The sequence below is a fragment of the Cavia porcellus genome, unplaced genomic scaffold, assembly GCF_034190915.1.
Source record: "Cavia porcellus strain 051 isolate PalLab524CR breed Dunkin Hartley unplaced genomic scaffold, mCavPor4.1 scaffold_24, whole genome shotgun sequence".
NCBI lineage: Eukaryota > Metazoa > Chordata > Mammalia > Rodentia > Caviidae > Cavia > Cavia porcellus.
Window position 1 is genome coordinate 12,097,389 of NW_026947507.1, and position 576,716 is coordinate 12,674,104.

A 576,716-nucleotide genomic window follows, 5' to 3' on the forward strand; every position below is an offset into this window, starting at 1 on the left:
CTACTCTTTGAATCCCCACTGCCCCCTCAACCTCTTCCCCTGGATTGTTACATTTTAACTGGATTCCCTGCTTCCCCATCTGCCTCAATCCCAATTCAACCTCCCAGCTCCTGTAGTGCAATCTGATCATTGTATCTTTGGCTTAAAGCTCTTTAAAACTTTCTGATAGAATAAACTCCATTGTTGGAATAACATACATACACAGTCCCCTCTGCTATGGCCCCCTTGTCTCCTGCCTCTACCCAATGTTAACTTCCAGCTATATCGAATCACTTGCTGCTCCTTAATTTGCCATGTGTTCCTTCCTCCTTATACACATCTGTACAGTTTTCTGCTTTGAACGTTCTCCCCGTCCCGATTCTAGCCAGTCAGAAAACTCTTACCAACCCTTCAAGATTCAGCTCCAGCATCCTCTTCTCTCAGAGTTTTCCTTGACTAATTTCCCAAAGAGAGTTGATTCTCACTCTTACTCTACCACTGTATACAACACTCTCCCACTGTTTCCTTTAAAACAAAAAAAAGTAAGAATCCTACCAAAATAGCCTCTAAGAACAAAAGTAAACCAAAATCAAGAAGTCTAGGAGTAACTTGGTTCAGGCCAACCCTTCCTTAGAAACTCCCTCATGGCTGTTCTTACCTCTATCCTGACACCTCTGGACTCTTTGCTGTTGACAGCAGTGAACAGAAGATGCAGGAACACCAACATTTCACTTCCTTGCCTTTCACACTCATTGCAAAGCCTTAAGAACTCAGTAGGTACTATGTTAATGTTATACACACGCTGCCTACATCTAAATGATGTCAAAATGAACAGTAAAAAGATAAAGGATCTTAAAACCAACTGGTTCTATAAACCAGCAGGTGAAGTAAGGTATAAACAATGGATTATGGTGTTTACACAATGTCAAATAACTTTTCTGGCTTTTTTTCCCTAAATGGATATGTGTGTGTGTGCGTTTGTGTGTTGCAGATTCAGCCAGTGATTGACAGAGGATGTGTCCTCCACTAATACAGCCAGCCCAAATTAGCAAAATCAACAAGAATATACATTACACTTATTTCCCTGATAACACACGCTGGGCATGGAAAGTGTCTGTATCTAGATAAACACCTTTCCCCTGGGACTTGCATTATAATCTACCATGGCAGGCAAAATAATACCTATTTTGGTTTTATACTCACATTTTACTGACTGGCCCATTTCGCATATAGATTTCTAAATTGCTTTTCTCTTTTCTTTATCAGTCTTAAAGTTGTGTCTAAACAGATGGCTCTAATAAAAATATATTGTTACCTCCTTTCCTGGAGTGATAAGGTCGTCTTCTATTGGGCATGAAATTCAAGATCATCTTTCTCAGGTTTTTAAAGCATCTCATATTTCTCTTCCATCATCCTTTCCCTTCTCCTTGGGAATCAGAAGAACCTGACACTACACCAGGAATACTTGATCGCATGCTGAGATTACCGCAGGACCCTTCCAGACTCTCCTGACCTTTATTCCTATGTACTGGAGTCAGGCAGACCTAGATTTTTAGTTTCTATTTTACTATGCTTTAGCTGTATGATCTTATGGAAGTTACTCAGCATCTAAGACATCATTTCTTCACATGAACAACAGTGAAACTAACAATAGCAGTCCGCGGGACTCTCAAGGATGTACTAAGATCCTCATGCTAAGGTTTAGTGAACCCTCGTCTGCTTCCTTTCCCTCTGCAGGTGCATCCAGTGTGGGGATCCCCCTGGTCACTCCTCCTGGCATCCTCACTCTGGCTGCGACATCTGCTCGGCAGCCTGAACTCCTGAGTTACTGTTACCCGCATTCCCCCAGTGTCAAAAACATGTCCAGATGCTGGATTCAAGGAAGAGAACAATTACTCTATTCAAAATCATCGACCTTTATTTCTTGAGTATATTGATTACTCAGCCATGCCTACACTTAGATGGTTCGTGAGTTCGAGTACATGTTTGAGTATTTGTACCTTAGATCCCTTTGTTTCAAAAAGTAAATTCCAAATACAATTATAAATGTAATGTACATTACAGACACTGATAAATAGATATGTGTGCACATATATTTTTAATCGTAGAAATCCTAAATGTTTATTGAGCACTTGTGCTGTGCCAGGCGCGGCGCAGTGGTGGCCCATTTAATTCTCACATAATTCCCGCCTTAACCTTGAGAGGCTGTTACAGTCATTCCCCCTATTTTACGGAAGAGACAACTAAAACTTCAGGCAGTTAGGTAACCTGGCCGAGGACGCAAAGCAAGCTAAATTATTAACGCGCTCAAAGCTGCTAGCTAACCCAAAGCACCCAGATGCTCCTCTTAGGTTTTGATGGAAATGCCTCGAACGTGCAGTAAAGTGCACCGCTGAGCTCCAGGCCGAGGATTAACAGGAGGACAGGTGCGCCTTGAAGAGGGTGCTGGAAGCTGTAACCCGAAGCCGCCTCCTCCGCGCGCGCCGCCCGAGCGCCGGGGTGACTGCACCCCGCCGGCGCGCAGCACACTCCCGCCGCTGGGCTCCAGCTTAAGCTTCCAAAGTTGGAGCTCGCCTCGGGGAGGGCGGGGGCGCGGGCCCTGACGTCACCCTCGGCGGGGATAAAGCTCCCGCGCGCTCCCGCCGGGGCGCTGCCGGGGAGCGGAGTGGGGACCCTCGGGGAGCGCAAGCCGCCTCTCGCCGCGCCCCACCCGAGAAAGGCAGGATGCCCCAGACCGTGGTGCTCCCGGGCCCTGCGCCCTGGGGCTTCAGGCTCTCGGGGGGCATAGACTTCAACCAGCCTCTGGTCATCACTAGGGTGAGTGTTTCCCCTTCTTTGCCGCAAGTCCGGAGAGGCGCAGGGGCGCCGGGGAGGGAGGCTGGACCTTGCGCTGGTGCGTCCGGGGCGCCGGCTCCCCGCTAGCTCCGGAACACAGCGCGGAGAGGAGGTGAGGTTGGGAGGATGCGGAGAGAGTGGACACGGTCCACTCGGAAGGAGCCTCCGGAGTCCACCTCCGGAGAGGACCCCTGCGAGGGGTCTGGGAGCGCCCTCGCCCTCCTCGCCGCACCCCGCCTCCCCGCAGTGACGAGCAGATGAGAGCCGGGGGAACAAAACGCCAAAGACTGATCTCTGCACGCGCGAGTGCCTGGAGCCGGGCGCGCATCGGAGCGTTTCCTTCTCCGGGCGAAAACTTCAGCAAGGGCGCTGTTCGCGGAGCGCAACCCGGCTTGGCCGCGCTGGGTCTGCTGGTATCAGCCCAGGCAGGGAAAATATTACTAATGTGTTCCTGGGTTTCCAGGCATTTTAGATAAACATTTTCCAAAGCTGGGAACTTGGCTTAGGAATCATTACCTATAACTCAAACTACAAAGAAAACGTGCCAGAGAGTTTAGTGTACCTGCTGGAAAGCAACCACTGAGCCTAACTCTGAAAATAATGCTTTGATACGAAAGCCAAACTTTTCCTTGCTCAATGTACTCTAAAGCACTAATTAGAAGAAAAGAGAGAGAAAGTAAAAACTTCAGGATTTCTCTCCTGCCAGTAAATTTCTACAGTTAATTCTGAAATATTATTTGGTTTGGTTGGGGGTTTTTTCCCCTAACACAAGTATTTTCCTTAATAGAAAATTATTTTAATTAACACATGGAATATTTTAAACCTAATTGACAGGCACAAACTTTCAGAATATTATACATTAACTTTCCAAATGTTATGTTTCTTTTTTCTTATTGCTTATAGAGTATTTTATAAGTGTATACTTTATAATCAGATCACAGATTTTGAACGAGATAGTAAATTTTAAGTGCTATTATATTTATATGTCTATGAGAGATGAGAACAAATGTTTCAAAATATCTCAAAGCATGCATCATACAGACTCATATCATGGATCATTTGAAGCTTTGTTTTACATTTTTCAAAAACATATAAACACATTTGACATGTGTTTTCAGATAAAACATGAAAAATTAACATATCTCCTAAAATATTCCTAAGAAAATTAAGCAGAAAATGCTTCCATGACCTTGGCCAAGCAATTCCTTTTATAGATCTTCCAAAGAAAACAGATTCCATTATCTCTTCTAAGAAATATGTTCAGTTTATAGAGTATAGTTTTCATTTGTTTACAATAAATGAAATAAGCTTTTAAACCCTAACAACGAATAAATCACATTTCGATTAAATACTAAAGAAATAATTTTGTTCCAAAAACCTTTCAAGGAATTTACAAGAGAAATATTTTTTGCTCTTCCTATGTAACATGTTAGTATAATATGTTTGAAAGGTTCAGTTGCTATTATAAGCAACGTTTATTTTGAAGCATCCACAGTTGGACTACAGAAGTTATTGGTAAATCTGTCTAGTATAATGACAATTGTTTCAAAAGCCAATTCCATCTTGAATGTCTAATTTGTCACTCATTTGGACATTTGCTTCAGTAATAGGGGCAAGCAGGTATGATTATTCTATAGGAGTGTGTATATTCAGTTACTGTAACTTCAGAAGAGCCGGTAAACATACTTGTTTTGTATACCAAGTGTCCCTAAAGCCAGGTATACCACAGATGCTTGGTGAATAAGTGAATGTATTAGTCACTTGCACTTTTATGCATTAGTGAACACTTAACATTTCCAGTGAAACTATAAGAGTACTGACAGTAATTTAAAAGGAGATTAAAAGGTTTAATTGTAATATAATTAGGATTGTTGTAGAATTATTCTTCTATAATCTTATATTATTTTTAAGTGCTGAGTTTGTTACAGATGTGTGCTTATACTCTATTGCTTGCCATGCATTCTTCTAAATCCTTTGTATGCACTAACTTACTGGAATTGCACAATACAAGGACGCCTTTGACAGATGAGGAGGAAGAGGCATCGGCAGGCACATTAACTTGCCGAGTGGTGGGACAGAATTTGATACCAGATCCAGTTTGCATTCTGAAGTCCCCACATGAAAATAATTCCACCTATTGTCTAAAGTCCCACCCTCAGTTCACATAGGAATGCTAGATCTTCCTTGGGATCTGTCATAGTTACTTTTTACTCGTTGCTGAGACAAAATACCTGAAGCCCAAAGTTGGAAAAGCAAAGGTTTATTTTCTTACAGTTTTTGGAGGTTTCAGTCCATACTCAGTTGGCTCCAAGGCAGACTGGTATGGCAGGGCCGCAGTCGATGGCGACTGCAAACAGCAAGCCAGAAACCAGCAAAAGAGCAAGACACACCTTCCTGTTATTACATTACATCCTGGCTCCACCCCTATGTGGTTGTAACACGGACACCATAAATCCAAGAACTAGACAATGAACCAATCACAAATGCACAGTGCATACTCATGAGGCCTGGGGGCCACAGACATAAACCATGACAGGACCTATTTCCCTTTTTAGTCTTTAGTGAAGATTTCATAACTGCACACTTAGACAGTTATTTCCTCTCTCCTTTGACCCTGCATGTTCTTAGCAGCCATCTTTGAAATGTGCAGGAGTTTCCTTGTCTCTTCTTAAAAATCCTTTATAGGCATCACCCAGATTGTGCAAAATAAAATCTGTGACCTTTAGCATGGCATTCATGACTTTTTACTATCTATCCCAACTAGGTTTCCCAACTTTATTCTTCTCTGTCTCTTCTTCGGTCTCTCTTTCCTCCTCTCACTTACAGGAGCAGTTGTTCCGCTACTCTGGGCCACTTATGAAAGCCCTAACATGTCTTTGCTACAGATAGATAAATAGATATCACTTTCCCCAGGTTTGTTTACCTGCCCCACCACTGCTGTCCTCTGCCTGTGGAAACCCATTCAAATAGTACTCTCCAAGCCTTCCTCTAGTAATTTACCCTTCATCTGTTTGATTGCCATAACTTTTTTAAGAAAATTTTTTTGTCTTTTTCGTTTTTATTGGTACCAGGGATTGAACTCATGACCGCACACTTGCAAGGCAGGTGCTTATGCCACTGAGCTAAATCCCCAGCTCCAAATTGCCATAACTTTTGACCTATCACCTCTCTCTGTTATCTTGCCTTGTACCACATATGCTAAAGTATATCTGTGCCACATTAGATTGCAAACTACCTGAGGGCAGGAACTGTCTACCTGGGGAGCCACTAGTGCATTGTCTGCTACATCATATGTGTTATAAAATAATGCAGACACAACATGAATAATTGACTAAATTACTTGTTTTTTCCATGACTTTATTTTCATAAATAGGAGAAAGATATTTTCAAAACTATGCCACAATAAAGATAAATGATAACTGTTGTTTTAATTGTTTCAGATAAGTTCTTAAGTATTCAAAGAATTGAGAGTCAAAGTGTATACTACATGTCACAAAATGTTCCGTTCATGAGATGTTATTTTCTCAGGTCAGTCAAGTCAGTTTTTGTCCTGCTACAAGCTGCCTTTCCTGCTTTACACTATACAAATGCAGGCTCCAGATGATCCCCAACCAGTCATGGTACCACTTTACAATAATATGAAAATGATACACACTTACTACACACCATGAGCTACAATACCCAATATGAATTATATGTGGGCTAGCAATATACATGCTGCTCTCTGATGCCTCTCTCTAGATGCTAGTAGTTACCAGAAGTGAGCCATAGTCCCCAGTCAGCTGTATGACCATGAGAGTGAACAACTGAGACTCTCTCTGTGCTGTGAAAAACTATGTTTCATAGGCTATGTATATTACATGCATTTAAGCTTACAGATTTTTGAACTTTGTAAAGAAGTTGAGGTTTATCCAGACGTAATCTCATCCTAAATCAAGAAGCCACTAACAATTCGTCTTGACAGTGGAACGCCAGCTAAAGTTGGGAAGGAACAAATGTAAATCTCTCCAATTGAAACTGCAGTTTATACAATTAAGACAGGTCACTGTCTATAATTAAGACAAAAAGTGTCTGCTCCACAATTCTTCACAAGCCAATGAATCATCTGGGTGAACATGTGAATCAGTAAATAAAATGCCCATCAAAAGTGAAGTAAATCCAACAGCAGATACCAGCAGTTTCTAGGCAATAAGTATGCTATAGTTTGTGAGAGATACAATTTAAGTTTTAGACATTTGGTTTAATGGAGAGGGTGGTTATTTCAGTACCATATAAAATTTTCCTAAATATTTCATTAAAAAATGTTTAAGATTCATGTCTCTAAGTGAGCTTTTGCTTTTCTTGCAAGAAGAGTCTAAGATCTCGCTCGCTCTCTCTCTCTCCCACCTCTCCATGATTGCAATCATTTTATTTGCATGTGTATTTATTTTGAAAATGATATTTTGTTATGTTATGCAGCTGACCTTTAACCCCAAGTGATATTACTGTCTGAGCACCCCAAGTAGGTGAAACTACAGGTATGCATGCACCGCTGTACCTTGGCTCCACTTTTCTTTTTTTTTTTTTTTTTTTTTTTTTTGTACTTTAGGACCGGATTCCATGGTGCAGTTCAGGCTGGCCTTGAACATATTTTGTAGCCCATGCTGGCCTCAATTTTCAGTGATCCTCCTGCCTCAGTCTCCTGAGTGCTGGGATTACAGGTGTGCATACCCTCACTCCCAAATTCCAGCTCCATGTTTATTTTTATTTTTTTTTACACTAGGGATCAAACTCATGACCTCTTGTTTGCCAGGCTGGTGCTTATGCCACTGAGCTAAATCCCCAGCCCCTCCGTTTTTATTCTTAACCTCTTAACCTCAGAATCACAGCAGAGGCGTGTCTTGGACTTCCTGTCTTACTCCCACTGTAAATGAGATACTGTAGAGGCTTTTTCTTGTTTTAAATTAGTTCTTTTCAAAATGGACCCAAGGAATAGGTTAATGTAATAGGTTAATGTGAACAATAGAAATCATCTGAGGGATTTGTTAAGACAAATTCCCTGGCGTCTCTCCTAGAGATTTTCCTTCCTGATTCCAGACATCTGGAGTTGGACTGGAGTCTTTCTGTTCAGCAAGGACCCCAGGTGATTTGTATAATCACACAAGTTTGCAAACATGGTGCTCAGTAATTCCCTGCAGTGCCTTTCCAATTAGCTCTCTAGTACTGTCAATATTTAAAACCCTAACAAACCTGAATGTTAATTCATTGAAAAACTCTATGCTCCTTTCATCTCTTTCCTCTTCTAATTGGGAAAACATAGTAATAATAAACTGGGTAATAATTTGACTATTACAGTGTAATAAAGTCATGGTATAAAGAAATTCTGGTGAAAATATAGTATTGTTTAAACAAATAATTTACTAAAACCAGATAGTCATTTCTGATCAGCCTAGCTGAACTTGAAAAATCAAAAAAAAAGAGGCATATTTTCTTTCTCTCCCATATTTTGCTGTATATATCCATTATTTCTCCCTTATCAACTCTCTCTATGGAGGCCCAGTGACAGCTATTACAGTCTGAGTTCAAAGTCAGAAGTGGGTTCTAGATGTCACTGTCAACTAACTTCCCAAGTGAACTCATGAAAGACTGGTGACAGGTATACAATTGTTGTAGTCAGACTTTGCAAGGAATTAGACTTAATACACGACACATAATTTATAGGATCATTTTATAATATTCACCCAAAAAGTCAAATGCAAAAGTGAAAGAGATCTGTCTACACATTAGAAACCCAAACGATCCAGCTGAGAGCCTGAATCACACAGCAGTGTTCTGCATGATCCAGCTGAAAGTTTAGAGCCCACGACCATGTCTCATGCAAGTCTGTTTCAAGGACCTGCACTGACAAGGCCCAAAGGTCAGTAGTGGAAGCTAGAAAGTCCGTACCAGCAGGATACAGAATCTGTGCTGGCAGGCTGAGGGCTCTGTACTAGAACCAGGAAGCAATGCTCAACATAAGGACCAGAGCTCCCCCAAAAAGTACAGCAGCCATCCTCAGTGACAGCAAGAACTTGAACTCCTCCCACAATGAGAACTGAGTTCATATCAGGAAAGCCAGCATGACAAGCTTCTGCAGAAGAATAAAGAGCACACCATCTTTACCCTCCAGGTCTCCTTTTCTGGTGTTGGCAACAATCCTCAGGTGGTCCTTCCACACCCAGGACCACAGTGATGCAGTTCAGCTGGGTGTTCCAATCTGACCGTTAGTTAATCCATTACAACTGTGCTCAGCTTTCCAGGAAGCAGCAGGTCACTGAGAGACCAGTCCTCTTCTGAAATCAGAGATAGTCTTCGTTGTTCTGCCTATTGTAGAGTTGTAGGAACAAAAGCTTGAGAAAAAGCTTTGCAAATTAACATTTTTCATCAATATGACTGTTAATTTTAATATTAGTAGTATTAATAAATTTTAGTAATATTCAACATGTAAGACATAACTTGTTCTATCATCTCAACATGTATGTTGAATATCTATTACATGAATAGTCAATATCTAAGTCCTAACATCTTGCTTAACACATAATGTTACCTTCCACTTATCCTAACCAGTTATAAAAAGTAAATTTAAGCTTTTATAAATCAGTAATGAATGTTATATACCTTAAATCCATTTAAGTATCTTAGTAAAACGGAGAGACTTTGAAAACAAACATATTAAGACATGATTTCTTCTGTTCTAATTCAAATCATGCTGGTTTCAAAAGTTTAAAAATAGAATGTACTAGTTTTAATATACTATGTCTAAAGAAAAGTTAGTTTATTATTTTATTGCCAAAAGCTACTTTGAGGATGGAAACTTTTATTCTTGTAATAGTTCTACATCTGAGAGAATTTTAATATGGAAAACAGCTATGAAATACCTCCCAAAGGCTAAGATGTAGTTCTCATTTGTCTTTACCTAACTTCAATCAACTGTTTCTGTCAGAAAATCATGATCACTATGGTGACATGATCACAGGAAGAAACACAGTATAATAAGCATGTTAGTGATAGGACTGGAGAACTGAGACACATGAGAATTTACTATTTCAGCAACTTTATTTATTTAGATGAATTTTGACCTCTCTTAGAACCACAATGTTAAATAGCTAGAATAAGCAAGTAGACAAAAAATGAGTTAATGACTGATCCTCAAGAAAAGTGGTAAGAACAACCTGGTTTTCTGGAGCAGTTTGAGATTTAAATCAAACCCCGTATGTTATTCTTCTCTAACTCACAACATAATAATAACAGGTTGTTACAATCTTTCAGTATGTAGGAACTAGCTCTTTCTGTTTTGTAAGATCTGCTTTAAATGGCCTTTTCATTCTTTCTTCAATCTGTCACTTTTTAATTCTAAACCCAGAGGTATCCATTGTAAAACATGAGAAAAACAGGTGCTCTTTGACTTAGTGAGTTATACCCAGAAGAACCCATTATGAGTAAGTTGAGAATATTGTAAGCTGAAAATGCATTTAGTACACCCAACTCACCATCACAGCTTAACAACATGGTCACTGTAGAGTATCAGTCATTTACTCCCGTGATCATCTGACTGTTACTCACTGGGGCTGCCCAGCATCATGGGAGAGTATTGTTCCACAAAGGGTTAACCCAGAAAATAATCCAAATTCAGAGTACAGTTTTCATTGAATGTGTGTCAATTTTGAACCATGCTAAGCTTGAAAAATCTTAAGTCAAACTATCATAAGTCAGATACCATCCGAGTACATTTTATGCATGTCTCTAAGAGCTTCCAGTCTGGTTAGGAAGATGAACAATACACAATTCAATAAAATTATAAATACTATCATGAAGAAATTGAATAGCATGTAAAGATAAGAGTAATAGGAGGAAAGGACTAGAGAGCAACTTCAGATGTTTGGGGAAGTCTGTGAAAATGCAGTGTTGGCAGGGGGCTGGGGATTTAGCTAGGCGGCATAAGCACTGCCTTGTAAGCAGGTGGTCATGAATTCGATCCCCAGTACCGATTAAAAACAAAAAAAGTTTAAAAAAGTGCAATGTTGGCACCTAGACCTACAGAGATGAAAGGGAGCCACTGGGTGAAGGGAGGGAGAAGTGTTTCCAGCAGAAATAACAGTGTGTAGACCCCAGAGAGGACACAAGGTTGATCTACTTGAGGAACTAAAAGGAAAATAGAATGGCCATAGCACCATGGATTAAAAGGAGCAGAAATAGTGTAAAATCGTAGTAGAGAACCAGAAAGGAAAAGCCCCATGTGAGACCTAGCCACAAATAATTGGGATTTACCCAGAAAAATTGAGAGTAGAAATAGTGCTCAAAAGAAGCATTGCCTTTAATTATATATTCAAAGTAGAAATGTTTCACATTTCCTATTTTTAAATATTTAAAATATGAAAAAGCATATCTTCCCCCATATGCTTTAGTATCCTTTTTTATCTCTTCTTTCCAAAAAACTTTATGAGCGTTTCTTCAGAGCATCAAAAAGATTGTGTCTTGCTGTTTTCCCCAGTCTGACAAGGTTTGACTGTTTTTCAGTTTGTGTATCCACACCATTTTCATTTAACGTAATTATTAACAGGTTTAATTAAAACCTACCATCTTGATAGTTATTTTCTATTTATTGTATCTGTTCTTCATAGAGAAGATGCTAAAAGCGAATAAGGACTTCTCTGATGTCCACAATTCTGTACAACATGGACAAAAAAGAAATGTGTCCATGGTGTACAGAATATGTGTAAGTTAGCCTGGGTCTGGACACCCAGACTGACTCTTATGGCACGTTTAGCAATTTGTTTTTCTATTTAGCTTTTTATTAACAGCTAATATGATGAACACGACTTCCTTTGTGCTTCATTACAGGTGAGCCCCTACTCACACCCTGGCTTTCATTAGAGTCAAGGTTTTTTGCCCTGAACTGCAGCTCTCAAAGAGCACAATAAACGTACTTTTTATACTGTCCGGCTTCTTGTTAGTGCAAAGGTAACTGCTCTCCACATTGTACAACTAGGGTTGCCCTGTCTTCAGCTTGGACTACTATAATGAAATACAACCAACTAGGTAGTTCATAAACCATAATAAACACAACAAAACCATTTCTCATAATTTCTGAAAGCTATAAGCCTGAAAATAGAAAACAGGATGGGTGCACACAAGTATTTAGTCCACGGTACTTCTCATGTGAATATTTTAAATGAAAAAAATAAAAATGATGATACAGAATTTCAAAACAAAATAATAGGAGATTGACACTGGTTAATATATTGCATGTTGCTATCTTCAAAGTAGTTCAAATTATATGATATTGGCATAAAAATGTTCAATCAATGAAACCATTAACTGTTCTTTTGAAGAACTGACAGGTATTAATAGTATAATTATCTATCTTCTATATATGTGTGTGCGTGTATAATCTTGTCCCTTCTTTCTTTTCTCCTTTCCCCTGTCCCAGTCGTTCTTTCCCTTTGAGCAGTTCCTTTCCCTTTCCCTTTCACAATATCTACTGTACATTTAGGATCTTTCAGTTTTTTATTCAAGGGAGACAACACAATATTTACACATGTGACATTGATTCATTTCACTTATGAATATGGTCTCGAATTACATTCTCTTACCTATAAAAGCCTCAAGTTTCTTCTTCTTTATAGCTGAGTAATACTATATTTTATAAAAAATGTCGCATCTTTTTTATCCATTCCACAGTTGATGGGCATTTGTGAATTTTAAGGTTCATAAATTACCCGGACACGAAAGCAATTTTAATTCATATATGAGTGCTTGCTTCAGTAGCACATTATACTAAAATAATTTAAATATGAAAGTTGCCTAAATGTAGTAAAATTCTATTCCCAAATGGAGAATACTGTGTAGGACATAAATAAATAAATAGCTTAAGAACTATTTCTTTAAAACAAAGAAAATATGACTCAGAAAGGGAGTTTTAAAAGGAAAGGAAGAAAAGGAAACATTTTAAAAAGAGAATAAGATACATTTGTTTATGAACTGTGGTAAGAAACAAAATTAACATGATGAGAAAAATAATACAATTGCTAAATTAGGAGTTATTTTGTGAGGTTTAATGTTTCCTACCTAGTGAACCATTCAAAGTAGTACCAAGGTGAAATTAAAAAGTATCAGCCACAAAACTCAAGATGTTGCAGCGTGCTGGTTTTTAAATGGTGTCATGATTTCTTCCAGATCACTCCGGGAAGCAAGGCAGCAGCTGCTAACCTGTGTCCCGGAGACGTCATCCTGGCCATTGATGGCTTTGGTACAGAGTCCATGACTCATGCGGATGCACAGGACAGGATTAAAGCAGCCGCACACCAGCTGTGTCTGAAAATTGACAGGTGCTCCTTAACTAATGGTGGTAAAATCTGACTTGTTTTGCAAGAGAACCTAAAGCAAAACTATAAATGGTTTCATCCTCTTGGTGTGAATGAGTGTGACAGGGTCTAGAATTCTTGCTGACTTTTATATAACAACCACTTTACCCTGCACTGCAGTCAGTCAATATAATAGTTTTGGGCAAATCACTTTGGGAGAGAATTGCCTGGAGTGTCAAAGTTGTGAAAGAGGACAAATGAAATGTTCTCTTCCTCTACCAATCCAGTTAGTTGACTATGAAAATAACCATCAGCTATATAAACACAGAATAATCAACAGTCATTCTGTGGTTCTCAATGTGGTAAAGAATAAAATGAAATGTAAAGATATTCCTAAAAGAATTTCTTGACTTACCCAAGTGTGATCATGTTAGAATTGGTTGCTAATTTCCTGTTTGTCATTGGCTATTTCATGCAACATTCAGCCCATTATATCACACAAGGCATGAAAATACATATGTGCGGAGTGTATTATTAGCTACTGAGACATTTCTGACAAAAAAAAAAAAAAAAGAAGAAAGAAAGAAAAGAAATTTAACCCAGTTTCTTGTCATCAAAACCCTGACCTGAAACCAAACCATGAAAATGATGATTTGGTCACAGTGGTTGTTTGCATATTTATCCCGTTGCTATGGTATTCACAACCATCTCCGTCTTTACAGAAGGCTCAGTCAATTGGACCGTCCAGTGGTGTTGTGGGGTGAAACAGTCTTTTCCATATTTATGTATACTCTGTGCTTCTCCCAAGCACACAGCCCCTTAGGCACAAAGGGTTCCAGACACATGGAAGAGAAGTGTTAGGCAAAGCACGATTCCTTTGTGCCATCCGTGGATATCCATCTGGCCAGTTTCTCCATGTCAGCTGTGGTGACCTAGTAGGATGGATAAGAGAGAAAAAAGGGAAGCCTGCGTAGTTTGCCTCCTGTACCTGTAGGACGGACCTCCAGAGTCTCCTCCTTCTGTGTTATTTCCCACATACATGGAGGCCTACTTTTTCCAGAAAATTCCCAGTGTATTCTGGGCAGTCTTGATGCATTCCAGATTCCCCAAAAAGGATATTAAACAAGTAAGAAAAATTGGATGGGAAAATGCAGAATAATTTAAAAAATAATCCCCTCTTCTTAAACTAGTCCTAGTACTTTTACAAACATACTGGGAAATTAAAGTACACTAAGTGTGGAACTACCAGTTGAATTTAGAGTTTGTGAACTGCATTTTATTTACAGGGCAGAAACTCGCTTATGGTCTCCACAGGTGTCTGAAGATGGGAAAGCGCATCCTTTCAAAATCAACTTAGAGTCAGAACCACAGGTATGAGTCCTGGAGTAAATGATATCCACTTTATATATCCTTTTCCTCTATGGAGATGGTCTCAAAAGGATGAACTGGCAAACATAAAAATTGGACCGAGTCACCTGGTGAGCAGTTGTCTTTACTCTGAGATTAATTTATAGGATTCATATTTTCTTACATTGAGAAAAAAAGAGAAATATGCTGAAGGGGCCCATCTTGTTAAAAAGACAAACATGTGCTCATCAAGAAGAATTTAGCTGAATCTATACAGAGTCCACTAGCTTTTTCCACTTCTTACAGTGGACTGCTGCCAGATGGCTATGAGGTAATCTAAAAAGTTGAAGTTGTTAAAACAAAGTGAAAGAAAAATAAACACAGCCTTTAAAACAGGTGTCTCTAATCTAACACTCACTATGACCCTCAACCCTTCAAGGTCTTCACCCATATCTTATTTTACACCCTTTAATTCTCAATTCTGGCATTCTATAATCAAATTTACCTTACAAAAAAATTTGTATTATATTAGCATGGAATATTCTGTCTGTACAGCTGAATTACAGCGGATAAAGGGTTGTCCCTTGAGGCAACTCAAACTCATGAATTAATTAATCTAATAATCCGATGCTTATCTGACCAAGTCAGTATTCAAAAAGTCTCAAGGGTCAAATTAAATCAAGCTTCATTGTGATACACTGAAAAATCTAATTAAAAATAGAGTTCTATAAACTCCTTAGAGATACAGACACAAATTTAATACCCATTTTGAAACTAGCTTTCCTACTAAGAGGATTAGATATTTCCAGTGTATGGTTTCTCTACATATTTAAAAAAGATGAACTGAAAGCATTATGACTCATACTTCGATGCCATCCTCCTTTCATGATCGACTCCTGAACTTGTCCTTCTTATCTTCTACTTGTCTCTATAAACTTCTGTTTTCTAAGGGTTACATAGATATATAATAACATAAGTGCAACTATTTCACAGGGATTATCAAAGATTTACGTAAAAACACTTGATACATTGAGTTGTCCAGATAGATACTCACAGATCTTAGTAAGGAGGTACCTCTCCAAGCTCAGTTCTTGGTCTCTCTCACAGTGAGGTAAGAAGCTTCACATGTAATAAGGCTTCCTACCCTCATCCCCATGTATTATAATAAGGGGGCTTCCTTATAATGGGGCTTCTTTCCTTACTACCCTTACATGGATCATTACAAATTACATTGGATTAAAGCTGTATTTCCAGTTAAAATACAGTCTCCCAGAAAAAGAAGCATCTTGGATCATATTTAGAGGGACTCAGTGATAGGATTCTTGTCCTAGACTTTTGATTGGACGAAAGGTACAGACTGAACCTGAAAACCGCAAAGGAGAGAAACTAGGATAAGGAGGCCCCCAAGGGGTTGAGCAAGACAATGAATATTCATGAAGTCAGGAACCGAGTGTCTGTTCTTTCTGCTTTGCATCTCTCGCACATAATTCATAGCAGACTGTCAAGGAGAGGAGCTGGGGGTTTAAAAGATAGAGTGAATTTTCTAACAGTCTGGGAATCAGTTCTCAAAAACTGTTCTGCCATCAACCTCCAGCTGTTGTACTATAAAAGTGATCCTGAAGTCCAGTGGGATATTTAGGTCAGGTAATAAGCAGATGATCAAAATGAACAGAATGGATAGTGCAGGTTGAGTATCCCTTACTGGAAATGGTTAGAACCAGAAATGCTTTGGTTCTCAGATTTGTTTTTTATTTTTGAATATTTGCACCTCTATTAATGAAATATTTTGCAGATGGGATTGAAATTATTTTTAGATATGTCTCACAACCTGATAGTAATGTTACACAATATTTTAATGTGCCTATATTTCAACTGCACTTCATCAGTTGAGATGGGTATAGAATTCCCCATTTTTTGCAGTGTGACATTGTTCAACAAGCACCCATTTTGAGACATTTCAAATTTCATATTTTTGGGATCAAGAATAATCTATAAACACAGTGATTTGTGATCTGAAAACTTACCATACTCATTCTGGCATGGTAGGTGGTTTAGTAAATACTAGTGACTCTAATTTGACATTTAAAAGATTGAAAGAAAAGTTCTCAAGGTAAAGTTAAGCACTCATATCATTTGGATAAAATGTACCTTCTCCCTCCTGTACTCATCAATTCTCACTTAGAAGCAACACAAGAGAAAAAGAGACTCTGGTACTTGAAAAGAAAAGAATAGACTAGGAAAAAACAGAAATGTAAGGCTTTTATGCATGCATTTATTAACTACCTAAATTCTCACAATCTCCAGAATAAATTTTATAGAATTCTGCATTTGCCTATTTATATAGAGCACACGTACAAAACTGTACTGCATCCTTTTGTAAATTATTTTTCCATTCAAAATTTCACCTAATTTTGAAATCCCATTTCATAAGCATGAGATGTAAAGCATGGGCCAAAAAGACAGATTTGATCGAAGTAGCACACCCCAGTGATGCTTAATAGTGATACTTAATCACAGTTACCTCTCCCTCCCTGGCATATAGGTGACTCAGAATGTGTTTGTTAAGTGTGTAACAATTTTAGACAAGAATGAGAGCCTGTAAACACAGGCTAACCTCTCTCAGTAACTAGAGGTTAAATGTGATTCCTAAGTTTGACCTCTAGAAGAAGCCTCTTTTATAAATCAATGGGCATTGATTTATGTCTATGACTATTTTAAGAATTAAATTTTAATGCATAGTCCTAATTTTTAACACTCTCGTCTTTTGTCAATCCAATATTAGACCATAGGTCCTGGATTTGGAAATTAAAAATATGAATATAATGAAAAGGTGAAGATTAGTTTAAGGGCAATAGCATTCAAAAGGAGCCTTCAGAAATTCCATTCATTTGAGTCATGACCGGTTCTGGCTGGTATCTTCTTCCTGAGGCAGTATATGAAGGGCTCCAAGATAGGAACAATTTCAGTATTTCTCCTAATAGATGGGATGATCACTACTCCTTATGAAACTCTTAGGCCAGATTTTATATCACAGAACTTGGTATTTGAGGGCAAATATTCTTTGTACAAAAGAGCTAAATGTCCATGAATCCCTCACTATCTGAAAGTCTTATGGCATGAGCTACAAAAAAAAATGTAGTGACAAAGATAAACAGTAAATTTAACTTACAGATTGAGACTGGAGAAAAACTAATGATTACTTTTTAAACAACACAAAGCCATGTAAAAATGTGTGTATATATATGTATGTGTATATATATATATATATATATATATATATATATATTAAATCTTCATGTGAACTCTGTAAATAGAGAAACTTTTTGGAAAACAAAAGTGTCAGTGTGAGAAGCAAATGCCATTAATATATCAAGCTTTAAATTGTCATTGTAGATAATTAGTAAAAGGCACAAGTGTTCATTACTTAAGTTCCTGTGTCTCAACTAAAGTCAGATTTTCATTTGTAAGTATTGTGAACTGTGCTTTTGGGATAAAATACTTTTTTCACTTAAAGTTAATTTGAACTAATTTAAAACTAAAAACTTAAACTATTTAAAACTAATATCTCTTCACTGAAAAAGAAAATACCACATCCTACCATCTAAAATATTTCTGATTTCTCCCCTGTGCATAGATTCAAGCTTGGGGATTTTATTTTACACAGTTATAGTAATAATTGATGTGAAGTTTTAATATCTAGATTATTTTCATTTTACCATTCTATCCCCAAGCATTTAAATTTTGATTTTATGAATTTAGACTTAAATATTAGGCTTACAGAGGACCTTATTTAGATCAACTCCAAGCAGTGGCATAAGTTCCTTCTGTGTAATCCTGGGTAATTTTTTAATGAGTGCATACATTTTTCTACAAAAAGTGTTGCTCTAGACAGAAGTGTGCTGCTAGCCCTTCCTCAAAGCTCAACAGATCACTTCCTGCTTAATGTCAGTTGAACGCTCAAAATATAAAGAACCGATTGCAGTAGAAAAGATGTTTTTTCAGAAACAATTCATTTCTAAACAAGAATGCAGTCATCATTTTCACATAAATGACTGCATCCTTGCCATGGAGGTTTGTTAATGAAGATGGACCTATAAACTCAGTCACAGTTTATTTTCATAAAATGAACTTTACTCTGTCATTTTCTGATAACTTAAAAGCAACCTATGTAAAATAAACTTTTATAATCACCATTTCCTTCAAACTCTACCCACTTAGATGTGGGAAACAGTTAAAAATAAATGAGTGGGGAAAAAGCAACTTTAAGGGTGACATTATTTTTCATTTAAGGGATGAATGTGAGGGAGAAATGATAGCTTATAAATTTCAAACACGATTTTAAAATAGTATTTCTTTACTGTGATTTGATTTAATCTATATTCACTTCACATAGTTTTTCTTTTTTAACTTTCCTACCATTTTATATTAAAAATATAAATAATAGGGAAATAAAAACAAACTGTAAATCAGACATACTTTTTTCTGATTGAGATGGTAAGAACTTGAGTCTTTATCTCAACTTGAGTCCTGAATTTTTCTCCAAGTAAGAAATTGCAGGTGAGCTGTCTTTGAGCTCTGTCAGTCATTTCATGCACGTGAGGGACACACCAGAGCTGCGTTCCCTCAGGGTCACTGGGGGTCTGTCAGGTTAATTAGCTTTTACCACTTCATCAGTTCAAAATAGTATTCCTTAATATATGCCCCTAGCATTGAAAAATATTTTTAAATTGTTATTTTGAATGGTCACTTTTTTAATTCCTAAGAGAGAAGACAAAACTGTATTTTTCTGGTAGAATAAACACAAGAGCTGGACTATATTAACTGTTATAGAATTTTTAACTGGTGCTTTCTGTTACTTGTGGTTTTCAAAAAAATTTTTTATTAAGGAATTAAAGTAGAACAGTAAACTTACAGCTGGCTTTGTCTTTTGATTCTGTTTGAGCATCAGCAGTGATGTAGCGCTTGGCTAGAATGTCCCCTCTCAGTGCCATGCTTCAATCCCTTGTTTACTGTTGTTGTATAACTTCCGTGTGCTTCAGAGAATGACTCTAGAATCCAATAAACTAATGCTTGGCAAAGCTTACATAAAAATATTTGAATTCTGTACTAGAAAGACTTCCTTTTATGACCTAAACAGAAAGTAGAGGGATTTTCTTTTAATAAATTATACAGCTTTGACCCTTGCAGTATATGTAACCCAAACTGAAAATGTCAAAAGAAAATTAAAAAAGGCTTGGACCTGACTAACTTACGTGTTGCTATTTAGACGTACCACTGGAGATCATAAATGCACAAATATTTTTCAGAGAAGTTGCCTCATTTACAGGACAATCACCATCCATGTTTATGCATCATTTTAAAGCTAAGAAAAAAATAAAGGCAGCAATTTTTCCAGTAAAGCCAACAATTAAAACAACTAAATTGTTTTAAATTTAATTCTTTTTATCAAGATTTTTAAAGGCACCTCATTACTTTGTTTTCTTTCTTTTTTTTTTTTTAAGAAGCTGAGTTCCACAAAGCTTGAGTAGTTCAGTCCTGCCTGATTCACTTTTTAATGAGCCTGAAAGGCATATAATCTACCAAAACTAAATTAGGCAATTAACCTTCTATCTTCTTTCATATCAAAAAGAATTACAAAGGCTTGAATTGTGTACACTGATATCACTTAAAATTGTTTCCACTTTTTATGCCATAATACTCATAGCTAATTCTAATGATTAATCATAAAACAAAGCTAATTCAAGTTCATTATTAGATCAATTAAAACAGATAGCGCCACTATATAAGTGGCTGCATATATTTGTACATGTTCTACAATTCAAAACTAAAAACTAAAGCATTTCTAAAGCTACAGTTGGTTGCTTTGTCATTCTGTGGCAACAGTAGCCAACTAGCCAACTCCTCAGGGAGCCATTACTATACAAGGAAGAAATCAAACGAACAAGACACCAATCAATTCGATTGCACTATAGAATCATGGGCTAAACAATACTCATCTTAAACTTTCTTCTCAGCTTCACAAAACTATTAACATACACTGTCCCAGGTTGGCCATAATCTTTACCACATCACTGATGCTCAGATGCCAAGAGCTTTTGGGTAGCTGGAGGAAAGACTCAATAGGCTAGTGTTTGAACTGCACCCATACAGCCTGGCATAACTACTTTTTAAAAAGCAGATTGTATTTACCCATGCAAATCTGATTCATTTCACTTAGGAGTATGATCAGTCTTGCATACCTGCATATCTGGTAGCCTGAGCAATTACTTTGAGGATAACAATATGCAATATAACAACCACTGATAAATTCCTATCATCTTGTTTTGAAATCCTATATTGCCATTTGTTGTTGTTGTTGTTATTTTGCTTTTGTTGTTATTTTTAATTGCTTGCTTTTTGATTTTTTTTGTGTTTTTTTCTATTTAAAAAAAAGAAGAAAAGTAAAGAGCACTGTGTCATAGGCCAGAAAGATAAAAAGGAATATAGGTAAAGATTCCCTGCTCAGGCAAGCCAAAAGCAATGCATTTCTTAGCTCGGATCTTTACAGAAAGTTGCACGTGTTCTTAGGCACAAGAAACTCTTAAGAGTCTACCTCTTAGAAAGAGCCTCTTATTATTTCCTCCTCCTCGTCATCTCCTCTGTCTTCCTCCTCCTTTATTTCCTTCTTCTTTTCTTCCTTTTTGTCCTTCATCTCCTCCTCCTCTTTACAATCTTTTCTCTCTACAGAAATGCACCCTCCCACACCTCACTCATCTGTAATGACAAGGAAAAAAATTGTCAACACAAATGTAACAGGACTATAATTTCTTAGAGAAAAATCTCTTTCCAATAACACCTCAAATAATTATACATATTTTTACTATTTCAAACCTATCTGCAACATTGGTGGCACATTTACAAAAGTAAATGAAGTTACTATGAATGTGGGGATGAATGTGCTATTATAAAGGTTAATTGTTCTGCCTGGTTAGATTTAGGAAAAGAATCAGCTTGTGTGTATTGTAGCATTCCCTATGTGTCTGTGTTGCTTAGCAGACCAGAAAACAAAAAGAAAAAGGTTGATGCTTATACAAAATTATACCTGTATTTAAAACTGAAAAACATTGTTTCTACACTTTAAAATAATAATATAGAGTTTTAGAGCATCCAGATATGTTTCAAATTCAAATTTTAAGACTTGATGTGTGGTCCCGTACTCTAAAGGAAAAATTCTTCTTGAATCACACTCATTGCTTGTTTCTGGCTTACTTGTTTACTCCTCCTAGAAATAAGTAAAATGAAAAGTCCTTTTAAACACATAATATGAAATCATCACAATAAAAGGCAAAGTCTTCATGTTATTCCTATTTTTATTATTCCAAAATTAACATGATGCCTAATTTGAATTTTTTGTAAGTACTTTTTTCTCTATTTTTGTGTTTTTGTTTTGTTTTGCTTTTTGTTTTTGTTTTGGATACAGGATCTTAATATATAGCCCAGTTCAGGGTAGAACTCACAATCCTCCTGGCTCAGCCTGCAGAGTGTTGGGCTTTCTCTTGTAGATACTTTTTTGAAAACATATAACAGAAATTTTGTCAAGCCGCTCATTAACAGAAAACATATCTAAGTTTTACCTGAGAAAATCCTAAGTGTAATAACTTTTTTCTGAGACAGAAATCTCCATTTCTGACACAAATTTTCAATACTCAAGTGAGTAATTAGAATTTTTTTTAGAATTTCTTAAAAGTAGTAGATAAAGTGATTAGGGGGAAGACAAGATACAGTGTGTGAACCATATTGCAACCATATTGAACCGTATTTTAAGCAAGCTCAGTTTCTTTGCATCATGACATTTAATTGAATATAGCTCCTGTGAATTTCAGCGAGAATGGTAGAAATAATTATCCCGAACTCCTTAATCTTAATCTCGCCATTAACCTGGTGTTGGGTAAAGATGCCTTTATTAACAATAGCAATGCTATCAGTTTGCTGTTTAACAGCGTGTGCACTCCTTGGCTGTGTGTATTTTGTCTGCCATTGTACAGGAATTCAGACCCATTGGTACCGCACACAACAGAAGGGCCCAGCCTTTTGTTGCAGCAGCAAACATTGATGACAAAAGACAGGTAGTGAGCGCGTCCTATAACTCACCAATTGGGCTCTATTCAACTAGCAATATCCAAGATGCGCTTCACGGACAGCTGCGCGGTCTCCTTCCTAGCTCGCCTCAAAAGTAAGTATTGGACTCTTGGTTCTGCCCAGTGTTCTTCACGGTGACAGTGTGGTTTCTTTCCTTTCAGAAGTCCAGCTCTTGCTGTTTTCTGTTTATTTTTCCGGAGGCACTATCAGATTTTCATTTTTAAAGACAAACATCTAGAACATGGTTCTAGTTGTTCCTGAGCCCAACCTGCCAGTTCCTGAACATTTAGATAAAAGAGACAAAATCACTCTGGTTTCATAATCACCTGTCTTAGTCATGTCAGTAGGTGATGTATATAATTCTCTCTGTACAGTTACCGTTCATTTAACTTTGTTGTAAAATATTAATCTGCCACTGAGGGACTTCTTTAACCCTTTGTTTTTGCAGGACGTGAACTACTTTGAACACAAGCACAATATTCGGCCCAAACCTTTCATAATCCCAGGCCGAAGCAGGTCATAAACCCTGAGATTGTGGAGTTTGACGTGCATGCTCCTTTAATCAGTTCTTACTAATCATCAAGAAAAGTAGCTTTTAGATGTTTGGAGTGAACTTTTTCATTTTGAGACTTATTTCGAAAGCAAAAAGAAACAGTTGCACTCAGCAGAGAGCAACCACCAAATCACCTCCATTTCTGAGAGTAAATACGGACAAGATTACAGAGCTGTGCAACTGTAGGCAGTCACCACGTATATTTATAACTAGTGCCCTGCCGCTCTGGTATTCTATCCAGAACACAGTGACCTTTGAGTCAGGCAGGCAAGCTCCATCCCAGGTCAGGAAAGCCCTTCCAACAGGGACAGAAATGGAAACCACAAGGCTCCATCAGGCGTAAGAAGTCCACAGGACACATGTGAGAAAGCTGGTGTCATTCATGTATTTGACAGGCTCTGCTCACCCCACTTACAGTACCAGCTCCTCATCGAGCTATCAAACCCCATGAATTCTAGTCCTCACATAAAAAATAAATGTTCATTTTATGGATCCTTACCCCTATCGCAAAAAATAGGCTCCTTTAAAGCTTTTTCACTTGAGTGAAAATAAGTATAAAATAAGAGGAAATAGATAAGTGTACTGGTTACCCTAATGGACAAAGCTATAAAATTATAATACTAATGAGCCAAGTCTGACTTCCTGTCTATCAACCAGATAAAATGATTATTTCTAGATGTTCTTTTTCATATTCTCTAAAAATTGAACCTCAATTTACAGAGAGAGAACTGTACTGCCACTTTGAGAAATAGCAACTTTAGAAAATCTCAGATCTATCTGTTGCTTTGATCTCAACTAGTCAACCTAGTTGAGTTAGTCAACCTAGAAGAAGGAAGTTGGTGGTTAGGCCACATTGATCCCACCAGGTTAGGAACAGTGGATAATAAATTATATCCACTTCCAAACTGGTAACCAATAGGTAGCTAATTTTATAAGCAAGTTTTATTTAACTGTATTATTTAATTGTTTAAATTTATGTGTCTTTAGATGGGGCTTGTAAATGGCCATGACACTTAAGTGTATACTGCTGGCCCATTTTCACATATATGTGAGTCTCCTAGTGCCCCACCCCGACCCCTCAGACCCCTAAGCTAATGACTCCCGCTGTGGGTGACGAGTCATCACTTGACACATGATTTCCATGTGCAGACTCTTCAGTAAGCTAGAGGTAGACCTAAAAGATGGTCTCAAATTAAGCCAGACAATTTTTGTGACATCCTACTCAGAGCGAGTAGTAAATGAAAGAAGGGGAGGAAATGTTGAAGAAGACAATGACACCCCACTCCACTGTACCCTAAAATAAACTCAGCACCTGTAGGGTCCCTGTCTGACTGGTTCCACAGCCCCACACCTAGGAATGAGGCCCGGACAGAAGAATGAATACGTAATAAGTGTGCACATCCGAAACATACCACGTAATAGTTCTTCAGTGTCTGGTGAGAAGAACTGGGAGTTATTATCCCTCCTCCTCCTGCTGGCAGCTCTGCGCCATCCTTTACTTCCTTTGGTTCATTCTCTTACTCCATTCTGCTTTCCTCTGTATCTTTTCCCTGTTTTTTTCCTTAGTACTACCTGTACCTGTACACCTTCAATAACATAACAATGTCACATTGAATGTTAAAATGCTATTTCACTCCTGAGCAGAATTCCTTCCCAGCCAGGTATAGTGGCACACACTTTAACCCCAGCACTTTGGAGGCTGAGGCAGGAGGATTGTCATGCGTTTGAGACCAATCTGAACTGTACAGCAAAACCCTGTCTTAAAAAGACAAAAAAAAATCAAAAATACACAAAAATCTTCCCAAAAAGCATCATAAAATCAGTATACTTGCATTCTTTTTGGTTCAAAATGACCACAAATCCATGAACTCCCACCTACAAGATTTTGGATTGCTATACTGCCTTGCTTAAGGACACATTCAATTTTATGAAAATTCAGAGAAATAGAGACCTGTGTCTATAATTCTTTCTTTGATGTCTTCATTTTAATTTAAGATTGTGATAAGGACAGGTCACTCAACAAGTCTGGCATTTAAAGGTGTCTTTTTTAAATTTTGTGAGATACGAGGAAAGGAAACAGAAATGAGACAATTTGCTTTAGAGAAAAAAAGGATGACATTGCAGGTCACTAATTTTAAAGAATTATAAAAATGCTTCTACAATGCCTCCTTTCTGTCTGCTGCCCATGCTATTTGCTCTAGTTGCTCAGAATGATTCCTCATCAGAGTAGGATTTGGAGAGGCTACCTGCCGAACTACTGCCGTGTACTATTAGTGAACAATCTGTAATCAGTAGTAAATTGAAATGCTGAATTTGTTCTGTTAATCTCCCTGAGCTTTTACCACTAGCACTAGTTCTTTTAATTACTTCATCAGAACTGAAGCATTCCTTTTTCTGTGTAAATTTATAAAGTTGAGGCTATAACTAAAACTATATACAAGCCATTAAAGATCCAAATATTAAAATTCAATACCTGTGCAACTTTTGGAAAAGTTACTCTAGCAGCAACCCCCCAAAAGTCTGTAAATATCTCCAGAGAAGTCAATTCTCTGTTGAATGATTCTGGACAAGAAGTAATTGAGTACATTATCAACCTTCCTGATAGTCTTTCTAAATTGGTGAGTTTGCCTCAGGAACTCTCATTAGTACCAGTATTTCCAAGTCATGGTGACCTGTGATGATAACTACTGTGATTGGAGTCCATGAAGACTGTATTATTTTAAAATAGATCAAGAGACCATTTAAAATTGTCCCAGAAATTTATAAAATGTCACTCTTGTTGGCATAATTTATTATTCGTTCCCTAAATAAACATGAGCCCCTAATCAGGATGATAAAGGAACCAGGAGATAGAATACAAAGCTCTTGCTTAACTAAACTTATATGCACAAACATCTTGATAGACAAGAATGCTAATAACAGAAAATGACTACTAAGTGCAATCACAAGGCATTTGTTTAAGTTCCAGAGTGATGCTAGTATCCAACACTCTGCCTGGTAGTGAGATCACAGCAGCTCTAGATATTGGGTGAATTTGTTCACTATTTTGAGCCCGAAGTGTCCTAAGATTTAATTCAATATTTCAAGATCCCTAAGCTACAGTTTCATAAGCTTCATAACAATTGGGTCAAATCAACGTTCTCCTGACTAAACCACTACAACTGAAAATTAACTTCTATGCTTTTACTAGATGAAGCCAATTTCAGAAGCCAAATTAATATTGAGCCACCAAAAATAGTGAATGAAGTCACTTGACAGTTTGTCATGTCATTTAACCAGTGTACAGATTGAGTTTCAAACAGATTCTCAACAGCCAGTAAGTCAAAGAGCAAGTCCATTATTCAGGCTATGTAGGTAATGGAAATGCGGTAGCACAAAAGTTTGGTTTTTTTTTTTTTTTTTAATGTTTTAAATCCATTTAGAAAAAAAGGCTGCACAAACTATTCAGGCTGCAACACTGATTAAACAAACACTGCCCATTATCTTTCTCAGTTTTGCTGTCTATGTGAGACTGAGGTTAACATTAGTATCCTCAGCAAACAGATGCAGAGATGGGGTCAGGGTTGAGAGAATATTGACTTTGAGGTAAACAAATCATAGAAAATCTACTCTCTGTCATAAGATTACAATGACACTAACTAGCAGACATGACAGAGATTTACTATGACACTATTTCTTTTTGCTTTGTTTTAAAAGACTGCTTCTTAAAAATCTCTTAGCATATTCCATTTTCTGGCAAATTCCATTATCTCCCATGCTGCACTTACAATGCATGTAGCAGGCTGAGGTGTAGCTCGACAATAGAACACGTGCTTAACATGCATGAGGCCTGGGGTTCAATCCTTAGGATAAATAAATAAATATAAATAAAGATCTGCACTGGTGACTAGCTTCCTATCCATTTTCATAAAGAATATGGAATCTCCCTAGTTCTGACATTTGCATGACTGGCCTTTTTGATGATAAATCCCTTTAACTCATTTTGTTAAAGAAAATGAGAAATACGCATGAAAACATATGTGAGCTTCCACAAGCTGACATGAAATTCCTATGTATTAGGAAATACAGCTTAGCCTGATGGTAGCTACCAATAGTCTGAGATGACCTGTTTTGTTCTCTAATGATTTCTTACAAGGTGATAGGTATTAACTGGATGTTTCAAGATTCTGTTTTAAACTACAGAACAGTTTTTTTAATGAAAGAATAAAAATTAAAATAAGTCACAATAAGATATTTTCAAAATAACCTTAAAATATAATCTATATCTGTTCACTTACAAGTTGCCAGTTACCATTCGGTTCAACTCAAATGTATTCTTGAAACGTACTTCTTATTTTAAAATGTTCCTCTAAATCTTTGATTGAATCTCAATGCTACACATTCACTTAGTATTTGTAAAGGATAATTCATTAATATTTTAATTTTAAATATACTTCCAAAAATATAAAATACAGGCTTATCAGTGATATTATCACCAATAAAACTATTTGGCCTATTTTTTTTTTAAAAAAAAGTGAAGATAGCTGTATTTCATCAACTTGATGTACAATTTTTTCTATAAGTAATCCTCAATTTACAAATCCCCTAGTAGAATAGAGCCAACAAGTGCAATAGCACCTGCATCTTTTAATTTTATTAAAGCTGCTTCATTCATGAATTTTTAAAATCACCCTTTTGTAAAACAGGGTCTAGGCAGTGTTCTAGGTTGTTACAATTTACCCTGACTTTTGTCTTCAATTCCTCATAACCTCTCTGTACTTGTTCTCTGTGTCCTCTGGTCCCTCGTGTCTTGTGTGTGTAACTGGTCATTAACACAGTGGATGCAGCACGCCCTCCGGTGTTGACGGTGGCAGTGGACGTAGCACCCCTTCTTCAGTCAGTACTCTTAGTACAATTTGCCCAGGTGACTTGAAAGTTGCGGCTAAGATGGCCCCTAACATTCCTTTGGAAATGGAACTTCCCGGTGTGAAGATTGTACATGCTCAGTTTAATACACCTATGCAGTTGTACTCAGATGACAATATTATGGAAACACTTCAGGGTCAGGTTTCAACAGCTCTAGGGGAAACACCCTCAATGAGGTAATGCGAGTCTGTTTGAACCACGGGCATGTTAACTAAACACATGGGCAGTGTCAACTTTCATGGTGTCTCTTTATCATTGTCTTAATAGGATAAAAGTGATGTGGAAAGCTTTAAAGGAAAAATACTGAGAGTTATTGTAAATATCTAGACCTGTTGATAAAAGTTGACTTGAGGAATTATCTGAGTAGAATAATGTGGGAGATAACAATAAAATGAAATCATACAAGGATGAAATGTGTTGTAAAAGTATGTTGTATTTTACAGATGTCTGATTGGCACTTCTCAAAAGTGTTTTATAATCTAGCATATCCTATGTCTGATTTTGGGGGTTAAAATTACGAGAGGTTAGTAGGATCAGAGGATTTTTTATGATACCATTTCTGTCTTCTAAAGGAAATGTGTACAGAGGTAATTATTTTTCCCTTTAAAATGTTTGCCTTAAATAGTTTTATAGATAAATAAGTATCTCAGTCTGTTAATGTGAATATTTAATTCCCTTTGATTTTTATTCTGACTGAATTCTTCTTTATTTTGAATATTTGCTTCAACAACTTTTGTTTCCAAGCTTTTCTAATTTATGATTTATTATGGAATAAAATCTTATTACTTCTTTTAACATTGCAGAACTACTTTTTATAAATTGTTGTGATGCTTAAGAGTACTGTGTGACAATATCATAAAAATATCTCTGGATTAATACATTTGAGTTAATAACAGTATATCTAGATAATTTTTCAAAGAATTTCCTATAAACAAAATGATAGTTTTCAAATACATAGATACTTAAAATATAGGCAGAAAATTATTGTTTCTAAACAGTACAATTAAATGACATAAAGTAATAAAGTAGTGCCTGAGAAGTATTACGGTAGCATTTTTATTCTTTATGAGTATATTTATGGGAAACATGTTAAATAAAGCTGCTGTCATTACTATTAATGATTTTTAATGTGGCAATTTTAGAAATATAAGGTAATGAATCAAACATATATATATACATACAGAGTCCCCCAAAAACTATATGTACATTGCAGCATTTTGCCTTACTAATAAATGTTTGGAAGCTAATGGCCACCACTTTGAGTACCTCTTGTAATTGTAGAGGACAAAAGTATTGTAGAGGACAAAACTTGTATCGATCTCATCATGTCTCCATAAATTCAGTATTAATATATTTATACAAGTTTTCTTTTCCTGGTATATACATTGTTTGAAGGACTCTGTCGATTAAAGTTTCCACATATTTTCAAATACTGACAAACTGATTTTTATCAATTTAAAAGTGAAATGATAGCTTTGTTATTTCTAGGATTTAACAAACTAACCTGAAAAACAAAATTAAGCAATTTACTCTTAGTTTAATATCAAAAGTTAATCTGAATGCTGTTAAAGTTTTCAGCCTACTAATAATCAAACTGGGTTCACTCCTGCACTGTCATGTGTATGTTGCTTTTGTTTCTGAGAACATTTTTCTTCACAGAACATATGTGTCATAAGGCACAAATTTTGTTGTTTTTTTTAATACTGTTTTCCAACCATCACTTTTTGTTTTTTTCCAAAGTATTTTGTCCAAATGGATAGTGTGGTGCAATCCCTGGGTTTATTGCAGGGACATTTTAAGGCATCCTATGTGATTTACATTATGTTTTATTTATAACATCCACTTGAGAGTACACCCCTGTTGAGCATTGCTGTAAGTGTAGTGACGACCACCACCTATCCATGCTTCACCTGCCGTCCTTGTCTCTCAGTGAACCTGTGGCCTCAGTACCGCCCCAGTCGGATGTATACCGCATGCTCCATGACAATCGGGACGAACCCACTCAGCCTCGCCAGTCGGGCTCCTTCAGGGTGCTCCAGGAGCTGGTGAACGATGGTGAGTGAGCACTTACCCACATCTGCCGGCGCGTTATTGACAGAGGCCACAGAAGGCTGAAGGAAAGAGAGTGACGCAAATGGGCTGGGAATCAAAGTCTAAATATTGTCTTTCATCAGTAACCAACAATGGTGCCTTGAGTAGGGAAAGAGCCTCCAGGACATGTCCAAGCAGTCACAAAATGCAGACAGTCTTTTGAAAAGGCAACAGACAAATTCCATCCATGGCAGTTAAAGGTACCTCTGCTTACGAGTCTAAGATTCAATCTTTAACATGTATTACACACTTTGAGCCTCCTCCTACACTTTAGGTTATCATCAACATCAAAGTAAAAAAAAAAAGCTTTTCAAAGAATACTATATGAACCCTTACTGTATGCTGAATTCTGTGCAAAGTGTTTTATGTACATTATCACTTACTGGCACAGTGAAGTAAGAGCTATTACTCACTCTACTTAACACATGAGAAACTGATGTACAGGGAAAAGGGGTTTGTATAAGGCCACGGGGACCCTAAGAAGCAGAGCTGGGTGTCTGGCCCATTCCTGCTGGTTTTGCGGCTTAAACACATCTCCATCCTTTACACTCCTAAAGATACATATTGCCTTTTTAAATGCAAAATGTAAACAACAACAAGAGTGGAAACAAGCTTTGATGAGGATGTGAAAAGTAATAGGAACCTTTGTGCACTGCTGATGGGAAGGTAAAGTGCATGGTACAGCCACTGTGGAAAACAAAATGCTAGTTCTTCAAAAAGATAAACAAAGAATTACCATGTGAACCAGCAATTCCGCTCCTAAGGATATACCCAAAAGCAGGAACGCAAACAGAAGAGTCAAAAGGCGGGAAAAAGTTAAATATCTACTGACAGATGAGAGAAGAAACAAAACAAAATGTGATACAAATATGAGCACCATTCAACCTTAAAAAGGAATGAAATTCTGATACTTGCAGTACCACAGATATACCTTGAAAACATTATGCTAAGTGAAAGAAATCAGACAAAACAGGACAAATGTTGTGCAGTTTATTCATATGAAAAATCTACAATAGACAATTCATAGTGACAGGAAGTAAAATAGAAGTTACCAGAGCCCATGACGAGCTGGGAATGGAGAGTTATTATTTAATGGGTAGAGAGTTTCTGTCTGAGGATGACGAAACAGTTTGGGGAGCAGATACTGACAGGGGTTGTATAGTACTGTGTATGTACTTAGTGCCACAGAATTGTACACTTAAATGTGGTTAAAGTAGGAAAGTGTAGCCAGCATGGTGGCACACACACCTGTAACCCCAGCCTCAAGAAGGTTGATGTTGAGGTAGGTGGATCACAAATTTGAAGCCAACCTGGGCAACACGGCAAGACCTTGTCTCAGAAAAAATCTTTAAAAGAGGGGTGAAGGAGGCAGCTCAGTACTAGAGCCCTTGCGTGACATGTGTAAGACCCTGGCTTCAATTCCCAGTTCCACCAAAAAAGACAAAAAGGAAAGCTTTATGTGTATCTTCCTTGATAAGAATGAAAATTAAAGATACCCTCTGAGGCTTTGAGCATTTTGTAACAGCTTCCTCCAATAATAACAAAATATTTTAAGCAGGTCTATTTCAAAAGCCCTATTTCAGAACCAAGTCTCCGCTGCTTCAGTTGATCCTGCTCCTTTGCAAAGGGTAGTGCAGATATAACTTCAGAATTCCGTAGGTTAAAGTGCACACTTGAAAATAGGAGCCCCAAGTCTGGAGTCAGCTGTTCCCTTACCACAAATGGAAACTGTTTGTTTTTCAGATGACCGGCCTGCCGGGACCCGCAGTGTCCGGGCCCCAGTAACCAAAGTCCACGGTGGAGCTGGAGGAGCTCAGCGGATGCCGCTCTGTGACAAATGTGGAAGTGGCATTGTGTACGTCTCATTTTTAACCCAAGAATTCACCTTATAAGGCTTGGTAGAGGTTCTTCATTTTTTTAAGATAGAAAAGGCAGTTATGAAAAACTTAAATTTCTATTCATCAACTTGAAACAGAATATTCACAACATTTAGTACATTTTGACCAATATTCCTTAGCTGTAAACTCAGACTGGCAAACAATGTGAACTGACTTTACTTTCAGACATGCTCGTGGGAGTGGGGAGCACTTGCCCTAAGTATATACTTAAAACTTTCAAGAAATGTTGATTTCACTTTAAAAAGCACCCCCTAAAAACTTTCCCTTTGTATTTTCTTTTCTGTTTAAACACAGGGAAACAAATAACAGGAGTCATCAAATTGCTAATCAAGACATTATTTTTATTCAATTTCTTTGACAACACAAATCTTAAAATAATTTCTTAAAGTACAGTCTCCTTCCATCCCCATGGACTTGCTGTTTAACAGCCTCACTTGGTATTGATCTTCAAATGAACGGGGTAATTTTAATCTCAGTGTGGCCACTTCACCACCCTTTGTCCGAATTTCTCTGCTTTGGCCAAGGCACTGAGGCAACATCTGCCAGGTTTTCCAGGACACGGCCTAGGAGGGTGGTGCAGGATGAACACGGTTAGAGCCTCTGGTGACCTGTGGGGCAGGAGGAAGAAACAGGGCAAGGGGTTTGGGAGCAGAGAACTCAAAAACTACAACACTTCTTAATGTCACCACAAGCAGTTATTGTTCCCAAATGGGATCAAACTTTCCAAAGTCCACCCAACTCCTGGGAATTCTTTCTCTGCTCTGTAGAACATAAAGGCTGAACCATCAAGGAGACCCATCAAAGGGTCCGGGAACTGTGTGACCCAGCGTGGTTCAAAGTCAGATCCTTTTCTAATTTCTGTCACATCCCTCTTTCAAAGCAAGTGGGCAAAGGAGCTGCTGTTTCTATAAGTCTGAAACAGTGACACACAGTCAACATCAGAGAAATGGGGGGAGGCCTCTGAGCTTGTCTTGCACGCCCTCTGGCAGTTCCTCCACGTGAGGAGCTCTACCGCTGGTGGTGGTTTTTGCCAAACACTTGGCCTGACTCGGGTGCATCATTCTCCCTTTCTGTGTCATTTGTGGCGCTCTGTTTCTCACTTATGCTTTTTTTTTCCCCCAACAGTGGTGCTGTCGTGAAGGCGCGGGATAAGTACCGGCATCCTGAGTGTTTCGTGTGTGCTGACTGCAACCTCAACCTCAAGCAAAAGGGCTACTTCTTCGTGGAGGGGGAGCTGTACTGTGAAACCCACGCGAGAGCCCGCACGAGGCCCCCGGAGGGCTATGACACAGTCACCCTGTACCCCAAAGCCTAGGTCCTCTGCAGGAGGAAGCATGCGCATGTGCACACGCACGCACACAAACACACACACACACACACATGCGTGTTTACACGAGGAAGGTGTGAATGGCCCCAACGGGGGACTGGTGGACTGTGGGCTCCAACTCTACAGCCCTGGCCTTTAGACATTGATTTATAAGACTGTGCACTGCGGAAAGGAAGGGGGAGGTAAACGGGTGCTCTCTGATGAAAACGTGTGTAGCTATATTGCAATTCTTTTTATCTTTGACGATAGCAATAATGACACTTAAAGCAATAATTTCTGTATGTCATAGGCCACAATTTACATTTGTAGTGTGATCCCCCAGCGTGTAAACATCAAGATATTAGGGGAGGTCCATTGTCTTTCCTTGACAAATCGACTTTTACAGTTGTAGAAATACTGTACCAAATACCAGTCGTGTATTCTAACATTCTCTGTGTCATTTTAACTATTGTAGTGCATGGCAGGGAGAAATTCTCAGGCTTTCTCTCAGGCTCTGATTCAAGCAACTGTATGCAAAAAAAAACCCATAATAAATACATAAAGCATTTTTAAAGTATCTAATGAAGTGGTACTCAGTGAATTCAGTTAAAATCAACATTTCAATGAGAGGGCTCAATCATATCTTGATATCACATTGCCAACTCCGATATTTTAAGAAATATATCTTCTTTAATTTGTTTTCTTGGGCTGGGGATTGAAATTAAAGTCTTCACACTAAGCTCCAACCCCAGCCTTATTTTTATTTTTTATATTGAGACAGAAGTTCCCTAGCTGGGCCAGGATGGGCTTCAATTTGAAATCCTCCTGCCTCAGCTTTCTAAAGCAATGACATTACAGGGTAGTGCCACCATCCCCAGCTTCTTCAGTATTTACAATTCATTATTTCTTATGACTCTGAAATTTTTGCTGATTGAATTTGTTAATTAATGACAATTCACTCTCTTTCCAACTAAAAATTTAGTTTGACATGGTCTTTTCCCATTGAAACGCCTGTTTCAGGTTAACGTTCAGCCAAAGGTCTATCAGGCTGTCTCTCCATGCTTAATGATTTGTTAGTGCTGCCTCTTCCCCCTGGTGACTGTTTAGGGATCTTCTAAGGGAAACAGGGGCTTCGGATTTCCTGCTATGTCTGCCACTGAAATCCATAGCTCTGCTCAGGATCTGTTTTCTCGCATAGTTGGGGCCAGGCAAAAACTCCCCCTCCACTCTCCCGAACTCAGCCCAGCCCTCTGAAAAGTAAGGACTCCTTTGCATCACAGAGATGCATGTCCTCTGCCTTCTGGCCCACACACTCTGCCAGGTAGGCTTCCGTTGGGATTATCCTGCTTCTCACCCAAGATGGCCCCGTGACTTATGTTTGTTACCTACTTTCGATGTTCCTCACCAGGGACCCATGGGAAGTCTTGAAACAGTCCCTTCGAAGTTTAAACCCTGGGGAACCAGCAGGATGTGGAAGTGAAGATTATCTGGGGCCCTCTCTTCCCCACCTTGTCACACCAGCATCTCTGCCTCAATGCATCTACTGCCTCCTGGCCTGGAGCAAGAGTCCTCCTCCCACTGGGATACCAGCTTCAATGCTCCCAGGTTCTTCCAAAGTTAGCTAATTATTTCTGATGCCCAACTTACAGGAGTTTTGATCCAGTGAGAGAAGCCAGAGAACCTATCTGACCCGTTTAAGCATTTGAGATTACAATCCTGCACCAAAACATAACTTTATTAGAAGAGGAATTTAAAAATAAACCATTGTGATCAAAGATACGAATGTATCCAAAATGTAATGGTTTTTATTCAATGGCTATTTTTCAGAATGTTGTGCTAGGAAAGTTAACAATTTGGAAGCTAAAACCCAATTGAATGGTAACTGACTTAGAAAACCTAAATGTTACAACCCAAAGTAGCAAAGGAGAAAACTAAAAACTGACCCAATTTATTCTGCAGAGTCTTAAAAAATTAGGAGAATTAAAAGCACCAGACACTTCTGGACCAGAGGACAAAAGTGGGCTTACCTAGAAGCTAAGGAAGAAGCACTTAGTCCCTAGAAGTTCCCTTGTTCCTGCGAGGCATCACACGCACACGTGTGCGTGCACACACACACACACACACACACACTTCTCAGTCTGTGTTGTCTAGAAAATGAGAAATAGTGTCGAGCTGGAAGACGGAAGCATAGTGACTCACACGTGTAATCTACTGAAAAAGGATGAATTAAGAGTGAATGACTTATAAGAAATCTATATGTTGGGCATTATATTTTACACAAACGTACAATGTGTATTAGACATTAGACAGTGGTTTTCTTAAAATAGTTCACATGTAGTGGAGTACATAATTAACTCTCCAATTCCATGTTTAGACAAGAACTTGTTATGGTAAGACTGAAACTATAGTAAGACTGAATCTCAAATTTAGACATCTTGTACTACATGACCAAAGTTTGTGAAGCATGCCCCTGTTTTTGACAATTCAAACAAATTTAAACATGTAGAAGAATTAACCACAGGGTTAGTAGAAATTAATGCTACATGTAAAATGTTTTTAAAATGCCAGTATTTAAATGGAAAGAAATTAAAACTTTTTTTTAAAAAAGTAACATTACCCCTGTTGTAGTCAGGGGTTGTACACAGAGAACAATTCAGATCAGGACATGGAGTTTATAATATTTTTATAATGGTCACCGGAAGTTAACACAGGAGAATGCAGGAAATCTGTCCATAACACCAACAACATAGATTATTTAGTCAAGAGTCTAAACCCCATGGCAATGTCCCACATAAGTCCAGATAAAAACCCAGAGCTCAGGACAACGCCTCCATGAGTCCAACTGGAAGTCCAGGGCCCACAAGGACTCACGCCAATCTCTTTTACGGATTCGTGCTGGGAAGACCCAAGGGTCAGCGGTGGAAGCCAGAAAGTCCATGCCAGCAGGATGAAGGAGCTGTGCTAGTGGGATGAGGGTTCTATGCTGGAGCTGAGAAGTCACATTCACAACAAAGAGTGGGGCTGTCCTGAAAGGAACCACAGCTGTCCTCAGCGACACGGAGGCCCCGAGCTCCTCCGACGACAAGCACAGTCGGGAACGTGCCAGGAAGCAGCATGATGAGTTCACCCTGGAGACCAGGCAGCACATGTCTTCCCCTCCAGAGCCAGGAAGCAATGCTCGATGTGAAGACCAAAGCTTCTCCAGGAGAAGCAACAGCTCAGACAGCAACTCATAGGAGAACCAACAATGCCTCCATAACGCCTCAATCCCTCTCCACACCTCTCTTCTTCTCCACCTATTTATCCTGGCAACCCTTCTCAGGTGGAGCATCTTCTCTCAATGCATGCTGATGTAATCCAGCTGGCGTTAAGTTGACCACTAGTTATCAAACCATAACACCCCCCATACACCATTTTATCCTTCAATAATGAATTCACATCAGAAATGAAAATTCTAGGGAAGAATTCATGTCATGAAGAAAGAATGCCAACGTTTAGATCTAGCTCAGATAATAACATTTTATTACAAAACAGACTAAGTCACTGTGTTCACTCTTACAAGCTTTTGAAAGCTAATGATAATCAATGAAACTAGCCATGATTAAGAACAGAGTTTCTACGAATCCTGGATTCATAATTAACTAAGCTGTTCATTCAGGCAAACATATGAAGAAAGCTGCTATGCTCTACTGTTAGAGTGATTGATTGAATGAGAACAATTCTGGTTATCACATATTTTTGCACCTGTGTAAGCAGAGTCCAATAAAGCTTACAAGTTAGGGTGACACACTAGGAATTTACTCATTCTTACATAAGAAAACCTTTCCCAGTTTCCCAGCATGGGAACATTCCAAGATGAGCAGAACAGAGCTTTGAGTCTCTCTATTAATAACTTTACTTACAAACATTTGTCAAATCACCTTTGAACAGATCTGATTTCAATCCTAAGAAAATCTGCAACTTGCAACTGTTACTTCTTATCATGATGTCATAACCTAATGCTTTTTCATTTCAGCTGGGTCATCTGCACCTTAAGTATAAAAAGAAAGACTGAAAGAATGAGGGCATTCATATAATTCAAGTAAATACACTGCCTGACCTTATGATTATGCCACAATAATGTAATAATGCTGTTATGGTTCATTTCACTGGGGAGAGTAGTCAATATTTATTGAGCACTCACCAAGTTAGAAATGTGTGTGTACCTGTGTGTGTAGTCTTAAGAATGTTTTGAAACAAATATATGTAGCAAGATAGTCTTTTGTCTGTTTTTACAAATTAACTTTTCGTTTTGTTTTGTTTTGTTTGTTGTTGAAACAGTGTCTCGCCTTGAGCTCAGTATATGGCCCAGCCTGGCCTTGGTGCCATGGCGCTTTTCCTGCCTCAGCCTCCAGAGTGCTAGGATTACAAGTATGTGCCACCACGCCTGGCACAAATTAACTTTTCTAAGCTGGCTAGAATGCTTCATGTAACTGATTTGAAAACAAAATACCTGTAAGATATGGTCACTTTATCATAATTTCTTTGAGTTTTTAGAAATATTATCATTAATTCAATTGCTTAATCATCAAACAATAGTTTCTCAGATATCTGAGAATATTGTCATTTCACAGAGAATGTCTCAAATATATTTTCTTTCTTCTAGGAATAAGGCATTTATGAAAAATCAAAGTACAATTCCACACCCATTATTTAAAGAATAGTACAACTTCAATGCAAATGTCTATCTCCATCATAAGTTTCTTGTATAAATAGATTCTCAAGGGGCTGGGGATTTAGCTCAGCAGCATAAGCACCTGCCTTGCAAGCAGGCAGTCGTGAGTTCAATCCCTGGTACCAATAAAAAGGAAAAAGACAAAAAAAAAATATTCTCAAATAAGATTATATAGAAAGCAAAGTGCTCACTTGAAGATGAAAACTACTTCTTTTTATTATTATTCATCTGATGAGGACGTATAGACAGGTTACCCATTTCTGCACCAAGAGCAAAACTATATTTTAAATTTAAAAACTACCTCAGATTCCCATTCACCGTGCATTGTGAAGTATTCAAGCCAGTGAGCACCAGTATGTGTGTGTTATCTGTTACGTGTACGTGTACCATGGTGTGCACCTGCCTGAGTTTCTTTAGAGCGTGGCGGGCACCCAGCCAATGTCACATCACGATTCTGTCGCTGCCTTCAGGACTGCACAGTCAGCCTCTTCTTGCATCTTGGGCTCCAGTTGCTGCTGAGCCCACCGAGTTCCTAAACATCACCCTTCTGGAACGCTGCTGCATGCTGCAAACTTCCGTCCCTGCTGATTTCCTGCCCTTGGTCCCAGTTTATCTGATTAATACTTGCTTTGCTGGCTAACCCAGCAGCTTAATTTGCACTAGCAAGTACTAATAATTTTCTCCTGCTCTCGTTTATGTAAGATGTTTGTAGTTTGTTCTGGGCGCAGTCCTTAGGGGACTGTGGTGTGAACTTTAGATACATTGGTTGAGGGAAAATACTTCAGTGGTGGACCCAGAGATGCTCTCAGATGACCCCATGTTATGAGTGAACAAAACTGACCACAGGTTCAAAACCCAAGTCAGCTACTTGATTTTACTCCATTTAACTTTCACAGATCACACACCAGAAACTGAGATACTCTTCCAGGTACTGCAATTCTTTAGACACATGGAATACCAGGATCTGTATGATCTGTTTAAATCTGCAGAACTTCAAGTGTTTATGCTCATGGATTGGTAATAACAGGATACTATAATACCCACACTCCAATACACATATTTATAGCTACCATAGCATCACAAAGTGGTGTTTTGGGAATTCAGAGCAGCAAATGGAACCTCAGTCACCATCTTCAAAGTCAACAGGAGTGCATTGTTATGGATCAGACCTGAAGAGTCATCCGTTATTTTCTAGGTAGAATGACTTTTCAGTTATTTGACTAAAGCACTGTTCAATTCCATTTTTTAAAAACATTTTTTTGTTTGTGTCGCAGTCCTGGGAATTGAATTCAGGAAGCAGTAATCTACATCCCCAGCCCTTTTTATTTTTATTTTTTTAATTTTAAGATGGGCTCTTGCTCGGTCACCTAGGTTGGGCTCTTGCCTGAGCCTCCCTAGTAGCAGATATTGCCGGTGTGCTCCATCAAGGCTGGCCCCATTTTTAAAAAATCAATGAAGCATAAGAAAAATACACACACTGTGAGTGTACATACAGCACATGAGTTTATTCGCAAAGTGAATCCAGCCTGCTAACCACCCACCGTTAGGACACAGGTAGCTCCAAGCACCCCTGCCTTCCGTGTTCATTCTCATCCCTTCATCCCAAGGTTTTCCACTCCACTAACTTCTGACAGTAAGTTAGCCTTGCCAGATTCTGAACTTTCCATAAATAAAATCGGATAGCAAAGGCTGTTGTGTAGCTGCTTCCTGGTCCGCATCTTTACTCTTCCCACCACCCCTCGTTTCCTCCTGCGTTTTCATGTGTGCGTCTTCCTTAAGGACCCCCTCTAGTGATTTTTTGGGACAGATCTATAAGAAACAAATTCATCCCAGTGTAGTTTTCCTGAAACTATTTCAAAGTTATTTCTAAAGCCTATTTCAAATCAGTGAAGAACTCTTATTTTCTTGCTATTTCTTTTTTAGTACTCTTTCATTGTGGTAAGATATAGAAGATAAAATTTACCATTTTCAAGTATACAGTTCAGTGGCATTAAATAGATTCATAATGTTGTGCCATGACAATAAATACCTATTTCCAGGACTTTTTATTTTCCCCAAACTGAAACTTTGGCCTATCAAAAAATAATTTCCCATCCCCTCTAATTCCTGGAAACCTCCATCATACTTAATGACTCTGTGCCTGTTCCAGATACTTGTGGTTTTGTGCATCTTGTTTCTTTCACTTGGCTTAATATTTCCATGATTTGTTCCTGTCACAGCATTTTAAAGCTGAATAATATTCCATTGTATGGATATGGTATGCCATGTTTTGTTTATCCAGGCATCTTTCAATGGGTCTACAAGTTGTTCCCACTTTTTGGCTATTGTGAAGTTACTGCCATAAACATTGGTGACCATGTGGCAGTTACTTTATTTTATCACTTTTGCTCTCAAAGATTACAGTACTGATGGTTACCAAAGTATCACTGATTACAGTACTGATGGTTATCAAAGCATCACAGTACAGAGACATGTAAATATAAAGGCAAAGAATTGCCATAGCAACCATCATGGTTATAACCTTGTAGCTACAACTTGGCTACTTATATTTTAATGAGATATACATACTATTAATTTAATGCTCACATAAACCCTGCCACTTATTATTAATATTCATACTTGCCTTAATACTTACAACAAACTTGCATATAGATGTTTTACAAATGAAGAAAAGTTCCAGAGAGCTTAATTTTTATACAGGACCAAAAAACTAGAGAAAAAAATAGCACTTAAACTCACTAATATTTCCTAGTAATAAGTAATTGAGGTTTGGGGCCTATGAATTGTAAGCATTAAATTGCTCCTAATTGTGTTGTTTCGATTACATCACCTTTAGCTTAAAGTAAAAATTGTTTCTTCCATGAGTATTAGAAAAGTAGTGTCAATAATAAAAGTTGTTATGCTAAAGAGTAGACAGAGAAGACCAAAGTAGAGTGAGAAGGAGCAGATGTTAGGGAAAGAATGGGTACAGAATTTGAGTGTGTTTGACGGCTAAGAGTTACTGACAGAGAGACTGAGTGGAAAAAGCACTGATGTCATTAAGTAATGATGTCATTGTGATTGTCATGGAAAGAATTCTGGATAGGACTTTGACTCCAGCGGCAGCCCTGCCACTCGTTCTTATCTGCAGAACCAGAGCGATGGACAGGGTGATCTCGAAGACCTCTACCAGCTCGAACACGCAGTCATCTGTACTTGGCATTGCCGTGAGCAGAGCTGACTTGGCTGGCTCCTCCATTGTGTGCAGGTTGGTGCAGTTTAGAACCTGCTGTTCCCTAATCATACGAGCCACCTCTGGCTCATGCTATGGCCAGAAATCAAGCAAGGAACGTGGGTTTGTTATTTAAAATGCACTAGCTCCCCTGGCAGTGCACATTCATGATTTCCTTATACAGCAAGGCAAACAGGTCATTTACTGTAACCAAGTGACCTGAGGCAGGGCAATTCTATACGTGTCTAAAAAAAAGTTTGACATCAGAGACAAGGGGACTCAGATACTGTGAGCTGAATGAAGACTCTTCGGCCTAGAAGAGGCTGCAGAGGCTGCTTCTTAATATGTTCAAGCGGGCAGACACCTACTTACCCTGAGGAAACTTTACAGATAGAACACTGTTCCAAGCCCTTGTTACAGGAAAAGTAACTATGTTGGCTCTTGCATCTGCCTCCATCTCTGCTCCCAAATTGTCAAAACTTCTCATGTTCAAGAGACTGCTGCTCCTGTCTTCTACCTGGTCTAAATCATACCTAATCCTCTATTCTGTGACTTCTCTTGATAATTTATTTTGTCCACTCAATCTCTTTGTCAGTAACTGCTATTCATCAAACATATTCAAATTCTGTACCCATCTTTTCCTAACATCTGCTCCTTCTTGCCCTTTCTCGGTGCTTCTCTGTGTCTAGCTCTTTAGCATAACAGCCTTTGTAGAAATGGGACCAACTCCCTGCTCTCAGGATCCCCAGTTCATCTTTATGTAAATGATTTTAAAAATGGTGATCAACTACTTAGAACAAAAGCTGGCGGTGGCCTTTAAAGAATTACGGGATTCGTTCTCTTAAATAAATAGAACCTGGTTAAAATCAACACTAAAGGCAGCTTTCAGAGGACTAGATGCAGGGCTGCTTGCATTTGGATCCCGGCATTGAGCTGCGGAAGGAAGGTCCCTGCCTACCCAAGACTTCCGAGTCCTTAGCCTCTGGGATCCTCTGGGATTAAAACACAAACCTTAGAATAATGTCCCAAATGTACTGAGCCCAAAGGGTAATTTAGTCACTTTTTCAGACCTCTACAGATTTCATCTATGACTAGCGATAACCTTGTGATGTCAGATTTTAAAAAAGATTTTATGAAGCCGAAAACCCAGAAACATTTTAGTCTGGGTTTGCTAAGAATAGATTTGACTGGCTTGTTTTTGTGCAATGCTCTTGTATTTATTCCAGATTCTCGAATCTGCAGCTGTTAATCAACAGTGAAAGTAGATTATCTCTCAGGAGAAACTGAAGATTTTGAAATAGTATGATATATGGATTTTTTTACTCAGTAATTTCATCTTTTGTGATTAACTTCACAATAAAAAAGTGACATTAAATGAACTGATTTATATATGTGATTGGAAAATATATCTCCTAACAAAATATGCTTTACTGTCTCTATGAGTGAGGCAAAATAAAGTCTAGAGCACCACATACACACCACAAAAAGAAGGCAGTGTAGGTGAAATGTGATATCATTATAGACAGCTAAGTTAAAATTATAGGAAAAAAAAACAAAACAAGCAAACAAAACCCAGGCCTAATGGCACACACCTGTAATGCCAGCATTAGGGAAGCCGAGGCAGGAGGATCACCCCTGGACTACATAGTAAGTTCTAGGCCAGCCTGCACACAGTGAGACTGTCTCAAAACAGGACAGAACAAAACAGAACAGAAATATTAGGGCTAGGCCCTCAAAAAGAGCCCATACAGATACATTACAACTGTGGGTAGAGGCATAGTCAAAGGCCTGACCTCGAGACAAAAGATTAAATGACTATACTTACATACTTCCCCTAGAGATGAACAGCAGTGACTGATATTCTTAAATAGCTGTGGACCACCCTGTGGTAGGGGCAGGGGGCGGACTGACAACTCCCTTTGAGGAGAAGTTCCTGCTCGTCTCAGCTACACTTGCTATGTGACTGGTTTCCCCTTCTGATCCACATTTAATCGATATCACCTAAGCGATTACACGCATAGTCTTGTTGCTTACCATATTTTTGTCTTACCTCATACTTGCCTTGTGATCCCCCTTGAGTCAATGTTACCTAAGCGACTATACTTGAATTTTGTTAGTTGGTTATAGTTTTGTGCCACCTCACACCCACCTTGTGACTTCCCATTAGATCAATGTTGCCTAGGCAACTATACTTTTTATTAGTTGATAACAGTTTTTCCCACCTTAGACCCATCTCATCTCATGGTTTTGCTCAAAACTCCTTTGAAAAGCAGGGTCCTCGGGGGCCCACTTGGGAACCACTCTGCCTCTGTTACAAAGAAGCTTTCCTTCCCCAATAAATATAGCTTTCTTTCCTCAAAAATATTTTCTGCTGTTAAACTCCATTGTCCCCAGAATTCATTCTTTGATTTTAGAGAACATGAACTCAGTAGTAGGTTGGGAGTTATAATATTTTCCTTGTATTGGATTATTTGGTGGTTATGGATCATCCCTGTATCAGTATGCTATTGAGAAATAACCACTAGCTCTAACGTTAAATATATTTATACTTCTTTTATATGTTGACAGAATTCAGATGAAATACCACCTGCTTCATACAGCTCTAATCTGTTATGGAAAAATGTTTTCATAAACTGAGTTGGGAAAAGCCAAATCACAAAGTATAGTACTGGACAATTTAAAACAATTTTTAAAAAATTTCTTAATCTTCCTATGTTTCACTGTTCCCCTGTGAAATCTGAAAAACAACTATTCCATAGCCCTGAATGGCTCTGGACAGCACTTGATGTCACAACTCAAGAATGATAGGAAGTCGTCCTCACAGAGAGAAGGCCTAGCCCAGGGCCATGGAGCCCAAGCAGTGTGGCCATGGTGTCTAAGAAGAGAAGCCCAAGAGACAGCTTGGAGGCAAGTGAATAGCAGGGAGGAGAAAGTGCATTTTGTAAGACCCAACAGTTTTTGCTCAGTGTGGTGGCACAGGCCAGTAATCCCAGCACTCAGGAGCCTGAGGCAGGAAGATCGCCACGAGTTCAAGGTCAGCATGGCAAGAGCCTGTCTCAAAAATAAACCAAGAGAAGAAGAAGAGGAAGAGGAAGAGGAAGGAGAAGAGGAAGAAGAAGAAGAGGAAGAGGAAGAAGAAGAGGAAAAAGAGGAGGAGGAGGAGGAGGAGAAAGGAAGACCAAAGATTTTTCCAAATAAGTAAATTCATAATGAATAATGAAAGTCATGTGAATTCTGGGGCTCCTCGGAGAAACAGCTGATCACAGAGCTAGCAAGGAAAATGTAAGCGGAGCCCGGAGTGTGTGGTTGGTGGAGGAAACAAAGAAATGCTTCAGTAATGAAGACGACATGTCAAAGTACCAAGAAGTCAGCTAGAGAGACCGTCGTGGACCAAACTAGGAAAATTTGAACAATGACATAAACAGTGTGTACAGCAGAAGATAATCTGTTGAAACCTCCTGAATGACGCAGGAAACTCTGATCCACACAGATATTTATAAATAAGCAAACAAATTGAAGGTTGGTAAGGAATAAAATATTTACACAGTTCAAAGTATTGCCTCACAAAATAATTATGCATTGAAAAAGAAAAAAACATTAACTTTACAGTGGAGATGCCCGTGAAACAGCAATTTGGCTGTCACCAAGTGAATATTGTCACGAATGGCACAAATCAGAGTCCTCTGCCGCTAGTAGTATGCATCCCCTCTGACAGTCTTTACAAGATGCATGATCTGAATCTAATCATTAAAAAATCAGCAAAAGTCACAAGAAGGAACATTTTATGAGATCACTGGCTGAGGGACAGAGAATAAGAAACTGTTCAGACTGAAATAGGTTGACTCGGACTTGTCATGACAGCTAAATGCAATATGAGATCTTGGGCTGGATCGTTTTGCAATTTGGGACATTACTGGTGGCAGTGACGAACCCTGAGTGGGGTCTGGGTATTAGCTACCCTCTGGATTTGGATGGCAATATGGGGCTCATGCTGGACAACATTCCTCAAGCTATGCACCAAAACATGCAGGAGACATGAGCTCCCATGTCAGCTTCTCACCTCAGCAGTTCAGGGGAGAAGAAGCATGTGCTGTTCCTCCTACTCACGAGTTGCTGATCAGTTCAAGGTTTAAAAAAATAAAAGTGGAGACCAAAAGGCAGAACTGAGCAAGTTCTCAAGCTTATCTCCATGACTGAATTGAATATCTGTGAAAATATTAAGTAAACAGTGTACTGTGGAGCAAAACAAATGATATCATTTATGAAAATTTTTCAAATACACACAAACAATATATTATCCATGAATACACATATAATAACTATAAAAACATGAGCTATAAAAACATTGGAAAATTGCACAATAAGTTGGTGACGTGATTTTTTGCGGGAAAAAATTTGGGAAAGAAAAGCAGGGTAAGCCATGGTAAGGAGCCCAACTCTGTGTAACGCTTTATTTTTTCTAAATAAATAAAAAATCAAGCATACTAACGGCATGATCACTGTTAATTCTGAAAGATGGAATTCAGAGGTTAAATCATTCTTTGTACTTTATTGTTTTTTAATTTCTCCAGAAATCTTTCACAAATAAAACACAGTGAGGACTGCGTGATATATAGACCGTCTCTGTTTGCATTTACCAAGAAAGCTTGTAAAGTTGTTCTGCTTTGAGAAGTTTGCCAAGTTCATCAACAGAGTTGATACACAAGTGGGCACCACATGCTGTCCTGCTGACTCCTTATAACACGCCCCTTTGCCTGCTATTTGAGCTTGAATAGTTGAATGGTTTTTAATTAAGAACAAACCACAGGAAAAAGCGTCAGCACTCTTTGTGGAATCTCCCTGGAACATGCGAGATGCACAGGGGCCACCCATGCTGGCTGTCCGGGCAGCTACTGGGCCTGCGGCCACCGAAGCTGGACCCTTCCTGCCTGCTTGGCAGTCCCCACCTCTGCTCCGAGGTTGGACCGCAGTGAACTGCGCTGAGCCAGGCCAAGTCATTAGGTCACTGTTACTAAATTCAGAACAGAAGTAGTATCAAGCACAGGTTGTACTAGGTGACATGGGTGTTAAATGGCGCTAAGTAATCAGATAAGACTTCTCTACATTTTGCAAGTGTAGTGAATGCCCCACGAGGGCTGGGCCCGGTTTGTTTTGCAGACATTAATTTGCCATGTCCAGATTCTCTCACCAAACAGCGGGGTCACCGCCTCGACGAGGGACCCTTGTGAGGGTGCCAGCCATCTCTAGGCAATGTTGTTATTTAAAGCAGTTTTCTGAAAGTACTTGTATTATAACTTTGCTGGCTTCACGGGTGGGCTTCTTGTGTAGTCTTTACCATCGTTTTCTGACAAATACATTATTCTTTAACTGACATTTTGATTTAGTTTCCAAAACAGAAATAAATTTGATCATTCAAAAGCTTTTGTTAATGTAACACCTAGAATAAACTTTCCTTCTTACTACAGAGCCGCTTTTCTGACTATTGAAATGATTGAAAAGTGCCTTTTAAAAAAGTGCCTTAAAACTAAAGTAGGTCTCTACTGAGATTAGTGTACTCTAAATTTGAGTTTGACACAACAAGCACCTGTCGTCTGCTTTTCATATTCTATTACCTAGTGTGACTAAGTCATCTCATTTAAATGCACAAGTGAGTTCTATGGAATAACAAGTATTCATTTGCCATCATAATCCGCAAATATTACCTAGATAAATTAGAATTATTGCAGAATATTAAATTATAAAAGTTATATCACTAAATAGTAATACAGAACATTACATAAAATGTAATTGTTATGGGAATGTCTTTGGCATAGAAATAAAATTGTTAAACTATAGTGATTTTTTATCTACATTTTCCATTTAAAGCAATACAATTTACTTAGTGGACAGATTAAAGTTCTCAAAACTATAATGTATTAAGATTGTCTACAATACCACAAGGAAGACAGCAAAATCTTTGAGAGACCAGTTCGACTAGAAACACGGAACTAGACAATGTGAACACTGAAACCATCAGAAAGTTTTTGCATGAAATTATCTATTGCATAACAAATTATGTCCTAGTGACTACATTTCCAATTATTGTGATTTAAAATTTGAATTTTCACAATGGAGTATTACTTTGCCATAAAAAGGATAAATTTGAGTCATTTGTATGAAACCACGTAGCTCAACACCATAATTTTAAGTGAATTGAATCAGACACACACATTTAAATATTGCACAGGTTCTCTTATATGAAATCCAAAGTATAAATGAAGGTCAAAATAAAATATGTATAATAGGAAATGGGAATAGAACTTTTCTAAAAAGAAAGAGGACAAAGATTCAGAGGAGGGTGGAAAGATAGAGGGAAAGAGAAAAATCAAAATTTTCATATGTACACGCACCAACTCCCCACGATGAATGCAATCATGATATACTGCAAATACGTGCCAACAAAAAAAGACACAAAACCAAAATTGAATCAATGATTTTACATTCCCTGTGTAATAGTTCATTGTGAAAATAAATAATATATACTCATTAAAACTTTACTTAAAAATCACTGTTTTCTGGCTGGCACCCGGACTAGACGGGAAAACCAAACAGCAAGTAAGCGCTGGTATCCGAGGCGGGTGCTCAGGTAAACGGGAAATCACCAGAGGAATGAGACACACTGCTCGGAGGCGGCTTTAGTGAGAGGATTTTAATGTGCTGCAATTGCAAGTTTCCTACTGGAGTACAGGAGTCCTAACCAGCCCAAAGCCCTTTGGCAACGCTGATCTTGTGCAATTCAAATTCCTAAATGCTGAGGACGGACGGATTGAAACCAGAGTAAAGCCAGGAAACGGTGAGGGTGCTTCCCAGGTATCTGTCCGCAAACCTCTCCCCTTTCTCCAGGCACCTTTTATCCAACAGGTGTTGTCATAAATGATCAGCGTAAGCTACGGTGAGCAGGGGCTGCAGGCTGCGGGAGGAAAAGTCCCAGTAGAGAGCCGCGTCCGGGCCTGGGGAGGCGGGGACAGGCCTGTCCCAGACATAGCTCTAGTGGGAAGCGGTCTGCAGAGCTGAAGTCCGGGTACCTGGACCCTGGGGTGCAGCCCACGACTCCTCCTCCCCCTCCTCCTCTCCGTCCTCCCCCTCCTCCCCCTCCTCCTCTCCGTCCTCCCCCTCTTCCCTCTCCTCCTCCTCCCTCCTTCCCCTCCTCCCTCCCCCCTCCCCCTGCCCCTTCTCCCTCCTCCTCCTCCCTCCTCCGCCCCTCCCTCCTCCCTCCTCCTTCTCCCCCTCCTCCCTCCTCCTCCCCCTCCTCCTCCCCCTTCTCTTCCCCACCCCCACCGCGCGCCCCAGTCCACCGGCCTCAGAGGGGCGGGGTGGTGCGCGCCAGGGGGGGGAGGCACCTGGTTGCCAGGCAACGGGATGCTCCCCCAGCGTGAAGCCACGGAGGGGAGTACTTCGGGCAAGACAGTTGGAGAGACCCTGAGCAGCAGACATGAGCCCTGGTAAGAGCCGACCCGGGAGCTGCCTCCCGAGCGGGGAGCGTGGGGGACCGAGGGCAGCGGGTCCGGGGCTGCGGGGCTCCCCGGGTCGCCTGAGCGCGACCTCCCGGACTGGCTGCGCCTGCCGATCAGCCGCTGAGCAGCAGCCGCGCTGCGTGGCTCCAGTGCGCCCTCCGGTGCCCATCGCGGGCACGGCGACCCGAAGCTCCCCACCTGGCCTCTTGCGGCTCCCCAGTGCTGCTCCCAGCAGGACCAGAAGCCTCATCTGTTCTGTTCCAGAAAAGCAACCTGAAGAAGACGATGAGGTTGACGCAGTTCTTCTTTCAGCGTCCAAGATCCTAAATTCCTCTGAGAGGGTAAAGGAAAGTGACAGCATCGAAACAGGTACAATCTCCAAAGCCAGGGCCCCAATGCAGCGGTGTTTTCCTGCCCTGTGCAGCATACAGGCCACCCGTCCACCTCCTGGACCACCGGCCCACTGGTACCTGCAGGAACCACTACCAGCATGCCAACAACAGCTAACGGGACACACATGCGGTACCACATTCTGTTCTAAGCAGTGCGAGCATCGTTCGGGTAACCCATACAGCAGTGCCAGGCAATGGTACCACCGTTTCACAAAACAAAAACACGGGCCCTCTTGTGTAACCAACTCCCAAGGTCACAGAGATTGCAAGGCGGACAGAGCCAGCATTCAACAGGGTTCTGTAGGGTAAAAGGGCTAACACTTTACTGCTTCTCAGGATTCCCAATCAGAATCGTTAGTTTTTTAAAAACCACTAAAACAACATGCACTGGAAATTACTTTTTGCAATATGCATGAACAATAGGATCCTGTATGGGGAAGATGTTTGGAAAACAGACAAATAGCTTCAGTGTTGAAGCTGCACGTCACTGAATAGGATGTGGGTAGATACTCAGCCAGGGGAGTCTGAGAACACTGAAGCGGGTCTGTCTCCTTGAGAGAAGCCTAAGGTAACTGCACACCCATCAGTGTGACCTGGTGTCGGCAGGACAAGCCAGGGAAGCACTGAGCATGTCAGCAGATGTGCGCTGATGGGCCAAGGTCCTGGTTGCATGGTGGGGACACAGGAGTAATGCAGGGGCAGAGAGGACCAGGAAGGGGATGAACTAGAAGCAGCAGGGGCTTGGGACATTTTCTGCACCCTCATCAACCCAGAACCTTCACAAATGGCTCAGCAAGGTCCCCGAAAGAGGCTAGAGCAGCTGCCCCTCAGCAGATGAAAGACAGCTGGATCCTCTGTGACCACCGGGCTGAGAAGCATCTCGGCGGGACCAGCAGAGCGGGCACAGGGCCATTGCTTTGCCCTTGCTGTTTGGGGGGTACCTACAGGCTTTGCTGCACAGCCAGGAGGGGAAAGGACACAAGGGAGAGAGCCTTCCCTGAGTTTAGACGTGAAATCAGCCCATATTTACTTCTAAGCTCAGAGGCTCTGTAGGCAAAAGATACGGAAATGCCTCAATTTGGCAAAGTGTGTTTTCTAATATTAAGTGAGACCTGACACTCTGGAGATAGATGCCAGCATTTATAGCGAATAAAGTTACTTACAAAGTGACACATACATTTGTTTTGGAGTTGCGTTCTTTCCTGTTAGAGAACTGTGGTTACAGGATCTGGCACAGGACAGGTACTCTGCAAACGCTATGTGTCCCAACACAGGTGCCCCCAAGGGTGACAAGGATGTCCTATCTACAACTCAAGGCAAATTAGCAAGTGTGGCTTGTGCCTTCCCCATTCTGTCCTGCTGTCTGCACTTTACTATTTTAAGTGATCCATTCTGAGTAGTAACCATCAGAATAGTCACTTGATTATCAGCATGAATAATTCACAGTATTTATGTAAGCCAAGCAATTAGCTAACATAATTACATGAGAGTTGCCTCTGAAAATAAGGATAACCAGTGTCCTGTTTCTAGCACCCCCGTTCAAGTCTTTGTCCTCTAGATCACCTACCAAGCAAATGTTTTTGAGCACTTCTGTATATCTAGTGCTTTTCTAGGTGCTGGGGATCCAGACGTTACCATACATAAGATCCTACCCACATGAAGTTACCTTTTGGTGGGAGGAACAGACACAGGATATTATTCCCATGCATGGTGGGAATAACCCAATGGAGTAAAGTAGGGCAGGGGAAGAGCTGAGGAGTGTGGGCAGAATGCATCCAGTTTTAATAGGGTAGGTGATAGGAGAAAACCACTCTGCAGGCCACATCAAACAAAGAGCGGGATAGGTAACGGAGGAATCCTTGCAGATTTCCAGAGAAAAACGATCCAGGCAGAGAGCAGCAGTGCGGGGAAGGAGTGTACCTGGCACACTTGAGGAGCCACCGTTAGTTAATAGAGCAAACAGAGAGCTGAGAAGGGCTCGGAGGGGAAATTGGGGAAATCCTCCCACATAAGGATTTGCGGTTTTAGTCTGGGAAGCAGTGGACCGTTCTGGGCAGTATTCTTTCCCCTCTATCTTAGCTAGAAATTTCAGAATCACCAAATCATCATTGTGTCACCTCTGCAATAGTGATTAGGCTGAACAGTTTTGGAGCATTTGCTGTGGGCCCTGTCCTCTGCCTTGTAAGCACTTGACCTGCAAAGTAGAGTCTGGGTGCAGTGAATGCAGGATTCAGATCCCTTGGCTTATCCCTCATTCTTATGATAATGCCTCATGCAGCTTCTAAAACAGTTGCTTAAATTGTCACAGCAACGTCAGCATTTTAACCTGAGAAATTACAAAGCCTTGAATAAGACAGTCATTACCATGGGGTCCTTTAGAAATTCCTATGTTCCCCTGATCTGTTAGTCACCCTGTGCAGTTAATGCTTTCTGTATACACTGAATATGATGTAATTTTCTTCAGACTTAGGAATAAATTTCCCTTACTTCTACCTTAATTATCTCAAAAGCCATCTACTGACTGATCTTGTTTTAATCTTTTGTATTTTAAAATTTTATTTAAAAGAGGAAAAAAACACAAGAGAAGAAAAACAAAATCAAAAGAGAGCAACAAACAACAGTAACAACGAACCCAAAACAATAACAATACAGGCTTTCAAACAAATGATAGAAACTTGACAATGGTTGTTATATTGCATATTATCTTCAAAAGAGTTGCTTAGATTACCAGATACAGACATGCTAAATTGATCTAATCATGAGTATTGATTGTTCCTTTCTAAAAACTAATAGTTGTGCGATTTCCAATGCCTTCCATTTCAGTGTCTCCTGGGTTTGTTCTCAGTGGACTGGAGATCTGAGACTGCATCTTGCTCTTTCATTTTGTCATTTTTTTCTGGAACCTGTGTGGCTGGCCAGGCGCCCTCCCGATGGATTGCACTGGAACACTGGGCTGGGCAGAGCTGAGATAATCCACTACCTGTGTGGTTAACTGGAGCACACCCCCAAACTATGACACCAGGGCCTTGCCCTGTGATGGGCAGAGCTCTAAATCTCCAGGACCCACTGGCCAGGCTGGTCGCTCCCTGAGGGACAGCTCTGGGGCTCTGGGTTGGTCATGGCTCAGTACCCCGGGGACCAGCACGGCTATCAGGGATGCACTCCTGGAGTCTATTTTTTTCTTTTCACTTTCATAGTCACTTAAATATGACATGACTAGAATTTAAGTCAAATATAAGAGTAACATTTCTTACATCCCTAATAGAGCAGTTAAAGTTCTCAATACATGAAACCGTATTTTTCACTCTCTCCCAGTGCTTCCCAATGTGATAAGTTTAGCAGGGACTTAATAAATAAAACACAGTCACACACTGCTTTGTGTGGTTCTCGGAAGATTTCCCTTCCACTTCAAGAAGCACTTAATTCTGTCTCTTTAACGATGGCTGAACTTTAAAATTACCTTTCCTTTGGGAGTACATAGCAACCAAAGACTGTGAAACTAAAGAAAAAACACAAGTTATTTTAATAACTTTAAAAATAGGTGAATCCCACTCTCTGCCTACTCTCTCTTTCTGCATTGAATAATCTGAATATTCCTGAAGAAGAAAGTCACTTTTGAGTCATATCATGAATTTAAATGAACACCCAGTGGAACTTACTTTGTTACCCCGCCAAATTATTTCCAATACCCTTTTTCTTTCAGAGATAACTCTTTTTGTTCTCCTCAAATCCCAGCACCTCCCTGCACTGTTTGTCAACTCATAATATGATCTTGTTTTTGACCACTCAGGTCCATATTCTCAGGCATTTATGTTGGTGTGAATGAAAAAGGCTACATTGAAAGCCAGTTCTGGAGAGGGGTCTCGTTGCCACAGATCACCAGCTCACCCTGCACAGGTAGGCACAGGCCTTTATATAAGAAGCAAAGAGAAGCAGGCCACAAGACAGTAGACCTCTCCAGGCTGGCTCTTCCCTCCTGGCTCCTTTCTGTTCCCCAGCTTCCCTGTGAAAACAGGTCTGAACCCCAGCCTGCTGGAGCCAGCACCCCCATATCCTATCCACTCATCTGGGCTGAGCCGAAGAGGGCCTAAAGAAGAAGCTGTTAGACTCTAATGAAAAAATCTATTTTAAAGTTCCATTTTGTCTTGCTGGTTGTAGTCTCACACTCTGTGAAAAAAAAGTAGAAGCATCCAGACCCAACCTCCTCCTCTCCTGCCTCCACGTGGACAAGCCTTCTGCCCAGGTCACCGCACTCTGCCTTCCTCCTGGGTCAATGGAAGAAGTGCCTTATTCCACCAAAAGCCACTTCCTCCAGATCCCATCTCTTCTGCACTGCTCAGGGTCTTACCTTCCGCAGAGAGCCTCCATCCTTCTGCAGAATTACTCCCTCTTTCACTTACAACTACAGCAGCAAATAAGCAGGTGACAGCCTGCCATGGCTACAGAAGAAATTCTTCTTAACTTTATCTTTTCCAGTATGCACCACCCATCCTTAGGAGCATCCTGTTCCCTTTCACAGTAAAACTGGAAAAAGTGGCCACAGTTCCTCACATTCCCCACCCACGCCTCCTCACCCAGCTTCTGTGCTCCTCCTCCCATAGAAACCGCCTTTATCTAGACCTGCGGTGACATCATACTGCCCAGTAAAGGCTTCATTGCCCCTCGTGTGAACTGTGCACTGGTGTATCTATGCCTTTTTGACATCTTTACTTCGATGTCCAGGAGGCAACTTAATCTTAAAATACTGAAAATATTTTTTTGTCCTAAGCTATGTTCCTATCCCTATTCTTTTACATTTCAGTAAATATCACTCATCCATCTGCTCTCACCAAAAACCAAGGAATCATTCTTCACTCCTCTCTTCTGACCCCGTTGGATCCTCTAGCAATGCTGCTGGCTTTATCTCTAAAATATATCCTGAACCCCGCTACTATCCTCCATCTCTCCCACCAGTATAGTCCAAGATGTCTCATCTCTCAGTTGCCCCCTCCATTCTTACGTGACAGCTGGACCTATGTGCGCATTTTTGTCAGATCAAATCATGTTAGTGATGGAAACTCTCTAAAGCCTCCTGCTTCACCTAAATACCAGGTCACATGCCTCAGCTTGGGCTGTGAGATCCTTGATGAAGCCCATCTTCCTCTCCATCTTTTCTGCTCCTGAGTTCCATGACTCATTAAGCTACAGCTTCCTTCCTGGTCTGCAGACACAGCCATTTGTTCTGCTTCCAGATCTTGCTGTGTCCTCTACCCAGAGTGTTTCGTACAGGTGTCCACGCGAATGGCCCTTCCTTTCCTCTTAGGACTCGCAGATGACTTTCTCAGCCACCTCCTCCAAAATTGTCTCCAGTGACACTCACTATCAAGGCCTGTTTCTCTGTGTTATTTATCACTGTTTAAAACGCCCTTGTTTATTTCCATGTTTGTATTTTTTGTATTTACCTTCTTAGACCACAGAAACTGTGAAAGCAGGAGTCTTGACTTTCTTGTCTACTGCTGTATCTGCAGCACCTGTCATAGGTCATACTTAAAAGGAGATGCCGAATATTTGAAGGAATGAGGCTGTTGAAAAAATAAACCATCAACACATGAAGCAGCAATAATAACAAAAAAAGGCTGATTTATTAAGTTATAAAAATTGTTCTAGACTTTCAGGAAGAGATTTAGAGAGTAACAAAATATACCAGAACTTCCTTCTTTTGTCCCAAATGAAACCACCACTATCAACAAAAGTCTTGAAAAATGAGAAAAAATATCATTAGCAACACCAGAAAAAGGGAATGGCCATCTTAAACCATACATAGGAAAGTGGAAGCCAAAAATAAAAACAGAAGGCTTTGGCAAGGTAAACTGCAGCTGGCTCCTGACTCTGCCCCGACTTACAGAAACAGAAAGTCAAAATCCTGAGAACACTCATTGATCCCTCCAATCCGTATGGGAACGCGAAAAGACAGGAAATGCCTGTGTGTTTCTGTGATTGTGTCTAGGGAGACGGGGAGGAGCAGCTGCTGGAAATAGATGGATAAACCTGAAAGTTGGATAACAGGCTTGCTCTGAGGAAGTGAGAGGTTTGGATAATAGCGCCACTAGCCCCCAGATTGCTTTTGTGTGGATCACAGAAAGATCCACTGTCTTCTAAGTGGCTGTGAGTCCACTATGTCAGAGAAAATGGAAACTGAGAAAGTCGCTCAGGCTACACACGTGCTATATGACAGGAAGAAGCCATATGATACAAACTATGCAAGTATACTGTGGCCAAAAAAAAAGAAAATATATAAATCTCATCATTGTTTTTTTTTTTTTTTTTTTTGTCTTTTTCCTTTTTATCGGTACCAGGGATCGAACTCACGACTGCCTGCTTGCAAGGCAGGCGCTTATGCCGCTGAGCTAAATCCCCAGGCCTCATTGTTCTTTCTTAAGATTCTTTTATTTACTATATTACTTTACTAAGTTTATAGCTTCCTTTTGGATCCATATTCCTTGTGTGATGTTAGCAAAAAGAATCCTATATTTAGATTTGAATTTGAAAGTTTTCTTCCTAAAGTTGAACAGTTGTACTGCTGTGGGTACAGAATAGAGATGAAAGTGTGAACAGTGACGCCATTAACAATAAGGTATATAGGCTGAGCATATTTCTGAGAATAACACCCTATCTTTGTGTTTCAATAAAGAACTTAGTGGGAGTCGTGGTTACAGAACAGAATGCAAACATTACAAAACTGCAGTGTGAAAATAATGTGGACAGCAAGTATCACAAAAAGTGGGAAGCAGATGGAAAGGAAATACACGGCTAGTTTTCACATCTTTCTGGCAAGGAGTAAATTAAAACTGAATACAATAGAAGTGTATGTTTTCAGAAACAAAGCTTCTAACTTCTTAATCTTTTCCATGGTCTGTTGTCTTTATTTTGGGGGTATTTTTTAGTTTTAATGTCACAGTAATTTTATACACTTAGGGATGCAGATGACTTTTCAACAAGAACATAATGTATAATAATTAGAGTTGGAACAGACATGTCTGTTATCTCAGATATTTTTCTTTGGGCTGGGAATAGTCAAAATCATGTCTACTAGCTACTTTGAATATTCAGTTAGTTATTATCTCATAGTTACTTTATTGGGGTACACAGAGCATAGAAATTATTCCTCCTATCCAAACTGCATCCATTAACCATCCTCTTTCCATCCCTCTCTTCCTCACACTCATCCCAGGCTATGATAGACATTCTACTCTCTATTTTTTTTATGTCAACATGAGCCTACGTAGTATTTCTCTTTCTGTGCCTGACTTATTCCAATTAACATAATGGCCTCCAGTCCCATGGACACTGCTGCAAGTGACACAGTTTCATTCCTTTATGGCTGAAAAATATTTACATAGACACGCATATCGCATGTTCTTTATCAGTTCATCAGTTGATAGGCACTAAGTGTGATTCAGCTTCTTGGTTATTGTGAACGGTGCCACAGCAAACATGAAAGGGCGGCTGTCTCTCCAACAAACTTCTCTTCCCTATGCCCAGTTGTGGGATTGCTGGGTCAGATGGTAGTTCGTCTGATGTGTGTGTGTGTGTGTGTGTGTGTGTGTGGCTAAAAATGAGCCTAGATTTTATTTTTCACATAAATCTTGAGACATTTTCCTATGGGTATTAGTAAACATTAAATTTCCCAGGCATGATTACCATATGTGAGCCACTTTCTTCATAAGAGTATTAAACCCATTTCTTAATTGCCTTCAAAAATAGGAATTGCATTTCTAAAGGCCATTACAGAACATTTTTAAAAGAGATATGACAATCGAAACCCGTCCTCTCAAGTGCCCATGAAACAGGAAGCCTACAGGGGGACTTGGGAGACACCTGATCATTTCATGGGTTATCATGATGTAATCACTTTTATAACTCAAGGCATCAAACACTACCTGTGAAAACTGGAAAATGGGAATTCAAGAAGAATTAAGATGTGTTATGTGCATACGTAAGCTCCCCATAATGAGTAGTTATGTACTGCAAACATGTATTGACAAGGATAAAAAAAAAACTTGAAAGAGAAATTTGGGAAAAGGCAAAGAATTAAGGTTCCACTTTGTGTCACTGAATCATATCTTGGGACTTACTATTAATTTTACTTAACAGAAGCCAATTCTGCTTTGTTTTTGCTGTAGCTATAAGCAGCCTGTAAATGGCAGCCTTGGTTTTTATGATAAATAAGAATCCTGTAACCAGATGGTTATTACTTTCTTTTTTTGGGACAAGGTCTCACTATGTAATTGAAGCTGGCCTTGAACTCGAAACTGTGCTCTCGCCTCAACCACCCAAGTGCTAGGACTACAGACACACACCGCCTCTCCTGGCTTGGCACCAGATTTGCCTATGGTAGCACACTGTAGTACAATTTGCATTTTTAGTCAATGTTACTAAATTCCCTAGTTCCTTGCACCCTTGGGAAATGTAGGAAGTACATAGTTTAGTCGCTGAAATTAATTTAATATTAACAGTACAGAGTTCACAGTGTTCTGCCCGTAGCCTGTCACTTTTCAGTTGCTTATAGAAGGGGAATAGGGCAGTTTATTACTCATCATTATAAAGACTTGCCATGGGTTTGTGCTGGAGGAGTCATATTTTTGAGGGGTAAAATGATCTCACATTCAATGGGAGAGATGAACTGCGGATCTGGATGGGAGGCCATCTAGGAATGACGATTCCTCTTGTTAGCTCTGAATACTGATGCAAGGAGTGAACTTGTATGTACATGGGGTCCCTCAAGTAAGGCTTTGCAGATAAGCCAGCTACGTGTGCCATGTGGATGGGGCAGAGGAAGCTAGATCACTGGGAAGCTAAGCTCTTGGTTAGGAATAGCTTTCAAAACAAGTTGAGTAAGTCCTTGATGCTCTTACCTATACTTTTTAGCTACCTGCTAACCTGTGTCTGGCACCTTGATTCTTTGTTATCCATTCTGGATTAAAAAAAAAAAAACATGAAAAGCACTTGAGTCTCTTTTGTGTATGAGGGGCAGGTTTATTAATTTTTTAGGATCTGCCATTTTCTATAAAAGCTGCATAATTTTATATTCTCAGCAACAGTGTATGAGCTCCACGCTCTTGCCAGCATTTTTTATAATAGGTGGGTCGGGGTAACTATGGTTTTGCTTTACATTTCCTTGATTATTAGTGATGTTGAGCAGTTTATGACTAACTTATCAGTCGATAGTAATTCCTCTGCGAATTTTCTATTGAAACCATTCACCTGTTTGAGTTAGGATTGTGATTCTCTTTTATTTGCTGTTGAGTTTCTACTCTAGAAATTAATCCTTTGTCAAATAGTTAAAAAATATTTTCTCCTATTCTGTAGATTACCTCTCCACTATATTGATTATTTCTTTTGCCACACAGAAGCATTTCAGTTTAATGCAGTCATTTTTGTCAGTTTTTAATTTTGTTGCCTAGCTTTGGGATCATAACCAAAAAACTGCCCACACCAGTGTCCTGAAGCATGTTTTCTCACAGCTTCATAGCTTTGGGTCTTACATTTAAGTTCTTGATCCATTTGGATTTGATTTTTCTGTGTACCATGAGGGAGAGGTCTAGTTTCTTTCTTGTGCACGTGGGTGTCCAGTTTTTCCAGCACCATTTGTTGAAGAATCTTTCCTTCTGTTGTGTATGTTTTTTTCTGCTTTTGTTAAAAAAAAGGGTTGACTGTATTTCTGAGTTCTCTGTTCTTTTCCATTGTCTATATGTCCAGTCTTTTGGGGAATTGAGTTTTTGTTTGCTTTTGGTTTTTGTTTTTGTTTTTCTGGCATCACATTATTTTGCTTCCTGGTGAGCTTCGTTTAGAGCCAGATGATACAACGCTCCTACTTTGTTCTTTTGCTCAGAATTGCTTTGCTATGCTGTCTTTTGTGCTGCCACACAAATTTTAGGAATTTTTGCCAATTACTGTGAAGAATGTCATTAGCATTTTGACAGAAAACCTATTGAAACTGTACATTCCTTTCAGGAATATGGCCATCTTAATTCTTCCAATCTGTAAACATGGATTGTCTTTCTGTTTTCTGTGCCTTTTCCAATTTCTTTTATCAGTGTTTTGCAATTTTCATGATAGATTTTTTTCACTTCTTTGGTTAAATTTACTTATAGGCCTTTTGTTTGTTTTACAGCTTTTATGAACTGAGTTGTTTTCTTGATTTATTTTTCAGTAATTTTATCATTGATATATTTAAAAAGCTGATTTTTCTATATTGTCTTTGTATCTAGCAAATTTACTGAATTCGTTCTGTGTTCGAACACTTTTCTGTTATAACATCATTTTTTTTTTTGTATATGAGGTCATTTCCTCTTCAAACAAGGCCTTCTCCTTTCCTATTTAAATATAGAAAAGCTACAGCAAACATATCCGTTAATGTCATTTGGTCTACTATATAGTTTAATTCCAGTGTTACTTTGTTGATTTTTTGGAGGATCTAGACAGTCTGTCCATTGAGGAAAGTGAGGTGTTGGGGTCTTATATTAGAGTCTTTCCTATTTCCTTTTATTTATTTCCCTTAATTTATTGTTCTAGATTCACAAAACTATACTGAGTAACAATGGAGAAAGTAGACATTCTTGTCTTGCTCCTGATGTTAGAGAAATTGATTCCAGTTTTTTCCTTCAGTTTAATGTAACCTGTGAGTTTGTCATACATATCCTTACTGTGTGGAAACATTTCCTATACCTAATATTTAAAGTATTTTCATCATGAAAGGATGCTGGTATTTTATCAAATGCCTTTTCTGTGTCTATTGGGATGATACCATATTCTGTTGATATAATTATTTATCAATTGGCACATATTGAACCATTCTTCCTTCCCTAAAATAAATCTCACTTGAACATGATGAATGATCTTTTTGACGAGCTGTTGGCTTTGATCTGCTAGTATTTTTGAGAATTTTTGCCTCTATATGCATCAGGGATATTGATCTGAACAGAAATTTATCCATTCTTTCTGTTTTTGAATTTGTTGACATGTAGTGGCTCATAATAGTTCTTAAGGTTTCTTTGTATTTATGTGAACTGAGCTGTAATACCTTTTTTCATCTTGGATTTTATTTGGTTCTCACGCCCTTTCTCCTGTGCTTTCTCTCTTCCCCCCTCCCTCCTTTATTCTTTCCCTTTTTCTCTCCTCCCTCTGTGTGTGTGTGTGTGTGTGTGTGTGTGTGTGTGTGTGTAAAATCAATTTTTGCTTCATTGATTTTTTTTAGCATTTTTTTGCATGATTCTGGCTTGGTTTTGTTTGTTTTGCTTTTAGACTCTATTTCAATTATTTCTGTTCTGATCTTTATTATTTCTTTCCTGCTACTATTTTCAGGTTTGATTTAATCTTCTTTTCTAGATCTTGGGTTGTATCATTAGGTTGAATATTTAAAATCCTTTCTTTTTTTATGTAGGCACTTATTGTTACAAATTTCCCTCACGTTTCTGCTTTTACTATTTCCACTGGTTTTGATATGTTGCTTCATTTTCATTTGACTCAAGACATTTTAAAATGTTTCTCTTGATTCTTTTTCCATTGACCCCTGGTCATTCAAGATAATATTGTATGTGTTTATACAATTTCTAAAGTTCTCCTGGGTGTTAAGTCCTTGTTTTATTTTCTGTGGTCAGAGAATATGTTATGCTGTGATTTTGCTTGTTTTGAATTTGTTGAGAGTTGTTCTGCGCTTTAACATGATCTGTCTTGGAGAATGTTCCATGTGCTGATAATGGAAAGAACGTGTACAGCTATTAGATGGATTTCAGCAGTGATACATATGTGTTAAGGCCATTTGTTCAACAATATAGTTTAATTCCAATGTTTCCTTGTTGAATTTTGGATGGATCTGGACAATCTATCCACTGAGGAAAGTGAAGTGCTGTAGTCCTCAATTATTATGGTAGTAGAGTCTATAATATTTTATTTAAAGACTTTTATCTGATACAAGTACCTCTAGTCCTACTTGCTTGTTGTTTCTGTTTGCATAGTTTGATTTGCTCCATTCCTTCATTTTTGGTGTATGTATATCATTACTGGTAAAGGGAGTTTCTTGTAGGTCGCATACCACTGAATCTAGCTGTGTTTTTTAATCCATCTATTTACAGCACCTTTTAATTTAGGAATTTAAGCTGTTTACATTTAAGGTTATATTAATAAGCAAATTCATATTCCTGTCATTTGTGAACTTTTTCCATTTCACGTATTGTTTGTTCCTTTCTTCTGCTGTTTCTAACCTTTCTGATTTGGTGGTTTTCTTTACTGATAAGGTTTGATTCTCTTTTGTGTACATGCTTTTTTGCTGAGTTTTGTGGAGGCTATCATCATAAAAACACTTCTGGTTTTCACTACACTTCTGATGTAGTGAAAATATTTCTTGTAAAGCCAGTCTTAGGTTGATAAATACCCTAAGGTTAGCTTGTCTTGGAAAATCTATTTATCCTTCATTTCTGAAGGATAGTTTTGTTGGATATAGTATTCTTTGTTAGCATTTCTCTTTCAGGATTTTAAATGTATCATAGCATTCTCTCCTGCAGTATAAAGTTTCTGCTGAGACATCTACTATTATCTGTGCACAACAGTACCTTACAACAGGTATCTATGCTTTCACTTGCTGCCTTGATATTCTCTCTGGTACTTTTAACAGTTTGACTATAATATTCCTCAGACAGCATTCTTGTTGTTATTGTTGTTGTTGTTGCTTAACCTATAGTAGATACTTTGAGCTTCCTGAATTTTATTCCATACCTTTCCCAAGATTTGGACGGGTTTCAACAATTATTTCATTGAGTAAATTTTCTAAGCTTTTTTCTTTCTTCTTCTAAAACATCTATAATGTGATAGTTTGCACCCTTAATTATGTACTATAAATCTTGAAGGCTTTCTTCATACTCATTTTCTTTTTTTTAATGTACGTTATTGTTTATTTTTGTTGTTGTTGTTGTTGTTGTTGTTTTGTATTTTTACCGGTACCAGGGATCGAACTCATGACCACAGGCTTGCAAGGCAGGGACTTATGCCGCTGAGCTAAATCCCCAGCCCCACTATGTTATTCTTTTTTTTTTTTTTTTTTTTTTTTTTTTGGTCTTTTTCCTTTTTATCGGTACCGGGGTATGTTCAAACTCGAAAATTCTTTCTTCTGCCTGATCAATTGTGTTGAAGCTCTCTGTGTTACTTTTTGTTCTATTTATTGAGACCTTTAATGCTAAGATTATCTCTCTTTGCTGAATTTCTCATATTATGAGATGTTTTTATAATTGCATCGAATTGACTGTACTCTCTTATATCTCATTTCCTTATAGTCATTCTTTGTCAGTATTCACCAGGTGGTTTGTGAGTTTCCTTCTCTTTAGGTTCCGCTGTTAGAGAGCTATTATGTTCTATGTAGGTGTCGTGTTACCTCATTTTTTCATGCTTCTTGTGCAATGTCCCTGTGTTGGTTTTGTGCATTTGGTGGGTTAATGGCCTCTATTAATTTTTATTGGCTGCCTTGCATGGTAAAGACTTTCTGCTGCTGATGTGTCTTAACACACTGACTGGATATGCTGCATGAGCTTTAGTTCAGGTGAGTGCTTTAACACAGTGTCCATGTAACTTCTTTTGCTATAGTCAAAATTGCAAGTATGTCACTGGCGTAAACTGCAAGAGTTGTAGGACTGCACTACCAACCAGGGTGCAACTCCTTTTTGCAGAGCAGGTTTACTGGCAGCTGCAGGCATGATGCACCTGGCTGCAGGTATCTTTCCGTTTCCATAAGTCATGAGGGAAGAGCCACTCTGAGAGGTCTACGTAGGTATGGCATAGTGTGCTGGGTAGTGTGCTGGGTGCCTGTGAGTGTGTAAGGGTTGTACAGATGATTTTGAGTGGTTTCCAATGACCAAATTGCTCAAGTCTGCTCAGTTGCTTTCTGGAGTCAAGGGCAGGTGAACAGGCCTGAGCATCTGCTTCTTGGGATTTCAGTAAGCCATGGTTCTGAAATAAATGCTCTTCAAATGCTTTTTAAAGCTTCAGGAGGATGGATGGGTACACTTAATCGTATCCCCAGGTCTGAGCAAGGTAGCCATTCAGGAAAGGTCACTTGTCTATTACCCTGGCCTCAGGAGCCCAAGCCATCCAGGATGGGTTTCTCAAGTGTTTCCCAGTGCTTTCTGGCTGATTTGAAGATTGGATAGGGGACCTGCTAGAGACAGCTGTCTGGCTGCTTATCAGAAAGGACCTGAGGTGTGCAGTGTCTCCAAAGAGCTTCAGGGGATGGGATCACAACTTGGGTTAAGAAAATGGCTCATGGCCTGTACAGACTGCAGGGTCTACAGCAGCTAATGCCTCTGGTGGCTGTGCACAGTGGGATTCTCAAAGGCCTTCTGCTTACCCTTTCCTCACCAAGTAAAATCCTTTCGGCTCAGGGTTGATCTCAGGAAATGGAGAGGTAGATCCTATGTGCTTATTTCCTTTTTTTATATAAGATTGTTGTGTATCTCTGTGCTCAGCAAAATCTCCATTACATCCCTACTGCACTCCAATGCTCTGCCTCAAACATATCAGTGAAATAGCTGCTGTTTGTTTCTGTTTTAATACTTTGTTTTGGACGGAAGCATACTAGGCACCTCTAGTTTGTGATGGTGATATATTTTCTAGCTTATAGGCTTAAATTAGGGAATAATTGCTCATGCATGTACTAAAATTTATTCTGAATACTATACTAGTAATGACTTCCACTATTCACAGCTTATTTTGTTAAATTTAAGTAACTATGAATATAATAGAATTGATTTTAAAAGTAGCATGTGGAATATGAACCCACTGTTTTTAAAACCACTTGGATTTTTTTCCATATAAATGCTTAGAAAGACAGCTGAAGGATGGGTTCTTAAAACTAACAGTGGTCACCGGGTGTGGTGACTCACGCCTATAACCCCAGCACTCAGGAGGCTGAGATGGGAGGATCCTTGCAAGTTTGAGACCAGCCTGGGCTACAAAGTGAGCTCAAGGCCTGCCTGAACTGCATAGCGAGACCCCATCTCAAAAAAGACCAAAAAAAAAAAAAACCTAACAGCGGTGAGTTCTAGGCAATATCTTCTTTTGAACTTTTATGGTCTATTTGAGTTTATTAGGTCGGTTTAGGGAGTAAAAACTTTAGGGAGTAAAAAGACACCCTCCTGCCATTTATCTAGCCTTAGTTCAGCTCCATTTTTGCTATTCTATTCCCAACAAGATGCAAGGCTGAGTAATATCCAGGTGGACTCACAGTCCCTCCCTGCTCTATGACAGGACCTGGGATCCCCTCAATAGGCTGGGCATTTGCAGGCTTACTCTATGATGATGTGGACCCAGTGGCACAAGAGATCTCTGTAGTTGACAACTATCTTCTGTAACATCTGGCAGACTGTCCACCCAAAGAGATTTTCTGACCTCTTACTTTCTCTAAAAGCAAAAAATGTCAGTCTAGAAGAACATTCAATCCTAACTCTTAACAGATGAATGGATAAGAAAGTGTGTGTGTATACACATGGGACATTACTCAGACAAAAGAAGAATGAAATCATGTCATCTGCAGAACAGTGGATGAATCTTAAGACCACAATACTAAGAAAATAAGTCAGAAATAGGAAGTTAAATAATGCATGATTTCTCCTCTATAAGACACCAAAATATAGATAAAAAATAAAGTACAGATGGTAGAAAACAAGGAGATAAACTTTTTGGAGGTGGGGTAGGAAATCAGGGGAAGGGCAGGAGGAAGATAACAGAGGAATCAAAAATTATTGAGATTCAATGCATACATGTTCCAGTTCCCCCATAATGAATGTAACTATTATATAAAGTTACATAATAATAAAAGTCATAAGTAACAATCGGTATGCTCATTTCAACCAGAATACCAAAAGTTTAATTTCTGCAACCTAAAACAAACAATAAAAAAGCAAGTTAATTTCTTGACATACAAAGAGGGGTCTGTGTCAGGAAATTTGTGAATATGTAGTCTCTCCCATGCTGCAGATCTACTGAACGGGTCAAACATGTGACATATGTTGTCTATCAGCAGCAGAAGCCTGAGCACTCCGTCCATTGTGTGTTGGTACTGCAGCCATCAAAGACACAACATAGTCAGGCTTGGGATGTGACAGTGCTTGAGGCACAAAGCAAAGAGGCAGAACAAATTCAGCCTGCACAGCAGTCTTCAGACCCCTCGGCCAAGGGGTAACTGTTGGCAGACAATGTAGTACAGTTGGCTTCCACGCACCCTTCTTGGCTGTAACAAAAAGACCCCAAGTTCTCTCTTCAGGAGACAGAGATGGAGTGAATTGGTTGGGATTGGCCAGGTGTCACATGATGCACACGTAAGCAGAACAAAGAAATACACATTGATTTTAAAATAAAGAAAGATATTTCTGTGAAAGATAGGAAGTTTTGCACAGGCTGTCGGGACTCTACCTAATGGTAAGAAAATATTCCAAGTTTAAAGCTCTTCTTTATGTGGCTGGGAGCCGGATGAAAGATATGCATATCAGAACACATTTCTCAATGGAGCAAACACAGGAATGTCTTGCTCAAAAGCAAAAGAAATAGCTCATTTTTCATGATCAGGAGGGAGAGGCATCAATTGGCAATTTTATAAAAACTGAGGCCTCTAGGGTACTTTGCCAAAGATTTCCCATAACACAGGTTTATTTTTGTTTGCTATCTGGTTTTTGGTTTTGTTTTAGTTTTTGAAACAGGGTCTTGTTATGTAGCCCAAGCTGGCCTTAAAGTCATTATGTAGGCCAGGCATGACAATCCTCCTGCTTCAGCCTCCCAAAGGATGGGATTTCAGGCACACAAGAATTATTAACTATTTTGTTCCTGCCACTACTTTTACAAAAAGATGGCAGTTCGCATCTCATAAAGAAAGATTTTGTTCCACATTTAGTGTTGGAAGTTAATGATTTCTTATAAAAGTAAAAAAAAATTACTGTAATCTCAAAGAGGTATTTAAATCAAGAGGAAATTATTCCTTAAAGATATTATGCAGCTGGCTAGTATAAGTAACAAATATTGTCGTTAGCTTTCTGTTCCACTGTCCAAGCAAGTTAAGAGACTGCTTTCGACTATAACTGTTTAAAAATAAAATGTACTAATTAAGTCACATATTTTACTTTTTTAGAATGTGACTGCATATCAGAATCAGAAAATCAAGTCCAACCGCAGTCAGCATTGAAAGTGAGTATATTTCATTTTATTATTGCCAGAATCTATGTAAACAGTGATCTGGTTTAGAATAAATATTTCCTCAGTGCATATGGCTGCTTTTTCCACTTTACCATCACAAAAATCTTCATGGGAATGCAATGAAAAGTCAGAACTGTAATCTCAAATAGGTATTTAAATCAAGAGGGAAATACTCCTTAAAGTTCCTACGTGGCTGGCCAGTGTAAGTAACAAATATTCTCATTAGGTTTTTGTTCCACTCTCCAAGCAGCTTGAGAGATACAAAAAGTCATGACAATCCAAGAAGATATAGGTCTACCTAAAAATATTCAATTTAATACTGTGCTTAATTTTGTTATAGGTCCTTCAGCATCAGTTGGAATCATTTCAGGCTCTTCGAATGCAGACTCTGCAGAATGTTACTATGGTATAAGTCTTTTAATCTATATACAGGAAATATCCTACCTAAAGGTGTCATCCCATCATCTAAACCGATACTCACTAGCCAACTGATATATTCATATAGAATTTAATTACTAGATGTCACAGCATATTTCAGTCTCAAACTTTGTTTTGAGGAAACTATATTCTTCTGTTATGCTTGTCACTTAGACATGACCAAAAAGAAAGATCACATACTGAGCTTTTAAAGTCCTACTGACAGTCTACAGAGAGGCATTCTCTCAAATGGTTTAGTGGGGAAGACATTCTATTACCTTGAGCAACTGAAAATTCTAGAAATAGCTCCCTTCACTTTGGCTTAATTCATATGATCAAGATTTGTGTCATCAAGAATAAGGTTTATTCTGAATCTTGGTTCTTCTTTCCAGGACAATGGATTCTCAGATTCCATATTGTAGCAAAAGAGCTTCCAAGAGCTCCAGGCCTCTGTGCATCCAGATTTGAGCCAGATAGTGGAAAAGCAAACTTAGTTCTCTCTCTCTTAATAATTGATAATAAGACTTAATTATGATTGCCCAGATTGGGTCACAGGCAGTACTTGAACCCATCACTGTCTAGAGGGAGGCAGTTCTCAGACCAGTTAGAGCTGAGTCACATGCCCATCCCTGGAGACAGTGATGAAGTCAGCATGATCAAAGCCACATGACCTTTGTCAAAGAGAAGTGGAGCTGTGGAAACAGAAGGTTAAGGGTGGATATTGGGGCTACATAACAACATATGGTCACTAAAAACCTTTAATCAATGTCATCCCAATTTTCTTGCAGTAAAAACACTGCCAGGAAATGGAAGAGAAGAAAATCTCTTCCCAAGGATGAAAGAATAGATTGTCTTGATGACAAATACCAAATATCACTTATTTATTCAACACTAAAAATCTAACATCTACATTTGAATGCCATTCATAAAATTTTACTGTTGTATCAGATCATCTTTCTTGTTTTATACTCACGTAATGACATAATTTTCTTAGTTTCCTATAGTAGTGAACATTTATGATAAATTAAATTTAATTTATACTCCCTATAAACTTTATATGTAGGAAGTATAAAGGTATCTTTTAACTATAATGTTACTTATTCCTATACATAAGTTCATAAATCTGAAATACAATTCTAACATTCTGAATTTTTCTTTTAAAGGTACAATCTGAAATCAGTGAAATATTGAACAAAAGTATTATTGAAGTAGAAAGTCCACAATTTAGCTCAGAAAAAAATCTATTATTCAGCACACACACTGAAAAGGATATGGTATGTTATCCTTTACAAAGTATTCTTATGTTTAGGTATTTCAAAAGTGTTCCTACAACTAGTTTTTCTTCTCCACATTTTCCCCTCTTCACAGGAAGAATGGAGTAGCAGAGATGAAAATAAGGGAATACCTGACTTGAAAATCTTAAAAGATGTGAGTTCAGCTCTGAACTTTCTGCAATTGTATTATTTCTTTGCAAGAGTCTGTGAGAGACGTGTGGCTTAGTCCAGACACTGAAAGATTCCCTAGTAAATGTGAAGGCAGTTTACACAGCCTGTCTGCCCACTAAGGACTGACGAAGACCTACACTGCACTCTCTAGAACAGCCCTAAACAGAGTGATTATCGCTGTTCCACACTAATTCAAAATCAGTCTCCAGGAGAATCACAGTCCTAAAATCATCCACAGCTAGAAGTGCTAGGAAAGGTTGACAATCACTCCTGAAATAGAAATGTTTGTTTTCTTAAACTCCTGTTTGATCTGTGTCCTTCCCCACCTACCTATGATGGTCTCTTAAAGGATCTAAATTTCTGTATTTGAAGGCTCATCCTTTAGGAAATAAGTAAAATTCTAAGTAAATAACTGTTGTGGTCCATGCCAATCTAGGGATACACACTGCAAAAGCATCTTATTTAATTTTTTGGGAAAAAATCATATCTGCTAGGATTTTTTAGTGTAAAAAATGGATAAAATACTTGTTTGATTAAGTAAGAAAAATCCTCCACAAAATATTATCTTAATTTCTTGGCCAGGGGGAAATGATAGTATATTTATCATGTACTTTTACTATTATAGCCTATAGAGAAGCATGAAGAAATCCTTTCAAAGGAGAAAATTCATCATTTAGAAGATTCCAAAACATTTCATTCAATGGAAGAAAAATTCAGTAGCAATAATGTTAACAGTCTCTCTCAAAGTATAAATATTCCATCTCAGATACATTTCAAGGATGCAGTAACTCTTGAGAATGTAATGTCTTCCACAGATAATTCAGCTTCAAATATAATTATGAACCCTTCAGAAAAGTCTGATATATTGAAGAATTATAATAATATTTATAGTTTTCTGCCTGCAGTACCTCAAAATGTGATGTCTCAGGCCAATACAATAATTCTCGACAAATCTAAAATTACCGTGCCTTTTCTGAAGCACGGATTTTGTGAAAATTTAGATGATATTTGCCACTCTATTAAACAAATGAAAGAAGCACTTCAAAAGTCACACAACAGAGAACTGGCACTTACAAATGAACTGCACACTTTAAAAACAGATACAAACACTCAAAGTAAAGATAAATATGACATATCCCACACTGACAAAGAAAAAGTTAATTTTATTAAGGAAAAAAACATAAATGATAATTTCAATGAAGATATAAAATTAAAGAGAATTGCAGAATTAGAGGCATTAGTAAACAAATTACTCCCACTCAAACAAACAGCATCAAAATTCCATGTACATTTTTGTAAGAAATGTAAAAAATTATCTAAGAGTGAAATACACAGGGGTAAAAAGAATGAGAAAAAACATAAAGATATTCCTATCAGTGGCAATATTATTACAGATACAAGGTTCCATTCCAGAGTTCCAGGACAAACACTGTCATCCCTCGACCAAACAAAATGTAAAATAAAAGACACAGAAGCACCACCGTCTGCAGTAAAACAAGGATCAGTACTACTTGAAAATGAGAAAACATCCAAGTTCAATTCTGTTACTGAGCAGTGTGTTGCAAAAATTCAGTACTTACAAAATTACCTCAAAGAATCTATGCAGTTACAGAAAAAAGTGACAGAACTAGAGAACGAGAATCTAATCCTTAAGACCAAAATGAAACCTCTTATCTTGACGACACAATCTCTTATACAGAAAATTGAGACATATGAAAAGCAACATAAGAATATGGTTGAAGAAAAGAACGCTATTCAGTCCAAGTTACTTAAAACAGAAAAAGATAGCAAAGAATATCTTAAAGGGCTTAAGAAAATAATTAGTAAACACAATGTTCTCCAAGACCAAAATAAAATGCTAGAAGAAAAACTGAGTCAGCTTTCTTTGGAGAAGCAACAAATGATAGAAGAATTAAATGAATTAAAAAGTAAAGAGCATAAAACTCAAAATGATATGGTGATTGTCAATAATGAAAATAATCGACTGAGTATAGAAATGGAAGCAATGAAAACAAACATTCTGTTGATACAAGATGAAAAAGAAATGTTGGAGAAAAAAGCATACCAACTTCTACAGGACAAAAGTTTAGTTGAAAATGAACTAAAAGAAAGACAGCTGGAAATCATGCAGCTAAAAGAGAAAGAAAGATTGGCAATGACTGAACAAAACACACTTATTCAAATAATAGAAACCATTAAAAGTGAAAAATCAAATCTTGAAACAACATTACAAGAATCTACTGCTGCCAGGCAAATGATGGAAAGGGAAATTAAGACTATTCAAGACTACCAATGTACTGCAGAAGAGAATCTTCTGAAGGAAATAAAAAATGCAAAATCAGAAGCAAGTATTTATAAAAACAGCTTGTCAGAAATCAGCAAGGAATGTGAAATATTATCTAAAATGCTAATGGAAATTAAGACAGATAATCAGATCCTAAAAGAAGAACTAAAGAAACACAGTCAAGACAATATAAAATTCGAAAACAGCATCAGTAGACTCACAGAAGACAAAGTCCTTTTAGAGAACTATGTAAGAAGTATAGAAAATGAAAGGGATGCGTTAGAATTTGAGATGCGGAATCTTCAACGAGAGTATTTGAGTTTAAGTGATAAAATCTGTAGTCAGCATAATGGTCTGTCAAAAATGGCTTACATTCCAAGAAGAGAGAAACTCCATTTAGACAACCATGATACTTGCCAAGACCCTTCTAGTCCTAGGAGTAGGCCTTTAGCTCCTGATTTGAAAGGTATGTATGTTGTGGTCAATTAGCAGATGCACGGAAGATGCTTTTAGCCTACTGAGCAGTAACCAGAGTACTGAAATAAAGAGACTTTAGGGTGAATATAATTTACTTTTGTAAGATTTGCATCTGATTTATTGTATAACAGGATTAGTTAGGAATTTTATTTTTTAGATTAAAACTCGTTTCATTTATATTATATATACCAAAATACATAAGGCATCTTTGGCAGGGAACAAGGATTTTTGAATTATTCCTATGAAGTACACTAAGCATTTCCAGCTTTAAAACATTCTTTTTTTTATTTCCAGGAATTCCAAGTAAACTGTATCAACTGCTTCCATCCAAGATATATAAATAAATTTCTAAAATCAATGTTTTAAAAACTTTTGTCAAAGTACTTTTTTCCCCAAAAATAATCTTAAATTCACTTTTATATATGATGGCAATGGCCTTGTAATTGATTAAAGTAGACTAGATTTTAGAATTAGTATTTTTCTGGTAATCTGAGTAACTCTTTTGAAGATAACTATGCAAAATAATCACCTTATGTTCCTACCACCTTGTTTCAAAGGATTATATCATTGTTTTGGGCTCTTTGTTATTATTTTGTCCCTTTGGTTTCTTATTTTTCTTGTATTTCATTTTGTTTTGTTTTGTATATAAAACATAACCCTATAAAACATAAAGGATAGATGTATATGTATAGTCTTATACATGCCTAGAACCTCTCCTGGGGAATTGGCAAGAATCAGTATTGTTACGTGTGAGGGTATGAGCAGCTACTTTGCAGAAAGCAAGATATTATGGTAACCATTGCTGGTTTTCCATCATCTTGTTTTGTAGTCCAGTGATGTTTTGTTCTTTGTTTTGACTGGTTTTGGTCTGTTTTCTATTGTTTTACTTCAATGTGTGTGAGGGTGTGGACAACTATTTTGAAGAGAACAAGAGACATTATGGTAGCCATTGTTGATTTTCCTATTGTCTGGTTTTGAAAGCTTATAATGCTTTCATTCATTTGTTTTGATCAGTTTTACACCATTTTGGTTTTTTGAATTCATGGTGTTTAAGATAAGGACAACTATTTCAAAGAAAACAAGAGACATCACAGTAGCCACTGTGGATTTCCTGTTGTCTTGTTTTGAGATCCTATGTTGCTTGTACTGCTTTGTTTCATTTTATGAATTTAAAATAAAAACTAGTATTTTTTATTTTAAAGAGAAAATTAAAAATAAAAACAATGATACAGAGTTTCAAAACAATAAAAGATTAACAATAGTTAATATATTGCCTATTGTCTTCAAAGTAGTTGCTCAGATTATAAAACAGGCATGCAAAATTAATCAGCCAGTATAAGCACCAACCAATCTCAATGAACTAAAAGAAATTAACAGTATAATTAGCTATCTTTCATGTATATGTGTGTACTTATTTATTTTCCCTTCCTTCATTTCTCCATTCCCCATTCCAATTGTTCTTTTCTTGTGAATACTTTCTTTCCCTTTCTCAATATCTGTTGCAGTCCTCATATTTTATTCTTTTAGTTTCTTACAACAGGGAGACAAAACTATGCTTACACATGAGTTTGATTTATTTCACTTATGAGTGTGGTCTCTAGTTGCATCTATTTACCTATAAAAGCCTTGAGTTTAACCTTCTTTATAGCTGAGTAATATTCCATTATATAAAAATACACCTTTTTTTATCCATTCCTCAGTTGATGATCCTTTGGGTTGTTTCCAAGATTTAGCTATTACGAATTGTGCTGCTATAAACTTGGGTGCACATATATTTCTGTGGTATGTTGTTTTTAATTCTGGGAAAACATCCAGAAGAGAAATAGCTGAGTCAAATGGGACCACTAATCCTAGTTTTTTGAGGAATCATCACACTGATTTCCACAGTGGTTGCACCAGTCTACTCTCCCACCAGCAGTGGAGAATGGTTTCTTTTTCCCCACAGCCTCTCCAGCATTTGTTATTAATTTCTTGATTTCTTTCTAATGTGAGATGGAATCTGTGTTGTTTTAATTTGCATTTCTTGAATGACCAAGGATGGTAAACATTTTTGCATATATTTATTTATCATAAAATTAGTATATGATATGCTACTGCTTAACATTCCATTTCTTGTTGGGAGTGCATTATTTATGTAACACCTCTTAAATGTTAAGCCCTGATTCCATGATTAACTTCATATTCATAATGTTTGTTTCAGTTTTGAGCACTTAACAAATGAGGTAGGATTTTTGTAACAGAGATAAATAGTTGACTATGCATGATGGTCAGTATGATCTGAGTACCAGCATAATGGGAAACCAAGTAACTTGATGTCCAAATTGTCCGGGGGTAGGATGCCAGTGACCACTGACTCTTACCTCATCCTGTCTGAGTCTCAACAATAAAATTGTTTCCCAGGAAACTACCTATTGTGTTTATTTTCAAAGCTAAAGAAGAACAATAGTTGCAAGAAAATAAAAAATGAGACTATAGTTGTTAACTCTTAAATCAAATGTGTGTTCCTCTCCCAGCACTCAGAAATCTTTTAAGGAAGAGAGATTTTTTAAAATTTTATTTTAAAGAGGATAAAATTAAACAGAACAAAACAGATCATAAGAAAACAATTTAAGAAACACAGATTTCAAAGCAAGACCACCAGAGATTTTCACTGTCTATCATCTCTTGTTTTCTTCCAAATAGTTCATATCTTCACACACAGTGAATTCATACCGAACAAAACAGTACTAAACTGATCAGAACAGGATGATGAAGGCATTTTAGGTCTTCGAGACCAGACAATAGGGAAAACAATATTGGCTGTTATAGTATCTCTCATTCCTTTCAAAATAGCTGTCCAAAATAGCTTCAAAAGAAAACAGACTAATATCACTCTGGACAGAGAATAATAGTATTGCTAGATTTTATATCATGATGCTACAGAATGAGTACTGGGTATCTTAGTGTCTCTTCTTCTTCAGAGTATCTGTTCATTACATCATGCTTTATATAATCTATTCTCGTAAACTGTTTAGAAGTTCTACGCATACATGTATTTTACATATATATCTATCCTTTCTGTAGTAGAGGGAAAAACAAATCAAAACAAGACAACAAAACAAATTCCTAGAAAAATATGAAATGAAAAAGACATAAAACCACAATATTAGGTGATCTACAGTAAGTACCATGATGTCCCTTGTTATTTTCAATAGAATTGTCTATATCATCAGGCATAATATAATTGAACGTAGCACTACATAGCAATACTAATAAAAACAAAACATTGGAGACATTATAGGACTTCAAAGGCAGTTAATAATCAAACAGGAATGTGTATCCTATTGCATCTTGCTTTCAGAGTAGTTGCCTCTGCTCTTAGACTTGATAATACCATGCATACCAAATTTGAATAAAATCAATCGACGAAACAGCAATCTAACAAACCAGATTCAAATAAGATCAGTCATAGTAAGACCGTGTAAGTAATACAGGGCTTCAGGTTAAGTTAATAGGAAATTAAGGATAGTTACCATAGTATATCCTGCTATTTTTGGGATAGCTGTCTGTGCCCTCAAATCTAGTATGAGTAGACAGACTGGAAAAGAATAAAATCAAACAAAACAGAGCGATAAGAGTAATGTGGGTTTTAAATCCTGATACACTATTAACAATGTCCTCTGCCTTCCTTTTTTAGAGAATTCCTCCCCTTTCCCTTTCTCAGGGTGCTTTATATATTTTGGGTCTAACTCCTTTAGTTTTTAGATTGGCAGGGTGGGCAACACATTATCTACCTAAGTGGTTCTGAACCCTTACCCCTGAACTTGATCTTGAACTGTATTCTTTTACCTACTAAAGCCTCAAGGTTTTCCTTCCTTTTAGCTGAGTAGTTCTCCCCTGCACAAAAGTGTCATGTCTTTCCAACCTATCTGCAGCTGCTGGACGAGCTGTTCCTATTTCTCTCTGGTTCCCTGTCACACACAGCATTGTTTTCTCATCTTTGACTTTTGGTTAATTAACCCTGTTTCAGGTAGACTATATTTCCTATTCAGAGAATCTCAATGGACCCTATCTCCTGATCTACTCTGCCTGTGTTTCTTTTTGTTAGTGTATCAAGGTCATCTGTGTTAACAGATCATAGCCAACCTTCTCTGCCTCATCTATGCTATGCTATTTTTCTGCTGTTGGTTGTCTATTTTTCTCCTTCATTCCACTGTCTGCCCTGTTCATTGAGGCCCCTCTGTCACTGTTGCTAGAATCCTGGTGATTTTTTTTTCTCTCTCTCTAGAATATCCTTCAGTATTTTTTGTAGGGTTGGATTGGGGGTCATGAACTCCCACAGTTCCTCTTTGTCATAGAAACATCTTGTTTTTCCATTAATTTTGAGAGATAGTTTTGCAGGATTCACCAATCTGGGTTGATAAGTATTTTCTTTTATGGCTTGGAATACTTTGCTCCAAGCTCTTCTTGATTTGATAGTTTATGTCGAGAAGTCATGATCTTGATGGGTTTTCCTTTAAAGGTGATGTGTTTCTTTTGTCTGATGACTTTTAATATTCTGTTCTTGTGATGAATTGGGATCTTGATTATTATATGTCTGAGTGTAGATCTGCTTTGGTTGTGGCTGGCTGAAGTTCTATATGCCTCATATATCTAAATATCATTTCCTTTTCTTACTTTTGGGAAGTTTTCCTTAATTACTTCTGTGAATAGCCTTTGTATTTCATTTGTGTTTACTCCTGCTTCTTCACTCACATTTTTTATTCTTAAGTGATACATCCTCTTGTTGTCTTCTCACCTTTGTATTGTTACTTCCTAGTTCCTTGTTATTTTTAAGAGATCTTTCACGATCACACATTGCAAATCTACCTTCATTTTGAAAGTCTAACTTTAGTTTCTGTCAAGGAATTTTGTCAGCTTTCAACAGAGTTTTTAATTTCCTGGTAATCTCTTTGGATCTGTTTCATATATTCTAGATTTTGTTTATATTCTTCATCAAAAATTTCTCTCCTTTTTCTGGGTTCCTCCATTCTTCCATCTGTGTCTTCTTGAGAGGTGTTTAACATTTCTTTTATTAATCTTTTTATATCTTGCTTCACTTGAATTAGAATTTCAGTTTTAAGGTTGTCTATGAGATCACGAAGGTATTTCTTTATGTCCGCTGATGCTGTGTCTGATACTGCATGTTTGCTGCCCTTGATCTCTTTTGCATTTACCTCTCCTGGACTTATTTTCCCTGGTCAGTGGCTGGAGGCTTTTTCTTGTTTCTGTCTCTTGTCATGTTTCTGGTTTCTTTCAGACAGCTGTATGGTGGAGGTCTCAGGCTCTTTCTGTATTGCTTATGGTTTTTCTGAAGCATGCTGGCTAAGGGATTGCTGCCCTTTCCAATTTACTGTTGATCTGTGAGGTGCATGCAGGGACGATGTGGGCTGGCCCCTCTCCTCTGAGCCAGTCAACCAGCAAGTGCCTTCAGCATGTTAGTCTGTGCTGAGCGGATGTCACAGGTTCAGGTCAGTTTTGTCCCTGGCTATTGGGTCCTGACCAGGGGTGTGACCCAGCCCAAGCAGATTCCACCAGTCCTCCTTGGGCCAGGAGCAGCCGACTGATGCCACTGCAGTTCCAGGTTCAGGCCCGTCCTGCCGAATTCCAACATGTCCTCCAGCTGGTCACCCCCTCCACAGGACCAAATTCCTAGTACTCACCACGGGTTAGTGCAGCTCTCCACATTGGTTCCTCTCTGTGTTGCACCGTATTTTCCTGCCAAGGGCCTTGGGCTCACCAATCGCCATTTTCAGCATGAACATGAGTCATCTGACTCCACGGCATGCTCAGCACAGCGCGGGACCAGCTTCAGTTAGAGTGTATCTGATTCCAGCCTTTTGTCCACATTTGTCCTCCTTTCTTTCTTTTTCTTATTCCTCAGTTTCCTCCTGAGTCATGAGACTCCCTCTCCTTTCATCTGGTCTTCTCCATGGTGTTAAATTCTAGCATCTCTGTTGTTTTTCTCAAAGAGGCTCCCTACCCTGCTACCTATCAATCCGCCATCTTCCCAGGATCCAGGAGGACAGATTTGTTTAGCTCATGGTTTGTGGAAGTTTCAGTCCATATGCATTTGGCTCCAAGGCAGGTGGCTCATGGCAGAGGGCAATAGTTCATGGCAGCAAAAAACAGCAAAAGCAACAAGAGCCAAAAGCAGATCCGTGCCACACTCAGAAATCTTCATTTCTTTATCTGCATCACTATTGCTGTAACTAGTGTCTGCACTTATTTTTTTTCTGTAAATTGATATGAGTAGGCAACCTGTAGATAAAACCTGTGAATTGTCATACTTATAAGGTCCAGTAGGGCATTAGAAGATGCTCCCTTCTATGAATATTGTGTAAAGCATGTATTGCTTAAAAAGACATACTAGGAAAGCTGCAGCTAAAAGAAAGTTAAAATAGGCAGTTGCAGAGTTTTTAATACAGTCTATAATTATAAACCCATTATCTCAAAAGAATACATACATTTATAAGCTTATTGGGTAATATTAATAATAGAAAACTAAGTTTGAATCAGTTGTGTACACCTGGTAATTAGTCCTATTCTGAACACAAGTGGTACCTTTGAAGCACATTGTACTTGTGATGGTGTTTTTAGGATGTCCATTGACCACTGATTAATTATGAAACATGAAAATTTATTAAACATTTACTAATAGTAAAAATTCTCTGTACTATCTTGACACTTTTCAAAAGTCAGAAAAATATCTGGCTTTCTGGGCCTAGTGGGACATGCTTGTAATTCCAGCACTCGAAAGGCTGAGGCAGGAAAATCACAGTGAGTTCAAGGCCAGCCTGGGCTATGTAGCAAGAGCCTGTCTCAAAAGAAAAATCCGGCTTAATATCATTCACCTCTACTGGAATAAGAGTGACCCTCCCCCCCCAAAAAAGAAGAGGAGGTTTATAGCCTCTCTGCAGTCTGATTTCCAGCTGAAAGCTTAACCTGGCAGAGGGATAAGCATTAAGCAAGCACCACTGATAGAAAATATCTTCCCCAATATATTGTAGTAGGTATTTTAAATTTCTCTTTTTAAATACAAATGCTATGTGCTCCAGACCCTATTGAATGAAGACTGTGTTTATAGGCCACACTATGAATTACAGTAACATATTTTAAGAACAGATATTTTTAAAAGAGTCCTAGTGGGTGAAGAAGAAGCGAGAATATGGGAACTCAAGGTTGGGACTGAGGTAAGATGCACCAGAGAGGTGGTCTGGATATTCAGAGAAGAGCTTTACAGGACCACACAGCCAGAGCTCATCCTTTTTGCTAGTCATAAGATCCTGAGCCTATAGTCTCAACTTGTCTCCGGGTACCACTGGGTAAAGAATCTGATGTTTTGCATTAGTTAGAAATAGAAGGCATGATGCCACGTATATTTAAACATTTATCTCAGTACAGTGATATATACATACATGAATCATGTAGTATACATGGATTTAATATTTATCTCTACTGTTGAGTGTTTTGATAGGCCATGACAACTGATAACTATCAATACAATTTTCAGACATGTACTGCTAAGAATATACCAGAATTTGCTGTGTAATTTCTACCCTGGTTCTAGTCCACACACTTTACCTCTAGCCTCCAACTCTGAAATGTTTTAACATTAGGAATAAAGGTTTTAAAGTGATAGGACACATTTTAAGAGTTTATAAAATTTCAAAACATTGTATTGTTCTTAGAAACAGATCTAAAACTGTAAGTCAGCAAATACATATTATTAGCGAGCAATATTAAGTAGCAGTACTAAAGCCAGAAAAGTCACAATTGCAGTGTTACATTTCCTTTAAATGCTTGGGCTATCTGTTCCACAAACTTTTAAATCTTTTTCATATACTTATCCCTTGGTAATGAGTTACTGGAGTCCAGGAAGGCATTGTTTTTCAGTTGCTAATACGATTGGACTGAAGTAGCCTTGTAGTTCTTCGCATTCAGTGCCCTAAAAGTCCAAAAAAGAAGGTGCATTTAATTTTATAGGTGCAGGTAAAACATTCTTATAAACATTTTTGCATTAAAAACTTTAAATTAATATGCTTTAAAAACATATTAACAATCTAGATACAAGATTTTTTCTCACCAACTGAAAAACTTCTCTTTAATACAGTCAGATATTTTTATGATATGTACTTTAAGAAGAAAAACAATTATGGAGTAAATGTTAACTACTATGTACAAAGTTTATTAGTTTTAAAATTAGTACCATGAAGCTAAATTTTGACTTAGAGTTAATACTTGAGTTAAAAAGAGATTTCAATAAAAAAGTTACTAAACAGAAGATAAAAATTGATTTTTCCAAAGAATCAATTACTTTTCTCTTTTGCCCTGCTTTAAACATATATACTAAGATATCACAGAACTTTCTTGGAATTTTTTCCCCCAGCTGGATAGAAAGGAACACAGAATACCTGGAACCACTCCCTACAACCACATAAAATTCCATCTAGCTAAGGTGGATGTGATGAAGTAAATTCAATTTTATTGTCTGTTCAATTAGATAAAGTCATGCAGAATAATGATAGCTGGACATAGGACATAGCCAAAAAAACCCTCCATATCTCCTGTTTCCAAAGTCAATACTAATTAGCCAAGACTGGATTTTATTCCTAGAGACAACAGTTTCATTAAATTGTACAAATTCCCCCAGTATTTAGATATATCACTTGGCTATATAAGGGAAGCTCAGAGGAACAGATTAGTTTTATTTTTTTCAGAAAATTTGAATTTTGCTAGATCAGTTTTTTGTACTTCACAGAATTTTCACCAAAGTACTTTGGAGAGTACTTAAAATATGAATGAATAAGTTGCCACAACATCTATATTACCACCATTCAAAATATATTCCCAAAACCTATTCACTGAACCCACATAAGAAATCAACAGCACATGGTAGTCTTGAATAGCTTGGATTAGCTAAATATTGCATCTGAAGAAGATTGTTTACTTTGCCTACAGTTACCTCCTTTATGATACCATATAATTTAACTTCTATTTATCATGTGGTGATGATGCATGGTCAAAGTATTTTGTATTGGAGTTTGGAGGAATATTTTATTTGACATCAAATATTAATGCACTGTGTTTTCAGATAGTTCCCATGCTATTACCTTAACAAAATTGAATTCGTGAGATAGGCTGGGTGTGGTGGTGCACACCTGAAAGCCCGGCTCTATGGGAGACTGAGACATGAGGAACTCAAATTCAAGCCAGCCTGGGCTACATAGTGAGACTCAGTCTTAAAAAATAAATTCATGGGAAAGATATCAATGTTAGTATTCCTCATGAGGTGTACCCCTGGTGTAGTACAAATTTATACATGATAATCAAAGGACTAAAGGCCACACGAATGTATACAACATTCTGTAGTTAATGCTATCAACATATACAAATAAGCAATAACCCCATTTAACACATACTTTAAGCACTTGCCATTCAGAAAATATTATTCTGAAGAATATAATAATCAAATACAATTACATAGATCAAATAACTATAATGTAAGAAGTGATTGCACCATAAAAGACACAGGTTATAAAGATAAAGAAGTTCAGTATATACTCCATCTAAAGATATTAGTACAAGTTTTATAGAAAGAAGGCATAAATCAGAAGAAACAAACTTTACCCGTAGTGCATCGGGGCAGCTGAAAAGTGGTGTATGCATTTCATTTAGCTGAAGGACAAAATCCATCTCCGTAGGGGAGGACAGCATGATAATGGGTTACAGCCACTTCGCAAGGGGCCTTTAGTTCTATATATCAAACATCTGAACCTATGTAACATTTAATAGTATACTTTTTCTCAAAGCATTATGTAATATTTGCATTTTTTATTAGCCAGAATAGTTTCTGCTCTCAACAGCATTATTTCAGAGTTAAGGATAAAACTCTCAAGCATCATTTAGATTCTTCACAATTGATGCGACATTTTGAGAAATAGCCAACATCATTTGTCATTTTCAAAAATGTATATGGAAAAGATTCTTCTAACAAAGTCTAAAAGTTGAAAATACTTTTTCTTGATTTGAGGACCAAACATAAGATATTCCTACCTTCTGACATTCAGAGCCATTATACTTTCAACTGGTCTGCTTTTTGGTCCCACTGACGGATGAAAAACCTTAGCTTCTTTTCTAGAAATATCCCTTTCCAATTTGACTGTGTAAGGGTCAGCAGAATGTAATGGGTAAGGTTCAAAGGTTCCTGCCTTCATTCCACCAGCCTACAGGTAAAAATAAGAGAATTTATTATGACGTTATAAACTGCTTCACAAAATTAGGTTGTCAAGTTCATACATACTGTTGTAGTTTATGGATTAGTCTTATATTCAAAGTAATTTATCTACACTGTCTGACTCAAATACTAGCAAAGGGTCTCCCTACCAGTGATTTTATAAGGCTAAAACACTATTAACTCTTAAGTCAATAAAAATGAAAATGTTTGTAGTAAGGTAATAGTCCAAGCTGTTGCCAAGCCTTAATATTTTGGTGAAAGTTCATCCAGTCAGCCTATCACCTGAGGACCTGTTACCGAAGGAATGAAATGTACTTATTTTTATAGGAAAAGAAACAGAGCTTGGCATTAGCAGGAGTATATGAAATTCCTGTCAATGATGATAACATATAATCCTTCAAAAAAAGTAAGAGTAACACATGGAAATAGGGAAAATATGACCTACTTTATAACTTGCTAATCTAGTTAGGGATTTTCTTCTACCTATATATAGGGCAAACATTTGATTTTTAAATTGATTTGTCAGAATATTTACCTTTATATGATGGTCATTTTAAAAACTATAGAATTATAACTGCCCCCGTTTAACTAGATATCCTTTTGCTTGTAGTGTCTAAACTAAAACTCTGTGACTCCAAATTAATTCATTTGAAAGATATAATAACTTCTCAAGTTCTCCAAATAGAAAACACATGCATTTGAAGAGCAAAATAATAAGAAAACTTAAGAAAAATAAGATAATTTAAAAATGGAAAAGGAAAATTAAATAGAATTTGCTAGGGGCTGGGGATTTAGCTCAGCGGCATAAGCGCCTGCCTTGCAAGCAGGCAGTCGTGAGTTCGATTCCTGGTACCGATAAAAATGAAAAACACGAAAAAGACAAAAAATAAATAAATAAATAGAATTTGCTAAAAAATATATACACAATTGAGTAGTTCATTTGGAAGCAAATGGCCACCCATGAGCACCTCTTATAATTTTAGAAGCCAAAGGTAACTTGTATTAATCTCATGATGTCTCAATAAATTTAGTATTAAAATACTTATGTTTTCTTTTCCTGACCTATACATTTTTTGGTGAAATAAACCTGCCAAATGATGCCATAAGAATAAATGAAAGCCACGTGTGATGCACACACCTGTAATCCCAACTACTAAGGAGGCTGAAATAGAAAGACAGCAAGTTTGAGGCTAGACTGGACAACTTACTGAGTCCTGCCTCAAGAAATAAAAAAGGCTGGAGAAGCGACTCAGTGGAGCACTTAGCTACCATGTGCAATGCCCTGGGTAAACTAATAAGCTAAAAGTAATACACCAAAACTAATAAATTAAGTAGACAAAGCAATACAGGAATTAAGGGGGAAAAAAAGTCAGTCATGGTAGTATATCACTGTCATCCAAGAGCTTGGAAAGGCTGAGTCAGGAAGACTGTGAGTTCAAACCTAGCCTGGGCAACTTAGTGATTAACAAGACCCTGTCTCAAAATGGAAAATGAAAAAGAACCCAAGATACATCTCAGGGCAAAGGTCTTGGTTTTATTTCCAAGTGCTGAAGAAAAAAAAAAAGAGTAAGATAAAAGAGTATGTAGAGACATATTTATATAGAATATCAAAACATACAAGATCTTTATAAGCTTCTGTGTTAATAAATTTGAAAACTGAATGAAATGATTTTCTAAGAAAATATAAGTGCTCAAAATTGACCAAAAGGAAATTAAAAGAAAAAAAAACTAGAGAAAACAGACAGGAATCATACAAGAACTAAGAAAGTTAACCAAGAGCTAACCTGTAACGGGGATAAATCCAGATTTCTCATGCTATTTAAGCTGCTATAGAACGGAGAAAGGAAACTTCCCCAATAATTTTTAAATGCTAGCATCCACTTATACAAAAATGTCAAGGCATTAAAAATGTACAGTCACATTTCATATTATAAAGCAAGGGCTGCTAGTGTAGCTTAGCCATACAGCACTTGCTTAACGTGTACAGACCCTGCGCACACTCCTCAGCACCAAAACAAAAATTATAGGTGCAAAACTACCCAGTAAAACATTAGCAGATAAAACACAGAATTAAAGTTGAATAGAACAACACCAAGTAAGATTCATCCCAAGAAACATATTATTTGCATTATAGCAAAGAAAAAAAGATAATCTATATCAATCAGTTTATAAAATTCAACATATACCTGATAAAATTCAGTGAAATAAAGCATATGTTCCTCAATTATTCTTTCTTTTAAAATTTTATTTAAAAGGAAAACAAAAACAAAAACAAAACAGTGTAAGGATACAAGTAATACAGAACTACAAAAAAAAAAAAAACAGTAAGAAATCACCAGTTAATAGATTACACATTGTCATCTTAGAAATAGTTGCTCAAGTCACAGGATCAAAGCATACAAAGTGGACATTCAAACAGTGAGACTGCAAACAGTTGTGTTCAAAGATCCAACAAAAACTTAGTAATATGGTCATCTATCCTAACACACCTAAACACACTTGCAGTTGTATCCTTTAGAGCACTTTTTTTCCCTCTCTTTTTTACAACAAAATTTACACATTTTGGGGTTTATTACTCCCATAGTTCTTATTACTTTTTTTTTGGAAGAGAATAAAACCAAATATGACAAAAAAATGCTATCAGTCAAAACCAAGGATAGACATAGCACATGATGTAAAAACAGAGTACAAGGTTATCAACAATGGTTATCAACATTGTCTCTTGCTCCCTTAAAAAGAATTGCCTATATCATTAGGTATATAATAAAGTTCAACAAAACAATACAGAACAAGACCAATAAAATCTAAACATTGTTAACATTACAGGACTTCAAAAGAAGATAACAGTCAAACCAGAATGGGCATCATAGTGAATCTTATTGCCTTCAAAGTAGTTGCCTGTACCTTCAAACTTGATACAATCAAACAGAATGGAACAGAGTGTAATCAGTCAAAACAAGATAGTGGGAGTGATACAGGGCTTCAAATCAAGTTAATAGGAAATCAAAAAGTTACTATAATATATCCTGCTAATTTTTTTGTTTTTTCCCCTTAATTAAAAAGATAATTTAAAAAATCATTTTTTAATGAATAAGGGGGAGACTGAGATAAAAGAGGACATACATAACACCATAACAATACAGGTCAAAGCATGGCAATTTCAGCAACCGAGTGCTTCACCACCAAATAACCCAACTTAATAGTAGTTACCATAGTGTCTTTTTCCTTGAAATATTTGAATGTAACTTCATATACTATAGCATCAAACGTATCAAGACAGTATGAAACCAATTATTCTTATATTTAGCATCTATAAAAATAAACAGAAGTAACCCTATTAAAATCAAGCATAAGAAGTTTTTTTGGTTTTCTTTTTTAATTTTATAAAATAATTCTCGATAATAAAGTGAGGTAATAGCTAACGTAATTATTCCAAAGAGCAATAAGGTTAGACCACCTAATATTACATTTAATAGTAATTAACAGTGATCTGGCAGAAATAAGCAAGTCACTCAAACACAATGAAAATTCAAAACTATATACTCAAGAACAAGAAATTTGATTTCATAAATATGGTATTTCAAAATAGAGGTGTTAAAAATTGTTCTATCAGGGAGATTAGAAAAAAATTTTAATCAGTTTTATTGCGGTCTCACACAGAATAAACTGCAACTACTTAAAGTGTCTGATTCTGTGAGTTCTGATGGCTATTCATACCCTTAAAACTGCCACTACAACAGAAGCCCAGAGCACTTCCCTCCTCCTCAGAGCGCCATCGTGCTTCCAAACTGTATTAGGAAAAACATGAAAACTAAGTACTTACCTCACTCTTTAAGTGTAACACATTTAAAGATTTAAAAGGAAAAAAAGGTAAGGCTAATATAACAAATCAAAGAGGTGCATATTCTGTTATTGATGGTTAAAAAAGCCATTTTTCAAGACATGCACTTTACCACAAAGTTTATTTATCATATTGATAAATTTGATAATATCAAATTATTAAATTTCTGAACAGCATAAAATGAAATAACAAAAGATCCAACAGGTTAGAAAAATTAATTTTAACAAAATTGACAAAAAAACAGTATCCATAATACAGGAACAGTTAGTTTCAAAAACAAGTTAGTTTCAAAAACATAAAGATTCTAAGAGAAAATCCACAGAGAAAATAGATAATTCACAGAAAGAAAGAAAAAAGAAAAAGGATACACCAAAGTTTCCAAACTGGCAGAGTACTTCTATTTTTATTTTTACTAGTTGTAAATTTCTGGGGCAGGGCAAGTTTTAGTCATCATTTCAAATATTACAGATGGCTAGCTTTTTTATGTTTTTTTTTTTTTTTTTAAAATAGGCCTTAAGACCAAAAAGTTATTTCAAAAAAGTAAACTCAAATACATTTGAAGTGATTTGTAATTACTGCATTACACTAGTGAGACTCTGTGGCTTTATATAACTTCAAAAAATCAGTTTCATGATTCTTAGCATTCACACAAAGAAAAGTTAATTACTCAAATGGGTAATAAAATAATTTAACGTTTAAAAGCTGTATTTCTTTATAATGCTTACTTTTTTATTCTGAAATTTTTAACTTACCTTTTTACCAGGAGAAGAGGGTTTAAAAGGTTTAGGAAGTGGTTGTTTCTTCGCTTCGCTTTTAACTGGCGGTAAAGACTTATCAGAAAAATAAGGATTACTGTCAAAATATTCCTTTGGGTAAAGATTTAACTTGAAAGGTCCCCCTTTCAGTAAACGATGGTGTTCTTCATTTTGTTTCTGTAAATTAAAGTGTTGGAAATTATAAAGCAAAAATTGTACAAATTGGAAATGACTTAAAGTAAATTTCCTGTTCAGTTTTAACATGCAAATTCAGGGCTGAGGGCGTACCTCACTGGTAGAATATTTGCCTACCAGTGTGAGGCCTTGGGTTCTAGTCCTACCACTGCACACACACACATGCAAATGCACACACATAGTACATACATATATAAAGACACATAGGCACATATACTTTCATACTGTTGGATATATTGGTTTTAAAAATGCTTTTATTAAAGATATACCTACTTATGAACAGGCATAACTCTAATTCTTCATTTTGGATATGAATTTATTAGAAACATAGAAGTCTATTTGTCATCTGACCAAATCAATATTAATTATCTAGGCAATATGTTGGCAGTAAAATAAAGGATTGATCTCAGTTGAAATCCCAGCCTCTTCATGATTTTCAGCATTTCTTGGGAAAATTGGAGAGTTACTAGTCCTTGTAGTGTCATATCTTCTTCAATTGTAAATGAGAATATTACCTCTTCCCAGAGAGTCTTGTAAAGATTAAATGGCATTTTCTACATAAAATACCTGGTACATTGCAGGCCCTCAATAAGTGTCAGTTTTTACATCTAACAATAAGGACTACTTTTTATATGATACTATATTTATAATATTTTAGCTACATGGTATTCATTATTATATATTCATGGTATTCATCATTATTATAATTATTAATATGGGAAATACTAGTATAAAAATGCTAGCCATTTATAACAAAGTAGCAAAAACTCATATTGTGAAATACAGATTCAAAAATACAAATATGAAGTGAATATTTGTTTTTCATATTTTGCTAACACAAACTTTGATAATTCATCATTCAACACAGTGAACTAAAAATATTTAAATGAAATCTATAATAGTTACTTAAGAGAAGACTAGTTTATACTATTAGGAATTCTGACACAGATCTTTCAGAATTTTTTTATTCCTTTTACATTCTTCTCTTATGCCCCCTCCTTCCTCCATTCCGCAGAACTTCCACCAGTTTTTGGTAACTTACCCTCCCCTCTTCTACTTCACAAAATTGTACTAACAATATGAGTATTCTGTGTAGCCTATGGGGAAATGTTTTTGAAATTTTAACTTTCATAGGAATCCCTTAATAATCTAAATGACAAGTTACCAAACTCTTCTCTCAAAGATTTCTTTATTTCTTTGAGAAATCTTGGAGATTTGATTGCATGTTGTTACCCTGAGTGATTCTGATACATGTTGTTATGTGGCAATACTTCGATGATCATCTTTTTTACTACAGTGTGATTACATTCCAAAAAATACTGTATTTGTTTCTCCAGCTCATTTAGAATATTTGATTGAGAACTGATCAGCACAAACATGAGAAAATTGCTTAAAGCCAAAAAAAGAACCACTTAGAAGAATTAGAGGTAACAATAACTGGTTCTCACAAAAATCAGGAGGTAGCCCTGGTTCTGACTAAACATGCTACAAAACTTCATAATCCATGGAGTGGTGGCACAGAAAACATCAAAGTTCTGGCCTCTGTGGTGGTAATAATTATCCCTACCCCAACCACTGTTGTCCCACTAGATAAAGCTTAAAAGCAACCCAAAAATAACAAACTAAACTGCTAAGTAATTTAACTACATTACAGAGTAAGCCCAAAAATATTATGAGAATACAAAAACATATAGTTCCCAGTGATTAAGATTCAATCAAAAATTACTAGAAATACAAAGTAGAAAAATACGACCCATACTGAAAAGAAAAATTATTCAAAATCAATTAAGAAAAAACAATCAATTATGAACCAACACTGTTAACAATTGGTAGAAAACATTAAAACAATAATTATAAATAAATTTCATATGTTCCTTCAAATTAAGTGGAAATACGAAAGATACATATGTAAGAAGTATTCAAATCAGGGGCTGGGGATTTAGCTCAGCAGCATAAGCGCCTGCCTTGCAAACAGGCAGTCGTGAGTTCGACCCCTGTTACCGATAAAAACGGGAAAAAAAAAAAAAAAAAAAAAGAAGTATTCAAATCAATCTTCTGGAGAAAAACCACAAGGTATGAGATTAAAAATACATTGAATTCAATGGCATTAACAATTTATTGGTAATTACAGAAGAATAGATTAGTGACTTGAAGATAAAGCAAGAGAAACCACCCAAAGCAAACTGATGAGGAAGGGGAAAGACTTTTAAAATGTGAACAGGGAGACTTTCAGGAAGATAGCAGAGCAGTAAGCAGCAGCAGGACAGACTCTGTGATTCAGAATCCGCACATTGGACTATAACAGTTCACAGAATAAAAGGAGGAGGAAGGTGGAGCTCTATGATCCAGGAAGGATCTCAAAGGAGAGCGGCAGCCCACAGAGACAGACCTCAACACAAAAGAAAAGGTGGCAAACTGCACTCTCTCTCCAACGCCCAGCTCGTAGTGCAACAGACAAGGCACAGCGGAGGCAGGTGATGCCAGGGCCTCCATGGCGGGTCACTCCAGAGGACTCCACAGAGTGGCTCACCTGTTTGCAGTGGACTATGTGAACCACAATGGCTAGTGAGTGACTACAGTCCAAGCATCCCTTGGAGAGGGAGCTTGGTCAGCTGAACCCGGGACTCAGAGCAGCCTTGCGTTGGCTTCGTCCCAAAGGCTCCACTGACTGGCTGAGGCACAACTGTGGGACACATCCCAGGGTCAGGGAGCAGAGGCCAGGTCAGCAAGACACAACCAGAATGCTGCAGGCTGAACAGCTCAGGCCCCAACCTCACAGTCAGAAGCAGGATCTGCCTGAACTTCTGTGGAAGTGAAAGCCACTGAGCTGTCACCCTGCCCTAATGGTACTGCAGTCTTGCCCAGATCATCCAGGACAGGTTGGGGCTCTGTTTGCCTCCTCCATCTACCAGAGTCAACAGAGATGTGTCTGCAGTTAGACACTGCCACAAAACTGCAGACCCCGGAGATAACCACACACAAAATCGCAGAGAAATCTCTTTTTTTCTGCCTTACTTTTGGTAATATTTTCCTTTCTTTTTTTTTTTCATTGTTTTTTCACAATGTCAACATTGTTTTTAGTTTTTGTTTTTGTTTGGTTTTTGATTACAGTTAGTTCTTGCTTTTGCTTTTGCTTTTCTTTTCATCCTGTCTTCTTTACAAGTTTCCCAAAGTCTGGCCTAATCTTTATCTTTCAACCTGGCTCCTGATCTCTTTCTCTTCCATTATTTATCTATGTTTCCCTGTTAAACCTTTTAAATTTTCTTCCCTGAGGTTAAAATTGCTGTATGGAGGAGCCATTTCCTGTATATAATTTTCTGATTTGGTTTAGACTTTGCTATATAACTATGAATCTTGTATCCATGTTATAAGGTGGCAAACTAACAGTTACCACATCATTTTCTAGGCTGTTCTTGGTGTTATTGTTATTAGTGATTGCAGTACTTGAGCCAAAGTGACATGGCTGCTGTGATCAGTTCTTCTTCCCCATCTACAAATACTGAGATTGTCTGGGGGTCACAAACAATACCATATTCCAGCACCAAAGAACTGGGTATTAGGCCAAATTTATTCACATTCCTAATAAACTGAAGAGGCAGGATCTTGGTACAAACTCAAAACCTAAAAGCCAGATGCACCTAGAAGATGTCTCTGCAAGGTCTTCATTTCCTCAGGAGATCTTGATATTAGTAACAAAGCTACCTACTATAAGCAATTTATGAGCATCAAAGTAGAAAACAGAATTTAAAAAATAGAAAATAAGAAGACACAGAAGCAAGATGAAGCCCCAGATATCAGGCTCACACAAGGCTAATCAGGGGGTCAGTGAAGTAGAAGAAACCAAAAGCCACACACCTGAATTTCCTGAAATGATAGCAGTAGAAATAACAAAGCAGATGACTAAGTTTCTATAAAAAAAATCACAAATAATTTCACAGATAACTAACTAATGACCACAATGAAGGATACAATTAGTGAATCTAGAGTAGATACACATTAAAAAATAAGGGAGCATAGGAAGGTGATGGAAACAATGAATGCTCAACACAGGAAAAAGCAGGTTCTATGAAATAGATTCAAACATATATCCAGGAGATTAAAACTTCTATTGAAAGTATATACAGTAGAATCAATATGAAGATAGAATATCAAAGCTAGAAGACAGGTTTGCATTAGAGATCACCAAATGAAAGACTTCTTAAAAATAGAAGGGATCGGGGGCTGGGGATTTAGCTCAGTGGCATAAGCGCCTGCCTTGCAAGCAGGCAGTCATGAGTTCGATCTCTGATACCGGTAAAAATACAAAACAAAAAAAAAAAATAGAAGGGATCATGAAAAATCAATCCGACAGATACTAGGTTATGCAAAGAAAAAGAACATAAGATTTTTAGGAATCAATAAAAAACTCAGAAGATAGCATAAAGGAAATAAAAAAACCTGTTCACAGAAGTAGTGCCAGAAAACTTCTTGAATATGAAAAAAGAATTCAACATGTAGGTAAGTAAGGCATATAGAACTCCAATGAGCCATCATCAAAAAAAAAAAAAAAACTACACCAAAGCATAGTCAAAATTTCAGAAATTCAACACACTAACAGAATATTAAAAGCTGTTAGAGAAAAGAAACAATTATAGGGAAGTCCATCAGAATCATAGTAGACATCTTAGGCCAAACACTTAAATCAAGGAAAAGCTGGAATGAAGTATTTCAAGTCCTAAAAGAAAACAATCTCCAACTCAGATTAATGTGCCCTGAAAAGTTATCTTTCAAAATTGAAGGAGAAATAAGGTATTTCCATGATAACAACTGAAGAAATCCATGACCACCAAACCACCAATACAAAAAGTTCTCAAAGACATTTTATAAAAAGACAATGAAGACAGCAATTCCATGAATCAATAGAATGAATCTACTATTCAAGGAAAGCAATTAACAGAGGGGGAAGGAAGGGAATCAACAACAGGAAAATAATATGACACAGATAAGTCAATATATATGAGTTATAACCCTAAATGTAAATGGTCTCAATTCACCAGTCAAAAGAAACAGACTGGCAGAATGAATTAAGAAACAGACCCAAGCTGGGCATGGTGGCGCACTCCTGTAATTCCAGCACTTGGGAGGCTGAGGCAGGCAGATCGTTGTAAGTTCGAGACCAGCCTGAGCTACAGTGAGCCCAAGGCCAGCCTGACTGTGTAGCCAGATCCTGTCTCAAAAAGACAAAAAAGAAAAGAAAAGACACAGATTCAACAATACTCTGCATACAAGAAACACATTTAATTCAAAAAGAAATTCATATACTGAAAGTTGAAGAAGGAAAAACAATACTCCATGAGACACGAACACAGCAAAAGCAGACATAGCTAACTCTAATTTGCAAACAAAGTGGGTTCCAAGCCAAGACTGATCAGAAGAGACTACCTATTTGCTAAGAGAACACTCCATGAGGAAAAGATAATAGTCATAAGTAAATATGTAACAAACACCAATGTACCCAGCATATAAAACAAATATTAATGGACATGGAAAAAAATCAAATAAGTACTAATACAATTATAATGTGGGATCTCAATACTCCACTGTAACAAATACATTGACTTAACAAAAAAGAGTTGAATGAAACCTCGGGAAAAAAAAGGATTTAGTGATATCTATAGGCATTCTTCCCCACAACAACAGAATATACATTCTTCTCAGATGCACACAGGATACTCTCCAAAACAGACCATATACTAGCTCATAGAATATGCTTACATAAATGCAAAGGAACTGAAATTATCCCATGCATATTATCAGATCATAGTGCAATTAAATTGGAAATCAATGGCAAAAGAAACCACAAAAATTGCATAAACATATAAAAACTAACACACTCTCCTGAACAACCAATGGATCACAAACAAAGAAGACATTTTCTACAATTAAACAATAATGCCAGTACAACACACTAGAACTTACAGAGCACAATGAAAGCTGTCCTATGAGGGAAATTTATAAAAGTGAATTCCCACATCAGAAAAAGAGTGAGCTCAAATAAATAACATAATATTAAACATCGAGCTTCTATAACAAGAAGAATAAGTTAAACTCAAAGCTCATGAGGGAGGAAATTATAAAGAGCGAAATTAATGCAGTGGAAACTAGCAATATAAAAAACATCAATGAATCAAAGAGTTTGTTTTTTGAAAGATCAAATTAAACAGACAAGCCTTTAGCCAACTTTATCAAAAAAAGGGGACAAGGACAGACTCAAATTCATGCAATTAGGACTGAAAAGGGTAAAATAACAATGGATCCTGAAGATCATCAATACCTACTTTGAGAAACTGTGCTCTAATAAGAAGGGAAAACACAGAAGAAATAGACAGGTTTCCAGATACATATGTATTACCAAACCTAAATTAAGAAGATATAAAAATTCTAAACAACCCGGTATCAGTCAATGAAACTGAAAACATAATTTAAAAAACTATCAACAAAGGAAAGCTCAGGGCCTGACAGATTCATTGCTGAGATTTACAAGGAATTTAGAGAAGATCTAATGCCACTATCCTTAAAGTATTCAATGAAATTAAAAGAGAAGCAACACCCCCAAACTCATTCCTGGAAACAAGCATTAACCTTGATACCAAAATGAGAGAAAGATCCAACCAAAAAAAAAAAAAAAAAACTACAAGCCAATATCCTTAATGAACATAGATGTGAAAATCCTCAGTAAGATACTGTGAAACACAATACAACAAATCATAAAGAAGGTTATATACCATGACCAAGTGAAATTCATTACAGAGATGCAGGGATGCATCAACATACAAAAATCAACAAATGTAATACACCATATTAACAGAACCAAGGACAAAAATTGTATGATCATCTCAATAGATATTGAAAAAGTATTTGACAAAATCCAACACCCATTCATATAAAAAACAACCTTCAGAAAACTGGAATACAATGTCTTTATCTCAATCTAATAAAAGTCATCTACCACAAACTAAAAAAAAAAAAAAATCATACCCCCAATTTTAAAGACCCAGTTCAAAAATGAGCATCTTGAATATACATTTCTCAAATGAAGCACAAACAGCAATATATGAAAAAATGTTCAATATCAGTGGTCAGAGATACAAACTGCAATAACGCTGAGATTCCAGCTCACCTCAGAAAGAATGGTAATCATCAAAAAATAAATCAATATCAAATACTGGTGAGGGTGTGAAGAAAAAGGAACCTTTCTCCACTGTTAGTGGGAGTGTAGACTGGTGCAACCACTGTAGAAATCAGTGTGGAGATTCCTCAAAAATCTAGGACTAGAGGTTGCATTCAAACAAGCTCTTCTCCTTCTTGATACCTTCCTGAAAGAAAAGTATGATGCTTTTCTTTCAGGAAAACATAGCAATATATGCATGCCTATGCTTATAGGAGCACAATTTGTAATCGGTACATCTCGGAAAGAGCCTAAATATTCATCAACCAATGAATGAAAAAGTGGCTTTTCCCTACAATGGATTACTACTCTGCTATAAAGATTAGCTTGAGACATTTCTAGGTAATGGGTGTGACTTGAGATCATACTCTTAAGTGAAGTAAATCAGACATAGTTTAAATATTGCACTCTGTTTCTCTGATGTTAGAAACTGAAAGGGTAAATAAGGACTAAAATGTGTAACAGATATTGTGAAACAGGAAGAAAATGTTCAAATGTGCAAGTAAACTAGAGAAGTGGGAGAGGGAAAGGAAGGGAAAAGAAAAAAAGGAGAATAAAATGAAAAATGGCAACAAAGCTTTTGTAAATAAGGTGAGGAAGAAGGGTTTGAAAAGAGTGGAGGGAAATAGGGAAAGAAGAATCAAGATATATCATGTACACATTCCCTATGATACTGGTCATATGATCAGTATGTATATCTAAAATGTACCTATTTATTAATCTGAAATAATAAAAATTGAGTTCCTTTATTTTATTCACCTGTAAATATTTCCTCATATAAATAATGTTTCATCTTAAGTCTAATGTGTCCAAAGTGAACAGAAGAGGTAAATGTCAGTACATTTTAGTTTTTACTTCTGCCACTTAATAAAAGGCACAGTTTTCATCTCGTTCTGTCCCCCATAGGTATAGATTCATTCTCTACACACTCCTTTCCCATTACCCCACCACTTCTCCATTCTGTCCACACCATAAAGGCTCTTTGAACAGCCCTAAATAATTATAATTTTCTTAAGCACAGGATATTAACATACACTGGCAATATGGCTGAGGCTTAGTTTGCAAGTTTTCACAATATACAACACAGAGGGACTGAGCCTGGCAAGCGTGAGGTCACGAGTTTAATCCCCACTACCACAAAACAAGAACATAGGGGATCAGTCTAAGATAGACAGAAGTCTCACCGTTAGACATAGACAGGTATGGCAAACTATAGCAAGAGGTAAAATATTCCAAATCTTGAAAAAAGTTAAGAGGATCTACAGCAAGATGTGGAAATCTAACATCAAAAAAGCAAAATTATCGCAGTTTATAAGCATAATTCTGATATAAAGAGAATCAACGAGCTCCTCCCACCCCAAACTCCCGTCCACCCATCCTTCCTTCCCCTCCTGGGCATGATGGAGACTCCATGGCTGCGCCAGTCCAGCTCTCCCTGATGCAGTTATCAAGTAGGAATTCAAGAATTTAGCACATGCACCGACAGGTTGATAAGGCAACACTGGAAGGGTGTTGGCTTCAGATGCCGCTGCTTTCCTAAAAGCATCAGTATTTGCAGACTTCATACTTGGAAAGATTTTGGATTTAACTGACACAGATAACAAAGGCATCCTAAACAAGAATATTTTATTGCTTTGCATGTCGCAGTACGTGCCTAGAGTGAACTGGTAGTTTCGCTGAATAGATTGAACTTGGTTGCTCCTCCACTAAGATTTCATGATACCAATAGTCCTTTGCTAACCAGTGGAACTTCTGCAGCTGAACTCCTATGGGCTATACAATCCGAAGGTAAGGCCATATGATATAATCTTTGATAGTTTAAACCCAGTGAATAGATTTTTGCCTGTGATCAAGTGAAACGAATGTTGTTCAACTTTAAGGGACCTGTGGAAATCTTTGGAAGAGTTTGAGAGTGATAGTGACCATGATGGAATGCTTGACAGAGATGAGTCTGTAGTTGACATTTTTTTTTTTTTTTTTTTTGGTATATTGTGTAGTGGGAAAAACCCTGTGCTAATGTCTTTGCCTCCAGCTTTAGTGCCGATTTCTAAAAGAAAAATTTGGGTTGTATACCCAGAAGAGAGTGCTAGATTGATGAAATCTTCCTGAAAACAGATAAAGATACGGATGAATTTTGTCTGGATTGGAGGTCCATGAAATCTTCCTAAAAACAGGTTTACTTTCTACCTTACTAGCCTATATTTGGGCATTTGATGACACAAAGGACTGAGGCAAGCTTTCAAAGGATCATTTTGCTTTGGCTTTTCATCTAATCAAAAGCCAATAAAAAGGTGATCCTATTTACATGCTTATTGAGGTGATTCTACTATCAGCCAGGACAGCTTTGCAAAAGAACATCATAGGATCAAGTCCTGTTGTAGATTTCTCTGCTTCTTAAGGAGCTAGATACCCTTTATAATGAAATAGTTGGCCTGCAGAGGAAAACAATTATTAGAACAGGGCCTTAGGAGAAAGAAGATACTATTAAAAAGAGGACAACTGAGGCTCAGGGTCTTCAAGATGAAGCTCAAAGGGAGAATGTTAATCTGCAAAACCTACAGACCTAGAAGCAGCAAATACAGGAACTTCTCGAGGAACTGGATGAGCATAGAGCCTAACCAGAGGAGCAACTCAAAGAAGTCAGACAGAAATGCACTGAAGAGGCCCGCTTGATCTCATCTTTGAAAACTGAAATCACTGGTCAAGAATCACAGATCTCTACTTATGAGGAAGAACTGGTCAAAGTTAGAAAAGAGCTGAGACACCTACAACAAGGCTTGGAGAGTGTGGAGCAGGAAAGGCTCAGCTGGAATCTCTTCAGCAGCACCTGCAAGAGTCAACAGGAAATCAGTTCAGTGCAAAACACTGATGAAATGAAATACCTGGAAACCATAGTAATCAATCAAATTGATGCAACAGCTCACACCGTGTTCTTGTAAATAGCTCTACAGATTACTGCAGCTTCAGCACCAGCAGCAGCAAAGCAGTCAACCTTAATGAACCTGCTGAAGGCCAGAGCAACCAACAGTGTGAGCCCATATACCAGGAGTCTCAAGTAGGAAGTAGTCCTGACATAACCACCTTCAGAGGAGACTGACAAACATGAAGTGGTGACCGCAGCTGTTAATGAAAGTTTGTCCTGAAGTTGACAATGCCAGACATGCAAAAGAGGAAAATCCATTTAATGAAAAATCAAGTTCACTGATTCAGTTGCAAATACAAACTTGGATTTTTTTCCAGTCTGACCCTTTTGTTGGCAGTAAACCTTTCCATGATCCTTTTGGGAAAACTGACCCATTTGGAGATGATCCTTTCAAAAGTTCAGATCCTTTGCATCTGACTGTTTTTTTCAAACAATCTTCTACTGACCCTTTTGCCACTTCAGATACTGACAGTTTTGGTGCACCCAGAAATAGCAATAATGCATTGATGGAATCACTGAAGCACAAATGACCCTTTTGCTTGTTTTTGGAAATGAATCATTTGGAGGTAAATTTGCAGACTTTGCCACATTGTCAAAGTTCAACAACGGAGATGCTTTAGTTTAGCTATGTTGAGCTCTGTCAACAGTGTGGCCACTCCAAAAAAAAATGTTTCAGGAAACACTGGTCAAGAACAAAGTTGTATCCCAGCCCTGCCACCAAAGAACTCCAAGACCTTGCCCACCGTCATCTGGGAAAACACTCATCAACAAACTGGATTCTTCTGACACCTTTAAAGTAAATAATCCATTTCAGCCTTTTCCAGGCAGTGATAGCCCCAAAGAAAGAGAGTCTGATATGTTTTATGATTTATTCACTTCTACTACTGCCAATGAAGAGGCTGACCCAAACAATTTTGCTAACTTCAATGCTTATCACCCTGAAGATGTGATTGAATGGGCTAATGGACAGTGAGAGAGAGGAAGAGCAGAGGGCTTACCTGACTGAACCAGCAAGGCTTAGTTAGAACTGGCCAGTGCATTTAGCAAATCTGAGGTATCAGAAGCATAAAGAATTCTCTTGTTCTTTGTCAACAACACAAATATTCTCCTTCCTGAATACTGACGCTATCTACCATGCATATCAAAACTACGTATTAGCATAGGGATACAAAGAGTTTAAGATTCCTGTAAATGTGACAAAGTCTAGGTTTTTTTCTCAACTCTATTTCAGGTTCATCTCTTATTTTATCTTTTCTTTGAAAAGCAGTAAATCAGATGAGACCATTTCACCTAGGCTCCTCTGGTGTGCATTTACTGTGAGCTTCTGCCTGTCTCTGCTACCTTCACTGTACAGCTGGAGCATCCAAGCTTCTGGGGCCACCCTTTGCTACCCTTGATGTGCAATTATTCCAGTAGGAGCAAGTGAGGTTCTTAAAGTCTGCAACATTCGCCCACTTTGAATGGTTGAAGGAGAGGAAGGAAAGGACTTATTTCTTTTATGATTGGCCCAAACTGGCTAAAGTGCCTTTTTAAATTTCCTTAAAGTAAAAATAGTATTCCATATGCTTTTTAGAGAAAAAGAGAAATATTTTGCATAGGTCAGCTTCACTATTGAAAAAGAGTTGCTTTGGGTTGAACCATTTTAACTTGAGAGTCAAATTTTTCCTAAATAAAAACATTAAAGTTCATATGTGAAATATATTTTTACAAACAATTGTCTCTGGATTTGAAGAATCTTAGATCAATAAATATCTCTCCATATGTCTGCTAACTAAGAAAATCAATTTCTTACAAACAAGATTTGTAAGAAATTATTCATTTTAAGTGCCAGTAGAGGAAACTTTATCACTTAAAATATACTCATCAGCATAAGCTAAGCAAAAATCAACATGCAGCCATTCTGCCTTAGCTTGGCACTGTCGTCTTTTGTTCATGACAGGTTTATTCTTATACATTTGAAGAAGAAACATTAGTAAGCTAGAACTAAAAGGTATTTTAATTTTTCTCTTCTTTTTGTTTGTTTCTTGTCTCATGAGGGCTCAACTTGAAATATAAACACTTACTGACTGCAAATGGAAAAGTGACATGTATTATACCACATTGCTTTTTTTCATCTTTGCAGTTTAAATTAGTTTATTTACTCTCCATGTTTCTCACCTATAAAATTGAAAAGCCAGCAAAAAAAGAAATTATTTTAATTGAGAAAGAGAAGAGCCCTTCAAATATCAAAATTTTTCATATGTTAAAAGCCCATTAACAGAAAAGCCCAGATCTAGCAGAAAGCTGAATCTGAGAAAGACAGTAAAGAGTCTGTAAATTTTATTCTTAATTTTTAAATGTATAACTGACTTAGATGATTTACTAAATACCAGGATAAAGAAAAATGTGCCTGAAAACTAATTAAAGTTGTCTGGAGTCACAAGTCAATGTGGTATTGATCAATATTAAGAGAATAAGTTATTGCCTAGCTTATAAATAAATTAAAACTATCTAATTTCAAAACAAAGGAGAACAGGGCTGGAAACAAAGGAGAATGTGGCTCAGTGGCAGCACTCTTGCACTGTATGCCTAGGACCCTGGGTTTGATCCCCAGCACAAAAAAAAAAAAAAAGTATTAACAAAAAGAGAATAAGACAAAACATAATTAGGTCACAAGATCAACCAAATAAAAGAAAGCTTGAACAATTCAAAATAGATTATTTTACCTTAAAATTTAGCTTTGATGCATCATACAAATCAGAGGAGTGTGGAAGTTGTTTGCCTATGGTAACATTTGCATAGCTAAGGAAGAAAGAAAGGTGACTTCAGAGTTCAGAAATTTAAATTTTATTTTATTTTGTACAATTCAAAACAAATGAGACAAAGTATTGAAAATATCTTACCCATATCCTGTTCCTTTTTTTCCTGGGTTTGTGTATAAATTCTTTCCTGGTGGCTCATATTTGTCCCTGGGCCTTAATTCTGCACTGAAGAATGGCACTGGACCACCTATTGTTCCATAGTAGCTTCCTAATCCACATCTTAAATACAGTTATTTTTGTTTTTTAAAAAAGTGAAATGTTAAAAGCTCAAATTTCATGTCACATAATTCAACAATATTTTTAAAGATTGAAAAAGGAGAAAATATATATAATAGAATTGTCTTGCTTAACTTTGGTAAGAAAAAACATCCATTGGTTATTTTTCATCAAATTTTATTTTCCTTTTCAAAGTCATAAACTTTGAGACATTTCAGTTTTATGTTTATTTCAAGTGTTCTACATAAATAAAACTATGGTATTTAGAAAGTTAGAATAGCTCCCATTGATTCTGTTAACTAGAATAATGAGAACTTTGAGGGTCTTCAAATGAATTTCTGTGCATCATAAGATAATGACTAATTTCTTTTAATTATCCAATCATTAAAAATATTTGTAAAATATATTTAAAATAAATATTTTCACTACTGATGGCAAAGTAAATCACACAGAATTTTGCTGCCAATTTTTTCTTTTTGGTTTACATTTATTACTTTATTATAAAAGAATATTAACCAAATATTTTGTACAATTTTTATATATATTTTTCTGGGCACAGTGCCTATCCAATCAAACTATTTTGTTACCCAGCAATGTGCTATAGCTATTTTATTTTCACAATAAAAAAGATAAGTATGTTAATAACAGTCATAATCTCTAATTCCCAAGTTATCACTAAAATAAGATTTTTAATCAGAAAATGGCCTACAACAAATGTAACATTATTATGAAAAGATGACACTACACATTTAAGTTAGTCTTTTCAAAACTTAGATACCAACACTGATTATTTACTACTTCTAGCCTATAAGTAAACATTCCATCAAGAGGGATTATTTTCATTAATTCTTACATAAGAATATGCCATAAACTTCTAAATCACAATAAGAAAAAGAAATGACATTGCAGAGAAAAGGATAATTATACACAAGCATAATTTAACTACGACGTAATTTAACATAAACATTAAAAGTCACTACATTTAGAATGCATTAAATGCATATGGTTGGGGGGTAAAGAGAGACTAGATTTTATCAGTGAATACACATGTGCTGAAATATTATACTACGTCCCAAGAATATATAAAATATATGTTAATAAAAAATAAAACAAATATTTAAAAAATAAAGTTTAGTAAAGAGAAAGAGATACTGCTAAAACAATCATGAAGAGAAAAATGCCTATACTTGCATGGTTTCATGTTGAATAATTGCTTAAATGAGGGTTTCTTATTTATATCACCAGTCTCTCTTTTTGAAAACATCTTTGGAACTCACTAAGTCCAGATTTTTTTTTTTTTACAAATCTTTGTCCTTTCAAAAGAAAGGCAAACTAATATAATTATACAACTGTTATTTCTCATACATAAATTAATATATGAGATAGAAATTCTCAGTTATTACCACATGAGTCAAAATTAATAAAGACTAAAAAGCAAAACAAAAGTTATACAAAGGGCAAAATACATATACTATATGAAAAATAAAGTAGCAGCCAAAAGAAAAAATATACTCCAAAATTCATATCTAAGAAAAAATAAAGTCCAACAGTAATAAGATTAAAAGTAAATAATTCCAATCTATACAAAGTGTAGAAGTTGAAAAAAATGAAACTTTAATAACGCAAAAGAAGAAATTCTTCACTCTGAATAAAGAAATTATGTTTTCTTAGAAGACAAAATTTCCTGTTAGAAAGACCTCTCAGTTATGGAAATGCAGTTTTACAGTTTGACTAATCTCAAGAAGTTATAGAAAATAATCACAAAATTATACTTTAATCAGTCCTCATCTATCATAAATTCTGCAGTGAGAGAGTCAAAGTTCTTGATTATGACTGAAAAACATCCTTTAAAACTTAGCTCTAAGGGGCTGGGGATTTAGCTTAGTGGCATAAGCGCCTGCCTTGCAAGCAGGCAGTCGTGAGTTCAATCCCCAGTACCGATAAAAAAGAAAAGGACAAAAAAACAAAAAACAAAAAAACCTTAGCTCTATAGCCTAATATAATACAGACTGCATAGTTTTAATAAACTAATGATTGAATAGTATGAAAAAGATAAATCTTCACATTGACAAACTGTTGTAATTAAAATATTGCTAAACCCTATAAATATATCTTCACAGTTTTTTTTGAGACATGCCCACACAGTAATTTAAAAGTAATGTATCTTTGGTAAATTCTTTATCTGAAAAGCGTTTCTCCTGCTGGTGCAGACCTGCAACCCCAGGACTCAGGAGGTTGTGGCAGGAGATCACTGCAAGTTTGAGGCCAGCCTGAAATGCACAGTGAAACCTTGTCTCAAAAAAAAAAAAAAAGGATTGCTCCTAATTTCACGTTTATAATTTTATAATTTACATTTAATTCACATTTTTATAATTCATATTTAATTATTATAAACTAATAGAGGACATATATTCAAAATCATCATGAAAATATTCTTAAAATTACCTGTCAATCTAAATCGTCCAATATAACTATCTTCATCTAAGACAAACTACATTAACAATCATACTTAAAAGTTAATCTTACATAAGTAACTCCTACAGAAAACATACATTTAAGTTAGATAGAGAAAGATACAAGAGATCCATTTAAAACTATTTACCACTTACAGTTTTTTCTCTCCGCTACTAGGCAGGAAGGCTTTGCCTAAATTTTTTTTGGCTTCTTCCATCATATGCCGTCTCCTCACTTGATTCATATTTACATAGCCTTCACCTTCAAAAATCCTCGTATACTGAGAATCAAAATAACCTGCCTGGAGATGTGACATTACTTTGGTTCCTCCAGGTAGCATCTGCCTATTTTTGCTTGCAGCCTCATTAAAGGGTCCTTAAAAATAAATTAGAAATATTATAATTTTGAGCTCACTAGTAATTAAGGGACATAAAAAATAACAGATAAGTTCCAGGTATGGTGGTACACGCTTGTAATTCCAGCACTCAAGAGGCTGAGGCAGGAAGATTACTGCAAGTTGTAGGTCAGCCTGGGTTACATAGTGAATTCGTGGCCACCCTGAACATCGCAGCAAGACCCTGTCTCAAAAATAAACAAATAAATAAATAAAATTTAAAAATAATAAATATAAATATGTTAATAACAACCATAATCGCCAATTACCAAGTTATCACTGAAATAAGACTTTAATAAGAAAATGGCCTACAACAGACAAGTTTACAAATGTGATTTGAGCCAGTTCTGAGTTTGAGGTCCAAAACAGTTTCAAAAGGTTCACTGAAAGTTCTGAGTAAAAGGTTATTTTCACAAAAATAGCTTTCATGAAATCATCTGAATATTTACAGTAGGGTCCTTGTTATACATTCCAAATTTTAGAGATGGAAGAGAACTTACAGGTTATCTAACCCAACATTTTTCCATTTACTCGCAGGAAATATCATGCAATGTCAGTAAAAGTGCGCATACGTTGGAAAGAAGGGTGTTGCACACTCAAATTGAAGTAATTCTCCTGCTAGGTATACACTCAAGATACATGAGTGTCTGCATCCACTAAAAGACATGAACAAATATGTTCATAGCACTTTCATTCTTAACCAAAATTAACAACCCAAACGTTTGTCAACAGACTAGATTGTAAAAATTCTGGTATTTATAAAATGAAAAACTAGTACTAGGGTAAATACTAAATACTGTTATTATAAATATTTAGAACTTTTATAATTAAGAGTTAGGAGAGCTTCATTTGAGAAATCCTAAAAAGTGTAAAGATTTTTTTAAGTGTAAAAACCCATAAATTCAAGGACATACTGAAATGTGAATCTGCATCACTGATTTTTAACTTAAATTTTAGAAAGGTATTACACTCAAATAGTTTCAAATTCAATGGTATAAAAATGTTTCACAATAAGTTTTCTTCCATCACATGGCCACCAATTTCCTCTTCCACAGTCAATGATGTTAATTTTGTCTGACAATTTCTAGCTACGCTTATGTAAATATTACATATCCTTTTTTCATTTTTAATGCTTAACATAATATATACACTATTCCACACCTTGCTTATTTAACAATTCGCCTCAGAGAAATTTCCTTATCAACCCATTCTTTTTTTAGACGTTAATGGAGATAGTTTAAAGACATCTATTTTTGTTCTTTTATTATGACTTTTCTAAAAATTCTTTGGCATTTCATTTCCAGGAAAGTGATATTGGATAGCTTTCTTCGATGCAAATGCAAATGCCCTTTGTAGAGTGGAGTACTCCACCCTAAAAAGAAAAAAAAGCTAACAGCAAAATATTTCAGGAAAAACTTGCTATGTACCTTTGGAAAGAAGTAAAACTACCTAAAAGGATACTGTGTATTGGTTGGTGAGCCAATAAAATGAGCTTTCTACCCATAAAATAAAATTCTCTCTTAATTCTATTGCAACATAATATGTTAGTCAACTTTAGAACTCAATGCTTTAAGATACAGGTCATATAAAATATCATTTTACCTTAAAATGAAATTTCATATAAAAATTTCCATTATGAAAATATTAAATGTACTTACGGTTAAATGGTGACACATATTTATCACCAATAGTGGTGTATCCCATCTCACTGAAGAGGCCAATTCTCTCCATGTCTGTCTTCCCTACTTCTCCAGGCATGGTTGCTTCTTGTGTTGGTAACCTTAAAAAGGTCCTTAGAGCTGTTTTTCTTATATCAAAATCCTACTTTGCTCTGAAAAATAACATGGGAAAAGTTTAGCCAAAACATGCTTATTAAATTTCAATCCAATTTTCAGTTTATGAGTTTTAATATTCTCTATAAACTATGTGATGAGAGAATCCACTCTGTAGGGCCAGAGGAGATCACTAAGGTTCAGAAGCAGCACCATGAAGTCTCCCTTTGACTCTATATGGACAAAGGGCCTACAAGTGATAAAGGAATATGTATGATATCATCTGCCATTTATCTGCTGGAAATGACAAAATTGCTACCATGTAGTACTGTAAATATTGTGCAAATTATATCCTTCTTTGGAGAAGTTTAAGGCAGATTTTAAAATCATAATTATATAATGATAGACATTTTATACTTCAGATAAAATGACTTCAGCATACTGTACTGTTCCTCATATTAAAAGTATAACTTAGCTTTTCAGAATGTAGAACACATTAGATACTGCCCTGTGGCAGCTGAGTTTTTTCAAGTTTAAACATAAAAACTGTGCAAAATTAGTTCATAAAACAAATGAGAGAGGTCAATTACATAGGCAAGATGAAAATGAGCAAAACAAAACATCCACAATGCATTCTGAGGATTCCTTAAAGGGAAGACGGCAACTACAAGGTTTTTTTAAAAGCCTGCAGGGCAGGCGCTGCGAGGTATATCCCCAACCCTGTTAACTGGGCATTTCAAACAAAGATAAATTATCACATTAAACATGCTAAATATTAACTTAGAACTTAAAACATGATCTTAACAGGAGGTCCAAAGAGCTAAAAAAAAAAAAATACTTGCTCCCAATTCATCCTAATGTTTTTAGACAACATCTGTGAGGCACACAAAAGTCGTACACTTGTGAACAAAGCAATCATTGGTTTATGCTTCCCAGTTTGTAATTCAACGAAGTCCTTTTCTTGGACTCTGGGCTGCATCTGTCTTCTTCCAGCTGGCAGATCGCGGCCCTTCCACCCACAGTACCATTTTAGGCAGGTAATGCAGGGCGCCGACCTCTTCCTTACCCCGGGTAACACTGATCTTTCACATTACTCAGTTTGTTCATCATTTCTTTAATCTCAGCATAGCGGTATGTATGTCTCCTTCTAGGACTTCATCATGGTTATCTACTATATCACTATTTTATATTCGTGGTGTACAGATCTGCATATTGTTTTCCCCACTAAAGGGACTCCACCAACCCAGGAACTGTGGATAGAGTTTCATTGTTCCTCACTTTTTTTGACATGGGGGTCTTCACTATTTTGCCCAAGCTGAGTTCGAACTCCTGGGCTTTAGTGACACCCCTGCCTCAGTCTCCCCACTGTCACGTGAAGATTTAGGAACGCATCGTCTCATCAGGCTAGTTTGATTTTTTTTTTTTTAGCAAGGTATTTCCAGTTTGTTCTACACAGTCTCTGACACACATTTAAACAAGCTAGGGAGAAAGAAAGAAAGGTCTTTCCTTGACCTTTTCAAGACCTTACCTCTTCTTGAGCAACACGTACAAAATCATTTGCCCACTCGCTTAACTTTGCAAACCCCTCGTCCGGACAAAGCCCGCCGGTACAAGTAGGAAAACTGGCATAGACACTGTGCCAGGGAGTTTCCAATTTAATTGACAAGAAAATAAATATAATACAAGTAGAATATGGCATGTGCCCTTCAAAAGGCGTGGGTGCAGTTGGTGAGGGGCGAAGAAGGGGTAGAAAATTCTGACTGAGATGTGCAAATTATTTCCCATTAGGAAAAGAAGGACTCGAAGCAGGTAAGTATCTAAAACGCAATCCATGGTGTCCGCGAGGACCAAGTCACCTCTCCTGAAGAGTACCCGATCCGATAACGAGGTAAAATCGTCCCCGCTCCAGTCCAGGTTATCTCTGTGTAAGGGGCCGCCTCAGCTTGGAGTGGCCTTACCTGGCAAGCCCTTCCCAACAGGTTACTAGGCTGCGAACTGCAGCTGCAAGTTCTGCGCTCGGAGGGCTTTTTGTGGTGCGTTGCCTAGGTTACGGAAAAATCCATTCCAAGTACAATACAGAGGGACACGAGGAGAGATCAAATCCGCCTAGAACACACAGGAGGACTTATAAGTGAGATACAAAGGACTCGGCCAAAATTTATTGAAAACAAGTCTTCTGTTTCCCGCTGTTCTAGCCGCCGATGAGATTTACTGTGGTACGCTCCGCCGTAGTGCTGCCAGGCATGCTGGGAGTTGTAGTCATCCGGTCAGCGCCCTGACGCCGGCGATGAAGCCACTTCCGGGCTGCTGGAAGGCCTTTGGCGTCCCTGTGGTTGCCACGTCGAGAATCTGGTGAGTCCTTCTGCCATCACCCTTCCCCGCATTGTCCCTCGGACCTTGAAGCCTCCTCGGAATACTGCTTCAGGCCACTGAAAGAGCTGCTCCTACCGTGGCCACGACGGCAGCTGCGAACTCGGTGGCCCGGGCCGTACTCCCCTGGCCCTCACTTCCCTCTGCGCCCCGAGGGCAGCTGCCCCCTACAAGCCTGCGGCCCCCCCCCCACCTCCGTCGCGTTGGGGCGCCGCTGCCCTTCCTCCTTGTGAAAGTCCTTTAGCTCCCGTGACTTGGCACTCTGCTGTTTTCCTCCGGTCACAGCCAGGGTCTCCGATCCCTATCCTAGATGTTGGTGCTTTAAAGGGATACTTAACATCCTGTCCTTTCTCCTGGCTTTGCGTCTGCCGTCTAGACCTTTGTTCAGAGCTCCAGGTTGGCAAATCTGCTGAGTCTCCACTTGGATAGCTTATGTGTGTTTCAAACTCAGCAAGTTAAAATCTGAGTCATTTCCAGCTCCCTTCATCCAGCATCTCCTCCTCCAAGAATCCCCACTTCTGTAGACGGCACCAAGTCCATACCACCATAGCTGTGCCTGCCAAGACCCTGGGAGTCACCCTTGACACCTCCCACTTTGCTGCTCTACTTCTAAATGTCTTGTCTATTTTCACTCCACTCTGACCATCTTTGTGCTTGCCACCAACAGACCAGACCACTTCGGGTAGTCTCCTAAGTGGCTTTTTAAGTAGGCTTTCACCAGCCCTCACCCCCGCCTGGAATGGGCAAGGTCTTCTCCCGTCTTTCCTTTGAAAGTAGTAATACTCCCACCACTGCTACCTACTTAACCCTTCAGATCTTAAGTATTATTTTTTAAAGAAGATCTCGAGTCAGGAATCTAGAGAAACTTTGGTGTTTTCACGTATGATCTTTCATGGAATCTTAATGACCCTGAGACACTGTATCTGTTTCTAGTTTAACAGAAGAGGAATAGAGTTGGGTGGTTAAACTGCAAAATCATATAGTGAGTAACGAGTTAAAATTTGCCCTTGTTTTTTAAACTTTCATCTGCGGTTTCTTTAAATATTTTTATTCAACTAGGTACATCCTATTTTGTACGATAGCATTGTTCTTTAACTAATTTCACACTGATACCTGTGTTTCCTTATTTATTTTTTGCTGTGATGAACAACAGTAGCACAGATAGATGACATGAACTTTTTCACTTTTGTCCTTAGAATAAATTCCCAGAAGTAAAATTGGGATTATATGTCCAGTTATTTAGCACAGTAGTTGTTTAATACTTACTTATTTTGAAATAGGTTTTTACTGTGTACTGTGATTTTTTTCAGAATGTTTGGGACTTATTTTGGGAACCTGATAAAATCTTTGAAACCTTTTCTCAAAAGAAATCTCCCCCACCTGCATATGTAATGATACAAGTCATTTGTCAATATATCCTTGACTACTGAAACTCAGCATATGGATGAAGAAGTGCACATCAATTCCATTTTGCAAGTGCATTTATTCCTCTATAGTTCATGAATGTTGTCCAATGCCATTTATTTTTTGTATAAAATTATTTTATAGTAGTGTGATTTCCATAATGATTAAGCTAATCTTCTATTATTGACAAGTTATGATCCTTTACATCCTAATCATTGTGTGTTTTCTGATTTTCTGCAACTAAATTTCTAAGTGCAGAATTGCTAGGCCAAAGATCTGACTATAAGGCCTTCCTAGTGCCCTGTAAGATGAGTTCTACCAGTTACTCCCACCCATTAGTAATATATTAGTTTGTTCTCATTGTCTTGTCTACTGGGTATTACCATATTAGGTTCAATGCTTTTGTTGAATTCTTAAGAGGGTTCTCTGTCACTGATGTTTTCAAGTCATTGTTAAGCCCATCAAGACTATACTTCAGAAATATTATCATAGAGCAATGATTCTCTACTGTTTTCTCATATTAGAATCAATGACATGGGATCGGAGGAAGCCTTTAAATGTCCTTGTGACTAGGCCCACATTCAGCCAATTAATCAGAGGCTCTAAGGGTGCAGAGCAGGTATCAAAATTTTAGGCTTCCCAGGTGATTTCCATATGGAACAAAAGTTGAAAAACAGTGATATAGAATTTAGTTGCTTTTTTCCCACACAAAACAAGCCATTAACTCATGAAATAACTGAAAGAGTAAAGCTTAAATTTTGCCTTACCCTAAACTCAAGTATTTTCTAATTTACATAAGACGAGTTTATTTTGGTTTATAAAGGAATTTTGGTTTTATTTATTCTGTGTGATTTCAGAAACTATGGATATACTTTTCAGAATAAGAGGAGGCCTTGATCTGGCTTTTCAGCTAACAACTGCTGATGGTAAGTCTTTCAGAAAAGTTTTCCTTCTTATTGTAAAATTAATGATTAAATTTACTGAGATTCTATGTTGCAAATGAAAACGAGTTCGAAATAGAATAAATTAAAATTATATATTTAATAAAATTATTTACAGGAACTGAACCTGTGTGAAAAATTAGAAAAAGATACCCTCTTTCTTGTGATACTTTACCACCCTCCTACAGAAAATTGTCACAGTAATATAAATATTCCCATGAGCACAGAGTAAATTATGTATCAAAATTGCAGATTAAGTGCTAGGGATATAGCTCAGCAGCACAGTATCTTCCTGGCAAGTGCAAGGTCCTGAGTTTGATTCCCAGTTCCTCAAGAAGTAAATAAATAAATAGCAGATTGCAGATGTAAAACTTGCATTTCTAGACCTCACCATTTTAAATACTGTGTGCTGCTTGGAATGGTATAAGAAGTCTGGGAGAAAAATCAACAGCTCTTGTGTAAAGCAAATTCTGGCTTGTACTACTGTCACAAACTAAGATTAAGACTATCAAAGTAGGAATGTGATGAGTTAGGTTTGAGATTTTTTTCATTTGAGATGCCCTTGGGAGATTAATTACAAATTTCCAACAAGCATTTGATTGAGTCTGCTACTGAGGGTAACATGGTCTGTGATGGAACTAAAGAATGCACTTCTCTGGAGGTTGATTGCTAAATATCTTAATACTAAATGAAACCACCCATGATGAATCTGATGAGTGATGTGTTAGAGCCACGGAGAGGGTTGGAAAAATAAGGAATGAAAAGTGACTCCTGATAAGGACGTGGTTTGTTTTGAACAAAATTTTCTGAATTAGATAGTGATGATTGTAAAACCTTGTGAATAAGTTAAGTGCCACTAAATTGTATACTTGAAAAGGATGAATTTTATCCCGCTTTTTTGAAAAAATAGGCAAAAAGTTTTTGTTATAATTATTGAAAATGAAGAATAGGTATTTGACAGTTTTACTATGCTCTACTTTTATATATGTTTGAAAGCATTTATATTGAAAAGTTTAAGGTATTTCTTAACTTCTATTTATATTTTTTTAGAAATTTTTATCAAGAAGGTACTAAAACATGTATTGAGTGACCTGACAACCAAACTTTCTTCAAACGCACTCGTATTCAGAATATGCCACAGTTCAGTGTATATATGGCCTAATAGTGGCATAAACACCGTTCCAGGAGAACTGACTGATAGCTCTGCTTGTAAGGACATAATGCGCTTTATTCAGTAAGTATATTTACACATTTTTAAACTGTTTTCAAATATCGTTTCCTATCTGTAACTGTCTCTATATTAAAATTTTAGATTTGAACAGGAAGACAGAAAAAGAAAATTCATGAGAAAGAAAGATAAACAGTTATCAGACATGGTAAGTAAATCACCTATCTTCACTTTTGTTTTCTTTTTCTTTTTTTTTTTTTTTGTTTTTAGTCATCGACCAGGGATCGGACTCTGGGCTTAGTGCATGCTTGCCGACCACGCTGCCACTGAGCTACATCCGTAGCACTGTATCTATAAAAATTTAAATCCTTGAATTTGGAGCTAAGTAAGATCTTAGAGATAATTTAATCTTGCCCTCTTATTTTTATAGGTCAGAATATAGAAGTCAAACAGATTATGCTTACATATATATGTATGTTTACATATACAAACTTTCATTTAAACATATTCCATAAATAATACCATTTAATTATATTAAACATAAAACTTTACCTATCTTGGAACATATTATAAGACATGTTTTGGAAGCTTTTTAATGCTTTCTTTACACCCACAAAAAATGAAACAGACTTGAGTACATTTGCAAATTAGTATTTAAAAGAAAATGAAAAGAATCTGACACATTATGTTGCACAAGATAACAAGTGTTAAAGTATTTCTTTCTCTTCATACTGCTTTTGGTTCTGCTGATTTTTGAACTAATATTTCTGTGTATGTGCCGTTATGAGATGTTGGATAAAGATGAAAAGTGGAGATTTTTCTTCAGAATCGGGTTTCAAAATAAGATTTGTGTTTTCTAACAATTTGCTATAATATAGCTTTACATATTATCCTATTGAGAAGCTAACATCACCTAGGAAGTACTATGACTATAGCATTTTTCTGGCTGATAGGCAAAAATGGGTGCACCTGAGGTTGTAGAAACGTAGCTAAACCACTAGTTATAGAAATAAAAACAAAAGAGATATTTAGGTGATAAATTGTAGTTGAAAATTAGTGGTATAAGATGTAATCAAAAAATACAGTAAATGTGGGGCTGGGGATTTAGCTCAGCGGCATAAGCGCCTGCCTTGAAAGCAGACAGTCGTGAGTTCGATCCCCGGTACCAATAAAAAGGAAAAAGACAAAAAAAAAAAATAAAATACAGTAAATGTTTAATTTTTTAAAAATTCCTGACTGTAAGAGGCATTGCCACATATCCTCCTCAAAATGCTCCCACTCATTCAACCACGTCTCTCCCATCACTTACCACTTTGAGAAGTGGTTCGAGAACTCTTGTTTTGTGAGTGTCTGTGTTGTACTATTGTGGCTGCCTCAGTGTCCTGAGTTGATTTGAAATGTTTACCTTTCATAGTTATTTTGACTTTAGGGAAGAGCCAAAGTTATATGGTGCCAGGTCCAGTGGGTACAGATACGCCTTAATGTTTGTATCTTACTGTTGGATGGCACTGGGAAGCATCACCCCCGATACTATTTATCACAACTCTTAAAGATCCCCAAGAAGGAAAACTTCTAGAACTGCTTCACAAGGTTCAAGAATGATAAGTGTGTTCAAAGTTGTGGAGAGATTTTTGAAGGGATTAATGGCAGTATGTCTTTTAATGTAATAAAATTTTTTCATTTAAACACATATATTTACCCTATGTAATACCTTGCATATTTACCCCATATATTTTTACTCAGTGTATATTTACCCCTTGTGTATTTCATAAACAGTTTCTTGCTTTGGCAAAGATGGAAAGTGAGGAAGACATAGATCACTTTTTGTCCTATTTAAGATACCACTGAGATATATGGATGAGCTGTGAAATTTACAAATGTGAAATATACAAAACATTGTAGGATTAAGGTAAATTTGGAAGTTATCAGGAGTTACAGATTGACATTTTGAGGAGTACACACCAGTTATTTTGTAGCATGTTCCTCAATTTTGGTTTGTCTTACATTTCCTCATGATTAGATTCCTGCAATATTTGCAGGACTATCATAGAAGAGATGTTGCATCCTTCTCAGTACATCATATTAAACAGACAAGTGCTATCACTTAGTTCTTGGTATTGGTTTTCTTAGTTTTAATTGTTTATTTAAGATGGCATCTGCCAAATTTCTCCACTGTAAAGGTGCTATGCTTTTCATGTTTATGGGAATATATATATATATTTGCCCAACACTTTTAACACTCATTGATCAGTTCTACCAGAGTCCAGTATTAATCTGATAGTTGGAATGTGATGGTTTTTCTGTCACTTCCTTCTGTGATTATTAATAACTTTATGCTGTGAGATAGAGTTTCCTTGACTATTATAAATTTACTTATCTGTGTGGAAGTATAGATTCTTATTTTATGCAATGTATTACAATTGTGTATATATTTTTAAAGTTTCTTGGATGTGTGGGTTACTGTATTTGCTTCACTTTTTACGTTTTTAAATCTATACAAAGTAGAAAGAATAAAACAATGAACCCAATCCTATACCTACCTTGAACGTACATCAAAACATGGCCAGTCTGACTTCATCTTTTTTCCTACTGGCTCTTCCCTTCTCCCTAAATTAATTTGAAACAGAAAGAAATTTTTTAAAATAAGATTTGTGCTTTCTAACAATTTACTATAATATAGCTTTACATAGTATCCCATTAAAAAGTTCTTTTCCTTCGCCTTTATTTTGAGTGTTTAATGTTTCACAAGTTGACTATTGCTGTTTATCTATATAGCACCAAATAGTAAATATAGATCTTATGCTGGAAATGTCGACCTCTTTGGCAGCTGTAACCCCCATTATTGAAAGGGAAAGTGGAGGACACCACTATGTTACTATGACCTTGCCAGTGGATGCAGTTGTTTCTGTTGCTCCAGAAGAAACATGGGGAAAGTAAGTATTTTTATAGTAGACTGCATTTAAGTGAAGACCTTCAAACTCATCAGAGCCCACTTTTACATATTACATAAGCATATCCAGGGTAGCTATTTTTACTATGATTCACTACATTTTTACTCTTAAGAGTCCTCTAGTAATTAAATGTTTTTTGGAAGTAGGATAGCATGTTAAAATCTAAAGAGTTTCCTTTTATGCACATAGAACCAATATACAATTCCTTTTATTTTTCATGTTAAAGAATTTTTTTTTTACTGTATTAGGGTATATTTGCACCACACTCTCATTTGGTAAGCATTATATCTTTTGTTAATAAAGCATTATATCTTTTTCACCCCCAGAGTTCGTAAACTTCTAGTGGATGCAATTCATAATCAACTAACTGATATGGAAAAGTGTATTTTGAGATATATGAAAGGAACATCTATTGTGGTCCCTGAACCATTGCACTTTTTATTACCAAGAGAAAAAAGTCTTGTAACAATTTCATATCCATCAGGAATCCCAGATGGTCAGCTCCAGGCCTATAGGAAGGTAAAACTAGTTCATTTATTGGAAAACATAAGTATCATGCATTTTTTACTTAAATATGTATTTACAATTAATGGGAATTATTTCATAATTTGATTTAGAAGTATAGAAGTAGACTGTGTTTTACTGAACTTCTGTCTTCTTACAACATTTTTTAGGTGTTACTAATGAAAAACTATTTACTAGTTTAGTATGTATGTAATATATGAAACATTTTAATTTCAGACCCTCATTTGGTTCATGTATTCTATTTTCCCATAATGAAATACAGAAATAAAAAGATACTTACATGCCCAGGGTAGTTGACAAGTGTAACCAGCTCCCTTTTCCCATGTATTACCTGCAGATTTGTGAAAAAGGAAAGGAAAAATAGCCAAGTCACCCTACCAGCATATAATATCATAATAATCAGATTATCAATTCTAACTTTCTTCCTTAATTAATCATTATTTGTGGTATTACCCCATCACAATAGGGTTTTTTGGCTTCTCCCCATGTCCCCTGTTCCCCTAGTTTTCTTTTGCAGTACCAAGGACTGAGCTTACAGTCTTCACACTGAGCTATATCCCCATGCCTTTTTTAGTTTTTATTTGGAGGAAGGATCTCACTAAGTTGTCCACGCTGCAAGTGAACTTGTGATTCTCTTGCCCGAACCTTCCAGAGCTCTGGGATTACAGGTGTGCACCATCATGCCCAGCTTTATTTGTTATTTCTTAAAGGAATTTTGGGAAACATGATCAGCATTTAAAGAAATGAGATTGATGGGCAGATGACTGGATTTTGAAGTGCACATTTTAAATATCTGGCCTTGCCTGACATCCATCAAATCACACCGTATGGAGGATCTTCCTTATTTTTGTCCCTAGGAAGAAGTGTAATATTCCAACTCTGTACCTCTTTGTAAGTGCAAAGTGGATGGATTTGCAGAGACAACTGCATAAGCAGATCTAGTCAAGGCACTAAAGTATATAAATGGATGCCATGCTTTTAAAAGTAAATGTTACCTGTTTTTATACAATTGGGAAAAATCACAACATATATACATTTTTATTTTCTTGCCATTTTGATTGGCTTTATACTTCATGCAACTTACTCTAAATATGATTTTTAAAAATTCTTTGATATAATTATGTCATTGTTAATTATTAGTTCTTATTTACAAGGCTGTTTCAGATGAGATCAGGCACATTCGGGGTGGAATAGACATAGACTAAAAGGCTGTTTCAAAGCCAGTCTTTAGACGTATTTTACCAGAGTAATTTAAAATATCCCAGTTATCTCACTCCAACAAGTTATCTTTATTTTCCTGTATTTACCTTGCAGTTTCTGCCCATGTATGAACATAAACAAAAAAAGAGTTTATTTGCTTTTAGTTTAAGTTTCACTTTCTGACCTAACTGAATTAAATCACAGATGTCTGCAAACTTAAAATTATTATATAAGAAATTTTATAACTTCTTTATTTACTGAATAATAACCTAAATCATTAACTATTTTCATCTGTTCTGGTTTCATTTAGGAGCTACATGATACCTTCAATCTGCCTCATGACAGACCTTATTTCAAAAGATGTAATGCTTATCACTTTCCAGATGAACCGTACAAAGATGGTTACATTAGAAACCCACATACTTACCTTAATCCACCTAACATGGAGGCTGGCATGGTGAGTTTAACTAATTGTTAATGAAAAGTCAGTTGCTAGAAGTTTTTTGCTGTTGTTGGTACCCAAGAAAAGTTTTAAAGGATTTATTTATAACTATATGTCATTCCTAAAAAATAATTTACCATCATTTTAATAGTCATTTAAGATAGCAGTAATTATCAGTGATCTTAAAGGGTTAGGAATTATATATTTCACATTTCTCTTGCTAAATTCTGTTCCATTCTTCCTTTAGAGACTCATTTCAGCTTCCTTCCCTGTTCTTCACAGGCTCATTCTGCACTTCTCAGTTTGGATTCCCAAACAAAGAAAATTTGATTGGCCATCTTTTCATGACATTTACTCAGTACCTTCCGAGTGTCCAGGGTTTTTTTTTTTTAATCTTAAGAATTAAAATAGAATCTCTGATACTACCATCCTTGAGTTGAGGGACCCACTGTTGGTCCTGGCCATTAAGTGCACTAGGGCAACAGCTGTATCTGCAAAAGCCGTGGGAGAGAAGCTCCCTGAGAAAGCTCTCTGGCTCGGCACTCAGCATCACCTGTAAGCACACAAGCATTCAGTCACCTTGTTTGGAGTATTAAAAGTTTTCTTTTGTTTTGAGCATGTCAGAGGAAATCTTGGAAGACTTACATTCCTGGTTAAAATCTTGCTGTTTCACAGTCAGAATCATAGATTAGCAATGCATTAAACTTAAGAGTCTCTAATAATTCGGGAAATAGAAAATATGAAAATGGGAAAGGGAGCTATGAGTGAGGAGGGGGAAAGGAAAAAGATGAGAAAAGAAGGAAAAGTGGAAACAAAGCTTTTATAAGTAAGGAGAAAAGAGATTGGAGGGAGGGTAGGAGAATGGGAGAAAAAAGAATTCTATCATATACAAGTACAAATTCCCCACAATGAATGTGATCATTATGTATACTTAACATGTGTCACTAAAGTTACCTAATAAAAAATTTATTTATATTTGCATATATACATTTATAAAAATTTATATATATTCATATATATAAATTTATATATATACTATACATATATACATATATGTATAGTCTAACAAATAATTGAACTCTAGGAGTTTTTTTGTTTGCGGGGAGGGGGTTGGCTTATACTTTTTTTTTTTAGTCTTTTTTGAGATAGAGTCTCACTATGCAGTTCAGACTCCCTTTGTAACCCAGGCTGGTCTTGAACTTGCAAGGATCCTCCTGCCTCAACCTTCCAAGTGCTGAGATTACAGGCATGTGTCACAACACACAGTATTAGGTTTTTTTTTAAATTCCTAAATTTTTTTAAGTTCCCTAAAAAGAACCTGGACATTCATAAGCTACTAAGTGAATGCTGAATGACTTTTTGTAATAAACTAGATTGTCTGATTGAAAAAGATGTATTCATATATTTGTAAACGTTTATTATTGTACAGCATAGCAAGATAGCAGGATTAGGGTCTGTGGAGCATTATCAGTCAGGCTTTGTGCTTCTTCCTTCTCTACTTCTCTGTCTCTTCAACATAACCCCAAGAAAAATTCTTAGAGTCAGCCCTCCTTATCTGCAGGCTGTACATCCACGGTTTAACTAACCCTAGGTTAAAAACATTCAGAAAAACATTGTTTTTATACTGAACATACACAGACTTTTTTCTCATCGTTATTTCCTAAAGAGTGTACTATCATAACCAATTATATAGCATTTAAATTGTATTAAATATTATAAGTATTCTAGAAATGTCTTAAAGTACATGGGATGACACACATAGCTTGTATCCAAGCACTGTGCCATTATATAAGGGACTTGAGCATCCGAGGATTTCTTATTTGCAGGCATCCTGAAACAATCTTCCCTGTATACTAAGGGACGACTGAGCTGAGCTGTGTGCTCATCATTCCCTTCCTTTGTTTTTAATACCTTCACTATGTATGTTTATATTGCCTCAGCAATGTTTGTGTTTTCTAAATGTTATAAAATTACATCATTCTATATGTAGCCTTATACAACTTCTTGTTCCACTAAAATTGTATACCTACTATTATGGAATTTGGTCTAGCTATAATTGTCTTTATTGCTGTATAATACACCTTTGTGTTATTTTTCCCCAGATTTTTTGCTAGGCAACACTCTGAATGTTCCTGTACCTGTGTGCTGATACATACATGCAACAGAGATTTTCTTCAATTTTCTCTTTCTCCCTAAACCATTTCAGAGAAAATTATAAGATTGTACTGTTTACCTTTAGCACAAGCCTCTCAATAGCAAATAGATTTATATTCATGAAGAAAGCCAAGTTTCATTATGATTCAATATTATTATTTTTACTCACTTGTGGATTTCATTTGGTAATATTTTGTTGAGTTTTTTTTTTTAATCTTTGTGAGTGTTACTGGCTTATAATTTTTTCTCATCCCATTTTTTATTTATCAAGAATATATATTGGCTTGCTGAATAAGATAGGGAATGTTCCTGGTGTTTTAATTTTCTACAAGTATTTATATAAGATTGGCATGGTCTTTCTTTGATGATTTGATAAAACTTACCTGTAAAACAACCTAGACTTAACATTTTCTTTGTGAGAAGATTTTTTTAATTACAGATTTAGTTTTTTAAAATGAGTATAGGATAGTGATGGCAAACCCTTTAAAGTCTGAGTGCTCAAAATTGCGACCCAAATTCCACCTATTTATGCCAGAGTGCCAGTATTGCAATTAAACCTGAGTACTGACGTTTTGGTTTAGAAAAAAACAACTCATACAATATGTGATGTCATTGTAAAGAGGGCTCTGTGTTTTTGCTGTGCCACTCAAGCCATAGGTTCAACATCATGGAGGCACAAAGCCTGATTGATAATGCTCCGCAGACCCTCATCCTGCTGCCTTGCTATGCTGTACAATAATAAAGATTTACAAATATATGAATACATCTTTTATATTTACTTAAGATTTAATATTCCTTATTATTTTTCTTTTTAATCATATCATTTTTATGTCTTCTCTCTTTTTCTTTAAACTGTTGGTTGTGTTGACCCACTCTATTGTAATTTTTGTATTTCATTACATTAGTTTTTGGCTTTTACCTTCTTTTACTTTCTTTGATATACTGTGTTTCTTTTAACTTCTTAAATTGGAACTTGTTATTAATCTTTCTTGTTTCATAATGTCAGGTTTTACTTGTAACTTTCAGGCAAAGCACTGCTTTTGCTGTATTCCACAGGTTTAGTTAGAGGGATCTTAATTTTGCTCACTTATAAATATGTTTATATTTCTCTTGTGCATTTGCTTAATCTATGTATTATTTAGAAAATGTTTCATGGGGCTGGGGATTTAGCTCAGCGGCATAAGTGCCTGCCTTGCAAGCAGGCAGTTGTGAGTTCGATCCCCGGTACCGGTAAAAACGAAAAAGACAAAAAAAAAAAGAAAAAGAAAAAAGAAAATGTTTCATTGTTCAAATATATCTGAACTTATTTTTCCTTTCCCTATTGGTTTGTAACCTTTTCCTGCTCTTAGAAATAATTTCTAAGTGCTACTGACTTACTAAGTCTTATATGCCTTCCCTGTAGATTTCCATAACAACCGCACTTGGTGGTTTCAAGTTACAGAAATTGTTGTGTTACAGTTTGGGGACTAGAAGTCCAAAATCAGTGACTGCGTTAAAAAATAAAGTACTAGTAGGGTCAAACTTCTTTCATCAACTCTTGTGAGAAAAATCCATTCTTTATCTCTAAGTGTCAGGTATTTACCAGTAGTCCTTGGTTTATGGCTCCATCATTCTAAACTGTGCCTCTGTGGTTACTTGCTTTCTCTTCCTGTGTCATACATCGCTCTGCCTCTATTTTATAAGAAGATTTGCATTTAGGGGCTACTTGGACAGTATAGGATAATCTGCCCATTTGAGAATCCTTCACTTAATCATATCTACAATCATTTTTTTTTTCTTTTGGTCTTAGAAGTTTCTATTCCAGAGATCTGGATATAGATATCTTTTGGGGACAGCCAATTTTCAGCCTGCCAGAAGGGTGTAATTATAAATTCTTTTTTTGTGCTTGAACAGAATATATATTCCTTGTCTTCTGAGAGTTCTGTATTTACCCACAATTCTTCTCATCTAATCTGTTAAAAATAATACTAATCTTTCAAAAAAGACATACATATTCTTAACATTATGCTACAAGTAAGAATTGTATCAGTCTTTATCTTAATGTCATTAAATAATACCCTTGGGCTATGCTGTAATCTATTGCAGGTTTACAAAATTTCCAAAACATTTTGCCTACAACCCACTGTATGGATCCTTCATTTGTTTGTTTAAACTTTATTTTATGCCTTTTATTTATTCAGTCACTATTTGTTTAACCACATTTATATCAACTGTGTGCCAGTTGTAGAAGCTTGGGCCCAGAAATAAATAAGATACTGTGTATTCTGATTGAGCTTTCATATTGGTATGGATAGGCAGATATTTTTAAAAAGATAGTAAGTTATATGTTAAATAATGAAAAAATGTTTGAAAACATTTTGGGAGGCAGGGAGCAGAATAAAGGTGAGACCAAAGCAGACAATGAGTGGTGAGCGAATGAACAAGGCATTTTTAGATTATGGTCAGAAGAGGTCTCCGACATTTGAACAGAGAGCTAAATGTGGAAGGATACAAGCTATAAAACTTTGGGAAAAGGGTGTTCCCAACCAGGACCATAAGGCTCTGAAGTCACATTGAGCTGTTGCAGAGTTAGAAATAGGGAAAAGTGTAGGAGAAGAAGTTGAGGCCACAAGGCGGGGTGTCTTTTGGGACCATTAGTAAAGGCTTTGGACCTTTACTTAAAAAGCCAAGAGGATACAGTGTTAAACCGTAGTTCTACAGAGACAGGTTTAAAAGGATCTGAAGTCATAGTCTAGTTCTTAGGACAGCAAACATGACTTCAGGTGTACATAGAGTCTGTATACTTCTCTCTTAATAGTTTACTATATTTCTTCTTTTCATCTAGATTTATGTGGTCCAGGGCACATATGGTTATCATCATTATATGCAAGATCGGATAGATGACAATGGCTGGGGCTGTGCTTACCGATCGCTGCAAACTATCTGCTCTTGGTTCAGACACCAGGGATACACAGAGAACCCCATTCCAACACACAGGGAAATTCAGCAGGTACAAAACATGCTGTTTTAAATTATAATCAGTTACACATTCCTTTAGCAGTTAATATACTGTTAATGATTATTATTATCTCATGGTATAAACTTATTTCTACTTTGAAGAAAAAATATTTTAGTACTGGTTATCAGGGGGAATGTCCTAAATGTAATTTTTAATAGCTATCTGGTATATGGAATTTTTAAATATTTTTTAAATATATAAAGGCTCTAGTCGATGCCGGTGACAAACCAGCCACATTTGTCGGATCACGGCAGTGGATTGGATCTATTGAAGTACAGCTGGTACTAAACCAATTGATTGGTATAACTTCAAAAATACTGTTTGTCAGGTAAGGACACATTAAAAAATAGATAAATTATTTGAAAGTGATAGCTTGTCATTTTTATTAAAATAATACCTTTTTTCCCCATTCATTTATTTTCACTCCTTATTCATTTCTCATTGTTCTATGAGTCTCATTTTTTAATGCTACATTGTGAGTTTGTTATTTTTTAGAAGATTCTGAGTTAATAAGCAACGATATATACCTATGTAATCTAGGCCTAATTTTTACCTAAACAAGGAAAAAGTTAGAAATATGTTAAATTTAGTTGAAATTATATATATAGAAATTCTAAGGGGTTTTTCTTCGGAGTTGGGTTTTTTTTTTTTTTTTTTTTCTTGTTTTTGTTTGTTTGTTTCTAATATGTCAATAGAGCACCAGGGAAAAAAAGTCTAGTTTTTTTTTTTAGGCTTATGTCTTCACAAAGTCTGCAAGGAGAAAATCAAATGTTGATCCATGACTGATCTTTTTTGTTTGCCTCCTGCTGTTTTTCTTCTTATGAGGTTAATAAACCAATAATGTGTCCAAATAATAATAATATGGAAAATAATCCTTCCCACAATTCAAAATATGAAAATGAGAAAATATAAAATAATATGTCTTTCTCATAGCTACTCCTTATTGTATGTTTATGTTTATGAGGTTTTTTTGGTATGTTTATGTTTTAAAACATTTTCTGGTGTAAATTATGGTAACAGTATCCTTGTTGTCCAACTACTTTAATTAATGTCTAATTTCACAGTTGGAATTTAGAGTAGTTCTGGAAATCAGTGATAAAGAATGACACACTCAGTAGCAAAGAATATTTATAAAAAGTGAAAATACTTTGTACATTAAAACATTCTTTATACATTCCTTGTTAAGCGAAAGTGCTAAAGTTTAGCACCATCTGGCACCTCCAAAAAATCAATCTTTCTATCAATCCAATTCCCCACTTATATGATGGTTTGTTTTAATTTTTTGACTTCACAATGATGCAAAAGCAATATGCATTCAGTAGAAACTACAAAACATACTTTGAATTTTGATCTTTTCCTGGCCAGTGATATGCAGTGCCATACTCTGGTGATGTGGGCAGCGGCAACAAGTCCCAGCTCCCCTCAGCCACTCAGTCATGGCAGGAAATACAGTTACAGTGTCCAGCTGATTAGGTGTAGCCTGTGTATCCTTAAAGTATTTTCAACTCACATGGTGTTATTGGGATATAACCTTATTGTTAGTGGAAGAGTATCTGTACAAGAGTCTTGGCTAATTTTCCTGATAATTAAATCTACCTATAAAAGTACTGGACATCAAAATGAGCAGTTTCAGGCTCATGCTAAAATTCTAGAACATTCTTTCTACAATTCAAGATTTTCTGCTTCCTTCTTAGTACATCTAGAAGCCTTAAATATTTTTGTTTTTATTTTTAGTAGTATCTTTGCAGTATGTAATATTTACATTCCTTGTGTGTAGTTGGTGCATGTATGTGACACATCTTAATTCTTTTTTCATCCCGTTCTCTCTCCTTCTTCCCCTCTCCCTCTATTTCTTGGTCCCCTTAACATTTAAGAAAAGTCTATTTCCCTACTTCCTATTATCTATCTTTTATCTTATTCTTTAATTATAATTTGTATTACTCAAAAAAGAAAAAGCATGAGGTATTTAAGCTTGTGTGTTTGATGTATTTCACTTTTATGTCTCAAGTTGTATCCATTTTCCTAAGGATGACTCAAGTTTGCCCTTCTTGATGGCAGAATAGCACTCTATTGTGCATAAACACCACATTTTCTTTATCCATTGATCTGTTGATAGGCATGCAGGCTGCTTCCAAGATTTAGCTATTAAGAATTGTACTGCTGTAAACGTGGGTACGCATGTATCACTGTAATATGATGATCTTAACTCTTGAGGAGATACCTAGAAGAGGAATAGCTGTCTCAAATGGAATTTCTAAAGTGATCTTAACTATTTAGAGTTTATATTGCTTTAATATTTTATATTGCTTTTCATGAGTTCCCTAAACTTATATTATTTAAGCATATATTGTTTTTTGCAATCACAAACCAAAAAGGAAAACAAAAAGATAGAAAATATTGACACCCCAAACTCACTATTTGGTCTTAATACTGAGAATAGTTTGCCTAATGAAAGTGATTTCTTTCTAGCCAAGGTTCAGAGATGGCCTCTCAAGGACGGGAATTGGCTAATCATTTCCAGAGTGAAGGCACTCCAGTAATGATTGGTAAGGTGTTTGGACATCTTGGGCTTTTTTTGCAGTGTAGAGAATAGGAGGTAGGCGGATAGCAGCTGAGCATCAGAAGGATGTTCGTGGATGGCGGTTTCACTAGAGCTACTCCAAACAGATGCAGCAGCGCCATCTGCGGCTGTGGCTGCCACTCAGTCAGACCCTTTGGGGCCAGTTCTGTCTGGCTTTGGCAGGCAGTTCACCGGCTGTGACAGCAGACATAAGCTGCGTTACAGCTGTAATTTTATCTTTTCACAGTGTATTTCACATCCAAACTTTTTGCAATGTAGGACAGTCAATTTTAATGCTGTTTTAGATTAGTCTTTTTAATGTAAATTGACTAGGCAGTTGAAATTATCCTATGCCCTCCTGTATTTCATATTTCTTCTTCCCTAGGGGGAGGAGTTTTGGCCCACACAATACTAGGAGTTGCCTGGAATGAAATGACAGGAGAGATAAAATTTCTGATTCTAGACCCACATTATACCGGAGCTGAAGATCTGCAAGTTATTTTAGAAAAGGTAAGCACAGTATCTGTTTAACATTAATTTAAACACAAACCAAGGACTCACAAAAGGACAACAAACTCGTTTTTTTAAAAGAAAGAACAAGCTGCAAGGGACAGCCTCAGTGTAAGGAGTGGTTCCAAACCTGTGATGAGCAACTGTGTCTCTATGGGGAGGACAAGCAGGACAGCGTAAATTGCAAAAGACCAAAGTTAGATTAAATTACATGAAAACTTTCTCCGTTCTCAAACTTAATGAAACACAAAGCTCATAAGTATATTCCTTTGAAAATTGTATAGCTCTGTGTAAACAAATATACCAATGTTTATCAGTGCCTTGAAACAGAAGGCGAATATAGAAATTTATAATTTTAGAATTAACAAAAAATAGCTAAGCAAAATGCTGGACAGGTTTGACTTCTTGACCTGATCTTATTCTGTAAAGGTTCTGAGCTTAAGACAGATTTAAGAGTATGTGTTAATGCCTATCAAATCATCTAATGGAAGTATTATTTAAATTGATTTACAGAGAACTAATTCTTACATATGAAAATGCAGTACTCTTTAGGAGACAAGTATTATAAGACATAATTAAACTGAATTTTAAGTAACATATTCTTTGCCAAGTATTAAAACTACAAAGAACATATATGACTTTTGAAATCAGACTAATGAAGATATCCTACTACCCTTTACTCTTCATTTTCTCATTGATATATCATTAGTATTGAAGAAAGGTTTCTCTTTGAAGTTCAGTTTAGTTATATTGTTCAAAGCTACATTAGCTTGCTAAAATCCTAAAGATAAAATCTTTTTAATATGTATATTGAAGAGTTCTTAGTCTTTGGGTATAGCAGAACTCTGATGTCCTCAGTTTATTAAAGTTCTTATTAATGATGAGAAATACTAATAGGATATAAATATATTCTGAAAATATTAAGTGTTTTCCTTTTCAAAGCATTTATAACTTTAAGTCTATGAAATGACTGCATTTATCTTTTTGAAAATCATAGCAGTATTTATTTGTATAGCAAAATGTTCTTGCATTTAACATTTAAAGTCAAGCATGCTGGTGCACACCTGGAATCCCAGCACTTGGGAGGCTGAGGCAGGAGGATTTGGAGTACATACTGAGTTCAAGGCCAGCCAGACTACATAGTGAGACCCTGTCTCAAAAAAAGAAATAATAAAAAACAAAACAAAACATGTAAGTAGTCAGTATGTGTCAGCCAGTGTCCTGAGCCCTGGAGGTTTTAAAAGATTTTTCAGGAGCTCATGGTCCAGTGAAAAAGGATAGAGAAAGAAAGGATTCGTGGGCCAGGGACTTAGCCTGGCAAGTGCAAGGTCATGAGTTCGATCTTTGCTACAAAAAAAAAAAAAACAGGATTCTCAAAAAAATTATTCTTCTACAATGAATTCACATGCTGACAGTATATGGAGGACCCACTTAGAGCCATGAATGGCAAGGATGACTGTCCAGTTCTAACGGTAATGAATCAGCAGAGAAGCTAGGAATTTCAATTCTAGCAAGGAAAGAGAAGCCTTTATTTTCATCTAAAGAGTTACCAGGGGTAATAAGATTGCTTCTTTCTGGCTGGCTTTGTACTAGATGGGATAATCTAGATGAGGTTTCCTGAAGCATAGTCACCCCCAACTGTACTGAGAAATACTTTCTTCCTTTGCTATTTATGTTTCCATAGAACTTTGCAGCTGCAAAACACCCTTGATCCAGTAGTACACACATAAAGCCAAGGTGCAGCCAGTCAGTAAAATCTTGATTGTCACCAGGCTGCAGCAGTATAGGAGGCCTCAGGCACGTGCTGCCTTCTCTAGACTCCGCCTTCCTGTGGAGCTCTTTTGACATTCCCCGGCCAGTCATCTTGAAGAGGAGGCAGCTGTTTGCTGTTTGGCAGTTTTTTCTTCCCAGACTTCTACTATTCCCGTGTACTTGCTGTTTGACACCCTTTCTACTCATTTCCCTCTTAAAAAACTTCGGATCTGGTTTCCAGGAGAAAGCCTATACATGCGGGGAAGTATCACAAAAAAGGTTATGACAGGAATGTATATAAACATGTATATATATATAAACAGGGATATGTATAACATATATGTCTTTTATATGTGAAGATACTTTTGGGCATTAAATATATTAAGTGTTATAGAAAAAAATTGAGTTAAAAATAGGTTATTAACAAACAGGTTTAAAAAACGATCCAGTTTTAAAGGTGTTTACACAGAGAAGAATTTATTTCCTTTTTTAAAAAACTTTGATCTTGTTTGAATTTTTACAGCATGTATCTTAGTTCTGTAATCAAGAATGAAGAAATAAAAATAATTCCAATCAACTATCCGTTCTCTACACTAAAAAAAATAGTTCCAATCAACTATCCGTTCTCTACACTAAAAAACAGAGCTAATATACTATCTTCTGTAGATACTATGGATTTTGACTCTAGGTCCCTGCCAGAATATCCAGCATCTTCAGAGTTGGTTAAAGGATTAACCCTAGTGCTTGTCAGTGACATTTTAAGAGTCCCCAGCTAGCCCCCTTGCAAGTATTTCTCAAAACATTTGATAGTAAAGTAAAACAAGCAAATCATCATGTTCTTAATAAATCAGTGGCCCTGAAAGATATCTGATAAACTCTCATTCATGATGAGATTCCATTTGAAAGTAATTTTCTCTGCTGAAGGATTAATATGGATATGTTAAGAAATAAAATTGGTTACAGCCTGACAGAAATGAAAAAACGTACAATTCACCTCCTGGAGCAAACTTGAGCTCTCACTACCGTGTTTCATCTTAGCCAAGATGCCACCGAATGGTACACTTCAAAGTCTGTCACCGGCTACGGGGAACAGTCTGCGCATACACAGTCACTACATAGTGTCAGTGACCAGCCACGCTAAGCTGAGCTTCTCAGAACCGATACAGTGCAGCGTCTGGTTTAACAGTTACTGGAAGTAAAGTTTTCTTTTTTGATGATTTCTGTAATTAAATAATGAAGCATTCGAAGTTTAAAGATCTGTATTACTTTTCTACACTTAGTCCTTAATTATATAGGCATTCGAATCTTGCTCCGATGTCCTTTTGACAGTTTGATAGCACATTTTCTGTCCTGTAGTCTCTGGTAACTGTAAAAAGTGTCCCTTTCTGCTCCCACTTTCAGGGCTGGTGTGGATGGAAGGGCCCAGACTTTTGGAACAAGGATGCGTACTATAACTTATGTCTTCCTCAGCGACCAAATACTATTTAAGGTGTCTTGGACGTAAAAGATTGTAGTAAAGTATTATAAGTTTATTAATAAAAAATTAATTTCAAATTAAATCCTGGGTATAGTTCAGTGGTTTAAATGATGTTTCTATTTTAACAATAGCACATACTGCACAGAGATTTTATTCTTTTACATTCCTTTACATTTTATTCTTTACATTCCTTTAATAACTTAAAAAACAAACCATGCACAATCAAAATATTACAAGCATGTAAACACATGTATTCTTTAATGTTCTCTTCACTTGGAAGAAAGCGTTCCTCCACCTCGGAGTTTAAACACACACGGTAACCCAAAGCCAGCGTCTGGGGGGCTTCGTTGAATAAAGCCCTGCTTCATGCCTCTTCGTAACCAGGATGACCGCTGTTTTTTAAAAAACATGTTAACATTAAAAACTTTTTTTAAAAAATTTTTTCTTCCCAAACTTCTACTATAAAGGACAAATTTTGGTCTCTAGAATCTAGTATTGTAGTAGTAGTAACTATACCAGTATTAAAATGTTAAAGAAAATGAAAGCCAAGCACAGACCTACATGTCTGTAGTCCCAGCACTGAGAGGCTAAAGCAGGAGGATCACAAGTTTGAGCTCAGCCTGGGCAACTTAGATCCTGGTCTCAAAAAAAAAAAAAAAATTAAAAGGCTGGGGATGTAGCTCAGTGCAAAAGCCCTGGGTTCAATCCCTAGCACACTCCCCCAACCACAAAAAGAAAATAATAGACTGAAATAAGAATATCAGTAATTAAATGGGACAATAAATTCTATGTTAAAAATTCTTGGAGGAAAAACAGCAGTTTTACATACCAACACTTTCTTTTCTCATTTATATATTCTGTATTTCCAAAACTTCGTTTCTGTCTGAGCACTGGCACACGGTAATCTTTAGTGGGTTGTTCACTTGACTTTATCATCTGCATACATTTAATTGTTGTAAGAAACTTGGCACATTCTGGAAATCCATATAACCAAGCAAGATCTTCAGCTGTTTGCCCATTCTTATTACACAAACTGAAATTAGAAAAAAAAAATCGAGTTAAGTAAAAATCAGTACTTATTTAGCTTTTTTCCCCCCTGTGTTCTTGACAAAGGAATTTTGGGCTTATGCCATGGGTAAAAAATAAGAGAGGTAAAAAACACACAGGGAAATTTCATTCTTGCTGTTACGTCTTTAGTGACTAGCAGATTAAGCTCAAAGTGGGCATTCCATTGGTGAATGGATACAAGATATTTGGCATCAACACAGTAAATGATTGGCCGAACTTGGTCAATGAAAATTTCTGTAGAATGAGTATTCCTAAGGCAAAAGTGAAGTGGAATAATAGACAGAATTGCACTTCTGATTGCTTGGGACCCATTTTTACACCACTTACTTGAACTGACATTACATATCACTGACATAACTATTTAATACAACGTTACTAACTAGGCAAACGTTACTTTAAAAGCACATGCAGTTAAGCCTTAGGACTCTAATCCAAGAAAACGAAAGTTGAAGCCATTTATGTATTTCATACTCACTCAATCTGGGCTTCACTGGCTACAAGCAGGCTAAGGCATTCCAGGCTTCCAAATTTAGCTGCTTTATGGAGTGGAGCTTCTCCCAAAACATCCTTTAGGAAAAGAAGGCATTTTTTATTTTAAGAAGACATATTTAGAATCTCTCCCTAAAGCACTTATTTGTGAAAGTTGATGAGTGAAGTCTAAGATCAGCTATTTAAAGAAGCCAGTTAAAATGGTAGACTGCATTTTTAATTCAAGCTTTTTATTTGTGATACCGTTCCCTTAGTGTACTATCTAGTACAAAGTTTTCATTAATAAAAATGTGTGGCCATAACTATATACATTAAAATTTAACAAAAGCAAAACAATTCTACAGAATGCAAAAGTTTATCGTTTAAAATTCACCATACTGTAATATTCAGTGGAAGATAAAAACTATGAAAAGCAAATGTGGCCAGATTTAAGCGAGCTATCCAGTAAGAGTATAATACAACACTGGATTGTGAGACGTGAGAAAATGTAAAACAGGTCATCAATAATTTCTTTATACTGGTTATATACTAAAATATTTTTACCAACTATTAAATTACTAAATATTTCCTTTTCATTAATGTGGGTACCACAGTATGTTAAATTTTGTGTCTCCTAAACATGTTTGTAACAGCTGAATCAAATGGACAAACTGGCAGCTGTAGGAAATGTCTGCATTTGGGGTAGAGCGGCCGCTGGAATACAGCAACAGTTAGCTAGTTACCTGTTGGTTGAGGTCAGCGCCTGTCTGCAGCTGCCAGAGAAGAAAGTAAGCAAAGCCACCACCTGCAGCTAAGTGGACAGGCGACTGTTCACAGGGATCCGGGGGTGCATTGACGGAGCACCCTGTCTGCAGCAGCTGCTCCAGACCTTCCGCCTGCGAAAAGAACAGATTCAGCACCCCTCTCGCCTTTGTTCAGCCTTGAGCTCTTTCCCAATTGTAGCTTCAACCACTACAAAAGCCGTCAAACTGACAAGGCGCAGTTTGGCTGCGCGGAGCAGTCAGATCACCGTCACCCTCGATGGCCCGCCCGACACATCTGGAAGAAACCTCTGTCCTGCAGAACAAACGGGACTCAGTCTCACCTCCTGGTCGCAATCAAGCAACAGCATCTTCCGCCTAACGCAGATGACAAGAGGCCCTGAGAATGCAGATTGGTAGGAGGGTCGCTGCAGAATGACAGATACGAATACACTGGCCTGCCCCAGTGGTTGAGAATTTAAAGCCCTTGGCTGCCACGCCCACAACTTAACCCTCTGCTGGTACTTTCCCAACCCTTCAGCTGCTGCACGTACCCAAACACTGACACGTGCAGCCAGGACCTAAACTGGGCTGCCCAGGGAGAGGGGAGGGGCCAGAGGCGCGAGTTCACTAGCCGATTGGCCATCCCAGGAGACGCTGGGACCGCCCACTTAGGGGTGGGGCCCTGGGCACGGCGGGAGACTCTGCACGCGTGCGCCTGGAAGGCCGCGGGCTGGGCGGACGTCGCTGGGCGGCCCTGGTTCAGCGCCTGCCATGAGGCGCGCTCAGCCCGTCACGTAACGCGGCCGGGTGCCAAGCTCTTTAATCCTACCAGAGAAGCGGGAGTCGCGGGCGAAGGTTTTGGTTTCTGCACCCGCGCACGTAACCAGGAAAAAGGGCAACGCTAGGTTGCTGCGCTCCCACCCTGCTTTTGGAAGCCGCTGTGTGCGGCGGCGGCCGGAAGGGGGAGACCGCCTTCGGCCTCACGTTCACGGTCACCCCTCTCCGAGGCCCGGAAGTTTAGGAAGGAAAAGCCAGAGCGGCCCGTCCTTGTGCCTGGGAGAGGGGATTTACCACAGGAACCAACGCTCCCTAGAAGAAAATAAGGTCCCCGGGCCGTGCCCATAGTGGGAACGCCGTGCAATAAGCCGCTGCTTAGTGTCCCCTCGTCGGGAGCCGCTGTAACGCGGGGCCACTCTGCAAACGTGAGTAGTCCGCGGCCAAGAGGAAGCCTGTCACTGTGCTCACCCTATTAGGACGCTTAGTGGAAAAATTAGACCCGGGGCAAAGACAGCGAAGATCCAGAGTCTCTCCCCGCTGCACCAGGGGTCACCCAGGGTGCTCGAGAGACCGGACTGGAAAGATGACTCTCGGAGAGCTGTTTAAGTCATTCATTGTCTTTTATAAAACTTAAGAAATTAATTGCAAATTGGAGCTACTGACAAACTCTTCCTAAGCACTCTCCCCACGTTACTGTAGCTAACCCCAAATCTCCAAATGTGTCTTTCTCTAAAATCTTCAATGACTCCCCACTAAAATACGTGTTTATTGTGCTTCTTACAGGACTAGCTTAGTTTCTTCTAAATGGTCTTTATTTCTAATTTTCTTAACTGTCTATCATTTATTTTGTAATCAGAGCCCTACGATAGTTCTTCAATCATAAATTTATGTTATTAAACAGGCAGCAACCCTAAGGGGTGGTTTTAAACATTTATTCATGTGGCAATTTGATCCTTTTCAGACCAGACTCCACCTCCTACTAGGAGGTCAACTATGAACCTTCATAATCCAGTCTACCTGCCAAAAGCCCCACGCAGGAGACCATGAGGCTTTTTGGGACATCTAGATATAAAACATTATATGGTTCATCTGCAACATGGATAGAGCAGCATCCTAGAGTGAGGGGACTCAAGTTCACTGGTGAACAAGCTCAAGAAAGAGTTGGTTTCAGTTAACATTCAGAGAGGCTGGGAAAGGGACAGTAATATAAAGAGGGCACTGCAGTATCCACTACCTTACTTTTCTTCTTTTAAAATCACATTTTTCTTTCAGATTCTATATTATCAAGTAAAGTCTGCATTGCATAGTACAGAAATTTAGAAATTTCTAAATTTACAACATAGGCACTTTTAGTGATTTTTTTTTTTTTTTTTTGGTACCAGTTACTGTACAGTCATACATTCAGTAACTGGTACCAAAAAAAAAAAAAATCACTAAAAGTAAGTAAGGTATTGTTCTCCAGTTGTTTTCACTTATGATTACTTCCCGAATATTCCAAGTATTTTCTTAACCTTTTTTGTGTATAGTAGCATACTGTGTTAATGTCTTCAGTGAAAGTAAAGACTTCTGAATCTGTCTGTGGGTAGTGCATACTACCTGCATTATATTTGTATTTTTTTCTAAATTCCTTAATTTTGCTTCACTCTTTAATTCATTGGCAACATTAAAGTCATTAATGAAACCATAGATCTGGGGGCTCATAATGAAATGATTAGATAGATAAAAGGGACATTTTTGAATCGTTTAATTCAAACTATTTAAAATAATGTAAACTACAGATAAGGAAACTGACTCTTAAAAAAGATAAATGAATCTTCCAAAATCACAAAAATGGTTCACTGATTTTGTTTTTTGCTAATATACTGAATTACTTCCCTTTTCTACATTTCATCCTCATTTAAAGAAAAAAGTTTTGTAAATTATATAAATGCAGCTTTTCAGTCTCTTGAGTTCTCTTGACCACTAGCAGGAACCTGGCCTGAAAGCTTGCTCTTGATTGGTTCAATGAGCTATACCAGTAGAATGCCAAGGAATAATAAAAGGAGCATAGCAACAACTCAGTTTGCTGTCTCATAGCCCCCCAGCCTCAGCCAACCTGGACTCCTTCATCCCAAATAAAGTGGCCTCTACGTTTTATATTAAGGCTTTGCTTCACCATTTAACTCTGATCTATCTAATGACATGGCAATCCAGTACAGAGAGGAAGACAAAACTGAACGCAACTGAAATAAAGTATATTTTCAGGTAAAATAGACTAATGCTTTCATGTGAAATGAATTAGTCTGCTGAGCTTGTTACAGGCCACATAAGAACTGTATATACTACCAGTGTGTCGCGAATTCCCACTAAATGGCACAAGTGGCGGGTGACGTGACTCACAGCAGAGCTGTAGTCAGATAGAACTTGCAAACTGGTTTCTTCATCAGACCTGTGCCATGCGAAAGGAACACAGGGTGGCTGTGTCTTATAGGTATGGAGGATCCTGGTTTCCTAGGAAAGAATGTTCACATCTCAGAACTGGTAGTTTGGTGTCATATTGTTAGGCAGTGGGGGGGGGGGCGGGGGGGCTGTACTAGGTATCAGGAGTGGAGCCTGTTTGCACTTTTCTGGAAGAAGAAATTGTTGCCATTTTATTTTTTATTCTTGTTTACAGAATACATATTGTGGAAACAGGATGAAATTGACCAGTGAAAAGCTGCCCAAGAATCCCTTTAATACTTCTATATCTCAGTATGCTGCTAAGTACCAGAAACTCTTCCAATGGAGAAAAGAAAACACTGGTACAAATATGGATATTTAATCTCCCCTTGAAAAAATATGCTTCCTAAAATATCATTATTTGTTAGGATAAACAAGACAGGAAATACATGATTTACTGATTTCAAAGAAGCAGTTACTTTTATGATCCTTCATAAAACTTTCCTGCAAGAATCTGTGAAATTGTAACTTAATCTGGTACCAAATTATAAGTGGAAGAGTCTCAGAGTTCAGTCTTGATTCTGGTTTTACTCTCAGGACTTAAGGATGTGCTTCCAGAGACAGGAAGTCCATGCCAATTCTATTAAAGAGAATACCACTGTGCTTTCCTTGAAATGTGCATATGAAACTGACTTCTTAAGACTTAAGAAATTTAAGTTGGAGATGGTCAGCTGATTTGATTAGAGTCATTTTAATTAAGCTTCAGGTTAAAAATTTAACTCACCAAGAAGATGGCTATGTCCAAAGAAAAACCAATGTATGCCCACAGACTATTGTTAGAGCTCCTACTTGGCAGTGCACAAGATTAGTTTGAAGATCATTGAGTATTACAAGGTAAAGTGTTAGGGACTATGATAATCTTTTCTTAGGTAATACTTTTTTCCTTAAAGCTAACGAGGCCAAATGTAGGAATACAAACTAGCAAAGAAAATAAAATTAATAGTGTCAAGTGAATTGTATGTAATTTATTTGTTCAAGAGAAAATTCACATTACTTGGTTAAAGGAATTTTCACTTTACAAATCAGATCATTACAGCCATGCTGCTTTGGTGGATAAGGCACTGCAGCTTTTGAAGGAAAGAATAAGAAGAGGAGATACTCTGGCTTATTTCCTACGAGGTCAACTGTATTTTGAAGAGGTATCGTTTATTTATTTGTATTCATTCCCCATAAATCTACTGTTAGATCCTCAAAACAAATTTCATGTTATATTCCTTACATTGTTATATCAGGAAAATCCTATCAAATTACTTTAAGTATATATACTATACTGCTACCCGTTTAAGGAGATATCTGCCCTTTCTTTACAAAGGTCATTCTCAGTAATGTAATTAGTGAGTCATTTTGGTGTTTAAAAATGCTTTTTTATACTATAAAATATTTTTATATTTTTGCCCAAAATATTTAATGTATATATAAAATACTTTCATATGACTAATAATTGAAGGCCCCAATTCTTATCTAGTTCCGTACTTCAAAGTAGCTTTATATATTTATTCTATATGACATGGAGTCATTCTCTTTATCCACATTAGGCTGAGATAACATGGCAGGTAGACTTAAGAGAAATCACCCAACTTCAGTAATACAGCTTCGATTCTTCATTGAATCCCAAAGGAAAAGGGACTGTCCTCCGTTCCTCATGATCCAGTGAATAGTTGAGACCATATTCCCCCATATCCCACTTTCTCTCTAATCAGTCTCTCTACAAACAATTATCCGTTGGGAACCAGCATGCACTTGACATGTACTTGTACTGTGTGTCCCACGGCTAAAAGCATGATCTCTCAGCACTGGCCACAGGTTTGGCCAGCTGTATTGCTGGCGAATTGTGTATGTTTGGGCACAAATAATCTCATGTTGCCTCAGTTTGGGGTTACTTTAAGGTCATAATAAAATAATAATTTTCTGGGGACTTACAGGGATGGTATGAAGAAGCATTAGAACAGTTTGAAGATATCAAGGAGAAAGATCATCAAGCAACTTATCAGCTAGGCGTAATGTATTATGATGGGCTGGGGACCACTTCAAATGCTGTAAGTTGTTTTGTTCAGTGCTTAAAAGTATATTGTCAAGGAATTAGTTTGTACCATTAAATTATCTATATTTTAGTAATATCTTTGTTTGTGAGTAATAGGATCTTGCGAGGTAGTTCAGGCTGGCCTTGAACTCATTAGGTAGCACAAGCTGGCCTTGAACTATCGGCTATCTACTTGGCTCAGTCTCCAGAGTCCTAGGATTATAGGTATGCACCACTATACTTTGTCAAGTTGTCATAACTAACAATAGAATCATTGCATATTAAAATATTTTCTAAAAATTTTATAGGTATTTCAAATCTAGTGACTTTAGACAAAAATGGAATTTGATTGTTTTTTGTTACCAGGGATCAAACTCATGATCTTGTACTTGCCAGGCAGGCGCTGTGCCACTGAGCTAAATCCCCGGCCCTAAAAATGGAATTTTTATGCATTGCATAAATAGTAAAGACATCTGTAACTCTAAATTTTGAGATACTAGGCCAGACATAGATAATCTTGGCTAGGAAAGTACATTGTCAGTTTGCCACAATTTGTTTTAAGTTGCCTAATTTGAGTCTCTGAAGGTCAGTTAGAATTTTTGAATTCCCTGATTTATCACAGCAAATGTTTGTAGTTGTCATTGGCTATCAATAACATTTCTGTGTAAAATACTTTCTTTTATTCTTAAAGATTGTTCTAAAGCTACATGATCCTGGGAAAAAATAAGTAAAAATAGGATTACTCCAAAATCTCCTATCAAATATGAACACTTAATTGTTTTACCTCTAACCAGAACTTTGTCCTGAGATTCATATAGACAATTATCTCTCTAGATGTATGAATATCCCCATCTCTCTGGTTCCACGTCGAATTCATCTGCAAATCTACTACTGAGAATGCACACTAATGCTATTATTTAAAGCAGCAGTGCAGTACTACCCTTCACAGGGGTTACAGTCATCCCTGGAATTCCCCTTGAAGACATAAACCTGACTAGAAAATACCATTTCAGTATTTTATTAGGAGACCCTAGTGTGCAACCCATGTACTTGTGTTCACTCCTGTGACCTTTTCACCGGTTTTAGTTGGATTAATGTATTATTTACTTTTAATTCCACAAATATTTGGAACACTGTCAAAAACAGGTGCTGGAAAATCAAAGGTGAGTATGATAGATGTGAGTAGTCTAAGAGAGACTATCAGTATAGTGATGGGTCTGGACTGAGATAGATACATACGCAGAAAAAAAGACAGGACTAGGGAAGTTTTCACAGAACAGCTGACCCAAACTGAACGTTACTGATAAAAAAGAATATCAATAAGAAAAGGAATCAAAAGGCAGGGAATGTCATTTATTCAGAGGAAGCAGCATGAGCAAAATTGGAAAACTTCCTTCAGTAGACTAGATCCGAGTTCCTGACCATTTCAATATGCTGATAGATACAACTGTGGAAAAATATTACTACCCGACAATTACTAATTAGTGGTACTGGCTGTCAGCAGGCTGCTAGTCACCTAAAAGTAATATGTGAGAGACTAGGTCAAAATAGCAACAGGAATTAAGCATTTTTCTGGCAGTTGCCACTTTATGTCTCTGAACACCGTATCATATGCCAAGCACTAAATAATCAGAGATTGAGAACATAGTTTAGTAGAAAGTGGTTGTCTAGCATGACCTTGGTTTGCATTCCCAACTTTAAAAATTAATAAATACATAAAATAATTGAAGTCAGAAATATAAATTGACAAAAATAACTTATTATTTTAAGGAATAGTATTAAAGTCTATTCTAAAAAACAGTTTAAATAGGACTAATTACCAGTAAGATGAATAGTTGAAGGCTATAAGATTATTAGGTTTATTATTCACTCATACATTTAAATATTTTGAAAAAAATTTGTCCCAAGTGACCATACTCTCCAGATGTTTTAGTATGCTAAATAATATTGTTTGCAAATTCAGTTAAGACTGAAAGTAATATAATTATTTTATTCAGTTGATTTTCTTGAACTGCTACATTTTAAGAATGTATTGTTTTTATACCAATGTTATCATAAAACCCAGTGTGCCTTTAAAAAAATATTTTTAAATGTCTCAAAACTTTTTCAAATATTCATTCCATAATTTATCAGTGTATCTATGATGAAAGATGAATCAGTTGACTCAAAATTAATTGGGAATTAAATAAGTAAGGGAAGACTAGGAAATTATGCAGGATGTAGATATTTCTTCTAGAAGTTAATGCTATAACATGTTCTTTTCCTAGACACAGCTCCCATGAATTTCCCATGTCTCGTCCTCGAGTGAAAGTCATATCAAAGTATTTGTTTTGTATTTATGTGTACAGACTCAGTGACCTCCTGTTTACCTTTTAATGGTATCAAGACTAAACCATCACATGTTGTAGAATTATTGAGCATAAAATTTAGAAATAAGTGATTACAAAATGATAGTACTGTTAAGATAATATTCATAGATATGTCCTTTTAAATATCCATAATCTGGCTATAAAGAATTTACAAAAAGCCAAAGGAATCAACCATTTAAATTTACCAAAGAACTAATAAACTCCCCAAATATTTGGAACCAATTAAAAGTATTTGCTATACAAAAATAGAATAAAGCAATAACAAAATTCTTAATTTCAGGGTCTAACAAGGAAAAAATACAATGGGAATGTTACAGAAGTAATGGCAAGTGAACTGTGTATCAAACAGTTAAAAAATTTCATTAATCAAACATGAAAAGACAGGGATAAATTATGATGCAACAAAAATTGCAATTGTGGAAACAAATCTTTAAAAATTTTACTTCCCAAAAAGTAAAAGACAGACTTTATTAGAAGAGATTATAGTATACTGCTTATGAAGAAGAATATCTTCTTGGTATGGGATCCTAAAATATTTAGGGGTAAAGTTTCCTGACAACTGTGCGTTTATGGGAAACTTAAAAGAAGTCAGAAAAAAATGTAAATGAAGCAAATACAGAAAAATACCACTGCAGAGAATCTACATAGTACTTGCAAAAGTATTTATGTATTATTCCTTCCACTTTCCTATATGCTTGAAAATTTAATATAAAAAGTCAAAATTTAAAAAAACTCATAATCAAGTGGCTATTAAACAAATTAATTTTCCTGGCTAAATGTAAATTTCTCTGTTAAAAGAGAGTATGTATGTGCTTTAATTATAACAAATGATACAGAACATAATTTAAGTGGCTCAATAAAGGTGTTTAAAAGAAGAGCACATAAACACATGTTGAAATTTACCGGGAAAACAATGATAACTTTGACTGCGGTTGTATGCATACTAATCTGAAGGCTTTAGCTCTGAAATTAGCTTTCTTCCCTATGTCTATCCAATATTTGATTTGACTTCAGTGTGCATGAGGATGGACAGAATCCTATACCTTAGCCAAAGAGAGCCTTGACATTTCAGTGAATTTCAGTATCCCTAGCTTTCACTCTGTCTCAGCCAGTCAGGGCATGGCCATGCCCTAAACCTTGTTACTACCTGAACTCTTCCAGCAAAAACATTGAAACCTCCCCTATTACACCGGATGGCCACATCCTTAGCCTTCCAGGCCTCATTTCCTTACTTCAACAAACAACATCTTTGACCTTTTAGTTTAATCCTTTGCTCTCCAGTTTCTTCTTGTCTTGCATCCTCTTCAGCCAGGTTGAACACATGAACCTGCTAGTCTTTTTCCATTCTGTCTTCCCCACCCCACATCCTTCAGCTGTACATTCACAGTTACAGAATGATTTGTCATTCATTCTTTTAACAGATCTTTCTTGAAGACTTGATATAAGCCTAGAACTTTTCTAGGCACTAGAAAGACTTCAGTGTAGCAACAAAATTATTCTCAGAGGAAAGATAATGAATTAGATGGCATCAGATAATAATATGAGCTGTGAAGACTCTAAATTGGGCCTTTTTAGCCACGTTAGACTGGAAAGGTATCTTTCTTCAAATTGATAAGGCTACTTTGATGAACTAAGAACTGAGCAACAAGGAGCAAAATATAAGTCAAGAGGCTGGGGATTTAGCTCAGCAGCATAAGCACCTGCCTTGCAAGCACGCCGTTGTGTTCGATCCTCGGTACCAAAAAATATCTATGTGTGTGCGCGCGCGCGTGTGTGTGTGTGTGTGTGTGCGTGTGTGTGTGTGTGTGTGTGTGTGTGAAGGATAACCATCTAAGCAGAACAAACAGCTAGTTCTGAGGCCTGAGGCATAGAGACGAAGACGATATGGCTGGAGGGTATTCAGAATGAGACAGGGCCAACCTCATTGGATTTGGCAGATAGTGGCCTCGAATGTGGACTGTGTTCTCAGTGCAACTGCTGAAGCTATAAAATGAACGTATTTCTACCCTGGAGCTCCTCCTGGAGGTGCTCAGCAGATGCACCTTCATTCATTTTTTGCCTCCATATCTTTTCTCGAGGAATCCAGAACAATCATAGCCCTTAAGCATAGATTCATGTGTGTGATATTATGCATTCATGTCAGCAGATAAATATGGCACATTATTAGAACAAAGAAACTCAATTTGGATAAAACTTCAGGTGAGCTGGGGATATAGCTCAGCAACACAGCACCTGCCTGGCAAGCATCAGGCCCTGAGTTTGATTCCTGGTACTAAAACAAAACCAAACCAAAAATAAGGTGTTTTTCTTTGTTCTTTTCCTCTGTGGAAGGAAAAAGGAATAGACTGTATGAAGAGAATTCTGGATTCTCCATGTCCCAAAGCAAGACACTTAAAATTTGCTGCTGCCTTTAACCTTGGAAGAGCTTATCATGAAGGAAAAGGTGTTAAACGGTCTGATGAGGAAGCGGAAAGGTAATTTTACCTGAAAACAAAATTCTGTTTTATTGAAATGCTGAAACAAAGAATAAGTTGCCTTGCTTTCTCTTTTAGATTGTGGCTTTTTGCTGCAGACAATGGAAATCCCAAAGCCAGTGTGAAGGCTCAAAGTATTTTAGGACTGTATTATTCAACCAAAGAACCTAAAGAATTAGAAAAGGTAACCATTTTTAGTCTTGGAATTATATTTAAAGTAATATTTCACTACTTTTTTGAGAAGACAATGGGGAATAAAGTTTTGAGTATCTTTTATATTTCCATAAACATGTGAAGAAAGTATGTAGTTTAGTTCATTTCATGTCTTTTACTTATCTAGGACATCAGAGATGTGAGAGTATTTTGTATACCAAATATAAAAAAGATTACAAAGTATTACACCATAAAAGCTGAAAGGGATAGTCCTGAAGTTACGGCCCAATTCCTTTTAAGTGTGCATAATTAGTATTGCCTTTGATTTGAGGAGTATGTGATACTAATGAGTACAACATACCAAGAATTATTTAAAAGTTAAATCTATTTAAGATTTTCCCTGAAATATAATCTTGGTGATTGGAACATTTTTCAAAGCTCCTACAGCAAGAAGAAAATGTGGTGCCTAGTCTACTTTGCAAGAGAGGAGTTAATGGCAAATTAGTAAAAGGCAGATGGTAATTACGACTATTCTCAATAACCAAAGTAGGAAATAATGTGTAAAACTCATTCAAACTTACCACAGTTGAACGTCAAGTTATGGCACTTGACTTGCATAGTTTTCATCCTCGCGTCTTTGACCCTGGCACTGCCATCGGGGATCCCCAGAGCTCTCCAGCCTTCCTCAGTACCAGCAGCTCTTCTTTCCCCTGCTGCAACGTGGCAGGGGTCCCCAACCGCTCATTGCATTTCTATTTTACACCTTCTCAAGCCTTACTTTGGAGAGTTTGAGAAGCCTGGAACCTAGGCAGGCTGATCCTCCTCTGTCCCAACTCTCTGGCCTGTGACCTCACCAGCCTGTGGGAAGACCCCCAGCCTCACACACACACACACTTTGGCATTCTTTTGGACCTACGTACTCAGTGCAATGTGAAGTACATTTGGGGCTGGAACTATTTCCTGGTAATTCCTATTACATCATCTTATAATTAGAGCCTTTTATCTCCAATATCACTTGGAGAGAAACTTCATTTTGTGAATAATAAAATGATGCAACTGTACTCTTTGTTAGGCATTTTATTGGCATTCAGAAGCATGTGGCAATGGGAATCTGGAGTCCCAGGGTGCACTTGGCCTCATGTACTTGTATGGACAAGGCATTCGCCAGGATACTGAAGCTGCCCTGCAGTGCCTAAGGGAAGCTGCAGAACGCGGGAACATCTACGCACAAGGGAATCTCGTGCAGTATTACTACAAGATGAAGTTCTTTACAAAGTGTGTTACATTTTCCAAAAGGTGACTTCCTAGCCCATTTTGTATTGCTGTAACAGAACACCACAGGTTAGGTAATGAATATGTTTGTTTCTCACAGTTCTGCTGACTGGGAATCCAGGTTCAGCTGGCTGGCAAGCGCTGCATCCCAGGGAGGGGAACACTGTGCTCACAAGTCAAAATGCTAAGGGAATGGAATAGAAACCGGGGATGCGGGCCTCAGTCTCACCTTCTGAGGGGCAGCCCTGTGACCTAATCACATCTCAAAGGACTTACCTCTTAATACTGTCATGCTAGCAAAACCTGAATTTCACAAGGGACACAAACTATAACAGTAAGATTTAAATAAGCTGGATGAAAGCATTTAAAATAACTAATAGATGTTTTGTGACAGATCTGATTAAATTTTCTACAAATGTTGAGAATGCTGGCAATTGAACCCTTAATCTGAGTCGTGTAACTCAGAACTAAACTTTTAAACTTATACAGCCACATATGCCTAATAGTTACCACATGGTACAATTCTGTGCTATTAATCTTCATAATTTCAGTGCTGTTAGCAAAAGTAAGTTTCCTTTTTAATGCCATGTGTAGTAGTGCACACCTGTAATTCTAGCACTTGGGAAGCTGAGGCAGGAGGCTCACCAAGAGTTTGAGGCCAGCAGACCCTGTCCAAAAAAAAAGTTTCCTTTTTAAAACATCAATTGCTTTTTTTCCTAAGGAAATATCTTTTAAAATTATAAAGTGTATTTAAAATACTTAACATATATTGATATATCAGAAATATCTATTCAGCCTCAGTTTCTTCCTATACTCCTCAATCATGCAGGTCTAATACTACACAATGGAAATACAGTTTCATGGCTATAAAATAGTTAAAAGATTAATTTTATCTTATAAAATATATAGAAACTTTTCTCAGAGTCCACAGGCTGTATATGCTTTCTGTTATTTGTCCACACTGTATGAAAGCAGTAACTAGGAAATCCAGACCTGGTCCCTTCTCCCAGCCCCCAAGAGGATGAAGCACGGAGGAGCTCCAGCAGGCCACTTACGGGGTGACGGCGTGGAGGGGTCCTCCAGGGTTCCCAAGCAAGTACTGATCCTGATTCAAACCAGTACTTAAATAGTTCTTTAGTCCCTGGAACTTCCCATTGTTTTCCACATCCCTACTCTCCCTAACACTGTGGTTCATGTGGAATTGGCAAACCTCATTTCACATGATTCTCCTTGTATCTAGGCTATAAAAGATAGCTTCTTTTTTATTGCCTATTTTTTAAAAAAATAGATGTGCTAGTTTCTTAGTGTTTTCTAATCCTATGTGACTTTAGTCCATTAGACTTAATGTTGCAATATGTGAGCCAAAGAAGTAAAAAGTCTATTTTCCTCATTCAGTTTATGTCCACAAAATGATAGTACACTTAAAATATTAATATTACAAGAAACATACCATTTGTTGTCGATGGTTATGAAGCTGTCAGGTAGCTTCTTCATCTTCCTCTGGTATTAGCTGACTTTGTTCCCCGAACCCTTCACACAGCATAAAACGTAGTTCTCAGAGAGGTAAAGACATTGCTTTGAGCACAAGGATAACTTCTAGACCTATCATTTTGTAAAAATGTAATCCCCAACTGACGTCTTCAATTTCACAATCTGATGTTCCATCAGGATTGCTGACTATGATGGAGTTTCTGACATCCCCATGATAGTTCAGGTCACGGACTGTCTTCCCGAGTTCATCAGCAGAGGCATAGCCATGGCGTCTTTCTACTATGCACGGTGTCTTCAGCTTGGCTTGGGCATCACAAAAGATGAAGCAACAGCTAAGCACTATTATTCTAAAGTAAGCCTTAGAGCGAAGTAGAAATTCATCCAAACACAAATTACTGGGCTTTTACTTGAATTTCATGGATCGTTTTCTTCTATTTATTGAGCAGATAACCGATCTACAAAAGGCTGTTGGGGATGCAGATTGTTTGCAAGCAATTCTAGTAATTTCTTAATAGCATAACTACATTCAGATGACAAAAAGTCTTTTTTTGGGGAGGGTTCCAGGGATTGAACTCATGACCTTGAACTTGCCAGGCAGGTACTAATGTCGCTGAGCTAAACCCCCAGCCCCAAAAGTCCCATTTTGATGGAAATCAGTCTCTTCAAACCCATAGTCATCTATACCTTAAGGCTAGTACCAAGACCTTAAAGCCCAGAAGTTCATGTTTTTCACTTAGAAAAAAATGTTACCTGTATCTTCATTCTAGTATCTAAGTGAAATAAATTTTTAAAAAGTTTTTTAATGTATTCTACCATTAGGAATACTCATGTAGTTCAACTAATTGTTACCTTTTCTTATTTTCATATTCACATGGTAACTTTATTTAGATTTCAAAGGATTTCTCATCTAAAAGAAGCAACTAAACTGGTCACTGTGGCACACACAATTAATCAGCACTCTGGGAGGCTAAAGCAGGAGGACTGCAAGTTCAAGTCTAGCTGGGCACCTTACTGAGACCCTGTCTTAAAATAAAAAATAGTGGAGTGTGGTGGCTGTCATGGAATGCCAGCACTTGGGATGTTTGAGACAAGATGATCACTGCAAGTTCAAGACCAGACTAGACTACCTAGGGACTACCTGTCTCAAAATCAGTCAGCCAATCAAATTTAAAAATATATATTTTTTGGTACCAGGAATCAAACTCGGGACCTGGTGCTTGCCAGGCAGGGGCTGCTTATACTGCTGAGCTGTATCCCTGGCCTCAAAATAAAAAATTTTGAAAAGGGATCCAGCTCATTGCAAAGGCCTTGGGTTCATTTTCCATTACAGTGAAACAATACAAGACCACCACCACCAACAAAAATTTAAAAGACCAGTGCGATGGCGTTAGAGAAGCATTATGAATAGTAACTATAAGAAAACCCAAGAAACTGTAAAAGTCAGGAGTTCAAATCAGAAGTATACAATAATAAAATGTATAAAGCAGTTCATGTAGCACATCAGCTTGAGCCAGGGAAACAAGGCAAGGAATATTTTTCTAAGGATTCTGCCTGAATCTGGTACTGCAGCAGTGATTCCTAAACTTGCCTGTGTATTAAAACCACTTGGAAGTTCTGCCGCTGAGGTCTGATTGTAGAAGTAAGTCAATGTCTAAGAATGGGATGCAAGTGTGTATACATATTTAAGCTCCCCTGGGGACCTAATGTGCAGGCAAATTTAAATACCTTGTTTTAAATTAAAACTTCCAAAACCATATAAATACATAAATATAGGAATAAAGTACACAAACATATACAGTGACCTTTGGGATATTCACTGCTACACTGTTTCGTTGACAAGAATAATGATCAAAAAATTATTTATGTTAACTTTATATTCTAGATACTTTCTAAACTAATCTAATTTCTAAAGTCAATTTCAGTAGTACCCTCAGTATTCTAAATATTATCAGACAAAATTCTAGGTAAAAATATCCTGAAAGGTGGTTGTACAAAAAGCAACAAAACAGATCGCAGTGTTGGAACTATTTGCCATATAACGGGAAGCAATATTCCCATCATTCTGTCCTAGAAAGATGGCCTGTAGAATAAATACAGTGTCTAATTTGGCCATTACATACTATGGGACTGATAAAATGGAGAAAAACTAAAGGCAGTAAATGAGTTAAGGGTCTGGAATAATCATGTCATTTGAGGCATAAGAAAAAAAAATAGACTATTTAGAACAAGAGAAAATAAGAGGGTCCCAACAGTGACAGACTGATCGTCACAGAACAAATATTGTTCTAGAGAACAGGAACTGTGGGCCCAAGAGCACAATTAGGGCTAACAACAGTGGCTTATGGAAAAAGGGAAGACGACAGCATGATCATCCGTGGACCTAAGGTCATGAGAGCCATGCTGGTCTCTGTCCTGCCTCTGCCAGGCTGGGTGACTTTGTCAACTACTATACCTAGGGTTTCTAAATATGTATTTCTAGAACTTCTCAATGATTCTAAAGTACATGGAGTAATTAAATTATCAGCTTAATACAAGGAAGAATATTCTAATAAAACTTTGGTAAATAAACAAAAGTTTTCTAAATAATACTGCCACTAGAAGTAACCAAGCAAAAGCTGTACCTAGTGACCAACTGTCCTGGGTACCAAAGGGAAATTTCTGCACGAGGTGAGTGAACAAGATAACCTCCAACATCTCTCCGATATTCTTGACTTTCTAGAAGTTACGCACTTTATCACTACTTAGGTGTGACAGAACTACATATTCCAAAATAAATGATAGATGATGCTATTCATGTAAGGGATGAACAGCAAGTGAGGCCATATATTAAGGCTTTCCATTTTACTTCAGTAATTTGTAGCATGTTATGGTATCGTCAGTGCTTAAATACCTTTTTCTTGGTTCTGATAAATTTTGTCACTCTTAAATAGTGTACGATCTATTTGGCATAGGTTAAATTTGAAATTTTCTTGTTTCTAGTACGAAATAGTCTCAGTACTGTACTATTCTTAAAAACAGAACAAAGGAAAAAGATCTAAACAATTAGGATGCATCTAAATAACTATCTCTTTGATTTTAAGGCTTGCCACCTGAATCCTGCATTGGCAAATGAACTTCACTGCTTAGCTATTCGTCAAAGAATTTAGACCACATTGCATTTCAACAAAGATCATCAATCCTAACACCATACAATGTGTGTATTTTTATAGCACCTGACTGTTATTGTCTGCTTCCTGTTGTATTTTCCTGGGTATTTAACAGATGACATGTTACTGTCATTTTAAAATTTGTGTCCTGTAACCTGAAACCTAACCACTGGATCAGACCACTAAACAGTGCTCAGAGATGCCCTTCGTGGCCTATTCCACGCCTAGATTATATTAAATTTGAAACTATTTGTAAAACAAATATCATTTTAATTTTCTTAAACAGAGTGCCTGAGAAGATTTAGCAGTTTTAGTTTATGAAGTCTCAAAAATAAATGCTACATACTTAATTAAAATATCATTTGATTAAATGATGTTTCAAAGATTAAAAAACTTCTTTGGCTTCTAGTCTTGTGAATTTTTTGTTTTTGAAACAGGATCTTGCTGTGTAACCCAGGTCCTGCTTCAGCCTCCCAGGTGCTGGGATTACACGTGTAAGCCACAGTGTCCAGCTAGTTTTGTGAATTTTGAATAATACATTGTTCTAATTTTTGCTTCACTCATTTAAACATTTTAAGATGAAATAGTAGATAGATCTTTCGGCAGATGGGAAAGGGGGACCATAAGTGGAGGGGTAAGAGAAGGGAATATAAAAAGAACTAAGATGTGTTATGTACATATTCCAACTATCCATGAGGAGTGCAGTCATAATATACCACAAACATGTACTAATAAAAATACAAGGCCAGGCATGGTGGCATGCCCCTTTAATCCCACCTCAGGAGACTTTAAATTTCAGCCTGGATGCTTGCTTTAGCATTGACACTTAAAGAGTTATCAGAATTGAGCTAGATATGGTGGTTCATGCCTGTACTCTCAGCATTTGGGAGGCTGAAGCAAGAGGATTTCTGTGAGTTCAAGATCACCTTGGGCTATATATTTAGTTCCAAATCAGCCTGAACTACAGAGTGAAATTCTGTCTCAAAAAGGCCAACACAAAAATAAAAATGAATAAATTTTTTAAAACTGCACAAAATTAAGTACAGCTGAAGAAATTTAAAGAATCAGAACCATCAAGTAACATTTTTGATAAGTGTATAACATTTCTGCTTCTGAAGTTGTTAAAAATTCTAATAAATAAATTGTTATCCATTATAAATTTTTGCAAAAGTGAGTTTAAGAAAATGCTTCAAGCTGGGTAGCTGGCTGTTAGACTGTATAACAAGTACGTATTTGTGAAACAAAGGTGATGTCTTAAAAATACCTTAAGTGTCCTTTTTCTGGTAAATACATTAAGTTGATACAGCATTATTTCATTATCATAATAATACCCTTTTTTGGTGGATTTAAACAAGGTTTCTTCTTAGTGGTAGGGAAACAGAAATAGTGCCTGTCACATGTCGCTAACTGTAACCAGAAGGCAAGACAAGTACCAAAAATAATGAGTAACAAATTGTTTTGGCTAGAAAGGACAGGGAGTCACGAGGCAGTTGAGGAAATCCACACTGACAAACTCCAGCTTGTGTAGAGTACCAAACCAATGAGTACTGGGACAAAATGTTTGTCAAAATGTCTTGAGTACTAGATTCAACAAGTTTCAAAGCAGTTGAGTACTAAGGTATGAGGATAATATACAGGTGACAATCACTAGAAGAAAAGTACTTGAGTTTTATGGTCTGGCTTATTTATATCACTAGACCATCATCTCTTGATCTCAAGGCCAGCGGTGTAGCTCAGTGGAGAAGCACTTGCATAGCAAGGATGAGGCCCCAGCTTCAATCCTCCGTACCGCAAAAACAATAAAAAGTAAATACAGTTCTCAGAAGTCCTAATCGTTAGGAATATGTGGTAATATGCCTATGGTCCCATTTCCACTTACTGTAGTTATGTTCTGCAGCTAACAATCTGGCATCTGCACAGTACTACCACACTGCAGATAGCAGTGTAAACCTTGCCTTGTGAATGGAGGTAAGTGTTTAACCCAAGAGAGTTGAAGCTTCCAGATTTACTCTTAAAAAAAATCTAAACTTCTGTAAAATTTATTTCGACTGTTACTAAGAGACACGTTTCCCGTAACTGTGTTATCATGAGTTCTTGGGGCTTGGTAACTTCACATTATTTCTCTTCCCTGAATGTATCTTAAATGGTCTATTCAACAACCCTTTACAGGATAATTCTTATGCATATAAACATCCAACTTGGGGTTATTTTTAAGTGTCAAATATCTAGTTACAATCAAAGACCTGTAATTTAGAAGAATCACAAAGACAAAATTCGGCGTATTAAGTTTTACTCATTTACCTTTCACAACTTGTTTCTTATCAAGAACTTGGCAGGTATGAGCTATCAGTGAGATAATCTTTATATTTTAATATACTTAGTGTTTTTCTTTTATAGATTCAAACTGAATTTTTACCTTTTAACTAAACTGTTTTGTTTCTGCTATTTCTAGGAACCAGAATGGGGAAGGTATTTTATCATTGTGTTATCAGATGATGAAGCCTGGAAATTGATTGACTTGTTCATAGCCCCACTATCAGTAACAACAATAAAATTCTGTACTCTGCACCTCTCCTAATGCCCATTGTCAGCTATAAGTATGCCAAGTCCTTAAGCTCTCTGAAACAATTTTCCTCCTGTTTCTGTTTCCCAGTGTCATTCTTCCAAGATTTAGCTCATATCGATCTAAGGCCTCATATTTAAGCACTAATTTGGTTCCTTTTGTACACTAAAAAATCGTGTATTTCAGATGTTTACTTTGTTTCTGGTGAAAGGCAGCGAACTTTTTACTTTCTTGCAGAGGTACTTAAGAGGACAATGTTTTTCTGCCAAAGAAAAAGCACACAGCTATTTTGAATGGCCCAAGTGTTGTTTTTTTTTTTTTTTTAAAGCATCTTAAACATCATAGCACTGTGATTCATTTTTATATTTTATTGCTTCAAATGCTTCAAACTATGGGAAATCTTTGGTAAAAATAAAAACAATAAAATTTTCACAGTAACTTTACACAAAGCATTGCACAACAATATTCTTCAATATGCATGAAATAATATAGGAATGTTCAGAGTCCTCAGGGAGGAAATTACTGTACAGAAGTCATAGTTCTTCATTTTAAAACAAAACTGTTTTCATAAATATTTAAAATATTTCCTAACTTCTTATCACATATTAACATTTGTATTTCAATCAATATACTGAACTTTAAAGTATTTATATTGTTTAAATAAAAATCAATATGCAGAATCCTTTTTCTTGTTGCTTAGCGTAGCATCAAGTTGCCCTTCTCCTCAATTCTCCTTGTTTCACATAAAACTAGAGGGATATAACTAAAATAAAAATAAGTATGGTTCTCAGTCAAGCCCTCTGTGGAAAAGAGGAAACATGTTTCATGTCTATTATGACACAGACATTTCTCGGGTTTATTTGTGCAACTCAAACTTGGCCACCTTTCAGCTGATCTAAATGAGTTCTCAGCTCAGGACACAGCTCAATTAGCAGCAGTTCCATTAGCACCTGCACAAGACAGAAGGAAAGGAAAACAAAAAAGTTGTGGGTTTTTTTTTTTTTTCCTCCAAGAGTTTGAAAATAAGTATGTCTAAGAGAAAAGTCTAATTTTAGTTTTGAGATTCTCACTAAACAAGTGACCAAAACAATATTATATAAACCATTTATTTCATGGTCTATTAACCACATCAAACCATACTATAATGAGAAAGACGATGGGCAAACAGTTTGCTCTGCCAAAATAAAAACACCAACCATGCAGAAATGTGTGAGAAGTCATGAAAGCCAACCAGTACTCAAGAATGAGAATGCTGCCTTTGTGAGCGAGTGTGAGTGGGTGTGTACATGTATACATTTTTTCTTTTTAACCAAATAGACAAAATAAAGCAGAGAAAAGAGGTTCAGAGTTGTCAGTAATAATTAGAATGTAAAGCACTAAAATCTGCAATATGTGAACAGAAATAGAAAATCCAAGAAATAGTTCATCCTTTGGGAGGCTTTAATTTACTCACATATAACAGATGCTTATTGGCTCTTGTTTCTTGCAGTGCCTTGAATATTTTTATTATTCCATGGCGGGCATTTTGCTGTCCCAGAAGGCTCTGAAGTGTATCTGAAAAATACGTTTTTCATTTTTGTCGCGCTGAGTATCAAACGCAGAAACCTGCACACACTAGGCAAGTGCTTTACTACTGAGGCACACCCTAGCCCTGAAACGTAAGTTTTTATTCCATGTTGACACTGATAAAATACAGGATGCCTATTCAGTGAGTGGGACATTATGTGACACCTACACAGTAAATAACAGCAATGAAGAGAGGCATAAGGAACATAAATGGCAATGGGTGTGCAAATGTTTCAAAAGAAAAATACAGAATTTTCCAACATGAAGCATTTATAGAAACTATAGTCTTAATATATTGCTACTGCTAGTTTTAACAATTAAAGTTAATATATTTTTACCATATTTCTCAAATTTTATAATATACTTTAGGCTATTTCTAAAGTGAAAATATATTACTTGCTATAAAACACTTTCTTAGTTAACAGTTCTAAGATTCTCAATGTAACTTTTTAGCACGTAATGAGAAATGGCTTAAAAGAAAAAAGTGTGATTTTTAAAAAATGTTTTTGAAAGATATAAAAACATCTTGATACAGCCAACAAATCTCTGTAAAACCCCAGGGCCTCACCTGGAATGTTTTCAAGTAGTTTTTGTTGAGCTCTCCGTTTTGTTTCTTGACTTTGAGCTTTGCTTGTGATTCTGGTTGGTGGTGCCAATTTTCCATTTGGCCAAAAAGTATCCCGGAAAACACTAATGTAGTAAACTAGCATTTGCTCACTGAAAATCCAATTCACTGTGTCCCGGATTTGTCTTTTAAGAGAAAAATAAAAAAACAAAAAAACCCTTGGATGAGGTTTTGAACTTTTATACTTTATTCTCAAAAGATATTCATAAATGGGTAGGCTAAGATCCAGCCTGATCTAAATGATAAAGTAGGTACTGGATTTTTAAACGCTGGCTATTAAAGTTATTTTCTATTTTGGTGATACTGGATAACCATTTGTTTTTGGAGTACACATTTTCATTGACACTAACATCTTCAAATGTTGCACTGTGGTACCTTCCAATCTGTATGGACAAGATTTGAAGCTTGCAACAACAGTAACTGTACAATTAGTACACTAATTTCTCAATGAAGCATTATAAACTGAATCATAAGCTCCCTTTGAAAGACTGTTACAACTGTTCTGGAAAATGTCCTAGAGCCCCCGAACTCCCGGCAATGAGCTTGTTCATCAGCTGTCTCCTAAAGTTGCTGTGGCAGATGATGCTGGTACAATACTCTGACCCAGAGAAACCATCCGACATGCCCAGAGGCAAGGAAAGAAGATATCTAGCCTATTTCACAATGCCATGGGAATGAAAACTGGCAAACATTTAACTTGTACGTTTATAAACAATGGTGTTTATCTGGTTCTCCAGGTCTTTCACACAACCCTATTTCAGTAGCTGAATTTTAACCAGTAGCTGAATTCTGCTGTCAGAAACAATTCAAAGAGCACAAGAGAATGTGACTTTGGGAGGAGGAAGTCTCTTGAAAAAGGGGGAAAATCATCATTTTTGACTATTAGTGTCAAAAGACATGAAACTTCAAACTTGATTCATGAATAATAATAAATCAAAAAGCTCTAAAGAGATGATACAAAAGTTCCAGAAATAACATCTAAAATAGAAATTTAAAGCCTAGTAATACAACGATCATACAGTACTGAATGTCTGCACTGTACTGTGAATCAAATTATAATGTACATCTCCTAAGATAATTTTTTTGTATTGTTTAGAACTGTGAAATTCAAATCGGACCCAGGAGCCAGGGATTCAGCTCAGTGACACAGTACCTGCCTGGCAAGCATGAGGCCCTAAGTTTTATTCCTGATACCAAAAAAGAAAACAACAAAAAAAATCTGGACCAAATAAAATAATTTTTTTGTTAACTTAGTGGGATATTTATTTTCATAGAGAATCTGCCTACATTTTTTCTTTAGAAAAATCTGTACCGGGGCTGGGGATTTAGCTCAGCGGCATAAGCACCTGCCTTGCAAGCAGGCGGTCATGAGTTCGATCCCTGGTACCGATAAAAATGAAAAAGACAAAAAAAAAAAAAAAAAAAGAAAAAAAGAAAAAAAGAAAAAGAAAAGAAAAATCTGTACCATAATCCTGCCAACATGGTATTCTCTTTCTGTAATCTTGCTTTGGGTTAATCACTGGCATTCTATAAAGAAAGAAAATTTCAATTTACAATTTGAAATTAGATGATTCTTACTAAAGGTCATCACCTAAGTATTTTCTATCAATTTAGCTCTATTAGCCAGAACTGTAGGATATTTTTTAAGTAATTGCAGTATGTGAGACTACAGTTGCTATACAAGCCTACAACGTATTGCTGCTTAATTTTATGATGGTTGTCATCTGCTAACGGCAAAAATAGCAAGTACCAGGTGCTCCATACTTTCCACCTGATAAAAACTCCAATGAAATGAACAGCCTGGAAATTTTCTACAAGAAGCCTCCCTCCATCCCCATAAAAACAAATGCCAAATGTATCCACCACTTGCAAACCACAGCTGCTTATTATAATTAAGAGTCAACATCAGAAAAAGGAACAAGGAAAGTTTCAGCACATTTGCTGAAACTGGAAAATAAATTAGCAAGTGTTAAGTACTGAGAAAAATGTTGCCATTTGGAACTCTCACGGCTTGTCACCACTATTAAAACTAAAATTTTCTTTATACTGAAATTAGTTTTTTTAGAATTTTTTTCCTGAATAAAACAAAACCTATGACATTAAGTCAACTAAACAAATCTGGCTGAACTAAAGCTATTTTCTTAAATGAGAATTTAGAAATTAAATAGAGGTAAAACTTTTGCTTACAAACCAAAAAGTACATTCTACTTGTAAATCAGTATATGAGTAACACATTTTCTGTTTCCTATAAAAATGCATAAGCTTTCTATGAGAAAACTATTATATTGATCTGGTACAAATACTCGACATTAAATCTTTCACTTGAAAAAGTCTGATAATTTCATCTTAAAACTTACTTTTAAAAAAGATGATTTTTTTTTTGTCTTTTTCTTTTTTATCGGTACCGTGGATCGAACTGACGACTGCCTGCTTGCCCCTATGCGCCAGCCCCAAAAGATGATTTCTTATTTCTATAAGTTGTCTTACGTCATTTCTATTGTTCAGGAAGTCATAATGCTTATCTCTTGAAGAATTTCAAAACCAGAGTCAGTAGTTAAGAAACTGACCAATTATTTCTAAGATGGCAATATGTAATCCATTAACTAGTGATTTCCTACTGCGCATTTTTTTCTTCTGTAAATCTGTATAACTTGTACCCCTTCACTGTTTTTTTTTTCTTTCTTTTCTTTTCTCCTTAAATAAAAATTAAAAAAAAAAAAAAAAAAAAAAAGAAACTGACAACAGCACTGACAATAGCAGTTCCAAGTTCCAGGCACAGGTACAACATGAGACATGGCTAAGTGAGTCGGCACAGGCCGGGAAGCCAGGCAGGTCTGCTGACCAAGTGAGTCCTGATTTCTCTGGTTGTTTTTCCTCCTTGAAAAAATGAGTAGCTAGACTAAACTCTGAGCCTTCTCTTTCAGGATTCAAACTATCTAATTTGATTTAAATTCTAGTTACTGCATTTTATAGTTATTTAAAGTTCCAATAATTTCTTAGAAACTAGTATTAGTTGACTATGAGTTTTCAGTAAGACATAGGGGTTTCATAAATTAACAGACAAAATGTGTATCACTTTTTATGAGGAATGAAGCTATACTACATAATGTTGTATATATGGGTAATATATGGTTTAGGATCTACATATAGCTTCTAGAAGTGCTATATGATAGACCCTCCTGGATACTAAGATATTAACTAGGAGAAAGGATGAACATTTTAATGCTACCTCAAGTCTCCAAGTAAATATATTAAATCCCTGACTTATGAACATTAGAGCTGGGAACTTTAACAAGTGTGCTATATAAGAATGTGTACTGTGTAAGACTCACTTTGTCAGAATATGAACAAGTAAATATACTAAGTTCCTGACTTATGAACATTAGAGCTATGAACTTTAACAAGTGTTCTATGTAAGAATGTGTACTGTGTAAGATTCACTTTGTCAGAATATGAACAAATCTGACTTAGAAATGTTCTCCTGGATCAAAATTCATTTGTACATTGGGGATTGACTGTATTTGCTATGTGAAGCTCATTCCACTTTGATTCTAAGAGTCCAAACCTTAGTTCAGTTTCCTTTATGTAGCATAAAAACACTATACCAAACATTCTAACTAGTCATCATAGTCCAAAGAGAGCTCTGCACAACACAACCTTCTGACCTTTGTCAGCCAAAATGGTGGAAAAAGCTCAAGCTTTAACGTTTAATTCACCACACATTAGGGGAAATTTAGAAGCCTGCTTCCTTATAAATCATGGCAGAAACAAAAAGAGAAAGACATTAAAGTTAAATTATTGGCTACTATACCATATGGCATAGATTCCAATATTAATTTCATAAAACTCACTTGTTGATGGTTCTTCCAAAAGTGACTTGAACAAGAGCAATTAATGTTCTTCTTACCCACTTAAACACTAAAATATAAATCAAGGAAAAACATTATGTCAGAACAATTATGACATTTTCACAGCTATTAAATGCATAAAGTCTTACCAGTTGATTCAGTATGAGTTCCAATATGAATTAGAGGCTAATGATTTCTGCAGAATTGAGTCTAGCTTGGCTAATGTCTGCTCAAGAAAACTATTTTAAGCTTTCATTTTTATTAAGTAAGTGATAAGATGAAACCCAAGAGTTTTTGCAGCTTTAATGTCTAAAGAATAGCTTCCCTTATCCCCAGGCAGGTGACAACATGCCCACATTCCAAGAGCAGACAGTGTAATTCCTGCTTTAGATTTCTGCCTAGCTGCTGAACCTTGTTTCCTGAGATACGGCTCTGAAGAAGCATCTGTAGCTAGATACTGACAAATATCATGAAACACTAATGAAGTGAAGGTTCTAACTGCTCTCATTTGAACAGCAGTTTGGGTAACATCTTATTCTTTTTTATATCTTATGTGTTTGGGGGAAGAAAGGTGAACTAACTGTGTGAAGAGCCAGGAAGCCAAGTTGGACTGAATTCTGCCATCTGCTGAACCACCACCAAGAGTAGCCAGGCATAACCCTTTCTCTGAGCCTTGGTTTTTTTCATGGGGAAAATGACAGAATTCATGTGTGTACCTATACATTTTAACTCTGAGGATCCTTTTGTGTGTGAAGGGCCCTGAGAACGAAACTTTTAGTGTTATCTGGAACACTGGATAGGTACAGAATATGAATGTAAACCAGAGAAGGGAAAAAAAAATGTTGTGAGGATATTTTATATCTACAAATTGAATATAAATGAAATTTTTGATTTATATTTTCATGAGCAACCCCTGAAATATTTGGTTACTACCACATGAGGAAATGAGAAATTCAGCTGGCTATGAAACAGCCAAGAGTTCAGGCCTCTTGCATCCAACAAATAAACTTACAAGGAACACATGTGCAACTGTTTTTGCATAAGGGCAGACACCTATCTAAAGGCCAATAGTCAACAAAGACCCGGTGGTAGACTAAAACATTCAAAATTCATTTCTAATTTTTTAAAATAAATGTAAATGTCTAAAGTAGTATTAGTCCTTCACCTAAAAGTCAAGTCTTAGATTAAGAATCATGCCTTAAAATTGCCTTAAACTTGTTGATGGAAACTGCCGGAATGCTGCCAAGTAGATAACTTGCTCATTTTAGACTGGCATTCAAAAAGGGATGAGCATGTCTGCTGGTAATGAACAACTTCACCCCGTTTTCCTATGGCAGAGAAGAGGCAACTCATACCTAGAGAGCCTGAGGACAAGTGAAACTCTAGCACAGCACAAATGCCTGGGTGGTTATAAAAAAGGCTGCATTACTGCTTCCCTTGTATATAGTGAGTTAGAGCAGGAACCCAACCTCATTTTGCTACATATTCTCTCCCACCGCTGATAGCCCCTTTCTCTAGCCCCACCCACAGGCACAACCCAAGCAAGGACTCCCTTTCAAAGCCTCATTTGTTCAAAGCTACAGAAACAGCTGCAGCACCATGAGGACTGTGCCGATGGCAAATATATCACATCTCATTATAAAGGACATTCTATTTATTCCCCTCTGAAATGTCACTATCAAAACCAAATATGTTTCTGAGCAGGCATTTGATGGAGATTGTGTATGCTGCAAAGACAATATTTTGAGCTGGGCGTGGTGACATGCCTATAGTATAAGCATTAGGTGGGGCTGAGACAGAAGGATCACCACTAGTTCAAGACCAGCCTAGCCAGACCATCTCTAAAAATAAATACATAGATAGATAGATAGATAAACAAAAATCAGCATCTTGAGCCCTCTGTGGCTGTGACTAGCTCTACTACATCTACTACATCCCAATATCTTTGTATCTATTAAAGCGAACACATTAACAAAAGCTAAGAAAATGGGTGTCCTTGTTCTTATTACTAATGTATAAAACTGTGAGGATTCACACTTCATTGGCCAGATTGCAGTGAGGAACAGCCAGAAGTTGGTAGAGATTTTTTTTTTTCTGTTTTTACCAAAGTACGGTAAGCACCAGTGTATATCTTAAATGTCTAAATTATAGAAGGGCTACAAACTTTTCTACCTGAAAGAAGTTTTAGTATTTGAATGATATTCTAGCATATAGATATATTTTAAATTTAACTACTCCCAATATCTTAATTCTAACTTTTGTTATTGAACTCATGTAAAAGGAACTTCCTTATATATACACTCTCTGGCCTTTTACTCACTGAAAGCAGAATATGTATTTCTGAAAAGGACATTAGAGGACAGACAGGTGTTTGTGTAGCTTGTAAAGATTTAACAATGAGGATTTGGATCTCTATTTTACTGTTGTTTCCTGTACAAAATATCTCCTTTAGAAATTCTAAAATAGGTTTTTGGCTACAGTACAGTCACTGTGGGGAGACTAACTCTGACCTGCACCCTGAAGGATGTTTATCCCCGCCTCTCCCTACTAGCGCCAGCAGTATTCTCAACTGCAAGTTTTAACAAGCAAAATGTCTCCAGACATCCCCAAATCTTCCCCTCCGCCCCTCCACTGAGAAGAACTGCTCTTAAGAAAGGTGGTGGAAAAATATAGCTGAGGCTTTCCTGCATCCCTGGCCACAATGCTAACCTAGCACCAAAATCATACCATGAACAGTACGGTTTTCCCCTGCTATGCAATGTAATTTTTGTTTAACTTTTGGCCTTAGTGAATGAAGTTATGCTGAGTCACATGAATAGAAATTCAAAGCATTCTTTCTGTATTCGGAGGATGTATACAGAGACGCTATCTGTCTCAAGGCCATGTCATTAGTACCTAACATTGTATGTGGTTGGCTCTTAAACAACAATTAAATGAACCAATGCATGAATATAAATACATATCTGATGCAGTTCAGGAATACAGACACATTCTATAACTCCCAATTAACCAGCAAACACTACTAAATAATAACAAAGAGGCTTACTTCCTCTAAGTTCAAAAATCTCCCCAATCAACATGAAACATGGTTCAGCCAAGGCATCTTTCCTTCCATCCACATCATCGCCATAATCTGACAGGTCACTGTCCTCTTCTGGCTCTTCCTGGGAGATAAAGTCACAGGAAGCAAGTCACTTATCCAAGAAAACTGTAGATGTGTTTTCCTTATTCAAAGGTAAATTCCAAATGATTTGGTCATAGTTTAGTCTTACACTTCACTCCCATATAGAAATCTATCCACTTTTAATATAGAGGACAGAATGTACTAAACCTCAGAGAAAAGCTTAATTCTAAAACCTTATTCAAGATTTAAAATGAACTAATTTAAAAATCTTCCATTCCTGTATTAATAAAACTGGAATAAGAGAGCTTTCATAAAACTATAAAATATTTTTGAATTTTAAAGGCAAAGCTTTTAACTTAAATGATTCAAATTTTCCTGCTTTTAAAACATGCATATTGTAGTTTATTTTTAGAGTTCTACTTTTGGGGCTGGGGATTTAGCTCAGTGACGTAAGTGCCTGTCTGGCAAGTGCAAAGTCATGAGTTCAATACCTGGTACCGAAAAAACAAACAAAAAAAAAAACCAGAACCATAAAGGTCTACTTTGAAGCTGAATCTTTTACTTTATATTTCAGCTAGCCTCATTTCCTGATCTGCAAGTCTGCAAGTTTCAGTTCAAAATTTATTATATGACAGGCAGCAGCAGATCAGTCCAAACGAGAGCAACATACATCCAGACAGTAACTGGGGAGAATGATGCAGGCACAGACAGATGTTTCTACAAGGTGAGTTGTGGTTCTATTAGTGAGGTCCAAACATCAGGCAGGAGGACAACTGAGGGAGTTCATTTTAATGTCTGCACAGATGATGCTTGTCTTAGTTACTTTTTACTCGTTGCTGAGACAAAATACCTGAAGCCCAAATTGGGAAAGGAAAGGTTTATTTCTTACAGTTTTTGGAGGTTTCAGTCCACACTCAGTTGGCTCCAAGACAGGCAGGCATCGCTGGGCCACAGTTCATGGTGGCTGCAAACAACAAGCCAGAACGGGCAAAGAGCAAGACACACCTTCTTCCTGCCATTACATCACATCCTGGCTCCACCCCAATGTGGGTGGAGCACTGACACACCAATCCAAGCACTAGACAATGAACCAATCACAAATACACAATGCAAACTCATGAGGCCTGGGGGACACAGACATAAAACCATGACAATGCTGGAGTTGTGTGACCAAGCAGTAGGCTAGTGACAGGACTTGGGGTGACATGTGAGTACAGGAAAGGACTGGAGAGAATTCTGAGAGACAAGAAGAGTTTCTCAAGTATTCATAGCTTCACAAAAATCCAACAATATCAAATGCTTCAAAGAGGCTGAAGATGAGCTCTAAGCAGAAACCACTGACACTTTCACAAAGTAATCTCACAGAGGAGCTGAGCTATGTATAAATCCCATGAGACTCCAGCATAAAAGAAGTTAAGGGGAAGGTCTAACAGACATGGCAGAGAGATAGGAGAGGGCAGGTGCGGAGAGAAGAGAGAAAAGGGGAGAAGGGAGAGGGGCGGAGAAAGGAGAGGGGCAGAGAAGGCAGGCTCACAGATCTGAATAGAGGTGGGAGATGCTCTACAGTGCACACTTTCTCTCTGGGCTCACAGGACAGCAAAGCAACATGCTCCTCTACATGGTCAAACTCATTAAGTTGGTCCTGGTAAAGAGGCTATGTGGCATTTGGAGCCAAATTTTGGAGACAGTTTTGTGCAATTTGGTAGAAAGCCAAACAAGGGGCCTTGGTAGCCTATAGAGGACCCCAGGAGAGTGGTCAAGGACATGAGCTCAAAATTGTCTACAATCTAGCCAGCATGGTGGTACATTCCTATAACCCAGCACTCCAGAGGCTGAGACAGGAGAACTGTTGCAAGTTGAAGGACAGCATGGACTATATAGTGAATTCAAGGCCAGTCTGGACTACACAGAGAGACCTGTGTTAATAGTTTATATTTAGATGTTCTTCCAAAGCCTCTGCAGACAAGGGTGGGAGTGTCCAAGGTGGCCAGATTAGAGTGTGTGGATGGGGATTAAGGATGTGATGATGGGAATAAGGGGTGGATAACGGAGGACCCACCCTGGGTGTGGATGGCATCAATCAATAGGGTTAGAGCCTGGATAGAATATAAAGTGACAGCGGGAAGGCAGATCTGCTGCTGCTTCTGCAGCTGCTGCTGCTTGCTATCTCTGGCCTGCCTTGCCATGCCATGGACTGTTTTTCGTGTGTGATGCCCCTCTGTCACACCACCTTGCTTTAGAGTCAGCAGACTACATACTGAAACCACTACAAACTGTGAGCTAAATAAACTTTTCTTCCTGTAACTCTGAGTGTCAGGTATTTTGTCTCAGCAATGAGAAAAGCAAGTAAGAAATCCTATCTCAAAACAAAAACAAAGAAGATACCTAAGTCTCTTTCTATTCATACATTTAATCATACATATTGCTGCCAAGTTCATCTTGCTTCAAAACATTCCATGGTTCTCCATTTCCTGAGAGTAAAGTTTAAATTCCTGAGCATGAATCTCAGCCTTTTCTTCCCTTAGAACACTACTGAAACCTTCTGCTTTCAATTCCTGACAGACTATCCCTCAAATACAGCCTCTTCTCCTGAGCTTTCAATATTGGTCCAGCACCTTTATAACACTGTCCTCACTCTGCTTCCCAACCCCAGGGACTGACTCCTACAGGACATCCCATCCACACTTATTAAAGCTGTATCTGAATTCTTCCAAATGACTCACAGGGGAGAGCAAGCAGGTGCCCCAAGTTTAACAGCACAAACTGCTGCTTCAGTAGTAACATCCTTACGACTGTTGCCTCACATAGTCTTCGGGAAGATCCCTGCTTACACACGTTGCAAAAGTGGTACAACACAACCTCTGGACCACTTACCTCCTGATGGGAGAAGAAGTCGCGAGGAAGTTTTTCCAAAAATGAGGATAACGAAAAACTGTTTTTTTTCCCCTGCACATCAATAACCTTGAGGTAGTCAGGAGAAGGGCTCAAAAAGGCATAAAGTGCTTCACTCTGACAGAGTCTTTCATCTGAAAGTATATTCTGTAGAAAAGAGAGTATTAATTATTGCTGCAGAGGAAACTATTGAGCTGTTGGGATGTACCAGTAGTATCATAGCAGGGCAAACAAAATAAAACTGGCGGTTTATCATGGATTTAATTTCATCAGAACAAAACTATTTCTTACTGAAATAAACTATATAAAACCCATGCTGAAAGATACTAATGGCAAACAGTCCTCTCCAGGGACACTGATAGTGCTATGTTTATGGGAGATAGTGAACTCACTTCACTTCATACTGATTGGTCAACAAAATATTCTCACTTTCAATACAACTCAGAGACCTAAAATGACTTTCATTTTTCTGTGCTCGAGCTACTCAAAATTTTTCAAATTACACATGGATACCACTAAACACTGTTTTACAGCTATGTTTATACTTTGTACACACATACTGAATTATCACTGAGCCTGCCTGTCAGGCCACAGCTTCATTTCACTGTGTCCCAAGCATTTAAAATAGTAGAACTTGTTTATATAATTGTATAATTATTTTTATTGGCCCTTGAAATTTTGTGCACTTCTATACGTATTTTTCTGGCCTAGGACAGAAGACAGCAGAATATAAAATCAAGTTTGTTTAAATACAAGCAAATGCTATATTAAGAGAGCAAGATTAACATTGTGATGTCAAGAATGTTTGTGTTTAGTATTATGAGATAGATAAAGGAATAAACAATACAGTGGAAACTATCACCAGTTTATGATGTAACCCCCTTGGGGTAGATAGAACACAGGAGCCAACTACACTCCTGCTAATGGGAGATGGGGTGGGTAGCAGAGGTTAAGTTTTAGTTTCAGAGGAAGTTAACATCTATTTTCTCAGATGACAAGTAACCTACCTGTAATAAGCATCTCTGAAATGGCTAGATACTGCTAAGCTGAGGAAGAGAAGTTCAAGGAGCATTACCAGCACCCCAGTGGTTGCTGGCTTTGTGCGTGCTGCAGGAGACTGACTGACACATACATACCCCACACAGACACAGGAAGGAAAATAAGAAGGAGGGGCAGGGTCACTACTGCTTTTCCTGTTCCTTGCACCTTTGTTTCCTTTTTCCAGATTATTAAATATACCTAAAGGTGGATTTAGGAGGAATGATATATACTTCCTCATCTTTATTTCCTTTAACTAATCTATCCTCCAACATTATTTTAGAAAAAGTACACTATGATACTAATGGTAAGTCTCAAATTTAATATAACTAGTATAAATAAGAAAAAACCCAGAACTGGGTGACTTCACTGTTAAATCCAAATATTTAAAGAATCAACAATTCTCAAACTATTCCAAAAAGTTGAAAGATAGTATTCTTCCAAACACATTCTGTAAGAAGTATTCTAATATCAAATACAGAAAAAAAACAGAAATTTATATATCCATATGCAGAAGAATGAAACTAGACTCCCGTATTTCACTACATATATAAAAAATTCAAAGTGGCTCAAACCCTTAAAACATAAGAACCAAAAAATATAAACTTTCTGAAAGAAAATGTAGGGGCATGCTTTGGAACATATTTTTGGCAAATACTTATGAATTTAAGTCCCAAAGCACAGGCAACAAACATAAAAATTGATTAATGAAATTACATCAAACTATAAAATTTCTGTATATCAAAGAAATAATCTCCAGCTTATTCTGCTAACAAGGGATTAATATCCAAAATACATGAAGAACTCAAATAATAGCAAAAACCAAATTATCCAATTTAAATATGAGAAATTTACCCGAACATTTCTTAAAACATATACATGGCCAACAAACACTGAAAAAAATGTTCATCATTGCTAGCAATCATCAGAGAGACATGAGTCAAAATCACAATAAGATATCATTTCAAGCCAGTCAAAAAACTAAACAACAACAAACAAAAGTGCTAATGAGCATGCAAAGAAAGGAGAACTCTTATGTGTAATTGGTGGGAATGTAAACTAGCACAGCCATTATGGAAAAGAGCATGGAGGTTCTACAGAAATCTAAATACAGCCATCCCATTATAAAGTGTACATCCAAACAAAAAGAAATCAGTATGTCAAAGAACTACCACCCATCTACATTTACTGTAGCACTACCTACAACAGTCAAGATACAGCATCAACCTAGATATCCTTTGGTGGATGAAAGGTAAATAAAATATGGTGTATGTATCTACTGTGGAATAATTCAGCCATATAATAAATAAAAATCTGTTATTTGTGGCAAATATGGATGAACCTAGAGGACACATGTTAAATTCAGGAAATCAGGCACAAAAAATTACAGCATGCTCTCACTTATTTGTGGAATATTAAAATGTTCTCAGAGCAGTACAGACTAAATATTGGTTACCAGGTGCTGTGAGGAGGGAGATAAAAGGATAGAGAGAAGATATTTAACAAATAGAGAGTGCTTTTGGATAGGCAGAATAACTTCAAATATTCTGTGGCACAGTAGGGTAAATATGGTTAACAAAAGTTTATTATATATTTAAAAACTTCCAGTGAGAAAAACTTCAGTGTTCTCAACAGAGAAATTATAAATGTTTGAAGTAGTTGTCGTATCAGCTACCCTGGGTATTACACATACTGTGTGTGTGCGTACACACACACACATGTACATGTGCACATGCATGCAAAGGGACAAAAAGAAGAGTAAAAGGCAATACACAGAAAGGCAGAAAACATTTGCAGTACATGTAGTCGACAAAGAAATTATATCTAAGGCACACACAGAATGCCTGTGAAGTAACAGAGAAAAGACAAGGTAACAAAAGTGACCGGCGCAGCTCCAATGAAACAGGAGACAGGAGACGCTTTTGTGGACAACAGTTAACTGCTAGTTTATTTACGCGGGCTCTGGTTTATATATTTGGCCGTGACCAATCACAGGCTGTCACAAGGAAGCAGGGCGGGAATGGGATGCAGGCTCTGGCTACTATATCCAGCTGTGGCCAATCAGGAGTTGCCACAGAGTGCGGAGTGAGCGCGGGGTGCGCACGGGTTGGCTAATTTAAAGAAGGACGTAGCGCATTGCGGAAGCTGGCGTGGTCCTTAGTCCCGGCTGGGGTATGGTATGTTGAGCGCCTGCGCCCAACACAAAAGGCAGGCCTCAACTGACCAGTGACAAAGGGAATGGAAGTCTACTTCACCAGTCGTTAGGGAAACAAAAGTTAAAACTATAGTGGAGAGGCTGGGCATGCCGGTCAGTGGTACACACAGTGGTTACCATATGCCAGGTCCTGGTTTGATCCCCAGCACAGCAACTTGTAAATTAATTAAATAAAAGAAAACTATAATGAGATACTGTCACAATGGCTGAGAAAAAAAAAAAGCAGAAAATAAGTGTTGGTGAGGATGTGAAGCAATATGAATCCTTACAATCCTTTGCTAGTGAGAGTGCAAAAACTGCTATAAGAATGATAAAAAGCTGAAAAATTATCACAATATACATTCACCAACAAGAAGCAGACGTCTATAGAAGCATTCTTTGTAAAAACCTCAAACTAGAAACTAGCCAAATGTCTACTAACAATAGTTTTGAGAGCTGCAGTGTGTTCACAGCATGATAGACCTATAAAGTAACAAAGATCATTACCTATAATTAAAACAATACTAATCTCATGTTCACAAATCTCATAAACATAATGGTGAATGAAACCAGACAAAGCAATTTTTACTGTATATTTTCATTTATACTAAGTTCAAAAGTGCTATCTACATTGGTAAAAGTCAGGACAGTGGTTATCTTGGGTGGGGAACAATGATGAGAGGAATGCCAGGGAGCATGGTAATAATAGGCTTGGCCCAGGCTATAAAACAAATAGCCAAGCAGTAAGTTCTTGGAATAATGTTTTTTTTTAACTCTAAATAATTTATTCTCTAGTGTGTGAAAGTTTTGTATTTGCTTACCTGTAAAAATTTATTTAATTGGTTCTTTGACTTTTCCATAAACTTGTGATCTATAGATTTGAAAGGCAGCTTGCTAAGAGAAGGCAGCTGGACTTTTTTTAAAGAAGGGACACACTGTGGGGGTAAGAAATGAAAGGTTAGTGTTTTAAAATTATATTTTGATACTTAGAATTAAAACTAGAACAAATTAAATATCTTCATCGTGTACACGCGCCTCTCATATTTAAGAAGTTGAAAATCTATCCATTATAATCAGGCTTAAACAATCTGGAAGAGTAAGACACTAGATGGAAAAAGTCTACAGATACCTAGAAACTGGACAATTATGAAGCTGAAAATGTAAATTTGCAATAGGAGGCCCAGTAGCTCATATGTCTGGAAACATGGCTCACAATGTTCTTCTATTAGAAATGTTATTTCTAACATCACAGTAAACCCTAAACTCTGTTACTGCATTTTAGGGGCAAACTGTGGAATATAAATACCTTAATAATAATGAAATATGTTAATAAATAACAGTACCTTGCCCTCTGTAAATTAAGTCCTACAGTATCAGACATTGCACTAAGTGTGACACATGCTATTTTATCCTTACAATAGCTCTAGGAAATTGTAGAGAAATGAAACAGGCAGTGAGAGTTAGAAGATTAAAAACACGATGGCCTGAAAGGTCACTTTTGGGGGCTGGGGATTTAGCTCAGCGGCTTAAGTGCCTGCCTTGCAAGCAGGCAGTTGTGAGTTCAATCCCTGGTACTGATTTAAAAAAAAAAGAAAGGTCACTTTTTTTAATCATAGCTGCCAACAGGAAAGGTTGTCACAGCAGGAAAATTCACACAATGGGGAAATGGCAAGGGCAAAAGAAGAGTCACCAGACCACAGGTGAGACAGATGACACTGGATGACCAAATGGTAGACAGGAAATTTTTCTAATGCTTCAATGCAACTGTTTTATTTTCTAAGTATACTGTTTTCCAACATATTTCATCCTCAAATTCTTTTTCCTACTTCCATTTTTAACAGTAATTAGACTGATCCTAAACTTTGGTTTCACAAAAGTTTGTCTCAAGGTAAATTATGCATTTTTCTGTAATTTACTCAACAATTCTAGGGAGAGTTTATTGTTACATTGAGATAAACATTTCGTTTCCCACACACTTGATTAACTGTAGTCAATTTTGAAAATGTGGTATTATATATGATGTTTGGTTTTGGCCTCCACCTTTGGAAAAGCAATTGAAGAAGTTACAAAGTTCTGAAGTTAGTGATTAAAAAGGGGCGGGGGAGGAACTCTGTGTAAGATAAATTAAAGAAAACCAGGCAAATTTCATTTGTAAATGGAAGTCTCAGAAGTGACTATATGATTTTTCCAGTACCAGTTCATTCCTAGCAAGAGAAAAATTGGCCAAAATTTAAGTAGAAATTATTAAAAACTTTTTCACTGCTGGGGTAAAGTCCATTACTTCCAGTGGAAGAAGAATTAGAACTGCGGAGTGTGTTGGTGCATGCCTGTAATCCCAGTACTCAGAAGGATCATCGCGAGTTTGAGGCCAACCTGGGGTTCACAGTGAGCTCAACGATGGTCTGAGCTAGTGAGACCCTGCCTCTCTAAAACAAACAAACAAAAACAACAAAGAAAAGAAAAGAGACTTATATTTGTGGTTTTCAAACTTTTTACCAAAACTTATAGCAAGAAATGCAAGCTATCCTGTATATCATAACCATATGCATTTATCCATATGCATATATTAAACAAAAAGCAAACAATGCTCATTGTTACTACTAATAATCAAGCCAAAAATCACACTGATGCTTTCTGTATGCCACACAGTTTCCTAAAAGTTTTGTTTACACTTACTCCCTCACAATCACACTGATGCTTTCTGTATGCCACACAGTTTCCTAAAAGTTTTGTTTACACTTACTCCCTCACTTCTCACAACAAGCTTTTGAGGGAGGCCAGAAGGAACTATTCACATTTGTATTTCATTGATGAGGAAAAAATACACAAAAAGAAGGAGTGACAAACCCCAGGTCACACAGCCAGGCAATGGTAGAGTTGGGACTCAAAGCCAAGCAGCTGGCTCTGGAGGATGTTTCATCCACTCTGCTTTGCGTTTCCTTTGGCATCTGGGAAGACATCCTGTATCTTCTATTTTCTTTCTATGTTTGCAACTCAAAATGGATTTCACAACAGGCAGCTTCAGTACTACTGGCCCTAATGCTCCCTGGTCTCTTCTGGTTCTGGGCTTCTATAGCAATTGTCTGTCCTAAAAGACTTACGTAGACTACGTGGTTTAACCTATGAATGATTTTCAAATGTCAGGCTAAAAATCCCAGTGTACTGGTATTAGCAGGAAAGAGATCAATTGGTTTCCTTAAGTGTTAAGTCTGAAATGAGTTCTTGAATGTCTTCTAGAGTCTTGTGTTCATGATATTCATACCTCACTAAGTTTTCGGTGTAAATTCTGAAACTCACTGAGCCTTCTTGGAACAGTCCAGTTCTTAGTTTCAATTCCCCGAACTTCTTGTAGGCTGACCATGACAAAGTAACAAGGCATCTGCTCACCATTCTCTTCTGTAACCTGGAAAAAGAAATCAAAATCAGTAAAAACAAAAAGCAAAAATATCATGCACAGATATAATAGGAGATTTTTTTTTTTTTTTTTGTCTTTTTCCTTTTTATCGGTACCGGGGATCGAACTCACGACTGCCTGCTTGTAAGGCAGGCACTTATGCCGCTGAGCTAAACCTCCAGCCCCCTACAATAGGAGATTTAAAAATAACTCCCAAGATTGTCCCTTCCTGGTGTGTCCTGCATGGTGTCATACATAATTCCCAGGATTATGGATAAGATAGGTTTTATTCTGGCAATTAGGTTATATAATATGGCACAATAGATTGTACATAATCCTAAAGGATTATCGAAGTGCTTCTAACAGAAAAGACTGGAAGCCCAACAAGAAAATCAACAAAAAAGCAAAGAACTCTTATCTGCAACCATAAAGAATTGAATGCTACCAGCAACCTAAATAAGCTTGAAGTGTTTTTCTTCCCAGAAAACAAGAACTCAATCTGGTTGACACCTATTTTAGCCTTCTGCTATAATAAACAGAAGATTCACTCATACTGTGCTGGATTTCTTTTCTTCTTGAGATAGGGTCTTACTTTGTAGTTCAGGATGGTTTTGAACTCACTATGTAGCCCAGGCTTCAAATCATGGTGATTCTCCAACCTGAGCCTCCCAAGTGCTAACATTATAGGTATACACTACCGTGCCTGGCTTGTGCTGAAATTCTGACACGTAAAAGTGTAAGCTGATAAATGAATGTTGTTTTGATTAAAAAAACGCTATACAGCAAAAAGAAATGAATATAGGCATATTTAACTTGTGTTTCCATGAAAAAACAAATTTACAGCAAGCAAAAATACATCAGATACAAGAGAACACCTCTCAGAAAAGTTGGAAGGCCTCTCCAGTTTAATCTCAGGATTCAACAAACTATGATTTTAATTCTCATTATATTTTACCATAAAGAGACATAATTTCCTTTACCTTCCAACTTAAGACAACTCAAACACACACACACACACACACACACACACACACACACACACACACACCCTAACCCTGGGGTACTTAGGTTACTTTTACCCTAAATAGATAAAAATAAACAGAAAATTTGAGTTTGAGTTAGTATCATAAATTGAGTTAGAGAACAGACAGAAAGAAAGGCACAGAGAAGACATACAAAGTCTACTGGCACTCTGCATACCCCGTGAGGCTGGACACTACTCCACTGCACAGACGAGAAAGTAGAGACACAGACAGGTAATGGACTCTGCTAGGACCACACATCTACTACATGGATAAGCCAGAACCAGAACCCAAGAGTCTGGCTTGATACAAACATATCTGCCACATATTCCTGTGTGGGACTGCACTGTGAGTACTGGCAGGAAAGTTACCCTTCTTCTTCCATTTCCCTTATCTTTCCAGTGAACAAAGCACCACAGCACACTTCTGAGAAGTGACTCATTATCAAGGCAAAGTGTCTTGAAAGGTTTCTACTACTTCTCTCCCTTCTATCCGCATCAGTCTTGGAAGACGATGGTAATGTGCTGTGTAATGTCAGAGGTGACTCTAAGCACAGATGAAACAAAGATAGAATTTATTTTCTGACATCTCTACTGTTAACGCTACATAAGCCTGAAGCCAAGGGGCACTTGGTGTTTCCCTTAAAGATAGCTTTTAGGAAAACACACTTTGTTTTTCTGTCTAGAGATGAAATTAAGATTGTAAAGTTGGAGCCCTTCCCACAGAATGATCGTGAAGCCACTAAAGGAATGGTGCAGAGAAGCAATGACAAGCCATCAGAAACTATGAAAAGGCAAAACATTAACACTCTCTTGCTCAGGATCTTGTTTATAATGATCTTGTTTGTGGTGGACATGACTTTTATCTCCAGATTTCTACCTGACTGATATACAGCAGTTGGGAAGAAAAGAGTTGTCCACAATAATAAAGAACAGCAAATGCCTACAAGCATTTTTTTCTTCTGAATGAAATTATGTTTATAGATAAATGAAAAGGATACAATGTATTTTGCTTATTGCTATCTCATACTCCACAAAGAACAGCTGTGTAATTTTAAGGAAATACATTAGAGATTTAAGTAACTGAAGTAAGCACGAAGGAATAATAGGTATGTAAAATTTTTAACTTTATCTCTAAATTTCCAGAAGTACACTATTTTATTTCCATCATCAATGAAAAAAATGGTAACTCATGGCCATTAAATGCTCAGAATCAAAGTTGTTCATAAATCCAGGAAGGTGGAATGAGATCAGGCTGGGACAGTCCCAGCCATGGGTAATCCAGAGTGAAAATAAAGGGAAGAAATATCACAGACACGTGTGGTATAAAGTAACAAGAATAGGTTTTTATAACTTCAGACCTAATTCTCTAAGACAAAATTCTTATTAGGTTAAACTTTCAAAACAAACTGGGGGGAAAAGCAGTGAAGCTTACCTCTCCACTGGTGATGGAGGCTTTCCACATGCCCAGGTTCTCACACCACCAGTCTGTTCTTGCCATGTGCAGCTGAAGGTCTGTGCGTTCTTTCTCTATTAGAAGTATTTCATCCTTCAACTTAGAAACAATCTGTCACAAGGAAAACAGACCAGGAGTTACAAAAACACTTAAAGATCTGTGTAATTCAGCAAAGTAACAGGATTCAAAGCCAATACACAAAAACCAGTTGTGCTCTTATATAATAACAATGACCAATTCAAAAAAGAAAACAACTTTATTTATAATAGCATCAAAAAGTACTTAGGAAGCCAGGCATGGTGGTGGATACCTGTAAACCCAGCACTCGGGAGACTGAGGCAAGGGATCCTTGCAAATTTGAGACAAGCCTGGGCTGCAAAAGGAGCTCAAGGCCAGCCTGAGCTGCACAGCCAGACTGTGTCTCAGAAAGATTAAAAATAAAATAGTACTTAGGAATTAACCAAGGGAAAATTAAAAGTGACAAATATTTGTAAAGACATCCTATGATTATGAACTGTAAGATTTAATATTAAGGTGGCAATTACAGATTCAATTTCAATGACATTTTTGTAGGAACAGAAACATCCATCCTAAAATTCATATGGAATCAAAGGATTCAAATATATTCAAAATAATTTTGAAAAACAACTAAGTGGCAGGATTCACAACTACTGATTTCAAAACTTACTTCAAACCACTGCAGAAAAGGCATAAAGACTAATAGAATAGACAGTTCAAAAATAAACTTTATTTGTATGGTCAAGTGATTTTTTAACAGGAATTCCAAGACCATACTATGGGAAAGGATAGTCTTTCCAACAAATGGCACTCAAAACTTGGATATACATATAAAACAAATTGGAGACTTGCCAGAAACAACAATTAACCCAAAATGGACCAAAGACTTAAACGTAAGATCTACAAAGATCTATTAGAAGGTAACACAGGGAGAAAGCTTCATGATATTAGATTTGACTATATATAATACTTTCTAGGCTATGACACCAAAGGCCTAGGCAACAAAAAAAAACTGAACTTCATAAAAAAAATTGTGTTCATCAAAGACCTGTCAATACAATTAAAAGACAAACCACAGAGTGGGAGAAATACTTGCAAACAACATACTGATAAAGTTTTAGTATCCAGAATATATAGAAACTCTTAAAACTCAACAAAAAGACAACTAAAAATAGGCAAAGAGCTGGGAGAACATGGCGGATAGATAACAGCAGCTACGAAGGGATGCTGCAGTCACATATTCCCCTCTCAAGCGGGATTGGTGGGGAGCACTTGACCTCGGTGATGCTGCGACTAAGACCCAGTAGGCTAGCCCAAACCACGTCCCTGTGCCTGACAGTGCACCCTAATATGGTGAAGAACTCAGCAGGTTGACTGACCTGAAGGGGCGGGCCCAGCATAGCCTGCCTGGGTCTGTGTCTCCCTAGTACACTGCAGTCAGTGGGAACACCTAGTTGGCATGATTCAAACAAACTGACAAAGAAAGAAACTGGGCCTCCTATGGAAGGAACAAAAAGTATGGGAAGAGGGAGCAACAAGAAAGGGTCCTCAGGGGCTGGGGGTTTAGTTCAGCGGCATAAGCGCCTGCCCTTGCAAGCAGGCAGTCATGAGTTCGATCCCCGTTACCGATAATGACGAAAAAAGACAAAAAAAAAAAAAAAAAAAAAAAAAAAAAAAAGGAAAGGGTCCTCAGGCCCCTGTCCTGAGAACACTCATCCAGGAAAGGTAAATGCAAAGGAGAATGAGGACAGAAAACATGCAATATCAGGCACGGCACCAATAGACATAAAGCGTTATCTCCGGGACCTCAAAGACAAGTTCAAAAGTGAAGTATTTAACCAAGTAAAGCAAGATATAAGTAGAATAGTTAAAGAAATGCTAAGCACCTCCCAAGACAAAATAGATGGTGGAATGGAAGAACAGAAAAAAAGGGGAGAATTGTTTGATGGAGAAAATAGAGAAAACGTAGAATACGTGAAGCAGGTTCAAAAAGATTACCAGGAAACTAAAAACTCTATTGAAAGCTGGCATAACAGCTTGAAAGAAACTAAGGATAGATTATCTGAACTGGAGGACAGATTTGTAATGTGGGAGCATCAAAGGAAAAACTCTTAAAAATAAACAAGCAGTAACAATACAAAGGCTAGAAGATAAGAGGATCTATAACTTAAGAATTAAGAATGTAAAGGAAGAAGCAGGGATACAAACAAATGAACTGCAAAGGCTATTCACAGAAATAATCAAGGAGAACTTCCCTAATATGGGAAAAGGTAAAGAGATCTGTGAGGCATACAAGACCCCAGCCACCTACAACCCAAACAAAACTACACCCAGGCATGTAATAATCAGAATTCCAGAAATCCAATATAAGAACAAAATATTAAAAGCTGTCAGAGACAAGAAACTGATGACTTACAAGGGAACACCCATCAGAATTACAGCAGACTTCTCAGCACAAACCTTCAAGTCACAAAGAGCATGGGATGAAATAATTCAAGCTTTGAAAGATAATTACTTCCAGCCAAGATTGATAATATCCTGCACAACTGTCCCTAGAAACTGATGGAGAAACAAGGTGCTTCCAGGATAAAGAGGAACTAGGGGAATTTGTAACCACCAATTCAACTCCACAGAGAATACTGCAGGACATTCTTTTTTTGCTTGTTTTTTTGTCTTTTTCCTTTTTATCGGTACCAGGGATCGAACTCACGACTGCCTACTTGCAAGGCAGGCACTTATGCCGCTAAGCTAAATCCCCAGCCTTGTTATCATTTGTTTGTTTGTTTGTTTGTTTTTCTTAGGACATTCTAAAAGAGAAAAATACCAAGATTCCAGACACAGTGGCAGAGAGGCCACAATGAATGGAGCAAAAAGAGAAATGGAGACAAACCGGCAACTAATGACAAAAAGAGCTCAACAGAAATGAGGCAGAGAAGGTTGGATGGTATGAACAGCTATTTTGGAGAAAACAAGACATCATAATAGGTAGTGCTGATTTAATATCATCTTGTCTTGAAGTCCCATCAAGCTTTTGTTCTTCTGTCTCCATCAGTCTTAACAGGCTTTATCTTACTGGATTTTATTATATGTGATAATATAAACAAAAACTTTTATAGACAAGGACATAATACAGAAACCATTGTTCACTTTCTGTTAGTTGGTTCTAAATACCCTGTAATACTGTCATTCTCTTGAATGGTTTTACATTGTCTTGATATGTTTTATGCTACAGTATACGAAGTTATACTCAAAGATTTCAAGGAAAGAGACACTACAGTAACCACTTTTATGTCAGGATATCTTGTGGTGAAACACTATTTTGCTTAAATGTTTATGTTCTCACCTGTGCTGTTTTGTTATGTCCTCTTTTATCTCAATCTCCTTTTTATATCATTTATTTTTATCTTTTTAATTAAGGGGAAAATAAATTAAAAAATAGGATATATTATAGTAACCCACTTTGATTTCCTATTAACTTGATTTGAAACCCAGTATTGCTCTCACCATCTAGTTCTGACTGATTTTACTCTATTCTGTTTTGCTTGATAGTACCAAGTTTGAAAGAATAGGCAACAACTGTGAAGACAATAAGATTCACTATGATGTTCACTATGTTTTTTTGAAGTCCTGTAATGTCTCCAAGGTTTTGGTTTTATTGGTTTTGTTCTTTACTGTTTTGCTCAATTTTATTATAACTAATGATACAGGCAATTCTTTTTAGGATAGCAAGAGGCATTAAGGTAACCATTGTTGATCACCTTGTATTCTGTTTTTACATTACGTACTATGTCTATCCTTTTGATTTGACTGACTCTGTTTTGTTATGTCACATTTGGTTTTATTCTCTTCAAAAAAAAGTAATAAGAACTGTGGGAGTAAGAAAACCCAAAATATGTAATTGTCATTGGAAAAAAGAGAGGAAAAGAAAGTGCTCTAAAGGACATAACTGCACGTACACTTAAACGTATAAGATAGATAACCATATTACTGAGTTTTGTTGGATCATTGAACAGAACTGTTCGCAGTCTCACTGTTTGAATGTCCACTTTATATGCTTTAATGTTGTAACTTGAACAACTATTTCTAAGATGACAATATGTAATCTACTAACTAGTAATTTCCTGTTCATTCTTTTTTTTTTAATTCTGTATAACTTGTACCCTTTTTGGTTTTTTTTCTTTTTCTCCTTAAATAAAATTTTTTTAAAAATAGGCAAAGTACTTGAGTAAACATTTTGAAATGTATACAAATGGCTAATAATATGTGAAAATGTTCACTAATTAACAGGAAAATGTAAACCAAAACCACACTGATACGTCCAGAGGAGGTGAAAAAAGGGGAAGAAGAAGGAGAAGAGAGAGAAATCCGGAAAAGAATAACAAGTGTGGGTGGCTATATGGGGAATTCTAAAATGGTACAGTTGGTATGAAAACTAATATAGTGATTCCTCAAAAAAGTTAAAACAGAATTACTGTATGACCCAGCATATATACTCAAAGGAACTAGATTCAGAATCTCTGAGAGATACTTGTACATTTGTGTTCATAGCTGCACTATTCACCATATCTCAAAGGTAACGCAGTCAAGTATCTATTGAGGGATGAATGGATAAATAAAAGATGTGCTACACACAATGAAAAATTATTCAGCCTTAAAAAATGATGAAATTGTAATGTATGCTATAACACAGGAAAACCTTGAAGACAATATATAAAGTAAAATGAGCCAGTCATTAAAGGATGAAATTTCAGGATTCTACTCATTTGAGGTACTAAGAGTAATTACGATTGTAGAGACAAAAGACAGAATGGTGGCTGAGTGATGGTACTCGGTTCTAATCTCAGCACTTGGGAGGCTGAGGCAGGAGAACTGCTATGAGTTCAAGCCCAGGCTAAACTACAAAGTAAGACCCTGTCCCCCAAAATTGAAACAACAAAGCAAAAGCAGAATGGTAATTGTGGGGAGCAGACGGACTGAGGAATGGGGACTTACTGTTTAATGGGTGCAGAGTTTCAATTTTTATGATGGAAAAAGTTCTGGAGATAAATGGTTGTAAAACAATGTGAATATTCTTAATGCCACTGACTTACACATTTAAAATGGCTTAAGTGGCACATTTGGCTATATATTTTGTACAGCAAGTTTTAAAATTAAACATTTTTTAAACTGCTATGTTCACCCTCTCCTTAGCTTTCTTATGAGAAAATCTGTAGGGTTATTATACACCTATAATCTAAGGACAGCAGTTTCATGCCTGGATTCTCCTCATTATGGAGGGTCTCTTTGCTCAGAAGGCCTACAGCAAGCACTCCGCATCTGTGCTGTTGTCCTGCATTTTATCATCGGTAAGAATCATGATTATCTGATTTTCAAGTATAGTTTAATCAGCTCCCTGGGGATTCTGTCACACTTATCTCTCACTGATTCCTCATAGTGAGGAGCACAGCAACACACATTTACTCATGGTTTCTGATACTGAGATTCTTCCTGGTCTATGACTTGCTCCCACTATTAACTTTGAATTGGACAATCTATCTCTAGACTCAAAAAATCTCTCTAGAGAAATAAAAGAAAATTCAAGCATTGGATTTCAGAAAATCAAATTAAAACCCTGGTAGCTAATGGATCTGATGCTGAAGAGATTTGAGAGAAGTAGGAAGATTAAGTAACCTCCTAGCTTTCTTCACAGCCACTACCATTACATGCAAGGAGAAACTATCTGATCCATAATTAGATATTGAATCCAAAAAAAATCATTCTATAACAAGAGGTTTTTTTAGGCATGAGTTATTACCAAAACCTTTTCAACATCTCTCTTAGGTTTTACAAAATTAATTATTAAGCACCTTAATTAATTGTCAGCATAAGCAAAAGACATAAAAGGAGCATGACACATCCTTCTGGCAAGGTTGCAGTTTCCTTATATTTTGGAGCCCTCAGAACCCTGTACACAACCCCCAAAGCAGAACACTTTGTTGAGCAGCCATACACAATTTGATTTAACAGGCAATGTGGACTTTTTCTGCTCTGATGAGAAATTAGCTTTCAAATTAAGATATTCTGTTCATTTTCTGTTAGATGATTCTAAATACCTTGTAATGCTGTCATTCTCTTAAATGGTTTTACATTGTTTTGATATATTTAATGCTACAGTATACGAAGTTGTACTCAAGGATTTCAAGGAAAGAGACAATATGGTAACTACTTTTATGTCAGGATTATCTTGTGGTGAAACACTATTCTGCTTAAATGGTTATGTTTTGATCTGCGCTGTTTTGCTGTTATGCCCTCTTTTATCTCAATCTCCACTCCATTATTTACTTTTTTATTTTTATCCTTTTAATTAAGGGAAAAATAAATAAAAATAGCAGGATATATTATAGTAACCCACTTTGACTTTCCATTATCTTGATTTAAAGCCCTGTATTACTCTCACCATCTTGTTTTTGACTGATGTCCCCCTATTCTGCTTTGCTTGATAGTACCAGGTTCGAAAGTTTAGGCAACAGCTGTGAAGATAGTGAGATTCATTATGACGCCCATTCTCGATGACTTTTATCTACTTTTGAAGACCTACAATGTCTCCAATGTTTTGGTTTTGTCGGTTTTGTTCTTTACTGTTTTGTTCAATTTTATTATAACTGATGATATAGGCAATTCTATTAGAGATAGCGGGAGGCATTATGGTAACCATTGTTGATCACCTTGTATTACGCTTTTACATTATCTATTATGTTCACCCTTTTGATTTGATCGACTCTGTTCTGTTAGGTCACATTTGGTTCTACTCCCTTCCAAAAAAGTAATAAGAACTGTGGGAGCAACAAAACCCAAAATGTGTAATTGTCATTGTACAAAAGAGAAAAAAAGAAAGTGCTCTAAACGATATAACTGCATGTATATTTAAGTGTATAAGATAGAAAATGATATCACTGAGTTTTACTGGATCATTGAACAGAACTGTTTGCAGTCTCACTGTTGGAATGTCCACTTTACAAGCTTTAATTTTGTGACTTGAACAATTATTTCTAAGATGACAATATATAATCCATTAACTAGTGATTTCCTACTGTTTATTTTTTTTCTGTAAATCTGTATAACCTGTACCCTTTCTCTGCTTTTTTTCTCCTTAAATAAAATTTAAAAAAAAAAAACAAACAAATTAAGGTATTCAAATTTTAAATTTCTTGAGAATTCTTTCATATAATTATATCTCTGAATATTTACCCCACAGTTATATTTTCTAGCTCATCTTCATCCTGTTCCACTTTAATTTATGAGGTGGACCCAAAATAAGACAACTATTCATGAAGAATGAACTATACTGGAGACACTGATTATCTACCATGCCAGCTGATTCTGTTTATCATCTCAAAGCTGTTCTTGTTATGAGAACACTGCAGGTCTCTCCAAGTAGTCTACATACTGAGAATGACTCCATGTAAGGAGGAGACTAAACTAATTTTACGACGACCCAGGAAAACTTGACTATTTATACACTTCCTTCTCAGAGTACCACTAATGATTACTAAAGTGACATTCACAATAATTTATTTCTTTATTAAGAAAATCCACCAACCAGTATCTGGATTACAGATAACACATATTTTTATAACTTATTATAACTATAACTTATTAATAGGCTCATGATACACTGATTTCTTTATGTTTCATTTCAGGAATATTATAAAAGCATTTGAATGTCAATGAAAGAAACACTGAAGAAGTATCAAGGAAGAAAACTCAATGTGACTCACTAGAATTGTTTTATTCAAAGTTGCTTTCCTGTTGACCCACTTGAATCTGAATACATTCAGAAAGTTCCAAGGAGACCCATTTGGCACCCCCAAAGTGTCAGCCACAACTATATTAGAGAGACCTCTTTGTTTTACCCTAAATAGAAATAAAGTCACAGCAAAAATACACACTACAGCTTGGGTGTGAGAAATGTCAATTAGAGATACTATTTACATTTTTAAATTTTCAAATATTGTTGGCTAATGGCAAAACAATGTAGTTCTTACATAATTCTACAAGTTTCTCTCAATTGCAACTGGACAACTGAAAGGAAAACACTTTTCCCCCAAAACGTTTTCCGTATTAACTTATTCCTTGTAGAAATTATTTTGTCACAACAAAAAGCTTAACCTTTTTCCTTAAAGGTATATAGGCAAGCTAGAATCAAAGAAATCACTTAATCACAGTTGATACCTGTGAAAGAACCCCAAATCATAAAGAATTAAAAGTAACTGCTTTTCTATTTCTACCCTGCAAGCAAAAGATAGCAGTGGAACTCATTCATAGCTAAACTTTTTAAATAAACTGATGCCTCTCAATATATATAAACTGAAATCAATTATTTACTAAACTAGACAAATGGTGACTTTTACATACAGAAAGAAAGAAAGAGTTACCTTCTTGTCAGGTTTTGGAGCATTTTGAATAGAATTTAGAGCTTGCCTTTTATACTCAAGTTTCTCATTTAGTTCTCGTAATTTGTTCACTTCAAAACTGGTCTGTTCGGAAATCTCACTGGTACCTTCAACTGCAGCCTCATCAGCCTCACCTCCCGGGCCCTGGAGGGGAAAGTCACATAATGCTGCATTTTAAGATGACAGAAAAATAAGTAATTATTAACTATTTATAGATACCACATCAGTATAATATACTGTTTCAATTAGTAGGTTACACTAAGGGAACAAATACTATAGAATGCTTAGAAGCAGAGTGCCGGGGCTGGGGATTTAGCTCAGCGGCATAAGCGCCTGCCTTGCAAGCAGGCAGTCATGAGTTCAGTCTCTGGTACCGATAAAAATGAAAAAGACAAAAAAAAAAAAAAAAAAAGAAGCAGAGTGCCTTTTTATTTTGTAGTAAAGACACAAATCAACATATTTAGAACCAAAGTAACTGGTATTCAGAATTGCAGAAAAAAAGGGAAATATTTGATAACCTAAAGAAAGGGAAAATTATTTCATGCCATTATTTCCCAAATGTTACAGCCAAGGAATCTGTATGAAACAGGAGAAAGCAACTGAGTTATTCCCGACTCAGTCTGAATATTCAATAGATAAGCTTTGATAAGGACAGATTACCTTGCTTCTTTCTAGACTCCTAACAATACAAAAAGTTATTATAAATCCCTTTAAAATAAATTTCCAAATTCCCACTATAAAAGAATTTTCAGGCTGAACAAAGTACATACTGAAAATAAGTAGACCTACAACAGCAAAATTTCTTTGGAAACATCTTAATTTCATCTGATTTTTTAAACTTCTTATGACCCCTTCACACCTCCTTCCCCTCACACCTCCGTCTTTTCACACCACTCCCAATCTTTTTCTACCTAGATACTAGACAACAACCTACTGATCCTCCCTGGTCTAAGCCATGAAATGGCCCAACCTACAGATTGTCTGCTCTCCTTTTAGGAGTCAAACTGGGAATGCATCTAAGATAGCCAGAGGTCTCTGACTTATTGGTGATGATGGCAGCAAGGAGATCAGAAGGACAAAAAAGGAGAAGAAAGAAGTGCATAAAACCAGACGCACCAAGGTATTTTAACTATTTGCTCTATGTAAACTCCTGCGTATTAAAAGACAAAAGTGTACATCAAATTTGGCTCATATAGCAAGCATCCACTTAATTGTATTTAAATTCTATCCACTGAAAGAAGAACAGAAATCCAAATATTACCCACCATTTCATCTTTGTTGGAAATTAACTGTGAGTCTTGTTTATCTTCCTCTTTTACCACCAATTTCTCATACAGGTCACTGACAATAAAGGCAGGGTAATACCTGTCCTTTAGTATCTCAAATACATCCTCCTGGATTTTGCAGAACACCTTAATATCTTTATTTCCTACAAGACACTGCTGGATTTCTTTGTAAAGTGATTTTTCCACACATATTTCTTTGCTTTCCACAAAAAATTTTTGATAAATTTCACCAACTAATTGTGGAATTTCACTCTGAAAAGATAGAAAAGTAAAGAATATCATATCTGAGATATTTTGTACTAATGAAAGCTGGAAGGAAGATATTTAGGATGCATTCCAGTACTGGACTGCTGTGGGATAAATGTCACACTCTGAAAAAAAAAATGGTTCCTTAAAAAAATAATTAAAAAAAAAAATGGTTCCTTAAACAAATAGTCTATGTGTAACAGTTTATATCTGTAATTTTTCTTAAGTGCCAGAGGAGAAATAAAGAATGAGAATAGCTCTCTTCCTGCCATGGATTCTTTTCCATAAATTTAAATTCCATAAAAATATATTTCATCAACTAAAATCTATTTGACTTTTTATCTAATGTAATAGTTAGATGTCATCGCACTAACATGAATAATTTCTTACCTCAGGAAGAAGACAGTAATTGTAATTTGAGGAAAAAACCAGACATATATTCTCAGAATAAATAAGTTACATTGAAAAGCTTAGACCAGTGAAGGCAAACCGTTCAAAACTACATCCCCAAACTCACTTATTTATTGCAAAGTGCCAACACTGCAATTAAACCTGAATACCAAGTTTTGGTTTAGAAAAAACAACTTATACATATTAACACCTTTTGTTTGAAAAGAAAAACAACACATGTGCCATAGGTTCATTACCACTGGCTTAGATTTAAGTGGCACACTTAGGTCATCACTGGCCTAATTTAGAAACAAAGATCTCTTGTAACTGCCATAATCTTTGTATTTGCTGAGGGAGGAGAGTGGGAGAGGACATGGAAAGAAGATTAAGATTTAAGATATGTGTATGTATCAACTTTTCATGAGAAATACAATCATTGTGTACTGCAAACATGTACCATTATGTATGGCAAACATGTACCAAATTTTTAAAAAATCTTTAATTTCTTCTAGAGGCATTTCATTAACTCTTTGGATAACATACAAAATTGCATTTTATTTTTTTTTTACTTTGATAAATATAGACACCTTTATTATTCACTCTGGATTTGGTTTATTAATTTCTTTTATTTAAAGAGAAAAAAAGGTAGAAATAACACAGAATGTCAGAAAAATAAACAGTGAGAAATCACTATTTGATAAGTTACATATTGTCATCTTAGAAATAGTTGTTCAATTTACAAAATTAAAGCATACAAAGTGACATTCAAATAATGATACTGCAAACAGTTCTGCTCAATGATCCAACAAAAATTTAGTAATATGGTTATCAGTCCTACACACTTGTTTTTTGTCTTAAAGAGGGTAAGATTAAACATGACAAAACAGAACAGTTCATAAGGAAACAATTTAAAGAAACAGAGATTTCAAAGCAAGTCCACTGGAGATCTTACTGTCTATCTTATTGTCTAGTTTTCTTCCAAACAGTTGTCCCTATCTTCAAACACTTTGAATATATACTGAACATTATAGAACTAATCAATTCATTACAGGATGATGAAGGCTTTTCAGGTCTTCAAGACCTGATTTTGGAGAAGTCAATAATGACTACCATAATGTTTCTCATTCTCTTCATAGCAGCTGTCCTTATCTTTACGTAAGCATAAGAGACTGGACTACACTCTGAACAGTGAGTAATAATACTGCTAGATTTTATATCATAATGCTACAGAATTAGCATTGGGTTTCTTAGTGTCTTTTCTTCTTCAGAGCATCTGTTCATTGCATCATGTATTATATAATCTGTTCCCATAAACAGTTTAGAAATTCTTCCCATGTATGAATCTCTACATGTATATCCATCCTTTCTGTATTATAGGGAAAAACAGATCAAAACAAGACAACAAAACAAATTCCAAGAAAAACATGATGTAAAAGACATGTAGGACCACAATATTAGGTGATCTACAGTAGTTACTATGCTTTCTCTTGTTATTTTCAATAGAATTGTCCACATCATCAGGCATTATATATTTAAGCATAGCATTACATAGCTATTTTTATAAAAATGCAACTTTGAAGACATTGTAGGACTTGAAAGCAGTTAATAATCAAAACTGGAATGGATCTTTTACATCTTGTCATCTTCAGAGTAGTTGTCTCTACTCTTAGACGTCATACTGCAAACATAACAAATTCTAATAAAATCAGACAAGGCAAAATAGTGGTCTAACAAACCAGCTTCAAATAAGATCAGCCATAGTAAGACAATGTAAGTAATACAGGGTTTCAGTGTAAGTTAATAGGAAATTAAGGATAGTTACCATGGTATAACCTGCTATTTTTGGATTAGCTGTCTATGCCCTCAAATCTAATATGAGTAGACAGACTGGAACAAAATATAATCAAACTAAACAGAGCTATAAGACTACTGTGGCTTTTAAATCCTAATACACTTTTAACAATGTCCTCTGCCTTCTTTTTTTTAGGCAATTCCTCACCTTTCCCCTTCTCAGGATGCTTTGTATATTTTGGGTCCTACTAGTTGCTTTAGTTTTTAGACTAGGATGTCAACCTGTTGTCTACCTGAGTGTTGCTGAAACTTTTTACCCCTGAATTTGAGCTGCACTCCTTTACTTACTAAAGCCACAAGGTTTTCCTTCCTTCCAGCCATGTAGTTCTACACTGCACAAAAGTGTCATAACTTTCCAACCTATCTGCGGCTGCTGGACGAGTTGTCCCTCTCTCTCTCATTTCCTGTCACATATAGTATTGTTTTCTCATTTGTGACTCTCAGTTTATTAACACTCTTTCAGGTTGAGTGTATTTCCTGTTTAGAGCATCTCAACAGATCCTGCCTCCTAACCTACTCTGCCTGTGTTTCTTTCTTGTTAGTGTATCAAAGCTATCTATATTGAAGATTATAGCTTACCGTCTCTGCCTCATCTCTGTTATTCTATTCTTTCCCTATTATTTGTCCACTTTACTCCTTCATTCCACTGTCTGCCCCATTCATTGAGGCCTCTGCCACTGTTGATGGAATCCTGGTACTTTTTCCTCTTTCTCTCTGAATGTCCTTCAGTATTTTTTGTAGGGTTGGGCTGGTTGCCATGAACTCCCACGTTTCCTCCTTGTCTTGGAAATATCTTGTTTCTCCATTAATTTTGAGACAAGAGTTTTTCCGGGTACATCAGTCTTGGTTGGAGGTTATTTTCTTTTAGGGCTTGGACTATTTCCCCCCAGGCTCTTCTTGATTTGAGAGTTTGTGTTGATAAATCTGTCGTTATTTTGATAATTTTTCCTTTGTAGGTAATCTGCTTCTTCTCTGGATGCTTTTAATATTTTGTTCTTGTGGTGGATTTATGGGTATAGATCTGTTTTGGTTGTAGGAGGCTGGATAAATGCCTCATTTATCTGGATATCATTCCTATTCCTATGCTTGGGAAGTTTTCCTTAATTATATCTGTGAATAGTCTTTGTAGTTCATTTGTGGTTACTCCTGCTTCTTTGCTCACATTTTTTAATCTTAAATTATAAATCCTCTTGTCGTCTTGTAGCCTTTGAATTGTTTTTTCTTGGTTCCTTGTTATTTTTAAGAGATCTTTTCTTTCACAATCACACATCATAAATCTCTCTTCAAGTTTCGAAAGGCTAACTTTAGTTTCTGTCAAGGCATTTTGCCAGCTTTCAATGGAGTTTTTAGTTTCCTGGTAATCTCTTTGGATCTGTTTCATGTATTCTAGGTTTTGTTTATATTCTTCATAAAAGGTTTCTCTTCCTTTTCTGATTTCCTCCATTCTTCCATCTGTGTTCTCTTGAGAGGGGCCTATGATTTCTTTAATTAATCTTTCTATATCTTGCCTACTTAAGGTCACAAAAATACTTCTTTATGTCCGCTGATGCTGTGTCTAATGTTGCATGATTACTGCACTGGTTCTCTTCTGTATTTACTTCTCCTGAGCTTATTTTCCCAGGGTCAGCACCTGAGGGTTTTTTAAAATTTCTATCTCTTGTCATGATTCTGGTTTCTTTCAGACAAGTGTGTCCAGGGGTTCTCTGGCCCTCTCCATATTGCTTAAGGTCTTTCCAAAGCATGCTGACTGGGGTTTTGCTGCCCTCCCCAGTTTGCTGTTATCTGAGGTACACTCAGGGATGCAGGGATGGTGCAGGCTAGCCTCAAGCCTCTGAGCCAGTCAACCCGCAATTTCCTTCAGCAACTTTGGCTATACCTTGTGGACGTCACAGAGTCGTGACAGTTTTGTCTCTGGCTACTGGGTCCCAACCAGAGGCATAGCTCAGCCCCAGCAGATCCCACCAGTCCTTTCTGGGCCAGGGGCAGCTGACTGATGCCACTGCAGTTCTGGGTTCAGGCCTGTTCTGCCCAACTCCAATATGTTCTCCAGCCGGCCACACCCACCACAGGACTCAATTTCCAGCACTCACTGCGAATTAATGCAGCTCTCCACCTTGGCTCCACTCTATGCTGCGCTGCGTCCTCCTGCCAAGGGCCCCGGACTCACCAACTCCCAATTTCAGCAGCTGCTGCTTCAGTGCAACCATGAATTGTCCAACTCCAGGGTGCGCCCAGCACAATGTGGACCGGTCCCAGTGAGCACATGCTTCCAGCCTTTCATCCATGTTTTTCCTTCCTTTCTTCTTCTTTTTCCTCAATTTCTTCCAGGGTCATGAGAATCCTTCTCCTTTTGTCTGGGCTTCTCCATGTTGTTAAATTCTAGCATTTGAGTTGTTTTTCTCAGAGAGGCTCTCTACCCTGCTACCTATCAAGCTGCCATTTTCCTAGCTCCCCCAAAATATAGCAATTTTAGAACCTGGGGTTTAGCTCAGTGGCACAAGTGCATGCCTGGCAAGCACAAGGTCATGAATTCAATGCCCAGTACTAAAATATAAAGTAAAGTAGGGTAGAATAGAGTAAAATAAATAAAAATAAAATAAAATATATCAATTTTGAGTAAGTTATATATTTTTACTTCATAGAGATTTTTCAAATTGTTTTCAGTGATTTAGGAAAACTTCAGATAATTTTTATGACATTCTTTTGGGAGCAACAAAAAGTCATCTGGAATTAAATCTGGTTATTTAAAATGAGTAACAAAGTTGTCAAATGTAACAGTAGGTAAAATGAGGTAATTTGTGGCTTAAAAATTAATAAGGTAAGGCACTCCTAAGAAGATTTTAAAATATTCCAACACTGGATTTAATTCCTTAAACAATGCAGTTAGTGATGTGTTGTATTTAAAATCTTCATTCAGGTCTAGAAATGTTAATATGCAAATAAGATGAAAATGCTCTTTGTGCTTATATTAATAAACCTCTTGAAATGTTATACATACAAAAATATATGCATATATTTTACACCCCTTTCCACCCAACAGGGTCTTATTATGTTGCCCAGACTGGTATCAAACTCTTGAGTTCATATACCAAACCCTAAAGTAGATGGGATTAGAGCCACCTTGCCCAGAGAATTCTTTTGTTTTCCTCTCAGGTACTGTACTATACATTCAAAAGCAATTTCTTCAAATACAGTGTAATTTTATCTACCATAATGGGTTTAGATAGAATGTCAATCTTATTTTTAGTTGAAAATCATCTTTTAATGTGTACGTACCTTACAGCTTCATTGAGAAAAAGGTATCTGGTGTCACACATTAAGTTTTCATCTGCTAAGGACTAATACTCTTTTGAGATCATATACACTACCTTATTAGCATTCTTTAAATGTTCCACAGCTTCCCAAAAATTAATCAGTGCTGTCTTGTCCATCCTTTTCATGTACATTTGAAAATGCTCTCGATATAAAGTATTGGCCAAGATATCATCAAACTGAAGAATCTGTTAAAGGAATTTAATAAAAATATTTCTAAAAATCAAATTTTAAACAGAAGTTTGCTTTAACTTCCAATGAATTAACTTGTCCATTCAGGGAAAAATGTATTTTTAAATTGAAAGCCAACATAATTTAAAGAGTTCTTGGTAAAAGTAAGTATCTCCTCCACCATTTCCTAAATTTTAAATGGAATAAAGCCTACTGAGTAATCATGATGCACATATTTAAAAGATATTAATTTTCTGTTAATCATTCACTCATTCAACAAAAATCTGAGGCATCCTTGGTATGAGGAATAGTTTTAACGAAATGAAGTATAACAATCCCCAGCCCATTGACTACATATTCTACACTAAAACAGCAGCTGCCAACTGTAGAAAAATTGAAGAGAAATGTAAAAAAGAAAACAAAGCTGGAGTCCTAAGGTTTGCCATTTTTGCTTTCCATCTATTGCTGAGGAAAATGCAAACAATTTTATATCCTTTTTGTTTACAGTATCACACTCACTAAAGAATCTTTGGGAAGATTCCAGAGCATGGATGTGACAAAATTCGTTCTGTTATTTCCATGTTTACCATTTCCTATGTTCATAGAAAAAGAAAAAGCAATCTCTCTGAAGAGACAGTAGAAACAATCTCAAGCACAGACTCTGTAATAAGTGTGAGAAAGTAGATGACCTCTACTGTTTGACTCAATTAGGAAAAATGCATCAAATTAATTTAGAAGGAATTTAAGGCCCATATACATATGTCTGAACTAGTGCTAAAAACTCCCCCTATTAAGGAAGTCAAAACTTTGTATGTTGAGATTTAAAGATTAACACCATAGAAGCTGGCAAATTTTCTGAAGTGTTACTAATAAAATTTCTAAAATGAAGTCTACATTTTCCATGTACATTCAACTCTTCTGTCACCAACATGACAATAAAACCTTGTTTCATCTGTGTTGTGGGTAGACAAGGGAAGTTATTTTTGTGTAACTTCTGGTAACTACAAGAAATGGCCATCCACTGATACAGACCATTAACAATTAGTTTCCACAAACATTTCAAACCACTAACACTTAGTTCACTTACTAACTTTTGGATATCAGAACATCTGTCTTTCCTTTGTGTAAACCATGCCAGTGAAACATGTGAAACACAAATCCTAACTCAACATACTCGAAAGAAGTTTAAAAGGAGCTCATATCAATTTTGGCTAGGGAAGATTGATCAAAAACAATCCCAGGAATGAAGTGAGACAAACAATTCTCTTATAAAACTCAATAGTCCTGGGCTGCATGTACAGGATTTTTGGATTAGGCTTAGACCAAACAGTGTGCAAGTTGGCCCTGAAGAAAAGATCACACATATAAAATCCCCTGTATTTTCATTTCTCCTTTTATTTTTTCCAAAAATCTTCCTTCCATCTGTCTACTTTGAGGTCATTTGTCAGGGAGGGAACTTGGCAAAAAAAAAAAAAAAAACAAGATATATAATTGTAGACAGTTAAAACTGTCTGGATCTTGGAGCTAGGCATATTTAACTCTGAAGCCTCTGCTACTTTTTAGTCCTGTGAGCTGTTACTTCATCACTTAGCTTCAGGACATCATTTGTAAAATGGGGACGATGCCACCTATTGTATGGGTTGTTGTGAGATGAAATGTTATGAAACACAATCAGCAACAACAAAAACTAATCAGGAAGAGTCTGAACAAGAACTTTGGTGAAGAAAGAAAGCAGTAACACTGTCAAAAACTGAAACTGTCTAGTTGAGCAAGTATGAATTAGCAGTGGATCTCAACAAGAGCTGAGCGTGTATGGTGAAGCCTGGTATTACTATCTGTGTGTGAAGCTCAGTGGAACAGCATATGCTTAGCATCCATAAGGCCTGGGTTCAACCCCTGCTGCAACAACAACAACAACAACAACAACAATAACAAATTGCTATTATCATGCCATTAATTATTTAATAAAAATTCACCAACGAAATGACGTGGGCCTGTAGTTCTCTTTGTGGGAAAATTTTAAATAATAAAGTGATTTTCTTTAATATACCCAGGGATATAGACTTTCTTTTTAAGTCAGTTTTAGTAATAAAAGTTTGGTGTATTTTAAGAAATTTGCCTTTTTATTGTCAAATTTATGATTTTAAAGTTGTAGGCATCACCTAGTGATATTCCAGCCCTTCTTGCTAATATTATAATCTGAACCTTCTCATTTCCCTTCCTTCTGGTTGTTTTAATATTAATTTTTAGCCTTTTAAGATGAACATTTAAAGCACCGATTTACGATTTTTCTTATTTTTTCTAATATAAACATTAAAAAGTATGTATTTCCCACTAAGTGCTGCTTTAACTGGACCTCACAGATACATTGTACTTTCACTTTCATTCCACTCAAAGTATTTCCAAATTTCCCTTATGATTTCTTCATGGACTAAAGGCATATTTAGATATATTGTTTATATTTCCAAATATTTAGGACTTTTCCCTATCTCTATTTCCAATCTAATTCTATTGTGGTTAGACAGAACAACTTCTGCATAGTTCTAATCTCTTTAAATTTGTTGGGATTTATTTTAGTACTAGCAATGTACAGTTTTGTTTTGTTTTGGAGACAGGATCTTGCTGTACAGTGTACAATGGTCTTGCACTCACTATGTAGCCCAGGCTTGCCTCAAGCTCACAGCATTACTCCTGCCTCAGCCTCCTGAGTGCTCCAGCAATGTAGTTTTGGCAACTGTTCATTATAAGGTAGTAAAAGGTATATTCTTGGTGTTGTTAGGGTGAATGTTCTGTAAATGTCCATTTGCTCTAGTTGGTTTGTAGCACTGTTTCAGTTTTCTGTAACTTTCTGATATTCAATTACTGAAAAGGCTGTTAAATCCTCAACTATAACTGTAGGTTTTTTTTCCTTCTTGATGAATTGACCACTATATCATATTGAAAGTCATCTCTGATTATATTTCTTGTTATGAAGTCTACTTTGTTTGATATTATTATTAACTGCTGTAGATTTCTCATGCTTACTATTTGCATGGCATGTTTTTTTTCTCACTTTCAAACTACCTTTGCCTTTTATTTGCTATAAGTAAAATATAATTAAGTCTTAACCTTTTTAATGCACTGACAATCTCTTTTAAATAGAAGATTCACCTTTCTTAGAAGTGTAAATTGTGAAATACAGTTACTGGTTTCCTCTGTATCAGATAATGACTAAGTCATAATAAACTACTAACTTACGAAGATATCAAAATGGTCCTAACTAACTAAAGTTTTACTTAAGAGTAGTAAACCGCCATGTACTTCTGAAATACTATCTGAGGCCTCCAGCTGTTAACCAGAAAAAATGGTTTTATTCTGGAATAAACTGATGCTGCAGAAATGGACTTCTTTCTTGGTTATCTAGAGCTATAAAACTATAGCTGGCACTGAACTGTCTGCTTCTAATAGAGACTGGCAGGTAATCTTACACTCTACAGAAATCACTATCAATTCTTCTAGAGTGAGCTTCCTTGATTCCAAGAATTTCCTGTACCATAACATCTAAAAATATATCATGTTTTGACTACTTAGGAGCCTCCTAGGTATATATCTCATATCTCTATTGGATCACTTATCTATTTATTTTGTAATTACATAGGGCTCTTTCAGCATAGTGATTCTTATTCTTTTTTGTATCCTAGTACCCTGCATTTCATCTGAGAACAGACCTTCAGGAAATGTCTGTTGAATAAATGAATGAATGGGAATAAGATAAAGACCTCATTTACCTTAAGTATGGCTAGATTTTTTTTTAAGAGGCCAAAATAGGAGGAAAAAGAGCCTAAGACTCAATAAGGGATAAAGTTTTCACATGGATCACAAGGCCAAATTCTTAGAAAGGGACAGTCTGTAAGTGCAAATCAATGGACTTTTAGAGGTCAAGGCATCCCTCTACAAAACAAGATTTCCTTGTGACTACATGTGTGCCACTAATGTGAGATGCTGCAGAACTCTAGCCTGTGATGGACTTGGTACAAGGATGAGGAGGAAACCTTCCTGAAGAGGTTCTAACAAGATTTGGACAGGAAAGGTGAAAAGGTAAAAGCTCACAAGAGGTAGGGGAAAATCACAGATAAGTATCTGAACTTAAGTTGAAAGATGAACAAGAAAAGATAAAGAGACTATAATTCAGAACAGTAAAGGTAATAGGATGTAGCCAGGATTAAATACAATGTTGATGTTTTCTTCTTTGTACTTATAAGACATTGTTCAAAAAGGAATTTGGCATTTGCCTTGGAGTTCCCAAAGTGGTACGGGGGTGTTCACGGCTGTTCCCTTCAATCCTAGCACACTCCAGGTCTTAGGAAACAAACTTGGTCTTTAAGACAGATGCTAAAGTCAGATTAGGATATGCAGGATATGTTCCTAGGCTCCATGATTTAAAGATTCAGTATCAACCGACAGTCCAAAGTTTTGTAACCAAAAAGTTACAAAGTTTTGTCATCAATATCTTATGTGTTAGTGAGAAATTACTCAAGATGTGTGAATCAACTGCATCTGTGTGGTCATCTAGCTCTGTCTCATCCTACGAGGCCTTAGGCAAACTACATAAACCCACCATCTCATTACCTGAAAGTGAGGACATCAAGTAGGTATCTCATGGCAATGCAGCAAGAGTTAAGTAAAATAACTTTCAAGACAACTTTTACTTTACAAGTGGTTATTTCTATACAATTGATAACAAGTTGTTTGACTGGGATTTTGCAAATATAAACATGTTCCTCTGGGACCGGGGGAGAATAAGAAAAACTGGGGGATGGAAAACACACATATATGCACACACATCCACAATCCACACGACCTATCATATCTAGTACCATTCACAGGAAGACATCAAGTAGTATGGTTCTTTGACTCATATAACAAGTGTGTGAGTCTAACAATTGAGTATACATCTTAGGTTAAATACTCAAGGTAAAAGGCTGCTTATATGGTTACATCAGTGTGTATAATAAAGTTGGCTGATGCGGTCAAAACAAGAAACTACAAAGTTCTACCTTCTGGCTTTGAGGCCCTTCACCCTCATCCAAGGCCCCGTCCTCCTGCTGGTCATAGGCAGGACCTCCCAGGAGTCTGATTCTCTTCTCACACTGCTTCTTTGCCACAGTCAGCTGGTTAATGTACCTTTTCATATTCCTGGCCCTCAGCAGGTCAGCTTTCATTGCAGCAGATTCCTTACCTTGAAGAGGAATGATGAACAGTACCCGGTCAGAGGACAAGGTATACACAAGAGAACACAACAGCTCTGAACCAAATCAAGTGTCTGACGTGATATATTTTGAACAGTGGATACTAAACAAAACAGCAGAATACAAATACCAGTAATTTCTTTTTTTTTTGTCTTTTTCATTTTATCGGTACCAGGGATCGAACTCACGACCACCTGCTTGCAAGGCAGGTGCTTATGCCGCTGGGCTAAATCCCCAGCCCAATACCAGTAATTTCTAACATAATTTCTAAATATATCACTGATCAATCTCACTCAAGTGCAAAATAGTTTCATAAAAACTGAACATAGTACACTCTCAAACTGGTTTGTGCATACTTAGTATTTTACGTGGATGTATATGTATTTATAAGCCTGTGCTGAGTGTTTGCTATAATCTGTCAGGCACTGGGTTGGTTTCTTGATTCAAGACCAACTCATGGTCCTCATGAAACTTTTTAGTCTAACAAAAAGAAAATCAAAGATTGTACTAGCTATTAAAAATGTAACACGGGCTAAAAAGAAAATGACCAAGTACCACCTGTTGGATAGAAGCTCCTACCCAGGCTTCTCTGAGGAAATTATATTCAACCAAACACAATTAATGAGCAAAGTGTGACAGAAAAAAACAGGATGATAACACACTGAGACAGGGAGGAGACGAGAACTTTAAGGCCTTATACAGCAGACCTCAAAGGAGCTAGAAGATCCAAAAAGAATCTGAAGAAGGCAGGGGCAAGGGAAAGAACCCTATCCCAAAAGCAATGTGAAGCATTTAACAACTTTTAAATAGGAATACATTGTGAATGGACTTGTATTTTAAAAGATTCCATAGGAAGCAGGATAAAAAACAGATTGCAATGTCAAAGACCACTAGTAGAAAAACCAGTTGGAAGATGATCACAGTAAAGCTGACAAGGAAAATAGTAATGTATTGATTCAAATTAGGTTTGTGGCAATGGCAGTAGACGGCACTAATGGATTTGAGAATGATAGACCCAGGTACTCACTGGACAGAGTATGGAATGGGTTGCTAAGGAATGAAAAGGAAAGGGTATTAAATATAGTTTCTAGCTGAGGATATAGCTCAAAGAACAGCGCCTGCCTGACAAGGTTGAGAGTTCAATCCCTGGTACCATAAATATGGTTTCTAGATTTTTTTTACATGAGCAGCCTTGGGGATGGTGGGACTTACTACTGGAACGGGGACCACTGGGGGGAAAATAGGTTTATGAAAGTTTATAAATTCAGCTTTTCACATAGTGGTAGATATTTTCCAAACATCATTGCAATATCCTCCATCTCAAATTCTCTTTTTTACAATGTTACTTGTCACAATCTGCCTTTAAAAAGTAGGATCTGTTCTTGAATCTGAGTGGGGTCTTACAATTATGGTAGAAGCAAAGCTGTAGTTGCTAAGGCTGGGCTATCAAGCACTAAGCTACCACATACACCACTTACTGCCCCAAGGCTTCCATGCTTAGAGGAAGCCTGAACTATCAGAGGAAGAGAGGAACCAAAACTTCCAGTCCCCAGCCCTGGCTGAGACCTTGGTCATGTGCAAGTGTACCATCCTGAAAGTGATCATCTCACCCCAGTCAAGCCATCCAACTGATGCCACCTGAAGCAGAGTTGAGTCATTCTTCCCAAACCCTTTCCAAATTAGATATGCATAAGCAAGATAAATGACTATCATTTAAGACCCGGGGGTCTGTTATGAAGCAAAACATAACCAGAATAGGCAAAATGAGACTGAGGGCTTTTGAGTTACAGATATAAGGTCTAGAATTCACAATGTTCACCTCTGGAATAAAAACTGTCATTATAAGGGTTGGGGAGACAATCCAGGAAGAAACAAAATGATCCCCTTATACAATCTAAATACATAAAATGGTACTAAAGGCAGGAGTTTTACCTGTTTATTCATTGCTATATTTCCATTATTTAAAACCATGCCAGGCAACACAGTAGGAATTCATGAAATAGTTGAAAGGACAAGTTACTGAGAAATCTGTAACAATATAACTAATACTCTGCTGAATATCAGGAACTGGACTCTTTCTAGAATGTTTACTGTGAAGGAGAAAAGCAGGACAGTTTTGAAACACTACACTCTGCTTCTACATTCCCCTTCTACCACCAACAAATCTACCACTTCCAGGATCATTAGTGACCTCTGTGCCCAATTCAGTGGACAACTTTCAGCTGGCTCTGTTACAAGTCATATGGATGTGAGTAAAAGCTTTTAAAATTTTAATTTGAAACTATTTACAACTGTTTTATTTCCTTAAATTGACATACAATTTTTTTTTTAAATTTTATTTAAGGAGAAAAGAAAAAAAAAAGCAGGGAAAGGGTACAAGTTATACAGATTTACAGAAAAAAAATGAACAGTAGGAAATCACTAGTTAATGCATTACATATTGTCATCTTAGAAATAATTGTTCAAGTCACAAAATTAAAGCTTGTAAAGTGGACATTCCATCAATGATACTGCAAACAGCTCTGTTCATTGATCCAATAAAACTCTGTGATATCATTTTCTATCTTATACACTTAAATATACATGCAGTTATATAGTTTGGAGCACTTTGTTTTCCTCTCTTTTGTACCATGACTATTACACATTTTGGGTTTCATTGCTCCCACGGTTCTTATTACTTTTTTGGAAGAGAGTAAAACCAAATGTGACATAACAGAACAGAATCGGTCAAGTCAAAAGGGTGGACATAATAGATAATGTAAAAACATAATACAAGGTGATCAACAATGGTTACCATAATGCCTCCCGCTATCTCTAATAGAATTGCCTATATCGTTAGTTATAATACAATTGAACAAAACAGTAAAGAATAAAACCGACAAAACCAAAACATTGGAAACAGTGTAGGTCTTCAAAAGTAGATAAAAGTCAACAAGAATGGGCGTCATAATGAATCTCGTTTTCTTCACAGCTGATGCCTAAACTTTCGAACCTGATACTATCCAGCAAAACAGAATAGAGGAACCTGAGTCAAAAACAAGATGGTGAGAGTAATACAGGGCTTCAAATAGAGATAATAGAAAGTCATAGTGGGTTACTATATTATATCCTGCTATTTTTTCCCTTTAATTAAACGGATAAAAATAAAAAAGTAAATAATGGAGTGGAGATTGAGATAAAAGAGGGCATAACAACGAAACAGCGCAGATCAAAACATAACCATTTAAGCAGAATAGTGTTTCACCACCAGATAATCCTAACCTAAAAGTAGTTACCATATTGTCTCTTTCTTTGAAATCCTTGAGTACAACTTCGTATACTGTAGCATTAAGTATATCAAAACAATGTAAAACCATTCAAGAGAATGTCAGCATTACAGAGTATTTAGAATCGACTAACAGAAAATGAACAATGGTTTCTGTATAATCTCCTTGTCTTTAAAAGGTTTTTGCTTATACTATCATACATAATAAAATCCAATAAGATACAGCCTATTTAGACCATTGGAGACAGAAGGACAAAAGCTAGATGAGACTTCAAAACAAGATGATACTAAATCAGTATTACCTATTAAGATGTCATTTTCTCCAAAATAGCTGTTCCTATCATCCAATCTTCTCTGCCTCATTTCTGTTGAGCTCTTTTTCTGTCAGTAGCTTTCAGTTTGTCTTCTTCATTTTGTTCTCTGCTCCATTCATTGTGGCCTCTCTGCCATTATTTCTGGATTCTTTGTATTTTTCTTTTTTTAGAATATCCTGCAATACTCTCTGTAGAGTTGAATTGGTGGTTGCAAATTCCCCCAGTTCCTCTTTATCCTGGAAGCACCTTGTTTTTCCATCAATTTCCAGGGACAGTTGTGCAGGATATCTCAATCTTGGCTGGAGATTATTATCTTTCAAAGCTTGAATTATTTCCCCCCATGCTCTTCGTGATTTGATGGTTTGTGCAGAGAAATCTGCTGTAATTCTGATGGGTGTTCCCTTGTAAGTGGTCTGTTTCTTGTCTCTTACAGCTTTTAATATTCTGTTCTTGTATTGAATTTCTGGAATTTTTATTATTATATGCCTGGGTGTTGCTCTGTTTGGGTTGTAGGTAGCTGGGGTCCTGTATGCCTCATACATCTGAGTATCTTTACCTTTTGCTAAATTAGGAAAATTCTCCTGGATTATTTCTGTGAGTAGCTTTTGTAGTTCACTTGTTTGTGTCCCTACTTCTTCTTTTATGTTCTTAATCCTTAAGTTATGGATCCTCTTATCATCTTCTTGTCTTTGTATTATTGCTGTTTGTTTCTTTGTTATTTTTAAGAAGTTTTTCATTTCATTCTCCCATATTACAAGTCTGCCCTCCAGTTCAGATAGTCTGTCCTTAGTTTCTTTCAAGCTGTTATGCCAGTCTTCTATAGACTTCTTAGTATCTTGGTAGTCCCTTTGAACCTGCTTCACGTATTCTATGCTTTCTCTGTTTTCTCCATCAAACAATTCTCCCCTTTTTTTCTGTTCTTCCATTCCACCACCTGTTTTTTCTTGGGTGGTACTTAGCATTTCTCTAACTATTCTGCATACTTCTAGCTTCAGGTCGTTGATAACTTCATTCCTGAATTGGTCTATGAGGCTCTCTATATGGCACCTTATGTGATTTGGTGCGGTGTCTGCTATTGCCTGTTTCTCAGAATTGGGGGCCGAGGAGCCTTTCTTGTTGCTGCCTCTTCCCATGCTGCCTCTTCTTCTCTGTTCCTTATATATGCAAGCTTATATAAGAGGCCCAGCTTCTCTCCCAGTCAGCCACAGCCTGATCGAATTGCGCCAGTTAGGTGTTCCCGCTCACCGCTGCGCACCAGGGAGTTACGGACCAGGCAGCCTACGCGTCTCCCCTCCCGGCCACCGTCAGGCTCTGGGATCTGGGTTGGGACAGTCTACCAGGTCCGCCGGCAGCGTCACGCCGGCCAGGCACTTTTCACCAATCCCGCCCGAGAGGGGGATGTGTGGCTGGAGTCGCCACCGCGCCCTGCTCCCGCAGGACTGCTCGGGCCCAGAAAGTCCTCCGCTGGAGTCAAACTGTGGTAGAGTGTCAGTTTCTCTCACTCACCTCAGCACAAGTCAGTGCACGCCTCCCTGCCGTTCGCAGATTGCCGTTCTCAGAGCTTCTGCGCGTCTCTCTCCTTGCCGAGCCGCTTGTGGAGGCAGCCAGCCACCGCGCGGCGGGAAACCCAAATCGCGGCTTCCAATGGCGCGGAGTCCAGCCTCCACACCGAGGCTTTTCTGTTCCTGTTTTAGCACCAGGAATGCATTCCAAGTTGGTTTCTCTCAGCCCAGTTCGTTCCTGAGTCAGCAGAGCATATCTCCACCTGCTTATGTCTCCTTAGTCCACACCATTCCTGGCTTCTGAGCCGAGTCTTTCAGAGAGCCTCCGGTAGTTGCTGTTATCTGTCCGCCATGTTCTCCCGGAAGCAAATTGACATACAATTTAAGGCAAAAACAAAGAACTACAAATTAATTTTAAATGACTAAACATCAAGCATTACCTCATGAGAACTGGGCTGCCATTGCCCATACAATCTGAAGGCAGGGTTGGGGTAAAGGAAGGCATCTTCTGTTTGTTTGTTTAAAGTAAGAGAGAAATAAGCTGGTTTTAAGGCCTATGAGAAGGAATCATTTAAAGGTAAAAATAGGCCATATACAGGAAATATAATCATGAAAAAATGTGAAGAGATTAACTTTGAGAAAGGGCCACCTCCTCCAAGTAGTAACATGGAAGGCAGAACAAACGGATACAGATACAAGATGTTTGGAGCCTGGTGGTTAGAAACTGGATGGACTTCCTTCACATACATATTTTCTTTAAGGAGTGAGTGGTCATCCAAATAGAGTGAGGTGGGAAAAGGGTGAATGATCAGAGGCCTAAGTCAAATGGGGAAAGTGCGAAACTACAGTGGAAAGCAGATGAGCAAGTTTATCTCAGAAACTCAGTAAGGGAAGAAAACAAGAAGCCAACCATCAGCCAAGACCTCCCTGCAAGTCAGCACCATGTTCAGGCCACTGTGTGTAGAACCAGATGCCAGCCTCTTCTGGCACACAGGCTGGGAGACAAGCAGAGCTACTACCCACCTCAAGCAACAGGCTGATCTGGGGAAACACAGGCTGCGATGATAGCTTCTGAGGTAAAACACAACTTAATGCTTGTAATGTTTAGTGTTTCACTGACTGACTTTGCAGATCCAGGGCTGGTGATCTGATCAACTATCCAGAAAATAACAATATATACTGTAGCATATATATATATATATATATATATATATACACACAAAAGGGATCTCCTTTTGAGGGCAGTAGCCACTGTTAATTCTGTATTATCCTTCTTTGATCCTGTATCATTTCCTTTGTTTTGTTTGGTTAGGTTTTATTCTGTTTTGTCTTGTTTGATTTTATTATATCAAATGGCATGGGCAGCTACTTCAAAGATAACAAGATACATTATGGTACATTATGGTAGCCATTTTGGATTTATTATTATCTTGTTTTGAAGTCCTTTATTGCATTTATTGTTTTGTTTTTACTGATTCTATTCTATTTTGTTTACTATGTCTGAAGTTATGGACGGCTGTTTTGAAGACAACACAAGAGATACTATGGTGTTTACTGTTGATTTCCTATTATATGTTTTGAAGTCCTGTATCACTTACACTGTTTTGTTTTGACTGGTTTTATTTTGCTTGGTTTTATCCTCTTTAAAATAAAAGTTGGGGAAAAAAAGAAAGAAAAGAAAAGAAACTCAGTAAGACCATTAGGCAACATTCATGGTTTAAGTAACCAATATACAGAAACAAATATTCTCTTAAATACTGTAACTACATATATAGGACAGTTCAGATCAGACTTTTTGGAGGTCAGTCTTAATATACAGGTTAAGATAAGGAGCTACCAATATAAAAGAACAGGGTTTGTGTTTCTTGGTTCTCCTCACAGTATAGCCTAATGTTTTTGCACAACTTTTGTGTTGCTTTTTGAGATAGGGGCTCACTGTGTACTTCTGCTTGGACTTACTATGTAGCCTAGGATGGACTCGAACTTGTGGCAGTCCTCCTGCCTTAGTCTCCCAAGTGCTGAGATTACAGGCATTCACCACCATGCCCACCCAGCACATCTTTACTGAATACCTCCAACTCCTTAGGATAGTGGTGGCGAACCTTTTAGAGCTTTCAGTGACAACCGAGAACCTAGTATGGTATGTGTGTCATAGGTTCACCACCACTGCCCTAGGATGATTATTATCTCTCTCTGGGCCTATCTAGGCAGACTGAACAAATTAACATAAACACAACATATTTTTATCAGTCAGAAGCACCTGTACTTTTTACAAAGGGGCACAGGCAACCTTCAGGTCAATAAATAACCTTGTTAGAGACAGTATGTCTTTAGATATTATAGGATCTCTTCCTGTAAGTGTGTTGAGGAGATAATTTCATTCAACCTCATCAACTGTTTTGTACTTGTCCCTGTGCTTTGCTAATGGGAAGCCCTGACCAAAGAACTCACTAACTCAGCATTTATCTTAACAGGAAAAAATAGTATTTCAGTCTTCTTTGTGTAAGGATAAATGTAAATGTAGTCTGCTACAAATAAATCAATTATAAATTAAGAAAGTGGGTGGGTGTACCTAAAGAACTACATGCCTGGAAGAGCTAATTAGCTCACAAAAATGTTGGTTTTTAAACCTATATGTTGATGGATATGGTGAAACTGTATGATGCTACTGTCTAATCACAAAGCTTGTTGCTATCAAATGTAATAGTAACTGCTGCTTTTAGACAATTCTGTTTATTTTCCACGTTCAGAATAAAATGACTAACAAGCTCCTAAAGCTCATGATTCTGGCATGTAAAAATCCTTACAAATCCAATGATGTGGAAGACATTTATTTATGGCCTTAAAATCCATTCATATGAGAAATATTTATGTCAAGAAAAGTACAAGTAAGTGGGTATGTGACAACATGATGTAACCAGCTCAAGCCAGCTTCTCACAGCTATTCCTCTGTCTTAAGCAGTAACACTATGCAGTGTGAAAACTGGTTAATTGAAACAGAGCTCAACAGAAATGAGACAGAGACGATTGGATGATAGGAACAGCTATTTTGGAGAAAATGACATCTTAATAGGTAATACTGATTTAGTACCATCTTGTTTTGAAGTCTCATCTAGCTTTTGTTCTTCTGTCTCCAATGGTCTAAACAGGTTGTATCTTATTGGATTTTATTATGTACGATAGTATAAGCAAAAACCTTGTAAAGACAAGGAGACTATACAGAAACCATTGTTCATTTTCTGTTAGTCTATTCTAAATACTCTATAATGCTGTCATTCTCTTAAATGGTTTTACATTGTTTTGATATACTTAATGCTACAGTATACAAAGTTGTACTCAAGGACTTCAAGGAAAGAGTCAATATGGTAACTACTTTTGGGTCGGAAATATCTGGTGGTGAAACACTATTCTGCTTAAATGGTTATGTTTTGATCTGCCCTGTTTCGCTGTTATGCCCTCTTTTTTTTCTCAATCTCCACTCCATTATTTACTTTTTTATTTTTATCCGTTTAATTAAAGGGAAAAAATAGCAGGATATAATATAGTAACCCACTATGACTTTCTATTATCTCGATTTGAAGCCCTGTATTACTCTCACCATCTTGTTTTTGACTCAGGTTCCTCTATTCTGTTTTGCTGGATAGTATCAGGTTCGAAAGTTTAGGCATCAGCTGAGAAGATAATGAGATTCATTATAACGCCCATTCTCGTTGACGTTTATCTACTTTTGAAGACCTACAATATCTCCAATGTTTTGGTTTTGTCGGTTTTATTCTATACTGTTTTGTTCAATTGTATTACAACTAATGATATAGGCAATTCTATTAGAAATAGTGGGAGGCATTATGGTAACCATTGTTGATCACCTTGTATTATGTTTTTATGTTATCTATTATATCCACCCTTTTGACTTGACCGATTCGGTTCTGTTATGTCACATTTGGTTTTACTCTCTTCCAAAAAAGCAATAAGAACCGTGGGAGCAATGAAACCCAAAATGTGTAATAGTCACAGTACAAAAGAGAGGAAAAGAAAGTGCTCTAAATGATATAACTGCATGTATATTTAAATGTATGAGATAGAAAATGATATCACAGAGTTTTATTGGATCAGTGAACAGAACTGTTTGCAGTATCATTGTTGGAATGTCCACTCTACAAGCTTTAATTTTGTGACTTGAACAATTATTTCTAAGATGGCAATATGTAATCCATTAACTAGTGACCTCCTACTGCACATTTTTTTCTTCTGTAAATCTGTATAACTTGTGCCCCTTCACTGTTTTTTTTTTTCTTTTCTTTTCTCCTTAAATAAAAAAAAAAAAAGATCATTAACATTGTTAAAAAAAAAAAAACTGGTTAATCACACCACATGCAATCTAGCTATTAAAAAGGCCAACACAACAGTGATCAATGAAACACTGGACAGGAGTATCTCTTTAAACTGGTGTCAAGATGAATATATAAGTAATATAATATTCAAATTTTATATTGTAGTATAATATTCTAATGATAAATGCTTAATTTTTTTCTCTTACACAGCCTAAATTTTACTGAGATTGAAGCAAAAGGAAATGAATAAATTTGTTTAAAAAGTACAGTTAAACTGGGCATTAGGTAAACCCTTCTAGCTCTAAGAACATTACAATAGTCATAAAGAACATTATAAATGTATATTTCACTATAAATTTGCTTCTATGATATAGCTCTTCTTTAAGGAAGTGAAGCACCTTGAGTAACAGCACCAGAGGACAACCGTGAGGTGCTGTTTCTCATGAGGTAGGAAAGAGTGGAGTAACTTACAGTGCAAACTAATGACTCCTGCAAAAGTACTGGTGTAAATAAATTACAATGATACACTGTTTTTTTCAGGCATTCAAAAATGTCAAAGGTAGATTAATTTTCTTCTCATAGCATGCTACCATATTTCAAGGCACATACAGCAACATCCTCAACAGACTGACTGAGGAATTTAACAGATAACACAGGCAGGGATTTCTCAAATTCACTGGCATTTTGCCGAGTAACTCTGTTGTGAGGGGACATTGCTCAGCAGCATCCTTGGCCTCTGCTACTAGATGCCGGTAGTGGCCCTCCCACAGAGATGACAACCAAAACTATCTCAAGACACTATCAGATGGGAGCAAGACTATACCCCAACCCCCCAAATATGGTCCCAGTAAGTACTGACACAGTATAAAGGCATGGCCTCGGTGGCCACAGAGAGGACAAGGCTGCATACTGCACCCTCTTCCTGACTCCTCAACACGCACCTTGTCATCCATTCTCTCTTCAGGATCCACAGGGCTTCTCGTGGCCTCCTGGTAACCAAGGTAAGAACCAGGAACTTCCTCCCTAAAAAAATGTCTGATCTCTGTTCCCCAAGATTTATGCTTACTAAGAGACTAACCAGTCTTTAATCTGCCTGCATTTTAAGTAAAGTTTGTTATCAAATCTTTTTCATGGGAATATTCAACAAATAGTTATGTATCCTCTTAGGGATTGATCAAGGCTCAAAATGAGAAACGGTGCTTGATTTCCTAACACAAAGGTGGGTACAAATGTCAGTAACTACTAATCATCACAAACATTTTCAAAATTATCCAAAAAGCACTTCAAAAGCTGGCTGGGAACACAAAAAATATTTACTTTGCTTTTCAACTTGAGGCTGGTATGTTCTTTTTTAAAAGAACAAATGGGATTATCTTATCGCTCTAGACACCTGAAATTTCATAGTAGAAAAGTGTTTACTTCAGTGAAAAGTGTATTTGAGAACTGAGTAAAAATCAGAGCTGACGGTAAAACTGCTCACTTCATAGTGAACCTGACTATGGAGACCTCACAGAACTTTGAAGTCCAGTTAAAATGTGCCTGCAGTCTGCCTTTATTGCCTTTCTCCAACATCTCAAGTGCTGAAATTTCTAGCTTTGCCTTCGGTCTAAGATTCTCCAACATACTTGCAGTACACTTTAAAAATGTCTGGTTAATTAAATCCACACATTAAATTTAGAACCCTGATCCTGAATTAGCGTGGTGAGCTGAACAGTTTGGAACTAACATTAGAACACTGATCTAAGCCATATAATTACAAGCACTGAGCATGACTCTTCTAACAGCCAACTATGTGAATGAGAAGTGCAGTGGAAAGAGTTGCAGGATTAAAAAATCAGTGGATTTAAGATTTGGGTCACCTATGAGACTGACTAGTTCTATTTTAAAACCAGGTAAATTGTTTAACATTTTCAGACCTAAACTTCACTTTATAAAATGCAAGTGTTAGGAAATATGTTGACTACAGTTTTTGAGGGAAGACAGTAAGAATAGAGTTGGCCACGAAAAATCAAGGGACTACAGTTAGTGCAACTTCAGTTCTCAAGTGCTTCAAGTCAGAGAACAAATGGGGGCTGAGTAGTGAGGTCAGGTTGGAGGCTACCTTGTTCACAGCATGAGGATTAGGCAAGGAGAGAGCCCCTACCAAAAACTCCTATAACAATACTGTAGTAGAAAAACATCCCAAGGTCTAGTCTTAGTCCATTCAGGCTGCTGTAACAAAATACTATAGACTGAGTACCTTATAAACAACAGAAATTTATTTCTCACAGTTCTGGAGGCTGTAAAATCCAAGATCAGTGTTACCAGATCCAGCATCTTCATGTCTTTCTCCATAGCACTGATTTCCTTCCAAGGGCCCAATCATCTATCATATGAGTTTTAGGAAATGCATATTTAAATCACAGCAGATTTTCTGTAAGTTTTCATCATTTAAAAATTAAAGATTTGTCTGTAAAATTATACGTTAGAAAAATCAGATCCGATCAATGAATTAAAAAAAAAATTAAGAAACCCATAGAGCAAATAAACTACCTGATACTGTGGGAAAAAAATCCCTAATGGGAATCATGATTCTTATGAACAAAGCATAGTGATTGTGTATTTTTACGTATGATTATATATATTTTTATACTTTTCCTACAGTTCTACATGATACATTCAGTTCTAAAACTATTTCATTACATTTGTATAAGATGTACAGTTTTACTAAATGAGTAAAAATGGTAAAAAGGTTCCAAATCAACTTCATGTCCTTTGTTATTGTTAGCTGAATAAACATTACCTTAATTTGCCTGAATTATTTTTTAACATTTTGGTAGTCAAAAAAGTAGAGGAGAAAGCTAAAAGTAGCTGCTATGATAAGTTTATTCATATGAAACTACAGGAGACATTTAGCATATGTCTCATCATTACTAGCCTTCCTAAACTCAGACAGCTCCTTATTAGATACATGATTAGCCAATATTTTTCTTTCATTCTACGAGGTACTTTTTCACTTTCTTGGTAATGTCCTTCAGCACATATAATTTTTTTTCCATTTTGTGGTACAGGGAATCAAACCCAGGCCTTGAATACACTAGGCAAGCACTCCACCGAGTTATGAGCCAGCTGCCCTTTTTTAAAGATAAGGTCTTGTTACATTGCCCAGGCTGGCACCGAACTTGTGGTCCTCTTACTTCAGACTCCAAGTAGCTGGGATTACAGGTATGCACCATGGTACCTGTTTAAATCTAACGTGTTTCAAATGTTGTTTCTCTAATTTATTTTATTCATTTATTTTGTTACTGATGAGTTAAGCTCTTGCATCATTAAAGCCCATCAAAATGACTGATGTCTTTAGAAGAATATAAAACTTAAACACCAGGTAAAAACAGGTACCAAGGAAAGGCAAATTTGAAGACACAGAGAAGACAGCTATCTACAGTAGTGTCCCCTATCCATCTCTTGTAGTCTAGCCTATTAGACTGAGGTGGATATATTTTAAGTCTCCAGTGGATGCTTGAAACCTCGGAAAGTACCAATTCTTACATATACTATGTTTTTTCCTGTATGTATATAACTATAATAAAGCTTAGTTTTACTTTGAGATCATTAAGTTAAATGAGGACTACGTGAACACATGCATAGTCAATCTGCTAGCCAAGACACCCGATAAGTGACTAACAGGTGGGTGGCATACACAATTCTGATACACTGGACAAAGGGATAATTCACATCGTGGTAGGATGGGACAAAGGTGCAAGACTGCAGCATGCTACACAGACTGGTGTGCAATTTAAACTTATAAATGATTGCTGGCCTTTTCCATCTAATATTTTTGGACTATACTTGACTGCTGGCAACTGAAACCACAGATAAGGGAAACTACCGTGCAAGTTATGGAGAGAGGGCTGGAGCAGATCTTTGTCCCACACCTCTCAGAAAAACAAAATCACCTCGACCTCAGACTTGTAGTCTCCTGAACTGTGAAAAATAAGTTTGTGTTGTTTAAGCTACCTGGTTAACAAAATAAGAAAAGTAATTTTCTGACTAAACTCTTAAGGAAGAGCACTAAGAAAGAATGGCGGCAAGAAAAAAATCCTTGTCTTCAAAATATTTGTCAAACTGTGTGAAAATGAAGCATCTTCTCTCCAAGAACAATGAGAACAGACAAAGGAACAGACTCCATCCTCTTGTAGGAATTCAGCAGATCAGGACTCTCAAAAGTCTACTAAGTCTTCTTCATTTGAAGTAAAGCCAAAGTCCCTAAAGCATCTAAGGCCATTCATGATTGGGTTTCCTGCCATCTCTAGAATTATGCTTGTATTCTCTCCTCCAACTTACCCCTTTCCAGCAGCATCTGCTTTTTCAGATAAGCCTTTGTAGACATCTCAAGTCCCCAGCTCAATCAATGGTCATGGGGCACTATCAGAGTGAGGTCGTCTCCATCATATCATTTTAGTAAAAAATCAGTCTTCCCTCCAGCTGTGCCAATATCTTCTACTTCTCCCACAAACCCACATACATACCTGCTTTTTATTAAGGCACATATCATTATCAGCACAGCCTAGTTCATAAATTAAATGAATACAGCAATTTTATTCAGTTTACCTTTGTAACTTGGCCTAGTAGTTGCTCAACAATGGATCTTGAGTGATCATATATGCATCATTTTCCTCACTGGACTGAGATTTAGAATTAGTGCCTTTGCATAGTTTATGCCTTTACTTCCTTTTTTCCAATTTCTGTTAGCAACTAGGCAAAGTCCCCAAATTAACTTTCCTTTTGCCTTACTGGGCTAACTAGAACCTTGGGTAGAGAGCAAGTATTAAAGTCTCTGGTTCAACTCTTTCCTATTCTTTTAGCATTCTACTCCCTGAGAGGACTTAAATACATCTGGGATCTATGAAAGGTCCAATCTACGAGGTGAAAGTAATGTTTGTCTCTGAGCAAGGAATCAAGAGTTGTGTTGCACTCTGAGTTTCAATATTTTTTTTTACTCCATTTATGCCAAAGGAAACACACTAGTACCAGGCAAACTTTTTGGGAGCTGAAATCCATCTTTACTCCTTAAGATATTCCTCAGAATCTTATTTCATTTGAAGAAAAACAAACAGGAAAAAAAGTTTTCTTCTAAAAATGTACAAAGAGTAGAAACAGGAAAAAAATCTATTAATATGTTTAGCTAAAGGAAAAGATTAAACCGTGAAATGTTAGCTCACTTGCAGTCAGTTAAATGGCTATTAAGATTATGTTTCAAAATAGAAATATTAATGAATACTAAGTTTAAATTTGAGTTAGTATAAAAACAGAACAAAAACACTGCTTATCCAATAATCCAAACCTTTAAAAATCTGACTTCAGATTAAGTTTATAAAAAATACAGAAATACGGGGCTGGGGATTTAGCTCAGCAGCATAAGCACCTGCCTTGCAAGCAGGCGGTCGTGAGTTCAATCCCCGGTACCGATAAAAGTGAAAAAGACAAAAAAAAAAAAAAAAAAAAAAAAAAAAAGAAAGAAAAAAAAATGCAGAAATACAAAGCCTTTATTAGTGTGAACTTACATTTACTTTCTCTAATGATATACTATTATTTTAATAAATTTGAAATATTCAAATGTAAGTCAGAAGAGTGTTCTTATTTTCCAAAGATCTACCAAGAGACAGAAGACTGGGAATAGTCCTAGGACCTTAAAATATACATAATATGTTACATATATATACATATACATATATATATATATATATATATATATATATGTATAAAGAGAAAAAAACTGGTTCTTACCCTTGTGCCTCTTCAGCTGGGGAAAGCTGCTAATTGTAGTTGCTTGGATTATTTCCACTACAATCTGATACCTGATTTTAAAGAGAGAGAAAGGGTTGAGTAGGAGGAAAACACTATTTGTACAGATACTTTTAGACTATAATTATATTGAACAAATATATCATAGATCTGTGCATCCTAGCCAAGTTTTACTATAATAATCCAACATGGACTCAACACGTGAAGGAAGCTGGGTGCTGGGCTGTGTGCTAGTCAATTCTGAGGCCCTAACAGAAGAATCACAAACTGGCCTTCCCCTTCTACATGCCCCGCACCCATAACAAAGGCATTACTACATCAAGATAGGAACTTTAGGAGTTCTGCTCAACTCTTTCTCCTCTCCTCAGTACTCTCTGGTATCTAGAACCAGCAGACTCTAACTCCTAGTCACACTGTCCAAAGGGATGGCCAGGAGCTACCTGTGCCCATTTTGATTAATTAAATCATACACAGAGTTCCTCAGTCACACTAGCCACATTTCAAGTGCTCCAACTCACATGAGGCTTATGACCCAATCGGACGGTACAAACAGAACACTGCAACGGCGCAGACAGAGGTTCTGGATGTGCTTCCTATATACTTCTCAAAGCTGTCCGCTCACCTCCAGCCACATTGCCACTGCCTTGGTGCATTCCCTCATTATTTCTCACCCAGAAGAATGTTCCAGACTGATGGTATAAAGTCCGCAATTTCTTTCCCTTTCCCCTCCCTCTCTCTTTAGCTATGGACCTAAGCCTAATCAAACTCACCCTCTTTCCTGCTTAGAAAGTTTTCCTTATCTCTCCATGTCTGCAATAGTACTGTCATCCTCCCCTTCAAAATTTTACTATTTTAGATATCTAAATACTAGTAAACATCAGCCCTAAAGCCCTGTAGTTATTTGTGCTTTGAACATCTTCACACAAGCTCCTTTCTTCTTCCTTTACCTTCCAGCATGCTTGTTCAAGCCCTCTGCTCACATATGGGTCACTAAGACAGCAAATCAGTTTACCTGTGCCCCTGTGTTCTATCCTGCTCTTGCTCATCCAAACTAGCATGAGCACCTCCTGACAAGCTCAGCTTCACCTCCCTTGATCAATACTCCAGAAACCTCTCAAAGTAGTTAACGGATGCACGCCAGCCTGCACGCCTTCTACAAATTCCCATAAGCACTCCGATTTCTTTTTCTTTTCGATAAAATGTAGACTTCATCCAGGTCAATTTCTATACTGTCCTGCTAAGACTTTGGCTCTGGATTCCTCTAGAATGTGATCCCCACTTATCCAACTGAATCTTACATATATCATTTCTCCCCTCAAGTCTTTCCTAATGACTTGTAATGCGCATTTTCTCTTTTATCTGAAATTCTAAATTACTTCTGCACTGTGATAACACCACTTACTATTTTATATTACTGTTTTAAAGAATTACACTCCTAGTTGGGCATGGTGGCACATGCCTGTAACTCCAATACTTGGGAGGCTGAGGCAAGAGGACTTACAGAGTTTAAGGTCAGCCTGGACTACACAGCAAGACCCTGTCATAAAACAAAACCAAGCTAAGCCAAGCCAAGCCAAACCAAACCAAACCAACCAAACCAAACCAGAGTAACACTTTCACAAAGATGCTACAAAGAAAATTGTGTGTGCAGTCATGTCAGGGCCTCACAATCCTTCAAAAAATGGTGACACATATTTGAGCCTAACATAAAATTATGGCTTTGTCTGTATTAAAGACACTGGCTTTTTTCTGCCCATCTAGATCTTGAGCCTTCTGAAGACAGAGAGTGTGTCTTGTATTCTCCTATAATACCTATGTTTGTACTACCAGATGTTAAGTACTCAATAAATATTAATGAGCTAATACTTAACAGGTACATATAATATTCTGAACAATTTGTTCTTTTATATTTTTAGTGATTCATGATTTGGAACAAATGAATCACCAATGATACTGAAGAGAATATACACCACCTGAGTAAAGAGTTAACATTAAATCAGAATGTAATGCCAGTTAACATTTATAGATTCCTTTCATTAGGTACCTGGTAACTGTTTAGATATTTTAATTCACATGATCTCACTTATTCCTCATAATGGGTCTATAACTATATCCCTATTGCAGAGGAGGAAACTGGAGTTTTGTTGGATTAGGAAATGGATACAAGGTCCCACTGTCAGGATTGCCAATGAGGGTTGCCTGACTTAAAGCTCATACTGCTCTGTATTTTCCTGCTACTGTACATTAAGATTCAAAATACAGGTCGATGGCGGATAGATAGCATCAGCTTTGGAGGCTCTCTGAGAAACTGAACTTAAAATCCAGGAATGGTGCCGGGCGAGAAATCTTAAGCGAGGGGAGATATACTTTGTCAACCCAGGAATGAACTAGACTGGGAGAAACCAACTGGAAACGCAATCCCAGTGATATAACAGGAACAGATAAGGTCTCAGCCTGGAAGCTGGACCCTGCGCCACTGGAAGCTGGGATTTGAATTTCCAGCAGCCACTGCTGTGTCCCAATCGGCACGGCAGGGAGAGAGGAGCAAAAGCTCTGAGAATGGGAAGTGGTGAATGGAGTTGAGAGCGGGACTGGCTAGGAGCCCTGCATCGACCTGCGGTGAGTGAGCGGATCGAGGACCCTTCCATAGGAGGCTTCAGCAAAGGACATACTGGGACCGGGCAGACTAGCCAGCACAGGCTGTTGTAGTAACTTCAGTCACATGTTCCCCTCTCAAGCGTGATTGGTGGGGAGTGCCTGGCCTGCATGATGCCACTGACTAAAACCCAGTAGGCTAGCCCAAACCAGGTCCCAGCGTATGGAGGTGCACCCTAGCAGTGAAGTCTTTGGTAGGTTGACCTGGAGGGGCGGGCCCAGCATAGGCTGCCCAGGTCTCTGTCTCCCTAGTACACTGCAGTGGGCAGGAACACCTAGCGGGCGCAATTCAAACAAACTGTAACTGACAAAGAAAGAAACTGGGCCTCCTATATTCACTTATATAAAAGGAACAAAAAATATGGGTAGAGGGAGCAACAAGAAAGGGTCCTCGGCCCCCAATCCTGAGAAACATGCAATATCAGACACGGCACCAATAGACATAAAGCGCTATCTCCAGAGCCTCATAGACGAGTTCAGGAATGAAGTTATTAACGACCTGAAGCAAGATATAAGTAGAATAGTTAGAGAAATGCTAAACACCGCCCAAGAAAAAACAGATGGTGGAATGGAGGAACAGAAAAAAAGGGGAGAATTGTTTGATGGAGAAAATAGAGCAAACACAGAATACGTGAAGCAAGTTCAAAGAGATTACCAGAAAACTAAAAACTCTATCGAAAACTGGCATAAAAGCTTGAAAGAAACTAAGGATAGATTATCTCAACTGGAGGGCAGATTTGTAATATGGGAGCATGAAATGAAAAACTTCTTAAAAATAACAACAAAAAAAACCAAACAGCAACAATACAAAGGCTAGAAGATGACAAGAGGATCTATAACTTAAGAATTAAGAACATAAAACAAGTAGGGACACAAACAAATGGACTACAAAGGCTGTTCACAGAAATAATCCAAGAGAATTTCCCTAATTTAGCAAATGGTTAAGATACTCAGATGTACGAGACATACAGGACCCCAGCCACCTACAACCCAAACAGAGCTACAATATAATAATCAAAATTCCAGAAATCCAATATAAGAACAGAATATTAAAAGCTGTCAGAGACAAGAAACAGATCATTTACAAGGGAACACCCATCAGAATTACAGCAGACTTCTTGGCACAAATCATCAAATCACAAGAGCGTGGGGGAAATAATTCAAGCTTTGAAAGATAATAACCTCCAGCCAAGACTGATATATCCTGCACAACTGTCCCTAGAGATTGATGGAAAAACAAGGTGCTTCCAGGATAAAGAGGAACTAGGGGAATTCAACTTTACAGAGAATACTGAAGGATATTCTAAAAAAGGAAAATACCAAGATTCCAGAAATAGTGGCAGGAAGGCCACAATGAATGGAGCAGAAAGTGAAATGAAGAAGACAAACTGACAACAAACAACAGAAAAAGAGCTCAACAGAAATGAGGCAGAGAAGATCGGATGGTAGGAACCAGTATTTTGGAGAAAACAAGACATCATAATAGCTAGTGCTGATTTAGTATCATCTTGTTTTGAAGCCCCATCAAACTTGTATTCTTCTGTCTCCATTGGTCTTAAAAGGTTGTAACTTATTGGATTTTATTATATATGATAATATAAGTAAAAACTTTATAGACAAGGAGATTATACAAAAACCATTGTTCATTTCCTGTTAATTGGTTCTAAATACCCTGTAATAATGTCATTCTCTTGAACGGTTTTATAGTGTCTTGATATGTTTGGTGCTACAAAGTTATACTCAAAGATTTCAAGGAAAGAGACACTATGGTAACTATTTTTATGTCAGGATATCTTGTGGTAAAACACTATTTTGCTTAAATGGTTATGTTTTAACCTGCGCTGTTCTGTTATGCCCTCTTTTTTTTTTTTTTAAAGAATCTCCATCCCCCCCTTTTTAAAAATTATTTACTTTTTTATCTTTTTAATTAAGGGAAAAATAAATTAAAATAGCAGGATACATTATAGTAACCTACTTTGATTTCCTATTAACTTGATTTGAAACCCTGTATAGCCCTCACCATCTTGTTTTGACTGATTTTCCCCTATTCTGCTTTGCTTGATAGTACCAAGTTCGAAAGTATAGGCAAAACTGTGAAGACAATAAGATTCATTATGACGCCTATTCCGGCTGACTATTATCTTCTTTTAAAGTCCTGTAATGTCTCCAATGCTTTGGTTTTATTCTTTACTGTTTTGTTCAATTTTATTATAACTGACAATTCTTCTTAAAATAGCAAGAGGCAGTATGGTAACCACTGTTATCACCTTGTATTTTGTTTTTACATTATCTATTATGTCCATCCTTTTGATTTGACTGACTCTGTTCTGAAATGTCGCATTTGGTTTTACTCTCTTCAAAAAAAGTAGTAAGAACTGAGGGAGTAATAAAACCCAAAATGTGTAATTGTCATTGTACAAAAGAAAAGAAAAGAAAGTGCCCTAAAGGTTATAACTGCATATATGTTTAAGTGTGTAAGATAACCATATTACTTAAGTTTTTTTGGATCATTGAACAAAACTGTTTGCACTCTCACTGTTTGAATGTCCACTTTATATGCTTCAGTTTTGTAACTTGAACAACTATTTCTAAGATGAGAATATGTAATCTATTAACTAGTGATTTCTTACTATTTATTTTTTAAATTTTGTATTACTTGTACCCTTTTTCTGTTTTTTTCTTTTTCTCCATAAATAAAAAAAAATACAGGTCAATGCTTATTTCTTTTTGTTTGTTTTTTGAAACAGAGTCTTGCTATGTAGTTCAGACTGGCCTTGAATTCACTATGTAGCCCAGGTAGGCCTCAAACCCATGGTAATCCTCCTGCCTCGGCCTACCCAGCTAGGATTACAAGGTTGTACCACCACACCTGGCTTAATATTTATCTTGTTGAAGTCTCTTCAAAGCACATAAGCTGCAGTTTCTTTTGATATGTACTACCTAAGGAAATGGTATGTGTGTGTTTAAAACACATACAAAGATTTCTAAAGTAGTCATACTTTGTTCTGATTACAGAAGGACTTTAGCCCAGTCAAACACTACCAGGATCACTACATCCAACAAAATCAGGTTTACAGATCCACAACACTGAAGCAGAGACTGCATCTCAGAGGAAATACAGAGGGAGCACCCAACAAAGGAAAAGATAACATTACTCTGGGATCTGGGAAACAGTATAGCATTCAAATGATATTTAGATAAAACAGCATTCTGGTGGGCTCAAAGTAGGGCTGTTTTATAAAGGGGTCCATTTTGGATGATTCAGGTCCCATTTCCTTGGTAAATATAGAGTATAAGATTGATATGCTATGTTGAGTTCAAAGCCCTCTCATCTGCACCTATGCATATGGGTTACAAACTGAAGCTGCTTCAGGTTGTCAAATACACTCAGATCCTCCAGGCGCAAGCAGGGTGTGTCATTCCTTACTGCTACCATTCCAAGATGCAAAGTCTGATAGTCTCGAACTTTAGAGAACAAAACTTCTTAGTAAGAAAATGAAAAGGGGATCATAGTATTTTACAGCTCTATTATAATATGTGGGAGAAATCCTGTTTCCTGTTAATTTTGTCACTGGCTTCAGTCTCTGTTACTCCTGCTAGATAAATGGTTGGGCACTTTGTCTTCTCAATCTGAGCCAGTCTTTACTTCCTCTACAGTGGCAAATGGTCAGTGAAGAATATACATGAAACATAACAAAGTTAACCACTACTGACACTTATTTTTCAATCATTTTTCCTATGCAAATAATATTTTTAAACCGTAAGACTGGGTTTACAACATGCATACTATTTTAAAGCCTTTCTATTTATCAATCGGTGTTTGCTTTGTTCATTTGTTTATTCAGAACTATGAACTCACTACGTAGCCTAGGCTGGCCTCACACTCGCAGGCACTCTCCTGCCTCAGCCTCTTGAATGCTAAGATTACATGCATGCACCACCACACCAGGCCTTTCTATTATATTTAAATACGTTAGTGCCATGTCATCGGCAATACATGGCAAGCTATTGTATAGCTACACCAAAGTTTTTAAAACCAAACCATTTTTGTTGGTCATTTTGGTTATTTCAAGGTTATCTCTATGTTAAACAAAACTGTAAAAAACATCCCTGGAAAATCTACACTGTCACAATTATTTCCTTAAGATAAGTAATTATGGGGGCTGGTGATTTAGCTCAGTGGCATAAGCGCCTGCCTTGCAAGCAGGCAGTCATGAGTTCGATCCCTGGTACCGATAAAACAGAAAAAGACAAAAAAAGATAAATAATTATAAATCAAAACTCGATAAAAAGAATTTTCACATTATGAATCTATTATAAAAATTGAAAGTAAGTACTGAAACCTTTTGTGGTGATACAGTCCTATAATTCCAGCACACTAGGAAGCTGAGGCAAAAGGATCACACTTTTGAACCTAGCAATTTAGGGACATTCTTTGTCAAAAAAGTGAAAAACGGCTCAATGTGAAGACTCTGTGTTCAATCATCAGTACTGAAAAAAATCCAGCTTGATTTCCTAATAATCTTATTCATTTTACTATTATATATGTTCATGAGGTTGCTTACATTTATGACATCAACATAGTACAAATATTACTTAAATACAATGAGGTGATACTGCAAATCTCTTCCCAATTCCACATTCTTTTATTTCTCCCCACAAAATACATATACATACATATTTTGAGATGAGGTCTTCTCTGTGTAGTTTAGCCTGGCCTTATACTTACTACATAGCCCAAACTGGCCTTGAAATCCTCCTACCTCAGCCTCCAGGGTACTGGGATTATAGGTGTGTGCCACCACTGGCTGCCCAACTCCACACTGAATGACATCATGCTGGTGGCTCTACATTGGCCACAGCTAGACTATTACCACCATAGAAATTATCTACCACTAGTCAGAGTTCTCACCACACCCAAAAATCAAGTGTTAAAAATTACTTAGTGGCCATTTCTACCATTTTCACTACCATTCTTTTAACAGACTTTGTGAATCACAAAACTTTTTTGGTGGAGAAGCATAGCATCATTTCCTTTCTTTCTTCTGTCTCGGTCTCCCTGTCCCGCCCCTCTTCCCGCAAAAAGAGCATTTTCTGTCCCTAACTCTTGGTCCTTCGTTCCAAGTATAAGAAGCCTCATCTGTGGTCTTTCTCAAGACCCCATTCATTCCTCCCTAGTGAAAGAGATTTTTATCTCCCATAGGGAAGCAGGAATTGGGCACAAGAAGCACAGCCTCTTTTCTGTCTCTTAAAAACGTGTTATTTGCTTCCAAGGGCAGCAAGCACAGTAATTCCAGACCTTACAGGGACATGAGAAAGTAAGGACAAGGGAACTTGCTCTGGTCTAACACTCCTATTTGAGAAAAACTAATCCAGAGGCTCATTTTCAGAAAGCACACTGCTTATACATAAAAACCGAATTCTCAGTTATCTATCAGTAAGGTAGCATTTGGTCTCCGTTTGCCTTATTTTTGGCTCTAAAATGGGTCAGACCTCAGAGTGGAGAGGACATAGATGCTTAGTAGGCCCCAAATCCCCAAACTTAACACAACACTGCAAGTGCCACTTAGTGATTGATCCTGTTCCCCACTATATCTACTTGTAAGCCTTGGCCTAATGATTATAATAATAATACCAGTAACAACTAACAATTGGGAAAGTGCCAAATCTTGAGCTAAGTGGTATCTGTAAACTGACTTGTAGGCCAAACAGTCATTCATAAAATAATCTACCTATCCACAATGCTGATCTTACTCCTACTATAAACACACAGTGAATTTTTGTAAATTTCTGAGATTACCAATTTCTTCACACCAAAACCTTCTTTTATGAAGCTTAACATTACTGTCAGTGCTCAATCTTTCCTTCTATATGAAAATAATATATACCATTTGATATATTCACTTCCTACCTTGCTGGCTTCTCCTAATTCTCAAATACCAACAGAACACACTGTACATTTGAAGTCAATGTACTTTTATTTCTCAGAAAACTAAAATATCTTTTATAGCATTTTTCATAAATAGACTCAAATTTTGTTGTAGTTTTCAAAACAAAATTGATATTCATTTATTCCTTTCATAAAAATTTACCAGTATCTTCTGTTTATACTTTCTGGTTTGTTATCTCCTTATCCATCCACACCAGTCTTTTCCTTAGCAGTTTTTATGTGCTTACTGATTTCTGACATGGTACAATAGTTTGTCTCAAGGGATGTTCAATTTCTTCTTTCATATTCCTTTACAACATAAAAATCTTATTTCACTACTCATGATCACATTGTATTTTTAGAATCACTGTTCAAAACACTGAACATTCAAATCATTTAAGTTCATGAAAGCATGAAATTTTAAGAATTTTGATATATTACATTCAAGTTCAAAAGTACCTAAACCAATTCAGATATAGTCCATTTTCCTAAAGAGGAAATACCAAATTCAGTAACTCGATCTAAAGTTTATTTATTAATTGTGTTCCTTTACTCTTGATTTATTTTAGCAAAAGAGAAAACACTTTTCCAATCTTAAATATATGCCACATAAAAGGGTTCCCTTTTCTTTTCCATGCTAAACAATTCTCACTCTTTTAAATTTCAAATCTTCCAATACAAAATTTCCTTTCTATTAGATACCTGAAAGATACTTTATTTTGCTCTTAAACTGAGGGGTCAAAAACCCAGGACTGAGAAACAAAAATCTTGGCTTGGTGGTAAATGAAACTGTAGCAATGAAAAGCTGCTCTGATTTTATTACCACCTACTAGTCGGATAGTCTATCAATATCTTTATAGACAACAATATATTTTTTTTTTTGGTGATACTGTGGATTGAACTCAGGGCCTTGTACACCCTACCTTGTACCTCCCCAGCCTGCAACAATACTTTCGATGGTACTGTTCAATACATATAGGATTAGGCCAAGACTAACAGCAGCAAAGAAAGAGTTAGCTCTATACTTGGTGGAAACTCAACAAAGATGAGTTCCTGGGATGCTGCTGTTTTCTGCCCACCTGGTTAACAAATCAGCCAGCACATGGAATCTGCAATCATATGAACCTGCATGCAAATTCCAGCTCTGCTATCTGTTAGCTATGTAATCCTGGTCAAGTCACTTGACTTTCTTCAATTACAAAAATGGAAAAATAGTATCTAGAAGACATGAATGTTTTAGGGATCAAACAAGATGATTATTATAAAGAACCCAACATTGATTTTAATATATAATATATACTATATGTGATACAGTAGCACAAACAACTATTTGCCTACCTTAGCCCATATTCATTCTTTATTCTTCCATAGTAACAGAACTCTCCATTTTCTAACTGGGCCTAAGGTTACCCAGCATACAATTAACTAATATATCTCGACTACTTTGGCCATTAAAATATAAGCAGAAATATCACATAGCAGTTTCCAGAAATTTCCTTGAGAGCTACTGCATGTGCTTTGCAGGGCTGGAATTTGAATGCAGGTTTTTCCTTCCCTTAATGCTGCTCCCTGGAATTAAGATGTGAAGGATGGCACTCTGGCATTACCCTGGACCACAGGACTCTGAACTGTATCTTTAATAATTGCAGAATGGTGAGCTGGAAGGAGCCTAGGTTTCTGAAGAAGGTGGAGCCCCCAAAAGTCTTAAACTGTGCCCTGTATTATTCAGCCTTTGAAAAGAAGGAAATCATGCCACTTGTGACAACATGAATGATCTTAAAGAATAATACTACATGGAATTAGGCAGACAAAGAATACTACATCATCTTAGAGGTGGAATCTAAAAAAGTCAGACTCATAATAGCAGAGAGCAAAGTAGTGGTTATCAGGGGCTGGGATATGAGGGAAATGGGGAGATGCTAGCCAAACTATACAAAGGCACAGTTATGCAGGGTAAATAATTTCTTGAGAGGAGAGCCCTCCTCCCTGGTAAGCCAGCAGCAGTGTGAGAGAACAGCAGGCATGCCAGGAACAGAACAAGTCAGTGTCTCCCATGAGCCTACCAGCACGCAGCCTGAAAATCAACACCCCACTACCACCTCCCAGTTAACAACTGGTTGTGTTGAGGTCAGCTGGAGTTGATAGCAACTAAGGCACATAAAGCAACTAAATGCTTGTATTGTTGATTGATTATGCTGACGTGGGGCCAGAGGTCTGAGCATCTCTTGGAAGGATGACTATATGAAATATAGCAAATATGGGGGATTTCCTTCAATTTTCTCTTTGAAGGCAAAATCGTTTTCATTATTTTGTCCTGATTAATTGTTTTGCTCTATTCAATATTCTGTTTCGATAGGTTTTATAATGTTCTGCTTTTGGTATGATTTTGCTATACCTGATTAAATGGACAACTATTGTGAAGATAACAAGATATATTATGATACTATTACTGCTCTCCAGGTATCCTGCTGTGAAATTCTACACCAATTGCACTGCATTGTCTTGATTGACTTTGTTCTGTGTTGTTTTGTTGTATTTTACTGTCTTCAAAATAATAATAATAATTTCTTGAGAGCTAATGTTCATCATAATGACTACAGTTGGTAATATGGGATTGCATATTTGAAATTTTCTAAAAGAGCTGAACCTAATTGTCTCTATATATATACAAAAAAATCAGTGGTAACTATGTAAGGGGATGGATGCTAATTAGCTTGATTGTGATAATGATTTCACAATGTACATGTATACCAAATATATGGTATACCTTTAATATGTATAATTTTTATTTGTCAGGTGATGAGGGTAGGAAATCACTAAACTTTAGAAAAGTCATCATTATTTGAGAATTTCCTATAATTTTCAGCTCACTAGTGAGCTGAAATCTTTACTAGTGAAATTACCCCCAGATTAATATTGGAGAGAGAGACAGAGACAGAGAGAGAGATTACCAATGTTAGTTGCATGCTATAATCACTTGGGGGAGCCCTCTGAAAGTACTGATGCCACAGTTCTTCCCTAGACCAACTACTTGAAAATTCCTAGGGGTGAAGCCCAGGTGTGTGTATCTGCTGTGGAGGAACACATAATTTTCATTACAGTATGTGTTAGAAGTATGCTGAAGACTGACTTACACAGCGTAGGCAGTACTGGATGCTTTCCTGGCCCACAATCTGTCTGGTCCTTTATAAAAGGTACTAAAAGGGCAGAACCTTTCAATTCTCCTTTAATATGTAATGAGCCCATTTTATCTTTGAAATAAATAGTCCTTTCTCTAACACAGCTCTAACTGCTGACTTTTACAAATGGCTGCACCTGTATTTTGAATACAGGACTGCCTCCCTGGATTGTAGAATCAAACACCATACACATAAGCAGCGGGAAACCTCCTCATCCACCTGCACCAAGATGGTATTCACATTTCTGGCTCTCGTGTTGATTCCTACTTCTACTCAAAAGCTGTGGAAAACTCAAAATAGTGTCCCAATACACAAACTAGATCTTCATTTCTGAATCTTGGACGCTAGAAAATAAAGAGAAGTACATAGCTACAAAGGACAGTGAAATATTCAACTATAATTTTATTTTATTTTTTTTTTTGGTCTTTTTTGTTTTTATCGGTACAAGGGATCGAACTCACGACTGCCTGCTTGCAAGGCAGGCGCTTATGCCGCTGAGCTAAATCCCCAGCCCCCTCAACTATAATTTTACTAAAGCCTGGAGGATTCTAATTTACAGCCAAGGATTAAAATCTGCTAGTTTAGTATAGTAGAATGAAGTTTTTCTAGCTTTCTACTGTGAAAGCACCTCATGCTGACACAGAAAATAACCAAGCTACTTCAGAACTATTAATAGCTCCTTCACAGTTTTTTATTTTGTTTTTCACTTAATATATTCCACACTAGCAGAATGCAATTATCTTGTTTCCTTTAGAAAATATGCATCTATCTCTCAAATATGGAAGTAATAAAAGTGGATGATTTTCATAAGCTGTTTAATCTAAATAAAATACATACCTTGCCTTAGCTTATCCCAAAATTTTACTGAGAACAATCTGAAGATAGTGACCTAAAACACTAATAAAGTCAGACATCAAAATACTCTATTGTACCAGAAAAACGATGGAATAGTTCAGACTGATTGAAAATAGCAGTCCTTGGGGCCAGAGATTTGGCTCAGCACTATAGCGCCTGCCTGGCAAGCGTGAGGTCGTGCATTTGATCTCCGGTACCAAAAAGAAAGAAAGACAAAGAAAATAGCAGCTCCCTTAGTGTTAGGATGCTAAGCCTCAAAAATGTAGATTTCACACAAATACCTAATAAAAAGCAACCTGACTAAAATAACAGTAAGCAGACCCTACCATTGAATAGGAGAAATTCTATATTAAATAACATCATTTATGCATTATCACCTACATTTGGAGCAAAAAGATAAATCTCTGCTGTAACAGTCATCCTAGCATTCTTTCTAGGTATACAAGTCTAAGAAGCAGAGAATAAAGATTAACCATCAGGTCTATTCCTATGATGAAAGGGATAACATAAATGCTGCAAGAAAAAGGACATCCCAGGACCATATCAGACAGAACAGCCAGAAATTCCACTACACAGCAAAACCCAAGGAGTTGTTCTCAGTCTTGAGTCTAGAGGTAGTCACTTCTGGATAGGCAGTATTCACAAAAGTGTTCAGACAATAACTCTGTGTGGCTGTCTCTACTACAAGAAAACTTCCTTCTGCAACATTTTCTCCTAATGTTTCTGTCAAACGTGTTGAAAAGACTACAAATTCTTCAGGATTACCAAGATGGCATAGTTTATGATGCCATCTGCATGTGACTCTTTGAAGGAAAAAACTCTTTTTTAACACCTTGTTACATGAGAATTTTCAACCCTTCTACAAAAATCATTAATAGGGTCCCCAAGACTTACATGAGGAACTAAAAACTGATAAAGAAGCAGAAATCACAGAATGGTCATTCCAGCTGGACTCGTCATTTCAACTTAATTAAGCACAGAAATGCATTTTTCTTCTAATAAATTAAACACTATAGAGCTTGATCTAATCATCAAGGTATTTTCAAACAATCTCCTCGCTGACTATAAAACTTTGAGGAAATGCAAAGCCTGACAGTAAAATGGTCAATACAAAAGAGTCATACATGGAATAGGAGTAATGTGGGAAAGGAATATTCCTTTCACATGTCTGTATTACATCACTCCTGTTGGTGGCAGATGCACTGTGGGGAGGATGGTGAGAGGAAGAGCCTAGTAATCTACAACTTTTTATTTTAATTTCAATTATCAAGAGTCATTGGGAACTGAAATGATCCTGAAGATGCATCATAATCAGTCTGAAGGCATTTTTGTAAAATGCATACAACTCAAACTGTCCATAATTGAGGAACAGCCTTAAAAACATGGTATATTCACCCATAATCCATACAACAATATGGATGAACCTAGAAAACATGGAGACAGACACTAAAGGCCACTTAATTGTCGATACCATTTATATGAAATAGCCATAATAGGCAAATTCATAGAGGGAGTTGATTAGTGGATGCCAGGGAATGGCAGAAGTTGAAAAGCAGAAAGTGACTGCTAATAGGCACAAGGTTTCTCTTGAGAATGATGTGCATATACTGGAATTAGAGGTGTTGGTTGCACAGTGTTTGACTACCCTAGAAACCACTAACTCTACACTGTCAAATGGAGACTTTTATGTAGGTGAATTACACACTAATTTGTGAAAAAGGCATAGCCCAGTTAAGAATTGGTACTGTCCCTTAAATCTCTCAATGCCTAACAAAGACCCAATTTCGGACGTCCAAGGTGCTATCTTTCAATTTTGTCCTGTTTACTAGATTAAGAGGAAGTGCTCTTCGACAAAGATTTAAGTGCTCACACTGTTTCTGTTCCATCACATATTAGTGGGAAAAAGGAAAATGTAAAATCAGAACTGCTCGTGTACTCTTTGGTCACTTAGGTTAAGATGATCAACAATGATCCTACTGGGACCAAAGAAAGTTTTTCAGTCATCCTGGGGCAGCAGATATCATGACTTTATTCAGTAAAGGGCAACTCTTGCTAAGCTTCTTTTTTATCTACTACATGGCAGACTCTAGAATTCAATTAGTTCATTTGGCAAATACGGTTTAAATTTGAACTATTACTTTTTATTAAAATTCATTTATCTTATAAAACAGAAACTGTACTGAAGCACAAAATGACAGGTGGTATTAAAGAATTATTAATTGATTATTCAAAATAATTAGTTCTGATTTTAAAAATGTCTTTGATTTTTTTTTTTTTTTTTTTGAGACAGGGTCTCAATATCAGCCAGCCAGTTTAGACTAGTCTTAAACTCACTATACAGCCTAGTCTGGCCTTGATCTCATGGCAATATTCCTGCTTCAGTCTCTCAAGTGACTGGATTATAGACATGCACCACCATGCCTGGTTTACATGTTTTTAATAATACTGTTAACTATATCATTAATTACATAAATACTGAAATCCTTTGATATGCAAAATGTAAGACAAATTTGGAAGAAAGATGACTACTAACTTACTTTATCGACACTGTTGGTTATAAATTGTTCTTTTAAACTCACTTGAAGTTATCAAATTATCCCTGTCTGACTTATTGTGAGTTGCTTTTAAAAGGAATAAAAGGAAGCCACAGTAAGGCTGACCTTTCAGTGGGTATAACATGCAGGGATCATGCAACAAACATGGAATATTGGCTCTCGGGCTCTCTATCCACTCAAATACCATACTTCTCAAAATAGGATTTCTGGATTCAGACATAAATAGTCATAAATCCATAATAAATGACTACCATTTAGGCCACTTAAGATTATGCATGGTAGAAGAAACAAAATATTCAGGCATTACATACCATAAAACGTAAATTATAATTGAACTTGTCATTTATCCATTTGTGTAATCCAAATTAACACATACTGCAATAAGAACACAATGCTGTCTGCAATGTATGCCTCTTCCATGGTGTATTATTCAAATCAGAAAATTAAGTGACATAAATCACCTTACTGGTAATCTTAGTTCAATGGTAAATATGGCAAATGTAAAGTCCTTAAATAGCTCAAAGACTCAATTTTAGGTAATATTTTACTTTTCTATCAGTGAGTCACCAAAATTACTAACAAAAATAAAAACTACACATCAGATTTTCTTTCTTATTATTATTTGGGAACATTAAAACAGAGGGGTAAATAGAGAAACAAACCTACAAAATCCACAAATTAGACAATACTATATAATCATACTCTATACGCATAAACTATCAAAAGAAAAATACAACTCATCCCTAAGACATCTCAGGGAGATATGCTTCCCTATGAAAGATTCCTATGATACTTTCAAGTGTAATTACTTAGAGCAGTTAATCAAGAACCCCTTATTGCCAGATCTGAACCTCTACATTTTCTAAGAAAAATAAAAATCAACACAATGGTCTACACTGTAATTTCAAAATGCATCATCTTCAAAATAGTTTTCGGGGGCTGGGGATTTAGCTTAGCAGCATAAATGCCTGCCTTGCAAACGTGCAGTCGTAAGTTTAATCCCTAGTACCGATAAAAGAAAAAAACTAGTTTTCTAAGGCAAGCATCTGAGCAGTTAAGCAGATATTTTTAACAACTCAAGGGCATTTAATCCATTGTAATTTAATTATTGGAAAAAAACTAATTTTTTTTGTGCCAGGGATCAAACTCATGACCTTGCATTTGCCAGGCAGGTGCTGTGCCACTGAGCTATACCTCAGCAAAATCCAATTCTTTGAAAAACCTAATTCTTATTACACTGTTGAGAAGGTAGGTAATAAAATTTATTCACTAAATGTTGAAATTTATGGATTTCTTTTATTTCTGCTTTTCTGAAAATAATCTTTTATACACACACAGACCCTTTACTGTGTTATAATTGTATACCTCAGTTGCTTCAAGAACTCTACATCAGAACTACCATTGATAAGCTTGATGAACTCTTCATAAGAAGGAGCATAGGTGTAGGCTCTCTTGTGATGCTCATTCATCTGTTCTCTGTACTCCAACTGGGAAAGCAGCATTTGGTTAATATAATCTGGATTACTCAGGAAATCTACTACCGTCTTCAAAACTGTAGGAAAGAGAAGAAAGCACAACTGAAAAGCATATACTCTTCTTAAAGTGAACTGCTTTTCTATCCCATAATTGAAACTATATCTGGGAAACATTTTTCAACTAGCCAAATGGAAGAAATTAAAAATTGTTCAAATACTTTTAATGTGCACAAAGCTATGCATATATGAGTGTGCACATACACACACCCAAGGTTGCCTATGCCTCTGGAAATGTTACTATACATACTCATGCTTAAGTAGTCATTTTAATAACTGACTAAAATGTAAAGGATTAGTGAAAAAAAGGTCATCTGGAATCTAAATTCCTAACAAAGCTATCACAACTAAGTACACTGAATTTTCATTTACATTTTTTATAAGACTCAATATGTTCTTGAAATATACCAAAAATGTAATATGCCAAAAGATGAAAGTCAACATTTGACCCAACTGGTCAAAATAGATCTCAGGGAGAAAGTTGACAGACGGTCAATAATACTATTATAAATCCATTTAATAACTTTGGAATAAAAAGTTTCTCCTTTTCTGTGGTCGGTTATATGAGCTAATAGGCACAGAAAACTACTCCTGAGATGAACAGAATATTCAATCAGTAACTCTCTCATTTGTCTGATAAAGCTAGATAAAGTTTCTGTTAGTTTATAATTTCTTCCATTTTTCATATCTTGGATTAAGCATTTTCCTGAATTTAGTTAACTTATTCCAATATTCACCTAATGATGTAACATATTCTTTTTTATTTCAAAGAATTACATATAGTATTATCACTGAATTTTACACTACAGCTACATAAGCTTATAGCACATGTGAGTATACCCTATCATAAATGCATATATTACTGGCCTAGATAACCCAGATAATATTTTTTTTTTTTTTGGTATCGGGAGTTGAACTCAACCTTGCACTTGCCAGGCAGGTGCTTGTGCCACAGAACTACATCCCCAGGCTGGCCTAGATAACTCAAAACTTCTCACATGAATGCTTCCTTGTGGAAAGCACAAGGTCTGGATTATGCATTAGGCAATATGCTATACAACAAAACTTAAATTTATTATGAAGTATTTTAATTTCTAAAATATTATGTCTCACAGCAGACGAGGTTTGCAAAGATGTTATACAAAACCTAACAACACATTAACCTATACACTTATTGTATCAGTATTATTAATTTTATAACTTTACCTTTTGTCGTCAGAATTTCTGCAAGCATAATACGTAAGCTGAGAGAATGAACATCCTTTGAGGGGAGGAAACAAAACACCAAAACTTGAGAACACATTTGTAGGAATTTTAGTTCTTCCTCTGAGTTCCTCAAGCATGAATGCAACACAAAAGGCCTTGGCTGTTCTTCATGCCTACAAAATTAAATCAGTACAGAAAAGGAAAAAGAAGGAAAGAAATTTCTAGAAATAATTCAGTTATGTACCATCAGGTAAAACATATTTCAAATTGGCTACACGTTGGTTATCATAACTCTTTGACCTTCTCAACAATACTAATTATCAGTAATTTTCTCAATTATAGACTAATATGGAAAACATGCTAGAATAAACATAAGTGTATGCCCTTTGGGAATTTCAAATGAAATCATGATAAAATACTTTAAAAATAGGTAATTCACAAAACCTAGCAATAATCCAAAAAGGTATGAATACTTCCTTAAGTAGATAATTTCAAAATCTAGATGTCATTTTAAATGTGATTCATGATTTCATTAAAAAAAAAAAAAAGAAAAGAAAAGAAACTAACAAAACATAAACCAGGATCACTAGCCATCTTTCTTAACTAGAAGACTACAGGATAACAAATCCTTACTATTTCTAATGAAGACAGGGTGTGTTACTTGTTGATATAAAATTTGATGGAAAGCTGCCTTCTGTGAGGCCGCCAAGTTCTTTCCAACCTTGGCTGTGGACTTTCCGTCAGCAATGAACCCAATTCAAGACACCAATTCAGAGGGTACAAGTAAGGAGGAGTACAGTGAACTCTATATGCTTCTCTACATACATATTTTTCTTGATAGCAATTTAAGAAAGCCTAGAATGTGGTGGCCAGGGATATAGATCAGTGGCACAATGAGCCTGCCTGGCAAGCGTGAAGTCCTCATTTCAATTCCTAGTACCAAGAGGAAAAAAAAAAGCCTAGAACGTTAACTTTTCTAATATTGTCTAAGTAAAAGGCAAAGTATAAAAGATTCTTACAGTAACTAGTGCTAATGCTGAGAAAGAAAAAAACAGAAGGGAAGAAACATCCTAGGTACTAAAAGGAAATGAAACAAACATAGAAATATACATGCTGGGGCCCTTATGACCCATGTCTCTCAAGAGTTCATTATAAACTAAAAACTGGTTTCTGTAGCATGTACACTAAAAAGGGAACAATCCGCTCTTTCTCATCTAAGACAAGCTAGAGGAATTCTATAATGTGCAAAGCCAACAACATAAAAAGAGATTTTTAAAAATTTTTTTAAAAAGAAAAAAATCCAAAATTTCAAAACAAAAAAGAGTAACAATGCTTAATACATTGTGTATTGTTATCTTTAGTTACTCAGAGCACAAGATAGAGGCATTTCATTGTCCCAACAATGTTAGCACAAACCTTTGCTTTCAATAAACTAAGAGAAAATAGTAGTATAACTATCAACTGTATTGTGTATGTGTGTACATATATATATTTATGTATGTACGTATGTATTTTTTTTAACTTTTCCCTTCTTTCCCCCTTCCCCCCATCCAAGTTTCTCTTTCTTTTGAACAGTTTCTTCCCATTTCATAATATCTATTGTACATTTTGGATCTTATTTATTCTTTCAGCTTCTCATACTTGAGAGATAATACAATATTTACACATAAAAGTCTGACTTACTCCACTTATGAGCATGGTCTCAAGTTGCATCCATTTATATGTAAGTCTCAAATTTATCCTTTATGGCTAACTAGTACCCCACTGTATAAAAAAACCACATCATTTTTATCCATTCTTGATTGATGGGCATTCAGGTTAGTTCAAAGATTTACCTATTACAAACTGTGTTGCTATAAACATGGGTGCATATATATTGCTGTGGTATGTTGTTTTTCATTCTTCTGAGAAAATACTCAGAAGGGGCATAGCTGGGTAGAAGGGGAGCTCTGATCCTAGTTTTTTGAGGAACCTCCACACTGATTTCAACAGTGGTTACACCAGTCTACACTGCCACCAACAGTGGAGATGGATTCCTTTTCCCACCCAGCCCCTCTATCATTTGTTAAGGGCTGATTTCTTGCTGATGCCATTCTTTCTGGGGTGTGATGGAATCTCAGTGTTGTTTCAATTTGCATCTCTCAAATGACAGTAATGCTGAACATTTTTTCATATATATATTTGCTGTATGTACTTCTTCATCTGAGACATGTGTATTTATCTTAGATCCCCATTTTTGAGTTGGTTCTTTAAATCTGGGGGGTTTGTAACCATAATGTAGATGGCCTCAGGTCAGCAATCAAAAGAAACAGGGAAAGTGGATCAAAAAACAAGATCCATCAATATACTGCATACAAGAAACACACTTAACTGGAAAGGAAATTCACAGACTGAAAATCAAAGGAGAGAAAACAATTGTTTTATGTGACAGGAGACAAAAAAAAAAAAGCAAAAGTAACTTGCCTATCAACTACAGAATGGGTAAGAAAGATACGGCATTTTCACGCACTGGAAAGCTATGAAAATAATCTCAAGGCTCCCGTAGGTAAATGGACACAACTGGAGATAATGTTCTTGTGCAAAACAGTTCAAACTCATATGTATGAACCCTAGCATAAGAAACACAAGTAGTTAATGAGATCCAAAAGCTAAATAGTTAATGTAAGAGTGATAGGAGAGGGAAAGATGGAAACTACTGTTAATTTCTTACTGTCTGTCTGGAACTCTTGCACTGTCTTCACAATGTTGTTTGGTTTTGTTCTGTCTTGTTAAGATTTTATGCTGTCAGATGATAGGAGCAGCTATTTTGAATACAATGGGATATTTTATGGTAATCATGGTTTCCTATTATATTCCTTTGAAGTCTTATAATGCTTTCATTCATTTGATTGGTTTTATTCTGTTTTGTTTGATTTTATTATGTGTGATTGTATGAACAGCTATTGTGAAGAAAATGACACATTATAGTACCCACTGCAGATTTACTATCATCTTGTTTTGAAATCCTATCAAGCTTTTGTTCTTTTGTATTAATTGGTTCTATCCTGTTTTATTTGATTTTACTATGGTGTGATGGTATAGATAACTTTTTTGAGGAAAATGAGATATTATAGTAGCCATAGTTCATTTCCTATTATTTGGTTTTGAAGCCCTGTAATGCTTTCAGTCTTTTGAATGGTTTTATACTATTTGTTATATTTGATATTATTGTGTATGAAGGTATGCTTTACTATTTCGAAGAAAAGAGACATTATGGTAGCTACTGTTGATGTCCTTTTTGTCGTGTTGTAAAGTGCAGTGTTGCTTGTATTTTTCTGTTCTGATTTGCTTTGTTCTGTTCTCTTTTGTTTTATTGTCTTTAAAATTAAAAAAATTTTAAAAATAAAAAAATTAATTTGGGGATTTGATTTTTTTTGCGCTCGTTATATATTCTCAGTAAAAATCCTTTGTCTGAGAAACAGCTGGCAAACATTTTTTCCCACATTGTAAGTTGTCTCTTCATTTTGTCGGTAGTTTCTCTTGCTGTACAAAAGCTTATTAATAAGATGAGATCCCAGCTGTTGATTCTTTGTGATAATTTCTGTATGACCGGGTTTTATTCATAAAGGTTTTGCCTATGCCAAGTATCTTTAACAGTTTTACCTATTACATTTTCCAGAAGATTTAATATTTCTGTTTTAATATTTAGATCTTTGACCCAGTTCGAATTCACACATAGTGAAAGATATAGGTCCAATTTTAATCTTCAGCATGTTGAGAAGTCAGTTTTTCTCACACCATTTATTAAAGAGGTTCTTTCTTCCACTGAATGTGTTTGTTGCCTTTGTCAAAGATAAGGTGGCTGAGTATGTCTGGAGTTGTTTTGAAAAGACATTTTAATAGAAAGGTTTAGCTATACAGTGATATATGTTGACTTTTTAAAAAACTGCATCTCAATTAATAGAAATTTGAGCCATGCTGCCATAGAGTTAACATTTCAATACAGTAAGATTAAGATAGTATTCCTCTGTCAAGAAAAGCCCTTTTAAAAGTAACTTTTTGCCCTAAAATACTGCATATATTTTGTTAATATTTACTGACAGAGGTTGGCCAAAACAAAATCTACTTTATGAGAAAAGCTTCTTTAGATAATATTAAAACACTTTTTAAAAGTGTATACTGTCCTTTGTCCGTATCAATGGAAGGCAGGCAAAAAAAAAAAAAGAGGCCTCATTCTCAGAATGCCACAAATTTCTCTCCCTTTTTGAGCTGAAATAGGAAAAAGTTTCTGAGTCAAAGGACAGAGGATGGGCCAAACAATCTTGATCTTTGCAAAACGTTCACTGGAAGACTTCTCTCGACTATCTGCAAACTCTGAGCAGGACATTTCTGTGAAGCCTCTTAAATAGACATCAAGTGTAGCTTCACAAGCAAAGAAAGGATTATGAAGCAATGGCTGCTTGGGTCAGGAAATGTCTAGCTAGCCTTCTGGTGGGTTGTAGCATTAATCTCCATAGCACCCTTTTGCCAGTATAGATTGACAGTACCTACTATTCACTGTAACTCCTTCTAGTTACCTACTATGATACTGGAGTTTGAAGCCAGGGCCCTCCCTACTAATTAGCTCTGAGTTCTCATTCCTTGGGTGAGCAAAAGGACTATAACCTTTTTAAATTAACTGACTGGTTGATTGATTGATTAACTGTGCTACTTGGAATTAAACCCAGGATCTTCACACTGACCTATACACCTCCAGCCTCCTCTTTCTTTCTATTCTGACACATCATCACTAAGTTGTTTAGTAGCCCAGGCTGGGCTCAAATGTGCAATCCTCCTGCCTCACCCTCTCAAGAGTGCTAGGATTTTGGGCATGTGTGATTAAGCCTGGTTCCTTGTGTAAACAAACTCTGTACTACAATATTAACTTTATCATCTCACTAATACCAAGAAGTAGATATCACCACCACCATTTTATGGACAAGAAAATTAATATCTGGATGATTAAGTGAATAAAGTCACAGTGGTTATAAATGGTAGAAAAAACTGAAATTCCATTCTGTTGTTCAGGTTGCCTCTTTAAACTATGTCATAACCAGGGATTACAAGGAGAAAAGGGGAAAATGTCAAAGATAAAGAAGGAAAATATGTTAATAAAAACATTTTTTAACATCTGAGTATTCGACTGGCACCTAACACAGGTAATAAAAAGACTATGAAATGAAAGATGCTATTAAATTAGCAGCACAAAAGCAATCATTTTCAGACTTTTCTGAAATAAGACAGATGGCACAAAAGAAGCAAGACATAAATGTGATCTGGACTGGCTAAGAGCAGCAACAGAATGCCAGGCTGAAAATAAATGCAGGCTGACCAGAAAGCTGCCTTCATGCAACTAACAGTCAACCAGAGGATGTATAGTTTTCACTAATGCAATTTAGTATTCTTTGGTCTGACAGTGGTCAATTCAGCTGGGTGCTCTCCATAGGCTACCACACGCAGTTTGTAGCCAAAAGAGGTCTGCATTCAGGTGAAGATTTCCAGGATCAGAACACTGTTTACCTGGGGTGGTAGATACACATAGAACCAGACTCACGGTGAGTTCACTGTGTGGATGGCATAAGGTGACAGAGAAATACTAGCTTCCCCAAACATATGTAAAATGCCACCGGTACTTTTTTTCAATATCTATAACCCTAGAGGATAGTGGTAAAGTTTTTTTTGCTTTATTTTGATCTTTATTGTTAATCTTTTATTATCAACTAGAGCTTTTAGGCATAGGCTAAGTAACAGTAAAATCTATCATGGGCATAAGAAAATAAGAAGCTCAAAGAGATGGTGCTTCTAATATGGAATCAGTTCTATTATTCTGATGCTTTATTTGTAACTATTTTCATATTCCCCTCAAAAGCAGTATTTTCTCAAAATATATTCTCATGTTGAAATTAGATGATCATAAGAACATTAAATTTTTCTAAGCATTTGTCCTCCTAAATACTGCTCTCTCTCGGGTTAAATTTTAAAACCTTTTTTTTTTTTTTTTTTTTTTGGTAGTACTGAGGATTGAATCCAGGGCATTTGCAGCGAGACATATCCTTGGTCCCTTTTTTTATCTTTTATTTTGAGACAAGATCTTGCAAGTCAATAATTGCCCAGGCTGGGCTCAAACCGCCTCAGCCTTACAGAGTGCTGTGATTATTAAGGGTACATCACATTCAGCCCTTTAAATAATTTAAAATGAATGACTGCTGAATTCAAACAAGTCTTTGGGGGCTGGGGATTTAGCTCAGCGGCATAAGCGCCTGCCTTGTAAGCAGGCAGTCGCGGGTTCGATCCCTGGTACCGATAAAAAGGAAAAAGACAAAAAAAAAAAAAAAAAAAAAAAACAAGTCTTTGATAGTATCTTCTGGGGAGAACCATGGATCATTTTAGCTAGTGAATACCACAACAAATTAGGTTATCCACGGAACTAATGAACACTTCAAAAGGAGAAGCAGAAGCTATTGAAGCTCTAGGGAGGCAACCCAAGAGTCATGTTTCTCTCACTTTTTTTTTTTTGTTGTTGTTGTTAACTCACATCTTACCCTTTAATGAAAGTTACTTTCTCTACAAGCAAAAATTTTCAAAGAAACTGAAATTGGTCTAGAAAGTCCTACATGTTTCCACGGTCTTTTAGCAGGTCTGTGAGGTCAAAACTATCTTCACAGTAATATAAATATTGTCATTTGTCCTTTTCACGTGCACATTCCTTGTATAAATTCTGTATTACAATATTACTTTATCATCCCACTTACACCAAGCTACAACATACAAGTATAGTGGAGTCTTCTGGAGGCTACAGGTGTGATGACATTACCAAAGATAGCAAATAGAAAAATACTCTTGTACTTGGAAAATTTCTTGGTTTTAATATCTAGTATGATAAATATTGATAGATATGAAAGGTGCTAGAAAATGTTTATTAACTGGTTCTGTATGAAAAAAGATATCAACTGAAAACATATGCCCATTCCATAGTGCAAATGGCAGATTCCAAGATGGCAATACGATTTCACTGAATTTGGAGCTGGGAAGAGATGTGCACAGTCAGCCACTAGACACTCACATAAACAAAAGCTCTTCAAAGTTTGAAGTAGCGGTTAAGACTGTAGAAGAATTCCAAGACCAATAAATCTGAGAACCACTGCTCCATAGTAATATAATACTTTCACAGATAAGTCATGACAAGAATACAACAAAATTGAAATGATTTAAAAAAAAACATTTAAAATGTTATAGAACAAAAAATATCCAAGTTATTAAAGGATATTAGGAGTACAATTTTATGAAAGTGGGCCACAATTTAAAATATATTTCTCACTATGTGTCAGTATAAAGCCAAGTGTATGCACACAGGAGGGCAGCAAGCTAGAAAACAGTGAGCTCATAATGACTCTGAATTTCAGCTTCATCAACTACAGTCCAGTAGATTTTGGGTGAAAAGACAGTTTTCAGTAGGGGCAATAGAACAGACTACAGATCTGCTGCACAACCACAGTTAGCAACCAATTCCCATGAAAAAGCAGTATCAGAGACTATTTTCTAATAAAGTCACATAACAGAGTTTCTGAGAAAAGAATATGAGTTATTGTCTGCCGAATAGGATGTCAATGCTGATGCACTCTACTAGTACGTAGTATAAATACTTCATCTCTTTGCTAAAAGTAAGAATAGATTTTATTAACTAGAGATGGTCCCATTCCTATTTCAAGTATATATTCAAACAGAGAGAAGGCTACTCATTTCAGTAAATCTACTTTTTATGTATAAGTTATAAGTGCTATATACGTTATCTTTTCACTTATTCTAGAGTCAGACACATGAAAAAGATCCTACCACAAAATCAAAGAAATAAGATATTGTTATGAGTACAGCAATGGCCTTGTTGAAGTATTCTTCCAAAGGTAGTTTCTCATCTAATAAGCACAAACAGACCTTTTCAGTGTAATGATACAAAAGACTAACAAGCCTATACATGAGCAATTTCCACAATGAAACAAATTCTCTCATTAAAACCATTAGCTCCAATGTTAGGTTTCTTTAAAAATCAGTGGCAACTGCTTTTAGCATAGGAATCACAAAACAAACATAAAACTATACATTAATTTTCTAAAATTTGTAAATTGACACCTATTGTATTACAAAATAACTATTCTAAATTTTTACAATCTCACTATAACAAAACTACTAATAAGTACTTTCATCATGGTGCTGGTTTGGTAAAATTCATCTCCTGTTAAAGTTATCTGTTATAAATACACTTATAAAATGGCTTTCTATTAGAAAGTTACCCTAAAAATCTACTCCATCAGAACACTAAATACTCTGCCCTAAAACATTCACATTTTCAAGTCAAATATGAACAAAAGGCAAAATATCCCACAGTATTGTCTTGACCTTGATCCCTTACTCAATAAGAAAATTATTTTAAAGTAAACAGGAGAGAGAGCTACTCATGTTTTAACAGTTACCTGGGGTTTGCCGCTTTCAGGTCACAAAAATGAGTGAGTAAAGCCCTTACAACCTCATGGCAGACAACTTTAACCACATCCACATGATTCATTCTGTGGTGCAGCTGCTTGACAATTTCCCAAAAGTCTTCCAAGAGCAGATGGTAAAGCTGTCCCTCATCTTTGCTGAGGTTTCCATACCAGGAGAAAACGTAATCTCTGTAACAGTAGTCGAACACTATAGTAAAAAACAAAGCAATGAGTAAGTTCAGATGAAAGAGACACATCAAGAGAGTCTTTTTACTGGAAACGCACTGCTGACTGTTTAATGTTCATTATTTAAAATATAAAGGAGTGGGCTGGGGATTTAGCTCAGTGGCATAAGCACCTGCCTGGCAAGTGCGAGGTCATGAGTTCAATCCCTGGTACCAAAAAAAATAAAAATAAAAATAAAATAAAATATAAAGGAGTAAAACATGTAACTCAAGAGAGGACAAGCAATCTTTCCTAAATCTTTTAAAATGAAGGATTTTCCTCTAACTATAATGTGTGACCATAAGTCCTGGATTTTCTTATATAATTTAAGTTTGACATTTGATTTTAGAGCCAATCTACTTAAATTTCTGTAAAAAGTAAAGTGGTATCTCAGTTCACAAATTTGATTTTTCCAAGGTTTTGGTTCCACATTGAGTTGGATAAGAACTAAATCAAATTAAACAGTTAAAGTGTTTACTTTATGGGGAAACTTGCTTGGGTTTTCATCCAGGTTGATTTGCCATCAAAATCATGGAGAAAATGTTATGCTTTGACCTGTATTGTTATGTTGTTATGTCCTCTTTTATCTCAATCTCCCCTTTTTTAAAAAAAGTTTTATTATTTTTTTTTAATTAAGGGAAAAAAATCAAAAAAACTAGCAGGATATATTATAGTAACTTTTTTGATTTCCTATTATCTTGATTTAAAGCCCTGTATTGCTCTCATCATCTTGTTTTGACTGATTTTACTCTGTTCTGTTCTATTTGATATTATCAAGTTTGAGGGTATACACAACTACTTTGAAGGCAGTAAGATTTACTATGACGCCCATTCTGGTTTGACGATTATCTTCTTTTGAAGTCCTGTAATGTCTCCAATGTTTAGGTTTTATTGGTCTTGTTCTGTACTGTTTTGTTCAATTTTATTATACCTAATGATATAGGCAATTCTTTTTAAGGTAGGAAGAGGCATTATGGTAACCATTGTTGATTACCTTGTATTCTGTTTTTACATCACGTACTATGTCCATCCTTTGTTTTGACTGACTGCTTTGTTTTGTCATATTTGGTTTTATTCTCTTCAAAAAAAAAGTAAATAAGAACTATGGGAGTAATAAAACCCAAAATGTGTAAACGTTGTAAAAAAGAGAGGGAAAAAAAGTGCTCTAAAGGATACAACTGCGAGTATGTTTAAGTGTGTTAAGATAGATGACCATGGGGCTGGGGATTTAGCTCAGCGGCATAAGCGCCTGCCTTGCAAGCAGGCAGTCGTGAGTTCAATCCCTGGTACCAATAAAAAGGAAAAAGACAAAAAAAAAAAAAAAAGATAGATGACCATAATACTAAGTTTTTGTTGGATCACTGAACACAACTGTTTGCAGTCTCAACTGTTTGAATGTCCACTTTGTATGCTTTAATCCTGTAACTTGAACAACTATTTCTAAGATAACAATATGTAATCTACTAACTAGTGATTTCTTACTGTTTTTTTTTAATTCTGTACTACTTGTACCCTTATACTGTTTTGTTGTGTTTTTTTCCTCCTTTAAATGAAATTTTAAAAAATCATGGAGAAAACTGAGTAAGAGAATTGAGGTGCCACTTTGTCTTATACCATGCATGGAAAACCATTTTCCTCAAGCCTGTGGTATTGCTCCAAACTTTACAGCCATCCTGGGGCAAGGTCATTGCACTGGTTTACTGGGTTTGAATCCTAATGATCTGAATTTCTCCAATGAGGCATGAATCTCAGCCCAGGCTGAAATACACTTCTTCCACATTTATTTATTCCTAAGATAGAACTTAAATTTCACTGCTCAAAAACACACACAGAGCATCAAGAATTGGGTTCATATTTTATGCCTTTATCTTGTTCTATGAACAATTATTATGAATATAACAATAAGCAATGAATTAATTATTGTTACTCTCCTGACTTGTTTTGAAACTTTTATTTTCTCTTTAACAAAAAAGAATTTTGTTCATATATATATATATATATATATATATATATATGGTTTGCATAAATTCTCAAGGTGACCATGGGCTTCAGTTATAAGATATTTAAGGTAATTGTGCCTTCTAGCTGAGAATAATTTCCAAGATAGAAAAAAATTTATTACATCAATTTTTTTTTTTGTCTTTTTCACTTTTATCAGTACCAGGGATCGAACTCACGACTGCCTGCTTGCAAGGCAGGTGCTTATGCCGCTGAGCTAAATCCCCAGCCCCTATTACATCAGTTTTTAACCATTCATTAAATTTACACAGAACTTGCAGTATATAAGGTAGAATAAATTACACAGCACGAATCACTAAACAAGAGAGGCAAACAACAAATCATCTAAAATTCTTAAGCCATTTTATTCTAACTTCCAAATACTAATTTGAATAAATAGCTGTTTTCCAATGTTTTGCAAAAAGCAGCCGTATCTCATCCCTAATTGGACTACTCCATCAAGAAGAAAGTAGAAACAGTTTCTGACCAAGATATAAAAGACTGTGGCAAAACCACAAATGGGCCAAGTCCATATTCTCATTTATCACCAACAAACAAATAAACCATGTTTTCTATACAGTAATTAGATTTTATTCCTTCAGGAAATTTAGGCTCAAAGAAGTGAAATAACTCGCTGAAAGAGGTGACAGAGCCAAGTATCCTATCTACCTTCACCCTTCTTACTGAGGCATAGAGAGAACAAAGCAAATTACATGAGTAAAACATGAGAAGTCTGACATAAATTTTCTGTCCTAGATCTGTAGCTTGCATAAAGCACATCTATATGACAAAATATGCAAAAAGTTCTACTTTGTACAATTAGTCTAGAAAACACAAATAGGATCAACAGATGAAAAATCATGAGAGGTTGTTTCACCAGCTAAATAGAAGGAGAAACTCAATAAAAAAAAACCATCAAAATTATTCAAGAAATGGCCACTTAAATATGGTGACCATTCCATCATAAACTTTTGGTTTTTTTTTTTTTTTTGGTACCAGGGATCAAACTCATGACTTTGTGCTTGCCACGCAGGCGCTTATGGCACTGAGCTAAATCCCCAGCCCTCCACCACAAACTCTTTAAGAAGTTAGATATCTAGTAGACAAGGCAGAATGATACAGAAGAAATTACTTCCTGAGATGGTGGGCTAGATGACAACTTTCAAAGGTTCTTGTTTGAAATGCCTTTATTGCGTTTTTCAGTCTTGACCAGACAAAAAGAAGAAACTTTTGTCAACAAAATGCTATTTGTAATTCTTTCAGTCTTGATCTATTATTAAAAGTTGACATGCCACAGAATTTTTAATAAGTGGTCAATAAATCTGCAGCCCAAAACATTTGGAAAATAGAAACATTTTCCTTTTCATTAAAATGTAATCTCAAATTATAACCGAAAATTAAGAACTATTATAAAAGACTTAATATCCTGAAAATAAGATCTTGTTCAGCATGTTAAAGGCTTACTGTAAAGCCATATCATCTAACCTAACATCCTATTACATTTGTTAAATACACTGCAAAGGCTAATTAATATAACAAAATACTTCTCTGATAACACATTTTGATTGTTAATTGATTAAATATTGGTAAAAACTTGTACTCTACAATAAAGATACATGTTACCCACAAGTACATTTTCTAGTAATAGCACATTAGCACGCTCTTCACAGTATCATAGCTAGACATGAAACTAGATATAAAAAGTAAAATCCAAAGGTGTCTTCTAAATATATTTAACTATATAGATATGCAGACAAAAATATCATATGAATAAAATATTTATCAACACACTTGGAGTCAATTCAAGGTAACAGACTTTATGGTTTTTATTAGTAAATAAAAAATATGCCTAACTGCAATGAAATGAAATACTACTAATCTTCACTGCCAATCTTCACTGAAGAACCTTAGCTGTAAAGACAAAGAAAAAGCCAATAAATATTCAGGGGCTAGTGTCTAGGACTATCAAAGAAACAAGTAGGTTAAAGGAGGCCACTAGAGATTTCAAAGAATGCAGTAATATGATTGGAACTTTACTTACGTTAATTGGAAAAGATTTAAGGTAACAATGTAGAGAAAATTAGTGGTGAAGAGACAAACTTGAAAAGCCACTTACCACATCAGTTTAGAGGATGTGACACTAGGTAATGTATCAATTTTCAGAACAAGAAAATGACTCAAGTGAAGTAAACAGTGTAAAGAAGAGAGCTCCAAGGGAACCATTTTTCCTACCTTTGCCTTTTCCTTGAGTAATTCAGAGACATAATTGGCTATGTCCATGAGGTCTCTACCTCACGGATCATAAATGTCCATGACCGGGGTCTCTTAGAATAGTCCTCTTTCAATCAGTAACTAATCTAATGATAAGGGACAACAATAACTCCATTGTTCATTTAGATGATCCTTTATAGTTCATACAAAGTGGTTTTTGTTTTGTTTTTTGTCTTTATTTTAGTGTTGGAAATTGAATTCAGAGCCTACCACATGTTAAGCATATGCCCTACTACTAAACTATACTCCCAACCTCTGTTCAGTTTTAAAATCCAATGGGAAGTCATCTTCTGAGAAGACTTGGGGTTATTAGTTTGTTATTGGTTGATCTATTTATTCATTCAATAAAAAGAGTATATGGAGTAAGGGCTAGAGGTGTAGCTCAGCGGCATAAGCGCCTGCCTTGCAAGCAGGCAGTCGTGAGTTCGATCCCCGGTACTGATAAAAAAGGAAAAAGACAAAAAAAAAAAAGAGTATATGGAGTCACTGGGTAAAAAGTCATGAATTAGATGATCTGAACCTAAGGGAGTAAAAGAAGTCATTGTCTTTTTGGTGTATGTGTCACCATCTAATTCTCAAATCCCCTAATAGCCTCTGAAATAGCCACAGGAGGAGCCTAGAAAAAGAAAATTACATCGGTTTCACCTTATCTAAGTCCTACTCCAAAGAGACTAAAAACATTGCTATACTTGGATCATGACCTTGCAATATCCTTTGTTATCATGAGATTGTTAGACCAGCCGCAGGGAAAGAGACCCCAAGGACTCAACTCTTGGTGAGGGAAAAAAGTTTATTTTCATGTGCATGGGGTCCCTCAGGCAAACGTGTGCGGAGGGGCCCCGAGGGGAATCTGTGTAGGGTTTTTAAAGGTATAAGCAGGAGGCAAGCAAGTTTACAGAAGCAAATCGCATTGGTTAATTTTGAACGGCGCAGGACTTGGCTAACGCTGATTTGAGGGTCTGGGGCTGAGTAACAATGGAGACCGAGGGTCTTGGGTTGACCTTAGAGTGTCAGGTGCCCCCTGGTCCTGTTTATGTAGTACATTTTTTTGTTTATCTTTATCTTTACAGAGAACAGAACATCTAGTGGTTAATGACTAGCAGAGACATTTCTTTCTGCCCTGCTCTGATTATCTCCTGGGAAAGGTTTAGGGAGTAAAACATTTTTTATAGCTCTGTTTTATAGCTCGGGGGGGGGGTGTTACATTACAAACGGGGAGTCGATTCTCTTAAGATCAAGTACAAGTTATAACCGTTTGCATAGCCTAGACAATTTACTTACAGGCACATTTACCACTGATTTTCAGAAAAGCTTAATGGGCTTGAGGTTTAGTTCAGTAGTGGAGTGTTTGCCTAGCATATGTGAGGCCTAGCTTACATCCTCAGCACTGCAAAATCAAATAGAAAAGCATTACAAGTCAATCAAAACCAACACTCATACATTCACTTTCAAATGTACATGTAACATTAATTGAACTTATGAAGAACATCACAAAAAAATAAAGGCAATGGCATTTCTAAGACATTCAAACAGCATCCCACAAGATAAAGTTTGAGGTTGGCATGCCCACTACTTTAGAAAAGAAAAAAATCTTAGGAAGAATTACTGCTTATTCAACTCAAGAACCTTCAATTTATCATGTAGGAAACTACTGAGCAAATAGCAAGTCCTCAATAATTATGTACTGTAATTAAATCACCTGATCCACATTACCAAGACATTCACTGTAGTCTGGTAAAATTCAGGCAGTAGATCTAATGAGATTTTTTTTTTTTTGGTACTGGTATTTTGTAGTACATCAAAAAAAGATATTTTTTTTTTCCTATCATCTATCTGCTTTCCAAGAAATGTAGCTTTTAAGAGTATTTGGTATAGAATGGTAACATTTTATTTTAAATTTTTTTTGGACACAGGATCTTGCTACTATGTAGTTCAGACTGGCCTTAAACTCACTATGTAGTCTAAACCAGCCTCCAACTCATGGCAACCTTGACTCAGCCTCCCAAGTGCTAGGATTACAGCCATGCACCACCACACCCATCTAGAATGGTAACTGTTTTGAATTCTCAAATACACATATACGATAGCTCACTAGGACAATATGAGAACCTCTAAAATAGTTTTATATTCGAAATTAGCTGACAAAATGCAGTAGTAATATGCTTTGATCTTCTTTCCCAACTGTTATGGTTGACACATTGCATCAACTTGCCAAGTTCAGAGGTTTAACTGAGAAACTCAGCAGGGAGCCAGGATTCTTACTTTATAAATATCCTCATTCTGTGTAAGAGGAGGGCACAGAGATCTGGTGAGTGCTACATCTGCCCCGGGGCGGGGGGGGGGGGGGGTATCCTGCATACAATGTAAAAGAGGCTTATTCTCCCCATTTTGTTCTGGCTGCTTTTGCCTGCAGCTGGATTGAAGTGTTGCCCTGGTGCCATGCCACACTGCCTTGGAGCCAGCTGATTATGGACTGAAACCTCCACAGACTGTGAGCTAAATAAACCTTCCCTTCCTTCCTTTTGGGTGTCAGGTGTTTTGTCCCAGCAATGAAAGAAAAGTGACCAAGACACTAACTGTGCCATTTAACTTCTAGTACTTGTAGTAATTCTTATTGTTCCCCATGGAGCCCAACTCTATTATCTGCTCTGTGTTTTACCATTATTACTCTTTTCTCTTCGATTTCAATCTGTAAAGATTTAAGACATGCCCTTATATACAATGCATGCACGAGCATGAGCATACACACACACACACACACATTTAGTGCCAAGAAACCCACAAATGTGCAACAAAATGCATACAGATACACATACACATAGATCTTACATTTTATTCAACTCTTTGACTAAATCTATTTTTAAAGCATATGTTTTAAAAACAATAAATGTATAAAGATACAATGGCACATTATTATCTACTTTAAATCAAAGAGGAAATTTTAAAAGAAATGTTTCATAAATTCAAATAACTGCAGTCTTAAGAAGTATACTGTTACTTACATTTTTAAACAAACAGACTCAATGTTATCAATGTTAAGCTAAATCATCCTGAATTTCAAATACATATATTGGTGCTAGGATTTAGAAATGTAAATTAAATACTCCAGAGTAAACAGGCATGGTGATCTGCCTGTAGCTCCAGTGATTTATGAGGCTGAGGAAAATGTGAGACCCTCACTTAGATCTCCAGCAAGTTCAAAGTCAGCCTAGGCAATTTGGTGAGGCCCTCTCTGGATAAAATATAAAAAGGTTATGCACACAGGAGCAAATGTATGTGCACATGCACACACACAGAGTTCTAGAGATGCATATTATAATTACTGTAAATTTTCTAAATGTTTATGAAACCCCTTAGCTTTCTTAATGTGTATTTCTAGATTTCAATTTCACATAAATTTAAATGACCAGATTTTTTAGAATGTGATTTTACTTTAGATGTGTTCGTTGTTGCTAAGAAATTCTGGCAAATGTATAAATGTTACTCCAACAACCACTTTTATAACACCCAATATCTTTCTCTCATCATATTTAAAACAAAGGGCAGGTTTAAAAAATTATACTAAAAGGTAATCATTCATAGCTCTTACTCAAAAATCGTGGATGACATTTTTTTTTCAAAAAAAATCATCACTCAGAAATAAGCCTGAAAATAATGTTTGTTTCTACCAATTAGATATCGGCTCTCTTTAGACCATCAGCTCTTTTCCTGTCTCTTTTTCCCATCAATACTTCTAAAACAAATTAAGCATCCAAGAAAAAGCTATATTCAAGTGTGCAGAAAATTTCTAAGCCTTTGTCATGGTTTATGTCTGTGTCCCCCAGGCATCATGAGTTTGAATTGTGCATTTGTTATTCGTTCATTGTCTAGTGCTTGGATTGATGGTGTCAGTGCTCCATCCACAAAGGGGTGGAGCCAGGATGTGATGTAATGGCAGAAATGTGTCTTGCTCTTTGCTGGTTCCAGCTTGCTTTTGAAGCCGCCATGAACTGCTGCCCAGCCATGCCTGCCTGCTTTGGAGCCAACTGAATGTGGACTGAAACCTACACTCAACTTTTAAAGAAAGAAATAAAATACAATTGTGCAATTAATTTTTTTAATTAAGAAGAGAATTTCAGTATCAGGGATAGTAGAGCAGTTTCAGGGACATCAAACTTGTCTTCTTTATACAAAATAACTTGTAATGCCAGAAAAAAAAAATTAAAGAACTTAAAGGCACTAAAGAGCACTCAAAAGTTGGCGGAAATTACAAAGGAATGTACCTTTGAAATAAGGGAATGATACTAGTGTTACAGGCGGCTGAGCTAGTTAGAAATATTACAGGCAGTCAGGCAGGGCAGGGTTCTCAAGGAGCCAGAGCAGAAGTTCAGATACCTTGCAGCCTTGGAAGAGACAATCACCTTCTGCTGTGGGCCAGATCTCAAGACAAAATGCAAAGCAAATACAACCTCATCCTAAGGATCCATACTCCAAATAGTTCTCCATCACCCCAAGGAAGTCAGGAGTCAGCATCCCAGCCCCCTATAAGAAGAGTCACTGCTGTTAAGCTTGTGGGCTTACACGTGACTCGCTCCCCCATTTGCTCCTAATTTAATCAATTTTACCTGAGCAATTAATCTTATTTGTTGACCATAGTTCTGTCCCACCCCATTTTTCCCTACTCTGACTCATCTACTCTCATGATTTTACTCTATAAAAGTCTCTGGAAAAGACAGAGTCCTTGGCAACCCACTTAAGACCCCTTCTGTCTTCCTCTCAGACAGAAGCTTTCTTTCTCTCATTAAATATATTCTGTTCTCATTTGTGGTAGCTAAATCTTGGAAACAACCAAAATGCCCATCAACCGCAGAGTGGATGAAAAAATGTGATATTTTTATGCAATGGAATACTATTCAGCTATAAAAAAAGATGATCTTGAGGCCTTTATAGGTAAATGGAGGCAACTTGAGAACATCATTAGTGAAATAAACAAGACTCATATTAGTAAATATCACATTATCTCTCTAGTATAAAAAATAAGAAAAACTGAGAAAATAATGGGATCCAAAAATATAATAGATATTATAAAAGTAAAAGGGAAGGAAAGTGCTCTAAAGGATATAATGGTACGTATAGTGTGTAAAATAGATGATCATATTCCTAAATTTCTATTAGAACATTGAACAGAAGAGATTGCACTGCCAATGTTTGAGTGCCTAGCAATTTTTTATGGTTTGATTTTGTAACTTTAACAAGTACTGTTAAGATGACAATATGTAATATATCAACTAGCGATTTTATGTTAATTTTTTAAAATTGAGTATTCTACTTTTTTCTCGTTTTTTTCTATTGTATTTTTTAAATTTTCTCTCCTTTCTTTCTTTAAAAAATTTTAAAAAGGAAATAAAAGACCTTTCCTAGACTTAAAAAAAATAAATAAATATATTCTGTTCTTTAATCATCGTTGTTACTAAAATTCAATCTTCAATTTTAGAGAACATGAACGCATACCAGAGATAATATGTTTGGAGTTTCATTCCCCTATATCACTAGGTGAGCCAAGTGCTTGTACAACTTTTACCTTCAGGCAAAAACAGTCCTACAGAGACACAAACCAGTTTGAACTCAGACAAAAGGTCTGTGTTTATAAAATTGTTATTTAAGATAATCAAAAGACAGATGTTGAAGCTACTGCAGCTGCTGACAATAAAGGCAGAGCATACCAAAAAAGATAGGGACACAGTGTAGGTACAAATCCTCAAAACCACTGTTAACTCTGAGCCACACATATGTGGGGTTAAAACTATACGACCTGATTTGAGGAGAACAAGAGACATTATGGAAGCCATTGTTGATTTTCCTGCTGTCTGGTTTTGAAGGCCTATAACTTCATCACTCTGTTCTGATCAGTATTTTGTTTTGTATGAATTCATTGTGTGTGAAGATAGGGACAACTAGAAGAAAACAAGAGACATGAGGGCTGGAGATTTAGCTCAGCGGCATTAGCGCCTGCCTTGCAAGCAGGCAGTCGTGAGTTCGATCCCCGGTACCGATAAAAATGAAAAAGACAAAAAAAAAAAAAAAAAAAAAAAAGAAAACAAGAGACATGGTAGCCACTGTACATTTCCTGTTGTCTTGCTTTGAAATCTGTCACTTACATTGTTTTCTTCTGATGTGCTATGTTCTGTTTTGTTTAGTTTTATTTGCTTTAAAATAAAAAAAAAAAAAACTATACCACCTGTACAAGAAACAGCTTAGAAGACTGAAATCGCTGAGCAGATACCTCTACTATTGTCCAACATTAAACCTGGCTACTGGCTTCCAGGTCTGAGGGGTTTACCTTAACCTGAGACTATCATCCAAATAGGCCCAGCCCATAAAACCAATTATCCTCAATCACTAATTAAAAAGGAACATTGGAAGGTAACACAATCTAGAATGTTTAAAAAGTTAAAAACATTCACATCCATCAATTATAATCAAAATAACTACACATGAGAAGAAACCAAAAAATTGACTTTAAATTGACAAGGACTTTAAACGACCTATGACAAATATATTTAATAAATTAAAGGTTAAAATGTTTATAATAACTGAAAGATGGGAAAATCGCAGCAATGAAGCAAAAACTGAAGAAAAAAAGAAAGAGGAGGAATCACATAGAAATTCTAGGCAGGAAAAACACTTTAAAATTTACTAGATGTATTTAACTACATATTACAGATGACAAGAAAAAAATATCAGGCTTAATAAACATGAAAGCAGATTCATAAAAATCATCCCAACTTTTTAAAAAGCAGAGTGAAAAAAAGGTTACTATACTGAAGTCTATTAAAATTTTATGTTCCTACTTAAAAAACCATAAAGAAAATAAAAGATAATCAACAAACTAGGAGAAAAATATTCACTACACACTTATATAACAAAGGATATGACTCAGAATATGTATTTTTAGCTAAATAAATTATAAGCTTAAAAGAAAGAATGACAACACAAAAATATGAAAATTTCAACAACATGTCAACATGTGAAAAAGTATTCAACAACATACTTTACAGAGATATATAATTTAAATCCACAACAAAATATTATTTTGGACACATCAAAATGATTAAAATAGAGTGACAATAGCAAGTACTGGTAATAATATAAAACAATTGGATTTTTTTCTCATACATTGTTAGTGAGAATCTAAAAAGATACGAGCACTTTGGAATACTGTTTGGCATTTTCTTACAAAGTTAAATATAAAACTATCCCCTATACTCATTCTAATGTGTAGGAAGTTATTCCCAGATTGTATTCCATACATTGACATGGCTTAGCACAGTGTACTAGAATTGCTTCTCCTAGAAATATTTCTGGCTGCTTTATTCACTACATTTCCAAAACTCAGAACAACCAAATGTCCAATGTTAGAAAGGATGAGTACATTATGATAAGCCTTATCAGCATATGGAATACAATCCAGCAATAATAAACTGACAAATACAATAGGAATGAATCTGAAAAATATTATGCAAAGTAAAATAAACTGGACACAAAACAGTACATACTGTATGATGACATTTACACTACTTCTATGAACACATAAAACTAATGTATAGTGACTGAATTCATAAAATGGAAGGTGAGTTTTGGTCAAATGGGAGCATGGTGCAAATTTTTGGCACAGAAGAAAAGCCTTTTATCTGATTGAGATGGCTAGTTATATATGTTTATGAAAAGTACTGAATTATAAATTTAAGATTTGTGCATTTCTCAAAGTATATAAATTTTTCCTCAAAAAAGCTATTAATAAATACTCTTTAAAACTGATTTTGAGGTTATGAATAAGTCAAATTTTTAAAAAGTTTTAGAAAAGTCTTTGTACTTTATTAATACAACAGAAATATTTTTAAAGTTTAACTGTACTCAGCAGTTTAAAATTCCATGACTCCATATAATTTCAAAATATTATACTTTTGTAATATTTAAATTTTAATGTGGTAGTTTCAGTGAACTATGAGAACTAAAACATACTTGCTTATTTATGTGTCACTCAGTTCTCTCTTCTCATCTAGCATGTTTTCACCTGAAAAATTCAAACTTTTCTCTGTACAACCAATTATCAGTGTTTTTAGAAAATTTGATTTAAAAAATCTTTTTAAACTTTAATTTGACCTTCAAACTGATTTCCTTTTTAGAACTTAATATTTATAAGTATACTTAATACTACTTCTAGACATAAAACCATCTTGTACTATACAGGATCACCCTCCAGCCTCCTGTCAAGCTTCACTTGTCTGTTCTTCATCTGTCTGTGAGACTATCACTTAATTTGGTTAACCGTGGGCTGTCCACAAACCTGCATCCATTAATCCCCAACAACACACCTTCTCCAGGTTATATGTAGAAGGTATTTCCTGATACTTGTTTTTAGATCAGGAACAGAGAGCAATCTGTGTTTCATATGGTGGAAGACGCTCTAACTGCCAGGATAGCTTTATGTGATCTGAAAATTCCTACTCAATAAAAACTGAAATTCTTTCTATTTAACCCAAACAAGAATGTATTTAGGCATCAAATAGAAACTCATGAAGACATTCTCACTGTAATAGGAAGAAAAATAAATAAATTTACTAGAGATTATTATTTTCCTTTTAGGAGATAACAAACTACTTTACACAGTAATTATATACTCTCATTTAATCCTTACCTTCTTTCAGAGCTTTATCCACATTATGAGAAATTACTACCCTTCTAGACTGAACTGCCTCATGTGAGTTTCCACACACAGGATTCTGAAATGTGAGGGAGAAAAAAAAAAAAGATAACAATTATTGAATGAATAAACTACATATAAAAATAAAAACAAAGATATGAAGGATCATGTAAAAAAGCATTAGGATAAGGCTTAATAACTGAAATGTTCTGGAAAAGTAAATAAGCACACAAGATAAGCTAGAAAATATTTAGAAAAAAGAAGAAAAGATTTCCCCTAATAGATATCATAATATGTAAGAATATGACGATGATGACTATAAGAATAAGCCAACAGAATGACAGAAAAGTACGCCTCTAAATTGGGAATTAAAAACATAATAAAGAAAAATTTGAAATTAAGAAGAAAACGACATACTAGTCAACAAATGATACTGAAATAATTCATGTGGGGGAAAAGGTTACAGTTTTATAGTTTATATAAAAGTAACTACAAAAAGATTAAAGGACTAAATATTCTCAAACTAAAAAAAAGAATTAAAAGAAAATATGGGAGAAGCTATGCAAGTCAAAATAGAGAAGGCTTCTCTAAAACAAGGCACAAAACTCAGTTTAAAAAGGACACAAAAAATCAAATATGATTATTTAGAAAACTTTTGTTTAACAAAAGAGAGTAGGAGACAATACATACAATATATGTGGCTAAAAATAACTCAAAAACCAAGGAAAGAAACTGAAAGGGCAAACATAAAAGATAAACAAATGACCAATAAACATATAAGAATGCAATCTTTATATGAGAGTAATGACATATCATCAAACTGCCCAAGCAGTGTAGCCAAGACTCAGGCTGACAAGGGTATGCGCAAATGACTGCTCTCCTATGTGGCCCTGTGGGGAAAAGGCTTTCTATTCCCACAAGTTTTAAGAAAGAAACTGAATCACTAGTCCTCATTAGAAAGAAAAACTCTATCACTATCCCAATTTCATGGCCCAAAGGAGAATTTGTAAGTAAGGATACAAGAAAGATAAAAGAATACAACACCATGGCCCAGCTGGGTGAAGTGGACCACGCCTGCAGTCCAGGCACTAAGGAAGCTGAGTGCGGAATTACCTGTATCTGGGTGCTTAAGAGCAGCTTTATTAACACAGGAAGATCTACCACAAAAATAAACAAACAACAAAACAAAAACCTTGGGCCATAAATAACTGGGTAACTATGCATATAGATTGCTTTTTAACATTTTAATATTGATGGAGCTGGAATCTCATGTTGAAATGAATTTAAGTTAGACACTACATGCTCTTTTGGGTCATGGAATAGATTTTACTAATCCATCGTCTCAAGATGGGGACATCTCAAGATGGGGAGTTTGAGAAAGAAAACAAGGAAGCAAGCTAACTAAAAAAACTAAATAGAAGTAAGTCATTTAATAATGACTATCTTCATACTCTACTTAAAGGTTTGAAAAAAAAAGCAACTCCACAGGCAGACATTCCTAAAAGCTAGTTCGTGACAGCAAATGTTTTATTTTTTCTGTTTGGTTACCATAGACCTCATTTGTCAACTAAGCAGATAACCATTTTCCTAAAATGCTGCTTTAGGAAAGATGAAAGAAGACTATGTGTACTTCTCCCACTGTCACAAAGGATAAATGCCAGAAATCTTTAATATCCTAGTCCAGAAATTAACGTTTCATGTGTTTCACTCTTGCTTTATGATTTTAATACCCATTTCACAATAGCAACACATAAAAGCTTTTGGTGAACTGTACCACTATTATTTAAAAATACATCTTATTTTTTCACTAAAATAAAATATCTTTGCTTTAAGATTTAAACCTAGCTTAAATTTACCAAGATCATTTTTAATCACTCTGGGGAAAAACAACAGAGAGCTCAACATATAATTGCTCATTTAAAAAATGTTTTTCAGGTGGGCATAGTGTCATATGCCAGTAACCCCAGCTACTTAAGGAAGTTGAGACATGAGGATCACCCTGAGTTTGAAGCCAGCCTGGGCTACATAAGCAAGTCCAAGGCCAGCCTGTATTACACAGTGAGACTCTACCTCAAATAAATAAATAAATGAACGAACAAACAAAATGTTTTCCAAAGAAGGGGCAAAGTCTAAGAGCTTTTTTCTCATCTATGTAACCAGATACTTAGCATCAATGACAGACATATCAAGGAACACTTTCCTGAAATATGCATCAGCTTTTCAGTCTGCGGCCAAAATACATTTGAATTATCTTTTTGTCAAGGCTAAAGACACCCTCTCATGGGATAGCAATATCGAGAGAGAAATCAAGCACAGAATCCTAGTTATTCTGATGCCATTAGTAGCTAAACAACAAAACTATCTGGAATTCATATTCATACACACTACTGCCTATTGTTTTAAGAGCACTCTGCTGCTCTTTGGGTTGCTTCCAAGTTAATCCATGACTTGTATGTAATTCCTCCTATGTCTACTACCTACACTACTAAAATAAACAAGTGTTTTTCGTCTTCATTATGTACTGTTATCTTTTTAATTTTTTAAAAATGTATACCAGCTTTTTTTTTTTTTTTTGGCTTTTTTTCATTTTTATCGGTACCAGGGATCAAACTCACAACTGCCTGCTTTCAAGGCAGGTGCTTATGCTGCTGAGCTAAATCCCCAGCCCCACCAGCTTATTTTTTTTAAAAAGAGAAAGGGGTTATACAGCGTTGAAGTGATGAGTTCAGTTTGCTATAAAGCTAGTGAAATGATTTATTCCACAAAAAACAAACAGAAACCCCCAATAATCATCATTAACCATGAGGAGCTGTCACATGGTTGAGTTTTCTCACATGTTCCCAGTATCTGGCAGTCTAGTGGGATCTCATGACAAATGTCTCATTCTTACACTGTTAATCTTAAAAACTATGGCCCCTTTCTTTTTTTTATGGCTCCTTTCAAAATCTTGGCCTCAAACAATAATTTATTCAAAATCAAAGAAAGAGAAAAAAAGTACTCTTCAGATGGGTGAGAAGGGACTGAGAAAAATAAGAACAGCCCAAATCCAAACCCAGTATAAGGAAGGAAATCCTAAAGATCACAGAGCAGTAATTAATGAAATTGATAGTTAAAAAAAATACAAAGAATCAATGAATTGAAGAACTAGTTCTTTTAAAGAACAGACAAAATATGCAAACTTTTAGCTAAACTTATCAAAAGAAGAAAACTTGTATCAACGCAATTAGGAAGAAAACAATACAAATGTGCAATGGAAACCACCAAAATCCAGAAGATCTACCAGTACTTTAGGGAGGGTATCAGGCCAATAGTCTTCCAACTCTTTAATGAAATTGAAAAGGAAGGAATGTTTCCAAATTCATTGCTGGAAGCTAACATTACCCTAATTCCAAACCCAGACAAGGCTTTAAAAAAAAAAAAAAAGTACTGGCCAATCTCTTCAATGAACATAGACACAAAAGCCTCAACATGATGCTGGCAAACAGAATGCAACAGATCATACACCATGACCAAGGAGGCTGCATCCCAAGAGTGCAAGGATGGTTCAACATATCCAAAATCAACAAATGAAATATACCACTAAATAAAAGCAAAGACAAAAACTACATGGTCATTTCAATAGATGCAGACAAAAACTTGATAAAATCTAACAATCATTCATGATAAAACCCTGAATAGGTACCAATGGACCATATCTCTATTTGATGAAGCCCTTTATGACAAATCCACTACCTAATAGTCTATTAAATCAGAAAAGTTGAACATTTTTCCTCTAAAATAGGAACAAGACAAGGATGTCCATTGTCACCACTCTTTCAATACAGTACTTGAAATCTTAGCCACAACAATCAGGTAAGAGAAAGAAAAGCAGTATGTATAGGAAAGGAAGAACTCAAATTATTATTATTTGCAAATGGCATCACTATTTATTAAAGGTTCAAAAATTCCACTAAAAGACTCCTGGAATTGATAACTAAATTTCCACTAAAAGACTCCTGGAATTGATAACTAAATTTGACAGTGCAACAGGATATAAAATTGACACACACACACAAAATTTTGGGGGGGACAAGGTCTTGCTATGCAGTTCAGGCTTGAACTCACTATTAGTCCAAATTTACACTGCAAATTTACAGTGATCTTTCTGCTTCAACCTCTCAAGTGCTGAGATTACAGACATGTGCCATTAAATTAATAGCATTCCTATACATCAATAAGGAAATCACAGAGGAAAAAGTTAACACAATAATGCCATTCACAGTAACACCCAAGAAAATTAAGTACTTAGCAATTAATCTAAGTAAATGAAAGGGCTCTACAATAAAAATTACAGTACTCTGAAAAAAGAGATCAAAGTGGTAATCAAGAAATGGAAAGACAGTCCCTGTTCTTGGGATAGGCAACACTAATAATGTTTAAATGGTCATACTTCTGAAACTCATGGCTAGATTGAATGCAATCCCCATCAAAATACCAATAGCATTCCTCACATAACTAGAGAAAATAATCCTAAACAACAAGAGCAAAGCAGGAGACATCACAATCCAGGATTTCAAGTTGTATTACAAATCTATAGTGATGAAAAACAGCAGAATGGTGGTATAAAAACAGACATGAGGACAAATAGAACAGAATAGAGGTTATAGGAACACATTCAGCCATCTGGTCTTTCTTTGACAAAGGGGCCAAACATGTCTTTCAAGATAGTCTTTTCTAAAAAATGGTGCTGAGAAAACTAGCTACACACATACAGAAGATTAAATCTAGATCTGTATCTTTCACCATGTACTAAACTAAAATAAAACAGACCAAATACTTAAATATTAAAAAAGAAACAACCTGCTGGAAGATAAACAGGTAAAATTCTTGAAGACAAAGGCTTAGGTAAGGATCTTCTGAACAGAACCTTAGTTGCACTAGAAATAACATCAAGAATCAACAAATGGAATTCTCAGTATCAAATTAAAAGGCTTCTGCACAACAAGGAAAACAATCAGCAGAGTGAAAAGACAGCTTTTAGACTGGGAAAAAAACTTCTGTGAGCTACTCCTCAGACAGATGATGAATATCGGAATATACACAGAACTCAAAAAAATTAGACCACCCAAAGTAAAAGACCTACAGTATGAACAAGTAAAATGAATAGACACTTCTTAGAAGCAGTACAAATAGCCAGTAAATACATGAAAAAAATGCTCAGCATCTCTGGTCATTAGAGAAATGCAAATTAAAACAACACTATGATTCTATTTTGGTTATCACTAAAAGATCAAATAACAAATGCTGGTAAGGGAACAAGGCACACTATATTGTTCATGGAAATGTAAACAAATACAACCACTGTAGAAATCAGTATAGAGATTCCTTAAAAAACTAGAAATTCCCTTTGATCCAGCTATTTCTCTTCAGGTTATTTTCCCAAAAGAGTTAAAGACGTACGTATACCCGTTTACAGCAGAACAGCTCATAATTGCCAAAATCTTAGAAATGGCCTCTATGTCCATCTACAGATGAATGGATAAACAAATAGGGTATTTATACACAATAGTACTAGTACTACTCAAGAATAGAGAAGAATAAATAAGCCATTTGTAGGAAAACAGATATTTCTTAAGACCATAATATTAAATGAAATAAACCAGACATGTAAGCTCAAATATTGCAAGATTTCCCTTAAGTAAGAAATCTGGCATATATATAAAAAACAAAATAAAAGACAGACAAGGGGAAACAGGGAGATAGATCTTTTGGAAGGTGACCAAAAGATGGAGAGAGGGAAGGGGACATAAAAAGGATTAATATGAGTTCTATACCAAATCCCCACAATGAGTGTAATCATTATGTACTGCAAACGTACTAATAAAAAAAAAAAAAAAAACTTGAAATGCCATCTAAGTAAACTAAGCCTGACAAATAACGGTGAAAAAACCAGAGGAGTAATTCCCAGCATTTATGCTGAGCAGCTATGAATAGGGTTTGGTGGGGTGTAGTTCAGTGACAGGGTGCTTGCTAGCTTAGAGGGCATAAGTCCCAGAGCTCAATCCCCAGTATCAATTTTAAAGGGACAGCAATGATGGATATGAAAGCAAAAAATGATTGAAAACCTTCTGTCTTTGAGGCTACACTTTGTAGGCACATCTTCCTGGACATGTCCTATTACAGTGCGCCTTTGCACTCTCTATCACTAGCCAAGTATTTTACATATCAAAACAAGGCCTAGTTTGGCAACATGGTAATTCCTTATGGTTAATCATGAAATAAAAGGATTATTATTTTCCTTATCAATAAAAGAACTGTCAGACCTACACCAGGAGGTCATTTAAAGAGTTCTGTGCTGTTAGAAAGTAGTGGTGTCTGTGTTTTTAAATGGAGTTTTACATTTTTATTCAAATTAAATTTATTTTTAACTGAAACAACAATTATAGGTATCAATGGGAGGTACCATGTGATGTTTCAATACATATATTTATCATGTAATGTTTAAATCAGGTTAAACACATCTATCTCTTCTAACGTAAGTCAGACACAGTTGCATGCCTGCAGTTTTAGCTACTTGGGAGGCTGAAGCAGGAGAAATATTTGAGTCCAAAAATTCAAAGCCAAGCTGGGTAACATAGTGAGAACTTTTCTCAAAAACAAACAAACCCCTTCTCTGTAATATTATCTCAGTAATGTACAGTACATTACCGTTATCCATAGTCACCTTACTGCGCAATAGCACACCAGATTTTCCAACTTTAAACCAAGAAAAATTTCTATTTTAAATATAAGGAAAGGTATCTTTTCAAATTTAAACCTACAAATTTTCTCCCATTGCTATTTTTCTAGATTTTGAATATGCTACAATTTATTAAAATGTTACATCTACAAAAATAGCAGAGATACATTCTATGAAATAGATATAAAGATATTTTTTTTTATTACCAGGGATTGAATTCATGACCTCATACTTGCCACTCAGGTTGCTTGTGCCACTGAGCTAAATTCCAGCCCAGATGTAAAGAATTAAACTGACCAATATCACCATCATCCAAAGATAATAATAAACTAGTGACATTTTGGTGTCTTTCCTTCTAGTTGGTATGTCTACTGACTACATAACCTTGGGCAAGATATTTTTCTGTACTGCAGTTTTCTCATCTATAAAAGACAGACAACAATAGTGCCTATCTTTTAGGATTAATATGAGTTAATACACATGAAGTACAACATCTAATTAAGTATGAATTATTAGTATTTTCCATTTACATGTTTTTTTAAAAAGGTACACACAATTCTTTATCTGGCATTAAAATTAATTAATTAAAATTACGAGTATCTTTTCCTTTATAGAAAAAACTTTGGATATAATATTTTGGATGGCTCACACCACAATTTATTCTCTTTTTCTACATTTAGTTTATCTTCACCTTTTTTCCATTTTAAATGTAAAATATTTTCATCTCTATTGTTAGTCATCTAATTACAGCACTACTAAAAATGTTCCAAAACATACTAAAAGTACCTAAGAAATATAGTTGGACTTAGATTCTAACTTTACTCAAATGATTTACTGTCTCAAAATTTCCTGTACTTCAAGAGGAATCTGCCAGCTGAGAAAACACTGAAGGGGCAAACAGTACAGAGAGATGGAGAAGGGGAGTAAGTTTTTGTGAACTGGAAAAATCACTTTCCAACATCTTGAAACCTAAAGCATGTGCCTTGATGTCCAGGAACTACACTCTGGGCAGCACTGCCTCCAAGGAGAGAAGTAAGTAAGGGACACAAAGGTAGCACGAAGGATGAAGGGGCAGGTCAGCACCTTCTCTTCTCTCAGGGATACTCAGTAAAACAAAGCCAAATAAGGCTTCCAAAGTATGAGTCCATATTATAATTTTATCTAAAATGGACTTGCCAAAAACTGAATGATGAAGCAGATTATCAGTAGTTTTAGTAGATTATCATTTCATTTACCAGTGTGTGTCACGTTTAGGCAAAAGGAAAAGCCTCCTGCATGAAAGAAAAAAAATGTAAGAATCAAGGTTCTAATTATATTTCCAGAATGAAAGATGTTCATCTGTTAAGATAAATCCTTAGACTAGATCCTATGAAGATATATGAAATCTGATCTTTTCTCCAAACAAATACAAAACTCAAACATGCTTCATGCTTAGACACAGTCTCTCTATGGAAAAAGCAAAGGACATCATATGAGTGGCCATGGCACTGAATTAAAACCCAGAAAGATGTAGAATACAGTTGTTTCTTTGTCATTAATTTGCTGAATGATAATGAACATCTTCACTTCTCCAAGATTCTTTTAAAGTGGAAATACTAGTGGTTGTACTATTTGAAAGATTATTGTGAATTTCTCAAATGATAATGCAAGTAGGTATGAGTTAAAAATTTTAAAGCAGTATATAGCTACAGGTTTCTATGCAGTTTCTTTTTCAATGTTAATATCCTTTCCAAGGAATAATTATAGTTTTCTTACATGAGCCTAGTATTACTACTTTTCATATTTTCAGGTTTTATTAACATAAACACATTCTATTAGTAATGTTTCTTGGTGATTAATCCAGTAAGAGAAAAATGTATATTAACACAGGGACAAAATCTTTAACTTATCATCAGAAATTTTAACATAAATTAATAATACTTAGAGCCTATAATCCCTAGAACTTGGAAGGCTGAAGCATGAGATCACTGCAAGCTTAATGTCAGGTTGGGCTACATAGTGAGTTCAAATCTAGCCTGAGCTACACAATGAGACTCTGTCTCAAAAAGCAAACACCAAAAAAGGACAAATTTAGGAATATTCTATCAAGTCGGGCATGGTGGCACACACCTGAAATCCTAGCACTCAGAGGCTGAAGCAGGAGGACTGCTGTGAGTTTGAGACCAGCCTGGGCTGCAAAGTAAGTTCAATGCCAGCCTGAACTGCTGAACTGCATAGTAAGACCATGTATCCAAAAGACAACAACAATAAAAGCTTTATCATTTAGTTAGAAAAAGTAGGCTTATGGAGAAATTAATGTGCTTTATTGTGAAGATAAAAATCTGAAAATTCTTTAAAAACACTCAACTTTTTCCAGGTGTGGTGGCACACACCTGTAACGCCAGCACGTAGGAGGCTGAGGCAGGAGGATCATAGCAAGTTCAAGGCCAGCCTGGGCTACAAAATGAGGTCAAGGCCAGCTTAAACTGCATGGTGAAACCTTGCCCCTTCCCCCCAAAAACCTTCAACTCAAGAGAAATTTAAGTATATTTCAAATCAGACAGATCTGAAAAATGAAATCATACCACATACCTGAACATAACATAGGCAATTGGTAGTATAAAATTGGTATATATTGGCAAATACCGAAAGGATATTGAACCTAGAGAAAAGAATGAAAAAAGTACATTTGTCTTAGGAAAAGGTAATTGAAAACTCTGACATTAACTTTCTGTATTCCTGAAAAAAGCCTGCATGGTCAAAATTCTATAACCATTTTATTACTGGTTTCTATTATAATTTTGAGTTCATCTGGGAAATCATACGTTTCTATTATAGGAATTACACTTCCATCACTTCATCCAATCTCTTATATTTAGTCAGTCCTCATGCTGTATGCCTGACACTTACTTGAGTACTGCAGAAACAACTGTAAATAAATTACATTCTCTGTGTTCAGGGGCTTAAAACAATCCTGATGAAAGCCCATAATGGAGTACCTAATGAACCATTCTACTACCGGAGGGTATGTTTAGAAACTGTCATATTCTCCTTAATCTGAAGATGTCTACAGCCTAGATCATGGAACAGAGTCACTCAAACATATGATCAACCTATGAGATCATTTCATATGAATTTTGAGATTCATATACATCTATATATATATGTCTATTACAAAAAATAATTTTCATTTCATAATAGTTCTCATTGATACCCCTGAAAATAAATGATGAATGAACCAAAGTAGTTATCTCTGCTTCAAAGCATTTAAGTATTCAACTAACTGAGTCACACAGAATGCTTTTTTCAATGTTTTGCACTTACTGTTCTGGAATACCATAATACCATTTTTTTATTAATTTGTTACCTGGTTTTAAATAAAATATTTAATACTTATATACAAAATATTACATTGGTAATTTGGTTAAGTGGTATCTCTATTTCACAGTTTGGAGGAACAAACTGAGTTCTCTGCAGAGTGATCTCTACAACACAAATGTATAAAATAACACCTGTAATCCCAATTCTCCAGGAGGTTGAGGTGGGAAGACCACAAGCTCAAGCCCAGCCTAGGAAATTTTGTGAGATCATGTCTCAAATTCAAAAATAATAAAAAAGAGGACTGGGAATGTAGCCCTTCACTACAAAGGCACTGGGTCTGATTTTCGTACAAAAAAAAAAAAAAACCAAGATACTGAGATGTGTGAGATGAATTACTTCCATCAAATACAGATTACAAAAAACTGAAAATACAATTTGATTGAATCAACTCAAATTGGTGGCTTTTATATCCCTTCTAATTGGTATGTAAAGTATCTATCCCACCCTAAACTAAGGTCCTAAAATTATTTCTTCCATTTCTATCTAAAATAAATTTGTTGAAATTCAAAGACTAAAACTTCCTCCTGGAAGGAACATGGTATTGAAGGAGGGCCTCAGGCAGTAACCATTCTACCTAAGTAGAGAGGACTGAGAATGCATATACTTGTGTATGTAGTACATAAACATATGTAAATACTAAGCGCTGCTCTGACTTTCCTGGTGATACCAGGTAGGCCCAATCTATAGTTTGAAAATGCTTTCAAGCAATTTTCAGGAATCACTTGCTCAAATGCAGATTTCTAGACTCTTCTATGATTCTTAATTCAGAAAATTTAGGACATGTTTTTGGAATAAGTATTTTAGCAAGAATTTCAGAATCATTTCTATGATACTTAGGCCACACTTTGAGAAGGGCTGCTAAGGAATCATGATGTTAAAAATTACAATCTGTAGAGAGGACACATTTTATTATGAAGAAAACTAGAAATACTTTAATATATAATATAGCAATCATCTATGTAAGTTGGGATCAGGGTCATAAAAGATTTGCTCATACCTTAAGATCATGCTTAGTTAATTGAGTAATAATTATAAATACTTCATCTATATCCTCATTAAGAAAAGGACTATTATGAACTCTTTCTCCAGGGAACTTCTACTTCATAATGGTATTAACAAATTATGGTTCAGTTCAAAGGACACAGAAAATCAATTAAATTCACGAGGTAATTTTAACACCGTGCTTGAATCAAAAATTATTTATGTTCATGTAATCATCTCTATTGTGTATAGGCACCAAATAAATCATTCTTGAAATTTATTATTAAAACATACTGTTTTAAGACTGAAAGCATACTCTCTGTCTCAAGTCCTAACATCTATTAAATTTAATCAGTGAACGTGTCCCTGAATATAGGGACAAGCAAATGATCTGAATGATCGGTGGCCTTAGACAGAACAGTGAAGAGACAGTAACCTCCATTCTACAAAGTCCTAGCCTCTTCCACACTCTCTGATTTGTCAATGTACAATGTAGTCTCCCTTAGCTGACAGCAGTTTATCAGAGAACTTGGGGAGACAATCCTTCAGTCAAGAGAAGCAAGACAAACAGGGAACATGGGGGCAGATCCCAGCCACACAGGCCTTGACGTTCCCTCCTCCGGTAGCTCTACATGTTCTGTGCCTCCTGCCTCACCTCCACTCCACTTCTGGCATCCATTTCCACAGCTGCACACGCTTTGGCTACAATCCCTTTGTTGCTTTCTTTTAGGTTGGTTCTCAGCTCCATCCAGGGCCTCATTCCTCCCTAAGATCAGATGATACCTAGCAACTCTCCCCTCAGCAAACATTCTGGTGCTCTGACTTTAGCCATAACATGAAAAGCCTAGTACCAACCAGCATGTTTTTAGTTTTCTCACCTTTGACAAGTCATATAACCTCTTTAAACCTGCTTCCTGATCCATAAAATGGGTTTACTAGTAACTCTTATGGGGATTAAATAAGTGCCCTACATATTATAAGGGCTTAATGAATATTTTTGCTGTATTTCTGGCCAACAACTTTTTCCAAATCTTTTATCATTTGTCTTAAAAATCATCATCCATAGGGAATGTCATTGCCCTCATCATCAGAAATTAATTTTACCTCCCACTTACTGAGATGTTCGAGGCTACCCATCTTTAAATGCCCTAATTCTTTGTCAACCTCTTAACAAAATTCTCTCCACCTGTTCCCATTCACTTCTCTGCCATGTCTCAAGTCTAAATTCCTCCCCTGTATACTGTGATCCTGTCTTCCCAGACACTGATCTATCAACCTCTATCCTGAGGTTTTCAAACATATGCTCTCTACTTTTCAGTCTTTCTGCTAACTTAGAAATGGGCTTCAGTCTCCTGTCCCAAAAAAACAACAAAAAATCCTGTAACATACATGTCACTCTTTCCTCATTCATGCTTCTGTTCTTTCATTTACTTCTTAGCCATACTTTAGAAAGCATGGTTTATACGCTTTTGTTTCCTCACCTCCCACTCACTCTTTTAAGCTATGAGAATGTCATTTCTGACCCTTCACTTCTCCATACAAAACCCCAAATAATATAAGTCTGCGTCTACAAAGATTTCCAAATTGCCAAATCCCAGAAACACCTCTACACAGAGCTCCTTCTGGACCTCTATGCTCCGCCTGCCACTGTTGGCCACTTACTTCCTGCTTCTCTTATGGCTTCTTTGTTACTTTTCTCTCTCATACTCAAGTTTCTGAAAATTTACCCTGTCATTTCACTCAGAAAGGCCACTCGCTATTCCTCCTTTGCCTGCCTAATTTCAACCACTAATTCTGACGATTGAATTATTACAGATACCACCAACAAATCTACTTGTGTAACTCTGATCTTTTCCTCAAATTGCAAACAGGCATATCTAACTACCAATTGGACATATCCACAGCCATCTCAAAATCCACATGGCCAGAATATATATACATATATCCTTACTTTTTACCTTGCCACACCCACACAAATGGCACCTATCCATTCATGCACCCAAGCGAAAACCTGGAATTAAAATAGAATTCTCCCTCTGCTCCCCTTGAAACACTTTGGGACAGTGGTAGAACAGAAGGCTAAGAAAACAAAAACTGCTAGGCACAGTAAACTATATTACCCTTTGTAGCAGGACACGTTTTAACAGAACCATTACAAGAGCCAATAAAACTCCAGAAGCATAATGTTTGCATAAATGAGAAATTGTTAACAAGAATAAAACCAAAGAGGCCCTCTAACCTCTCTCTTAGTCAATTTAAAAAATGACTATTTGTGCTGTAGATAGTACCTCTGATGTGTGGGTTATGATAACAGTTGCCTCAGTTGCTTTCAGGGAACCTGGCAGCCACTTTTGCTAAAACTTCTGACTCTTCACTGGGACCTAGAAATGTGTGACGAGCAACTAAAAAGCTTGGTATCTCTCTTCATATTGTGCCTGTCCCTTTGCTTGCTCTCTTAATTGTCAAGTTAGATCCTATTCAGCTCTGCATGTAAACAAGTTGATCATTTAAGAAATGTTTTGTCGAAGACTATGATCCAGGGTTAGCTTGGCCTGCTGCCTGTTGAACTTGGTGTATTTCTTCTACTCACTCATATGGTTTTTCAGCAGGACACGCACTAAAAGTCCTTCAGCGTATCTTAAGGCTAATATGTTTATGCAAAATGATGACACCAGCTGTAAGAGTAACTCAGCAGATTCTAAGCTAATCTGACCACCTGTTACTGCGTCAAATAAAAGGCCAGGATGTTTTGCACAGGATGATCATACCAGATACAGAAAAAAACAGTAGTTGAGTTGACCCTAACCATCCACTGATATACAACAAGTGTCTTTTGGAACCATGTCCTTGACTAATGGAAATTACCAGACTTTAGTCCGCTCCTGCAAATGAATAAAAGCTTGCTACTCTTTGTTCTGTAAGCAGCATGATTAGTCTCTGGCTCCCTTCAGGCAAAACCCAATGCTGCTGAACCCCCACTTCCTATGAAGCTTTCGCTGTGCAAAAATATGTGTGCTTCCAATGCCTGGCCCAGTCCTTCTTCTGTCTTCTCTGGTCAGGAAATATCCTCTGATATCATCCTCAGTAAGTGTTATGAAAAGCATAACAAAACTGACTACATGAAAAAGCCGTTCAGTTTTATCTTACTTTTCTTGTTGCTGACATAAAATACCTGACACCCAAAATTAAGGGTGGAAATATTTAGCTCACAGTTTGTAGAGATTTTATTCCATAACTGCAAGCTCCAAGGCAAGTTAGCTTGGCAGAGGACAACAGTTCACGGTGGGCAGACTGTAGCAAAGCAACAAAGCTGAGGGGGACAAGCCTCTTTCTGTCCCCTGTATTGTATACAGACTATCGGTGGATTAGGACCTGCCAATCCAATCAGTTGCCTGATCTACAATCATTCATCCTTAATCCCAGCACTGCACTGCCAATCAACCACACAATCAGCTACCTCTGAAAAAGCTCTCTCACTGCATGAGACTTGGGGTGGGGGCATCTAGACACAAACCATAACAATTTGGATCTCTAATAACATGTAGAGTTGAATTCCAAAAAAATGGGGTGGGCATTCCCAGGGCCGTACGTATGCCCTTAGGCAGATGCTACACAAAGATAAATTCAAAAACAACAAGTAATTTAAGTGAAAAATAAGTACACATGTGTAAGGCTAACCACAGAGGTTACACCATGGGAAGTGAAGACCTTCTGAGGGGGGTGAATTGTTCATTATTTTTACTTCACAATCTCCTTCCTGTCTAAATGACTGATAAACACCAGTCAGGAATTCTGTCGCCCTTATCAACAATTTGTTAAAAATAGGTACTTGTCCAAAGCTGGCCAATAAGATGCGAAGGGGAAAACTGCCAATTTCTAAGAATGCTTTTATGTTGCAAATGTTTTCCTTGCTCTTCCAATGGGTATTATCCTGTGTGGCTATAGTTGCTAAAATTCATGTGGTTGGCTGACCAACAAGCCAGACACCAGAAAGTTAATTCATACGGAAAGGAAGAGCTGGAAACACAAGAAAAAAGGAGCTAACAGCTCCAAGTTTTCCAGAGGAAGCCTGCCCTACCCCTGAGACTATCTTGCCTCTGGAATGTATTATTTTTCACGACCATAAATCTCTCAACTGCTTGAAAAAGAATGGGGATATAAAATTAGTCATGTTTAGCAAACACTGGACTAAAAACATTTAAAGATAGGCATGCTTACAGTACATTTAGAAACAACGGAATTGAGCATAGGCATACAGGATCTCCTAGCTTGGTCTTCAGTGCTTTTATCCTACTGACATCCATGAAATTGATCCTGAGACCACCAAAGTGATACTACTTTCAAAAGAGATTGAGAACCACCGCAAAGATTCCTGAAGTGTTTTTTTTTTTTTTTTCCCACCAAACCCCGAATCAGGCCAGATTAACTTTTGCTAATTAAAAAGATAATAATGTGGTTAAATGTGTGACTCTTAGGTCTATTTCTGAGTTCTTCTACTTGCTATGTAGCTTATACATAGTATTTAGCCTCCTTAACCTTGGTTATTTTTTTTCCTCTGTAAAAAGAGAGCAACAGTCTCTCCATTATGCAACAGAAATAAAAATTAAATTGAGTAATGTATATAGGCACCTGAAAACTCCAGTGCAATAAAAAAGTTTAGATACACTGATTACTAAGACATCCATGATTCCTGCTGCACACATCTGTGCACTGTATTCACCACTCTAATATGGATTAGAGTGAAATAAACAGGCTATAGAAACCATTTTTCTGAAGCCATCAACAATTCCAATATAAACTCTACACAAAACGTAAAAATTATTACACAGCACTGTTCAAAACAAGTGTTATTTGCCTTTATGAAGACATAATGAGCATACAAATGGTATTACTGGATGACAATTCTCTGGAAAATTCTTATACATAATTTTTCCAGATCTTGCCACTGAAGAAATTGAGAAATAATGACCAACCCAATAGGAATAAGCCTCCCTAACAACCAGAAGGAGTTCTTTGAAATACTATTTCTTGCTAAGAAATCAGAGATCTTATTGGAGAGACAACTAATTCCAAGTATGAGCAGGATTCATTCAAAATAAAGTTGAAACATTTTGCTACACATGTACAGTGGTATCTTGATTCATGAACTTAATCCTTTCCACAATTCTGGATGCAGAATTGATTCCATGCTTCTGATTGCAGCCAAATAGCAAGCTTGAAAAACTTCAGTTTTAAATTTTATAATTAAAGAGTTCTAAAAAAAGAAAAAAACAGCGTAAACTGGGCTTGGTGGCACCTATAATCCCAGTTACTCTGGAGTCTAAGACAAGAGAATTGCAAATTCAAGGCCAGTCTGAGCAAATAGTGAGAATCTGTCTCAAATTAAAATAAAAAGCCCTGGGTAGAGGGAGTAGCTCAGTAGTAGATCCATTGCCTAACATGCCTAAGGCCCTCTGCTCAATTGTCAGTTAAAAGTGGGGTTGGAGGCAAAAGTTACCATTTAATACTTTCAATATCCAAAAATCACTGCACTACTCTATATTTGACAAATACTATAACACTACTCCAAATAACCCTCAAAGGCATTTACTACCTCTATAATTTTTCAGTTAAGGCTGAGATTTAAGTAAGCTTAATCAAGTTGCTCCTCATCACAGAGCTATGAGAATGGAGCTAAGATTCCAATCCAGAAAGATGACTCTAAAAATCATCCCAATTCCCATATGCTATGTTGATTCACTCAGTTCTTCATTCAATAAACATTTATTGCTCCTCCTAGTAAACTGCCTACCTAGGTATTAATGACAGAGAGCAATGTCTATTTGAAGGGTCAAGGAACCACACAGATGAGTACAAAAAAAATCACAGTTGTGGCAAGTACAAGGAAGGATGATTTGGGTGTTATTAAGGCTATATAATGTTGCAGACAAGAAAAGCTTCTCTGCCAACATGATCAACTGACTTCTGAAAGAAGTTAACAGGTAAAGAGGACAAAGAGCAGAATGCCAGAGGCAGAAAATACAATGAAGCCCCCAGAGATGGAGGAAGTGTGGCACTGTGAAGACTGAGGCTGGCTGTGAAGGGTGAAGGTAATTATGATGAGATTATCTACAGAGTTTGGAAGCTATTGAAGGGTTTTAATTAAACATGTTGCTAAAGAGGGATTTGATTAAACTTGCATTTTTAAGAGAATAAATTTAAAAAGGCAGAGAGAACAAATGAAAAATTGCTGCCGTCAGTGGGGTGGGACATGACGCTTGCTGAGACCAAGCAGGAGAGATGGAAAGTAGATGGAGTAGATGGCCGCAAGGTTCTCAAAAAGCAAGAGGACAGGACCTGGTGAGGGGTTCATATGAGGTGTGAAGAGAAGATGTCAGGAAGGCTTGGGTTTCTGGCTGTGGGACATGACTTTCAGGGGTGCCAGTCACTGACAAGAGATAGATGGAATAGTGACATGGATTACAAAATGTCTTAGCCTTGAGTTTAAGGTACAACTGGAACTGCCATGTGGAAACATCAAGTTAAGCAGCAGAATAAATAAATGAATGTGACTGAGCAATAATTCTCAAAGTCTTCAGTGTAGAAAAAGGATTGCAGGAGGCTCAAGGTGTGACTGCTGAATGAATTTTTTAAAATGGTAATTCAAGAATGACCAAAGAAAACCATCTTCCTGATCAGGGTCAGCATCTCAGGGGAAAAAATTTTTTTTGTCAAACAGAAAACAAAGACAGAGATTAACAACTCTGCTTTAGGAAAAACATACAAAAATCTCTTGGATATCTGAAGATGTTAACTTTATGTCCAATAACTTAGAAAACCTGCATGTAGCACTCACATTTGTATCTGTATGAGATCTGCGTAGAAGGAAGAGACCTTCTGGGAGGTAGCTTCTGGGCAAGGGTTCAAGGTCAGACTAGAGAGGCCTTACTTTGATCCTAGGAGCTAGTCTGAATCAGATAGAAAAGGCCACAGGAAAAAGGCTGTGTTCACAGGAGGCACAAACAGAGGATAAATGCCTTAGCTTCCACAACAAGATGGCACTTTTAAAGACAAAACACGCCTTAGTGAGAGGAACAAGGCAACACTCCAGCTTCTTTAAAGTATATGGTGTGGCTTTTGGTGGAAAGAGCACGGTATGCAGCTCGGAAGATAGAGACTGGTGTTCCAGCAGGAAGAGCACTGTTTCATAGACAGTGGGGGAACAGCATGAAGCTTTCCTCAAGCATTTTGCCGACACCAAGAACACAAGAACGGAAGGGAGCTTACTCACAGAAATGCTTAGGCAAATGATGCAGTAGGTAGTAAAAATGCAACAGTAAGAGGACAAGGGCCTAACTGCGCAGATGAGTGCAAACATCTATACAACTGCAATTAAAAGTCATCATACATACAGGTGGGTCAAAGTGAAAGAACTTTAGGTTACTATAGAAATGAGTATTTGTAAGCTAATTTTCTAGAGATGTATTCAACACTACAATAGAAAGCTTATTAAATAGATCTTACTAAAGAAGCCTAAAGCAGCTCATGTGTTTTACCTAAATAAACACAATTCACTCATTTGTTTCCTTCTTAGCTTCACTTTACTTCCGAGTTACTATAATCAATTTTATATTCATCTTGTGGCTTTTCATTCATGGAAACCCAAAGCTGACCAATGTACCAGGACTGCCCAGATCCCAGAGCAACTAGGAAGTGCAGCTAGCTACAGGGACAGAGCATGCATACAGGAACACCTACCTACTTTCTCACCAATCTCATAATTCAGGGGCTCAGAAGCTCACCAAAATACACCCACATGCATTAGGTGTCCTGGAAGCTTGGAGAAACACTAGAACACCTCAGTGCAAGCACCTGAGTACAAGCAGGCTATGACTTGGACTTCAACGTTGGCTTTCAGAGTATCCAGGAAAGACCCTGTCTTTCCCCTTTCCCAGCATAGAAGGCAATCTAACAGTAAAGGGCAAAACATAAGGCCCCAGTTTGCTTTTTTTTTTTTTTCAAAAGTAAAGTCACAATTACAAAAAAAATTTAGTTTGTGTGCTATTCTTTAAATGCTAACAGCCTTCTATAGAAACTTCATTTTCTGTAGATTGAATGCTCAGCAGCAAACTTGCTGAGTCACCTTTTTTAGTACAATTATGTGCACCATTCTGACTACAAGGAAGCATACGTTTTTAAAAATCTAGGGCACTTCCTACCCTCAAAATGATATGGTTAGGAAATGAAACCTAAGATATTTTTAAGCAGGCAACATCAATTACCAAGGTCACATCATATACTGTAGTGTTCTCCCAAAACAAAAGAAGCCTAAGCTTCGAGAGTTAGAAATAAAGTCCCTGTGAATGACTGAAAAAGCAGCTCAACATAAAATATTCAAAGTTTCAAGACTTCAGTCTTCACATTTGGGTATAAACAGTGGTGTCCTTTAGTTCTGGACTGAATTCATTATGTAAAAGGAATGGCAAAACACTTTGGAGAATATTCTTGAGCCTGTCTGTAATGGTAACCAATGATACCTAACATCAAAGAAAAATCTCATGTTTGAACTTACTGCTTCTTGTCTCCAGTCAAAAACATCATTAAGTCAGTTTTTATCACAGAAGCTAACGACCCAATCACATTTCCATTTAACATTTCTAAAGCCAAACTTTGATGCTATCATTTTTATACTCAGAAAATGTCAATAGCTGACATGCCTACAGACTAAAATCCAATGCTACCCACATTTGAGGGCTCCACAACCTGGCAGACACCCCCTTTCCGATCTCATCTCCTGTGACTCATCTCAGACACTCACTAGCAACTCAAATCTCAAATGGTACATGTACTCTGTCACAAAAAACAGCTTCTGGGATTCATTTGCTAGTTATGATTTTTTGTTTGGTTGTTTGTTTCATCTACCGGATGTTTCTACTTAGAAGTTCATATTATTCATATGTAACTTCATCTTAATGTTTACTGTCCCTGAGGAAGGGTTCCTTCCTAAAGGGAAAACAGAGAAAATAAATACTTTTTCTTTATATAGTCACCGTTCACAAATCAAAAGACTACAGTTATCATAAAATTTTAAAACACATTTATATTTGCTTATATATGAATGAAATATATCTGGAAGAAAAAACAGCAATTATTACTAGTGACTGTTTTTAGGAAACATTATTTTTTCACCACTTACGTTTCTATATGCTTTGATGTCATTAATCATATGAATATATAACCTATTAAGTTTAAAAATTATGAATAGTATGAACTTAAAGAATGAAAATGCAAGGGCTGGGGATTTAGCTCAGCGGCTTAAGCACCTGCCTTGCAAGCAGGCAGTCCTGAGTTCAATCCCTGGTACCGATAAAAAGGAAAAAGACAAAAAAAAAAAAAAAAAAAAAAGAATGAAAATGCTTACACCACAGAGAATATGCTCATTTTGCTTACTGGTACTATGACTTAAAAGCCTTATTTAAAATTTCAAGAAACATTCTGAAGATAGTAATTACACATTATCCACTGTCACATTATTTAGAATTAGTTGATCATATTAACATGATAAAGGAAACTAACAGAAGCTATGTATAACCTCCCTAATTCCTGTTCCTTTTCCCAATTCCCCTCAAATAACTAAATTAAGTTTGTTTTGCTCAAAGAACACTTGTATTAGTTAAAGGACCCATTTAGGAATTCTGAAAGTCTGATTCAAGCCAACTAGAGTTGTCAATTGTTTTGTGAATGTTTTTACTGTCTCTATAAATATCTGCCTTCTCATCTGGTTTTCTCCATCAGTCTAATCTACTGGGTCTGAGAGGACAAGGACAGGGAGTATTCGTGTTCACCTCTGAATTCTCCCCAGTACCATTAAACAGTGCCATGCACTTATAAAAACACAATTGCTCAAGCTCCACAAGGCTCTGTCCCTTTTTTAGAAAACTGGAAATTTTAAATCTGAAAACGACAATTGTGTACTTAAATTTGTTCTAATCAAAATCCACTTATTTGAGCTGAGAATATGGTGCAGTGGTAGACCACCTGCCTAGAATGAGCAAGGCTTTGGGTTCAATTCCTCATACAAAGGGAAAAAAAAAAAAAAAAAAAAATCTACCTATTGAGAGCAACTATATGCCCGGCACTGGTATTCAACAACTAGCTAGGCAGAAAATTAGCTAGTAAAATCAAAATATAAGTTATGTAGCAGATATCGAGTAAATGCTTATTAATTAGATTAGATGAACTTTCTTCAACTATCTGGCTGAACTTTGAAGTCTTTCATTAGTGTTTTCTTCACATGGCCATGGTCTTTAAGTTCCCATGTGCTACTAGCCATCCAACTTTTATACACTTTCTTATACAAATTCTCCATTGTTATTGTTATTTTATTGTTATTCTGAATTTATGAAGAATAAATCAAGAAGAGTAAGCATTTAAGATAATGGATAAGCATTTGAGGTAATGGATATGTTAGCATGATTATTCCACATTGTATTTATAAATCATGATATTTTATACCTTAAATAGTTATAAATTGTCAATATACAATAAAATATTTCTAAAGCAGTCAACTTACTAAAGAGGAAAATTCATAAACTGTAACAGAAAAGTTATTCTCTTATCTTCCTATCCTCAAAATGTAAGAAGTAACTTCCTCTTTTTCCATTATGAGAAGATGTAGCCTTCTTTTTCCCTTCTGTAGTGGGAATGGAGCCAAGAGCTTTGCAGGTGCTAAGCAAACACTCTACCTGGGAGCTATATCCCCAGCCCAAGAAGATATACAGTACATTGAATTGCTGGTCTCATAGTAAGTTTTCTTAAACTATTGATTCACTCATCTTATTTCTCTCATTCTTGCCTTAGCTGGATCAAGTTCTCGGGTCATCCTAGGGTAATTCTGAGGCTCAAACCAAGCAGGTTATAGTTTGGTATTTTACCAAACTACAGCCTTGACTAAGAACACATACTATCACAGCCTATGCAACAAAGCTAGACTAAAAACTGTCACATCAGAAGCAGACCAGTCCTAGATCATGACAGCACCAGTCTACTAGACTGCAACAAAGTCCAAGTTTTTCTAAAGCAGGGCCCAAAACAGTCACTTTCAAGACCTTAGTGTCAAACTTGTTCTTACACAAAGAATTTTCTAATACTTGAAAGTATCACTGGACATTCAGGATGGAATTTCTATCTGGAAGGAAAACTACTTTTAACCAATACTGGTTTCTACCTAAGTAAAATAAAAATCTGTGTACCTAAGGATGTGCAAAAGTTACTAGATTAATGGGAGAGGGTAGAGCACTAGGTTTGTGACCACAAACAGATCCAATGTTCTTCAATATCATCAGAAAATACTTGAGGAGCCTTGAGATCCTACTAGATGCATGAGATAACAAAAATTGTCACTCACAGATCCTAACACAAATGGAGTTTATAACAGATATACTGTGAAGCATTCAGAAAAATGTGAACACTTTTAGACATGAAAATACTTTGGCCTTTTTAATTCAGGTTTCTCTGCAACCCTCCAGTAACAGAATATATGTGCATTTTTTTCCTCCACAGAAGGAAGCCAAGATTTTATTCTTTTACTAAGAGAAAGAATGATAGATGGACACCTTAAACAAGAATTCAAAATGTACTGTGCATGAACGACGCATAAGTTTCTTCATGCTGAATCCAAATTTCTGGAGTAGTCCCTGTTATAGTATGAGGCTCCATTTGGTTCACCATACCAAACAGACACCCCCACCACATATGTTAAATGACCTGTGTGATCCAGCTCCTACTCTCACAAAACTGATACAGTATTTTATACTACACTACATGCTATGCTTCTCATTCTCCCATTCATAAAGAAGAAAATTTTATAAAACACAAATTATTGCAAATATAGCAAACTAGAGACTTTGGTAATAGCACCAGTACCATAAAGAAAATAGAATTTTGTATGAATAACATGCATGTCAATTCTAAGAAATACATAACTTTAAAAATAATTTCTTAATTATTTTTCTATGAAAAGCTAATGTAGGGATTCAAGTTCAAAAAGAATGATGAGTGTTACTTTCCTTAGATTGTATTTCACCTCTTACCTGTAATCTTTGAGTAGTATACATGAGCTTATACATGCTATTTCTCTAGTCTGTCATCTTTAAAGTACTATTTTTCTGATTTTTATATGAAACCATCTTTCAATATAACAATCCAAGTTCTACCTATTCAGAGGCAAAAGTGTCCTGGGAGATTTGGGAGAAGGTATTTTCTAGGAAGCTGTATGTTAACTCATAACATGAGGCTTCCAGGTCCTCAGAAGTGACCAAAAATTCCCTGACTTTGACTCTTAACCTCATCTAAACATCCCCCCCCCCGCCACCTACTAGTCACACTTAATCACTTAACTCATAATCACTTTTTGTTTCATAAGCATTTATCACTACCTCAAAATATCTCATTTATTTAACATCTGGTCTCCCACAGAAAAATATTCTCTAGACAGGAAGATTTTTGTATCTTGTTTCACTTCCAGCTTCCAGAATACATGCAGGACTTGGTTCATAAAAGATGCTCAATAAATCTGTATGGAATGAATTACAACTTCTCACAATATTAACAATTGGAATTTCTTTTAAAAAGCCATAAACTGGTAAAATCTTGAGATCTTCTTATCGCTGTTAGAAAAAAAGAACACATTGGCTGATCAACTCTTGATAAATTAAAAATGAAAAACTGACAGCTAAGTAAATACTTTTAAGAGAAATAAACACTACTAATTTTCAAGACTACTTATGTGAACAAGAGCTTCCTATCCCTTACTCCACTGAAACCTACTGAATGGATGTCTGCCTGCCTTACCTACAATCTTTCAGTCATTATTCCAGCAAACCACTCTAAACTAGTAGAGAAGAGTCATTCTGGTGAAAGTGTGATGCTTTTTTTTTTTTTTTTTAAAGGAGTAAGCAGAAACCCTGTGGACAAAGTCATTCTGACATTCTTAGGAAGCTGAACCATTGCCACTTCCCTGACCCTAAAGTGCTTTGGCAATTTCATTTTAACGATGGTATCATTCAGTCTAGCAGTGTGCAGTCAAGCTTCCACAGAATTAAGTTCCTTCTAAAGGGTGATGCGCAGACAGGAGATAGGAAAAGTAGTGGATTTGTCACTGAGGAAGGGAAAAGTTCTTTTAAAATACTGTTCTTTCCTATCTTTCCTAACCACAGCCCTATGGTCTCTGATCCTACTGAGGACAGCTTTCCTTTTTTTGTAAGCAAAAGTAGTCTTCTGTGTCCTCTTTTTACATCACTGACACCAGCCAGGGCTGCCCGGGCTACTTATCAACATGGTGGAAAACAGGTTGATGTGGTAGGAAGTGTACATGGGCCTGGGCTGGGGCAGGTACGGGAACAGGGAGCTAACCAAGTTTCCTGGGCTGTAACTGGTCAGGAAGTTACCTCCTACCAGGTACCATTCCAAAAGCCAACTGGTCCATCCTAAACTGAAAGCGACGCGGGACACAGTGAATGTCGCGCTCGGTTCCCTCCTGGCACTCTCCAACCACACGGCAACACCACAGACGTGACAACATCACCCAGCGGCCGAGATGGTGACAGAGGATGGTGGATGAGTACCTCCAGAGCCTCTCCCTGCACAGCTCGGCAACCCCCACCCCCGGGCCGAGGAGGACAAAGCCGTGGCTGGAGGGGTCCGGGAGCTGGTGGGATGGTGGTGCCGGAAGCAGGGGGCCGGGGAGACAGCGAGGGCCGTACTTACCCCACGCGGGCGGCGGGCGGCCGCGGCCAGCCGGCTCCAAGCGGCGGCAAAGTCAGGCGGCGGGGCGCACTGGCTCCGGCAAACCAGGGCGAAGAGGATCCCCAGCAGGCAGGCGGTCGCGGCGCAGCTCAGGTACAAGACGAGCCGCAGCACAACGGTGCCCGGCCCCGCGCCCCGCACCGCTGCCCAGGAGCCGGGCCCCACGAAGGCGAGGGCCACTGCTGCGGCGGCGAGTGCGGCCACCGCCACCGGCATCTGCCAGCTCCCGACGCCCGGGCCCCGGGGCCCCCGCTGCCCGCCAGCGGAGCCTGGGGCTGGACGGGCGCCGGCGCCTGGGCTGGGGTCGGCGCCTCTGCTGTCGGTGGCATCGAGGTGCATGCTGCTGCCTGGGCCGCTAAGGACAGGCTCATCTCCCGCCGCGCTGTCCCCCGAAGCTGCCTGGGACGGTGGCCTCCGCGCGGTGCCTCCTCCTCGTCCGGCCGCTCCCGCTGCGGCTCGGGAGGCAGGGGGCGCCCGCGCTCATGCCCTCGCCGGCGGCCCTCCGAGGGAACGGCTCCCACAGACGCCACCGAGCCGCTCCCAGCGACCCCTCAGCGCCGCCAGCCGGCGCCCGGCCAAGCTCCCCCAGGTGGCGGCCGTGTTGTGACTAAAGCCCGAGACGCCGGACGCGGGCGGGGCGGAGCGGGGGCGGCCCGAGTGCCTGTGGGGCCGGGGGCGGGGACCGCCGCGAACGCTGAGTGACAGCTAGAAGCTCCGCCCCTCACCGCCCTACCGCCCACTCACGGCGCGGGGCGGGGTCCTGCGGCCCTGCAGGGGTTGGGATAAACAGTCTCCGCCGGCGCGCTCCTTTCCAGCGCTCCCCTAGGTTGCCGTCTATTGATGGAAAATTTTGCTGCAGGTGTCCGAAGTATTTGTAATTCTTTAACTCAGGTGATCCCTCAGTTTTTTCCCCCTCTCGACACCTGCAGGTACGGTTCTTATAGCCCCTAAAATTTCTACCTTGCTTTTATCTGCTGTTTAAACGGACCCATTCTTGACCCTCACTTTTGCCAGTTTCTTGCCCTAACAACTTCCTTTTTCCCATCCTGCGGCCCTAAGGAATCACAAATACTGAAGGGTAAAACGAAGCCTGCAAGTTTCCAGTTAAAGAAAGGCCAAAAAAAAACGTCAGCTTAGTGCCAACGGGTGTACACAGCTGTCATAGTCAGATTGTCTCAAGTTCTGTGTTTTTGTTGCCAACTAGTCAGTACAAAAGCTGTTACCTACGCAAATGAGAGTGGTCCAAGTACTGTTTAGAGTACATATTTGCCTCGTCTGTCATGGTCCCAGCCGATGCTTGCTGAGAAGAAAGGACTGTGCTACATAAATACTAGCAATTACAGTAGCGCTAAGACCAATAAGACTGCAGATGTATTTCTAATGTATACTGTAATAGAAATAAAGGAATTCTAAAGATTATTTTTTTAAGGGTGAGCTCTGTATCGTGGCGCCTGCCTGTAATCCCAGTACTCTGGGAAGCTGAGACAGAAAGATGTCTAAATCAAGTCTAGCCTGCGACTTAGCAACACCATGTCTCAAAATAAAAAAATAAAATATGTCTGGGGATGTCGGTCACTGAAAAGGCCCTGGTTTCAGCCCGTGGGACTAAGGGGGTGGGTGGAGAATCAAGGGTAAATCAAGAATAGAAAGATGAAGGAAGAAAAGAAAAGGTATTACAGAAGAGGAACACATGAGAAATAAAGATAAGGTCATGGCAAACATTTTTTTTTTGTCTTTTTCATTTTTATCGGTACCAGGGATCGAACTCACGACCGCCTGCTTGTAAGGAAGGTGCTTATGCCACTGAGCTAAATCCCCAGCCCCAAGGTCATAGGAAACAATTAAAGACAATGAACAACCTAGGAGCTATCGCCATGTCTCCTTAATGAACAATTTCAGTATTTTAAAACTTCTGTTGTTTTCCAATAAATGTTTATATTCTGCTTTCCAGAGAGCATATAAGAAAAGCATTTAAAAGTATTTTCAGATACCATGACTCTACAGTGTTTTTCTATACGGAATCATCATCTGTATTATTACTGTGTCATTTCAACAAACGAAAACTTCAGCATTCACACAAAGCAAACTAAAATATTATGTGGGTGTTTATTCTTTTAAAACAAAGTATTACCTAGGTTATTATTATTCAAAAGAAAACACACTGGTATCCCCCCCCCCAAATATATATGTATATATTACCGTCTGCCAACATATTCATTCCATGCATTAATAATAAATTTTCCTGGAATGGCACATGGATTTCAAATAGAAATCTTCTATTTGAAGATGAAGAGGTCTAGAAATGATCTGTAACATTTAGTTCTAAAGCAATGGTCTAAAAATACATTGTTTTGTCTACAGAAAAAAATGCACTCACATTTCATTTTTATGAAGTTTTTGTTTAAAATATGAATTGGAATTCATGGGGTACTTCATTGTATCATACCGTGTAAGTAAAAAATAAGACAATACTAAATACCTCATTGCCATACCAAGGTGATAACATTAAAAGAATTAACTGCTATCCTGGTCTCCTCTCCTTTTTCTTTTTATATTTAAGAATAGAAATAGTATAACTGATTTTGAAGAAGGCCATTTGCCTATAAAATGGTTAGTATTCATTCAACTGGGGGTCTTCAAAGTGAACCCCCATAAATCCATATTATTTCAAAGCATAACAGCTTATCATTAACAATAATAATATCAGTACTTTTTAATCACCTACATGCTAGGATCTATATCAGTGGTGGTGAACCTGTGGTACTCCGAGGTGCCACAGCGTGCCATATTATTGAAAGCTCTATAGTGTTCGCCATCACTGGTCTATATTCTAAGGCGCTTTTTTTTGTCTTTTTCATTTTTACCAGTACTATTCTAAGGCTTTATGTACTTTCCAGTTTAAATCCATAGCTAACAATAATAGTAACTGAACACTTACTGTGTATCAGATACTGTTTTTTTGTCTTTTTCATTTTTATCGGTACCAGGGATCGAACTCACAACTGCCTGCTTGCAAGACAGGCGCTTATGCCGCTGAGCTAAATCCCCAGCCCCCATCAGATACTGTTTTAAGCATGCAACAAACTTCATAATAACACTTAATGATGATATTATGTGCATCAACTACAACATATGAGAATACTGAGGAAGTGAATTAACATATGCATCATCTCAAAACTGATGAATATGAGAGCTAGGATTTGGTTGTCACTCCATATGGGAGCTTGTACATTTAACCACTGTACCATAGTACTTGGTACAACTCTGTGACTTGGTTATCTTGTGTTGATAATGAGATGAAATAAAACAGAATTTAAGTCAATTATCGGGTCCTGACCTAGATCCCTGAGCTTCCAAATGAGTGTACAGTGGAGGTTAACTAAAAGAGACAAATTGTATGATTAGGGCTCCAGGAGGGTCATAACTCTTTAGTTGAGCTCAAGACTCCGAGGGCTATGACAAAGCTTTCTCTGGATTAGCCTACTTTTATTAGGACTAAGACAAGAAGTGGAGAAACTGAGGAAAGCACAGGAAATGAGAGGACCTCTGGGTCACTTCAAAGACTTCTCCAAATAGTAGGTTAAGCCAATTTAGGAAAACCATCTCATCTCCAAGATAACATTTATGGTAGGATTGAGACTGCAGGAGTGAGACGCCTGTAGCTGCAGTCTCTACTTAATTAGTGTTGGAGCCAAGGTGTCTTTAGCTGTGGCCTTATCATGCCCTTTGAGGTATCTCCGGCCTCACAGGCCACTATAGGCCTCAGCCAGGACCAGTGATTCATAGAAGTTCACTTACTATGAATCAGCTCCCATTGCGAGGCAAGGGGCTGAGGCCTAGGACAGACTCACAGATAAACATAGAAAGCCAATTAGTAAAATTTAAATCCTACACAGAGCTGCTTGGTATGGTCCCCAATAGTCAATGAGCCTGAGAATCTGTGTTCCATGCTTAACAGTGTTTGATTGTGCAACTATATGAGAATAGCAGCGTGTTAGCTAGGCCCCTGACAAGTGATTATAACTTGGATCAGTGAAGGGAAAACTGGCTTAACATTTATTGAGTATACTATAATTCAGTACCACAATCTTTCCAGTACAGTAGTGCTTTGTTTCCAGGAATAATGCAGAACTGGAGAAATGTACAGAAAACTGCCTCAAAGCACTGACACTTCATACATTTACTTAACAAATAACAATTGGTTCTTCATGTATCACCTGAGGAACCCTGAGAGGAGACCAAGATAAGGGGATAAAAGGGACAAGGGGCCAGGACTGGAAGCTACTGAAGGAGAAAAGTTCTTAAATCAGTTTTCAAATTAGCATGTAGGTGTCCTTCCCTGTATTCAGTATTGAGACCCGACCCACAAATTAAATAGGGATATCTTACTTGTATTCCTTATTGCCAGTGCATTCTGACATGCTGCAACTGAATTCTCTTTAAGGCTACCTTCATTATTCTTTTGTGTAAGATGAAAATGACATCTGCCTTGACTGCTAATTATAAAATTAAGATAAAAAGTTTTAAAAATTGATAATTAAAAATACTTGACATAAAATCCTGGCCTTTGTCTAAGTGTGTGATGCATCTTCCTAAGCCCGTTGGCCCATCTTAAAAGTAGTCACTGCACTGAAGAGAAAAACCAATGTTTGCATTTGATGACTGGAGAAATTTGTGAATAAAGACACTGATATGAGTCAAAAGATCTAGACAGCACTTTAGTGTCTTCTACTAATTTACTGTTAGACCAGAACAAGGTTTAAACTAGTCAAATTCTTTTTCTTATAAACTCTTCTAAATTTTCTTATAAACAATACTTCCATATTATCTTTTGTGTTTTGGGGGAGGAGGTTTACCTGGGACTGAATCCAGGGTTAAGCCAATTTAGGAGAACCATCTCATCTCCAAGATAACATTTATGGTAGGATTGAGACTGCAGGAGTGAGATGCCTGTAGCTACAGTCTCTACTTAATTAGTGTTGGAGCCAAGGTGTCTTTAGCTGTGGCCTTATCATGCCCTTTGAGGTATCTCCAGCCTCACAGGCCACTATAGGCCTCAGCCTATAGTGAAATGAGTTGAAATGAGTTACATCCTCAGCCCACCTAAGTTGCTAAATGACCTTGGCTGGGCTCAAACTTGCTATCTTTTTTGCCTCAACCTCTCATGTATTAATCTTTAAAGAGAAACAATTACAAAGAAAAGCATTGAAAACTAAGTTAGCTGGTCTCAAGATAAAGATTCAACAAGGGCATATCACAAAAAAAGAGATAATTTCAATTTCTCTAAGTGTTAACCTGAAATTCAGGGAAACAACATGTATTATCTACTGTTACACCCAACTCCCCATAATAGCCATCTTATTTATTTATGATTTTGTGAGTCAGAACTGTGGACTGGGGGCAACTAGGTCTAGCCTTCTAGTTCAGAGTCACTAATTGAAGTTGTGGACCTCTGGCACCTACATGGGTTAGAGGCTGCTTAGTCTATTGAACCTCTGTTGAAATGGTTTCTCTTTGCTCCTTCTGTTCTTATCCTCCAAGGGGTTAGCTTTGCCTCTTCAGAGGACAATCACAGAGACACACACTTACAAGTTGTTTTAAACTGTTGCTTTTTTAACATTTGCTAATGTCCCCTTGGCCCAATCATATGGCCTATCCAGGAGTAACTAAAGGAGCAGCCTCATGTGGGTTTTTGTTCTATTACTTTAATGATTTGCCACAATTTGACAGACTATATTAGTCAGTTTCTAGCTGCTCACCCAAATCACATTTAGTAATTCACCACTTCAAAGTAAGTTAAAATTCACGTTTCTTTTCTCTGGTATTGATAATCATTATCTGGTCCCATCTACTTAGGAAACAAAAAGAGCTTGAGTGAAGATAGGGACAAGGAAGAGAACAGAAAACTGTTTTTGCTAGTTGAAAATTTGGTATCCTACTCACATAGGTTAGCTTTATTTTCAAGAAATAAAACAACATAAAAGAAAAAATGCAAACTCAGATTTTGATATCCAATGTTAGCAATTACAAATTATAAAGCAAATAAATTATGACTTGATAGTCAATATGTCCAAAATAAGTACTGACGAATAAACTTTTGATCTACTTTCTAATTTATTTGTCACAAGCAAAGAAAAATATAGTCAGTGATCAGATATGGTCTGAATGTTTATTATCCCTGGCCTAGGACCACTGATCTGCTCAGGTGTACAATGACAGAATAAAACACAAACATAGACAAGAGGTGTGTGTTAGCTACAAGGGTCACTGGGATAATCAAAGCCCAGTGACTAAGACCACGAGGCACAGCTGGACTGAGAGTGCGTGAGTGGGCTGCAAAAGCAGTAGGAGTGAACTACTAACAGGGTCAAGGTTCAAGAACTGAGAAACAGTGAAGACTGAGCTAGAAGAAATTTGGATAATCAAGTCCTTAGCTTCTATGTTATTTTGCTTTGAGGCATCAGAATTTAACAGACTATTTGCTGGTCTCAATTCTGGCAGTTGGCTTAAAGATTAATCTGCCTATAAGCCAGCCATGGGTCTCATTACAAGTCATATAAGCCTAGGACAGACTCTTATTCTTGAGCTAGTTTATTAATATCAGTTATTGCCTATTCTACACTGCATGATGCTGGTCCTCCGCAGTTTAATGGCTGTCCAAAATTCTTATGTTGAAACATACGTTATCACCAGTGTGTTATGAGGTGACACTACTTGGAGGTGATTAGGTCATGAGGGCACTGCATAACCGAATGGGATCAATGCCCATGGAAGAGGCGAGGGAGCTGCGTTGCCTCCTGCACCTTGTGAGGACACACGAATAAAGGAACCGTCTTTGAGCCAAGAACCAGGCTGTCACTACACACCCTATCTGCTCACACTTTGATTTTGGGCTTCCCTGCCTCCAGAACTATGCGAATAAATATCTATTACTCATAAGTTCCTAGGCCAATGGAATTTTGTTATAGCAGCCTGAAAAGACTAAGACACCAGGGACGAGACAAATTCATCACACCAATAAAAGTCAAAATCATTTTAAGATATAAACCTCAAAATTATTTTTTATTATAAAATATACATAACATTTGCCATTTTAAACATTTTTTATATTTATGGTCTAGCAACATTAAGTACATTCATTTTCTTATACAACAATCACCACTACCTATCTCCAGAAATTTTTCTACCAATCCATACTGAACCTCTGTACCCACCAAACAACTCCACATTCTTTCCTCCCTTCAAACTCTGGGAACCATCATTCTGCTTTATTTCTGTGAACCTATTCTAGATAATCTCATACATATGGACACGTACAATATTTGTGCCTTTGTGTTCAGCTTACTTCACTTAATCTAATGTCTTTTAAGATTTCATCCATATTTTAGTATATATCAAATTTCATTCCTAAGTTTCAATTAAATTCAATTTTGTGTGTGCATGCATTTTATCCATCTGTTGATGGGAGACTTAGGTTGTTTCTATCTTTCAGCAATTGTGAATAATGCTGTTATGGATAAGGGTACACAGATGTGTTTGAGATGCTGTTTTCAGTTGTTTTGAGCGTATCCCACAGTAGAACTGTTCGGTTATGTAATTCTCAATAATGCTCTGTTTTCAAGGAAATGTCACATACTTTTTCACAGTATTTTACATTCCCACAATGAGTGCACAAGAAGGGTTCCAGTTGTTGCCTGTTCTGGCCAATCTGTGGTGTTTTGTTTTTTGGTTTTTTTTGGTACTGAGTGTTGATCTCGAAACCTTGCACTTATCAAGCAAGCACGTGAACTGCTGAGCTAAATCCCTGCCCAACTGTTGTACTTTCTGTTACTTAATTTTTGCAGGGAGGATCTTTCTGATAGCCATCTTGATGGGGGTGAAATGACACCACGTTTGATATTGATTTTAGTGATGCTGTGTATCTTTTTTTGTGCTGTTAGTCATTTGTGTATCTTCTTTGTTTTTTTTTTTTTTTTTGGATAGTCTCTTACTACCTACTTCAGGCTGCCATTGACTCATTATGTAACCCAGGCTGGCCTTGAACTCCTGACAATCCTCCTGCCTCAGCCTCCTCAGTGGCTAGGATTACAGGCATGTTGCACCACACCTGGCTTGTATGTCTTCTTTGGAGGAGTTTCTACTCAGGTCCTTTGAGTAGCAAATGTTTGACCACAAGGTTCCTATCCCTGGGAATTAAATGAAACCCACATGGTTTCATCAAGAACTGAGTGAAATCCTTTTAACAACAAAAAGAACAGATAAGTGATTTCATGTATTGTACTTGTTGGTAGTTAGGTCCAAGAAATACAAAAAGACAATTCTTTAGTGGGATTCCCTAATATATGGTTAAATCTGTACTTTCTTTACATTTTCATGAGTACCTACTATATGAGTGTCCCATTTTTGTATATTAGTCTATTTTCACCATTACAAATGACCTTAGAAGTTTAAGACAGCACAAATTTATTGGATTGTGATTCTAAGAGGTCAGAAATCTAAAACCAAGGCATCTGCAAGCCTGTGTTCCTTCTTCAAGGGAAAATTCCCGCTTCAGCCTCCTGAGGCTGCTTGCATTCTTTGAATCACTGTCTCTTCTTACCTGCTTTAGTGTCAGAGCGCCTCCTACTGATTGAACTTCTTCCCTATCTCCTTATAAGGGCTTTCGTGATTATATTGTGCTCACTGGATAATTTAGATTTAACTTTCCCATTTCTATCCTAATCACATCTGAAAAATTCGTTTGACAAGGTAACATATGTGTGTGTTTCAAGATTAGAAGGTGGATATTTTTGGCGTAACATTATTCTATACCTCCTATAGTGTGCCTGAATGCAACATGAAATTAAGGCCTTCGATATATTCAGCACAGATCATTTTCCTCTTAGATTATTTTAACTACATCTCCTTTACCAGTAGAAAGACTTTCTAATGTGCTAGCAGCCCTTGGTCCACAGGAGATCATGATCACAAACAATTTCAAATGAACTTTGCTGATGTGAATCACCATACAATAGCCCTACGTTTTCATTACTGTGGCTTTAATAACGAATTTCAAAGACAACTAGAACAAATAATCCACGAAAACTAAAACTACTCTTCTCACAGGATAATAGGAAGAAGCAGAAATACTTTGACCATGTCCTGGGCAACAGCTCCCTTAACCTTTTCCTCCTTCTGTCATCACTCTGGGGTGGAGCCCACTGTCGGGTACCTCTCAAAGCCGCGCTCTGAGATGCAGCCGAGGGTCGCTCATCACCCACTTCCGGCTAACCCTTTCAACTGGCTACGCTTCCGGAAGGCTACGCCTGGGATTCATGCACATGCGCACTCTGCAGGGAGACCTGTGCGGGCCCGCGAGAGCGCGCAGCTGTCTGCGTGCGTGCGTGCGTGCGTGCGCCCGGGCCCGCGAACGCCCCGGTTCCCAGGTGAGCGTGGCGCGAACTCTGCCCTCTAGGTGTCTGTGGGCGGCGAGCCCGCCGTAACCTACCACCCGTTCGGGATCCGTTTGCGGTCTCCGAACCCGCGCAACGGCTAGCATTTGGGGTGGGTATCGCGAAGCCTGCGTGGGAGGTCGGGAGGCGTACCGGGCCGGTCCCCGCCCTCCGTCCGCGGCCTTTAGGTCGGCCCACACTCCTGGTCGCGGCCGCGGGTGTAACCATGACAAAGCCGTCCGGGTGGGAATGGCGGACCTTTCCCCGGACGTGTTGGAGGTGGCGCGGGCCGGGGTCGCCTCCGAAGTGAGTTGTCGCCTTCGGAGCTTAGGTTCTGATTGCTGTGCTTACCTCCGCGGACTTGAACGCGTATCCTGAGAGCTTAGGCGGCTCTGCTTCCTCTCAAGGTCGGAGCGGGTCGTGGACGGAGCTTCAAATTCATTGATAACAGATTTTTATATTGGGCCAAGATTTTTGTTACCCAACCTGAGTATCTTTTTGGGATACTGTTATATATTATCGAAATATAGTGCCACAGAAACAAAACGACAGTTTGAAAAAAAAAGTTTTGTTGTACTTTTTTGTGATATCTTGTGAAAGCTCTAGTATTTCCATTGCTGGCATCTCCTGAGTACACAAATGGTGTCAAAGAGACACTCAAAAACCTTGGCAAAAATTCACCTTGATGGAGCACCAGAGGGTTATGATCCAATGAATTGTCATTTAATTTTACCCCTTCCCATTGTATTGTAAAGAGAATCTTGTGAAGCTACATTGTTCTTATTGTGTACTGTAAATTTAATTAATTTTGAAGTGTTACTAGCGAATTTAGTGAATGGAATTATTGGGTACATTTTCCTGTGCACTAAATCACTTGAAAATCCTAACAATAGCCTTATTTGTCAGACACTGTGGATCTAAATGTAAACCTGACGTTTTCCAGACAGTAGGCAGTGCACTTTTATTGAACTGTGACCACTCGGAAGCAGATGGCTTACAAGAGTATCTGCTGTATATCTGAAGGGAGTGAGGGAAAAGGCAGGGAAACTGTCAGAAAGCTAAACTGAAAATAAGGTGATTTTCCTGCCCACATAAGTAACAGCCCAGAACTAGGGTTCGATCTCACCTTTCCTAACTCCAGACCTTGTGGGATAAACATTCTTTAAATGACTTAATAACTTGTCAGGTCCTCCTCTAGGCCCTGGGGTACAAAGGATTAGCACCCGGGGTAGTAAAGAATCCCCTTCACCACCACCATTTCACTGTGGTAAGGGGAGAATTTTTTTTTTTTTAAAGAGAAAAAAGAAAAAAAAAAAGCAGAAGAGACTAACAACAACAAACCCCAAACAATAACAATATAGGCTTTCAAAACAAGGTAGGAATTTAACAATGGTTGTTATATTGCCTATTGTTAACTTCAGAAGGGTTGCTTAAATTACCAGATATAGACATGCAGTTATCTAAGGAGTATTAATTGTTCTTTTCCAAGAATAGAATTAGTAGTATAGTCATCTTAGCTTTCTTACGTATATTTATACAACTTTGTCTTTTTCCTTTTCCCTTCCTTCTTTCCTCCTTTCCCCTCTCCCAGTTACTTTTGCCCTTTGAGCAATTTCTTACTTTTACGCAATATTATAGATTTCGGATCTTATTTGCTCTTTCAGTTTCTTATACTAGGGAGACAATATGGTATTTACACATGCGAGTTTGATTTATTTCATCTGTGAATATGGTCTTAAATTGTGTCTATTTACCTGTAAAAGCCTCGATGTCATCTTTTTATAGCTGAGTAGTACTTCACTGTATAAAAAAACCACCTTTTTTATCCATTCCTCAGTTGATGGGCACTTAGGTTGTTTCCAAGATCTGGCTATTACAAATTGTGCTGCTATAAACATGGATGCACATATATCACAGTGGTATGATGTTTTCAATTCTTATGTACTGGGTCAAATGGGACCTCTAATCCTAGCTTTTTGAGGAACTTCCACACTGATTTCTAAGTGGTTGCACCAGCCTACACTCCACCCAGCAATGGAGAAGGGTTCCTTTTTCTCCACAGCCCCACTAGCATTTGTTACTGATTTCTTGATTTTGGCCATTCTTTGTGAAGTGAGATGGAATTTGCATTTCTCTAATGACCAATGATTCTGAACATTTTTAAATATATTTATTTTCCCAGTGGAGAAGTGTATATTCATCTCAGATGCCCATTTTTGGATTGGGTCTTTGAATTTTGGGGACTTGTTTTTTTTTTTAATTCTTTATGTGTTAAAGATAGAAGTTCTTTTCCTGAGAGACAGTTGGCTAAGACCCAATTTGTGAGTTTTCTTTTCACTCTGTTGGAGATTTCTTTTGACATGCATAAACTTTAATAAGACAAGGTCCCAGTTGTTGATTCTGGGAAGTATTTCCTGTGAAAAATGGATTAAAGATCTGAATATTAAAACAGAAACACTAAATCTGCTGGAAGGTAAAGTAGGTAGAAATCTTGAAGGTATAGGCAGAGTGTTCATGAACAAAAATAGTACTGGGTATTGATCCAAGGGGTCTTTATACTTACCTACATCTCTAGATAATTTTTTGAGACCTGATTGCTCTACGTTGCCCAGTCTGAGGTTAAACCTGCTGTCCTCTTGCTTCAGCCTCCTTGAGTGCCAGAGTTACAAGAGTGCTACGTTACCAGCCTGATTTTTTTTTTTTTTTTTTAAAGAAGTTTTGCTATTTTGCCAAAGGTCTGGAACTCCAGGGCTCCTGATCCTCCCATCTCAGCTTCCCAAGCACTGTAGAGCTGGTGGCTCCTCTAACCAGTCTAGTGAAGAGAGAGGTGTAGTAGAGGGGGAAGAAAACCTCTTCCTCTGGATCCTCCTAGGTCCTGCAACTGGGCTCCTAGAAATTAAATTGGCAAGACATAGAGGGAATAGGGGAAAAGGCTGCCACATTTTATGACATGGGGCCTTCCTGGAAAAGAAGTATTAATACCCAAGGTAGAATCATTTTAAACACAGAGTAGTACGTGTGAAAACAAAACAAGCAAAGAAAAAAGGGTTTTAGGCCTGTAGAGGATACAAAAAAGGGAACTAATGGAAAGTAAGAGCTGTCTCAGGAAGGATTGTGCTAAGTTATCGCAGTGCCAGCTTTCTTTTCCAAGGCCAGAAACCTTCTCTGAGAAAGAGAAATTATGACAGTTTTCATTTTTTCTGAGAAAGTAAGCTGTGGGAGGCCTTTGATTTGTTGGTATTCAGTTGCCCTCAGCTTTAAAAGATCCTAATGCTGAAATAGCATAATTTGGGGTAGCATGTTGTGATCCCCTTCAAAAGCAAGGAAGGAAACTGTTAGCTATGAAAAACGAGGGTTTCCTATGGCTTCTGGACAGATCTTGAGGTTTAGACCTAGTTGGGGGTTGAAACAGATCCTGTTCTCTAGGAAAGTGGGAATTATTTTTGCAAGTGGTCATCTTACCTTTGCTTCAGCAGGTCTAGGGACTGAAGGCTCATCTTCTTGGAAAGTAGCCCGTTTGTTTTTGAGCAACTCTTAAGTTAAACTTAGAACAGTTGTTTTGTGCATCCTATCTGTTGATACAGATTCTACCTTGGAACTACAGGTAGCAAATTTTAAATCTTTTTTAATGTCTTGGTCCTGAAATGAAAGTATGCAAACATTCCTTTTCCCTTAGTCATTACTTTTATTTGTTGCTACAGGTCTCTTGTTCTGTAAACCATTAATCATGACTTAGATTCTACACTCTTTACCTAGAATTAAATGCTTCTTAAAAAATTGACTACACAAAATATAATGAACTTGTCTAATACTATATAATCCTATCCCAGTATAATATATGACTATTTTGGTTTCTGTGTTATAGTTTGCCACTTGCTGGATCCAGCTTTTTTTCCACTGATCTTTCTTTTTCTTTCTTTTTTTTTTTTTTGTACCGAGGATTAAACTCATGACCTTGTGCTTGCAAGGCAAGCACTTATACCACTGAGCTTAAATCTCCAGCCCTGATCTCTCTTTTTAAGCTGAGATCTTCACTATAATTTACCTCTTCACCTTCCTGTAGCTTATATTCTGTTAAGGTTGAGCATTCCTTAATCCAAAATGTTTCAATTTCAAACTAACAGTTTAAAGCAGTTAAATCACTTTTATTTATTTGTTAAGCCTTGATTTCTTCATTCTTAAGGTAAGGGATGTGTTAGGAACTTACCAATTCTGTAGGTATTCCTTAATTTAGTGATCCTGACACCTAAAATTTGTCATTGGGAGAGATGTAAAATCCTTTCAGAGTTGACTCTTGGGGAACTGTGAGAGTAGGGATTAGGAAGAGCATGAATTCCAACATTTCAAGTTGCTAGAAATTGCTAATAAGAGTAATTTGCTTACACACACACACACACACACACACGCACACGCACACGCACACGCATATATATATGCTGGAAATTTTCAAAGTTAACCACTTTCAGAATTGTCAGATCCTTGCCAGAAATATCTTCAGAATTCTACTACCTTCTTTGAAAAGGGAGTTTGGTCACAGTTTGAAATAGTGTGATCCACTAGTTAATTCAGAGTTTAAGGCTAGAGCTACCAGTTTATTTAGTTTATTCTGCTAAGGTTTATTCCAGTTTACTTTGATAGAGGAAAACTTCTGCATGATAAATATATTCAGCAAGATGAATGGGAAACACTAGAATGTGTATTTAATTTTAACTATACAAATCATCCGTTTAACAACAGATTTTGCTCATCAGGTCCTGTTGTCCTTAGAAAAAATCCCTGTGATGGAAAGGTCTTATCTTGCCCACTTTTTCCATTAAAGAAATCATAGATAAAATAGAATGAAAGCAAAAAAGAAAACCTTAGTTTTTAATCTTATGGAAGCGGAATAGTACAGTAATAAATAATATAATCTAAATATCCTTGCTTTAGAATCCTGAATGTGGTCGTTACTGTGTAATTTTGTACAAGTTGTTATTCTTCAGTTTCTTACTGGTAAATTGGTATGATAAAATGTCTTAAGGTTGTACAAGGAGCATTGCTAGCATGTAGTAAATACATTTAATTGTTAGTGATAGAATAATAGCAGTAATACAAAGGAAGTTTGCTTATGCTAGTAAGTTTTATTTGCTTCCAATTTAAATAATTTGAGGAGTGGGACTGGAATAATCTGGATGATTGACTCATTGATTTTTTTTAGTTCATTTTTTAGAAGGTTAAAAATACTAGGAAAGAACTGGGAATTTAGCTCAGTGGCATAAGTGCCTGCCTGGCAAGCACAAGGTTGTGAGTTTGATCCCCCCCCCCCAAATACTAGGGAAATATAAGCTTTTCTATCAATGTATGGCCCAGTAAAATCAAGTGTAAATACTCATTGAAATAGTCACTGATATTTATCTGAAGATATACTAAATCTGAGCAAACCCTTAATAAAAATTTATAACTATCATGACTTTAAAATTGTTCTTTCTGCTTAAGAACTCATCTTTACCCTATAGTCATCTTTTTTTTTAATAATTTTATAATTTTGTTTTCAGTTTCTTCAGATTTTAAGAAAACATCCCCTTCTGTATTTGCACTTGAAATTACAGTGCTTCAAAAAAAAAAATTACAGTGCTTCCTAAATTATTTCCTGATCTAGTCCAATGTTACCTCAACGCATTAACAAAGCAGAGTTGTCCTACACAATGTAATAGCGGCCAAGACACTTGAAACTGCTGAAACTGTCTTTAGTATCACTCAAAGTTTAAACGTTCATTCCATTTTCTTGCCTATATTGTAGTATAGTGCCATTTGGTTACAGTTTCCTGTCTTTAGACCAGTGACATTTCAAACCTGGAAGCTTCAAAAAAGGTTTTACAGTAAGACCTAGTACAGTATACATACTGTATTTAGTGAAACGTTACCTCCTCATAAATAATACATTTGATTATTTCCCTGTATTCTTTAAAGATTTAAATTCATTTTACATTGGATTGTGATCCGCAGTTTATTCTGGGTTATCTGTTGAAACCATTTTTTTTTGAAATTTGAAGAAACAGATAAAAGCTTTTAACTGCAAGGATGTCTTAACCATGTCAGAGTGAGGAAGGAATAAACAATAACCATGACTCCATTATTTCAGAACTTTACGTTTTATTTTTAAAGGTAAATTATCTTACCAATAAAGATAACCTTTGGGGGTGTTTAATGGTATGTTGGGGGTGTTATGAAAAGTGTCCAGTCAGAGGCTGTTTAGATTTGCTTTGTTTTTCTTTATGAACTTGAGTGAACAGAAATTGGTAATGATCATAGTCTTTAGGTTCGTGATGACCCATGATTAAAGGTCCCTGTTTCAGTCTATTTTCCCCCAACTTATCCTTTTCCCTTATCATAAAGTTAGATTCTTAGCTTTTTCAGGTCTGTCTTTCTAATCTATGCTTTGTAATTTTTTATGTCTATGCTCAGGAAGAATGCGTAGCATTGCTTTGTGTATGTTTTAAGTTTTATACAATTAAAATATGTTGTTGCTCATTTAATTCTACTTAGTCAACATTATTTCTGTAGCTCTCAGCTTACCATTTTTTCTGATACTGCATATGCTTATACAATATTTTATTTATCCATGTCCTTTTAGTAGACACTGAGATTGTTTCAAATGCATGACTATTACACAGTTGTAATATTTCCATTTAAATCTAATTTTATGTTAAAATTTTGAAACTCATTTGTACTTTAGTCTTCACTTAGTTTATAAAATATATTAAATTTCACTGAACATTGTATATACCATCACAACCTCCTTTTTTTGGCTTTGCTATGGAGTTCAGGCTGGCCTTGAGCTCACGTTGTAGCCCAGGCTGGTCTTAAACTCACAAAAATCCTCTTGCTTCTCAGCCTCCTGAATGCTGGGATTATAGGCATGTGCCACCACACCTGGCTTTGTATTTTAATTTTCTTAAATACTTCAAACACCTAAAAAGGAGCATGTATAGATCTAACACAGAAAATATTCCTGTGTACCAAGATATGTTTATAAACCAAGTAAATCTAAACTTACCAATTTAGCCAACCAGATTCTCAAGCATTTAAAAGATTACAGTTAAATTTACATAATATAGAGCTGGGGATGTAGCTCAACAATAGAGTACTTGCCTTGTTTACTTGAAGCCCTGGGTTTGATTGGAACCGTGTAAAATAATTACAAATGTACAAGGCTAATACATGTAAATTTCTAGTCTTCAGATCTTTAAAGGCAGACAAAATTTATCTAATGATGATGAAATGTATTACTACATATGCTTAACATATGTAACACATATGTTAACATATCACATAGTAATAGAAATTTGCTTTATTTGTAAATCATAGCTATACTTGTTTTTATGTCTTCCCTTAGGTTGGAGAGTCACTTAAACAACTAAAGGCTGCAAAATATGCTGGCTGTTAGGGTATGCATTACATAATCTTTTATTGCCTGATTTAATATGATGGAGTTAGTCATAAATTGAATAGAGAGAGCACAGAATTGCATTGTTGGCTACAAATAATTGTAAACATTTATATATATATTTATATATATATACTTTTTCTTTAACATACTAGATATTACTTGTGCCTCTTATGTGTCATTGTGGACTCATGGCTTTCCACAGAATTACTATTTTAATTTTATATATATTTTCTCTTTATTATTGCTCAGTGCTAAATTGTTCAGTGCTTGAACTTGATTCTCCTAACTCCACCTCCAGACTGTACTGAATAATAAATTCACGAACTATTCAATTTTGTTAGCTGTATCTTGTTGAGTACTAGGTTTTACTTGATAGCAAGTGTGATAAACATTTGCAAGTTTTATTGTAATTGTAGTATATGTCACACTGAAGTCATACATCACATGTCATACAGTAATGTATAGGTTATAGAAGGCTAGCAGCCCACAGATGATTACAGCCCCGGGTAAGATTACAGACCAGGTTGAAGTGCCAGGGTCTACACAGGACTTGTTGAGAGGACAGAGTTGGTTCAGAGCCCAAGTCTAAACAGCAGACAGTTTGACTGGGCTGTATCAAGCATGGAGATGGAGTAGAGTTGAGGCCTGGCAGCAGAAAGCCAGAGTCCGCACCTGCCAACTTTGTGATTCAACTGGCAGGTAGTCTGATGAGATGATGTGTTATCCTTGTACCCATATTGTTGGGTACCCTTTCTTTGGGTCCAAGTGAGGGAGTTGCACTAGTTGTTGGCCTGGTAGATATAAAAAGCTCACAGGCCTGCTTTTCTGGGATGTGGCCTTGATACGTCATGTAGTATCCATGTCTCTGACTTGTTGAGTTTACAGGTAATTTTTATTACGATTATTAATTTATTTCTTGGTTTGCCACTTAATATGTTGTATGGTTGGGAGGTGGTGTTGAGTAAGTTTGGTGAATCCAGTACCTGGGGGTTATCTGTTTGCACAGATGAGTTACCAAGTCAATCAGCCCCAGCATTTACACCCAAAAATGGAGCTGGTGATTAAATAATTAGAAATTTGACTCCAAGCTACTTTGTGTGTGTACCTTAGGTTTATTACTCAATAAAAAGGGCCAGGATGATGTCTTTCTACTGCTTCTGCTGCTGCTTCTCTTTTTCCCAGTACTCAAAATTGATTCTACCACTGAGCCACATCCCCAACCCTTTTTGCTTTTTCATTTTGAGATCCTGTCTCACTAGATTGCCCAGATTGAGCTCAAACCTGTGATCTCCTGTTTCAGTTTTCTGAGTAGCCAATGTTATAGGAATGTACCACTGTTGCTTGGCAGAGGCTTTACAGTTAATAGGGATAATGTTTTATTTTCTGTTTCCTTGATAACTGTAGTGAAGGAACAGAATAGGGCAAAGACAACAAGTGCTTAAATATGGAAATCTGTCAATCTTTATTGTACTACTTGGATTAGAGTAATATTTAGACTGGCTTAGCTGCTCTTACCAGGTTTTAGTACCATCCTTTCTTTTTCTAAACTGTCTTTATAGAAGGCTGGTTTATTTTATGATTCACCTAGATACCCAAGTTTGTGATATGCCTGCCTTTATGATTTTGTTTTGTTTTGTTTTTTTGGTCCCAGGGATCAAACTCATGACCTTGTGCTTACCAGGCAAGCACTAGAGGTACTGATCTAAATCCCCAGCCCATGCCTCCCTTTATGATCTATAATTTTCTTTGAACTTGTCAGGTTGGTGTAAATTGATAGTACCCCTAGATTCTGTCATCACTTTACTATTTTTTTTTGTTTTGTTTTATAATGTTTCTCTTTATATCAACCAGATTTCTTGGTTTGGGAAAATTATGTAACACTATATTAACAAAAACAGCTTTTGGAAATTATTTTTAATCTTATATTTACATTTTACTCTTTTTCAGACACATTTTTGACATCATGGATCGGTTTGAAGACATGTCAGATGGTGAAGTGGACCATTCTTTCTTCGATAGTGACTTTGAAGAAGCAAAGAAATGTGAAAATAACTTAGCATTTGACAAGCAAAATGATGATTCTAAAGAGAGAATAGATGAGGATATAGAAAATGTGAGCTTGACATTTGGGGTACAAACAAAGGAAAATTATCTTACTGACAAGGGAAATGAAAGAAAAGTGAAAAATCTTCTAGATGAATACCCTGTAGAGAATGATACAGAAACCAGAAGTTCTTTATCATTGACCAATTCAAGATCAGAAGAATTGTGTGATGCTACAGCAGGACATAAAATACATTTGCCCATTCCAAATAGAATTCCCAGAATTGTAAAAGAAGGTGAGGATAATTACTACACAGACGGAGAGGAAAGCAGTGATGATGGAAAAAAGCATCATGTGAGGACCAAGTCAGCTAAACCATCTCATAACTTTAAAAAAAGCATGAATAAAAAATACTCCAAAGTTAGTTCTTCCTCTTCTTCGTTATCTTCCTCATCTTCAAGTTTAGGTACAGACTGTTCCGATACAGGACCTGATACCTCTAAATCTCATTCACGTCCATCATCAAGGAAACATTCAGTAGCCCATTTATCACCAAAACAGAAGTATAAATCAGGAACAAAATCAACAGGAACACAACCTTCAAGTTCTAAGCCAAAAATTGGTGATTACCCTGAGGAATCTGAAGATACTGTGACAGATGTGACACCTTTATCAACTCCAGACATCAGCCCTGTTCAGTCTTTTGAACTAGGCACGTCAAGTAACCAAAAAGCAAAAGTTAAAAGGCAGGAAAGTGTGAATCAAGGAGTCTATGAAGATGTCGAGGTTTTAAAAAATGATTCAAAATACTTGAAAACAGCCAAGAAAGGGAAGGAAAAACATGGGTCTAGTCTTACCCCAAAGTCACCAGTAGATTCCAATTCAGATCATAGGTGTAAGCAGAAAGTCTTACATGACACAATGGACCTGAATCATCTTTTAAAAGGTAATTTACTTTTTAAAAATGTGTATGTATGCCAGGTGTGATGGTGCACACTTGTTAGTCCCAGCACTCGGGAGACTGAGGCAGGAGGATCACTGGGAGTTTGAGGCCAGCTTGAACTGTATAATGAGATTTTCTCTGAAAAAAAAAAGGGTTTTTTTGTATATTTAAGTGTTTAATGCTATGAATTTGCACAGATTTTTGTAGTAGTAGATACCTTTTATTGTTTGAAATCATTGATATTTTGGTAACTTTGCCACGTATTCTCCTATAAAAATATCTGTAATATCATTTGCATTATTAGGTAACATACTGTATTGCAAAGCTAATTAGGACTAGAAGCTTCACACTTACTTAGTACCTTATACCCAAAATGGTTAGTACTCTCTTCTTCCAGCCATGGTGCAGTCTTTACCCACAGGCTCCTAGAAACACACACAATAATTTCCGTTACTTACCTCAGACATGACAGTGTCCAAAGAGAAACGGACTCTTTCTCTGACTCTTGGAATGCAGCCAGTTTGCACTTAGTGTCGTATAGAATTGGGTTATGGTCCATTCCTGAACCAGTCATTGGCAGAGGGAATGAGGTTATTCCCCCCAGTGGCCTTAACTGGCCACAGTTAAGGATGGGAGTCAGAAGCAGGAACATTAGTTAATGGCAAGTTAACTGTCCGTCAGAGCTTTCTAGACTTTAATATGCATGTAAGTTATTCTGGCATCTTAAAATGCAGATTCTTGGGGCTGGGGATTTAGCTCAGCGGCATAAGCGCCTGCCTCAAAAGCAAGCAGTCGTGTGTTTGATCCCTGGTACCGGTAAAAAATGAAAAAAGCCAAAAAGCCAAAAAAAAAAAAAAAAAAAAAAAAGCAGATTCTTATTTAGTAAAACTAGAATAGAGCCCAAACAGCTACACTGCTTTTTTTTCTTTTCTTTTTTATCTTTTTTTGTCTTTTTGGGACAGTGTCTCACTATGCAGTTCAGGCTGGCCTTGAGCTCACTTTGTAGCCCAGGCTGGTCTTGAACTCACAACAATCCTTCTGCCTCAGCCTCCCGGATGCTGGGATTATAGACATGAGCCACATGCCTGACTTTTTTGTTGTTGTTGTTATTGTTATCTTCAAACAGCTGCATTTCTTTTTTTCTTAATATGGAAAGCTTTATGAATTTATATGCTATCCTTGTGCAGGGGCCATGCTAATCTTCTCTGTATTGTTCCAATTTTAATGTATGTGCTGCCAAAGCAAGCACAAACAGCTGCATTTCTAACCAGCACTCAGTTGTTAGAAATAATCCTAAAAGCCATGCTCTGTATATTATGATGCTAAATTACTTTGTTCTATTTAAAATAAATACAGATGTTTCTTAGTATTCATTTCTAGTCAGTTTCTGAAGTTTAGTCAGATATAGCAAATCTGTGTACTTTTAAGTCTTAAATAGGAAACGTATTAATCATATCCCAGTTTCTCAATTTATAATTAAAATACATTGGAAAACTGGCAACACAGAGGCATGCTGAAATGTATAAGCAAGGTTCATTCATACTACAGCACAGTGGAGAGCCCTGTTCTGAGACACTTGTCAGTAAATGGTGCCCGGGGCTTTTTAAGGCACAAGGACAAAGGTGGCATTTTGCCAATTGCTGTGTCTGACATTGGAATCCATAATTTGACAATCTGCGAAGGATTCTTCATAATAAAATATATTAAACATTAATTCTGACTATTGGTCCACTACTTTAAGGATTATATCTATATATTTAAAAAAATCATTATTTATTTTCCATTTATACATTGGCTTTTTTCAGATCCAAGAATGTTTTCATAAATTTTTCTTGTTTTCTCCCATGTAACTAATCCGTGATGATAGAAGTGATTACACAGCCAGGCTTATGTTTATCTCTTCCAGCTTCTAATGACTAGTTTTTTTCTAGGCCCCCATTGGCTTACATTTTTTTCATAATCCTCATTTACTTGGAAGATACATTCACTTAATGTTGGGAAGATGATAATGACAATGTATAACACATTTAAAATTTTTTGAGGACAGTTTGTGATCCTGTTAGAGAAAAACTGAGGCAAGAAAGCAGGTGTAGTCTGCATTTTCTGAATTGGGACATTTTTACTGCATTATATACAGAGATACATCTAAAACGTTTATTGATTCTGGGCCGGGGATTTACCTCAGTGGCGTTAAGTGTTTGCCTGGCAAGTGCAAGTCATGGGTTCGATCCTCAGTACCTAAAAAGAAGAAAGAAAAGAAAAGAAAAAAATTCATTGATTCTGGCAGTGAGTTTGAGTGAGTAAAAATTTCATAAGTTTTGTAGTGGATATTAGGTAAGAATTCAGATAGTGAGGGATGCTTATGTAGCTAACAGTGTTAACATTTACTGGTTTAAAAGAACTTTCATTAAATATAAATTTGGACTATAAAACATTAAGCATATGAAATGAAGATTAATAAAACAATATAAAATTGAACATAGCAACAGAGACCATGGAATAAACAATGCTGAGTTGGTACTTATATAGCAAGATGGGGAGACTTCTGGGTATAAAAGCAAGCCAGTTAATTACTTCATTTGTAGATGAAATTGATGTACATTGCTAAGGTCTATTCTAAATTCAGAGTTCTAGGGTTCTGTGAGAACTGCTAAACAGGAAAATCAGTGCTTATTGTCATTGTTAGATATATCATTTTAAAGTAGACCCTGAAATATTAGTAATATTTCTAAACATTTAGCCTCTTTTATCTCATTTGGGAGACCGACTTGGGGAGCTTCTCGTGCCCACTCCAAACTTGTCTTTGCTATGTAAATGTTAAAGTAAGCTTGGAGTTAGATCTTTAACCTTGAGCTGTATAAATTCTTGAATGGGTAAAAAGGGTCTTAAAATCTGTAATAGTAGCGCCAAGCCTGGTGGCACATGCCTGTAATCCCAGTACCCGAGGCCTGAGAAAGGAAGGATTAGTAATGCAAGGCCAGCCTAGGCTACATAGGTAGACCCTGTCTCAAATCAAACAAGAATAGAAAACAAGTTTTAAATCAGGTTATGGCATGAGTCTTCTATATTGGAGAGTATTAATTTGAAGGTCTTATTTCATACTTTGTATATACAATATCAAGTCACTTGGGGAGAATCTGAAAGGGAAAAATAGAGATGTTAGAAATGTGTCGTCTCAAAGTGTACTACACAGGCTGTGTATGAAATAATCACTAACGGATGCTTTGGGAGAAAAAAACAAGTGTAAAAGAAAGAAATGGAACCGAGAAAGCCATGATGAGCAGGGAACCTGATTGCATTTTTTTACTAAGGTGATACCAGCATGGGAGAGCATGAAGTGATGGGACTTGTGCAAGGGGAAGACCCAGGGCCTGGTAGACCCTGTAAGAAAAGGGATACTGCTGGGCATTTTGCAGCATGTACCAGTGACCTCTACATTGTGGGAGGCTGAGGCAAGAGGGTTGCAAGTTCAAGCCCAGCCTGGGTAATTGAGCAATTTAGTGACACTGTGTCTCAAATTTTAAAAAGAAAAAAGGGCTGAGAATATACCTCAATGTACCTGAGGCGGGGTGAAGGAATGACTGACCTGAAATCGGTTTAGCAATCCTAACTACCAAACCTTTAAGAAAAGCAAAAGTCATCAGAGGCCTTACTCTCATGGTAAAGAATGTAACACTTAAAGCTTACAGGAACAAATTCAGTGATTTTAAGGGGGATTTGTAAAGACAAAACCTTGACTATCTCTAAATTTGGCTTGCTTTTTACATTTTCTGATACAAGTGGAGTAATTTGACAGTGACAGCACAGCAGTGCAGGAGCAGCTGTGAACACCCACAGGGCTTCTCTTAAGCCATCCATTAAAGCCATCCATTAATGTTTTTGTCTCATAAAATTTCTATATTACTATATACTCAGTTTATTGTAGATGAATGAATAAATATCTAAATTCTTAATTTCTAGTATGGTAAATAACAATATATTTATGTAACCTATATAATTATTCTTTTGAGGTCCTCAACCTGTAGAAGTATAAAGGAATCTTGAGGCCAGAAAGTTCAAGAAATTTTGGAAGAATGGAACTAGAATACATGTGTGTAATATTTAAAGTACTTCAAAACTTTAGAGAATATTTTAGGAAAAAAAATTTTTTTTTGTCTTTTTTCGGAGGAAAATTTTTTTAACTTAATCTTCTAAAACAGGAAAAAAATTTTAAAAAGAACTTTTTCTAAATATAAGGAGAGAAAAAAAGAAGAAATGTAAGATTGTAAGGGGGGAAAAAGCCAAATGAATAGTTAAAACTCACCAGAAGACACTATCACTGTATTGAAAATAAAACCAGGAATATTGTGTATCCTTAGAGATGAAGGAAGTTGTGACATATGCTACACTGTGAATGAACCTCCAAGAAATTATGCTATGTGAAATAAACTACTCTCAGAACAGACAAATACTGTATAATTCCACTTATATAAGGTTCTTAGGGTAATTCTGATTAAACAGAAAGTAGAGTTATGATTCCCAGGGCTTGGAGAAAGAGGAGATAGAGATTTTCCCCTTTCAATAGGTAGAGCGTTTCAGCTTTCCAGAGATAGTTGATGGTGATGGCTGCAGAACCTTTTGAAGGTACATAACAGCACACTGAACTGTGTATATAAAGTTAAGATGGTAATCACCTTGTATTTTACCATAATTAAAGTAAACAGAAAGGAAATACTAGCTCTTTATGATAAGACTTCTGTTGTGCTAATATAGGTGTTCAGATACCAAAAGAAAAGAGCAAAAACAAAATCCAACCTAAAAAGACACTTAAAATGATATAGGAAAAATGAAAAGTAAAAGCTTAAATAAAGATACACCAGATATATCTCCATTTAAAAGGAGCAAATAGAAGTATCAGGTTCTACTGGTATACAAAATAGAATTTAAGATACAGAAAGTCCTTAAAGAGAAGATACAAGGATGTTTCTGTTAGTAAATGGGCCAGGTATACCAAAAACATGTAGCAGTCATTGATTTTGAACTTATGATAAGAGCAAGCAGAATCAGGCAGTAAAATTGATGAAGGTCTAACCATCAAGGAAGACTGATAATCAGATGAAAAAGCAGAAAAACTTAACTCTCTGCTTGTGGGCAGTTCTTGTCCCACAAGTATTCTATCTGACAGTGTTGGGTTTTTTTTTTTTTTTTTCCCTTCCCTCTTTTACCCTCCTCTCCTTTCTCCTAACCCCTTGTTCCCCCCCCCCCTCTTCCTTCTCCTTCCTTTGTGGATTGAATCCAAAGCCTTAGGCAATCTCGCCCATCACTCTAATACTGAGCTACATCCCCAGGTGTCCTAGTCACTTAGACACAATACTCATAACTTAGAGGAGAGGTTTATTTTGATTCCTGGTTTTTAGAGGATTCAGTCCATAGGCTGCTGACTGCAAGGCAGGAAGGGCATAGGGAAAGGGTGTGGCAGAGGCAAGTGTTCATATCATGGTGATGAGGAAGCAGGGCGAGAAGGGAAGATCTGGGAAGGGAGATCTACCCTCCCATGTCACACCCCCAGTGACTTCTGAACACATGAGGCATTCTAAATCTAAACCATAACACCAGCCCTTGTCACAATATTTATTTAAAACGTGATAAAATCGTTACTCTTTCTATATAACAAATGACACCATCACTTAAAAGATTAAAAAGTGAGGTGGCTCCCATGGCTTAGGACTGGAATCACATGAATGCTTAATTACTCACGTGTCAGGTGCCTGAGATTAGGACAAATGGAAGATGAGGGCTGTTAACAGGAAGGCCCACATATGATCTGCCTCTCCTTGTGGCCTGGCCTCTTCACACATGGCCTGGCTTCCTCCTTATGGCAGCTGCAGGGTATCTTACATAGTAGCTCAAGGTTCTAAGCATAAGCGTTCCAGGAAACAATACAGGAATCTCACTGCCTTTTGTGACCTAGCCTTTGAAGTCACATAGCATCATTCCTTACACATCATTGGTTGAAATGCTCATAATGCTTCCAGGTTTAAAAGTGGAGATCCTGCCTTTATAATGGGAGGAATGTCAGTTAATTTGTAGACATCTTAATATCTCTTCTGTCCTATTTCTGATCTTCATTTACTTATGTTCCTGCCATATTCAAAACAGTATTCCCCCTTTTCCAAAGATGTCGCCAGCCTCAAGATCTAGGACATAAATCAGCTCTAGCTGAGATTCCTCACAGGTGAATTTTCAGGTACAGTTCTTCCAGTGTTTTGAGAATCTTCTCTTGGGAGACACGAGAGACAAATAGTAGTTTTAATACTAAACCCCATAAGTCCTGGCTGTTTTGTATTGTTTATAAATTTTGCTTGAAAGCTGATGAATTTTTTTTAACCTCTCTCTCTATTCTATCTTCTTACTGTTGATAAAATTAATACTTTCAGGCTGGCTGTGGTGGCACATGCCATAATCTCAGTACTTGGGAGGTTGAGGCATGAGGATCACTGAGTTTGAGGCCAGGCTGGGCTACATAATGAGTTCAGAGCTAGCCTAAACTATATAATAAGACTGTTCTTTAAAAAAGAAAGAAAGAAAGAAAATTAGTACATTCAGTGGTTCTGTTGGCAGTCTTTATTTGATCCATCAATGCAGAAGGAATTTTTGCCATTTTCCTTGTCGTCACAGTCAACAATGTTGTTAAACAGTGTGCCACTGTCCTCTCACATCATCAGCAGTCTTCTTTCTCCAGGATCTTCAGCAGTACTTGCTGCCAGGTCTTCAGCTAGTGCCATATATTTTAGGCTTTTTTCAGTAACACTCTACTTCCTGGTACCAAAGTTTTGCTAACTTTTTTACTGTTTTACTTATACTATTTACTTACTGTTACTCTGTTACTGCCACAAAACTTGTGTAAAGCGACAGTCTTAGATGACTGGAATCAAAGTGCCTGTACCTGGCCCCTTTGTGTGAGTTGGCTTCTTCACAGTGTGGCAGCCTCATGGTGATCATACCTGACTGATGGCTCAGTGCTCCAAGCAGCAGTTTTCCAGCAAACAGAGTGGGGAGGGGTTGCATCTCCTATTATTACCTAGCTGTGAAAGTCATGTATCATTTTGGCTGTACCCTGCAGTTACAAGCCTGCCTACCCAAATTCAAAAGAAGGGAACGTGAAGAATGTCACAGAATTTCTCATCTAGCAAGTTGTTAATAAAGAAGGCAAAGAAATTTGGTAAATTTAGTTATTGCTTTGAATTATGACCTTTGATACAACTGTTGGACTTTTAATCTTTAAAAACAATTTACAGAGCACATGCCATTGTTATTTAATAGGGGTAATATGACTTCAAGATGAATTTTTTTAAAAGAACTAATATTAATAAAGACTTATTTGGGACAAAAGTATCACATTTTTAAAATACTATGTGTATATTAACTTTATTAACTTAAAGTAAAGCTGATTCTCTAGTAAAAAATGTTAAATGGTTCATGAAGTGACTAATGAAAGTAGACTGAAGCATCTATGAAGAGTTTGGCATAATTGTTTCACTAAGCATAATTAGGGACAAGCAGTATTTCTAGATATATAAATTTAAATATATGGATATAAATACATCTGTATCCCTGAAAGTTTATTCAAGTTGCATCATTTTTCAGATGATCTTTGGGAAAAAACATGGGTCATATATTTCTGATTGCCAATTACACATATAACGTACATAGCATTTTGCTAAAGAGTATCAATGTAGCCACTTTAAAAAAATATAATAGTAATACTTGCTATTAGTATATAAGCATTCCATATATGTATTTTCAACAATGAGAGCTATTGAATGCTAGGTTTGTGTTTGTGTTTAGCTGAGTTAGATTAACTTTTTTAAAAGTTTGCTACTCTGTTTTAGAACTGTAAAAATTTCTTTAGGAAAAATAGCTCAGTTTTCTTTAGAATTACATTTTAAAGAGTTTGCTACATAAGTAAATTATGCTTAGAAACCTTATTCTACGAAATTGTCTCTTAGAAGCAAGATAATTTCATATACACAGCGCATCTGTATCTTTCTAAATGTATTCTCATTAATTTCTTCGTTTTTCCTATAGAGTGTGTATGTTTATTGTAATTTTTGTAATCTTGGTTAGTTTTAGAATTAAATGTGGGTAGGTTGGGGCTGGGGATTTAGCTCAGCGGCATATGCACCTGCCTTGCAAGCAGGCAATCGTGAGTTCGATCCCTGGTACCGATAAAAATGAAAAAGACCAAAAAAAAACAAGTGGGTAATTTAAATTACTATTTCTGTTGCCTTCTCCAGATGATTTAACTTTTATGCAACTGTACCTGTTTTTAATTGTGGGTTAAAAATACCCCTTCACTTTATAGTACCATACTTGTAACAGTGTAAAATGCCAAGTATGTAAAAGAAATAACAAAGATAATCCAGGGAAGCCAAGTACGGTGACATGGGTTTATAATCCTGGGAGACTGTGGCAAGAAGATTGCAAGTTTGACCCCAGCACCAGAAATGTAGCAAGACCTTGTCTCAAAATAAGAAATAAAAAGGACTGGGGATGTTGCAAAATTCAAAGGTTTGGGTTCAGTCTCCAGTAACATCAAGTTGGGGGTGGTGGGTAGCGGTGAGAGGGAAGGATAGTTTAAGGAAAACAAATAATAATTACTTCTAAAACTAGTATATAACACCCGAAACAAAATCAGTGTGCCTTTTTGTTAATCTGATACAGTGTATTCAGTATGTTGGTACATACTGAACTGGAAACATTCAGCAAGTTGTGTGTTTTTAGAGGCTTTTCCCAAGTGCTTACTGAAAATCATTATAATATAGAAATAAGAACTTGAGCATTTTGATAAATATTCACTTATAGTATGCAAGTACTTATAGTATGATACTCATTTATAGTATGTAAACTTTTTCTTGGTTTAAAATACCCTTTTATATAATGTATCTATGTTATATTTAAGAAAAAAATTGATTTTTACAATAGGGATATTTGTTTTAATGATAATATTATGATCCATAAAGCTTGTATATTTTACGGTTGGTAGTTTAAAAATATTCAGTTTCTTTGCTATTGCTGAATTCAGTCATTGCTGAGTTATTTTTTTTTGAAGTATGTCTTTAACAAAAACTATCTAAATTATTATACTAGCAATCCAGAAGTTTCTAAACTCCCCAGCTATTAAACTGCCATACGGAATCATAGACATGATAAAAGTATTTTCTATAAATTATACCTATTAGAAGTATATTACCTCATACCTTTATTATTTCAGCTATTTTTTATTTTCTGTGCTACTTTTAAGCATAAAACTCTAAACCATGTTTTTTTTCCTATACAATTGTAATCTGAAAGTCATCAGCATTATTTCATACATACTCTTTCATGAATTAATATAGTTTATATTTTTAAGGGTTAAAGCATGTTACCATTAGAGTTACTATGTTTAGCTGTTTTCACTTTTTGTTGTTGTTCTATAGCTTTTCTGCAATTAGATAAAAAGGAACCACAAAAACATCACTTTGATCAGCCTTCAGTAGTACCTAGGAAAAACTACTCTTTCACAAGAGAAGAGGTGAGACAGATTGATCGGGAAAATCAGAGACTTTTAAAAGAACTGTCAAGACAGGCTGAAAAACCAGGAAACAAAAGTGCAATTCCCAAAAGACTGAGTGGTCATCCCCCTAAGTTATATCATAGTGCTCTGAACAGACAGAGGGAGCAACAAAGGATTGAAAGAGAAAATTTGGTAAGTAATTATCTGTCAAAGGAAATGCATTTGTACTGGTTCTTTTTTTGGTACCAGGGATCCAACTCACCACCTTGCACTTTCCAGGTAAGTACTTGTGCCACTGAGCTAAATCCCCGGCCTGCCTGTACTGGTTCTTAAATACAGCTCACAGCGACCCTAAATACAGCCGAATCAAACCGAATTACATAAAAGCACTTGTTAGAGATGTATTGAGGAAGTACATAATGAGCAGTGGATCTGGAAGGTACGATGTGTCATTTATCTGGCAAACTGTATTAAAAGACCATTAAAGGAAAATATTAAGAGTCCTAGTATTTATTTGACTAGAACTATTGAATTGCTACATTAGTATAGGAATCCAAGAATCAGATGTAGTATATCTTTTGTGAAGTATTCAATCATTAGCTAAATTTTTGTCACTGTATTACTTCGTAGAAAGCTAAAAAAATTACATATTTATTTTAAAGGGTCAAATTTAGTAGTCTACTTGAATACATGAAACATAATTATACTTTGATATTCTAAAAGAATGACTGTTGAAAATCTTAGTATTTAATACTGTTATGATAACATATCCTTCTTAAAATTTGGTCAAAATAATTGCTTATGTTCATTGAGTTCTGACTGAACACCAGGCATTTTTCTAACTATCTTCTAAATAATTTGCTTATTGAATCCCAACAGTTGTTTGAGTTAGGTACTGCTTTTAATTCACATCTTACAGATGAAAAAAACCTGAGGCCCAATTGTTCATGGGCACAGAGCTAGTAGTAAGCAACTGAACTAACATCCTAAACCCAGGAAGTCTCTGAAGTTAATTGTCTTAAACTAAAATTAGACTTTTAATGAAAATGTAAATTCATCACTAAAGTAATTTTTAAGGCTGTTATAAGTACTAAGACACTTTCCAAAATTAATCTTTCTTGTGTGTCATTGTAGTCTGCTTCTGTTTAACTTAACAGCTGTTTTAGAAATTTCATTATCATCACTAACCCCAAAAACTAATCTTAACCCCTTCAAAAGAGTTACCGAGCATTTGAATAGCAATAAAGCAGGTTGAAATGAGATTCGTGGGTGATGAGCTCCGCATTGGCTTTCAGCACATCATGTTAACGATATGCAGGATTCATGTTTTATAAAAATACGGCATTATTGTATTCACAAACATTTGGATTTATATTCTCTCACTTAACTGCGATCTGTTGTATTTAATAAGCAATTACAAAATGCCTGTTTTATACATGTTAGGTTATTTAATTCTCACAGGAACCTTATAACCTATGGTTTTATGGTAAAAAATGAGACACTGAGTGAACACAGGGAATTGCTAAAGGTCAAAGAGCCATCAGGTGTGAAGTCCAGGTTGCCTGTCTTGTTTAACTTTTTTTTTTTTTTTAATTTTTTATTTAAGGAGAAAAGAAAAAAAAACAGTGAAGGGGTACAAGTTATACATATTTACAGAAGAAAAAAATGCGCAGTAGGAAATCACTAGTTAATGGATTACATATTGTCATCTTAGAAATAATCGTTCAAGTCACAAAATTAAAGCTTGTAGAATGGACATTCCAACAATGATACTGCAAACAGTTCTGTTCAATGATCCAATAAAACTGTGATATCATTTTCTATCTTATACACTTAAATATACATGCAGTTATATAGTTTAGAGCACTTTCTTTTCCTCTCTTTTGTACAATGACTATTACACATTTTGGGTTTCATTGCTCCCACGGTTCTTATTGCTTTTTTGGAAGAGAGTAAAACCAAATGTGACATAACAGAACAGAATCGGTCAAGTCAAAAGGGTGGACATAATAGATAATATAAAACCATAATACAAGGTGATCAACAATGGTTACCATAATGCCTCCCGCTATCTCTAATAGAATTGCCTATATCATTAGTTGTAATACAATTGAACAAAACAGTAAAGAACAAAACCGACAAAACCAAAACATTGGAGACATTGTAGGTCTTCAAAAGTAGATAAAAGTCAACGAGAATGGGCATTATAATGAATCTCATTATCTTCTCAGCTGATGCCTAAACTTTCGAACCTGATACTATCCAGCAAAACAGAATAGAGGAACCTCAGTCAAAAACAAGATGGTGAGAGTAATACAGGGCTTCAAATCGAGATAATAGAAAGTCAAAGTGGGTTACTATATTATATCCTGCTATTTTTTCCCTTTAATTAAATGGATAAAAATAAAAAAAGTAAATAATGGGGTGGAGATTGAGAAAAAAGAGTGCATAACAGCGAAACAGGGCAGATCAAAACATAACCATTTAAGCAGAATAGTGTTTCACCACCAGATAATTCCGACCCAAAAGTAGTTACCATATTGACTCTTTCCTTGAAGTCCTTGAGTACAACTTTGTATACTGTAGCATTGAGTATATCAAAACAATGTAAAACCATTTAAGAGAATGACAGCATTATAGAGTATTTAGAATCGACTAACAGAAAATGAACAATGGTTTCTGTATATTCTCCTTGTCTTTAAAAGGTTTTTGCTTATACTATCGTACATAATAAAATCCAATAAGATACAACCTGTTTAGACCATTGGAGACAGAAGAACAAAAGCTAGATGAGACTTCAAAACAAGATGGTACTAAATCAGTATTACCTATTAAGATGTCATTTTCTCCAAAATAGCTGTTCCTATCATCCAATCTTCTCTGTCTCATTTCTGTTGAGCTCTTTTTCTGTCAGTAGCTGTCAGTTTGTCTTCTTCATTTTGTTCTCTGCTCCATTCATTGTGGCCTCCCCGCCACTATTTCTGGGTTCTTTGTATTTTTCTTTTTTTAGAATATCCTGCAATACTTTCTGTAGGGTTGAATTGGTGGTTGCAAATTCCCCCAGTTCCTCTTTATCCTGGAAGGACCTTGTTTTTCCATCAATTTCCAGGGACAGTTGTGCAGGATATCTCAATCTTGGCTGGAGATTATTATCTTTCAAAGCTTGAATTATTTCCCCCCATGCTCTTCGTGATTTGATGGTTTGTGCAGAGAAATCTGCTGTAATTCTGATGGGTGTTCCCTTGTAAGTGGTCTGTTTCTTGTCTCTTACAGCTTTTAATATTCTGTTCTTGTATTGAATTTCTGGAATTTTTATTATTATATGCCTGGGTGTTTCTCTGTTAGGGTTGTAGGTAGCTGGGGTCCTGTATGCCTCATACATCTGAGTATCTTTACCTTTTGCTAAATTAGGAAAATTCTCCTGGATTATTTCTGTGAGTAGCTTTTGTAGTTCACTTGTTTGTGTCCCTACTTCTTCTTTTATGTTCTTAATCCTTAAGTTATGGCTCCTCTTATCATCTTCTTGTCTTTGTATTATTGCTGTTTGTTTCTTTGTTATTTTTAAGAAGTTTTTCATTTCATTCTCCCATATTACAAGTCTGCCCTGAAGTTCAGATAGTCTGTCCTTAGTTTCTTTCAAGCTGTTATGCCAGTCTTGGATAGACTTCTTAATTTCTTGATAGTCCCTTTGAACCTGCTTCACATACTCTATGCTTTCTCTGTTTTCTCCATCAAGCAATTCTCCCCTCTTTTTCTGTTCTTCCATTCCACCATCTGTTTTTTCCTGGGTGGTGCTTAGCATTTCTCTAACTATTCTGCATACTTCTAGCTTCAGGTCGTTGATAACCTCATTCCTGAATTGGTCTATGAGGCTCTCTATATGGCGCTTAATGTATATTGGTGCGGTGTCCACTATTGCCTGTTTCTCAGAATTGGGGGCTGAGGAGCCTTTCTTGTTGCTTCCCTTCCCCATATTTTCTGTTCCTTATAAAATGCAAGCTTACATAGGAGGCCCGGCTTCCCTGCCTGTCAGCCACAGCCTGATCAAATTACGCTGGCTAGGTGTTCCCGCCCACTGCTGCGCACCAGGGAGTTGCGGAGGAGGCAGCCTACTCGGGAGTCAGTCGCTCCTCTGGGCCACCGTCAGGCTCTCGGATCTGGGTTAGGCCAGCCTACTGAGTCCGCCCGCAGCGTCACGCAGGCCAGGCACTTTTCACCAATCCCGTCCGAGAGGGGAATGTGTGGCTGGAGTCGCCACCGCGCCCTGCTCTTACAGGACTGCCCGAGCCCAGAAAGTCCTCCACTGGAGTCAAACTGTGGTAGAGTGTCAGTTTCTCTCACTCACCTCGCCACCAGTCAGTACACACGCCCCCTTGTCCATCCTGTTTTCGACTCCGTTCGCAGACTCCCGTTCCCAGAGCTTCTGCGCGTCTTTCCTTGCCGAGCCGCAGTGGAGGCAGCCAGCCGCCGGGTGGCGGGAAACCCAAATTGCGGTTTCCAATGGCGCGGGGTCGAGCCTCCACACCGAGTCTTTTCTGTTCCTATTTTAGCACCAGGACTGCATTCCAAGTTGGTTTCTCTCAGCCCAGTTCGTTCCTGAGTCAGCAGAGCATATCTCTACCGGTTCATGTCTCCTTAGTCCGCATCATTCCTGGCCTCTGAGCCGAGCCTTTCAGAGAGCCTCCGGTAGTTGCTGTTGTCTGTCCGCCATGTTCTCCCGGAAGTCCCCTTGTGTAACTTTTTAAAAACAGTTTTATTGAGATTTAATTCAAATACCATACCCATTTTAAGTGTACAGTTTATGGTTTTGGAACTTAACATTTTCAATTGTAAAATATATGTAAAAAGTTACCAAATAAACTTTTTTTTTTTTTGTCTTTTTCCTTTTTATCGGTACCAGCGATTGAACTCATGACTGCCTGCTTGCAAGGCAGGCGCTTATGCCGCTGAGCTAAATCCCCAGCCCCCGAATTAACTTTTTAAGTGTAGGATTAAGTCCAGAAACAATGTTTCTAACCACCACCATCTTTTCTAGAACTTTTTCGTTGCTCCATTCAAAAACTATGTACCTCTTATCTATGGGGATTTGGCTCTTTAGGGGGCTGAGTACTAAGGATTGTATGAGCTACATCTTTAGCCCCTTTAGTTTTTTATTTTGGGACAAGGACTCAGTGGGCACCCCAGGTAGGACTCCAACTTGTGGTCTTTTTGGCTCAGTCCCTCTCAGTGCCGAATTACAGGTATTAGCCACCGCACCCAACTTTGAATTTGCCTATTTTAAATAAAGGTAGGATTATACAGTATTTGTCCTTTTATGTATGGTTTTACTTGACTTAGTATAATGTTTTTGAGATTTGTCCATGCCATACCATGTTACATTAAAAGAAACTATTGCTTTTAATGGCTGAATAGCATTATTCCATTGTAGATAAATGCTACATTTTGATGTGTTCCTTCTGTTAATGGACACTTTGGTTGTTCTACCACTTGTCTGCTGTGCATAACACCACAGTGCACATGCACACCAAAGTATTCATATCCCTACTTTCAGTTTCTTTGGATATATACGTATAAATGGAATTACTGGGTCATATGATAGTAATTCTGTATTTAGCTTTTTAAGAAATGTGGGTTTGCTTTTGAAAAATGAAAGTATTGCTGCCTGGTGGTTATTCTGAGTATGTATAGGGTAAAACTGTTGGGACCTTCTGCTTACTGGAAAATTACTAGCATTTTATTCGTGTTAACTTTGTATGTTTTTAATTTATGCAAACAACTTTTTTTTGGTTTGGTTTTTGGTGATGGTGATGGTGGTGTTACAAGGGATTGAATGCAGAGCTTTTACACTAAGCTACATTGGCAGCCTTTATTTTATTTTATTTTATGACAGAATCTTGGTAAATTGCCAAGGCTACACTAGAACCTGTGATCCCGCCTCAGCCTCTCAGAGTGCTTGGATTACAGGAGTGTCTTGCTTGGTTTATATGTGAACAGTATTTTTCTCCATTTGGTAGTAAGATATTATTTGTTATACTATAAACAGTAGAAACAATGTGAGTCGCTATAATTTAAAATTTTCTAGTAGTATTTTAAAAAGTCAAACAGGTGAATTTTTAAATGTATTCATTTAATTGAATATATCCAAAATGCTACTGTTTCAGCATGTAATCATGATTAACATAAACTGGTAGTGATGAGATATTTTACTTTTTTTGGTACAAAGTCTTTGACTCTAGTGCATTTTATACTTAAAACATACCTGAGTTTGGAATTGGCTGCATTTCAACTGCTCTGTAGCATACATGGCTGTTATCTTTGGATTGTGTAGTTCTGTAATCAAACACTGATACAGAAGTACAAAAAAGTAACATAAACCTAAATAGGAAAACAATTTATTATAAAACTACATTTATTATGTACTGTGAGGAACATTGATCTTCTAGATTTTCTAGAATCTTTCAATATTTAAATCAATTTTTCAATTTCTAGTAATCTCTTCAATATTTAAATCAAAATAAAGCTAAACAGATATCATCTCAGAACCTTTCATAGCTTTTTTTTTTTGCATTTATTCTTTAGAATAAATAGTGTTTTTTCTTGAAAACATTTTTTGTGCCAGGCACAGTGACATGTACCTGTAATCCCAACTACTTAAGAGATTGAGGCAGGAAGATACTAAGCTTGAAGCTAGCCTAGACAATTTAGCAAGACCCTGTCTCAAAAATAAAAAGGGCTGGGGACATAGCTCAGTGGTAGAGCGTTTGCCTAGGCAAATTTGCACATTTGCCTGTGTGAGGGTCCTAGGTTCAATCTCTAGTACCATTTTAAAAAAGAAAAATTTTAACTGAAATTGTGTTGTTACATTTTAATTGGAGAACATATCATACTTTTAAAATAATGTCCTCCTGTCCAAAATATGCTCTTGTTTGTTTGAGCCCTCTCATACCCTACCTTAGTAAGGTTTTGTAGTTTTCTTCAAAACTGTATTTTTTGTTTCATCTTGTGTTTAAACTATTTGTTTTTATATATTAAATTTATAACCAGCCATCTACCATAGTTCTTTGTTAGAGCTACACTGTCTTTAATAGTGTGAGCTACATACCTTTAAATCTCTTTGTAGCTCAATCATATTTAAAACACACCTGCGTATGTACACACATGTCCACAGGCAGGTCCAGTACTCTATACATTTTATTTGTATTCCTTCATTTGCTCCATCTCAGTGACAGAGACAAATCCAGGTGACCAACAGACATGATTATTAAAACATTTCTATTCCAGAATTCTGACAGTAGATTTCCAACAAGTTAAAAGCTACTTATATGAAAATATTTGTAATACTGAAGTAGTGCTGTGGAGGGAACAAATGGTACTGTTTATAAAGTGGAGTTACGTGCTCTAGAAGCAAAAGCGTGCTGCTAATCTGTCCTCCTGGTAAAGTTTAACATCTTCAATATTGGTTTCAGTAGGGAGATTATTACTTTTAGTCATTGCATTTAATGAGAAATTAAGGAAATACAGAGCACACACTTAGCGTGCGCAAAGCCCTAGCATCCAAAGGTGGGGTGGGGGATAAAGGAAGTAATACAGAAGGCAAGCGTGTCATCCACTAGAGGGCGTGCGTACTCCTTGTACCCTCACTTATATTAGAAATTCCTTTCTAAAAAAAGCCATGATTGTTTTACACTCATGAGTTTTGAAGTGTTCTTGTTAGAACAAACCTACTTATCTTTATTTGAACATAATATGAATCTTACTGTGTTAAATGGGACAAGAATAATCTTAGCAGAAAAAGAGGTGGTTAATAAGGACACGGTTTCTGTTATCTTCTTGAAACTGAGATTATTTCTGCATAGTTTGTGTCACTTTACTTTCTTAAAAATAAGATTATTCTATTGTATTAAATGTCACTTTCCTCAACTATGAGAAAAGGGAGGCAGAGGGGAGTAATAAAGCAAAGTTAGGAATCAAGTAAGGTTCTTGCAGTAATGTATCAGGCTGAGAGCCTAGAGCTCAAATGGACTTGACTTACTACTTTTTTTTTTTCAGTTTGTAAGACTGCATTTATATATAAACCAGTTAGTAGTTTTAAATCTTATAAGAGTTCTACGTACATGTACCTCTATGAACATATTTTAAAAATAAAACTAATACATATACAAGAGAATTTGTATCTTTTTTTTTTTTTTTTTTTCTTTGAGACTGAGTCTTACAACACTTTTTAGGCCAGTCTTGAGCTCACTTTGTAGTCCAGGCTGGTTTTGAACTTGCAGCAATCCTCCTGCCTCGGCCTCCCAAGTGCTGGGATTACAGGCATACATACACCACCACTCCCAGCAAGAAATCTGTATCTTAAAAACATTAAATAAACACAAAAACCCTCCTGTTCTTTGTTGGTCTGCAACCCTTATATATAGTTTTATATAGTCAGTGATAAAGATTCATAGCAAATCTCATACCTAGCATTATGAATGTTAATTTGCACAATACATTTTATCTCAAGATCATAATATAGTATATAGTTCATTCAGCATGGTTTTCCGCTTTCTCTGCTTGTCCTCTCTTATCTGTCCATAACAGAAAGCTGAGTAACTCAGCATGATTCCAACCTTTGTAGAACGTGAAGAGCAGTTGTCTTGATTTTTCCCAAGTTTTGAACAGTTGTTACTTTTTAAGAAGTTTTCCTTATACAAGGTCTTTATCACTTTAAAAACATTAAGTCAACTCTGCTTATAGCTGCATAAATCATTGACAGAATTTGTTTTCATTTGCTTAATGCTTTCTACAAAGCAGAAGATGAGTAGGATTCATTTTCTCTACAAAAGAATAATACTTCCTAGATATAATAGTTGATATATTATGTGTCAACCTGAGAGGTCTAGAGGCTTAACTAAGTAACTCAGCAATTCTACATTCTAGGGTGTAGAGGACATGTTCCTACCACTCTGTGTTAGTGTTCATTGTGTCAACTTGAGAAGTTTAGAAGCTTAACTAAGTGGCTCAGTAGGGTCCAGGGTCCTCACCATGTAAACATGCTCATCCTGTGCAAGAGGAGGGCACAGAGATGGTTTGGGTGCTGTGCGGGCCACAGGGCAGGTATCCTGCATACGTGTAAGGGAGGAAAAGAGGCTTGTTCCCATTTTTTTTTCTTGTTGCTCTTTCTGTGTTCTGCTGCCATGAACTGTTGCCCTTCTACCGTGCCACCCTGCTTTAGAGCCAGCTGAGTATGCACCAAAAGGTCTACAAACTGTGAGCCAAATAAGTATTTCCTCCTTTAACATTGGGGATCAGGAAAAAAGCAAGATACTACATGTAAAAAATATTCAGACAAGTATCTAAATGTTTATTTTATTTTATTTTTTTTGGTTTTGTGAGATAAGGTCTCACTATCTAGTTAAGTTTGACCTTGAACTCATTATATAGCTCAGGTTGACCTTGAACTTGAGGGAATCCTCCTGCCTCAGCCTTCTGAGTGCTGGGACTGCTATGGTCAACTTGTTAGAGCTCTAGAACTTACATTGTATAACAAACTACTTTGTACTTTGGGTTCTTGAAATTTGTTAAGAAGGTAGATCTTAAGTATATTGTCATATACATAAGACGTGGTTAACTGTGAGATGATAGATGTTGACTGGCTTGATGTTCAATTGTTGAACATATCAGGGTGTATGTATTTCACAGATTTCCGAAAAATAATTCAGAGATAATAATTCTAGTTTTGGTTGAATTTAAATTATGACACCCTATTGAATTATTGAACACATTTTTACTCTCTTTTTCAGATTTAGTGAGTGTAATTGACAAATGAGATGATATTTTTAAGGTGTACATGTTTCAAGATAAACATTGTGAACTGTTTAACATACCTATCATTTCACAGATTTATAGCGGTTCTTATTTTCATCCTCATTGCGGCATTTTATAATAGCACAGTCAAAACACTCTTAAACAGAAAGAAAAACGTGATTCTCTTCTCACTCTCAGAGACAGATTAACGTTACAGTGGTGCCTCAGTTCATGATTTAATTCTTTCCACGATTCTGCTCGCAACTGAATTGGACAAGAACCAAATCAAATTCAGTGGTGGAGGTTCAGTGTTGATCTTACGGGGAAATTTGATTTGGTTTGTAGATCGATGTACCACTGTACAAGAACACCATTCTGGTTGATTTCTCAGTGTCTCTATACATAAATGCATTTTTGAAAATAAAAACTTGGCAGTGTTGTGTATATTAGTAGTTTTGTAACCTGCTGTTTCCCTTAATGAAGTGTAAGCACAAACTATTTTGAAATTATTAGAATCACATTTGACTGCCAGTTCTAAAATTTTATAAGGCATAAATTGGAATATAAGTAGCCATTCTTGATGATTTCTCAGTTCATTTGACAAATACTTAATGTCTGCAATTAGCTATGTAAAACATTGCAAAGAATATAAGAAAAGTATAAAATACTGCCCTAATTATATAATCTATAGCTTTGCTGAGAGGATAAAATTATTATACATCAGACAACTAGAAAATTAAAAAACATCATTAATAATAGTATTAATATTTAGAGTCCTTTCAAAACAGGCACTATTTTGAGCACTTAATACGTATTTTGAGCACTTAATATGCTTATTACTAAAACCTAGTTCTTTTTAAAGTTTTATTTAAACAAGAAAAAACAAAACAGAAAAAAGGGTAGAATTTCAAAAAACCCCAGAAATCACTAGTTGATAAACTGCATATTGTCATCTTAGAAATAGTTGTTCCAGTTACAAAATTAAAGCATACAAAGTGGACATTCAAACAGTGAGACTGCGAACAGTTCTGTTCAAGGATCCAACAAAAACTTAGTTATATGGTCATCTATCTTATATACTTAAACATACATGCAGTTATATCCTTTAGAGCATTTTCTTCTCTTTTTTTATAAGAGCAATTACACATTTTGGGTTTTATTACTCCTACAATTATTACTTTTTACACGAGGGACACAATGTGATACTTACAAATGATTTTTATTTATTTCACTTATAAGGATAGTCTCAAGTTGCCTCCATTTACCTATGACAGCCTCAAGATCATCCTTTTTATAGCTGAGTAACATTCCATTGTATAAAAATATCACATCTTTTTTATCCACTCTGCAGTTAATGGGCATTTTGGTTGTTTCCAAGATTTGACTATTACAAATTGTGCTGCTATAAACATGGGTGCACATGTATCATTGTGACGTGACCTTTTCAGTTTTTCTGGGAAAATACCCAGAAGAGGAATAGCTGGATTGAATGGAACTTCCAATCCTACTCTTCTGAGAAATCTCCATACTGTTTTCTGTAGTGGCTGCACCAGTCTATACTCCCACCAACATTGGAGCAGTGTTCCTTTTTCCCTGCAGCCTTGCCAACATTTATCAGTTGATTTCTTGATGGCAACTATTCTTTCTGGAGTGAGATGAAATCTCAGTGCTGTTTTAATTTGCATTTCTCGAATGACCAGTGATGGTGAACATTTCTTCATGTATTTATTTGCCATTTGTGTATCTTCATCTCAGAAATGTGTATTCATCTCAGATGCCCATTTTTGGAGAGGGTCTTTGAATTTGGGGACCTTGATATTTTTCAGTTCTTCATATGTTTTGGATATAAGTCCTTTGAGTGGTTGTTGGCTAAAATTCTTTCCGATTCTGTGGGTTTTCTTTTCACTCTGTTGGTGATTTCTTTTGAAGTGCAAAGTTTTTTCAATATGAGATCCCAGTTGTTGATTCTTTGAAGTATTTCCCATGCAGTTTGCGTTTTGTTCCTGAATTCTCTGCCTACCCCTATGTCTCCCAAGACTTGTACCTACCTTGTCTTCCAGTAGATTTAGTGTTTCTGTTTTAATATTTAGATCTTTGATGCATTTAGACTTTAGTTTTGTGTGTGATGATAGGCATGGGTTTAGTTTCAGTCTTCAGTTTGTGGAGAGCCAATTTTTCCAATACCATTTATGAAAGAGGCTATTCTTCCAGTGAACATGCTTAGCCCCTTTGTCAAATAGCAGATAGCTGAGTGTCTTTGTAGCTGAGTTGTGTTTGCATCTTCTAATCTGTTCCATTGATCCTCAGGTCTATTTATTTGCCAGTATCATGCTGATTTTATCACTGTGGTTTTGTAGTATAGTTTGAAGTCAGGAATTGAGATGCTTTCTACCTTGCCTTTGTTGCCCAGAATTGCCTTTGCTATTCTAGGTTTCTTCTGTTTTCAAATGAATTTTAGGAGTGTTTTCTCTAGATCTGTGAAGTATGTTAATGGTATTTTGATTGGGATTGCGTTAATTCTGTTTAACAGTTTTGGGAGTATGGCCATTTTCACAATGTTGGTTCTTCCTAGCCAAGAGCAAGGAATATCCTTCCATTTTCTAATATCCTCTTCAAGCTCCTTTTTTAGCATAGCGTAATTTTCAGCATATAGGTCTTTTACATTCTTAGGTTGATTCCTAAGTATTTCATTGTTTTACCTCTAGTAGTCTTTTAATGGAGTTTTTTGGTCTTCTATATAGAGTACCATGTCATCTGCAAATAGTGATAGTTTAACTTCTTCCTTTCCTATCTTTATTCTTTTATTTCTTTCTGTCTGATTGCCCTGGTTAGTATTTCCAGAATTATATTGAATAGAAGAGGTGATAGTGGACATCATTGTCTTGTTCCTGATTTTAGAGTGGAAGCTTTCAGGTTTTGTCCATTTAGTATAATGTTGGCTGTTGGTTTGTCATAGATGGTCTTTATGAGATTGAAGTAGACACCATGTATTTTGAGTTTCTGAAGGTTTTTATCATGAACATGTATTAGACTTTATTGAAAGTTTTTTCCGCATCTATTGAGATGACCATATGGTTTTTGGTTTTGGCTCTGTTGATGTGGTATATTACATTTATTGATTTGCGAATATTAAAACCATCCCTGCATTCCTGGAATGAATCCCACTTGGTTGTGATATATAATCTTTTTGATGATTTGCTACATTCTACTTGTCAGTATTTTATTAAGAATCTTTGCATCAGTGTTCATTAGTGACTTTGGCCTATAGTTCTCCTTTTTGGTTGGGTCTTTCTCTGGTTTTGGTATAATACTTGCCTCCAAAAATGATTTAGGGAAGATTGCTTCCTTGTCAATTTCATTGAAGAGTTTAAGGAGTATTGGCATCAAATCTTCTCTAAATTTCTTGTAGAATTCAGCCGTGAATCCATCAGGACCTGGGCTTTTCTTTGTTGGTAAGTTTTTAATTACATTTTCAATTTCAAGAGCTGATATTGGGTTATTCAAAATGGCTATATCTTCTTGGTTGAGCTTTGGTAAGTCATGTGTTTCTAGAAATATGTTCATTTCCTCTGTGTGTTCCACTCTGTGTGAGTAGAGATTTCCAAAATAGGTATTCATGATTTTTTGAGTTTCCATGGGATCTGTAGTAATGTCCCTCAGTCCTTATTGCATGACTTTGGGTTTTTTCTTTCTTTTTCCTGTTAAGGTTAGCTAGATGATTGTCAATTTTGTTTCTTCTCTCAAAAACCATCTTTTTGATTCATTAATTATTTGTATTTTTTTTAGTTTCAACTGCATTGATTTCTGCTGTAATCTTTACAATTTCCTTTCTTCTATGAGCTTTGGATTCAACTTGCTCTTTTTCTAAAAGCTTGAGATGAAGCATTGAGTTATTTGTGCTCATTCTGTTTTCTTGATATGATGATTTATTGCTATATATTTCCCTTACAACCACTTTCATTGCATCTCACAGACTATACAGTATGTTGTTTCCACATTTTCATTTAATTGTAAGTATTGCTTTATTTCTTCTTTAATTTCATCTGTAGCCCACTGGTTGTTCAGAAGGTTGTTATTTAAGTTCCATGTATTTGGGTTTTGCAATCCCTTTTGCCATTCATTTCCAGTTTCACTGTGCTATGGTCAAATATTATGCTTGGTATAATTTCAATATCTTTGCATTTACTTAAGAATGTTTTGTGGGATAATATATGGTCTGTTTTGGAGAATGTGCCATGTGGTTCTGATGTATTCTGATGTGGTTTGGTGGAACACTCTGTAAACATCTACTAAGTCAAATTTCTCACAGGTATGATTCAGTTCTATTATTTCTTTGCTGACTTTTCGTCTAGTTGATCTGTGTCTTCGTGACAATGGGGTATTAAGGTCCCCTGTTATAATTTGTGTTCTTGTGTATTTGGTTTTTCATGTTCATTAGTATTTGTCTTACATGGTTGGGTGCTCCTGTATTTGGTGCATATATATTTATAATTGTTAGTTCTTCCTCTTGAATTTTTCCACTATGAGTATGTAGTGACCTTCTTTATCTCTTTTGATCATTTTAGGTTTGAAATTCACATTGTCTGCAAATAGAATAGTTACCCCTGCTTTTTTCTGGGTTCCTGTTGCATGGAATACTGTTTTCCCATCTTTTGCCTTTTAATCTATGAGTTTCCTTTTGGGTCAGATGTGTTTCTTGTATACAGTGTATTGTGGGATCATTTTTCTTGATCCATTCTGTCAACCTATTTCTTTTGATAGGTGAATTGAGGCCATTTACATTTATGGATATCAGTGATATGTACTGGCTTGACTTTTCCATGATATGTTCCAGTTGTTTGCTTTCTGCTTTTCCCCCTTGTTTAACTGCTTGTCTTATCTGGTGGTTTCTTTCTGTTGTTGTTCTGGGGATTGTGGTCATTTTTATCTCTATCTAGTATGTCTTTCAATACTCTTCCTAGGGTTGGTTTGGTGGACATGAATTTATTCAGTTCTTTGTCATGGAACTATCTTGTTTCTCCATTAAATTTGAATGAAAGTTTTTCTGGATACATCAGTCTGGGTTTAAAGTTGTTTTCTTTCAGTTAAACCTGGTTCTTTGAGCTTATTTCATTGCTAATATTTTTATCAAGCATTTGACTCAGTGGCAGAGCCAGGATATAAACCCTGATCGTTCTTTTATTGACAGACAATAATTATACATACTAAGGGGACTTGATAAAGGGGGATGTAGGAAATCAATACATGTTTTCAATGAGTAAACATTAAATCAAGCTAACTAGCATTTCTAATTCCTTAATTCATTTCATTATTTTAGGAGATTTCAAACACCTTTCCTCTAGTTCTTTATAAAATAGAAGATAGTCACTCTGTTGATCTGACCAGCGCTAGCACATATTCCTCCCCAGACAGACACATGGTAAAGCACCATGTGACTTGGATAGTTGAGTTGAATCATTTCTCTTTATTTCCTCACGGTCCTGCATAATAGACATATCAGACTGCAGAACAGGTTTTCTTTTTACTTTATTGGAAAATTTCAAATTGAATTTGATCATACTTCTTTATACTGTGTTTATATCTGATGAATAAGCATTATAGTTTTCTTAAAATTAAAGAAAAGCATACCTAGCCAAATAATTAAATTTATGAAATCAGGAGTTTGATAAAAATAGTGTCACTTCTGTCAGCCCTCCCTAAAAAATGTTGGTAACTGAAATTATAAAGATTTCTATACTACAATACACATATGCTCAATGAGTAAAAATAGACTAATCAGAGAAAGCAGCAAGTGTTACTCTGCCCGGTACAGTGAAGATGTGATATCATACATAGGAAATTTCTTCTACTGTTGAAAACTACAGGTAGGAAGATAATCTCCTAAGAGTTCTTACCACCTGCATTGTACAGCATCCTTGACTACAGAGAGAGAAAGATAATGTTACAGGAAGGTGGTAGACTTTACAGTCAGTGGAGCCGTGTTCAGAAGTAACTCTTCAGCTCAGCAAAGAGAACCTCTAACTCCAGCTGGGTAAGACTTCGCTAAGGAGTTGAGTCTGTTCCAGCTTTTGATGGGTAGAAGCTGAGAAAAAGGAAGCCAGATTGACAGTAATAAAGATTTCTCAGTCTGTCTGCTTCACGTGTTCTGTACCTCTGCCATTTGTCTCCAAGTCTGAGTTTATCTCTAAAATATTCTCTCCTCTTTCTTTTCTAAACAGCTCTTCTCCTGAGTATCTTATTCTGCCATCATATATCGCTTCTTTGGAATTGGTCAGAAATACTAATAATGCTGATGTCAGCATCTCAGAATAGAAAGACAGGAGATGAGAACAAAAGATTGAAGTTTGAGAAAAATTTGGAAATGGTTGGTGCTGATGGTTCTCAACACTGTGAATATACTAAATGCCATTCTTATACACTTTAAAAGGCTTAAATTGGTGAATTTTAAGTATATTTTAGTACAGTACATGGAAGAAAGAAAAAAAGATAGAAAGGTTGTCCTGTGTGCAGAATTGTAGTTTAGGTATGTTTGCGTTCATTTCAGAGGTTTAATGCTGGATTCAACATTATAACTACCATGTTGTCATTTCTATGAGAAAATCAGGTTTACTGTTTTTCAACCTCTAGGACCTTTCCGATGACTGGAACCTGTAGTGAAAGAGGATATCCCTATAATGAATTGTTGAATCATGGTTTGATTGCCTATAGAAGAGCAAAAATCTTTTAATTTTTCTCTGTATTTTGTTTAAACATTTCTTTCATGTGCTTTATCAGGAGTGACTTACATCTTTTCTACTTTAGTGAATTTCAGGTTCTAGAAAATATTTGCCTTTTTATGAACTACTGCTGTTTATCTCACATTGACTTTCAAATTGTTTTAATGAAGGCTTTATTGAAAAGACTTGAAGCTGTGAAGCCCACAGTTGGTATGAAACGCTCAGAACAGCTGATGGATTATCATCGTAATATGGGTTATCTCAACCCAGCACCTTCTTCCAGAAGAGTGAGATCTATGCTTGGCCAGTACAGCCCATTACGTAAGCATATTCAAGACTATTTTTTACTTGTTGATATCTTTCATCCTTTTTTTTTTTTTTTAATGTAGCCTATGTTCTTATGATACTGGTTTTAAAATGTTAACTTCAGAAATTCATGTATTATTTTTTGCTGGCACATTTTATTTATATTCTCAATATCAGATTTTCATATGAAACATGTAATGGTAGCATAGGAAGGAATCCAAGAGATAACTGAAAATATTGGTAGTTTCTAGGTAATATTAGAGGGGCACTGTTTAATTTCAGTATGTTTAGTAAAAAAAGAAATGGGGCTGGGCGCAGTGGCGCATACTTGTTACCCCAGCACTCAGGAGGCCAAGGCAGGAAGATCGCTGTGAGTTCAAGCCCAGCCTGGGCTACAATGTGAGTTCAGGGCTAGACTAAACTTCATAGTGAAACCCTTTCTCAAAAGACAAAGGAAGGAAGAAGAAACGTGCTATTGACAGTTGTTGAAACATTTCCCCTAAAAAGTTGAGAATTACTGCCAGATATCTTTTAGCCCTAGTATGTGTTTTTGTCTCTTACTAGGTAACTAGCCCCAAAATTAACAAACTATAATCATCAGATGTAATATTTCTTCATTGTTATTCTTTGTTTTGAGAGAGGATCTCGCTGTGTAGTTCAGACTGGCCTTGAGCTCACTTTGTAACCTATGCTTGGTCTCAAACTTGCAATGATCCTCCTGCCTCAGCCTCCTAAGTGCTGGGATTACAGGCATGTGCCACCACTCCTGGTAACCTAATGTTCGATATTTATAGTTCTAGCCAGTCCTGTACCCCCAGAGGATACAGAAGAAGAATTACATAGTGCCATAGTATGTAACAACGAGAAAGACCAGATACTTTTATTTTTTTAATTTTTTAAGATTTTATTTATATTTTGTCTCTTGAGACAGGGTTTCACTATGCAGTTTAGGCTGGCCTTGAACTCACAGTGATCTTCCTGCCTCACTGCTAGGATTACAGGTGTGCACCACCATGCGTGGCCGATACTTTTATTTTTTTGGCAGTACTTGGGGTCGATCCCATGACCTCTCACATGTTAAACAAGTGCTCTACCACTGAGCTACATACTCAGCCCTGTTTTCTTTTCTTTTTTGAGGGGAGAATGGGGATAGGATATTACTTTGTTGCCAAAGCTGGTCTCAAACTTGGGATCCTCTTGACTCAGCCACTTGAGTAGCTGGGATTACAAGCCAAACATTTCCTTTACTTGAAGTTTATGCTATTACTTCACATGTGCATTCTAAACTGTGTATATATAAAAATAGAAGGCATACTAAAGAGCTGGAACTGCTTATAGTGCCACAACTTCTCAGGGTTCAGGTGAGTCTCAGAAACACTCAAATGACTGGTAATTCTATCTATTCATTTTACAGATACTGCGCGACTAAGATAGGATCTCGTTCCAGCAACCCATATTTAGTATTGTGCCTTGAGTGTAATGAATTATTTATTAAATAAATACATAAATGGTTATGCAAAATGGTTTTCTTTTTTCACTTCAATTATTTGAGCAGCTTTTAAGTGCCACACCTTTTAAACATTTCATTGTATTTCTGATTTGAGAATTTTTGCATTAGACTATTGGACATATGTGACATGGTGATGATAACCTAGTCTAGACCTAAAAGAAGAAGTGTGTTGGTTACTTTTCTCTCGTTGCTGAGACAAAATACCCACCACCCAAAATTAAGGTAGGAAAGGCTTATTGAACTCGCAGTTCGTGGAGGTTTCAGTCCATACTCAATTGGCTCCAAAGCAGGGTGGCATGGCTGAGGGTCAACTACACATGGTGGCTGTCGCAGATACCAGGAGTGACGGGAGAAAAAGGGGCAAAATGGAAAAAGCATGTCTCTTTCCTGTCTTTATATTGTATGTCGGATACCCACCCCTGGACAGGTGAGCACTCCCACCACCAATCCCAATGTTAGTCAACGAACCAATCAGAAATGCTAGACTGAGGTGCCTTAGAAAGGCCTGCCCACCATGACCATGTGAGGCTTTAGCGGGACATCCAAACACAGACCATAGCAGGAAGCTTATCAGATGAAGATTCATGTGTTTAGTTTGAATAATTCAATGCTCCCTTCTTTGTATGTTTTCAGGAGGAGCTTCCAGGACATCCAGTGCCACCAGTGGCCTCAGTTGTAAGACTGAGCCATCAGGTTTTGACACATCCAACAACCTGCTGCTGAGACCTAAACCTCCCAATGTCCGTGCCGCTTGGTTATAAAGCCTTTTTGTTTTTGCTTTAAACATTTTTCATCTAATTTTTATTGATGTATTTTTGTATATTACTAAAATTCTGTGTAAACATCTGTAAATTTTTTTAGCAATTCACACAACAGTGAGTTGTAATTTATTGTTATTCAGTGCAAAATTGTCAAAATGACAGTTTAATGTAAAGTCAGTGTTTCCTATGAGACTGTATTTACGTGAAATGTATATGTATTTATTAGACAGATGGTACCATACTATGCATGTATATTTTCTCAATATAGAAATGGAATTGTCATGCTGACAAAGCAGTAGTAATAATATCATTGCATGTTGCACCCAAGATGTCCACTGTATAGTTCTCATTTTCCATTTTTGTTTCTTGTAAGCTTTAAACCTTGAACTTACCTGAATTTTATGAACTTTTTTTTTCCACTTGCTTTAGGACTTATATGGAGTGAGTCATAACCTGATTGTGAAAATTACACTTTATTTTTATGAAACTAATTTTGAAATGTGTTTTGTGGGTAGAGCTAATTTAGATTTGGTAAGTATATTAAGAGAAACTTGTCCTGGAGCAATCCTTTGAATTCACCAGAGGTGTCGTACTTCTGTGTAAGGGCATTGAATTAGGTCTTAAGTATTTGATTAGCTACTTTGAACCATTTCTTACTGTGAATATTAGAAAGTTCAACATAAAAACTCCTCTCTTGTGTTTTAATGATTCAGAGAAAGCAGATGGCTTAGAGCTATAATATACTGCCTCATGACTAGTGTGTCTACAGTTGCACCATAAACAGAGCAAGTATTTATTCAATCAGCAAAATAGCATCACCAGTTTAAAGAGCCAAGAAACAGATTCCAATATACGTCAGAACAGTGTTTTAAATGATTCTGTTAGCATATTCTGCTATGATTTAGTATTTAGTGTATTAAGAGATGATTTAGAATAAGAAAGCTTTCAAAATGCTTTAGAAATTCTAAATAGTGTTAGTAGGTTCTGAAAAGGAAAATTAAATATGAACAATAAAAGAAAGGTCAGACATGGCTACTCCTTTAAATATCAGCTAGGTTTCTGGGTTCGGTTTTGTTCTGTTCTTTTCTTTTCTTTCTTTCTTTTTTTTTTTTTTTTTTTGTGTGTGTGTGTGTAGTTGAATGTTGAAAGTAGCATTTTTACCAGTTTCACACTTAAAAGACTGATTGTCTTAATGAAGTAGTTAGTGGTATAATGTAGTGAACTTATTGAAATTAGAGTATTTTTCTGCCCTATTTCATGCAGCAAAGTGTAGCCTTTTATAGGCATCACTGTTTTTCATTACTGGCCTGGTCAGTAAACCCTTAAACTATCTAGGAAAGTTTTCATGTATGTCAGATCTTTCCTTTTTAATACTAATGTTCTGCAGCCACAGTAAGATCTGTATTTTACATCTTAATGTTCAAGCCCTGTAGCATGTTTGCTACATCTACTTTTCTTAACATATTTAGCAAAAAGGCAAACTATATTTTTCTAAACATCAATTAATAGTTTATTGACCTGAGTTTGTATTTATATATTTCGTTTAGGATAAGGCATATAAAGCACAGCAACAGTAGGCTTAGAGTCGTGAAAACACACTCTGTGAGATTTTTCTGCTTCTTTCCTTGGGCTGTAATGCTCTACATTATTTGATACTTTGTTTTAAACAGTAAGTTTTTACATTTTTTATATAAAAGCTTTAGCTGATCTAAACAGGTTTTCTGTTGTTAACTTATTGCACTTCTAATGTTTGTGTAACAGTTTTCCTTTAAAGAGAGAGAAGTTGATGAATTTAAAACTTAGCATTTGGTATTGAGTCAGTTTTTAAAAATAGATTTTTACTGGGAGAATGTGTTTGTATACACACAGAATCTTTTATATAGCATTAGTCTTAATACATTTTGTATAACCTCTGCTGCCAGGTATAAGAATACAACATACAATTTCATTGATAAAGCTATTCTTTGAGTTTAGATACCAATTTATTGTCTTCAGTTTTTGCATCTTTGAAAGGGCAAGTTTGTCTAAGTATTACTAATAACAGGGATTCAATCTCAGAGTAAAAGATGGAAAGAACAATGGTCTTTTTAAAACAAAATTTATAACTTTATTGTCATAGTTGCCTAAAATGTAGGCACTGCAATTCTGTTCTCTGGTATTAAGTCAAGATACTTTGAAAATTGTTATGGTGTGAGTGACATTTTTATTGCAGGAAGCACAAGAACATTCATTACTCTCTTCATTATCTAGAGCATAAAAAAGTGAAGTAATATGACTTTATTTTATATTTGGTTGACTTGGAGCTACTGTACATACTTGGGAGATTTGTATGTATAACTAGAAAGTGTGCAATCCAAGGCCTAGTTTTAGGCCAGAGTTTTACTAAAAATTATTTTAATCTCTGTCAAATGTTGAGTTGATATTGCCTCCTTTTCAGTAAAATTCTCTGAAAGATTTTTTTTAAGCTATTAAAATTATTCCTTAAGGGGTAGCTATTAGCTCATTTTTCCCTTACCTCCTTTTTCAGTCTCTATGAAAAGCTGATTCGTTAGCTGCTACTCCAAATAAAGTTTTCTAGTTTGCTTATAAATATAGTGTAGTGGAGTTGTTTTCGGTGTGTTAACTCGGTGTGTCCAAAATGGTATCTAGACAACCTTAAGAAGGTGATTGTGATGGGTATGATTGTGTGCTTCTCCAGATTCAAACTCTGCAGTTCTGGGATATTAAGACTGATGTAAAGTTAAAAGTGTGAGTTTATCATATTAATTAAATTTCTAAAACATTTGTACTGTGTGAAATGCCAAAGTCTGTACCTATATGCCATCTTAGAACATGTGCTTAACACTAGTGGTTATTATTTTACAGTGAATAAAGATTAATAAGATAATTAAAAATCAACATCTATTTACAGTCTCCTAGTCCACTGTAATGTATTTTAGGCGTGAAGGAACTGGCTTGGTGTAGGGGAGAAAGAAATAAAAGAATTATAGGTAAATGATTTCTGATCCTGTGTCTTTCTCTAAAATGCACTGGCTTGTTCTTGTTTTAATATTAGAATAATAATCTCTGTGTACCTTACAAAATTAAGAATGAAGTTAGGAGGACGGTATAAGCTGTTTATATTTTCAAAAGTGTGACACTTTGGTGGGAAAGAATTTGCTTAAAATGATAATCCTGGTCAGCATTTCTTTAAACTACACCATCGAATTCATTCTGTAAAATTTTTATGGTGCTACAGTACAATAGATATGCTTTTAGAGCCTGCAGGAATGTTTGTAAAAAATAGCTGTGTACATAATGTCATTTGTATGATATGTACCATGAGTAATAAATACTCTTTTTAAAACTTGGTTCTAAAACATTAGGAGGTTTTGTTGTTTCAATTAGGGTTAAATAAAAATAACGCCATTGAATAAATCACTGACTAGCTTTCAACTACAAAATTAAAAATAAAAGATTGTTAAAGCAAACAGAATTCTGTTATGGCAGAAAATTTTATTTGAGTTTTAAAGTTCTGGTAATGATTTCAAAAGTCACTTAGAAATATTTCTAGACTCAGTATAATAAGGCTATTAATGTTCTATGCCTCTATTTCTTTTTTTTTTTTTTTTGTCTTTTTCGTTTTTATTGGTACCAGGGATCAAACTCAGACCGCACACTTGCAAGGCAGGCAGGCGCTTATGCGCTGAGCTAAATCCCCAGCCCCTTATGCCTCTATTTCAAAATCCATTTGGTAAGTTCAGGTAGTTGCCCTTTGCATTCTAGATGATGGTTTGAAGTTTTAATGCTTTACAAAATAAAACTTAGATAACCTGTAATATTATACTATGAGATAATTTTTTCATATGAATCTAATTTCACATCCACTACTTTAAGAATTTGGACAATCACCAGAAAACAAAAGTATATGGTTCTAAATTATTAAAGGATTATATTACAATGGTAAACCATACGTGTTTGTTTCACTGATTTTGGGATTAGAGCTAATTTCCAAGTTTGGAATGTGTCATTTATGTTTTCTTGATATCATTCTGAGAATGTTTCTATTTCATGTAAAGAAATACCCAGAACTAAGTAAGCACAGTATCTCTCCCTCTCAGTTACCTATGCTATATAGGGAATCCTATTAACTCAAGATTTCATTTTAAATTACAGTTTTGATAATGTGAGGGAGGCTTGGATTTTTTAGGTAAATGCCCACAAGAGAGATATTTCATGCATTTTGAAGTTTTGTTAACTGCTTATCAAAGAAGAGTATGAACCCTAAATGTAAATATACAACTCATTAGTTGCCATAAAGCAGACCGCTGAGTCTCCACTACCCAGAGCCAAAATTGGAGTGGTGCCAGAATTCCCAAGATCCTTGGGGCCTCTTTCCAGAATTTGTCGCTTCACCTGCAAAATGTCAACACTTGTTTTGCTTGCCTCTAAGCTTCATATAAATGGCACTATATTCATTTGTGTGTAACATTGTTCATCCGCTGTTTTGTGGAATTCTTCCATATTGTGTGTAACTATGATTCATTTTTGTTCCTATGTAATGTTCTGTTAGCTGACTGTATCATGATTTATTTATCTGTGGTATGGTACTTAAATAATGCGGGGTGACTCCCAGGTTTTAACTGGAAGGCTAGTGTGTAGATGTGCCTTGACTGACCAGTGCATACATTTTGGTTGGGCACGTATGTAGGAGTAGAGTTGCTGTGTTAAAAAATATGTGTGTGTTTTCTAGGTATAAAACTAGAGTTGTCCAGAACATATGTATCAATTTACTGTTCCACAGAAGCGTATTCATGTTGCTTCATATTTTCACCAGTATTTATTATTAGTCCTTAAAGTTTTAAGTCAGGTTAATGTAGTATGTCTTTATTATGATTTTAATTGCGTACTCATAATACTTTATGTTGTTGGCTATGAAATATATTCATTTGCAAAGTGCTTTTTTAAAGTTTCTTGCCAATTTTTGTATTGGGGATTTTTTCCCTTGATTATGTAAGTAGTTATGTTTTGCAACCCATACAGTCCCTGTAATTAATTAACATATTTTTGCCCAACTTGGCTTCTCTCTTCACTATTAATGGTGTTTTTGATAAAAAGTTCTCCAGCAGAGCCTTTTCTTAGTGATTAGTGTTTTTTTAATGTTGAAGTTTATAAAATTTCCCTTTATCCAAAGCCATGAAGATATTCTGCTATATCATTATTGTTAATTATTTTTTAAGCAGTGCTGAAGTTTTACATTAAAGGTATGAAAAAACAGGCTCCACAGAGCGAGTTTAGACCAAGTAAAAGTTGAAAAAAAAAAGACAAAAAGTTTTAAATATATCCTAGACTAGAGCGTAGGGTAGACTACTGTGAAGAGGTGTAATAGCAAATGCATAATGCTGACTGGCCCTCCTGTTTTCCACTCTGGCGTCATGTCCATGTCATCCTGTGAAAACCCTGTTTGAGTTTTCAAGAGAAATCTACACGTGGGGACTTGAGAGTCTAACAACCAGTTTGGCCATAATCCTATCTTTCTGCTTCAATTCTCCCTAAAAGACAGTATCCTCAATTCTCCCTAAAAGACAGTATCCTCATCATTTTTATGGGTTCCTGAGGGAGTAGAGGTCTCTGTCTTTACATACCTACTTCCTGCTGGAAAGGGCTGTCAACCCTACCTACCGGAGATGAGTGCTCTCCAACCACCTAGGGCTGTTGTGGCTCACTGCCAAGGTTGAAGAAGAAGCCTGTACTTGGAGCCACAGTAGACTCTTGCTTTTTGAAGAGAAATCGTAGGTCTCCTAGAGGTTTGCAGGAGTAGCTTTTTCCTTTTCGGTGGTCATTTTCTTTAGTTCAAATGAGGCTGGCTTTATTCTTTTCCAGTGGTCACAGGATATGACCCATCGGCAAGGTTAGTGGAATTTGAATTGCCATTCATGCTGTTTTCTGTGGTGCATCATGGAGCAGTCACTTTTGTTAAGCTTACTAGTAGTTTTTTTGTTCTGCTCAGGCCATCAAATGTATTACATGCTGCTCTCTTGGCTAACTAAGCCAGATGTGATACTAAGTTTTGGGGTAATAGCGTCCCCCTCTGGAAGTGATTTCTAGGTTCTGTCCTGAGTAAAGAATTGAAGGAAACGAGCATAAATGATGGCAGTTTTGCATTTATTAAAGGTAGAAACAGGCTCTGCAGAGTGACTTTGGGTCAAGTAAAAGTGGGGAAAAGTGAGAAAAAAGTATATACAGGTGTAGGGTAGGGTACCATGAAGAGCCATGATAGCTCTATTGTTTTCTAGAAATTGTACCTTTCATATTTATTTAATCCCCTTGGCACTTTTATCTCTCCTTCAGTAATTCTAATTATTTTCTTTCAGGCTCATTCTTCTGATTTAGTTTGCTATGCTTTTTCTGAACTTGAAATAGATGCCTTGCTCACTGATTTCTGGACTTTTCTAATGCATTGAAAGCTACACATTTCTTGTAAACATAGCTTCAAGTTTAATAATGTGACATTTTTATTCTCATTCTAAATATTTTGAAATTTCCATGTGATACTCATTTTTAACCTTGAACTCTTTAGAATGTATTTTAATAGGATGATTTAGCTAGATTGTTGATTTATATGAAAATTGAAAAACTTGAAGCTCTCCATCAGGCCAGCTAACTGTAGTTCATGAGTCAAATCCAGCAGCCTGCCTCCTGTCCCCCAAAGGTGTGGTAAATTCTTGCTCCCCAGCATAAAAACTTCAGGGAATGGTAAAATCTTTAAGGGAAGGGGCAGAGAGCACTATTTTAGGTAATGAAGCATGTGCCCTCAAAGGAGCTAGTGGGACCCCACTCTTTCCCTTGTTTCCCAGCCACTATAAGGTGAGCGACTTTGCTCTGCCACACTCTTACCATGCTGTAGTGTCTCTCCATAGGCCCGAAAGCACTAGGACTGACACCTCCAAAACTGTGAGCAAAGGTAAATCTCTCTTTTTAAGTTATCTCAGGTAATTTGTTATATTAACAGAAAGCTGACTGACACAGCCTGGGAACTGCAAATGGCTTTTACAGTTACAGGTTTTTTTTAAAAAATTAATATGTATTGGAGACATTTATTTTTAGTTGATATGAAAGTATATCACATTATACATATTAATGGAGTACCATATGATTTTTGATATATGTTCATGTTGTATAATGTTACAGGGTAAACATCTGACTCCAACATTTCTTTATTGTGAAAAGTTAGGTCCTTCTAGTTATTTTAAAATGTACAGCACATTATTCTTATCTGTAGACATCCTACTTTGCAATATCACACCAAAACTTGTTTCTTCTGCAGTAGTACCCACTCCTCAACATTTTCACATCCCTACCTGTTCCTACTCTTCTCAGCCTCTGGTAACCATCATTCTGCATTCAATATTCTGCATATGAGTAAGATCATGAAGTGCTTGTCTGTCCGCGCTTGGCTTATTTCATTTAACAGACTGATCTCCAGTTCCATCCATGTTGTAGCAATGATTTTTATGCTGATTAGTATTCAGTGTTATGTAAATGTAGCACATTTTATTTATACATTCATCATTTGATGGACACTTAGGTTATTTCCATTTCTTAGCTGCTGTAAATAGTGCCACAATAAATACAGGAGTACAGATGTTTCTTCAGCAGATTGATTCTATTGATTCAGCAGATTATTCTCTGCTCAGTAGTGGGACTGCTGGATCATATGGTCGTCCTATTTTTTAATTTCTTGAGGAACTTCCATAGTATTTTCCATAAGAGCTGTACAAGTTTACATTTTTACTGACTGTGAGGGTTCCCTATTTCTGTACATCCTGGCCAACACTTGAATATGTCTTAGTCTATTTGATAGTGACTTTTTACTGGAGTGAAAGAGTATCTCATTACTATTTTGAGTTGCATTTTCCTTGTGATTAGTAACGGCCATCTTTGTCACCCCCTGACAAAGGTGTATTCATGTCTGTTGCCCATTTTAAAATCAGGTTTTTTGTTGAGTTTTTGTGTTAGTGGGTATTTAAACACAGGCCTCTTGTGTGCTAGAAAAATGTTTTGACCACTGAGCTATTCCTCCAGCTTACTATTTTTGTTTGTTTGTTTGGTTGATTTGGTATGGGTTTGGGTTGGTTACTCCTTTGTCAGATGTATGATTTGCAAATATTTTCTTCCCTTCTATGTGGATTATATCTTCACTCTGATGATTAAACAATCAACAGATCAACAATCAACAGATTTTGCCATGCAAGATCTGTTGCCTGTAACCATTTTGCAGTATGTGAAAATTATATTGATGTACACATTTTAATGTCCATAGTAAAATTTTATGAAACGTGGCCATTTTGTTCCTTTGTCTTGTCTGCTTGTGCAGCATGATAGAGCTTTGTGGTTGTATCAGAGGCCATTCATGTAGCAAATCATAAAACATTTACTTCTAGAGAGAAACTTGGTTGATTTTTCTTCTGGGTGGTATTTTCTTCCTTGGCTTTTGTTTCTGGCGGGCAGCAGAGGTGCTAGAAATCACAGGTTACTCTAACCCAGTTAAGATTTGAGATGATCTAGTAATTGACATTGGTGGTTGCAAGAGCTAAACTCTTTCCAGCTTCACTGGGGCCCGAAACTAAAACAGCAGGCTTGCTGGGATTCCGGTCTCCACCTGCTCTGGGAAGTTTCAAAACCTGACAGCTCCTTAACCTCTCAGCTGCCTTTCACAGTCAGCTGACATCCACGGGGTTGGAAATTGGCCCTAAAATGTCCGACTTGTTCTGGGTTTTTTTCTCTAAAAGATCATGTCCCATAATTTTCTGTGCCTTGTTGCCTTCAGGCAGATTTTTAAAGTAGTTTGAACCCCATTTCTGTTTTCTGAGGGAGGTTTACTCAAATTACCTACATCAATGTGGAAATCCTAGAGAAGTTATAATATATTTTGATTTTGAAGATAATTTTTAGATCTTACAGTAAAGTTGCATTACACTTTGTTGTAATCTTCAATCTAAAGCAGTCTGGGTAGCCATCAAATGAAGCAGCTTTATTTCCTCTTCCCCCCTTGAATCCTCACCAGGTTTGAAAATGATTAGTGTGATTCTCTTCCCGTAGTCCCAGCAATGGCAGTAGTCCTAGTGTCTTCCCCCTTTTCTCCTCTTTTAAGCCCACACTAAGCCCCAAGGACAGCCCTCCTCGCATCCTGTTGATGCTGCCGTCTTTTGGGCCATAATCATTCCTCCCCTCAGTGCCCCTCCCATCCATTCTCCCTCTGCTGCCCAAGTGTGAAAACTGAAGTTTGACTCTATCACTCTTAAAAATGTCGATGACTCTGAAGATCACTGAATGAAATAGTTCTTCAGATGAGCAAACTGAGCATTTCATTACTTAGCCTTACCTTCCACAAGTCTTTCAGAACTTTTTTCAGGACGCAGAATGCATCTCATTTCTTAGCCTAAGTGGCCTTTTCGTTGTGTTGAGTTGGTAACACTGATCAAGTCGGTCTCATCAGACGCGTCATTACCTAGCTAAGTAATGCCTATTATTAAGCAGTTCCTGAATCAATTCCCCAGGAAGCCTTCCGTAATCCATGAATGCTCTAGGGGCATACTTCTTATTTATTTGATTGTATATATCCTCAGAAGCAATCACACTCAGTTACTGGAATGAAGAAAATGATGGATAAATGAGAACAACCCCATCCACACTTAGCATTGTCTTTACTCTTACTATGTTTTATGTTACTCATTTGGCTTCAAATATGATATGAGAGGGTAAAAAGCTGTTCTTATCTGACCTCCCTCCCAGCTACTGTCCTCTTTCACTTTATTCTTCTAAGTCAGTGGGATGTTTCGTCTCTTTCTTTGTACACCCTGGTCCTCCTGCCTGTGCTGCCCTCCACCTGTATCTGACTTGGTACATTTGCCTTCCCAGAAGCCTCAAGCATACTCTGAATCCTTGGATGTCTCTGCGTCACCTGTAAATACAGCCAATCTATTACTTGTTTGCTGTTCTCTCACCAACCCTATTTCAGGGCTTACTGTTTTCTGTAAAGTACTGACTACATTGCAATGGCTTCTTCTCTGTTAGACTTCTTAATGACCGGGGCTGGGTCAGTCTCTATGGCTGCAGTGGCCAATTTACTGCTTTTTGTTCCGTAATAGTGTTGGCAAATATGTGTGAAATGAATATGTACTGTGCCTCCCTTCTGTTCCATTCCTCACCCTGCTCCGTAAACTTAGAAACTCCGGCTTTCCAGAGCTACTAGCAGGTTCAGGTCGTTCATGTCCCCAGTGACTCTGCACATAAAACCATGGAATTTTTTCTCTTGTCTTTGCATTGTTCTTTTTACCTTCCCTACCTATTTGGTGGTATTGACTATCTGAAGTCACATACTTTACTTCAGTGACACATAGATTGCCTCTATTCTTCATTCTCTGGCTTTGGCCTCTGATGACTTCTACTGGTGTCTGTTTTGAACCCTATTGGTGACTCTTAAGGCTCCTGATCATGGTTTTTACATCATCTTACTGGTTCTTAAGATCTGCTTGCCAAAATGCTATGCAAGTTTCCAAACTTCTATCTCTACTTTTCTGTTACTTTTAGGATTCCTTCTGGATGTTTTTGTGTCAAAGTAATTTTACCCCAAGTTGAATCGGTAATTTTTCTCAAACATGAAGTCATAAAACCATGGGTTATAAAAACTATGTCCTGTGTGTTCTTCAAAATACAACATACCCCTTATTTTTACTGCTGTCAAGGTTCAGATCTAGAATGTCCCCCAAAAGTCTCAGAGATAGGGCTTTTGGAAAGTGATTGACTGACGGGAGTTCTTTACTCTTTACTGGTGAATCCACGATGAGATCATGTGCTATTAGGAGACGGGGTGGGGGAGGTGGGGGGGGCTGGCTGGGGGATGGATCAGTGGGGGCCTGACCTGGAAGGTGTAATCTCATCCCTGCCTGCTCCCTTCTCTCTCTGCTTCCTTGAAGCAATGGGAAATAGCCATGGCTAATCTGTCTACCATGCCATTTCTGTCTTGGAGCCAACTAACCATGGGATGGGTCCTCCAAAAACCACAAGCCAAACTAAACCACTTTTCGTTTGCAGATGTTTGGGTTTTTGTTCACAGTGGTGAGAAAACTTGACTGATAAAAACTGTCATCACTTCCCCTGCTGTTGTCATATATATAGTTACTAAAATAAGCTTTTAACTAGCGAAGGCTAAGGAAGCACTGATTTAACATACATCATAAGGCTGTGAATGTAGCTCAGGGGTTGAGCATGTGCTAGGCCTGTGTGAGGCTGCAGGATCAATTCTAAGCACTAAAATCCATAAAAATAATAAAAATATAGGTCATACATTTGGGTACTTCAATCATCTTAGTATCAGCTTTGGTCTGTATTTTATTTCCCAAATACAGCAAGACAAGTTCCTTGAAAGAGAAACTGTAGCATGCTTTTGGATCTACCAGTGTTTAGTCTATTGTGAAACCACAGTGTGCCACTTGGTATATATGACCATGACTGTAAAAGATGCAGAAGCCAGACTATGATAAAATGTTTAGAAATGTTCTAGTAAGTAAATACGGAAATTTAAATGGATATATAGAACATTAAAAACATTTGTGAAACATAGGTAGTCTTACTATGTAACTAAAAATTTTAATACAGTTGACTCATTATTCATGGTGGTTACATTGTATAAAGTCAAGGCAAATAATAATGTATGATAAACTACTGCTCATAAGAGGAAATCTAAAGTTAGGTTCCATGAACCTTTGGTCACTGTTGAACTTATAATTCTTATTTATATGTGTTTCTGCTTTAAGACACTAATATTTATTATTGATTTACCAATTTAAAGAAGTTTTTCTAACATGTATTTTCCTCACAAGGCAGATTTTAACTTTCTTGAGCTTGGGAACTCTAGATAGTGCTTCGGTGCCATGTTTGGTGCCATCTTAACAAAATTACATCAAAAAAGAAAACACTGCAGAAGTTGTCATAGCTAAATCTTGGAAACAGTCCAAATGCCCATCACCCAATGAATGGATAAAGAAGATGTGGGTAAACGTGCAGTGGAAGAAAGCCTTTTTAATAGATGATGCTGGAAAAACTGACTTTTTACATGCTGAAGACTAAAACCAGACCCATGTCTATCACTATGCACTAACCTAAAGTCACAATTGGTTAAAGATCTAAAAACGAACTCTAAATGTACTGGAAGAGAAAGTAGGTAGAAATCTTGAAGACAAAGGTGTAGGCAGAGACTTCATGAACAAAACCCAAACTGCATGAGAAATGCTTCCCAGAATCAACAACTGAGATCTCATAAAAAGCTTTTACACATCAAAAGAAATCACCAAAGAGTAAAAAGACAATCCACACAGTGGAAAAAAATTTTAGCCAACTGTTCCTCAAGACAAAGGGCTTCTATCTAGAACATAAAAAGAATTGAAAAAAATCAGACCCCCCTAAATTCAGAGACCCAGTCCAAAACTGTGCAGCTGAGATAAGAGTGCACTTTTCAGATGAAATACAAATAGCAAGTATATGAAAAAACATTTACCATCATTGGTCATTAGAGAGATGTAAACACTGAGATTCCATCTCACCCCAGTGGGAATGGCTATCAGGAAATCAATAACAAATGCTGGAGGGGCTGTGGGGGAAAAAGGAACCTTCTCTACTATTGGTGGCAGTGTAGACTGGTGCAACCCCTGTGGAAATCAGTATGGAGATTCCTCAAAAAACTAGGATCAGTGCTCCCATTCAACCCAGCTATTCCCCTTGTGGGTATTTTTCCACAGAACTGAAAACATACCACAGCACCCATGTTTATAGCAGCACAATTTGTAATAGCTAAATCTTAGGAACAACCCAAATGCCCGTCAGCTGAGGAATGGATTAAAAAAAAAAGTGTATTTTTATACAGTGGGGCACTACTGAGCTATAAAGAATGAGAAACGAGACTTTTATAGGTAAATGAGTGCAACTTGAGACCACACTCAAATCAGACGTGTAAATATCACATTGTTTCTCTGGTGTGAGAAACAGTGTAAATAAGGATCAAAATGTGTAACAGATATTGTGAGACAGGAAGAAAATGTTCATATTGGAAGGGGAATTAGAGGAGAGAGGAGGAAAAGAAGCGGGAGGAACCAAGGAAACAGCTTTTGTAAATGAAGGGAAGAGGAGCTGAAGGGAGAGGAGGGGACTGGGGAAGAAAAGTTACATCATGTACAGGTACAAACTCCCTATGATGAATGTGATCACTATGTATATCTAGAATGTATCAATAAACATAAAAGATATTGCCACACACTTACAGACTGAAAAGGGCACTGGTTCACAGCGTGAGAGCTAAAACCAAAAGCAGAGCTGCACCTTGGAACTTCAGCCAAGAACATGCACATCTTGTGCTGACAATGCTCACAAATGGGTATAAACAAATGTTAGCAGTAAGACCAATTTGCAGATCTGAAGTCCATGCATAATAAGGACTAAATTATGCTTTTTCATGGGTTGATAATTCAGTAGGAGCAGGAAAGTAAAAAGGAATTCATGACATAGTAGACTTTAAAAAAATTTTTTTTTTTTTTGTACCAGTGATCTCATGACTTTGCACTTGCCAAGACTTTAAAATTTTATTTAAGGACCTGAAATTTAAGGACCTAAAATTTAATAAATTTTATTTAAGGACCTGAATGTAAGGCAGCCATAAATATTTATCCATTTACATTATATGACCCAAACAGGCTTGTCCAGCAACCACAGTAGGCTGTTCAGGATTTCATTTAAGCTGAAGGACTTGCTTTTTCCCACATATTCTCAAGTTGCCCTGCACTTGGAGCTAACACTTTCCTCCTCCTCATCCATTTTGCACTTCACAAGTACTTTATTAAACACTTGTGTCCCAGGTGATCTAGGCATGAAATCACAAAAGAAGCTGCCTTGTGAAGTTTTCCCATCCTAGCCTACGCACGTCATGGGTGATTAGTAAACTCTACCTCGACACAAGTTACATATTTTGCAAAGTAAAATAGAATGGAAGCAACCATCTAGTTAACAGCGATTTCAGCCCAAAGAATCAAAGCAAGTTTTTTTTTTTTAATGTCCAATTATTTCCATCATAGGCAGGCAGGCTCCCTTGTCATATTCCATAAATTTTTTCATACATATAAAATATAAGCTGCCTAAAAGAAACAAGATGCCTGTAGGTAAGCCTTTCCAGAAGGAAGTGCATAAAAATGGTAAGGGATGGTGACAAGAGGCTTGCATTTACGGAGAGTACAGAGAAGGATGAAGGGGTTAGTGAGAGTCCCAGAGAGCCCAACACGCAATTCCAAGTTGTCACTGTCACATGAACCCCTCTTAGCTTCCCAGACCTTCAGGTATGACAACTTTGCACAATGATGTTAGCGAGACAGGACATAAGGGAAAAAGTACTGCTGTGTCTCCCTGTGAGATTATGGCCTCCTAGTGGACGTGAGAGTCCTAGGAATTCCTAGAGACCGAGGCAGTAGCAGCGGCACTAACCCAGCAGGACTCCCAGCAGGATGCCTTGGAGGTAGCTTCGCAGGAAAGGGAGGCCAGAGCCAGGGCCCGTGCAGAATGCAGACAATGTGAACTATTAAATACTCGCTTCTGCCTCTCTCTTCCCCAGTGCATGCCAGGGAGGGCAGTTAGATTAAAGAGCAATGTGCTTCCTGGTGTGGCTGCGATGACCTACTGTTTTTATTCATTACAGTCAGTTTCCAGGTACATCTCATGGCTTCCCTGTCCTAAACCCGTAGGATTGAAAATACTAAAAAGTCTGGCCCTACTTTTAGATGCGCTGCACAAACGTATTGCCCTGTTAGCTTGCCCTGCATTCACCTCGATCAACAATAGAATTTGGATCATTTATATTTTCCTGGGACAAAAAGCAGCATTATCTGAGATGCCTCGAAAGGGCCAGACCTAGAGAAGGCAAGATTGACAGATGCCCTCTGTTTTAGACCTGTGGTCTTTTCCATCAGCATAGGTATCTAAGTCAGGTTAAATTACCTTTGGATATGGTGAAGCCCAGATAGTGGTCACTGTGGTAAAAGCAAGACAGCCACTTTCTTATTAGGAGGCAGGAGTGAGTAGGCTAAAGGCTTAATTCCACAGCTCTCAAAACACCTCTGTCACCGCAAAGTCTCTGCCTGCCTTCCCAGCTTTGCCTGGGACACTGGGATTTGATTCCTCCAGATCCATTACAAACTGAGATGATACCAACTGGTCTTTTCCTGGTCCAAATTAACTTTCCCCTTGAGATTTTATTTTCTCTTGCTTACAAATCTGAGTCAATTCTACACAGACCTTTTCTCTAAGTCTTGATAAAATGTTACAGAAAGAGACACTAACAGATACTTTCTATACCCATGTATCTAAATCTAGTTATTTTCTTTCAAAGTTCCCTTCTTACCATTCCTTTCCCCATTTATCACCCCTTCTCTAATTACCAACCCCACTTCTCAACCAATATTTATTGCATTATTATGTTACATTATTTAATTATCATTTTACCATTTTCCCTGTTTAAGATTTTTTAGGGCTTAAACTCTGTTTAAGCTGTTTTGTTTTGTTTTCGTTTTTATTTTGGTATGGGGGATTGAACCACGGCCTCGCACTTGCCAGGCAGGTGCTTATGCCACTGAGCTAGATCCCCCACCCCCTGTTTAAGTTTTTTTGTATCTTTCACAAACCTAGTAGGTATGAAATACTAGCTTGACAAGTGATATAATGGACTGAAATATTTATATCCCTCCAAAAATTCCAATGATGCAACCCTAATCTCCAAAGTGATGGCATTAGGAGATGGTGGCATTAGGTGATGGCATTGGGAAGTGATAAGACAGGTGGCACCCACATCAAGGCATTAGAGCCTTTCAAAAGGCACCCTGGAGAGCTCTTTCCACCATGAGTCAGAAGACTTCACCAGGACCCAGTCATACTGGCACCTTGATCTCAGACCGCCAGCTTTTAGCACTGTGAGCAGTGTTTCTGTTGCTTATCAGCCATCTAGTCTGTGTTACTTTGTCACACTGGCCTAAACTAAGTAACTGATTTGCAAGGAATACTGCCTTAGAACTCCTTTTAGTTCCTACAGGGACTAAAATAGAGCACTTCCTAAGCATGCAAAATTCTTGAAATTGTGATGCAAACCTTTTTAGCACAATTTCAGAATTCCTTGACTGCTTAAAAGTGCATAAAACAAGGTGGGGTTGTAAGAGGATGTTCCATGTTACCACTTTTGAGCCCACAGAAAAACAGTATGAGGTAAGATAAAGACAATGTATGAACTACTTGAATTTAAAAACATATAGTCAGTATAGTATCTGATGTATAGAAGCTCACTCTCTAGTAAATACACCATATTAGAAAATATGCACTGATAGTTTGTTTGGTTTTTTTTTTTTTTTTTTTTTTTTTTTGAGACAAGGTCTCACTATGTAGTTCATGTTGAGCTTGACCTTTCAGGCTGGCCTCAAACTCACAGCAATTCTCTTGGCTTAGCCTTCTGAGTGCAGGGATCACAGGCATGTACCACCCTACCCAGGTGGTCTTATTTTTTTTAAACCTATTAAGAGTTAACAAGAGTTCAATAAGAAAACGTGCAGTAAGTGATCTTTATTGATGATTCACATTCAGTTATTTCTTCACTATCAGCTCTTCGGTTAATTGTACAAGTATTGTAAGTTATTTTCCATTTGCTGAGGGAATTTAAATGTAAAATAAATACAAAATACATTTGTGGTTTAATGAACACTCAATGAAGCTTTTTTTTTTTTTTTTTTTTTTTTTTTTTTGCCTGAGGTATTCCTTTTTTGTCTGGTTTTATCCCAGATCTGCTTTTCTCCTTCTGCAGGAATAGTCTATTAAACCACACAATGAATCTGTGAACTTGTGTACCAAGTTCACTGTAAGGCAGTGAACTTGAGTTTTAACTGCATTAGACAAATTTTTTGATCTCATCATACAATACCAATACAAAAGCACCACCCATGCCTCTCAGTACATTGGACCAGGCACCTTTGAAGAAAGCCTTGGCTCCTTCATCTTTTGCAATCTTCCTCCAGCAGTCAATTGTCCCCTTGTACATAATATCAGCTGTGGAGACAAATGTGGGTCAGGGCTCCATAAATCTGGAGGAAAGAGACTTTTCTCTGAAAGACACCTGTATGCAATGTTACCAGATTTATAAAATTAAGGTCACTTAGGCATTAAGCTCTATGAAACATTCCACTAGACAGTCTCTTTCTTTGCATAACTGTTAAGCTGGGTTTCCTATCATTCATACTTATCTAAGTAATGGAAGAATCCGGGTAATTCACCAACCAATTCACATGCTATCAAACTGTAAAGCAGGAGTGTTACACTGCACAGCTGCCTTTTTTTATGAATGAGAGAACTGGGCCTAATCTCACATTATATTGCCCAAGATTATGCAACTACAATTAAGTGTTTAAAAAGTTTAAAAAGTTGAACCACATGAGACTGCTCATATGTGTATTTTGCTTTAAAAATGACTTTTATCTTTCAACCCTTGAAGCATAAATGTTTCTGTCAAAACAGATTGCTTCAAGCCATCTTTCTCCTAGCTGAAAACAGCCTCTGGCACTAAATTTGAAATAATTAAATAAAGGAATCACACATTAAAATTACTTCTTTTCCCTTGTTTTTGTACCCAGGCTCAAAGGAAAGAGGGTCTAAGTGTGCTAGTTAAGTTTGCCTTTTACATATCTCATTTTTTATCTTATCTGTTTAATAAAAAGAAAAAATATTTTCTCTAAAGGAATAGTTGAGGGTTAGGAATAGTCTTCTTTCCCTAAGTTCATATCATATAACTTTGCTAATTAACTCAGGATAATTAAAATTGAGAGGAGGACTGAACAGTGTTCTCTATGGACAAAAAATAATTTGCGCTCGGCAGAGCCCATGCTTACCCCCTTTCCGTCCAGACTGCATCATCATCCTACGGCGCACAGTGTCAAAGGGGTAGGACACCAGCCCCGCCACCGCAGTCACGGTCTGGGCAATCATCCAGCTCACGATAATGTGCACGTTCTTGGGGTCAGGCAGCATCCCTGTGGGCAGAGGCAGGAAGCCAAGTGGCCATGAAGTGACTGCTGTCAGCAGCTTGGCCAAAAGCAGGTGGAGGGGAAGAGGCTACTGCATCTCCAACCCCAGGTTCCCCCCTTCTGGAAGCACCATGCCTTGCAAGGATACCTCACAGACACCCACGGCCAACAAAGTGGACTCATGGCAGTCAGAGTCCTCATGCTGAAGGTGAAGCTGCTCCAAGTTAAACTGAGTAACTCAGCTGTGTCAGGAGGGAGTTAGGCTCCCCTTCCTCCTCTCTGATTTACTCAAGGCCAGAGTTTATTTCAGCAGAGGACATGGAGACTCCTTTGGCTAATAATTTATCATTATCACACCAAGTCCTCATTCAGAAGCCTCGCTTTAGCCGAGAGACTAGAAAGAACATGACTGCTCAATTTAAAGTGCTTTTTGAGTTACAGAACCCAGAGGATCCCCTCTCCACACCCTCCTCCTCCCCACTCCTTGCCCTGGGTCGTCCCCTCTCTCACCCTTGGCAGTATCATAGACTCCGAAGTAGGCAGCCCTGTAGATTATGATGCCCTGGACAGAGACGTTGAAACCCTGGTAGAGACCCCTCAGGCCATCGGACTTGAAGATCTTGGTGATACAGTTGCCTAGACCCGTGAACTCACGCTGGTCTGCACTTTTGCCCACATCGGCAGCCAACCTGGTCCTAGCAAAGTCCAGCGGGTAGACAAAGCAGAGCGAGGTGGCCCCAGCTGCTCCACCGGAAGCCAGGTTACCGGCAAAGTAGCGCCAGAACTGCTTATGTCGATCCACACCCCCCAGGAAGATCTGCTTGTACTTGTCCTTGAAGGCGAAGTTGAGAGCTTGAGTGGGGAAGTATCGGATCACGTTGGCCAGGTTACCCCTCCAGAAGGAGAGGAAACCCTGCTCCTTGGGGATTCTCACCACGCAATCAATGATCCCTTTGTACTGTTTCTCAGCACTGATCTGTTTGCTGGCATGTTGGACCTAGGAGAAGGGGAAGCAGGGGTGGGTAACAGGGGGACAAGGGAAGAGGACAGGAGAAAAAGGTTTGCATTTCCTCAGATTTCCCACACACTCCTGCTTTGTTTTTTTCACTTCTTCCCCCTTAGGAGAGGCAGGAGAGAACCTCAATTTCCTTTTGAAAAAAATATTAGGAAATCAGATAGTAAAGAAATGTGAATACGTTAAGTTATTTGGACAACCAGCCAAAAAATCCAACTTATCTTAGGGCATTTGAGGAAAAGTTTCCACCGAATAAACTGAAAAAGTAACTTAACTGTATAAAAATAATAATTTATGTATTCCATTTTTCCCAGGGGTTCATCAAGAGTCAGTAAGAAACACCCCTGCTCCAAAGGACACATGATTTAATAGCTAACTTGCAGAAAGAGGACAGTTCCTCAGTCACTCCCGTCTCTCTGCAGGTGAGGATCACGGGGTAGCAGATGTAACAGGAAAGAAAAGAAATCCGCCAAGCACCAGAGCCTGAAAATTGTCAGGTAGATTACCCAAGTAGTTAATTATTGAGGGATCTGTTGCTGTTGTGACCAGTTCATCGGATTGTTTCTGGCTGATAGTTTTGAGTGTCAGATTGGGAAGTCCTTGCCCTTTCGGCAGGAGAAGATAAACAGTTTAGATGGGACAATGATTACAAACCCTTCAGGAACTAAGACAGGGGAGCGAAAGATTGGGGGATATGCGGAGTGCTGTGATCTGAGTTAATTCTGCAAACTGTTAAATCTCTCAAAACTTCAGCTTCTTCACGTGTCAAATGGGAGATGATAACTCTTCCCCTGCAGAGGTAACACAAGGGAGAACCAAGTAACGCATCTGTGTGTCACGGCACAGTGCACGGGGTCACAGCGACAGTGATTAATTCTTTTAACTGCGTAAGGCAGGTGTACATAAGAAGGTGCCAGGGATGTCGAAAGTCTAAAGATAAGGCCGGCCTAGAGGCCCGGAGTGGGGCGCGGGTGCCGTCCCCGCCGCGGAGCTGGCTCGCTCCACAGTGACTCCGGGTGGGGTTTCCATATATAGACACCCGAACGCCGGCGCCACCCGACACCAGGAATCTGCTCCTGACGCTGGACCTGCTCCGCAGAGGGCACCTTCCCCTTGGCGCAGGCGGCCGCCCGGGCCCGGGCCTGGCACGCGTCCGTCGGCTGCAGCGCCCGCGCCCCGCAGAGGCTCCCGCGCCCCCCGCGCCCCGCCGCCCGCTCGCGCGCTCACCTGGAGCAGCAGCTTCACCCTCTCGATGGGGGCGACCGCGGTCTTGGAGACGGCGGCGGCGATGCCACCTGCCAAGAAGTCCTTCAGGAAGCTCAAGGCCTGATCACCCATGACGCCGGACGGCCGGGCGCACACAGCCTGCAAGCCAGCAGCCGCTCTCGCTCTCGCCCACGGCCGGCAGGCACTGCCGCCGTCCCGACCTGCGCACGCGGAGGGGCGCTCGCCTCGCCCGCAGCCCCGCTTATATCCCCGCCAGGCTCTCGCGATAGCAGCAGCGCTCCGGGCGGCGCGCGCAGAGCGCATTGGCTGGGCAGGTGCGGGACGCCCTGCAGAGGGCATCGGGGGCGAAGGCGCTTCCGGAGAGGGGTGGGCTGGGGCGAGCCTCGGCGTGGGGCATTTAAAGGGCACATTCGTGTTATCTGTCCTGGCGAGAGAGGGAACACCGTGTCACTCCCTGCAGCATGTGGGCCGCTGTATTTATAGCACCAGAGGCTCAGCCTGGGGACGACCTGGGGACAGACAGGGGGCCGCGGCCTGCAGCCGGGCTGGTTCCAGCCTGGGCCTGACCGGGCGTGCTCCGGGCCCAGGCGTTTCGGACTTCTTTTTCCTCCCCGGTCTGCCTTATAACGCGTCCTTTACCTGAGTCCACGCCTGCCTTTGGGCCTCTTGGCTGTGCGCTCTCGCAAACAAATCACGCTCTTCCTAAGTAGACATTGAGGTCACTTGATGCTGTGATTGCCTCATAAAATCTGGCAGCCTGATCTTCCCAGTTCTCTTTGGTCGTTTAATCATTCATTCTGCTGGGCACTCGGTGGCACGGGGAGGCCAGATGCAGGGGGCTGGGGCAGAAGGCGCCCCAGTGTGTGTGTGTGTGTGTGTGTGTGTGTGTCCGCGTTTGCTTTTCTGTTAGAGCAGCCTGTCACACTGTCACACTGTGCTCCTCAGCCTGATAATTCTCAGGATGGAGCTCTTTTTTCCCTTACACTTCAGAGCTCCTGGGACCCTTCCTTTGTAAGCTTTGATGTACCACTGCTCTCCGCCTGCACTCTGGACACAGAATTCTGTCAGCTGGCATCTCCTTGAGAGTCAAAGCTGTCAGCCTTTCAGAGAAGGTCAAATCTTTGGCTGTCTTTGTCTCTTTTAAATAGGCAGTTGACGTTGGGGAGACCTATGTAGTCTGGGGAACTTGACAGCAATTAATTAAAAATATTGTTTAATATTAACATTAATGTATTACCTCCTTTAAAAAAAGACAATTCAAGTAACCAGTTTTTCAAGTCCTACTGTTTCCTTCCCCTGGAATGACGGCAATTCGTCGTTAACTCTAAATGTATTACTTTGTTCACCTCCCATGTGTGCCGGTGTACACTTGGCAAAGTTCGTTCATTTCTTCCCAAGTCTAGTTCATATTTTATGCTCGTTAGCAATGCAGGTATCATGGTAGGTGCTTATGCAGCAGCGGCAGAGTGTCCCTCGGGGCATAAAGACAAGTAGAGCAGAGGTCATGAGCTGGACTCCAGGACCATAGAAAGGATGCATTCATGTGGCTAGGGCCGGCTGGGGTTGGGAAATCAAGGTGAGCTGTACAAAGGCTGGGAACTATTGCAACACTGCCAGAGGTCCGAGCAGACAAAAGGATAGTCAAACTGAAATCATTTATGTAGTCATTCAACAAACACTTGTTGAACATTTATTGTGTACCAGAACTCAAATCTGCTTCTGTGAATTCAACAAAAGAGAAACCTGACTCATCTCCAATGACCTTACATTTAGTATATTTGCCTCTTGTTCAACGTTATCCATTGAGCTTCACAGATAGATTTCCATGAGTCAAAAAATCCCCATGGTAAGTATTTTGGTTTATAATAATGTACTATAGTCCACCCTGCTAATGCTGAGAAGTTACCTAAACCAGCTTCATTTTAATTATGCAGTTGAGTTTCTATGCTTTATGGAAAGTAATGTAGGTAGATTAACTTTATGCTCCTCATTTTTTTCTTTTCATATTCTCCTAAAATAGAAGGATAGATTGAGGATTTCTAAAATTTTGTAGCTCCTGCCGCTTACCAGCACATTGCTCTTCAGAAATCTGGAGGTACCAGGAGTGTAGACTGGCTCTTGGTTGTTCCTGTCCTTCCTCCAACACTGATTTTTCACAGGTGTCTTTTAGTTATTTGTGCCATTTGTGCAAACTTGTCCTTTTGTGTAAATAATATCCCTTGATTGCTGATGGCATGAAAGCAGATTGTTTACCAATATAAAAACAATGATTCTCTGTATTTGGGGCAGTAGGCATGTGTTGAGCCTTTTAAAAATGTTTTGCCTTTGACCTTTATTATGCAGTTCTATTGGTGTTATTTATTTAGACGTGAACAGGTATATAAATGACATACTTCATGTTCTGATGTTATTGTATTCTTACATCTGTTACATTAGTCTATTCACATTATAGATACATTAATCTATTTTCTTCCACTTTGGGAAGAAAAATACTTTTGGTTATATATTAACTGTTTAATACTATATAAGATATGGTAAGGTGTCTTCACACCATTTTTGAATACTCAACTCTAATCTTAACTAATTCTTTTGTTCCACCCATTGTTTGTCTTCTATTACTAATTCTAACTTATCACATGTCAAGTTCTTTTATATGAAATCTCTATATAATATGACATATTTACTTGGTCACTGTTCTTTAAAAAATTGATACATGATTGCACAACCACTTAAAAAATAAAATTTTTTGTTTGCACATATGTCTGAATTTATTTTCACTGTCAAATTGTTCAAGTATTTAAGCATCCCCAGGAGTTTTTTTTAACAGATAAATTAAACAATATTAATTGTATTATCATATTTCTGAAGTATTATCATCTTTGTTACATTTAAACTTTTTTTTTTTAATTTGCTGTGAGACAGGGTTTCACTGTGTAATTCAGGCTGACCTTCAGTTCACTATGTCGTCCAGGCTGGCCTCAAACTGACAGCAGTCCTCCTGCCTCAGGCTCCTAAGTGCTGAGATCCCAGTCATGTGCCACCACGCCCAGTTGTTACATTTAATTTTATCAACTGGAATATTTGGTATTTTCTGAGTAGAATATATAGCATATCTTTCTGACTTCTTGCCTGTGTCCTGATGTGTAGGAGGAGGGGTTGAGCTGGAATCCTTGAGGTTTACATAGACTCTCACACATAGTTCAACTCCGCGGGCTTTCTCAGAAAGGGAGTCCTCAGATGCCCTCAGGAGCAGGAGCTGCCTGTGCCTGTGATCACAAGGTGTAGGGATCACTTACCCAGGCGGGGCGGAGAACAGTGCGGCAGAACACGCGTCTCCCGGCCAGGCCCAGTGCTCTCGGGCTTTCTGCCAGCGTGAGAACGAACATGGCCTTGCAGAGTTAAGAGGAGATTCCACTGTCAAGTGTGGTGTGCTGTCCCGGAGGTCAGGGGGACAAGGCTCTGTTGAAATAAAAATAAGGTACTGAGCTTGTCTTTGGGAATTTTCAAGGAGGCTCTTACAGAGCAGTCTCATGTATCTAACCAAGACTAGAGAACAGGAGCTAGAGCATAAAAGGCACAAAGGTCACAGAAAAACACTGAAGATCTTGCTGATGGTGGTGAGGATATAAAGCCCTAAAACAGGAATTAGATCAGAATGTGTGGGACATTTCAGCATTAACCGAATCAACATTTATTGACTGTGTAAGACTCCTTATGAATTGTTGATGGTCAGTCAAAAGTATTTAGTAGGCTCCTTTACATGGATGCATTGCTCTGGAAAGACAAAACAAGTATTTCACCACAATTCTTCTTTGGGTTCACTTAATGAATTAGAACAGTATCTCAATTAGCAAGTTCTTTATCATCAGTAATTTCATACGAAATGTTTATTAAAAGAAACACACACAATACACCTAACTCCAGCTATCAGGAGTGCTCATGCAATCTGCTTCAGCCACCATCAGTGAGCGAACGCCAAGCCAAACTGTGAAACTAAACTTATGTCTCTTTTTTCTTTTTAACCCCACATGGGGGTTTCCTTGGGTGTTCAGTTTCCTTTTTATTCTTCCCCAGGAGAATTGAAATGATTGGAACTATATACACCCAACTAATTTGTCCATGTGTGGCTGTTGTTTTTTAATTTGCCTCTTCCTACAAGCATTACTGGGTACCTATTCTAGACCTAAAGGCTCTGGAGGGTGCTGGTGCTAAGGCACTCAGCAGAGTAAATCTCTGCGGAGGGAGGAGCGCACCGAGTGGGGCCGACACCCTTGCGTGGCCTGCAGGCGCCCCACAGAGGCTCTGCATGTGCTGCTGGGTAGATGGCCTCCCTCTGTCTGAACCTGTATTTTTTTTAAACATTTGATACATATGTATGAAACAAAGCACCTTATTAAAAGGAACTGGGGGCTTAGTCTTTAAAGGAAGAGACAGTTGTGAGGTAGTGCCTGGGAAAGGACAGTAGGCTGCGTTCCTCTCCAAAGGCCCTCTGCCTGCAGAAGCAGCTGACTCAGGCCGGCCACTGGTTGCTGGGGCTGCCAAGCCTGGGCGCTGTCCCCCCATGCAGCTGACACCCCAATAACACAGGCAGACTTTGCACTCCTTAACATGATTTACAACATCCCTTCTTCACATTTCCAAATTAGCACCTTTCAGTTTAAGAAATATGCAACAAGCACAGTTCATATTTTACGGCACAATTAAGCTTATGTTTGCCTGTGTGATAACACCTTCTGTCCATGACCACCTGCCCCCCCCCCCATTGGCGTCTTCTGGTTTCACTGACATGTAGCCTTTATGAAGGAAGCCGTCAGTCGCTTGGAGTTGGCTCATCTGGTTTTCTAAGTACATTTTAAGCTACCTTTCCTTGTGTTTAGTGATTCACACTTCCTATGTCATTTTAAAGAAATACTCTATTCTTATTATTAAAACTAGCGTTTAATAAATATTATCAAAGAAACTGTTTTTATTATATATACTATCAAAGAGCAATACTTTGCTATTCTAGTGTGTGAGTTTAAATATCCTCATATGCTTCCTTTTGCCCCAGAATACTTTACTCATACCGTCAGCTAGGCATTCTGTGCCCACTGCCAAAGGGCAGCAAACCACTTAGAAGCGGAGGAAGGAGTTTATTTTTGGCATTATAATTTCCGAAAGAAGATAACAATTCAAATCTAAAAAATATAACCAGCAGAATCCCAAAAGGAAACCAAAGCTTCCAGCCCACTCCCCCTTCCAACACCTGCCAGAAGTTTTCCAAACTTGGAGAGAAAGGAAAGTGAGGAAAAAAGAACAAGACGTTAATCTGGGTCCTTGAGAAACAAGGACCCTGTATCCTACCCCAGCCCGCGGAGGCAGCAAGACACCGGGGAAGAAAAGGCTGGCTGGTGTTGTAGTACACAGGTCAGAGCCCAGAGAGTTGTCCAGCAAGGGTAAGAGAGCAGGAGAGTGAGTCCCAGGCACCAGCAGTTTAGCTGCTGGCGTGCAGGACCTTGGATGCCCCAGTGTGTTTGCGGGAGCAGCAGAGTGACGCGTGGTATCCCAGAGCGGCAGAGTTCACAGACAGCAGACAGACCCGAAGCCCAGTGGCTGGGAGGTAGGAAAGCGACCCTGATGGAGCCATGACTGAAGCCCAGACTGACCCAAGTAAAGGCCTGGCAGCTGTCACCAGTGCAGACAGGGCGACCCTGTGCTCTTCCCTTCCTCTTCCTTAGCATGAAGAAATCCCTGGAATTTAGACATCATCCACTGAACAGCACAAAAAGGAGAAGGAAGTAAAAATTGCTCCTGGCAGAATGAAGTCTGTAATGGAAGCAACAGTGGCACTCATAGAACAGTATTTGTTCTGGCTGCCACATTTTCTTGTTTGTGTAAGACAATATAATAAGGTCATAGCAGATTTTTAAAACTCTGTACTGTTCTCATTCTATAAAGCACATTTTTTTCTTTCTTTTTTGGCTTTTTGAGGCAGGGTGAGCATGCGGTTCAGACTGGCCTTGAACTCACTTGGTAGCCCAGGCTGATGTTGAACTTGCAGTGATCTTCCTGCCTCAGCCCGGAGTGCTGGGATTACAGGTGTGTACCTGCTTCACATTTCCTTAAGGAGCAAACATTTAACTAAAAAAAGAGTTTCCACGGGGACTTCAGGGCAGTTTTCTTTATCATGTCTATGAAATAACAATTTATATACATTTCTATTAAATGGCTAAACTTTATAAGTAAAGCTGCAAGTGACACTCTTAATGTATAAACTCCATACTACCTTACACATAGTAGTTGTTGAATAAATGTTGAATAAATGAAGAAATACTACATTTCAACTTCTAGTGCAGTGGTTCTCAAATTTTTCTAACAATGGCATACCTGGAACCCACCATAATTTTTCTGCAGCACCATAAAAGGTAGGCATATGGTATCTCATCATGTAAATTAAGAGTAAGGGGAAATATAATTTTGCATCTGCCACAAAAAATCATAGTTACTTTAATGGTAAACTAATCAATTTCTTTTGCAGGTCTGTTCATTTTTCCTTCACATGTTTTAAGGCTTCGTCTAGATTAGGAGGTATGCAAGATGTGAACTGTTATGTGCTTTGGTGAATTTAACTTTTATCATTAAGTTGTGACCCTGTTTCTAAATATCTGTAGCCACACCTTTTTTGTCTTAAAGTTCTTTCCATTTAAATTGCACAGAACAATATTTGTTTCCCTTGGGCTGGCCCAAGGCTTGGTGGGCTACCCTTTCATTTCAGCACTCTGAATGCTTTAGGTATGTCTTCTGTGAACACTTATATTTTCCTTTGCTTTTCAAAAATTAATACTTGTGTTCTTTTAGAGAGTCTGGGCCAATTTCCATTTGTCATAACCTTTCATATATTTCATTTTATTTCAAAATAATCATGAATAAAAGAAGTTGCAAAGAGAATGACTGCAAATATTTTAGAGTTCTTTTTGCCAGCATTTTACATTTTTGACTTGTCTTCCTTCTGGATGTCCTTAAGTGGTAATTTACACGGGTTACTTAGTATAAGTCTCCCATGTCAACTACCATGTTTGTGAGTCTCACATCAAAGAGCTAACAATTCTGCACTTGTTATTATTTTAGGTGGCTACTGCTTTGCTGCATTCCAACAGTGCCGATTTTCTCTTCTTGGCAGTCTAAGAATTGAGTGTCTCAGGTCGCGATGACATTTTACAAACAGTTGCAGAAAACATTAAAGTCAAATTAGTATGAAATTGACATAACTCAAATATTTGAAACTGTTTGAATGTCATTATTCATTTTGACCACTAGAGGGAGATCACGCACAACTGTTTTAAAACATTCGCGTACATTTCTAGTTATTTCAAAAAGCTTGTCAAAAGCATACACAATTCAGGGTGACAAGTCTCTCCCTCCATTTAACACATGAAGATACAGCTTCAAAATGTTTAGAAGCAGAATTAAATCAAAGTCGGAATTTTCAGATGGGAGAAACATGCAAGACAAGGTGATACTGCCACACGTAATGATTTGATTTGATTTGATTTTGTAGTGGGGCTCAAACTCACAACCTCACCCTTCCCATGCAGGTGCTTGTGCCACTGAGCTATATCCCCAGCCCAAACAATGTATTTTAAATGTGAAGATATAAATAGGTTACAGGTGAAAAGATAGACAAAAACATGGGCAAAGGAAGAAGAAAAAAGTGGATGAAGTCATTTCACAGAGGGCACAACGATCTTATGTTTATGCTTCTAAATACAAAACTTCAAATACTTAAAACAAAAACTGATACACCTGGAAGGAGAAACTGACAAATCCAGAGATTTAAGTGTCCGTTAGTTTCCTACATCTCTTGGAACAAACCACCACAAACCAGATGGCTCCACAAAAAGGAAATTATTTTCAGCAGTACTAGAGGTCAGGATTCCTATACCGAGGTGCCAGCAGGCCCAAGTCTCCCTGAAATCTCCAGGGGAGAGCCCTTCCTGCTTCTTCTGGTGGCTGCCAGCCAGCCAGCAGTCCAGGCAGCTCTTCAGTAGCAAAGGTGCAGTCCTCGTCTCTGTGTTCTTTGTCATGTGATGTTCTTCCCACGTCTCTTTGTTTCTGTGTGTTTATATGGCGTCCTCCTGTGTGTTCCTGTGTTCCAATTTCCGTCATTTTTTAAGGACATTTGTCATTGTATGAAGGCCCACCCCAATCCAGTATGACTTCATTTTATCTCAATGAAGTCTGCCAAGGCTCTACTTACAAATTAGGTCACTTTCCAAGGTTCTAGGAATTAGGACTTGAACATATCTTTTTGGCGAATACAGTTTAACCCACAACAACCTGTCTTGCAATAATGGATAGAAAAAATAGGACATCAGAAGGATGTGAAAGTCTCAAAAACACTAACAACTTGACTGAATTGATGTTTATGGAGCACCCATCTGACAACAGGGAAAACACATACTCCTCCAGTGCATGCAGGATGTTTACTAGCACAGACAACAGTCTAGGAAGTTTGTAGCTCTACATGCTGATATTAGAAAAAAAAGGCCATCAGCTTTCACTTTAAGAAGGAGGGGGAGGATGTTAAACCCAAGGTGAGAAGAAAGGAGATAACAGAGATTAAGTGGGAATGAATCAAATGGAAAACAGAACAACAGAGAAAATCAGTAAACCAAAAGCTATTCTTTGAAATCAATAAAACTGATAGACCCTTTAGTGTGGCTGATAACAAAAAGAGATGGATTATGAGCACAGAGGTAACATCACCAGTCTACAGAAGCCAGAAGAGTAAGAAAGGAAGCTTATGAACCACTTCTCCCAATAAACCCAATAACTTAATTTGAAAAGACAAATTCCTTGAAAGATGGCTTCAAGAAGAAATAGATAATGTGGGTAGTCCAACACTATTTAAGAAATGAATCTGTACTAAAAAACATGCCAGACCCAAATGACTTCACTAGGGTATTCCACCAAATATTTGGCAAATAAATAATTCAACATGAATTCTTCGTAAGGGTTGAAAAGGATGTTATACTTCCCAGTTCATTCTTTGAGGACAGTATGACTCCTGATTCCAAAACCAGACACATATTTCAAGAAAAGAAGCCTGAATATATGTTCAACAACCTTAACAACATGTGAGTAAATTGAGTGAAAATATGTTAAACTGTTTTAACATAGTAGCCAATTAGTTTATTCCAGAAATGCAAAGGTAGTTTAACACTAGAAAATTCATATAATACATCATGTTACTAAGCTAAAAAAGAAAAACCACAAAAGCAGCGATCAACCCAACGTCCATTCTTGATTAAAAACAAAGTAAAATAAAATTAAAATAATCTTCATTAAACTAGCAATAGAAGGCAAATTCCTCAATCTGATTAAAGCTATCTATACGAAACACTGTAACTAACATCATATTTATCAGTGAAAGTCTAGATGGTTTCCCTTAAGATCAAGATAACAAGAATGTCCACGGTCACCACTTCCATTTGACACTGTACTTATGCTTCCAGCCATAGCAATAGGCTATAAAGAAGTGCAAACAGCTTTTAGATTTCAAAGGAAGAAGTCTTTTATTCACAAGTGATAAAACTGTTTGTATAGAAAATTTGATGGAATCTATAAAAAAGATGCCAGAATAAATTAATAGGATATTCACTGTATCAAATCAAGGAGATTTCTATATACTTTCAATGAATCCTCAGAATTTGAAATAAAATAGTATGTATAATAGCATAAGACATGAAATATTTTAGGGAAAATATAACAAAATAGATCCAATGTAATCCCAATAAGATCTCTACAGGCTATTTCTGGCATAGAAATTGATAAACTGATTATAAAATTCACATGGAAAGGCAAAAGGCAAATACTAACAAAGCAAATTGGAGAAGACAGAACTCAGAGGACTAACCCCAGCTGATTGAAGAGGATTTACAGCTACAGTAATCACAACAGTGTGATGCTGATGTAAAGACAGATACACAGACCCATGGAAGAAAACAGGAGATCAGAACTAGACCTATGCACATGTGGACAACTGATTTTGACAATGGCACAAAATAATTTAGTGAAGGAAGGATGGTATTTTCAAAACATGGTGCTTGGATCACCAATATTTAAACAAAAAGTCAAAAAAGAACTTTGTTTCATACTCAAAAATTAACTCAAAATAAGGCCTAGCCTTAAGTGTAACAACTGAATTGTCATGGTTTATGTCAGTGGCCCCCAAGCCTCAAGTGTTTGCATTGTGCATTTGTAATAGGTTCATTGTCTAGCTTGGATTGATGATGTCAGTGCTCCACCCACCTAGGGGTGGAGCCAGCCTTCAGTGTAATGGCAGGAAGAAGGTGTGCCTTGTTCTCTTGAAGGTTTCTGGCTTGCTGTTTGCAGCCACCATAAGCTGCAGACCTGTCATGCCACCCTACTTTGGAGCCAACTGAGTATGGACTGAAACCTCCAAAAACTGTAAGAAATAAACCTTTCCTTTCCCAGCTTTGGGGATCAGGTATTTTGTCTCAGCAATGAGTAAAAAGTAACTAAGACACAAATTTAAAACCTTGAGATGAAGACATAAAAGAAGGCTGAGAGTGAGGATGCAGGCCTATAATTCTGGTACTCAGGAGGCTGTGGCGGGAGACTGCCCTGAGTTTGAGGCCAGTCCAGGCTACATAGTGAGTTAAGGGCCAGCCTGACCTACATAGAAAGGCCGGATCTCAAAAAACAAAGCAAAACAAAACAAACACTAGAAAACAAAACAAAACCAAAATCTTGATGGCTTTGAGTTAGGCAAAGATTTCTTAGTTAGAACATAGACAGCATTATCCGTAATAGGACAACTTGATAACAGAGCTTTGTCAGAATTAAAAGCAGATCTTAAGGGCTGGAGATATAGCTCAATGAAAGGTGCATGCTTGTCTAGCATGCACGAGGACCTGGGTTCTATTTGTATTACCACCAAGGCCCAAACCAAAACCGAATCCATCCCCAAAAAGTTATCTCTGAAAGACACTGTCAAGAGAAATAAAAATTGAGTCTCAGATATGTAAAACATATTTTGAAATCATATATATTAAAGGACTTTTATCCAGAATATACGTGTAAAGATCTCTCAAACACTCAAGAAAACAAACAATTCAGTTAAAAAGGGGCGAGGGACATCCAAAAGATCTGAACAAGCGTTCAAAGAAGATCTATAGACATCAGATTAGCAAGTAAAAAGGTTTTCTTCATTGGTCGTTAGAGAAATGCAAATTAAAACCACAATGAAATACCACTACACACCTACGAGAATGACTGAAAGTTTAAAAACTATTGATCCACAGCACCAAACAAGAAAAACCTGGCCATATTCAATGTTCACATAAATGTAGAACAACTGGAATCCTCCTGAGCTGCTGGCAGGAAATACACTGGAAAACAGTTTGGCAGTTTTTATTTTATTTTATTTTTTTAAGTTAGATATATAATGATGATACAATGATCATATGAACTGGTAGGTATTAACCCAAAAGAACTGACCACTATGTTCTTACAAAGATTTGTACAGGCAGTGCAACATTGTTTATAATAGACTAAACTGGGATTCAATGTAACTGGTAAAAGCTTCTGTGTATCCATAAAGTGAAACACTACTCAGCAAATAAATGGAAGGACCATGAGCTAATCATGCACTCATACCACAAAGTCTTAATTGCTCTTCTTTCTTGATATTTTTTTGGTTTATAGGACTAACACCCTTCTTTTTAAATATTTTTTTAATATTTGAATTAAATCATGACTCTTGCTGTTCAGGTTTGCCTGAGTATTACTGCATTCTTGCACTGTCTATGTGTATGTCTATATGTATATCTACATTTATAAAAATATTAGCATTAGTTTGTCCGTTAAAAAATTTATGTCTATATTTATATAAATATTTATAAAAATATTAGCATTAGTTTGTCCGTTAAAAAAATTTTTTTTTTGGTCTTTTTGGGACAGGATCTCCTTATGCAGTTCAGGTCTTGAACTTACTTTGTAGCCCCGGCTTAGCCTCAAACTCCCAGCGATCCTCCTGCCTCAGCTTTCCAAGTGCTGAGATTCCAGACATGCACTACCACGTGTGGCCAGATGTTAAAAATTTTAATGGAGCCCTTATTAAATTACAAGTCTAGTTTTAAAGAGAATTTATATTTCTACAATAGTCGATGTTTCTTTCCAGGAAAACTGGGTATCTTTATTACTTCCATTCATAGATTTTTAAAATTTTTGGTTGTCTTTTACCTTTTTTTTTTTTTTTTTGGTACTGGGGATTGAACTCACAACCTCACACTTACCAGGCAAGCACTTGAGCCTTCTGAGCTAAATCCCCAGCCCTTTGATTCTATTTTAAATGGAACTTGATCTTTTACTATACTGTATTGCCCCAAAGATTGCTGTCTATAGAAAACTTCTTGTTTTTTTAATATTTGAATTGAATCATTGTTTAAAAGTTTCAAGTTATTGTAACAGTTTTTCAGATTTCTTTGAGTTTTCTACATCACAAATCAAATCTTCCAATTATGTTCATTACTTTCTTTCCGATTATTTTTTCTCTTGCTGAATTGCATTATCCAGGGTCAGCAGAAACAATTTAAGTGACAGGGAAGGCAAAGTAACCTGTGCTGTTCCTGACTGTAACTGTAACATTTCTTTTTCTTTTTTTTTTTTTTTTTTTTTCGTTTTTATCGGTACCAGGGATCGAACTCATGACTGCCTAACTGTAACATTTCTAACATTTCCTCTTTCGGTATGATACTTCTAACCTTGTATTGCTACCTTGTATATATATATATATATATATTTAAAAAACATTCATTTAATTCTTTATTACATTTTTAAAAAAATCATAAAAATTAAAAATGAAGCATTGATAACTTGGACTACATCGAACATTCATTAAGCGAGAACATCATTTCAGCTTACTAGGGCATAACCAATACTGTGGGCCGGGTGACTTAAGCAACAAATTCACTTGCTCAGAATTGTGGAAGCTTTACATTTTATGACTAAGACGTTGGCAGGTGCTGGATCTCTTGTAGCCTCTTTCCTAGGCTTGGAGACGGCCACCTCCTCCGTGTGCCCTCACATGGTCATCCTTGGGTCTAGTCTCTTCTTACTAATCATACAGGGTTAGGGACCACCGTATCCTCATTCTAAATTTAAAGGACTCATTTTGAGATACCAGGGATTAGGGCTTCAGCGTATGGCTTTTTTCCCCTAAGATTTTGATATGCAGCCCAGGGTGGTCTTGAATTTGCAATCCTGCCTCACCCAGCCAGAGTGCCTGGGATTGCAGACATGTGCCATCACACCCAGTTTATGGCTCTTGAGGGGACACAACTCAGCCCTCGAGATGCCAGTTAGAGTGAGAAAGGCAAACTGCAGATCACAAGACAGACATGTGACCCACTAATGATAGATTAAAGGCTCCTTAAGAGAAACTTAGACTTTACACACATGATAGCAAAGAAGCGTATGAAAAGGTGTTGCACACATTTCTCACAAGGGAAAAGCGAATCATTCGGTTGAATCATTTCTTAAGCTTCGACATGGCTGCTAATTAGCAATTTCAAATAAAGAGGAAAAGATCCATAGTGAGATACCAGCAAGCAACCAAGATGCTGACATTAAAAAGGATAGAGTGGGGCCGGGATGCAGACTGTGCCTGCCGGGCCAGCACAAGGTCCTGAGTTTGATTCCTTGTATCAGGAAAAAAAAAAAAAAAAAAAAAAAAGAATAAGAGCGGCAAGTGCTGACCTGAATGTGGAGCAGGCCAGGCATGTTAGCATGCCTGGTAACACAGGCCTGCAGTCCCGTGAGGCTGAGGCAGGAATCACAAGTTGGAGCCCGACCTGAACCGATCGGGATGCTCATGAACTGCGGGTGGAAATGTAAAATGGTACAGCCACGCTGGAAAACTGCTTGATAGAGTCCGCTCCTGGTAAACACGCGCCTTTCCTGTCATCCACGAGTCAAAGCCGCACGCTTAACCGGAGCGGCGCAGGAAACGTCCCCGCACGGCAAGGTCATCTGAAGGGCGGGCGGTCACCCCGGGCTTTGTGTGAGCCAGCGGAGAGCGGTCCTGCCCGCCCCCTGTGCACCGCACCGGAGCCCGCGGCCCCGTCAACCGGCTTCCCGGTGCTCTCCGCGCCAGGCCCGCGCGGGGTGCGGAGGCCGGGGACCCCCGCCCGCGAGCAGGGCGCCGCTTCCGTCCGTCCGTCCGTCCGTCCGTCCGTCCGCCGGGCCAGGGCAGCCCGCTCCTCCCGGCCGCAGGGGGCGCCTCCTGCCCGGAGCTCTCTTCCCTGGGGTCCGGGCGGCACCGCGCAGCGCTCACCTCGGGGTCAGCGGGCCGCCAGCAGCACACGGTCTCTCTTAGTCTCCCCCTCCCCTCCCCTCCCCTCCCTCCCCTTCCCTCTCCTGCCCTCCCCTCCCCTCCCCTCCCCTCCCCTCTCCTCTTCTCCCCTACCCTCCCCTCCCTTCCCCCTAACTGGGACCCTGCCTTGCAGGAATTTGCAGTCCACCTCAGTGCGTCAGTGAGAGCTAGCTGCCGTCCAGGCTGTCTGCATTCCTGCGAAACGAAAGGCTCCCTAATCCCCCACCCTTTCTTAATGTAGGAACTTCCCAGCAGTGCATGCTCTGGTGTATTTTCAAAGTGGAGAACTGGACTTCATCTTGCTCCACCTTGCAGTGAGGTGTTCCGTCCCTGCCCTAACCCTTGGGGTCTCCCACTTCCTGCAGAAGAAAGCCCACCCCTCAGACCCGCTGCCCCACCTTCCAAGCTGCTGCCTTCTCCCCCAGCTCCTGTCTGTTCCTGTACACTACCAAGTTAATTCTGGATTCCTGCTTCAACTGTTCATGTGTTTGAAAGAGACTGTCTCCCTTAGTCACCCAGTTTGGCTTAATTCTTCCTTAGACAAGCCTCCCAAACTGCCCTTGTGAGAGCTGATCTTTGCCTGTGATATTTCCCTGTAGCCCTTTTTACTGTGTCACAACCCACCACATATTGAGACACACCATCTAGTTGGCTCCCAGGCTGGGACGTGAGACCCTGGAGGGCAGCACCAGCATCGCAGACTCAGCAGAGACACAAGCTGATTACCTAAGAATATTTGTTTCTTATTGAAGTGACAGTGTCCAAGCGTGTGGGATATACAAATAGATGAAATTCGCGGAAACCAGCTCTACATAACTAAATAATGGGGTAGGCATTCAGTATAGCCCCTCAAAGTCTGACCCATGCATGAAGCCTATTTGACTGTTTTAAATGCACAAAATATTTTTCCAAGTCTCCATCCAGTGACAGAGATCTGTCTGTCCACGTTGGTCACATGAACTGGTTAAAAGCATAAACAGGTTGCTCATGGTGTGCTGTGGTCAAACAAAAGCTCCTTATAGGTGGTTTTCTCCTTATCCTGCAAGAGGACCTGGGAACAATGTATTTCAGCTCCTTCCAAACCAGAGGCATAATTCATCAGTGATGCATAGCATTACTACTTATTAAAATATAGTGGACACTTTGTAACATTTTATAAATGTAAAGGTCTCTTTCTTACTTTACTACAATTCCAAATCATACCCATGAGTTTCTCTGTGATACAGGTTAACTTTGTTTTATGTAAATGTAAAATGAAACCCAGACAAATGACTTTGCCCAAGGCCAGAAATCAGTAGGCAGCAGGACTTCTGGTTCCTTATTTTATGCTCCCTCTCACACCTGGGGGTAATATAAATATTCCTGTAAAGTGTTATCCACGTTACCACTCAAAACATACATACTGTGCATAGTACCCACATGGGTTTTTTGCGTGTAGAAATTAAAGTGTAGGACTAAAAAAATGAGGCTACAGATATAATTAATTTTTATGTTGTATAATATGAAATATCCCAAGATATTTCATAGTTCAAATTTGTTTACTTCTTCATTTATTTATATGTAGGGTTTTATTATGTTGCTCAGGCTGGTCTCAAACTCTTAGGTTCAAGAAACCCTCCTGCCTCAGCTTCTCAAATAGTTGGGATTATAGGTGTGGGCTACTGTGCCTGGCTCATACTCTACTTCCAAAGCGATGGGTATAATTTAGAAGTGATAGTTTATTAGAACCCTAAACACCATGTCACTTTTGAGATTGTTCCCCAGAAGCAACTTTTTCTAGATTGAAGTAACCATTTAATATATATAAGTTGAACCTTATATAAATGACTTTGGCCTACCCCCCCTTCAGTTTCATCTGTTTTAACAGAAATAGTGGTTATTTTGGTTTACAGTCTTATCCAGTTTTTTTTCTTTCTTGTATCTTTTTTCTTTGGGGGGCTTGGTGGGGACCTCAGTCTGGCTACCCTTAAGAATGTCTTTGTGAACGGAGCAAGGCAGACCCTGAATAATGCAGGCAGCCCTTCCTTTCTGGGCCTTTCCTTTTCAAGATTTCACATGATTGGCACCTTTGCAGGAGGCTCTGCTGCTTATACCTGGTCACGGACACCTCTGCCTGCACACTTAGTACTTACCATGCTAATGGAGCTGCCTTCCATATGGCATTTGTTTATTATAAACCAAAACCAAATAAAACTTTGGGATTATGGAATCTCTCCCTTTCTCTCTACCCTGCTGGCTCCACATATCATAGTAGCATTAGTTACTTTTCTCATTGCTGAGACAAAATACCGGACACCCAAAGTTATAGTTTATCTTACAGTTTGTAGAGGTTTCAGTTCACTGGCTCCAAGGGAGGGTGGCATGGCAGACAGGCAGGTAAGAGCACATTAGCCTGCTTTCTGTTCCTTCTACTTTATGCAGGTTACCAGGCCCAAGGACGGTGTAGCATTCACACCCTTAATCCTAGCTAGAATTACAGCAATCCAAACAATGGACTGATTTAGTAGTCAGGCACCCTTGATCCCAACACATTAGCCACCTCTGAAAAGTACCCCCTGCCATGACTGCATGAGGCTTTGAGGGGACACCTAGACACAAGCAATAACAATGGTCTTCCCTAGTTACTAATGGTATATGATATTTCTCAATGAAAGTCCTTTTCAAGTAATCCTTTGAGAAAATAAATTTCTCAGATGGATTAACCTTGTGATTTTTCTGTAAGCAACAAAATGAAAGTTATTAAAACAAATTGTTCAGTCTCACAATGGTCTTTATAAAACTGATAAAGCAGAAAAATCTTTTCTGTTTCCTAGGATGTAGCTTAGTATTTGAACTATGCCTCTACTTCATGACAGCTTAGAGCTTTGAGGAGTTTACTTAACTTTGCCGAATTTCAGTTTGCTCATCTACTAAATTTGAGTAGAATAATTCTGAAGCAGTTCTCAGGATCTTGTGTGTATAAATAATGTGGGCAAAATATAAGTTCTGGATAAAGATTTATATCATCTTCCCTTTCCCCTTCCACACCTCTGTGACATCTGTGTTTAATCCTACTTATAAGTGACTCAATGTGTGTGATTAGGCCGTGAGTAAAACAGTGGTTAGCCAAGTATTTTCATGTTCAGTTACACAAATACAGTAGGACAAGTATTATCCTTATTTTTCTGGTAAAAAAAATAAGTATAGAAATGGCAAATAATTTACAGAAAGATAAAAGAGTAAAGTATATAAACTACTCTGTTCAGAAATTCAGTAGCAATGACAAACACACTAAATCATTTCTAAACAATTTAAATTACCTAGTATCTTGTGGGTTCTATAAATCAAATGTATATATAAAAGATTCTGCCTGCATCTGTACAATTAACTACTTCAGACACCTTGTAGATAAGATCTTTCTTTCACCCATGATCTAAATAGTGGTTAATAGGCAATAGAACAAACCTGAGGATATATTTCACTTCTGTTTAGCAGTGACAAATCAAACAGGAGTAAGGGACAAGGGAAACTAACATTTAGGTTGCACCCTACTATATACCAGAAGTGGTGCAAGTTACATAAGTTAGATCTTTTAAGTGACATAATTTTGAGAGATCAGTGTCTCCATTTCACATATGAAGAAGTTGGAGACCCGTGAAGTAGAACAACTTGCCTCAAGTCAGCCCATCAGTGAAAAGTGTAATCTGATTCAAACTCATATCTTTACACTTTTATGCATTATGAAAAGCTCCAACATGTAGAAGACTTTGGAAGGTAATTTTATCACGAGGTTTACGTATTCATTCTCTTTGTCCCAGTTCTTCCAATATAAAATTATTTTAAGAAAATGGTTCAAAACACAAGGGAAAAACTTACTGCATTCAATTTTTCAATCTCATTCCAAGTTTAAAAAAATGGAAACAACTTAATAGCACTATAGCGATGGCTAAACAAACATTAACCTGGAACTTTCATAGCAGGGAATATAGTATTACCATCAAAAATAATGCTTTCGAGAAGTTTTAGGAACATCAGAAAATACCAATGTAATAAGGCTAAGTGAAAAGATTAAGATATTAGAATATACATACTGATACCATAAATAATAATCTTCATTATATTAATAACAGGCACAAAAAAAGAACAGGACATTATGTACTAAAACATTAACAATGATTATCTTTGGACAGTGAAAGATGCTCGATTATTTTTCCTTTTGATTTTTTAACGGTATTAAAATTAATTTTTACATAAAAACTTTAACGTTTTTGTAAATGGTAAGGTAGTTTTAAAGAAACAACTAATGCATGCTGATTCACTTATGAAGCCATGGCTCTTAATTTTTAAATTTTTATTAGTTCATGTTGCAGCACATAATGATTACCATCATAATTCTTTTTACTTACTTTCCCCTCCGCTCCTCTCCTTCAACTCTTGGTCCTCTTCTCCTTTGCAAAAGACCTATCTCCCAGTTTCCTATTATCTTTGGCTTTTTTTTTTTTTTTTGCTCTTTAGTTTATACCTTGGGGTCCTCAAAAAAGATAAGCAATGCAACATTTAAGCTTATGTGCCTGACTTATTTCACTTAACATTATGGTCTCAAGGTATGTCCATTTTCCTACAAATGACACAAATTTATTCTTTGCAGCGGAGTAGTGCCCCATCATGTATTTACACATTCTTCATCCATTCACCTGTTGATGCCAGGTAGGCTGCTTCCAAGATGTAGCTCTTAAGATTTGTGCTAGTCTAAAGATTTGTGCTAGGCCAAATTCCTGTAATTATCACACAGCATATGAACAGGTAAATCAAGTGTGAGCATATCCAGCTATCAATATTGCTGTGTGAAAGGCGTACTGAGATTTGTTCCTTTCTCTTACCACAGTGCTGAGAAAGTGCCCCCAAGGTTGAAAGCGGGCATGCATATGTTCAGGCCAGTCACCTGAGAGCTGCAGCCAGGTCAGGAGCAGAGTCACCTTGCTGCGGGGCAGGGCCAGCTTGCTATCTCAACCTGGAATCTGGCAGAGAAGTGAATGAGCTATAAAAATTGTGCTTTTCCCTCCCTTGCTAAGTTACGTACACATCTTAATTTCCCTCCTGTGAGCACTACCAAGGCTGGAGTCTTTATTGATTCTCGGTTATGCAGCGCCCCAGCTGGAAGGAAACTATGTGATGCTTGCCTGCTGCCCGATGACGCGTTTCCTGCAGTGAAAGGACTCTCTAATCTGTGACCTGAGCTAACTGGGTTCCTCTGCTGGGTTGGCAGAATTATAACTGGCCTGACTGGGAATGAAAGGGTTGTTGGCCCAGACGGACACTGTAGCCAGAAAAGACCTCAGCCAAAATCAGGGAGCTCCTGTCTCCCCCGCCCCTAGAGATTTACCTATAACTCTATATCCCCCCACCCTTCAGAATCTGCCGCTGGCGCCAAACGTGTGCCAATGAAATACCTGTGCATCTCTAATGACCTTAGGGCACTGCCCTAAGCTTAGGCTACTTATATTCCTCCCACACCACGTGTCCGTGAGAGAGATTGCCAGACTTCAGCGGCCCGGGTGCCAGTCATCTCTCTCTGTGTCCTCAGAATAAAGGCCTCTTTTTGTTTTATACTTCTCATCTTTTAGAAATATTTTTCATCTTTTGGAAATAATCCTATCAAGGAAGGCTACTACCTGTCCAGCTGATTTCTCTCTGCATGAACAACAGCTTAGCACAATGACCTCTACATCTATGAGTAACCAGGCTCGCTGGTACGAGGGATTCACTTGCTTTTTTAAAAAAAAAAACCGGAAACTTCCATAAAACTTGGAAGAAATGTCTGAAGTTTGCAAGACAGCCAGACCGGATACTCCAGTTCCAAATTCCAAGCTTCCCTCCCCCCTCCGGGTGTCTCCCTGGGACTACCAGCCGGCCCCAGGGAATATGCTGCTTATTCCTCTATGAGTGTCCTGGTCCCAAAGTGGACAGATGACTTCCTTGATTCTTATTGGCCAGGGGAAGAAGAATTATAACTACTTAGTTATACAGGGGAAAATTTTAGAAATATTTTATGAAGTGATTAAAGAATTAGGAGGACATAAAAAGCCCAAATACAGTCCCGCTTCCTCAGTTAGGCCTGCCATTGTGAGCTGCTCCACTCAGGGACGCTGTCTCAGTCTTCTTCCATCTCTACATCTCAGCACAGTAGCCAAGAACATCCCGGTCATTTTCATCATGCTTTGCCGACTGCCTCTTCCCTTCCTGACACACACTGTTCCACTCACCAGCTAGCACACAGGAGTTCCATTTTATCCATCTTTGACATTTTTGAGGTCAACTCTAAGTGAACTAGAATCTCACTCTGTGGCCTAGTAAAGTCCTTCCTTAGATCATGGGCTGCAGAAATAGTTTCATTTTTACAGAAATCCAAATAGGTAACCTAACTATGACCCACAGAGATTTTTTATCATATTCCATGAGTGACATTTGGACTCCAGAGGAGGTATCATATGACACTGGCTAAAGTATTTGTGAATGTGCACAAGTAGACAGAAGACACCAACTCGCACAGTACGAAAGAAAACAAATTCAGTGACATTTGTTAAAGCACAGAGGGGCAGACTTTATTCAAGACCATCACAATAGGTATAGGACTACAGCAAAGGGATTTTAAAATAGGAGAAAGAGATTGGGAGAAATTGGATTTAAATCTGAGTACAGCAAATACTCAAGTAGTAGGAATTTCTAGCCTAGGAGTCCAGTGGGAGAGGCAGATGGAAAATTACTCAAAGGAAATGTCAGAAGGGGAATTCTGGCTAAACCAACCTAGCAGGATTCATACGGAAGGCAGGCCAGGGTAATCAGATTTAATAAAGAGGTGCTGGAGATTGAGGGACCAACGGGATCATGTATCAAGGGAAGGTTCTTACTAGAATTTGATTTTACAACAAAATGTGGATGGGCAAGGGAGAAGCTTTAGGGCCCTGACTAAGCCTGCTAAGACATTTGTCAGCGGAATGTGGGTTAGATTAGAGACTCTCGCCATGGGAGCAGCATCAGGAGCTGTAAGCCTTCCAGACTTTTGAGTTTCCGGATGGTACAGAGTAACCATGATCAACATGAAACCCACTCCCTCCCAGAAAACTGTCTTACATTGAATAGAGCAACAGTAGCCGTTGCTAACTGCTAAACATTTTTTTAAATGCCTTCTTGAAATAAAAATTAATTTCTGATTTCTTATTTTGTACTATGAAAAACAGGATTATCCTTTTTTTTTTAAAGATAGACACTTTAAAATTAAAACTATATCTAAATTGTTAATCCAACAATTACCCATGAAAAGACAGGAGCTAAGGAGTTATTTTTATCATAAGGCAGTTATTTAAAAGCAGTGATCTTAAAGCAAAGGAAATATTAACGTGTGATTAAATCAGAAGTTTGATTTTCATACTATCAAAGTTATGGCTACAATTTAAATCACATGCTTATGTATTAAGATTTGAATATAAAACCTAATCTCACAAATAATAGAAATAGACTGCTATGCTTGAGACATTTCCAATAGTCCAAAAACTGGTAGGCAACTTAACACAGGTGAATTAAATCAATATGGTGCTGAGTGTAGATGGCCCACTTGAGGAAAGTTGCCAGCATAAATAGAGATGTGGGGAAGATGTGGGCATTGTGGGTTCTCTTAAGTGTTGCTGTTTCAAGCTGTTGGTTCTCCTCGAGAAGCTTGTCATGCTGGCTTCCCTGATATGAATTTGGCCATTATCACTGGGGGAGCTCAGGACCTTGTGGGTGAGAGTGGCTGTGATTCACTTTGGGGGAGCTCTGGTCCTTACATTGAGTATTGCTTCCTGGCTCTGGAAGGGAAGATGTGTGCTGTTTAATCTCCAGGAGAAGCTTGTTGTGCTGGCTTTCTGGAATATACTTGACTGTTCTCTTTATATAAACAAGTCCTCGTTATCGCTGAAGATGGCTGTGGTGCTCTTCAGGGCAGCCCTGGTCCTTATTTTGAGTGTGATTTCTTGGCTCCATTGTAGAACCTTCAACCTACCAGCACAGCTCCTTTGCCCATTGGCATAGACTTTCTAGATTCCACCACTGACCTTTGGGCCTTCCCAGCGTGGATCCATAAAACAGATTGGCATGAGTTCTTCTTGCGGGCTCTAGACCTCCAGTTGGACTGTGGGACACATTGTCACAAAATCTAGGTTTTAATCTGGACTCATGCAGAACATTGCTGTGAGATCCAGGCCCTTGGCTGAACATTCTGGGTCTGGGACAGATTTCCTACACTTTTTTGTGTTTAATTCTGGGTGACCTTCGTAAAATAATATAAATTCTATGTCCTGATTCTAATTATTCTCACAACCCCTGACTACAACAGTCCATATTATTGAAATAATATTCCTGTACATGGATAGTATCACTTTATATATCAAACAATATCACTACCCATAAATATTCCAACTGTTAATTAAGAAGAATGAAGGGCAACAGGGAAGTAAATAACACTGATTAACTATGAAGGCCACAAGGTGACAGGAGCTTGCATCTGACTTGGAGTAAAACAAACTCTGAAATCACACAGCGTAGAAGGTCATGATCTATCTCTGTAATCTCAGGAAATGCTCAGAGAATTGAAAAATCATCTTGGGCCATGTTTCATGGGGCGTGCATGTCACCCCAGCACTTAAGACGCTGAGGCAGGAGGTACTAATTTATAATAAACAGAAATTTAATGGCTTAAAGTTCTTGAGGCTGAGAAGTCTAATGTCAAGCCACCAGCACCTGGTGAAGGCCTTTTTGCTGTTTCATGACATGGCATGAAGGAGGGGAAGGTGAAGAGAGAAGACAGCCGGGAGGAGGTACAAATCACACACTCAATAACAGTGTTAATTCCTTCTTGAAGGCAAAGTGCTCATGACCTAAACAAGTCCTGATTTTCCAATAATACAACAACAGCAGTTAAATTTCAACAGAGTGTTAGAGGCGACAGACATTCATACCACAGCATCAGATAATAATTACGGAGCATTTACTATGAGTTATGTTCTGATATTAATACTTTGTATATGCTTCCTAATATAATATTCCCAACTATCCAAGAAGGTAGGCACTAGTAAACCCACTTTACAAATAAGGAAACTGGGGCACAGAGAGTTTTAAATTATCAGTGGCTATCTAACTGGTATATGAATGTGGTCTGATAGCTCATGTTCTTACTCACTGATATAGGGGAATGAAATTCCCAACCTACTAGATATCTGGGATGAGTTTGTGTTCTCTAAAATTGAAGAATGAATTTTAGGAACAATGAAGGTTAAGAGTAGAATATATTTGTTGAGAAGAAGAAAGCTGTCTGAGAGAAATACTGGGGTCCTGAGCAGATTACCAAGCACTCTGCCTTTTCTAGGGAATTTTATAGAGTAAAATCATGGGGTGAGACGGGTCCAAGATGGGGAAGAATGGGAATTCCCAAGGGGGGCATAAAGTGGGACAAAACTGTGGTCAGCCAATAAGATTAATTGCTCAGGTAAAATTGATTAAATTGGAACAAATGGGGAAGGGAGTCACATAGTAAGCCGGCATGCTTAACAGCCGGGACTCTTCCTGTAGGGGGCTGGGATGGTGACTCCTGACTTCCTCAGGGTGATGGAGAACTATTTGGACTGTGGATTCTTAGGATGAGGTCGTATTTGCTTTGCCTTTTTTCTTAAGATCTGGCCCACAGTGGGAGGTATTTGTCTCTTCCAATGTTACAAGATATCTGGTCTTCTGCCCTGGCTCCTTTGAGGGCCCATCCCTGTTCAACTCCTATAATACTTTTAACAAACTCAGCTGCCTATAACATTACTATCTTACATACATCTCATATCCATGTATATATTTGTAATTTTACACATATGAATGTGTCCATAAATATTTATGATTATGTTTTTAAATTATACATAATTTTTATACTGTGTACTAGTTTTATAAGTTTTTTCCCACTGGAAATTTGTTTTTAAGATTTACTTATGTTGATATATGTAGATGGATTACAATATTCATTTTTGCTGCTGAGTAGAATTATATTGTTCAAGTGAATCATGTTTACTTGGTCATTTTTCTAAGGGAAAGATCATTTTACTTGCTGAAAGTTAGAGAAATTCTATGTTGAACCATCTTCCTATGTCTTCTTGGGAATATTTTGCAAGACTTTCTATATGATAGACAAGCCAAATAGATGTGCTGGTTACTAGAGCTACTACCCCTCCAAAAATAGATATACAGTACCAAATTATACACCAACAATACTTAAAAATTTCTATTTTGCCTATCCTTGTTTAGCATTACCATAAAAAGCACCATGTAATGCATTGTTTGGTGGCAGAAATTATTTTCTAACTAACCTGAGATCAAGTTGTTACCAGAGTTGGTTCATTCACAGGCTTCTTTTGTTGGCTTGCAGATGGACTATTCTCTGCATCTTCACATCATCTTCCCTCTGTGAATCTGTGCCCTGAGTTCTTCTTGTTATAGGACACCAGTTGCATTAGGGTCTACCCTAAGGCCCTCGTTTTATCTTATCTCTACAGAAATGATCTTCAGAGAGAACCAGCCAGCCAGCATCTCCCAAGATCCCCACCATGGTGGAGCTTAGGGTGCTGGGCAACAAAGCAACCCACTCACCTCCCTGATAAGCAGCCATGAGCCTACCAGTGCATGGACTGAGAATCAGACACCCTCCCCGCCCCCCACTTAGCAACTGAGGCCAGAGATCTGAGCGTCTCTTGGGAGGATGACCATAAGCAATATAGCAAGTATGTGGGATTTCCTTCTACCATCTCTTTGAAGGCAAATATTGTTTTCACTGTTTTGCTTTGTTCTGATTGTTTTACTCTGTTCAATATTCTGTTTTGATAGGTTTTATAAGGTTCTGTTTTTGGTTTGATTTTGCTATACCTGATTGAAAGGACAATTGTGAAGATAATGAGATATACTGTGGTATCTATTACTGTTATCCTGGTAACCTGCTGTGAAGTTCTGTACCAATTTCACTGCATCGTGTTGACTGGCTTTGTTGTATCTTGTTCTGTTGTATTTTGCTACCTTCATAATAAATGATCCTCAAATATGTCACTTTCTGAGGTACTGAGAGCAAGAAATTCAGCATAGTAACTGGACAGATGGAAAGATATAGTTCAGTCTGTAACATTTGCTCTCCTAGCTAGTAATTCTCAATTTAACTGGACGGGGGCTCTGAGAGAAGTGACTGGCTAACGGGAGGGTGCTGCATGTGCTGTTCGGAGGTTCTTGGGAGTAAAGCTGCTGTATCTCGGGTATCTAGGACAAGGTCACTGCCAATCATAAGCTTGGCAGAGTCCTATGAGAGGTGTGCAAAGCTCAGAGAGCTGATGCATGTAATGGCCTGCCTTCTGATTGAGATAACACAGTTTTCTCTTGTCCCTGTGAAGCTGCCAAGGCATGCTGTTACAGATTAGATATTTTTCCTGTCCCAGATCCTACCCTCCCCTTCAACTCCCCATGACCTTATTCAGATACTGATTGTATAAATAAACCCGCTGCAGGCTTCTGGGCAGTTCCTTTCTCCCATCAGGAGGGAGGGCTTCATCTGACCTCAGCTTTTGCATGTTGATTCCTGTCTTTCTTCATAACCCATTATCCTCCCTCCAGAGTTTCAAGAATTGTGCGTGATGAGGATAGGAAATGGGTTCCAGTTGCAGGTGTGTCACTGAGGGCTTGCGTTGGGAGCTTGCCTTTCACTGGCTGGTGCTCCTTCCCTAGCTTTCTTATCAGATGCCATGAAGTGAGCAACTTTTCCTCACCATTACCTTCTGCATTATTTTGCTGACTTGGAGCCACTGAATATGGACTGAACCCTCCGAAACTATGAGGCAAATTAAATGCCTCCTTTTAAATTTCAGGTATGGGTTGTTTTGTACCAGCAACAGGAAAGCTGATCAGTACATTTGTTATCACTTGAGTTTATCAACTTTATTTTTATCAGTTAACAAGTGGTTTTGTGTCAGCCATTTATTGACATATCTATTTTCCCAACTAAATAGTGGGCTTTTGTCCTACTGGGTGTTGTAATCCCACTGAGTAATACACAGTTGTAAATACATGAAGTTATTATAATTTTAATTACACTTTTAAAAGACAGGATATTCCTATGCAGTGCAGGCTGGTTTTGAACTCATATAGCCCAGATTGGCTTTGAATTCACAGTGATCCTCCCGCCTAAGCCTCCTAAGTGCTGGGATTATAAGCACATGCTAACCTAACATGTATGTTGTTGAACCCATATGAAGTTAAAAAGGCCAATAAATTAGGGAGACTTTGTCTAGTTGAAATTGTTATTACAAAATACTTTCTTAAAGTTATTTGTATTAATTTTAAATTTCATAAGGTACAAAGTCATATAGATAACTCTGTATCTTTATTATCCAGTTTGCGTTTTATCAAAGTTCTCTGTTTTCCTCCTCTTTTACTGGGAGTCTCTGAAAAGCATTTCATGAGTGTTAAAAATCCCAGGTAAGGTGGGGACACAAAATGAGTGGATTACCAAATCAACCTAATTAGCTTCAGATTTGAATTCTCTATTAAAAGTATGAATCAGCTGAGTAAAATGAAGAACTTATAGACTAATTTGAAAAATGCTTGATCTAAGGATTTAGAAGTTCTTTTCATAAACTTTGATAATTTCATGATGTAATTTTATAAAAATTTAAGTTAAGTTAGTTTTAAATATATAGGTTCTAATTGGAAAAAAAAAACTTTCATCTAAAAAATTCCCTGGATCATTTCCTCTTTCTGGATGTTGTAGCAAAGAATGAGCTCTCTTTAGCAGTAACTATTGGCATGAATAACGCTCTAGTTATAGTGTCATATGTATGTTCTATATGTATATAGAAGGTAGTTTTTTAAAAATGCAAAACACACCCTACATTTTTTGAGTTATTCTTTTCCCTGAGATTCTTAACAAGGAAAAAACCCCAAACATGACTTCTGTGGAAAAGTTGTAAAGCTGCAGTACATTAGAATTTCTTTCTAAGAAGCTGAAAAAGAAGATTTCCTTTCAGTTCTAGAAAGATTTTGACTTGCACCTGAAAGAGGAATGCTTTGATGATTTCTTAGAGATGCAACCTGAAAAAAATTTGACTGACATTAGTTATTTGAATTTTCTCAGAAACTTCGAGGATGGCAGTGATTACAGGATCATAATAAAAATTCCCTGCACACCTATGCAAGGCTGTACTACCCTTCTGGGAACTGGTATTGTCATTTTTCAAATCACGGAATCCTACTAGGCATATTCACAAGCTTTCAGGGAGGATCGACTCCTTACACTCCTCATTTCTGTGGTGCACATATTCCTGGGGACCTTACATTCATCAACATGGGGCAGCTTGGCCACAGATGATCCAGGGAAGTTGGCTTTTGAGAACAAAAGTCGTATAGGAACTAAATTAGAGAGTTACTGAAGTTATTATTATTATTAAAATTATTTTCATGTAAGAAGCCACTTGCCTTCCCTGGCTTAAATCACTACAGTGTCTGGGAGGATACAGAAATACCAATTTGCTATGACTCATCTCCTCCTGAATAACTCCCTCATTTTTCCTAATGCCACGCTTTATTTTTAGCTTTGGCCTTCCACAGCATTTGATCTTTTGCCTGGATAAAGAAAGGTACTGTGAACCTCAAACTCACAGCCGTCCCTGTTCTATGCAACATACAGCATGTGTGTATTATATAATGCTTTTTTGGCAAGGCCCATAATCCAGTCTGGCCACTTAGGACACAGCAAATTTGCTTATGCACACATACATATGCACTCATACACATGCCCCTTTGGTAACAATGCCTTGCATATCTGAGTTAGGATCTTTTTTCTCTTTTGCCATCTGCTGCAAGTAATTAGTGCAATATAATCTGACTGTTATTCAAATATTTTAAAAATGTGGATGAGTGTCTTTGCCCCACAATATTATCTCACTCATTTACCATAGCAAGAAACTTGAGACAATAAAAATGCATTTAGATAAATTTTAGAATGTTTACACAATAAAATGACATGCAGCCATTAAAATGATTATCCAGAATTTTTAGATGTCATAGTGTCTTACTCTACTTCTTGTTGCTACAACTGAATATCTGGACTGGGTAATTTATAAAGAGAAGAAATATGTTTCTCACAGTTATGGAGGCTGGGAAATCCAAGGTCAGGACTGGCCTAGTGAGAACTTTCTTGCTGGTGTGGAGTTCCAGCGATCCAGTTGTTGGTGGAGTTCCAGAGTGGAACAGAATATCACAGGGAGAGAGTTAATGAGAGAAGGCTAAAATGACTTTTATAACACACTCACTCTCATGATAACAAGCCTGGTCACTCAATAACAAATTAGTCCGCTAATCTATGAATGGATTAATCCACTCATGAGGGCGCAGCTCCTATGACTCAATCATCACCTAAAGTCCCATCTCCAAAGACAATTAAATATGACTTTGATGATTAAATTTTCAACACATGAATTCTGGGGGACAAACATTCAAACCATAGCAAATGGGAAAATATGAAGGAATATTAAGTAAAAACACTTAAGTCTAAAACTAAAAAGTACAACGCATCTTTTTGCCTATGCTAATCTCACTGAACTCCCCACCGTGGTCACTTAATGAGATTGCCACTGGAAATGACTTGTCCAGTCCTTTGTCTACACTGAAGCCACGGAGGTCTTCCTAAATTTGAAAGAAACCATGTGTATTTTACACTCTCCAATGACTCCTTAATGCCTTCAGGAAAAGGTGCAGGCTTGTTAACATGGCTGCTAAAGCGCTTTGTAATCCTGCCTCAGTGGACTTCATCAGTACCTCATCTGAATGGCCTCTTCTTCCGTCTTAATCACTGTGCTTTGTACTGCCTGGGGTTTCACACACATTCTTTCTGAACTGAACATTTTTGACTTCTTAATTTTGTCTTCAGATCTCAGATTAGCAGCCGTTTATTTGCTCATGAAAAATTTATCTCTGCCGTGATGTGGTTCCTTCCTTGCTCTTCTGTTCCTCTCTGGATGTGCCCTTATTGTGGACCCTGTTGCCTTTGAATGAATTGCGGGAATTTCACTCATGACAGGTCTATTGTGCTCATTATCTTGCTGCCAGACAACAGTACCCTAGGGTAGGAATTTGTCCACTGTTGAAAAATCAGTAGTAAACATACCTGGCTGACACATATGCACTGGGTAATCAATATTTTCTCTCAGCAGTGTTGAATTTTTGGGTGGTATAAAATTCACCTTCTTCCTAATACTGAAACAGTTTTGCAACCCCCTTAACATTAAGCTTAACATCATAACCACTCTTAAGTGTACAGTTCAGTGGTGTTAGGTATATTCAGAAGTTTTTAATATTACAAAACTGAGACTTTATACCCTCTAAACACTAATTCCCTTTCCCTCCTGCCAGCCTTTGCTAACTACTTTTCCACTTTCTTCCCATTTTTGACTACATTAGATGCTTCAGATGAGAGGAATTATACAATGTTCGTCCTTTTGTAACTGGCTTATTTTTCTTAGCATAATAGACCTTGAGATTCAACCATCTTAAAATGAACTTTTGATATGAACTCAATTAGCCCAATAGCCAGAAAATCTTTATATTCTTTTTAGAAGTTAGAAGGGATTCTAGACCTTTCAGGATATTTTCCATCACCATTTTCTTTATTTCGATGAAGGACTCAGAGAAAAGTAACTAGCTCAATGTTAAAGGTCAATAATGGCAAAATTAAGCTCAATAGATATAAATAATAAAAGTAAATTTTTAGGTGCTTCATATATTGTTCAGCACTTTTTACATTTCCCTTTTTTACTCAATATTAGTGGTTTAAAAATAACTTTGTCTTCTAATATTTCATTCTGTATTTAAAGCAAAAGCACCTGCCACACTTACTTGCTCAAAAGCTACACCACACTTCTCTTTGTTTGGGATTGATCATGTTTCTTCAGTTTTGTTTGTAAAATGTATTCTGTAGATGGTCAGCTGTTACGGTGTGGGCATGACGATCCTTTTGACAGTCTGTCCTAATGTGGCAATGACCATCCTGGAATGGAACAGGATGTGCAGTGCACCTTCACAGACCAGCCAAGGGTGGGGTTGGTTGACCACTTCCCCTGTCTTCACTGTTACTGGACTCATCTTCCTCCTCCACCACTCTTAGGTGTGATATATTAAAAACAAATCCAAACAAAGGATCACCAGTGGACAGGCCGTACTGACAGATGTCTTATTTACTGTATGAATGAGCCCAGTGAGCATGGGTGCTTGTACACTGAAGGAGCAGACAGTGGAGTTGGAATAATTCTTTTCTCAGTAACACTGTATTTTCATATATCAGTGTGTATTACCTCAGTCCTTATTTAGGCATTTTTTCTGCAATATATAAATTTGATTGCTTCTTGGTTGCAAGTGACCATACCCAGCTAAAAGTGGTGGAAATAAGAAATCATTTAGTCTCACATGGCTAGCTATAGGGAATGCGATCCAGAGGAGAGCAAGCCCATCATGCCGCCAGTGGCCCTGACCCCATTGCCTCTTGTGCTCTCACATCCCCACCATGTTGATCTCTCATTTCCAGACTCATGCTTGCAGGAAGGCTTCAGATCGTCCAGGTGATGTCACAAGAGGTAGGAGAAGGGAGTAGTCAGAAATCTTTCATGTGTCTCCTGTTATCAGGGTGAAGATCTTCCCAGGACCTGTTCAGGCACATCTCTCTCGTTTTGTTCGTAATCATAACATATAACCTTCGCTGGAAGGAACCCTGGAAGACAGTGTTGAGCGTTTCTATTATCTCTATAGTAGGGAATACAGTCTGTCACTGTGGACAGAGGGAGAGGCAAATGGCTGTTGGGGAAGTGAAGGACAGCACTAAGCACAGGAAACCGATCCACTCTTTCCCCTAGGCTCGAACCCAGCAAGGCAAAAGAGAAGCATCTGCTACTAATTTAAAAACATTATTCCCTTTAAAATAACAACATTTGTACCAAATGTGTATGTATTGGTTTTTATTTCTGTATTTTGTTTTTTTCTATTCAACAATGCCAAATTGATCATATATTAAATTCTACATGCACTGGTCTAATCCTGGACCTTCTGAGGTGTCTGGTCTTGTGCAGTAGGAGGCTTGTAACTCTGGTAACTTTATGTTTTACTGTCTGGTAGGGCTAAAACATCTTTGCTACACTTCTTCAAAAAAATTTTGCCAGTTTGTTTTTGTACTGTTAGTCCCCCTCTGGAGCTGAATTAAGCCTTAAAAGCTTTATTATATTCATATCTACATACACACATAAGCTTATATGCTCGCCATATTGACAAAACTATCCCAGGAGATAACACATTCGAATGCCTACATGAGCCAGTCAGGTAATATAAATGATTGGACTGGGTTCTAGTTCAAAGATTAAACAGCAGAATATACTTAACTCTACAAACAGTTTTTCTTCCATGTTTCTTGAACTATGTGGTTCTTTTAATAGAAACGTGGTGAAAAGGAAATGTTTCTGTTACCATGTGGACAGTGAGTGGCACCAGAAAACTGGCCTCAGTTTTAGGGAAATGATACAGAGCAGCACTGCCTGAGGTAAATCTGCTTCTTCGGAGCAGACCAGAGTCCATTCGTCCCTGAAGTCCATTCACTGCTGTTGAGAAGCATAGTCACACACCTCCTGGTTTTTACCAAGGAACGAGAATTCCAGATGTTATATGAACTTTTGTAGTTCAAAATGTTAATATCAAAGACATTTGCAAGCCAAATGCCACCCATAGGCTACTAGTTTGTGAGTTCTGAATTAGCCATATATTGCCATTAAAAAATGGTGTTGGTTTTGCTTGACTGTAAACTATTATCTTCAACTAATGAATTAAAATACTTAGCAAAATAAGTAGCTAAAAATCACAATAATTCAGAGATGACATATTTAAAGTATATTTAAAATTTTCTTGGGTAATATTAACATTACCCTCGGAGAACTAGATTGAAATTTTAATGACTTCCTCAGTCTTTGGAGGCATATTCTTGTCCACTCATTTTATTTAATTAGTTTATTTAATGAGTACCTACTAAATCCAAAGTATGGCAGCAGGTTTACCAAAGAAAGAAAAACAGGCATGGCACCTTCTCTGAGATTTACTTTCTTAAAGCTGATATTAATATAAAACAGTTGATATGACACTAACCAGGCTGTGGGGATCAGGGATATACCTCAGTGGCATAAGTGCCTGCCTGGAAAGTATGAGGTCCTGATTTTGATTTCTAGTACAAAAACAAAACAAATCAAAAACATTAGCCAGGTTTGGGCCCCAGTTGTCACACACACACACACACACACACACACACACACACACACTCCATTTTATTGATGTATTTCAATAATTTTTAAGTATTCACAATGTAGGAAATAATAAAAACTCTCAGATTCTAGCAAGAGAGTTCTTTTATTAAATTGCAACAGTGGGAAAATTAATCACGATTTACCTCAAAGAAGTGAAGTTTTAAACCAATGGAAAAGAGAAAAAACATTATTGAGACAGATTCTTTTTTGCACTGAGATATTAAATTATATTCTTGATTTGACATTTTAAAAGATTTTCATCTTTTTAAAAAAATTTTATTTAAGGAGAAAAAGAAAAAAACAGAAAAAAGGTACACGTTATACAGAATTTAAAAAAAAACATAAACAGTAGAACATTACTAGGTAAGAGACTACATATTGTCATCTTAGAAATAGTTGTTCAAGTTACAAAATTAAAGCATAAAAGCATAAAAAACATATTCAGACATATACAAAAAAACATTCAGACAGTAAGACTGCAAACAGTTCTGTTCAATGATCCAACAAACAGCAATATGGTTATCTATCTTATACACTTAAATATACATGCAGTTATATCCTTTAGAGCACTTTCTTTTCCTCTCTGTTTTACAATGACAATTACACATTTTTGAGTTTTATTACTCCCACAGTTCTTATTATTTTTTTTAAAGAGAATAAAACCAAATGTGACATAACAAAACAGAGTCAGTCAAATCAAAAGGATGGACATAGTACATAACGCAAAAACACAATACAAGGTGATCAACAATGGTTACCATAATGCCTCTTGCTATCTTAAAAAGAATTGCCTATATCATCAGTTATAATAAAATTGAACAAAACAGTAAAAAACAAAACCAATAAAACCAAAACATTGGAGACATTACAGGACTTCAAAAGAAGATAATAGTCAAACCAGAATGGGCATCATAATGAATCTTATTATCTTCACAGTTGTTGTCTATACTCTCAAGTTTGGTACTATGAAGCAAAACACAATAGAGTAAAATCAGTCAAAATAAGATGGTGAGAAAAATACAGGGTTTCAAATCAAGTTAATAGGAAATCAAAGTGGGTTACTATAATATATCCTGCTATTTTTTATTTATTTTTCCCTTACTTAAAAAAAGATAAAAATAAAAAAGTAAATAATAAAAAATGGAGATTGAGATAAGAGAGGACATAACAACAAAACAGCACAGGTCAGAACATTAAGCAAAATAGTGTTTCACCACAAGATATCCCGACATAAAAGTAGTTACTGTAGTGTCTTTTTCCTTGAAATCTTTGAGTATAACTTCATATACTGTAGCATCAAACATATCAAGACAATGTAAAACCATTCAAGAGAATGACATTATTACAGTGTATTTAGAGCCAACTGACAAAAAATGAACAATGGTTTCTGTATAATCTCCTTTTCTATAAAATTTTTTGCTTATTTTATCACATATAATAAAATACAACCTGTTAAGACTGATGGAGACAGAAGAATAAAAGCTTGATGGGACTTCAAAACAAGATGATACTAAATCAGCACTAGCTATTATGATGCCTTGTTTTCCCCAAAGTAGCTGTTCATACTATCCAACTTTCTCTGCCTCATTTCTGTTGAGCTCATTTTCTGTCGTTAGTTGTCGGTTTGTCTTCTTCATTTCGCTTTCTGCTCCATTCATTGTGGCCTCTCTGCCACTATTTCTGGAATCTTGGTATTTTTCTCTTTTAGAATGTCCTGCAGTATTCTCTGTAGAGTTGAATTGGTGGTTGCAAATTCCCCTAGTTCCTTTTTATCTTGGAAGCACCTTGTTTTTCCATCAATTTCTAGGGACAGTTGTACAGGATATATCAATCTTGGCTGGAGGTTATTATCTTTCAAAGCTTGAATTATTTCCCCCCACGCTCTTCGTGATTTGATGGTTTGTGCCAAGAAGTCTCCTGTAATTCTGATGGGTGTTCCCTTGTAAGTGATCTGTTTCTTGTCTCTGACAGCTTTTAATATTCTGTTTTTATACTGGATTTCTGGAATTTTGATTATTATATGCCTGGGTGTAGTTCTGTTGGGTATGTAGGGGGCTGGGGTCCTGTATGCCTCATACATCTGAGTATCTTTACCTTTTCCCATATTAGGGAAGTTCTCCTTGATTATTTCTGTGAATAGCCTTTGCAGTTCATTTGTTTGTATCCCTGCTTCTTCCTTTACATTCTTAATTCTTAAGTTATAGATCCTCTTATCATCTTCTAGCCTTTGTATTGTTACAACTTGTTTCCTTGTTGTTTTTAAGAAGTTTTTCATTTCATGCTCCCACATTACAAATCTGTCCTCTAGTTCAGATAATCTATCCTTAGTTTCTTTCAAGCCTTTATGCCAGCTTTCAATAGAGTTTTTAGGTTCCTGGTGATCTCTTTGAACCTGCTTCATGTATTCTACGTTTTCTCTATTTTCTCCATCAAACAATTCTCCCCTTTTTTCCTGTTCTTCCATTCTACTATCTGTTTTTTCTTGGGAGGTGCTTAGCATTTCTTTAACTATCCTACTTATAGCTTGCTTTACTTGGTTAAATACTTCACTTTTGAACTCCTTTATGAGGTCCCGGAGATATTGCTTAATGTCTATTGGTGCCGTGCCTGATATTGCATGTTTTCTGTCCTCATTCTCCTTTGCATTTACCTTTCCTGGATCAGTGTTCTCAGGATTGGGGCCTGAGGATCCTTTCTTGTTGCTCCCTCTTCCCATAATTTTTGTTCCTTCCATACAAGCGTATATAGGAGGCCCAGTTTCTTTCTTTGTCAGTTACAGTTTGTTTGAATCATGCCAGCTAGGTGTTCCTGCCCACTTCAGTGTACTAGGAAGAAACAGACCTGGGCAGCCTATGCTGGGCCCACCCCTCCAGGTCAGTCAACCTGCTGAAGGCTTTACTGCATTAGGGTGCACTGCAAGGCACAGGGACTTGGTTTGGGCTAGCCTACTGGGTCTTAGTCCACAGTGTCACCCAGGCCAAGTGCTCCCCACCAATCCTGCTTGAGAGGGGAATATGTGACTGAAGTCACTGCAGCGTCCTGTTCCAGCTGGTCTGCCCAGTCCCAGAATGTCCTCTGTTGGAGCCTCCTAGTCTATGGAAGGGTCCCCGTTCCTCTTACTCACCACAGGTCGATGCAGGACTCTCCGCCCGCTCTGCTCTCAATTCAGTTCGCTGATTCCCACTCTCAGAGCTTTTGCGTCTCTATCCCTGCTGTGCTGATTCAGATCAACAGCAGCGGCAGGAAATTCAAGCTGTGGTTTCCAAAGGCACGGGTTGCAGCTTCAACACCAAGACTTTAGCTGTTCCAGTCATAGCACCAGGACTGCATTTCCAGTTGGCTTCTCTCAGCTTAGTTCGTTCCTGGGTCAGCAGGGAATATCTCCCCCTGCTTAGAACTCACACAGCACCATTTCTGGAATCTAAGCTGGCTATCTCAGAGAGCCTCCATAGCTGCTGTTATCTATGTGCCATGTTCTCCCAGAAGAAGAGATTTTTATCTTGCGTAAAGAAGCAAGCCTGCTTCAGTTTTAACTAAAATTAAAGTGAAATTAAGAAATTTATTTTGGTCTGATTTTCTCTCATCCTTGACTGCTTTCAAATAAGTATTTAAGAAAGGTGAACATTCTATTTTTATTTTTATGTTTTGTTTCAGTATTGGTTACTCTTTCCTCTTAAGGAAATTATAAAACTAGCTACTATCATTAAATTGTAAATATTTTTGGTCAACAACGCAATACAGAGAGATATATTTGAACTGGAACTTCTGTTGGTGTCATAGTTCTGGAATCATTTGTATTTTGGGTCATATGTTGTTAATAACTCTAAAGATTTTAAAACTTGTCTTGAAATATGTTTTCTTCTGCCTATGCCAAGCTAGAAAATACAAAAGAATACACATTAAAGTTGAAATCACTTATCCTAAAATGGAACCATTTTAAAATTCTATTATCTTGTAATCTGAAGGAATTTTTGATCAGTTTTTAGGAAATTAGAAGTATGGTTAAAGAATTTAATATGACAGGGCTCATATATCTTTTTATTTCTTTTCCTTAATTTTAACTGACAAATTAAAAGAGAATATCATAAACAGGAATTTCAAACAACCATTGATAACAGTTAGTAAATACATGATGATTTAGTAAAGTACTATAAATAATGGATTATTTAATGATTTTTAGTTTTCCACAGTTTATGTAAATGGAACAAAATTTTTGTCCCCAATAATAAAATTACAGAGAAAAATTGCTTTATGTCCATAAAAGAAAACTATATGAACTATCATTTTAAGAACTACTGAACTGCCAATGAAAATTTCCTGAACCTTCAATGATAGATAACGTATTAAGGATTAACCATTTCCCCTTTATTTATCTCCATGCTTTTTTCTCCTGCTGAATAACCAATGCAAATATCTAAGCCACCAGGTGGCAGAGTTTCCTTGGTTTAGTGTCAGGATTGAGGATTTTTTTTTTTTCCACTCACTGATCACCAGTTTACACTTAGGGTCCTTGAGAGTCCTTCAAACGTTTTATTCATGCATACCTGAAAGCATTTTGAAAATGTGCACCTCATACAATGTTAAAGCTCATATATTCAACAGAAGTTTAAATAACTGAAGAGACGTAGTAACTTCAGCATATTGAAAATAGTGATATGTTAAAATTGCTACATCATCGTTTTGGTGAATCTAATTGAACCCCAAATACCCAGAAGTATTTGTTAAGCACCATCAAGCTTATATTTTATAGCTGTATACTTTATATTATTCCCTCTTCTCCTTAACATCTTATTTACCATTTTATTTCCTGCACAGAATTGTACATTAGCATAAAATATTTTATGCTAGCAAGTTGTGATCACTGTATTATATCTTTCTGAAATAAGTATATGAGTTTCTTATGACCATATGTGCTGTCCAAATTTTACTAGTATGAAGTACGTACATCGAAAATATAGTACATGACTACCTTTGATAAATATATAATAAAAAATAAAACTAATTGGAAATGCACCTCTGAGTGATATGTATTGGGAGCTTAAAAGTTTTGCTTATCCCTTTTTGGAGGACTCAAGATTTCTCCTCTTCTAGGTAATACAGAATATCACAGTAATGTTCTGGGTGATACTGTGGGGATATAGCTTAGAGGTAGAGAGCTTGCCTCCTCTCTCCAGGGAGCTGAGTTCAGTGCCTAGAATGGGGTAGGAATAACGGAGCAGTAGGTTTCTGTTTGTAAGGTAGGAGTGGCCTTGCGGAAGAGCAGTAAGCAGGTGAAAGGAGGTCTAGTATAAGGAAAGCTTGCTAATTTTTATATAATATGGGGAGATTAATTGTAGGAAAATTGTGTGTATTATTTGAGGACCTTAAAATCTGGTTTCCTTAGAATGGTTGTTCTCAGTAAGGGGAGACCTTGCCTTGAGGATGTCTGGCCGTGTCTGCAGACACCCTGGGCTGTGACAGGTGGGGGCAGCGTGCTGGCAGCTGGTAAGCAGATATCGCTGAACCACTCTCTCCCTACACCACCACGGCTGGAAGCCTGAAAACTACCAGCTGCTCAATATGCTTCTGGAAAGAAAAGGAAAAGGAAAAGAAGGGAAGGCATTACACAGTTGGCTGTAGAAAAAAATTACAATAACCTTCATGGAGTCTTGGAATTAAATTTGCTGATGGTAGAGAATGTAGGATAATGGTAGAACTTTGGCCTAGCAGAAGGCTTGGGTTTGGAACCCCAGCACCACCGAAAACAGAAAGAAACAAATAAAACAAAACAAAAAAATCAAATAGAAACAACCAAAATCTTCAGAGTACTTCATTCTCTTGGAGGCCAAGGCAGAAGGTTTGCTGTGAATTTGAGGCCAGCCTGGGCTACAATGTGAGTTCAAGGCCAACATGCACTTCATAGTGAAACTCTGTCTCAAAAAAAAAAAAAAAAAAAAAAAAAAAAAAAATATATATATATATATATATATATATATATATATATGTCTATAAACTTCATTCTCTTCTATGTTTGTTCTATTTTCTTAACTGGAAGTAGACATTCCTGATAAAATGAATATTTATAAATTTTCATAATATACATTTATTTGTTCCTTAATTGGAAAAATCCTAAAAGGCAGGAAAAGACAAAAATGATCAGTAATCATCCTACTTCAATATCTAAAATGAATAATAAAAGCAGCCTGTTTTGTTTATCTCATCCCACTTTGCTTAGATAATACCTGTTCATTTGTTGGTATCCATTATTTCAAAATTTTCACTAAGTTTTGTGGGCCTATTTGTACCTTTACTTGAAGTATAAAATATTAACATGGTATTTTTAAGTGAGCCTTTCCTAACATTAAAAGTACTCTATTGTATTGGGGGGTATTATATTCACACACACACACACACACACACACACACACACACACACACACCTCTGTTTTGGTACACTGCCAAGTTAGCAGGACCATGATTCCCCACAAAACATCTGCATTGTGACACCAGTTGCGATTTTGGTAGAGAAGGAATTGGTCCCACGACCATCCTCATGTTCAGTGATTCACAGAAGGACATGCAAATCTCACTGACAGCTCCTATTCTCACAGTTACAGGTTATTACAAGAAAGCCTACAGATTAAAATCAGCCAAGAGAAGAAATTTATAGGGTAGAATCCAACAAAGGAAGTAAATGTGGAGCCTCTGTTTCCATCTCCCCATGGAGTCGGGACCTGTTATTTTCTGAGTATTTGTGTTTGACAATGTGCATGAAAGACTGACAACTAGAGGAAGCTCACCTGAATCTTGATAATCTGAGTTTTTCATTGGTGTTTTCTTTTTTGTGTTTTTTAGAACTTCATGAACGCATGGAATCATACAATATATATTGCGTGTTGTATTTTATGTAGCATGTTTTTAAGGTTTTTCATGGCATGTCAGTAGGTTGTTAGGGCTAGGTGGTAATCTACCCCATGGTAAGTGGCATAATTTGTCATCTGTGAAATATTTATACTGTTTCTGGTTTTGGACTTCTTTGAGAAAAACTGCAATGAACAGTCACGTGTGCATCTTTGTGTAGACACACATTTTTATTAATTATTTTTATTTTGGTACCGAAGGACAAACTCATAACCTCACACTTGCCAGGCAGGCACTGTGTCACTGAGCTATATCCCCAGCCCGGTTTTCATTAATTTTGGGTGAATATCTAGAGTAGAATTGGTAGGTTTAACTTACAATTTGGAAGTTTAGAAACTTCCAAAATGTTTCTAAACCGGTTTTGCAATTTTACATCCTACCAGCAGGGTATGAGAATGCAGCATCTTCAAAGCTGATACTGTTGGTTGGGCTTCTTGATCTTAGGCATTGTAACGTGCACACATGGTATTATGTTTATGACTTGCTTTCCCTCTCTCCCTTTCTTCTGTACTGTACGGGATTGAATCCAAGAGCACTCTACCGCCAAGCTGTGTCCCTAGCCATACATTTGTTTTTATTTTGAGACAGGTCTCACTAAGTTACCCTGGCTAGCCTTGACCTTGCTATCCTCCTATCTCAGCCTCTCAAGTAGCTAAGATTACAGATATGCACCACCATACCGGGCACTTTTCATGGTTTTTCTTCTTCCTCCTTTTTGTTAGTGTAAATAATCTGAGTTAGTGTATTAATCATGGGGAATTTGTATACATAACTCATCTTGATCTTTTTTACTTCCTCTCCCTCTCAGATATCCCTCCCAGTGCCACAAAACCTTTCGTTTCTTTCTTCTTCTTCTTCTTTTTTTTTTTTTTTTTTTTTTTTTTTTGTCTTTTTCTTTTTAATCAGTACTGGGGATCGAACTCGCGACTGCCTGCTTGCAAGGCAGGCGCTTATGCCGCTGAGCTAAATCCCCAGCCCAACCTTTCGTTTCTTAATAATATCTTCCAAAAAGCAGAAACTTTAATTTTTTATTTTTATAATACTGGAGATAGAGAGCACAGGCTTGCTCATGCTAGGTAAATGCTGTTCTACTGACCTGTATCCTCAGTCCTAGAAACTTTAATTCTGAAGAAACTGAAAAAGGTTACATTTTAAAATTATGTGTGAAATCCAATTATTTTTATTGTTATCTCATTGCCATTCAAAAATTAGTTATCAACAGGTAATTAATGAATTCCAAGGAAGTATCAAGCCTTTATTTTAAAACAAAAATACGGTATATTAGTACTGCAATGATAGTTTCCAAAATGTCATCATTAACAACGTCCTTTGGTGGGAAGGCTGCATATTCTTCAAGGATCAGCTATGAATTCTACATGCTATTCTTTCTTGACATAGTAGACATAAAAAGACCACTAAGGAACTTAGCTACATTCCTTTAGCTGCTATATTTCAGATGCTAAAATAATCATCGTAGTAACTCTGTGAAATAAATGTTTTTGTTCTTGTTATTCAGATATTCAAACAAGGAAAATGAGGTTTAGAGGAATTAAATATGTGGCCCAAGATTACATGACTAAGAGGCACTTAGCCTGGGATCCCAGGCTAATCTGCCTAACTCCAAAGCTTGTGCTTCTCAATAACATCCTGTATGTTTGAGATCCATTTGCTTTTAGATATACAGAGTGCAGATTTTGACAGCTGCAGGAGGAATTGAGACTGGGGAGAGAGTTTGTGGAAACAGAATAGGTCCGAAATGTATCTTGGCAAGTGTTCATCATGCTTCTGGCTCCTATTCCCCTAGATCAGTCATGGTGAACCTGCGGCACATGTGTCATAACAGGCTATTTGTAACACTGAAATGTCTAAAAGGTTTGCCATCACTGCCCTGGCTAGACTGATTAATTTTATGGAATGTCCAGGGTAGCCAAGGCAAACCACACCAAAAAAACAAATTCAGAAGTGTAACAGCTTCAGATAAGCTGATCCATTAGTAGATCATTTGTTTTATACTCTGTCAGAATTTCGTAAGAGCTTCTTATGACATCCATAAACTTCAATTATGTTAAGATCTTACCTAAAATTTTATATCCAACCAATTCTTTCACAGATACCAGCACTATCAGATCTCACTAAAGTCAGGTAGCTATTTGGAATCTTGTTCCAGTGATTAGCATTAACTCGAATATTCTCTTAAAATCTTTGTTACATTGCTATTTCCCACCTTGGCAGGTATGAAATTTCTTTAGTTAAAGTGTAAGTTTGGTACACTGGTGACTTTATATTATTAGTTACACAGTTCACTAAGGCTTTGCCTTCTACTTGATGGCCTGAATCTATTCTTCTACACAGCAGAGGTGAATTGTTCAGTGGGATCATTAAGCCATGATCACTGTAATCAGCAGTCCTGTCTGCTGCCATATAATTCTACTGAATCCTGAATCTTTGGGATCTTCCTTTATTGTAGTTAAATCATCCAATTGTGAGTCCCTTTGTTAGACCGAGAGATGTGTTATGAGGTTTGTATGGTCTAATAAAAAGTTACATACTTATTAATAAAGAGACAAATTTGTGTTTCCTTCTTTAAAAATCAAAGGCCAAAACAATAATTTACTTTTGGAATTCATTGGTATGGTATTAAAGTGCAGTTTGAAAGGAAGAACTGAAGTAGACAGGAGATGATAGTAGTATATACTTAGAGAAGTATTGTTTTCAACCAACAAAAAAGAAATGCTTTCTTGTAGGCCAAGGCTCCCTTTTTGTTTCCTGCAAAAAGTATCTCAGATAGTTATGGTTTGGTGTGTGCAGCTCAGTCCTAATGTGCTTCCTACTATGTGTGAGGCTCTGGGTTCAATCCCAGTATAGGAAAAAAATCATGATAGTAAAAAAAAGAATTCCTCTGTATTTTCCTTTACCATAAATTATGACAGTTGATAAATCTATACTTTTCTGATATTTTATTGCATTTAAAACCCCAAAATGTTCCTTATTTTTAAACCTAATAAAAACTCCTCTATATTCTAAAGAGTTTGTGAAATATTCTTATTTGTTCTACGACTCCTACGTCTGCTATTTGATTACTAAAGGTAATTGGTATTTGGTACCAAAGCTTTAAAATATGTTGAAGTTGGAACACTCACATACAGACAGAGGAAGACCGTGGTCCAGAATCAATTGAACACTGAGTTGTTTAAGCCACCTGGCTTCTGACCAATTTACATGTATGACTTAGAAGAATTTCTGTAATTTTCTAAGTCCTTAACAGTCAGACAGGAATTTAATTTCCTTATAAAATATTTATTCTTGATAGTTGTTACCTAGAATTAACATCTCAATAATCATAGAATCACTACAAAGAATATGTCATATGTAAAAGAAATTTGAGCAATATTTTAAATAATTAGAATTTTAAAAAGACCAAAGTTATTGGTTTCTTCCTTTTGAACCTATCCTCTCCACTCCCGAAGATACTCAAAAAAAAGTTCTTATTAGAGATAAATATAAATAATTGTCTTTGCTTCATGAATAAGAACTAATTTACGGGAAGAACACATAAATATGGCAGGGAATAAAGAAAAATGGGCTGCATGCAGAAAGAAAGAAAGTCAGATAAAATATTTGTACCAAAAAGGAGAAAGTGACTTGCAAATAATACTCCATTTCTTTGGAATCTTATTTTCAAACTATTTATAAATTTCCATTCTTATAGTATTCTGTAAGTTAAGCAGATGCTTAATATTCTTAATATTTGCTATCTAAGATCACCGAGAGCTAAAGTTCACTTACTCTGGGCCCACAAAGTCTGAGCCTACAGCTGTGGCAGTAAGAGAGCCTAAGTCCCATCACTTAGCCTTGTACTTTGTCCGAACCCTACTCCTCTGCCTGTGGCACTCTGCCTCGGGCTGGAGATAGCCATCCCACCCCATAGAGGTTAGCTGGGCCACTGAGAAGGGGCCATGACAAAGAATAGCTTAGGCATCGCTCACGTCAGGCATAGAAAGAGAACAACTAATGGGTAAGAAGAGTCAAGTGATATTGATTGGTGGCTCCCCAGGGCTGAATTCAGAACATGTTCTGCTGTCTCCTGGGTGCCAAGATTGATGGAAAGGGCAAAGGACAACTCAAACAATGTGGGGTGGGCGGGTGAACTCTCCATTCATTGTGTTCATGTGGGAATGGAGAGCTCAGAATGAGGGCGATCTTGACAAGACTCCCTGCTAGCAGCAGCCTGTTATCAGTAACCTCTTTCTGAGGGCCTCTTTCTCTCCATTGCTGGGATTGGGAAGAGAGGACAGCACACTGGTACCAAAGGGAGATGTTTTATGTGAAGAGGACTTTTGTCCTTATTGGGGAAAAATGGGAGCATGAAAAGAGACGATTCAAAAGGAAAGGGCAAGAGCAGAAAATCAGAAAAACATTTTGGAAAACAGACTAAATGAAAAAGGAATAAACAAGGACGTGGCCCTCAATCATAGAAAAGTGTTTTTCCCCCCAAGGCAATAAGGAGCCATGGAAGACAAAAAAGACACAGTCCAAGAAACCGAATTATAAGGAGAAACTAGAGATCACCTGTATAAACATTAGTAGGGGTTGGTCACATAAATTATGCATACCCACAAATGAAATATCATACATTCAAGTAGAGTTAATCATATGAATACTGGCACATGCAAAAAATAAAATGAAAGAATAATTTTAAAAATAGAACTTCATTTTTAAATAATATTTTAGTATGTGTAGGGAATCAAATCTGAAGAGTGACACCTCAGGTATCTAAAGGTAGATATTCCTGGGAGGAAGGGAAGAAGAGGAAGAATAATTATTGAAGAATGGGGTTATGTATTGTATTTTCGCTACTGAAACATTTTTAGTAAATTTCATATAATTTCCATTTTGTAATAAGAAAAATCAATAATGAGTATGGAAATAAATTAATTATGTTACAAAGAAGAAATGCCATGCATACAAAGTGGAAAAAAGAAATTTTATAATGTATAGTAAAACTTGACATCAAAATTATCTATACATAGATGTGTTCCTACCTACATCTATGAAATAACAATCCCAAAGTGAAAATTTTAATTTCAATCAAAGAATGTTTGTTAGACTCAAAATGACAAAATTGATAAACTTTTACAAAATTATGATTATGGCTATAATTTAAACAATATAATCCATAATTTACTTCTTTTTCCTTGGTTACATTTTTTTTGATTAACTTGAATTGTACTCTTTAGTTCTTTATTATAGTTTGTAAATCTTATAAAGCAACTTGAGTTGCCTTTAATATAAAGACAATTGTCCTACAAGAGAATCGCAAAACGCAAGAAACTTTTACAAATGTATAAAAGTACATAACAGAATTATTTTAAATTATATTTTTATAAAACAGAAGCATTTACACAATCTGCACAGATAAATTCATTTGCTGTAACTTTGAAAATAACAAAACTAGGTTACATATAAAAATATGTATGATGATAATTTCACCAAGGATATTCTACTTTTGATTTTGGAAAATCTCCTGTGTGAAATCTGGCCAAGAGTATTTGCCTAGAGCATTGTAAAATCTTAGTAACAGCCATACCAAATAAGTGTAAATCCTTTACTGTGTTCAAAATGGCACAGTAGCTGTGTTCCAATTAGCTTACTGGCTGCAGCCAGGTCAGCTTGGATTCTATTTAGTAGGATTTCATCAATTATCCATTCACTTACAGCTAGGACTCTCTCCCAAATTAATACACACATAAAATGAATTATCTAACATGGAAAAATTTATGCTGAGATTTAAAATATGATTTTGGAAACAGGAAGCCCTGAATATTATCCATTTCAGGCCAAAAAAGTAAAACTTCAGTAATATTATGGGGAGTAAAATTTCTCTCCATAGTATTATGAAAAATTAGAGGCCAGAGAAGAATAAAAGGCCAGGATGAGGCAGTCAGTTCAGGTGGAGACTGTTAACACTCAGGACTGTGTGAAAGGCCACAGGAAACGGTCCCCTTTGGACCATCTGGGTTAAATGGAAGTATGAAGCTAACTCAGCCAGGAAGACATCTGACTGGAGAAGACATCCGGCTATAAACAATTCAAGCTATTTTATTCTTACAAAAACAGATATAAGACACATAACTATGAGGCAAAGTTTACTTTGAGATAGTTACACCCACTACCCCTTGATCACTTGCTTCTCAAAGGCTCCAGACTCTGTCTTTCCTTTCTTCTCTGTGCTCAGTGTCTCCCAGTGTACCCTGCGACCTCCCAGTATGCACCCTGCTGGCCCACTTCTTTCCCCAATATGTCTCACTGCCTCCTTCCCAGGGGCTCTGGGAACCCACCGCCAGCCAATGGCTATTCTTGGCTATTCATAATAACAAGAGAGTTCTATCCCTGGACTAGGGAAGGGGCCTTCCTGTGTGCTAACACACATTCTGCAAGGTGAGATTTCCACCAGCTTTTGTAACGCTCGGGAAATCTTCCAAACTTCCTTTGGAAACATCTCATGTGAGCTTCAGACTCTTGAAGAATCTCTGGTCCCAACGCTTACCCACCTGGGAGGAGCCACATTTTTAAAACATCAGCTTTAGTTTTGGTAATCTAGGAAGAATGCCTGTTCAGGATCAAAACATTTCCTCTTCATTCTGTTTCACAAATCTCTAGCTTTCTCCTGTCTGGGCTATTACTGTCCAATTATTTTGCTCCCTAATAACTCAGATTCTACAGAAATAGAGTTTCACTGTCTGGAGGAACAAGCAATACAAAGGGAGTGTGAGGAAACTAGCCAGCCTCCCCCAGCTAGCTAGCATTCCTGTGAATGCAAATTTTACCCAATTGTATTGTTAATGTTATAAATGCCTGACATCAAGAATTTAGAATTTACAATAAAGTTTTATATGTTTATGACAGGTTTATTAACCAACTTGACCTAGCAATAATTCTGTTGGTTAGTAGATTAACGATGAATATATCTTGCCTATTTTGTAAATAAAGAAACAATCCGTGAGACATTTAAGAGATTTACCAAGGTGTCACATCTACAAACTGAAAGAACTAAGGACTCAAACCCAGAACTTCTCACTTTATAACTCATGCTAAGAAATCCCTTTTTAAGGGCTGGGGATACAGTTCAGTGGCACAGTGCTTGCCTGGAAAGCATGAGGTCCTGAGTTTGATTTCCAGTACTCTCCTGAAAAAATTTTTTAAAAGGTTATTTATTTAAAGTCCTCTTGTGTTCATTCTCTACATATTAAGGATTGTCTTTTTTGAGGATAGTTTGATAAAAACAATATAATCTGAAGGTGATGTGGTCTAAAAGGTAAGTCTCCCAGCTGGGAGGTCTTTTGGGAGTTTGTACCACTTGCAGTCCATGATATCAAGATCATTGTGATACTTCTCTCTCTCTCTCTTTTTTTTTTTTTTTTTTTTGTCTTTTTCCTTTTTTTATCGGTATCAGGGATCGAACTTACAACCACACACTTGCAAGGCAGGCGCTTATGCCGCTGAGCTAAATCCCCCAATTGTGATCATTCTTACATGGTCCCTCTGGAGTTTGTCAAACTCATGGATATCCTGGGGTTACAGCACATTTGCCCCAGTGGACTATTGGTTACAATTGAAAGCTCTAAAACCTTTGCTATCATGTCCTAGGATAACTTCAGCCTGACTTTGGATAATAGGATGGAGAACATAAAATACATATTACTCAGGACAGATAGTGAATTTGTCATATACCAACAGATTTGGTATCTGTCATCAAGGTTAGTGGGCTCTTCATTGCCTGAGGTTTAAGCAGAGTTCTTTTGATATTGGTCTTTGAATATGAAATGTTAAATTGTATAGGCTTGGAACATTAATTAAAGGCTGGATTATTTCTGTAATATATTTACTAATTTTTCTGTAATATATTTACTAATACAATATTATTTTTGTTTCTGGAAAATGTATTACTTAGTAAAAATCATAAAGTCCTTAATGAAGAATTTAAAAATGATGAACTATAAGCCTTCTCATGATAGTCACCTGTAGGAATAAATAAAAGATTTTCACCAAATGTAGGGTTTCATCTTTTCTACTAGTTTTTAGATTCCTTGGAAATGGCTTCCAATGCACACAGTCTGAGTGAGAAAACAAAGGAAAAATTTTTTTGGAGAGACTGGATCATTTTTATTATTTCTTGTACTCTCTATATAAAAATATTATGCTTAAGTATTTTAAAACTATTAAATAACAGAAAAGGAAAAATTTATAGTGTATTTCTGCTTATGTTGTGTGTGTGTGAAAAGGTACTTTACTTGGTTATTTGTTCTATACAGAAAAATGAGTGAAACTAATTTTAAACACCTGAGATATTGTCTGTTATGAAATGTCTAATAATAACCCTGAGAGTAACATACTTCCCACTTGGGGAGAAATATAAGCAATTAATTTCTTCCTTGAGGGCAAGTCAAGTTTATAGTGTAACACATGATTTTTAAAAATACGTAAATCTATCCTAAAATGTTATCAATGGGATGCATGCTTGAAGATAGCCTTCTAAAGGAAGCAAATTCTGAGCTACTTAAGAATGTAAGTTGTCCGGGATAAAGTCTGAGGAACGTCCTTATTTCAAAATCTGCTTATAGAATGCAGCATTAAAGTTTAGCTTTGTAAGTATTGACAATGTCATAATTTTATCATACATTAACCTTTAAAGTTAATGGAAGGATCATGGAGAGAGTTATTTCTGCTACAGAAAGTAGCAACATAGGAAAGAGAATTATAGAGAATCAGCTACCCTGCAAGCAGTGAGAACAGCCAAACAGTCATTGTGAAGGCTGCAGAGTTAATGGGCAGGACCCAAAGTCAGGTTTACCGGCTATGTAAGATTCCATGTACAATGAGGTAATGGAGCTTACCTCATAGTGTTGTTCTTAAATTAATACATACACAGAGTAAGCAATTACTAAACACTGCCTATTATTATTATAGCTGTGAACTTAATCTACTTCTTACTCATTACTTGTGGTGGTGGGGGGAGAGAGAGAGAGACAGAGAGACAGAGACAGAGAGACAGAGACAGACAGAGAGACAGAGACAGACAGAGAGAGAGAGAGAGAGAGAGAGAGAGAGAGAGAGAGAGAGAGAGATTGAGGAAAAACCAGACTAGATGGTTAATATTTGATGTTTCTTTTAGAAACTAAGTCCACCTGGCCTAATACCCAGTTTCCTTAATGCTACCCGTGACGTAACCGCTCCCCAACCCCATACCCTCTCAGACTCCTTACCTAGTGTCTTTTCTTTTTTTGGTACCCGGGATCAAACTCAGGACCTCATGCTTGCTAAGCCAGTGCTTGCGCTAAATCCCTGGTTACCCGGGTTTCTCATAAACCAGCTCTCACTCTTTCTCTCCTGAAATCCTCCCACTGTCCTTGTCAGAACTCCTAGTCTGGGAAGAAGAAATTCTGCTCCATTCTTGACTTCTAAATGTTACCATCTGGTTTAACCAAAAATGGGCTTTCTGCTCATGATGCTGCTTCTCTGAAGCCCTTTCAAGGGGGAACAATATGTTCTACTTCTATTTTTCTCCAGCCTTCTTTAGGCACCTCAGAAATTTGGCTGACCCTGTTAGCACCGTGAAAGAAATAAGAATAATATTTCAATTGAAGTCATAAAGATTAAAATGGAATAATATATATTTAAAATGCTTAAAAGTGCTACAAACATACTAAGTTCACAGTAGGATTTAGTTTATATCTATCTTCTAAGTTAAAAAAGTATCTCTAGTGCACTCAAGAATGTAGTAAGCATTATTGGGTAAAGCCCAAGACCAACTGAAATGTCCCAAAATAACCATTACTGTGAAATCATTCATTTAGTTTTTTCCTAGCTAGTGTCTCCTATATGTTCTCTGCTTTCTCTCAATACACACCTCTTTCCTTTCTAATCTAGAGCACAACTTATATATTTTTTAATGTCTTTTTTTTTTGTCAGTTGTCTTCATCATCTTTCAGTCACATCTACCTGGCTGGTTTTCAAACTGAATGAATCTAGGTGCTCATCTTGTCTTTGTCCAGGTCCAGGCTACTTAGTACTGCTAAGGAAAAACATTCCACTTAACAGATTCAGATATATCTATATATGTAAATCTATATATATTTTTGTACCAGGACTCGAACTCACAATGTTAAGCTTGCCGAGCAGGCACTGCTGCCTGAGCTATGTCCCAGCCATTATATATATTACCAATTTTTTCTGGACTCTCAGTATATTCTATCAATCTCTTCTACGCTTTCTAAGCACTTTTATATTCTATTTTCTACAGTGGTTACTTCAAACCCTTCTAATTTCTTCCAAATACATGCCTCATATTTACTTTCCTCCTCCACTGTACTGTTAGGACATAACGGCACACACTACACTTATGGAGAAGAGAAGGTACTGGTACTTAAAAGCCCTCACACCTGTTGTTTCCTCGTTTCTCTGTTTCAGTGGAAGAGCTATTCTTGCTCCTTTCTGCTTGTCTTCTTGCTGTCTTTCACAGGGGCCTCTGGTAATTCCCTTTTTTCTCCCCACTGCTATTTTTAACTTTGCCCTTGGGTTTGTCCATGTTGACATTTAGCTGTGCTCATCTTCTGTATCACTTACCTCTACTTCTTCCTCGTTGAAATCCTTGGAGGAGGTGAGGTGTGCGTTTTCTGTTGCTTCAGTTTCACTCACTTCTTAACCTACCACAGGATGCTGTCAGACTCTCCACGCTTCTCAGGTGTTTTACCCGTTTTATACCCAAATTTATCACAAATTTATAAAGACAGGCCTGCCGTCCACAGGTGGAATTTCTTCTTTTTCAGGGATGCCTTGGCTCTGCTTTTTAGGGCCTTTTAGCTGATTAAATCGGGCCTACTCCTCAGTTAAAGTCACTAATTGTGAATTTTAAGCACGTTTGCTGCAACACTTAGATTGGTGTATGATCGAAAAACGATACTGTTAGCCCGGTTGACGCATCAAAAAGACCACCACAAATGGTTCCCATGCTTTCTAAATAAAGTTCATATTTTTAAAAAAATAGCTACTTGTAGTGTTTCTATGGTTGGCCTCTCCCTTCTCCCAGGTGAGTTTTTGGCCTTAGTGAGATTGAGAGCCTTTCATTGACACAACTGTTGCGGTTACCTCCCTCCCCCTTTCTCTATCTAGCTACCGAAGCCTTTCCCCACCTTCTGTTCTTTAGGACAAGTTGTTAAAAGCTCCCTTAAGATCCCGTATTTCCTCATCATATTTTATTACAGTGTTTTTGTTACTGTCTTCCCTGCTATACAGCAAAGTTTGTCTTATCATTGTCTTCCAAAGAATTTATCATAGTACAAAGGCATAGCTGATGGCTCCAAAATATTTGTTGAATATGTAAGAGAATAAATAAATATGGGCTTATTTTATTAGAGGTCTGGCTAGTTTTGTGAATACAAGTTGTCCACACTTACAAGCAGAGAATTATTCCAAACCAAATAAGATTGACTTAATTTTATTCAACCTCAAAGCCACCTTTCTTTTTATACAAATGGAAACAGGCTCAGAGAATTACATGAGTTGTTCAAGGGTATGTACAGCTGCTGTGTGACAGAGCTGGGACTCAGACGCTGTCCATGTAATCTGAAGGCCGTGCTATCACCGTGTGCCACGCTGCCTTCTTCAAGAAGGCTTCTTGAAAGCAAGACCACTGTGTCAGTGTCAGGCTTAAACAGTTTATCCTAGCATTTTTTGAGGGTTAAAAACCCTCCCAGTACTCACCACTAATAATATACAACACGCCTTTATGCAATACTTCTTGACTTTCTTACCACGCTTCTTGATTTTCAAGAAATTTACCTTCATCTTCTCACTGTCTCATGACCACTCAGTTGGATACAGAGAATTTACAGACCATCTGGGACTTGGGACAACGGAAATATGAAAGTTTAAATGATTCTTCCATAATAACATAGCTATGTAATCATGGATATAAACTAGATCTGGGTGTTTTGACTTTTAATCTGATATATCAAGTATGTCTACTACAAAATCTGTTTTCTTATTAAGTACTGAGTTTAAGGATTTACATATTATAAAGTGGGAGAATTAATTTTCATTCCTCAGGCAAAATGCCAAAGATTTAGGCATTAGTACTGATATGTTTATTGATAAAAAATGATAAAGAAAAGAGAAAAAAGGGAGTAAGATTTAAAAATGCTTATGTGTCACATTGAACAATTGATTCTGTTCTCTTTTTTTGTTCTTCTAATTTTGTACAAATGAAAAAAGGACACCTCACTGCAAAATCTCAGGGATGCTATTCAGATTCAAGTGGTTCTGAAATACAAATCTGTGACAACTTAATTCTTTAAGGCCTAAGAAAAAAAAAGTCATTTTTGTTTGTTATGTTATTGTTCTATGTTTTGTCTTATAACTACCAACAAACCAATAATGAAAATGGAAAAAAGTGTTGATGTTATTCTTTCACTGAATTGCCCAAAGAAAATATATTCCTTCTTTTCCAAAAGTCAGCTGGGTTTTATCAGCTTTGCAAAATGATGAATAAATGCCTTGTTCATTATTAATGCTTAAGCCATTCTTATTTATGCCAGTGATCCAAGGATTATGTTTTGATTGTTCTTGAGAGATGAGAACACTTTCTTGGTGATGAATAAACACTGCCACTTTATAAATATTTGTATGCAAAATGTCCTTTCTGCCATTCTGAAATGCTTTGCAAGAGCATTAGGATGCTATTTTTTTGAAGGGCACTTTTTCTCTACCTTTTCGTTCATTTTAAGCAGTCCAATTGAAAGACCTTCAGAGTTAACTTGTTTAAGCAATACCAGTGTTTAATGAAATGAATAACTTTTTATAGATGTCAGTCACTCACAATTCAACATGCTGGTATTTCTATTTCTGTGCTCCACCAATGCAGGGATTCTGTGGTAGAATCTCTTTCTTTGAGAAAGCTGAAGCGATCAAAACCCTGATTAACCTCTGATATTCACGTGGTGCTCTTGATCTCAAGGACTGCAGCAGGAACAAAGCGTTAATGGCAGCCATACGCTGAGGGTATTGTGGGTATGTGTGACCCAAATGTGAACTTGGGGGGTGACTGATGCTAACTGCTATTTGTTTCAGGTTTGGTGTGGAGATTACTGATGAAGAGTTTGAGTTGCTACTTGACAGAATCCTTCCTGATGAAGATGGAAATGTCAGATAGCCCCAATTCATAGTCCTGTTTGACTTCGGATATTCCTTTTTCACATTTTTTTCATTCCTTAGTGACTTCTTGTTCTTGTTTTTTTAATACACAGAATGTACTTCTAAAGGTATATCAATTATTTAAAATTTCTCTTTCTTGTTTTGTATCTCATGCATCAATATTTTGCAAGTGACAAGGGATTTAAAAAACAGCAACATTAACAAAAAGTAGTTTTGAAATGATACCAGGCAATGCATTTAACAATATTGTTTCAAACTCACACCCACATTGGACACAGGAGAGGATAGCTTGGCTGAGATGACAAAGGAGAAGCATAAACTACTAAAGTGGGAAGAAAATTGCTTTTAAGTGGCAAAAGTCGGGTCCTAGAGATGAGCTTTTCCAAATTGCACTAAGCATATTCCCGTACAAACTTACTTTTACTCTCTTTTTTACCTCCAGAGTGTATTCCTTCTTCTAATTGCTTGCCAGTGGGGTCCTGCTTGGGTAACACAGTCCATGGCTAGTGCTGCCTTTGGTGATAAGGGTACAGCAAGGATGCATTTTAAAACGTCCCCAATCTATAGATCCCTATCGCTGAAGCAATTTTTGCTCTTTGGTGAAATCTTTTATGGATGTTATAGAGAAAGTTCAAGGCTTAATTTTTTAAAAACTCTGATCAGTATTGACCATTTTATCCCTCAGATACCTAAAGACCCTTTGTAGTCCCAGGCATCTCATGATTTTGGCAGAGGACAATGAAAGGTGGGTTTCTTCTTCCTAAATACATTTTTTCAACAAAGCAATTTTAGAAAATAGCTACTTTTACCCTATACACTTCCTGGACTCTCTTCCAAATTTCATGATTATGCTCTTTAGTTATGAAACTTACTTATTTTTATTCTCTGTTAGTTCTTGATAGCACAGTAGGTATTTACCAATCTGGATTGATTTGAAAGCCATAATAAGATGTATCCCTCCAAAATGATCTCCCATCACACCTAACACACAGCCTGAAACTCTCACCTTTCGTAACCTAGTTCTTTTAGTCAGAGGGAATTTGTCTTCTACAGAAGCTGTAAAAAGGCACATATTCATGAGAGGGCATGATATTGACTTCTCTATCATTAGTGCTTAGGGCAGAATTTCTCAAAGTGTGTCAGTGGAAGATTAATTTCATAGCATGGTTAAAAGTCTTCTTCTTTAAAACCTTCCTGTCAGGCCTGGTGTATATGTCCCAAATCCCAGCACTTGGGAGGCTGAGGCAGGTGGATTGCTTTGAATCTGAGGCCGACTGGGCTACATATTGAGTTCAAAGATGTTCTACACCACATGATAAGACCTGTCTCAAAAACAAAAATAAACAAACAAAATACAAAACCAAAGAAATCTCCTGTGGCCAAAGAAATCTGGGAAATCTATTAAATACAATTTATTATTAAACTGTTACATGCATTTGTTTCCTGAAAGACCTCTTTCAGCTTTTAATACTGTTGGTGTGTGTTAGACAAACAGTTTGTCTCAAAAAACGATCCAAGGAAATGTTAGTGAGGTAGCCTGGAAGTGAGGCAATGAAGGGAAGAAAGTGAGTCTAGGCTGCATTAGTGGGAAAGCGAGTGGTGCAGGCATCTGGGTCTCTCACCTGGCTGGGGCCGCTGGGAAACCCTGTGGAGCCCACTTCTGGAAAGCTAGGAATGAGGAGGCCGCGGGTATCTATACCCCCTGACTGCCACCTGTCATTAGCTGAGGGGTACTGTTGGCGGCACAGACATCCTGGCCCTGCATGGAGGCTGGCAGGCTGCGAGGCAGAGAATGCCCTCAAGTCAGATTGCAGGTACTGGTGGTGGAACAAGAGGGTCACGGAGACACCTGCAGGCCTTATCAAGGGTGGGTGGCTACTGCTGTGGAATAGTACATAGTGTTTCACACACTCATCTGAGTTTCTTTCATGGAGATCTTGGAGATTAACATTTCACAGACCATATTTTGGGGAGGGCCACCTTAGTTAGACAAGTTTATCGACTAAGGAGTCTTTATCTTGGAAAGTCAAGATTAGGTGCCTGAAAGAATAAAGTGAAGAAAGAGAGACAGTTTGTTGTTTTAAATGTGAGACCTGTAGGGAAGGAGCATACACAAGCAGGCACTGTAAGGGGAGTTCCTGAACGTCACAAGGCAGCAGGATAGGGACCCTTAGGCTCACCAGCCAATGCCAAAGCAAAGTATGTAGCAGGGATGGAGGGAAGCGGAGGGCACAAAGGGAAAAGGTGATGTGGGCCTGGCCTATTTCTTTCTACTTTAATTCAGTAAAGATTAATGTCAAGACCACTTTTTAAATTCGTGTTTTTTATTCAAGAAATGAAATAAAACTATATTTTCACTGTTACTACTTAAAAGGATCCTGTTTATCTGATGTCTTACATATTTTATCTTATTATTATTCCCATTTTGCATATGTGAAAACTAATGCATAGGAAATGATTTTCCCAGGTAACAGGAACCCACCAGGGGCCACTGATTTAAAAATCCACCAGTCTTCCTGCTATCCCACACTGCATCTCTAGATCAAGCAGTCATAAGAATAATGGTTCATTCCACAGATGTGTATTGTTGCCCTTCCCCGTGCTTTCTGTGCATTGTGTGGCTTATCCCTAAGGACCATTTCTCTAAATTCTGCTTTAATTCAATTGATTGTTACTTATTGTCCCCTTCACCAGACAGGGTGATTGTGCTTATTGCTCTGTATGTGATACAAAGACTTCTGACCTGGGGTTTAAGTTTCTTGGGACATGAGTTACAGCTTGGACCTACATTTAGTAGCTATGTGGCCTTGGGCAGGTCTTTAATATCTCTTGGTTCTGGTTTTTCTCACCTGTAAAGTGAAAAGTTTGGGCCAAAATTCTTCAAGGTTCTTTCTAAATCTGAAGCTCTACTTGAAGCAATTTATATTCTTACAAATGTTAAAGGAGATTTGAAGAAGTCATTTAATATACTTCTTCATGCTATCATAGGAGCAAAGCAACTTTTTTCCTGGTAAATAAAAAAATTACATAAGATTGAAATAATGAACTGATTTTATTATCTATTTTTGAATCAGTAGATTAAGACTATAGTAAACTCTTATTATTTGTTGTGTTTACAATTGTCTAAGCATTTTTGAATTGGGAAAACAAATATGTCTTTTAGAGAAGTTATTTATTTGATACCTTTGTTATAAAAACAGACATATGGCTGAGAACTCCATTTTTAAATAAGTAAGGGTATATATGTGATGGGGGAGAGCAAACTGTATCTGTCAAAAATTGAGGAGATGAAGAACTGTGGGAAGCATATTAGCATGGTTGACAGTCCTGGCCTTATTAATAATATAAAAATCTATATCTGTTAGATTGTTTTTGTTTCACTCTTTTGTATGTCCCAACTTTATGGTACTATTTTTCAGGATACATATAACCACTAACATTTCTTTAAAAAACAAATTAAAATTAATGTTTTGATTATAATTGTGTGGGAAAATCATCAAAAATATGTCCAAGATCTTTAAAAACATCTGGTGGATTTGGTGACATGCTCACACCATTTGAATTCCTGAAAAAGCAACAGAAGTTGTTTCCTTGGTGTGACTTAGGTCATTCACTTTATGGGCAACTTCCCATCAAGAATACCATGTCCAAGGGCAGGCTTCTCCTCCTGAAGTATATGTGTGGAGCAGGCTGTTAGTCCTTGGGAGATGGGGCTGAGCAGACCTTACCCAAACCTCCTTGGCTTCCCCGTGAGGTTTTGCAGTCACCAGGTTGGCAGCCTTCTGGACCCTAACTTATTGTGAGATTAGTGCCCCTTCTTCAGCTGCCATAACAAAGGACCACATGCTGGTGGCTTCAGGCAATAGACATGTACTCTCTTTCACCATTCTGGAGGCTAGAAATCCAAAACCTTGTACGTAGGACCATGTTTTCTGGAGATGCAGAGAAAAAGCCTTCCTTGTATGCGCCCATTTTTGGTGGTGAATGGAAATCTTGAGCATGCTTTGTTCTGCATTGGTTTAGTCCCTGCCTCTGCTTGTGATACTGCATCTCTCTTTTATGTCTCTGTCTCTGTCCCTCTTGTAAGGACAGACAACTTGAATTTTTCCCAGAAATTTAACAAACTGAGCAAAAAAAGATTATTGGTCATTTGATCCATTGTCTGCAGAAGGCTAGACAATTATGCACTGAAACAAGAATCAAACATGATTTGAAGTATTTACTTATTACTTTCTAAATAAATGTGCATTTTTCAACTCTCAGACACTGATCCCAGGACAGAATATTTCTGAGGTGAGGATATTCACCATCATTTCTGGCTTCATAATGCTATTTTAGTAGTGGCAATTTACTTTAATATTGGTGCATAAGGCGGCAAGGACAAGTTTGGTTATCTCCATCTGATAGATTTAGAAACACTCTGAGAGGTTCCTAGCACTCATTTGGTCAAGAGACAAGCCTGGCACTCTTGGTTGTACTGCTAATACTTTTCTCATTGTACTTTCCAAGTAGTAAAAATTATGGTTAATCATCTTTAGGTATTGTGAAAATCAGATATGCTTCCTCTCAGGAATGGAAGATGTATATTGGTAGATAAGGTGTGGCTAAAGCTTCCATGCTTTTGACATGATGTATTAATTTGTGCAGGCAACTTTGACATACACTAGAGTTCTACAACTTCTACTTCATATTCTACCCTTGTGTCACTCTCGTATGAATATGTTCATGAAATATAACCACTCAGAGAATAAGAAAGTCATATATTCCAAGAAATTCATGTTTTCTCGCTATTACTATTATTATCTATTAAGTTAGGATAGCAATACATTATAAATATCCAAGTATCAATAACATATACATAAGTCAAAAGGGAAGGTATTTGCTCTTATCCTCTTTGTCTAAATCAAGGCTTCAAACACAACCAACAGGCATTGATAGTTTTTACAAAGAAGGCAACACACTCGTGTCAATAGCTCTGAAACTTTTCATAAGTTGCTATAGTGTTCACTATGAACCATTTCACATTATGGCCTCATGTTGAATAAACTTCATCCTGATTACAGTTACATGTATACAGTTGGTTGTTTGTCCCATATGGTCATTTAACAGATAAAACAGACATATCTCATATTCATTAAAGTCGCTAAAAATAAAAATAATTTCCAAAAGAAAAACTTTTATAAAGACTAAAGAAAGGCTGCTTTAGAACAATAAGCTTTCCCAGACATAGAAGAAACAGACTTTTTTTCACATCACATTTCATTATGTATTAAGCATGGCTTATTATGTGGTCTAGAAAGGTTATCTGTATAGGCTCAAGGGTATGGGACGGTAGCAATAACATTGTGTTACCTTCTGGTTTTGTTTAGGTTTATTTTGAAGGGCAGGGAAATGCCATTGTTTTAAAATATTAATAAGCCATGGAAAAAGGATAATTAACTCAGGGTGCTGGCTATGACATAGTTTCTTTAGCCTTATTACTGCATCACGAGTAATTCAGAAGATTAATGTAGACATGTTTCTCCCACACATATCATCACATAAAAACCATAAATCTGTTTCTTCTCCTTGAAGATCACGTTAGTATATTGAGGGAATCATCTATGGATAAATTATGTGTGGCTCTTGGGGGAGTTCCACAGTACAGTGAGTCATAAGGTTTTACCCCTAATAGTGTTTGCATCACAACAAATGGGATACCACTGGTATGTCAGCATCAAATTAAGGAGTTTTGGGAAATTTATTGACAAATTACCCAATTCTGAACGTGCTATCTGACAGCAAGAGGGCAGCATTTGCAAGTCAAATGATAGAAGAATCCATTGTGAGACAATTAAAACATCTTCACTGAGACCCACCGAACTAACCTTTGTGTGGTCTGTTCTCAGATGGAAATGGTTCCTAGAGACAGTTGACAGCCTGAATTTTGAGACAACGCTAAATGTGTGTGGGAACTTGCAAAAACAAATCTAAAAAAAGGTTTAGGAGCGGGGTTTTCTTTGCCACTTTTTTCACCGCGATGGGCTGAGAGTGGGAGCTGGGGCCAGGGGTTTGGGGGAGGTTCCAGGGGGAAAAGGTGACGTTAGAGATGCTGGTAAAAGTTAGTCCTGGTCAAGCCTGGGGTGAACAATGGCACAGTGTTGTTGTGGGCTGCCTCCACGACTTAGATATTCTTCCCATGTCAGTATAATCACTACTGGGAGGTAGCTCGATTAAGGATTACCATATCATTAATAGTATCCATGACTTTTGTTCAAAGGCTACTTGTGCAATGTTGCCTTGTGGATGAAGCGCCATAATCCTCTGAGCCGCAGCTGTAGAGAGCCAGAGCTGTAGAGCCGCCCACACTGACTTCCCTGTCCTCTCGGATCAGTTCTAAAAAACAGACAGAAACAACAGTCAACTCAAAGCCAAAAAAAAAGAAACATCCATTCTACATTTCCACATTCATCCCCAAGCTGCAATCCCCGCCAGTGTTTCCCATTCATCTCTTCTCTAACATCAGATCACCACTCGGATGGTGGCCAGATTAAAGGGGAACAATGCAGTTTTAAATGTAAATTTTGCATCTAATTTTTTTCTTTGCATGAGAAAAAGCACATTAATTCTATCTATGTGCCTGTCTAATGCTTAGGCTGTAGTTTGTCAGGTCTTTCTTATTTTCTTTGGCAACATGAGGCAAGCTTGTGTCTTCCAGCAGTCTAGGGCTTCTCAGTTTATTTGGTGAAGACGCACTTTGAATTTTGTACTTGGGTGGAAAATAATATACATCATTAATAAATGGGAGGGGTTTGCATTATTAATATTATTTCTACTAACAGACTTCTATGTCCAATGTGTTTGAACACTGAGAAACTAAAAAATTTAGCAGTTGCTTGAAACCTAAGCAACTTACCAGATCCTGGTGATTCAGTGGAAGAAAATAACAGAGTGAATTGTGTTGGATAAAATTCCAAATGGTAGAAGGCAGCAGAACACGAGTGTAAAATTTCATTCCATAAAGAGGACTTCCTCATACAGAGGAAAAGGAAAGAGAAGAGGGGGAAATAAGACCATAATTAGTTGGTAGAGGAAAATATTAAAAAGTAAGTGAAACCTAGAATTTGGTTGCTTATTTTATATCTTAATAACCACGGTTCTATGCCAAATTGAAATTGAAATTTTGCCTTGATTTACTCGTAAAGCATTATTTTACTTTTTTCCCCTCTCTGTTTTGCTTTTTAATTCAAGGTGCTGGAGCATGAGCCAGGGGTCACACATGGTAGGCAGGGTAACCATCATTTTTAAAAAAAAGAGTTTTATTTATTTATTTATTTATTTTGGTACTGGGAATCAAACTCATGACTTCACACTTGCCAGGCAGGTGCTGTTCCACTGAACTGTATCCCTGGCGAATTCTAATCTTTTAAAAATAGTTTCATTTTCTTGCTTCATTTAAAAATCACTATAACTTTATTTTTTAAAAATGTGATCTAAATATTTTAAATCCTTCATGGTTACCAAGAGTTGTTTTCTCTAAAATATGTGGAAAAGTTTACTTTTTAGACTTTACTTAATTGTAAGGTCTAAAAAGTGTCTTTTCCCCATTTCTGTGACGTTGATATCCAGACTACACTGTAATTCTAATTGTCATTGACATCTTTTCCTTTATAAGGCATTTACTGAGTTAGAAATAATGTAAGTTTGCTGCTTGAAACACTGTAAGGTGGGGACCTTTTCTCCTGGGTCAGACGGGAAAACACAAGAATACTTTAGTACTTCCCTAGGCCCAGGACATCTATGCAATAAAACTACTCATATCTGTTAAGAACGATGTGACACTACTCATCAGAGGTCTTTCTGTAATGAGCTTATGTGTTCATGGGATGTTGTTTATACATAATGCTGCCTAGACTTGTATGTGGTATTTGGGGAACAGAAAACAGGAAAAGTGTACTCTTGACTATGGAAAACAGCCTAGTTCTGATCTTTACCACGCTCAATCTGGTCAAAGTACTACCCTATTCTATGAGATAATCTAGTAGTTTTCTAAGGTATGATCACCATTTCCATGTTTATTCCAGAAAATTTTTTTCTCAATAGTACTAGCACAAATAGAAGTTCTAAAGTTGAGGGTTGCTTTTATAAGGGACATTATTCCTAATATAGATAACAAATATCTGTTAAGGATGTACTCATTTCAATGCATGATCTCTATATTTCAAATCTTTTCTCTGGTGAGTATCACTTTGTTAATAGGGAATCTTCCCATCTTCTGCCTTGACGATGTAACCATGGCTGCTGTTTTTTTAAAATTTTTTGAAACAGGATCTCACTATTAGTTCAAGCTGGTTTCGGACTCACAGCAGTCCTCCTGCCTCAGCCTCCTGAGTGCTGGGATTATAAGGCATGTACTGCCACACTCAGTGGCTGCTAGTAGTATTCTATGGGCCAAATGAGACACAACATTCAGGGTTTAAACCACTGAGCAGAAAACCTTCCACTTATCTTTGATTTTATTTTAATGCCTGATACTATGCCTGGGTTCTCTCACTCTTCGATTTATTCAAAGAATAATTTTCTCTTTTGATGGAGAGTAGGCAGGGAAAGGAGTTATCACATGGCTGCAAGGGTCTATAGGTGTTTAGTCAAGCTTTTTAGCCTCCTTTATTTTGGTTCCTTTCTTGCCTGATGGATCCAAATTCTGTGTCTGTCCAGGAATCCGTGTTGTGCATTCACTTCCTTACCTGCATACAACCTCATGTTCAGAGGTTTTAGCTCTGCTCCTTGGTTACCATTTAGTTTTCATTTTTCAGTATCAAAATTTCATTGGTATGTTGTGATGGTGTCTTTATTTTTATGCGTTTATATTTCTTTTATTCTCTCACTGTCATGTTGGAAGAGTTTGAGGAGAGAGTAGAGATAAACTCATGTATTTAATCTTTCATGTTTAAGTAAAACTCAGAAGGTCTAAAATAGTGTTATTGACAGCACAATTAATTGCTAGTCCTACGGTCTTCATTTTCTCAGATTAATCATGTGTCCAACTATATTTCCTAGTAAGAACATTTTAGAGTACTGGTTATTTTCTTTGATTTTAGCAATAAGTTTTTTTTTTCAGGGTAAAAATGAAATGTTTTATAAAATGACCCCCAAGGTATACTTTTTTTAAAAAATGAGAAACAAATAAGTTAAATACTAGAATCAGGTGATGCTTCTTTAGAATATGGTATGTAACATGAACATTTTTACTCTGCCTAAATTTAACTAACTGTTAAACTTTGATTTCTGTATTTAACAGTTAATGACATGGAGAAGTCAGAAGGAAAATCTATAAGGTAAAGTGAAAAGCTTTGACATATAAAGAAAAATTATGGTTGATTGTAATAATGTTAATGAAATGATATTGAGGCATTAATCATAGAGCTTGAAGAAATAAATAGACATATTAACAATTCATCCTGACATGTCAGAATTGTAGGGTAAGAAGTAAAGTTGTAGGGATAGGTTGTCTAATTCAACAATGGACTTGTGAACTAGTTTTCTGGTCCTAGTTCCTTACGTTACCTAGTATTGAATATATTCCATATAACTGGTGAAAAAAATATTTCTTTATCTCTCTGATACTCTGTAGTGGCACTTTACCAAACACAAGATTGCCTACTATCCTTCTGGTCTAATGCTTACACTTCTAGTCAAGAGAATGATTCTAGCCAGAAAATTGCCCAAGGGCTGGATTACATATGATTGGTTTGTGTCTTTTGATGTATGATTAAAACATGTTTAACTCAAGTACATTCAGGTATAATTTACATTGATCAGTTGCCCCTCTTTAGGCATGTAGTACAGTGGCTTCTGATAAATGCAGACCACCATCAAAATCAAGACCCAGAAGTTTTCCCTCAGCTCTTACAGTCAATCTTCCACCCGAGCCACAGGCAACCACTGACCTGGTGTCCATCCCCAGAGTTTTGCCCATTTTAGAGTTTGTCTTGTGATTTTAACAATTCAAATACATTGCTATGCAAATTAATATGGGATGATTTAATACACAAGAGCACTGTTACTTAATTGGAGGTCATAATCAATGTGCTATTTCTACTTCTGACTGTTCTGATTTTGCTTTGCCTGTCCAGTTAGTTCTTGTTGAACTGAATGGGTTTCAGAGAGATTTAGGATGTTGGGAATTTATAATGCATCTTGTGAGAGGATTTTGGATTCTCAGAATGTGAAAGTTATCTTTTGGCCTGCTTATCTAGGAGCCACTCAGCCGCTTTTGTACTTTCCAATCCCCTGTATGTATTTTTTAGTCTGAAGCCACACTTACTGGTCAGAATGATCACGTATTCAGTATAAAATTTACTGGAAAGAAGTTTAAACAAGCCAAAAGCAGAAGGATTTTGTGACCACTTTACTGACCACAAGGTTACATTTAGCAATCCATTGGGTTAAACTTGGAATGCATTTCTCTCAGTCAGGGAGGATATCCAAGAGTATCTGTGTCAAGCAGGTCTATTAAAAGTACTGGGAATGGACACTAGTTAACATGCCAAGTCCCTTTTGATTTCAACATCGTATATTTTTAGTTCGAACAGTGCTTTGTGAACCTTAAAGGTCTAGAATAGCTAGCAACTTGAAATGTTAAAGGAAGGCTAATTTGTCTGAGTACCAAATCATTTATACTGCCCACATATTGAAATATGTTGATTTATTCCTAGGAGTTTTTCCTTTGAGCAAAGCTAAAGACAATGAGTTAGTTCACTGTGCATACAATGGTTTTACTTTTTGTTATTCCCAGGAGTAATTTAATATTCTTAGCATGTTAGAATAAAGAGAACCTTTCATGTCATATTTTATATCCTTTTTTGTTTTGTCCTAGCAATCGAACTTGCTATCTTGTGCTTGTGGGGCAGGCACGTACACCATTGAGCTAAATCCCTAGTATTACACAGTTTTTTTTCAACTGGGGGGAGAAATCTGAGATCAGGAAGTAATTAATTTCAGGAATTAATTTTTAAGAGGATCCAGGTGCTTTTCTTAATCATTACATATTCTTAGTCTAAATTGCTGATACATCTACATGAGAGCCCAAGTCATCACCCACATCTTACCCTACTAATGAGTTAAAATTTTATTTTGGAGCAATTCCTCTTTGAAGACATAGACATGCTCACTATCTGTTCTATATTACTGCTACCAAACCACTGTCATAGGAATAAAGCTTTGTCTTACCAAAAAAAATTGAATATTTATCTTTATAGTCTGATAGTCCCTCTATTATGTACATTAATAGATAAAGATGCCTACTATATGTGAGTCCTCAATATCTGGTGGACCTATTTTGAATATTATAATTTCAGGAAAAAAGAACACACTAGACAATATATTCATCTTATATATGATTAACAAGTATTATGTTTTAAAGAAGTTTTAAGAAACTTCTAAGAGTTTGACACTTTTGAGAAAGATTATCATTTGAAGAATTCCCACAGAGACTGGAGAATTAGTACTGTGTAATGTGTAAGCTGAGTCTGTCAAAACGTTCTTCATATTTGAAAATGGATGCTGTGGTGGATAATTAACCTCTGACAAGTAACTTAGGTAGAATATTACATATATTTCCATGAGATTTTAGCGCCTCACGGGGCCACTCCTTTACAGAGACAGTATCTGGGGACACATGATGAACGCAACTAGTTCGGCAGACCTCAACTTGGATATTCTCAAAGTTCAGAGCTTCTTCTCGTGCTGTATGAGCACGTTCACAGCACTAGTTTGCTCTCTGCTAGATCACTTTGTTATAATTGCTAAACTAAAAATCACAAATATTAACCTGAAACCTCAACTTTATATATTTAATGAAATCTGAGGGAATATAATAGATGGAAGTAAAAACATGAAAAATCCAAAACACAATAAAATGCTATAAAATAAAATGATGATTGTTTTCTTATGAAAGAATAATGAGTAATTGTTTAATACAGGCTTTCAAATAGACTTATTGCTAACATTTTGTTTTGTTTTGTTTTTGGTACCAGGGATTGAACTCACAACTGCGCCGCTTGCAAGGCAGGCCCTTATGCCACTGAGCTAAGTCCCCAGCCTCTTGCTAACTTTTAAGAAGCGTTAACTTATATGCTACTTTCTACCTCTTTGAAAAAATTTATTACTCATAGATCTTTTGAGATACCTTTTCTTTGGGTTTTGTACTACTATTTAAAAGTTGCATGGTTTTAAAAGCAGGTTTATTGAAGTATTCCCACTATGAAATCATAATTGTGAATGTACAACTCAATGATTTTAGCAAATGTATTGACTTGTAGAACCATTACCACAATCCAGTTTTAGAACATTTCTATCTGTTTTACATCTCCTATAGGTTTACCTTTTTCTAGAGATTTTTATAAATGAAATCATTATACATATATAGTGATCAACTTCTTAGTATAAGTTTTTCAAGTTTCATCCATGTTGTAGCCTGTGTAGGAATAAATTTCTTTTTAATTTATGAATAGTGTTCCATTGTACAGATGCATCATGTCTTGTGATGCTCAACAGTAGATGAGCATGTAGACTATTTCTAATTTTTGCCTGTTAAGAATAATGCTGCTATGCATACCTGTGTACATATCTTTGTGTAAATGTGTATTTGTTTCTCTGATAGAGTCTTAGGAGTGGTATTTCTGGGTTGTAAGTTTATTTAATTTTAAAGAAATTGCCCAGAACAGGTTTTAAGATAGTTGTACTGTTTTACATTCCCACTTTCAAGGCATAAAGTTTCCAGTTTCTTCATTTCCTTACCAATATTTTTTATTTTCTAATTTTTTTGATTACAGCTATCATGTAGGAGTCTAGTAGTATTTCATTGTGATTTTAAACTTGCATTTATTTAATTAATAATTATTTTAGTCATCTTTCTATGCACTTACTAAAAAGTCATACTTTCTCTTAGGAAACAGAAAAAAAATCTATTCAATTTTTTTCCTTTCAAATAATATGGTAGTTTGTCAAGCATTTTCTATATACTGGTGGTGTAAAGTGCTCTCTTTGTGTTCTGAACTCAAGTACTTTACCAAATATATGATTTGTAAACATTTCTCTCTGTCTGTGATTTGTCTTTTCATTTTCTTAGTGGTAGATGTGTAGACATTGGAAAACTGTCTGGCAGTTTAAAAAGAAACTGAAATACCATATAATCCAAAAATTCCACTTTTAGATACATACTCCCCAAAACTGGAAAGAGACTTTTTGATACTTGTATACCAATATCCATAACAGCATTTTTCACAACAGCCAAAAGGAGGAAGACAGCCAAGTATCCCTCAACAGGTGGGTGAGTAAGCAAAAATGGCATATCCACACAATGGGGTGTTGTTCACTCTTATGAAGGGAATTCTGATTCCTGCTGCAACATGCACGAACCTTGGTGGGGCTAACTGAAGTAAGCTCAGCACAAAGGGACAAATACTGAATATTAGCTATCAAGAACAGGAAAGACAGAGATTACAAGAGTTGAGGGAGAAGGGAGTGGAGAGTTGTCACTTAATGATACAGTGTCTGTTGATCTAAAAGTTCTGGAAATGGGAATGAGGGTGTAGCTTAGTGGTATTTGAATCCTTAATACTGTAAAAAAAAATAGTCCTGGAGATGGATAGTGGTGATGGTTGCACAATAGTATGGATGTACTTAATGCCACTGAACCATACTTAAAAATAGCTAAAATGATAAATTTTACCTTACGTACATATTATCACAATGAAAACACATTATATTATAATATAATGTGTATAATGCACAGAGAAGACAATACCACAGAAAGACAAGTGCTGCATGACCTCATTCATATGTAAAACATTTTAAAAAGCTAATCTCATAGAAGTTGAGAGTAGCATTGTGGTCACCAGAGGTGGTGACAGTAGAGGAAAAGAGAAGGGTCAGACAAAAATGTCTTCTACCTCCTGCTTTCTTTTCTCCTTAGTTAAGCCAAGTGGAAACTTGAAGATACAGAGCTCAGATAATACTGTCTATAAAGACGGATGAGCTTCCTAAGGTACTGCATGATGCAGAGAATTGTAACCCCAAGATTGCTTCCATCTTGAAGATCTGTATAATCTGAGGCTAATGATGCACCTGATTCTCACAGCAGAGGGTCCTAATTCCTTCCACCATCACCCCAATTGAAGAAGAGCAAAAGACTTGAAAACTATACTTGATTCCCTATGAATCATCTTGTGAAAGCAAAGAGATATTTAGGTTGTCTGACAATATCCATGAGAGTAGGTAGGAAAGAAGCTATCAGTTGGTCATCAGATATTTAGTGAACAATAGTGTATGGCAGGCACTACAGTAAATGCTGTAGATTCATTGGTGAGTGAAGCAGGTATTCAACTCTTTTTACATGTTAGAAACAGAAGGAAAACAGTAAACACATAAGCAAATCATTCAAGGTACTATCGTATAACAAGCAAATTGGTTGAGATCATGAACTACACTATTTGCTGTTGTATGTCTTCAGCTCTGTCTAGGTTCCATATCTGTAGACAGGGATGGATGACTGTACCTTCCCAGGAAGGATGTTTTGAAGATATAGCTAATTAAATATGGAAAGCAGTTAGGATGGTGCCTGGCACATGAAAGCGCTGTGGATAAACGTTTACAGTCTACATCATTCTGAGGCACCAAACATGTGTCGTTGCTGTTGGTTTTTGCAGTTTTTATGTTGTGCAAGAAACTATACCTGTGTGTGACCTCAAAAAGGTGAGTACAGAAAAATACTGATATTTGCTTTAGTTGTTCTGTATGATATCAGGGCTCATAGTGCCTTTGACTTTTTTGTGTCATCTCTGAGTCATACAGCGTACCACCACTAACTCAGTATCTGCTGGTTTCTGCTTGAGCAGTTCATATAGACATCTCCCAGTGCTTAAACATCAAAATATTTTGATGGTAAAATGCAGAATTTAAACTATGTTTATTTTTGACTGACAATTTTAATGTCTCAAGTTTACAAAGAACATTAGTGAAATAGATCATGCTGGTGAAAATAAATTAGAAAATTGCCACTTAAAAATACAATATTTTCCTAGCTAAATCCTTTCTGGCTCAGTTCATTCTTTAATTGTGTTCTGATTTTAAAAGTAAATGCATTTTGGTGATGGCTTCTAATTTCTGCCTTGGTTGTATCCAATAAAATAAAACTTCAGTGATGAAAAGAGAGTAAAAAAGTGGAGGTACTCCTTCCCTCTCAGAGAAAACTTCTTTGAAAATTGCTTACAAAGTACACATTAATGCACACGTATCAAAGTTTTCTTTTTGTTTTTGAACAGCAAGTTTTGTTTCCCACCAGAAACAGTAAACTGCTGTCTTCATAGGAAATGGCTTGTGATAAAGTATGTTAGATAGATCTTTACTTTTACTCTCTCTGTTATTATACCAAGATCCTCATTGGTTTCAAATATGGACACAAGATTCTTTCTTTGTTACTTTTTTGTCATTGAGGCGATACTCAGTATTTACAATGTAAAAGAGAAGTTTCTTTTGGTTCACAGTTTGTAGAGGTTTTGCTCTAAGTCAGCCATTTTACAGGGCAGGAGCAGTGTGGAAGGGCCTAGGAGAGGGAAGCTGCTCACAGCATGGTGAACCGGAAGCAGAGTCAAGGGACGATCCAGGAAGTGAGAGATGCACTTTCTGAGTCCTACCCACAGTGGTCTGCCACACCTGGAACAGTGAGTCAGCTGTAATGGCCCTATAATCCTATCACCTTAGAAAGGCCCCTCTAAGGCTGGTGGCAATACAGCTCAGAGACACAAGCATTTGCCTGCCAAGTGCAAGGCCCTGAGTTGGATTCCCCAGTACCCATCCCCAAAAGTCCCATGTATGTGTGTGTGAGGCTTGGGGAGACATCTAAATAGAAAAACAGACTCATTTACCCATTATGGGGAAAGAATTTAAACTGAAAGTTTTATTACTTCTATCATAGCACTATTCTTATTATGAATGAAAACCTAACCAGGAATAAAGTGCTTCGGAATCCGTATTGAAATCAGGCATATATTACATTGAAGTTCACCAAAAACAAAATAGAACTCTAACGTATGAAAATGAGTCACGGAAATCAGAAGTTGAAAACATATCTAAGCACTTCATGATTTTCTCAAGCTTGGATTGATTAGTATCATTGATTTTAGACAGGCTGAACTTTACCTTTAGGTGAGTCCAAGAAAATGAGGAGAGAAATTGTTTCAAAATTTTTACTCTTCTAAGCAGTTTGATATTTAGTGGCAAAATTCCTACCACCATCAAAATAGTGGAAAATGAATTAAGGATGTTTAGTAGTGTAGAAACATTCTATGTTTTTTCTTTTCTCCTCTGGAAATTATTAGTTTAGCACTTACATGCTTACTAAATCTGTTCTATTTTAGAGTTCAGAAACAATTGAATATATGAATGAAAATCTTGCCACTATATTTAGTTTTCCTCTTTTTTCCTTTTTCTTCCTCCTCCTTTGGGGGAAAGATTACACTTCATAATTCAAGAGAAGTTTCTAATCTGTCTTAAGAGCTGCTGTATATTATGAAACACAGCATTTCCTAGAGCAAATCATTTGCTTAGTGTCACTACCAGTTTGGCAGAAAGATTCACATCCAGGGACCTTCAGCTCCCATGTATCTCTTTCGCAAACTAAATGACGCTTGTTCCTTCCTTAAGGAGAATTCACTGCTTGATGTTGCTGGTTTCAATATGTGTGACTTCTTGTCTGAATGCCCACGCTGAGTTCTTGTGTTCTCTTCCCCCAGAGGTCATGTCCTACACCGCATCCCCACTGTGCTGGGTCAGCAGGAACACGGGGTGACCATTTTTGTCCATCATTATTTGCCTAAACCTAGAGAAAATAAGATCATTATTGATTTCACCCTAAGGTTTCCCCTACAACGTTGTCGTCTTATATGCAGACGACAGAGTCTTTGTTTGTCTTTGCTCGTTAGGCATGCAGAAGAGGTGAAGATGGATTCTGTGCTTTTCAGTTTTGGCAGGACACTATTGAATAGCGAACATGATACAGAGAATGGCTGATTTAGTCTTCTGATTTTTTCCAGTGGTCACAATAAGACTTTTTCAAGCAAGTACAAGATCAAGCATCCCCTAGACTTAATGTCTAACTTTTGTGAATTTCCATAAGGCTCCAAGTGCCAAACCCTCTTTTAAAGTTTAAGTTAAAGTAAATTAACTAAAAAAAGAAAGCAAAAGAGACTGCATTTTTTGGAGTTCCCTCAGAGGCTTTTTATCTGTTGAAACTAACCAGGGAGTTTTCACTTATTGACATAAGCATTCATTTGCTAATTTGGTGGACATTAAACTGCGTGGAGCCTTCCCCAGAATCTTGAATCATGCTGAAATGCTTGGGCTTGCAGGGTTGCTCAGCTCCTGCATCATTCCCTGCCCACATGTTGGCTTTCCTCCTCCCCCTCCTCACAAAAAGTCAGTGTTGATCGCCTTAAGGAAAGAATGAGTTAGATGGACCAATATTCTAGCCTGGATCTTTAAAAACCCAGCCTTTTCAGAGCCCCTTTAGCACCTGCAGCAGCAAGGTCATTTGCACATACATAAATAAATAAATTAACAATGAATAAATAATTTAATCCCAGCCACATAATGCCACCTTGCAGATTTGATCCTCTGCAGGGCCCAGTGAATTTGTCAATTTCTAATTCTTTTTGATAAAGTCCTCAGATAGTTGCCTACCGTCAGGCTCATTTTCGTATTGTTTTCACTTGATTAGTTCTGTATGACCTAAGGTCAGCCTTAAAATCCACGTCTCTTCTGAAGACTTCAAAAGGCCTTCTTTTCAGCACCCTTCTGCCCCCAGGAAAGGGTGGAAAGTCCTTGCCATGGCTCCATACAAAGACGGAGAAGGCTTTTAGCTGCCAGCCTCCTACAGCTCTGCCTCATTCATCCAAGCGCAAAGATAACTCATTAAGGGCCGCCTTGTTTTCATAGCCTTTCTATCCCCCGCATTTGGGTGTGCCTGTGTCAGGTCTGCTGCGACTCAGAGGTTCAGGGCCACTTCCCCTCTGACCCTGCTGGACAGCCCCGCCAGCTCAGGCACCAGCTCAGGCACCTGCCCCCACCACACACACACACACACACACACACACACACACACACACACCAGGGCCTGCGGCTGTTTGTTCCATGGTTTTCAGTTAAAATGCTGGCTTTCCTGGGGAGGAGGGTTGAGTCTTCTTCTGTAACACTGCCTGAGAAGTCCCTCATTTTTTAGTCTGTCGTGGGCCCAGTGGCAGAATCCTAACTCCCAAGCGCAGGTGATCCTCCGGCATGGCTGGGTCTTCACCCTACGTATCTGAGGCCTCCTCACACTATGTTACGGTTTACTCATCGTTCATTCTCTTCTCCAACGAGATTCAACCTTAATTAATGGGAGCCGAAGTCCTTATTTCTTCCTCTATTGCAAAATTCACTAAGATTGTTTAATCAACTTCGGTATCAACAGTTCTGATTAAGTTTTCCTGACTTTTCACTGTCAAATCTTTTGGATTTTCAAATTTTTCTTTGTAATATTTCCTCCTTTGTCTTTTGGACCATCACAGAAACTTTGCTATCTTCCATAGAATCTTCCAATTGTTATTTTTTCATAACAGTGAAGTTTTTGGGCCTGACAAAGATGTTAATGAAGACTATAGTACATATGAAGGTCTGAAAAAGTTGGTCCCACTTCGCACATGAAAATGTATGCTGCCCAATTTTTAAATCTTAGTGTGTATTTCCTTTGGTGTGATGAACTTTTAAGAATGGATGTGATATATTTTGGTGTCTTTCAGCAATTTGCCAGAAAGACAAATTATTTAGACTGAGTTTCCAATGCCCTCCAAAAATCTGGCATCTGGCTCCGTAATCTGAATTCTAAAAAAACTCAGTAGTCCTGGATAAAGTCAAGATACTCTTCTGGTGAAACATTTTAGTTTAGGAAGCTCTAGAAGAGCTCGCCCAGGGGCATGATATACAACAAGTTGAACTCTACCCACGGTGACAGATTGTATGCCAAGGACATTCCAGGTCAAACACCCTTCGTGCAGTAGGCACCCAAAGTCATGAGTCATCAGTCTATGGCATTTCTGAGCCACTGAAAAAATATCTCAAAACAAATTTTCAATCTACAAAGAACTGACCATTTTGAGACAATAAGAGAAAAGAGAAAAATAACTCCACGCATCTGTATTACCAGTTTGTGTTCAGTGTTTCTTGTTTTCTACTCTTGATGCTGGGCACCCTTGAGGCATCTGGACACTGGCATAATCAAAATGATAGTTAGGGAGGAAGAGAAAGGCTATTTTTGGAAATGATTGTACTTTCCAGGGGAGATACCTTGTCTACAATGTGGAATCTCCTTTGGATGTTACAAGTTTTGTGAAGCGTAGTTTATGAAAAAGCAGAACTGTAACCCTCTTGGCAAGAGGACCACAGCAGAGATCCCCAGACGGGCTAAAGCTGCCACAAATGCAGCACACACTGAATCACAATAGCAATTTTAGCTTTTCTTTTGAAAGTTATAAAGTATTTCAAATCTACAGAAAAATACAGAGGATATGCAAGTACTCATTTATGTATTACCAGATTCAGTGATGCTAACATTTGCCTCAATTGTATGAGCTCTTTCTTCTTAAGAAACCAAATTTTACAGATGCAGGGAAACTCTCCTTGTCCTGTTCCCTGATCACATACCCTTCTGTAACTCCTCAAGATCACTCCCAAGTTAACAGCAGTTCTTACGGAATTTCCCTTCTCCTTATCTCCTAATTTACTTACTAGAATTAACGTGAAATCCCAATTCTGGTCCCTTAGTCCCAGTGCCTGTGTGTGGCACCAGACTGTGACCATACACAGCATGGCTGATGTCCAACCTCTTCCAAACTCTCTTCACTTTTCTCTGGGTCTTCAAAAATGACCCCTTGTCCTCTGGCTTATTACACTGGAATCTGGATCTGAGGCTTGAGGGCTGGGGGAAGCAGGTAGAACCAAGCTCATAGTGGGTTTGGTTCTGTTTACACTCATCAAACGTTGTAAAAGGAGATCCCTCAAGTCCAGTCCAGTCCAGTCCAGTTCACATGAGTCCTGCTCTAGTGGTTAGGGTCGAATTGTTCACTTGGTAGAAGTGTGAACTTGCAATATGGCATCATCTTTGTCCGTGACTCCTCCCAAATCTCTTGAAAATAGGTGTTCTGAAGGATTAGGCTGTTCCTTTTTTCTCATGTCATCTCTTAGGCACATTCCAACATACAAAGATTTGCCACAAACAGTGAACACCTGGTTAGACTTAACTTAAAAATTCTGTAACTCAGTAGAAGGAACATTTTTTTTCTAATATAGCAAGCAATAAAAGTCCACAGGAACAGAGTGAAAGGCAGTGACTTCCCATGTTCCGCCCAAAGGGCAGTGGTGGGATAAGGTCCTTGTTTCTTCAGTGGGCAACAATGTGATCTGAACTTACAGGTCCATTTTGGAACCTTACTTCCGTAATGACAAGGGAACGGAAAACACGTTCTTGGCCATAATGGACTTTGAATCTTCAGTTGTCTCTCAAAGGCCCACGTGTTGAAGGCTTGATCCACAGTGAATCACAGCTGTTGGGAGGTGGGAGCACACTGAGCAGGCGAGGTGCTATGGTTGTTCATTGTGTCAACTTGAGAAGTTTAGAAGTTTAGCTAGGCCACTCAGCAGGGGGCCAGGGCCCTCTCTTTGTAAACATCCTGAGCCTGTGCAAGAGCAGGGCAGGGAGTTGGTGTGAGGGCTACACCATCCCCGGTGGAGTCAGTCTACAATCTAAGGGGGGAAAGAGGCTTACCCTCCCCACCTGCTCTTGCTGCTTTGGTGTCTTCTGCCTCCTTGAACTGCTGCCCCTGTGCCATGCCACCCTGCCTTGAAACCAGCTGATTATGGACTGGAATCTCTGCAAACTGTGAACTTTCCTTACCTAAGTTTGGGCATCGAGTATTTTGTCTCAGCAATGAGAGAAAAGTAACCAAGACAGGATACTTAAAAGAGTGTTCGGAGTGATGGAAGAGAGAATATAAAGTAAAAAATAGCCTTTATCCTAAGGATGTGCAGAGAACTCCATGACCCAGGAGCCTGCTTTCTCTGCCGGAACATGGGGCGTGGGACATACATATAATTTCCGACTGGGATGGCGCTTGGGGCGGGCATTGCTGACCCCTGAGCAGCCCATTGGAGTTTCTTGGCGCCCAAACAGATGTGGGGAAGAAGCAGGAAGTGGCGGGCATTCCGCTTTGGCCTTCCGCCTCCTTAGACCACAGCCATAATTTCTACCGAGGCAAGAACCTTTCAGTACTTGCATTTGCTTTGTGCTCCTATTATAATGGCACTTGCCGCAGACCCCAAAGCAATGTAACCAACCAAACCTGCACTGAAACTTCAAAAATGGTGATCCAAAATAATTTTTCCCTCTTTCTAAGCTGGTATCATAGGCACTTGTTATAGACAGTAACAGAAAACTGACTAATACATACCAGCAACCTCCTTGATCAGTAGAAGGTCACTCTCAATAGCTTTTTTACCACATGTGGAACTGATCAACAATGAGAGACTATATACTGGGATAACCACTGGGTTTGTTTCTCAGTTGGTGGTAGGAGTATTCAATAATAAAGACTTAGCACATGAGAGGAGCTCGAAAGAGGCCATTTTGGTCAGAAATGTAACAGTTCCTGAACCACTTGGTAAAAGACAGCTACTGGTGCAGTGAGTGTGGGCTTTACCAAGCTGGTAAATTTTAACTTGTTCCTTCCTGTGAGTCTGCCACCTTTTTATTAAGTTCTGGCTTATGAATACTTCAGATTCCATCAGTTCTGCCTTTAAAGGATTTAGCCACATTAGCGTGATCCATACAGTTCTAAAATTAAATAGCCATTTAGACCTTTTAAGGAAATATACCCTTTATGTTTCATGAAATTTAGCAGAACTTCTGGAGGTGAAAACTTGTCAGAGTCCTGGAGTGTTAGATCTTAAAAGAAACCTACAGATCAAATAATTTATCCCATTATTTTATAGGAGAAGAGATCGAGTCTTAGAAACTGATGTGACACTTAGCTCTAACTTACTAATTTTCATACTTAGTTGAGTAAACTTTGTAGACAAAGAAACGTATTTTTCTGTTTGATATATTAGTATAAAATTCATCCTATAGCTATTGTTGACTTATTATGGTATTTTATGATGACTATCATTTGGAGTTTCTGGTTATTTCTAATATTTTACGTAACCTAAATAAAAATTTACAACTACTTCTGAGATTTCTCTTATTACAACTGAACTAAAACAGTTGCTAGAAAATAAGCAACATTTTCTTTAATAGTTAGAGTAATTAAAAAATCTGGTTTCCAAACACTGTAAGTCAGTGGAAAAAGAATTTGAAGATGTGGATGAACTGAGTTCAGACACATTGCAGAGGAAAATATGAATGCTCTTTAAACAGGTAAGAAACATTATTTTAAAGAGGATTTTGTTTCTAAGGTCATGCTTTTGCATTCCTTTTCCTTCCTGTACTCTTATTTTTTTTCTAAATAGACTATTTATCAAGGGATAAATTACATTGTAGCTGTTGATCAGCTTTTAAATCATGCATACATCCATTTACTAGAAGTTATTAAAAAATTCACTTTATTATGTAGATTCACATTTCTGTTCATACCTTGGAGTAAGTGTTAAGACATAGAAGGCTCTATGGCAGGGGCTGGGGATTTAGCTCAGCGGCATAAGCACCTGCCTTGCAAGCAGGCGGTCGTGAGTTCCATCCCCAGTACTGATAAAAAAAAATTTAAAAAAAGAAAGCTCTATGGCATAAAACTGATCTAGCAGCCATACATTTATTCTAGTTCTTTTCAACATTTGATTTCTCAACATTCTGATACAATTATAACTCACAATATCTTATTAAAAGCTTCAAATATTCATACTGAAATAACAAAGGAGTGATCTGTACTCTTTGGAAAACACTTACCACAAACTAAGACAAAACCTTGAACTTCATGGAGTCTGTAAGACATTTGGCCACTCACTAAAATCTGCCTGTTTTCCCCAAAGCCAAAAATCCCCTTTTTTCCTGGGAGAGGTAACAGCTTCAAGATGCATTCCAAAACATTCAGCTGTGATTCTGACATAGAATATTAGCAAAGGTAAGACCCTTCTCCCCCAGCCCAGCTCCAGAGAGTCACATGAGCAACCTAAGTCGTTAAGACAGTCATCAAGGACTTAACAGTTTAGTTTACTTTTAGGTCTCAGAATGGGAGATGTTGATGATTTGTTAACGCCAAACATTGATTTCCTGTGTCACAGGCCAAGGTTCACAGCACAAAATGGAAAGCTATCACTGGCAACACCTCCATACTTTGTGTTCCTTGCCCCATACCACCCTGCCCTCACAGGGTGTGACTTCTTCTCCTGTCTCTAGAACTCAGGACCTAGCTCCTGACTTGCTTAACAATTTCCAGTGAGTAGGTGTTCTGTGTGTCCATCGGTTATTCTGTAGTGTATAACAAATTTTTTATACTATTTCAGTTTTTCCCCCGAGAATATCACTACTCTTAAAACATGTTTAGAAAATTTAAGCACAGATAGCTGTCTAGTTACCCATCTTGACACATGTAAAAGATGTTCAAGAATTAGGAGGAGCAAGGGTTTTAGGCGTCCCAGGACACAGGGTGCTGGGGTATAAGGAAGTAGGCATGTAGATACGGACTGCTTGGTTTTTTTGGTCCTTTATTATGAAATTAATTTCGGCAGTTTTCACCTCTCATTAGATTTTTTAATCTCTTTTTGCTTCCTTTTAATTTCTCCTTTGTGCTGTTGAGGGGGGAGGAGAGAGGGTGACCAGTCACAGCCGAACACGAAACTCATGAGCTCCCCCTGCTGTTTCTTTTATTAGACAATACAAGTTCCTGCGATTTTAGTTCCCCAAAGCCCAAAAGTAAAGGAACTAATTGCTTTGTGGGTTTGTTGGATCTAACATTAAAAACAAAACAAAACAAAGAACAAACTTGCTTATTTGTGTGGTTTGGTTTGGTCTGTTTGTTTGTTTGTTTAGCGATACTGAAAATTGAGTCTAGCACTCTTAATACACTTGGCCAGCATTCTATTGCTGTTATAGCCCAGTCCTGCTGGAGTTAAGGGGTAGATTAATACTTGCTAATTTTCTTCTGAAGGTTTGCAAAGTCAGAATTTTATTTGGGCCATCACTTAAGCTAGGACAAAGGAACTCACTTTGATCTAAGAAGTTTCGTCACTTTGATCTAAGAAGCAGGCCGACACCATTACTGAAACACAGCCAGTGAAGAGCAAAGAAATAGACGGTGAAGTCACATCAGATGTGAAAGGGAATGTCTAACATCTGGAAGACAAAGTTTTAGAACTTTTGTTCTTAGTCTAGTTCTATAAAAAAAAAAGTAATATGCTTTACAAGCTATATTTTTGATGTAGTTTTTGTTGTGTTTATTTTCCCCTAAAGTTTTGGAACTACATGTGGGTTGATTTAAATTCATGTTCTTTAATTTAGTGTAAATTTTCAGTGAGATCATTAAGTGCCACACAGCAATCACCTTTTTTAGACAACATTTTTTTTGCATAAACATATAAATTAATAGTGTACCTTATTAGGTCTTGAATTAAAAACATTGGAAGATGTGCATCAGTATACAGATGCATAGATTGTAATTCTGTAAGTCCCCAATTTATGAACATTCCAGTTTCGAGCTTTTACAGAGACCAACAGAACTTGCATTACCCGCATTCATAGGTGCAGATAAATCCAGGAAGTAGCCGCGTATCACAGTTGTGCTGCTGTGAGCTTACTGGACCACGCAGTAGTTTATAGTAGTGCAGTACCGTTGGGGACTTGCTGTATTTGTGTGTGTGTTTGGAGTTTTATGCTTTGAGCTGTATATTTGTGTCAAAGGTTGTAAGACTCACTTTGTTGGACTTACTAACAAACCTGACTGAGGAATGTTCTGGCTGAGCTGAAGTCACTGGTGTGTCAGGGACTTACTGTACCTACCTGCAAGTCACCAGTCTAATTTAGGTATTGGAGGTGCAGCGGTAATTAAAATAAAGAGTTTATGCTTTTGGGCATCTTATAGTCTACTAGAGCAGACAGAAAACACATAAACCTCTAATTAAAATTATGAATGATTTATTGGATATAGCACCAAAAGCACAAGCAATAAAAATAAATAAAAAAATTGGACTCAGAATTTAAAACTTTTGCACATCTAAGGACACTGTCAGTAGAGTGAACAAAAGCATCTAGAGAGCCAGAGACAATATTTGTAAGTCATATGTCTGACAAAGGATAAAAGTATATGAAAAACCCCTACAACTTAGCAACAAAGCTGCATAATTTAAAAATGAACACTAGAAACAAATAGAGATTTCTATAAAGATCTACGAATTGTCAATAAACATATGAAGAATGTTCAACATGAACTAAACATTTGATTTGCATTTAGGGAAAGTCAAGTGGAATAAGATATCACTTCACACACACAATAGTTAATATCAAAAAATAACTGTTATTGAGGACACAGAGAAATCAGAACCCTTGTGCACCCTTGTGCAATGCAGGTGTGAATGTAAAATTGTGCCACCCCTGTGGAAAACAGTATGGGGTTCCTTGAAAAGTTAAACATAGAATTACCATGCGATACATTCTTCTGGGTGCTCATCCAAAATAGCAACTCACTTATGTGTCCAACCATGTTCATAGCAGCACATTATTCACAATAACTGGAAGGTAGAAACAACCATGTACTCATTCACAAACAACTAGGTAAACCAAATGTGCTGTACATTTGCAATGGAATATTATTCACCTTTTATAGGAAGGAAACTCTGACACATGTTCCCACGTACATAAGCCTTAGAGACTGTGTTATTTTAATATAGCAATGAGAGATTAGAACACAATTTAGAATTCCACTGAAAAAGCCCTCTTGGCTGCAGTGTGGAAAGTACATTCTGAAAAGCCAAGCCAGCATCCCAGGACGAGTAGGCAAACAGGGAATAATCAAAGGTCACAGAGAAAGGTGGAAAGATTCAAGACTCTGGCGACGGGCTCTGTGTGTAGCTAAGAGAAAGACAGGGGGGTGCCAGGGAAGAGTGCCCAGAGGCACAAAGCACAGGGGAGAAGGATGGCGGGTGATTCTGTGCAAGGCATGAATCTGCTCTGCAGATTAGCATCTGTGATCTCATCTCAAGAAAATGGAATTGCTATTTTGCCTTTAATTATTCAGATTAAAAGACTGGTGTTCTGCAAACCTAAATTATTAGAAAGGCTGGTCTAAACTATCTCCTATATGATCAAACTTAAATTTGATCAACTGGAACGTAGAATATGGTGATGCTGGTGATGGCAATGGTGTTGTTTTTGAAAGCTTCTGGGCAAAAGGCAGATTCAGAAGACTGAAGGTGGTATAAAGTGGCATGTCAGAGTTTTAAGTGAGGTTACTGGGATAGTTTAAACTTTCAAGTCAACTTTTTTGCCTTTGTTATTATTGAAAGTAAAAAATGGGAGAAGAGGAACAGGTTGGTGTATTTATCTGTATAAAGAAGAAGAAAATATCCCTCCATCTGCGAAGTGCTCTAGGCAAAGTGTCAATGAATGGACTAAACATGAAACTTCCAACTCGGCAGGCCAGTGAAGCTTCCGCCTGAAGCAATGAGGCCACAAGGCCACTCTCTCCATGTCAGAGGACCGGGTAATGGGGAGCGGTCTTAGAGGAGAAATAAGCATGTGAGTGGCCAGACCTAGTGAGCTTGTCCAGATGGTGAGGGGAACAGCACAGTGATGGAGAAGGCACGCAAAGCCACAGCACTGAGCAAGGCGAAGGTGGACAGATTTATGAATAACTCACTCCAGTTGTTGTAGTTGTTATTGTTGTTGTTTGTGTTTATTTTTGTCAAAGGGATCAAACCTGAGTGTATTAGTCTCTGGATCGGGCTGCAGAAAATACAGAAGACAGAACGTATAAAGCTGCTCTACGAATTCACCATCTGCAAAACCCAGCCTCTGAAATTCTAGGGTCCAGACATCTTCCATGTTCCAAAAGGGAAACTGAAAAGAAATGAAAGAGACAGACAGGACAGGAAATCATGACTTCTAAAAAACATGCAAAAAATTTCAAAATGAGCAAGACCAAAGCTAAACTATATTATTCAGGTTTACATTTGGGTGTTAAAACTATTGTTAAAAATCCAAGAAAATTATTTCCATGAAATAAAGCAGTGGTTACTTGGTTGAGGAGGCAGGAGTTATGGCTGGGCTGAGCCTGCGAGGAACCGGTAGGTATCTACTTCTTGACCCGGATGGTGGTCATGAGAATATTCACCTTACAGTAAACTATGGAGCTAATATTTGTTTCATGTGGTTTTCTGTATCTTTATTTTGTTTCACAATGAAAAGATTTTTAAAAAGTGTTTAACCTCTGTTAAGCATTTTCCTATCTTTATTTCTCTAATATTCATAATCTTGTCTCTGTAAATTCAACAATGCAAGTTGGCCACTGTGTCTCTATTCTTACACATACACAATCTGAGTTACTAAAGACATTCTTATTCATTTCTATGTAAAGCATGAGTTTCATAGAGATCAATTTCAGTGATTCCCTAAAATTCAGTCACCTTAGAAGGCTGGATTACTGCCACAAGTGTAGGCAATATTTACCATTTGTTTTAAAGTGTAGAAATTGGGATTTGTTAAAGATGTTCTGATTTAATTAAGTGGTATATTTTAATAGGAAAAATAAGAGACTGCATTTTGTGTCACATTATTTTTCTGCTTGCTAAAAGAGAGTCTAATCTTAGAGGTGGAATTTCCTTAGAGGAGATAATTTGTCTTTTACGGACAGTTTTTGAACCCCTGTGCTGTGCCGGCTTCTGAAGAAAAAGGAAAAAACAACTTAGCATAATCTAACACACTGATGGCAAACGATTTAGAAATGATGGCCAAACTGCAACCCCAAACACTCTTATGTATCAGAAAGTGCCAGCACTACAACTGAACCAGAATACTGAGATTTTAGTTTAGAAAAAGCCCAAATCACACATTGACATTTTTTGTCTTAAAAGAAAAGCATGGTAACATGTGCCATAGGTTTGCCACCACTGGGCTAAAAAGTTCAAAGTCAGATATCAAAAGTAGTGCAGATTTATGAAACTCAAACTGATACGAGGCTTCAACTTTTTCTACAGCAATTCTATGTGAGTCCCACAGACACTGGTCCCCACGACTCCAGTCCTTCTCCTGTCTCGGTTCTCCACCCTGAAATCAGAGTGACCTGTCTGAAAGGCGTATCTGATCAAGCCTTAACTTGGTGGCCACACTGGGCAACCATGCAGTCCTAAAAAGTTCCTCTTCCATGCTCGTGCACCTCCACAAAGATGTTTTCTCTGTCCATAAACCCTCTTCCTTTCCTGTCCTCCCTGAATCAACTCATTGTTCCCCATACTTTGTTCTCATGTCAGGTGACATTATACTTTCTGTGCCTCATTTGGACCGGTCAGAAGCTCTGCTCTGCACCGCCCCCCGCCCCCAAGTCCCTTGAAGCACTTATCACACTGTAATTGTCATTTACATACTTTCTTCCCCAATAGACTGCAACTGCAGTCAGGGCCTCACAGGACTGACTTTCTGTTTTCTCAGTCCCCAATGTGTGTATGCACTTAGCAGATATTTGTTGAATGAATGGTAGAGGTTCATAGGTAGGGATTCATAGGATGCACAGGATACAGTGAAGAACATTATGCCTGGAATTTGGAGATAGGAGAGAGGCAGTGGAGAAAACTTCCCAAAGCGCATTTTTGTATCTTAAAAATGAGGCTGAAATACTAGATAAAAATGGAGATAAGGAGGCTGGGTAGTGGTGACAAGACTTTCTATTCAGAGAAAGCATGTATACAAAGACAGGGACGTGCTTGGCAAATTCTGGAGACTGCAAGTATTTTGGAAAACAGAATTGCAAGGGATGAGAACTAGCAAGTTATTTAGACCTAGTGATACCTAGTATCTATAGTCAGTTTTCTAAAGGATGTTTGCTTTAATTTGGATAGGAAATGAATCTCAAAGAATGCATGTTAAGGGCTCGCCCCCACCTTGTATACTGGAAGGTGGTAAGCATCTATGAGGTAGTGCCTACTGGGAGCTCTTGGGTCACTGGTGTACACCCTCAAATGTTCACGAAATATGGATCTTTTCCTTTTTGCTTCCCAGCCATGAGATGGATCTTTGGGTTACTCTCACTATCATAAATAGTATTTGTCCTTTGTTTTCAGGTTTGGAAAATTTAGAGGTTTTGTTCCATCACCTGCTCCCACCATAATGTGCTACCACAAGCCTCCTGGGACTGATTGATCATACACTAGAACCTCCAAAACTCTAAGCCAAAATAAATCTTTTTTATCTTTATGTGTTGATTTTCTGTTATAGTGTGAATACAAAATGTCCCCTAAAATGTTGTGTTGGAAGTATGGGCCCCAAGCATCAGTGTTAGCGGTGGGGCTTTGGAAGGTGATTGGATCTTGAGAGCTCATCAGTGGATCAATCCATTGATGGGTCTGTAATGGAATTACTGTGAAGCGAGGAAAAGTTAGAAGATAGGGTCTAGATGAAGGGAATGAGTCATGGGTTCATGTCCTTGGCGATCTCTTCACTGGTATCTACTTCTCAATGATGCTCCCGGGGTGTAGATAACTACTGACTTTTGCCTCTCTCCCAGTATTCAACCACTTCCCGAGATTTGAAGTTGTACGTGGTGTATTTGCTCTAGAACTCAGTTTTCTAGAAGTGTGCCACACTACTGATAATGACCCAAAAGCAATCCAAATATTAGCATCCCAAGAAATTCAATTCATAGCAAAAGCTATGTCACCTTGGCTACAGAAATAAAATCCACATCAACTATATAGTCAAATACAAACTGCATATTGACATACTCTAATAACTAATAAAGTACATTCTTAACAACAGAATCTATAATTATACCATAAATACCAAAACAAACCAAATGTGGACTTACATTAAATAGCTACTAAATAGAAGAAGTTTACCTCTACTAACAATAAAACAGTATTTATATAAAGTTAACAATTATCTGGAGATTCAGAAAGCTGAGAAATTATACTAAAAGTAAAGGTAGAGGGAGTATTGCACTGAAAATTGAGAAAAATAAAAATTTGAGAAATTAATCAGTGACATAAGCAAAGGAGAAAAAATGGGATGGGGCTACTATTTAGTAGTAAAAGGAAATTAAGAGTGATAGAGGACAGTCACAGGAAAGAATGAACAAGAAAGAGACAGCAAAGGAGGAAATAAAGTAAGAAGGAAGATAAAATAGTTGAAAGGGAAAAAGAAAAAGGCAACACAAAAATCTAAAAGGAAAAAAAAGAGAAAAAATTATAAACCTTCCAAAAATCCAATAAAGGAAAGAAAAAATAATACATAGTAGAGAAATTTAAAAGATTGAGCCCCCAAAATTAAAATCTTGTGTAATTGAGTGAGTGTTTCTTTCCAAAGGTTGAAGTCTTGGGACCAGCCAGCAACAATTTTGTATGTCTAGCTTTAGGGCTGCTGGGTTTTGAGGTGCCTTCCCTGCACAGAGCCTCTGTCTGGTCACCCCAGCCTGTGTTACTGTCCAGAGCGAGGCTTGCTCTTGCTCCTACTGGTGGAGGGACAGTACTATCATCTCTTGGTCTCTTCGGGATGCAGGTTGCAGGACAAGGGTTCACAGGGACTGCTGACTTAATGTCTGTGGCTGTTTGCCGTCGTTGCTCCCTTCTGTCTTTGGGACTTGACCTCATCCTGCCCTTCAAAGTTTATACTCAGAAATTCTCATTTTTTTTTCCTGGTAGGCTTCCCCTTATAGATTACTTCCCCTTATAGCTACTTTCCTGTAATTCCTTTTAGCATTCTCTTGTTTTGATGATTTTCTGCACTTTTTATTATGATACATTACACCCTGTGGAGAATTCTCTTTTTGGTTGTGGCTATTGAGAATTTTGTATGCCTCTCATATTTGAATTTTGAATGCTTTTCCTATATTTGGAATATATTCTAATATAATTTCAGGGAATAAATTTTTGTACCTTTTGCATCACCTTCTAAGTTTTCCTTTATTTCTACAATTCTGAGGTGTTTTTTAAAGTCATCTCACAGCTATTTGATCCAGCTTACATGCTGGTCATTTTTTGGCTATATCCATCTCATCTTCTGATTCTGAGAATGTCTTACGTCAGTCAAGTCCTCCATTCATGATTTCCATTTAGTTTTTCATATTATGTACTACCATTTGCTTTTTTTCATGCTTTTATATTCTTTACCGAAGTGGTCATTCATATCTTGCTTCACTCAGTTTATCGTTTGTTGCTTCTTTAAGCTAGCTGAATACTTATGGGGGAGGGTTAAAATTCTTCATCTGTTTAATTAAACATCTTTGAGCTTGTTAAATATATTATGTGTTTAGGTGCTTCTTCTTTTATATCTTCAAACATTTTGACCATTTGGTTTGTTCTGTCTTTGCTTGTAGCTTCCTCCACTTCAGTATCTGTGATTGCTTTGGGGAACTGGAAATGTAGGGTCTTAAGAGGCATCTTGTTGCCTAGCTTTCTCATGTTTATCTTCTTAACTTTTTTTCCCCCATGATGGCTGGAAGACCAGTGGAGATCACATTAGTTAGATTCTGCCTCCCTGTGATGTGCTTTTAGATTTGGTCATATATTGGAGTTTATAGTCCTCTTTGATCTAGTAAGCATAATATTTAAGGGTCTTTTTAGTGTCCAGCCTTCTTCTAGGGCTTGATCCCTAGCACTACTCAGAGAGAAAAATAAAAAATGCAACCATCATGCCACCATTAATAATGGAAACACTTAAAATAAAAATCTAAAATTATTTAAAAATATTTATAGTAATCTAATACAAGTAGATATTCATAAAGGGAATATAAAAATACTGTTTTTCTATGAAAATAGAACAAAATTTCATAACAAAATAATTAGAGAATAACCATGAAATACACTATGCATCTTGATCTTAAAAGAATGGTTAAAATGTTAAAATGACCAGAAAAACAGAAGAAAATTAATAAATCTTATGAATAATAGCAATAAAAATGGAAGAGTAGGAGAAGGAAAATATTAAAGAAGCAAAGTTTGAACAAGAAAGAAAAAGAAGATGGGAATAAAGAGAGAAAAGCAAGATTTAAAAAATCCAATTATAGAATAAATGAAAGTTAATCAAGTTAGGTTAAAGAAACAGAAAAAGAAAGGGCCTGAATTTCATCCCAGGCCCAGAGCATGCACCAGTTGAAACCCAGAACACAGGGAAGCCTTGGAACATTGCTCCCAGGTGATAAGGCCATGCCCCATGTTTCAAATTACAGAAGGACACTCGGGAGTCCCTGTGGGCCTAACAGGCCCATGCCCAGAGACCTCCAAGTAGCTAGAAATTGCCTGCTGTCTGCCCTGGGAGCTAAAAGTGGGTCAGGTGATTCTCAGTGCATGGAAGAAGCTTTGAAACATCGCTCAAAACCCGGAAATATGGGAAAATGACAAAACAAAAGAGCAAAATGCAAATTCAAACTTCCAGCCCAACACAAGCAAGCCTAAGAGACATGGACACAGAAGACAATATAAGCCATACACCTGAAATTCCTGAAATGATAACAGTTGAAGTAAAGAAACAACTCCAGGAAGCTATAAAAGAACTCAAATCAGAAATAGTCTCCCACGTAAAGAAGAAATGATAAATGTAATGAAAGAAATGCTGAACACATCTACAGAAGACATAGTTAAAAAATTAGAGGAACAATGCAAAAAGATGGAAACTCTGAATAAACAATATAAGAAACAAACAATGTATGAAGCAGATTCAAAGAGATATACAAGAAATCAAAAATTTCATCAAAAGTTGGCAAAATACCTCAACAAAAGTGAAGATAGAATTTCAGACCTTGAAGACAAGATTGCAGCTAGTGAACAGGAAGGGAACTTTTAAAAATAATAAGGAACCAGGAAATAAGAAACAGCTGCAAGATGATGCAAAGAAAAACAACATAAGATTGATAGGGATAAATGAAACAGAAGAGGACAAAACAAATAATATCAAGAGGCTGTTTACAGAAGTAACAGCTGAAAATTTCCCAAACTTGAGAATGGAAACTCACATACAGATTAGTGAAGCATATAGAACTCCAAATAACCATAATCAAAAGAAAACTACACCCAGACATATAATAATCAGCATCCCAGAAATCCAACAATAACAGAATATTAAAAGCTCCTAGAGAGAAGAGACAGATCACCTATAAAGAAAAGCCTATCAGAATCACAGCAGATTTCTCAACACAAAAAATGAAATCAAGAAGATCATGGAGTGAAGTATTTCAGATCCTAAAGGAAAAGGACTTCCAACTCAAACTGATGTACCCTGAAAAACTGTCCTTCAAAATGATGGAAAAATAAGATACTTCCATGACAAAGAACAGCCGAAGAACTTCATGACCACCAAACCAACCCTGCAAAATAATATTGAAAGACACTTTAGACAGACATAGGGAAAAACCACTAAGCAAGGAAAACAATTAAACAGAGTGGAAAATAAAGAATCAACAGCAGAAAGATAACATGTCAAAAGTAAACCAATATATATCAGTTATAACCATTAATGTAAATGGTCTCAATTCACCAATTAAAAGAAACAAACTGACAGAATGGATCAAAAAACAACATCCAACCATATGCTGTCTACAGGAAACCCATCTAACCCAAAAGGAAGCTCATAGACTGAAAGTCCAAAGATGGAAAACAATACTCCATGCAAAAGGATCCCCCCAAAAAGCAGAAGTAGCTTTCTGTTTGCAGACAATGTGAACTTTAAACCAAGAATGATCCAGAGAGATAAAGAAGGCCACTACATACTAGTTAGGGGAAGACTTCAAGAGGAAGAGATAACAATCTCACCCAGCTATACAAAACAAAAATTAACAGAAATGAAAAATCAAATAAGCAATAGCACAATTATAACAGGACACCTTAACATACCATTGACACAAATGGACAGATCAACTAGACAGAAAATCAGCAAAGAAATAACAAAACTGAATCATACCTGTGAACAAATGGACTTAGTAGACGTATATAGAGTGTTCCTCCCAACATCAGAATATGCAGTCTTCTCAGCAGCACATAGAATATTTTCTAAAATAGACCATAAACTAGCCCACAGAACATTCTTAAGTAAGTGCAAAAGACTTGAAATTATCCCATTCATATTATTAGATCATAGTACCATGAAACTAGAAATTAATGAAAACTCCACAAACACATGGAAATTGAATAATACACTCCTGAGCAATCAATGGGTCACAGAGGAAATTAAAGAAGAAATTAAACAACATCTACAAGCAAATGAAAATACAAATACATCTTACCAGAACCTGTGGGATGCAATGAAAGCAGTCCTCAGAGGAAAATTCACTGCAGTGAATTCCCACATCAGGAAAACAGAATGAACACAAATAAACAACCTGATGCTACATGTCAAACATCTAGAAAAAGAAGAGCAAGTCAAGCCCAAAGCCAAAAGAAGGGAGAAAATTATAAAGGTCAGAGCAGAAATCCATGCAATAGAGACTAAGAAAACAATACAAAGATTCAATGAACCAAAGAGTTGGTTCTTTGAAAGAATAAATAAAATTGACAGGCCTCTAGAACACCTTTATTTAAAAAAAGGAAAGAAAAAACTCAAATTCATGCAATAAGGAATGAAAAAGATGAAATCACTACAGACTCTGTAGAAATACAAAAGATCATCAGTACTTATTTCAAAAACCTCTACTCTCATAGGCTTGATAGGACAGAAGTAATGGACAGATTCCTAGAAACATATGAAGTACCAAAGCTGGGTCAAGAAGATGTAAACCTGCTGAATAACCCAATCTCTATTAATGAAATTGAAAATGTAATTAAATCCCTACCAACAAAGAAAAGCCCAGGTCCAGATGGATTCACTTCGGACTTCTACAAGAAATTTAAAGATTTAATGCCGACACTCCTCAAACTCTTCAGTGAAATTGAAAGGGAAACAATTCTCTCTAACTCATTCCTGGAAGCAAACATTAATACCAAAACCGGAGAAAGACTCAACCAAAAAAGAGAACTACAGGCCAATCTCCCTAATGAACATAGATGCAAAAATTCTCAATAAAATTTTGGCAAACAGAATGCAGCAAATCATCAAGATTATACACCATGACCAAGTGGAATTCATCCCAGAAATGAAGGGATGGTTCAACATATACAAATCAAAAAATGTAATTCACCATATCAACAGAGCCAAAAATAAGAACCACATAATCATTTCTATAGATGCAGAAAAAGTTTTTGATAAGGTCCAACACTTATTCATAATAAAAACCTTACAGAAAATTGGAATAGATGGTCTTTACCTCAATATGATAAAAGCCATCTATGACAAACCAAGCCAGCATCATATTAAACAACCAAAAACTGAAAGCCTTTACCTTAAAATCAGGAACAAGACAAGGATGTCCATTATCACCACTCCTATTCAATATAGTGCTGGAAATATTAGCCAGAGCAATTAGACAAGAGAGAGAGAAATAAAAAGAGTAAGGATAGGAAAAGAAGAAGTCAAATTATCATTATTTGCAGATGACATGATACTCTATATAGAAGATCCCCAAAACTCCATTGAAAGACTCCTTGGCATAATAAATAAATTCAGTAATGTAGCTGGATACAAAGTCAACACTCAAAAATCAATAACATTCCTATATACTAACAACAAAACCACTGAGAGAGAAATAAGAGATGCTACACCCTTCACAATAGCATCCAACAAAATGAATATTTAGTAATTAATCTAACAAAAGAAGCAAAAGATCTATTCAGGGAAAATTATAATACCCTAAAAAAGAAATCAAATAGGACCTCAGAAAATGGAAAGACATCCTTTGTTCATGGATAGGAAGAACAAACATTGTGAAAAATGGCCATTCTCCCAAAATTGTTATACAGGTTAATGTAATTCTAATCAAGATGCCACTAGCATACCTCACAGATCTAGAGAAATCATTCCTAAAATTCATCTGGACCCAGAGACCTAGAATAGCAAAGGCAATTCTAAGCAACAAAGGTAAGGTAGGAGGCATCACAATTCCTAAGTTGAAGTTATACTACAAAGCAACTGTAGTAAAATCAACATGGTACTGGAATAAAAACAGATCTGAAGATCAATAAAATAGATTAGAAGATACAACTATAACTACAAACACACGCAGCCACCTTATCTTTGATAAAGGGCCAAAACACGCCCACTGAAAGAAAGTCTCTTCAATAAATGGTGCTGGAAAAATTGGCTCTCCATATGCCGAAAACTAAAACTAGACCCATGCTTATCACCATGTACTAAACTAAAATCAAAATGGATCAAAGATCTAAATATTAAAACAGAAACAGTAATTTTGTTGGAAGGTAAAGTAGCTGGAAATCTTGATGATATAGGGGGTAGGTAGAAAATTCATGAACAAGTATCAGACCACATGTGAAATATTTCACATAATCAATAACTGGGATCACGTCCTATTAAAGAGTTTTTGCATGTCGAAAGAAATCTCCAGCATAGTGAAAAGAAAACCCACAAATTGGGAAGAAAATCTTAGTGACTTGTCCCTTAGACAAAGGACTTCTGTCCAGAACATAAAAAGAAGTTTAAAAGAACATATCCCCAAAATTCAAAGACCCATTGCAAAAATGGGCATCTGACATGAACACACAATTCTCAGATGAAGAAATACAAATGGAAAATAAATACATGAAAAAATGTTCATTATCATTGGTCATTAGAGAAATGCAAATTAAAACCACACTGAGATTCCATCTCACTCCAGAAAGAATGGCCAGAATCAAGAAAACTACCAACAACAAATGCTGGAGAGGCTGTGGGGGAAAAGGAACTCTCCTGCACTGTTGGTGGGAGTGTAGACTGGTGCAACCACTGTGGAGGTCAGTCTGAAGATTCCTCAAAAAGCTGGGATTGGAAGTCCCATTTGACTCAGTTATTTCACTTGTGGACATATTCCCAGAAGAACTGAAAACATCATACCACAGTGATATATGTGCACCCATGTTTATAGCAGCACAATTTGTAATGGCTGGATCTTGGAAACAACTTAAATGCCCATCAACTGAGGAGTGGATAAAAAAAGATGTGCTATTTTATACAGTGGAGTATTACTCTGCTATAAAGAATGGTTACATTGAGATATTTATAAGTAAATGGATGCAACTCAAGACCATACCCATAAGTGAAATAAATCAAACTCACATGTGTAAATACCTTATAGTCTCCCTAGTGTAAGAAATGGTAACAGTACATAACACAAAAATCTCAATAATTACAGTGAAAGAATAAGAATCTCTTAAAGGGGAAAAATAATATCTCAAGGAAATTGAGGAAAAAGAAAAAAGAAAGGAAAAGAAAAAATGTTTAAAATTACATAAACACACTTAGGATAACTAAGATGATTATGCTACAAACTATAAGTTCTTGCAACAAAATAGTTAACATTCATAGGATTGAAACAATTGTGCATATTATTGTATAGTGATCTGAGGAATTCTTGAAGATAATTATGTAAAGTAACACCCCAGTTATGCTCCGACCACCTTGTTTTGAAGGCCTGTATTGTCAGTGTTCTGGACTCTTTGCTATTGTTGTTTATATGTCTTTTTCGTTTCATGTTTTTCTAGGAATTTGTTTTGTTTTGTCTTGTTTTTCCCTCTAATACAGAAAGGATAGGTATACATATAGAGACTCATGCATGCATAGAACTTCTAAAAAGTTTATGAGAATTGATTATATAATGCATGATGAAATGAACAGCTACTTTGAAGAAAAAGACACTAAGGTATGCAGTGCTGATTCTGTAGTGTCATGATGTGAAATCCAGCAATACTATTATTCTTTGTTCAGAGTGAGTGTAGTCTGTTTTTTCTTTAATTTCAACATATATGAAGGTATAGACAGCTATTTTGAAGAGAATGAGAGACACTATGGCAGCCATTGTTGACTTCTTTATTGTCTTGTCTTGAAGACCTAAAATGCCTTCATCATCATATTCTGATCAGTTTTATACTATTTTGTTTTGTATGAATTCATTGTATGTGAAGATATGGACAACTATTTGGAAGAAAACAAGAGACAATATAGACAGTGAAGATCTCTGGTTGTCTTGCTTTGAAATCTGTGTCTCTTACATTGTTATCTTATGTTCTGTTTTATTATGTTTAATTTTACCCTCTTTAAAAATAAAAAAAAAGAAACAGAAAAAGATGAACAAATGAAGAATGTAAAAAAGAATAAAAACAAAAAGCAAAAGTGGTTTCTTTCCAGGACTGATGGCATTAGCACCTATCAGATACAGACAGTTGTGACTACAACTGTGATCTATTTTATTTCCAGGCCTACTTTTTGCTGTGTAAAGTGTGAGTCTTTTCCAGTGGATATGGTGGTCAATGATATGGTGTCTACTTTAGGACTGTACATATGGCCTTTGGGTTCATGAGGTGCCCCCTGAACTCTGGAAACCCCTTTATCCATCCACCTCATCCCAGCTGAGGCACAGCCCTGAAATGGTTGGCAGATCAGAAAAGCAAGTAGATCACCGAATTCTGCGCTAGAAGCAGGCAGTGATAGAAGCCAAGTAGTCTGCAGGACTGAATCTCAGCAATGTCTGACCAGTCCCCTTGGAAAACCATAGCCCGGCCTCTGTCCACAGAAGGTGGGACTGCCATGTTTTTCACAAGCTGAATTTGCTGTTTCTTAAACTTCTCAGGAGTCTGAAACTAGCCTATCCTTTCTCACCAACCATCTCTTGTGGTGATTTGCCACCCTGTGATTATGGTAGTGTGACCCCAGAGACGCTGACTTGTGGGATTTTTGATTCCTGGAGTAGCTCAGTATTAAACAATAAACCCCCTCTCCAAATAGCTTCTGATTATATCACTCTCAAGTAGGGCAGACGCTGCATGAGCATCTTCTCCAACTCTGGCCTACCACAGAGGGGCACTTGCAGAGTAAAATCCCCCACTGTATTCACAGCTTACAATAACGGCGAGCTTTTCATGAGGCCCCTGGGCCTCTAGTTTTTCCTGGGGCTACTGACCCTCTCCAGACCTGCCTTGTCATGGGGACAGGACCTCTTCCCCAGGACCCAGGTTAGTATTCCAGACTGTTTGATTCTTCCCTCTACCTTGTCTTCATTTTCTCTGTGGTTTCTAGGTTTCCTATTGGTTCTTATTTGATTCCTGGAAATCCACTTCTTTTTTAGTTTTTTTTTTTCAGGTGTTTGCACTCCAGGTCCTAGAGAGCCTATGTTGCTACTCTATACTCTACCATTTTTAATCCAGCAGTACTTTGTATGTAAATGTGTTACCTATTTAAACTGTCAGAGCTTGTGTCTATATGTCCCCTCAAAGCCTCATGCAGTCATGGGTGGGGCTGCTAGACTATGTTAAGAGAATAGTGACAAGAAAAAAAGTCTGTATGGGTTTAGTATAGATGCAATTTTTAAATAATATTTTTGATTAATGGATTTGGAATCTGCAGATATGGAGAGCTGATTGTACAGTGGGATAATCTATTTTGAGGTGAGGAAGACTCATAACTTTACAGAAGATGAAAAGAGGATTCTCACACTTCTGTCAAGACCATACCATTCTAAGAAGGTATTAGAGTATTGCTGATTGTGGCAGCTGCTGCATAGAAGAAAGGGTAAAGGGTAAGAACCAAACATACTCTAGTTTGAATCCTAGCTCTGCCATAAAATACTTCTATGGTTCTGGATAAACTCAGTCAGCTATCAGCAGGTGACCTCAGTAGCCTATTGCAGAGTAACCCACTGAGAGATCAATGGAGTGGCAGTGTGTGAGAGGACCAAACATGCCAGGGGAAGGGAGGTGTTAAAGGGCAGTTTGGGAAAATTTAGCCCCCTCTCAATATCTACCAACTCAGATGAGAATACCCCCAAAAGTGTGTTTATTTTGTAAATGCAGCCCTCCATCTAACTGACTGTTCTGAAAGCTTTCTACTTGGAACGTTTGAAGTTGCTCCTCACTTGAAACTTAGCAAGTCCAGAAAATATCTAATTTTTCCTGTCCTGATGTTTTCTCTGTTACAAAGAGGAAAACACGAAAGTTAAGACTCGTTCAAGAAGGAAAAGGAGAATAAATGACACAAAAAAGTATTTTTAAGAGTTCAAAACTGTAATCAGGTTACCAATTTCAAGGCAAATAATTTTAATCCGTTTAAAAACCTCATGTGGATTTCTTTGCCTCTCACACACAGTGTTCATAATTCCTGACATTAAAGAGAACTGAGCGGTGAAAGAGGTCGCTGTGCCTCGATGTTGTCTTTGAGATGGTGTCAGGCAATGAAGCCAAAAGGGGAAGCCTCACAAGGAGCATGGACTTTATCCTGAGAGTAATGGGAAGAAACTGAATAATTTTAAATACAGGAATTTTAGATTTATGCCTTAGGAAAAATATTTCTGGCTGCTATTTTGAAAATGAATAGGAGAAAGCTGAGAGGAGGCTGGAGCATGTGGTGGGATATTGGCAGCCAGGTCTGTGACTATAGCAAAGAACATAGAGAAAAGAATGGCTCTAAGACACACCAGAGAACACGGACAAGACTTGTCAGCACTACAGATGCGGAGCTTAGGGCTGGGGAGGGAGCCTGACCAAGGACAGGGCTAAGTCAGAAGAGACAGATTAAGTGAGTCTCCCTTAGGATGAGGATAGATCTGGTAATAAAACCACAATGGCTTCTTTTCTGTTTCATGGGATGATTTTGCCATTAAAAACCAAAAAACTCTTCTTAAAAGCTGGGAATGATGGGTAGGAAGAATAGAGAAAGGGAAAAAGGAAGGGCAGAAAAATTACATTTTGATATATTTATATTTATTTGTGGAGAAACAGTATATTTATTGAAAATTTTTCTCATCTGAAGGCCTAGAGTGATTGGACACAGTAGTGACTGCCTTTTCTACTGAGAATTCAGAGCTTGAGCTCTGAAACTCCCTCCTTAATGAGGATGAGATTTGCCATGTTGTGTTGAAGTATGACCAGAAAGAGTTGGGGAGCTAGACTGTAAATCTTTTTGGAAGAAACTTGTAAATCATAGCAAATACCAAAGAGTCAGTGTTGAGTGCACCGTAAGGAGTTGTATGTTCTCTTTGTGAACACCTTATTGGTAGTTACTATAGCATGGTCCTTCTTAGAGAAAGTAATTGGATACTACTTGGGAAATCAGTTTCAAAATGCCAAGTATACAATGAGAATATTCACCTTTTTGGGCCTCTCTTTTTTCAGTATTAATACGAAAAGTTTGAACACGGTGTCCCAGTGATAAATACTCTTTTCATGTCACAGAAACAGGTAACACAATCCAAGTTTCAATAATTCTTATCTCAATTTCTTTCTTCTAGGATTGATGACACAGCAAAGGAACGTCTGTCTCTGCAGCCTTCCCGCAGTATGTGTTGAGTCACTATTAACCTAGGGTTCCAGGTCAGAACAGCTGGGATTCAGTTCTAGTTTGGTAATGTCCATGTTGCTCTTGTCTTTGACTGAGCAGTAATGTAGTTGAAATGGGATCCAATTATACTCATCTGCCTGTTTACTGTAAGTCAGAGTAGAAAAGTTTGATAAATGGGGGATTTGATCTTTACAAGTATATTGCTTTTGATTAGAATACAAATTTGCACATGACTCTGTCTCTAACTTGATGTTTTTCCAAAACAGCATCTGCAAGAGTCTGGAACTGGCTTCCCCACACTCCCCACAGCGTTACAATTACAGCCATGCGCATGACACATTGTACATTCAAAACATGCAGAGAAAGGTTGTGACTGCCAGTCTTAAAACTTGCATGTATTTTCTCTATGCCTACTCCCTATAGCAATTTTTCTTCACTATTTATACCTTATGTTGCATTTAGAAAGAGCAATAGGATTATGTCACAAATTTATAACAAAGAGAAATTATGTTTATGTAAAAAAGTTCTGGCTTAAATAATGCAAAAGTTCTAGAAAAACTATAGCAAGAAAGTCAACTCTTTTTTAAAAAGTTTGAACTAATATATTTGTATTGAGGCTTTCTTTTAAACAAGCATAATACATAAGGCTACTCGGGAATATAAAGGAAAAAAGTTCAGCTTCTTAGGTGTCTTCTCTGTCTCTGTCTCTGTCTATCTTTCTGTCTCTCTGTCTCTCCATTTCCCCAGACTTCCTCCTGTATTAATATTTCTCACCTCCACCTGCTATCCTTTGGACACCTTTCCCACTACCTCGCATTTAACTATTCAGCACAAAGCTGCTACTGCTTCTCTTCTGGTTTGCTTCTGTTCTGCCCACCAGATGGAGGACTAGTCAAAGAATGTAACAGACAAATTTACAGATCGTCGTAACACTTCTTATCTTCCAAGTGAGCCCAGAAATGGCTCGGTCCTGCAAGCTCTAGTCTAGCAGTCCTCTTCAGTGGGTGGCTCTTCCTCTGGCTCTAAGTTTTCTATCCACATGCATACTGTGGACACAGGCAGATGCCCTGTGCGTGTGCACATGTGACTCTCCAACCAGACATGTGTGTACCTCCTTCCCAATGTATCTGTGCATCTCCATTTTAGCTGCACATATGGAAGTACTCAGGTTCTCAGGTTTTAGGCTATAAGTGAAACTTTTTCCCCTATCTGCCCTAACATAGGTGACAAAAATGTATATTTTGTGACTAATTGGTGGATGTGCAGGGATAGTGGGCTTGCAGCATTTCACCTCAAAATTCCCCTTATCCATGAGACACACTGGAGGAGCCAGAAATGTTACAGCCAGCCTAGTAAGGAGTGCGTGCCAGGTTCCTGTGGACAGGTTGGCACTAAACAGAAAGGGATTAGGCCAAGCATGCCAGCGCTCTCTTCCCAACCCTCCCACCAGGTAACTAAGGTATATGAGAGGGGTGCCAGTGCCAGGCTGGTGGCAGCCCTCTAGACAGTGCCATGAGGAGTGGAAAGCCAAATTCCTCCCAGCTTCAGAGGCACATACCTCGTCACACGTGGACACACAAGGATGCACAAGGATGTGCATGGTTACAGCCATGCATGTAGCACACAACACATCCCAAAGGTACAGAGACACATTTTAACTTCTAGTCCTAAAAAACGTGAATGCATTATCTCCATGGTCACCCTCTATGGATAATTATTTCCTTCACTAATTACATTTAATGCTATAAAGTGCCATAAACATATAGCAGGCACCAAGCAATCAGAATGCTAGGAAGAATGACAACTAAAGGCCAACCCAGAAGGGGAGTCCAGGAGAAGAATACCGAGAGCTGGTGGCCCAGGCCATGAGTGCAGCAGACCATAGAAAAAATGAGGGAGGGGACTCCAATGGGAACAGTGGTGGGAACGCTGAGAAGTTTAACGCTGTCATAGAAGGTACATTTAAGGAGTGGGGACTTACTTAAGTGCACCTTGTTCCAAGAGGGAAAAATGACAGTGGTCAAGATTGGCGTGCTAATAGTTATTCCAAGGTATAATCAGAGCGAGAATGTGGGAATGCAGGTAGAAGTGCGCTTGTAAAATCACATCAGGCATTTAGATACATTCCTCTATCTAAAAAGTGTGGGGCTGGGGATTCAGCTCAGCGGCATAAGTACCTGCCTTGCAAGTGTGTGGTCATGAGTTCAATCCCTGATACCGATAAAAAAAGAGAAAGACAAAAAAAAAAAAAAAAAAAAAAAAAAGCGTGAAAAAAGAAGCTAAAGCTTTTATATCATAGAAGCAGGCAGAAGATAGTGGTTCTCAGAGGCTGGAAGGGCAGGGCTTGGAGGGACACAGAGAAGGTTGTAGGTGGGATAAATGACCTCAAGTGTTTTTTACAGTATGGTAGGGAAATAGAAGTTGAAAATAATTGTGTACTTAAAAATAGCTAGTTGAGAGCATTTTGAATGTTCCTAGCACAAGGAAATGATAAGTATCTTGGTGGTGGATATGCCAATTGTCCAGATTAGATTTTATATGTTGTATATATGTACATATTAAAATATCATGCTATGCTCCATAAATGTGTACAATTGTTATGTGTTAATTCACAATGAGTATTAAAAAGTATAAATGTTTACTAGTTCTCTTGATCTAATCATACAGTTTCTCTCTCTCTCTCTCTCTCTCTATATATATATATATATATGCATTGAAATAGTACACTATATTCCATAAAGATGTATAATTATTACATTTTTAAAAATAATATTCTTGAAAGGGTGAAAAATAGCACTCCAGATTTATTAAGGGGCTCTGTCTGACTACCAACTATAGGTTGCCACAAGACACAGAGCCCCAAGATTAACCAAAGGCTAGAATTAGAGCTCCCAGCAAGAGAAATGACCAACAGAGTGACAAGACAACTCAGACTAGGAAATAAATCTTGCCAGCTATTCTCAGACACAGGATTAATATTGAGAACGTATAAGGAACTAAAAATCGAATCCTTCAAATTTAAAGACCCAATCCAAAAATGGGCATCTGAGATGCATACACACTTCTCAGATAAAGTACAAACAGCAAATAAATATATGAAAAAAATGTTCAACATCACTGGTCATTTGAGAGGTGCAAATTAAAACAGTGCTGAGAAACAATGGCTATTATCAAGAAATCAACCAATAACAAACACAGGGGTTGTGGGGGAAAGGAACCCTTCTCTGTTGTTGTGAGAGTGTAGACTGGTGCAACCACTGTGGAAATCTGTGTGGAGATTCCTCAAAAAACTAGGACCAGAAGTTTCAATTCCCCCATTTATTCCCTTCCTTGGTATCTTCCCAAAAGAATAAAAGTGTCATACCACAGAGATACATGCACACCCATGTTTATAACAGCACAACTTATACTAGCTAAATCTTGGGAACAGTCCAAATACCCATCAATTGGTGAATGGATAAAGAAAATGCAGGTTTTTAAAAAATACAATAGAGTACTACTGTGCCATAAACAAGGATATGCTTGAGACATTTCTAGGTCAATGGATGTACCTTAAGACCATACTCTTAAGTGAAATAAATTGGACTCACATGTGTAAATATCATAGTTTCCCCAATGTGAGAAACTGAAATGTAAATAAAGACCAAAATGTATAATAGGTATTGTGAAATAGGAAGCAAATGTTCAAATGGGGAGGAGAACAAAGGGGGAATAGGAGAGAAGGGAAAAGTTTAAAAAACAAGAAAAGGAGGGGAAAATGAACACAAAGCTTTTGTAAATGGGGAGGAGGGGAGGGGTTGAGGGAGGATGGGGGAATGAGGAGAAAAGAATCAAGTTGCAGATGTACAAATTCTCTGTGATGAATGTGAGCATGATGTAGATCTAGAATGTACCAATAAAGTCTGGTTTTTAAAATAAGAATTAGAGATCCCTACTTCCATTTGTCCTAAACAAAGAAAATTATCTTGGGGTTTAAGCCGAGTCCTGGGATTAATGGTTTTTCATGATTTGCCGGGGTATTTTGACTTTTAGCTTAGATGGCCCTGTGGCTCTGACTCTTTGAATGGATAAAACCAGCTAATACAACTAGAATTTATTGAGCACCCACTGTGTGCCCCGCTCTGTCCAGAGGGTTTTGAGTGTACTAACTCCTTTAAACCTCATCTCACGAGACATCTCGTTTTCTTGAGAAGGTACTTCCTGGGTAATCTATGCTGGCCTTGACCTGGTGGTGGCAGAACTCCAGCCTCGGCCTCCAGAGAGCCACCATTCTGATCAGATATGAACTTTTACTATATTTATCTTATAAATGTTACAGATGATAAAATTGACCCTGATAGCCTGAGCAATGTATTCAAAGTAACACAGCTAGGCAAATTTAGAGAGTTCATCTCTGGAAGCCATACTCTGAATAACTAACCAAGGTTGATGTCCAAATGAGTTCAGCCTTGGATCTTATCCATGGGAAAGGAGCAGAATCCTATCAGGCTGGCTCCGAATCTGAGCCCTAGATACGGGCTTAAATATGCAAGCCAGACAGCCGCTAGACCAAGGGTATAATTTCTAGGCAAAGGTAAGGCAATTGCTGCTTCTGACAATCCTCATGTGTGGCTTTTGCCCTAGATTTCTGGATGGGTATGCAATTTCTGTCTTGTCTCTGGTGACACAGGAGGAGACTGAGGACAGAAACAAGAGCTTTGGGCAGGTGCTAATTCGGAATTCTGAGAGGTTATCACTGTAGGCAATTCATTTAGTCATCCTGCAAATATTGATTGAGCTCCTACCACCTGGCCCATGTCCATCCTTCTTGTGCTGTGTGACTCCAAGCAGACACCGATGACCAGCTCCACAAACTTCAGACCTTTGTGGGCTCAGGCACTTACACAGCAGCTCCTCCTCCTTCCTTGCCTGTCATCCAGAAGCTCAGACCAGAGGGGCCCCACTGTACATGGGGCTGTCTTTGTTTCATAATGCTTGGAAGCACCAGTGAGCTCTGTATTACTGCCCTTTAGGCAGGGTGGCTGCAGTGCCTGGAAGCTACTGGTTCTGGCTCTGCAGAGCCACGGGACAGACCCGAAGCACCAGCCATAAGCTTTGTGCCTCAGGCCCCTGGAGAAAACCTTTGATTTCATGGGGATGATTATTTTTATTCTTGCCCACTCAAGGATGAAGACCAAGGAACAAGAGCTTGCCCCTTTCAGAGGAATCACAATGGCTTACCTCCAGCCAAACCCACGGGGTTTTGTTTTTTGTTATTTCTGGATTTGGTTGGGCCTCTCTTGGAAACCATTACTATACAACTTACTTAAAGAAAGAGTGAAGGGATCGGGTATAAGAGACTCAGACAGAAGGGGGAGAAGTTAGGGGGGTCTGGGACAAGGAGGCTGGCAGTTGTATGTTGTCAGAGAAAGTGCAGGAAGAGCATATTAGAGTCACAATGTGGTTTGAATCAATCCCATTTTGTTGTGACATTTTAAATCTTTTACGAAGTCAGCCTATCCCTGGTTTGACTTTTGGCCAAGCCTAGAGATTTGGGACTTTGGATGAAGGTTTCAGAAAAAGACACAACACGCACACACACATACACAGAGAAAGAGAGAAAGGGGAGGGAGACGTTTATCCTAAAGTCATTGTAAACCCAAAGCAGGGTTTTATCCTCCACAGTTAAATGAGAAAGAAAAAAAAATCAAGAATACCAACATCTGAGGTACAAAGACTGTCATGGACCAGTGGAAGTTTGCAAAATTATATGTAAATGACCAAAGTTTTTACTGTGGTGGCCCTGGGCATTCCCAAAGCTAATCCCAAAGAGAAAATCTACTTAGCAAAAGAAAGTTTTGTCTAATTTGGTTAACAGTTGAGAAGTGACAAAAATGCTGAATATATTAATAATTTATATTTCCAGGGTAACACTGTATCTTTAATGCTTCACTGCCGAAGGGAATTCAGATTGGCTTAATGCTCAGAGGAAAACAAAACGAAACAAAACCCTGAAAGGCCTTCTTCATATTCTGTATCCAGCGCTGATGAAAATGGGTGTAAGACATGTGTTGTTCCAATTACGGGCACCATCCATTCTCCCATTTCCGCATAATGTGTTTTATCCCATATATCTCCCTTGTGCATGTGTTATCCAGGAAGGCTGCCGGCCCGCACACTCACTTTCACGCTGCAACTCTATCAGTCCCGAAGGGAGGAGATGGCTCGTATTTCCAGACCCCCTGACAGGCAAGCCCTTTTCTAGAATTTATAGAATTTATCCCCCTAAACTACACGTTATATTTCATTTTATGGAAAATGTAGGGAAGGGCTTTGTGTTTTGCATCTGAGTGATGATGTTTGATGGTTTACAAATTACAGCTCATCTCAGTTCCATGACCTCAGTGAACAGACCAGATCAGGGCTCTCTTAAACCCTGTCCAAAGAAAAGGAGTAAATTAATTTCCTGAGAGAAGGAAAAGTCCCTCACCCTACTTCAGCTAAATGGCCTCTGGAAACTGGAAAACAGTACTAAATAATTTCAAATATTTAAAGGACATTGAAGATAACATGAACAAAAAATTAAAATCCCCACAAATTTAAGTGATTGGATACCTTGTGTATTTTACTTATTTGCATAAAACCATGTGGAACTCACTTTGCAGTTCAGTGGTGTTAGAGTAAGATTTTAGCTTCCGTGCTAAATGTGACACTATTTTGTGGCTAAGGGATGAATCCACTGAAACTGAAAATCACAACTACCTAAAAGATCATCATGTTCTGGATGGAGTAGGAAGATTTAAACAAGAAGAAAAAATCCCACTGGGGAGAAGGGAGAAACTTTCTCTGCAGACTTCACAAACAGAGAGAATCCAGAGCTCAGTGGGATTCACTCAGCTGAGCGCATCCCCCAGCTTAGCCTGAGCGGCCTCTCAGCTTGGCCTGGCGCACCGCAGCCCTGCAGATCTGCGCACAAAGGGCACAGCCAGCCTCCCATCTGCAGAGAGTCAGAAAACTCTGTCATAACGCACACAATTATTTGATCCACGTAGTTATTTTTATAGGCTTGTGAAGGCCTGGGAAGTCCGCTATTCAGGTGACACGCCTAGGCTGTCCCGAGTGGCAGGTCGTCGGGCCTGGGCGCGCAGGAGACAGCTTTCAGGTGGGAAGGGCGTCCGTGGCCCAGGCTGTGAAAGTCCACAAAAGCTGTTTGGGGCGGGTCCTTCTCTCTGAGTATTTGAGAGCCAAGTGCTCTGCTCCTCCTCTCCTCCTAAGCAAAGCGGAGGGCGGCCGCTGCAGTCCGTGACGCCCGCAAGCGGCGCATCCCACCTCCAAGGGCGCCTCCCAAATGTGTGAAAGTCTCCATTTAGCCTCCTCCTCTCCAGAGTCCCCGACACCCCTGCCCCTTCCCTGCCAAATGACTGAGCACCGTCACCTTGCCGCCCGTCAGCCTCACACCTTGGCATCTGGAAGGGGATGGGGTGTGGGTGAGCAGGAGGTAACAAAGAAACCCGTCTCTCTGGGACTTTCAGGAAAGATTTATTCCTAAAGGGAGATCCTTCAGAAGACTATTTTGCTTTTGGTCCTCTCCCTCCCACCCATGGTTTTTGTTGACAGAATATTTACACATGGACAATATATACAGCAACTCTCCCAACCAGCGCCCAAAGCGCAGAGTAATCTAGCGGGCAGGTGGGCGTCAGAGCACCGGGGGGTGCTGGGGCGCGTGCAGGTTGAGGGCGTTGGGGTGGGCATGGCCGATCAGGTTGAGGTAGTGTCGGTCGAGGCCCTGCACCTGCGCCAGGAAAGGGCCGTGCTGCTGCGCGGGGCTCGGAAGTGGCACGGGCGCGCTGGGCAGATAGGGTAGCGCTGGGCTGCGGGCTGTGCCGTGCGGCCAGGGAAAGGGCCCCGGGGCAGCGCCCTGCGGGAACACAGCGGCCTCGCTGGGGCTGTGGCCGGCGAACTCTGGGCCAGCCGGGTGCAGCTGGTAGGAAAAATCCGGTTCCGGGAGAGAAGCCAGCGGCGAGAAGGCGGGCTCTGCGCCCAGGCGGGCCTTGGACTGCAGGAACGCAAGAATGCGCGCGTACTTGGTGTCCTTGGTCTCCATCCTCTCCACCGTGGTGAGGTAATGCACCAGGTTCTTCATGCACTCGTGGTAGCCATAGTGAAAGTAATTGGCAAACTCTGCCAGAAGTTCTGCTGGAGAAACAAGGAAGATTGCAAGAAGAAAAAACCCCAAAGCGGTCGCATTCTCCAGGGGAGCCCGAGGTGGGCGCCAGGTAACTCCCACCACATTTGGTGGCCAGAGTTACCTTCTGAGGCGCTCGCTGTCCTCTCCAAAGTCTAGTGATTGGAAAAGCTCCAGCAAAGAGCTTTCCCAAGAGAACGGGACCATACCCACTCCACCAGCGGGGAGGCCTCAGAACCGGTTCTCCCTAGCGTCTCGGGGCGGGAGAGAAGCTTCGGGCACCCTACCTTCCCAGCAGTGGCAGCTTCGTCCAGGGGGTCTCAGGGACGCCCCCTCTCTCCTCTCCCAGTCCCCAGGTCTAGGGGAGACGCCTGATCCCCGCCCAAGCTTCCCTTCCCTAACTCAGCCCACCTTTTTCTCTTCCCCGGGGAAAATCAGCGGAGTGCAGCGCTCTCAGGTACTGAACGGTCATCTCCAGGATCTCCGCCTTCTCCAGCTTCCCGGAACTCTGCAAAAGGAGAAAGAATCCTTGCAGCAGCCCTGCGGAGGCTGGCCAACACTAGCGGCCGGGAGGGCAAACCTTACCTGGAAAGGACGGTAGGGGCGACGCCGACCGCTCGCTGCGCTCTCAGGCCCTCCGAGCGAGCGAGGCCGCCCCGAAGACCCGCTGCCTCGGCGGGCTCGGGTTTCCGCCAACAGTGGCTACCAAGGTTCCCCATGGTCCGCGCGGGGCTAGGGCTGTGTCGTTACCTGTTTGGCCAGGGCCGTGGGAACCGTCTTGCCCAACTCATTCAAGCAGCGGTTGATCCGGTCCCTCCTCCGCTTTTCTATCACTTTATGAGAAACCGGGGTTCTCTGCGGAAAAAGCGTTTTATGTTCAGATGGCTTTGCCCAGAGTTATCCAAGGCACAAGGCACGGCTATGGTTCACCCCAAAAAGGATCTCTGTACCGCGGCACTGAGGCCAGCTGAGCGCTGTCCCTACTTGCCCGGGATGGCGCGCTCCCCTTCCAGCCACCCTACTCTCTAGGGTCACTCAGCCACACTAAGCGCCAGGGTTTGGGGGAGGCCATCAGCTTCCCACTGTGAGCTTCTCCAGGGTGAAGGACTCTCTTTGCTCTACCGCCATCCTCCTCCCCCTAGCACTTAGGAACTTCCACACTCAAAGTGCTGTGTGGCAGACTCTCTGCCAGCACTCCGGCCAGGTGGCGGGCCAGGGAGTCACACGCCTCTGGCGCCAGGGCGCAAGGACTCACTTTGCGTTCCTTGAGCTTGTCTGACATCCTAGTCAGTGCGCGCCCTCGGGAGAGGCGCTGGCGCAAGGCACACGTCCACTTCCGCCTCTGCAAGGGTCTCAGGTAGACTGCGACCTCCCAGATCTGAGGGGCTGCCTTATAAAGCGGTCATCTAGGACCCCAAGTGCTTTCACGAGTTGAATTATTCCATAGGATTAGGCAACCCACGTTTGAAGGATGTGTGCATTCAAGATTGGTTTTAAAGAAGTTAAAAAAAAAAAAAAAAACCCAGAGGGGGGGGTGGTGCTGGGGGCAGATCAGTTTTGTTAATCCACGTGGCCCTTCAAAGGACACGTGATCGGCCGGGAATAACATTAGCCTGGCAGCAGCCCGGGCGGGAAGAGGAGGCGGTGAGCTGGGGCCGGTGGGCTGGCGAGCGCCTGCAGCAGTCGCGGGCTCGGAGCGCAGGGGCGCAGTGGCCGCGGGCACCGGGGGGCGAGGACCCTCACAAAACAGTGTCGCCTCCTTTAGTCGCACCGCTGAGTCTCACACGATCGCCTGTTTACAAATCCCAGCAAGCCCGCCGTCCCAGCGCCGAGTGCGTTTTAAAGCCTGTCCAGAGTCATTAAAGTAATTAAGTAAGCCTTTAATAGGCTGTTCCGCCGGGTTCAAGGGAGAGCTCTTGGAGACGGAGGCGCCCCGTTTGTTCCCAGGCTTTTCTCACACGACTTGGTGACACGTCCATCTCCCCCCTTTTTGTTTACACCGCTTTATTTGTCCGGACATCCCGGCAGGTGTGGGGCTGCGGCTGGCACGCGAGGCTCCCGCCTCGCCTCGCCCCTCCCGCGGGTCTTTGGCACGCGACGTCCCCCTCCCCCAAGTCGCTTGCTTTCTTTTCTTCCCCCCTCCTCTGGCTCTCCCTTTGCGGGGGGAAGAGGTTCAATTTGTAGCCTATTATCCTATACGAAAATGTCCATTGAAAAGTATGAATAGTTTCATTGGGCAAAATTTTAATAATGCCGGGGGGGGGGTAGAGAGGGAGCCAGGCGGGCGTGTGTGTGTATGTGAGTGTGAGTGTGAGGGGGTGGTGGGAGGATTGGGGGGCAACACGGAGAAGAGTGGACCGAGAAGAAAAGGGGGAATGCAGCTGGCCAAGCGAGCATTATGCGACGTCACCTGCGTGCGGGGGCGCCTACAGACCCCTATTCATTTGCCTAATTTTGGTCAATTTAACAAACTTCAGGAGAAATTATTGTGGCTTTGTCAGGGAGGGTGAAGCCTTCTGATCGAATTAACAGCATGTTTTGATCCGGTAAATGTCATTAGAAAGGGAGAAACAATCGCGCTTAGAGGGCTCTGAGTAATGCGCCCAAGTGGAGACGCCAAAGCGCACGGCTCACAAAGGAAGCAAGTAGCTGCCACAGGGAACTTTTGTACCCGCCCATCGCCCAAGTTTTGACACAAAAAGGCATTATTTCATACTTGAATACGTTTAATCCAACGATTGTCTATTTTCTGCAAACATATTTTCACAGCATTGTTAACTTTTTATGTCCCCTTTTCTCGGGCGCCTTTTCTTAAGGTTTGGGGGCGGGAGAGCGCAGACACTTTGGGCATCAATATTTGTCACTGAAAAGGGCCCCGTGAAGTTAGGAGACTTGATCTCTTTTTTATGGTTTAGAAAGCGAAAATATCGGGGGAGGAGGAGGGAGAGAAGGCACGAAAAGAAATGAGGGGGGAATTTGCCCGGACGGGCTCCGAGGGAAGGAGGGGTGGCGGCGCCTGGGAACGCTCCTGGCCGGCTGCGCCTCGGTGGGCAGCCGGGCCGGGGCCCTCTAAGAGGCCTCCTCCCCGCGAACCACCTCGCCCCCAGTTGCTGCCTCGGAAACCTCACTCTGGGGGCTCCGAGCTCGCGGCCTGTGGGGGGTGGGTGAGCTTTCTTGCAGACAGAAACAACAAAATCAACTTTTGTTTTATGATCTTTTCAGTCACCAAGTTCTCACCTTTTCCTAATCGGTTCCATCTGGAACCTCAAAGATGTCTCTTGAGACAGCCTCCCCTTCTTTTCTACCCTCCACCCCCACTTCAGTTCTCCTTTCTCTGCAGGACAATGGCAGCGCCCGGCCCTCGCTCTGGGTGGCGTTGGTCCTTGCGCAGAACTGTGCAGGGTGCAGCACGCTCCGCAGCTCCAGGGCGCAGAGCCAGGCCTGGGGTGCGCGGCTTTGGGGAGGGAGCACCCCACCTGCTGCGGTCTGCTAAGGGTAGGGACGGGTCTGCACCTCGCACCCGAGGGTGTCCTCCTCCGTCTTGCTTTTAGTTTCTTTTCTGCTTCACGCCAGATTGGATACGAGCCGCACTCTCCTGCAGGTTGCTCCGCCAGCCGCGGGTGCCTTCTCAGGGGTTGTCCATTTCAGTGTATTCACTCGCACACAAAGGGATTAACCACAAACCCTTATCATCCAAATTAACTAACGTGAATGGGTAAAAAGAAGCGCGCACACTTCTCACCCGCACGCCCCTTTTTAAGCCACTGGACTGGGAGTTGATCCTCTTACTGCCGGTGTTAACCACCAGCTGCAGCACCTTCCACAGGCCAAATTTCATTCTGCGCGTACTGTTTAATTTCCCCGGCTTGATCGGGAAGCGGGGCCTAAGGGTTGCCCAGGGCTAAAAGTCCCGACGAGCAGTTGTTGTGGGGCTGGGTAGGGGACCGTGCAGCACGGCCGCGCTGGTGCGCATGCTCCCCGCTGAGGCACCAACCTTTGGGGTGCTTCTACCTCCTCAGGTTTCAGTTTCTCCCTTGCCAGAAGGTCCAAATCACACTGCCCAAGAGTGGGGTGCTTCACGTAGCCCTCTCTTCATTCGTCCTCGGGAAGAGCAAGTGCTCCTAGACCTTGTCCTAGATTTCACCTAAAATGAGAGCATCGGTGAGGCCACAGAGTGGGTTCAAATCCAAGTCCACCTCTACCGACTGAGACAGACTTTAGACAAGTAAATGAGTCTCAATTGTGCCTCAGTTTCCTGCTCTGTAAAATGGAGATAACAATTGCATCTACCATGTCGCAAGTTGGTCTCTAGGGCGAATAAGCAAACACAGGCAAAGAATCTAGAAGAAGGCTTCCCCACTCGGGGACTGGTTTTATTTTGCCAGCGAATCTCTTTCTTGTGCTTTAGGTGTGCGTTGTGGCATTTTCACTCATATTTTCATACTTTTTCCTTATCAGAGGGAGCCGGAAAATGAGAGAGAACTTCACCCTCCTGAGGTTCATTACGTTGATCCGGGTTAAGCTAATGAGTGGGGGCCTTTGAGGGTCCCTCTCACAGATGCAGCACCTAGTGCTCACTGGGCAGCTGCGTCCATCCAGTGTGTGTGTGTGTGTGTGTGTGTGTGTGTGTACGTGTGTGAGGCTAAAGATAGCTCTAGCTGCAGGAGCTCCTCAAAGTCATAGCTGCTGTCTAATACTCAAGTATTAACAGCAAAATTAAAAGAAAGCTGGGAAGGGGAGACGTTGGCCAAAGGTTACACCACATTTTCAGTTAGACGAGAACGGTTGTGGTATAGCATAGTGACTATAGTTATGATACGTATTCTTTAAAATAAACAATAGTAGACTGCAGGGAAATAGATCTTCTGCAAATGTGAGGAAGATCAAGAGAGGGTGGGAGGCAGGAGGGGAAGAGGAAATAAAAGGACTTAAAATGTGTACAGTTCCAACTCCCGCCATGAAGGTGATTATATACTGCAAACTTGTACAAATGCATTTTTTTTCAATTCTGGGAAAGTGGATGCTAACTGCTCATATCATACTGATGATAACCAGGGGAAGTAATGGATTCATCAATTAACTAAATACAAGCATCTCACAGCAAATATGCAATCAATCCTCCTTATCTCAGGGCTCTGCTGCTGCAGACTAATCAATTGTAGGTTGAGAACACTGGAGAAAAACTGCATCTGTACTGAAAATACCAACTTTTTGGGTTGTTATTCTTTAAACAATCATGTTTTAACAACTGTTTGTATGGTATTTACAGTGTATTAGGTATTATGGGTAACCCAGTGCTGATTTAAAGCTGTAGTCCTCAGCCTTTTGGGGGGCACCAGGGACTGGTTTTGTAGATGACATCTTTTCATGGGGGGCAGGGGATTGGTTTCAAGGCGAGTCACAGGAGCTTGCAGCCAAGATCCCTGAGCTGCACACAGTTCACAGTGGGCCGTCTACTTCTGTGAGAATCTAAGGCCGCTGCTGCTGCCCTGGCAGAAGGTGGAGCTCGGGGCGGCTGCAAAGGCAGAGGTGGCTGAGCTCACTCAGCTGCCACTCACCTCCTTCTGGGGGGCCCAGTTCCCAGCAGGCCACAGGCTGGTGTCAGTCAGTGGCCCAGGGATTGGGGACCCCTGATTAAGTACACAGGAAGATATGCATGAATAGTTTGCCAACACTGTTGCATTTTGCATATGCTGGCTTGGCACCTGTAGATTTTATTATCCAGGGAGCTTTATGGAACCAATTCTCCACTATGTTAAGGGACAACTGTATACTTCAGAACAACCTGCTTGCTATGATTTCGATTTGGTCTGTCCTCCAGGGTCCATGTGACCAGAGTCTTTGTCCCCACAGTGAAACTATTGGGAGGGATAGCCCTGAGAGATACGGGTCCAAGTGGAAGGTGCTGAAGTTGTAGAGGGATTGCCCTCAGGGAGGATTCAGGTGGCTCTTTTGTCTCGCTGGACAGTTGCTATAGAAGCCTGACTCTGGCCTCCCCCAGACCTGTGCTTCCTGAATATGTGTCATCTTGCTTCTGTGCACATTCCCACATTGCTAACCTGCCAGGATGTGAGGGAGCTGAAGGGCCCTGGCTGGGCAGAGGCAGGCCCTGTGCCTCTGAACCTGTAAAACTATGGGCCTAAATAAACTCCTTTACAAAAGTTATTAAGTTGGGTATTGGTTAAAATAACACAAAGCTGAGCGATCTAATATTGTACATATAACTTTATGTCAATTTAAAAAAATAAATTTATAAAAGCTATGAATGAAGACTATTTAGAAATTAGGCAGTGATAATTAAATATTACCCTGTTTTTAGCCTCCTAGCTTTAGGTCCCTAAGTTTGACATGTAGCTCTCGAACACTGAATGATGAACTCCTGTGATTCTGTGTATGTGTGGGTGTGTTCAACTTTAGAAACTAAGGATTTGTGGGCTTCAGGAAGGGAAGGGGGAAATGAATGACAGGAAGAGAACTGATGGGTGTATGGTGATTTCAGTCAAGTTGCTCTAAGAGGAAGTGTCTGGATGATTTCATATCCTTCCCACCACCTCCCGCCTCTAACATGCAGAGAAGATTTTCTAGATTCATTAAGACACTGGGGATTTCATCAGTGAGGAAATGTGGGGAGTCTTGTCAGAGAAGGGAAAACCCAACAGGAGCTGGTCCTACTGTGTTTCTGAAGTACCAGGGAGTTGAGCTGTGAAGGGAACTGAACTCCCGCCTTCCATTCTGCAGTGAACAGGACCACAGAGGCTTCTTCTGAAGACATCTACAGGAGCTTTTAGCCCAGCACATAAGTTAGGGTTTAGCAATCTGAGGAGCACTAAAAGGACCTGGGATGCCATTGCACACCACATGGCAAGCTGCTGTCACAAAGTATTTCACAAGTAAGGGCTGGTTTGCCATGTGACCTCAGTATGCTTTTCTGTGGCCGAAGGAGCGTCCAGTCAGACAGCTGTGACTCAGAGTTGGCTGATGTTCTGGCAGACACTTTGTTGCCTTTGGCACTTGAGCATCATCAGAAAGCTTCATCCGTGACTCAAGGCTCCTTCCACCTGCCCGTTGCAGTCATGAACCCAGTGAGTACAGCAGCCAGCCATGGCCTGGGGCAGAAGGGACTTGGCCCTGTCTTCCACAGGCTCATCCTCTAAAGAAGAGGAAAATATTATCCAGATGGCAGACCCAGCACCATAGTCATTCTCAGTGCCCCTTTTAGAGGTCATGGCATCAATGATCCTATTGAGTTGGAAGCTTGTCTTAGTAAGCAATCCCGGCTCCTCTGCTCCATCCCTGGGGACCAAGCAGTTAACAGGACCCGTCCAGTGTGAACCTCTGTACTGGTGCAGTCAAGTGAAGGCAAGAGCCTCGGAGAGAGCTACAATCTCTGCCACCATCAGGACAAATACTGAAGTACCTGTATCAAATCTATGCTATAAGGAACCTGTAATTGTGTGACTTCCCAGGGATTTCGTCTTTATCTCTTTTGAGACAGCTCAGTTGTGCTTTATCTCTCTGTTTTGATGTTTAGCACTTGATCACTTATGCTCAGCAAAGTAGCAGCACCTGAGCTACCATAAAATTCATCAGCACTGCCTTCCTCCTGTTCAGATGCTTTCAGCTTCTCTGTCCTTCTTGGAGCCTTTACACAAGCACCTCAGAACCTCATGCTGTCTAAACTTGCTTTCATTTTGTTTTAAGTAACACTACCTGCACTAATTCCTTGCTCCGGGAAATGTGATCTTTAGACCAGCAGTGTGGTACCATTCTACGTACCTGGAGCTTATTAGAGATAACAGAATCTTAGCTCCTCCCCTGGCCTCACCCAATCACAATCTGTATTTGAAGGTGCACTTCAAACTTTGAGCACTGCTTCATCTGAAGATGGAGGCCACCATTGAACAGCTGATGGTTGCCTTATGGTCCAGTCCCAAGTAGGAATGGCTACCCCAGGACATCTGGGGCCCGAGCTGGAGGGGACCTCAGGCTTTTCTAATTGCAAGCCAATACTGCATGGATTGTGAGGCTTTCCACAGACAGTGTGGGTTTTGCAGCTGAAATATTCAATCTGATTATCAATGCTTCCATGAAGTATTACTGATTTCTATGTGTAGTGATTTATTTCCTATGCACAACTCCAGGGATTGAAAGTAGAAGATACTCAATACAGTTCTGTAAAATGAAGGCAGAGAGAGAGAGAGACAGACAGACAGACAGACAGACAGACAGACAGAGAGAGAGCAACCGAGACCTCAGGGATTATTTAGTCTTTGAAGCTGGAACTAATTCTACAGCTAAACTCTTACTTGGTGATACTTAACAATTTATTTTTGGATTTTTAAACACTAAGTGGGCAAAATATAAATATAGCTATTGAGAAATAGTACTTCTAGGAAAATTGCAGGATGGTGAAGCTGTTGCTTTCCATGTTTGGATGACAATGTCACTTAGAAAGTATATTTTAGATGCTGTGAGTTGTGTCTGTTATCGACTGATTATTTTAGTTAACTGGGTTTATTTCAGGGAGGTGTTTATTGTGCTTCTTGCTCTTCATTAGCTTGAACAATCAACCCCATGTTATCACTTTGGAGGTTTTGGAATAGAGTGTTGGGAGAGTTCTTTCTACAGCTCTCAGCAAGATAGTACTTCACAGAAAAATTTCAAGTGCTTTGCAGGGTGAGTTTTATCAGAAAACCAGAGGACTCTGTTGCTGCATATAGAAGTTATTGAATTGCAGTAAGTAACGTAGGCCTTGGGGTATTCAATGTAGTTTTTGCTGTGTGGCCCAAGATTAAGCCTTTAGCATTTGATACACACCCAACCTGTGCAAGCAGGTCCCCTCTCCCTTCCTGGGACCTGAGATTGCTGTCACTGTTTATCACTGGAACTCAGCATTTCCTGATTGCCAGGCCCTGGCCTGGGCAGCACTGGAGACCCTGGGAACAAACAGAACTTCTGGAGAATCTGTAAATTTCCACGTGTAAAAAGAACCAAACTAAGCTGTCCTTGAGGGCAGATCCCCATCTCCATCTGGGGCAAATTTGCCACTTTATTGGTCCATGTGCCAAAAATTGCACCTACTGTGTGAAGCATCAGCCCACTTTACTTCTTTAAGTTAACCAGTCAGAGATTAATTTGAGGAATTAAAAATCCCCTTCTTTAAAAGTTTAATTGTCTCTGAGAACTCACATTAGGGTGACCTGTTGTAACCACATTTTATTTCTCTGTAACCCTGAACTAAAGAAAGCTGTAAGACAATCAGTTTTGATTAGGATGAAGGTAATTTTGGAAGTTTAGTATATTCATTTCTTGTGGCTGCCAGGTGAAGTGGTGCAAGCCTGTAATCTCAGTTACTTGGGAGGCTGAAGCAGGAAGACTGAAAGTTTGAGAATACCCTGGGCACCTTAACAAGGCCTGGTACCCAAAATAAAATAGAATAAAACAAAATAAAATAAAATGTGCTCAATGATAGTTTAGCATGAATCCCTAATAAAGGAAGGAAGGAAGGAGAAAAAGAAAGAAAGGAAGAAAGAAAGGAGGGAAGGAGAAAAAGATAAGAAAAGAAAAAAGAACAGCAAACTTTGGGTGGCCCGAAGCTGGAATCAACAACCCTGGGCCGAATCCCGGTGTCTGCAGGCCCACACTCCTCTGCAGAGCCTGGGAATTTTTTTCCCCTTCAGCTTCGTGGCTGTCGACATGTCGTGGCATTTAGTGATCCACTTTTTGCCTCCGCTGCCTTCTCCTCTTCTGGGTGTCACACTTCCCTCTGTCTCATTTCCTACAGTGCTACTTATAGTTGTACTAGGGTCCTCCTAGGTAATCTGATCTGCAGAGTCCTTTTTTGCCATATAAGGCATGACACATGGGTTCTAGAAGTCATGGCCAGATGTCTTTTGTGGTCATCATTCAGCCTCCTGCACTTGGTGAAGTGCCATTCTGGAAGCTAAGCAGCATATGTGGCCAAGGCCCTGGAGGCAAGGCCATCGGATGGTGGCCGAGGGTGGCCAAGGGGAGTGAAGGAGGTGGAGGAAAGAAAAACATGTTTCAGGCAGTGCTGTCCTTCTCCTGCCCTTTGCCCTCTTCCTCCTTAATGTCTCGTCCCTCCTGCAAGGTCAGACCCTGTCACAGGCCTCGGAATCCGTATCACTATAAAACATTATGCTCCACTGAGTTAGATCAGCAGTGCTGAAGCCAGCTGTCACCGCAGCGTTGCTCCTGCAGCTGAGCCAGATGACAGCGCACACAAGCACACCAAGTGCGAACTTCTACTTTCCAGTAAAAAATTGTTTGTGTCATTAAAATCTCTATTATTGTGTTTTTCTTTAAGATAAAAAAGATGTTGATAGTTGTTTTTTCTAAACTAAAGCCTCAGCATTCAGGTTTAATTGCAGTGTTGGCACTTTGTGATAAGTATGTGGGTTCTGGGTTGCAGTTTGAGACTTGGTCTCTAAAAGGCTCCCCATCGCTGAGTTAGATGCTCTCCGGGTTAGTAACTTTGACCCTGGCTACTACACACGCGCACACTGGCTCTATCTCAGTGCTTGCTAATTAAGACTGGGTCTTTCTTCCTTCTCCGACAGCTGTTCTCACTGTCTATTGGGCTTTTGAACAAGCCCTGCTTGTGCTTCCTGGCTTGTGACTCAGAGAGATCTGGACACACTTTCTGACTCTGCTCCTTGAATAGCCTTGGGTGGGTTGTGGAGCATCAGATTTTTCTGTAAAGCAGCTAGGATGGCCTTTGCCATACAGACTTGCACTGATGAGTCTATGCAGTCATGTGTGTGAAGGTCCAGACTCTAGGGGCTGCTCAGGGCTGCGGTTTACATGCATTGATCTGGCTGAGCACCTGTTAAACTTCTGGGTTGGTGCTGGACTGTCACTCTCCTAGTTCAGTGGAGACAGTACCTAGAGGCTACTTCTCAGGAGGGAATGGAGTGACAAGGCACTAAGAAAGAAAGGGGAGAATAGCGGGTGTTATTGGGAGGAATAAGGGAGGGCTTCTGTAGGAGAAGCCGTGCAAACCCAGTTCTGAAGAGTCAGCGTACTCATTTTTTATGGGTGCACAAGAGATACTAACAATGTGGAAACTTAAAGCAATGTAAATTAATTCTTATAGCTTTGGAGGTCACCAAGTTCAAAATCAAGGTGTCAGCAGGGCTGCTGCCCCAACCAGGGCTCTAGGGGAGACTTCATTCTCTGTCTCTTTCAGCTTCTGGTGGCTCCAGGCTTACCTTGGTGCTGCTGCATCATTCCCTTCTTACCTCTGTCTTCACAAGGCCCTCAGCTCATCTGTCCTTTTATAAAGAGGCTTCTCACAGGAGGACGAGAAGTGGTGAAGCTCGTCAATCAGAAAGGTGATGGAAAGGGAGAGGAAGAGAAGGGGAGAGGAAGGAAGAAATTTAGTCTGCGTGGATAACCCAGGATTGTATCTCAGGCTATTTCACTTACATTTGCAACTAACGTTCCAAATAAGGTCCCATTCCAGAGTTCAGTTAAGCATAACTTTGGGGAAGAATGGGAAGAGTGAACCCATTGCCATAGGTATGAGGTAACCACGCAAATCAGGTGGGAGGGGTTATTCCAGGAAAGGGATTAGCACAAGGAAGGGCTCAAGAGAAGGAAATAACTTTCTGACCTCGGGGAACCACAGGTTAGCAGTCTTACAAGGTCCTGAAGTATGAGAGAGCATGGTAGACAATGGATGAGGAGTCAGACCATGGGCTAGGATGGTGGACTTAGCTCCAAGAAGTTTAGCTTCTTCATGGTACAGTGGTTAAGGGAAAGATAATGAAATTCTGAGTGAGGTTAGGGAGAGGCTGAACATGTTTGACAGCTAAAATCAGCAGGGCTTGGAGAAGGATTAACCACGGTGGAAGAAGAACAGGGAGGTGACTGCTCAGTTTATGGTCCTGGAATTTACTTGATGGTGACTCTCCTAATTGAGGTTGGCAAATAGAGGAAGAGAGGTCACTGGAGGAGGATATACGCGGGGAGGGAGTATGGGAGAGACGATTCCTTTCACTTTGGCCAGAGTGGTTTAAAGTTCACACAGACATCTATCAGCAGATGCCAAGAAGATAAGTGGGGTGTGGAATTTAAGATTAGGGATAAAAGGAATCAACCTGCAGCTGCAGAGAGGCAATGAGGCAGACAAATCCTTAAGGAGGGCTTGAAAGAGGAAGGCAGAGGGCCCAGTACAGAACCTTTGTGGACACTGCAGGGCATGGTGCTGGTGCCGGTGGGCTCTTCTTGTCTCCCAGCCTGTGTGCTGGCTGGCTCATGGGAAGGGTGGGTTACTTCTTGGTTCTCTTCCTGGCCCACAATTGCTCATTTTTTATATTTCTCATACTCCAATTACATAATGATGGCTCCTGAACTCTTTGTATACATCCTTTTGTCTCCTTCCAGACACAGGGTTATTAAAAACAATCTTTAAAGAGTCTATCATCTTATCTATATATCTATCATTCTATCACCTATCATTTATCATCCTATCTATCTATCTGTGATCACCCTATTTATCTATCTTCCTATCATTCTATCATCCTATCATTTTATCTATTTATCATCTGTCATCCTATCACATATCATCTACCAATGATCACCCTATCATTCTGTCTGTTTATCCATCTATCATCTATCTATCTATCTATCTATCTATCTATCCACCTATCATCTATCTATATGAAGAAAAGGGAAAACCCTCAGGTGGTTCTGACGCACAGGTTCATGGTCCTGTATTTCCTCGATGTCAACTCTACACAGTGATTTATCAACATGGGCTGATTGAGGTTTTGTTGTGATTGTGTGTTGATATTAAATGTTTGCAGGTAGACACAATATTGGACAAAAGCTTTAAAATCCGTTATTTCTGGTTCTAATGTTTATAAATATGGTAGTCTTTGGCCTCTTTTATTTATATTAGGACGGTTCAACTCCCTCATTTCTTAACTTATTTTTGGCTCAAAAACACAATCTGGCTGGGGATTTAGCTCAGCGGTATAAGTCCCTGACTGGCAAGCATGAGGTCATGAGTTCAATCCCCAGTACCAAAAAAATAAACGTAAAAAAATACGATCTGTGCAACTGATTTAAAGTCTACTGATTGCAAGGCTCATTTTGAGACAATATAAAAGGTATTAGTATTATCATAGATCTGGCTGGTAGAGTGACACAGTGCTGAGGCTTTCTGGAGACCAGGCAGATTTGGAGCTATCGAAGGTGAATTGGTGCCCTCTAGTGGTTAAAAGTATTAAACTTTTTTTCACTTTTATTAGTACATGTTTGCAGTACCTAACGATTACATTCACTGTAGGGAACTGATAAACATACATTTTAGTTTCCCTCATCTCCCCCATCTCTCTTTTACTTTTCTGGTCCCAGATTAATTTATTTTTAGGATCTTACAAAGTTAATTATGCGACTGGGTATATAGCTCAGTGATACAGTACACTCACTGTGCTGTCAGTAAATTTTAAGAAAGGGACTGACCAGTTGAGAAGTTGGTTTTAAAGAGATCAAATCCAGATTTCTTGGTGATTGGAATTCTTTCCTGGGTAAGATGGAACCTCAGTATTGTTTTAATTTGCGTTTCTCCGATGATGAACATTTTTTTCACGTATTCATCAGTCATTTGTACTTTTTCTGAGACATATTTATTCATTTCAGTTTCTAATTTTTAAATTGGATCTTTTATTCTGGGAAATCTAATTTTTAAAATACTTTGTAAATTCTAGATATTAGTAGCGGCTAACTTTTTTCTCATTCTGTAAGTTGTCTGTTCGTTCTGTTGATTGTTTCTTTTGCTGCAATTTGATGTGATCCAATTTGTTGGCATTTGATGTTATTTCTTGTGCAATTTGGGACTTTGTTCAGAAAGTTTTTATATGTATTTATGGCTTCAAGAGTTTTACTTACTTTATCATCCAGGGGGTTAAATGTTTCTATTTTGATATTTCGATCTTTAAGCCATTTGATTTTAGTTTACTATATGGTAAGTGTACGGGTCCAGATCTAATCTTCTGTACCTCAATAGTCAATTTTCCTAGCACCATCTGCTAAAGAGGTTGTCCCTCCTCCAGCCTACGTGTTTGGCCCCTTTGTCAAAGATCAGATGGTAGAAGCGCCTAAGGTCATTTTTGCATCCTCTGTTTAATCCCGCTGGTTCACATTCTGTTTTTGTGCAAGTACCATGATTTTCTTATTATCAAGAAATCAAATAGTTACAAATGCTGGCAAGGCTGCAAGGAAAAAACAGCCCTGGTGGTGGGGGTGTAGGCTAGTACTACCACTATGTGAAGCAGCATGGGGACTCCTCAAAATTTAAAACAAGAGTTCCATTCACTGAGGCATTCCTCTCCTAGGTATCTTGCCAAAAGAGTTAAAGATATTGTATTACAGTAACATGTGCATATTCATGTTCATACTAGCTAAACTGTGGAAGTGGTCTAAATATACAAGAACAGATGAAGGTATAAAGAAAATACAGTCTTTATACACAGTGGGGTACTGCTCAGGATACATTCGAGTCAGTGTTAGAAAAATGCATGCACACTGAATCTATAATAAGAGGAAAGAAAGGACACACAGGTTTAAAGTCATACGGGTTCTCATATATGAAAATCCTAGGATATAAGTAAAGAGCAAAATAAAAGAGGGATAATAGGAATGGAAAGTGAGCTTTTGCAAATGGGACTAGGAACAACAGACAGAAGGGAGAGGAGCGGAGGTAAAAAGAATTAAAATATGTACAGGTGCCAGGTCCCCACAATGGATATAATCATTATGTACTACAGATATGTACTAATCAAAATGAAAAAAAAAAAATAAAGGAAGCTGAATTCAGCCTAGGACTCGCTGTTTGAAGACTTGGCTGTGTCTTGGCAGGACACCAGCTTCTCTGACTTCAGATTTTCATGTATCAAGTGAAAGGTCAGAGGAAGGTCTTTGTGGATAGAAAGTCAACATGTCCAAAGGGTTCACTGGTGCTCATTTGTGAGTCTAGCTGAGGGCAGGGGTGTCCTGCACGGAGTCTGTCACACTTTGCTCTGCCATGCAGCTGTGTCCTTCCCTGGCATGGGAGTGCTCCAAGCATTGAACTTTGGCTTGTATCGCTAGCATTTGGCACAGTGTCTGGAGTGGAGAAAGAACTCGGTAATTATATACTGAAAAGGAGGGCAACAGGGTAAAGGCTAGGTGGCCTTTATTAAGAAACTGGCAGGAAAGATAGTCTTACGAACTGGAGCTTAGCCCTCCACCCCTTTGCACCAGAGACATAGCTCAGCGTGGGACACTCCGGTCCTCCAAGGCTGGGTACCTGGACTCTGCTGCTAGACACTTGGTTCCCACCTGAGTCCTTTAACTTCCAGTACAAGCGAGCTCTAGTATGCCTTTGTGAGTCAGGCTGGAATCCTGTGGAACTCATGCTCCTCTGATGAGCACAGTGCAGTTCGAATCTGTTCTGAAAGGCATCTTTTGTGGCTTCTTGACCTGGAACTCTTCGAGGGCTGGACACAGAGAGAGCAGAGAGTACAGCTTACCAGGAGTCATGGGTACTGAGTCTGGCTTTCCATTCAAATAGTTTGACTTTGAAGACTTTTTTCTCCTTAAAGTTTCCTTTCATGGTCGTGCTGTGCAGGGTTGATGCCACCGCCAGCGGGCCCTTCTCCTCCACCTCATTCCTCGTTTATTTCCTCAGCTGAGGTCCCCACCGTCCTCACGCCCTCCCCTCCCACCTGCATAAAAGCGTGAGAAGAAAGACACACGTGAAGAAAATAAAGTAGCAAAAACAGTGAGGGGAAAAAGGAAAGACATTAAAAGAGAATCAGAAAAAAAGAGGAAAAAAGGAAGAGAAAGGAGAAGATAAATGACATTTTTTTGTTTGTTTGTCTTTTTCCTTTTTATCAGTACTGGGGATCGAACTCATGACTGCCTGCTTGGAAGGCAGGCGCTTATGCCGCTGAGCTAAACTTCCAGCCCCCATCAATGAGATTTTATTAAATTGTTCTTCAAGCATTTACCAAGCACCTGTTTTCACTTGACGTGATGGTTAATTTTATGTGTTCAATAGGCGAAGCTGTGGTTAAACACCAGTGTACATGTGAGTGTGAGATTTTGGTTTTGGTTTTGATTGTGGAGGAGATGAATGTTTAGGGCAGTAGGCTCTGAGTAGAGCAGCTGATCCCCATATTTTTGCTAGGCTTCATCCAACTATTGAAAATCTTAAGAAAAAAGAGCCTAGGATTCTCTGAGGAGAGAGAATCCTGCCTGAAAACTGCCTTGGGGCTTAAGATGCAAAACTAGCTATTTCTTGGGGTCTTCATACTGCCACCTGCCCCCCAGAATTTGGGCTTCTGAGCCCCTATGATTGTGTGAGCCTATTCCTTAAAATAATCATCTCTTTTCCTCCCCTCCTCTCTCTTCCCTTTTCCTCTTCTCTCTTCCCCTCCTCTATCTATCTATCTATCTATCTATCATTCAACCATCCATCCATCTATTGACACACATGTACGTGTGTGTCTCTTATTGATTCTGCTTCTGTGGACAACCCTGAGTCACACCTAGTACTTTTTTAGGTGCTGGTCGAGGTGGTACACAAGTTCAAGCTCTGGGAGCTTGTTGTCCAGTGGAGATAATCCTGGCCACCTGTATCTTACACTAAGGGGTTGGACATTGGGTGACAGTGCATGGTGGTGGTGAAGGCACCGGAGGGATGATCAGTGACTATAATGTTGTCAGAAAAGATTTTTAGGAGGCAGAGCTGAGCAGAGCCCAAGCTTTTGGGATGTTTCAGGCTGGAGTTGTGAAAAGCAAAGAGCTGATAGGCTTGAGAAAATGCTTCTTACTCCGTCAGCTTATGCTTTGATCAGTTTGGTGACACTTCCTCAGAGCAGCCTTTCCTGCCTCTCTATGACCCCATCGTTGCACAGATCACATACCTCTGTTGCAGTGCAGAAGCACAAAGTTACTTAATGTTTGCTTGGGTAATTATTTAGTAATCTGTAATTTGGCTATAGGATGGCTTGGAGGAGCTCACCACTGTGGCAGCAAAAGAGTTAGACGGCTCTTGCTAAACTCTGTGGAAGCAGTTAAAGGGCGATCATAGTGGCTGCTCAGAGGAAAGAGCAGCGTAGGGAGGTGTCGAGGATGTGGGGCTGTGCCCTCAGGGGCACAGACTGTGGGGGACCTCGTCAAGCTGCGAGAGGGACTGCAGGGCAAAAGCACATATGCTTACAAAAGCAGCTGAGTGCCGCACAGCTGGAACACAACAAGAAGCTTAGGTTAGGGACGCATGTAGTGTTTGGCCTTCCTTCGCCCCCGATAAACTGCTTAGCCTTGATACAGTTTCTTGTCCAAGGGCCCCCCTCCCCGTCTCTCTCATTCTGGTATTCTAAATAAAAACTGAAGAAATCTCTGTCTCTTTGTCATTTTGGTGTTCTAAATAAAAGCTGAAAAATGACCAGCGCAGCCCCCCAATGAGACAGGAGATGCTTCAGGTGGTAACAGGAACTGCCGCTTTATTTACGCGGGCTCTGGTTTATATATTCGGCCGTGGCCAATCACAGGCTGCTACGAGGAAGCAGGGCGGGAATGGGACGCAGGCTCTGGCTAATATATCCAGCTGTAGCCAATCAGGGGTTGCCACAGAGTCAGCACGGGGCGAATACGGAGTGAGCACGAGGTGCACACGGGTTGGCTAATTTAGAGAGGGACGTAGCGCATTGCGGAAGCTGGCGTGGTCTTATCGTCCCGGGCGGGGTGTGTTGGGCGCTGTTTCTTTTTTCTTTTTTATCTATCAGTACCAGGGACTGAACTTGAAACTACCTGCTTCCAAGGCAGGCGCTTATGCCGCTGAGCTAAATCCCCAGCCTCATGACTGTTTCTTGATCCTCTTTCAGGCTCGGTCCTCTCAGGACAGTTCCTGTGAGCCGCTTGGTGTTTGGAACAAATTTTATCTCTGAGTAATCTTTTCTTCCTCTGTGCCACCACAGTGACACACAGCAACGGCAGAAGAATGCCTGACATACGCGACTACTTCAAACATGTTCAGTGATGACCTGAGTGAGTGAACTTGTCCCATTTCCAGTTATTTCTCAACAGAGAGTCACAGCTGCTGGAACACGGCTCTCTGTGTGGAGACAGCCTGATGCCTTCCGTACCTTCCCAAGATCATTGTGTGAATATCAGAGCCACTCAGCCTGTAAGCACAGAGAGGTTTCATTCTGCTCACCCCAGTCCATGATTGTGATTTGTTTCTCTTTCGTCATTCTCTTCTCTTTTCTTCCTTCTTTTCTCTTTCTTTTTTTCTTTTCAGAGTACTGGAGATTGAACCTCGGGGTGCTACATCACTGAGCTACATCCTTGGCCCTTAATATTTAAAGTAATTTTTTTAGACAGGGTGATGCTAACTTCCCCAGCTGTTGCAATACCCAGAACTTGCAATCCTACTGCTTCAGTTTCACAGAATGTTGAGATTACAGACGAGAGCCACTCCCCCGGAGCCTTTAAACAGAAAGTCTGATTCCTTGTGGGTGGGTGGGTGAAATATGTCCTTCCTTAGATATGGTTCTGTAGTTAAACTGATGCTTGTTTGGTCTATAATATGTTCCGGAAGTGGTGTGGGGTGGTTTACATACATTATCTTATTTAATAGTGATAATCCTTAAAAGTGATAGTATCTCACTAAGTTACTAACTTGCCCAAGTTGGGCTTCAATTTGTGATTCTCCTGCCTCGACTCCCTAGAGTCCTGGGATTGCAGGTGTGCATTAAATACCCAGTTCAACTCAATTTCTGTCTCCAACTCTTAGCTAAGTATCTAGCATATGACTTTCCATTGTCTGCCCCTGTTCTCTGGGTCCACTTACCTTTGGCACTTAGAAGTCCTACTGAAACCCAGCGGCTATTTTCATTTACCGGTAACCTAGTCCCACACATCTTTGCAACAAAATTCAGTGGACATTTGCCATCTTTTGGCATTTGGCACAGCTGAGCCTCCCTGAAACTTCCTACTCTTTGGCATCCATGGCATCTCTTTCTTAAGCTCTTTGGGCTCTTCTCGGTCTCTTGTGGATCTTTCTTTTTGCCTCTGCTTATCCTTTAGATTTAGCAAATCCATCCTCTGTGATCTAAGATCTTTTTTCTTTTCCATTCAACTGATTTTGTTTACAACTAGCTTTTCAACTGTCGCCTGGGAGCTGTCTGTCTGTCTCTCCCTCTCTCCTTCTCTCTGTCACACTCAGCCTTTCTCCTGGCCTCCAGCTGTGTATCTCCACCTGGTTGTGCCTCGGGGAGATCACTCAGGCTGAGCACACCATGACCTGGTCCAACATCTTCCTCCTCGTGTGCGGCCTGCTCCAGATTTCCACTGACTGTTTCACATCTCAGTGAGTTGCAGTGCTGTACATATCTGCCCAAAGATGACACAAGCATTATTGAGGGCTGCCTTTCCTCACTTTGCAAGTACTGTTGATTCTTTTACTTAAGTACACTGTATTCCTTCCTGCTCTCTAATCCCTCTTTCCTTTCCTCATCCCTATGCCTTGGTTCAGACTCAGTGAGGTGGTCAGCTTATTTCAAGCCTCCTGCCTCCATTTCTCCGTCTATGCCACTTCCCAATAGGATCCAAACAGATCTCTCTGTCCTACAAATCAGATAACACTGCTTTCTCCAAATTTGTCAGTGGTTTCTTGCAGGCTCCGGTGGCTGAGGTGGTTCGTTGAGGTCTCCACTGGGCTGCTCTCAGTCCAACAGTTTGTGCTCCAGCACCAGACACTCTCTGCCGAGGACAAGCTTGCTGAATTTGCCCTCTTTGTAGTGCTTTCTCTTCTGTAGCAACTCAGCGTGGATGGGCCTTCCAAGGGGCAAAGAGTGGCATACGTCAACCTCTCTCTTTATCCTAACTCCATACACATCTCCATGGTATTTATCCTGTGGCATCACTGCTTGGTTTCCTCTCTAACAGTGAGCAGCTTTTCACATATCTGTCCCACAGCTCTAGTGCAGAGCCTGGTAGCTAGCTCATGCTCAGTAGATACATCCTAGGATTGTCTTGATGCCCCAAACTTTTTGGTAGCTATTCCCTCTTTTCCCATGGGGCTTTATTTTTTATTGAAAGCACAATAAATAACTGATATTTATTTTTCAGGGACTTTCACGGTTCCCAAGGGACTGCTCCACATCACCTAATCTGTGTCTCTTTCCTCTTTCTCCTTTCTTAATCACAGAAATGTCTTTCCTCCATGTTTTGAGTAGATAAACTGGAGCCTAATTAACTGGTCTTCGGCCTGCCAGGGCCAACTTCTGGGCTATTTTCATCTCTTGCTTTAGTTCAGGTTTCAGGTTTCTTCTTCTGACATTAAATTACCAGAAAGAAAATGGAGACACACATTTCCTCTAAGAACTAAGTTATTATGAAATTGTGTCCTTCCTGTTAGCAACAGCTTCCAGAAGACAGGTGGGCCCTTCCCGCATTCATCCTCTCGTGCTGGCCTGCTCTGCAGAGATCGGGCTCCTGCCAAACTCCTCCTGCTTTTTGTATCTGTCAGTTAATGTAAAATATTCTCTTCCCCAAATTGGGATACTAAGAAAACGAAACACAAAAACAAAAATAAAAGCAAAAGATTCTCTTATTTATGAATTCATTTGCTTAGTAAGCATTAAAGAATTTTATACTTATGTTACATTTAAGGAGCCTCTATGACAATTTCATAGAAAAAGAAAAGAATAGCATTACATAGAATTTTTTTCTAGAAAATATGGACTAGAGAACTATTAGAAGAAGATTAGAAGGAGGAAAAGCAACATTTTAGCCAGAGTTTTTCAGCAAGAGAATTTTCAAAGCAGAATGCAACCCAAACTACTTTTATGAGTCAGATATGTGGCTATGTATTACCTGATATTGAAAAATAATATTCAAATAAATTAGAAAAGGAGATTAAAACTGTAACAATATATGCACACCCGTGTTTATAGCATCACAGTTTGTAATAGCTAAATCTTAGAAACAGCCCAGATGCCCATCAACTGATGACTGGATAAAGGAGATATGGTTTGTTTTATATGATGGAGTATTAGCCAAAAGAAGAAACTTGAGACATTTCTAAGTAAATGGATGCAATTTGAGCCCGTGCTCTTAAGTAAGTCAAATAAAGGTGTAAATATCTCATTGTTTCTCTGGTGTGAGAAATCCAAAGTGTAAATAACAACCAGTATATATAATAGATATGAAATAAGACAAAAATATTCAAATGAGAAGGGGAAATAGGGGAAGGGAGAAAGGAAGGAAGGGAAAAGAAAAAAACAAGAATAGAAGGAAAACTGGAGACAAAGCTTTTGTAAATAAAGAAGTTGAAGAGAGGGAAAGGAATTGGGGAAAAAAGAATCAAAATAAATCACATAGAAGTACACATTCTCTCTGATGGCTGTGATCATTACGTAAACCTGGAATGTACCAATAAACAATCAATAAAAAAAGAAAAGGGGAAATGACAAAGTGCACAAAAAAAAAAAAGAATTGCCTGCAGAGAGTTGAGCCAAACAACTGTCACCAACCTTACGTGTCTAGAAACTATAGGCAAAAGTCCTATCATGGATTGAACTGTGTCCTCGAGATTGAAGATAAGTGAGATCCTTTTCCCAAGCCCTCTGTCTCCTTGGAAGCAGGGGTGGAAGTGGGGCTTTTGATGAGGTCATATTGGAGCTGGGTAGGCCTTTAATTCACATGACTGATGCCCTCACCCAAAAGCAATGTGAAGACCGAGAGGGCTCCGAGTGACACCGGGGATGGGACTGAAGTGGTGCAACTGCAAGTCGAGGCGCCCCGAGGCCCCCCAGGAATTCCTACGCAGAAAGAGAAGCAGGGACAAATTGGAGCAAGGCCCTGAGAACCACAGTTGTAGACTTCCCTCCTCCAGACCTTGAGACCGTGTCTCACTGTCTCTCTCTGTTCCTATGGCAACCTGGCGGGCCGTCCTGAAAATGAACATAGGCCAGGAACTGATGCTCAAGGCAGTATGCTTTTTCAAGTAAGAGTGAAATACGAGGTCATTTTGGCCTTGCGGACCGCCCCCCGCCCCATGTCCTTGTTAGCATTTCAGTAGTTTAGCGTCCCCCTAAAAAAGAATTATTAATTAAGGTGTGAGAGCTCAGGGCTGAGGTGAGACAAAGTAATTATCAATTTTGGTCAATTCATACAAAAACATTAGCCTTTTACCAACAGTGCCCCAACCTGGGAGCTCTTATTTGTGCAGGAACGAAGCAGCTGGTTGATAGATTTTTGGTTGAAGGCTGACATCTACTAAAATTTGATTCACAGAAATGACATTTGACTAAGGATAAGCTCATTGAGTTTAGCCAGTTTTATGATGTACCAAATTTTTTCATGTTGAATAGGATAGCTGTAATAACAATTGAGTTTTCTGATAAAAACTAAATCTTTCTTGCTAAGATTTAGTTAACAGCCATTTCTTTTATTAACCGGTACTTACATTACATTCAGTTTCTTAAAAGCTTAGTGTAATATAGTTCTCTTATGAATGAATATATTTAGGATTCAGTTAACTATCCTTTTTTTTTTTTTTTTTTTTTGTCTTTTTCCTTTTTATCGGTACCAGGGATCGAACTCAAGACTGCCTGCTTCCAAGGCAGGCGCTTATGCTGCTGAGCTAAACCTCCAGCCCCTCAGTTAACTATCATTATTGCAGATCTTCAAGTCAGGACTTTATATGAAAATTTACACTTAATAAATATATCAGTTTATGAAGTTTACAGCAAATTATGCTGCTTTTGACAATTTCAGCAACCTTGGACATTATTTGAGTGTTAGTTATAATGTGGTAATTTAGTCATAATTTAAGTGATTGCTTCATATCTGCTGCTTGGCAGCCTGCTCACTGAATGTCAGTTTCTTGTGTGTTTCACATTTTAGATTCTGGGAATCATCTTTTGAATAAAATGGTGAAATGTTCATTCGATGGATTATCAACAAATCTGTCAATCAGGAGGAAACCCAAAGGCAATAGAAGTTGAAAATACGTTGTTGGAAGAGAGAATTCCCATGTTATCCTTAATAATATCATTATTACCCGCCCCCATCTAGCCTGCCCTGCTACTTCATATTCTAGCTCACACTATCTCGTTCTTAAATCTGAAGACCAGATAGTTATTCTTCCTGAAACTGTCAGTTGTCTTGCATCAGAATGAATTTCTTAAAGGTTAGGGTCTGAAGTTAGTTCTGGCTTAGCTGCTTCTTTGTTGAAGATAGGATCTTGGATAACATTTAATGAGAATAATTGAGCAAAATCTTAGATTAGTGATACCCATTGTTTTACACTGCTATGTTCTGTGACTTTCTAACGCAGATGCTAGAGACGAGTGTGTGCCATCCAAGTGACTATCAGTGGTACCCTCAACAAGACAAAGATCTGGGTAAGGTAAGTTGGCCAAGCATCAGGCAGGTCAATCATGCTGTATAAAGTGGTTCAAGGTGGGGGAAAAATACTCCCTTAGAAATGTTGAAACATTTTATAAGCAAGTGTATCTAGTTCCCAGGTAGTCCTAACTTGCTTGACTTGAATTTCACCCAGTGGCTAAGTTGTGATCTTGCCAAAGAAAACAATCATTGAAAGCCACTCAAGTAAGGTGTGTCACCAATCAGTCACTGCCTGCTTCTCATAACAGGAACAAATTGACGATTCTGCAGGAGGGGCAGATGCTTTTATCTTATTATAGGAAGCCTGACACAACCCAACTCCTTCCATATGCAATGGTGCCAAAGGACAACGCTCGGAGGAGACCTCTGGGTGGTTCCCAGCAGTGTGGGGTGACCGAGCTGAACACATGAGTTTGTCACACCACCCGGTGCACTCACCCTACCCATGTGGCCCAGCCTCCTCAGAATGAACTGGGATGATCTCATTACATTGCATACCTGAATTTTCTATCACTTTTGTAACAAGCTATCACAAACTTAGTGGCTTCAAGTGACACAGATTTACTCAAAAGTCCTAAATCCATTTCACTGAGGGCTAATGCCAACGGGTCTGCTGGACATTTTCCTTCTAATAGCTCCAGGAGGGAATACGTTTCTTTGCCTTTTTCAGCTTCTGGCAGCCACTTGTATCCTTGACCTGTGTGTGGTCCCTTCCTTCTCCTCCAAGCTCATCCGTCCAGTATGCATTCCTCACCATAGTGCATTCCCCTCGTCTGTAGTCAGACCCCCTTGTCTTCCTCTTGGGATGAACCGTGACTATACTGCACCCACCTGGGTAAGTCAGGACAGTCACTCCACTGTAACAGCCTTAACCACAGTAGGAAAGTTATCTTTACCATATAAAGTAGTATCTTCACATTCTGATGATTAAAGCATGCATATCTTTGGGGTCAGTGTGTATTGCTTATCACTAATGAAGGATTCAGTCATCAGTTACTATCCTACATACACCAAAAGCCAGAGGAGGCCTTGGGTGAGACACTGATTTATCTGAGACTTGTAAGGACCAATCAACTGCTTTGGGTGGAAATGCATCTTTCATTGCTATTGTTACTGCTCCTGGAACACACAGGTATACACACATGTGCGCGCGTACACACACACATGCACGCATACACACACACTTATACTTTTATTTTTGACTCCCAGCAAGCATCTCATTCATTATATTTCATGTTGCTTTACTTCCTCTAGTTTATTTCTAGTTTATAGTAAGATTTTTCAATAGATATGGTCTGGTTTGAAGGCCTTTATTGACTTCAACATTGGGTCAATTATTGACACCAAAATATGGATCCCAGCCCTGCTTCTGCTACCAACCAGGTAGCTGGCCTTGCCTAAGCCTCCAAATCTCTCCATGGTCAGTTTTGTGGCTGTAATATGTCAGAGTTGCTTCTAAAAGTGGGACAATATGGAGTATTAGCTGCAATAGCTGATTCTTGGAAAGAAAGGGATACAATCTGGGAAAATACCTTGTTAGGTGCATACCTCTATCCACCTTGGGGAGCCACACCACAGTCAGCATAGCAAAAGCCCTGGAAAGTCCTGCATAAATGCAGTTGGGTAACTCCTTAATCTAAATTTTGTGAACTGTTTTAAAATCATGGGCCACTCCTACTTAAAATATTTGTTGAAGTTACTGATGAGTAACCCACAAAAACTCATTCTAATGATCTCTTGGAAAACAGATTCCAGCCCCATGATCTTTAAGATGACTTTTGAAATTGAGAATGGAAAGTGTCCTGTGTTATCTTACCTGGGCTTCTGGCGGGTTCATCCACCTTAATCAGCAATTTTAGTAGGGATAAGAATGAGAATATATGAATTAGCCCTGACACAGTGAGATGCCCTCACACTGTGAGCCTCTTTCTCCCTGCCATCTGCCTTTAAAAAATTCCAGTTAATCTTTTATGTGTTTTTTCAATGTCTTCAGGAGTGCAGGTTCAGGGGTAGAGATGATAGAGGAGATCTTGAGAAAAGTAATATTATTGTTGAACAAATGGTCAAAGAAAGGGAAAGAGCTCCCAGACACTGAACTCCTGCATCCAGATTGAGCCCTATGAATATCCTCTAAGGTAAATATTGTTATTCCCTTTGAATAGTGAGAATCACAAGGCTGAGAGGAGTTAAGGAACTGAGCCAAGTCTCATGCCTAACTTGTGGCAGATCAGGATTCATCCTGCCCGGAGGAGCTGCCCAAAGGTCTGGTCTCTGCAAGCAGAGGAAGTCCTTCTCCATCCAGGTTTAAAGGAGTGGGCACCAGCCTGGAGAACCTGGGAGACTGTAGGAAGTGTTACGACTGGGATTCAAGTTTAAGCTCTGATTTGTGACACTGGTCAGGTCATTTATTCTGGTTTCCTTATATTTGTAAACTGGAGATCATTCTCTTCCAGCTGTGAATAATCCACTTCCTTTGGGGGTAGAACTTGCACAGGTCTGGGAAAGAGATTATAGTGTAAAAGCACATTATACACTAGATACTATTCTAGGGCCTTGAGACATTATAGGGAACAAGATAGACTAAACCATTATGCAGCTTATATTCTGATAAGGGGAGAGAAAGGCAGGGACAGCAAAGAAGGGGGAGAGAAAGAGAGAGAGAGGGACACAGGGAAAGAGAGAGAGACAGAGGGAAAGTGGGAGAAGTGAGAGAGAAAAGTATTAGAAACTCATGAGTGCTAAGGGGCAGAACAGAGCCAAATAAATGGATCCAGGAGTGGGATTGTAACCTAGATATGGTGGTGGTTGTGGGATTCCTGAAAAGATGTTACTGAGCAGAGACTTGCAGATGATGGGGGAGTGATTCAGGTAGATTCTAGTGATAGAGCTTTCTGAGCAGAGCTGCAGTCTGGTCATAGGTGCTAGGCAGGAAGGTAACCACCATGTTCCAGGAAGAAAGTGAAAAAGATCAGGTTGGTGAAGACCTCTGCTCAGTATGGAAAATGTTAGAAAAGTTCGGTGGTATATGCATTCTTTGAGTTGGCTAAAAATATTAGAAAATTTTAAATGAAATGTTTTGTGGTTTGGCCTAATATTCTGGAGGACAGGAGCTTTTGTTCTTGATTATACTCTGTATTCAGGGGACAAGCAGCATCTTGGGAATTGTTTTTCCCTAATTCTTTCTTCTGTTTTCTTGAAGACATCTGGAGATCTGTCCATGACTCATGCATGCACAGAGCAGGATACTGAACTTTCGTAAGGTTTTTATGCTGCCTTATATAACTTCAGTAAACCTGAACATGGAAACCAGACTCTACCATTGGATGAATCGAGTTATAAGTACCTTGAGATTCTTGCTTGTTAAAATGACTTCTTTGTGTTCTTGAGCTAACAATTCAACCGATCTGAGTGTTGCTTCCTTGATGTGCAATGCGGGCGAGCGTGGATTAGATGATCCGTAAAGTCCCTTGCATTGTGAAAATCTTGTGTTTACTCTCTCCTACTGCATGTATCCACCCCCAGAGGTCATACACACACTGTTTCATTCTTTTTGCCGTGGGGTACAACATGAATAATTCATAACTGGGTTTGCAAAATGGGAACAGTGTATCCTTTGGCTCAGTCCCCTGTGTCCCACATGACTAGTGCTCAGGTACCAGAGAGCTTTCCAAGGACAGAGTCTGTTTTTTTTCTACCTCAGTGCTTTTCGCTTGAACCACCTCCTACAAAGTCTATAGAGTAAGTTTTATGATTCTGTATTACATATTCATACAGTTTTAAATCCTGTATTTTAACACAGTATCATCATTTGATAAGGAAACTGACGCCCTGAGAGTTCATTGGCTTCCCCAAAGCCACAGAGTATGCTCAATGGGTTGGAGCAGAAAAGAGAATCCAGTTCTCTGAATGCCAGCCGAGGTTCTTTCTCTCACCTCTTTTTGTCTCTATTTTTCCAAATACTAACCATGCCCCATCAAATAATGACATAGTGAAAATCCTATTAGGAGATGATGACAGAGAACTTGAAAATAAGGATTTTGTTTTAATTTGTAAACACCTTCCTAGACCCAACGGACAACCAAAATCATTTTTCCTGGAAATGCTGGGTTAAAACTATGTAGAAAGGTACTGTTCTAAACCCTGAAGAAATGAAAGAAGAGAAATGAAAGATGCAAAAGAATCTTAACTTATCACTGCTGTCTTTCTTACCAAGAGTTTCCTTGGTTGATAAATTGCAGCCAGAATGCAGCATCCTTGCATAACTTTTGGAAGAGAAGATGAGGGAGAGATTCAGCAATGAACAAGAGACCTCCCTCTAATGAGGAAGGTCTCATGGAGGGAGGCTAACCTTCCTAGAGGAGCCATGGCTCCTCGCAGTGCAGCCATCTAACACAGAGGAAGAGTCTCTAGCAAGCTGTAACTGGAATGTAGAGATCAAATGTGAAAGGGACATTGTCAGAATCCAATTTCCACCCTGGGAAACGAGCAGGGCTCTGAGTAGACTTGGAGCACGGTTAAACTGCAGGATGGGGCTCTGGAAGGAGCCGGTGAGCCGGCGCGTCCTGGTCTCGGAGCTCTCCTGGACCTACCCTTGGGGTCGCTGCTGGGTCAGCTCAGTGGAGAAATGCCCTTCGCTGCTGATGCAGAGGAGCAAGGGGACTCCCCTCCCCTGTCAACTACACTTAGTGACTGTCAGTCAGCTGGGTCACTGGGGCCCTGGTGTCTCTGCTTTATGGCAGACTTTGCAGCCCTTAGAGTGCTCTCAGCAATCAAGTCCAGGTTGGGAAATACCTGCATTCACCCAGTCGCAATGCCATTTCAGTTTAAAAAAACTCTTTAAGTTTTCTTTAACATCCTTCCCCCCAGCCATCCATAAACCACAGCAAGTTCCCTAAGGAACTCATCCTGAACAGGGTTCATACCCACTGCCTTTAGATACAGAATGGTACCTTTCGAAACCATTGCTCCGGCATTTCAGTAGCTAAGAGTTTGGGCTTTGAGTGTGTGATGTTCACCTCGTTAGGTAATATGCTATAAATCTGGTTTCACATGAGGTGAATAGATGAAATGTCTGGCATGAAATATGAACCTTGCTAAATACCCAATAGGTGGAATTTATTTTAAGTGACTGTTTACACAGTTGAATGGGCCAATTGCTTGTATTTGTTCATTGGAACATCCCAAATTTGCTGGATGAAAATAGATCTTATCAACCCAGGTTATATGTATGTGTGTTTTATATTCTCTGCTAGGAACTGTGTCTTCCTGCTTTCTAGGGGCTCAGAGTCTCGTGGGAAGTATATACATGCTTGTGTCAAAACAGAAAAGTTACGTGGCTTCTGGGTAGCTGGGGAAACTTCATAGGATGAGTGAGTTTACCTGACAGACATGCTAGGCAGAGGCAGCTGTGTGTACAAAGGCATGAGGTCAGGGTCAGCAGAGCTGCTCCATGAGGCTGGAGATCCAGGAGCACGCCGTCTGGTGGAAGAAGGATGCAAAGTCAGCCTGAAGTCAGACACTGAAGGGCTTTGTTTGGTCAGCTAGAGAATCAAAATTTGGAGATACTTTGAAAGCTTTTATACAGTATGGCTTCAAAAAGGTGAACCTTGAGCAGAATGGACAGTGGAAGCATGGATAACAGGCAGGGAGCCTGGTTGTGGTTTGTTACAGTGAGCAGGTGAGAGGTGGAAGCCTCAGACCTGGGCATCACACGAGTGGTTTCTGACCCAGTGGAGCCTAGGTCACTGGGGATGAAATGGAGCAAGGACGAGAGATGACTCCAAGTTTCCCAGCTTGGGCAATGGCGGAAGTGCTCTATAGGAGTCAGGAGACCTGTGCTGAGCCATGTGAGCCCGACATGCATGGGGACAATCCAGGTGGGGGTCCAGATTGTTGTAGAAGTGCAGAGGCGGAGCTCAGTCAGGCTCCACAAGGCATTCAGGAATGACTGGAGGCTGGGAAGTACTTGAAGCTCTTGTGATGGGTTAAAGCAGTCAAATCACTTGGGCCTTTGGAAAGCAGTGTGAGTTATTTAAAGTCAGAACTGCCCACCAGATCTTTACACCTCTTTGCAGGGTGTAATAAATTGCAGCAAATGATCCTAAGTACAGGATTTACCATCTGCTGCACATGGTTGATGGGTTATGTTCTTAATTTCTAAATTTCCTGTTTGAGATTCAAACTTTTCAACTTAGGGAACCAAATATTGTGCATAATATATGCTTCACCCTCAAGGAACAGAGACACCTGTGAAGAGTCTAGAGACCGTCAGTGCAGGGTCAGCATGATTGCTGGTATCTTCTGAAGACCAGATGGCTGGAGAGGTGTCACCGAGGCACTGCAAAGGACCTTCCAAACCCCCAGAGTCATTGAGGAAGATGGCACTGCTTCCAAGAAATTTCATGATGGGTCTCCTGTAAGTGGAAGATAAACTCTGTCAGCACTGTCCATTCTCTGATGACCTCTCATTATGCATTTTGTGGCTAACCTGAAGATGTTATAGCTTCTTATTGGTTAAAAAAAGAAATAAAATTTGAATACTAGAAATCTTGGCAATGAGATTCAAGAAAGTAGATGTACTTGAAAGATTTTAAAAAATTACATGGTGGCTAGTTCCATTTACCTTCAAAGAGCTGATGGCAAATTTTGGGCCACTAGAGAGAAATGACAGATGACAGACTCACACAAAATACTCTAGTGACTCTAATTTAGAATCCCCTTTAACAAATCACAAGCTTTTCTAGACCATATCCTTTCTCACCTTATTGCTAATATCTTCTTTTCTATATAACAGGAGAGGTACAGCCACAGCCTAACGTTGGTGTGCTGTGGGCAGGGACGCCCTGCCGATTGGCGGGAAACAGGTGCAAAGGTGTGCTTTGTGACTGCCTTCTCCATGGGTCTCCTGACCATCTAAGCTCCAGACGCATCCTTGAGTCACTTCCTTTAAGGTCTTTTTGCCATAGTAACATGCAGAATGTTATCACTGGGACTGCTGACAGTGTCTGCTCATCTTTGGAGAATGTGCTCAGTAGAACATTCCCCTCCCTGTCTCATCCCTTTTCCTGCTTCTGTTATTCTTCCAGCCATCAGAGAACTTAAATTCCCCTGATGTGTAGGAAGAAAACTCTGTCAAGTTCGCACTGTCCCCAGCTCAGGAGATGGAAGAGCCAGACTGGGGGTGTCATGGTCTAGCTGGAAAAGGCAGAAGACTGAGGTAATGTGAGGAACTGTCCCTGTTCATGCCCACGACCCTCTGCTCCACGTGTCACTCAATTTTCCTAGGAGCACAAGGAGACTCTTGTGCTCTGGTGCCCTGTCCTGTGAGATAAGGCCACAGCAGCATGGTGGGGGGCTGGTCTCCTCTGAGACCAGCGTTGTTGTTTAGGGAAGACCAAAGCCTCCTCTCAGGAAATAGAGCCTAGAAGTTGTGTGTGGACCTCAGATAGGTGGGAAAGGAAGCGTCTAGCCACTTCTCTTTTGTACACCCAGGGGCTGAGCAGTGACAACATCTGTTAAGTGGCAGCGAGCCGGGAGTGCAGGATGACGGTCACCGTGGAATGATACACAGCTTTTCAACCAGATCGTGCAGGCACATCTGTCTGTATTGCTTTTTCCTTCTTTCCAGTGCTGAGTGAAGCCTGACTCTGGTTAGAAGTAAGGAGCGGGATGTGTGTGTGGCTGCTCCTTCTCATGCCACGAAGCCTTCCTGCATCCCAGCAGACAGGCGGCATCTGTAATTAAGAGGAGATCTCATTGGCTAGATTAGTCCTCAGTTTGGAGATTCAGCTTCCTTTTCTTCCAATAAAAATTGTCCTTCCAACACTGGTTGTCAACCATCCGACTTCGACTGATGCCAGCCCTAGCGTCAAGCCAAAGCCAGGACAGGCAGGAAGATAGAGGGCTGGAGCAGAGGCGGGGACAGGGCAGTGGAGCACGGTACCGGGAGTACTGGAATAAAATCCTGAAAGATCCCAGTTCCCAAAAGACAGATAGTGGTGTAGTGCACTGGGCTTTCTGGGTGCTGACTGCCAGTCTATTCACTGACCTTTCCTTTTCTCCTGTAAAGAGGAGGCCACACTTGCATTAGAGCTGCGTTGTCCAATGGGGTAGCCACTAGCTTCAGGTGGCTTTTTAAATTTAATTTTAAATGAATAAACTTAAAGGAATTTTAAAGAAAAATTCAAACTTTGCATTTGCACCAGACTCCTTTCAAGTACTCATTAGGCCTATGCGACTAGCACGGGGGACAGCACAGAAGTAGAACCCTTCCCAAGATTGTGAGAAGCCCGGCTGGACAGTGCTGGGCAGTTCTGGGTTCTGGCTTTAGGGAAGGAATGATGGGGTCAGTGCTGCAGAATGTTCCTGACCCTTCAGGTGAAGGAGAATGTGGTGGTTCTGGTCACATGAACCTTGCTGGGTAGAGAAGAGGCACCAATAGCACTGTTCCCTGCCCCTACTTCTGCAAAACTCTCAACTATGCTGCACACCATGGACCAGAACTCCTAAAATCCTATGGCCTCCACTTTCCAACATTGTCTCAAAAAAAGCCTTGTACAAATACACATGCATCTTTAAAATGTTCATACAAATGTTATCTTTTGTCACACATAAAAAATTAAAACCTGAAACATTTGTACAGCCTCTCTTATATGGGGAAAGTGATCTAGAGGGTTAGAGAAATAAGTAAATGTTACATGGATACAGAAAAATACAGCAATTTATCTTTATGTGGTTGGAAGATTGGCTGGTGCTATAGTTTGGATCATGGTGTCCCCAAGAGGCTCTGTACTGAAGGCTTGGGTGGCAGTACTGTTGATATTGTCCTCCATCACCTTGCCAGGGGCTCTGAGCCTGAATTCTTTCCTTTAAAGTTATGTTTCCTCTGCCTCTCATTTTTTACTCTTTTTTTTTTTTTTTTTTTGGTACTGGAAATCGAACTCAGGACCTCGTACTTGCCAGGCAGGTGCTGTGCCTCTGAACTACATCCCACCTGCTATTCTACTCTTTTGAAGTAAACCTTGAACTCTTTGAGTAAGGAATGTGATTTGATGAAAGTGGTACTTTGGTCTGAAAATCCATCCCTGGCTGATGCGTTGAGTAGAAATATCTTAACCTTAAGCAGTGCATACACAGATCTAGACACTTCTCAAGAAGCGCTACATGTGGATTACTTCACAGCAATTACTACTTTTCAACTTACAGTGGGTTAGGTCCTGGAAATGCCATCATAAATTGAAAACACTCTAAGTCAAAACTGCATTTAATCTACAGGCCCTTGAACATCAGAGTTTGGCAACACAGTCCAGTGTAGAGTGTCAGTTGTTCCTCTGGTGAATTGTTTGGCTGAATGGGAGAAGATCTTAAAGTGTGAGTCTGGGAAAAGGTCAAAATTCAGAGTACTGTGTCTCCTGAAAGTTCATTGCTTTTGCATCATGGTAAAGTTAAAAACTAAGTTAAACTGTGCTAAGTGGGAGACCGTATGCATTTAATTCTCAATTTAACTCCCATTTGACTGATGAGAAAACTGAGGCATAGAGTGATCTCATAATTTGTTGAAAGTCTTACAACCAGGAAGTGTTCACCTGTGTCATCCTAGTGGTGAACAAGCATGATGAACTCAAAGCATGATCCGGGACTGGAACTTACATTGGAAGTCCCTGGCCCCTTCTCCAGAGTGCCTATGTTGTCAGTAGGTCTGCAGCAAGACCTGGACACCTGCACTTAGCACATTCCCAGCCTGTGTGCCCACAAGGTGAAAGGCAGGGAGGCTGGAGAGCCATGGGGAGGTGTTGGGAACTGAGGGTTATTAAGCCCTCAATGAGGCCTGGCATAAAGCATTAGTGGAAAAAGGAGTGAGTGATGGAAAAGCACTTCTGAGTAGTCCTGGTCACTAGCTAGGGGACAAGTAGGAAATAGGTGGCACTTGGCCTGAGAGTATGTGTATTTATGCCAGAAATGCTCAGTTTTGAAGGGAAGCCTGTGGAGGAGAATGACACACAGCACAGTAAGCTGGATGAGGAAATTTTGAGAGACCAGGTGGGCGATGGAGTCCTGGTAGAAAATCTCCTAGAGACATGAGAAGTTTAAAGATGCTTCAAATGTATGACTTTTTGTGTGACAACAGCAGGTTGGAGAACAGTATGCTGGAAAATGACCCGTGGAGAAGAGGCAGTGGTGAAGAAACCCGATCTAGGTTAGCCCTTCCTTAGAAAAACAAATGACAAGCCCAACTCCCCACTGTTTACCTTTTGAGCAACACCTCATCAGACCTGGAAAGTGGTCACAGTAGCAAGGAAAATATCCCTGAGGCCCTAAATGATGTCCTGTCATGGGCATAACCTGGGCACTCTGTCCTGTGCCTGAGGGGTTCTGCATCTGCCTGTCAGGTCAGATGGCTGAGCAGGATCAGCCCTGGCAAAGTGCTTCCCAGCAGCTTCTCTGCTTTGGATTCTAGAATGGGCCTTGAGAAGCCAGAAGGGAAAGCCAGCTGTGCAGCCTGGGTCTCGGTCAGCTATGGGGTCCGCATGACCTGAAGCCAAAGCTGCTTTGCTGTGGACACCTCTCCTCTAGTCTGCACACTCCTGGCACTTGCTGGGGACTGACTTCCTGCTGGAACCAGTTTCGGCAGCTCCTGTCACTGACCTGAAATAACCTTTCCCCATTCCCAGGCCCTGCCATGCCCTGGAGTCCTGAAGCTCTGCACCCAGGCAGGGCAGCTCAGCTGCCCGTGGCTCTGCAGAAACCACCCTGGCTGAGCCAAGCTCCTTCGCTTTTGGCAAACTCTGTCATTAAAGAGGAAGAAAACCCAACCCTTACATTTTATCTCCTTTTGCCATAAGAGATTTTAGATCATGTATAGAACTATTAGCAGTTTGATGATCTGGTTGGAAGGATTCCAGAAGAGGCAAGACTGGCTCGTCAGTTGATTTTTCCAAAATTCAGCTTCCAAACTGTATCAACAAATTTTTGTTGTGGCTGTTATAAAATATATCAGAAGTGCAGTAAAATCCAGTGAGTAATAGGAATACCATCATAGTTCACAATAAAAAACTTAAGCCAACTCTCACATTTTAATACATTTGATTCGGATACTTAAGAAGGAGAGAACTGTAGGTACCTCTGCGCCTTCCCATACCCACACTTCCCTTCATTCTTCCCCAGAGTTCTAACCCACGGATTTGAGTTGTGTTCTATCCCTTTGAGATATGTCATAAGCTTCCATGAAAATACTGTTGCTGGCTAGGGTTGCACATCCCTGTAACCCTATTTGGGAGGCTAAGACAGGAGGATTTCAAACTCGGCTGGCCTGGGCAATGGAACAAGACCTTATCACAAAGGAGGGAAGAACTGGAGTTATAATTTATTGTTCCCTAGTAATAAGATAATGAAAAATAAAAACAAACAAACAAAAACAAAACAACAACAAATACAAAGAACACACCATTATCCCATTATTAATGTCCTAGGAGGAGGTTAGTCCCTAGCAAGTGTTTAAAAGGCGAGTAGAGCAAACTGATGAATTTTCCTTATATATGATCCAAACTCAGGGCATTTCAAGTACACAGTAGGGCATTAGCAACTGTAATAACTACGCTATAGATTAGATCCCCAAACACAGTCATCTGGTGACTTCTGCCTGTGCCTTGGTTTGATTTTAGTATACATTTGAAGCCATGCAATTTTAGGCAGAGTAGTAGAGAGCTGATTTTTGAGAAGAAATAAAAGTTTTTCCTCCCCAATGTTGGGATAGAACACAGGGTCTCAGACCTGCTAGGCAAGTGCTCCTCCCTTTGAGCTACTTCCCCGCCCCTAAAGCTCTTGGCAAGTTGCTTTCAAGCAGGTCAAGTGCACTGACACTTTAATGTTGTTTGTATGAAGAGTAAGCATTTACTGTGTGCCTGCTGTGTTCCGGACATATAGTGCTAACCAAAACAAGACTCATCTAGGATCTCCTAGTATTTTGCCCATAGAAGGAATAGTGGTTATTCAAATAATCACACAAATGTGTATATAATTACATCCCAGTATAGATTGAGGGAAGTCATCTGAAACAGACGGTTTTGAAACTCTAGCTTAAAGTTCACGATTTGGATACTTTGAGACTTTAAATAGAACCCAGGATACCTAAGAAGAAATGGGAAACCAGACAATAGAGCCTTTTTAAAATTAGTGACACACACCATATCGTAAGCAAATTTTCCTCTTAAATATCAGTATAAATTAAGATTCCTGTTTTTCCTCTATGCCCAGAAGAAAGCATAGGTCCTCATAGGGGCCATAACAGACAACATTCAGACAGCTCAGAGTCTGAGACTTTGAAAGAGTCTCTGCTCTCCAAGCACAAACTCATGCTCAGTGCACTTGCTATCTGTTTCATTTCACCAGACAAAGGACTTTATCTAGAACATATAAAGAACTAAAAATATCAGACCCCCCAAATTAAAGGCCCAATCCAAAAATAGGCCTCTGAGATGAACACACACTTCTCAAATAAAGAAATACGAATAGGAAATAAATATATGAAAAAATGTTCAACATCACTGGTCATTCAAGAGATGGAAATTAAAACAACACTGAGATTCTATCTTGCCCCAGTGAGAATTGCTATCATCAAGAAATCAATTGACAAATGCTTGGAGGGGCTGTGGGGTAAAAGGAACTCTTTTCTACTGTTGGTGGGAGTATAGACTAGTATAATCACAGTGGAAATCAGTGTGGAGATTCCTCAAAAACTAGGATTAAGAGGTCTTATTTGACTAGCTATTTCCCTTCAGAGTATTTTCCCAAGAAAGAATTTCCCAAGAATATTTCCCAAGAAGAATACCACAGTGACATATGTGCACCCATGTTTATAGCAGCACAATTTTTAATAGCTAAGTGTGGAAAACAATCCAAATGTCCATCAGCTGAGGAATGGATAAAAAAGAGATAGCCTTTTTATACAATGGAGTACTATTCAGCTATAAAGAAGGGAAAACTTGAGACATTTTATAGGTAAATGAATGTTGGATCATTGAACACAACTGTTTGCAGTCTCACTGTTTGAATGTCCACTTTGTATGCTTTAATCCTGTAACTTGAACAATTATTTCTAAGATGACAATATGTAATCTATTAACTAGTGATTTCTTACTGTTTTTTTTGAAATTTTGTATTACTTGTACCCTTATATTGTTTTGTTTGTTTTTTCCCTTTAAATAAAATTTTAAAAAAAAAGAAAAAGAAAGGTTTGTGACTATATTGTTTGATCAATATTTCACGCCTATATCTTGTAATATGAGCAAATACTTCTAAGATAACAACACACAAAGTACTAACCATTGTTACTCTCCTAGAATCCTATTTTGAAATTTTGTTTTCATTGGTTTTTTTTCTTTAAAAAAGAAACGGATATTGCGTTATTGGCAGAATTACCAGATGGGCTGAAGAATTAAGGTTGGCAACTACAGCTCTAGGAACTGATGCAGTCACCCTCAGAGCCTTGGCTGCCGTGACTGAAGAGCAGCTCCCAGAAATGCTGTTGGTGAACAGCCCTGACATCTGCAGCTGCCACCTCCCTTCAGCAGTGAGTACTACCTGACTCCTGTTTCTCACCTCAGCAGCTTTTAGTTCAAAGCCTGGCTGGCACCGTTTGATTGGCAGAGCTGGCCACTGCCCAGGCTCTAAGCAGTCTGGGAAGGCAAGTGTGGTGTTTCCATTCTCTTTCATACAAGGCAAGTGTTGCCTTGGTAAGGTGGGAAGTTCTCGAGGTGTAAAAGTTTAAATTCTGGGCAGCCAAAGAGAGTAACAGAAATGAGAGCATTTCCCTCTCAATGTCTCAGAAAGTTGAGGAGGCAGAAGATTTCTTTAATGGTAGTAAATAAAATTGATTGCCTTTGAGCCCAAATTCAGCAGTCATTCAAATCGTTTTTCTTGCCTTAGTGAATCTTATCCTGATGGGCGCTCCACACTTGCTGATGACCACCTTTAGTTATTCACAGTGACCTGCTGAATTCCCTTTTCCTTTTGCCGAGTGTGTCAAACCCCAGTATCCCTCTGGGGCCTGGTGAGATAAGGTAGGAGGAGCATCTTGCATTCATGGACCAAACAGGCACGCGCTGAATAGACATTTCCAGGGCTGGACTTGTGTGGGGCTGCAAACCAGGCTGGAGAATTCTACCGGTGGGATTTCATTGTGGCGATTAAAATTGTTTTTTTTCTCCCTCTCTCTATTTAAACTCCCTTCAGATTACAAAATCCTTATAAGTGGAGAATATTAAGCTGTTCAACAGTGCATATTTCTCAGGTTTCTAGGGTGGACTTCTAGCCAGCAAGAACACAACTTGTGCCTTTTCCAAGACAGGCAAGTATCAGCGGAAGCATCTCAGATCTTTCCACTAAAATGTTCCTGCAGTTTGAAAGTGAGAACACAACCCAAGGAGGGAGGTGTGGGTAGAGGGAGCATTAAAACCTCTTTGATTTCACTTTTAATCTTTCAAAATCCATGCTGGTTCTGATGGCTCACTCGTCTTCCCATGTGGAACACAGCACTTGTACAGCCTGGGTGTTTGACTCTGTAGCTCAAAAGCTGCCATTCAAAGTTGCCAGCAATTTCTATAGTCGAGGAAAAACCTCTAAGACTGTGTTTGTTTGAAAAACTGGAGGAGTCTTTGGGTGAAACATTGTGAACCCATAACACACCGAATGCATTCAAGAAGTCTTAGGTCTCCTGGGTGCAGTTATCAGTGCAGTAGAACTGTACGTGTATCTATGGAAATAAGAAGAAACATTTCTTTTCCCGAGTGTACAATGATGAGCAGATCTTACCTGTGGGTCAGAGCAGATGTTTTCCTCTGAACAAGTGGATGTTTTCATGCTAATTATCCTGAAACAGAATTGAATCCCAGAGTAGGAGAAGGAAAGGACTGAGAATGGGAAAAGGGGGTTTTTCTCTCTGAAATTTATTTGGGCTTTATTACATGCTACTGATACACCTGGCACTATGGGTTAGCTTTAAAAGCCTCCCAAAGATCTCATGGGTCTGGAAGGTGATTGAATTGTGAGGGTTAGTATTATCCTTATCAGTGGGTTTATTTATTGATGAATTCAATAGCTGAGTATGCCGTTAGGAGGTGGGGGTTTGTTGGAGGTAGGTAACTGGGCGCATGATGTGGAAGGCTACATTCTTGTTCCTGACTCCTCCTCTCTGCTTCTTGACTGCGGTGGGCACCTTTCCTCTGCCATGCCTGTCTACCATGAATTTTTTTCTTGGTCCCAGTCAACTTTGAACTGAAAACAAAAATAACCCTCTCCTTCTTTACACTGTTGGGTCAAGTGTTTTGTTTCAGTGACATGAAAGTGACTAAGATAGATTTTGGTACCAGAGAGTGGGGATCAGTGCTGTGCCTGTACCTGATCATGTAGTTTAGAAGCTTTTAGAACTGGTTTGCAGGAGGAGTTTGGAAAGTTTTGAAAATTCTGACTAGTGAAGCCCTAAAATGCTATAAGCCTAGTTTAATAGGGAGATTTTGGTCAGAACTTGAAAGATCAAAATGTCGATAAGATTTCAGATAGTAATAGGCTCAGGAGGTTTCATTTGGGAATGAGGCCTCCCAACTTTTCTGGGCAAGGGGAAGACTGTTTAGATTTAAAAAATGTATTCTAAAGCTCTCGTGTGTTTGGAAGGTGTCTGTATTGTGGGTTAGAGTTAGCACTATACTCATTAGTGGATTCATTCACTGCTGAGCTCAGCAGCTGAGTGTTTTGCTTGGGTGGGGCCTTGTTGGAGGTGGGTCACTGGGTGCATGACCTGGAAGAATGTGTTCGTGTCCCCCAACTCTTCCCCTGTCTCTGTGTCTGCCATGGATGAGCATTTTCCTTTCATCATGCTCTTCTACCATGAGTTCCTGCCTTGAAACAAGACAACTTTGACTCTAAACTGTGAGCCCAAATAAACCTTTCCTCCTTTAAACTGTGAGTGTCCGGAGTTTTCCCCCACTGAAGGGAGCATGGCTACAATACCTTGGGATCCTCACTGGTGGCGTGTGGGCCGGTGGAGGGGTCCTGAAACCATGGAAGGAAGTCTGGGAAGGCAGCCAATGATCTGGAGTATAAGTCTCCCCTCGGGGGCAGGCATCTGTATTACCCTCTGCCCAGCTCATCAGTTACCCCTAAATCTCAGTGAAGCCCAGTCTAAATCATGCACAGTGTCTCAGTCAAGCTACGGGGAAGAAGAGAGGAGAGTGTCCTTTCCATGAAGACAAACAAAAGCAGTGAAAGTCACCAAATAAGGACATGAGATTCTATAAGGTATATTTGCCATGAATGTACAGAAATCAAAGGCTACACTGTCACAGCAACACAAAGAACAAAAACAAAGTGAGCTGTCCTAGAGCACCAAGTATACAATTCTCAAAAACCCTTCAAATTCCATTAAGCAATCTGGTATGAGGACATGACATCACAATTTTGATCTTTTCTTTCTTTCTTTGATCTTAAGATTGAATTTTTATTTACTTTTTAGAAACAGACAATATCATAATCATGAAAATCATTTTGCATGCATTACAGCTGATCCTCAGGAAGACATGGCGTGTATGAACTTCCATTTATCCCCAAAGTCTGTGTTCCAGATGGAGATGCACAATCCTTGGTTAACTACATAGTAAGAACAAGATGTTTCTTGTGCTCAAAATATGAGAGATTTAGATTTTAAAGTTGTCTTATTTTCCATTTTTGTGTTGCTCAATCACAGCAGGTAGTATTTGTCACACACCTATCTTTGTCACTTTATCTTCACTGGGATGAAACATCTGACAATTTAAAGGTAGCTTATTTTAGCTCACAATTTCAGGGGGTTTTGCTCATGGCTGATTGACTCCAAGTTAGAAATAGTATGGTAAAAGGGCACAGTGGGGGAAAACTGCTCAACTCATAGAGGCAAGGAAGCAGAGAGAGAAGGGAAGGGCTAAGGACAAGAATAAACTGTTCTTTGTCATTCTCCAGTGATCCACTCTTTGACCATGTCCTACCTTCTAACAGCACAATCAACTATTAACTCATTAACACCCTGGGTGTTCTGAGACCTCTTATGGGTGGACTCATCAAACTTTACTCCTTGTTTCCCTTGGTCCATAACCAAGTTGTTTATCTGTGAATTTGAACACCTGTGGAAAGCCTTTTCTAAGTGTCTTTAAAGAGAATGCCAAAGAGCATGCAGCAGATCTATTCTGGGACTGCCCTCCTTCTCTTGGGGCTTCTTGGGGGAGGACAGCATACTGATCCTCTGGAATGTGAATTACAGAAAGAAAGACTTTCTCATGTGCCCACCCAGTTTGTTGACTCAAGCCTCCTCTGTTTCTAGGGGGAAAAAAGAACCAGGAGACAGAAATTCATTGGTTTGGGTAGATTCTTAGCCACACTATGTACAAGTGGCTTCTCAGCCTCCACCAGAAGGATGCAGAGCACTCTGTGGACCAGTGCCAGCTCAGACAGGAGAGATGGCTTCTCTAAATGCCTCCCTCTGCATCTAGAAAACAGTTTCTTCTCTACAGGTGCCATCAGTGAGTTGACTTGTACCCTCTTCAAACTTTTATGTTGAAGTCCTAATTCTTAGTACTCTAGGATGTGAATGCATTTGGAGTTAGGACATTTAAAGGGATGAAAAAGGTGAAATGAGCTCATTGCGATGGGCTTTAATCTGTATGACTGGTGTCCTAAGGAGAGGAAATTTGGGCATGCAGAGATGTCAGAAATGTGTATATACAGGGAAAAGACCCTGTAAGGACACAGGCAAGGACAGCAAACTCAGAAGAATCCAAACTGGTGAGACCTTTGTCTTGGATTTCAAGCTTCTAGAACTGTGAGAAAATTGGTTTTGTTATTTAAGCTGCTGTCTTACCTTCCTCATTCCTGAGACAATATACCCAACACCCAAAGTTAAAGGAAGAAAGGTTTATTTCGCTCACAGTTTGCAGAGGTTTCAGTGCATCATTGGCTGGTTCCAAGACAGGGTGGCACATGACAGAAGGGCAACAGCTCACAGAGGCAGAAGACAGCAAAAGCAGCAAGAGGAAGGGGAGAGAGAAACAACAAACCTCTCTAGTTCCCTTGCATTGTATGCAGACTACTCTTGTTAGGGCAGGTGTAGCACTCACCCCTTTAATCCCAGCGCTGGACCCTGAGTCAATCACAAGTTCTTGAAGCCTAGCACCTGACGGTATGAGGCTTTGGGGGGAGATCTAGCTGCAAACCGTAATGGCTCTCAAGGCCTAATCCCCTCCTGCCTATACAGTGGCACCACCATTCTCTCTTGTAGGCTGGAGAAAGTGGACAATTTGATTTCTTCCATCTTATTATCCACAGTTTCTTACCAGACACCTGTGTAGCTACACACTGCTAGTTCTCCAGGAAGCAAGTTTTGCTCTTTATTATGGTTTGTATCTAAAAAGTCAAATGTATTTAGAGGTACAGCTTCTGGAAGGTGATTGGACCATGGAGTGTTTTACTCATCAGTGGATGAACCCATCCATGAGTTCAGCAGCTAAATGTGTTGTTAGGATGCAGGGACTGATTAGAACCTGGATGCATTCTCTCTCTCTCTCTCTCTCTCTCTCTCTCTCTCTCTCTCTCTCTCTCCCTGCCCTCCTCTTTCTCCCCCTCTGCCTGGCCCTTCCATCATGCTATTTCTACCTTGTAACCAGTCATCTTTGGATTGAATCTACTGTAAACTGTAAACTAAGTAACCTTTTTATTTTTTTGAGACAGGATCTTGCTATGTAGTCTAGATTGGCCTTGAACTCACTTTGTAGCCTAGGCTGTCCTCAGACTCACAGCAATCCTCCTGCCTCATCCTCCTAAGTACTGGGATTGCAGCTGTGAACCACCACGCCTGGCCACTGTGAACAAACTAAATCTCTTGTTTAAATTGCAAGTTATGGATATTTTGTCCCAGTGACAGGAAGTGACTAACACAGTCCTTTATAGCTTAAGCAAACTGCTTGTATCCAGTCACGAAGCTAAGGAACTATGTGAACTATTGCCACCTCTCTCAGGTCAACCATCTCTCTGCTCAGTCATTTTTGCAAGAAACAGCAAAGGTCAAAGAGGTCACATTGTTTCATGTCACAGATTAAGCCTGTGGCAAATCTGATAGTTACTTTTTTCCTAGCCACATAGCTCTCTTGTTGCTAAGGATTCCCATAGTCATGGCTGGCCCAAATCTCTGGGATTTGGAATCTTTCCTTTAGTCCTAGATAATCTGCAAGCTCAGGAACAACTCAGCCTAGAGGTCTTCTGTCAGAAGTGTCTTGTAGATTAGCTTGGTATGTTTACAGAAAGACAGGAAGGTAGCTTGTTGCAAACAGGTCTTCTGTCCCCAAACCACTGCCTTTCTGGAATTTACTGAAGATATTCAAACTGTGAGTTGCAAATTTGTTTGTAGCACAGAAATTTTCATTCTATGAGATTAAAATTTGGTTTTTGTCCGTAGGTTAGAGGATTATATCCATAAGCACCATCATCCAGGCCTGTAATCTCAGGGGCGTCATGCCTAGAAACAGAATCCCTGTCTTAATCCCTGACACCTTGCTCTTATTTCAGTCCTCCCATTTCATGTCACTGGATTGTGGAGACGCCTCCTCTTAGACTGAGTCTCCTCATTCTCATCTTCATGCCTCTGCCAAAAGGATCTGGATTCTCTTCTAAGATTTTTGATTCTGAGCAGACTCAGCCTTAAATTCCTTTTGTAGCATTCTAGTCCCCGAGTTCTGATCCTAACGTATTTCCAGTGTTGTTTCCCACCCTTCCTCCCACTGCTTACCATAGGCAGCTGGGCTCGGAGATAAATGAATCCCATCTCTGTGGCTTAACTTTTTAAAAGACTTAACTTTTTAAAAGATTTAATCTAAAACCACAAAATTGACCTTTTATAAGATATTAGTTCAAAGATTTTTAGTGTATTCCAAAGTTGTAGAGTCATTACCAGTATCATATTCTGGAATACATTCTCCATCCCTAAAGGAAACCCAACACCCTTTAAACAGCACAATAACACTTAGTATTTCACATTAGTATTGTTTTTCCTGTCTGTCTTCTCTGCTAGAATGCAAATTTTTCCAGAGAAGGAAAGATGTTCTGTAGTCTGCTCTGTGTCCTGTACTCAGAAACTCTGAACCCATGGCAAATCAGCCCCAAGTCCTGGAGATCATGGCAGTAAGCCTTCAGACCTGCGCACCCTAATGAATGTCTCAAGAGCAGTCTCTCTGTCTGTCTTTTTTTTATTTTAAAGAGAGAAAAGTAAACAACAAAAACAATGATAGTTTCAAAGCAGAATAATAAGAAATTAACAATGGTTAATATATTGCACATTATTGTCTTCATAGTAGTTGCTCAGATCATAAGATATAGACCTATAAAATTAATCAGCCAATATAAGCAACAACTGATCCTTTCAATGAGCTAAAAGAAATTAGTAGTATAATTATGTTAGCTGTGCTTTATATATGTGTCATATATGATATATTTATTATTTTTCTTTACTTCATTTCTCCTTTCTCTCACCCCACTTGTTCTTTCTCTTTAAGCAGTTTCTTTCCCTTTCCCAATATCTTTTGCAAATTTTGTATATTACTTAATCTTTTAGTTTCTTATACTAGGGAGACAAGGAGATGCTTACACATATGCATTTGATGTATTTGACTTATGAGTATTTAGCTGCAACCATTTACTTATAAGTGCCCTGAGTTTGCTGTCCTTGATAGCTGAGTAGTACTCCATTACATAAAAGTATCACCTGGAAATATCCATTCCTTGGTTATTGGGCATTTGAGTTATTTCCAAGATTTAGCTATTACAAATTGTGCTGCTATAAACATGGGTGCACTTATGTCGCTGTGGTATGATGTTTTTAATTCTTCTGGGAAAATATCCAGAAGGAAAATAGCTGGGTCTAATAGGACCTCTAATCCTAATTTTTTGACGAATTTCCACGATGACCTCTACAGTGGTTGCACCAGTCTACACTCCTTTCAACGGTGGAGAAGTGTTCCTTTTTCTCCACAGCCCCTCCAGCATTTGTTATTGCTTGATTTATTGATATTGGCCATTCTTTCTGGGGTGAGATGGAATCTCATGTTTTAATTTGTATTTCTTAGATGACCAATAATGTTGAACATTTTTTCATATGTATATTTTCCATTTGTATTTTTTAATCTGGGAAGTTTGTATTCCTTTCAGATGCCCATTTTTTGGATTCCCAGAGCAATCTTTTCTGTGGTGACTTGGCAGATACATACTTTGTCTTATCTTAAGAGTCCCTAGAAAAATATGCACGCAAAATGTTTCTCTACCAGCTGTTGGGAGCTGGTGAGTCTCCCAGTCTTACAGACGAGTGCACAGAGAAGGATAAAAGACAACAGGAAGAGGTAACATATTCGGGTGTCTGGGAAAGGTGAGAGCTCCTGTGGCTAAGTCTCGGGCTTCTCCAGACTATGAGTATTTATTGGACATAATATATCATGAGGTGTACAGGAAAGTTCAAGGAACAGCTGAGGTAAAATATGCAACAATGAACAAGACCTTGCGAAAATGTATCAAAGACTTTCCAAGTAGTAAATGTTTGCTCAATGAGAGAACTGTTTTATCTCCAAGGTTGGAAGCTGTTGGCTCGAAACTTTGAGATTTAGTGTCCTCAGGGACGATGTTCTCTTGACTGCAGAGATATCACAGGGCCATAGGCCACTACCCGCCTCTACCACCACCATTGGTGTGAACGGTTCTGTTTCTGTATACCAGCCTCTGGCTCATCTGACAAGTCACTTAGTCCTAGGACAGACTCATAGGTTAATAATAATAATAATAAAAACCAAGGACCGGGGATTTAGCTCAGCAGCATAAGCACTTACCTGGCAAGTATGAGGTCATGAGTTTGATCCCTAGTATAAAAAATTTTTTTTGATTAATTGATTAATTCAAAATACTTCTCTGTGTTTCCTCAGTGTGGCCTTGTCAACCAGCCTTCCAAAATGTCTGCTTTCCTAGGAAGATTTTGTTCCTTTAAATTAAGGATCTAAGAACAAGTCTTTGAAGTTATTTTATTCAGGGCTTTACTTTCTTTACAAGTTAGGCCTTATACTTTCTTTACAAGTTAGGAATTTCCCCTCAAGTTCAAGTCAGGGATTTGCCCTTGAGATCTTTCCCTTCTTCCTTTTATAACTCATTTCCTCACTGCTGGAATTTTGAATAGGGAAAATAGTCTGCAGCTATGTAGTGTAGTTTGATTTGTGAATCATACTTGAATCTAAACTCCATCTAATGTGCATAAAAAGCCTCATTTAACATCACAGGAGATGAAAAAAGGACCCTTTCATAACTGCACTAGGCAGGTAGGCCATAACTACATATTTTTAATAGCTATAAATAGCCCTAGGATGGGCAAGCCATTAAAATACTACCATTAAGGAGTAAATACATTCTGGGGGACCTTTCCAGAACTCTCAGTCAAGAGCATGAGTTCAGAATGTTTTAGGTAAGAGACATTGTAGAAAAACTAATGTTTGGGGAGAGCCTAAATTCATGTATAATACAGTGTGATTGTGGCTGATATAGTAGTTGAATCTGAGTCTGGCTCTCTGAGAACTGTGGATACCATGGTGGAAAAACAGAAAGATTGGCAATGAAGTGGGCAGGTGAGTCGGAAGGGTAAGGATGAAGAAAGGTAAGACAGGGGAAATTTAGAGCTAGAACCAGGACTGGATGCAAGGTGGACCACTCCACAGAGTTCTGCTAAAACTCTGTGGCCTCCTTCTTTCTATCCACCGGCCATCTCCATTTCTGTGACAGTAAGGATAGGAAGGTAGGAAGACAGGAAGGAAAAATCATGATCAGAAACATCCACAATAGCAACACAAATTTTAATTTAAAAATTGTATATGAGTCCTGAGAATTGTTCTGAAACAGATATAAATCCTTGTAGACCATTGACCGACCATGCGTGAATCATGTCCAAACACAACTGGGTCTCATCTCTTTGTTACATACACTTGAAGCCAGTGATGAGGAAAATTTTAGGGCCCAAACTTCAACTCAAAACCCACTTCTTTATTACAAAGTATGAACACTGCTCTTAGACCTGAATACTGAGATTTTCGTTTAGAAAAACCAACTCACACATAAATAGCTGTTGTCTTCAAAGACAAACAAATAATATGCATGCCACAGTCTCACAACCACTGTTTGAGCACTATTTGGGGTAAGCCCAGGAGTCCATGTGTCTGAGGTTAAACATTGATGCCAGGTGGGAGAAACTGAATTGAAAAAGGGACACTGCCAAATTAGCAACTGAAATAGCCTCCCTCCCACCTTCCCACCTTCCTTCCCTCTCTTTTCCTCTCTGCCTCAGTTTCTTTGTCTTCTCTTTTTCTCTTTTCCTCCCTTTCTTCCTCTTCTCCTTCCTTTCTTCCTCTTCATCATTTTTTATTTTGAAATAATTGCAATCTTTTATAAAAGTTGCCCAAAGCACACCTGTGTCTTTTATTCATCCATGTCTAACATTTTGCTGCATTCAGGAAATTTACTATTGACCTTGATGCAATACTTTTTTTTTTTTTTTTTTGTCTTATTCCTTTTTTTATCGGTATCAGGGATCAAACTCATGACTGCCTGCTTGCCCAGCCCCTGATGCAATACTTTGATCTAAAGGTAATATTCTAGCTGCACTGGCAGTCTTTTCCTGGTACAGGATCTGATCTAGAATCTATATAGCATTTAGCTTTCCTGTCTCTACAGTCTCTTTTTGTTTGGGACACTTTTTTGTGCTGATCATATGAATATGTTCTTTAATTTAGATTTGTTTGAGTTTTCCCATAGTTACATTTAGATATTTTATTTTGGGCCTGAATAGAGTATCATATTGAGAAACTTATAGTGTTCATTGTCTCTGCTTTGTGCCTCCCACTTTTATTTTTAGTTGTACTGGGGACTGAACCCAGGGATGCTCTACCGCTGAAATATATCACCAGCTCATTTATTTTTATTTGTTAAATTTTGAGACAAGGCCTTGTTAAATTGGCTGGGCTCCAGCTTAGTATCATCCTGGCACAACCTCCCAACTAGCTGAGATTACAGGATTTGTGTCACCAGGCCTGGCTGGTGCCACCTTTTCTTTTATCCTTAATTAAATGTATAGAAATATAGAGTATAATACAGGAAGGTTAAAGGTTCCAGTCACTTTAAATATTTAACTTTACATTTCCAAGTAATGTTTTATTCTAGGTTATCTACCTCTGTGAGAGTACTTGGTTGTTTAACTATTACTTCTAAAAAATTTTGGTTGCTATAACTCATAAATGAACATATCAATATCTCTGTTATGATAGCTTATAAGTAGGTGGACAATCAGTTAAGGTACAAAAAATTTTAGCAACGTGATAAACCAATTTAACTTTATAGAACCTTCTACTTGACAAGAGTAGAATATATATTTTTTAAAAAGTGCAACAGAATATTTATCAAAATAGAGCATATTTTGTGTTATAAAATATGTAACAATAAACAAAAGAATTCATATAAGACAAAGTATGTTATTTGGTCACATGGAATTAAATAATAAAACATTTAAAGAAAATAATTTTAAAATCCCCAAATATTTGAAATCTCCAAATATTAAATAGCACACTACTAAACAATTCCTGAATAAAAGAAAATAAATCAGAAAGTGACTTGAAAGAAAGAAAATAGAAACATAACATCAAAATTTTTGAACTATATCATTAAATTAGCACTTAGTAGGAAAGTAAGCTAATAACTCATATTAAAAAAGAATAAATGTTTTTAATTAGGAATCTTAAAAGGTTAGAGCAAATTAAATGGAAAAGATTCCATTAAGGAAGTACCAATCAATGACATTGAAAAAAGAAAGAAAATCAATGAGTTATTTGAGATTAGTAAAATTTATAAATCTTTAGATGGATAGATCAAGACTGAAAAATGATCAGTGTCAGTATTGAGAGTGTTGACATCACTTTAGATTCTGCAGTGTCTAAACAGTGGTTCTTGATCTGGGCTGCTTTCTTTAGAGAAATTTTGGCAGCATCTGGAAACTGGGGGCTTAGAATCATTGCTATGATGTCCATACAGTGGAGGGAGCTCAGGAATGTTGCTGAATACTCCATAACAAAGTTATCCAGCCTAAAACGCCAGTATGTTTCTATTGAAAAACCTACATTAAAAGGACAACAAGAGCCCGTGGGTAGCCAGTGTGGCCGGGAAAAGCAGCCAGCCCAGGCCCTACATGCACACAGGCTTCCATCAGGGTTCTCTGGCAGGTAGCCAGTGCAAGCCAGGAGAACCAGCCAGCCATACCTTGAAGAAGCCACTAGTGTCTGGAGAAACCCACCCCACATCCCGTTGTCTCCTGGGGAACCTGGGTTAGGAGAAACCGGGTACCTGACCCACCCTCCCATACTGTGAACAGATAGCCAATGTGGGAAGTACCTGGGACCCCACAACCCACTCATCTGAAGGAGCCCACGAAAATGTCAAGATGAAGGAGCAAAAGGCAATCTCTCACCTCCAACCCAAACAGAACAAGTCCAGGAGACACAGACATGAAAGAAAGTGGAAGTTGCACACCTGAAATATCTGAGATGACAGCAACTGAAGTAAAGGAATTACCTCATGAGGCTGTAAAGGAAACGAGACAGAAATAATATCTCAGACAAAAGAAGAAATGACAAACATAATAAAAAGATTGCTAAACATGTCTAAGGGAGACATAGATTAAAAAAAGAGAAACATAGATATGAGGAAAACCTTGAATGAACAATATAGAGAAGAATTGGAATGCATGAAACAGACTCAAGGAGATAGACAGGAAGTTAAAAACTCCATTGAAAGCTGGCAAAACTGCTTGAAAGAAACTGAAGATAGACTTTCAGACCTTGAAGACAGGATGGCAGCTAGTGATTGTGAAAGGAAAGATCTCTTAAAAATAACAAGTAACTAGGCAACAACAATTCATTGGCCGTAAAACAACAAAAATAAAAATAATGTAAGACTGATGGGTGTCAGCTAAAAAGTAGGAGTCAACACAAATGACATAAATAGACTATTTATAGAACTTCCCAAGCATGGGAAAAATACCTGACACACAGATAAGTGAGGCATATGAAACTCCAATTAGCCATAACCAAAATAAACCTGCACCCATGCACATAATAATCAAGACCCCCAAATTCAGGACATGAACAGAACATTAAAGACTGTTAGAGAAAAACAAGATCACCTCTAAAGGATATCCCATCAGAATCATGACCACCTTCTCAACACTAACCATCAAGTCATGAAGAAGTTGGAGTGAGAAGTATTTCAAGTCCTGAAAGAAAACAACTTCCAACCCAGACTGATGTACCCTGAAAAACTATCTTTCAAAATTAATGGAGAAATAAGATACTTCCATGACAAAGAACAATTGAAGGTATTCATGACCACCAAACAAACCCTACAAAGACTACTGAAGGATATTCTAGAGAAAGACAAAAATGACTCGAGTCCCAGGAACATCAGCTGATTGGAATCACCAATCAGGGCAGGCAATTTAAGGGAGGGGAAAGTAGGGAGCCAACAGTGGGGAAAAAGAAGTGCAGAAATAAACCAGTGCATGTTGGCTATAACTACTAATGTAGATGACCTCAATTCACCAAATAAAAAGAAGTACAGGCAGAGTGGATCAAGAAACAAAATCCATCAATATGCACTACACAAGAAATGCATTAACTTGAAAGGAAATCCATAGATTGAAAGTTAAAGGAGAGAAAACAATACTCTGTGTGACAGGGAACCAGAGAAAAGCAGGGATAGCTTGCCCATCAACTGAAAAACAAACAAGAAAGATACATCATTTTTATACAATGAAAAGCTACTCAGCTATAAAGAAAGATAATCACGAGCCTCTTGTAGATAAACTGATACAACTTGTGATCATGCTCTTGGGTGAAATGGTTTGGACTCACATAGATGAACATCATGTTATCTCCCTACCATAAAAAACTGAAGAAGTGGGGCTGGGGATTTAGTTCAGTGGCATAAGCGTCTGCCTTGTGTGGTCGTGAGTTCAATCCCAGTATCACTAAAATAAATAAATAAATAAATAAATAAATAAATAAATAAATAACTGAAGAAGTTAGTGGGATCCAAAATGTACAATAGATATTGTGAAAGTGAAATGGGAGGAAATGTCTAAAAAGGGAAGTTGACAGTCGTTGGTAACTCCCTATTATTTTGTTTTGTATCATTTTCATTGTTTTGTTTTGATTGGTTTTATTTGATTTGATTGTATTTGATGGAATTAGCAGCTATTTCTTTTTTTTTAAATTTTTGTTTAAAGAAAGACAAAACAAAATAGAAACCATGTAGAAATAATACATATTTTCAAAGAAAAAAATAAAAAGTAATAAATCACTTCTTGATGTTTACATATTGTCCTCTTACAAATAGTTGTTCAAGATACAAAAGAAGAACATATAAATGGGAATTCAAACAGTGAGACTGCAAATAATTCTGTTCAGTTATCTAATAAAGACTTAGTAATATGGTTATCAATCCTATACTCTTAAACATACATGCATTTATCCATATCTTCATTTATGTTGAGATTAAATAAACCAAAGCAGACTAAAATCACTCTGAACAAGAGTAATAGTATTGCTGGATTTCACATCCTGACACTCCAGAGTCAGCACTGGGTGCTGTAGTGTCTTTTTTTCCTTCAAAGTATTTGTTCATTTCATCATGTGTCATAAGATCAGTTCTCGGAAACTATTTATAAGTTTTATGCAATCATGAGTCTTTTTTTATTTTTTAAAAAAGATAAAGATAAAAGAGGACATAACAAAACAAGTCAGAACAGAACAATTTTAAGCAACATAGTATTTCACCACAAGACAACCCGACATGGCAGCAGCTACCATAGTGTCTCTTTCCTTGAAATATTTGAGTATACCTTCATACTCTATAGTATTAAATATAACAAGACAGTATAAAACCATTCAAGAGAATGAAAGTTTGCAGGGTATTCTGAACTAACTAACAGACAATGAACAATAGTTACTATATTATCTCCTTGTCTATAAAAAATTTTGTTTATACTATCACATATAATAAAATCCAATAAGATGCAACATGATACAACCAATCGAGACAGAAGAACAAAAGCTAGGTAGGACTTCAAATCAAGATGATATTAAATCAGCACTAGCTATTATAATGTCTTGTTTTCTTCAAAATAGCTGTTCATACCATCACAGACAATAAAATCAAAACCATTCCAACTAATGAATGAGAACGTTATAAGTCTTCAAAGAAATATAATGGGGAATCATGATTACCACATACTTTTATATATTCTTACCATTTCTTACACTAGGGGGACTACTGGTATTTATACATGTGAGTTTGATTTATTTCATTATGAGTATGGTCTCAGGCTGTGCCCATTTATTTATAAATATCTCAATGTGATCATTCTTTATAGCTGAGTAGTACTCCATTGTATAAAAATACCACAACTTTTTTATCCATTCCTTAGTTGATGGACACTTAGGTTGTTTCCAAGATCTGGCTATTATGAATTGTGCTGCTATTAACATGGGTGCACATATATCACTGTGGTATGATGCTTTCAGTTCTTCTGGGAAAATGCCTAGAAGTGGAATAGCTGGGTTGAATGCGACTTCCAATCCCAGCTTTTTGAGTTATCCCCAGATTGTCTTCCACAGTGGTTGCACCAGTCTGCACTCCCACCAACAGGGTAGCAAGGTTCCTTTTTCCCCACAGCCTCTCCAGCATTTGTTGTTGGTAGTTTTCTTGATCCTGGCCATTCTTTCAGGAGTGAGATAGAATCTCAGTGTAGCTTTAATTTGCATTTCTTTAATGACTAATATAATGAACATTTTTTCATGTATTTATTTGCCACTTGTATTTCTTCAACTGAGAATTGTGTATTCATCTTAGATGCCCATTTTTGGATTGGATCTTTGAATTTTGGGCATCTGATTTTTTTTCATTCTTTGTATGTTTTAGACAGAAGTCCTTTGTCTGAGGGAGAGTTCACTAAGATTTTTTCCTCAGTTTGTGAGTTTTCTTTTGACTATGCTAGAGATTATTTTGACGTGCAGAAACATTTTAATAAGAGATGATCCCAGTTATTGATTCTGGGAAGTATTTCCTGTGCGATTGGAGTCTTGTTCATGAATTCTCTATCCACCCCTATTTCTTCAAGGTTTTTAACCCAATTTATCTTCAATAGATTTAGTGTTTCTGTTTTAATATTCAGATCTTTGATCCATGTAGATTTTAATTTAGTGCATGGTGATAGATATAGGTCTAGTTTTAGTTTTTGACATATGGAGAGCCAGTTTTTCAGATGAATTTGAGGAGTGATTTCTCTACATCCACGAGGTATGTTGATGATATTTTTATTGGGATTGCATTGAATCTGTCTAACATTTTTTCAGTGTTTTATAATTTTCCCTATATAGATCTTTCACTTCTTCGTGAGAATAATTCCTAAATATTTCATTTTTTTGGATGTTAGTGTAAAGGTTGTGGCTTTTCTTATTTCTCTCTCTCTCTCTGTGATTTTGTTGGTAGTGTATAGGAATGCTATTGATTTTTGAGTATTGATTTTGTACCCAACTACATTGCTGAATTTATTTATTATATCTAGGAGTTTTTCAATGGAGTTTTGGGGTCTTCCTTGTAGAGTATCACATCATCCACAAATAATGATAATTTAACTTCCTCTTTTCCTATCTTTACCCCTTTTATTCCTCTCTCTTTGCCTAATTGCTCTGGCTAGTATTTCCAGTGCTATATTAAATAGGAGCAGTGATAAGGGACCTCCTTGTCTTGTGCCTGATTTTAAGGTAAAGGCCTTCAGTTTTTGGCCATTTAGTATGATACTGACTGTTGGTTTTGCATAGATGGCCTTTATCACATTGAGGTAAAGACCTTCTATTCCAATTTTCTGTAAGGTTCTTATCATGTTGAATGAATGTTGGACCTTATCAAAAGCTCTTTCTGCATCTATAGAAATGATCATGTCATTCTTACTTTTGCCTTCTTGATATGGCAGATTACATTTATTGATTTATGTATGTTGAACCATCCCTGCATGCCTGGGATGAATCCTACTTGGTCATGGTGTTATAATCTTCTTGTTGATTTGCTGCATCCTACATGCCAATATTTTATCGAGGAATTTTGCATCTGTGTTTATTAAGAAGATTGGCTTGTAGTTTTTTTTTTTTTTTTTTTTTTTAGTTGGGTCTTTCTCAGGTTTTGGTACTAGAGTAATACTTGCTCCCATGAATGACTTAGAAAGGATTGCTTCCCTTTCAATTTCACTAAAGAGTTTGAGGAGTGTCGGCATTAAGTCTTCTTTGTATTTCATGTAGAATTCCGCAGTGAATCCATCTGGGCTTGGGCTCTTCTTCATAGGTAAGGACTTAATTACATTTTCAATTTCATTAATAGAAATTGGGTTACTGAGCAGTTTTACATCTTCTTGACCTAGCTTTGGTACTTCATATGTTTCTTCTGTGTTATCAAACCTATGAGAGTAGAGGTTTTTAAAATAGGGTTGATTATCTTCTGTATTTCTACAGAATCTGTAGTGATTTTGCCTTTTTCATTCCTTATTGCATAAATTTGAGCTTTTTCTTCCCTTTTTTGCATAAGGTTGGCTAGGGGCTTATCAGTTTTATTTATTCTTTCAAAGAACCAACTCTTTGATTCATTGATTCTTTGGATTGTTTTCTTAGTCTCTATTGCATTAATTTCTGTTCTGATTTTTATAATTTCCTCCCTTCTTTTGGCTTTGGGCTTGACTTGCTCTTCTTTTTCTAGATGTTTGAGGTATAGCATCATGTTGTTTATTTGTATTTGTTTTGTTTTCCTGATGTGGGAACTCAGTGCAATAAATTTTCCTCTGAGGACGGCTTTCATTGTATCCCACCAGATTCTGGTAAGTTGTATTTGTATTTTCGTTTGCTTGTAGATATTGTTTAATTTCTTCTTGAATTTCCCCTGTGACCCACTGATTGCTCAAGAGTCCATTATTCAGTTTCCATGTGTTTGTGAGATTTTTGCAGTTTCTTTTATCGTTAATTTCTAGTTTCATGGTGCTATGATCCGATAACATGCATGGGATACTTTCAACTCTTTTGCATTTATTTAAATATGTTCTGTGGGCTAGTATATGGTCTATTTTAGATAATGTTCTATGTACTGCTGAGAAGAATGTGTATTCTGGTGCTGTTGGATGGAACACTCTGTGTATGTATATCAAACCCATTTGTTCACAGGTGTGATTCAGTTCTGTTGTTTCTTTGCTGATTTTCTGTCTGATTGATCTGTCCCTTGGTGTCAATGGTGTGTTAAGGTCTCCTGTTATGATTGTGTTATTGTTAATTTGATCTTTCATTTCTATTAATACTTGCTTTGTATAACTGGGTGTTCTGGAATTTTGTACATATATATTTAAGATTGTTATCTCTTCCTCTTGAAGTTTTCCCCTAACCGGTATGTAATGATCTTTTTTATCTCTTCTGATCATTATTGGTTTGAAGTTCACATTGTCTGCAAACAGAATAGCTACCCCACTTTTTTTTGGTGGGAGTATTCCTGTTGCATGAAGTATTGTTTTCCATCCTTTGACTTTCAGTCTGTGAGTATCCTTTTGGGTTAGATGGGTTTCCTGTAGACAGCATATGGTTGAATGTTGTTTCTTGATCAATTCTGCCAGTCTATTTCTTTTAATTGGTGCATTGAGACCATTTATATTAATGGTTATCACTGTTATATATTGGTTTATTGTTGACATGTTATCTTTCTGCTGTTGCATCTTTCTTTTTCCATTCTGTTTGTCTGCTTTGCTTAGTGATTTTTTCCTAAGTGTATCTAAACCAACTTTCAGTATTCTTTGCAGGGTTGGCTTGGTGATCATGAAGTTCTTCAGCTATTCTTTGTCATGCAAGTATCTTATTTCTCCATCGATTTTGAAAGACAGTTTTTCAGGGTACATCAGTCTAGGTTGGAAATCATTTTCCTTTAGGATCTGTAATACTTCACTTTATGCCCTTCTTGATTTTATTGTTTGTGCTGAGAAGTCTGCTGTGATTCTGATAGGTTTTCCTTTATAGGTGATCTGTCTTTTCTCTCTGACAGCTTTTAATATTCTATTCTTATTTTGGATGTCTGGGATGGTGATTATTATATGTCTGGGTATAGTTTTATTTGGTTATGATTATTTGGAGTTCTATATGATTCACTGATCCTGATGTCAGTTTCCATTCTCATGTTTGGGAAATTTTCAGCTATTACTTCTCTAAATATCCTGTTGACATCCTTTATTTTGTCCCCTTCTTTTTCACTTATCCCTATCAATCTTATGCTGTTTTTGTTTGCATCATCTTGTAGCTGTTGAATTGTTGTTTCCTGATTCCTTATTATTTTTAAAAAGTCTTTCCTTTCCTATTCACTCCCTGCAGTCTTGTCTTTGAGGTCTGAAATTCTATCTTCACTTTCATTGAGGTGGTTTTTACAATTTTCAGTGGAAGTTTTGATTTCCTGCATATCTCATTGCATCTGCTTTAAGTATTCTATTTGTTTCTTTTATTGTTCATCCAGGGTATCTGTCTTTTTGTTTAGTTCCTGTAATTTTTAACTGTGTCTTTCATATGTTCAGCACCTCTTTCATTTCTTTTATCATTTCTTCTTTTACTTGGGAGATTATTTCTAGTTTGATTTCCTCTAAAGCTTTCCAGAGTTGCTTCTTTATTTCAGTTGCTATTATTTCAGGTATTTCAGGTGTATGGCATATATTTTCTTCTATGTACACAGCTCCTAAGGTTTCTTGGGATGGGCTGGAGGTTTGAGATTGCATTTTGGTCTTTCGTTTTGTGATTTTCCTATATTTCCATGTTTCAAGTGTTATTCCATGGTTTCTCTTGGGCCTGTTGGAAATCCTCTTCTTTGCCCTCAGCTCCTGGGACTCTGGCCACCCAGTTCCCCAGACTGAGAGAGGGTCACTGGTGGTGGGGCAGGCAGCTGTGAAGTTCCCTGGCTGGTGGGAGCAAGGATCTTAAACTCCCTGGGGGCTCGGGGCTCGTGATGGTGTGGGAACACTCACCCCAGGCTGCCCAGTTTCCAGAGTTGAGGGCCCAGGCAGGCCTAATTCCCTGGAGCCAGCATAGCACAGCAGGGAGCCAGGAAGTTGGTGCAGGCAGGCCCAAGACCTGCTGAGCCGGTTCAGTGCAACAGGAAGCCATGGCAGGCTTCCTGGCCAGGTTCCCTGGCAGGCGGGAGCAAGGATCTCTGATTCTATTTTAATTGATCAGTTCTTCTGGAAATTCCTTAAAACATCAAGTATTCCCAATGCTCTTGAACTTGAATTCATGGGTAAAACTGTATTTACACAATGCCTCTGAAATTGTACCTTTTACATGAAGTCAAATAAAGCTTGCTTTTGTATTTATAATTACCACAAACCAGATTAGCATCCCCCCCAGCCTAGGGACAATTTGGAAACAGTGATATCAGTTATTTAAGACAGCAGGCAGCTGTCTCAGTGGCTTCCATTTTCAGATCCCTGAGGCAGGGGATGAGGCTGGTACCTCTGTGATCTTTCTTAGTTTCATTGGTCTGGGATAATATGAATATGAAATAGGAAAACCAAAGTAGTATTTCTTCAAGCTGAGATTTCTTTTGTCAAATCTATCCTAATAGTGACTGCAAATTAATGCAAATTCCACATGTATTAGAATGCCCAAAAATAGAAAACCTGACATTACACAATCACCTGCAAGGATGAGAAGCAACTAATGAAAACTCTCATGAATTGCTGCTAAGAATGAGAATGGTGTAGCCACTCTGGATAAACATTTACTTATCATATGCCTCAGCCTTTCCTTTCCCAGGTGTTACTCAAAAGAAATGAAAACATGGTCCCATTAAAGTCTGTATGCAAATATCATAGAAGCTTTGTTCATAATTGCCAAACATTGGAAACAATTCGAATGGCCATGGACAGGCAAATGGATAAACAAACTGGGAAAATGCATACTATGTATGTCTTGGTAATAAAGAGGAATGAACTATGGTTCCACATAATAACGGGGCATTGTTCTTAGTCAAGAAAAGTTAATCTCAAAAGTTTCATTGGTTGTGATTCCACTTATATAACATTTGTGAAATCATAGAAGTATACAGATGGGTGCCAAGAGTTTAGGAAATGTGAAGAGAAGGAATAAGATTGAATATAAAGGAGTTATACTTTCATTTACCTTTAAATGAAAGGCTCCAGATGGAGCCTTGCAGTAAAGGAAAGATTCTGTGCTAAACCACTGAGATGGTGATTGCATGAGACAAAATGACCAATAGAATATCAATGTCAATTTCCTGTTTCTAACATATTATCACTATATAAGATGTAACCATTGAAGGAAATACTATTGAAAGGTATAGAGACCACTTGGCATTGCCTTTGCAACTTCATATGGCTCTATAATTTTTTTGAGAATAAAATAAAAGCTTATACATTATATACCATATAAAGTATATTAAACATATATATGTATAGATACATATAAACACACATGCACACACACGTGACATGCACAATAACATGAAAGAGTCAAATATATAAAGGTAAATGAAAAAAGCAAGGCATTAAAGTCTCCAATATGAATGATTTTATTTATATGACATTCTGAAAAGAGAGAAATCATAAGAATACAGAACAAGGGGCTGGTGGTTTAGCTCAGTGGCATAAGCGCCTGCCTTGCAAGCAGGCCGTCGTGAGTTGGATTCCAGTACCGATAAAAAGGAAAAAGACAAAAAAAAAAAAAAAAAAAAAAAGAGAATACAGAAAAAACCAATGATTTCTAGGGATTACAGATGGGGAAGCTTGAGGAGTTTAGAACAATGGAACTGTTTAGTATCTGGGTTGTGTGACGGCAACTATGAAATCTACCTGTGTGGTGAAATTCATAGAAATTTCTGTTAAAACTGAAAAGGAATGAATTTTATCATATACAAATTTCAAAATAAACTTTAAAAAAATGGATTATTAGTAATGCATAGAGCATCCACATGCCTTTGCAAGAAGACTCACTGTAATTAGTTAAATTACATAAATTGCACATTTGGTTTCACAATTTTAATACTCTTAATAATGATATTTGAAGGGAAAAAAATTCCCTGAGGTTGTGTGGTTATCTTTACATGTAAAGCTCATCATATTTTGGATTTCAGAAATACAAATGAAAAGCTTTGTTGGTGTTTGGTTTCTCAAAAAGCCAGTTTATGTTACAGCTGGGTGGTTACCCAAGCTGGGATAATTATGTTATGAAATTAAAGTCTAAGCAGAATATCAAAAGGTAGGTTAATACCAAGAGGAGAGAGGCAGTGAGGAGCTTATGATTTAACCGTGTTACTTGAATTCACTTCTGGTTTCTGGAAATGTTTTCAGTTAGCTCTCACAGGGACTCAAGTATATAGACGCCTTATTGGGCAGCAGGTTCTTGGAACTCACGTGGAGTTTAGGAATGCCATGTTTCTTCTCTATGCCGCTCTGCTCCTGTGAATCTTTTTCTCTCCTGAGCACAACAACAATAGGATGGAAATAGAGTCTATGCAACCCTCAAACCAACTTCATGGACTTGAATTTGCCAAGTCACTGTTGTCACTTGATATTTCCTTTGTTGTTTTTGGCTTGCCAGGTCAGAAAATATAAAGTCTGAAATTGTAAGTATTCTGTCTTTAAGAGACATCAGCTCATTATTGGACATCCATTTAAGTGCTTAACCATCTTTTTCTTGTATTTTTTGTACTCAAGACAAGAACTTTAGAGTGTAAAACTTCTTCCTCAACATCATTGCTTATAAACATATAAAACTGAAATCGCAGGTTATATGTTGTTTTATCAGGAATTAAGGGAGAATCCTATATGTGCCTTGTGTCTTCTCCTACCTCTGGAATGTCTTAGTCTCTTTTCTGGGTGTCCATCGCTTTTGGAGACCATTATGAAGCCCCTGTGAGCAGGATTTAAAATTAACTAACTGGCTTTCTATGTTTATCTATGAGTCTATCACTAGGCCTAAACCCCTTGCCTGGCAATGTGAGCTGATTCATAGTAAGTGGACCTCTATGAATCACTGGCCCTGGCAGAGATCTGTAGTGGCCTGTGATGCCAGAGATACCTCAAAGGGCACGATAAGGCCACAGCTGAGGATGCCTGGCTCAAGCACCAATTAAAGAGACTGCAGCTGCAGGCAGGCATCTCACTCCTGCAGTCTCATTCCTGCCGTAAGTGTTAACATGGAGATAAGACAGTTCTCCTTAACTGGCATAATTTACTACTCGGAAAAGTCTTTAAAGTGACCCCAAGGTTCCGCTCCATGTCCCGCACTTTCCTCAGTATCCCCGCTTTTTGTTTGGAAATGTAATAGATATGAGCAGCCCAGAGAAGCTCTTGGTCTTAGCCCTCATCTTAGTCACAGAGTCAAGAACTCTGCAGAGAGTTTTGATCCTCCTGGATCCCTAAAATCATGCCACTTGTCTAATTTATTTAAGCCTTCGCTGTACACTCATTTGGGAGACTGGGCATCTAGGCCAGGTCCCCAATACATCCTGGCACTGCGCTGAACTTCATTCCAATTTAAAAACTGAACTCCGTGACTCTGAGCTCAAAGTGCGTCAAGTGATGTTGATTGGAATCATATAAATGGTATAAAATATTTATCACTTCATTTTGTTTAGTAGCTCAGAAAAGCATGTAATGTGTACTTTCTGCAATGTGTTTATATTTTTGCCTTCAACTAATCAAACTGTTCTATCATGCTGCTAAGACAACAGTAGTTCCCCGAGTCTCTGCCTCAGATGAACCACTTCCAAGTTCTAAACTGATGCTTTTGGTATTGATCCCTGCATCTCTAAATAAAACACTTGCAGTGTTGTCCTTGATTCTTCACCTTTATACATTATCTTTTGATGTATCACTTTGCAAATAAAAGATACACTCATGAGCATCCTATATTCTTCCCATCTGACCTTTCTAATATAGGGTCATATTATCACTTAACTTGATATTTATATCAGGCCATGTAGTAATGGCTTTTCCTGTCCCAAACAACTTTTTGTTTCCCTGGATAACAAATTATTGTTATTACTGTGTTCCTCACTAATTCAAAAACAAATCCATTTTATTATAGAAGCAGCTTTTCAAGAGAATCACATATTTAACAATTTAAGCCTCTTGGATAAAATCTCTCCTAGGTTTTAGTAGTGTCCTGATAAACACACATGAGAAATACAATTTTTGAAACATTGACACTTTAAAATGTCCTTATTCAATTGTTATATGAATTGATATTTTGATTGTGTACAGAATTTTAAGATGGAAATTATTTTTCTTCAAAATTTTTAATTTTTGCTTTATTGTCTTCTAATCTCTGGCATTACTGTTAAGAAGTCTTACGACATTCCAATGTGATCCCTTTGTATTATTTAATCTCCTGGAATCTTTTATTCCAGAGTTCTGATTTCATGATCCCACACTTTGATTTGTATATGTTTTTATCCAGTAAATATCAGTCTGGAAATTTATGTCATTCTGGTCTGGAGAATTGTTTGAATTATATTGGTAATGACTTCTTCCCTTCCTTTTTCTATTCTCTGTCTCTTTGAATTGTCTGTTATTTAGATATTGAGCCTCCTGGATTAGTTTTTTAATTTCTAACCTTTTTTATATCTTTCTTTTTTATTTTTTACTCTACTTCTTTGAAAGATGTGTTAGTTTCTCATTTCTGTAATAAATACTGGAGACAAATCAATTTAAAGGGAGAAAAGATTTAAATTTAGGCTCATGGTTTCTGTCTATGGTGGGTTAACTCCAATGCCTTTGGCCTGTAAAAGCAGTAACTTATGACAAGGAGCAGGTGGAAGAGGAGGTTTGTTCACCTCGTGGTGTCCAGGAAGCAAAGAAGCCAGGCTCAGAGAGATAAGGATGGAATCCCAGTACTCTGGAAGTCTGAGGCAGGAGGATCATTAGTTCCAGCCCAGCAATGTAGTGACTTCGAGAGACCCTGTCTCAGAATAAAAAAAAAAAATTGGGAGATATAGCTCAATATGAAGGCCCTACCTTCAATCTCCAATATCACAAAAAAAGAGAGAGATGAGAGAGACAGAGACAGAGATACAGAGACAGGTAGAGACAGAGAAGGAAAAAGGGGTACCAATATCCCTTTAAAGAACATGGCCCCAGTCACTTACCTTCCTTTCCCTAGTCACACATTTTTAAAGTTTCATCATCCTCCCGCAGTACCGCAGGCTAAGGACCATACTTTTAATACTGGTCTTTGAAGGACATTTAAGATCCAATCAGTTTATCAGTTTAATCTTACAACTTGTACAATCTAAAAATTTTCTATCATGTTTCTAAATGTTTAACACTCTTCTTCCTTCCAAAGTTCCATGATTCTATATTCTGTTGCTGTCTTAAAGTTGAAGTAGCGTTTCTTATATCTTTGAGGATACTACTGATCAGCTTACGAAAAGCTTCATTTCTTTGGGTTTCTCTGTTTTGTCCATGTTACATTTTTATGTCAGTTTGGCTTGGAATTGTTCATACCAGGGCTTTCTTCCCCTGAATGATAATCCTTAATCACCTGCTTATTAGGGTGAATGGAAACTCTGAATACGTAGACAGAGTGAGTTTCACCCTAGGGCAACCTGGCTGAACTGTTTTATCAAAAAACTCATAATCGGTGTCTTTAAGAATTTCTTCTTGGGCTGGTCAGATTCCCTGAGAACTTATAGAGGTTGGGTGGGCTTCCATTGTTCTGGGAACTCAGAATCCTGTAATAGAATATTCCTATTTTCCTCTCCCGTTTTCCTTCTGCAGAAAATAATCTGTGGGGAGGAGAAACAGTCTGAATAACTACACAAACTGGCAAGATGAGCGGGAGGTTGGATTACTTCTTAAAACTTTTCAATAAATCTTCCTTGTTTAGACTCTGTCTTGGCCTAGAAGTACACAATGCTACCAGTTCAAGGCTTTTTAGAGAACCTGTGATATAAATCAGCTCTCTTACTGCTGATTTATGAGTCAGCTTCCTTATGTCTGCTCAGTCAGTTAGCATTTATTTGTTTGCCTCCTGGATTCCAGAAGTTTGTTTCAAGTTTTTCCTTTCCTGTTCTCCTCACATCATTAAACATCTTCTTTCTTACAGTTTTAAAGAGACTGCAAGAGAGAAGGTTATTACAGGCAAGTACCACCTGCTATTTTTGTATGGAATTCACTTTCTACTTTCAGTAACAGTGTATGACTCAGGAATCATTAGAAGCACTACTACCATCCCCACCACAGTGCCCTGGGCTTTTACAGATGATACTACCAGTCAGGGTAGAGTAATTTTTCTAATGGATCTCATAACACTAACCGGATGTCAGCAAATGGCACACGAAAGCTCACCATATGGGACAGGAGACTCTGCTTTTCTAAGGACCTGTTCCTTTCCTTTGCTCAGATAGATGAGGGTGAATTTACATGTCAGTGCTCATTTGCATTTATGTGTTTAAGGTAACAATGCTTATTACGAGGGCAGTATAAAGGAAATTTGCACATAAGGTGATTAAACAGTTGAGGAAACTTTCAAAGCTATTTCTGCCTGTGGTATTACAAAGGTGAAATGATGACCCAAAGTAAGGTTATGACATGCTGAATGTCTATTCCTAAGAAATAGATTTTAACACATCTGGTGTTCACTCCTGAGCTTCATTTGCATTTGTAGTAATGACTATTGATATCAGGCATTTTTTATCATGTGCTTGCCTGCTATCATCTATGTTTTTAAAATGTCTTTTGAAATACTTTAAGGGTTTTTAAAACTGGATTGCTTATTTGCTGAGTTTTGGGAGGTTTTTTTGTTTTTTTTACAAAAATGTATTCTGGATATAATTAGTTACCAGATCCATGATTTGCAAATATTTTCACTTGGTCTGTAGTTTATCTTCATTATCTTTATAGTATCCTAAAAGGGCAAAAAATTTTAATTATAATGAAGTTTGGTTAATCAATGTACTCTTTTATGAAGTGCACCTTTGGTCTAATATCTAAGAAATTCTTACCTCACACAAGTTCACAAATTTTATCCTATATTTTTGTCTTGAGTTTTAGTTTTAGATTTTATAATTATCAAGCACTTTGAATTAACTTTTATATATGACATGAAGTAGAGATTCAAATTCATTCCTTTGCTTGTTGGTATCCAGTTGTCGCAACAAAATTGGAAAGATCATTCTTTTTTTATTTTGTCTTTGCTTTAAAAAAAATAGTTGCCACCTATGAGAGGGTCTATTTCTAGTGTCTATCTGTTCCATTTATTTATTTATTTATTTATTTATTTATGGTTATACTAACACCAAGCTGTCTTGATTCTTGTATGTTTGTAATGAGTCTTGAAATCGGGTAGTGTTAGTCCTCCATCGTAGTTCTTTTTCATAATTAATTATCCTGATTACCCTGAGCTCTATATTTCATGATTATTTCTAGAACTCATTTTTCAATTCCTGTGAGGAAAAATCTGTTGTGATTTATTATTAGAATTCTGTTGAATCTATTGACAAATTTATGGAATTTATGTCTTAAAATGAATATTTGAATCCATGAACACAGAATATCATTTTTTAATTCCACTAATTTTGCTCAACAATAGTTTGTCCTTTGCATCATATATGTCTTTCACATGTTTTGTCAGATTTACTGTATTCCTAAATATTTCATATTTTTATGCTATTACAAAATTACTCTTACTTAAGTCTCCAGTTGTTCATTGCTATTATATAGAAATAAAACTAACTTTTGTATATTGTACATATCCTGCAAAATGCATTTACTAGTTCTAGTAGCTTTTGAAGATTTGATAAGATTTTCTACATGAATGATTGTATTGTCTATCAATAAACACACCTCTCCTTTCTGAACTGGATGCCTTATGTTTCTCTTTCTTGTTTAATTGCACTACTTAGGAACCTACAAAAAATAATGAATAGAAGTGATATAAAAAGTGCTGAGAACTAATATCCTTCACTTGTTCATTATTTTAAAAAGAATAGCTTTTTGGGACTCCCGCGCCTCACCATCGGTGTGAGGAGGAGGGGCTGGGCAGATCTGGGGTGCCTGCATCGGCCTCCCCATGTGTCTGGAGGACTGTGGATATCTCAGCAAGCAGGGGAGGATAGTGGGTTCCAGAGGCACCGCGCGGCCGGTGGTGAGTGCTCGGCACACTCTGCCCAAATTCCAGACTGTTTGGGACCCTCCAGGCTTCCGGGTGCAGTGGAGTGGAGACGTGGGTTTGGGGCCTCTGCATCCGCCTCCCCATCCTGGCTGCACTTGGAGAACTGTGGAGCTTCCAACAAGTGGGCGGGCGCACGCTGTCCCCTGAGCCCAGCCTGTTTGGGACTCCCGCGCCTCACCATCGGTGTGCGGAGGAGGGGCTGGGCGGATCTGGGGCGCCTGCATCGGCCTCCCCGTGTGTCTGGAGGACTGTGGATATCTCAGCAAGCAGGGGAGGATCGCAGGTTCCAGAGGCACCGCAGCCTGTGGTGAGTGCTCAGCACACTCTGCCCAAAGCCCAGACTATTTGGGACCCTCCAGGCTTCAGGGTGCAGTGAAGTGGAGAGGCAGGTTTGAGGAGGCTACAACCGCCTCTACATCCCAGCTGCACTTGGAGAGCTGTGGAGCTTCCAAAGGGCAGGTGGGCACACAGTGTCCCTGAGGCCCAGCTTATCCGGAACTGCAGAGTTCTGAACAGGCAGAGGAGGGCCATTGGTTCTGCAGGCCCAGAGGCTTGGGATAACAGGGCGCCAGAATCTCAGGAGCTGCAAACATAGAAGGGGATTTCCAACAGACCCGGAGGAAGCTTTCAAATAAAACTTGAAACACAGAAATATAGGAAAATGACAAAACAAAAGACCAAATTATAACCTCAAACCTCCAGCCCATCTCAAGAAACCCTAGGAGCAATGTATATAGAAGAAAATATATGCCATTCACCTCAAATATCGGACACAATAGCTACTGAAATTAACAAGCAATTCCAGGAAGCTTTAAAGAAATTCAAACTCGAAATAATCTCCCAGGTAAAAGATGAAATGATAAAAGAAATGAAAGAGATTCTGCATATATCTAAAGAAAACACAGATAAAAAATTGGAGGAACTAAACAAAAAGATAGAATCTGTAGACGAGCAATATAAGAAACAAACAGAATATATAATGCAGATGCACAGAGATATACAGGAAATAAAAAACTCCACTGAAAGTTGTAAAAACCGCCTTAATGAAAGTGAAGATAGAACTTCAGACCTTGAAGACAGGATTGAAGCTAGTGAACAGGAAAGGAAAGATCTTTTAAAAATAACAAGGAATCAGGAAACAACAATTCAACAACTGCAAGACGATGCAAAGAAGAATAACATAAGAATGATAGGGACTAATGAAAAAGAAGGAGACAACATAAAGGATGTCAAGAGGATATTTAGAGAAGTAATAGCTGAAAATTTCCCAAGCATGAGATCAGAAACCGACATCAGGATCAGTGAAGCATACAGAACTCCAAATAGTCATGACCAAAATAAAACTACACCCAGACATATAATAATCACCATCCTAGAAATCCAACACAAGAATAGATTATTAAAAGCTGTCAGAGAGAAAAGACAGATAACTTATAAAGGAAAACCTATCAGAATCACAGCAGACTTCTCAGCACAAACAATAAAGTCTAGAAGAGCATCGAGTGAAGTATTCCAGATCCTAAAGCAAAATGATTTCCAACCTAGACTGATGTATCCTGCAAAACTATCATTCAAAATTGATGGTGAAATACGATACTTCCATGACAAAGAACAGCTGAAGAACTTCATGAACACCAAACCAACCCTGCAAAAAATATTGAAAGACAGTTTAGATACACAAAGGAAAAAAACCACTAAGCAAAGCAGATAATTAAACAGAACAGAAAGATAAAGATGCAACAGCAGAGAGATAACATGTCAACAATAAACCAGCATTTAACAGTAATAACCATTAATGTAAATGGTCTCAATGCACCAATCAAAAGAAACAGACTAGCAGAATGGATCAAGAAACAAAATCCAACCATATGCTGTTTACAGAAAACCCATCTAACCCAGAAAGATACTCACAGACTGAAAGTCAAAGGATGGAAAACAATATTTCATGCAGCAGGAATCCAAAAAAAGGCAGGAGTAGCCATTCTGTTTGCAGACAACGTGAACTTTAAACCAACAATGACCATAAAGGACAAAAAAGGTCACTACATACACGTAAGGGGAAAACTCCAAGAGGAAGGGATAACTATCTTAAATATATATGCACCAAACTCCAGAGCACCCAGTTATATAAAACAACTATTAACAGAAATGAAAACTCAAATTATCAGTAACACAATTGTAATAGGGGACCTCAATACGCCATTGACACCAAGGGACAGATCAACCAGACAGAAAATGAGTAAAGAAATAACAGAACTGAATCACACCTGCGAACAAATGGATTTGATAGACATATACAGAATGTTCAACCCAACAACATCAGAATACACATTCTTCTCAGCAGTACATGGATCATTCTCTAAAATAGACCATATATTAGCTCACAGAACATATTTAAACAAATGCAAAAGAGTTGAAATCATCCCTTGCATGTTATCGGATCATAGAGCTCTGAAATTAGAAATTAATGATAAAAGATACTGCAAAAATCTCGCAAACACATGGAAACTGAATAACACACTCTTGAGTAATCAGTGGGTCACAGAAGAAATTAAAGAAGAAATTAAACAATACCTAAAAGAAAATGAAAATGCAGATACAACTTACCAGAATTTGTGGGATGCAATGAAAGCTGTCCTCAGAGGAAAATTTATTGCACTGAGTTCCCACATCAGTAAAACAGAATGAATACAAATAAATAACTTGATGCTACACCTCAAACAGCTAGAAAAAGAAGAGCAAGTCAAGCCCAAAGCCAAAAGAAGAGAGGAAATTATAAAAATCAGAACAGAAATTAATGCAATAGAGACTAAGAAAACAATCCAAAGAATCAATGAATCAAAGAGTTGGTTCTTTGAAAGAATAAATAAAATCGATAAGCCCCTAGCCAACCTTATTTTAAAAAGGGAAGAAAAAGCTCAAATTCATGCAATAAGAAATGAAAACGGTGAAATCACTACAGACCCAATAGAAATACAGAAGGTCATCAACACCTATTTCGAAAACCTCTACTCTCAAAAGTTTGATAACACAGAAGAAATAGACAGATTCTTAGAAACATATGAAGTACCAAAGCTAGATCAAGAGGATGTAAAACTGTTGAATAACCCAATCTCTGTTAATGAAATTGAAAATGTAATTAAGTCCTTACCTACAAAGAAGAGCCCAGGCCCAGATGGATTCACTGCAGAATTCTACAAGAAATACAAAGAAGACCTAATGCTGACACTCCTCAAACTATTCAATGAAATTGAAAGGGAAGCAATCCTTCCTAAGTCATTCCTGGAAGCAAATATTACTCTAGTACCAAAACCTGAGAAAGACCCAACTAAAAAAAGAGAACTATAGAACGATCTCCCTAATGAACACAGTTGCAAAAATCCTCAATAAAATATTGGCAAATAGGATGCAGCAAATCATCAAGAAGATTATACACCATGACCAAGTAGGATTCATCCCAGGAATGCAAGGATGGTTCAACATACGTAAATCAATAAATGTAATCCACCATATCAATAAAGTCAAAAGTAAGAATCACATGATCATTTCTATAGATGTGGAAAAAGCCTTTGATAAGGTCCAACATTTATTCATGATAAGAACTTTACAGAAAATTGGAATAGATGGTCTTTACCTCAATATAATAAAGGCCATTTATGACAAACCAACAGCCAGCATCATACTAAATGGCCAAAAATTGAAAGCCTTTACTTTAAAATCAGGCACAAGACAAGGATGTCCTTTATCACCACTCCTATTTAATATAGTACTGGAAGTACTAGCCAGAGCAATTAGGCAAGAGAGGGAAATAAAAGGGGTAAAGATAGGAAAAGAAGAAGTTAAATTATCATTGTTTGCAGATGACATGATACTCTACATAGAAGACCCCTTAAACTCCATTGCAAGACTCTTAGATACAATAAATGAATTCAGTAATGTGGCTGGATACAAAATCAATACTCAGAAATCAATAGCATTCCTATACATGAACAACAAAATCACAGAGAGGGAAATAAGAGAAACTACACTCTTCACATTAGCAAGCAAATGTGAAATATTTAGAAATTACTCTTACAGAAGAAGTGAAAGATTTATACAGTGAAAATTATAATACACTGAAAAAAGAAATTGAAGATGATCTCAGAAAATGGAAAGACATTCCTTGCTCATGGATAGGAAGAACAAACATTGTGAAAATGGGCATTCTCCCAAAACTGTTATACAGATTCAATGCAATCCCAATAAAAATACCATCAACATACCTTATAGATCTAGAGAAATCACTCCTAAATTTCATCTGGAACCAGAAGAGACCTAGAATAGCAAAGGCAATTCTAAGCAGCAAAGACAAAACAGGAGGCATCACAATCCCTGACTTGAAGTTATACTACAAAGCAACAGTAGTAAAATCAACATGGTATTGGAATCAAAACAGAGCTGAAGATCAATGGAATAGATTAGAAGATACAACCACAACTACAAACACACTCAACCACCTTATCTTTGATAAAGGAGCCAAGCAGGTTCACTGGAAGAATGACAGTCTCTTTAATAAATGGTGCTGGAAAAACTGGCTCTCCATTTGCCGAAAACTAAAGCTAGACCCATGCCTATCACCATGTACTAAATTAAAATCTAAATGGGTCAAAGATCTGAATATTAAAACAGAAACACTAAATCTATTGGAAGACAAATTGGGTAGAAACCTTGAAGACATAGGAGTAGGTAGAGAATTCATGAACAGGACTCAAACCGCACGGGAAATACTTCCCAGAATCAATAGCTTGAACCACTTCGTATTAAAAAGTTTCTGCATGTCAAAACAAATCTCCAGCATGGTAAAAAGAAAACCCACAAACTGGGAAAAGATTTTAGTGAACTCTCTTTCAGACAAGGGACTCTTGTCTAAAACATATAAAGAACTAAAAAAACTCAGACCCCCAAAATTCAAAGATCCAATCCAAAAATGGGCATCTGAAATGAATACACACTTCTCAGATGAAGAAATGCAAGTGGCAAATAAATACATGAAAAAAATGGTCATCATCATTAGTCATTAGAGAAATGCAAATTAAAACCACACTGAGATACCATCTCATTCCTGAAAGAATGGCCAGGATCAAGAAAACCAACAACAATAAATGCTGGAGAGGCTGTGGAGAAAAAGGAACTCTCCTACACTGTTGGTGGGAGTGTAGACTGGTGCAGCCTTTGTGGAGGTCAGTCTGGAGATTTCTCAAAGAGCTGGGATTGGAAGTCCCATTTATTTCAGCTATTCCACTTCTAGGCATTTTCCCAGAAGAACTGAAAGGATCGTACCACAGTGATATATGTGCACCTATGTTTATAGCAGCACAATTTGTAATCACCAGATCTTGGAAACAACCCAAGTGTCCATCAACTGAGGAATGGATAAAAAAGATGTGGTATTTCTATACAATGGAGTATTATTCAGCTATAAAGAAGGATCACATTGAGATATTTATTAATAAATGGGCGCAGCTTGAGACCATACTCATAAGTGAAGTAAATCAATCTCACATGTATAAATACCGAATAGTTTCCCTAATGTAAGTAATGATTCAAATATATAAAAATATGTGGTAATCATGATTCCCCATTATGTGGCCTTGAAGCCTTATAAAGTTTTCACTTATTAATTGGAAAGGCTTTATTCTGGGCTTCTTGATATGGAAATACTTGAAGCTATAGTATATGAAGTTTTATTCAAATATTTCAAGGAAAAAGACAGACACTATGGTAACTACTATTAAGTTGGGTTATTTGGTGGTGAACCACTAGGTTGCTGAAACAGTCATGCTTTGACCTGTATTGTTATATTATTATGTCCTGTTTTATCTCAATCTCTGCCTTATTCATTAAAAATTATTTAGTTATTTTTTGTTTTTTTTTAATTAAGGGGAAAAATTAAAAAAATTAGCAGGATATATAATAGTAACTTCTTTTTATTTCCTATTAAGTTGTTTTGAAGTTCTGTAATACTCCCACGATCTTGTTTTGACTGATTAGACTCTGTTCCATTCTGTATGATAGTATCAAGTTTGAGGGTATAGGCAACTACTTTGAAGGCAATAAGATTAACTAAGATGCCCATTCTGGTTTGACTATTGTCTCCTTTGGAAGTCCTGTAATGTTTACAATGCTTAAGTTTTATTGGTCTTGTTCTCTACTGTTTTGTTCAACTTTATAATATATAATGAGATAGACAATTCTTTTTAAGGAAACAAGAGACATTGTTGATAACCATTGTTGATAACCTTGTACTCTGTTTTACATCATGTGCTATGTCTATCCTTGGTTTGACTGACAGCTTTGTTTTGCCATATTTGACTTCATTCTCCCCCCCCCCCAAAAAAAAGTAATAAGAACTAAGGAGTAATAAAACCCAAAATGTATAAATTTTGTTGTAAAAAAGAGAGGGAAAAAAAAGAGTTCTAAATGATACAACAGCAAGAGTGTTTAGGGGTGTTACATAGCTGACCATATTAATATTTTTGGTTGGATCATTGAACACAACTGTTTGCAGTCTCACTGTTTGAGTGTCCACTTTGTATGCTTTGATACTGTGATTTGAGCAACTATCTCTAAGATGATAATATGTAATCTATTAACCAGTGGAAAAAAATAAAAAGAATATGCAATTTATTTACTTTTAGTATGAGGTAATTGTAGGTGTTTCACAGATGCCCTTTATAAAGTTGAAGAACTTTCCTTCTATTTTTAGAGTGCTGAATCATCAGGAAAGGATGATTATATCAAGTTCTATTGAGTTGATTGTATAGTTTCTATTTTCAGTTTATTAACACACTTATACTCATAAATTTTCAAATGTTAAACTAACCTTGAATTTCTGAATGGCTGGATTCAGAGCACGCATGGATGGCTGAATGGCTGGTTGGCTAGATAGATGGATGAGTCAATAGATAGGCGGATGGATAGATAGATAGATAGATAGATAGATGATAAGTAGAGTTGGATGATTGGTCTGTCATTTTTTTGTATTATCTTTGATTTTGGTGTTGAGACAATGCCAGGTTTAATGAGTGAATTAAAAAGTATTACACTGCCAGGAATTAAGCACCCGTCTGACAAGCATATGGTCATGAGTTTGATCCACAGTACAAAAAAAAAGTATTTACATTTTTCCAATTTTTTAAGAGATTATGTAGGCAGTCAGAGAAAAACAGCAGTTTGTTAGGGGGCTGGGTGCAGAGTCTCTGTGGAGAAATCAGGTTAGATGCTAGAATATGACAACATGGAGAGCGCAAGATGAATGGATAATGATTCTTATTAACCAAGGTGGTGACTGAAAAAAAAACTAGGAAGAGGAAGGAAAATCATGGATGGAGAGCTGAAGCCTGATGTACTCACTAAGCCCTGTTCCATGCTGTACTAGGCGTGCTGGAGGATTTAAGGTCATGCCAAGACTGTGGTTGCCGATAATAGGAGTCTGCGAATCCCACACCTTTAACGCAACACAATGAGCAGTAGATCCAAGGGGAAAAGCTGTATTGGCTCTTGGTGACTGCTGGAAATTGAGACCTGGGGCCCCATGAAGCAGCCACAGCCACCTGGCTGCACCAGAGGAGACTGTGAGAAGCTCCAGAGCTCCAAAGCCAGACACCACGCAGTTTTCTGACCAATCCACGCTGTGCTGGGAACACAGTGAAGACAAGTGACACAGTGTGCAGTGGACCCAAGAGGAAGATCTGCATTGAGTCCTGGTGAGTACTTGGGCTGGGTCCCATGGCTGCTGTCACTGGCTGGAGGATATCTTGGAATTGGGCAGAGCCCACCACCATGATGGCATCAGTGATGCAGAGAAGACTGGTGGAAGACATCTTGGAGTTGGGCAGAGCCCGCACCGTGGTGACATCAGATAGTCGCCCCTGGCGCAGAGAGGTCTGGTAGAGGACAGCTGGGATTTGGGCAGAGCTCTGCACTGTGGTGACATCAGTCAGCCGCTTCTGGTGCAGAGAGAACTGGCAGGGTCTACTGGGGTTGAACCACGCCTCTGGTTGGGACAGATACAAAATAGTCGTGACTCTGTGATGTCCACAAGGTACAGCCTAACTTGCGGATTGACTGGCACAGAGGCTGGAGGCTAGCCTACACCGTCCCTGCATCCCTGCCTACTTCAGATAACAGCAAATTGGGAGGGCAGCAAAAACTACAGTCAGCATGCTTCAGAAAGACCCTAAGCAATACAGAGAGGGCCAGAGACCCCCAGAGCACACCAGTCTGAAAGAAACAAGAAACATGACAAGAAATAGAAAAAAAAAATATCCAGCTGCCAAACCTGGGAAAATAAGCCCAGGAGAAATAAACACAGAAGAGAACCAGCACAGTAACCATCCAATACTAGACACAGCATCAGCGGACATAAAGAAATACCTCCATGACCTCATAGATGAATTTAAGGCACTCCTGATCCAAGTGAGGCAAGATATAAAGAGATTAATTAAAGAAATGACAAGCCCCGCCCAAGAGAACACAGATGGAAGAACTGAGGAAATCAGAAAAGAAAGAGAAACTTCTGAAGAAGAATTTAAACATAACTTAGAATATATGAAACAGATCCAGAGAGATTACCAGGAAACTAAAAACTCCATTGAACACTGGAAAAATGCTTTGACAGAAACTAAATTCAGCCTTTTGAAACTTGAAGAGAGATTTATGACATATGACTGTGAAAGAAAAAACCTCTTAAAAATAACGAGGAACCAGAAAGAAACAATTCAAAGGCTAGAAGGTGACAAAAGGATACATAATTTAAGAATAAAGTATGCGAGTGAGGAAGCAGGAGCAACCAAAAAAGAAATACAAAGAATATTCACAGATATATTAAAGCAAAATTTCCCATGTATAGCAAAAAGAAATGATATCCAAATAAAAGAGGCATACAGAACACCAGCTACCTACAACCAAAACAGATCTACACCTAGACATATAATAATCAAGATTCCAGAAATCCACTAAAAGAACGGAATATTAAAAGCAGCCAGAGAAAAGAAGCAGATTACCTACAACAGGAAAATTATCAAAATAACAACAAACTTATCAACACAAACTCTTAAGTCAAGAAGGGAATGGAGAGAAATATTCCAAGTCCTGAAAGAAAATAATATGCAACCAAGACTCATATACCCGTTAAAACTCTCTCTCAAAATTAATGGAGAAATAAGATGCTTCCAAGACAAGGAGGAACTGTGGGAGTTCGTGGCCACCAATCCAACCCTACAGAGAGTGCTGAAGGACATCCCAGAGAAAGAGAGGAAGGGATATCAGGATTCCAGCAACAGTGGCAGAGAGGCCTCAGTGAATGGGGCAGACAGTGAAATGAGGGAATAAGGTGGACAAATTAGAGCAGAAAAGTGGAGTAGCAGACATGAGACAGAGATGGTAAGCTATAGTCTTTAGTAGACAGCTCTGAAATACTATAAAAAAAGGCAGAGGTCATTGTTAATAGTGTATCAGGATTTAAAAGACACAGTAGTCTTATTGCTATATTTAGTTTGAATTTAATTTGTTCTGGTCTGTCCACTCATGTCAGATTTGAGGGCACAGACATCTGATCCAAAAATAGCAGGTTATACCATGGTAACTATCCTTACTTTCCTATTAACTTAAACTGAAATCCTGTATTACTTACATTGTCTTACTATGACTGATCTTAATTGAATCTGATTCATAAGTCCACGGGTTTGCCTTGGCTGATTTTATTTGAATTTGGTATGCTTATTAGTATCAACCCTAAAAGCAGAGGCAACTACTCTGAAGATGACAAGATGTAAAGGATATCCATACTGGTATTAATTATTAACAGCTCTCAAATCCTACAATGCTTTCAAAGTTGTGGTTTTATAAAAATAGGTAATACTATGTTTAACTATATTAAGCTGATGATGTGGACAAATCTATTGAAAATAACAAGAGAAAACATAGTAACTAGAGAAGATCACCTATATTGTGGTCTTATATGTCTTATCCATTGCATGTCTTTCTAGGAATTTGTTTTGCTGTCTTGTTATGATTTGTTTTCCCCTATAATACAGAGAGGATAGATATATATGTACAAATTCACACATGAGATTTTCTAAAAAAATCATTTACAGGAACAGATTATATAATGCGAGTTGTAATGAACAGATACTCTGGAGAAGAGACACTAAGAAACCCAATGCTAATTTTGTAGCATTATGATATAAATTGCAGTACTATTATTCACTGATCAAAATGATATTAGTGTAGTCTCTTAAGTTCAATTTCAGCATATGTAAAGATGGGGATGGCTACCACGAAGAGAATGAGAGACGCGACAGTAGTTATTATTGTCTTCCCCAATGTTAGATCCTGAAGACCTAAAAAGCCTTCATCATCCTGTAATGATTTGATTAGTTCTATAATAGGCAATATGTATATAATGTGGGTGAAGATGGGGACAATTATTTGTAAGAAACTAGAGACAGTTAGATAGACAGTGAAGATCTCCAGTGGACTTGCTTTGACATCTGTATTTCTTTAAATTGGTTTTTTAACTGTTTTGTTCTGTTTTGATATGTTTAATCTTACCCTCTTTGAGACGTAAAACAAGTGTGTAGGACTGATAACCATATTACTGAGTTTTTGTTCGATCATTGAGCAGAACTGTTTGCAGTGTCACTTTTTGAATGTCATTTTAAATACTTTAATTTTGTAACCTGAACAGCTATTTCTAAGATGACAATATGTAACTTATCAACCAGCGATTTCTTACCATTTATTTTTCTGTAATTTTGTATTATTTCTACCCTTTTTTATCTCCATGTATTTTTGTTTCCTTTTATTTAAATAAAAAAAGATGTAATTTCTATTAATGAAATTGAAAATGTAATTAAGTCCTTACCTACAAAGAAGAGCCCAGGCCCAGACGGATTCACTGTGGAATTCTACATGAAATACAAAGAGGACTTAATGCCGACATTCCTCAAACTCTTCAATGAAATCAAAAGGGAAGCAATCCTTCCTCAGTCATTCCTGGAAGCAAATATTACTCTAGTACCAAAATCTGAGAAAGACCCAACTAAAAAAGAGAATGACAGGCCAATCTCCCTAATGAACACAAATGCAAAAATCCTCAATAAAATATTGGCAACTAGGATGCAGCAAATCATCAAGAAGATTATACATCATGACCAAGTACGATTCATCCCAGGCGTGCAGGGATGGTTTAACATACGTAAATCAAAAAATGTAATCTACCATATCAATAAAGTCAAAAGTAAGAATCACATGATCATTTCTATAGATGCAGAAAGAGCTTTTGATAAGGTCCAACATTCATTCAACATGATAAGAACCTTACAGAAAATTGGAATAAAAGGTCTTTACCTCAATGTCATAAAGGCCATCTATGACAAACTAACAGTCAGAATCATACTAAATGGCCAAACACCAAAGGCCTTTACCTTAAAATCAGGTACAAGACAAGGATGTCCCTTATCACTGCTCCTATTTAATATAGCACTGGAAATACTAGCCAGAGCAATTAGACAAGAGAGAGAAATAAAAGTGGTAAAGATAGGAAAAGAGGAAGTTAAATTATCATTATTTTCAGATGACATGATACTCTACATAGAAGACCCCCAAAGTTCCATTGAAAGACCCCTAGATAATAAACAAATTCAACAATGTAGCTGGATACAAAGACAATACTCAATAATCAATAGCATTCCTATACACTAACAACAAAATCACAGAGAGAGAGAAGAGAAGCTACAACCTTTACAATAACATCCAAAAAATTGAAATATTTAGGAATTATTCTCATGAAAGAAGTGAAAGATCTATATAGGGAAAATTATAATACACTGAAAAAAGAAATTGAAGAGGATCTCAGAAAATGGAAAGACATCCCTTGCTCATGGATAAAAAGAATAAATATTGTGAAAATGCCCCTTCTCCCATAATTGTTAGACAGATTCAATGCAATCCCAATAAAAAAATACCAGTAACGTACCTAATGGATCTAGAGAAGTCACTCCTTAAATTCATCTGGAACCAGAAGAGACCTAGAATAGCAAAGACAGTTCTAAGCAGCAAAGGCAAGGCAGGAGGCATCACAATCCCTGACCTGAAGTTATACTTCAAAGCAACCGTAATAAAATCAACATGGTACTAGAATCAAAACAGAGCTGAAGATCTTTGAAATAGATTAGAAGATACAACCACAACTACAAACACACTCAACCACCTTATCTTTGATAAAGGGGCCAAACATGTTCACTGGAAGAATGAAGTCTGTTTAATAAATGGTGTTGGAAAAACTGACTCCATATGCCGAGAACTAAAGCTAGACCCATGCCTATCACCATGTACTAAATTAAAATCTAAATGGATCAAAGATCTGAATATTAAAACAGAAACATTAAATCTATTGGAAGACAAATTGGGTAAAAACCTTGAATACATAGGGGTAGATAGAGAATTCATGATCAGGACTCAAACCACATGGGAAATACTTCCCAGAATCAATAACTAGGATCATCTCTTATTAAAAAGTTTCTGCACGTCAAGCTAGCATAGTGAAAAGAAAAACCACAAACATTGAAAAAATCTTAGTGAACTGTCCTTCAGACAAAGGACTTCTCTCTAAAACATATAAAGAATTTTAAAAAATCATACGCCCCAAATTTAAAGATTCAATCCAAAAATGGGCATCTGAACTGATTACATAATTCTCAGATGAAGAAATACAAATGGCAAATAAATACATGAAAAAAAGTTCATTATCATTAGTCATTAGAGAAATGCAAGTTAAAACCACACTGAGATTCCATCTTACTCCTGAAAGACTGGCCAGGATCAAGAAAACTACCAACAACAAATGCTGGAGAGGCTGTGGGGAAAAAGGAACTCTCCTGCACTATTGGTGCGAATGTAGACTGATGCAACCATTGTGGAGGTCGGTCTGGAGATACCTCAAGAAGCTGGGATTGGGAGTCCCATTTGTTCTAGGTATTCCACTTCTAGGCATATTCCCAGAAGAACTGAAAGCATCATACCACAGTGATATATATGCATCCATGTTTATAGCAGCACAATTTGTAATAGCCCGATCTTGGAAACAACGTAAGTGTCCATCAACTGAGAAGTGGATAAAAAAGTTGTGGTATTTTTATACTTTGGAGTACTACTCAGCTATAAAGAATGATCACATTGAGATACTTATAAATAAATGGGCACAGCTTGAGACCATACTCATAATAAAATAAATCAAACCCATATGTATAAATATAAAAGTTTCCCTAGTGTAAGAAATGATAACAATACCTAAAAGTGTGTGGTAATCACGATTCCCCATTGTATTGCTTTGAAGCCTTACATTTTCATTCATTAATTAGAATGGTTTTATTCTGGGTTGTTTGATTTTATTGTCTGTGATGGTATGAACAGCTATTTTGAAGAAAACAAGACATCGTAATAGCTAGTGCTGATTTAATATCGTCTTGTTTGGAGTCCCATCAAGCTTTTCTTCTTATGTCTCCATCAGTCTTAACATGTTGTATCTTATTGGATTTTATTATATGTGATAGTACAAGCAAAAACTTTTATAGACAAAGAGGTAATATAGAAACCGTTTTTCATTTTCTGTTAGTTGGTTCTAAATACCCTGTAATACTGTCATTCTCTTGAATGGTTTTACACTGTCTTGATAAGTTTGATGCTACAGTATACGAAGTTATACTCAAATATTCCAAGGAAAGAGACACTATGGTAACTACTGTTATGTCGGGATATCTTATGGTGAAACACTATGTTGCTTAAATTGTTATGTTCTGACCTCTGCTGTTGTTTTGTTATGTCCTCTTTTATCTCAATCTCCATTTTATTATTTTTTTATTTTTTAATTAAGGGAAAAATAAATTTTAAAAAATAGCAGGATATATTACAGTAACCACTTTGACTTCCTATTTACTTGATTTGAAGTCCTGTATTGCTCTCACCATCTTATTTTGACTGATTTTACTCTATTCTGTTTTGCTTGATAGTATCAAGTTTTAGGGCATAAGTAACTACTTTGAAGACAATAAGATTCACTCTGATGCCCGTTCTGGTTTGACTATTATCTTCTTTTGAAGTTCTGTAATGTCTCCAATGTTTCAGTTTTATTGGTTTTGTTCTGTACTGTTTTGTTCAATTTTATTGTAACTGATGATATAGGCAATTCTTTTTGAGATAGCAACAGGCATTATGGTAACCGTTGTTGATCACCTTGTATTCTGTTTTTATATCATGTACTGTGTCCATCCTTTTGATTTGACTGACTCTGTTTTGTTATGTCACATTTGGTTTTATTCTCTTCAAAAAAAGTAATAAGAACTGTGGGAATAATAAAACCCACAATGTATAATTATTATTGTAAAAAAGAGAGGAAAAGAAAGGGCTCTAAAGGATATAACTGCATGTATACTTAAGTGTATAAGACAGATAACCATATTACTGAGTTTTTGTTAGATCATTGAACCAGAACTGTTTGGAGTCTCACTGTTTGAATGTCCACTTGTATGCTTCAATTTTGTAACTTGAACAACTATTTCTGAGATGACAGTATGTAATCTATTAACTAGTGATTTTTTACTGTTCATTTTTTTGAAATTCGGTATTACTTGCACCCTTTTTCTGTTTTTTCTTTTTCCCTTTAAATAAAATTTTAGAAAAATCAGACCCCCAAAATTGAAAGATCCAATCTAAAAATGGGCATTTTGGTGAATATGCAATTCTCAGATGAAGAAATACAAATGGCAAATAAATACATGAAAAAATGTTCATCATCATTGGTCATTAAAGAAATGCAAGTTAAAACCATACTGAGATTCCATCTCACTCCTGAAAGAATGGCCAGGATCAAGAAAACTACCAACAACAAATGCTGGAGAGGCTGTGAGGTAAAAGGAACTCTCCTGCATTGCTGGTGGGAGTGCAGACTGGTGCAACCATTGTGGAGGTCAGTCTGGAGATTTCTCAAAAAGCTGGGATTGGAAGTCTCATTTGTTCTAGCTTCTAGGCATATTCCCAGAAGAACTGAAAGCATCATACCACAGTGAAAAATGTCCACCCATGTTTATAGCAGCACAATTTGTAATAGCCAGATCTTGGAAACAACCTAAGTGTCTTATCAACTGAGGAAATGGATAAAAAAGTTGTGGTATTTTTATACAATGGAATATTACTCAGCTATAAAGAATGATCACATTGAGATATTTATAAATAAATGGGCACAGCTTGGGACCATACTCATAAGTGAAATAAATCAAACTCACATGTATAAATACCAAATAGTTTCCCTAGTGTAAGAAATGATAAGAATACATAAAATAAGTGGTAATCATGACTGCCCACTATATTGCTTTGAAGCCTTATAATGTTTTCATTCATTAGTTGGAATGGTTTTATTCTGGGTTGTTTGATTTTATTGTCTGTGATGGGATTAACTGCTATTTTGAAGAAAACAAGACATTATAATTCCTAGTGATGATTTAATATCATCTTGTTTTGAAGTCCCACCAAGCTTTTGTTCATCTGTATCCATTGGTTTTATCATGTTGCATCTTAATGAATTTTATTATATGTGATAGTATAAACCAAATTTTTAATAGAGGAGATAATATAGTAACTATTGTTCATTTTTTATAGACAAGGACATAATATAGTAACCATTGTTTGTTTTCTGTTAGTAAGTTTTGAATACCCTGTAATACTTTCATTCTCTTGAATGGTTTTACACTGTCTTGTTATGTTTCATACTGTAATATATGAAGGTATACTCAAATATTTCAAGGAAAGAGACACTATGGTAGCTACTGTTATGTCGGGTTGTCTTGTGAAAAACTGTTTTGCTTAAATTGTTCTGTTCTGACCTGTATTCTTATGTTCTCTTTTATTTTAATCTTTTTTAAATAAAAAAAAAAAAACAGAGTCAATTGGATTTGAGTGGAAAGAGCAGGATTGGAAATTCCAAAGTCCTGCTCTAAACACCGTCCTGTCCAGACCTGGCTGTGTGACTCTGAACATGTCTCTCAAACCTCATCTAACCTGTATCCCCTACTCTGCAAAATTAAAGTTTGGACTTATTTCAGTCACCTCCTACAGGGGGCAGAATCATGCGGAGAACCCTAGATCCATATGGTTCACACATATCAAAGAGATAGGTTCTGGTGTTCCAATTAGGTTGGTACATTCAGAGTCAAAATTTGAGATGTTTGATTAACAGAAGACTTTTTCATTTGGGGAAATGCTAAAGTACTTGTAATGTTCTAAGTTTAACATTCAATATTTCCAAGCTTTTTAAAAAAATAAACATGAACACTTCCTAGTGTATTTGTTTGGAAAGTTTTTGTTTCACACATCAAGTGAAATGAAAGGTTTTAGGCCAACTGGCTGCATGGTCCCATAAAGTGTGAAACTCATAGCTAAAGCAGACTTGAATTCTTTTCTCAGGCCTGTGTATTCGAGTTACACAGGGATTAATTAGCCAAGTTCCAGCAAATTGGCAGAGCAGGAAGAACTGTGAAGGACAAGGGACACAGACCCAGGCGAGGGACAAGTCTGAGGAGGACCCAAAGCAGGAAGTCCGAGTATGAATGTTCAGCAGTGTGAGGGCACAGGTTCAGAAGGTCAGTGGCCTCATTCTGTTGAGCAATGATGAGTCCAAATAACACATGGCCAGGCTAATACAAACCACAGGCCACACGTCAAATAAGGAATGAGGAACTAAAAATTCACAGATGTGCAAGAGTATGCAGGTCAATCCCCAAGAAACATGAGATACCACTAAGGAGCCCTTAATTCCATAGTGAGCTTCTCATCAGCTATGAGCCCTCCACTTCCTGCTGGACGGCGGCTGATACCCTGGAGAACTTTCCGGGCCTGCAAGTTGGGGTCATCAGTGTGTGGTGCTGTGGAACTGGGACTAACACACAGGATGCCTGCAGAAAAGCCATTTGAAAGTCAGCCTGGGATGAGAAGGAACCACTCCCTTTTCCTCCCTGACTCTCTCCCTTTCTAGAGTACACAAAGTTTCTCTACCTCCTACAGTTTGAGATATTGTTTGAGCCTAAAATATTTAGAATGAACCCAGTGTGGGGATATACCATTGTAATGTCAGCACTCTGGGAGGCTGAGGCAGAAGGATCATAAATTTGAGTCTCCCCCTGACCCAGCACAAATTCCTGAGACCCTGTATTTGTGTTTTCATTTGTTTATAGATATTGTTTAATTTCTTCTTTAATTTCCTCTGTGACCCACTGATTACTCAAGAGTGTGTTATTCAGTTTCCATGTGTTTCTGGGATTTTTGCAGTATCTTTTATCATTAATTACTAATTTCATAGTGCTATGATCTGATAACATGCAGGGGATGATTTCAACTCTTTTGCATTTCTTTAAATATGTTCTGTGAGTTAATATATGGTCTATTTTAGAGAATGACCCATGTACTACTGAGAAAAATGTGTATTCTGTTGTTGTTGGGTGGAATACTCTGTATATGTCTATCAATTCCATTTGTTCACAGCTGTGATTCAGTTCTTTTATCTCTTTGCTGATTTTCTGTCTTGTTGTTAATCTGTCCATTGGTGTCAATGGTGTGTTAAAATCTCCTGTTATAATTGTATTACTGCTAATTTGGTTTTTCATTTCTGATATTACTTGTTTTATATAACTGGGTGCTTTGGAATTTGGTGCATATATATTTAAGATAGTTATCTCTTCCTCTTGAAGTTTTCCTGTAACTAGTATGTAGTGACCTGCTTTATCTCTTCTGATCATTATTGGTTTGAAGTTCACATTGTCTGCAAGCTGAATAGCTACCCCGCTTTTTTTTGGTTCCTGTTGCATGAAGTATTGTTTTCCATCCTTTGACTTTCAGTCTGTGAGTATCTTTTTGGGTTAGATGGGTTTATTGTAGACAGCATATAGTTGAATGTTGTTTCTTGATCCATTCTGCCAGTCTATTTCTAATTAGTATATTGAGATCATTTACATTAATGGTTATAACTGTTACATATTGGTTTATTGGTGACATGTTATATTTCTGCTGTTGCATCTTTTATCTTTCTGTTCTATTTAATTGTCTGCTTTGTTAAGTGGTTTTTCTTAAGTGTATCTAGACTGTCTTTCAGTATTCTTTGCAGGAGTGGCTTGGTGATCATGAATTTCTTCAGCTGTTCTTTGTTGTGGAAGTATCTTATTTCTCCATCGATTTTGAAGGACAGTTTTTTAGGATACATCAGTCTAGGTTGGAAATTATTTTCCTTTAGGGTCTGAAATACTTCACTCCATGCTCTTCTTGCCTTTATTGTTTGTGTTGAGAAGCCTGCTGTGATTCTGATAGGTTTTCCTTTATAGGTGATTTGTCTTTTCTGTCTGACAGCTTTTAATATTCTATTCTTTAGTTTGATTTCTGGAATGGTGATTATTATATGTCTGGGTGTAATTTTATTTTGGTTATGGCTATTTGGAGTTCTATATGCCTCATTGATCCTGATATCAGTTTCCAATTTCATGTTTGGGAAGTTTTCAGCAATTACTTCTCTAAATATCCTCTTGACATCCTTTGTATTGTCTCCTTCTTTTTCATTTATCCCTATCAACCTTATGTTGTTTTTCTTTGCATCATCTTGCAGCTGTTGAATTGTTATTTCTTGATTTCTTGTTATTTTTAAAAGACCTTTCCTTTCCTGTTCACTGGCTGCAATCTTGTCTTTGAGGTCCGAAATTCTATCTTCGCATTCATTCAAGTGGTTTTTACAACTTTCAATGGCGTTTTTGATTTCCTGTATATTTCTTTGCATCTGTTTTATATATTCTGTTTGCTTCTTATATTGTTCATCCAGAGATTCTATCTTTTTGTTTAGTTCCTCCAATTTTTTAGCTGTGTCGTCTTTAAATATGTGAGCATCTCCTTCATTTCTTTTATTATTTCTTCTTTTACCTGATAGATTATTTCTAGTTTGAATTCCTTTAAAGCTTCCCAGAGCTGCTTCTTTATTTTGGTTACTATTGTTTCAGGTATTTCAGGTATATGGCATGTATTTTCTTCTATGTACATGGCTCCTAGGCTTTCTTGGGATGGGTTGGATGTTTGAGATTGCATTTTGGTCCTTTGTTTTGTCATTTTCCTATATTACTGTGTTTCAAGTGTTGTTCCAGAGTTTCCCCTGGTCGTGTTGTAAATTAACTCTTATGTCCTGGGCTCTTGGGTCTCCTCTGGTAGTAGCTCCCTCCTTGGGCAGTGGAGCCCCTGGATTAAAAGAGGCTTGCCAGGCTCCTCTCAGGTAGATCTAAAGCCTCCTCAATTTGCAGTTTCCCCTTCTGATAGCAAAGCTCCCCTGAGGGATAGAAGGCCACCTGGTGTGGTCCAGGTAATCCAAAATCCTGTTAAGCCCTGTATAGTGTGGCTGCAAGCCCAGTGGGCCCCCAACCTCCTAGAGCAAGGATCTCATAATCTCCCAGGGTTTGGATGTTTTGTAACAATCCAGCTCCTTGGATGGCAAAACTCCCCAGGCTTATAGAAGGTTCCCTTATGGCCTAAGTAGGCCTCAAACCTCCTCAGCAGGACTGCTCCTTCCTCCAGGCAGTGGCAGTAGTGCTGGTGCTCTCCAGATCATAAGAAGGTCACAGGCAAGGTCAGAGCAGGTTTCAGCAGCTCGGCCCAGCTCCCTCCTTCCGGCCAGCAGCTGTGGTGTGCTCCTTGGCCAGACGAGGCAGCGGGCAGACCTGAGTCCCCTCTGCTGGGCTGGCCCTCTCCTTCTGGCCAGCGGTGGTGGTAGTGTGGTCCCCAGGAGAGGTGGCAGGCAGGGCCGGACCCACCATTGTATTTTTATCTCTAGTACCACACACACAAAAAGTTTAGAATGAAGAAATTCGTTGAGTGGAACAATTTGAGACAGCTTGATGCTCTTTGATCTCAGTTGTGGGCTTTGACTTTTACATCCCCCACCCCATTTTATTTTTTCCAATTTAAAAATGTTTTCACTGACATATGGTAATGGTGTGCATTCATGGAGTACAGTGTGATATTTTGACTCCCATATACAGTATGTGTGATCAAATCATGGTAGTTAGTGTATAGATTCCTTCATTCTTAAAACATAGGCTCTTTCCAGCTCAAAGTTACCTGGGTTCTAGTTAGTTCTTTTGAATCTAGGACAGAATAGCCACATTCCCTCCTGGATGAGGAGATAAGAAGAGGCCTGTCTTTTCCCTATCTCAAACAGCTGCTGGCCCATACCTGCTCTCACCCACATCTTGGAACTGCACCCACTCTGCATTGCTGACAGCCTCTTTCTTGAGGAGACCTCAGGCCAGGCGCCAGGGCAGCTCATTGGGCCCATTCAAACAGCAGTCTGAAGCCAAGCCACAGCAGGTGCTACAGGGCAAACAAACCAGAGGTGCCATGGGACAGGCAGAAGTAAGGGCTGGGGTCAGGTGAGACTCAGACACATACCCAGAATTTGTGTGGTGAGGGATGCAGGACAAGTTGCCTCACCCTGTTAACGGAAAAACCTTCCACATATTAAATTTAACAGGATTGGGCAAAGAAGGACTGGCAGGCAGATCAGAAAGCCCTCAGAACAAGAGTAGCTCAGACAAATCCATGGAGTTTTGCGGGCAGGCAGCATTAAAGGACAGCAGCCAGAGGTCAGGGCAGACAGTTTGACTGGTGACAGCTGTGCCTTTGCCTCCTGGGAACATGGTCTGATCGGCAGGCAGCCTGTGATTGGCTGAAGCTTGGCTGCTGATTGGTCAAGACTCAGCTAGTTGTTACAAAATAGACTCCTAAATTCAGCTGTCAGTGTGTTTAGCTACTGAATTGCCTTTAGTTTCTAAGCAGAGATTTAGCATAAGGAGGCACCATCAGGCCAAGTTTAGTTCAGTTGAACACCTTGGCCTCCTTATCAGGGGACAGATGATTTGAGAATGAGACCATCCCTCCAGATGGCTCAGATAGAGGCTCTCTTTAATAATTGGAAGGAGGAGAGAGTATTTTGCAATAAAAACAGACACCAAGTAGGTACAAGTCAGAGTAGTTGAAGAATACACGTTCCTCAGGTGAGCCTAGTGATGCCACTTTTCAGAAGGTAATACTTATGGTAATGAGATGAGTTTATCGCCGGTTAAATTTCAGAGGCGGCCAGAAAGCACGGTTGAGGTAGGGAGACTGGTTTATGAGAGCATGCTCCAGGTCACACCCTCTCCCTTCTCTCACAGAACCTGTGCTGTTCCCAGCCCCCAAATCTACACAAGTCAGAGAGACTTTTGCACATGACTACAGTACATGACTGTAGCCCCCAAGCTAGTCTGCTGGAAGGTCTTGGAAAAAGGGACCATTCTGGCTTCAGGGAAAGAAGGAGACTGTTCTAGAAAATGTGCTTCCAGCTGGGCTGGGTCCCATGCACCATGTGGCAGAGTTGGGTGACCCTACAGGTAGGGATGCCTCAGGGAGAGGCCAGAGTTCTTTTCAAATGCTGATATTTGCACAGTGGTGATTTTCTCTGGGGCAGGTAGCCTTCCAACAAGGGTAAAATACTCCCTACAATCAGTAGAGGCTGTCACAATCCCACCCTGCAGGGATTCATTCGCTAATCACGTACAGACTTAGGTTTCTTGAAGGACAGGACTTCATGCATCAATGCTTTCCCCAAGATCAAAAGAAACTAGCACTTCAATGGTTTATTTGAAAAATTACCAGTGTATCATTATGAATTTTCCCTGTAGATCTTTTGTACTTTCTTGTTTGACTGAATTTGAAGTCTTATTCTGCAAAACTTGGCTCTATTGTTATATGTATATTAAGCCTAAGTGTGCAAGTGACTGTGAACTTATCTCCTTCTTGGAGGAGCCTGAAAACTGGCCATATTAGAGCATCAAGGCTTGTTTTCTTCTTGACTTTCAGGTCAAAATATTCATCCTCTGAGTAGTCTCCCTGCTCATCTCCTTTCACCCAAGCTTAGAGATGCCACCTCGCAAAGGTCTAGCCCAAGACCCTTTTAAAATACTTGGTTGATGTTTTTCTTGTTCCCAGCATTCCTTAGAAGACAAACAGTCTTGTCATGAGCACTGATTTCATAACAATGAGAGTGTCCCCATTAAGAAGCCCCTGTCTTGATTAGTAGGAGATTTAAACTCCAGAGCAGTAGGCTGGGATGGCTGAAGACCAGAGTTGGCATCACGGCCCTCTACCCTTTTTTCTCCTTAAATTTCCTCTTGAAGTGTCCATTATTGACCGGCGCAGCCCCAATGAAACAGGAGACAGGAGACGCTTTTGTGGACGACAGTTAACTGCTAGTTTATTTACGCAGGCTCTGGTTTATATATTTGGCCGTGACCAATCACAGGCTGCCACGAGGAAGCAGGGCGGGAATGGGACGCAGGCTCTGGCTACTATATCCAGCTGTGGCCAATCAGGAGTTGCCACAGAGTACGGAGTGAGCACGAAGTGCGCACGGGTTGGCTAATTTAAAGAGGGACGTAGCACATTGCGGAAGCTGGCGTGGTCCTTAGTCCCGGGTGGGGTATGGTATGTTGAGCGCCTGCGCCCAACATCTCCCCCTTTCTTTATAACTGACGCAGGGTCTCCAGAAGTCGGTGCCCCTCGTGAGGTGTCACGCTGCAGTCATGACAATGCCTCACTACTCGTTGGTGCTCTTTTGGAGGGGGCGGGAGTATTGTTTTATGAGCCCAACCCGCATGCTCACCGACATGGGGACCGGGGTGTTTCCTGGCCAAGGACGACACCCCCTGCGATGCTTTGCTCCACACCTGCGTCACAGCATGGCGAGCCATGCTGCCGGGCTTTGACCAGATTCCATGATCAGCAATGCTTGTTTGATACTTTGTCCCTATTCCTTTGTCTGCGAATCCGACAGAGCAGAAGTAGACTGCCGAATGTGGCAAGTGTAGTTATGGTAGCCAGAGCCCCTGTTCCTGCCCATTCCTTTATGAAAGCCAATTGGAGAGTTGGCCCGAGCTGGATCACAGGAAACTCGTCTGAGTCCGCCATAACTGGAACCGGTACAAACTGGAGTACCTGCATAACGACAGCTGAAGGTGTCCTGTCATCCCAACATTATAACATATAACAGGTTGCGGTGGAGCAATTTAGAAAAGTCATTGGCTACAAGGGCCGTACGAGATGCAAGAAGGAGGGGAAAAGCAGACTACTAACCAGGGGAGTTGGCCAAGGTGCCATAGTTGATGGGAGTTGTGGGTATACTTGCTAGGTCTGGCTTGTGAGGCTCCTGTTGGTTCCCCTGTTCTGTGGTTGATGTTTCCTCTGGGTCGGGGTCTGGTGGTTTGCAGGGACGTATCAGGCGTTCCGGGACCCAGACAGGTTCGCTGCCTTCTTCCTGTGGGAAGATACAGACCGCCCCTCTCGCCCAACTAAGTACTGGGCTGGGGCCTCTCCACACCCCATGCAGGAGGTCTTTCCAGCGTACCCAACCATGTTTGGGTGCGACAGGGTTGGCATGTAGCTGTGCTGGCGTGGATCCTTGTGGGTTGATGTTTACAAAATTGTAAGTGAAGAGGGCAAGATTTAGTCTGGCCCTAGGTGTCATGCCCTGGGCAATACCCTCCTTTTGTTTAAACAGAATAGACTTGAGGGTTTGATATGGCCTAACTTTAATTGCTCTTGAATAAGTTTGGATGTGGCTTTTGCTTTGTCTTGTGGTAGGGCCGTCAACAATGGCAAGCCCCGACTCCTGCCAAGTTAACGAACTACACCTGGTGCTGACCCAGAGCAGCTGTGAGCTGCTTAATGAGCGGCATGGCTGTCTCTGCGTCTCCAAAAATTTCCCCTGCTGCCTCCATCATGCGTGCCACAAAATCTGAAAAAGGCTCGCTCGGGCCCTGTAAAATTTTTGTCAAGTGGCCTGAGACTTCTCCCCTAGCCGAGACCCGTTTCCATGCTTGTATGGCTATTCTATGTATCTGTGCATACACCTCTTGTGGAAATATCAGCTGGTTATTGAGATACTGCCCTTGTCCTAATAACATATCCGCGTTCCAGGCGGCCTGATTGTTCTGGGCATTAGCCTGGGCCTGTTCTGTGGCAAGTTCAACATTCCAAGCTTTCCAATCAAGATATTGGCCTGGGCTGAGCACTGCCTTGCACAAACTGGCCCAATCAGCAGGTGTCATGGCATTTCCTGCCAGGGCTTCTACTAGGGACAGGGTATACACCCCGTTAACACCGTACATGGTGCTGACCTCCTTAAGGTGCTTTATCGCCTTCATATCTATAGGCAGGTGGGCTCTGTTTCCCTGAGCATCTACAGCAACCGGAAAAGCCTGGAGAAAACGGCCCAGGCCTCCTGGGTCCTCTCTTTTGACCTGATGCCAAAGGTCTTCCTGGAATGTCCCAGGGGACGTCTGGACCCTTTGCGGACAGCTACATAGCTGATGGCAGGGTCTCTGATGGGCATGATAATCTGGCGGTTCGGGAGGTAGAGCCGTAGGTCTTATACGGGGCGGCCCTGGGATCCCGTACTCGCTTTCATTGACCCATTTACTCTGAGAAATCCTGCATTGCAGCTCATTTATGGCCTCAGAGTAAGGCCCTCTCAACTGCGTGTGTGTGACTTCCCCTCTTTCGGTGGTGTCTGCATCCACCATTTTGTATACTTCTTCTTCCTCCCCCTCATTATCTGACGAGTCCTTTGTTTCTGGGTTGGGTGGGGTCACCTCGCCTGCGGCACTGGGCTCATGAGATTGCTCGCGAGAGGATTCTGCCTGATGGTAATCAAGCGCCATGGCGCCAGCCCTTATATGGTCACAACAAGAGGTGTCTGCAAGGCAGCTTCTCACCACTGCCCAAAGGGGTCTGACTCCTGGCTCCCGGAGGCCATTTTCTGCTGCAAAGTCAAGATCTCTCCCTAATTTATCCCAGCTGGGGATGGTAATGGACCCCATGGGACCAAACCAAGGTGCTACCTTATCGACCTGATCGAGGAAGTTTTGAATTTGTTCTCGTTTCATTTGTAATCCCTTTTCTCTCAGTAAGTCGCTTAAGGCGACTGACAGTGGCTGAGTAGCCGTGTTACCCATGTTAACCAGAATTTCAAGAGTTTCTTTTTATTTATTTTATTTTTTCTTTTTCCTTTTTTTTTTTTTTTTAACAGGGACAGCTTAGTCCCCGCGCCCCTTTACGGCGCCCCCAAAACCTGCCTCTTTACGGCACCGGGAACTCTCTTTACGAGTTCCTCGACCCTTGCGACGCATCCGCCCAAGGTTGCTTGATAGCCCCCGCCATCCAGCCCTGCAGCCCCCGCTGCCTGTTGCGTAGCCCCCGCTACCAACGTTGAGCAGTTTAACCTGTCAGCCCCCGCCCGCCGAGTAGCCCCCGCTATCGGCGCTTGACGGTTTTACCTGTTGACGCTCTGTTCCATCGGAGAGAGGGTCTCAGCGCTCCTCGTACTGTCGGAGAGAGGGTCTCAGTGCTCCGGGAGAGAGGGTCTCAGCGCTCGTCTCAGCGCTCCCCGTACGGGCCACCAGTTGACCGGCACAGCCCCAATGAAACAGGAGACAGGAGACGCTTTTGTGGACGACAGTTAACTGCTAGTTTATTTACGCGGGCTCTGGTTTATATATTTGGCCGTGACCAATCACAGGCTGCCACGAGGAAGCAGGGTGGGAATGGGACGCAGGCTCCGGCTACCATATCCATCTGTGGCCAATCAGGAATTGCCACAGAGTACGGAGTGAGCACGAAGTATGCACGGGTTGGCTAATTTAAAGAGGGACGTAGCGCATTGCGGAAGCTGGCGTGGTCCTTAGTCCCGGGTGGGGTATGGTATGTTGAGCGCCTGCGCCCAACACATTATCCCTCAGTATCAATGAGACATTGGTTCCAGGACCCCCTGTGAATACCAAAATATTCAAGTCACTTATATAAAATGGCATAGCAACATATATACAAAATGTGCATATACCCTATACGCACCCTCCTATGTACTTTAAGTTGTCTGTATATTGCTTTAAACTACTTTATCACTATAAATAAATAAAATTACTATGTAAGTAGTTACTATACTGTTTAGAGAATAATGATGAGAAGAAAATCTGTATATGTTCAGTACAGGCACAACTCCCCCCCCCACCACCACCAAATATTGTCCTCCCATGGCTACAGAACCTGTAGGGTCAGAGAGTAACTGTATTTTAACCATTCATACAAAAAAGTAGTTGGAGTTTAGAGGTTTATCCAACCCAGTTTTTTGGCATTGGATGGAGTTATACCTAAATCCTAAGACTATAAATTCTATAACCACCCAAGATGCCAGTTTCACCCAAGATCAGAACTCTGTTGCACTGAAATTTTTTCTTTCTCTCTGGTATGCAAACACTCTCACTGCACCTCAGACAGTTTTAATGGGGCACGTTCAGTGATTACGTAGCTTGGAAATCAAGGAAAATTCATATATAAATTAAGGCCCTTGTCTTGCATGTAAGTCTACTCAGTCTTGTTTTTGTTTTACAAAGGTTGGGAACATCTTTTGGGGAACCACTTGATTGATTCTCTTCAGTTCTCTTTTTCTCATTACAAAATTCTATTTCTTCTCTTTAAGGAAGATCCCAATCTCATGGAGACATAATCAGAGAGAGAATTTTGACAAGAAGGGAGACTGTTTTTACCCAGGGATAAAGCAAAGGCAGCAAAACATATCTCATGGGTGCAGAGTGTTCAGGAACTCAGGAGGTTAGACTGATTCTAGCCATGATCAAGGGAAAAACCTAGACTTTGCACTGCTTATGGGCAGTTCTTTTGTACAGTGTTTCAGGTCCAAGGAGAGCTGAGGAAGAGCATAACAGTGGCTTACCATTGCAAATTGTTCTTTGACTTCCCTTTCCTGTGCCCAGAATTCTACATTCTAAAACATAAAAGGTCATATTTACATGATTAGAACATTAACTGCTAAATAAATAATCTTCCTTTAAATTTACAAAATCCAGAAACTTTCAGCCAACATCAGAATATATAGCATTTCTCCTTATTCTAGGACTCTGCATTGACATTTACAAAGCATGTATATGTTGCATGTATACTCTGAGGCTTAGGATCCAGAGACACAACATGTGTTTTTAAAAAATTACAGACACTGGTGCCAGCAGGTTAGTGTTGGCTGTGAAGTTCCAGCCAGGGGAAAAAATGCAAAGGAGTCTGTTATGGTTTGATAACTAGTGGTCAACTTAACACCAGCTGGATTACATCAGCATGCATTGAGAGAAGATGCTCCACCTGAGGAGGGTTGCCAGGATAAATAGGTGGAGAAGGAGAGAGGTGTTGAGAGGGATTGAGGTGTTATGGAGGCATTGTTGGTTCTCCTATGAGTTGCTGTCTGAGCTGTTGGTTCTCCTGGAGAAGTTTTGGTCCTCACATCGAGCATTGCTTCCTGGCTCTGGAGGGGAAGACGTGTGCTGCCTGGTCTCCAGGGTGAACTCATCACGCTGCTTCCTGGCACGTACCCAACTGTGCTTGTTGTCGGAGGAGCTCGGGGCCTCCGTCGCTGAGGACAGCTGTGGTTCCTTTCAGGACAGCCCTGCCCTTTGTTGTGAGTGTGACTTCTCGGCTCCAGTGTAGAACCCTCATCCCACTAGCACAGCTCCTTCATCCTGCTGGCATAGACTTTCTGGCTTCCACCGCTGACCCTTGGGTCTCCCCAGCATGAATCCGTAAAAGAGACTGGCGTGAGTTCTTCTTGTGGGCTATGGATTTCCAGTTGGACTCGTGGAGGCGTTGTCCTGAGCTCTGGGTTTTATCTGGACTCATGTGGGACATTGCCATGGGGTTTAGACTCTTGACTAATTAATCTATGTCGTTGGTGTTGCGGATAGATTTCCTGCATTCTACTGTGTTAACTTCCGGTGACCATTATAAAAATATTATAAACTCCATGTCCTGATCTGAATTGTTCTCTGTGTACAACCCCTGACTACAACAGAGTCACATGCTGTGGAGGGTGAGGTCCCACTCAGCACATAGCCTTCCTGTCCACTGTCACATTGTACCTCCTCTTGCTCCTTTATAAGCCCTTTCACGTATCTGAGTTCTCTAAGTTGGTCTTTCAGGTAGAAGGGGAACAATAGCTCCCCAACTTCTCAGAGTGCTTGCCCTTGAATAAACCCAATTTTCTTCCCTGTAACCCTCATCTTGTGACTACTACTATAAAGTGGCAAGCATATGATTGAGTTGGGTTTGGTAGCACTAGGACAGCCCAGAACAGCCCTTCACTCTAAGTCATTTTGATGGCCGTGTCAAGGCCCACTTGACCACCTTCCTAGAGAAGCCCTGCAGCCAAGACCACTTGACCACCATAGGTTTATTCAGGAGGGGTCCCCTAGCCAACCTCATGCACCTTCAATCTCAGGTTGTATCTTGCATCCTTGAAAAGTGACACACCGCCAGCTTACCCACCCTGCAAGGCAGTGTGTTCGAGAAGTCCAGTCTCCAAGACGCATGGGAACAGACTATTTTAAGGAACTCAGATCTGTCACTTAATGAAAAGAATATGATACCAATGGCCTTTTTGTGGCAACATGATTGAGAATAAGTAGTTGGGGGAGAATAAGTAGTCTTGAGAGATTAATGGATAGAGAATAAAAGAATAGCTCTGACTTCTCTCGTTGCCCCGCTGGGGACATGTGTAGACAGACAAAGCTACTCATCTCCACCTGTAGAGTACAGCCTACTTGTACGTGGATGGGAATATTTCTAGATTAATGCTTCCATCAGCGTGAGGATATTGTGAAATTAAACATTTCTGAAGAAACTATATTACAATGCAACTCCTAAAGGAAGTACCAGGCAGGGTCAACTTCTTCCTCGCAAAAAGAGATATGAGACCCCCACCAATATATTTATTAAATGTATTAATTTATGACTTTATTCTGCATAACTTGAATCTGTGTTTCTGCATCACGGGCACTCATACTGGGCCAAGAATAAACTATTTTCCTATTTTCTTTCAAGGCTGACTTGTTAGACTACATCAATATACTTCTGTATGATACTGAGTGACTGCTTCACCTAGACAAGTTTCAGACTTCGAATTTGGTGGCTGGAGTTTTGTGTGAGCACCAAGGAGGAGCTGAGTTTCCCTTCAACCTTCTCCTCTCAATCAGGAGTCAGTGAACCTTTTCTACAAAGAATAAAATGTAAATATTTAGGCTTTGTGGACTATATGCTGTCTAGAGCCACTACTCAATTCTGCTGTTATAGTGCATTGACTGTGAAAGAATTCACAAACAAATGCAAACAAAAGGGCTTTGCTGTTTTTACAATAAAACTTGACTTACAAAACAGAGTAGTAGCCTAGGTTTTGGCCCATGGGTTACACTTTACCCATCTCTTCCCTAAAACCAAACAGATGAGAAAGTGTACTTTCTTCACTATTTCTAGGTGAGTTACTCGTATATATTTTTTTGTTTACTCATATGTTCACTCAGCAAACACTTATTGAGAAATTTGCTATTATGAAGGTTCTGGTATGTGAGTTTAGAGTACAATAGAGAATGAAATATAGGAAGACTCTTATCCCAGGAAACTTGCATGGTATCAAGGAGGGCTGAATCTGAGGAACAGCAGGAAGACCTGTGGAACTGGAGTGGAAGACATGAGGAGAAACAAGAAAGCATTATCAGAAAGATGTCCTTTGATAGGTGAGAAAGACAGGGTCTGATGCAAAGGAGAAAATTTAATTTTAGACAAATTCAGGTAGCTGCCTAGAAAAGAATCCTTTCTGCCCATGCAGGAGTAAATGGTACTGGACTTGGCCATAAACAACTAGAAAACTGAAAAGGAATTTAATGTCCAAGGGAAGGGAAATAAATACATGAGTCCTACAATTACTCAGGTTTCCATGCAGAGCTCCTTTCAGGTGCATGAGGCAAGGAGGAACTCAGGCAGAACAAAGAAATCTTGAGTTGTGATGGAGATTCGAGTCCGAAGAAACCAAATCATCTGGGATGATCCATTGTAGGATGGATTACCAAAGAGGAGGACACCCTGAAGACAGAGGGCATCATAAACTTGCATAGGAGAACACTAGAATTTTTGACTTAATACTAAACTATCAACCTCTTGAACACTGCAAAATGAGTAAGTAGAAGAAGCTAGGAACTGAACAATTCCCAGAGCTCACACCAGGTTGGGAGATATGTACACTCTTGAAGCATTCAGCATAGAATGAGAAATTTTACACATTTGTATGATCGGAAAGATTGTCCTAGCAGATCTTAAATGCTTGATGCAAAGAGATTAAGAAGATAACTTTTCTACCTGATAAGGTAAACTTTGTCACTCTTTAAGGGAAAGCAACAAAATCTAGTCTTTCAACACACAACATCTAATAAAAAAAAATCCTTAAACATGCAAAGAAGCAAGAAAATGTGATGAATTCTAGGAGAAAATCTAGTCAATATAATTATACCCCAAAATGACAGAAAAGACCGTGTTAGTATACAAAGACATTAAAATAATTCTTAAGACAGTTCAAGGATAAAAGAAAAACATGAACAGTCACACTATTTGAAGTGAAAAATTAATTTTATAAATTTAATAGCAGATTAGACTGTATTCCTAAAAGATCAATTAATGTGAGAACATATCAATGGAAACTATTCAAACAGGAACAAAGAAAGAAGGTAAGTGCTGAGAGGAAAACCTCATCCTAATGGTCTCAATGACCTGATATATTTTGATTAAAGTCCTAGAGAGGAGGAGAGATGAAAGATATTTGAAGAAATGGTGATTGTAATTGTTCCCCAAAATAACACAAAGGATGAATTCACAGATCCAAGGAGCTCAACTAGCAGGGTACATACAAGAAAATCAGGGTAACACACACCATAGTCAAAGGCTGAAAAGATATTGATATAGAAAAATGCACAAAAGTAGCCAGAGAAAAGACATTGCATACAGAGGCACACACATAAGAACTCAAGCAGATTTTTCATCAGAAAAAATGCAAATTAGAAGATGTGGTGGCATTTGAAGAATGCTGGGGAAAAAATCCATTACCTTGAATTTACATACAGAGAAAACGTCATTTAAAAAATACCAAAACTTTAAAGCAAAAGCTAAAAAATTTTGTTGACAGAGATTTTTACTATAAAAAATATTAAACAGTGTTTAGGTTGAAGGAATGTCATTAGAAGTAGAAACTTAGATCTATAAAAAGGAAAAAAAGAATATAAAATTAGTAAAGATATGGGTAAGTATAAAAGACTTTAGTTTTTAGTTTTCATCAAAATACAATTGCTTAAGAGAATTATAAAAATGTAGTGTTAGATTTAGAACATATAGAAATACACTGTATGAAATAGTAATCCAAAGGACAGAAGGGGGAGTTGAAAGTACATTACTATAAGTTTCTTACATATGCATATAATTATATAGTACTATAAACCCTAGAAAAAATTTTAAAACCCCAAAGGCATTTAACTAATACTCAGTAGAAAAGATAATTTAAAAATCACTAAACTAATCCCAAAGAAAGAAAAAAACAAAAACAAAGAAACAAATAGAAAAAAATATTAAGATGGTAAGACCCAAATTGCACATTTTTTTTTTTGAACCAGGAATTGACTCACAATCTTGTGCTTGCCAGGTAGGCCTGTGACACTGAGCTATATCCCTGTCCCTAAAACTGCACATATTGATAATGACTTCAAATGACAATGGCTTTAGTACTCCAATAAAATGACAAGAGTGAAAAATAGGACATGCAATCTGCCTGAGATTCATTTCAAACATTAAAAATACAGATTAAAAGTAAAGGGATGAAAAAATCATACTGAGACAATGCTAATCACAAAAAATCTGGACATGACTATGGTAATGTGATAGAAAATAGACTTCAAGATTAAAAAGACTCTCTCATAATGATAAATAATCCAGTTAGTCAAGTTCACAATAAATAATCATAAATATGTGTGTATCTAAAAATAGTTCCAAATTTCATGAAGCAAAAATTGATGGACCTGGAAGGATAAAAAAAATTCTCAGTTGTAGCTAGAAACTTTGACACTGCCATTGATAACCCTAGAATGAGTAGACGGAAAGTCGTAAGGACATAAGAGACATGAACTCCACTAAAAACTAGCTTCTTTTCATTGAAATTTATAGAATACATCACTTATCAACAGCAGAAAATATTCTTCTGTAGTGTGCCTTGAATATTCATGAAACGGGCCATATATTGAGCCATAAAAAAAGACTCAGTAAATTGCAGAGGATTGAAATTATACAGAGTATATTCTCTGACCAGATATCTGGATGTAAATCAAAAATTAGTAAATAAAAGACAGTGGAAATCCTTAGACATTTGGAAAGCAAACAATTTACTCCTAAATAACACAATAGCCAAAGCAGAAATCACAAGAAAATTTTCAAAATACTTCAAGTTACACTGGAAGAAAGATAGCCTCTTTAATAAATGGTACTGGAAAAATTGACTTTCTACATGCTGAAGACTAAAACTAGACATATCTGTTGCCACGCACCAAAGTCAAAATGTATCAAAGATCTAAATATTAAAACAGAAACACTAAATCTACTGGAAGGCAAGGTAGGTAGGAATCTTGAAGACATAGGGGTGGGCAGAGGTTCATGAACAAAACACAAACTGCACAGGAAATACTTCAAAGAATCAACAACTGAGATCTCATGTTATTAAAAGATTTTTGCACATCAAAAGAAATTACCAACAGAGTGAAAAGTCAACCCACAGAATGTGAAAACATTTTAGCCAACTGTTCCTCAAAAGACTTTTATCTAGAACAGATGAAAAACTCAAAATAATCAGCCCCCAAATTCAAAGACCCAATTCAAAAAGGAATGGATAAAAATAAGGTGATATTTTTATACAATACAGTATTACTCAGCTATAAAGAAGGATAAACTTGAGGCTTTTATAGGTAAATGAATGCAGCTAGGGACCATACTTATAAGTGAAATAAATCAGACTTTCATGTGTAACCATTGTATTGTCTCCCTAGCATAAAAAATTGATGAGTAAATAAGATCCAAAAAATACAATAGATATTGTGGAAGTGAAAGGGAAAGAAACTGCTCAAAAGGAAAGAACAATTGGGATAGGGGAAAGGAGAAAAGAAAGAGAGGAAAAGATTCTCTACATCTATCTATCTATCTATCTATCTATCTATCTATCTATCATCTATCTATTTATCTATCTATACAAGATAGATAAGTATACTACTAATTTCTGTTAATTCATCAAAAGGACCAGTTCATGCCTTCATCGCTTGATTATTTTTTATGCCTGTATCTTCTAATCTGAACAACTACTTTGAAGACAACAATACATAATATATTAACTATTGTTAATATATTATTTTATTTCAAAATTCTGTATCACTGTTTTTATTCTTTTTATTTTAAAATAAAAAGTTTAAAATATTACTTTGAACTAAATTATAGTTATTATGTAATTAATATATAATAAAATTATATATTAAAATTTCTAAGATACAGCTAAAGTACTACATAGAAGGAAGGTTTATAGTTTTAATGCTTACAGTAGAGAAAGAAAAAGTAAAATTATTTAAGCTTCCACCTTAAGCTACACAAAGATCAAATAAACACAAATTATAGACTGATGCACAAATAAAAAGTGAAAAAAATTTAAATATCAGTGAAGCCAGAAATTCTTTATAGACAAGCACATGCGCAGTAGCAGAGTATGTGGAGTCGGTATTAGTGATGGGTGTTGGCGGTAGTGGATGAATCTGGGTTAGTTCTTTTCTGAGTGCCTGGACTCCTCGGGGCCACGGCATGAAAAGTCAGCAGCTGAACGTGGGCACAGGAGGCAGTACCTGGGTCCTGAGAAAGAACATGAAGTGGTGAAATAGGCCATGTGGGCCGGTTAGACAAGCAAGTGATTCCTTATTTGTAATAATCTGGCAGTATTAATGCTCCTTTGACATCTAGAGCACCCCTGCATGTTCTGTTTCATGATATTTAATGATGTGTAATACGGACAGGGTAATTGTTATTACCTCACTTTACAGGCTAGGCAGTGGAGGTACTCAGAGGCTAACTGGCTGGCCATAAGTCATAAAATTTGTTTGTGGTTAATTAGGATCTATAATTCAGATTCAATGCTCCTTGCAGGCATGTCTGTAGGCTGAGGTCAGAGAACTACAAAAAAAAACACAAGCAGTTAGGTAGTTGGTAATTCTTCCTGCATTTGATCATTACTTTTGTTAAAGTTTATTTTTAAATATTTGAAGTAAGACTTCCCTGTGGAGTAAATATTGTGAGTTCTGTCGATTTGAGAGACTGAGGTTGCTTGGCTAACTAGGTTCTCAGGGACAGCGAACATGCGAACACGCGAACACGTGGCTGCATTCTTATGCAACTCACCCTGGGACTTTGATAATTATGTTTCTCTACTGATAAACCTCAAACAGCACGTTTTATCTGTCTCTTGGGAAATACTTTTTTTAAAAGAAAAGCCAGGCATGGTATCACACACCTATAATCCCAGCACTCGGGAGCACCCCCCCCCCCGCACTCGGGAGGCCGAGGCAGGAGGATTGTTGCGGAGTTGGAGAACACCCTGAGCTACAAAGTGAGCCCGAGCCCGAGGCCAGCCTGAGCTGCATAATGAGACCCTGTCTCAAAAAGACAAAAATAAATAAATAAATAAATACATAAATAAATAAATTTAAAAAAATCTTTTAAAAGCTATTAAATGCTATCATTAATTTCTATCTTAATCTGAGAATTGTTTTCAACCATTTTAATTATTTTCATTATCTTCCTTTAATGTTTAATTAGTAGAGAGGGGTGTGAAAATACTGAGTTGCATCAAGATTTGGAGTTTTATCCTGGATATTGAAGATATAGTGGCAGATAAATGGGCAAAAATACTTTCCCTGATGGCATTTTAGTGGAAATATTAGCAAAATATGATGCCAAAACAGTGCCAGAAAGAAAAAAGAAACATGGAAACCCTAAACCATGTAAAGCCTCAACACCAGACAAAATTAGGGTGCTGGCTGACCTAACTTCCTGATGCCCTTCCCCTCCCTGCTCCAATGAATGATGTCGCCTCCTTATTCAGAGGAAGGAGTGCCATTCCTGCGATCCCTGAACAGTGGGCTTTAGTTCCCTGCCAGCCCTTGGAATTGCCAAACAAGCCCATCGTGCCGTTCATTGGTGGTCATTTCGTCCTCATGATGCTACAAAGCCTGCCTCCCACCTCCTTCCTTCTTGAGTGCAGCCTGGAGTGGCATGTGGTGTCCTCTCCCAGGATGCGAGTATATGTGACTGATAATTTGCTTCACACTTATGCTTGCAGTGACTCACTTTCAGTCGTTTTGCCATCCGCTGGACCCCAGAGCAGGAACCCTCCCTCACTAGCAGGGTAAATATGAGGCCAGCCAACTAGCAGAAAAAAGTCCAGAGTTTCTGTTTGAGATGATGAAAAGGTTCTGGAAATGGATAGTGGCGATGGTTGCACAACACTGTGGATGTACTCAGTGCTACTGATCTGCACACTTAAAACCACGTCGTCCTGTGGTAGAAGGGAGAAGGGAAAGCAAACATTCTGATCATAGCGTTATTCCACCAATCTACTTCTATCCTTTATGTGTTCTGTATACAAAGCTGTGCCACCAGATGGGTGATCATACAGATAGAGCCTCTGAACCATACTGAAACAAAGTGACTTGCCCAGGGTCACCTCAGCACAAGTTATCATTAGTTAAAGGCTGGGATAGGAATCTAGCAACTCTGGCTCAGGCCTGGCTCTCCCAACAATGAGCAGTGGCATGAACTAATTTAATTAAACTCCAAGAGCTGATCCAGCTCCGCTCTTTGAAGCATTCTGTTTACTTGTCTTTGCCAGGCACCTACTGGTACCAACCGTCAGGCAGAGCTAAGCCAAGATGCATGAATGTTAGAGGCCAATGTTGCCCCTGGTCTACGCTGCCAGTGAAGCCGGGACACTGTCTGGGGCAGGCACTGGGAGAAAGCCTGGTGCCAAGTTCAGCCTGTCCTTCCTCTTTTGACCAATTTTCTGCTCACACTCAATCATATGTAAAGAAGCCTAAGCTCCCTGGGTCTACCCCACCGAAACCCACCTTGGCAGGACTTTTGGCCACCTTTTGCCACCCACACAAGTAATCAAAGAAACTGGGACAATGACAGGTCATCAGCAGAGTTTGAAAATAAAAATTTCCCCTATTGTGTTCAGTCTTCATGATGTTTTAGGGGGAAAAAACCTTATAAATTGGCTCCTTTAATACTGCACTCCCTCTACATTTTAGGAAGATTCTATAAGTATTGTTTCACAGTTGTGAAGAATGTTCTCTACCCATTCATTGACCCATTCAGCAAGTATGTGTAATCTTCAATCCTGAATTCTGACTTTGGCCTACGCAGATCCTAGAGTGGGAACTTGATAGCAGCATCAGAGTCATCAGAGGTTTCTGATTCCTCGGCCTCACCATCAGACCAGTTGAACCAGCAGGGCTAGGCAGTGGGACTAGGCAATGGGTGTCTTCTGTGGACTCCTGGTGATGAATTTATTCCTGAAGATTGGAGACCCTTGACCCAATGAACAAGCATGAGTAGGGCACAAGCATTCCTTGTGTCTAAGGAATTAGTGTTCTTTCTGCAACTTCGTAATGAAAAAGCAGTTGCTAAAGTAGGTAATGTTATTGATTATGCAATTTATTTATTTTCAACATACAATTAATAAATATTAATTGGCATATAAATTTGCATGTATTTATCATGTACAATACAAGATCTTAAAATATGTACAAGAAAAAGGGTTTTGATGCTTCCTCTTCTTGAGTTTATGTTTTAATTTTTCAACTTTTAGCCATACAAAGAACACCTGCAGATGTCTAAATCCTTACTGGTAAAGTTATGCTTCCGTAAGGTTATACATAATAAGTTAAAAGAATATGAGGAGGCTGAGGTAGGAGGATTTCAAGTTTGAAGCCAGCCTGGGCAATTTAGCAAGACCTTGTCTCAAAGTAAAATAAAAGTGGGCTGGGGTGTTGCTCAACAGCAGAGCACTTACCTAGCATGTTATGAAGAAAAGGCAAACAAAGGAACTTCATGATGCCATGTGTATTATCGGTTCCTGAATAATTGATTGAATATCCTCATTAACCTCATTTGATAGCCATGAAGGTGAAAGGAAAAGATGAAAATGAAAGTTCTCAGCACCAAGAAAGACTTTATAACTATCTGAAAAAGAAAAACAGCTTTGTCCTACTGCCAATTTTCTCTGGTACTGCCTTGCTAACTAAAAAAAAAAAAAAAAAAAAGTTGTTCATTTCAGGAAAATTTTGTTAAAAAAACCATTAGTTTATATCATTGAGTACAATTTGCAAAGAACATTTTCTGTGTATTATTTCCTGTCACCTTTACAAAATCCTTTGGTAACTGGAGAGACTGAGTTAATATGTATTGAATGTAGCCTAAATGCTAACAACCCTGTGACAAGGACATGACCCAGGGCTGGCTTTATGGGTGCAGGATGAGTGCCTGGCATTGAAGAGGGGTGTGCCACCTCCTCGGGTTGGGTCATGGGCTCCTCCAGGACCCGCACATGTGCAAGAGGGGAGCTCACCTGTCAGCAGAAGTGCTGTGAGTTTGCCTGTCTTCACTGGTCAGCCAAGTACATCATGATGGAGGCAGCTTGTCACCAAATAGCAGACAAAAGCATCAAGATTAATTTGAAACAGTGGCCTCAGGAAAAGCAGAAAACATTTTTCCTGATTGGTTTTTAATAAGGGGCTTGAATTTTTATATTGCATTAGACCTGGCAAAATGTGTCTGACCTTACCAATATGATCTCATTTAACTCTTTCACAATTAAAGTTGTTTTACAGATATAAAAAACCCAAAAGCCCCATAAGGTCAAGTAATTTGCTGAAGAATAAACAGCTGATCATTGCTGGGATTAAAATGGAAGCTCAGGTTTTATAAGCTTTAAAAATCTTTCACTTTCCTGCCAGGAAGAATACATGAGAACACATCAGAATAATGGAATTTAATTAAAATATTTTAAATGAATTTTTAATCTAAATTCAAAGGACTAAGATATGATTCTTATAAATTGTATTCCTCAAGTAGATTCAAGTATACTGCTCCTATTCACACAGTTAGGTAGTTATTGTTTTTAATAAAGAAAATATTTCACTTGAGACTCTCTAGACCATGTCACAGAGTCAGTAACCTATGTCAAAAATAATCTGACTTTCCCAATGTCACGTTTAGTGTGCTCAGCACATCTGCATTGCTTCTGCCCATGTTCTGGGTCCAATGTCCACAGCTGGTTTGCTTCTGGCTTGTCCCACATAATAAGTAAATTTCATTCTAATAAATCAGTCTCTGGTATGAATAGCTATTTTAAAGAAAATGAGACATTATAGTAATCATTGTTGATTTCCTATCATTTTGTTTTGAAGTTCTATAATGCTTTTGTTCTTTTTTTTTGATTGGTTCTACTGTGTTGTGTTTTATTTGATTTTATTATGTGTGATAGTGTGGATGACTGATTTGAAGAAAAAAAGACATTCTGTAACCATTGTTCATTTCCTGTTATCTGGTTTTGAAGTCCTGAAATGTTTTTGTTCTTTTGTTTTCATTGGTTTTCGTCTGTTTTCTATTATTTGATTTCAATATATGTGAAGATATCAACAGCTATTTTGAAGACAACGGGAGACATTATGGTAGCCATTATTGATTTCCTATTGTCTGGTTTTGAAGTCCTGTAATGCTTTCATTCTTTTGTTTTGATTGGTTTTATACTACTTTGTCTTGTTTGAATTTACTGTGTGTGAAGATTTCTATTTCGAAGACAGCAACTATTTCGAAGAAAACAAGAGACCTGGTAGCCGCTGTGCATTTCCTATTGTCTTGCTTTGAAGTCCTGTGTTGCTTGCATTTTACTATTCTTATTTGCTTTCTTTGTTTTGTTTTATCCTCTTTAAAATAAAAAATAAGTCAGTCTTTGAATTTAAGGTTGTTAGAGAAAATATGCTCTTGGTGGGTTTTTCAAGGCCTGTGAAAATCACAATGATCTTGTTCTTTTGAACTTAAACTGTAAAAACTTTTACAGGAAATTCTGTGCCTGTGTTTTACTTAGAAAATTTGATTAATACTTTTCTTAAAATGAACTGTTTTTTGTTTTTCATTTTTATAAGAAAATACCTATGGTTCAGTGATTTATAAGGAAAGAAGCTTATTCTGGCTCGAGATTCTAAAGGCTGAAAAGTCAGAGCAGATGGCACCAGACATTGTTCTGCTTCCGGGCAGGCCCCTGTGCTGCTTCGACTCATGGCAGAGCAGTGGGTGTGGGGGCACACACTTGTAATCCAGAATTTAGGGAGTCAGAAGCAGGAGATTGCAAGTGAAAGCCCAGCTTGGAGAATTTAATGACTTAGTGAGAGTCTGTTGCAAAATTAAAAATAAAGAGGCCTGGGGAGACAGCTCAGTAGGAAAGCCCTGGGTTCAAGCCCCAATACTGAAAACAACAACAATAAATCATGGCAGAAAGCAAAAGGGCAGTTGTGTGCAAAACAGACAAAAGGCAAAGGACAGTCTTAGTTTAAAAGAACATACTCTTGCGAAAAGAGTCAGTTGCATGAAAAAGACATTCATCCCTTTGTGAGGGCAAACCCTTCATGGCCAAGCACCTCCTAAAGATCCCACCAATGTTCCACACTGTCATACCAGGGCCCAATCCTCAACAGGGGTTTTGGTGGAGGATAAACCATATCTAACCTTAGCAGGATATTCAAAATTGTTTACAATTATAATATATCAAAGACTACAAAGGAATTTTAAAGCAACCTTGTAAGATTAGTATTATGATGTTTATCCTATTGATGTGTCTACCTTCTGGCTTGATTGCCATCAAAGAAATGTGCAGGCCCTAATGCGTCCAGGTGATTGTTTTCTGTGGCCTCTTACTTCATTTAGGACAAATAGTCTGCATGTAAGTTGGACCCCTCTATGCCTTTGAGAGAGGTAAGGAGATTTAAGGGTTGTTAGCTGGTGTAATTGAAGAGATAACCAAATTAAGCAATCTTCTTACACAAGTAGATCTTTAGACAAGTCATGTATTAAAGCATGACTTAAGTTTTGGTTCTCTTGTGCATCACAGGAAAGATGGCAAGTAGTTTTGGGGTAGGGTAGGAAGTGTGGGTTTACTATCCCCATAGGTTCGGCCACCTGCAGGCCCCTGGGTTACCAGGTAGTCTGTGGTGTGAACATTAACCTGCTCAAAATGTACCAGCTCCTCACAAGGAATGCAAATATTGTCTACTACAAATGTGTATTAATAAAGAAGATGATCTGAAAAAAAAACTGAACAAAAATCAATCAATCAACCTTACTGAGATACAAATCACACACGCACACACACACAAAACATTTAAGGTATTTTTTCCAAAGTGTTAAATTTTTATATATCATTTGAAAAAAATGAACACTGCTAAGTCAGGTCATGTCACACAGGCACAAATTGTGGTTCCATGGGAAAGGCCCAGAATATTTCAGAGATTTGCTGGCTGCCTTGGTCACCTGATCGCCTCTGGGAAAAAGCTCCAGATACACAGGAAACAAGGACACTGGGAGAAAGGCCTATAGGAGCTCTGATTTCTATGCCAAGACCCATGACAGCGTCCGGAGCTACAACACAAAAACCCTGGGGCCATGGACAGTCCTGCGTTACCTTTGTTTGAAATCAAATCACTGATTGGGAGTGACTTGCCAGAGTGCAAGAACACCCAGTCCTTGTTTTCCATTATACAACCCCATCATTTGCCTGAGTCTGCAGGAAAGCCCGTAGAATCCTCTGTTCTTGTCCAGTTGTCTTGCTGATCCCTAAACAATATGATTCAAAATAGCTAGGGAAATGGTGTTTTTATTAAACACTGGAACTAACCTGTCCATGTGATAGTTGTCCTTCACAGAAGTGGGGTGAGATGGGGGTAGGGTGAAGATGCAGCTAGCTCTCAAAATGGAAATGGTGCTTTAACAGTCTGGTACTTATAATAGTCAGCATTTATGAGAGAGTCAGATTTAATATAAGATATACAAATATATAAGGATTTACAAGATTGGTGTAAGTGGCCACCCACAGAGACAGGTGTGGAAGAGTGGAAAGGGTCTACCTCTGCATGGGAGATCTAAACAGCCAGTGGAAGGTCTGGAGCTCACTGTATGTCCCATGTGAGTCTGTTTCGAGGGACTGAAGAGCCTTTGATGGAAGCCTGAAGGTCTGTGCTGGAAGCCAAGAGTCAGTGTCCCAGGTGAGGGTGAAGACTGGAGCTTCTCTGAGGAAACAGAAGTGAACCCTCTTTCTTCATTTTCTTTCATGCCATTCAGGTGACCAGCCTATTAGTTCGTGCCATTTACCTCCAGAATGGATCTTTTTCCACTGGTAATCTCTTCAGCAACACATAGAACTATACTGACCCAATATATTTGGGCATTTCTGATGCAAATTGACACAATCAGTTAACTCTTCCAGGACCAAAGTTGGAAAGTCTAGTATTTAATCACTAGACAGACAAGACAATCAACCTTATTTGGATTTTTTGTTCATTTGTTTGTTTGGTTTATTTTTTTGTCAACTTTATGTTTGTTTGTATTTAACTGTAAGTTTATTTCCATAAGTTTATTTCCTTTCTCTAGTTCCCATCATATACCAATAACCCACTAAGACTTTACTGAATGCCCAGTGATCCAACCACCTCATTTACTGGATTTTCCCCAAATCAGATTCATCTTTAAAGGCAAAGACTAACCACCACCAAAGTCAAAAGGCTAGTTAGCAGTTGAGGTGGATTTCTAACAGGCATTCTAGAAAGATTTAAGGAAGGATGGCAACTTTGGCTAATCACTGGTATTCTAATGGAGACCACTTTGAAGGAACAATATTTATTAGGAAACATTTTTAAGTCAGGCCACAAATTCTTTAATACTTTTTTCATGAGATGTAGGGTGTATGTCTCTCCCTTTTGAAGCTGATAGACTTGTGTCTCTTTTACCTATAAAGTTCTGTGATTGTAATGCCATGCAACCACCAAGACTAGGCCATAAAAGACCATGTTCTTTCTGCCTGTTGACTAGAGTACTTGTTTTTAGAGCTTTGTGCTGCCATGCAGGAAGTATGACTGCTCTGCCCTCCTTTGCCATGAGGAAGCATATACACATGTAGGTGTCAAGTGTAGATGCACCATTCCATTCTCTATAGTGGGTCATTCTTTGAGTCATCCAAGCACAAACATCACATTTGTAAGTGAAGACATATCCAGATGATTCTAGTACCCCAGCTTTCCAGTTGCCTCCAACTATTTGAGTCTCCCTTGCTGAGGGCTGGGAATTGTAGAACAGAACAAGTCATCCCTACCATACCTGACCTCAATTCCTTATCCAATACATTTATAAGCTTAACAAAATAGATGGTGTTTTATGCTGTGAAATTAAGCTTTCTAATGTAAAATATTAGATAATAGGACCTCAATTTGATAAATACTAGGTATCTATTAAGAGTGAGTCATATAATTTTAAAATCATAAGTCACAAATAAAGCAAATACGTAATTGTCAAAAATGGTACACCCATTTTGTCATGGTTCAGCCAAATGGTGATTTCCAGTTTTAGATGCCCTGACCTTGGTTTCTTCTGCTAAGGTTGTACTGGTGAGAGACTGCTGTTTGTGGCCTTTTCCCCTCTTTTAAATATGAAAGGCTGTACTAGGTGATCTCCATGGAATTCATGATTTGGTTATCATGATTAAAGCTACTATGAACACAGATTTCTACAGCAATCTGTGTTCATAGCAGCTTTAATCATGATAACCAAATGACAGAAAACACCGCAAGGGTCCATCCCTAGATGAATAGGTCCACAAAGGGTGGCACATCCTTACATAGGGTAATATTCAGGCTTAGAAGGATTGAAGTACTGATAAATGGTATAACTTGGATGAGACTTGAAAACAATTCTAACTGAAATAAACCAGGCAAAATGATATATATTTTATGATTTTACTTGTATGAGGTACATAGAATAGAAAAACTCACAGACACAGAAAGGAGAACAAAGGCTCCCTGGAGCTGGGGGCAAAGCAGGAGTGGGGGGATATTGTTCAATGAGCATAGAGTTTGTGTTTAAAACGATGACAGTTCTGGAGATGCATGATGATAGTGGCACAACATTGTAAATGGTCCTTATACGTTTGAAGGGTATACCTAAAGTGACAAAAATAGCAAATTTTGTTCTGTATACTTTACCACAATAAAAATGTAAAATGTTATCCCAATACACTCCATCTCTGAAGCCCTGGCCCCTCATCACTGTGAGGAGGAAGGATGGTTGCCCTAGCTCACCCTTCTCCAGTCTCCTAGGGTGTTCTCAAGATGTTTTCAGCTGTCTCAGAGACCCCCAGGTCATTCAACTCAGATCATTCATCTCCTCTATAGAGATTTCTGGATGCTCAACAGGAAGAATTTAAACAGATTTTTATGATTGTGTGATTCAACATCATTGCTTTGCAAAGGAGCAAGCACAAAAGAGCATCCATGTGTAATGTGCAATCCAGCTAGATTTAATGCTTAGCTGAATCCAGGCCTGGCATTTGCTTCTCTAGGATAGTAATTCATTCTTCTCTGTAAATCTTGTTTTCAGTTTCTTTCATATTTTTGTGTTTATCTTTGGCCAAGGAATTTCTAGAATTGAGATTAAGAATCCAGTAAGATGGTTCTACTAAATATCTAATGTAGGTCTGCTCAGTATATTAAATCTAGGTAGTCATTCCCAACTCCTTAGAGCTAGTGTAAAAGATGAGGTATACTTTCCATTTTTGTTACAGTGTTTTGTTGTGATATAGTCACAAGACACTGAACATAAAGTTGAATAACCTGAATTAAGTTGGGACTCTTCCATGACCTAAGGGATGTCATTAAATTTCTCTGTTCTTCAGTTTGCTGCATCTGTAAATAAAACGATTGGAGGTGATAAGCCCTAAAATGCTTTCCAACTTCTATTAATCTGCTATTCTTTAATTGCATTTTACCTTTACCTTTTGAAAATAAGGAAGTGACCTTAAGATGTAAAAGTTACCATGTGTAGATCACTTCTGTTATTTTTTTCCAATTATGTATGAAACTAGTCACTATGGTAGAAACTGTTGTGTTGTTCTGGTCTTTATTCCATAGTGAAGGACTTGATCCACTAGCTGTGGGCATGAGGCTGATGAACAGGTCTCAGGTAGCAATCCATCTCAGGAAATGGCTCTTGGCTAAAGAATAGGCCCTTCCCAAGGGAAAACCTGTAGCAATGACTGATCCAGATGGCAATACAGGGACCTGGTCCCACCACCCCCCACAAAGGGCAGTTCTGAGAGGTCACTAGCTTTGGCATTCCTCCTGAGGTTAACTGAGGCATCTGGTAAGGCTAAACTAAAGGCAAATTTCTCTGCCCAATTTTATTTCTTTGCCTTCTCCCAGAGGAGTGCATCCTGTGAGCATCCTCATGCTAACTTCTTCTAAAATCTGCTTTCCGGTAACCACTTGTATCTCTCATTTAACCCTCTGAATGACACGATGAGCTAGATCAGTGCATGAGAAAGCTCAGGAAGGTGCGTTTCCATGCCCTTCCACCTACAAGACAGTGGGTCCAGGATTTAAACACAGGCATCCTGACTCTGAATTTCTGGAATATCTTGCCTTATTGATTTTTCATTTATTTCTCAGATCCAATACAACTACTTAAGTATAGTTTTAAAATCATTGCTTGTCTGTATATGTTTCCATGTTAGTCTATAAAGGTGAATACAAGTATGACAACAGGCTCAGTAAAGTGGATTTCAAGATAGGTCACCTGAAGTTAACCTAAAAAAACAGTCCAGCAGTTCTTAGTCCAGCCACCCCAAAATGCACACAAAAACTGAAGAAAATAAAGGTAAGCTGTTTGATTTCTTGCAGGTAAGAAAGATTGAGGACAGTGAAACACCCAGCCCAGCCTCTGTGGGACTATGCAGACAAGAGAGGCTGCTTTTCACACACCTGTGTTCTGACTTGTGGTTTATACCTTCACTGGGGTCCTGGCCACACATGCATTCCTGGTGACTTCTGTAATCTCTCTCGCTAGGTCCTCCTAGACACAGAAGCACATCCAGAGATCACCAGCTGGAGAGAAAAGTCTGGTCTAAGGAGACATAAGCCTGGGGAACCCAGCAGGGGTGGCTGTGTGGACAGATACCCTTTGTAGTGATGGTAGGCAAGGTTCTAGATCATCTCAGCTGCCAGCAGCAGCTGTCAGCAGTCAGTCTGAGATTTTTGGAAAACTGCAGATCTTACTCTTTCTCAGTTTCCCCATCAGCCAAGTAGCAGCATTTGTTCAACTCTCATATAAAGCAGATGTGAAAAACAATGTGATAATAGCATAGCATTGCTTAGGGGTTATAAGTATATTTACTGAGACAAATTGTTATACTTCTGGAATCAGGATTACTGAATTGCTAATTTTGAATTAAAAAGAATTTTGTACTCTTTCTTTCCACAGTTGATTTAAATTTCACTTATATCACTATTGGACTCCATGATTCTCTTTTCTGTGTCAATATATTAACTTAATAGTTGTGGGCATATTGGCGTAATGATTATCTGATTTCTAGGCTGAAGGTTTCAGAGGTTAGTGGAACAAATTCAGCTTGCAAAACTGATTTCAACTCACATTATCTCGTGTTTTAACTTGAGTTAGGTGACAATAAAAATTCAGATTTATAATTTTATTCAAAAGTTCCAAAGCTCTAGCCTCACCCCTACACTGTTACAACTGGATGATGTAGCATAGCAGCCACCCTCTTTAATTGGGGACGTGAGCTTGAGTTTCCCATGATCTCCACTGTTCCTTATTGCAGCCCTTTCTCTGAGACCAATGATCAGTTGCAGTTTATTAGTTACACCTTCAAATCCATTCTGTACCTTTAAACTGTCTTCTGAACCCTAAAGTCTTTGGACTCTATCATCTCTTATTTTCAAAAGTACCCCCTAATGTCTGAGCCAGTGGGCCCAAAGATACATGTTTGTAGGTCACATGAGCTTATGGCAACTTCAGCAGTTTTAATTGTTCATGCTGGCTCAAGAAACAGGATTCGTGGGCCCAAAGGATGGAGAGGCCATTTTCAGTCTTTAAGACTCAGCTTTGAAGCATTGTCAAGTATACTTGCTTATGCCAGTTGTTTCTGTTAGCTAGTAGTATCATCAAGGCCAATGCCTCCTAGGGTGGCCTTCTGACTCTTGTTCTGTTTTTTCATTCCTATTGCTGCTGGATGTAATTACTGTACCCATCTTATCATTGGAATATTACATCATTGGTCTTTCTGTTTATCTTTTTCCTCTCTTTTCCATCTGCTTTGATGGAACCCAAGTTAATCTTCCAACAAAGACAATTTGCCCTCATCTCTACTAGACTCCTAACGATTCCCACTTTCTAAAGAATGAAGTCTAAGATCTTTATGAAAGACTTGCACCCTCACACACTACTTTGTACCCATCTGCTGCATGCTGAGTTCCTCTGGGTCCCCCATAGATGGGCCCTGTCTCAGCAAGACAGACTTTGCACTCACTCTGACCTTGGGTGTCTACAGAAAGCATGCACTTCTCAGACTTTTGGATTTCAAAGACCATCACAATTTTTTAGAGGTGGCAAATAAAACAGCAAGAAATGTGGGCAATGTGCTTTGTTGTCATTTGGTCACATGAGATACAACATAAATTGCAACATTACCATGTATTTTCACCTTGATTTCATGAAGAAAGAAATTAATGGTAGAAATTATAACCAAAAGTTCCTTTTAAATTGTATAAATTTAGATTTTTTGAAAATCTTACTGCTTGTCCTTATTTTTCCCATTTCTTCCCAAATCAGAGAAAAAACAGTAGCCAACATTTTATCTGGACTTGCCTTTGAGAGATACTAACCCATCTATTGTTTTCTAGCTGAAAAATTCCTGTCCATCCAAAATCAAGTTCAAGGGCTTCTTCTTGAGTACAGTCTTTCCTGCGTCTCTGAAACAGAAGTATTTCCTGGTCCAATGTTCACACCCTTGTTTACAGTGTGTGTCTGGATCTTTAGTGGAGGTTTTTTGGGCATCAGGAATTATTATCATCACTAAAGTATTCCCTTGACCCACACATTCTGTTCTCCAAAACTTCCATTCTCTGTAGCAGCTACTCTCCACTCAATCACCCTTAAAGCAACTTCTTTAGCTTTCTGGGCACTCCAAATTCCCCTTCATGAGAAAGTATGCTGAAAGAGAATTCAAGGAAGACCTGTATTGCTTCAAACTACAGTCTTAGTGCCTCAAGTGTGCCTTTCCTGGATGACACTTTCCTGTTACCCTACAGTGTATGGCTCCAAGTAAACTATAAGACATGCACACCAGGAAGATCTAATGCTGTGAACACACACACACACACACACACACACACACACACACACACAGAAAGAGAGAGAGAGAGAGAAAGAAAGAAAGAGTGACAGAGAGAGAAAGAGAGAGAGAGAGAGAGAGAGAGAGAGAGAGAGAGAGAGTTTTGTTTTAATAAAACAGTAAATGAATGAGTAATGAACTGATGTTCCATGGCCAGTATTGACACGAATGTAAGATGCAGCTGTTCTTGGAAACATTCCTGTTACCTTCCCCAGCTGGTACTTTCCTGTTACTACTACCATAGTTGCCATTTTTACTAAGAACAGAATGTTTTTAAGATATCTGGGCAACTTCACTGTGGTGCCAACACATAGTACCCAAGCCATTATGAGAGTCACAATGTTGAAACTTGAAAAAGTGATGCCTTCTCTCAAACTCAAAGAAAAGGCAAGGCCTTTAATTGTGGGACAGACTAGGGTATGTCAATTGTATGCATGGTTTGTTATTCTGACCCATTTGGCCAGCTTCCCTGGCTGTCAGTTCAGCAGATAGACTAGAGGACTGGGAAGATGGCTTCAGATACCATGTTGGTATTGACCTGGGGATGGGACAAATGACACACTAAATGTACCCTGGAGTTTCTGGAAACTGCCTCCTGCTTAGCCAATATGCTTAGAGAGAGAGTCTCACGCCAGCTACACATACAAAGAACACCCAGATCAACTAGTGAGGAATGAAATTCTGGGGGAAAAGTCAGGATCTCTGTATTCTTTTTTCTCTTGCAAATCACAGGCACCACTGGGTCACAGGGGACTCCTACCCTGTGTTCAAACTATTTCTATCTGTTTGGGTGCAGGGCTAGCCAACCTATGGCTACTCACTATGGTAAGACTCAGGGCATGTTCTGCCTACAAAGTGACTCACCCACTTCAGAAGCAGAACAGGGCCTAATTGAGTAAGGGAATCTTCTGTGTGGATTTCAACTCTATTGTCTCCAGGAAAAATAATCAACACTTTACATTTATTTTTTGTTAGGTTTTCTAGTAGAACAACCACCACCACCACAGCTGGTCTTCCATGTTTCTGACAGAATGGTAAAATGAAACCTCCATGGGATGAAGCATCTGCCCTGGTGGCCCAAAGAGTGGTAGGTTTCCCTCCTCACTGGAGTATTTGAAGCTGGGCTGCATCAAGCCCTGGGCTCCCGACTGAAACTAGAAATTATAGGAAGAAAACTGGGGAAGGAGAACCACAGCACATCCTTGGAAAGGGGTGAAGTGTTTCAGATGATAGAGACAAAATTATGTGCAGAGGGTCTGGATGAAGCGTGGCTTATGTTGCATGCGACAGGCATGGATACAGATAGGAGGATGGGAGGCATCTTTAACATCCCTCAGGAGGAGGACGAGGATAGCCAGGTGCCAGGAAAACTAAGGCTTTAGGTAGAATCTTAGTATTCACCCTCATATTACAGTTCCACATTTTTGAAAAATTTTTTTAACTATGATAAAACATGGTGCGTGAGATTTATCGGTTTAGCCATTTGAAGAATATATAATTCATAATGTAGTAATCATATTCCCACTGTTGTGCAACCATAATCACTATGTATTACCAAATGTTTTTCATCATATCCAAAAGAAACTCTGCACCCATTAAGCAAAATTTCCTCATCCTTTCTTTCACGAAAGTCCTACTAACCTTTGCTCTACTTTCTGGTATCTTCTGCAAATGGGATCGTATAATATTTGTCCTTTTGTGTTTCATTTTTTCAATTAGTGCATTTCCCTGGCTCATCGATGTTATAACGTATATCAGAATTTTATTTCACTTAAAGGCTGAGCAGAAGTCTATTGTTTGTAGATAGCATGTATTTGTTTCTTCATTTATCTGTTGAGGGATGGCTGGATTGCTTATGCTTTTTGTCTAAGGTAAATGATGGTGGTTGAACCCGGATGGGCATGTCGTTGTTGTTTTCTGTTAAAATTGACCCATCTCAGCTGTCGTCAGGGAGTGGGCTGGAAAGAGAGCCCCTGAGGGGTTCAAGCTGAAGAACACAGGCCCCACTCCCATGACTGAAGGCCAGGCCCAGCCTGAGTCACCCTGGATTTGAAGGGTGCAGCGTTGGCACCCTTGCCCTAATCCTGCGGCCTGCTGGTGCCTGGTCCAGCCTGAACCTGGGGTCTCACTGTCTTCTTATCTACCAGTGTGAGCAGGAACACATCTTGCCTTGGACACTGCTGCAAAGCTGTAGATTCTGGAATAAAATCACACATTCAAAATCACAGAGAAATGTCTTTTCTTCTCTTTCATTTTGTATGTGCAGTATGTTTTGTTTATTTTTTCTTTTCTTCTCACCTTTCTTCACCAGTTTATTGGGTTTTGGGTAATTTTTCTTTTTTTTTCTTGATTCTTATCTCTTTTTCTGTTTTATTTCAAAGAGAAAAAAAAATAAAGACAATGATACAAACTTTCAAAACAAGATAGGAGAATAACTGTCTTATCTCTTTTTCTTACTCAATTTTCTTTATTTTTACTTCTTCTCCCTTTTAGTTTTTCTGTCTTTAATCTTTTTTCCTTATTTTTACTTCCTGTATGATTTTTTTCTCCCTCTTTTTCACCTTATATTTCTCTTGTTTTTTTCTCTTACTTTTACCTAATTCTATAAACATGTTTCTACTCCCTAATAGGATTCTTTGTACTACCTTTCTCTCTTCCTTCTCATATCATGTAATTTAAAGTTTCATATTTTTCCTCTTGCATTTCTCTATTCCCACATATTACGCATGTATGTGTTTAATAGTATAACCATAAAACTTTATTAACCTTTAGATAGTATAGCGGTTGTATTTAGCTGTATCTACATATCAGCTATAAGTCAGTATTTACATATTAGCTATAAATCAATACTTGGATTGTCTTAGTGTTTTTTTTACCATAATTGTCAATATCTTCTCTATGATTAAGAGGGGTATATAATTTGTTCTTATGTTGTGTTAATATCCAATTTATCTTAGACAATACTGCTGTAGTTGATATTACCAGGTTTACATAATTGTTGCTATTAATGGATTATCTCTGTAAGCCAATGCTCAGATTATCTTTGTGACATCAAAAAGGCTAAAATACATTCCCAGAAAACTCAGTGTTGGGCCAATTACACTGCATCCTCCCCTCCCAAATAAACCAAAGTGGTCAGATCTTGGAGTTAGGGCAAAGAACTATAGTCACTCATGGACAAAATATATCATTGAAAAGCTGTTGAACTTAAGAGATCTCTCAAAGTCTTTACACTATAAGCATCCACAGCATGAAACAAACTGAAACACACTATAGAAACTTGAGACAACAACAAGTCTAAAGCCTCCCAAAACTTCCAACTCTCCCAAAGCCAAACTATGGAGGAATAACATAAACCACACACCCAAACTGCTCAAAAGAATAACGAAACATCAAAGGGATACTCAAAGGGATCACAGAAGATATAACTGAACAGATAATGTAGATAACAGCCAAAATGACCCAGAAGCTTTCAGAAGACTCCAATAAAGAGCCAGCTGAGCTAAACAAAACTACAGAACATGAACGATCAGTTTAGCAAAGACCTAGAGTCCATGAAAAGGCTTTGATAAGAAATTCAGGAGATGAAAAATTATATTGAAAATATGGGCAGCGGATGTGACCAATGTGAGGACAAAATTACAGAACTAAAATATAATGATACCTACAAAGACCAACTACTCAAAGCTGGGCATAGTGGCACATGACTGTAATCTCAGCACTTAAGAGGCTGAGGCAAGAGGATCATTGTGAGTTCGAGACCAGCCTGAACTAAAAAGTGAGCTCAAGTTTAGCCTGACCTTCTTAGTGTCTCAAAAGGACAAAAACAAAACAAAATAAGAAAAGACCCCAGCTACTCAAGGGCATATTAAAGGAGCCAAGAGAATGCAAAAAGTAAATGCAAGCTGATAGATAACACAAAGAGTAATCTAAAAGTAAATGGAATAACTGAACACAACACAAATGTTACTAAAAAGTACTTTTCATAGAAATAATGGCAGAAAACTTCTCAAATATAGGGAAAGAAAGAAACTTACAAGGAAGTGAGGCATATGCCAACAGCTACAACCAAAAAGAGAACATTTCTGTACCATATTATTCTCCAAGTACCAGGAGTCCACCACAGGGACAAAAATCTTAAAAAGTATCATAGAAAGGCAAAAAATCACATGTAAATGTAACCCCATTAGAATTATAGCAGACTTCTCTCCACAAAACTTTAAAGGCTAGGAGTAGTTAGAGTGAAGTGTTACAAGCCCTAAAAAATAACAAATTCCAACACCAACTTACATATCCTGCAAAACTTTTCTCTAAAATTGTCAGAGAAATAAATTACATCTATGACAAGGAACAAATTTATAATGCTTAAACCATAATTACAAAAAAATTCTCAAGGATAGTCTAGAAAAAGATAATGAAGCCCACAATGCCAATAAAGCAAAAAGAATGAATATACCTGGCAAGATGAGAAGCTAAATAAAAGGGGAAAAAAAGGAAATCTGGGGGCTGGAGATTTAGCTCAGCGGCATAAGCACCTGCCTTGCAAGTGTGCGGTTGTGAGTTCGATCCCTGGTACCGATAAAAACTAAAAAGACAAAAAAAAAAAAAAAAAGGAAATCTGCAACATGAAAATAATGCAATGATAGGAACAAATCAGACCTTTCAGTGAAGAATTCTCAATGTGAATGGTCTCAATTCCCCAATCAGAAGACAAACTGGCAGAAACAAATCCAATGATATGTAATGTACAAGAAACACATTAAATTCAAAAAGAAATTCTTAAATTAAAAAACAAAGGATGAGAAACAATATTACATGCAATGGAAATCCATAAAACAGTAGTAGCTATCCTAACCTCAAATAAAGTGGATTTCTTTTCTTTTAATTTTAAAGAGTGTAAGATTAAATATAATAAAACTGAACAAAACAAATCATAAGGAAACAATTTTAAGAAACACAGATTTCAGAGCAAGTCTACTGGAGATCTTCACTATCATATTGTCTCTAGATTTCTTCCAAACAGTAATCCCTAGCTTCATACACAGTGAATGCGTACTGAACATTATAGTACTAATCTAATCAGAACAGGATGCTGAAGGCTTTTTGGGTCCTCAAGACCTGACATTAGGGAAGTCAACAATGGCTGCTATAGTGTCCCTCATTCTCTCCATAATAGCTGTCCTTATCTTTACGTACACTGAAATTGAACATAAGCGACTGACTAATATCACTCTGAGCAGTGAATAATAGTTTTGCTAGATTTTATAACATAATGTAACAGAATTAGCGCTGGGTTTCTTAGTGTCTTCTTCTTCAGAGTATCTGTTCATTACATTGTGCATTATATAATCTGTTCCCATAAACTGTTTAGCAATTCTCCACATGTGTGAATCTCTACATGTATACCTATGCTTTCTGTATTATAGGGAAAAACAGAAGACTACAAAACAAATTCTTAGAAAAACATGAAATGAAAAAGACATATAAAACCACAAAATTAGGTGATCTACAGTAGTTACTATGCTTTCTCTTGTTATTTTCAACAGAATTGTCTACATTATCAGACATAATATAACTGAATATAGCATTACATAACAATTTTACTGAAAACACAACATTGGAGACATTGTAGGACTTCAAAAGCAGTTAGTAATCAAACCGGAGTGAGTATCTTATTACACTTTGTCATCTTCAGAGTAGTTGCCTCTACTCTAAGACTTGATACTATCAAGCACACCAAATTTGAATAAATCAGTCAAGACAAAACAGTGATCTAACAAACCAGCTTCAAATAAGATCAGTCATAGTAAGACAATGTAAGTAATACAGGGCTTCAGTTTAATAGAAAATTAAGGATAGTTACCATACAATGGCCTGCTATTTTGGGGATAGCTGTCTGTGCCCTCAAATCTAGTATGAGTAGACAGACTGGAACAAAATAAAATCAAACTAAACAGAGCAATAAGACTAATGTGGCTTTTAAATCCTGATACACTATTAACAATGTCCTCTGCCTTGCTTTTTTAGGCAATTCCTCTCCTTTCTTTCTCAGGGTGCTTTATGTATTTTGGGTCCCACTAACTCCTTTAGTTTTCAGATTAGGGGGGCAACCCATTATCTAGAGAAGTGGTGTTGAAAGTTTTTACCCCTGAGCTTGATCCTGAGCTGTATTCCTTTACTAACAAAAGCCTCAAGGTTTTCCTTCCTTATAGCAGAGTAGTTCTCCACTGCACAAAAGTGTCATGACTTTCCGACCTATCTGCAGCTGCTGGACAAGTTGTCCCTATTTCTCTCTGGTTCCCTGTCACATAGGGCATCGTTTTCTCATCTTTGACTTTCAGTTTATTGACCCTCTTTCAGGTTGAGTGTATTTCCTATTTAGAGCATCTCGATGGATCTTGCCTCCTAATCTACTCTGCCTGTGTTTCTTTTTGTTAGTGTATCAAGGCTATCTGTACTAGAGATTATAGCCCACCTTCTCTGCCTCATCTCTGCTATTGTATTTTTCTGCTACTATTTGTCCACTTTTCTCCTTCATTCCACTGTCTGCCCCATTCATTGAGGCCTCTCTGCCACTGTTGCTGGAATCCTGGTATTTTTTTCTATCTCTCCCTAGAATGTCCTTCAATATTTTTTGTAGGGTTGGATTGGTGGTTATGAACTCCCACAGTTCCTCTTTGTCATGGAAACATCTTGTTTCTCCATTAATTTTGAGAGAGAGTTTTTCAGGGTACATCAATCTGGGTTGAAGGTTATTTTCTTTCAGGGCTTGGACTACTTCATTTTAAGTTCTTCTTGATTTGATAGTTGGTATTGAGAAGTCTGTTGTTATTTTGATGGATTTTCCTTTTTAGGTGATCTGCTTCTTTTCTCTGACTGCTTTTAATATTTTTTTCTTGTAGTGAATTTCTGGGATCTTGATTATTGTGTGTCTGGGTGTAGATCTGTTTTGGTTGTAGGTGGCTGGAGTTCTGTATGCCTCATTTATCTGGATATCATTTCATCTATACTTGAGAAGTTTTCCTTAATTATTTCTGCGAATAGCCTTTGTAATTCATTTGTGGTTACCCCAGTTTCTTCGCTCACTTTGTTATTCTTAAGTTATAGATCCTCTTGTACTCTTCTAGCCTTTGAATTTTTACTTCCTGGTTCCTTGTTATTTTTAAGAGGTCTTTTCTTTCACAATCACACATTGCAAACCTATCTTCAAGTTTTGAAAGGCTACCTTTAGTTTCTGTCAAGGCATTTTGCCAGCTTTCAATGGAGCTTTTAATTTCCTGGTAATCTCTTTGAATCTGTTTCATTTATTCTAGATTTTATTTATATTCTTCCCCAAAGGTTTCTCTTCCTTTTCTGGGTTCCTCCATTCTTCCATCTGTGTCTTCTTGAGAGGGGCTTAGCATTTCTTTTATAATTTTTTTTTTTTTGTCTTTTTCATTTTTATCGGTACCGGAGATCGAACTCATGACCACCTACTTGCAAGGCAGGTTCTTATGCCACTGAGCTAAATCCCCAGCCCCATTCTTTTATTAATCTTTTTATATCTTGCCTCACTTGGGTTAGAATTTCAGTTTTAAGTTCGTCTATGAGGTTACGAAGGTATTTCTTTATGTCTGCTGATGTTGTGGCCAATATTATATAATTGCTGCAGTGGATCTCTTCTGTATTTACTTCTCCTAGACTTATTTTCCCAGGGCCAGTGGCTGGAGGTTTTTTCTTGTTTCTTTATCTTGTCATGTTTCTAGTTTCTTGGTTTCTTTCAGACAGGTATGGTGGAGGTCTCAGGCCCTCTCCATATTGCTTACAGTTTTTCTGAAGCATGCTGGCTGGGGGCTTGCTGCCTTCTCCAGTTTGCTGTTATCTGAGATGCATGCAGGGACTGTGGGCTGGCCCCACGTCTCTGAGCCAGTCAACCAGCAAGTGCCTTCAGCAATTTAGGCTGTGCTGTGGTGGATGTCACAGACTCGGGACAGTTTCATCCCTGGCTATTGGGTCCTGACCAGGGGTATGACCCAGCCCAAGCAGGTCCCACCAGTTCTCTTTGGTCCAGGGGCAGCTGACTGATGCCACCACAGTGCTGGACTTAGGCCATCTGCCGAACTCCAATATGTCTTCCAGCCAGCCACACCCACCGCGGGACCCAATTTCCAGCACTCACTGCGAATTAATGCAGTTCTCCACCTTGGCTCCACTCCACACTCGCTGTGTCCTCCCGCCAAGGGCTGGGGACTCACCAACTCCTGTTATCCATGGCCACAGCGTTAGCATGACCATGAATTGTCCAAATCCATGCACAGCACAGGACCGGTCTCAATGAGTGTGTCCGGCTCCAGTCCTCTACCCTTGTTCTTTCCTTCCTCTTCTCCTTTTTATTTTTCCTTAGTGTCCTCCTGGGTCGTGAGAATCCCTTTCCCCTTGTCTGATCCTCTCCATGTTGTCAAATTCCAGCGTCTGAGCTGTTTTTCCCAGAGAGGCTCTCCATACAGCTACCTATCAAGCTGCCATTTTCTTGTTGTACCCAAAGTGGATTTCAAGCCAAAGCAGATCCAAAGAGACAATAAAGGTCATTACTTATTAGCTAAGGTAACAATTCAAGAGGAAGAAATAGCAATTATAAACATAAATGCACCAAATACAAGTACACTCATAAACTAAACACTAGTGGACATGATAAACTAAGTAAACACCGAAACAAGTGTAATGAGGTATATAAATACCCACTGTCACAAATGGGCAGATAAATTAGACACAAAAAAGTTAACAAAGATGTATCACAATTGAACCAAACCTTTAGACAAATGTACTTAAAAGTTATCTATGGAGTGTTTTTCCAATAACAGTAGAATACACATTCTTCCTAGCAGCACATGGATGTCTCTCCAAAATATACCACATACCAGCCCATACAGCATGCTTGAATAAATATAAAAGAATCAAGATTATTTCATGCATTTTATAAGACTGCAGAGCAATGAAACTAGAAATCAAAAACAAAATAAACCACAAAAACTATGCAAACATGTGGAAATTAAATAGTACTCTCTTGAGTAATCAATGGAACACATTTTAAAACCAGAAATTCAGGAAGAAGTCAAACAGTTCCTACAATTCAAAAATAATGCCAGTATGATATACCAGAACCTATGGGATGCAATGTCCTAAGAGGGAAATATGTAGTGGTGAATTCCCACATCAGAAAAACAGAGTGAGCTCAAAGAAATAATGCAATGGTGCACATCAAAGTCGTGGAATGAGAACAATCCAAATCCAAACCTAATACAGAGAAGAAAATTAGAAAGATCAATGCAAAAATTAATGAAACTGAGACTAAAAAAATACAAAGAATTGATGAATGAGTCAGTTCTTTGAAATAATCAAAATAGAAAAACCTTAAGCCAATCATACCAAAATAAGAAAAAGAAAAGACCCAAATGCAAGTAATTAGGAAGAAAAAAGATGAAATTACATGAATTATGCTGATATCCAAAAGATCATTGGTACTTTGAGAACCTATACTCTAATAAAATCAAAAGTTCATAAGAAATGGATAAATTCATATATACATGTAAACTACTGAAGTTCAACCAAGAAGATTTAAAAATTGTAAATAATCCAACATCAGCCAATGAAATTAAAGAAGTTGTGAAGAAAAAAAAACAATAAACAAAACTACCATGTGAAGATATGGACAACTATTTAGAAGAAAACGAGACATTATGGTAGCCACTGTAGATCTCCTGTGGTCTTGCTTTGAAATCTGTGTCACTTATATTGTTTTCTTCTGTTTTGTTATGTTTAGTTTTACCCTCTTTAAAATAAAATTTTTTAAAAAACTACCAACTAAGAAATCCCAGGTCCTGATGGATTCACTGCTGAATTCCACAAGAACTTTTGAGAAAATCTGATGCCAGTAATCCTCAAACTCTTTAATAAAACTGAAAGGAAAACACTACTTCCAAAGTCATTCCTTGAAGCAAGCATTACTCTGATTTTAAAGCCATGAAAAGAACCAATCAAAAAAGAGAACTGCAGGTCAATCTCTTTAATAAACATAGATGTAAAAATACTCAACATTCAGAGACAGAATGCAAAACATCATCAAAAAGGTGCATCATGATCAAATAGAATTCATTCCAGGTATGCAATATGTCACATAAACAGGAGCAAAGACAAAAATCACACAATCATCTCAATAGATGCAGGAAAAATATTTGACAAAATCCAATATCCATTCATCATAAAAACCCTGAAGAAAATAGGTATAGAAGGTCTTCATTTCAATCTAATAAACACCATCTATGCCGAACCAATCACCAACATCATACTAAATGGAGAAAAACTGAAAACTCTCCCTCTAAAATTAGGAAAAAGACAAGGATGCCCACTATTACCACTCCTATTTAATGTAGTTCTTGAAATATTAGCCAGAGAAATTAGAAAATAGAAAAAAGAAATATGAAAAAAATAAATTTGGATAGGAAAGGGAGAAGTTAAATTATTATTATCAGATGTCATGATCCTTTAAATTGAAAATCTCCGAAACTCCACCAAAACATTCCTAGAATAACCAAATTCAGTATACAAAATCAACAGTATACAAAATCAACACTGAAAAATCACATCCAAGTACACCAATCAAAAACTCACTAAAAGAGAAATTAAAAAAATAAAACCTTTCCTAATAGCATCAAAAAAATGAACGACTTAAGAATTAATCTAATGAAGGAAGTGAAAGACCTCCACAATGATAACTACAATACTCCAAAAAAGAAGCTAGAAGAGAATGTCAGAAAACTGAAAAATGTCTCCTGTTCCTGAAACAGTGTGGCCAAAAGGCCATATTTCCAAAACTCTTATACACATTTAATACAGTCCCAGTAAAAATATCAATAACATTCTTCATAGAACTAGAGAAAGCAATCCTAAAATTCCTATGGAACCAAAAGAGATCTAGAATAGGAAAAGTAATTCTGAGCAACAAGGACAAGGCAGGGGGCATCACAATCCCTGACTTCAAGCTATATTACAAAGCTACTGTGATAAAAACAGCATACTATGGGCAAGGAAAAAATAAAAATAATATTATGGTTCAACTGAACAAAATAGAGGATGGAAACTCTGGAAATAATAATCTGCCTTATCTTTGACAAGGAACCAAATACTTTCACTGAAGGGAAGAAGCCTGTTTAATAAATGAAACTGGGAAAACTGGCTGTCCACATGCCACAGATTGAACCTAGACTAAAATAAAAATGGATCAAACATCTAAATATTAAAACAGAATGACTTAATCTGCTGAAAGGTAGAATATGTAAAACTCTTGAAGATGTAGGTGTAGGCAAAAAACTATGAACAAAACCCCAATTTCACCGGAAATATTACAAAGAATCAATAAGTAGGATTACATCAAATTAAAAAGCTTATTCCTAGCAAAACAAACCACCAACAGAGTGAAGGGAAAACCTACAGAATGAGAAACAAATTTTTGCCAGCAACTTCTCAGACAAAGGACTAATATATAGAATATATGAAAAATTAACCCCTGAATTTAAAGGGCAATGGGTATCTAAAATGAATAGACACTTCTCAGATGGAGAAATATAAACTACCAATAAATGCATGAAAAAAATCAACACCATTAGCTATTTGAGAAATGCAAATTAAAACACTGAGATTCTGTCTCACTCTTGAAAGAATGGCTATTTTCAAGAAAACAATCAGTAACAAATGCTGAGAGGCTGTGTAGTGAAAGTGACCTTCTTTATTGGTGGTGGGAGTTTAAACGATACAACCACTGTGGAAATCAGTATGGAGAACCTCAAAAAGCTAAAAATAGAAATTCTATTTGACCCCACTATTTTTCTTCTATGTATCTTCCCAAAGGGCTAAAAACATCGTATGCATGCACACCCATATTTATAGCAGCACAATTTATCGTAGCTAAATCTTGGAAGCATCGTATATGTACATCAAGAGACAAATGAATAAATTAAATGTGATAATCATACACAATGGAGTACTAATCTGACATAAAGAAGGATAAACTTGAATAATTTGTAGGAAAATGGGGGTACATTGAGACCACAATGTTAAGTGAAGTAAATCAGACACAGAAGCTTAAATACTGCATGGTGTCTTTAAGTGCTACATGGTTTCTTTAAATGTTGCACTCTATGCAAGTGAGTGCTGTGCCTGGGCAGAAGATGGGGTAACCCATCCAATATCTCTGATGAATACTTCGGTAAGATGCTCAGAACAATGTCTGGGAAGAGATGGATGTGTAAGTTTATGGTATTTATTTTGGAGACTGAAATTATGGATGATATTTATTTATTTATTTATTTTGAGGGTAACAAGAATCTAACTCAGGACCTCACACTTGCCAGGCAGGCACTGCAATACTGAGCTAAATTCCCAGCCCTGATATTTATTTTCATATTAGATAAAAATAGAATTGTTTCTACTTTTAAAAATGTGGATACTACCAGACTGATTAAAAATATAACAAAATATTCTGTATTAATGCTTGCATTCAAAGCAGAACTATACAAACATCTCTATTTTTAACTCTATGGAGAAGAAAGATTTTTTGCATTTGAATTATCACAAATTTTGTTAAATATTTTTATGTCAACTTTAAATTCAATGAGTCCATGCTATTAATTATGTATAATATACATAACAATACCAGGAAACCACAAATAAAACAGATATATATTTATATTCTTGAGTTTCTATAACAAAGAAATAGACTAAATCTGTGTAATACATGCAAAATATAAGTCATGAAACCAAATTCCCATCAACCTTAGTAGAAATTCTTGTATCATATTTTATATATATTTGGAAAGCCTCATGCACCCCACATGCATAGTGTTGTTGGGGTGCAGGTTGAGGAAATGTAGGAGGCCCCACCACTCCTCCCAGTGTCCTCAGGCTCTGCGTGCTCACTGCTCCAGCATGGACAAGAGTAGGACTTCACACCGCGAATGCCTCTATGGTAGGTAACTTCCATGAGTGAAGCAGGCAGGATGTAGGATGGTGACCATGTCGTTTACGTCCCAAATGCAAATTCTTTTGGGAATGAAAAGAGGAATGTCTTTGTCTATTTTCTGTTGCTATGACCTAATACTTAAGGCTGCGTAATCTATAAAGGAAGGATGTTTATTTTGGTCCAAGGTTCTGAAAACTGGGAGGTCAAAGAGGATGACCCTGGCGTCTGCAAGGCTTCAGTGCTTCAATTTATGATGGAAAGCAGAAGGGCAGGCAGATACCTGAAAGGGGTGGACTTGCTTTAAAACAACCCTGTCTCGTGATAATTAAATCAGCCTGTCAAGAAAGGGAACTCAGAAGCAGGAGAGGCATGCACCCACTTGGGAGGGCTCTGTTTCCATGACCCAAACACATTTCAACATCATAGCTTTCAGGAAGTAAGATTCCAACACTCAATATTTTGACTGACACATCCAAACCCTTACTAACTTTATGGAGAAAATAGTATAAAATGAGGTCATATGAGCAAATCATGGTATTTGCTTCCTCTAATATAAATGATGTGAGAATGACAAAGATGCTACCTCCAGCGACAGTGCTAGTGGTTACTTTAATGAAAGTTCCCACTGCTAAGGAATTTGAAATTCAGTATCCTCTTAGAAAGTAGAGATCTGGGTAAAAAATAAAACAGCCTATATAAAGATTCACTTGGCATCTCAATGAAAGATACTTATCACTTTAATCCTGGAGTTTCTTGAGTATAATGAAAGTTTTAGGAGAGATAAAACAGGACTGTAAGTTGTGAGGAGGTTTGGAATCTTTTGACCCAACTATCCACAAATCAAATAACCTTAGGTTTCCTTCCCTATGAATTGAAGGCTGTGGGTCAAAGTTTATGAACTAATAGTAAACTATCTAACATTGTGTTATATATCTATATGGCCCTCATGTGCTTTGATGCATAAGCCAAATTTTGGGGTTAGGTATTGTTATTCTACAGTCTATGTTTTTAACAGAGAAACAAATTTACTAAACTTAGAAGATAGAAAAACATTTCAATGAGAGGCAAATAATAGAACATTTTTAGCTAGTCCATAGATGAAATGGAAAAATAAACATGTTATAACATGATTTGGTAGAGAAAATGTTTTCTTTAGTAGGATATCAGAGCATCTGTCAAGATTCATTAAACAAGGAAGTTAAAGGTTCCATGATAGGAGCTTAATAAATGTTTGTTGATTAGCTGGTTGATGTGCTAATTCAAGCAGAGAAGGAATTTTCTCCATTTTAGAGTCAGGATTTCTAATTGCTCACTGAAGATAAAAAAATACGCCCTGGGTTCAGCTAAGTAACGTAAGCTGCATATTCCATTATTTAAACATAACCAATATTTAATGTATCCTTTGGCAACCAAAGATAGAATTCCCCCAGCAGACTCCTTTCAGTCAATATTGTCCGTTACTTTTAGTTATTGAGAAACATCATACAACGTGGGTACTGGAATTGACATAGTAAGTGATTTAAATCCTAGACATCCTAGGAATTTCAGGCATCAGTCTTTACCCCTGAGGCTGCCTGGTTTTCCTCTCCCAGTGTTCACTGTGCCTTAGAATGAAGCTCGAAGGAGGACTAGGCAGAGGTCTTCAAAACAGGAAGAATGCAGTTCCCTTTCAAAAGTGCAGGAATCTGAAGTACGGATTTGGAAATCGAACAGTTTCCAGTGGCACCATATTATCAGCGTATTACAATAATTAGAATATGTATTCTATTCAGCACATTCCAGACTACTTTCAAAGCTCAAACGTATTCAGAGCATTTACCCTTCAGAAACACCTGCCAATTAGCCAGCTCCACAAGTCAGTTGTTTCCACTTTTATTCTGAAGACTTGGGTGTCATTGAGGACATTTTGAGTAAATGCAAATCATGCATATTTGAAACAATGTTGTTTAAAATAACAATAAAGAATTACTGAATGAGCAACATTTGAAATAGTAAGAAATTCCTAAAAAATTGATTCTACTTGTCCAGAATATCTCACCACCACCACCAAAAAAGGGAGGAGGCAGAGAACCCTCTGAGTGACATTTTGTTTTGTTTTGTTTTTGGTGCTAGTCAGTGACACTAGGGCCTTTGCCCTGAGCCACATTCCCAGGCTTTTTTATCTTTTATTATTGAGACAAGGTCTTTCTAAGTTGCGTAATTACCCAAATACAGCTCAAACTTTAGATCATACTTCTCAGCCTCCCAGAGAGGTGGGATTATAGGCAAGCACCATTCAGACCTAGCTTAAGCTAAGGGACATTTATCCCTCCACATTGGTGTCACCTAAAACTCCAACAGATGTGGAGGGTATGCAGTAAACCATATAACAAATAAGGAACAGAGGCTTTGGGCAGTGATTGTGATGACTATAGTGATATATTTTTAAAATATTCAATGTTTTAGCAATGTAATGTGTTTTCTGTCCTATGACAATATCACTTGAGGCTTTGTAAAGCGATGTTGCTAAAAATGTCCTGTTCATGACTATAAAATGATGTGAGATAAAATAGACAAGACAAGAGCTGGCACTGGCCATAATTCCTAGTGAAGTTAATTGAGGAAAAAGACTGAAAACTAAAAGGAATGATGCTAGGATATTTTAAAAAAATTAAAGAGAAAAACATGCTACCATAGGTGTAGAGGTAGGCTCTCTGTGAGCTCACGTCCCCTTCATTTTGTGATAATTAGGCTTGAATTAGATGAACCGAATGGTGTAGCTCTTCAGGAACACAGATGCAGTCATATTTTCATATGACTGTAGTGTAGACCCTTGCCAGGTGGCAATCTCTGGGAGGAAGCTGAGCCATCTGTTATTTGTATATTCCACAGTCCAATCACCTAAAAATAACGGTGATATTATGCTGAAGTTTACCATTTACAAAGTGCTTTTGTCTCAAGTCACTGTGATCATAAACCCATGTGTGTGTTTTGTTTCTCCATTTGACAGATGAGGATGCAGAGGTATAGAGAGATTTGCCTGTGTCACTCAGCAGAGTAGTAAGTAAGAACACCTATGGGATGGGAATCTGGGGGCACCAAAATGGACCTCTAGCACGCCCCTCACTTGGAAGCGCTAAGCATGGTTCCCTCCTCTGGACACAGGCACGTTTTGGCAACACGAAGGAGGGAAACCACCCTTCCCGTCTGCTTCATGATCTGTGGCTGTGATCCGCCATCTATCCCCCTGGGGAATCACACCCTTGTGTCAACCTTTTCCTCCGAGCCTGGCTGATGATGAAGGAGGGCCCTGCTGTACACCAGTGTTCAGTGCTTGAAAATGCATTCCCTGGAGTTGGCGAGAAGACAAGGGCACAAGCCACGACACATCAAAACTGTCATAGCTACAGGTGCTCACAAGACCAGGAAAAACCATCAAGTCCTTCAGTCTCCCCAGTGTATAAATTTCTCATTTGCAAAATAAGAATAATGCTTGTCCAAACTGCCTCACAAGGCTGCCGTGATAGGAGCCTCGGGGATGTGTGCTCGGGACACATCCTGGGATCTGCCAAGAGCCCAGAAGAGAAACCCTCCACACCTCAAGGCTTCTGCCCCACCCCACCCCCAGCACACTCCCTGGGGAAAACATGCTGGACTTTGTTGTTATTGATTTTTTTAAAATAAACTCAGCTTTGCAAATATGAAGAGTGAATAGCAAACATGATGTGTTAGTCAAAGATACATAATGTAATACATATTTACAAGCAAAACCAGTTACTTCTTACAGATAGAATACCATGACCCCATGGATCTAGAAACTAAAATCTATATAATTAACTGAGGGTTAGGGAGTCCAATCAGTTAAAGAAAAAAAAAAAAGGCAATTTAAATCTACTTAAAAAGAATCTCATCTTTAAAAGAGATTTGGCAAGGAAGTTGTCCTTGTCATAGAGAAGGCAGGGTGTATCTGTACAAGCAATGGCAGAAAGAGGTATGTTCCTGAAGTATCCACCTCTGTGAAGGGACTGGATGAACAGCAGGCCCTGGCAACCAGCATACTGTCCTCTGGGATGCATCTGGTTTCATCTGAGTTCATGTCTTTGTGGGTCATGTTTAGACACAGTGCATTTTACTCTGCAGAAGGATAACAGTAAGTTTTATCTTATAATCTTCAGATTCTGCCTGCCTGGGGTGCCATGTGAGAAACATCTCTCAGGCAAGATCTGGCTCAGAGCCTGAAAGAAGGAAGCCAGCACCCACTCCACATTCTTTCCTTGTAGAACCAAAGTTCCTTGGGACCATAGCACCCTATAGGCACTAACTTACATTTCTAACAAACCAGAATTATACATAAGACAAGGGTGTGTAAGTTTGTGAACTGAGATAAAGGATCCTTTCTCTTATTCATTGTTAAAACATGCCTTCACAGAATCCTTGAATTGCAGTTTTTATAGTGTAAGTCTAACTCCATCCCCTGCCCCTCTATTTAGTATCTTTAGAAAACAACCTCTTTGTGTAGTTGAGAAGGAAAAGGGAGATACAAGGAGGTTATGGGACTTGCCCAAAGCCACTCAGTCAACAAGTAGAAGTCGGGACCAAAACCATTTCTCTGTACTCTTTTGTTTTGGGGCACGGCTGGTATGACCTGGCAGTCTGTCAGGTGCCTAGACTATGAGGATCAGGACCTGAGACTTTCTGAACCTACAGTATATGACAGGGAACACACTGAAAGGCCTTCACCAGGATCTGCTTCAGTCTAGGAAGTAGAATGAGGTGTTTAAAGGCTGTGAGTGCAGAAAGAGATGGTATCATCAACAGATGGTGGTGATATAAGGGAATGAAACTCCTGAAGTACTGTATCCAGGACAAGTTCGTGTTTTCTAAAATTGAAGAATGAATTTTAGGAACAACAGAGGTTAAGAGCAGAATATATTTATTCAGAGAAAGAAAGCTTCTATCTGAGAGACAAAAGGGGTCCTGAGTGGATTGCCAAAGACTCTGCCTTTTCTAGGGACATCTATAGAGTAAAATCATGGGGTGAGATGGATTCAAGGTGGGGCAAACGGGAACTCACAAGGCAGACAGGTACAAGGCGGAACAGAACTATGGTTAATTGCTCAGGTAAAATTAATTAAATCGGGGACAAATGGGGGAGTGAGTCACATACTAAGCAGGCATTCTTACAGAGCAGTGACTCTTCTCCTATAGAGGATTGGAATGGTGACTCCTGACTTCCTCAGGGTAATAGGGAACTATTTAGAACATCCATCTTGATTTGTTTGATCTTTTGTTTTGAGGCCTGGCCCACGGCAGGAGGTGTCTGTCTCCTCAGCAGTTGCAAATTACCTGGGCTTCTGCACCGCCTTCTCACTGCCTATAATATTTCTAGCTAACTAAGCTGTCTATAACAGTGGGACCCAGGAAGAGAGGCTGGGAAGGAATGTTACTGGGAGATGATATCAGCAGGTGGTAGTTTGGCTCCATTTGCAGGAATAGAGCTTCCTGTGCGCAGGAGCGCATCTGACCTTACAAAGTGAGAAATTCAGTGCCTTCTGGACTAAAGTAAGAAATAAAATGAATATTCAAGTTTAAGAAACAGTGATCAGGCCAAAGATAACATTCATTTTGGGAAGCAAAACAATGAATCGGGGGCTAGAAAAGTTGTCCGAGTAATTGGTAAAATCTTTTAGATTTGTGGTTTCAGGTCCCGAGCCTTGACTGAAGCTGAGCTTACAGATTGGGGATTTGTAAGAGGGGTGGAACTGTGACAAAGGTAAATAATGCTTGCCAGGAAGGATTTTGTACGGACTTTTAACCCAGTGCTCTTTTCTATTAAATATTTATGTGCTGGAGCTGCAGCTTTTCACCTTTGTACCTTGTATGAAATGAAGAGCAAAGGGTTATGAGATTCCAATTTGCTGTTATTTGGGGGAAGCAGTTGTACGCAGATTTGGTAATACCCTACTGGTAACACGTACTATAGGAAGTCATAACTTTCAGAGAGATCCTTCCACAGCCAAGTTTAAAGGTCTTTACAATTACTACAAAAATAGACACTTAAAAAGTAGAACTTGAGTTATCCTTTCAAAAAGTCAAGTAGGGAGTGAACCGTGCAATTCAGTCAATGAAGTGATTGCCACATACACTTTGTACGCAGGCAAAAGATTGAGGCCTATGTCTGAGGCATAAGACAGGAGGGAGAAGAACATTAGCCTTGGAATCAGAACACCTGGCTTGACTCTGCCATTCCACTGCTCGGGGCAACATCCTCACCTATGACCTGAGGATTATGCATTTCAGAGGAAGATAAGAATTAAATGGAGCCATATCTTTGCAAGTACATTGGCGGAATTGCAGAGAATCATTCTATAATTAAAGTCCACCATCTCTTTGGATAGTCAGGTATGTTCACTGACATGAGGAAAGAGTATGTCCTGCTGGTCCTTCCAGCAATAAATAGCTCACTGCTGCAATACAGAAGGTGAATGTGCTTCAAAGGCCCACTCACCAAAGCTTTGGTTCTCAGAGTGGCACTCTTGGGATGCGCTGGAAACTTTCAGAGGTGGTACCTGTTAGAGTTTTCTGATGCAATAGGGAAGCAAAAAGTAAAAATAAGTACAAGTTTGTTGAGAACATCGAAAGCAGCATATAACCTATGGTGGTTGGGCTATCTCCTTTGCCTGGATACAAAGAGGCAGAGGGTTACACGACCTCTGATTGGAAGTGGTGCGTGGGGTGGACATTGATGATATGTGAGGAGCTGATTGGAATATTCTTTGCATGCAGACAGAAAAAGGGAGTTGCAGTTAGGGCTGAAGAAGGAGGAAGTGGTTCCCGCTTGGGCCTTCTGCCATATTAGACCACTGCCATAATTGTACAGTAATTTTATACGAGGGCAAGAACTTTTGAGTGTCTGCTGGCAAGTCTTCAGAGAATTAAAGCAAGCCTTTGAAGGGAATATTGGGTCACCAACTTCCTCTTTGTCTTCTGCTTCCTGACCGTGAAGTGGTTTTTCTCCACCACGTGATTTTACCACAATATGCTGCCTCACCTCAGGGCCAAAGAAACAGTCAATTGATATGGCCTGGAACCTCTAAAACTCTGAGTCAAAATAAACTTTCCTTGTTTATCAGTTAACTCTGTCAGGTACTTTGTTATGGTATTGCAAAGCACATTCATGTCTAATCTCATAGTCTTTTAAAGCAAAAGACAGAGACTAACACTTTTCTTACCATTTATTACATAAAAGTATTGTGATAAAGTCATGCCAAATTAACTTTTTTTTTCTCTATAGAAAATACTATGTTGTAGAGTTTCTCTGATAAAGAAAGTGAGTGAACTGATTAAGAATAATATTGAGGGGACCCTCCCACCTGTAACCAGTGTAGGCCAGGAGAAGCAGCCAGCCACCCTGGGAACCATCCATAGGTAGCCAGCATGGGCTAGGAGAAGAAGCAGCCCCGACGTCACACACCCATATTCATTCTGGGATGATGGCAACTAAAGTAAAGGAAATATTTCATGAGGCTGTAAATGAAATCAGACAGAAATAATATCACAGGTAGAAGAAGAAATGATGAACACAATAAAAAGCTTGCTGAGCATATCTAAAGAAGGCATAGTTTTTTTTTTTTTTTAAAGAGGAGCATAGGAGAATGAGGGAAACTTTGAGTGAACAATATAAAGAAGAACTGGAATGCATGAAACAGACTCAGAGACAGACAGGAAGTTAAAAACTCCAGTGAAAGCTGACAAAACTGCTTGAAAGAAACTGAAGATAGACTTTCAGACCTTGAAGACAGGATGGCAGCTAGTGATCGTGAAAGGAAAGATCTCTTTAAAAAAACAGGTAACCAGGCAATAACAATTCAATGGCTGCAAAATGACACAAAGAAAAATAATTTAAGAATAATAGGTGAAGCGGGAGTCAATACAAATGACATAAACAGACTATTTGCAGAAGTAATAGCAGAGAACTTCCCAAGCATGGGAAAAGTACCTGACACACAGATAAGTGAGGCATATACAACTCCAACTAGCCATAACCAAAAGGAATCTACACCCACACATATAGTAATCAAGATCCCAAAATTTAGCACAAGAGCAGAATATTAAAAGCTGTTAGATAAAAGAAACAGATCATCTATAAAGGAAATCCCATCAGAATCATGACAGACTTCTCAACACAGACCATCAAGTCAAGAAGAAGTTGGAGGGAAATGTTTCAAGTTCTGAGAGAAAACAACTTCCAACCTAGATTGATGTACCCTGCAAAACTATCTTTCAAAATTAATGGGGAAATAAAATACTCCCATGACAAAGAACAACTGAAAGAATTCATGACCACCAAACCAACCCTATAAAGAGGGTGTTCTACAGCTCCAGGATGACCACAGCTCCAGGAAAGCAACAGAGGGGAATCACTGAGGGAAATAGATAATTGAAGGAGTGGCAAAATAGGGAGCCAATGGCAGAAAAATAGCAGGGCAGAGATGAGCCAGTGCATGTCAGCCATAATTATTAATGTAGATGGCCCCAACTCACCATTAAAGAAAAACACAGGCAGAGTGGATTGAGAGACACGATCTGTCAATATGCTTTATACAAGAAACACATTTAACTCGAAAGGAAATTCATGGACTGAAAATCAAAGGATAGAAACAATGCTCCATGTGACAGGGAACAGAAAAAAGCAAAGATATACTGTCCATTAACTGTAGAATGAAAAAGAAAGATATGATATTTTTATATAATGAAAAGTAACTCACCTATAAAGAAAGATAATCTCAAGGCTCTTATAAGTAAATGGCTGCAACTTGAGAGCATGCTCATGGGCAAAATGGTTCAGACTCACAAGGATGAACATCTTGCTGTCTCCCTTTATACGAACCTAAAGGAGGTTGGGGGATCCAAAATGTACATAAGATATTGTAAAAGTGAAAGGGGAGGAAACAGCTAAGAAGGGAAGTTACAACTGGGATAGGGGAAAGGAGAAAAGAAAGGAAGGAGGGAAACACACACACACAAAGACAAGATAGGTAATTATACTACTAATCTCTGTTAGCACAAAAAAAAGAACAGTTTGTGCTTTCCGTTTGATCATTTTTTCATGTGTGTGTCTGGTAATCCGAACAACTATTTTGCAAATAACAATATGCAACACATTAACCACTGTTCATCCGTACTATTATGTTTCAGAATTCTGTATCATCCTTTTTGGTTTTAAAAATTTTTTTGTTTTACAACTAAAATAAAAAGAAGAAAAGAATAATGTTGAGTTGATTCATACTTGGCTGAATGAATATCTCTTTGAAGTTTATTAATCTCCTGGTGTTAGCCAGAGGGAAATCGTTAGATCTTGGCCAGTGGACAGTGATAATTTTATGAACAATACAGATAAGGCAGAGTATGCATGCTTATCAGATCTGAAGGTGTGAAAGTTTAATTAGAAGCAAATGAGAACTATTAACTAAATAAACAATAAGCAAAATCAACCAAACACTGTAATATTATATTGATTTTCATTCCTAGCTGTGCATTACAATCAACAAGGAAACATTTTTTAAAAATTATTATGCCTACTAATATAAGTTAAGTTTTTTGGGAATTCAAGAAGAAATAAAGGAGGGAAGGGAAAAAGGAATAGAGAAAAAAAGAGAGAGAGGGAATGAAAAGAGAAATGAAGGGACAATGTCACTTGTCCAGGATTTTTACCTGGATATTTTGATTCATCATGGGACTAATATGTGTGGAAACTATTTCAGAATTGAACAAAAACAAAACAAAAATACAAAATGATATATACTTTATGATACTAGCTATGTAAAAATGCACATGTGAAAAAATAGTAAGGAAATATACCAAACTGTTAAGTATGATTAACTCAGAATTAGGAGGCATACAAAATAATTTGCTTGTTTTACTAATTTTCCTGCTTATACTTATTGTAGTCATAGTGTATTTTTAATTTTTTAAATCAAGGAGAAAAAATTATTTAAAATAGGAGAGAGAAAAACACTGATCGAATACTGTGCCTAAACTAGCCTATAATCTTGGTTACTAAATAAACTACTGGAATTATACTCTGTGTGGGCACACAGTATGTTGACCTCTTAGAGTTATGAATGGTACTATTGCGTTTGGAGAAGACTTGGGAAAACACAGCAACCATATCTTTATATATGAAGTTCAGTAATATAGGAGAAGTGACATCCTTAACTGTCAGTCATCTAGTAGAAAACATCAACTCAACTTGAGAAAGGACCTAAAAGAATAAAATAGACTAATGATGGAGTAAGTGCTTCCAAAATATATCAGGGACCCTAATAGGCAAAGTGTTCACACCTAGTCTGGAAGTATGTGTAGGAAGCTTATATGTTCTATTATTGATTGATAAGTTCATGAAGATATTAATTTATTCAACAAATATTTTTTAAGAGGATCATGCATTCTAAGGAAGCTGGACCAAGGAGACCCAGATAGTTCTTTCTGATGAAATCATGCTTCTGTTTAGTTCAAGGGATACTTTCACATGGCTTTGTTCAAGATATTTTTTATTAGGTGTTAAGCTTTTCCAATATGTTTTTTGTCATTTACCATGAACAGGTACGCGCTGACAAGATTAAGTCTAATATGCGTGCGTGCCAAGCCAAGCTGACAAGGTTAAGGCCCACAATAGCAATTACAGAAAATCATGAGAATTCAGACAAAATTCCAGACATAGGTCTTTTGCTTGACTAATGTAGTCAGGGACCAAAAGCAACCTAAGCAAGGGATCTACAACTTTGAAAGACACCTTCAAAGGAGTGAAGGCCAAGAGATGGGAGCAAGGCATTGAGAAATACTCCAGAGAAGGCCTGAAAAGCACCGAACTCATTAAGTTGTAAGGACTGGAAACAGAGGCAATGAAAAGGTTGAAAACCTGTCATATATTCTCTCAGAAGGTCCCTCCATCTCTCAGCCTCTCCACCCTACCCATATCTGGTCTGTTTTATGATAT

The 576,716-nt window shown here is 38.0% G+C and overlaps 10 protein-coding genes, 3 long non-coding RNA genes, 1 other non-coding gene and 1 pseudogene across 35 annotated transcripts; 7 read left to right on the forward strand and 8 right to left on the reverse strand.

Annotated features, from left to right (window-relative positions):
* The first annotated feature begins 2,608 nt into the window (after positions 1 to 2,608).
* On the forward strand, positions 2,609 to 33,931 carry Pdlim3 (PDZ and LIM domain 3). Of its 3 annotated transcripts, XM_013151652.3 has the most exons (8): positions 2,609 to 2,796; positions 13,009 to 13,160; positions 14,423 to 14,507; positions 23,050 to 23,117; positions 27,972 to 28,235; positions 29,990 to 30,114; positions 31,894 to 32,005; positions 33,174 to 33,931. In XM_013151652.3, the coding sequence occupies exons 1-8, from the start codon at positions 2,704 to 2,706 to the stop codon at positions 33,361 to 33,363; spliced, it is 1,089 nt and encodes a 362-aa protein (XP_013007106.1). In that variant the 5' UTR covers positions 2,609 to 2,703; the 3' UTR covers positions 33,364 to 33,931. The 3 variants fall into 3 exon arrangements, with proteins under 3 accessions (XP_013007106.1, XP_005003436.1, XP_013007107.1); XM_005003379.4 differs by lacking the exons at positions 23,050 to 23,117; positions 27,972 to 28,235 and adding an exon at positions 22,508 to 22,695; XM_013151653.3 differs by lacking the exon at positions 27,972 to 28,235.
* A 14,021-nt stretch (positions 33,932 to 47,952) lies between these two features.
* Positions 47,953 to 53,734, reverse strand: LOC134472661 (uncharacterized). Its single transcript, XR_010042568.1, has 3 exons — positions 53,513 to 53,734; positions 48,971 to 49,105; positions 47,953 to 48,228 (listed from the first exon to the last, which is right to left on the reverse strand). It is a non-coding gene; the product is annotated as an uncharacterized LOC134472661 (long non-coding RNA).
* Ccdc110 (coiled-coil domain containing 110) lies at positions 48,581 to 71,356 on the forward strand. Of its 2 annotated transcripts, XM_063234664.1 has the most exons (7): positions 48,581 to 48,760; positions 49,037 to 49,141; positions 66,311 to 66,366; positions 66,716 to 66,781; positions 67,956 to 68,066; positions 68,161 to 68,220; positions 68,863 to 71,356. In XM_063234664.1, the coding sequence occupies exons 1-7, from the start codon at positions 48,751 to 48,753 to the stop codon at positions 71,008 to 71,010; spliced, it is 2,556 nt and encodes an 851-aa protein (XP_063090734.1). In that variant the 5' UTR covers positions 48,581 to 48,750; the 3' UTR covers positions 71,011 to 71,356. The 2 variants fall into 2 exon arrangements, with proteins under 2 accessions (XP_063090734.1, XP_063090733.1); XM_063234663.1 differs by having other exon boundaries at positions 48,581 to 49,141.
* Positions 71,357 to 73,537: 2,181 nt separating this feature from the next.
* Positions 73,538 to 105,977, reverse strand: Cfap96 (cilia and flagella associated protein 96). Of its 2 annotated transcripts, none has more exons than XM_003469186.5 (8): positions 105,770 to 105,977; positions 103,698 to 103,870; positions 101,801 to 102,020; positions 99,057 to 99,194; positions 98,880 to 98,955; positions 85,847 to 86,026; positions 81,073 to 81,242; positions 73,538 to 78,964 (listed from the first exon to the last, which is right to left on the reverse strand). In XM_003469186.5, the coding sequence occupies exons 2-8, from the start codon at positions 103,795 to 103,797 to the stop codon at positions 78,916 to 78,918; spliced, it is 933 nt and encodes a 310-aa protein (XP_003469234.1). In that variant the 5' UTR covers positions 103,798 to 103,870; positions 105,770 to 105,977; the 3' UTR covers positions 73,538 to 78,915. The 2 variants fall into 2 exon arrangements, with proteins under 2 accessions (XP_003469234.1, XP_023420590.1); XM_023564822.2 differs by lacking the exon at positions 105,770 to 105,977 and adding an exon at positions 105,340 to 105,745.
* Positions 94,663 to 97,147, forward strand: LOC106027532 (epidermal growth factor receptor substrate 15-like; annotated as a pseudogene).
* Positions 105,978 to 106,006: 29 nt separating the features above from the next.
* Ufsp2 (UFM1 specific peptidase 2) lies at positions 106,007 to 126,345 on the forward strand. Of its 3 annotated transcripts, none has more exons than XM_003469166.5 (12): positions 106,007 to 106,163; positions 108,443 to 108,511; positions 109,577 to 109,760; positions 109,839 to 109,902; positions 112,470 to 112,627; positions 112,972 to 113,164; positions 114,681 to 114,827; positions 119,791 to 119,955; positions 120,168 to 120,292; positions 122,434 to 122,510; positions 122,910 to 123,034; positions 126,188 to 126,345. In XM_003469166.5, exons 2-12 carry the CDS (start codon positions 108,448 to 108,450, stop codon positions 126,272 to 126,274), a joined length of 1,389 nt encoding a protein of 462 aa, XP_003469214.2. In that variant the 5' UTR covers positions 106,007 to 106,163; positions 108,443 to 108,447; the 3' UTR covers positions 126,275 to 126,345. The 3 variants fall into 3 exon arrangements, with proteins under 3 accessions (XP_003469214.2, XP_063090735.1, XP_023420589.1); XM_063234665.1 differs by lacking the exon at positions 126,188 to 126,345 and adding an exon at positions 125,825 to 126,040; XM_023564821.2 differs by lacking the exon at positions 126,188 to 126,345 and adding an exon at positions 124,719 to 125,793.
* On the reverse strand, positions 124,178 to 129,174 carry Ankrd37 (ankyrin repeat domain 37). Of its 2 annotated transcripts, none has more exons than XM_063234668.1 (5): positions 128,905 to 129,174; positions 128,543 to 128,695; positions 127,807 to 127,898; positions 127,093 to 127,296; positions 124,178 to 125,035 (listed from the first exon to the last, which is right to left on the reverse strand). In XM_063234668.1, exons 1-5 carry the CDS (start codon positions 128,929 to 128,931, stop codon positions 124,990 to 124,992), a joined length of 522 nt encoding a protein of 173 aa, XP_063090738.1. In that variant the 5' UTR covers positions 128,932 to 129,174; the 3' UTR covers positions 124,178 to 124,989. The 2 variants fall into 2 exon arrangements, with proteins under 2 accessions (XP_063090738.1, XP_003469215.2); XM_003469167.4 differs by lacking the exon at positions 124,178 to 125,035 and adding an exon at positions 126,412 to 126,655 and having other exon boundaries at positions 128,905 to 129,169.
* Positions 129,175 to 129,256: 82 nt separating this feature from the next.
* Positions 129,257 to 150,746, forward strand: Lrp2bp (LRP2 binding protein). 10 transcript variants are annotated; one of them, XR_010042566.1, is made up of 11 exons: positions 129,259 to 129,765; positions 131,994 to 132,120; positions 132,845 to 132,957; positions 133,741 to 133,854; positions 138,539 to 138,681; positions 138,760 to 138,865; positions 139,907 to 140,130; positions 141,775 to 141,949; positions 144,678 to 144,790; positions 146,641 to 146,711; positions 147,196 to 147,311. XR_010042566.1 is itself a non-coding variant. In XM_063234666.1 (10 exons), exons 2-9 carry the CDS (start codon positions 132,015 to 132,017, stop codon positions 144,741 to 144,743), a joined length of 1,047 nt encoding a protein of 348 aa, XP_063090736.1. In that variant the 5' UTR covers positions 129,259 to 129,765; positions 131,994 to 132,014; the 3' UTR covers positions 144,744 to 144,790; positions 146,641 to 147,311. The 10 variants fall into 10 exon arrangements, 6 of the variants coding, with proteins under 6 accessions (XP_063090736.1, XP_063090737.1, XP_013007112.1 ...); XR_010042563.1 differs by lacking the exons at positions 144,678 to 144,790; positions 146,641 to 146,711 and adding an exon at positions 150,594 to 150,746 and having other exon boundaries at positions 129,257 to 129,765; positions 147,196 to 148,964; XM_063234666.1 differs by having other exon boundaries at positions 146,641 to 147,311.
* On the reverse strand, positions 147,660 to 269,688 carry Snx25 (sorting nexin 25). Its single transcript, XM_063234662.1, has 19 exons — positions 268,983 to 269,688; positions 244,172 to 244,256; positions 230,992 to 231,208; positions 222,506 to 222,678; positions 221,133 to 221,319; positions 204,577 to 204,647; positions 189,207 to 189,388; positions 184,056 to 184,187; positions 178,180 to 178,452; positions 176,897 to 177,058; positions 168,444 to 168,575; positions 165,856 to 165,996; positions 163,415 to 163,528; positions 159,344 to 159,508; positions 156,392 to 156,509; positions 153,349 to 153,415; positions 149,441 to 149,622; positions 148,760 to 148,860; positions 147,660 to 148,256 (listed from the first exon to the last, which is right to left on the reverse strand). Exons 1-19 carry the CDS (start codon positions 269,358 to 269,360, stop codon positions 148,176 to 148,178), a joined length of 2,961 nt encoding a protein of 986 aa, XP_063090732.1. The 5' UTR covers positions 269,361 to 269,688; the 3' UTR covers positions 147,660 to 148,175.
* An 8,625-nt stretch (positions 269,689 to 278,313) lies between these two features.
* Cfap97 (cilia and flagella associated protein 97) lies at positions 278,314 to 320,480 on the forward strand. 5 transcript variants are annotated; one of them, XM_013151660.3, is made up of 6 exons: positions 278,371 to 278,446; positions 285,828 to 285,879; positions 287,829 to 288,871; positions 298,327 to 298,595; positions 315,076 to 315,226; positions 317,355 to 320,480. In XM_013151660.3, exons 3-6 carry the CDS (start codon positions 287,845 to 287,847, stop codon positions 317,480 to 317,482), a joined length of 1,575 nt encoding a protein of 524 aa, XP_013007114.1. In that variant the 5' UTR covers positions 278,371 to 278,446; positions 285,828 to 285,879; positions 287,829 to 287,844; the 3' UTR covers positions 317,483 to 320,480. The 5 variants fall into 5 exon arrangements, with proteins under 5 accessions (XP_003469240.1, XP_013007114.1, XP_005003439.1 ...); XM_063234669.1 differs by lacking the exon at positions 278,371 to 278,446 and adding an exon at positions 278,450 to 278,564; XM_003469192.5 differs by lacking the exon at positions 285,828 to 285,879 and having other exon boundaries at positions 278,314 to 278,446.
* On the reverse strand, positions 289,223 to 294,793 carry LOC134472662 (uncharacterized). The gene is made up of 3 exons (XR_010042569.1): positions 294,605 to 294,793; positions 291,049 to 291,106; positions 289,223 to 289,293 (listed from the first exon to the last, which is right to left on the reverse strand). It is a non-coding gene; the product is annotated as an uncharacterized LOC134472662 (long non-coding RNA).
* Positions 290,011 to 290,117, reverse strand: LOC111756615 (U6 spliceosomal RNA). The gene has a single exon (XR_002791046.1). It is a non-coding gene; the product is annotated as a U6 spliceosomal RNA (small nuclear RNA).
* Positions 320,481 to 334,093: 13,613 nt separating the features above from the next.
* Slc25a4 (solute carrier family 25 member 4) lies at positions 334,094 to 338,032 on the reverse strand. Its single transcript, XM_003469193.5, has 4 exons — positions 337,802 to 338,032; positions 336,070 to 336,556; positions 335,425 to 335,565; positions 334,094 to 334,588 (listed from the first exon to the last, which is right to left on the reverse strand). Exons 1-4 carry the CDS (start codon positions 337,910 to 337,912, stop codon positions 334,431 to 334,433), a joined length of 897 nt encoding a protein of 298 aa, XP_003469241.1. The 5' UTR covers positions 337,913 to 338,032; the 3' UTR covers positions 334,094 to 334,430.
* Positions 338,033 to 439,756: 101,724 nt separating this feature from the next.
* Helt (helt bHLH transcription factor) lies at positions 439,757 to 441,590 on the reverse strand. 2 transcript variants are annotated; one of them, XM_063234537.1, is made up of 4 exons: positions 441,372 to 441,590; positions 441,172 to 441,276; positions 440,833 to 440,929; positions 439,757 to 440,432 (listed from the first exon to the last, which is right to left on the reverse strand). In XM_063234537.1, exons 3-4 carry the CDS (start codon positions 440,891 to 440,893, stop codon positions 439,933 to 439,935), a joined length of 561 nt encoding a protein of 186 aa, XP_063090607.1. In that variant the 5' UTR covers positions 440,894 to 440,929; positions 441,172 to 441,276; positions 441,372 to 441,590; the 3' UTR covers positions 439,757 to 439,932. The 2 variants fall into 2 exon arrangements, with proteins under 2 accessions (XP_063090607.1, XP_063090608.1); XM_063234538.1 differs by having other exon boundaries at positions 439,757 to 440,429; positions 441,372 to 441,589.
* A 16,428-nt stretch (positions 441,591 to 458,018) lies between these two features.
* On the forward strand, positions 458,019 to 470,420 carry LOC134472596 (uncharacterized). The gene is made up of 3 exons (XR_010042482.1): positions 458,019 to 458,620; positions 463,781 to 463,852; positions 470,086 to 470,420. It is a non-coding gene; the product is annotated as an uncharacterized LOC134472596 (long non-coding RNA).
* The last annotated feature ends 106,296 nt before the right edge of the window (positions 470,421 to 576,716 follow it).

Excerpts from the sequence above, each read along its gene's own strand:
- Pdlim3 (XM_013151652.3), top strand. The coding sequence starts at position 2,704 with ATGCCCCAGACCGTGGTGCTCCCGGGCCCTGCGCCCTGGGGCTTCAGG. Across the intron at positions 2,797-13,008 it reads AGCCTCTGGTCATCACTAGG|ATCACTCCGGGAAGCAAGGC; the intron begins GTGAGTGTTTCC and ends GATTTCTTCCAG. Across the intron at positions 14,508-23,049 it reads ACTTAGAGTCAGAACCACAG|GACGTGAACTACTTTGAACA; the intron begins GTATGAGTCCTG and ends TTGTTTTTGCAG.
- Ccdc110 (XM_063234663.1), top strand. The coding sequence starts at position 48,751 with ATGAGCCCTGGTAAGAGCCGACCCGGGAGCTGCCTCCCGAGCGGGGAG. Across the intron at positions 66,782-67,955 it reads CTCTGCAGAATGTTACTATG|GTACAATCTGAAATCAGTGA; the intron begins GTATAAGTCTTT and ends TTTCTTTTAAAG. Across the intron at positions 68,221-68,862 it reads ACTTGAAAATCTTAAAAGAT|CCTATAGAGAAGCATGAAGA; the intron begins GTGAGTTCAGCT and ends TTACTATTATAG.
- Cfap96 (XM_003469186.5), bottom strand. The coding sequence starts at position 103,797 with ATGCCTGGAGAAGTAGGGAAGACAGACATGGAGAGAATTGGCCTCTTC. Across the intron at positions 99,195-101,800 it reads AGTAGCGGAGAGAAAAAACT|ATGTGGATTAGGAAGCTACT; the intron begins GTAAGTGGTAAA and ends ACTGTATTTAAG. Across the intron at positions 78,965-81,072 it reads ATGGCTCTGAATGTCAGAAG|GGCACTGAATGCGAAGAACT; the intron begins GTAGGAATATCT and ends TTGGACTTTTAG.
- Ufsp2 (XM_003469166.5), top strand. The coding sequence starts at position 108,448 with ATGGATATACTTTTCAGAATAAGAGGAGGCCTTGATCTGGCTTTTCAG. Across the intron at positions 109,903-112,469 it reads ATAAACAGTTATCAGACATG|CACCAAATAGTAAATATAGA; the intron begins GTAAGTAAATCA and ends TTATCTATATAG. Across the intron at positions 120,293-122,433 it reads TCAAAAATACTGTTTGTCAG|CCAAGGTTCAGAGATGGCCT; the intron begins GTAAGGACACAT and ends ATTTCTTTCTAG.
- Ankrd37 (XM_063234668.1), bottom strand. The coding sequence starts at position 128,931 with ATGCTGTTGCTTGATTGCGACCAGGAG. Across the intron at positions 127,899-128,542 it reads GCGCTGACCTCAACCAACAG|GATGTTTTGGGAGAAGCTCC; the intron begins GTAACTAGCTAA and ends CTTTTCCTAAAG. Across the intron at positions 127,297-127,806 it reads GCCAGTGAAGCCCAGATTGA|TTTGTGTAATAAGAATGGGC; the intron begins GTGAGTATGAAA and ends TTCTAATTTCAG.
- Lrp2bp (XM_063234666.1), top strand. The coding sequence starts at position 132,015 with ATGAAATTGACCAGTGAAAAGCTGCCCAAGAATCCCTTTAATACTTCT. Across the intron at positions 138,866-139,906 it reads AACCTAAAGAATTAGAAAAG|GCATTTTATTGGCATTCAGA; the intron begins GTAACCATTTTT and ends ACTCTTTGTTAG. Across the intron at positions 141,950-144,677 it reads CTAAGCACTATTATTCTAAA|GCTTGCCACCTGAATCCTGC; the intron begins GTAAGCCTTAGA and ends TTTGATTTTAAG.
- Snx25 (XM_063234662.1), bottom strand. The coding sequence starts at position 269,360 with ATGCACCTCGATGCCACCGACAGCAGAGGCGCCGACCCCAGCCCAGGC. Across the intron at positions 222,679-230,991 it reads CTGAAAGCGGCAAACCCCAG|GCATGAAGAACAGCCAAGGC; the intron begins GTAACTGTTAAA and ends TTAATTTTGTAG. Across the intron at positions 184,188-189,206 it reads AAGGGCCTCAAAGCCAGAAG|ATTCTTCAGTTTGATGATAT; the intron begins GTAGAACTTTGT and ends TTCCTTTAACAG.
- Cfap97 (XM_003469192.5), top strand. The coding sequence starts at position 287,845 with ATGGATCGGTTTGAAGACATGTCAGATGGTGAAGTGGACCATTCTTTC. Across the intron at positions 288,872-298,326 it reads CCTGAATCATCTTTTAAAAG|CTTTTCTGCAATTAGATAAA; the intron begins GTAATTTACTTT and ends GTTGTTCTATAG. Across the intron at positions 315,227-317,354 it reads TGGCCAGTACAGCCCATTAC|GAGGAGCTTCCAGGACATCC; the intron begins GTAAGCATATTC and ends GTATGTTTTCAG.
- Slc25a4 (XM_003469193.5), bottom strand. The coding sequence starts at position 337,912 with ATGGGTGATCAGGCCTTGAGCTTCCTGAAGGACTTCTTGGCAGGTGGC. Across the intron at positions 336,557-337,801 it reads GGGTGAAGCTGCTGCTCCAG|GTCCAACATGCCAGCAAACA; the intron begins GTGAGCGCGCGA and ends CCCTTCTCCTAG. Across the intron at positions 334,589-335,424 it reads GCAGTCTGGACGGAAAGGGG|CTGATATTATGTACAAGGGG; the intron begins GTAAGCATGGGC and ends TTGTCTCCACAG.
- Helt (XM_063234537.1), bottom strand. The coding sequence starts at position 440,893 with ATGACCGTTCAGTACCTGAGAGCGCTGCACTCCGCTGATTTTCCCCGG. Across the intron at positions 440,433-440,832 it reads TCCCCGGGGAAGAGAAAAAG|CAGAACTTCTGGCAGAGTTT; the intron begins GTGGGCTGAGTT and ends TTGTTTCTCCAG.